Source organism: Homo sapiens, chromosome 12 (assembly GCF_000001405.40).
Source record: "Homo sapiens chromosome 12, GRCh38.p14 Primary Assembly".
Classification (NCBI taxonomy): Eukaryota; Metazoa; Chordata; class Mammalia; order Primates; family Hominidae; genus Homo; species Homo sapiens.
In genome coordinates, this window is record NC_000012.12 from 15,254,121 (window position 1) to 15,816,692 (window position 562,572).

The 562,572-nt window shown below is 37.2% G+C and overlaps 2 protein-coding genes, 2 long non-coding RNA genes and 4 pseudogenes across 37 annotated transcripts, besides 12 other annotated features; 3 read left to right on the forward strand and 5 right to left on the reverse strand.

The window, feature by feature from the left end:
• Positions 620-1,703, reverse strand: METTL8P1 (methyltransferase like 8 pseudogene 1; annotated as a pseudogene).
• On the reverse strand, positions 14,819-94,585 carry LOC105369673 (uncharacterized). 5 transcript variants are annotated; one of them, XR_007063224.1, is made up of 3 exons: positions 94,143-94,380; positions 83,257-83,350; positions 14,819-15,022 (listed from the first exon to the last, which is right to left on the reverse strand). It is a non-coding gene; the product is annotated as an uncharacterized LOC105369673 (long non-coding RNA). The 5 variants fall into 5 exon arrangements; XR_007063226.1 differs by lacking the exon at positions 14,819-15,022 and adding an exon at positions 66,521-69,729 and having other exon boundaries at positions 94,143-94,583; XR_007063225.1 differs by lacking the exon at positions 14,819-15,022 and adding an exon at positions 66,521-69,729 and having other exon boundaries at positions 94,148-94,559.
• On the forward strand, positions 68,388-344,211 carry PTPRO (protein tyrosine phosphatase receptor type O). Of its 9 annotated transcripts, none has more exons than XR_931316.4 (27): positions 68,388-68,681; positions 229,854-230,127; positions 243,125-243,283; positions 245,322-245,474; positions 247,500-247,943; positions 249,788-249,949; positions 254,451-254,647; positions 261,378-261,498; positions 262,643-262,836; positions 266,081-266,192; positions 270,694-270,845; positions 272,022-272,142; positions 292,449-292,588; positions 294,974-295,106; positions 297,431-297,551; positions 303,335-303,403; positions 306,073-306,156; positions 311,473-311,508; positions 315,297-315,378; positions 324,733-324,823; positions 325,919-325,995; positions 326,577-326,711; positions 327,559-327,681; positions 332,777-332,931; positions 335,335-335,470; positions 340,817-341,520; positions 341,970-344,211. XR_931316.4 is itself a non-coding variant. In NM_030667.3 (27 exons), the coding sequence occupies exons 1-26, from the start codon at positions 68,607-68,609 to the stop codon at positions 340,919-340,921; spliced, it is 3,651 nt and encodes a 1,216-aa protein (NP_109592.1). In that variant the 5' UTR covers positions 68,388-68,606; the 3' UTR covers positions 340,922-340,937; positions 341,970-344,211. The 9 variants fall into 9 exon arrangements, 7 of the variants coding, with proteins under 7 accessions (NP_109592.1, NP_002839.1, XP_016875214.1 ...); NM_030667.3 differs by having other exon boundaries at positions 340,817-340,937; XR_007063106.1 differs by lacking the exon at positions 306,073-306,156.
• On the forward strand, positions 185,384-186,321 carry RPS2P42 (ribosomal protein S2 pseudogene 42; annotated as a pseudogene).
• Positions 271,438-272,637: an enhancer, noted in NCBI's record as "CDK7 strongly-dependent group 2 enhancer chr12:15678492-15679691 (GRCh37/hg19 assembly coordinates)". NCBI's record gives its function as "activates an origin of replication core promoter dependent on BRD2, BRD4, P300/CBP, MED14 and CDK7 cofactors, with strong dependence on CDK7, by STARR-seq in HCT116 cells {active_cell/tissue: HCT116}" and the evidence as "EXISTENCE:reporter gene assay evidence [ECO:0000049][PMID:35650434]".
• Positions 272,166-272,235: an enhancer, noted in NCBI's record as "active region_6066". NCBI's record gives its function as "activates an Ori minimal core promoter by ATAC-STARR-seq in GM12878 lymphoblastoid cells {active_cell/tissue: GM12878}" and the evidence as "EXISTENCE:reporter gene assay evidence [ECO:0000049][PMID:35858748]".
• Positions 280,338-280,427: an enhancer, noted in NCBI's record as "active region_6067". NCBI's record gives its function as "activates an Ori minimal core promoter by ATAC-STARR-seq in GM12878 lymphoblastoid cells {active_cell/tissue: GM12878}" and the evidence as "EXISTENCE:reporter gene assay evidence [ECO:0000049][PMID:35858748]".
• Positions 280,843-282,042: an enhancer, noted in NCBI's record as "MED14-independent group 3 enhancer chr12:15687897-15689096 (GRCh37/hg19 assembly coordinates)". NCBI's record gives its function as "activates an origin of replication core promoter dependent on BRD2, BRD4, P300/CBP and CDK7 cofactors, and independent of MED14, by STARR-seq in HCT116 cells {active_cell/tissue: HCT116}" and the evidence as "EXISTENCE:reporter gene assay evidence [ECO:0000049][PMID:35650434]".
• Positions 285,768-301,791, reverse strand: LOC105369672 (uncharacterized). The gene is made up of 3 exons (XR_002957403.2): positions 301,544-301,791; positions 289,188-289,352; positions 285,768-287,526 (listed from the first exon to the last, which is right to left on the reverse strand). It is a non-coding gene; the product is annotated as an uncharacterized LOC105369672 (long non-coding RNA).
• Positions 316,921-317,110: an enhancer, noted in NCBI's record as "active region_6068". NCBI's record gives its function as "activates an Ori minimal core promoter by ATAC-STARR-seq in GM12878 lymphoblastoid cells {active_cell/tissue: GM12878}" and the evidence as "EXISTENCE:reporter gene assay evidence [ECO:0000049][PMID:35858748]".
• Positions 336,100-336,149: an enhancer, noted in NCBI's record as "active region_6069". NCBI's record gives its function as "activates an Ori minimal core promoter by ATAC-STARR-seq in GM12878 lymphoblastoid cells {active_cell/tissue: GM12878}" and the evidence as "EXISTENCE:reporter gene assay evidence [ECO:0000049][PMID:35858748]".
• Positions 336,430-336,489: an enhancer, noted in NCBI's record as "active region_6070". NCBI's record gives its function as "activates an Ori minimal core promoter by ATAC-STARR-seq in GM12878 lymphoblastoid cells {active_cell/tissue: GM12878}" and the evidence as "EXISTENCE:reporter gene assay evidence [ECO:0000049][PMID:35858748]".
• Positions 366,014-535,268, reverse strand: EPS8 (EGFR pathway substrate 8, signaling adaptor). Of its 22 annotated transcripts, XM_047428497.1 has the most exons (23): positions 535,041-535,268; positions 459,146-459,205; positions 451,086-451,141; positions 428,773-428,852; positions 427,106-427,182; positions 416,736-416,803; positions 415,544-415,705; positions 415,267-415,416; positions 412,320-412,402; positions 411,636-411,772; positions 407,906-407,979; positions 406,494-406,620; positions 404,377-404,465; positions 403,959-404,033; positions 400,025-400,173; positions 396,703-396,886; positions 393,007-393,140; positions 387,602-387,710; positions 386,583-386,726; positions 377,322-377,544; positions 370,107-370,287; positions 369,038-369,167; positions 366,014-367,310 (listed from the first exon to the last, which is right to left on the reverse strand). In XM_047428497.1, the coding sequence occupies exons 4-23, from the start codon at positions 428,829-428,831 to the stop codon at positions 367,197-367,199; spliced, it is 2,469 nt and encodes an 822-aa protein (XP_047284453.1). In that variant the 5' UTR covers positions 428,832-428,852; positions 451,086-451,141; positions 459,146-459,205; positions 535,041-535,268; the 3' UTR covers positions 366,014-367,196. The 22 variants fall into 22 exon arrangements, 19 of the variants coding, with proteins under 19 accessions (XP_047284453.1, NP_001400760.1, NP_001400761.1 ...); NR_182222.1 differs by lacking the exons at positions 451,086-451,141; positions 459,146-459,205 and adding an exon at positions 410,903-410,986; NM_001413831.1 differs by lacking the exons at positions 451,086-451,141; positions 459,146-459,205 and adding an exon at positions 385,306-385,341.
• Positions 375,135-375,279: an enhancer, noted in NCBI's record as "145 bp enhancer 23 fragment used in the MPRA reporter construct; PK_construct_1645". NCBI's record gives its function as "activates an SV40 promoter by MPRA in HepG2 cells {active_cell/tissue: HepG2}" and the evidence as "EXISTENCE:reporter gene assay evidence [ECO:0000049][PMID:23512712]".
• Positions 375,200-375,213: a transcriptional cis regulatory region, noted in NCBI's record as "HNF4 motif; enhancer activity is reduced when this motif is scrambled". NCBI's record gives its function as "necessary for full MPRA enhancer 23 activity {active_cell/tissue: HepG2}" and the evidence as "EXISTENCE:site-directed mutagenesis evidence [ECO:0005528][PMID:23512712]".
• Positions 417,587-417,690, reverse strand: RNU6-251P (RNA, U6 small nuclear 251, pseudogene; annotated as a pseudogene).
• Positions 534,336-534,415: a silencer, noted in NCBI's record as "silent region_4278". NCBI's record gives its function as "represses an Ori minimal core promoter by ATAC-STARR-seq in GM12878 lymphoblastoid cells {active_cell/tissue: GM12878}" and the evidence as "EXISTENCE:reporter gene assay evidence [ECO:0000049][PMID:35858748]".
• Positions 534,746-534,865: a silencer, noted in NCBI's record as "silent region_4279". NCBI's record gives its function as "represses an Ori minimal core promoter by ATAC-STARR-seq in GM12878 lymphoblastoid cells {active_cell/tissue: GM12878}" and the evidence as "EXISTENCE:reporter gene assay evidence [ECO:0000049][PMID:35858748]".
• Positions 535,126-535,475: a silencer, noted in NCBI's record as "silent region_4280". NCBI's record gives its function as "represses an Ori minimal core promoter by ATAC-STARR-seq in GM12878 lymphoblastoid cells {active_cell/tissue: GM12878}" and the evidence as "EXISTENCE:reporter gene assay evidence [ECO:0000049][PMID:35858748]".
• Positions 549,031-550,238, forward strand: MRPS7P2 (mitochondrial ribosomal protein S7 pseudogene 2; annotated as a pseudogene).

A 562,572-nucleotide genomic window follows, 5' to 3' on the forward strand; every position in this document is an offset into this window, starting at 1 on the left:
AAGAGCAATGCAAACTCACTCTGCTTCTAGCAGTGCCCTGGGGGTGAAGGAGAGAGTTTGGGCAGCTGACTTTTAGCACCAACAAAGACCAGTCTGCAAAGGAGCACCAGAGCTCCAGGCATCCTGAACATCAAAGGATTATGAGGACTTAGAAACAACAGGCATCTGAAAGGGACCAGCATGAATCCCACACTGGAAGTGCCTCCTAAAATATTTGCTTTGCATAAAACTCCAGGACCTTTGCACAATCCTAGAGGAACACTGAGGATTTTGTGAGAGAGACTGGTGGCATAGGAGCTTAGGTTTGGATTTAAATTGATTTTATGAAATGAAGAAATGTGATATTTCTTACTCTGACCACTCTACAAGTATCATTAATGTAAAGAGATACACATACAAAAAATACACAATCATGATATATGTTTATATGTGTATGATTATATAATCATCAAAAACTTTATTTCTGTAGATTACATGTGGAAGTTAACAATCCTTTTAAGCAAATATTAGTCTCCCCTTTGAGGGTTTTGAGCTTCATTATGGTCAGGAATTCCTCCCTTTGTGTGTGTGTGTGTCTGTGTGTGTGTGTGTGTGTGTCTGTGTGTGTCTGTGTGTGTGCGTGTTTGGGAACTGGCTTACTAAGCCTAAACAAATAAATAATTTTTTTACTTGCAAAAAATGTCAAGTTACGTTTTCTCAAAATTACCTGACATAATACCAGTTTAATTGAATGCTTATAAAATTCAAGGAACAAGCAAAATGGTTAGATGTAATAAATTCAAACAAGCTTAGGCATATCAAGTTTTCAAAGCGCAGAAAAAGGCATACTGTGCTGAATCACTTACATGTGCTTAAAATGCACAAAGGAGCTCACCTATGACAAAACAGCAAGAAATACAAATTCTCTTCTTTTTTTCTCATTGTCTTTTGAGAAACGAAAACCTTACAGTAGTCCTTGAATAGCACAGTCCTCTGGCTTTGTACCTTAACATGTTACAAAGTTCAGCCTTGAGAAAGGAGTGTAGATACCATATTGGAACTATTCTGAGTCTGGTGCAATGGTTTCTGGAATTTGCCTTGAACCCACACTCGGTGCATTTTTACTTGTTTTTTCCTATTAACTCGTAAGTGGCAATCAACCGGATTTTGCTTTTCATCTAAACTGGCTTTGCAGAACATACTGTGGACTTCCCCTTTTGTAAAGAAATATGCTCTGGTACCATCTCCTCGAACATAAAAATTTTCAGATAAACAATGTCCCTTTTTAAAACGAAGCTGACTCTTATATCTTCCATAGTCTCAAAATAACAGCATTCCCCCAGGTTTCAGTAACTTGGACAGTAGGTTTACAACACCTTGCATCCTGTTAGGATGAATAGAAGAGAGCACAAAGACAAGGAGAATGACATCCAGGATCCCATCTGGAAAAGGGTAAGGTAAGCCATCATCACATACATCATGAACAAAGGCAAAACACTGGGCTGCTCTGTAGAACGAGTGTGACTTTACAAGCTCCACAGCTCCAGAAGCAAAATCACAACAATACAGAAAGGACTCTGGAAAGCTCTGCGAAGTGTTCAAAATTGGAAACACACTATTTCCAACTCCACAACCAACCTCTAGTATCCTGAAAGTGGCACTGCTACCAGGAAACAATCGGTCTTCATACGTCCTTTTTTGTGTTTTTCAGAGTCTAGGTTGGAGTCTTTTGCTCCAGAGCCCCTCTTGTGGGCAGGCAGAATTCTAATACTCATGATCTTGGCTCTCTATCTAATTAGAAACTAAAGAGAGTTCTTTGTTTTCAGCTCTCATAGTGCAATTCCATCTAAAACAGTTGCTACCTTAATTCTCTGAGGTGGAGTGCAAGCCTACGTCAGCCTGTTCAATATTTTAAGACACAAGTTTCTCACGTCTCAGCAAATGGAAACCTACAGGGTTGTAGCAGGTCCTCAACATGTATGTCTCTCCAATTCTCCATTTCCTCTATTTAGTAGCAAGTAGTGCGTGCGTGTGTGTGTGTGTGTGTGTGTGTGTGTGTGTGCAGGTGCATGCGCATGTATGTGTCTGATTGGAGGATTATTCCTCTATTTTTCTATAGCATTATCATTTCTCATTTTAAAACATTATTTGCTGTTACTGACCCTCCATTCCAGAAACACATCGCTTTCTTCCTCTGTACTGGAGTGTAGCAACACAAAGACACAGCCAACAATTTCACTTGGTGGTCTGATGAACTCTCATAAATGCCTTGTTTACAGCATAAGAATGTAAGTACATATTTATATATCTCTCTCTGACAAAATATCCTTTCCATATATCTGATGGCCATTAATTTGGACTTAACTAGTTTTGTCCAAAAATGAAATTCCAAGGGCCAGGGAAGAATAAAATGTACTTGAAAAATTTCTTCTAACTGGTATAAATATTAAATTAAACTTATATGCTAATTGGAACAATAATGGCCCTTTGGATGATTCTACATTACAAGCGTCAACTGAAATAAGGTCCCCAATTGTCACTGAGAACATCAAAGGGATCTTACTTTGAGGAATAAATATGTGATTATAGTGATTATGTGTGAATTGTGGTTATATTCTTCAATAAAGAAACATGCTGGGATTTACAACTCTCCTCTGAGACTTAGTCAAATAAATTAACACATATTGAACACCCACAGGATTCCTGCAGCAGAATAAACAAATTATTTTACCAACCTGCAAAACATCAGCTAGTGGACTAAGCTGCACAATGAACTCAGCTGAGCGTGGCCCCAAGCAGAACAATTAAGCAGGCAGAATTTATTTTCATTGTGGGTTACGTCTCCATTGTGCAATCTAGAATGGCTTGGACTGGACGTCAGAACTGGATTCTGTTTCCAGCTCTGGCATCTGATAGTTGCATAATAGTATTGAGTTTCAATTTCCTAATTTTGAAATGGGAAATCATTGCTTCCGTCTCATGGATAGTTTCAAAGGAAACAACAACTGGGAAATTACTGTTCAAATTGCTGAACATTCTGTGGTCATAAAATATTGTTTATCTGCTTCATTTTTTTTCTCAAGACTTCCCTAAAGCAGGCTTTATTTTCATGATTTAATCCCTCTTCTCCTTTTTCTTCTAAATCTTCTCTCCAATCCCCTCTACATTGCTAAATCAGAACACTGTCCAATTCTCAGTTCTCATCCTACTTAACTAATCAGCAGCATTTGACAGAATTCACAAATTATCTTCCTTAAAACATTGTCTATATTGAGGAAATAACATTTCAAGGATACAGTGCACTGTATATAGATATACCTTCTAACATATGTATCTATATCTCTATCATTTTATATCTTGGGAAATTACTTTTTTATTGTCTTTCTGCACATTAGAATGATTTTTCCTTGAAAACAAAATGCGTGTCTATATGTTTTGGTACTTTTTTTATCCAAAGCAATGAGAAAAATGCCTGGTATGAAATAAACAGACAATAAATAATTTTTAAATGAGTGAAAAAATGAGTATCCTTATTACTGAACCTGAATGTAAAACTAGCCTTAATAATTTTCCATTCTAGGGAAAAATCTTTGTGAGATAAGAGAAGTTAGTGGCTTTTAAAGTGGACACTTTTACATTGATTGAAGTAGGTTTTGATTGTTTGTGCCTGGAATTATTTATGAAGCTGATTCTAGCTAGCATATCAATTATTAATAACTGGGGGACCCAGACAAAGAGGAATTTATATACATTCACAATCTCTTTCATGGTTCTTTACTGGGTACTTATAAGACTGGAGAAAAGCGAAGAAATTGGCAAGAGCCCCATGCTTAGTAGTGCATATGTGAGAAGGTGATTGGATGCTTCTGGAGTCAAACACAAATCATCACCCACTTCCCTGGATTCTTCCCTCCTATGTTGCCAAAAAGCTCAGCCTCTAGGGCAGGAGTGGAGAACCCTTTTATCCCAGAGCACAGGAAGAGATTCCTGTATTCTTATGTAACGCTTTAATATTGTTATATTTAAACAAGGCAGAAGCTATATTTCTAATACTCCTGTATGCCATTTTTCATTTTATGTTAAAATTAATTTAACATAAAATGAAATTTTATTTTATTAACAAATGAAAGTTAATTTGTTCTCTGGAGTTCCATGGGTAATTTTTTTTTTCATTTTGGCTTTAAAACTTTCTCTCAAAGTAGCAGGATACCATGCAATGTTGTTCAAGATTTCAGCAACTCCAATAATAGGTTTCAGACACCAATATAATGTCCCTTTCTAATATTCAGCAGGGAGATGAAAGCTATAAGAAAGTGTCAAGTAAAATGACTTGGAATTTTTTTAAAAAACCATGATATCAGAGGTGAATAATTCTTTTATGTAGCCTATCAATAGTCTTGAAAGAGCAGAAGAAATAATGAGTGAACATGAAAATAATTCAATAAAAGTTACCAAAACTGAAACACAAGGAGAAAATAGAGTGGAGAAGGGGAAACAACAGAAAAGGACATCCAAAAGCTGTAGGATATTTGTCAGCCTGACATATATAAACTTGCTGATCTTGGAGGAGACAGAACAGAGCAGAAGATTATGTGAAAATATAATTGCCAAAATGTACCAAAAATAGTGGAAGATATCAAACCATGGGTCCAGAAGCTGAGAAAATATCAACATGATAATTCTAAAAAGTAGATACATTACAGTCAAACTGCTAAAAACCAAAGCTAAAGAAAAAATCCTAGAGGCAGACAGAGGAAAGAAAAAGAAATGTTATAAACAAAATACACAAAAATGACAACAAGAATTATAGCAGGATTCTCATTAGAAACTATATTATACTACATTATGTTACCCTATACTGTACTATATGACTGTATCATGCACCAGAAGTCAAAGTGTTATCTGTAAAATATTGTCAACCCCAAATTCTATACCCAGCGAACATATTTTTAAAAATGAGAGATACAAATGTCAAAAGATGAAATAAACGTGTTTTCAGAAAAACAAACAAGAGAATTGACTGCTAGTAGAACTGTATGTTTTAAAAAATTGTAATAATAGACTTTCAGGTATAAGGAGTGTGAGACCAGATCAAAGCTTGGATCCACACAAAGAAATAAAGAGTGCACGAAATGATAAAAATGAGGATAATAAGATAGATGTTTTAATCTAATTTTTCATAATTAAAAGATAATTGAATGTCTAAAGTAAAAATCATAGGTTTAAAACATATAAAACTAAGTTTTTCATCCAATAATCCTGTTCAGAATAAATTGCATGACAACAATCATGTAAAGAAGAAGGGGGAAAAACTTGAAAGTATATGATTGTAAAGTTCTTGCCCACTTTAAATGAGGTGGTAAATATTTAAAGGTAAACATGGTAAGTTAATGGTTTCTATTGTAATCTATAAAGAAAGTACTAAAACATATACAACTAATAAACCAATAGTAAAACTTAAGTAAAGCTATTTTTAAAAATATTCAATTAATCCAAAAGAAAGCCAAAAAAAGAAGAAAGGTGAATGAACTTGGATGTGTTCAAATAGAATACACTCATGAATTAGTAAATACAAATACAATTATATTAAGAATTATATAAAATGTAAATGTCTAAACACTCAAATCAAATGGCAGACATTGAGAGATTGGTTAAAAAATTCCAACCACTGGCTGTCTACAAGAAATCCTATTTAATTATAAAGATGTGTAGAGATTTAAAGTTAAAGGATGGGAAATAATTATAGTATGAAAGCATTAACTCAGGAAAGCTATAATCACTACTTATATCAGACAAAGCAGACTTCAAAACAAATAGTTCCAGAGCAAAAAAGAGGTATTATATAATAATAAAAGAATCAAGTAATCAATTAGGTCTAAAAATTCTATATGTATATGCATCAAACCACGCAATTTCAGAATGCATGAAGCAAAAACTGGTAGACCTGCAAAGAGAAATAGAAAAATCTACAATTGTATTGGACATCTCAATACTCCTATTTCAGTAACTGAATAAGTAAATGGGAATCAGTAAGGATATAGAAAACCTGGACAACATAGGCTGGGCGCGGTGGCTCACGCCTGTAATCCCACCATTTTGGGAGGCTGAGGTGAGTGGATCACCTGAGGTCAGGAGTTCGAGACCAGCCTAGCCAATTTGGTGAAACCCCATCTCTACTAAGAATACCAAAATTAGCTGGGCATGTTGGCAGGCACCTGTAATATCCCAGCTATTCTGGAGGCTGAAGCAGGAGAATCACTTGAACAAGGGAGGCAGAGGTTGTAGTGAGCCAAGATCGTGCCATTGCACTCCAGCCTGGGTGACAGAGCAAGACTCTGTTTCCAAAAAAAAAAGAAAAAGAAAAAAAAGAAAACCTGGATAACACTATCAACAACTTGACCTAATTAATATTTTGAATACACTATACAACATGAACTAAATACATATTTGCATATGCACATGAAATTTTTGCCAAAATACACTGTGTTCTCAGCTATAAAGAAACATCAACAAATTTTGAGCAATTGAAATCAGGCAACATATGCTATCTCACCAAATGGAATTAAAATAAAAATAAATAACAGAAAGAAATCTGGAAATGCTCAAATATTTGGAACTAAATAACACACTCTAAAATAGCCCATAGGTCAAAGAGCAAATAGCAATAGAAACTTAAAAATATTTTGCACTGAATGAAAAAGAAAACACAACATATGGAACACACCTAAAACAGTGCTTAAATTGACATTTATGTAACATTAAATGCCAATTTTTAAAAACAATGACGTTTCTGAAACAATATTATAAGATTTTAAGAAACCATAAAAAAAAGCGGAACAAATTAAACTCAAAGCACGCAAACGGAAACAGTAAAATTAAGAGCAGAATTCAATGGAATGTAAAACACAAAAAGAATAGAACTAAAACCTGATTCTTTGAAAAAAATTAATAAAAATATAACAAAGATGCCCAAGTAAAAGTTCAGGACATGATAGCTGCACAGCTGAATTCTACCAAATATTCTAAAAAGAACTGGTGCCAATCCTTTTCAAAATTTTTTAAAAATCCAAACTCATTTTATAAGGTCAGCATTACCCTGAGACCAAAGCCAGAAAAGGACACTACAAGAAAAGAAATTTACAGACCGATATCCCTGATAATCATAGATGCAAAAATCCTCAATATTAGCAAATGAATCCAACAGCACATTAAAAGGATCATTCGCCATGATGCAGTGGGAGTTATTTCTGGGATGCCAGAATTGTCCAACATAATCGATAAATGTGGTACACCACATTAATAAAATAAAGGATAAAACTCATATTATCATCTCAACAGATGCAGAAAATGTATTTGACAAAATTCAACACTCTTTCATGATAATAACTTAAGGATAGAATAAATATATCTCAACATACTAAAGGCCATATATGACAAGCTCACAGCTAACAACATACTTAACGGTGAACATCTGAAAGCTTTTCCTCTAAGATCAGGAGTAAACGAAAGTGCCCATTCTTACCACTACCATTTAAAATAGTATTCAAAGTCCTAGCCAAAGTAATCAATCAAGAAAACAAAATAAAATACATCCAAATCAGAAAGAAATAAGTTAAATTGTCTGGGTGCAGATGACATAATCTTATGTATAGAAAACTCTAAAGATTCCCCCCAAAACTGTTAGAACTAATAAATAAATTCAGTAAAGTAGCAAGATATAAAAATCAATATATAAAAATCAATTGTATTTCTATATGGTGATGACAAGCTATTCCAAAAAATAAGAAAACAGCCCAATTTAGAATAGCATCAAAACAAATACAATACTTAGGAATAAATTTAACCAAGGAGGTAAAAGATCTGTACAATAAAACTCTAAGACATTGATGAAAGAAATTGAAGAAGACACAAGTAAATGGAGAGATATCTCATGCTCATGGATTGGAAGGTTAGCACTGTTAAAATATCTATACTACATAAAGCAATCCACAGAGTCAGTGAAATCCTTATCAAAATTCCTGTAGGAATTTTCACAGAAATTGCAAAAACAACCCTAAGATTCTTATGAAATTACAAAAGACCCTAAATAGACAACATACTCTTGACTAAGAAGAACAAAGCTGGAGGCCTCGTCCTTCCTGATTTCTAACCATATTACAATGTGTAGTAATCAAAACAGTTTGTTAATGGCATAAAAACAAACACATGAACCAATGGAACAGAATAGGGAACCCAGAAACAAACACACACAAATGCAGTTGTTACGGTTTGTGTAATCTCGAAAATTCAGATGTTGTCAATATGATGGCATTAAGAGGTTGGGCCTTTAAAAGAAGAATACACCATGAGGGCTCCTTCCACATAAATGAGACTAAAGTCTTCATAAAAGAGATTTCATGCAGCATTCAGCAGCTTGCCTTTTGGATTTTTGCCATGTGAAGTCATAAGTTTCTCTTTTGCAGGGAATATAGACATCACCAGATAACCAAAACCTCCTGGTACCTTAATCTTGGACTTGTCAGCCTCTACAACTGTGAGAAATAAATTTCTATTCTTTATAGATTACCCAGTCTGTAGTATTCTCTTGTAGCAGCACAAATGGACTAAGATAACAGTCAACTCATCTTTGATAATGGCCCAAGAGTATACAACATGAAAAGGATAGTCTGTTTGATAAGTAGTTTTGGGAAAACTGGATATAAATAATTTGAAAGGGAATACAACACTTTCACGATTCATAGGTAATGTGATTGTAAACATAGAAATCTAGAATAATCTAAATAGATTTTTAAATTAACAAAAGGATTTAGTAGAGTATCTGGATACAACCTAAATATACATATATCAATTGTATTTCTATTAACAGAAACAAATAACTAGGAAAAAAGTATCACTTACAATAGCATTAAACAATCTAAAAATATTAGGAATTCATAAAATATGTGAAAATCTCCATAGAGAAAATTATGATTTTATTGAAGAATATTAAAAAGACCAAAAGTAAAAGGAAGATATGCCATGTTTATGGGAAAAAATATTTTTCAGATGTAAATTTTATCAAAATTAATCTATAAATTTCATAAGATTCTCATAAAAATGAGAAGAGATAAGAACAGGCAAGATCCTCTTGAAGAAGACATATTAGACAAAAAAGTCATCTATCAGATAATAGAATTTGCTTGAAGCTATGGTAATTAAGACAGTGTTTTTTTTTTTAGCACAGAGATAAGGAGCATAGACTAGTGACACAGATCAGGAGTTCAAATACAGGCCTTCACATATATGGACACAAAATGACAGAGACACCATAATGTGCCAATGGGTAATTGGCAAGCTTCAACAAATAGAACTGGGACAGTGAAATGACCACTTGAAAAAAAAATTTAAATGGTATTTCCAGATAGATGAAGAGCCTGAAAGTGAAAGACAAATCTATAAAACTTTAGGAGATAAGAAAATATCTCCATGAAGTAGAGTAGGAGAATATTTCTTAAACAATATACAAAAGTCACTAAGTAAAAAGGAAAAATCAAAAAATTCAAACACATTCAAATTTTTAAAACCCATTCATAAAAACAATATTAATGAGAGTGAAAAGATAAGCCATAGAAAGAGAGGTTATGATTGCAACACATATATCTTGAAAAAAGATCTGGTATACCAGCGAAATCTTACAAATCAAGAATAAATACACCACCACCTAAAAGAAAATGAGTAAATAAGGCTTTAATGGTTTCCTTACAAAAGATGAGATCCAGGCAACCTGTAATGCATTAAACTGTGTCTCTCAAAAATTCACATAGTGAAGTGCTAGCCCCCAATACTGCAGAATGCAATAAAATTTACAAATAGGATTGTTGCTTACGTAATTAGTTAAGACAAGATCACACTGAAGTAAGCTGAGCTCCTAACTCAATATGATCATTGCCTTATAAAAAGAGGAAATATGGACAGAGACACACCAACAGGGAGATTGCCGTGTGGACATCATGGCAGAGATTGGGCTGGTGCATCTGTAAACCAAGAAGCACAAAAGATTTCCAACAAACCACCAGGAGCAAGGCAAGAGGCACAGAAGAGATTCTCACAACCCACAGAAGGAACCAACACTGCTAGCGCCCCAGACTTCCAGCCTCCAGAACTGTGAGACAATAAGTGTCTGTTTAAGCCACCCAGTTTGTGGTCTTTGTTACAGCAGCCCAAGCAAACTAATTTATGGTTAATTAACCTAAGAAAATGTGACCAAGCTAGTAATTAGAAAAATCAAAATAATAATAATCTATTTCTGCACGCCGATCAGATTGGCAATAGTACAAAAATATCAATGAATGGTGAGGATGTAGAGCAATAGAACTATCCTGTCATCTACTACTTTTGACAACCACTTTCCAAACAGTTTGGAACAACTTGATATCATCTGGTAAGTTAAATGTATACATTATTTCTTAATTCAGAAATTCTACTGTCAGGTGTATATCCTAGTGACTAATCAGTGTGTATAATGATTTCTAGTCACCCAGGATACATACACAAACGTGTAATTAGAAGCTAAATGAGAAACAAACTAAATCTATCAATAGCAAAGTAAATAAATAGATCAGTGTATACAGTTGATCCTTGAACAACACAGGTTTGAACTGCATGGGTCCACTTACATAGGAATTTTATTTTTCAGTAAAAACGGTAGGACCTCTGTATGGGCAGGTTCCACATCCACACGTGGATCAAAAATACTGTACAATATTCACAGAATGTGAAACCCTTATATAGGGAGGTATAACTTTTCATATCTGCAGGGCCAACTGTGAGACTTGAGTATGTGCTGATTTTGTTATCCATGGGCAGTCCTGAAACCAATGTCTCATGAATACTGAAGGCCAACTGTATTTCTTGCAGCAATGAAAAAAAAGTAAAGCTACGCACAACAATACGGATGACCATCACAAACAAAATTTTTAAAATATGATACAGATGGTTACATAAGTGTTTGCTTTATGATTATTTGTTAAACCAAATCAGCACATTATTTGTTTTTCTCTAGTTATATTTCACAATTTAAAAATTCTAATCTTTGTTTTCTATTTGGGGAAGTCCCACCCAATGGCTTCAATCTTTAGGTAGAAATTTGTCACTTGCCTACCTCTAAATGCACAGTCCAGAAGAGTAAAAACAGCAACAATGACAAGATTCTGTTTAAGAAAAAAGAAGAAGATAGATATTTGGTAAGGAATTAGTAGTATCTGCTCCCCTTGTGCCAGTCGTTGTTTGACATGCTTGTGCAATTATACTTTTTCTTTTTTATATACTTTTAAGGTATATATTTTTTCATACAAAAATGTGCATAAATGAGGTCTGCTCTAAAACTTGAGGAAGAAATTTTCTACATTCAACTTAGTGCGAATGAGTATGTCAGTGGTTACCTTGATTTACTTCTAAAAAACTGTCATGTGAAAGTATGCATCCTCAAGAACGAATCCCTCTGTGAGACAGATTATAGACTATCCCTCTTCTGTGGAGTTGGCCTCTCACTCAACTTGGCATAGTGCTCTAGAGAGGGCAGGCCTGCAACTATTTCCTGGTTCTGCTGAAGTGATAAGGATATAAATGGGATTATACTTTTCGGAATTTATCATTGCATTTTTACCTCAGGATCACTCTTTTTTTTTTCTAAATTTCAGAGGTTTTTGGTAATCCAAAATCTTCTGTGTGATGCCTGAGCCAACCCTTCCTCATAATTCTCTTCCCCCTAGTAACTTAAGGAGCCTCTATGGAAGTGGGGAGAGACAAAAGTGGAAGTCTGCTGGGTAGGGCTGCTTGGAAAACTTTTGCTTTCTTGACACAAAGGGATCTTTTCTGCTTGTACAGAATGTTGTGGAGATGTTGGCAGGTGTGATGCAGCAAGCATGGGGACTAAAGCAAACATATCATGGATTGTGGAGCAGAACTTGGACCAAACCCAAATCCCAATAAGCATTGCTGAACACTTGCATCAGCCCAGGATTACCTATCTATGGACTCCTACACCACATGCCATTAGATGCAGAGGCTACATCCTAAGATGTATTCCAGAAATCTTAGAACATAAAAATTATTTCTCACTCTGTCTACTTGTAGATAAATAGAAGCCATTGTTGTAGGACCCCATCCAGGGGCCTATGTCATATAAATTATTGAACGACAGTTTATTAGCCCATTCTCATGCTGCTATAAAGAACTACCCAAAACTGGGTAATTTATTAAAAAAAAAGAGGTTTAACTGACTCACAGTTTCACAGGCTATACAGAAGGCATGGCTGGGGAGGCCTCAGGAAACTTACAATCACAGCTGCAAGCGAAGGGGAAGCAGGCACATCTTCATATGGCAGCAAGAGACAGAGAGAGTGAAGCGGGAAGTGCTACACACTTTTAAACAACTAGATCACATGAGAACTCTATCACAAAAACAGCAAGGGGGAGGCCCCCCCGCCATGATCCAATCACCTCCCACCAAGCTCCTCCTCCAACACATGGGGATTACAATTCAACATGAAGAATTGGGTTGGGACACACAGAGCCAAACCATATCAGACAGTCAATTGAAATTTGACTTAAAAATCAGTAAACTACCTAGATAAGAGATTATAAATAACTTCCATAACAATTTGGTAATAAACTCCTGATAAGTCCTATATTTTTAAAAAATCCAGCTAAACTAAAACTAAACAAAAATGCTAATAATAGAGAGGCTTTCAAGTTCAGAAGAGTTAACGCTAGTTTAATTCCTCATCTTTATTCCCCAGAGTCTTGCTCTGTCACCCAGGCTGGAGTGGCATGCTGGGTTCACTGCAGCCTCTGCCTCCTGGGTTCAAGCAATTTGCCTGCCTTGGCCTCCCGAGTAGCTGGGATTACAGGCGCTGTGCACCATCACACCTGACTAATTTTTGTATTTTTAGTAGAGAGAGGGTTTCACCATGTTAGCCAGGCTGGTCTTGAACTCCTGACCTCAGATGATCCACCCGCCTCAGCCTCCCAGAGTGCTGAGATTACAGGTGGGAGGCACCGCGCCTGGACTCCTCATCTCTTTTCTTACCTTAAAGAAGTTAACTAACTTTTTGTCTCAATTACTTAATCTGTTAATTAGTCAATAATACCTTTTTCACAATATTATTGCTATACATGGAAAACAGCAGTTACATTTCTAGTACATGGTACTTTTTCAATAAATAGCAGCTATCATTAAAGCTCACAAAATCAAGTCATTCCCTAAGGTCACTAGCTATGCCAATTGATTCTTCTTGGGGCAATTGATTCTTCTTTTACGTAATAAGTGGATTAGACAAAATGACTCTTTAATATTCTATAACTACATAAGACAAAAGTTGTCCCTATAAACCAGCATCTCATACAAGTGGAGTTGCAGAGAAAGAAAATAATACTTGAGTTCTAGTCCTAACTCCACCACTGCCCACCAGGTCAACAGAGAAACCACAGATCCCTTCTGTGTAGAATTACAGGGTTGAGTGAATATGATCTCTGATAGTCTCTGATGCTGTTGGTACCAGACAAAAATGTCTGATACTTTTGGTCATGGTGGGCAGACAACATGTGAAAGCAGAAGTGAGTTCAAAGCTGGAAGAGTTCACCATATTTCAGGATCAACTGCTGAGACTTGGATGTCTGGCACCATTTTGATCAAAGGCTCAAACCTGTGCCTCTTGACTCTGGTGTCCAGTGCTGGGAAGTCTATTTGAGACACAGTTTTGCTTCCCTTGCTCTAGGATAAAAGGGAAGTTATAGGCTTGTATTAATTAAACGTCCGTAAAGTGTGGATGAGTGAGGCACATATACAATGAAAGTAAAAAGGGATGTAACCAACCTAAGGAAGGAGTTCTAAATTCCATCACCACACACTAGGCCTATATGAAGAGATAACACAATAATTATAGAAAAGGGATTATAAGCACCAGGACCTGAAAATCACCCCCCTCCTTTTTTTTTTTTTAATGGAGATAGAGTCTTGCTATGTCACCCAGGCTGGAGTGCAGTGGCATGATCTCGGCTCACCGCAATCTCCGCCTCCTGGGTTCAAGCAATTCTCCTACCTCAGCCTCCCGAGTAGCTGGGATTACAGGTGCCACACCCTGCTAATTTTTTGGGTTTTTTTTGTATTTTAGTATCACCATGTTGCCCAGGCTGGGCTCGAACTCCTGAGCTCAGGCAATCCGCCCGCCTCGGCCTCCCAAAGTGCTGGGAAAATCCCCTTTGAATGTCAGGGACAGGTTACCTAGGAGAAAGGCACAGCATTGCAAACATAAAATTAAGCAGTTAATTTCAGAGGAAAAGACTGAGTTTTAGAAAGCCCCTGTTCACTGGAAACAAAAAATGTGACCATACAAAAGAGCCTATAGCATCATTTCCAGTTTAGTCTAGTTAGTAGGGAGGGAATCATGATGTGTTGTGTGTGTGGTCTGGGCCTCAAGCCATTGGGAAATGCTTAGAAGAATTTGATCTACTATGTTTGTAAGTCTGATTTACTTGATTTACAATTTCTACAATTTCAGTACTTAGCAAGATGTTGTTAGATCTGTATTTGAGTGTTTAAAATAAAATCTGTATATATCTTAGTCAATTAAACATTTGAGATAATACAGATGTATTAAAGTTGTCATTGTAGTTTAACATATCCAAGGCAATTTTATTAAATACATAAAATGGTGTTGTTTGAAAAAGAATTTGATCTCACATATCAAATTCAGAAAAGCATTTTTTCAAAGTTACTAAATGTAAAAATAAAATAAGATTTATAATTCAAACTTAAAGTCTTGAAAATTTTTAATTTAAAAATTGTACCTTTAATCAAAGGAATATTGATTAAAATCCAAGTTTGGGATAGAATTCCTGTTCCTGAACAAAATCCCCACTGATATTATTCCTTTCAGCATTTGTCTTCCTGTAGTCTGGCTACCCCAGGCAAAGTGCAGCAGGAGGCAGAAGAATCCCATCATAAGTAGGTAGGCACAAATCTTTCACGTGTTTCTGCCCATGCCTGCATCTGTAGTGCCACCTAGTGTCAGAGAGGGATAATAACATTTTTAGAAGTCAAGGGTGGAGCATGAAACCCATTTCAATTCTCAATTTTTTCTTAAATTCTGAATGTGTGAAACTTTCCAAAATCGTGGTGTCTAAGCCTTTTTTCTCTCTGCTGTCTCATGGCATTTTGTGTTTTCTTGTTTATATTCCCATAGCACATTCTATTCATATCATTGAGTATATTTCTTAGCTTTGGGTTTAGTAAAACCTCTGCCTTCATGCAGCTTGTGCACTAGTAAGATTTCCACTTCTGTCATACTATTTATCACAGCTGGTTCATATCAGCATCATTTATATATGTCCACCTCTTTTATTGCCTGGGAGCTGTTTTCTCAATAGTGCCTCATTACTAAAGAGGGCCTTGCCTTGTGTTCAATGAATACATATGGAATTAAATAGATGAGCAAAAAAGAATATTGAGCATAATGTACAAATAAATTGATTTTATAGATTTAATGTTCCTTTCATCTTTGTGTATTTGGTCAACAATTATTTTCTTCATCTGTTTTATGCTGGAAGTCACACTGTTGTATACTTTCTAGCTAGAATAAGAGATAGGATAATGGAATTTCTCTTCTTTTGCATGAGAATGATTAGACGCTTATAAAAGAAAACGGTCAAGTCTACGATTTTTACAAAATAACATCATTTAGTCATCTTTTCTACTGTATTCTATTTCCTAATTTATCAAATGTTATGTGTCATGTGAGAAAATTTATTCAAGTACTACATACACAAACATCATCTTCCACAAACATGTCCTACTGTTAAATAAACATATCATTAATGAATCACAATGTTCAACTCATTAAAAGAAATTATAATTTTTTTAAAAGATAATTAATACTGGATGAGTTGAGGTAGAAATAATAGGTAATAATAATAGTAGTAGAATAATAGAAATAATAATGAATAAAAAATAATAGAAATATTTTATTTGATCCCAGGATACCTGATATCAAATGTACCATTTTAAGGAATCTTATATACTAGTCTTTTAAAAATGTAAACAATATTAACTAGATTCACAATAAAGAAGCTGATCTGCATAATTTTCATGTATTTGAAGCTCATGCAAATACAGAATGTAAAAACACCTATGATGTTTTGTTTCCTCATTCTAACCCCTAGAATGTGTGAATATGCTATATCACATAGCAAAGTCAGGCTAAGGTTGCTGATAAAATTATAGTTGCTAATCAGCTGACCTTAAAATAGAAAGTTTAGCCTGGCTTATTGAGGTGGGCCCAATGTAATCATGAGGATCTTTAAAAGTGGAAGAGAGAATCAGGAGAGAGCACCAGAGGTGGTAGCATGAGAAGAAGCTCAGCCTGACTTTGCTGGCTTTGCAGATGGAGAAAGAGGGCCAGGAGTGAAGAGGGCAGCCTCTAAAAACTGGAAAAGGCCAGAAAACAGATTCTTCCTAATAATTCTCAGAAAGAAACACTGCCCTGAGGGCACTTTGATTTTAGCCCAATATGTTAGTCCGTTATTGCACTGCTATAAAGAAATGCCTGAGACTAGGTAATTTATGAAAACAAGAGGTTTAAGTGGCTCATGTTTCTGCAGGCTGTACAGGAAGCGTAACAGCATCTGCTCCACTTCTGGGGAGGTCTCAGGAAACTAACAATGATGGTGGAAGGCGAAGGGGAAGCAGGCATGTCTCACATGGCTAGAGCAGGAGGAAGAGAGTTGCAGGGAGGTTCATGGAGGGGATGGTACCAACCCATTCATGAGAAACTGCCCCCATGATCCAATCACCTCCCACCAGGCTCCACCTCCAACACTGGAGATTGCAATCGAACATGAGATATTGATGAGGACACAGATCCAAACCATATCACCCAGTGAGACCCATGTCAAACTCCTAATCTAGAGAACTGCAAGTTAATACATCTGTGTTGTTTCTTTGCCACTAGATGTGTGGTAATGCGTTGTGGCAGTGATAGGAAATTAATTCATTCCTACACCCTTCTACTAAAGAATGATAGAAACTGTTGAAATTGCATTCCATTAGCTGTCAATATTGTTTATATTAAGTATTTAAATTAGGCTGCAAAAGTCAGGCAAGGAATAAACAATCCAGTCTTTTGATAGCAATACCAGAAGGATTTCATTAACTTGGGATTTCCTAACATCCAGTTAGTGATATATTGAGAAAGACCAAAGATCAAACCCCTATTATGGAATAAGAGTTATAGTCATTTATTTAGTATATATACATATACAAATTGTTCATATACAATATATAGTATATATGAGCAATTTACTTCATAACCTCACTCTTTCTATATATATGTGTGTGTGTGAACATATATATATTTATACATATATACATATATGCATTTTTTTCACATATATATTTTATACAGACGTGTGTGTACATATGTGTCTGCACACACACACACACGCACACATATATATATAAAATCCGGAACAAGTAAAAATATAAGATAGCAGACAAAATGTCTCAGTTAGTTACTGGCCAATCTGCATTTGGGTTTTTTCCTGTGCTTTAAAAGTGATATTGAATTTTCTCCAGATTTTCTATGCTGTTCTGATCCAGTTCGTGTTGCAACCCCATTTTCTTGTACCAAAACCTTTATCACGATTTGTAAAAGATTCTCAGTATGTAAAATTGTAATTGCTTCTAGATTTTGTCATCAATACTTTTATAAGGTTTCGCCTTCTCCAATAGACCTGAAAAATGCCAAGTTCTTACTTTGCCTGTTATCCCAGAGTGACTTTGCTTTTAGCTTTCTCAGTGCTTCAGCTCTGCATTGAGTTCTGATCTCTCTCCTAAGTCCTGTGTCTGTGTGCACTCAAAACAACATTGGTAGAGCCAAGTTAAATCCTCCAATATGATGTCAGGTCAGGAGCATAGCTTGAGACTTCTGTTTTCATCGTGGCTCTGCTACTTACTACCTATGTGACTTGGAACAAACTTTGGTGTCCTCCTTATTACTCCATTTCTCATCTATAGAATGGAAGATATTAATACACACCTAACAGAGTGGTTGTCAGGATTAGATGAGTATATATAACACTCATCTACACAAACATTTACCATATAAAATACCATTCCATGATAGTGAATGCTACCATGAAAGTTGTGCTAACCAGAACTAATATTATCAGGAAGTATAAGGAGGCTTAGCTTCTACATGTATAAATCTGAGTATTGATATGATATTGTCAAGACTCTCTTCCTCTCTTAGTTCTGCTTTTTATTTGCGCTGATCTTATTTTCAGGGTATCTGTTTGTGGTAGCAAAATGATTGGCAGTAGCTTCATCTTCTGAGCAACCACAGCAGGAGAAAAAAAAAAAAGGAGTATATCTTTAAAGGTGCTTCAATATAAATCCCAGAATTAGTTCTGATTGGCCCTAACGGAATCATGTGACTAGTCCCTAAACCAATCACCATGTTCAGAAGACTACAAGCCTCTTATTGGACAGTCTGGAAACAGAAGCAAAATAAAATTCGGGGAAATAGAAGTGAAAAAGCTGGCACAAATAACAAGCAAAAGCTTCCAGAAACATCATCCCGTTCAGCTGCATCCATCCTGTACAAAGGAGTCTGGTGAGGGGGCCCAAGCAGCTGCTGAAATCCAGCCAATTCCCCTCTTGTCCCACCTAACTGGGAGCCGAAGATCCTCAGGTGTCCTTTGTGCTAGGTGTGGCCCTGATCACATTCCCTTCCCCACTCCATGTCCCCAGGCCATGAGTAGGGCTAAGCTGAGAGAAGGAGAAAAGCTTTGAACTAAAGGGGAGATAAAAGTCTTATTTTTATTTGACGAGGCATTTTAATACCTAAAAATTACTAATTTTATATATACATAAAATATATATATACATATAAACGCATATATATAAAATATATGTATATATTACATATAACTAGTAATTTTATATAGTAATATATAACTACTATATATATAACTAGTTATATATATAAAAAATATATATATATATATATATTTTTTTTTTTTTGAGACGGAGTCTCGCTCTGTCACTCAGGCTGGAGTGCAGTGTCGTGATCTTGGCTCACTGCAAGCTCCGCCTCTCGGGTTCACGCCATTCTCCTGCCTCAGCCTCCCGAGTAGCTGGGACTACAGGCGCCCGCCACCACGCCCCGCTAATTTTTTGTATTTTTAGTAGAGACGGGGTTTCACTGTGTTAGCCAGGATGGTCTCGATCTCCTGACCTCGTGATCCACCCACCTCGGCCTCCCAAAGTGTTGGGATTACAGGTGTGAGCCACCGCGCCCGGCCGTAATATTCTTATAATACCTAAAAGGGACTGGAAAACTGTGGAATCACCAAGATACATTAAGGGATGAAGACAAATAAGACAGAGCAAACCCGAAGGTAGTAGTTGGAAGAAAAACATAAGACTGTGTTCAGGTTGTGCCTGTTAAGTCAGCTCATTCACTAAAGCTGGTTACTTGTGGGCATGATGGTCTCTTTACAGCATTGCAGAATTTAAAAATTTGTATAAAGAATATATTTATCACTAGGCACGCACCAGGAAACAAAGTTTCATTTCTCTGAAAAACTAACGGAGGCCGAGGAAGGAAGCCAATATTTATCGATGTGAACCATGAACTCAGCCCTGTATCTTCTTGATCCCCTGGAATGCTCCCAAAGATCCTGAGACATGTTATTGTTTCACATTTGAGGAAACTGAGTCTCAGAGATGATAAGTGATTTAACCCAATTCAAAGCAATGGTGTGGGGAGGGTCAAATTTAGTCCATTTTGATGAAAGCGTATTTAATTTCTCATCTCCCATTGTGTGAAAGTGAAAGCAGTTGTAAGATGGGCCCCATCTAAATCTCCACAGTCTCTGGGCACTTACTTGGGAACCCACACATTAGTCCCTCAAACTTTAATCTGCCGGGAGTCACCACACAGCTTTGACCTAGGTTAAAGTGAACTGAAACTGAAAAGGGTGTTGTGTAGTCCAGTTTCTAATCCAAACAGCTGAAGAACAGGGTGTGCGCCATAAATCACTGACCTTCACAACAGTGAACTTTTAATGTGGAGGCAGAGAATTTTTTTCATATTTGTGCAAAAAAAATTTAAGTTAAATTTTTGTGTTCAAATTCCATGCTTGTTCCTGGGGAAGGTGTGTATTCACTGGTGGAAACATTCTCCTTTTCTCTTTGCAGGAACTGCAAAGCCTACATACAAAGCCAAAAAATCTACTATCTAGCCCTTTTGTTTTAAAAAAAAAAAAAGAAAGAAATGCCAATCCCTGTCCTAGAGCACTGGTTGTTAAACTTGGTTGCACATTACCATCACCTGAGGAGCTTTTAAAATTCCAGATGCCCACACCACACACCAGACCAATTAATTCAGAACCTCACGGGGGTGGAACTAGGCGTCATTTTTAAAAGATCTCTGCTAAGTTGAGAACTCCAGAACAATGGTTTTCAAATATTGGTGCGCACAAGAATCACCTGACCTGACTGTCAAAAACGCAGTCCAGGGCCACATTTCCAGATTGTCTGATCTGATAGGACTGGCAGAGGCCCAGGAATCTACATCAGCACACCAGGGCTCATGACATAGGAGCCTCAGGACTTTATTTCAGAAGTAACCAAGGCATACGCCTTCTAATTTCATAAAACTTGCTTTATGAAAAGTTTCACATCAACTCAAGTGTTTACAGAACTATGATTTATAAGAATGAGTCATTACTACAAAGTACAACCTGTACCAGCAGTCCTACTCCTTACCATTAAAAATGATCCTGCACACAGAAAACATTTCACCCACATCCTATTTTACTTTACCTCTGAGTGTCATGACTGCAAAAAAGACAACGAGTTTCCCCAGAACAATTCATAGTCTCTATGATTGCCCTTAGGAGTTTGGTTTTTATTAGCATAGAAAGAAGGAATGAATAATTGTTAATAATTTGAAACATCTAGAAATACTTGTATTCCTCTGACTGTGCTTAGGGTTGCTTTAAAAACTAGCAGAACAAAAAGCTCATTTTTATTCAACTGCAATATTTAAAAATTAATAATAACTGAACTTTTAGGACAGCAGTGTCGGTGACCAAAATTTCTAATCAAATTATGATAAATGTGTACCAAACCCATTGTTTTTACAGGGTCTCTGTACTATCTGTGTAATGGCAGGGACCTTAAATCAGTAGTTCCCACATGACTTCAGTTTCTACATTTGCAGGACCTGTGTGTGGCAGTGGCTTTTCAGATTCCTCCTCCTTCTTTGGGCATTACTAGGATAAATGTAATTAAAGTAGTCAGTGAGATCCTCATTAAGCCTGCCTTTCACATCTACTGAGATCCTAGTGGAGTTTCATATAGGTCTTTCACAGTCTCATGGAGGAATCACCATCTTATCACTTATTTTCCTTTTTTTTTTTTTTTTTTTTTTTGACAGGATCTCACTCTGTCACTCACGCTGGAGTGCAGTAGTACAATCTCAGCTCACTGCAACCTCCCTCTCCTGGGTTCAAGCGATTCTCCTACCTCAGCCTTCTGAGTAGCTGGGACTACACCCAGCCAATTTTTGTATTTTTAGTACAGACAGGGTTTCACCACGTTGGCCAGGCTGTTCGGTCTTGAACTCCTGACCTCAAGTGATCCACCTGCCTCAGCCTCCCAAATTGCTAGGATTACACACCTGGCCTATTTTTCTTTCATTTACCCTCATGTCTACTAAAGGCTTGTTGGGATCCTGACTGATATCTGCGCAGTCAGGCAACGGGAGAAAAGTGAAGGAAAGCACACGTGAGATATTGATTGATTGGTTTTGCTTCCTAAAATTCAAAGACATCAAAATATCCAATAGAAAACCTAGCACATCCTTTCTAGTAGCAGTCATTTGGCTGCATGGATTAACAATCCAACCTTCCACCGGATGAAATAACTTTTGGGAAAAAATGAAAATTTTTTTTTTCCAGAAGAGAAGATGCTAAGCACCAAAGAGATGAGCTGGAAGGAAGGTCAGTTTTTCCCCAGTGCATGAAGAAGACTGATTCTAAAGCAAGGAATTCCTGGCAACTTGGCGGTTCTTCGCTCAGTGTCAGAATTTTAAAAACTAACAAATGTCATATTTCAGTTGGCCACAAGATGGCAGGATTTCGGCACATTCCCACAGATAATGGCCTCCTCTTCCCATCAGGATTAATGGATGGTAGTGATTTAAGCGTGACACTCTCTTCTCAAGAGACTTCATACTCTCATAAATGAAATACGAATATGGTTCAAGGACTTATGTTTTATAGTTTTAAAATACCAAGAGTCAGCGATTCACATAATATAACTGGCATCCACAAATGCTAAAGCTATGGAAAAGGTTCTAGTTTTGTTAATGGGCCTCTCATCTATCTCACTGGATGAGGCCTGGGAACCACCTGGACTCTGTTTTCCTTTGCTAAGCCTTTCTCAGAAGGAGCAAGTCTTGCTGCTACTGTGGACACACAGCTTCTGGGAGTTCCACAGGACCACGTGCGGAGAAAGGAAGGGAAGCAAACTTTGAAGGTGGAAATAAAGGAAAAGGTTGTGGGGGAAAAGAGAATGTTTTCACTTTGAGTTAAAAAAAAAAAAAGAGGGACAAAGAAGTGTCCAGTAGGGTACAGCCTGTCAGAAAACCCCAGACTGTGATACAGCTCTAACATATCCATTCATTCGTTCATTCATTTGTCCATCCGGTATTTATTAAGCAATTGTGTCTCAAGGAATGGAAAAAGGGGAAAAAATATTCTACCCTGAAAGAGCCAGTCCATTAGAACATTTCTTGAAAAGACTGAGAAAAAGAAAAATTCCATATGATAACTAGACTAAAACAAAAGAAAACTACAGAGCGATTGGAAAAGGAATTGGCAGAATTACAAACCATGTGAAGAATGAAGAGGGCGCCCTGCAGGGGTTATCAACAAGGAGTAATAGGGGGCCATGAGATCAGATAAAAAGTTAGAAACTGGGTGCTCCTGGGGAGTTGGGGGTTGAACATTTATTCGTAGGAAGGTTGGGACCCCATTTGGTGGGAGGAAGTTGGGACTGGAATTAGAAACAACAACAAAAAGTACTTGAGTTTCATCAGAGATTTCAGGACTGGCTCGTTGTATGACCTTGAGCGATTAGCTAAATCTTTCTAAGCTTCAATTCCTTCATCTGTAAAATGGATCCTGCAATAACTAACTAGGGGAGCTAATAAGGATGATAAAGGTGAAAACATAAGGGAGTGTGCCTGGAATAGAATTGTTCATTATATAATGTCAGTTGTTCTTCTTCCCTGTTGGACCATTTAAGAAAGTTAGCAAAAAATATACGGAGAGCAGGGCCCTCCGTGCTGAATAGCTAAACAGACACACTTTGATCCCAGAAGCCCAGCTCCTCCCCGGCACTCATACCTGCAGTAAAGGCAACGGTGATGGATTCCTGGCCTCAGAAATCCTGAGCTAGATTGATAGAGGCCCTATGCTGCATTCCACCAAGAGGCATGGAAACACACTGTTTGCCTTTTTATATAAACATATATACATGCTCCTCATGATAAGGAGAAAGAGAGAGAGACAGAGAGTTTAAACTATGAACCCTCTTTACACAGTACAATCCCATACTCCTGTTCATGTAACCACACAGCAGGCTGGGTTGTGGTCTCCTAGTTTTGACTGATGCGTGTGTGTGTGTGTCCGTGTGTGTGTGTCTGTGTCTGTGTATGTGTGTGTGTGTCTGTGCCTCTGTGTGTGTATATCCTCATATATGCATGTCCATGTACCTGTACCTGTAACTCAGATGCTGGCCATCTCCAGATGAACCCCATCTTTTCCCCTTTCCAACCTGGAAGCTGATGGTAGCATTTTTCTACACTCTACACAAAGGAAATTCACTCCACAGAGCATTAGGAGTGATGCAGAATTTGCTGAAGTCTTCTTCACCCTATGGCAATTCTTTTCTAAGTCTTCCTTCACCACCACCACCAGTTGGGAATTTGCTTCTCTTTGACCTTCCCTAACACTGCACCGAGCCTTGAACCTGCCCACTGCCCTCCTTTATAATACTGAGCCTCTGCCTCCTTCCCCTTGAACTTCAGCCCTCAGGCTGAGGCACTTTTCTGATGTACAAGGGTCTTTTCAAAGCTTCTTTTCAGCAAAGATGATCCCTTCCTAAAAATAATTTCTGTGCCAGTTATCATAAAGATTAATAATTTTCTCCACATTATAATGTCTATATGACTATAACCGCATACATTATTACATATAGAAATGTTTTTAACATGAAATGGAATCATATGATCATATCATGCATATTGTTTTCTGATTTTCAGTTGCTCCTCAATTATATATTTTGTGTATCTTTCCAACTTATTAGAAATAAGTCAAACTCATTTTTTTAAATTACTGAATAAAATTAGTACTTTAATGTGAGACAAGGTCAATTTCTTTGTGCTGCAATTTTGTTATTGACAAGATAGAACATAATAACACAGAGTTATAATGAGAATTCCTCAGCTACAATATTAGAGACCTTCAGTTGCTTAGAAGAAGTGAGATACTTAAATAATAAAAATTACATTAGCTATATAAATAATGCTAATAAAAGTTGCTAATATTTCATCAGCATTTTTCTATGTGCCAGGACCTATTCATACTCATTTATATGCAACAACTCATTTAATCCTCATAGCAACCCTATGAAGGAGATACTATTATTATTCCCATTTTATAGATGATCTTTCTGAGTCATGGGAAAGTCAGTAAATTGCTCAAGGCAACATAGCCAATAAGTGACATTGCCAAAATGCGTGAGTCTGGCTCTAGAGTCTGTGTTGTTAATCACTAAACCATCTATCATCATCTCCAACAGGAAATACTTTGTACAGGCTTGCTTGCCAGGGACCTGAACTGGCTGTCGTTGACCAAATTTAATAAACGTGCTCACTGCAAGTGGCGCTCCAGCTGATCCTGGCTTGGGGCTCTCTGCACTGCTCCAAATCAGGCAGCCAGGCCAAAAGAAGATATGTAGAGTCCATGGGGAACAAAGCGAGGCAAGGTCTGCTGAGCAAGGCATGGCTTAGAGGGAAAAGTGGGGTTGTGGGGAGAAGCTACAAGGAGACAGAATAAAATAATGAAGAGGAGTGCTGCCAGGCACCTGGCCCAGCTGAGGAAGCCTCTGAGGTGCGCATGCCAAATCTCAGCAGCTCCAAGCCCAGCTCCCAGAATAGCTGGAAGGAGGCACACTGCCAGCGAGCCACTTATTACAGCCAGAGCTGGGAGCACTTAATCAGATGCATCCGGTTTGTGTTCACAAGATATTAGGCGGAAATATGTGGTCAACTGCAATGAATTGGCATGCCCTGTAGTGGGCCAGCCATTGCCGGAAGCCATGTCTCCCACAAATTGAAACCTAATCTTTCTCTCCTCTAAGTGCCTGCCACAACTAACTGATTATGTACATTTAATCTCTGTCTGATATACTATCTAAGGAAGAGGAAATATTTCTTTTTTGTGATGGCTCTATGGAATTGAGAGTGCATAAAGCTAGTAGGACCACATACATGGAACACCCAGGGCAGGTATCCATCAGATAAGGCCAGTCTCCGACCTCCAGCAGGTTACTACACAGTGAATGTCACCTGATGCATCAGGCCCAGGAAGGCTGGCATAGAAAACGTGAAAACATCATGGAGAGGGTTAAGATGACCCTAAGGATTGCTGCCAGGAATTCCCACAAATGACATATCATTGTTGCTAGTTGGCTCCAAAGTCCTCCTGAATTAAGAGCTAACAGTTGGCGATCTCAGTGTATTTGGGGTGTTTACTATTCTTTTGAGTATTTTTTTTCTCCTAAAATTGCATTGCAGACACTCCTGGTGTCCTGTCCAGATTCCCTTACCAGGCCAGTGCACTCATCAACCAGTCGCTGTGACTGTTCCAGAGGATTGCCACCTTACCAGGACATGACTGGAAAAATTGTACTAATCCCACAAGTGTCCTATGGCCTGTGGCAGACTGAAGTGAGGTTACAACAGTTCAGCCACCTCACCCATGGGCAACGCAAACTTTTTATTGCATTTAAACATCAAAATTCCTTGGGGGATCAGTCTGAAGCTAATATTCTCCTAAAACCTTGATTTACCTAGCTTATCTTGCCCTATCTTGCTTCCCTTCCTCCCCTATAGCTTTGTCCTGAAAGTGTTCCCTCAGTAATTCACCTGGACAAAAATCCCTGCCTCAGGCTCTGCTTCTCAGAACCCTGGCCTAAAACAGCATGTAAAATCCTTGTCAGCAAAGACCTTATAGTAAACACACGCCACCAGAGCAATACAATGCAGTTTCCCCAATCTCAGCTATTCATACACACTGCCTACATTATTTTCCCATATTTGCATATTGCTTATACAGCTATTTACCTAACAGTTGTTTGTAAGTAGTTTTCAAACTAACTCCTTTTTCAAAAAACTAGCCTTACCCTAAAAAAATCATAATTCTGCAACCCTGATTTTGAGGCACTAATGAGATTTACCAATTACACAGTGAAATAATGTGTGTATATACATTTACATATGGGCATTAATCTATGTATAACTTAAAATTATTCCATCTTTCACCATGAATTATATGTACATGAACCACATCTTTAAAAACATCATAAAATGAAAAGCATGGTTTGTAAAATCTGTTATTCTACTTTATAGTACTGCTACAGAGCTATCTCATATTGAAGGTAGAATAAATTCTTGCTGATGTTTCTAAATTCAATAAATACTTTTAAATTTTCTCTTAGCCCATGATCTTGCCAATAGTTCTAAGGGGGATGAGTGAAACATGACGTAAAAAGAGGAAAGAAGTATCAATTTTTTAAAATAAAGAAATAATTAAAAAATCCTTAGCATTCTATCTTCAGTGCTTAGATTTTTCTGGGATCATCTGCTAATCTGCTCCTGTCACACAGGAACACTTTACTCAATGATTGAATTGACAGTGACTTGCAAGGAAAGAGGAGCTTCCAGAAACTTGAATTTCCTATTGCAAGGATGATTATCTGACATCATGAAACTCAGATACTCCTTTCAGAAAAGGAAGAGCCATTGGCAGCCATTATGGCAGGTTTTGGACCATACAGGAATGCTTGACATTGCACATTTTCCTCCAAGTTGTAGCAATGAGTTAAACCGCATGACCCTCACAAAGAGTATTTCAATGTGGAAGGTAAAAAGCCAACTGTCAACAAAATACTTTAGAGTCAGGATTTTGATTCTCATCTCCAGCGTAATGTCTTTTCTGATCCATTCATCCTTCATACATTCTTTTGGGAACAATCTAGTACTGAGGAAGTAGAAGCCTAAAGACCACAGTATCTTGAAATACATGCTTTGCACAGTTGCAAAGGTTGCCAAAATCATACATTTCAAACCTGACAGGACAAGTTTAAAATTAGACACTACAGAAACATTGCACCTCTAAATCAGGGAAATGAGTGCAAGCTTGGTATTAAAAAAACCTACTTAACTGTCATAAAATTCTTTCCAAAACTAAAACCTGTTCTTTAGAAAGTAATTCTTCATGTTTTTATCCACCTGGACATGCTTCATTGAATGACAAGATCTGCTGACAGCAGAACTTCAGCTCCATTAATGTATCGATTAATATATCTGTGCATAGAATTTCCTGGTACTGGGTATAGGATTTCTCTGATGCAGGAAAGTACATCAATTTGGTCTTATTCTTTAACTGGCAAGGAGTTTTCTTTTACAAGAGATTTGGTTATATATTCCAGTAGTAGTTACATGAGTTTAATTTTTTTAAGTGCAATCCCTATATGTCCCTTCATTCTCAGAAGGTTTTCTTCTTAAAGGCTCGTTATTGTGACAGTAGTTGCCTGAGTGATCTGTCTGCTTCCATTACTCAATAGCTATAGCCTTAGGAGTCTAATTCTGTCCTTTCTTGTAGCTCTCTAATTTAGCTGAGTGTATCAACAAGAGACATTATACCTTAAAGCCAAGCCAATCCTCTCTCCATGGTGGAATGTGGACCAAAATATAAGAACTTTTAATTATATATTTTAAATTTAAAAAATAAGAAAGTAAGCTTTTCTAACACATCATATATGGATTTATACTGGTGTCCTAATGTATTCATATGGAAAAGAAGCAAGTGTCACATATGGTCACCAAGGCATGCTGGGAGAAAGGCAGAAATTCTAAGTATAGAGGAGGGGTCAGTGCTGGCTTCATGCCATAGACTTCATGCCATCTTGCAAAAAACATGGACTAAACATAATACCAATAATTCACAGACAAAGAAAAATTGGCAGAAACTTCCATTTCTAATTTGATCTCTTTATAAGCACATCAAAAGGTTGAAAACAATGAGGATGTAATTAGATAAGACAGGAAGTAAGCCAAAATGATTTGAAATTATCCAGGCTGTTTGAATCTCATGCTAGGTGTGTTTGCTGCTTTGAAATGTTTGCAAATGATAATGTGGAGCCATCATGATTAGTGAGACGTTTGGGATCTGAGCATCCAGAGAACGCACACAAACATTTACAATTTTTTTCCAGTGATGTTTCAAGCTGCATTAAGCCCAATTTGCTGACCTGTTCAGGGAGAACTAGTGATTTTCAGTAATGTGCTACCCAGAAGATATATTTCTCAAAATAAATATATAATCTATTCCTTCAAGGTAAAGGTGAGTTTTTTTTAACAAAGAGTGAGAACCTACCTGTTTTTTTTTTGTTTTTTTTTTATTATACTTTAAGTTTTAGGGTACATGTGCACATTGTGCAGGTTAGTTACATATGTATACATGTGCCATGCTGGTGCGCTGCACCCACTAACTCGTCATCTAGCATTAGGTATATCTCCCAATGCTATCCCTCCCCCCTCCCCCCACCCCACCACAGTCCCCAGAGTGTGATATTCCCCTTCCTGTGTCCATGTGATCTCATTGTTCAATTCCCACCTATGAGTGAGAATATGCAGTGTTTGGTTTTTTGTTCTTGCGATAGTTTACTGAGAACGATGATTTCCAATTTCATCCATGTCCCTACAAAGGACATGAACTCATCATTTTTTATGGCTGCATAGTATTCCATGGTGTATATGTGCCACATTTTCTTAATCCAGTCTATCATTGTTGGACATCTGGGTTGGTTCCAAGTCTTTGCTATTGTGAATAATGCCGCAACAAACATACGTGTGCATGTGTCTTTATAGCAGCATGATTTATAGTCATTTGGGTATATACCCAGTAATGGGATGGCTGGGTCAAATGGTATTTCTAGTTCTAGATCCCTGAGGAATCGCCACACTGACTTCCACAATGGTTGAACTAGTTTACAGTCCCACCAACAGTGTAAAAGTGTTCCTATTTCTCCACATCCTCTCCAGCACCTGTTGTTTCCTGACTTTTTTAATGATTGCCATTCTAACTGGTGTGAGATGGTATGTAGAAAGCTGAAACTGGATCCCTTCCTTACACCTTATACAAAAATCAATTCAAGATGGATTAAAGATTTAAACGTTAGACCTAAAACCATAAAAACCCTAGAAGAAAACCTAGGCATTACCATTCAGGACATAGGCATGGGCAAGGACTTCATGTCCAAAACACCAAAAGCAATGGCAACAAAAGACAAAACTGACAAATGGGATCTAATTAAACTAAAGAGCTTCTGCACAGCAAAAGAAACTACCATCAGAGTGAACAGGCAACCTGCAAATTGGGAGAAAATTTTCGCAACCTACTCATCTGACAAAGGGCTAATATCCAGAATCTACAATGAACTCAAACAAATTTACAAGAAAAAAACAAACAACCCCATCAAAAAGTGGGTGAAGGACATGAACAGACACTTCTCAAAAGAAGACATTTATGCAGCCAAAAAACACATGAAAAAATGCTCATCATCACTGGCCATCAGAGAAATGCAAATCAGAACCTACCTGTTTTTAAAGGGACTTGTCATGCAAAATATATTTGAGAACTGCTATCAGCTAATGTTTGGATCACTATGTGATTTTGTTGCTGAAAATCATGTCACTTACGAAAACTCTCATATCTGCATGCTTAAAAATACAGCCATAAATTTATTATTTAACCTATATCAAAAATATCCCAAATAGTTTTGATGGATTTTGAATATTTTTAAAAATAGAAATACAACATATTACTACTTATTTTCAAGAGTGATCAACATCAGGGAAAATAGAAATACAATAACTGAATTTTAACGAAAACCTTTGTGTAATTGATGGGTGGAATATAAAAATCAGTATCATAATACAATAAGCATAGACAACTCTGTACTTCATTTATTTAGTTCTCTAAATATTTGAGGATATTTTAAAAGATATGATAGCCATTACAATCAATTTCTAAAATGAACAGAAATGAGAAACTTCCACTTCTTCCAAAAATGGACTAATGGAAAACAGATTTACCATCCTACTTGAAATGGGGGGAAAAACCAGAGAAAATAAATAAAACCAAGATTTTCATGACATTGGACATCAGGCAACAAAAAACAGTGATCCATGACAAATGGGAAACAAATAAGATAAGCCTCAGTGGATTCCAGCTTACTGCCTTCAGAGAAATTCCAGGCAGCAACTTAAGGAGGGGAAACATGGACAGAGTCAAGTGAACTCCCTGAATTGAGGGAATAAGCTGAGAGTCCATAAAATCCAAGGTGGCTAGACTTTGCAAAGCAGAGTAGCAGAAAAGAGAAAGCTACAAAGTGAGAGGACCCCAAAGACCTGCAGAGGATACATCCTCAAGCGATAAGTAGAATGCTCATTAGTGCATGTATGTGAGGAAATTACCCAGTTCCAGGGAAGAACCACCTGAAAGGATTAGAGAGAACAACAGCCAGTGCTCATACAGGACTGGGAACAGTGCTAGTTTCCACCAGCCAGCCTGGAAAACTTCATAAATACCAGTGCATTTGTTAGAGGACTCAAAAAGAGTCTTGCCTCAGGAAGGTGAATAATTAGTGTGCTCAGGTTCCACCTGCCAAATCAAAAACTGTCTCAACAGGATGAGCTGTTTTGCACTAACTTAACTGTATCACAGAACTAAATTCAAGAATATATGTCACAACACAAAATATACACTACCCAATAATGTAAAGTTTATCATTTCTGATGCCCATTCAAAAATTACTTAACACCTAAAGAAGCAGGTTGCAATCCATGCAAAAGACAAAAATCAATTTAGTGAAGCTGATCCAGAACCGTCAGAAGTTTTAGTTAGCAGACAACATCTAACATTTATTATAACTGTATTCCATATGTTGAAAAGTTAAGTAGAAACATGAAAGATACTTTTTAAAAGACCCAAGTAAAGTCCTTGGAAATGGAAGCAATAATACCCATAGTGAAAACTAAACTAGATAGGAGAAACAACAGATTAGATATTGCTGAAAAAATATTACTGAATTTAAAGACATAGTAATAGAAACTTCCTGAAATGAAACAGATTAGAAAAGGAAAAAAGCATCACTGCTCTGTGGAACAATTTCAAGAAGCCTAATAGTCATGTAATTGGAGTCCTCAAAGGAGATGGGAGGGAGGAGAAGAAATATAAGATGAAATATGGATAAGTTTTTCTTCCAAATCTGAAGAAATATATAATATAAATGCACGGATCCAATAATCTCAATAAATACTAAGTATATGTTGAGAGATATGAAGAAAATCACACCAAAATACATCATGTGCAAACTGCTCAAAACCAATGATAAATAGAAAATTCTAAAAGCAGCCTGAGAAGTGAGACATGTTAGGTACAAAACAACAAGAATCAGCATAATGGTAGATTTCTCATTAGAAACAATTAAGTGAGAAATAAATGGAGTGAAATCTTTAAAGTACTGAAAGAAAAATACTACCAGCCAAATTTTATACCCAGATAAAATATATTTGAAAATGAAGACAAAATAAAGACTTTTTAACACATAAAAATTTAAAGAATTTATCTACAACTACTTAAACTTTAATAAATATTCAAGAAAGTCCTTTAGGAAGAATTAAAATTACAGCAGATGGAAATGTGGGTCTACACAAAGATACGAAGAGCACTGGAAATGGTACCTATGCAGGGAAATCTATAAGATTGTTTCCTTATTATTTACATGTCCTTAAAGAGTAATAGACTATTTAAACAAAAATAATTACAATGTACTGGTAATAAAATATGTACAAATAAAATATGTAACACAAGGATGGGAAAAGAAAAATGAAAGTATACTGCTACTATAAGTTTCTTATACTATACATGAAGTAGTATGATGTTATCAGAAAAAAGGACTGTGATAAGATAAAGATGTATACTATAAACCTTAAACCAACCAGTAAAGTAATACAAAAAGAATTATAGCTAATAAGTCAAAAAGTAGATAAACTCAAATTATAGAAATTTATGATTTATCCAAAGGAAGATAAGAAAGGGATAAAATGGAAACAAAGAACAGATAAACCAAAGATAAAATAAGATCATACATTTAAACCCAACCATATTAATAATCTTATTAAATTGGATTTATGTAAATACCCATTAAAATGTGAAGATTGACAGGTTTGATAAAAAAAAAAGCAAAACCTATCTGTATGTTTTCTGTGAGAAACACTTCAAAAATAAAGACAGAGTAGGTTAAAAGTAAAAGGATAGGAAAAGATATACCATGCGTACACTAATCCAAAGAGATGGGCATGGCTATGCTAGTATCAGGCAGAATATGTTTCAGAGCAAATATTAACATGGATAGAGTCATTTCACAATTGTAAAAAGCTCAATCTACCCAGAGAACATAACAATCCTAAGTTTTTGTATCCCTAATAACAGAGCTTTGTATACATGAAAAAAGATTGATAAAATTGTTAGGAGAAATAGACATATCTATAATTATTGTTTGAGACGTCAACACCACTTTCTCAATAGCTACTAGAACTATAGACAACATAAGTATATAGAAGACTTGAATAACACTACCAACCAACTTGACCTATTTGACGTCTATATGATATTCCACCTAACAGCAACAGAATACACTTTATTTTCAAGTGCACAAGGAATATTTACTACAATAGACCATATTTTGGGCCTAACCTTTGATAAAGTTAAAAAGATTTAGGTCAGAAAAAATACTTTCTCTGGGCACAATGACTTAAATAAAAAAACTAATAACAGAACAGGAAGATCTCTGGAAAAGTACTCAAATGTTTGTAAATAAGCCCATGGATCAAGAAAAAAATCAAAGGCAGAAATTATAAAGTATTTTGAGCTAAACATAAATGAAAACACAATATACCAACATTCATGAGATGCACCTAAATCAGTGATTCTCGGCTTGGGTAATTTTGCCCACTTGCTTTCAGGGGACATTTAGTAATGTCTATAGACATTTTGATTGTCATAATGGTGGGGAAGAGGAGAGATGCTACTGGCATCTAGTAGGAAGGAATCAGAGATTCTGCTAAACCTCCTACAATGCACAGGATAGCTCCCCATAATAAAGCAGTATCTAGCCCCAAAATGTCAATAGTACCTCTATCGAGAAATCTTGATCTCAACCAATAACAAGGGAAAACTTTATAGCACTAAACACCTATATTTAAAAAGAACAAAAACCAAATAAATGAACTCAGCTCCTGCTTTAAGAAACTAAAAGATCAAATTAAACCCAAAGCAAAAGAAAAGAAATAATAAAGGCTTGAGCAGAAATCAATTTTTTAAATGGAAAAACAATAGGTAAAATCAATAAAACCTAAAGTTGGTTTATTCTGAAGATCAACAATATTTATAAACATCTAGCCAAACCGATCAGGAAAAAGAAGAAGACACAAATTATCATATCAGAAATAAAAGAGAAATTAAAATAATAATAAGTTCATTCAAGGAAAAATAGATACCTTGCATAGACCTATACCTATAAAAGAGATTAGAATTTTAATTACAAGGCTTCCAAATAAGAAAATTATAGGCCTGGATGGCTTCACTGGTAGATTCATGCAAACATTTAAGAAAGATATAATACCAATTCTATACAAACTCCTTCAGAATATAAATGGAACTTCATCGCAAATTGTGCTATAACAAAGTTACTCTGATACCATAACCACACAATGACATTACAAGAAAATAAACTATATTACAATATCCTTCAGGAGCATAGGTGCAAAAAAATCCAAAAATTATTTTTTAAATTCTTAACAGTGTTTATGTATTGGAAGAGTCAATATTGTCAAGATTTCAATCCTTTCCCAAGTTAATTTACAGATTCAAGGCAGTCTCAATCAAACTGCAGCAGGCTTTTATAGAAATTAACAAGCTGATTCTCAAGTTCATAGGAAAATGGGGGAGACTTAGAACAGCAAAGCAACCTTTAAAAAGAACAAAGTTGGAGGACTAGTACTACCAGTTTTCAAAACTTGTAAAGCTGCAGTAATCAAGATAGCATATTATTAACCTCAAAATTGACAAATAGATTTGTGGGACCTGTACAAAGTTCAGAAATAAACTCATGCATATAAGGACAACTTATTTTTCACAAAAGTGCAAAAGCAATTTATTGGACAAAGTTTTTTTTTCAGAAAATAATGCTGAAAAAATGTTCCTATTTTTTAAAAACAGAACGTTAATCCATACTTTATATACAAAAATTAACTCAAAATGGATCACAGACTAACTGCTGGAAGAAAACATGTGAGAAAATCTTTTTGACCTAGGGTAAGGCAAAGATTTTTTTGATTCAACACCAAAAACATGATTCAAAGATTTAAAAAAATGACAACTTGAACTACATTAAAATAAACACTTTCTATTATTTGAAAGACACTGTTAAGAGAATGAACAAAAAGAAATAGAGTGGATTAAAATATTTGCAAATTGCATAGGATAAAGAAATTTTATCTAAATATATAAATAACTCTTGGAACAAATAATAAGAAAATTAACAACTTAAACAAAAAAGGGGGAAAAGGTTTGAACAGACAGTTTACCAAATAAGATAAATGGATGGCAAATAAATACCTATGGTAAAATTAAATTTATAATTTAGGTACAGTAAGAGGTTAGCAATAATAAATAATAAAGTGAAAATTATAATACATTGTAATAAAAATTGTTACTGTCATATCTCAATCTCTCTCTCTGTCACACACATACACACACACACACACACACACACACACACACAACATCTTATTATACAGTACTCATCTATTTTTGGACTGTGGTTGACTGTGGGTAACTGAAGCCACAGAAGGCAAAACCACAATAAGAGGTAACTACTGTATATTTCTTTCCTAATCATTCTGGTTCTGCAGAAATAGCTATAGAATAGGTCTCAGTCTCATTAGACCAACTGTGAGATAGATTTGGCCAAGGTCAATCTGTTCCATTAGATCTTGTCCTTCATAAACTTCCACTCTGATAATCGTACTGATGTGTCATTATGAGTCTCCAAGTATTAATGTCTATCCAGTCAGTATCTAATAATTCCTGGGAGCCCTGGACATTTTCCTGTTCCCATTTTACAGCTGCTCTAGTTAATGGCCATAGGTCTCTTTAGGGAAGGCTTGGGACTGGCTGTAAAACGTGTTCTCCACTTTATTTGAGAAATTTAAAGCTTGTGAACTGAGGAGTGAAAACTAGCTGAGAAGCTGTAAACCCTTTCTGAAGGCTCATTAAAATTAAAATCTTAATTTTAACATTTTCTGATGTAGTGAGTCAAAGTCTAGGTTTAAATTTAGTTTTGTTTAAATATTTCTTTTTATTCTCAGTACTTGGGTGATGGGTACTGAGAATAAACTCCAAAGTTTGGAGTCAGCATCATGTAATATATTCAGGTAACAAACTTGTATATATATCCCCTGAATCTAAAATAAAAGTTGAAAAAGAAAAATAATAATAATAAATTAAAAGATGGAAATGTTTCAAATATATTTATTGGAGTACAGTTAATATGCATAAAGTGTGCATATTTAAAATGCACAGTGTAATATTTTGACAAATGTACATACCCATGAAACCATCACTATAATCAAGATAATGAAAATACACATCATATTTTAAAGTTACCATGTATCCCTTTGTAAACGCTCATTCCGGTCCCTCCTGCTTAATACTAAGGCAACCACTGATCTACTTTCCGTTATTATACGTTTGTTTGCGTTTTCTAGAATTTTCTATAAATGGAATCATACAGTACATACCATTTTGTGTATAGTTTCTTTCAGTCAGCATAATCATTTTAAGATTCATTCACGTTATTGCTTCTATCAATAGTTCAATGCTAAATAGAATTCCACTACATAAATATGCCATGATTTGTTTATCCATTCACCTGTTGATGAATATTTCGATTGATTCCAGTTTGTGGGCTATTACAAATTAAACTGATATGAACATTCATGTACAAGTTTTTGAATGGACATATACCTTCATTTCTCTTGAGTGAAAACAATAGGGACATGTTCTAAGAAATGCATCATTATGTGATTTTGTAGTTTTGTGAACACCACAAAGTACTTACAGAAACCTAGATAATATAGCCTACTACACACCTAGGCTATGTAGTATAGCCTATTGCTCGTAGACTGCAAACCTGTACAGCTTGTCACTGTACTGAATATTGTAGGCAACTGTATCACAATGGTATTTGTGTATCAAAATACATCTAAACATAGAAAAGGTACAGTAAAAATATGGTACAAAATACAAAAATGGAGGCTGGGCGAGGTGGCTCACACCTGTAATTCCAACACTTTGAGAGGCCCAGGTAGGCGGATCATTTGAGGTCAGGAGTTCAAGACCAGCCTGGCCAACATGGTGAAACCCTGTCTCTACCAAAAATACAAAAAAAAAAAAAAAAAGGAGCCAGGCATGGTGGCGTGCACCTGTAATCCTGACTACTTGGGAGGCTGAGGCATGAGAATAACTTGAACCCAGGAGGCAGAGGTTGCAGTGAGCCGAGATCATGCTACTGCACTCCAGCCTGGGTGACAGACTGAGACCCTGTCTCAAAAAATCTATCTATATATAAATGGTACCCCTGTATAGGGCACTTACTATAAATGAAGGTTTCAGGACTGAAAGTTGCTCAGGATGAGCAAGTGAGAGAGTGGTGAGTGAATGTGAAGGCCTAGGACATTATTGTACAATAATGTAGACTTGATAAACACTGGACACTTAACCTACATTAAATTTATGAAAAAATTTTCTTCAATAATAAATTATCCTTAGTTACTGCAATGTTTTCTACTTTATATACTTTTTAAATTTTAACTTTTGACTCTTGTAATAATATTTAGCTTAAAACACAAACACATTGTACAACTATAAAAAATATTTTCTTCCTCTATATGCTTTTTCTATACAGTTTTTTCTGTATTTAATTTTTTATTGTTGTTGAAAATTCAGACTCAAGTACACATATTAGCCTAAGCCCACACAGGGTCAGGATCATCATCACTGTCTTCTAACTCCACATCTTGTCCCATTGGAAGGTCCTCAGGGGCAACAGCACTCATGGACTGTCATTTCCTATGACAGCAATGCCTCCCAGACGAATACTCCTGAAGGAACTGCCTGAGGCTGTTTTACAATTAACTTCAGTTTTTAATAAGGAGAAGGAATACACTCTAAAGTAGCAATAAAAAGTACAGTGTAGCAAATACCAGGCGGTAGGAAATTTGCAATGTAGCTGACCATTACAGTCCTATAGGACTGCGTCATATATGTGGTCCCTCATTAACCAAAATATTGTCATGCAGAACATGACTGTATATGGGGTTTGGAACTATCCATGGTTTCAGGTATATAGTGTGGGCCTTGGAAGGTATCCTCCACAGTAAGGGGTCAGTGGGGGCGAGTAGCTATTGTCATTGGTAAAAGACAGAAACTTTAGGTTGGTTCCCTGATTCATTGCTATTATGATATGAATGATCAAGTGAAAGTTCCTCCAATCAAACCCCTGTCCAACCCCTTCACCAAAGCAGTAAGTCAAAACCAACACCATGTCCTTAGCTGTATTAAAGAGATCAGTGCTACCATCTAAGAACTGAACATCTCTGGGTAGAGTTTTTACCATTTAACTTGCCCATTTGGCTGGTGCAGAGGCCAACACGTTCTGGGAGAATGACAGTGGGTTATTGACAACATAATCAGAGGTAATCCTAATCACAGATGTAGCTCAGAATATGGTATCTTTATTACAGAAAATTAGCACAGCATCTGGCTCATAGTATGCAGCTGTTCTGGATATGGAAATGTCTTTTCTGTCTGCAGGGTTTCTATCCAGTAACCATTTGTAGACTTACAGAAAACCATCTTCATTGTTGTGATATCTCATTCAACATCACATCCAACTGGGATACCTTTATTGCCTAGAAAGTGCAGCAATGAGCTCTACTCACAATTCACTGATGTTTCACGTATCTTATCACCCAGAAAAACCAAGCAGTAGAATGGTCTGTTGAGAACTCATTATGGTACCAGCTGGCATGCAATTCCTTAAATATGGGTTGCTGTCCTTTTGGATATGATATGTGCCATCACCCAACCAACGGACGATGTATGGAATGCTTTTAAAATCTAATTTCAAGACTCACAATACTTATGTTCTTTAATTGAAAATGGTATTGCTACATTGTTTTCAAATAAAGAGGCAACCAGAGTATGCACTAAAAAGTGTAGGAAAAATTACAATAAAGATATGTCAGATACAAATATAGGTTATTTTTCTGGATTTTTTATATTGTTTGTGGTATTTATTAACATTTGTTTAATTTATTGTGATTTTTTTCCTCATTCAAAAGAAATATTTGCTTTTACATGTAATATTGTATTTTCAGTTTTGTATTCTTTTTCTTAAAAAAGCCTTCCCAAACTGTGTAAGCCTTAAGGCTGTATATCCACCTTTGCCTCTAAAGTTGCTCAATGTCATTTGGTGAAGTCATTTCTCCCTCACTAACACACAGTTCCAGGCTGTCACCATGCAAAGGGCCTAGGATGGTCACTCTCCTTTGCTCTATTATTAAGGTGACTTAGGAATTTGACATTAATTGCTTTCTAGAGGATTCAAAATAGAATTTTTTAAACTCAAGCTTCACAGGACCCAAGTATTCTAAAGCACAAGAGTATGATACATCACCCGCTAATAAAACTGACCTCATTTTAATATCCTGACTAGAATACTGCAGAATGATATTTAAGTAGTTATTTCTTTATTTACATTTAAAGATAAGCCTTGTCTACATTTAACTTGTTTCCAAAATCATGTGTGCTTTCAGTCATCAGCACCAATAATCTGAACTCTTATTAATTTAGAAACATTTCATATAAAATATGGAGATGCCAAAGTATTTTAAATTCTCTCTGATATAATTTGAGAGTAGATATAAATAAATGACTCCCTTTGTGATGAAATAAATTATCAAGTCCTCCAATTTAGAATAGCAGAAAAACTAATAACACACACACGCACACACAAAATGCCATATAGTGAAAACATGTGCTTGCTTGAATCAGAAATATAAAAAGGCATTTTACTCTTATATATTACAGCATCAAATTATGTATAGAATTGGATATGTATGTGTGGAAGGAAACAGCCAAAACACAGTTCTTGTTTCCTCATCATCCTTCTCTCTGCTTAACCATGGTAGGTTAAGGGAGATATCTTACTGGATCCATTATTTCAATACAGATGTCACTAACTTCTCTCAGACGTAGCTTAATTGCTGTTAGTTTCTAATGAAATTTATAATCCCGAGGGAAAGTGAACCTCCTTCAATGAGGTTCACTAGCTCACTACAGAATACTAAGCAGCACAAATGACTGATACGGACATAATTAATAATACTGCTCCAGAAGAAATTTATTCCAAAGGATTGGCCAAGAATTAAATGTGTTAGATATTATACAGAATAATATATTTTCTAATCTATCACTATTCTAATGTAATATGCTACAATAATATTGATTATTTTTCAAAACATAGACTAAGAATGCCTTATTTGCAACACTAAAATTCATAGTAATTCTGACGCCTGTATTTTGTCATAGCTGCTGAAGTGGAATTTTGCCAACCGAGATATGAACAACATTGTTCTTAATGTATAGCAAGATCAAGGGACTTTTTCTTACTGATGTTTATTTTGATAAAATGTTATATAAAATGGGAAGCAGAGCAAGATGGCTGAATAGAAGCCACCACTGATCATCCTCCCCACAGGAATACCGAATTTAACAGCTGTTAATATCTTCATTAAAAAAGCACCTTCATAAGCACCAAAAATCAGACAAGTGATTGAAGTACCTAGATTTAACTTCATATCACTGGAAGAGGCCCTGAAGAGGGTAGGAAAGACAGTCTTGAATTGCCAATGCCACCCCTCCCCACTCCCTGGCAGCAGCCGTGTGGCACACAGAGGGAATGTGTGCACTTAGGGGAGAAAGTGCAGCAATTGTGGGTCCTTGCATTAGAACTCAGTGCTGCAAACACTGGTTGGAACTCAGTCAATGCCCATGGGGGGAGCATTTAGATTAGCCCTAGCCAGAGGGAAATCACCCATCTCATCAGCCAGTACTAGAGTTTTGTCAAGCCTCACCACCACAGGCTAAAGTGCTCTGGAGTTCTAAATAAACTTGAAAGACTGTCTAGGCCACAGTGACTGCAACTCCTATGCAAGCACTAGTGCTGTGCTGTGCTTGGAGCCAGTGGACTTGGTGGGCATGAGCCCTAATGAGACACCAGCAGAGGAAGCTAAGGGAGTTTTTGCATCACCATTCCCCAACATCAGGGCATGATTCACAGCTCCAAAAGAGACCAGTTTCTTCAACTTGAGGATAACAGAAAGAAGAGTAAAGAGGACTTTGTCTTGCAAATTGGATACCAGCTCAGCCACGGTAGGAGAGGGCACGGGACAGAGTCATAAGACCCACATTCCAGGCCCTAGCTCCTGGATGACATTTCTGGACACTTGCTCCCTTGCAAGGAAGGACCCAATCCTGCAGGATTTATTACCACCTGATGACTAAAGAGCCCTTGGTCCCTGAAAATCAGCAGCAGTACTTATGCAGTACTCACCATGGGACATGGGTTTGACTCTGGCATGCGCTGACTTCAGGTTTGATCCAGGACAGTTCCAGTGCTGGTGGCCACAGGAGTGATGTGTCACCCATCCCCCAGCTCTGGGTGTTCATCACAGAGAGAGACTAGGTTTGTTTGGGAAAAAGTAAAGGAAGAGTGCAAAAGTCTCTTCCTGGTAATCCAGAGAATTCTTCCAGATCTTATCCAAGATCACCAGGGTGATACCTCTGCCAATTGGTAAGAACCGCAGCATTACTGGACTTGGAGTACCCCCTAATGCAGATACAACTGTAGTGAACAAAAACTTAAATTCCAACACCCAAGTCCTTTTGAATACCTGGAAAGCCTTCCAAAGAAGAACAGTTACAAAAAAGTTCAGACTGAAAAGACTATAATAAAATACTGAACTCTTCAATGGCCAGACACCAACTAACAATCACAAGCATCAAGACGATCCAGGAAAACATGACCTCACCAAACAAACTAAATAAGAAATCAGAAACAAATTCTGGAGAGACAAACATATGTTACCTTCCACACAGATAATTCAAAATAGCTGTGACAACATTTAGCTCTGTATTCCCACCTAAATCTCATGTCAAATTGTCATTCCCAGTGTTGGATAAAGGGCTTGCTGGAAGGTGACTGAATCATGGGTACAGACTTCCCTCTTTCTCTTCTCATGATAGAGTTCTCATGAGATCTGGTCATTTGAAAGTGTGTAGCCCCTCCCCTTTCTCTCTCTCTTCCTCCTGCAGGCCATGTAGGATGTGCCAGTTTCCCCTTCACTTTCCATCATAATCGTAAGTTTCCTGAGGCCTCCAGAGCCATACTTCCTGTACAGCCCGAGGGACTCTGAGTCAATGAAATCTCTTTTCTTTATAAATTACCCAGTCTCAGGTAGTTATTTATACTGGCTTGAGAATTAACTAATACAAGCTATTCTGAGAAAACTTAAAGAAATTCAAGGTAACATAAAGAAGGGATTCAGAATTCTAACAGATAAATTTAACAAAGAAATTGAAATAATTAAAAAGAATCAAGTAGAAATTTTGGAGCTGAAAAATGGAAGTGACCTACTGAAGAATACATCATGCCTACACGATCTAGAAAATAGCCTTAAAAGGAGAAATCTAAGAATTATTGGTTTTCAAGAGGAGGTAGAAAGATCTAGGTAGAAAGTTTATTCAAAAGGATAATAACAGATAACTTCACCAACATAGAGAAAGATATTTAATGCAAAAAAGTTATAGAAGACCAATATTTGAGTACAAGAAGGTTATAGAAAACCAAGAATATTTAACCCAAAGAAGATTAACTCAAGGCATTTAATAATCAAACTCCTAAAGGTCAAGGATAAGTAAAGGAGTCGAAAAGCAGCGAGAAAAAAGAAACAAGTAACATAAAGCGGAGCTCCAATACACCTGGCAGCAGACTTTTTAGTGGAAACTTTATAGGCCAGATGAGATTTGCATGACATATTTAAAGTGCTGAAGGAAAAAAAATAAAACTTTACTCTGGAATAGTACATCTGGCAAAAATATCCTCCAAACATGAAGGAGAAATAAAGACTTTCCCAGATAAACAAAAGCTGAGAGATTTCATCAACACCAGACCTCTCCTATGAGAAATGCTAAAGGGAGTTCTTCAAACTGAAAGAAAAGAACATTAATGAGCAATATGAAATCAAGTGAAGGTTCAAAACTCATTGGCAATAGTCAGTACACAGAAAAACAGAATATTATAACACTGTAATTTTGGTATATAGACTCCTGATACCTTCAGTAGAAAGATGAAAAAATGAAATGATAAAAAATAACTACAACTTTTCAAGACACAGTACATTAAGGTTTAAATTGAAAAGACAAAAAGTTTAAAAGCAAGAGGATGAAATTAAAGTGTAGAGTTTTCTTTAGTTTTCTTTTTGCTTGCTTGTTGTTTTTTTATGCAATCAGTGTTAAGTTGTGGTCAGTTTAAAATAATGGGTTATAGGATAGTATTTGCAAGCCTTGTGGTAACCCCAAATTGAAAAACATACAATGAATACACAAAAAATTAAAAGCAATAAATTAAAACAAGCCACAAGAGAAAATTACCTTCACTAAAAAAAAAGACAAGAAGGAAGGAAAGGAGGAGGAGATCAAAAACCAAGCAAAAAACTAACAAAAATGGAAGGAGCAAGTTTTTACTTATCAATAGTAACATTGAATGCCAATGGAATAAACTCTCCAATCAAAAGACACAAACAGGTTGAATGGATTATAAAAAGCAAGAGCCAACAAACCATTATCTACAAGAAACACACTTCACCAATAGAGACACACTTAGATTGAAAATGAAGGGATATAAAAAGATATTCCATGCTGATGGAAATCAAGAAAGAACAGGAGTAGCTACACTTCTATCAGATAAAATAGAATTTAAGATAAAAGCTATTAAAAAAGACAAGTTCATTTTATGACAAAGGGGTCAATTCAGCAAGAGGATATAACAACTTTAAATATTTATGCACCCAACACTGAGGTACTCAGATATATAAAGCAAATCTTGTTAAGGTTAAAGAGAGAGATAGACCCCAATATAATAATAGCTGGAGACTTCAGCACCCCACTTTCTGCATTGGTCAGATCTTCCAAACAGAAAATAAGCAAAGAAACATTGGACTTAATCTGCACTATAGAGCAAATGAACATCATACATATTTACAGAACATTTCATTCAACAACTGCAGAATACACATTCTTCTCAGCAAATGGATCATTCTAAAGAATGGATGATATGTTAGGCCACAAAACAAGTCTCAAAGCTTTCAAAAAATTGAAACATTTTCTCTGGCCACAATTGAATACAAGTATAGATCAATAACAAGAGGAATTCTGGAAACTATATAAATACTTAGAAAGAAAACAATATTCTCCTGAATGTCTAGTAAGTCAATGAAGAGATGAGGAAGGAAATTGAAAAATTTATTGAAACAAATGATAAGGAAACAGAACATACCAAAACCTATGGGACAGAGCAAAAACTGTAATAAGAGAGGTTTATAGCTACAAGTGCCTGCATCTAAAAAAGAAAAACTTGAAATAAACAACCTATCAATGTATATTAAGGAACTAGAAAAGCAAGAGCAAACTGGACCCAAAGTTAGTAGAAGCAAAGAAATAATAAATATTAGAGCAGAAATAAGTGAAATTGAAATAAAAACAATACCAAAGATTAGTGAGATAAAACTTGTTTTTTTTGAAAAAATAAAAAAAAATTCACAAACCTTTAGCCAGAATAACAACAAAAATAGAGAAGGCACAAATAATTAAAATCACAGCTGAAAAAGGAAACATTACAACTGATACCACAGAAATTCAAAGGACCATTGTAGGCTATTATGAACAACTATATGCCAATAAATTGGAAAATCTAGAAGAAAAGAATAAGTTCTTAGACACATACAGCCTCCCATGATTGAACCAGGAAGAAATAAAAAACCTGAACAGATCAATAATAATTAATGAGATTGAAGCTGTAATAAAAAGTCTCCCAGTAAAGAATACCCCAGAATCCTATGGCTTCACTGCTGAATTCTACCAATCATTTAAAGAAGTACTAATACCAACCCTACTCAAACTATTTCTATGTATTAATCCATTCTCACATTGATACAAGAAAATATCCAAGACTGAGTAACTTACAAAAGAAAGAGGTTTCATTGACTTGCATTTTTATGTGGCTGGGAGGCCTCAGAAAACTTCACAATTATAACGGAAGGCACTTCTTTACAGGGCGGCAGGAGAGAGAGTGAATGCAAGCAGAGGAAATGCCAGACACTTATAAAACCATCAGCTCTCATGAGAACTTACTATCATGAGGAGAGCATGGAGGTAACTGCCTCCATGGTCCAATTACCTCCACCAGGTCCCACCATTGATATGTAGGGATTACAGAGATTACAATTCAAGGTGAGATTTGCGTGGGGACACAGAGTCAAACCATATAATTCCACCCTGGACCCTCCCAAATCTCATGTCTTTTCACAGTTCAAAACAAATCATGCCTTCCCAACAGTCTCCCAAATTCTTAATTTCAGCACTAACTCAAAAGTTCACAGTCCAAAGTTCATCTGAAACAAGGGAAGTCCCTTCTGCCTATGAGCCTGTAAAATCAAAAGCAAGCTAGGTACTTCCTAGATACAATGGGGAAACAGGCATTGGGTAAATGCTCCCATTCCAAGTGGAAGAAATGGGCCAAAATAAAGGGGCTACAGGCAAGTAGCACAATTTAATAAGGCAGCAAGTGTGAGATTTAATAAGGCAGTTATTAAACCTTAAAATTCTTTTGACTCCATGTCTCACATCCAGGTCATGCTGATGCAAAAGGTGGCCCATCCCCAGCCTTGGGCACCTCCACCCCTGTGGCTTTTCAAGGTACAGCCCCACTCCTGGCTGCTTTCACTGGCTAGTGTTGAGTGTCTGCTGATTTTCCAGGCACACAGTACAAGCTGTTGGTAGATCTGGCTTTCTGGGGTCAGGAGGATGGTGGCTCTCATCTCACAGCTCCACTAGGCAGTGCCCCTGTGGGGACTCCATGTGAAGGCTCCAACCCCACATTTCCCTTCCACACTTCCCTATCAGAGGTTCTCCACAAGGGGCTCTGCCCTTGCAGAAGAGTTCAGCCTGGACTTCCAGGTGTTTCCATACATCATCTGAAATCTAGGCAGAGGATCCCAAACCTCAATTCTTGTCCTCTGTGCACCTGTAGGACCAACACCACATGAAAGCTGCCAAGGCTTGAGGCTTGCACCCTCTGAAGCAACAGCCTGAGCTGTACCTTGGCCCTGTTTAGCCATGGCTGGAGCAGCTGGGGCACAGAGCGCCAAGCTCTGAGGCTGTACACAACAGGGGAGAGGGCATCCCAGAAAACCATTTTTCCCTCCTAGGCCTCCAGGCCTGTAACGGGAGGGGCTGCTGTGAAGGTCTCTGACATGCTCTGAAGACATTTTCCCCACTGTCTTGGTGATTGGTATTTGACTCCTCTTACTTATCCAAATTTCTGCAGCCAGCTTGAATTTCTCCCCAGAAAATGGGATTTTTGTTTTCTACTGCATTGTCAGGCTGCAAGTTTTCTAAACTTTTATGCTCTGTCACCTCTTGAATTTCTAAGCTTTGCTTCTTAGAAATTTCTCCCACCAGATATTCTAAATCATCTCTCTTAAGTTCAAAGTTCCACAGATCTCTAGGGCAGGGGAAAAAAGCCTCCAGTCTCTTTGCTAAAGCATAGCAAGAATGACATTTACTCCAGTCCCCAGCAAGTTTCTTGTCTCCTGAGACCACCTCAGCCTGGACTTCATTGTCCATATCACTATCAGCATTTTGGTTAAAGCCATTCAATAAGTCTCTAGGAGTTTCCAAACTTTCCCATATTTTCCTGTCTTCTTCTGAGTCCTCCAAACTGTTCCAACTTCTGCCTGTTACCCAGTTCCAAAGTCACTTCAACATTTTCGGGTATCTTTATAATAGCATCCCACTCTTCATGGTATCAATTTACTGTATTTGTCCATTCTCATGTTGCTATAAGGAAATATCTGAGACTGGATAACTTATAAGGGAGAGGGGTTTAATACTCACAGTTCTGATTGACTGGGAAGGCCCCGGGAAACTTAGAATTATGACAGTAGGCACTTCTTCACAGGGTGGCAGGAGAGAGAATGAGTGCAAATAGGGGAAATGCCAGATGCTTATAAAACCATCAGATCTCACAAGAACTCACTCACTGCCATGAGAACAGCAATGGGAGAACCACCCCCATGATCCAATTACCTCCACCTGGTCCTGCCTATGTGGCGATTATGGGGATTACAATTCGAGGTGAGATATGGGTGGGGACACAGAGCCAAACCATATCATCCTATAAATAGAAGAGGAGGGAATTCTTTTAAACTCATTTTATAAGGCCGGTATTACTCATATACCAAAACCAGTCATAAAGGCATTGAAAAAAAAAACGAACTACACTCCAATATTCCTGACGAACATTGATGCAAGCAACCTCAACCAAATACTAGCAAACAAAATTCAACAGCACATTAAAAAGATTATTCAATATGACGAAGTGAGATTTATCTAAGGGATGCAAGGATGTTTCAACATATGAAAATCAGTCAATGTGGCACATCATATAAACAGAATGAAGAATAAAAACCATATGATCATTTCAATTGATACTGAAATTGCATTTGATAAAATTCAATATTCCTTCATGAGAAAAACCCTCAAGAAACTGGGGTTAGAAGGAACATACCTCAACACAATAAAAGGCATATATGACAGACCCACAGCTAATGTCATACTGGATGGGGGAAAACTGAAAGCCTTTCCTCTAAGATCTGTAATACGACAAAGATGCCCACTGTCATGACTATTATTTAATGTAGTACTGGAAGTCCTAGCTAGAGCAGTCAGACATGAGAGATATAAAGGGCATCGAAACTGAAAAGGAAGAAATCAAATTATTCTTGTTTGAAGATGATATGATTTTATATTTGAAAAAACCTAAACAACCTATTTTCCTTAAAAAATATTGGAACTGATAAGCAAATTCAGTACAGTTTCAGGATACAAAATCCACATACAAAAATCAGTAACACTCCCATATGCCAACAGCGAACAATCTGAAGAAGAAATCAAGAGAGTAACCCCATTTTAAAAAGCTATGAATAAAATTAAATACATAGAAATTAATTGAACCAAAGAAGTGAAAGATTTTTACAATGAAAACTATAAAACACTGATAAAACTAATTGAAGAGGGCACAAAAAATGGAAAGATATTCCATGTTCATGAATTGGAAGAATCAATATTGTTAAAATGCCCATACAACCCAAATCCATCTACATATTCCTTGTAATACCTATCAAAATATCAGTGACATTCTTTACAGGAATACAAGAAAAGCCTCCTAAAATTAATATAGAACTGCAAAAGACCCAGAACAGAAAAAGCAATTCTGAACAAAAGTAACAAAACTAGAGAACTGACATTATCTGACTTCACATTATACTACAGAGCTATAATTACCTAAAAAAACATAGTACTGGCATAAAAACAGACACATAGACCCATGGAACAAAATAGAAAAACCCAGAAACAAATCCATGCATCTACAGTGAAGTCTTTTTTGAAAAAGTTTCCAACAACATACATTGAGGAAAGGAAAGTCTCTTTAATAAATGGTGCTGGGTAAACTGGATATCCATATGTAAAAGGATAAAACTAGACCACTATCTCTCGCCGTACACAAAAATCAAATCAAAATGGATTAAAGACAAATCTAAGACCAAGCTATGAAACTGCTAAAAGAAAACATTGGAGCAACTCGCTAGGACATCGGATTGGGCAAAGATTTATTGAATAATATTCTACAAGCACAGGCAACCAAAGCAAACATGGACTAATGGGATCACATCAAGTTAAAAAGCTTCTGCACAGCAAAGGATACAATCAACAAAATGAAGAGACAATCCACAGAATGGGAGAAAATATCTGCAAACTATCCACCTGACAAGGGATTAATAACCAGAATATATAAGGAGCTCAAAAAACTCTATAGAAAAAATCGAATAATCCGATTTTTAAAATGGGCAAAGGATACGAATAGGCATTTCTTAAGGAGTGGGGAGGGATAGCATTAGGAGATATACCTAACGTTAAATGACGAGCTAATGGGTGCAGCCCACCAACGTGGCACAGGTATACATGTGTAACTAACCTGCACGTTGTGCACATGTACCCTAAAACTTGAAGTATAATTAAAAAAAGACATACAAATGGCAAACAGGTATATGAAAAAGTGCTTAACCTAACTGATCATCAGAGAAATGCAAATCAAAACTACATTGAGATATTATGTCATCCCAGTTTAAAATGGCTTATAACCAAAAGACAGGCAGTAACAAATGCTGGTGACGATGTGGAGAAAAGGGAACCCTCATACACTCTTGGTGGGAATGTAAATTAGTACAACCACTATTGAGAGGAGTTTGGAGTTTTCTCAAAAAAAACCTCAAAGCAGAATTACTATAAAATCCAGCAATTTTACTGCTAGGTATATACCCAAAAGAAAGAAAATCAGTGTATTGAAGAACTATCTGCCCTCCCAGGTTTATTGCAGCACTATTCACAATAGCTAAGATTTTGAAGCAACCTAAGTGTCAGGTATGTATACACAATGGAGTAGTATTCAGCCATAAAGAGGAATGAGATTTTGTCATTTATAACATGGATGGAACTGGAGGTCTTTTTGTTAAGTGAAATAAGTCAGGCACAGAAAGACATAAAGTCACATGTTTTCATGTATGTACGGGAGCTAAAAATTAAAACAATTGAACTCATAGAGAGAGTAGAAGGATGGTTACCAGAGGCTGGGAAGGGTAGTAAGGAGTGTAAAAGGAACAGTTGGTGATTAATGGGTACAAAAACATAGAAAGAATGAATAGATCAATATTTGGCAATACAACAGGGTGACTATAATCAATAATAATTTAATTCTACATTTTACAATAACTAAAAGGGTATAGTTGGATTATTTGTAACAAAGGATAAATGCTCCAGGTGATGGATATCTCATTTACCCTGATGTGATTATTATACATCATATGACTGTATCAACATATCCCATATCACATAAATATGTATAACTACTATGTACCCATAAAAACTAAAAAACTAAAATTGAAAAAAATTACATTCTAAAAATATTATATAAGGCTAATCTTTTTATTTAATTTCAAATGTATTCATTGTGTTCCTAATTATATCCTCAATATTTCCATGTGTTTAGTAAGTTTATTCATCCATCAATATAATTTTTTTCAGCATTATAAAAGTATGTAGAATAAAATGGCACATATACATCATGGAATACTATGCAGCCATAAAAAATGATGAGTTCATGTCCTTTGTAGGGACATGGATGAAGCTGGAAACCATCATTCTCAGCAAACTATCGCAAGGACAAAAAACCAAACATCGCATGTTCTCTCCCATAGGTGGGAATTGAACAATGAGAACACTTGGACACAGGAAGGGGGACATCACACACTGGGGCCTGTTGGACTCCTGCTCTTTTTTTGTTTCCATTGTCATGGAATATATTTTTTCATGTATTTGTTTTCAGTCTATTTGTGTCTATACAGGTGAAGTGTGTTTCTTGCAGGCAACGGATTATTGGTTCTTGTTTTTTTTATTCATTCAGCCTGTCTATGTCTTTTGATTGGAAAGTTTAGTCCATTTACATTCAATGTTATTACTGATATGTAAGGAATTACTCCTGCCATTTTTTTTTCTGGTTGTTTTGTCATCTTCTCTTCCTTCCTTCTTTCCTTTCTGTTTTCCTGTAGTGAAGGTGATTTTCTCTAGGGATATGATTTAGTTTTTTGCTGCTTATTTTTTGTGTTACGCTATATGATATTGGTCTGGGGTTACCATGAGGCTTGCAAGTACTATTTTATAACCCATTACTTTAACTGGTTAACAACTTGACACTCTTTGCCAAACCAAACTAACAAACAAGCAAAAAGCAAATGAAAGAAAACTCCATGCCTTAACTTCATCCACAAGCTTTTTAATTTTTTGTTGTTTCTGTGTATATCTTACTGCACTGTCTGTGTCTTGAGAAGTTTTTGTAGTTATTATTTTTGATTGGTTTATCATTTAGTCTTTCTACTTAGGATAATGTAGTTTGTACATCACAGTTACGGTGTTATAACATTTTGTGTTTTTCTGTGTGCTTACTATTACTGGTAAGTTTTGCACCTTCAGGTGATTATTTATTGCTCATTAATGTCAGTTTTTTGACAGAAGTACTCTCTTTAGCGTTTCTCATAGGACAGGTCTGATATTAATGAAATCCCTCAGCTTCTATTTGCCTGGGAAAGTCTTAATTTCTTCTTCATGTTTAAAGGATTTTTTTACAGGATATAATATTCCAGGGTAAAAGTTTTTTTTGTCCTTCAGCACTTTAAATATATCATGCCACTCTCTCCTGGTCAGTAAGGTCTCTACTAAAAAGTCTGTTGCCAGATATATTAGTGCTCCATTGAGTGTTATTTGTTTCTTTTCTCTTGCTGCTTTTAGAATCCTTTCTCTATCCTTGACTATTGGGAGTTTGGTTATTAAATGTTTTCAGGTAGTCTTCTTTGGGTTAAATGTGCTTGGCTTGGCATTCCATAATCCTGTTGTACTTGGATATTGATATACTTCTGTAGGTTTGAAAAGTTCTCTGTTATATTATCTCTTTGAATAAACTTTCTACCCCTATCTCTTTCTATAACCCCTGCTTAAGGCCAATGACTCTTAGATTTGTTCCTTTGATGCTATTTTCTAGATATGGTAGGTATGTTTCATTTTTTTTAATCATCTTTTCTTTTGTCTCCTCTGACTGTGTATTTTCAAATAGCTTATCTTCAAGCTCACTGAGTCTTTCTTCTACTTGATCCGTTGTTTTATTAAAGGACTGTGATGCACTTTTCAGTATGCCAATTACATTTTTCAGCTCCAGAATTTCAGCTTGATTCTTTTTCACTGTTTCAATTTCTTTGTTTAAATTATCTAATAGAATTCTGAATTCCTTCTCTGTGTTATCCTGAATTTCTTTAGATTTCCTCAACACAGCTATTTTGCATTCCCTTTCTGAACAGTCACATATCTCTGTTTTTCCAGGATCAGTCCCTGATGCTTTATTTAGTTCACTTGGTAAGGTCATGTTTTCCTGGGTGGTGTTGGTGCTAGTATATGTTTCTCAGCATCTGGGCATTGAAGAGTTAGATATTCATTATAGTCTTCACTGTCTAGGTTTATTTGTAGCTGTTTCTCTTGGGAAGGCTTTCAACATATTTGAAAGGACTTGGGTGTTGAGATCTAAGATGTATCTACTTGAGTGGCCTCTCCAAGCTCAGTAATATTGGGGTTCTTTCAGATTCACAGAGATACCACCTTGACAAAATCTTAGAGAATTCTCTGGATTACCAGGAAGAAACTCATGTTCTCTTCCCTTACTTTCTCCCAAACACACAGAGTCTCTATCTCTGTTTTGAGCCACCTGAAGCTAGGAATAGAGTGACACAATCACCCCTGTAGCCTCCTCCACAATGACTGTGCTCGGTCAGATCTGAAGTCAGCACATAGCTAGGTCTCACCTAAAGCCTGCCAAAACCACTCCCTGGCTACTTCCTATGTTCACTGAAGACCCTTGGACTCTACAATTAGCAAGTGCAAAGCCAGGCAGGCCTGTGTCCTTCCCTTCAGTGTGGCAAGGTACCCCAGGCCCCAGGTGGGTCCAGAGGTGTCTGGAAGTCAGGGAGTAGAGTCAAAAACCTTAGAAGTCTACATAGTGTTCTATTGTATTGTGGCTGAACTGGCACTCAAACCACAAGAAGAAGTACTTCCCACTCTTTCCACCCCTTTCCAAAGGCAGAGGAATCTCACTCTGTAGCCACCCCCTCGCCCGCCACCACTGCCCCAGGCCACAAAGCATACTGCTAGACAACTAGCCAATGTTCCATTAAGGACCAAGTTTTCTTAAGTAACCTGTTCTGAATGCTGCCTGGCCTAGAACTCACCCTTCAGGGCACGGGGTTCCCCTCTGGCCCAGGGCAGGCCCAGAAATGCTGTCCAAGAGTCAAATCCTGGAAGTGAGGACTCCAAGAGCCCACTTGGTGCTCTGCTCCTTTGTGACTGTGGTGGTACTGAAAGTGCAAGACAAAGTTCCCTTTACTTTCCCCTCTTCTTTTTTCAAACAGAAGGAGTTTTGCCCTGTAGCCACTACAGCCTGTAATGTGCTACATCCTACCAGAAGCCAGCAAGTCTCAGAGGCTCACTCAAAGCCCTCAACATAGTACCTAGGTATTGCTGCTGGTTGTTCATGCCCCAAGGACTCTTCGGTTACACCATAATGAATGCTGGCAGGACTAGGTCCTTTTCTTCAAGGCAGCAGTTTCACTTCTGGCCCAGGGTGTGTCTAGAAATGTCCTCTGAGAGCTAGGGCCTTGTACAGGGGCCTCATGACTGTGTTTGGTGCCTTATCCTGCTATGGCTACACTGGTAACCAAGATGCAAAACAAAGTCCTTCTCACTCTTTTCTTTCCTCTCCTCAAACAGAAGGAAGGGATAATGGCTCATGGCTCTTTTGGAGCCCTGAGCTGTGCTCCTGGGGTTAGGGAAGGGGTGATGCCACCACTCCCTTGGCTGCCCCAATTAGTGTCTCATCCCCCCACCTCCCCACACCCCCACCAGTCCATTGTCTCTGGGCCTGGTTCAGCATTAGTACTTGCCTAAGATTTGCAGTATTTATGGCCTAAACTGCCTTTCAAGTTTACTTGGAGACACAGAGTGCTATAGTTTTCAGTGGCAAGATTTGCAGGTGCTCAAATTCTGACCATTGGGATCCATGATGCTCCTCTGGCTAGGGCTGGTTTAAATGCTTCCTCTGTGGGTAGGCATCAGCTGAGTTTGGTCCAGTTTTCCTTTCTGCTCTAACAGGACGGTACTGCGTTTAATGCCTCACAATTGCTCTGCTCTCCCTGCCCTAGTGTCCAGATATGCTCTCCTTTCCATGCCATGCTGCCACTTCCAGGGGTGGAGGAGGGGTTGCACTGGTGATTCAGGGCTGTGTTTTCTATCTCTTCAGTGCATCTTTCAGGGATGTGAAGTGGAAACCAGGTATATAGTGCTCACCTAATTTTGGTTCTCATGAAGGTGTTTTTTCTGTGTGGATAGTTGCTAACTCAGTGTCCTTGCAGGGGGTGATGATCATTGGAGCCTTTTATTCTGCCATCTTGCTCCTCCTCAACTTGCATCTTCTTAAGCCATGCTGTCATTATGTGATTTTTATGTTTAATTTTAGTAACTTTTTAGTTTATGTTTGATTGCTTTTTTTCATTGACACCTGATAATTGTAGATATTTTGGAGGTACAAGGTGACATTTCAATATATATATACACATTGTATAATGACCAAATCATAGTAATTGGTATATCCAACACCTTAAACATTTATCATTTGTTTGTTATGAGGACATTCAAAATCCTCTCTTCTAGCTATTTGAAATATATAACGCATTATTGTTAGCTATAGTTACCCCACTGTGTAATAAAGTACCAGAACTTATTCCTACTAACTATAACATTGTACCTGTTGAGCAATATCTCTCCCTCTCCCTTTCCCCTCTATTCTCCCCAGTCTCTGGAAACTAATATTCTACTCTCAGCTTCTATGAGATCAATTCTCAAAAACATGGATGAGCCTAGAAAACATTATGCTTGACTGTCTGTTATTGTCTTATTTTAACTTTTCTTGGCTTTATTTATGTTTGTTAATTGATAAGTTTGGATATTTGGCCCTTGCAAATCTCATGTTGAAATGCCTCAATTTTGGAAGTGAGCCCTGGTGGGAGGTGTTTGGCTTCTGGTAGTGGGTCCCTCCTGTATAGCTTGGTGCCCTTCCCGAGGTAATGAGTGAGTTCTCACTTGATTAGTTCATGCAAGAGTTGGTTGTTTAAAAAATTCTGGCATTTCTCTTGCTCTGTCTCTCACCATGTGACATGCCCGCTCCACCCTTACCTCTCACCACAATTGTAAGATTTCTGGGGCCCTCACCAGAAGAATATTCTGGCACTATGCTTCTTATACAGTCTGCAGAACTGTGCACCAAAATAAAACTCTTTTCTTTATAAATTACCCAGCCTCAGGTATTTATTTAGCAATGCAAAATGGACTAACACATTCACATTTAAAGTTAATGTATTCTCTAAGTTTGTGAATTACAAAAATTCAGACCAACAAATTTCAGGACATCCATTATTTTGCACAGTTCAGTGGGTAGATGCAAATTTCATGAACAATTCATGGAAAGCTTGACATTTAGTTATTGATCTCTCAGCGTTTCTAAATATGTGTTTCTCATTGAGTGCAAGTAATGACATTTAAATTTTTTTTGGCTTGGGGTTGACTTACATTTTCTTTAGCAGAATTTTCCTATATTAATACTCTCTAAACTCCATTGCCCAGAACCATGAAGTTACTAACTCTTTTTTAGCAGAACATCTTTTCCACTTTCTCAGGACCTGGCACATGTTTGAGCTTTTCTTTGAACATCTGTAAGTAGAAAAATGTTCTACTTCACATTACTATGGACCTCTACTTTTACTTTATGCTCCAGTTCCATTGCACAACTCAGTAACAGGTGGTAATTTCATGGTTCATAAGGAACTTTGAATGGCTTTGGGTATTTTGTTTATAAAAATTGAAAATGTAAATCTCTTAGTTTCTGCAGTTACTGATATCATGTGACATGATAATTTAGAGTAAACTTCGTTTTTCTACCATTTTAATTTCGAAGGTCATAAGGAAGATTAAGAAGGGACATATGTTACCAAAGCAAGTGAATCACTTTTTTGGATCATCATCCACAGGGTCTATTAATTTGTAAAACCCTAGAGTCTAGAAACAAATCTTCTGTAGCTCTTTCTTAATGTTTACGTAACTTTGCTATTATCATCTGGAAAATGACCATAAGTAACTCTAAGACTTTATAGTTAGGTAAACAAAAGCAACAGAGGTTTTTAATACCAAGAACAGGCCAGTGTATTTAATTTAGGATCAACAGCACAACAGTAGTTGATGTGGATCAGTGGAGATATACAAGAATTAGTAGCTTTGAGAGTTAGCAGTGAGATTCCCAGGGTATCCTTTAGCTCTTCAAGGTCATTGCTGAAGGACCCTCGTGGCACCAATATTTAACTGGTTTCTTAAATTCAAAGTAACTTAACTCATTTTGCTTTATAATATCCTTGGATGTATCAGTAGTTGGAATTTTAAAAAATCATTTTCTTATAAAAAAGTTACTGAACATGAAATTTTGCCGATATTGCTACAGTTATAAAATAGTAGATGCATGCATATTTGAATTTTGCATGTCTAATTTCAACTCTCTAAAAATAACAACAGTCACACTTTCTTTCTACCTAAATCCAAAGAAAAGTTTTTCAAAACATAAGGAATAGAAACATAATAAAACCAACAAGGTTTATAGCCATAGGACTTAGCCAAAAACACTTAACACATAATAAACACTTAATAAGTTCCTACTGAATAAAAGAATAAATGATTCAGTGAGAGTCTTTGCGTAACCAAAGATTATGTAATGATAAAAGAAACACTAAACCAAATAAGACTGAAATACTATTGACAAAATGTTTAATAAATCATATATACACATAGAAATTTTTATGTTGGATTCTTACTTACATTTACGTATTCGGATTGCTCCATTAAGTTAGACTATGATACTTAGTTTATAAACAGATTATACCATCATAGCTATTTAAGAGAAGCCCTCCACAGGCTTATGTATAGTGGCACAATTTGTCTTCATTCTGATGGAGGGGGAGAAGGAAGATTTTCCCCTCCATCTGTTTCTAGAGAGCCTACTGCTGCATTCTGAAAAGCCAGAAAATGAAAATCAGACTAATTCTCAGTCTTCGGATTTCTTCTTTTCAGTATCTACACTCTCCCTTAGTGATCTCAGACAGTTTCAGAGTTTTAAATGTCATTTTAAAAATTGAAGATGCCTAAATATATTACTCCAGTCCAGACCTAACCCCTCATTTACAGAATAATTTGTCTAATTCCTATTCAGCATCATCGTTTAGATGTCTAACAAATATCTCAAAATTAACATGTCCAATCTGAACTAATATTTCCTCAAAACCTGCACTACTTCTTTCTTCCTTTTAAAACAAAAAAATTTTTTGGTAGAGAGGATCTCACTTTGTCACCCATGCTGGAATGGAGTGGCACAATCATACTTAACTGCAACTTCAAACTCCTGGGTTCAAGTGATCCTCCCATTTCAGCCCCCCAAGTGTCATTCATTTTCAAATGATGGCAAATTCATCATTTCTGACCAGGCCAAAAACATGAGTTTCTCCTTCCTTCCTTCCTTCCTTCCTTCCTTCCTTCCTCTCTTTCTTTCTCTCTCTCTTTCTTTCTTCCTTCCTTCCTTCCTTTCTTTTTCTTTCTTTCTTTCTTCTTTCTTTCTTTCTCTTTCTTTCTAGTTCTTTCTTTCTCATCCTCTTTCTTTCTTTTTTATTTATTTTTTTGATGTGTCTTTGTCTAGTTTCTATATCAGGGTAACACTGGCCTTGTAGAATGAGTTTAGAAGTATTCAGTCCTCCTCTATTTTGGGGAATAGTTTTGAGTAGCATTTGTATTAGTTGCTCTTTAAGTGGTAGAATTCAGCAGTAAAGCCATCAGGTCCTGGGCTTTTCTTTACTGGGTGACTATTATACATTCAATCTCATTACTTGTTATGGGTAGATCTATATTTTGGGTTTCATTCTGGTTCAATCTTGGAAGGTTGTAGGTATCTAGCAATTTCTCCATTTCTTCTTGATTTTCCAATTTGTTGGCATACAGTTGCTCATGATAGCAGCTAATGATCCTTTGAATTTCTGCAGTATCTGTTGTAATCATTTCTGATTTTATTTATTTGGATCTTGTCTCTTTTTACTTAGCCTCACTAAAGTTTTGTTAATATTGTTTGACTTTTCAAAAAAACAACTTTTTGTTTTGTTTGTATTTTGAATTTTTTGTTTCATTTATTTCTGCTCTGATCTTTATTACTCCTTTTCTTCTACCAATTTAGGGTTTGGTTTGCTCTTGCTTTCATAGCTCTTTAAGATGCATCATTATATTGTTTATTTGAAGTTTTTCCTCTTTTTCAATGTAGGCACCTATAAACTTCCCTCTTAGTACTGCCTTTCCTGTATCACATAGGTTTTGGTATGTTTTGTTTCCATTATCATTTGTTTCAAGAAGTTTCTCAATTTCCTTCTTAATTTCTTCATTGATCCACTGGTCATTCAGGAGCACAGTGTTTAATTTTTATGTATTTATATAGTTTCCAAAATTCCTCTTATTTATTTCTAATTTATTTTTTTGTGGTCAGAGAAGATGCTTGATATTATTTCAATGTTTTTTAGTGTTTTAAGAATTGTTTCGTGGCCTAACATATGGTCTATCCTTGAGAATTATCCACATGAGAAGGAAAAGAATGTTTATTCTGCAGCCCTTGGATGAAATATTTTGTAAATATCCATTAGATCTATTTGGTTTGTAATGCAGATTAAGTCTGATGTTTTGTGGTTGACTTTCTGTCTGGAAGATCATCCAGTGCTGAAAATGGGGTCTTGAAGTCTCCAACTATTATTGTATTGAACCTATCTTTCTCTTTAGTGCTAATAATACTTCCTTTTTATATCTGGGTGTTCCAGTGTTGGGTGCATATATGTTTCAAGTTGTTATATCCTCTTGTGGAATTGACCCCTTTTATCATTATATAGTGATCTTTATCTCTTCTTACAGTTTTGGTCTTGAAATCTATTTTGTCTGATATAAGTATAGCAACTACTGTCCTTCTTTGGTTTCATTGTCATGAAATATATTCTTCAATCCCTTTATTTTCAGTCTATATGTATCTTTACAGGTGAAGTGACTGGAGTCAAAATCTCAGAAGTCTTCCTGGTGGTCTATTGTTTTGCAGCTGAGCTGGCATACAAACCACTAGATGCAATACCTGCCACTCTTCTCTCCGCTTTCCAAAAGCAGTGGAACCTCAACCCATAGCCACTGCCACCCTGGCTGTGAGGAGCACTGCCAGACTACTGCCTATGTTCCTTTAAGGCCCAAGGTCTCTTAAGTCAGACTGTAGTGAATTCTGCCTGGCCTGAGACTCACCCTTCAGGGAAGTAGGCTCTCCTCTGGCCCAGGACAGGTCCAGAAATGTCTTCCAAGGGCCAAATCCTGGAATAGAAAACCCCAAGAGTCTGCTTTGTGTTCTACTCCACTGTGGCTGTGTTGCTACCTAAGATGCAAGACAAAGTCCCCTTTATTTTCCCTCTGCTTTTCTCAAGCAAAAGGAGTGTTGCTTCACAGCCACCACAGCTGGTAATGTGCCGAGTCTCACCTGAAGCTAGCAAGTCTCAGAGACTCACTAAGGCCCTTGATGTAGTACCTGAGTATTGCTGCTGGTTATTCATAGCCCAAGGGCTCTTCAGTTAGCAGACAATGAATGCTGCCAGGACTTGATCCTTTTCTTCAAGGCAGCAAGTCCCCTCTGACCCAGGGTGTGTCTAGAAATATCTGGGAGCTAGGGCGTGGAATGGCGACCTCATGACTGTGTTTGGTGCCCTATCCTACTGTGGTTGAGCTGATATCCAAGATGCAAGACAAGTCCTCCCCACTCTTCCCTCTTCTCTCCTCAAGCAGAAGGAAGGGGTCTCTTTTGGAGCCATGAGCTGTGCCACCATGGGTTAGGGGAGGGGTGATGCCAGCACTTCTTTTCCTGCCCCAACTGGTGTCTCAGTATGTCATGTCTCCCCCAGTCCACTGTCTCTGGTCCTACTTCAGCCCTAGAGCTCACCTAAGAGTTGCCATCCTTATGGTCTAGACTGCCTTTCCAGTTTATGTAGAGATTGAGAGCACTTTGGCCCTTGGTGGTCCAGGTTTGGACTGCTGATATCGGTGATTCCCCTCTGGCTAGCGCTGGTTTAAATGTTCCCTCTGTGTGTGGACATCAGCTGAGTTTGGTTTGGCTTTCCTTCCTGCTCTAACAGGATAGCACTGAGTTCAATGAGTCATAAATTGCTGTCTTCTCCTTCTGTCAGAACCCAGAGATGCTCTCCGCATGAGGCTGCTGCTGCTCAGGGTCATGATGGGAGATTCAAGACTGTGTTTTCTATCTCTTCAGTGTCTCTTTCAGTGATATGAAGTGAAAACCAGGTACTCTGAGAGTTCACCTGATTTTTGGTTCTTATGTAGGTGTTTTTTCTGTGTAGATAGTTGTTAGTTGTTAACTTGGTGTACTTGTGGTGGGGGGCGACAGGTGGAGCTTACCATTCCACCATCTTGCTCCACCTCTCTCCTATACTGAATTCTTGCTTGGAGTTTTCATTTTGTTTTTCTGATTTTTTATTATCTTAATTTTAAAAAAATGCATTAAAATTCATGCTTTTTAGCATCGTTTGATGAGTTTTGACAAACGATAAAGTTATATAGCTGCCAATGAAATAAAGATTTAGAATATTTTCGTCACCCCAAAAGTCCTGTGTGCCTTTTAAGTCAGCCCCTTTCATCACCCCTAGTCCTTGGCAACCATTGGTCTGGTTTTGTTCTCCATAGTTTTACCATTTCTAAAGTGACTCATAAATGGGTACATACAGATTGTGACTTTTTGTTTCTGACTTCACTTAGCATAAAACATTTTGAGAGTCATTTACATTGTTGCATGTTATCTGTAGCTCAGTTACTTTTATTTCTGAGTAACATTCTGCTGGATGTGTGGACTATGGTTTGTCTACCCAATTACAATTAAAAGATTGCCTGGATTTTGAGTAAAATTATCACCCTCATGAAAATGACTTTCCCTTATGTGTTCCTCTCCTTGATCATTCACCAACCTTTTGTTCTGCACACAGTTCTCTAGGATCTATCATATGCAGATATTGTTACCTTGTTGTCTCTTATTTGTTGTTCCCTACAAAAAGTGGACGTGAACCTAGGGTAAAGTTTAATATCTCACCTTAGACAATTAAACCAAAACATTAAAATAAACATTTTATATTTCAATATTTGATGGCACAATTACCATTGGCAATTATTCTACTTTATTCATTCAACCTATACTCTCTGTGTGGCTACTTATTTTCTGGAACTAACTTAAGTGGTAAGGAGAAATTGCTCACGAAGTACCTGAACTTTTAGAATTCACAGTGATGAAGAAGAAAACAAAATATAAATACTAAATAGACTAGGTGGGTTATGAAAGTTTAAACTCTAGAAGTAGGCTGAGGAAATAAAGTTTGAGTAGAAATAGGACTACATTTGGGAGAGGAAAATTCCAGGCAGAGAGAATAGCACACATCACAGTATCAAGAGGGAGCATTGTATGAATGAGTTTTAGAAGTTCAGAGAGCAAAGGTGATGGAGATATCACAAGAGATTTGAGATTCAAGTAAGGGATAGATTGTTTAGGGCCTGTGGACCAGAGGAATTCTTTTTTTTTTTTTTTTTTTTTGACAGATTTTCACTCTTGTCACCCAGGCTGGTGTGCAATGGCGAGATCTTGGCTCTCTGCAACCTCTACCTCCCAGGTTTGAGCGATTCTCCTGTCTCAGCCTCCTGAGTAGCTGGGATTACAGGTGCCTGACGCCATGCCCAGCTAATTTTTGTATTTTAATAGAGACGGGGTTTCACTATGTTGGCCAGCCTGGTCTCAAACTCCTGACTTCAGGTGATCCACCCGCCCCAGCCTCCCAAAGTGCTGGGATTATAGCCATCAGCCATCACACCTGGCCCAAGCTAAGGAATCCTACTACTATCCTAGAAGCATTTGGAAACCATTGATTAGTTTTATGTAAAAGAGTCTGGTTAATCAGATTGAAGTTACAAAAACTGGTTCTACCTTGATGCAGTTGGAAATACTTTTTTGTTGTACTCCAAGCTGAAGTGGAGGAAGCCAGAGAGGATAGAAGTAGACTAGACTCATGCAAATAGGTATTCATGAAGGTACTGCAATAGTTCCAGCAAGATAAAGGTAATTTGAACTAAAGTACAGGTAGGGTGGGATAGAGAGAAATGAATTGACACAACAACTATTTCAGAAGCAAGAGAACAGGACATTGAATCACGTTGGATTTGGTGCTATTGGAGGTGGGTGGGTGGAGAAAGAGGCATAAAGAATGACACCTGGGTTTCTGGCTTTTGTGGATGGTTTGGTCTTGGTATAATTTATAGAGATAGGAGTTTCTGATGGAAATTATTGAGTTCAGTTTCAGACCTGTTAAGTTTGAGAAGTTTGAAACACAAGGAGATTCAAGCATGCAGTTAGCTTTGTGGGTGTGAAATACAAAAGAGTGTTTTAGTAAGGCTGCTGACAGAACCCTGTGGTTCATCCGCATAGGTAGGGATTGAAGACGTGGCCAATGATTAGATTGGCAAAGGCAAGAATTCAGAGGAAAACAGGGAAAGTCTAGGATTAAGAATTGAGAATTGCAACATTAAATGGACAGGAAGGGGAAAATGAACAAGCAAGGGAGATACAAAAAGGACAGTCAGAAATATAGCCAAAAAACAGGGTTGTGTAAGGTTACAGAAAGTTGGAGAAGAGAATGCTTGAGGAAGGAGGGAACAGCCAACATAGCATACTCTCCCAAGAGGTTCCTAGTGGACTTTGGTGAGAGCAGTGCTCAGGAGATGATGGGAACAGAAGCCCTACAGAGTGGTTTGAAAAGCAAGTAGAAGCTGAAAAATATGGAGACAGAGTATACACGACCATTCAAAAATCATCGCTGTGAACGGACGGTGGCAGTGGTGAAAGAGAGAGAGAAAGAAAAGGTTGCGGCCAAGGACAAGCAGGGCCCAGTGAAGACTTTCTTTCCTTCAGTTGTAAAGTTATGAACATGGTTAAAAACCCAAAGGATGGAATCCATCAAAATAGCACAGAAAAGGCTGGAAGTAATGAGCTCCCGAAAATAGGTGGTAAAATTTTCTTTATATGGTCGTTGAGAGGGAGAGAGAGACCATTCCTTGTACTCAACAAGACAGAAATGAATTGAATATGGGTTGGAATTATGTTTACTGTCAAGGAAGATAAAAAAGTTGTCACCTCTGTTTCCTCTCTAAGGTAGAAGGTGAAGCCAAAACACTGAAAAGTTTTCCAGGGCAGAGGGTTGAAGCTTTGAGATGAGTAGAAAAGGCAGAAAGTGGTCACTGTAGAGTGAGATAGTGAGTTAACAGAGAATGGCCATAGGCTTCACATATGTTGATCCCTGATCAGATTTCACTCAAATCATCCTCTTGAGATACATTAAATGCTTACTCTTATAATTTTTCCACATTATCAAATTATTAACCAAAACAGGTGAAATCTCTACATATAACCCCCACTCCCAAACTGCTTCTCTTACAGATATTCACACTAAGCAAGTGTATCTAGAAATGTGTGACTTTCCTGTTTTGCCTTCTCTTTTTGTGTTTTGATGAGGAGGATGTTTTAGTTTTCCCTTGGGCACTTCATTTTCTCTAGAATTACTGTGCCTTCTTTAAATTTTTTCTTCTATGTCCCTCTGCTAAGACAGGTAATAACATCAATCTATCAGTGGCATCCCCTCATCTCTTCAGAGTATGGTCTTCTTTACCCCTTCTCTCACAGTTAAATTTGAATATATCATTAGCTTTGTAATTTCAGCATAAAATTGATTTGGTGTGATTGATTTGAAGTATGATTGTCAATGCAATGTTGTTATACCTGCTATAGTACTATAACTGCTGAGGTAAAACCCTTAGCAGTTAAGGCAGTGGATTTTCAAAATATGCGATTAATGTTTTCATAGTTTTTACATAGCACCTGAAATCACCATCACCAAATTTTTCATAATTAGATATTGGTAGCTGTTTTTAAGTGGCACATATGTAGGCACTATGTGTGACACTGAGTTGACTGTAAATGTTGCATTGCACCTTTAATTTGAGGGGAAGTAAAGAAGGAAGGGAAGGAAGCATCAGCAGATACCATTTCCACTTAGCAAACACTATGTCTTGCTTTAGCTATAAATTACACTCAGGTTCTATTCTTGCTTTTCATGCCAAGCTAAAGTGAATCACTCAGTGCAGTGATGCTAATACTTTAAATTATAGTTAGCCAAAAAACCTAGTTATGAAGAAAAGCTAAATTAGTAAATGATAGCAATGTCTGGAACATTCAGAAAAAATATTTTAGAAGTTCATTAGTCAAGGCATTTCATATAAATAAAATATGAGATAAAATCATATAACTTAAGGCTAATGCCTTTTATTAAAGTTTTAGAGCAATTAAATGAAATGCTAGCAACAAACAGAATCCTAGTATATGACTGAATGAAGGTATAATATCTAAAAACACGACAATCTGCATTTCTAATGTAGGGCTGTTTATCCTATAGCCTGTAATTTGTGTCCAGTGATATATATCTGCATATCTGCTCACACTTTCTATGTATGTTTCCTTATTTCTTTAAGTATATAATTTTGTGTTGTAAGACATATCTTGTAATGCAATATTCTTATTTGATTTTCTTTAAGACATGTAAGAGTCAAGTACAAGTAAGATAGGTCTCTTAATAGGAATCTTTTGCGGCGGGAGAGGGGAATATAATGGGAAAAGACTCTCCAAGTAAAAGCAAAAATGACCTTCTTTAGCGTATTTCCACTGTTTTTCAAGTGCAGCAAGAGTAATAAGTCTTGGCAGTTGGAACATGCCATTCACCTGAGGGCTGTCAATCGTTCTCATTTTGAAAGACACAAAACTTATGAATTGTCAACACATCATTTAGGTGAGAAACCAGTGCTCATCAAGAGAAAAAATTAAAACAAATGCTCAAATAAATAGAAAATCAAAATGCTTCCTGGTCATTTTCTTCCAAGAGCTTAATACAGATAATCTACAGTTCATATGCTATAAAAATTGTAACATGTGAGATATGGACAACAAACTGAATGGCTATTACTTTTCCAATGGAATAGAGTCTAGAGAACAATTGCTTGAATTTTTCTTTCTATTCCATATAAAGTAAATTATTTGTCATTGAGCATCCCCCATAAATACAATTATCTAATACTGAAACTGCTGACAGCCTTGTAGGCTATTTCAGTAGTGGAAGCCAGGACTAAACACACTCAACTACATTAGAGGTTGTCCCTGGAGGACAGAATTGAGCTTCATTGGCAAGGGCACCGTAAGAGTTCCATTTGACTCCTCATTAAACCTCTCACAGGGATTCTAGCTGCTTCTCTGTGTCTGCGCTTGCTTTTCTATAGAAGAGATAGATGTGAACCACGTAGGCAAAGATACATTTCTACATATTTAGGAAAAGATCGCTTTTCTTGGTAAAAACTAAGCCTCCTATAGATTTTAAAAAGACCTTCCAGTTTCATGATCATTAACCACCTTTTTATAATTTTCAAAGGAAGTAGAGAGCTTTATTTCAATTTGTGAGAACTTATTTTTCAATGCTTGTTTTATGGCATGTCAGAGATATTATTATTTTTCTGTGTTTATTTTTTCTCCAGGAAAAGTAGCATTAGGGGAAAACAGTTGGTGATAATGATCTCAGCCTTCTTTACCTAACAATGTGGTTGTCATAATGAAATCTGGACCAATATGTAGAAGCAATTGGTGAAACATAAATTACTATATGCACTGTATGTTGCCCCTGGCTGTTTTGTTGATTTGGAGTCTTGAAAATAGCATAATAAGATTTATCATACTTTGGAAGTATTGTATTGAAAAACCAGTCAATAGCTCAAAGAAACACAAAACATGCTCTATGAATTGAAAACCCCACACTGTGGATGACACAGCATTCACATTCTTTATGAGAATCTCTTCTAGGACACTGTTATGGTTTAAGTGCAATAAAAACAAATGAAAGTATTTTATCCAGCAATAGCAATGTAAAATACTTTTCTCTAGAGAGGAAATTTTCTGTGATTATAAAATAATACTTTCAGTCTTCAGCCCATCTAACCACAATGTTACTAATAAAATAACAACAATGCCAATTACTAATGCTTTACTACTTACTGTTTACTGTTATTGTTCCTCCAAAGTGGTCCACATAATATATATATATATATATATATATATACATATATATATATATGCACAAAGACAGAAAGAGCTGAACAAATTGTGATGTATGACTAAGAGAAAAACAGAAAGACGCAGCAGAATATGATTATTTAAAAGGGAGCCTCATTGTGAAAGTTCTTTTAGCATTTACAAGATTAATTTATGATCAGAACTGCTTTAAACGCCCTACGCACATCAGGCAAGGCTATATCCATGTATACACACAGACATATGCATACACACAAATGAATATCATCATACAGACCCATAATTCACAGACACATTTTAAAATTAAATGCTACTCCAAAGAGAAATTGTTGGCATCCTGTGAGTGTGATTGTTGCCCTTGGCCTATATATATCTTATGTTCTAGAGATTAGATCACTTTACAGCCACTTCTGAGGGCGAGTGGGAATAAAATGCTGCTTCAGGAGCGTCAAAATAAAAAGAAAACATATTAAACCAAAGTTCCTATAAGTGCAATCCCAAGGATTAAATGTTCAGATAGCCCGTAAGTCTAACCCAGAGGGAGGGAGGAGCAGTTAACATTTTCTCAAAAGAAAGAAAATGTCCAAACCAATGATGAGTGGACATGAGGGACCTGAAGAGAGCATGTGATGGGAATGTGAAAACAAAAGAAGCTTCTAAAAGAAGACACCAAGGATAATATTCTCACAAAAATTCAGACCATCATTCTATATTTTCATGCATATGAATTTTGGTACATATTTCATGCATATGAAATTTGGTACATATATACATATATGTACCATGCATATACATATGCGTACATATACATATACGTATGCATACACATATGTATCTATGTACACACATACACATATGTGTACACACATATGTACATGCACACACATATGTGTACACATATGTACATGCACACACATGTGTGTACACATATGTACATGTACACATATGTGTACATGTACACATGTGTATATATACATATTCACACTTATGTAAACATATTCAATCTAAAGCTTCCTTAAGACACATACAAACAACAACCAAATGATTAGTGTTTGGCCATTGCTCATGCAGCAAAAGCTGAGTAAACACAGCTCTGGATCCTTTTCTCAGGCCACCACTCCCTAGCTGTGTGACTGACAAAGTCTATGCCTGAACACCTACATTCATGACCAGGGTGGCCTTTCCTGTCTCCTGTTGCCCAAGCATGTCTCAGGTATAAATAAGTTCCAATACTGACAGGGCACAGCAAGGGTAATTTACATGACAATAAGAAATGATTTCTATCTGAACAGTGCATACCAGAGTTGATTTCGACAGACTTATCTTTAAAAAAATACACATAACAAAAAAGGAGACAAGTAGTAGATTGGGGACCCACAGCTTGAAAGTCGTTGCTTGTGATTCTAAAACATCCCAGTAAAATTATTCACAGATAATTGTTTAAAAATATAACTGTACATACCGTTGACACTTGGACAACACAGAGAATCACGTAGTTGAAAATCCACATATAACTTTGAACTCATCAAAACCTTAACTACTAATAGCCTACTCTTGACCGGAAACCTTACTGATAACATAATAAACAGTTGATTAACACACATTTTGTGTTGTATGTATTGTATACTGTATTCTTACAATAAAGTACGCTAGAGAACAGAAAATATTATTAAGAAAACCATAAAGAGGAGAAAATACATTTATATTCATTGAGTGGAAGTGAATTATCATAAAAGTCTTTAACGTCATCCTTTTCAGGCTGAGCAGGCAGAGGAGGAGGAAGAGGGTTTGGTCTTGCTGTCTCAAGGCTGGCAAAGGTGGAAGAAAATCTGCATATAACTGGACCCAACAGTTCAAACCCGTGTTGTTCAAGGGTCATACATGTAAAATACTGTGATTTTTCCCCCTTCTATATTCAGCTTCAGGTGACCCGACACACTTTGGTATCAAAAGAGAATCTGAAATGTACAAGAACTGCGGATTTCAAATGGAAAAGGTGCATAATTGTGCTATTTGTTCCTGGGTGAGTGTGGGACGGAGACGGTGAGAGTGTTGAAATGGGATGGAGATAATGGAAGCAGTGGGGAAGGAGAGAAAATACCCTTCCTATCACACACACTCACACACTCACACTACACACTATTTCTACAGTCACAACTACCCAACTGTTATTGATCCTTTATAACTGCAATTGAGTACAGATGTAGGAAGATTGAGAGGGAACTGGGATCTGGCGCCTGGATTGCTCAAGAGAGGTCAGGGAAACCCCTCAGAACTCCTGAGACCCAGAGATTGAGGGAGGGGTTGAGGCGGAGTCTGCAATGGGGGCTGTCCAGCAGTAGCAAGCAGCGGGCCGATCCTGGTGGAGGGTTGGGAGGCTGCTGTCATTTTATGGGTCGGCAGCCAGAGTGAGAGTGTCCCTGCTGCCAGAGGACTACGGCGGGCTGGGCGCGGGGTCCCCGCCTCTCGCTCACCACACAGACCCCGCGCCTCCTCTGGCAGCCGCGGTGGTGGCGGCGGCAGAGCCTCGCCCACTCCAATCCCCACCCTCTCCATCCTTAGTCATTAAAGAACAGCAGCGCCTGGCACGTTCTTGGAGGACCCCGGGCGCAGAGGAGGAAAGGGAGCAGGCGCAGGGGGACTGGAAAGGCAGCATGCGCTCGCCAGGAGCAACCTCGGCGCCCAGGGTCTGAGGCTGCAGCCCCAGTTCGCCATTGTGAGCCGCCGCCGGGGGAGTCCGCTAGCGCAGCCGTGCCCCCGAGTCCCCGTCCGCGCAGCGATGGGGCACCTGCCCACGGGGATACACGGCGCCCGCCGCCTCCTGCCTCTGCTCTGGCTCTTTGTGCTGTTCAAGGTAGGGGAGCTCCTCCACCCCTTTTTCCCAGCGGTCCGGGCGGCAGCCGCGCTCCGGCGCCCTCGCTCTGCCGTTGGGAGCGGCGCGCCCCAGGGCACGATGGCCCAGCCGCGGGAAGCGCCTGCCGTGCAGCCTGGGCGCACGCTTTGTTGTCCTCGCGTGTGCGTGTTCCTGGTGGTCTTGAGAGGTAGGGGGCGGGGGGAAGAATAAGGGAAGTTTGCTCCCTCCGGCTTTCGCCCTTTGTGCTCTTTTATCGCTGCTGAAATCCACATCAAAGGTGGGCTTGTTGGATCGTGCTTTCTCAGGCAAAATGAGGTCACTTTCTTTTCTGGTTTCCACTGCACCCCAACGCTGCTTAACCTTTCCGCCCTCCCTCGCACAGAATGCTTTGTCTTAATTTTCCTTACTGCTGGAATTATACACTGGAGAGTGGAGGGGGACTGAGCTCCCTGGACACAAATGGACTGCCAGGGCTACGTTAGGGCAGAATTTTCTTTGAATAAGGAGTGTCAGGTAGAGAGCTTGGTAAGGATTCCTCTCCCCAACTCCTATCAACATCTTTACAATTCCTTTTAAAAAGTCTCCAGACTTTCTCCACTATATTTACAGATGATATTACCCCTAGATTTAATGGTGGAAAAATATATAATAATAAACTTTTTCGTATCTTCTTTGGAATGTGCTACCCTGAGGTTTTACTTTGAGAAAAATGAAAAGCAAAGGAGTTGCTTTTGAAAAATCAGTTTGACAACTATACTGTACATAAATTTTTTTGAAGAAATGTCAGCTAGATGTTTTCTTGGACGGCGATGTGAAGTTCTGAAGTGATTGTCTATCACTCATGTCTTCAGTGGATCTACTTTAGTTCTGTTGTTAGTCTTTTCCTCTCTCCGCAAAGCAAACTCAAGAATGTCGACAGGTGACTTGGAGCTATCCTTTCAGGACCACAGTGATACCTTCCCTAGAAATGGATGCCAGGTTAATGGATCCAAAGGTTTTCTTATTATAGAGTCACTTCTTGCTTATATGCACCATTAATTATGAATGCCTAAAAAGAATATAATGGAACAGGACCAATGGATTAAGAACAGCATTACTTTTAAATACTCCATATTTTCATTTATCTTAATGAAAAATATAAAAAAAATTCAGGGAGAAACAGCAACAGAATGCCTAAGTAAGACCTTAAAATATATTTAATATGTTTTAACATTTTTTCTTAAATTATCAATAATCATTAATTTTAAAGTATGGTAAATAATAAGCTCAGTTATATGTTTTTACTGTAGGAGGTTGTTCTTTCATACACATCATAAATGCATTAGACTTATTAGGTTGTCTATTAGTCGTTTTCTAACTATTTATCAAACTGTCACAACTATTTTACCTATGCAATAATTGTCATGAACCAAAAATTAGAAACCAAGTCACTATGCATTTTACGAGCAACAGCTAAGAGTTATATGTATGACATCTGATCCAAACCTAACGTTTAGCACAACTGCAGGTTTTTGCGTGAGTTCTTCATAATGAGATAATTCCAGAAATAAGAGAATGACTTGGTTGGGAGTGGGGGTAAGGTTTTGCAATTAAAATAAAATAAATGTGGCCATTGTTTGACTTAAAACTCGATATTGGAATGAGAAAATGCAGTTAGTGATGGTGTAATGAAAATGTTAGTGATTGTCATAGAGGTCCAGCCTGCTTCACATAATAGGTATATTCCTGAACATTGCAGGTAAATGTAAATTATGGCAAACTGCTTCCATAGTAAATACATTGGCAAAGTTTGCCATTTAAATAATAATTATTGTAGTGGGACACATAATTTTGTAAGAAAAATCATTTTCCTTTATTTTATGTGAATGTAATATTTTTGTCACCTGAATATAAACTATATCAGAGGAAAGAAGAAAAAACTGTATATATTAAATACCTTCTATGTGCTGGTTTTTTAGGCATTTTACATACGTTATTTCATTTAATCCTATTTTGCTGCAGTTGACAAGAGTTGTTCAAAAAAAATGGTAAATTGGGCACACAGTGTAATATCTTACATTTAGAGGATAGTATATTACATGGTGCGTTGGGCACATGGTATAATCTCTTTATAATTTGGAGATATTTTTGAATTAAAGGTCCTGATTAAGTGCCAGTAAAACAGATCTACTCAAGCAGGTTGTGACTGGAGGATGAGAAAAAATTCATTATTAAATACCAAACTGCTAACTGTATCTCAATAATAAAATCCAAAATGTTCCACGTGTGCCGAGTCAGAAATGAAACATTCTCTCAACTCTCCCTTGCCAAAATAATTTCCATAGTTTTCACTATAGTTAATACATTTTTCACTACTCCATATGTGTATCCTTTATATAAGAGTGAAAATTCTGAAGGAAAATAAGACAGAGAAATTCAAGTATGAGGCTTAATTTACAGCTTTACATTTTCCACAACTCAAAAATAAGCAGCTGGATATCAGTGGTGGAAAAGTAGGAAAGTTTGAATGTGTATGAATGGCTATAATCAGTTCCATTGAGGGAGACTAAATGTGACTGGCCAAGAAGGTCTTTGTGCCATCGTTCCTTATCCATGGAGCAGTGATGAGCACATATAATCGGGCATCTCAGACTGTCTAAATCATTCACTGCACATTATGAAGCTAATATCTGCATAATTTATCTTGCCTAAACACAATGTTGGTTATGAAAATTTTTATTTTTATATCAATATTGATGGTGTATATAAAATAGAAGAAAAAATGGAACTCTGTTATTATATTGAAGGCTACTAATTTCAAAGTCTTCTATGGATGAATGCAAGTGAGGTATTTATCTGGCGAGCCTCGCTGTTGTGTGTCTTCCCATAATTCCCAGTGAAAGAAATGTAACTTCCTACACTTGTCCTATCTTTACTAAAGCCCTCCTAGAAAATGTCTTCCTGTATCAGTTTACTCAGTATAAGTACTTTGTCTACTAAGGTGCAAATCGTGGAATATGACATCATAGGAATTTGAAGTTGGCCTTCCCTGAAATGTTGCTTTTTAGTAGTCAGCTGGAATATATTCCTAAACTCAAGTGCTTGGCGTGTGTCCTTCTTTTTTAACCCCTTCTCTCTATTTCTTTCTATTTCTGCTTTTACCAGAGATATCATCAAAGAATATCAAATTTAAAAAGGGTCTTAATATTGTACTTTCTGAAACAGGTTTATATTTAATTCTATAATACATGAGTGTTATGATACTGGCCATTCTACTCTTATCCAGGGGAAATATCTGTTTTCCACGGTCTGTCTGCCTTTCCTTTCCTATGTCTCCCCTCGCAACCCCATACACACACACAAAGAAGTTTCACTTTTCGTGGTTGAGGTTTCATCCATAAATTGCACAGTGTTGGCAGGTGAACCATAATCCTTTCATTTTGCTGGAGCAGCTTAGATCCTTTCCATCACAATGAAGTTTGCTGCCCTTAACTCCCATGTCATCTGACTCCTTTAATAAATCATATTGCCAACCTTTTGGAGAAACCTTTTTACATGTGACATCCCCAGTAGGTTGGCAAAGGCTCCCTGGGCCATGCTTCTACAGATGATCGAGTAATAATCCTTCCCACTGTGAACATATGTTTCCTTTTGTTCTTTGTTTTGTGAGAGACTATCGTTGTGTGAAGGAATGAAAAATTCACATTACACCTCTGCCTCATTTTGGCCCAAAAGAAAATGCACATTTATGTGGATAACTGATTAAAAACAATATGAGTTGTACTTTATTTTAAAATGTAACACTATTTCTACTATCTAAATATCCAACTTAAAGGTATTTAAACGTATAAGCAGATTTACTCCTGAACCTTATAAATATAATTCTAACTTGAGGGGTTGTAAAAGAATGTTTGATGTCAGATACAGTTGATGCACTTAAGTAAAACATTGTAATTGGTAGCAGTGTGGCACAATAGAAGGCTTAACAACAATGACCACAAGTTTTCATTTTCCCCTAATTTAATGCCTCTCCGTACACAGTTTCAGTGATGTTGCATTTTCAGAAACATATCCCAGTGCAGTGATGAGCTTTACTGTAAAGCACTTAATGTTTTCATTTAATTACTCCAAATATGTTGTAAATATTTTTGAAATAAAGGAATGTCTACTGTAATATTTCTATCTTTCATGGTGCTAGTATGTGGTGTTAGGAATTTAATAGAAGGTTAATAAACAGATTTAAATTTTCTGCATTATATAAAAGCTCTGACTGAGAATTATGAAATATTGTAATATTGACTTGTGAACACATCTTTAAGGAAAATATAGGAAAATTATCATTATGGGAGTTAAATAATCATAACTACAATGCACTCATTACATTCAAATAGTAAAAATTTTACCAATCACTTATATTAGAATCTTATTAAAACCATAAATTAAAATATCAGTTATTTTTCCCAGAAATGTAATATTCTCAGTTGCTCATTTATTCATTAATGTTACCTCACCTCTGTTTAATGTTATTAATTAAAAAGTAGCAAATGACATACTAGGGGAAATTGATTTTTTTAACCTGTATGGGTGACCTACAATTTCAGCTAGTACCCAGATATACAGGTAATATTTTTGCCTCCTCTTCCACATCACCACTCCGCTATGACCACAACCAACCAGAACTGACCAAGATTTCTGTGTTCCTAGTAGAAATCCTCCTAATGTTTTGTCAGACATCACCCTTAAGAGATGAAGTATTTTCTACACCCTGGTCTTGGTTATCCCTATGGTAGTGTTTAATCCAAGGTCGTATAACCCAATTTCTTACAGAACTCTTCTATAGTCATCTTAAATACCCATTATATCAGCTCTTTTTGCTCAAATAAATATGTAAGTTTTTTTTGTGCGCTGGTGTCATTGATTTGAGGAACCCAAACAAGGTTAATGTGGCTCAAGTAAAGTGAGCAAGAGTGTGAATGGATTGGGATGAGTGTGAATGGGTTCCTTCTCTCCTGGTGCTGTTGACTCCAGCAGGTCCCATAGGGTTTCTATCAGCCAATAAGAGGTGGCTCACGCCTGTAATCCCAGCACTTTGGGAGCCTGAAGCAGGTGGATCACCTGAGGTCAGGAATTCGATACCAGCCTGGCAAACATGGTGAAACCCCGTCTCTACTAAAAATACAAAAAACAGCCAGGTGTGGTGGCAGGCACCTGTAATCCCAGTTACTCGGGAGGCTGAGGCAGGAGAATCGCTTGAACCCAGAAGGCGGAGGTTGCAGTGAGCAAAGATCACACCATTGCACTCCAGCCTGGGCGACAAGAGTGAAACTTGTCTCAAAAAAAAAAAAAAAGTATATGTGAATAACCTCCTTAATTAAATACCTCTCATGTAATCTGCTATCACCAATTACTCCTAATGTTTCCCTTTTCCAAGCTTGTTCTAGGTCTTCAGAACACCAATCCTTAGATTTTTTTTCCTCTGCACATTGTACCTTTGAATTTATTTCTATGAGTAAGATCATATCTTAGCCTTGTGCCAGAAAAGCGTTCGCAAGTCTTTCAGCATCTAATTCCCGAATGAAAGATTTCTTCTTTCCTTAGACATTCTAGTTACTTAAAGGCCAGCTCCTTTTTCTTCTGAATATTTTAAAACCACCAAACAAACAGAAGATGTTTGAAACAAGGTTGCGGGGATTTCCTGATAAAAGGTTTTTTTCTTTCCTTTTTTTCAGGAAATTGAGATGAAAGGGAGAAAAGTGATATATGCTTGGAAAAATATTTCAGAAACAGAGAATCAGAAATGGAAATAGGACTTCAAGCTTGAGAGCGGTATTGCAAATTATGAGTATGAATGGTAATTTCTGTAAGAAAATGAATATAGGGGAAATTAGAGAATGAAATGAAGAACATTTGATGAAAACAAATACACTGCAATTCTATTTATATGCAAATAAATGTATTTTCTTATCAAATACTCTTTATCTATTTGGTTTTTCACTCTTTATAAATAGGAATGCTGCACAGTTCATTTTTCTAACAAAACTATTTCTATCTTAATGAAAATTTAAACTAAATAAACCTATTTTTAAATGTGATTTTTGGTATATTTACTAGCAAATTAAAAGAATAGGAATGCAATTTATCTACAAGTAGTGGTGCAAGATCAGAATTATATTAATAGTAATCTATATGAGATTTAAATGATGAATGTTTCCCTTTTTTGTGCTATTTCATTTTACTGTTTTCAGATAACTGAGACTTTGTTTTATTTTCCTCTTTCTGCCTACTAAGTTTTTAATATCAGTGATTTATATAACGGGTGAGGAAAGGCGTCATATGACTCTACCATGCTCTCAATACTGTTCCTTCATTATTACCCGCCATTGACCAAATTAAGTGCAGAGGAATTTCTGACCCTGGTTCTCTCTACCTTTAACCCGTATCAGAGACCAATTATGAGCCTGCTGTGCTGATATGTGTCTTGTGATTCTCTCTTGGTTCCACGCATAGGAATTTGTGATTGGCATGTACAAACCAGATGTCAGAGAATTCAAAAGAATTTTCAGTGCCCTTTGTATCTTCGGTCCTATCTGAAGCCTGATTCCCACCTCCCTATACTTACTTTCTGAATCAATATTGTATTTTGATAAACTCTAGTATTCCTGCTTTTGGATCCTGGCATTAATTATAATTAACCACTCCTTGTCTTTTAGTTTCCTTGAAAGAGCATCCTATAAACATTTTTTGGCTGGCCAATCTTTCCCCAATGCCAAAATGGAAAGATTGAGAAGCTCCCTTTCTTCTTCAATACTGTCTTTTGTATTCCAGAATAAAGACTCACTGCCCAATTCCATTTAGTTAATCAAACATCCATTAAGCATCTAATATGTGCCAGGAATTTTACTAGATATTATAGGTACAGAAGTGGATAATACTCAGTTGAGTCCCTGGCAGTGGCATATTGGGAACATGGACACAGATGATGGTCATTAGAATATGGTGTTTTGTTTTACGGATGAAAATGTGGGCTGCTAGAGGAGAGACACTTAACTATTTAGTGGTTTGGGAAATTATTTATTTTAAGATGATTCCTGAGCTGAGTCCTGAAGCATAGGTACGAGTTAGGTTTAAATATATACACACAAAGGCAGAGAAAACTGCACGAGCAAAGGCCCAGTGTTGTGAAAAGCATGGCAGAGTTTAGGAAAATGCAGATATATATCAAAGGCAATGAAGCCACAGGAGCCAGATCAGGGAGACTTCTACATGCTGAGCCAGAAAGAAGGATCTCTGTATTCTCTAGGGGAAGAGGCCTTATCGAAGGGTTTAATCAAGGCATTAGTGAGATAAGAGTTGCATTTCAGATAGAGCGCTTTGCCTGCAAGAAAGGCTATCCCAAAGGTAGAGCCAGCCTGGAAGAATTAAACTAGTAGCAGGTTGTTGAAATTATCCAATTAAGAGACGACAAACACTGGCATTAGGGTGACAGACAGTCAAAGAGTGGCAATGTTGAAAAATAGCTACATTGGCAAGACTGATTAGATGTGGGAAATTGGAGAGAGCAAGATGTAGGGTAATTTCTTGGTAACCAACCCTCTTGCCTGGAAGAGTAGCGGTCTCAAGATAACATGTGTGCTGGACAGTCTACTCTCGAGATCAACTGTGCTGGATAGTCTGCTCTTGAGATCAACTCACCTCTCCACTGTGCCCAGTGCCAGGAAGTGTCCCTCTATGGACCATTTCTTCCTGTTCCCTTGCCCTTTGGTTCCTAGTGAGTTTGGCCAATAGAAGGCACTAGCCAAAGATTACTGCTAGAAGGAGGGAGAAATCAAATCATTTATTCTCCTAGCCTCCACCCTGGCCAGCCCCCATTAGGCAGTGGCTTCATTCTCTCTTCCAGTTCTATAGTCAGCCCCTCTTACAAGGCTGATGTTCTGGCCAAATTCCTGAAACAGTTCTCTGTCTTTATCCCTTGAGAGCAATAGCTTCTCCCTGCTTCTAGACCCTAAGTATGTTTTCTCCATGCTTAATACATTATTTCTGCTCCAAACCTTGATCGCTTTGGCTAGTCCATCCCTTCATTTCATTCTCTGGGATTTTCTTTTTGAGTGTCCTGCTGGGACCATGACTGATATAAGACATGGTAGGTTTGGTGGTAGACCTTTGAGTTTGAAGCAGTTGAAAACAAATAAATAAACAAAAACAGGTACTTGATATGAGTCTGAAGGGTAGAGGAGATGGAAGGCCTGGAGATGTGAATGGGATCCCCTAGCAGAGAGAAAGGGAGTGAAGGGCAGTGGGCCGGAAGGGGGTCTTGAGAGGCACCGATTGTTAATTTCAGGCAAATAAGGAATTTAAGAAGTTGAAGGCACAGCCAGAGAGGTACAGAAGGAAAGCAAAATCAAGGAAACCCAAGATCTAGGAAATTTCAAGTGGAGGACTTGGCAAACAGCATCTAATGCAACAGAGAGGCCCTATAAGCTAAGGTCTGGAAAATATCTTTATATTAGGAAATAGGTAGGCTATTGGACTCTCTGGAGACTGGGAGGTATAAATGCTTCCGGGAATTGAAGAATAAAAAAGCAGCCCCTTATCTGATAAGAGCATAGGTGCCAGGTGAGATCAGAGAGACCTGAAGTCAATATCAATTCTCCACTATGCTATTTACTGGCAGTAGGATGCTGGGAAAGTTATTTCACCTCTCTGGATTCCCTTTTGTTCATCTCTTATACATATGTCTTAGAATTATTGTCAGGAATAAATAAGAAAATGACCACAAAGTACTGGGAACAGTGCCTAGAATACAGTGAGCACTCAATTAATGTTATGTATAACAATAAACTAAAGAGAAAAATAGTAAAAATAGGCAAAGTGAAGTCAAAGAGGTAGGGCAATAAAAATGTGTACAGAGCAGCATTTCCCAAAATGTGCTCCACAGTACACTGGAGAGGCTGGCAATACTCTTGTATTGAATGTTATTAAAAATGAATACCTTTGTGGTGACATGAATTTGGGAAATTATTAGTTTAACTTTGTTTAAACTAGTATTAACTTGTTTTTGTGTGCCAGAATTTCTTAGAACTTTTAATATGTTAACACGTATTGTATCTTCCACAGGAGAAATATGATGTATAACATTTTCAAACTTGTTTGATTATAGTATCCTTTTTGTTTCTCTTTCTTTCTTTTTTTTTTTTTTTTTTTTGACAGAGTCTTGTTGCTCTGCCACCAAGGCTGGAATGCAGTGACATGATCTAGGCTCACTGCAACCTCTGCCTTCCAGGTTCAAGCAATTCTCCTGCCTCAGCCTCCCAAGTGGCTGCGATTACAGGCATGCACCAGCCTGCTCAGCTAATTTTTTGTATTTTTAGTAGAGACAGAATTTCACCATGTTGGCCAGGTTGGTCTTGAACTTCTGACCTCAGGAGAATAATGAATATGCTCTAAGAAACAATATTTATGCTTATATGATAGATGCTTTGTTTATCTTTCCTTTGTTTAAAAAATTATAAATGTAACCTTAAGGATAAAGAAAACATAGCAGCAAGATCAACTGTAATTTAAATCTCAGAATCAGGAGAATTTGCTTGGAAAGCAATCATCCCAACTTTCTTATAAAACACTGATGTTCAGGAAAATGCTTTTGGAGGAAAATACGTAGATATCTTCCTTACTTTATGGACTGTACTAATTCTGGCTTCAGTAATTGTACATGTAAAATGTTTCTTTGAGTTTTGAATCAAAAAATGAACCATACATTTTAACATCATTTTCCAATGTAATTATCTTAATATATAGCTTAACAGACCAATCAACTTTGTTCAGTATATATCATTGAATCATAAAGCCATATTTTTTCAAAGACCATCTAGTTCAAAATTTAAGCTGATGCTTAGATATTGTCTCTAATATCACTGCTAATTAATCATAAATGGTGACATTACCAACAGCTGTAAAGTAGCCATTCCACCTTCAGACAACAGTTTTGTTGTTTTGTTGATTTGGTTTGGTCTTGAGATTAACTACTTCTGGTTGTAGCATTCACATGTTACTTCCATCTCTGTTTGACTTTAGTAGAGCACTATATAGTAACTGCTCTTGCTCTCATGCATGTTATGAATAACTGCTTTGCCAACAGACCTGATGGCTTATAAAGATAAAATGTGAGAAGCTTGTCATCTCACTGTTCTGTCCTCATCCTCCATCACACAACTTTAAGCTATTTACACCAGCCTGAGTTTTCTGCCTATTGCCATTTTTTTCTTTTTTATAGCCCCAATAACAAATTGAGTAGAAAACAGTTTTTATTCTTCCCGAGGGTGTTCCACGATGAACCATGGTAAGGAGTTGGGAATGCTAGTGTGAGAAAAATGCATGGCACATAGTAAGCATTCTATACATGCAGATTTTATATTATTCCAATCTCTGCTCAAGAAACATTTTTATTCAGCACTTCTTTCTGAACAGCCTATCTAAAATCATCCCTATCACTCTAATATTTTACCACTCTTACCTAAGCTTCTTTTTCTTCAGAGAATGTATCATTCACTAAATGACATTACATTGCATATTTTATGATAACTTAGCTCCTCTATGGGAATATTTATAGGTTTCATGACAGCAAGGACTTTGTCCATTGTGTTCACTGTTGTATCCTCAGCTCCTGGAAGAGTGCCTGGCCTATGGTAATGTCCAGTGAACATTTGTTGAACGAGTGAATGAATGAGTGTTGAATAAATAAATGGAGTGAGGGAGGTCAAATGGAAGGTATGGGACAGACTCGAGACAGAGGAATAGCAGGATGCAGGTGTGCAAGCACAGGGAGTAGAGAAGCTGCACAGTGAGATGAGCTAGGAGGGAGGGTCTATCAGGCAGGCGCCACTGAGTCGGGCTGGGGAGGCAGTGGCACCAGGGTGGAGGATGACCTGGAGATGCCATTTTGCTCTGGTGGAGGGAATAGAGGTTTTATTACCACAGGTGAAAATGAGCTCATTTAGACATCAAGATAATGTTCCTGACCCTTTTTTTTCTCTTTATTTTATCAGGTTAGAGTAAACCACTGAGGACCAAATGATGGGTGCCCAAGTCATAAATAGGTTCCCTTGTGTAATGAAGCAAAAGCATAGCTTTTCTGATCATTTATTCTCCATCGTATTCATTGACTGTGCCTATAATTTACTTACTTATAAAAAGTAAGTTTTTAAAATGTAAAACTTTGTTTTTATCTTGGCTCTACGGTTTGAAAATGTCAAATAGAAACTTAATGTGTAAATCTTTTTTTCTCTCACCATGCACGTCATATAACCAGATTGTCTCTAGACCTCAAAAGGCATTTCTGGAAACTCACACAACTAACTGAAGCTCTGATGATAAATTATTGTTTTTCTTCAAAACTTAAAACTTTTATGATTTCCTTTACTTTTGGAAATTTTATTGTTTATTTTTTTAAATGCACATAGATACCTCACGGAAATTTTAAAAATGACTTTTTGAAAATGATTGTCTTTTCCTGGATAAAATTCCATTACGTAACTTCTTATAGAAACAACTGGTAATTTTTATACTCAGTTGAAATACTAGGTGATAAATATTTTATTATGCAACACAGACAGTGAGTTAAACATGCTGATTCATGAGTGCTACATAAAGTGTTAGTACATATAGACCAAAAACCTGAATTGTCCAGATTTTCAAGTGACTAACATACAAAATATATGCTTAAGACAACTGCTATTACTTAAATAATTCAGTATTTCTCTGGTAAGTTGAAAGGTATTACATAATCTTGTAATGCACTGATCTATATCCATAGTCTATTAACTGTACTGAAAAAGTACTGAAGTTTGGGTTAGCTGTAATTTTTATTCTACAACTTTAATTTTGTTTCTGTTTGTTGGCAAATCAATATATCATCCAAAGCCAAAAATAGAAGGAAAATTGTGATCAAATTATTTACACTCTCACATACATGACTGAAAGGAGTTTTTGCTCCTGCCTTTATAAATTTATGATCAGGAGACTCACTTCTGGAGTATAAAAATAGCATTAATAATTCTTTAATGAATTGTTTTCCTTAAAATTAATAATCTTCTTTACTCAATATCAAATCAAAATTTCTGGAAACATTTGAAAACACATTTACACAAGTCTCTTTCTGTCTCTGGAGTGGCTACACTAGAATTAAGCTAATTGTCACACATCATCCTGTCTCTGAGATAAGCCAGGAATTTCCAATTTTAGTCAAGTTGGTGATCCATAAAATAGATATCCTAGTAAAATTACTATGAGCTTTCTACTTACTTTGATATTGTGCTGATAACTAAAGTGTAATTATAAAAATTGAAGTGTTGTTACTGCCAAATACCACAAAGTATAAGCATCACACTTATAATAATACATATTGACACCATCACCTTAAGAAATATCTTCTCATTTGAATGTACTTAAAATTCTTAGATTTTTATCTAGGAAAAAAAATTGGCTTCTAAAGTTCGTGAATGTTAAGTTGATTAATAAGATAAATAGTAAAAGACCGAGGGAATGGTATATTGTCTCCATGTATTATTAAACATTGAGTCATGTGGTCATCTCTTAAAGGATTATAGAAAAAAAAGGTTTTTATGAAATGCATTGGTGTAATAGCCTTATTTACATATAAACATAGTGAGGAGATGTGCCCAAGTTTATTCTGCATTGCCATGGGGGAATTTCCTCTGCAATTTTCCCTAACTAAATTATACTTTTTAATTAGTCTTTTAGAACTGACTATAGGCCTTATTCAAAGTGGTTAGATACTTGAGATTTGTAATATGGAAATTGTGGTATTGACAAAGCTTTGCTAAAATAATCACAAGGACTTAGAACTAAATACTTTGGAATTCATTCTAAAAACTTAGTTTATGAGGTTTTGTTATTTTTTTTTAATTAGCGAAATTTGCTAAAACTGAGCCACCCTTATAATGTGTCTCAGATTGCTTCCTTGGATTTACATTTTATTTATTTGCAACAAATAAAATACAGTTGCATCTTTAAACCCTTTTTCCATCTCTATGCTATTACCTTGGTTCATTTCTACTGCTAGATTGATGTAACATCTTTCTTTTCTGAAGGATAGTTGAGAAACTAATGAGAATCTTTCCATTGAAATTCTTGCTGCTACACTGAGGCCTTCAATTAGCCTCTTTACTATATGGCTGCTTATGGTTTTGAAGTAAGGTATTCTTAATTTGATATCTTTAAGCCTGAATCAGGTGTGCATCATCATGCACGAGAATTCTGTAATAACATACAAAGAACTGGAAAACTGACAGATGTTCACAGCGGAAAATGTATAAAATACAACAGGCAGAAAAAGAATATCATCATTCCTAAACACTGCATTCCAAAATAGCTACCATCTGGAGACATATCTTTCCAAATCTTTTCCTGTATCTGTGCATTTGAGTGTGTATGTTAAAAAAAAAAAAGGTATAAAACTTCCCTACTATACATGCTTTTTTCACTTAAAGGTATTGTGATAATTTTTTTCAAGACCTGAACATTTTCACTCTTCTGCAATTTAGGACATTAACCCATATGTCAAGGTCAATTGCATGCAATTCCCAAGTGTATTTGCATTGTTAAAGACGTAGATGATCATAGATACAGATTGTAACCATGAAGTGGGGAAAAGGAATTTGTTGAGCAAAGAGATTGTTGTCTATGTATGTGCCCACCATTAGTGTAACTACTGAAGAATTACACACATAGCAAAACTTCAGAGGCTATATTGGCAGGCATTTATTTTCCATTTTTTCACAACTAAACACTGTGCATAAGGAACTTAAGAATAAAGGCATGCTGGTTAAAAAAAAAGATATAGGATTGAATTCTGGCTGTATTCTTTACTAGCTATGGCATTTGGCAGTGTACTGATCTCTTCATAGAAGACAAATCACAGTGGCTGCACAGATCACTATTCCTCCAGCAGCCCAGTCTGCCATCCCACCAGGTCAGCCTACGCCCAGCCTTGCTAATATCTTGCTAATCTTGGAGGAAAATTTCTTTTCCTCTTTGATCCACATAGTCTGAAGTTGGGATACCATTCTCCTACTTGACCTCACTGCTCTGGGCAGAATGAACAGCCAAGAGGTGAACACCTGACCTAAGCCCATGTGGGGACTGCACCTCGCTGACCACTGTCTTTGGAATTGGCATGTGATCTAAGCCAGAACAATCAGAACCTAGTCCTACAATTGTTTTCAAACTGGCAATGGCAGGGGAGGTGAAAGAATATTTTCCTTTCCAGTTGTGGAGCTAAGGCATGAGCTTGGACAGTGTCCTCAACCATAAAACTGACTCAAGAAGAAACGTTTTGTAGGAAGAAATATTTTATAGCAGAAAAGAAGCCAGCAGGAATAGTAGAGACTTCAGCAAGACTATCATTCATTGCAGGAAGATGATCTCATTCCTCAGACTCCAGTGAGTCACTCCACAGGCACTTAGAAAAATTACAAATTTACTAAAATTCAACTCCATCATAACCAAGCAGGCATAATAGTGATACTTGGGATCCTTATGTAAACTGAATCAGAGTGATTATGTAATTTATCATACCAACCGGAACACTTCCGAGAGTGAAGGGATCCTTATGCCAGGACAGAAGACGCAAATCAGCCTGTTCTGGGAAAACCGTGATGGATGGTTACCTCTTCCTGAAAACACAAACAAACACGTTTTGTGCAGTATGCAGTCACTAGTTCCTCGCCCATCTCACTCATCCATGAAAATCTCTGCTCTAAGATGAACTAACCATAGAAAAGGAATTGCAATTATCTTAAATCAAAAACTAAAACCTGTACACACATATTCCTAGAAACTTCCTACTAGCCCAGAACTGAGAATAACCAAAATGTCCTTCAACAAGTAAAAAGTTTAAAAACTGTGGTGCATCCATACCATATAATATTATTCAGCAATGAAAAGGAATGAACCATTGATACACATAGCCACTTAAATGAACTTCAGGAAAATAATGCTGAGTGGAAAAAGTCCATCTCAAAAGGTCTCATTCTGTATGATTCCATTATATAACATTATGATGAAGGAAAGTTTCATGGTTGCCAAAGACTAGGGATTAGGGGAATGGGGAATAGCTGCATGTGGCTAAAAGGGGCTAACATGAGGAAGCCTTGAAATAATGAAACAGTTATATATCTTGATTGTGGTGGTAATTACATAAAGTTATACATGTGATAAATTTGTAAGATCTGGACATACACTCACAAATGAGCACATATGTAACTGGTGAAATCTGTATATGCTCTATGAGATGTACTAATATCAATTTCACCTTTTGGATTTTTCTTGTTTTAATATGTAAGATATCAACATTGGGGGAGGCAGGATCAAAAGTACCTGGAACTTTCCTGTATATTTCCTTGCAACTTCGTATAAATCTGTAGTTATCTCCAGGAAAAATGTTTTTAAAAACTTTATTAGGTTTTTCAAAGCTTGCTTTGTTTTGTTTTTTGTATGTGTGTGTGGCACTCTGCTATGTATTTTAACAGTGGATAGATATAGTCTTTGTCCTACAGGGACTGTTTCAGAAAAACAATAACTACAATTGCAGGGAAAGTAAGTTATCGAAGCAAATTTGAAGCACCTAGGAACATACACAAAATACACAAAGACCTCAATAAAACACCATTAGCTGCAAACTCAAATTTATTATGAAGCACGTTGTATATTGGACTATATTCTTACCAGGTTTATCTAGAAAGTTCTTGAAAGGACCAATCATTAAGGCATTCCCCTTCATAATTCCCACAACATTGTTAAAGGCAACATTTTAATGACTCTTCAGAGAATCAGATAAAAAAGGAAATTACCACTGTAAGAGGTAAGGGCAAAATATTAATTGATAAAGTAATATTCTTCCATTCTTTTAGTAATTATTAAGTAGCATATCTGGAAATGGTATAAATAAGTCTGAACAAAATAGAAAGTATAAGATAAGCTTACAAGGTTTGAGTAAAACAGGAGCGGAGTAGAGGAAAAGAATGGATGAAGTATTAATGTGAAGATGAATACATGTTCAGATATTTCCACCAGTCAATCATCAAACATGTATTAAGGTAAACATGTAAGGAAGGCACTGTGTTCCTCATTTTAAGAGTACAAAACAAAGTTATTTTGCTAAGAAGTCTGTAATACAAGTGAAAATAACAAACATGTAAGAAGCTAAAGGGCAATATATGAGTTAATACTATAATAGAAGCTTTGAAGTATTAACGTATTAGTTTATAAATGAATGAGAAAGAGAACTGTATTGAAATAAATGTCCTTGCATTCAGATAAAGGAAAAAGCTCTTGGGCTGGAGGGAGCACTGATTTCATGAAGGAAGACAAAAATTTAATATAAGTCCAATAGAGTTTAAACAGTTAAGAGCAGGTTAAGGAAAACATTTCACATTGGAGAAAGAGAAGAACAGAAGTAGAAACACGAGAAAATGTAAGTTATGTTTAGGAGGCTTGAATAAAACAGTGGGGACAGATTCAGGTCCTGAGGAGGATGAGTAGTTGGAAATGAGGTTGAAAAGGTGGTTTTGCCCAGCCATGAACTTCTATTCATAATAATCTATTCAATAATGCTGCAAAGGGAAACATTAAAATGAGCTTTAGTTCAGCAGTGGTGTGCAGGAAAAAAATTATCATACCTCATTTTAGCTTTAATTGATTTTATAATTCCAAATTTGCTGTTAAATGCAAATGCTTAATTCTAAATACGTGTGCTCTGTCTTAATTAGATAAAATAATCCTCTGTTGCTTGGGTAGTTCAGTAAATTAGTCCCTAGACTTAAACTCCCCTGGATCATGTTGTTTATGCATTAATCGGTATGCACTCTTAGAGATAAATGAAAAATAAATGGATTTTTTCAGAGACAAGTTGTAACTGTCAGCATACTTTCAAATTTATATCCTCTGCATGTGACTAAAAATTTGCCATCGTTTACTGTAGTAATTACAATTCATATATATATGCTCCCATACTTGTAGAATTTCTTCTACATGTTTGTATTTTATTTAAAACTACATGTTGCTAGCCAAAGCTAAGTAGAGAATCTAAACCTCACCATTATGTACATAACCATGCCACCAACTCAACAATGTAGGTTCTATCTGCATTTGTATATAAGATATGTCCCAAAGGAACTAATCAATGTAGGTAACTGAAGCAGAAATTAAATGATTTAGTTCTTCCAAGCCTCACTGCCTTATTGATAATGATGGAGATGATACTGATGATCCCTACCATTGACTGAGTGACTGCTGTTTATTGGGGACATTCCTAGGAACTTTATGTACATTATCTCATCGAATCCTTATACACTCCTATATATTATAATCATTTCAGTAATGGGCAAACTGAGTTTCAGGGAGAAACTAAAGGAGTTAGGAGTGAAACCTTGGTCCATTTGACCACAGAACTCTACACACACTGTAACATACCATACTACTTTGTGTGAAAACTATGACACGGCTTGTATTTCCCCTTTATTGGTCTACCACTTCTTCCTCTTCCTCTTACTACGGAAATATCTCGAGACACAGGTGACTGAATCAGTCCTTGGTTGGGACTGCCTTTTGGACAGAAATGGGGTAGGGATCACTCCTGGAGACAGCTGATTCCTGCCCATCCAAAATCATTCTTGCGGTTTCTTTTTTCTGTCCGTCAATCTGTCAGGCACATGTTCCCAGAAAAAAGTCTGTATATCAGTGGATTCCTATATATTCGTAAACGTCAGGCTTATTCTTTTGTTTTTTATCTTCTTCAGTGTAATAGATTTGATGCTTCTGTACTCTGTAAGATAATTACACAGAGCTGAATGTAATGTTACGTGCTGATGGGGAGAACTGGTGTTTTAAATTCTTTTAAATCTGGAGCTTTTATGGTCAACGTTAGAAGCACCATGGCAGACTTATGCCCTGGCTTTAGAAGCCTGTATGAGATTTTGTGACTTGCTGGCTTTATGAGACTTTTACACCTCAGATTGGCCTTTCCCTCCAAGAAAGATACCACCAGACAACAACAATTTTAACACTAATGTCTTCCTTTTGATTACATTAGATTTGCAAATTAAACAGATTAATAGTAGTGTTCTGTGTTCCTCTCAGCTCTTCTGTTTAATACTCTTATCTGACAAAGTGTAAATAGAAGACATAATTAATTACTCATTACTTGCATGTCAAGTTGCATAAAAAATTACATCCCCAGGAGGCCTATTATTACATATCTGACTGTTCAGTGAAATTAGTTTTGCAAAGAAAAAGCATACCTTAAGGTAAGGGTTTTGTTTGTTTTTCTTTTCTTTTTATTTAATTTATTAGAGTATCTGCAAAAAATTGTGGAAGAACAACATTAACTCTTAATACACAATTAAAGAGATTAATTCATTTGCCCAAGGATATGTTATTTTTCCTTTTTTATTTTTTAGTTTGTCCATGAGATATTAAACTTTGCATTTGAAAGTTATAAGCTAATGATGCTTCTACAAAAGGAAGACCCCAGAATATGCCTATTGTCTCTTTAGTATATATCCCACAGAGAAAGTTATTAGTTAAGCAGGCTATGTCATACCCCCTCCTCTGTAAATTGTCTCAACCTTGAGCTGGGAAGTGTACTGCCATGACTGAAAAAAATAGAATAATTTTCCAGCCATTTCTTGTCTTATCTGTCTAGAGTTGATCTGAATGAAATGAGGTCTCTGCTTCAACTGGAGAGCTCAGCATTTCATATTTAGCTCTCAATCTGTTTCATGATAATTTTTGAAGGAACAGACTGCTTATGACAAAATGTGCTGTACTATTATTAAAGGCATACTGCCTTTATAGAGTTCCATCACTTGAAACAAAGTGCTGGCTGGGAAGAATTCTTGAATGTGCATATCTTCTGAGGTTTTTTAACAGCTATTAAATAAAATATAGTATGTGCCTCAGGTAAGAGAAAACCAAGTACCTGATTAAAAACAAAACAAAACAAAAAGGTCGTAGCATTGTCAATAGAGCAAAGCAGCATAAAGCAAAGATTACCTGCCTGCAATCACTTAGTCACTTCACCTCTCTGTAAAAATGACAATCATAATCACCTCTACCTCGCAGGATTACTGTGAGGTCTAAATGAGCTAATCTGTGAAAGCACTTTGTAAACTGTAAAGCACAATTTAAATACATATTATCTTATTAAAAATGTCTGCATCACCTGTTTCATTGACTCTGGGAGAGAGATGTTTTCTTTTCCACATTTATGTGTATTTGTGCATGTGTGTAGTGTGTTTCGTGGAAGCCTTTAATTAACACGGTAGTACTTTCTTTTTCTTTTTATAAACTAAAGTTTGCCATACCCAAGTGCACTTTCTGTCACCTGAAGTCACAGCTTAATTATGTGTCTGGAATGACTTAATATATAAAAGTCATAAAAATTTCTGTCTAATGGCAACTATTTTTATGTTAGCCCTGTCTTTTATATACTGACCAGATCATTCTCATTAAAAATTGTTGTTTATCTAATTTCATACCCATACCACCCAGCATTCTATTTGTACAGTGTTTTATGTCTATGATCACCAATCATCTTTCATATGTTATATTTGAGCATAATTTATTCTTTCTTTCTATGAACATTTATAGAGCATCAATTGTGTGCCAAATACTGTGCTAATCATTCAGTGTCTCCTTGGATTTCACTTATCTGTAGGTAAAAGTGATTACATATTTATAGTAATAACTCCAATTACAGTGCAGTTGGCTCAACCAGTACACACCCAATATCAGCCTTTTTCCTATGAAGAGCCCTCACAGGTGTTGCTCAGTGCCCAGTGGGGCTTTGCTGTGGAACCCTAGTTCTCTGCCCTTCCAGCCTCGAAGTTTTCCTGTTAGACATCTGCCCTGCTCGACCAGGTGCTACCACTGCCAATCCCAGCACCTTCCTTGATGTACCCAAAATCTTCCCATGCCTTGAAAACTAAGCCTTTCTTAGTATGTCAAGCTGTTGCTTTGGGGTTTTCTTTGTTAGTTTGGTTTTCCCATTGCAGTTTGTCAGCTGTGGGCCGATAGGTTTCTGGAATTTCAGTGTCACCAATTATTCAGGTATGTGTACCTATTCAGGTATGTGTACCAGAATAATTGTGTGTGAAGGTGTGTGAAGTCCATTTAGGCACAAGCTGGGATCTCCACTCCCGACCCCATCACATTAAAAATAGCAAAAATTACTTATCTAATTTTATCTTCCTCTCATTTGCCTTGTCCATCTTCTAGTTGAGTTGAATAAACTAGTGGACAGTGAAATAATCAAATGCAGGATAGCATACAGGAAGATGAAAAACATAAATATAATCTAATTTTTTAAAGCCTGTGTTAAATTTCTTCTGCTTGTAAACGTTTTGAAATCTTAATTGAATATGAAAATAGATACAAGGTAAAAAGTTTATTTTTGTTTGATACTGTGCTCCATGTATTTATTTCTAATTTCCACAGTGGATGGAATATTAGAAATTATTGAAAGTCCTAATTATCTCAAACATTTGCATTTTACGTTAAATGTCCTAAATAAGCAACCATTTAATATGAATTTAAAATTAAAATTTAAAGGCTGGACGCGGTGGTCCATGTCTATAATCTCAGCATTTTGGGAGGCCAAGGCGGGAGGATCACTTAAGTCCAGGAATTCCAGAATAGTTTGGGCAGTATGGCGAGACCCCTATCTCTACAAAAAATTTCAAAATTACCTGGGCATGGTGGCTCGCACCTGTAGTTCCAGCTACTTCAGAGGCTGAGATGGGAGAATCGCTTGAGCACAGGAAGTCGGGGTTGCAGTGAACATGATTGTGCCAGTGCACTCCAGACAAGATGAAACAGCAAGACCCTGTCTCAAAAATAAATATATATATATTTTTTGAGACAGAGTCTGGAGTCTCGCTCTGTCGCCCAGGCTGGAGTGCAGTGGCGCCATCTCCGCTTACTGGAAGCTCCGCCTCCCGGGTTCGCGCCATTCTCCTGCCTCAGACCAGAGGCGCCTGCCACCACGCCCAGCTAATTTTTTGTATTTTTTAGTAGAGACGGGGTTTCACTGTGTGAGCCAGGATGGTCTCGATCTCCTGACCTCGTGATCCGCCCGCCTCGGCCTCCCAAAGTGCTGGGATTACAGGCGTGAGCCACCGCGCCCGGCCATAAATAAACAATCTTTTTAAGAAAAGTTTCATTCTTTATAGAAACATATCCTACGTTGAACGAGAGTTTTAATGTGAGTCTACATAATCATTGTCAGGTTCTAACTAAAAAGAAGGCAAATATAAAAACCGGCTTTGTCACTTGAAGAACACAAGAAATAATAATGAGAACTATGCACCATTTCACAATTCTCACACTTGAACATTGTTAATGTTGAAGCCCCAGGATTATGGAAACACTGGAAATATGCCACACTGTGATCACATTCATTTTTAGAATTAATAGTAGGTATCATCCAAATGGTTCTAAAATACATTTTTTAAGTGTGAAATGTCTTTCACAAATATGGCCATGACTTTTCAGAGCACTCTTTTGCAAATAAATAATTCTGGATAGCCAAATTCTACTAGACCTCCCTATACAGAAATCTCATAAAACTCAGATAAATGCAAATAAGTCAATGAAAAGAATAGCTCTCTATCTTCCTCCTAACTCAGCCACTTAAGACTAATATTGCCTCTATTAAAGAGATGAAAGCAGATGTGGTATACATTATTGATATTGCTCCACATTGAAAGTTAAAACTTTTATATATGTTCTCTCAGATTATATAAAACTCATATAAAATTTACTTAATGAAGTTTTCAAAATAGTGTATGGGAAAAAGGGTAAGTTTGTGATTTCATGGCTGTTTTCATATGCTGATCTGAATTCAATGTCGTCTCTCTCTTTTCACAAACCATCTGGGAGATTGACAAGTTGCATCTCACCAGATGGCCTACCATACCAACCTCACACTTCCATGGCACCATCCCTCCATGATAAATCCTGAAATGCTTTAATACAATGTTCCTGCTCGGGAAGAACTCCACAGCTCATGCCTTACGAACCAGTTCATCGTCACCCACTTCATTTCCCAAGGTTGAAATGGGATATGATTTCCACTGGGTGCTAAATTATTCTATGGCTCAGAGGAATTAAGTGATCCCAGCTGAATACACCACCAAGCTCCTATCATCCTATCTTTCTACAATCTCTTTTCTTATTCTCTGTTTCCCTTACTACTCCCTGGCCTATTCTTTTATAACTTACACTTTACAGAGAGATTCCATTCTTTTTTCCTCTCCTTTTCCATATACATAAATCACTGGAATGTATACTTTAAAGTGTCAGAAAGCAATGACAGTTTTGAGCTGTGGTTCATGTCTTCCTGAACCTAGCATGCAGATAGTTGATACTATACAATACAAAACTGAATTGTCTGTGTCAATTATTTTATAGTATCACTACATATTTAAAAGATACTATAAAGACACATGCACACGTGTGTTTATTGTGGCACTGCTCACAACAGCAAAGACTTGGAACCAACCTAAATGCCCATCAATGATAGACTGGATGAAGAAAATGTGGCACATATGCACCATGGTATACTATGCAGCCATAAAAAAGGATGAATTCATGTCCTTTGCAGGGACATGGATGAAGCTGGAAACCATCATTCTCAACAAACTGACACAAGAACAGAAAACCAAACACCACATGTTTGCGTTCATAAGTGGGAGTGGAACAATGAGAACATATGGACACAAGGAGGGAAACATCACACACCGGGGCCTGTCGGGGGGTGGGGGGTTAGCATTAGGAGAAATACCTAATGTTGATGATTGGTTGATGGATGCAGCAAACCACCATGGCACGTTTATACCTATGTAACAAACCTGCATGTTCTGCACATGTATCCCAGAACTTAAAGTATAATAATAATAATAAAAGATACTGTCTGGGAAGAGATTCTTAAGACCACTCATTCTTCCTTTTGCCTTTACAAATGTCAGAGAGGCACTAAAGAACAAACTGTGAAGGAAAAAGACCTGAAAAAATATCTTTTTTCCCCTAGCTTACAGATCAAATCTGACCTCAATATCTTCCCCCACTCCCTCCCCTACTTTTCCCCTCTGAGCCTCTCTCATAAGTTTTATAAATTCTTCCAGTCATTTAGTGTTCAAGAAGAGAGTCCAAATCAGAAACTTTGCTTAATATGATAGGTCTCATTTCTCTGGTGCCTTGATCATCTTTCTTTAAATAGAGTGAATTTTAGCTTCCAAGTTATTTTTTCTTCTCTTTCTTGACTTTTAGACTTTACTGTGTCTGTATTCTCTGACAAACATATAAACTGCTTATATCTTCACCCTCATGTTTTGCATATCAAATCCAACTATCTGCTAAATTTTTCTTTTCATTTAGCAGTAACTGACTACCATAAATATACTATCACTGTAAGAACAAACCATGTCATAGAGAAGTTTGCCTCCAGGAACTTTATTTCAAATCTTTTTACTTAAGTTTTCAAAATGCTACTTTATATGTTATTTTATTTCTCCCATTGCATCCCCAGGTTGGGTCAGATGACAGTATACCTGCATCATCTTTATATGTGGATATCAGTTTCCATTTCCTATTCTCCCACATGCAGAGCTGCAAGAAGTTGTCTGCAGCTTGTTGGGCACATAAAGATCTTTATGGAACAGGCTCTGCACAATCCAACATAATATTGACCTCAGAGAAGTTTGGTGCTTTCCTTGGGTGTGACTTTGTCGACTAGAAGATTAGCCAGTGTTTCTCAAGAATACCGAATGGTCTATTTGGTGTAGATAAAAAGAGAAATTGTGATGATTAATGAAAGAGGAATTTTTGATACGGAAAGAATAAGATTAGTTCTGTCATGAGGATAGGGAGACCAACAGCTAACTCAGTTAGTTAAAGGATAATGGAATAGAGTAACATGAAAATCTGTCATCTTACTTCCCTGCTTAAAACATACAAATAGATTTTCATGGTTCTTCAGATAATGCCCACACTTCTTCAGGGGTTTAAAGTCTTTCATGATCTGATTTATTATCACTTTGTTAGTGTCATCTCTTGTCAATTCCTCACCTTTTTATGCTGTAATCTTTCTGAATTTTTCTCTGTTCCTCACACTTGATACTCATTCTCACCTTCCTCTAATCCTTTGCATATACCATTCTCTCTGCCTGGAAAATTCCTAACTCTACACTCTCCCCTTAACCCAACAAGTGGCTCCTCATCCTCCAGGTCTCAGCTAAGATGATACTCCATTCACAAATGCATTCCTGACCTCCTCTCCTTTAAAAATGGGAGGAGTACTCAGTTTTTTCCTCCTCCTCAGAAACCTTCCATACTCCATCCTTAATTGGCTATCTGGAAAAGTCCTGTTTATTTATCAAGACACAACTTAAAACAGTTTTCTATTCTTTGAAACCATCCCAGCCTCACTCAAGTGTAGTTGATTCTTTTCCTTCTTAATACATCACTATAACTTGAAGATATGTCTATTATTAATTAAATTACACTGCTATGACAAGATTTCCCTGTATATTTATATTCCCAACCAGGCAATAAATATGATCTCCTTAAAGAAAGAGACTGTCTTATATTCACTATTATCATTTTACCCCCAAATATACTCTTTCCTCACCTGCTTATCTTACAGATGTAATTAATTTTTAGTTACCTATCTGTTACTCTGTAAGCCTTCTAAGGGAGGGACCATGTTTAATTCACCACTCTTTACCTACCACGTTTCACAAACCTTGGCACATACAGACACTCAGATAGTTTTAGAATGAATGTATGAGCTTGTATTTGTATACAAAAGATAAATTTTTCTGCAAGTATTAACAAAAAAGGACTGAACCAGAGACTCTTAGTAGTTTTCTGTAGCCTTTACTAATGTTGATAATATATGATAAATTGGAGGTCATAGAAAATTCATCTGGTCTATTTAGTTACAATTCATTTGCATGGCCCCATGCAGGGCAGAGATCTAGAAAAAATAACACTTATGAAAAGTTATGACAAATAAATCAGATGAGAATACCAGATTATACAATTTACCTATGGCCCTAAACATAGTCTAATATACTTAAAAGACAGACATACTTAATATCATCTGCATACATTTTTTTTCAACAAGCATTATTTATAGATCATCTAAAATATGCTAGGCTCTGCTGATAGGAAAAATAATGCATCCCAAAAGATGACCATACCCTAACCCTAACCGTAACTGTGGAAGCTGTAAATGTGTTTTCTTATATGACAAAAGAGACTTTGCTGATCGGATTAAGATTAAGGACCTTACAACAGCAAGATTATTCTGGAATTTCTAGCTGGGCTCTCCAATCACCTAGTTCCTTAAAACTAGAAGAGGAAGGTAAAAGACTAGGTCAGGGAAACGGCCACAGAGAGACTCACCCTACCATTGCTGGCTTGGAAGATGCAGGAGAAAGGGCATAAGCCAAGGTATGCAGGCAGTGGAAGGTGATAAGCCAAGGTATGCAGGCAGTCTCTAGAATCTGGGAACAGTCCTCAGGTGACTACCAGCAAGGAAATGGCGACCTCAATCCTTGTAACAGGAAGAAACTAAATTCTGCCAACAACAGTGAAGGAGTTAAAAAAAAAAATTATAGGCCGGGCGCGGTGGCTGACGCCTGTAATCCCAGCACTTTGGGAGGCCGAGGCGGGCGGATCACGAGGTCAGGAGATCGAGACCATCCTGGCTAACACAGTGAAACCCCGTCTCTACTAAAAACACAGTGAAACCCCGTCTCTACTAAAAATACAAAAAAATTAACCGGGCGTGGTGGCGGGCGCCCGTAGTCCCAGATACTCGGGAGGCTGACGCAGGAGAATGACGTGAACCCCGGGGGGCGGAGCCTGCCGTGAGCCGAGCTCGCGCCACTGCATTCCACCCTGGGCGACAGCGAGACTCCGTCTCAAAAAAAAAAAAAAATTATAGAGCCCCTAGAAAGGAACACAACTCTTCTTCTGACACCTTGATTTTAGCCCAGTGAGACCCATGCCAGACTTCTGACCTATAGAATTGTAGGATAATACATCTGTTTCAAGTCATTATATTTGTATAAATTTGTTGGAGCAGCAGTAGAAAACTAATGCAGCACTGGGCTAAATGCTTGGGAGAGAACAATAAAGAGCTATTCTTAATTAATGTCTCTTTTTTATGGCATTTTTAAAGACCATAGAATAGTCTGACCTGCAAAACAGATTTATGGAACAAGTAATACCGATACAGTATAATAAAACTTATAGTAGATGTATATAAGTTTTATACTTCAAGAAATAGTGATGGAATTAAGGAAGGTGTTAAATCTATTTGGAGTGGGATCAGGGAAAATTTCAGAGAACAAACCATTTTAAGATGGGTCCTTAAGTAATAAATACTAGTTTTCCAATTGGCTAGATGGGGGTACGATTTAGTACCATGTTAAGCTAAGAAGGAGTGCAATTGGAGATGGATGAGTGATAGAAGAATGAGTGACATGAGGACTTGTTTGTCCCACAAAATGTATTTGGATGTATAATATGGAATAATTTGCATCTAGAAAGTTTGCTCCAGCTGCAAATGGGGAATGGAAGAGGGGCAACACTGTATGCAGAGACTACTACCATAGGCTGAGTAAGAAAGGATGAGGTCTCTGTTTTATAATAGCCCCCATTTATTGGAACTTGGCTATGTGTCAGCAACTATAACAACACTTTACATATATAATTCCATTTAGTCTCTGTTAGTTAGCTCTGCAAAGCAGATGCCATTCCATCTCACAAAGAAACCAAAGTTTACACAAATGTGCCCTTAAAAAAGAAATACCCCACAAAAAGCTAACAAAAGTAGGATTCAAACCCAGTTGTTAATCACATTAAAGCCTGTGCTTTAATTCACTCTACCATGGCAGGAACAGGGAATCAATATAAGAAGACAGAAAGAGAGAGATTTAATAGGTAAAATTAACTAAGCTTATTATTGATTACACGTAGGACAAGGGAAAGAGAGGAATTGTAGCTTACTGATAGTTTTTGGATTTGAGTTCTAGGGGAAAGGAGTTCCAGCTAAGATAGGGACCAAAGTAGAAGACACTTTCTGAGTCAGGAATAAAAGTTAAGCTTCGGATGAATTTAAGGTGTGTATTGGATAGCCAGGTAGAGATGCCCAGAAGCCAGTCTGGAATTTAGAATTGGGACATGGACTGAAGAGAAGGATTTGAAAATCATCTACCTGTAGGTAACTTTCATGGTCTGGAACCCTTCATATATAAATGTTGGAGAAATCTCCTGTTTCTAATGAATAGTGAAAGAATCTATCCTTATCTGTGCTCTGAAAGAAACTTTCATCTGAGACTCCCTGAAAAGATGGCTCAGCCTAACACCAACGCTGACTACCAGACTGGGGGTGCTGGCAAAATGGCAAACTGACAGTGCCAAGGGCTTTGTCTGTGTCCTGCTTGATGAGGTCAGAACCTTGTTCCCGTGGAAGACCTACTATGTCATACAGCTCTGCTGCATTAACAGCCAGTCTGAAAGTAAATACTTTGCTTTAGACACTGTTTTTAACTGCTTAATGAGCATACTGACTTCCCACCCTACCCCCCAATTAGCTGCATATCAATCAGTCAATTAGCAGATAGACAGCTCAGCCAAGGAACAGTGAAGGCTGGTGTTGCAACTGATTGTTAAATCTGTCTTGAATTTGCTATTGGAAAATGAGAGAAGTTTAGGGCAAATACTGCTCCCTGTACCCCTGACTGAAATCTTCTAGACAAAATAATTGCTATCAAATATTCTGATACAGGAATTCTTGAAACTGCCTGGTTACTTTACTAGAAAGGGAAGCAGCCACTAACTGCAAAAGACTACCTCTGTTGTACCAGATGCACAAGAAGAGATTTTCACCATTGCAGAGCTATTTATACACAGCCAACTTCTGTCCTCAGTTCACATATACACACAACTCCCATTGATATCAGTGGAAGCTGCGGACATGTGGCTGAGAACAGAATTTGGCCCACTGAGCTGCAAGGCTTGGCATTCTTTTGCTCACTATGACAACTTCAGAACTGGATCTCTTAGCACATGTGCTTTTAGAAGAAGAGTTCTTGATTTATTTTCTTTTTTTTCCCTCCCCTCTTTATCTTGGCCTTGAAAAACAAAATGGAAACTTGAGAAACTACTGGCAGCAATGGGTTTTTCTTGCATAGAATCAACTGTATGGCGGACTTGGAGAAACAGAGACCATACAAGTTTTTGGATTCAAAAACTTGACAAAATAGTTTTCTGTAAGTGTGCTGCCGTTCCCAGGATGCCGACTAACAGCTTGGCTTCACAGTCGTCCTTGAAATAAAAGCAAAAGATGCCATGAAACAACTTTTACACACGTAAAATTATTAAGTCCAATATTTAATTTACAGATGACATATTCCAGAGAATATTTGAAACCTGTCATTAATATGTACTTTTATTCTTCTTATAGGAATTGCTCTTTCTCTAGTTTAAGTGATTTTAGTGGGGCTGTCAGCAAGACTCCTGCCTCCCTGTAAGTGTACATGTCAGGCTAGGCAATCAGTGTATCCAGTCCTCTTGAAAACAAAAGGCCTATTAACCAAGGAGAGACAACCAGCATATGATATTTCAAAGATTATATGGAACAGGGAAACAGACTCTCCTTCCGAGGTCAGGAGATTAAAGGATACAAAGTCTTTTAGCTTTGGGGGCCAGTTTTGTACCACTTAGAGAAAAACTGCAGGTAATGAAGCCAACAGGGAGGAAAGTAAAGAAGGTAGAGGAGAAAACATTTTTATAATATTTAAATCCCTGGATCTAGCCATGCCTTACTGAATTTTCCCACTATGAACAAAAAATTAATCCCTTTATTCTTAAACTGGTTGGAGTTGAATCTCTAATAACTGGTAACCTATAGGGATTTAACAAAAAAACATTGCTCCTTCATTCACTCTAGAGATTTTCTCTGCCAAAATGTATTTTTTTATTGCGTGCAAACACTCAGATTTCACCATCTTTGTATATACTGAAACTTTCCTAAATAAATAACCTCAGGAAAAACATGTGATTTGCAATAACTGTGGATGCTCTTCACACCAAGAAGATAGGCAGGAAGATTATACTAGACAATGCAAACACATAATGTCTCCATGTCTCTGCTCTGTTGGGAAAGAGGAAGCCAGTGGAGGACCCTCTTTGTGGATGCACTTTGAGGAAGCACCTCATTATCTTGACTCTTGGCTGTTGCCCAGTGTGGTGCCCTGATGGAGTCTGCGCCCAGCATGTAGCTCTGGTAATGGATCCAGTGACAGGCAGACTGTGTTACAAGGTGCATTACACTTGACCAGCCATCATTACATCGGTTCTGCCCAAATTATTTGATTGACATTTTTAGAGAAAGTCAGGAACTGTTCATAATTGGTAGCCAGGAAGGCACTATTTTCAAATAAGTGAATACCAAGAATGAAAGTGTAAAGGAAGAGACTTAAAGAAATGGGAAGGTTTTCAGCCAGGCGTGGTGGCTCAAGCCTGTAACCCCAGTACTTTGGGAGGCCAAGGTGGGCGGATCACGAGGTCAGGAGATCTAGACCATCTTGGCTAACACGGTGAAACCCCATCTCTACTAAAAAATACAAAGAATTAGCCGGGTGTGGTGGCAGGCGCCTGTAGTCCCAGCTACTCAGGAGGCTGAGGCAGGAGAATGGTGTGAACTCGGGAGGCGAGCTTGCAGTGAGCCGGGATCGCACCACTGCACTCCAGCCTGGGCGACAGAGCAAGACTCTGTCTCAAAAAAAAAAAAAAAAAAAGAAAGAAAGAAAGAAATGGGAAAGTTCTAGGGAAATGGGTCTTCTGCCATTGTGAAATTTGGATTTCACAATTTAGGATGTGTGGGCCATCCTAAAATTAGGAGAATGTGATTCAGCCTTGATACACACGAATTGGAAGAATAGCTTACATAAACAGCCTTTAGTTACATCTATTTGGCATAGCAATGAATCTATGCAAAACCTTAACAGTTTATTGTACAGTACATTCCCATCAATTACCCAGAAAATACATGTCTTATATGTCAATATATCATGCAGTAGATTCCCATTAATCATCCGGAAAATATGTCTTAGGAATAAGTTATCTACTGCCTGAGGAATTTAATTTAATTGTTGAAGAAATTGCCTTCAGCAGGGACTGATTTCTTGCATCATTACCAGTGAGTGTTTCCTCACATGTAATAACTGATTTTCCAGACATTCACCTTATAACTCCCATTTATGTGCAGGTTACAATATCCATTAGACATAGAAGTCCCCCTTACCACACATGAAAACACATACACCCACCTACCCACTCATCTACCCCACCCTACCCACCACACACACGTAAGAGGACTTCAAAAAGTTCAAGGACAAATGGAATTAAAGATAAAAATTAAAAAGATGAACTTGTTTTTCAACATATCATCAAGTTCAAGACACTTATTATAAATTATGATACCAGCCATTTAGTCTGTCCCTAAAGAACTGAGGCTCCTAAGAATTTAACCATGTTGATGCAGTTTTTTTTTTTACATTATTAAGTGAGGAACAATGGATACCCTTTACAGATTTTTTTAACATTCAGAAACAAAAAGAAGTCAGAATGAGCCAAATCAGGACGATAAGTTGGATGTCTAACGAATTCCCACTGATATTCTCACAATATTGCCCTTGTTTGATGAGAGGCATGAGCAGAAGCATTGTTGTGGTGGAGAAGCATTGTCATGATGAAGCTTTCCTGGGCATTTTTCCTCAAAGGCTTTGGTTAACTCTCAAAACACTCATAATAGGCAGATGCTATTGTTCTTTGGCTATCTGGTATGTCAACAAGCAACATGCTCTGAGCATTCCAAAAAATTGTTGCCATGACCATTGCCTTTGACTAGTCCACTTTTGCTTTGATTGTACCATTTCCACCTCTTGGTAGCCATTACTTTGATTCTGCTTTGTTTTCAGGATCATACTAGTAAAGCCATGTTTCATCTCCGGTTACAATTCTTCAAAGGAATGCTTCAGGGTCTTCATCCCACTCGTTTCCATAAAAGCTATGCTCTTGTCTGCAGCTGATCTGGGCTCACTGGTTTTGGCATCCATCAAGTGGAAAGTTTGTTCAATTTTTTTCAGTCAGAGCTGTGTAAGCTGAACAAACTAAGATGTCTATGGTGTTGGCTATTGTTTGTGCTGTTAACTGTTGGTCCTCCTCAAATAGGGCACTAAATTTTTTTTTAAAAAAGGGCATTAACAAGGTTAAATTTTTCTACACAAATTGATGTAGATGGTCTGCCACAATGGGCTGCATCTTAAACATTGTCTCATTCCTTCTTAAAATGAGTCATCCATTTGTAAACTGATTTCTTTGTGGCATTGTCCCCATAAACTTTTTATAAAGCATCAGTGATTTCACCGTTCTTCCACTGAAGCTTCACCATAAATGTGATGTTTGTTCTTGCCTTAATTTTAGCAGAATTCATGTTGCTTTCACAGGGGGTCTTTTCAAATGGATGCCTTATCTTTCTTAGTGCTTCAAACTAGATTGTATTTATACACATTATAATAAGTTAGTAAGAGTTTATTTTGGTGCAAAAAGTTTTTGAAATCCATCTATAGTTTTCTCATAAATGCATTTTCCATGAACTTTTCAAAGACCTCTTTTCCATCATAAATCTAAAAAATGTTAAGATTTAAGTAGCTTCACTCATCTAAGAGAATCACTAAGCATTTATTTGACTGCTTGTTTTTCTTCTACTTTAAGGTGTGCATTTGTTTCTTACTGCATGTAATAAAAGGAGCCATATAAAAAAGGTTTGTTATATGGTATAATAAGCACCGTATATACATGGTCTTTCTGGATACTCACAACAGCCTTGTGAGACAAAGACAACCCCGTTTTACAAATGACAAAAACAAGGCTTAGGGCTATGAAATAACCAAGCAAATGAGTTTGATTCCAAAGCTCATTCTAATAACCACTAAGTAAATGTCAGTGCACTGTTGTATATTTTTACCGTATTTTATAAAAGGTCCCTAAAGACCCAAATCCTCTGTGCATTTAGTTACAAGCACCATTCTGCATTTCCCCCCAATACATTTTCCCCTGGTTTATACCTATCTTCTTTGTTCTATTATTTTTGAAATTTTGAGTAGTAAAGGAATTTGGGAGAGGGAGGATGAAGAGAGAGAGAAAGGAAGACAGAATCACACCGATTAAGATGAATTTAGAAAGTAAGACCACTACGGCTCACATTGGTGGCATTTCCCTATGTGTCTTTGCAATGCTCTTATCTGACACAGGTCTCTTAAAGGTTGGGTTGAATATCTGTTCCTCAGTTATTGCTCTTTTACTCCCCAAAATCTTCCCCTACAAAGGACTAAAAATAGTGATCAGAAATGACCTTTCCCTCCTTAGTCCCAGGTTTGTTTGGGATTTCATGTAATAAACTAGAGCATGGGTGTCCTCTTCCACTGATTGCCATGTTCATTTCATGGCCTTAGTCAGGTGCCTTGGCTGCAAATTTTCCCTCTCTACACTGAAAAACCCAGTTTTGCTGGGCAATTTTAGTTCCCACTATGAAGAAAACCCTTCCAGCATGTAAATGCAATGCTTGGTGAGGCCTTTCCTGAAAAGCAGTGTTGGCCTTCACACACAAGATGAGACATGTGGAGATTAACTTTAATATCTAATCTATTGCAGAGGTGAAACTAAATTCTATTTCTTTCTCCTCATCTGAAATGAAAAGGAAATGCTTGAAATTTTGCCCCCCAAAATAGAGCACTTTAATCAAACCATTTTAATGTGATATTCCTGTGTCTTCATTAAGTTTCCAGACAGTTTTAATGTTTATTGAACTAAATTGATAGGGTTAAACATCTTTGTAAGTATAAACTAAAGTTTTTATGGCTATTTCTATTATTGTGTAAAAGAAAAATAACAAAAAAGTATCTATTCGTTTGAGGAGGTAGCTGGTATTTGCTAGCAAAGGAGAACAGCCATATAATTAACTGTGTCAAAATGTTTTCTTTGTTCACAGTTAATCTAACTGCAGCTGCTAGGAGGCAGAATGCATAAATATGACTGTGTACTTTTAATTACAGAAAATGACAGGCGTAAGTTGTGACTGGAGTGTTGCCTGAGATTGTTGTGGGCAAAAATGTTGCTCAGAGACTCATTGAATTAATAAGTAGCCTTTTATTTTTTGGTGTCCAAATTGTATAGATGTTACTAGCAACTAAAATAAAATTAAATTTCAGAATTTTAATCAGCCAAAGAAAATTTAAATATAATCCTGCAACATATTTAGAGAAATCATGGCACATAATAACCATTTGATATTGAACATTATATACAATAATACTTCATACATGTGATTTTTGTCTTGGAGCAAGAAATGCTCTACATAAGTGAATTTTCTAGAGATACCTTTAAGAATTAAATTATTTCTCCCAATTTTCCTCTCCATTCTGTGCAAAGAAGTCACTCCCAATTCTGATTTTTTTCCCTAGATGCTCTAATAATAATGAAGACAAAATATCTCATATTTGCTGATTTTTCTGTTTTGATAACACATAGTAATGCCTATAAATGGAGGGGTGGGTAGCTCTGAGTCCTGGGGTTCATTCCCCTCTAGGTGTTGATACTTATGACATAGTATGAAAGAGAAATGGAGCAGCACTTCATTATTTGGGACATTGTTCTCTTCTTCTTCCCCTTTTCTCTTCTACCTTTAATGGCTGAATAGTATAGCAGAATGTTCATTGGGCTTTCCATCAAACATATTTTATATTCATTGTAACTCTGAGCAGAGAACTTAACCTTTCTGAAAATCAGTTCATTTCTTTATATGGATGAAATAGGATCATCAATGTTTAAATTTTAAATATAGTGATTGCTCAGAAATGTTATTCCTTTTCTTTTTATTTTTCTCCTCTATAACTATTTTTTAATCACCTTTTTATTATACATCTTTTCTCCTTTCTGTGCTATGGTAGACAGGTAGGGGGTGTGGTATTGGCTAGGGAGGCTTAAGGGGTCACGGTCAATGCTGTAGATAATTGCTGTTTTCAGCTGCCTTGTTGCCTTCATTCTATTGTCTATCCCTGCACGCAGCCACTGTGGGGGTGGCTGTCACCTTGGTGACAGCAGTTTTGTGCCATGCATGTGGTGTGAACACTGGCTTAGAGCAGGGTATAAACAGGTCCTGCTGCTTCAAGTAATTCGGTATAAGCAGACAGACTATTGCCTTTGTTCTCTTAGCAGCTCTGCTGCTGAAATACACTAATAATAGAACATGTTAGTTGAAATTATGCCTCTCCATCTCTAATTACTGCATGCCAAAGTATTCTGACTGCTACTGTCATTTCCCAGCAACTGATGGCTGCAGGTGATTGTTTCAGATTGTGCTCAAGGGACTTCTTCCACTCATTCTACTCATTCTCCCTTTGCCCCACTACGTCATGTGTTCAATAACTTGACTGATTCATTTCAGTATGCTGAATGGTTTGAATGAAATAGAAATGAACTTTAAGAAAATATTTTCAAATCAGCAGATGTTCATTGTGGGTTTTCTCTGTGTAAAGGAAAGTGGAACAGTCATAGAAATTGTTTAGTTATATCCAGAATCTACAATGAACTCAAACAAATTTACAAGAAAAAAACAAACAACCCCATCAAAAAGTGGGCAAAGGACATGAACAGACACTTCTCAAAAGAAGACATTTATGCAGCCAAAAAACACATGAAAAAATGCTCACCATCACTGGCCATCAGAGAAATGCAAATCAAAACCACAGTGAGATACCATCTCACACCACTTAGAATGGCAATCATTAAAAAGTCAGGAAACAACAGGTGCTGGAGAGGATGTGGAGAAATAGGAACACTTTTACACTGTTGGTGGGACTGTAAACTAGTTCAACCATTGTGGAAGTCAGTGTGGTGATTCCTCAGGGATCTAGAACTAGAAATACCATTTGACCCAGCCATCCCATTACTGGGTATATACCCAAAGGACTATAAATCATGCTGCTATAAAGACACATGCACACGTATGTTTATTGCGTCACTATTCACAATAGCAAAGACTTGGAACCAACCCAAATGTCCAACAATGATAGACTGGATTAAGAAAATGTGGCACATATACACCATGGAATACTATGCTGGCATAAAAAATGATGAGTTCATTTCCTTTGTAGGGACATGGATGAAATTGGAAATCATCATTCTCAGTAAACTATCGCAAGGACAAAAAACCAAACACTCTCATGTTCTCATAGGTGGGAATTGACCAATGAGAACACATGGACACAGGAAGGAGAACATCACACTCTGGGGCCTGTCATGGGGTGGGGGGAGGGGGGAGGGATAGCATTAGGAGATATACCTAATGCTAAATGACGAGTTAATGGGTGCAGCACACCAGCATGGCACATGTATACATATGTAACTAACCTGCACATTGTGCACATGTACCCTAAAACTTAAAGTATGATAATAATAATAAAAAAGATGATCTATGCATTCCTGAGCCTAATTTTCCGGATTTTGATGAAGACAACTATTCAATTCCATCCCTACTCCTACCTAACTCCCCCACGTCTCTATGCATTTCAGGCAGACCTTCAACCACGACCTGATATTCTTCCTGCTGCAGACAGCCAGCTCTGTTCAGTCAGGCTTTGGATCCTGGAGACTCTCTAATCTAGTTTCTAAGTTTTACAGATGAAGAAATTCTGTGTTACATGAAGTGTCCAAGATCTCACAGTAGCTTAAGCAAAGATAGAAGACAAACCCAGCATTCCCAACTGTTGATATTGTATGCTCTGTGCCTCACTTCATTGTATGTTTTACCTGTTATTTAATGTAACAGATGTTGCTGATAAAATGTGAACAGAAGTTGTCAGTGGCAGGTACAAATCCCAGGCCAACATCGAAAGTTTGTCACTGTCAGAACTTCTGTTCAGTTTTAGTTACATCTGCTAAGGATTCTAAGCACAGTGTACATGAACCTTCCAAAAGATCCTTGGCATTTTTACATCACTTTTGTTTCCTCCTGCTTTTTATATTTTATGGAATGAGTCCAAAATGATCAAGGCATGTACAGTTTACATAATTGTGCACTCAAACTTGAATTTTACATGCATCCAGAATTTGGTCTAATTCTGTAAAATAAAACCTCAGTTGGAACTGGGCTATGCTGAAAAGCAAGTTTGATATAAGTGACATTCAAGATCACCTTGTATTTTCCAGATGATCAGACCTGCTGTTTCTAAAAGAGTACCTCACTTTGTAGACCACTAAATGCAAATTGTATTTTAAACTATAGATTTGGGGGAGGAGGGGTAATTAAGAGTTATAGTAATATTGATTCTTACCCATGTATGAGTACAGATGATATCCCCATTTATTCAGACATTGTTTTATACCTTTCATTATTGTTTTATTGATTTTAATGCCCTTATTAGATTCATTTTCAGATATTATAAAGGTTTGTTTACTCTTGTGCATTGGTCTACTTTTCTTTCTCTTTCCTTTTTTTTTTTTTTTTTTTTGAGATGGAGTCTCACTCTGTCGGCAGGGCTGGAGTGCAGTGGCGTGATCTCCTGGGATCAAGTGATTCTCCTACCTTGGCCTCCCAAGTAGCTGGAACTACAGGCACCCACCACCACGCCTAGCTAATTTTATTTATTTATTTATTTAGTATTTTTAGTAGAGATGGAGTTTCACCATATTGGCCAGGCTGGTCTTGAACAAACTCTTGTGTGCGGATCAAGTGATCCACCTGCCTGGGCCTCCCAAAGTGCTGGAATTACAGGCAAGAGCCACCGCACCAGGCCATTGGATCTATTTTTCTGTCATGTTTTTCAAGTTTGTTTTTGTTGACTTACTAAAGAAAAATTGGTTTTTTAATGTTAATTATGTGTTCAGCATCTCTCTAGGACTTTCTTCTCAGTTCATGTAGTTTGTCTTTCTATCTTTCTAATCTTATCTTGAACAGCCCACTCAGCTTTGTTCCAACAACAGGGACCTTCAGATAGTTCCTAAAATTCCCCAAGCATTTTCCTCACCCAGAGCCTTTGCTTTTCCTATGTCTCAAGTGTTCTTCAGCCCAAGTGGTTAGCTCTATTTTCTTTATCTTTCAAGCCACCATTTAAAAATCAACTTATCGCAGAGATTATTCCTAATTATACCATCAAATGTGGGCCCTTCCCTCTATTGTGCTTTTCAAATTCCCCAGCATCACGTTTTTACCCTTCTTAAAATGTATCGCAAGCTGGAATTGTTTTACTTACTTGCATTTTTACATTAAAATATGAGTTTCATCAGGAAAGGAGCTTATCAGTGTGGCTCACTATTATCTTCTTAGCACCTAAAGCTGTGTCTGACAAATTGTAGGTGTTCAGAAAATATAAGAACACAAGAAGAGTGACCTGAGACTAATGATCTAACATCTCTGATTATAAGTAGAAAATACATTTTCAAAGCATATAGTGATACACTCTGTCTCCGCTGTAAAAGAATAAAAATAAAATATAATCATAATGAATATCCATGACAATAAAACATAGTGAAATTTTCTGGTCTAAGTCCTGTCCCCAAGTGCCATGCAGGAACAACAACAAAAAGCCAAGAATAATGCATAGGGACTCAGCACCCAAGTACGGTTTGAGCCACCTGAATTTAAACAGTCTGTGATTGATTTAGTATCTCTCTTTCTCTCTCTCTCTCTATATATATATGTGTGTGTGTATATATATACATATAGAGATACTAAATCAAATATACAAATTTTCTCTTATATTTATATGTGTTTAAACATATACCTATATGTTTATAAGTTAAAACACACACACTATGTGTGTGTATATGTGTGTATATATACGTGTGTATATATGTGTGTATATGTGTGTATATATACGTGTGTATATATGTGTGTGTATATATATACGTGTGTATATATGTGTGTGTATATATGTGTGTATATACACACATACACATGTGTATATACACACACATATATACACACATGTATATACACACACATATATACACACGTGTATATACACACACATATATACACACGTATATATACACACACATAGTGTGTGTGTGTTTTAACTTATAAACATATAGGTATATGTTTAAACATATACAAATATAAGAGAAAATTTGTATATATTGAAACATATACCAGTATAAGAGAAATTATGATAAATATTTAATAAATAGCTCAAGAATCACTTGCTGCAGAAATTCAGAACATGGGTCGGGCGTGGTGGCTCACGTCTGTAATCCCAGCACTTTGGGAGGCCAAGGCAGGCAGATCACGAGGTTAGGAGATCAAGACCAGCCTGGCCAGCATGGTGAAAACCCATCTTTACTAAAAATACAACAAAAATTAGCCTGGCGTAGTGGCTCATGCCTGTAATCTCAACTACTCGGGAAGCTGAGACAGGAGAATCGCTTGAACCTGGGAGGCGAAGGTTGCAGTGAGCCGAGATTTCACTACTGCACTCCAGCCTGGGCGACAGAGTGAGACTCAGTCTCAAAAAAAAAAAAAAAAAAAAGAAAGAAAAAGAAAAAACAAAGAAATTCAGAACATGTATCCAACACCTAGTGTATCAATAGAAGAATAGGGCTTATTTGACCAAGGGTCATTAACAGTGTTCTGTTAATGAACCTTGAATTGGCCACAGAAAACAATATCCTGATCTGTCAAATAAATGTTACCAAGTGCTTACTACATTCAGCAGTGCGTTTAGTTTGCGGAAGAGCAGAATGACTAAATGAATGAATGAATTTTAAAATTGAGTTAGTTATGTGGACGTTTGGCAAATGTACAAAAAGAATCAGCAAAGTTTTATTACAATGCAAATGTTATGCTGCATTTTAATTTCTATTTAGCCTCTAATATGCAACATTAAATCAAACTATTGTGTACAAGAACCTTAAAGTTCATTTAATGTGATTTTAATTCATGTTATAAATTAAATTATTTGCAATGGAAATGGAGAAATGTCTTATATCTTAGTTTAGACTTGTCAGCTTTCCAGGCTAATTTTGTGCACAGTAATACTAACTGTAGACAGACACTGTACATGAACTACAGTGTCCAAATCATAGATCGGACCTACAATAAATTTCTGTGTGGAGGAGAATAAATTCTCCTCCTTCTCTCCATTCTCATATCAAACTCCTCCGGTATTGCATTGCTGGTTAGCACAAACTAACCCATAAACAGCATTTAAGGGGATGTTGCCATTGCTGAAGCACATACTGCTATTGAATCCCATTCTTCAAGCTTCTCATGCATCACTGAAAGTCATTCAGGACTCTGGATTCACCAGGAACTATAAAAGCCACCAGCAACTACTGAGAAGGCAATGCAATTGAAGTGTAACTCTGGTTGGAAAATAAGTAGGGAATTGGGTGTTGAGTCCCTGCGTGTTATTCCTGGCCAAATACATCAGAGCTACATGTCAGGTTTTGTCCAAAAGTGTTGTATTTGCTTTGATTTTCAGAAGTTCAATATAATTCCATTATTACAAGTTCATCTATTTCTTAATGTTTTAAATACATTTTATCTAAGTATTGTTTTGTATTGGATTTACTCTGAATATGTCAGGTCTTTATAGAGAAAACAGTAAATAGGAAATATGATACAATATTTACAGAAAATATTCTCCAGTTAATGTATCTTATTATTATATGCTCTTCCTTATATGGTAGAGTTTATGAAGTTATTGAGTTCATTAGAAAGTGAATTAAGAACATGAAATAGGTCCAGTAAAATATGAACCCACACATCAAAAAAAAAGATCTAATCTCCAAGTGGCTTGAAGTGTAGTGTAAATCCAGTAAAGCTCCAAAATAAATAAAATAAAATAAAACGATATTATAGTATGCATATTCAAATGTATTAATAAAATTGTGTGAAACCTTTTTTTAAAGAAATGTAAATCTAAGTTAAGTGTTCTTGCTGTTACAGATTAATAGATCCACAACTTTCTAATTTCAAATTTGAAAAGCTAAACTTGTGCACCAAAATATTTTCAGCTGAAATATTTTTAAACATTATATTTTTTCTATTATTACTTGAGCTTTTTAAACTTAGTAATTCAAACTAATCTTGGAACACTTGCAAAATGTGATGGAAATGAAGAAGAAATAAGCTGTAAATTCAAGATGGCTGAAGTTTAATTTCTGTGCCGACCTTGGGTATGTCTAGGGAGGAAAATTGGCACTCTCTTAACAAAACAAACCAGAGCTTAGTTTCTACATAGAACAAGGTTTGAAATGAATATGGAATGAAGGTAAATATTTAGAAGATTAATTCTTTGAGCTTCCTCAATACCTTAGTTTTGCAAGACTTTGAAACCATCTTCTCCAGGGACAAAAGAAAGTAATTACCTCTCCTCCACATGACGTTTAATCATGCTCTATTTTTCGAAGAACAGCTGTGCAACACTGGCTGGGCTACAAATTAAACATACCTCCTTCAACTTGCTTAGATTTAAAAGATAATGAATATGTTGGGTGACAGAATCTGAATTCAAAAAGACTTTAATAGGCCAGAGCTATAAGCTGAAAACAAGATGAAAGTAATCAAGGATAAATGTAAGGTCCTATACTTGAGTCCAAGAAACCAAGTGAGTAAATACAGGGTGGGGAAGATAGGACTTAATGGCAACAGACTGAATTAAGCACCAGAGAATTTAGAAGCTATATTTGATAAGAAGCTAAATATGAGTTGGTGGTTTCATCTAACTAAAAAAAAAAATAGAATGTGGCACATGGTACATAAGTAAAAGCATTCATCATTGAAGACCTAACCTAGTTTGATACAACATAATATGAATTCGAGGGACTTACAGCTCTTTGCAAAAAAACGCTATCACTGTTATTTTAATATTTGTTCAAGCAGAGATCAAAGGATCTACGCTGACATAATCTTCCTTTTACTAGTTGTACTAAAACTCCAACAGTTTCTGTTATTATAGAATTTGTAAAAGCTTAGATACTAGCTGGCATCAGAATATTATGTATATTAAAAATTAGCATATATACCACACATGAATAAGTGAAACAAGATGTAGCTTAATGAAATTATGTTGTGGAACTATCCATTTAACTTATGTCACATTTGTTAAATCTAGATTACTTTCATAATTCTGACAAAGATTAACAACTGACCATTGTGTAATAGAGAAAGAAAATAGGACCTATGTAAAAATCACAGAGGGTCTAGGAATATGATGTATAAAATATTTTGAGGCTTCAGTCTAGGAATATGATGTACGAGACATTTTGAGGCTTCAGTTCAAAGCATAAAGAGTGAAACATGATACATTTACCAGAAAATAAACTAAACTTCTAAACACATGTAAAGGAGAGAGGTCATTATTATCTTTGTGAATATTCATTATTACAGAATTGGTAAATTTCCCAGGTTTTCTTGGCTTCTCTCTCTACAAATAAATCACTGTAGTAAAAACTCTCACAGGACTGTCAGGTGGGTTTTCTGGAAATATTTACTGTAATTGATTTTTGTGGTTTCCTAAATGCTGTAATCCAAAACCTCATTTATCAACTTTCTGTCTGCTTTATTGTAATTGCAGAGTTTTCTATTCCTATATCATGACAGGTCAGAGCAGCGCTGTGACAAGCAGCCTCTGTATTAGTAAAGATGTGCATTCCACACACCAGCCCAGCAATCCAGATTATTGACTGTAATTAAACTCACAGGGGAGTTAAACTTGTTTGACAAGAAAGGGGGTGGGATGATTTGCAGGATTTAAGTCATAGCAACAGTGACACATGCCTGCCCCAAAACTTTCTCTGAATTTTGCAGGGCCTGTACACATTTAGAAAAGATCAAATAATTTTGTTCTGCAAGAGAGTAGTACATATTTATAAAGCACTGAATCCCGGAATCACTGGTCCCATTAATTGAACAACACAAGCATGCTTCTTGAAGAAATTCATATACCAAATTTTGTTATTCTAATATCAGTTCATTACAGTCAGACTTCTGGCCTGGGTCCAGAAACAATGCCATTTTTAATGGGTTGATTGCTAAATCTCTTGCTTTCTTTAGTTTGACTCATTCTTTATCGTTTCTTCTTCTGATTTTGACTCATTTTTCTTTTCACAATTAGGCTTTGTCCCCCTTCTGCATCACTTCTCCAGCTTTGACCATGTTCTTCTAATTTTTGCCAAGAATGCGGAATCTAATTTTGATGACACTGATTTTGCTATGCTGGACATATCCCCTGACCATTCAGTGGAGGTCCTTAGGAACCCTACATTCTGGGTGTCTGGATCTCTTCCCACTTCTTCCACCTACCTTCCTGCCTCTTTCTCCCATATTTGGCCAGTCCACATGATCGTCCAATGTATGTAAGTGAGACTCAAACAAAAGCATAGAAAACTTTGTTTTCAAAAAGTAAAAACCATTCACTCTTTTGAATATTACTGTTTGAAATGTGTTTAGGTCCTTTGGGGGAATGGCTATATATGTTTATATATATATATATCTCCACAGTAGTAGCAAAGAAAATCAATAAAGGGTATATTTTATGACTCCCTTTTATTACAGGATAAGACCAAGAAACATTAGAATCATTTAAACCTACAACACAGAGATTGAAATACTTGTTTTATGTAGGCCCAGTCTCTATTGTCTGAATTTTTCATTAGCTATAGAAACTTTACTGGATATTGGATATGGATATAGATAATCCTCTCTGGATATATAAAACATCTTTTTATTTATCTGACATAATGTATTTAAAAACTAGTTCTTCTTTCTTCATTCTGTCTACAAGGAAAATCCTTTTCACTCCCCATTAGTTTTCTTGCAAGTTCATGCTTGTGATAAAAGAAAGGCAGAATCAGAGTCTAAAGATGGGTCAGTGAACACCCATCCCTGCACTAAAGGGCTATGAAGGGCAGTGCTTGCTGTTATTGGGTAGGCAATATAAAAAATATGTAAGGAATAATATTAATTCTGAATCCTGGCCCATTAGAGATTGGAGCAATCATTGCTAGCAAACATATTTTCTGCCTTCAAGTAATTTATAGCTAATTGACAGAGTGTAGAATATCACAATTAGGTACATCAGAAAAATGACTTTAGTAACTTGGCAGGACCAAAACCAGCCAGGTGCAATATAACACAAGATAATAATGAGTAGGTCATGCTCATCTTCAAAGCAGAAGTCACAGCTCCTAGGCGACAAATATCACAAAAAAACTTATTCATGTTTTTCTGTTTTGTTCCTTGTGATATTTCCATATGGTATCCCTGAAGATAAGTTGTATCTAATTAGAGTGTAGAAATACTTTCGGTTGCTAGTTGTTAGCCTAATCTTTACTATAGAAGCTGTTGTTTGTCTTTTTCTGAACTTTTACAATGACATTTAATACTTAAGTTACCAGTGGTATATGGTGCCCTAGCTGAGTGAGGGGGGGAAAATTGTAATGGCAGATTCTAAGTTAGGATTTTGATTCATAATGTTTAAACTTTGACACTTTTTAATAATGAATTCTAAATTTAAAGTTTTGATTGCTTGTTGAAAAGCATAGTTCAAACTTGCAAATTCCATTTTTCTTAATGCATACCAACATTTAGTAAAATACCTGTAGGAATTTCAATGAAGATTTTAGTTAGACAAAAGCTGTAAATAAATATTGTTAAAAAGAAATGGGTAGTATAGTTGAGATAATATCTAATCCATATTAATACTTATTTTTGAGTTTGAGGTGTACTTGTTTTTATTAATACTTAGAGAAAAAATAATTGTTTGTTGGCTGAAATGTTTCATCTTCACCTGTTGGAATGTGTGTTTGTGTGTAGGTTCTGTAAATAACTATGCAGTGACCAATAAACTGATGAAGGAGATGGTATAAACAAATAAATGTCAAATCTACATCAGGTATAAGACTACATGCTGAATTCAGGTAGTGTCATTTGACTATTTTAATTAATCAATTAACTATTTATTTCAAGTCAACCAAGGATTTTGCAATTAAAAAATACAGGTACTCAAGGGAAAAAAATGAAAGGTCACTCATTAGTAACAAAATTTAATGAAGGAGACAATAAAATAACTCTGGAACACAAACAAGATAAACACTATTGCAGTAAACAGAAGGAAGTTATGATCATTTATTAAAGTATAGTACAATGTCATCACAGCTACAGTTAATACATATTTTTGAGCATCTACTTTAGACAAAGCAATGTTCCAAGCTCCTGAAAGATGAAAATACATACAATCTTTAGTCTCATCCTTCAAAGTAAGAAAATTTATAGGCAAACGTTTCTGAAGCAAGAATCAAATAGCAGTGCAAGATAATAAGAAGCACTACAAAAAGGTACAAACAAATCCCCAGTCTAGGATGACTGAGGGAACCCTTACATAAAGGAAAGAGTTTAAAAATTGGCATGAGCCTGATGAATGGAAAAAAGAGGGAAGAAGATTTCAGAACAATGTGAGCAAAATTTCAGATGCAGCAAAATAGAATCTTGAGAAGAATAAATAAAGCAAATTAGCTAGTAGAGTCATGGACTTTAGCTAAGGCTAAAGTGGGACCACAGTGAGGGTAATATCTATTTTTTTCAGACTCCTAAATTAATATCTTCAACCTGAGCTTCCCATGGAACTCCAGATTCACATATACAACTGTATACTTATGTTCTCCACTTAAATGTCTAATAGATGTCTCAAATGTAACAGACCTGAAACTGGGCTTCTCAAATTCTCTTGCCAAGCCTGTTCTCCAGTAGTCTTCCCCATCTCAGTTGGTAACAACTCCACCCTCCCAGTTGATCAGGTCAAAAAGTGTGAATCATCTTTGACATCTCTCTTTCTGTCACACCCCACAATGCCCACCCCAAAGGAAATGAAGTGGACAGACTGCTCCATGGACCTGACGGGCTGTTGTTGGGATAACCACCATGCTCGTAACTTTCATCCTGCACCAAGCCTCACCTGGAGTGAAGGGAGTCATAGCTCTACTCTGCCCTGGGCAATAGTGCCTTCTCTTCATGCCTTTCTGGGTCTCAGAGTGACTAAAGAGGCCATAAAGACTGCTTACTTTACTCATTTAATCAATTCATGGATCAATCATCTAAACATTTCTCAATAAAACCGTTTAGTAGCTTCGCTTCCCATTCAGGGGAAATGTCACTACAATAAGCTGCAAAACTCGCCAGGGTCTGGACTCCTCCGTGTTCTCCTACTTAACACCTGGTTCACTCCATTCCTGCCAAGCCTTTAGCTGTTCCCCCAACATGCCAGGCTTGCTCTGGCCCATGGCTTTGCCCTGGCTCTTCCCTCTATCTGGCATTCCCATCCTCACCACCACCACACCATGCTCCATATTGTTTCCTTACCATATATGGCAATTGACGCAAATTCAATATTAGGAAGCCTTGTCTAGCCACTTTATATAAAGGTGTAATTAAACCATCTCCATATCACCTGCAGCAACTTCTAGCACCATTCCTGTATTTATTTTCCTTGTTAGCACTTTTGCCACTGAATCACTGCATAATTGATTGATTGATTGATTTTTATTGATTGTCTTCCTTTCTACAATGTAGGCAAGGGTTTTTTCCTGTTCCCAGAATGGCTACATCCACAGCAGTTAGAACATTCACAGTCCCAAGTAGAACTCAAAAAATGGAGTTGAATGAATGTTGCATTTGAAAGGAATGAATCCATGTTAAGAATATAGATAAATATGAAGTTTATTCATGAGCTCTGGATTTATCCTCTAGATAAATTTCTCCAAACTGTTTATTCTCTGCCCATCATATTTGTTTCTTTTAAAATATATCTCCTTAATTGTTATATTAGATTTCACATTGAGAATGTTATATCACATAATTCCTGTTTACGGCTGAAACTTTAATTGTTGGAAGTGCTTAAGTGGACCTGTTATATTTTTAAGATGACATAGAGGGTTGTCCCTTAGTTGAAAATAAAGGATGCTTGCTGCAGGGGCTGGAAAGCATAGAGATAACAACTTCTCATTCTATGAGCAACTCCCGTGGGGGCTGTGAAATCTTAGGGCAGAGAACCACTGAGGTGGCAAATCCTGCTCTCACTGAGGAAGCCTGTTAGATGGATGGTGCTTAGTTTGCCAATGTGCTGCTTCATTAATTCTCTAACCATCGTGAGGGTGTGAGGGAGACTGCTGAATGTTTTGAAAGGAGTTTTAATTGGACCTTCAGTCGATACAGTTTTCTAAAACTAAAATTTAAAAAAAACGTCCCCAGTGGATAGGGTCAGTGACACATAATCTGGAACAAGAAGGAACGATTTCTTTGAGTTAGTGTGTTTTAGGGAAACATACCCTATGATTAAAAGCAATTCTAAACTTAAAAGGTGAAGCAGGAAAGGAAAGCAGCCATTTTTTTCTCTTGACCTTAGGGTCTTCAACCAGTTTCTCATTCACCTGCTCTTACAGATGCATCAACAATCAAAGGTACAGAGCTCAGTCTGAACCTAGCAGGTAGGATGCGAAACCTTCTCAGTCATATCGTCATGGTTTGTTTAAGCTAAACAATCCATCCAATTTTACTTTCTTTGTAAGTCTGCCTAAATTCAAAATAATTGATGGGCCATTAATTCAAATATGCAATTGGAATTACTAGATTCTCAATTTGATACCTAACGTAAACTACAAGTTTGTCATTGCATTAACTCATGTCTCTTTCCTCATATGCTCAAGCTTTTTATGGAACTAAAAATGATTTTCAGCCTCTAAATTCTCCCTTCATATATATTGATTATATATCCTAGAATACGGAAAATTCTTAAAAATGAAAACTGAGGCATATCAATCAACAACAAAAAACGTATTTCTGGCTGGGCATGGTGGCTCATGCCTGTAATTCCAACACTTTGAGAGGCCAAGGAGGGTGGATCACCTGAGGTCAGGAGTGCAAGACCAGCCTAACCAACAAAGTGAAACCCCATCTCTACTACAAATACAAAACTTAGCCAGGCGTGGTGGCAGGCACCTGTAGTCCCAGCTACTCAGGAGGCTGAGACAGGAGAATTGCTTGAACCCGGGAAGTGGAGGTTGCAGTGAGACGAGATCGCCCCACTCCACTCCAGCCTGGGCAACAGAGCAAGACTCCATCTCAAAAAAAATTTTAAAAATGTGTTTCCTCCTCAAGGAAGTGTATGTTATCTCAATTATATGACACATATTTTAACAGAAGGTTTTTGAGTAAAATTCTTGCAGACAGTCTTTGTATGAACTCTAGATATTCACAGAAACTAGTACGTGCCTTTAGAATTTTTAAAGAAAAAATTATAATGCTTTCCTCCCTGTTGCTCTGCATTCTTAAAATCCCAGCCTCCTTTATGTCTGAATTAATCAGTGAAATATACCAAAAAAAGGTAGTAAATACAGCTGTTAATACCAATTTCACATCTGTCATAACCAATTCAGTGAAAACAAATCTGTAACCCCCAAATAAATTCCAAAGTGATTAAAGTCATAATTGCAAATTAAAACTGTAAAATAATTAAAAGGAACTATGTGTGAATATTAATTTAATTATAGCATATAGAAAACTTCTCAAAGCATAAGTCTAAAGGCATAGAATTTTAATCTCCTGTATGTCAAATTTCATTATAAATATCTAGGAAGGCTAAAACAATTCAGGCAAGGGGACGATGGTAATATATGTATGAGAGGTGTCATAATTTTTGTATTGTTGATATTCTTAATCCATAAAACATTTTTGCAAATCAATAGAGAAGAGGAATATTTCAATAAAAAAACACAAACAATTTGTTAAAAATCAAAAGCCTTGAAAATATGCATATATTTAATCTAATAATTCCACTAAGGAATCTAACCTGAAGAACTAATCAAAGATAATACAAAGCTTTTGTTAAAAGCAAATGCAATTGTACCTATGAAAAAAAGTTCATTGAAACACTACTTAGGATATCAAAAGACTAAAACAGCTTAAATTTCCAACAATCAGAGATTGTAAGTTATGGCATATTCATACTTTGCAAAGCAGAACAGTAACCCTGCATAAAATATCCAACAACATGGATAATGTACATAATGTATTGCTAAACAAAAAAAATGGATTATGTAATACTATAATGCAAGTTATAATCTGGATCTTCAGCAAACTATTCAGATCAGCTTTTTCTAGTTAGTGAGTTAATGATTTTCCAAGTTTTCCACAATAAGCAAGTATTGTATTTACAATTAGAAAAGATGATATCTTGTAAAACTTGTAGTACTTTATAACCAGCAAATATTCTTCTAATGTTAAATAAAGAACATAACCTCAAGCTCACTATTTTTTTTTTTTTTAGACCGAGTCTCGCTCTGTCGCCCAGGCTGGAGTGCAGTGGTGCAATCTCGGCTCATTGCAACCTCTGCTTCCTGGGTTCAAGCAATTCTCTGCTTCAGCCTCCTGAGTAACTGAGATTACAGGCACCCGCCACCACGCCAGGCTAATATTTTGTATTTTTAGTAGCAACGGGGTTTCACTATCTTGGCCAGGTTGGTCTTGAACTCCTGACCTCAGGTGATCCACCTGCCTCGGCCTCCCAAAATGCTGGGATTACAGGCATGAGCCACCACACCCAGCAAGCTCACATTGTTATTTTAAGCACTGATTACAATAAGATGATCAGCCCTACCCATTCACTAAGGCTGACATAATATTGTATGTGTGTGTGTGTTTGTGATTTTATTACGTGTATATACAATCTTTTTTATTTCTTATTAATATAATTAGGCTTTGTTCCCCACCCAAATCTCATCTTGAATTGTAATCCCCATAATCCCCATGTGTTAAGAGAGAGACCAGGTGGAGGTAATTGAATCATGGGGGTGGTTTCCCCCATGCTGTTCTGACAGTGAATGAGTTCTCATGAAATCTGATGGTTTTATAAGGGGCTCTTCCCCCTTCACTCGGCACTTCTCCTCCTGGCCGCCTTGTGAAGAAGGTGCCTTATTTCCACTTCACCTTCTGCTGTGATCGTAAGTTTCCTGAGGCCTCTCCAGTCATGCTGAACTGTGAGTCAACTAAACCTCTTTCCTATATAAATTGCCCAGTCTCAGGCAGTTATTTCTAGCAGTGTAAAACCAAACTAATACACTTATATTTTGCAAATTGAAATTGTCTTTGAAGGCAATTTTACTTTGCAAAATTCTTTAAATTGTGAACTTCTCTAAAAGAAAATGTGGGTCAAGAATTCTTATATGTGTCAAGCGTTTGTGGCATATTAGTGATTGTATATACCCCTAATGAATCATTTATATACCCTGAAAATATTTTCTGCCCTCTTAGCATGTAGGGGTGCAGTTCAAAACTTGAGATATTTGATTACCATGAATCTTGGTGCCTGAGGAGAATAAGCTAGAAAGAGCTTTCCTCTTTACTGTCTATAGCAGGAACCACTTATATGGTATCTCTCTCTAATTCCATAATTCCTTTCATCAAAAAGATCCCTAAAGTCCATTATGAAGCTAATTAGGAGACTCACTTATTTTCAAAACCCAGTCCCTCTTGTTTGCCCACAGCTAATATGTGGCAGCGAAAATGCAATTTGATAGTTTCTTGTTTCAGAAAGGAGTGAAAGAATAACTTCTCTAATTAAAACCACTATGATTTTGTGGGATTTTTTCTTTAAGTGGGAGGACAGTGTAATTACACAGATTGGAATGCAGCCAAAACAGTAAAGTAAAGTTAACTGCCTGCAAGTGAAATACCACGCAAGACATTGCCTATATTAGTAAATTGTTGTGGGTGGAGTGGAGGTACATGAGGATACACAGGACACTCTCTATTGGCCTGTGAATTGAATCTACCACTAAAAATAAGCTAAATAATTATTATTATGAAATGTGATAATCATACTCATTTTTCCCCTATAGTAGACTGAGAATAAATAGACTATCTTAGTCAGTGTCCATAATTTATGTAGGCAATGCTGCAGAGGATATTATTTTGTGCTGGATTTGGACTAAAACTGGTGTAGGCAGGTGGACCATCTATTTTTGTCAGTTGATTAATTGGAAGTTGGTTCTGAGTCAGTCAACGGCATGACTGTCACAAGGGCAAATTGGAGTGTAAGTTTATAGGACAGGCAGCAATTAGTGTTTCCAGATGTTTTACATGGAATCAAGTGAAAATACATGGAAAAATTAAAGTAGAAGTAATTACAGTACCGATGAGATGCTGTTACCATATTTAGAGCCATAACTAAAATGCTAGGTAAAGTGGTATAGGGGCTTTACAGAAACAAACATAAATATGAGATCACCAAGTTGATTGTAGGCTTTGCTGCTCTGTACCATTAATGCTAGCATGATGGTGACAGCAAATTGTCTTGTGAGCAGCATACTATAGGACAGGAAAACAAAGCAATTTGGGTGCTAAGATTGGCATCATAACTGAAGGCCCTGAGAACAAATCTTCGTCAGTTGTTTTATGGAGTTTCATACTGAAAGATTTTTTGAAGAAGCAGATCCTAGGTGTGGTGGAGATGGAGAGATTTCTTAAGTTTTCAGAAGTCTATATGAATCTATTATTAATTTCACCAGTACTTTTTCATCTTTCCTCCCCACCCACTCTGCTGTTTCTTGAATGTAAGATATCATCAAGCTATTCCAGTTTTTTATGGACGGAAGTGTTTAACTGGCAAAAGCTGAGGAAACAGGAAAGCTGAAGGAATATATTTTGAGTAGCATTTATTCAAAATATAATTATTAAACACCTACTATGTGCAAATCATTTTATATAACATAGAAATTGACAATGAACACTCAATAAATATTGACTTCATCCTTCTTGTTTACTAGCAAGGATACATTTTCTCAGATACAAAGATGGTAGAATATATAAGAACAAAGATTATCAAAAAATGTAATACAAAATTCTAAGACAGGAATTCATAACCTGTGTTCCAGAGGCTTGTTTGGGATTTGGGCCTATGACCTTATTTTAAAATGGGTCATTTTGTACTCACAAATGTATATTTTGCGTGGTATGGGTCTCTATCTTGGAGGTAAGTTCATCATATTTTTTCAAGACTCGGTCACCTCAAAAATTCAAAGAACAATTGGTTTAAGAAAAGGAATGAACATGCCTAATAAGTAGAGAGCATGATGATTAGTACAGACATTTGCTAACAACGGCTTTGAAAATGTTTAAACATAACATATTTATTACCTAGTTTTAGAATGGCACAGAAAAATTTCAAGGCAAGAGTAATATCCATAGGAAGCACTTAACTTCTCTAAAACGGAAACTGGGTCACTGAAATACTGGGAAGGAAAGAAGGAAGGTAAAAATAACAGTTAAGATTCAGTCAAGGGGCTTGAAACTTCTGAGACTTCAGAGTGAGGATTTCCATAAATCCACTTCTTCATGAAAACACTGAAAAAATTTTCAAATTAACTTTTTCAGAACTCTGAAAATTAGCCAAATACATGTAACAATTTGAGGAGTGTTTTATTTATTAAAAAAACTGCTGAACTTGAGTAAGAACAAGAAAGTTTATGGCTTTTTAACTTGACCTTAAACCCTTGCCCCTCTCCCCAGTTTTGAGTAGCCTTAAAAAACAACAGTCTTGGAGCACTGGAGGGGGCAGTCCAATTTTGGAACTCCTCAAATAGTAGCATCCCCAGAGTAGCACCACTATTTAATCTGTCTTGAAGCTCTCTGGAAAAGCTGTATTCACAGGGCATTGTCACTATTTGACCTGATTCAGAAACCAAAAGCCCTATCTGCAGGGCATTGTTGAAAGCAATTACAACAGCAATTGTTTAACATCACAGATGACACAGTACCAGTTGGGGTGAACAAGAGCCTGAACAAAAACATAAAAGGAAGACCTGCCAATGAGATATCCATAGAGGTCTTTGTAAAGCCCTGACATATTGTGAGGGATTTAGAAGCCACATGTATAAGTAGGGCTGTGTGCATGCTGAAGAAAGACCAAAGAGTGCCCCAGTCCCTCATCTCTGACTGATGTTGAGCCCCTGTACCAGGAGGAAGTGAAGGCAAAGGCAGAATTTAAAACTTCCTGAGCATTACTGAAGTTCCCCAACACACACAAAGCCTCTTGGCAAAGGGTTGACTTACTGGTTCACAGTATTCTAAAAAATATCTGAGCAATCACTAGCTGACCACTTAGCTAATCAGAGACTTCAGTTGTTGCCCAATAGAGTAAGTACAGACTTTACAGAATTAGCCCTAGAAAATCTCTAAACAACAAACAGCAACAATAACAAAAATCAACAACAAACCCTGGGGAAAACATCTGACTTTCAGATTTGCCACATTTTATGATTTGCAATGTCCAATTTTTAAGAGAAAAATTGTGGTGCATACACAGGGGAAAAGAAATTGTCAATAGAAAATCTGTTACCTGAGGGGACCCAGATTTTAGACTTACTAGACAGACTTTAATTAAGCTATTATAAATGTGTTTAAAGAACTAACAGGAATCCTTTTCAAAGAATTAAAGGACAGTATGACAATAATTCACCCAATAAAGATTATCAGTAAAGAAACAGAAATTAGGTCAGTTGCTGTGACTCACGCCTGTAATCCCAGCACTCTGGGAGGCCAAGGTGGGTGGATCACGAGGTCAGCAGTTTGAGACCAGCCTGGCCAAGATGGTGAAACCCCATCTTTACTAAAAATACAAAAATTAGCCAGGCACGGTGGTGGGTGCCTGTAATCCCAGCTACTTGGGAAGCTGAGGTAGGAGAATCACTTGAACCTGGGAGGCAGAGGTTGCAATGAGCTGAGATCATGCCACTGCATTCCAGCCTGGGCAACAGAGCAAGACTCTGTCCCCCACCAAAAAAAAAAAAAAAAAAAGGAAACAGAAATTATTTTAAAAACACAAACAGATATTCTGGAGCTTTAAAGCATAATAACTAAAACAGAATATTTGAGTTTACTCAACAGCATATTTGAGTTGGCAAAAGAAAGATCAAAAGAAAGAAAGGTTAGTGAACTTTAAGACAGGTCAACTGAGATTACCTAGTCAGAAGAATAGAAAGAAAAATGTATGAAGACAAATGAATACAGTCTCAGGGACCTGTGGGACACCATCAAGCATATCAACATACACATTATGTGAGCTCCAGAAATAGAAAATGGAGTGAACAGGGCAGAAAAAATATTTGAAGAAAATCATAGCCATAAACTCCCCAAATTTGATGAAACACATAAGATAAAGTCAAGGAGACCCACACCTAGTCAGACTGTCAAAAGACAAAGGAAAACTGTTGTAATCAACAAGAGAGAAAAAAGACTCATCCTGAAAAAAAATTTAATGAGATTAATGGCTGATTTCTCATCAGAAATCAGGGAGGCAAAAATACAGTGGAACTAACATTCAATATGTTGAAAGAACAATACTGTCAACCAAGAATTCTATATTCAGCAAAACTATCTTTCAAAAATGAAGGAGAGATTGAGATATTTTCAGGTAAACAGAAACTGAGAGAATTTGTTACTAGCAAATCTTCCCTGCAAGATTTACTAAAGGGAGATTTTCAAACTGAAATGAAAATACACTAGACAGTAGCTCAGATTCACGTGATGAAATACAGAGCCTCCAGAAAGATAAGTATACAGTAGTCTTAGTTCATTCAGAATGCTATAATAAAAATACCACAAACTGGGTGGCTTAAACAACAAGTATTTGTTTCTCACAGTTCTGGAGTCTGGGAATTCCAAGATCAAGGTGCCAACAGGTTCAGCATCTGGTAGGGTCCCACTTACTAGTTTATAGACAGCTATCTTCTTGCTGTGTCCTTACATGACAGAATGGGGTCAGAGAGTTGTCTAGGGTTCTTTTAAATAAAGGCATTAATACCATTAATGTGGGCTCCACTCTCATAACCTAATCACCTCCCAAAAGCCCCACACCCTAATTCTATCACATTGGGGGTATTTCAATATATAAATGTTAAGAAGACACAAACATTTAGTCCAGTGTAATAGGTAAATAGAAAAAGTTTAACTGTAATTTTATGTAACTCTTTTCTTCTTTCATATGATTTAAAAGACAGTTGCAGCAATTGTTAAACTGTGTTGATGGGTTTATAATGTACAAAGATGTAATTTCTATGAAAATAATAATACAAAGAGATGGGGAGAGAGTAGAGCTATACTGGAGTAAAGTCTCAGTATATTATTAACTTAGCGTTAATATGAACTAGATTATTTTAAATTAAGTTGTTAAGTATAGTTCCAGAGCAACCACTAAGAAAATAGCTAAAAAATTATAGTAAAAGAAACAACAAAATAATTAAAACGGTACACTAGAAAATATCTACTGAATACAAAAGAGAGTAGTTTTGGAAGCATATAGAAACAAAGACATAAAAACTGTAGAGAAGAGCTACTATAATGGCAAATGTAAATCCCACCTTAAACTCTCTAATAAAAAGGCAAATGATGTCAGAAAAGATTTTAAAAGTGATTCAACTCTACACTGTCTACAAGAGACACATTTTAGATTCAAAGAAATAAATAGGTTGAAAGTAGAAAAGATGAAAAATACACTATACAAACAGTAACCAAAATTAAAAACTGTGAGAATTAAAGGAAAAATATAAATAATTTAAAAATTATAGTTGGAGAATTCAGTATCTCACTATCAAAAATAGATAGAACACCTAAGCAAAAGGTCAACAAGGAACTAGAAGACTTGAGCAACACTACACCAACCAGCCTTAAACATCTATAAGATACTCCATTCAATGACAGCAGAATACACATTTTTCTCAGGTAGACACAGACTATTTTACAAGATAGACAATATGCTAAGTCATTAGACAAGCCTCAGTAAACTTAAAAGAATTTAAATCATACAAAATATGTTCTCTGACCACAAGAAAATAAAATCGGAAACCAATAACAGAGGGAAATTTGTGGAATTCACAAATATGTGAAAATTAAAAAACACACTTCTAAATAACCAATGGGTCAAAGGATAAATAACAAGTGAAATTTTAAAATACTTTGAAATGAATGAAAATGAGAATGTAACATACTAAAACTTACAAGATATAGCTAAAATAGTGCTTAGAGAGAAATTTACATCTGTGAATGTCTATTATTACAAAACAAAGATCTTAAAACAATAGCCTAATCTTCCACCTTAAGAACCTAGAAAAAGGAGAGCAAACTAAACCTAAAGCAAGCAAAAAGAAGGAAATTATTTCAAAAGTTAGAGTAAATGTAAATGAAATGGAGAATTAAAAAAACAGAGAAAAATCAAAGAAACCAAACTTGGTTTTTTTGAAAAGATCAACAAAATGTATAAACTGAAGCTAGACTGACCAAGAAATAGAGCATACTCAGATTACTGAAATCAGGAATGAAAAAGGAGACAGCCCTATTGTCCTTATAAAAGCAAGGATAAGAAAATACACTATTATAGTATATATTCTTAAAAGAAAATACACTATTATATTCTTATAAGAAAATACACTATTAACAACCCCATACCAACAAAGTGGATAACTTAGATGAAACCGATAAATTTCTAGAAAAACACAAAATACCGAAGGTAACTAAACAATAATGGAAACTGAATAGACCTATAGCAAGTAAAACAATTAAATTAGTAATTTAAGATATTCCAGTAATTAAAAATTTCCAGGCCCAATGGCTTTATGATGAATTCTACCAAACATTTATGGGAGAAATAAAACCAGTTCTACACACTTTACACACACACTTCTGAAAAATAGAAGCTAAGAGAACACTTTCTAAATCATTCCATGAAGCCAGTAATACCATAATACCAAAACCAAATAAAGATACTACAAGAGTAAGAAGCTACAGAAGGGGAGAAAATATGCACAAATCATATATCTGAGAAAGAATCTGTATCTTGAATATGTAAAAGACTTAATAACTCAGTAACAAAAAGACAACCGTAGACAATGGATTTTGATAGACATTTTTCGAAAGAAGATATAAATTATTAATAAGCAAATAAAAAGATACTCAAAAGCATTTGTCAGTGGAGAAATGCAAATCAAAATTACAATGAGATACAACTTTATACCCACTGGGGACAGCTATGATAAAGAAAAATAGACAATTAAAAGCCCTGGTAATAAAGTAGAGAATTTAGAACCCTCATACATTGCTGGTGAGAAGGTAAAATAGTATGGCCACTTCAGAAAATAGTCTGGCATTATCTCTATTCAAAAGAAATAAAATCATATGACCCACACAAAAATTGTACAGAATATTCACAGCATATTTTTCAAAATGGTCAAAATCGGGACCAATCAAAGATGAATGGAGAGGACCAGGTGCGCTGGCTCATGCCTGTAATCCCAGCACTTTGGAGGCAGAGATGAGTGGATCACCTTAGGTCAGGAGTTCAAGACCAGCCTTGCCAACATGGTGAAACCCCTGTCTCTACTAAAAATACAAAAAAAAAAAAAAAATTACCTGGGCATGGGGGCGCACACCTGTAATTCCAGCTGCTAGGGAAGCTGAAGCAGGAGAACGGCTTGAACACAGGAGGTGGAGATTGCAGTGAGCCCAGATCGTGCCATTGCACTCCAGCCTAGGTGACAGAGAAAAGCTCCATCTCAAAAAAAAAAAAAAAAAAAAAAGATGAATGGAGAGACAAATATGATTTGGTATATATAATGGAATATCATTTGGCAATAAAAAATGAATTACTGATGCATGCTCAACATGTATCAACCTTGAAAATACAATGTGTCAAGGATGCCAATCACAAAAGTACTTATGTTATATAATTCAATTTATATGAAATAGGCAAATTTATACAAACCAAAAATAAATTAATGGTTGCCTAGATCTGAGAGGCTGAAAGAAATGGGGGATGACTGGTAATGTAGGTAAGGTTTCTTTTTGGGGTGATGAAAATATTCTAAAATTAGGTTGTAGTGGTGGTTGCACAACCCAGGTAATATCCTAAAATCCACTTTAGTATGTCATTTAAAGTAATTGTGCACTTAAAATGAATAAATTTCATGTAATGTGGATTATATCTTAAAACAACTGGTTTTAATTTTTTTAAGCCAATGAAGAAATGAAGTGCTAGTTTTTATGTTTATTGCTTCCATGAGAATATTATCATCTAGAATAACATGTAATGTATTGAGTATCAAACTCCAGCATATCACCTAATAATCACTTGGCCTTAAACAAGTTACTTGAATGTTCTCAGATCCTGGAATTTTCACTTAAAAATGGAGGAAATAATACATCACAGGGGTTTTGAGAGAATGTATTAAGTAATGGCACACTTTAGATCCCTAATGAATATTAATTTCCTTCATTCCTTCCATCAGGGGCCATACACTCAAGAGAAAAATAATAGTCAGGGACAATTCTTAAATTACGAATAGGGAATTCAATAAATACAACAAACCAAAGATTATATATAAATTTTATGTTTTTGCCAATGGAGGGGAAAGATAACTAAATGAGGCAAGGAGAAGAAGAAAAGGTGGATAGGGAAACTGCACGAAAAGAGAGAGAGAAGTCAGATGAACAAGCACAATGAAATAGACTCAAAGAATAACAACTTATGTAATTTTAAAAGACATATTGGGCCAAATTAAATGGTATTTGGATCATTCTAATTAAAATTAAAACCAGGCTACATTTGCTTGTTCAGAAAAATTCATCTAAAGGTGGAATTTTGCTAGTGGCCCACAGGGCTTTATATCTCAATTTGGTTTGGAATCTGATGAGGTGATTAAGTAGAAAACCATAGAAACATAAATGTCACCAATAGAACTAAGCAAATACGTAACCTCTACTGCACTATCAAATTTTTTCTTGCACTAAAAATTTAAAGCTTTTTTATTGACTTTTCATTGTATTAATTGTATGCTAAAGAAACTTAGACCAAAATATACTTTCATTTGAATGAGTTTCAATCACTGGTCTTAGAAAGAACATTCAATAATATTTGATAGGATTTTACCGCTGTGAATGGATTTTTTAAAGAAGGAGACATACTATATAGAATAGCAGTATAAAAGAATATAATCACTGAAAGACTAATTTGTAGTTTTGAAGACATAGCATAATAAAGTTCTTACAATATAATAACCTAGTACATCATAGGCTGATACCATACTAGACAGTACATCGCAGGCTGAATACTGTTCTTTCATGAGATTTATCTTTGAAAATAAAAGTCATCTAGTTTCTACAATTAATTAATCGTGTATCCTTACAGTTTATATTAGCTAAATATTCTCAGAATACAATTTTTAAGATTCTTGTTTTATCTACATCGCAAAGTTTATTCTTCAGTTTTTGCATTTTCAGTTGCATTAATATTATTTGAATGTGGGATAGATAGGATATGTTTTAAATTCTTGCTATTAAGCATTGATATTGGGGCTTAATAATGGTTTCTCTCAATGTCCTACTCAGAGCAATTTAAGTCACATAATCCCGACCAGAAGCGTATCTCCATGGTTGTTTTCTATATCCCTAGTACAGCAGTGATAAAGCCATGAATGCTGAATGTGCCGTGTTTTTTCAGCCAACAATGGGCAAATGACATTTCTAAAGCTATGTATCAGTTCCTACTTCTCATCATTAATCCCCTGTCCCTTCCAAACCTCAACTGTTGCTTTAAAAAAAATTAAGAAGACAACAATAATCTCTTAATGACACCCTGCAGCAGCTTTATGGTGGAAAGGGAAAGGGGTCATGTTTACTGGCACATATTTTCTTTGAGTGTTTTCTCCCTTTCGCAGCTCCCATGGAAAATTTGCTAACATATGTACTTGCTTTTGTTAATGGCAATAGTAGATTTAATGTGTTTAATTCCCTGCTCCCTTTTCTTCCTCTAAGTGGAAAAGACCTCTCAAGCAGTGTTTATGTTTCACCTTCAAAGTTTTAGCTGGAAAAATGTTTTTCCGTATTTAATGAAAGTTTGGTGACTTTCTAAATTTAAGCAATTTTTAAACTCTGAGTTTAAAATTCCCCCATCTCTAAAATAGAGATATACCTAACAATAATAGCCTTTTGTGGAAGATTATCTGAGCAAAATAAATTAGAAACATCTAACAATATTTCTTATTATTTTTATAATCTTCATTCTGAGCCCAGATTCTCTAGCAAACAGAGACCAAGATAAAAGCTTATTGGCCATTATTTTATTCAAGAGTATAATTTCAGGGAAGTAGGAGGAAGGAAAAAGAGAGATGGCATCCAAAAAGTGAGAAATATATATATATATATATTTATATTTATATATATGGGATTGCAAAGCCTGACGCATCTTGGTACCAAGCAAACTGCAGACATTTTTGACAATCTTAAGCTAAAGCCTAGATGAATCACTGCATCTCAGGGCAATCCATTTGGGGAAATAAACAGAAGGATTGATCTGCTAGTTCCCATCTCCTTAAGTTCAAAGATTCACCTCGAGGGACATTAACTTCCCCACACTTCCAGGTGGCAAGTGCCTGGATTCTGAGATCCCTGGAATCTGACATCTCAATACCAACAGGGAGGCCCTGGAACAGGAGGGAAGAATTTCAAAGCACAGGCTGTGGAGACAGAATTTCTGTCAGAATTGTCCATCTCGACTTCTCAGAGCCCATGCTGGTCACACCGCAGTAACAGGGCCCTCCAAGACAGGTGAGGCTGAAAGAATGGGGCAGGCACAGAGAATTATCTGATTCACTCTCCTTTAAAACAAAAGGCAATATATTCATTTGTCAAGTGACAGGAAGTCTTTTGAATCAATGTATTCTTGTTCTGTTTGGGAGTTAAAGGCAGTATAAAGAAGCTTGATTATAATCACTTACAAAAACCTATGAAAACCAGATTTTTTAAGATGTTGCAACTAAGTACAACTTCTGGCTTTTATTATAAGTCTTTTTAGAATTGTATTTTTAATTGACAAATAATTGTACATATTTATGGGGTACAGCGTTATGGTTTGATACACATATACATTGTAGAATAGTCAAATCAGGCTATTTAATGCATTCATCACTGCACACACTTATCATTTCTTTGTGGTGAGAACATTAAAATTCACTCTTTTAGCAATTTTAAAATATACAATACAATATTATTAACAATAATCACCACACTGTGCAATAGATCAGCAGATCTTATTCCTCCTGCCTAACTGAAGCTTCGTGTTCTTTGACCAACATCTCCCCTTTCCTTGTCCACTCCAACCATATCCCACAGCACCTGGGAACCACTACTCTGCTCTACTTCTGAGTTTGACTTCTTTTTGATTCCACATGTAAGTGTGATCACATAGTAATTGTTTATCTGTACCTGGCTTACTTCACTAAAAATAAAGTCCTCCATATCTATCCATGTTGTCACAAATGGCAGAACTTTCTTCTTTTTTAAGACCAAATAGTATTCCATTGCATATATATACCATGTTTTAAAAAATCTATTTGTCTATTGATGGATGCACTCTGTTCCCCTTTCTTGGCTATCATGACTAATGCTGCAGGGAACATGGGAATTTTACAGCGTTGGCTTTTTTATCAACATAAATGACTTAATGTTGATGATAAAAAACAATGCTGTAAAATATTTGAAGAGGTTGATTCTAAGCCAAATATGAGAACCAGGGCTTATGATACAGCCTCGGGACATCTTGAGAACATGTGCCCAAGGTGATTGGGTTACACCTTAATTTTAAACATGTTAGGGGCACAGAAGCTACAGGCAAAGACATAAATCAACATATGCAAAACATGCATTGTTTTGGCCTAGAAAAGTGGGACATCTCAAAGCAAGAGCTTCCAGGTCATAGGTGGATTCAAAGATTTTCCGAGTGGCAATTAGTTCAAAGAGTTAAGGTTTGCTGGTAAATATCTCTTATTAGATCTTAAAAGGTGTCAGACTCTCTGGAAAAGACCTAATAAGGGAAAGAGATGCTCTATAGAATGTAAATTTCCCCTACAAGAGATGGCTTTGCAAAATCACTTCAAAATACGTCAAAGAAATCTATTTTGGGGTAAAATACTTTGATTTCCTTCAGAGTCTGCTGTCATGTGATGCTATGCCAAAGTCAGGGTAGAATTGGGCATCTTATTTCCACACAGAGTCTGTTTTTCAGTCTTATGATCTCTATTTTAATATTAATGCTAGTCAGTTGTCCCTAAACACAAAAGATAGGAGAGTATAATAAGGCATGTAAGACTTCCCTTCCAGTCATGGCCTGAACTAGATTTTAAGTTTTCTTTGGGATCCTCTTGGCCAAGGGGGAGGAGGTCCATTCAGTTGGTTGGGGGCCAGGGAGCTAGAATTTTATTTTTGATTTACAATGCTGATTTCAATTCCTTTGAATATGTACCTAGTAGTGGGATTGCTGGATTATTATAAATTTTTATGTGTATTACAATTTTGTTAATTAGGTCACTGTCTTAGTTAGTTTGAACTGCCATAACAAAATACCATAGACTGGGTGGCTTAAACAACAGAAATGTGTTTTCTCATAGTTCTGGAGGATGGAAAAGCTAAGATCGAGGTTCTGGCTGATTTGATTGCTAGCCAGAGCTCTCATCCTAGCTGGTAGTCAGCCACCTTCTCTCTGAATTCTCACATGGCAGAGATAGAGACTTCTCTCTCTCTTCCTTTTCTTATAAGGCCACCAATTTTATCAAATTAGGAACCCTCCACTTTATAACCCTTTTGACTTTAATTATCTCCTTAAAGTCCTGTCTCCAAATGCCGTTACATTGGGGGTTAGGGCTTCAACATATGAATTTGAGAGGAACACAATTTAGTCCACAGCATTTGCATATCACAGAAAACAAATCCATAGAAATGTTAATACAATAAAGAATTTGAGTGGTTTAAAACCTTTTTATTTTTGTGAATGCTACAATTAAAATATTTCTGCGTGCAAAAAATTGTGAGTTTTTCTTGTATAGAGTAAAATTTTCTGATCTTAAAAGCAAGACCTATGACAAGTAGAAAATATTAATGAACGCTGAAAGCATTATATCCTTGTCATTTTCAGATAAGAAAACTGTAGTTAGTGATGCTTTTCAAAATTGTTACATTTGTGAACCAGCAAATGTATGCACACAGGATTATCTGAGCCTAAACATAGTGTCATAACCTTAAATTGAATAAGTTAGATTAAATTATTTTTACCAGAAAATTTATGGCTGATTTCCATACAATAATCCATTTAGTCAATTCAACAATTTACAGGGCTGAAAATATTTATTGTAACTTGAAATTCATTTTATTTCAAGCAATTAAATCACCCAGAATCCTCCAGATACAAAGTGTGTTAAATGTAACCTTTAAAATGAATGAATGAGCTGAAGACAATAAGGGAAGTCCAGGGAGCAGAGGAAAAGGCAAGAGCAGGGTACCAAGGAGAAGTATAACGTTGATGCTTCCTCACAACTTGAGGGCAACTACGGATTCAGACACCTGGAGTTTGATGCCAGCACAAAGCAGGAAATCGGACTGGAGATCAAGTCATACACAGCTGGGACCCAGAAAGGTATACACTTGGCCTTGGAGAGGAAGGAGGTTAGGAGAGAGTGACTTACAAGAAAACATGACCTGCAGTGATAAAGAGTATAGAAGGATAGATGCAGCCGGGCATGTTGGCTCACACCTGTAATCCCAGCACTTTGGGAGGCCAAGGTGGGCAGATCTGAGGTCAGGAGATCGAGACCATCCTGGCTAACATGGTGAAACCCCATCTCTACTAAAAATACAAAAAGTAGTCAGCCATGGTGGCATGTGCCTGTTGTCCCAGCTACTCAGGAGGCTGAGGCAGGTGAATCCCTTGAACCTGGGAGGTGGAGGTTGCAGTGAGCAGAGATCGCACTACTGCACTCCAGCCTGGGTGACAGAGCAAGACTCCATCTCAAAAAAAAAAAAAAAAAAAAAAGAAGAAGAAGAAGGACAGATGCTAGATAGATAGATAGATGATAGATAGATTAAAAAAGAGATATAGAGATAAAGGTATATTTCTCAGCCTTGGTTCTGGGTGGAGGTTTAAAAATAATATTTCCTTGAGATTTTGTAAATGTAAACTAAGTCATATTTAGGGTTATGGAGCCAGAAATCACACTAACAGTAGAGTTCACAAAGCTGCAGAGAATATTTTGTTTGTGATGAATCTAGATCTTTCTAGCACCCAAAGAGATATATCCCCCACTCAAGTCATCCAGAACTCACAAATATGAACTCAAGCTCAAAGACACACAAAAAAATAAGGAAACAAGCCTCAAAGTGCTGGAGTCTACAGAAACAACAAGGAACATAACCAGTTGCATGAGATTTCAGATATTTGCCTTATCAGATGCATAATTAAAATAAGAATAAATGAATAGATGTTGTATTTAAATAAAGAAGAAATAAAGAGGCTACCAAAACTGATCACTCATATTTGAAAAAGAACAAAAAATAACTTCTACTTCTGAGAAATTTTAATGAATAATATTAAATGGAGCAGTTAACCAGTAGAATACAACTGACAAAAAGATTATGAAATAAATATAAACAAATATGCATATACATATACATATATCTGATAACCTGAAGTATATTTATTGATATATATATTACCTTATATGTATGCATGTGTGTATCATGTTGAACTATATGAAATTGCCATGTTGTATGGCAAAAACAGTCACATATAGGCAATTTCATATGGTTAAGCCTATATATGCATATTGGATTGAAGATGCACTGTATAATATAGGTTTTCCATATAAAGGTGAAAAAATATTCTTTTGCTCTAAGAATTCTCAGAGTTCTGTCCCACAGCAGATAGCCTACATGAGAGTAATTTTTTTATCAGAATTGTGGAATTCACACACAGGTCATATGCTTAGTTCTGCTCATGATAATGATGCTCAATAGTTAATTGGCTTTGTCAGGCACTCGTCTATATCTTCCCACCTTCCTCTCCAACAGTCAAGTTTCTAGACCCAAGGCTCTTGTTTCTCCAAAACTGCTTGCAGAAATAGCTATGCCTTCTTTGCCATTTATTTTAGGTCACCACTTATTAGTGACATCTGATATTAGATTCTTGTGAGATGAAGATTGGAGACTGGCTTAAGTATCTGTCAGGAAGCTTCTCTATTTTCAGATTATATTGCATACAAAAACCTTGCAAGCCAAATCTGTTTCAGAATTAAAATAACATGAGCAACCTCAAGAAAAATTATTCCATGTGTGCACACGTATCAAGAAAAACACTGCTTCCATCATGCCACCCCACTTCATTGCTTGCAGGGATCATTGAAATTCATTTACTCAGTGATCAGAATCTCCTGAACCCTGCCTCCAGACCTCATTTCCAAACATACACCCTAACCTCCAAAACAAATTTGGTCTTTAGCCTTGTCCAATAAAAATAGTTATTGTTAAAAGTCCAAACTCTTTAACATGCTATTTTTTAAAAGCCCGGGGTTGGGGAGGGGGGTGGGTAAGGGATCTCCTTACTCCACAGAACTTCTAATTTCCCAGACAATCAGTTGTTCAAGAACACAATGCCATTCCTCATGCTTTCTTTGCCTATAAGCTGTTCTCACCCACTTGGTGAAATCTACTTCCCCCTTCATAGGTCAACCCCTCAGTGAAGTCCTCCTTGATGTCTTCAGCAGCATTTAATGGTTTTTCCTCTATGTCCCCTTAGTACTTTCTTCATATCTCTACTTGTCTCTCCCACTAGACTGTAAATTCACTTTTGTCAGGACCATGCCATCTGAGTACCCCAGTGTCTAAAACATAACCTGGTACTATATATTTCTGCTGAATAAATGAATTAAAAAACAAATGAGTGCAAGTTATTTAAATCAGAGGAATCATGATAGAAACATTAATATTTTAATATGTAACAGACCACAAGAATGTTAAAAGAGTGGTCTTCAAACTCAAAAGTGTATCTTCCCAATGACACCAGCCTTAGAAGAACAGTTTCTGTGTTACTATTGTCATGCTGGAATTCAAAGGGTTTTTCTTGGTTCTTATAGAGACTAGAGCAGTACATCTCCAAGGCTAATTATTCTTCTGATCTCATGGTTTGATTTATGTGAATTGTGACACCCTATAAGGAAAGTAAAAAGAGATCCACCTAGTTATAAACAATGCTCATTATAGAACAACCTCCAGCCGAGCCAATGCAGAAGGCCTCAGGGAATACTAAAAAAAAGATAGTGGATTTTTTTTCCTTGCAAGCACAAAATATTTTTTAACCATAAAAAGCAATGTGCAGGTTTGTCATCCTGGTGAAAGGATGATTAATTTCCATCGTGTTAGAATATAACATACGGATTACCCTAGAAAGTTTTAAATTTTACCAAAAAAAAATCAAGGAAAAAATGTAAATTGCAGAATGATTATTGCATATAAATTTTATATACTTCTTTTAGATAATATAGAAGAGATAGCCACTCACCCACCCTGAGTTTTACTGTACAATTCTGTTTTTTTAATTGAAACTGCACTGAAGCTTTTTTCTTCCCGTGTTTTAAACTGTGCTGAAATTATAAGATTTGAAAAGCCTTTGTTAATAGCTAGAGAGTCCTGCCATTACCGAATGCCAAGAGAATAATGAAACACCTAAAATGATAAGGCACTAGTGTCTGAGCAGAATAGACCTTTAATTGGAAAAAGTTCATGCATTAATATTCAACATTAAGTGGTGATTAATAGATACACCATGTGGGTATTTTTTATTTTAGGAGGATAGATAACAGCATGTCCAATTTTAATGTAAATCTAGTGACAATTTCAGTGTGTTATTCTAAAATGCTCTATCTGATTAGTTTCAGAGGCGTAAAAAGAAAATCTTTTCTAGTGAGCACATCCTCCGTAAGTGTTAACAGCAAAGCTCCTTAAAATAATTTTGTTCTCTGAAATTGTTGCCATAGCTAGCTGGAAGAGTTTCATGTTTAATAACCACATGTGATATCTGGTTTTTTTTAAATGAAATCCGCATAAAGTGTTCATTTTTTCTCCATTCTAGAAAAAAAAAATCTACTCTTATTGACCTCTTTCCTTACTCTCACTGACTGATCAAGGAAAAAGGTTTTATTTTCTCTGTCTTTTTATCTATTTTGATGGTATTTTTTTTTCCAACGTGATTGTGCCAGTGCACTCCAGACTGGATGACAGAGCAAGACCCTGTCTCGAAAATAAATAAAGAATTTTTTTTTTTTTTTTTGAGACAGAGTCTCACTCTGTCACCCAGGCTGGAGTGCAGTGGCGCGATCTCGGCTCACTGCAAGCTCTGCCTCCCAGGTTCACGCCATTCTCCTGCCTCAGCCTCCCGAGTAGCTGGGACTACAGGCGCCCGCCACCATGCCTGGCTAATTTTGTTTTTGTATTTTTAGTAGAGACGGGGTTTCACTGTGTTAGCCAGGATGGTCTCGATCTCCTTACCTCATGATCCGCCCGTCTCAGGCTCCCAAAATGCTGGGATTACAGGCGAGAGACACCACACCTGGCCTCTCCAGGGAATCTTTAAATAGCCAGGTAATAAGAATTCTCAGAGTGAATAGTACACTGAATGTGAAAGTGAAGAATGACATCCAGGATAACTTTTCTCTCTTTGTATTCAGGGGGCTCAGTCTATTAATAAAGAGATTTTGTCTAACCATGTTCCCCACATATTGCTGTCAATAGAGTAAATTGCTGTTATCCATTTAATGTGATAAGCTCATTATTTCTCACAGCTTCATCTATCACCCAATCCCATCCTTTCACCTTAAATCTAGACTTCTAATGCCAAACACCTTCTGGATAGAATTTGTGTTTAACTCCACATCTGAGGTTAAATTTTAATCTACCCAACGAATGTAGGTTTCCTTCCAACATTGCCTGTTTCTTATTAACACAATCAGTTAGTTACCCTGGCTCAAGAAATTGAGAAGAAAATTGGACTTATTTGATCCTTCACTTCATGTTTCTAGAGTCTCCAAATGAAAGTTTCCTTAAAAAACTTTTTCAAGCCTTGTTTTAATCTAGATCCCACACCAAAGCAGAACAAGAGACCAAGTCTTATATAAAGTTAGTTTATTTGAGAATATAATTATAGAGAACATACATGAGAGGCAGCAGTTTTGACCAGGGAAGGAGAAAAAAAAATTCAAATCATGCTATTGATGAGCTTCCCCAAGAGCAAGTGTTGCTCAATCTCACAGGATTTTCTGGGGAGCCTTATGAAATAAGTTTGAGAACTAATAGCTTAGGGACAACAGGGGAAAGCATTTATCCATTGGTCCCCATCCCCATTACTTAAGGTTGGAATTTAAGTAATGCACTTCTGCTTGTGCATGAATGAAGGCCAAATGTGGTCCCATGGTGTATTAGTCTGTTTTCATGCTGCTGATAAAGACATACCAGAGACTGGATAATTTATAAGGAAAAAGAAATTTAATAAACTCACAATTCTGTGTGGCCGGGGAGGCTTCACAATCATGGAGGAAGGTGAAAGGCACATCTCAAATGGCGGCAGAGAAGAGAAGACAGCTTGTGCAGGGAAAGTCCCCTTTATAAAACCATCAGATCTCATGAGGCTTATTCACTATCACGAGAATAGCATGGGAAAGACCTGCCACCTCCCAGTGGGTCCCTCCCACAACACGCGGGAATTATGGGAGCTACAATTCAAGATAAGATTTGGGTGGAGACACAGCCAAACCATATCACATGGGTATCCCACACCATGGTACCAGAGAAGTCTCGTGGCAGAAAATAAGAATTATATGGTCTAGGCCCAAAGTGAGATACCATAAGGCTGGACTGGGGCAAAGCTAATTGAAACATTTATTGGAACTTATTAGCACAGCAGTGGCTGGGTAAGAGATGGTCTGAGAGGATAAGAAATGGCCAATATACCCTGTCTTAGTCTGCTCAGGCTACTATAACAAAATGCCATAGACTGAGTGATTTAAACAACAGCAATTTATTTCTCACAAGCATGAAGTCTGGGAAGTCCAAGGTCAAGGTGCCAGACCATTCAGTTCCTGGTAAGGGTCCTTTTGCTGGTTTTCAGACAGCTGTCTTCTTGCTATATACTCACATGGTGGGATAAAATGAGAGTAAGCTATCCAGTCTCTTCTTATGAGGACACTAATTCCATCAACGAAAACCCTACCCTTATGACCTTATCTAAAGTACCTTCTAAAGGCCCCAGTTCCAATACCATTACATTGGGGGCTAGAGTTCAACAAGGAACTGTGGGAGGATGTAAACATTCAGTCTATAACACAGCCCATCCCTTGCACCATTCAGATCCAAAATGCCTTTTATAAAGTGCAAGCAATCATAGAGTTCCCCTTCAAGTTCATTTAAGTCACAATCTCTGAAAAGGTTTAGTACCAGTTATTATTGGAACAAATTCCAGTCTTCACTATTGCAGCCAATTTCAAGGTCATAATTCATATTTATAATCTCCCTTCTTTACTGTTTATTCTATTCATTTCCCTCACCATTTGTAACACTTTGGCTGGCCTAGGGTTCTTTGCTAGTTGGACCCAGACTTTTACACTTGAGAGATCCCAGCTCTTAGTTGAGCTGCATTTGTTATATTTGTCCACTCACATTTTCCCTAGACCTGGAAACACAGATATTCACCCCTCATGAACACTGCGATTCCACACACACTCCTTCATGTCCCCATTGCATCTCACCAATCCTAGCACTTCGTAGAAATTAGGGTCAGTCCCTCTCTTAGAATAGTCATTACTCACCTTGGCTACCGCAATGGCATGGGCAGCCTAAAGTGACCAAGTGGTAGCTGTAGTTTCAACTTAAAGTGAGACAGAGTAAAGGTTCCACTTTGTCTTCTGGTCAAAACAATCTCTTTCTAGAAATTAACACCATGAATCCTGCAAAACCTGTTTGTGGGGATGGGGAGCACAGATTTCACAAGTGGGTCACTGGGAATGATAGTGAGATGAGCCAATTCTACTTTTGCCCCTTGGTTCTGGGACCAATGTATTTTAGCTACTCCAGACAGCACCATATAACAGCCATCGACTGAGTGCATGTATCACATCCAAGAGAACAGCAACCCAACCCATAAGGTATTATACCCAAGTTTTTGTCTTCACTGGGGCCTCTAGTAACCATTCAATTATTCTGGTTCTAAATGATGAGATATAGACAGACAAGTGGGCTGTGTGTTTATATGCCCATTCTTCAGTCTTCTGTATCATAAAACTAGTCTCCTAGACTGAGAAAATTTAGTGTAAGAAACCATACAAATATATGTATCAGATGTCTTATAAGCCCTAGGACAATAATGATATTAGCAGTGACCCCAGAGGAAGAAAAGGCAAATCCGTATGAGAAGGTGTCAATTCATGAGAGGATTAATTTCTGCTCCTCCAGGGAAACTGAGTCTAATATAATCAACCTGCCACCAACTGGCTATAGCCATATTCTTGAAGAATGGTGTTACAATGAGGGCTTAGCATCATTTTGTGTGCTGGCTAGTTGGCAGTAGTTAGATAAGCTTTAAAGAAGGGGAGCCCAGGCCAGGCATGGTGGCTCATCCCTATAATCCCAGCACTTTGGGAGGCCAAGATGGGTGGATGATTTGAGATGAAGAGTTCGAGACCAGACTGACCAATATGGTGAAACTCCATCTCTACTAAAAATACAAAAATTAGCCGGGCATAGTGGCGCACACCTGTAATCCCAGCTACTTGGGAGGCTGAGGTGGGAGAATTGCTTGAACCTCGGAGGCGGAGGTTTCCATGTGCTAAGATGGAGCCACTGCACTCCAGCTTGGGTGACAGAGTGAGACCCTGTCTCAAAAAAAAAAAAAAAAAAAAAAGAAGAAAAAAGAAGGGGAGCCCTGCTGTAGAACCTGCATAGATATCTCCCTATTATTGTAGTCACTCTGTTCATGGCCCCATCCTGCTAGCACTGGGGTTGTTAAAGGAAGAGGCTTGCTGACATCCACAGGACAAATCTTATGTATCTGGTTAATGAGTGCCTCTTGTGAGGTAGATGCTCCCTGATGGGCATTAAAATGAGACACAAATGAACACTTTGTGGTCACTTTCATAGATCCAATTGCATGTATCTTTCTATGATTTTGTTGTTTATTTCTAATTGTCTTTCTTTGGAGTCTTAACCAACTAGCCAAACCATTAACTGCCCAGAAGCCCAAAACTCAGATCATGTTTTCTTGCATGCAGAGCGAACTCCCTATTGTTATCTTTGAAGTTCTGCCTTCCACATGTTTTCTTGGAGCCATCCTTGGATGAACCTATAGTGTAATGATTAACCAGTAAAACTAACATGAAAAAAAAAATCACACCAACATGTCTATGAATCAGGCTCAAATTTCTGATTCCTTTGTCATTTAGTCACAGGGAAGCAAATGATGCCATAGCTATGAGTGGTGGGTAAGAGACTGGTACCTCACAGATACCTTAGGAGTTTTCCCACCTGTTTGTATAATTTACTACATCTTCTGGAACTTCTCAGGCCCAATATTGAATAGCACATTCATAATGGATCATTGCTCTTCCTGCTCAACTTTATGACATAGTAGATTCGATAATATCCAGCTCAGTCCCATAGTCAATTTGTGTTCCAAGATTGTGCATGCAGCCTCTACCAGAATTCAGTATCATGTCAGGTCAGGAATTATTTTTCAAATGTTCCATAATTCTCTGTTATAGAATGAATGGCCTTGCTCTAGTACACTAGGATTTTTTTTTTTTTTTTCTGAGAGTCTTCTGTTTAAGTTTGTCTTCTGCAACATACAGGCAACTTGCCAGGACATCTAAAATCCTACCCAGTTCTTCCTAATCATGTCAAATTACCATTTATGTCACTGTCTTAGTCAGCTTTCTGTTGCTATGACTGAATACCTGGGACTGGGTTATATATGAAGAAAAGAAATCTATTTCTTACAATTTTAGAAGCTAGGAAGTCCAATATCAAGAGATCCCATCTTGTGAAGGCCTTCTTGCAGGTGAAGGGGGACTCTGCAGAGCCCAGAGGCTATGCAGGGCATCACATGGCAAGGAGGCTTAAGAAAGAGGGCCTATCTGGCTTTTTATAACAGATCCGCTCTTGTGACAACCAACCAACTCCTGTGATAACCCAATGATCTATTAATTCATTAATATATTAAGCCATGAATGGACTAATACATTCATGAGGCCAGAGCCCTGATGACCCAATCATCTCTTAAAAGCCCCACCTCCCAATACTGTTACATTGGAGATTATGTTTCAATATGAGTTTCAGAGGGCACAAACACTCAAACCACAGCCAACATAGTGAGCCAACAGGATGTGTTTCAGAATATTAAAATGATGAAAGTCCCAAAGACTGTTTAGTGACAGAAAGCAGGAGATTTAACATAGCTCTGAGATAAAGCAATAAATGTATATTATTCTTCATCTGTGTAAGAGTAATCTGCTTTATTTCTCTTACTGAGAGGGACTGAGGGATCACATCCACCAAACCAGTAGTGCCAAGCAGCGGCATACCAAGTGCCAGAGGCTGAGTTGATCCATTCTTGAAAAGATACTACCTTCAACTTGTAATTTGTATAATCATTTAGTTACTTTTTAGAGTTCATTGTCATATGCCCCGATCTATTGGTTTTATTCATAGGCTGAACAAGAATTAATTAGTGTTATGAGGGGACTAATAACTTATGCAAGTCTTAAGTATTTAATAGCTGTGTTAACCTCTGAAATTCCTTTTGCCATGCAGTACGATTTCTGATTACCATCTTTGCTGAAATGGGACAAGGTGGGGATGCAGATTAAGGAGATTTTACTTGGCCTTTCCAAATATAATGGCTGCTGCTTCATAATCAGGTAGTCAGTGTAAGGTTCTTCCGTCTATAGAGTATATTTATCCAAATTATATATTTAGGTACCTAGGGAATTAACTACAGGGCTTGTCTAGTTTCTGTAAGATTTATTTGAGATAGACTTCAACCCAAACTCTACTTATCAACTGAAGACAACACAGGAATGAAAGAAATCCCACCTAACAGAACAGATGAGAACTCTAGTAACACTACTATTTAAAAAGGCGGCAAAGAAAAACACTCAGCAAAAGGGACAGAGGAAGAGAGATCAGAACAGAGAATGAATGAGAGTAATATGCAACAAACCTAGGAAAGAAAATATTTTAAAGAGAAAGAAGTGCTCACCAATGTGAAATACCACTGAGTATCACAATGGGATAAAGAATGAAATGAGGCAAATAGTTGTGGAAAACAGGAAGACATTATTTTCCTTTGCTAGAGCAGTTGAAGCAGAAGAGCAGGAGCAGATGTAGGATCACGGCAGGGTGAGAAGTGTCTGGAAACTGAGGAAATGTAGGCAATCGAGTTTAAATATTTCAGTAATTTGGCCCTTGGAAAGAGGAAGGGTGAGGGGATGATGGCTTGAAGAGGAGGAAGAAACAAAGCAAGGTTTTTGTGGTTGTTCCTGCTGCTGTTGTTTAGGATTGGGATGGTATTAATATGTCTTAATCAGATCACAAACATAAGTCAAAATATAAGAGAGTTCACAGAGATTCTTCTTTATCCCAAAAGTCTCCATTCTTCTAATTAGAAGAATGTTAATGATAAAAAAAAAATCTTCCTATAGTCTCTTTCTTGTATTAGAATCATTGGTCTCTTATATTGGCTGTTTTCATGTCCTATATCTTAATTTTATTTTCTTATTGCTGGTGGCTTAATGTAGTAAATTTTGCAAAACTATTAAATTCTAGACTACAGCATGAGAGAAGAAAGGAATAGTCACAATTACCTGGCCTAAATTGAAGCTGTTCAAATTTGAATTATTATTGCTTTTGAGGAGACAGCAGCCTATTTCAGTTTATTGTTCCTTAATATATGACAGCACTGGACAATTAAAGATCACACACACACACACACACACACACACACACTGATGATGGAAACTCTTGTATTGCAAAATGGGATATTCTGGTGTGCCAGAAAAGATTGATTAAGCAATGAACCTCAGACAAAGTGTATGGTTGTTTCCAAATAATCAGGCCTTTGGGATTATTAAGGTTATAAATGAAAGTAGGTGTCTAATTTCTGATGAATGCATTTACCACTGTGAACACAGATCACCAGTGTGCACAAGCATACATCTGTGTGTGTAGTACACTGTTTTTAGAAGATCCCATATTCTATAGAAGTTAATTTCCTTTATTGCTTTTTATTCATAGAGTGACTCTGAATGTGTTCTCATAGAAATAAATCTGAATATATGTGATGTGTGTTGTGAAGATGTGTGTGAATTCATACAGAAATACGTAGGTTCAGGTATAAATGAACATATTTGGGCATATATATTTGTGTTTGCATGTGAAAATTAAGGTTTAGTGACAAGTGCTGAACTCAATTGTGTTGCACTTGTGTCTTTAAATATAATAAAACATTTTCTTTTAAATGTTGGAAAATAATTATTAGGCATGTATCATTAACTGATAAAAACATAAATTTCTTAAGAAATGCTATAGCCTTAAAAGTTACTAAATTACAAAAAAAATTAAATTGGAGTTATTGAAAAAAAATTGCTCTAACTCAGCCCTCTTTTATAGTAAAGTATTAACTATAAAACATGTGAATCCAAAATATTATTCTTAAATTGATGTGATATTAATGTATGTTTAGGAAAAATCAAAAGGGAATTCTTCATTGAACAAGGAATCTAGTAACAGCACTTCATAGAGCCACATCAGGCACCTACAGGCTCATTCTCTATTAAGTTTTTCATCTAACATAGGCTCGCTCTTCAACACTGTATGGACTTTTATGATTCTATAGAGGAAGAAAATAAAATGGAAGTCAAGGAAGCATTTTTATTAGGCCATTTACTCCTCTTAATATAGTCTTTCCCTTTGAGCATTTACAATAAAAATGGACTTAATCTTTTGCCTTCCCATGGGAAGTCTAACAAAAAATGGAATTGTAGAAAGACCACATATATCAAAGTATTTTTAGAAACTGCTCTTTCAGGAAGTGGCTAAGTTCTATGGCTGATATAATTAAGTCAATCTCAGGGAGCTTCACCATTTTTTGACACCCAGAAGCTTAGCTTTAGCATGAGTTGGAATTTTTTTTCTTTTCTTATAATGCGCCACTAAATTCTAAGACCATTAGATAATTGTCCTCAATAGAAAGTTCCTGTAATACATTGAAATCATATAATATTTTAGCCACTGGCATATCATAAAAATTTATAACCCAAAGACTACATTTATTTCTAATTATATTTGCTTTCCTTAGCCACCAAGATCTAAGTAACAGATAATATTTATATTTCTAACAACTGTGTTTTATTTATGCAAGCGAAGAACAGAAATAAGCTTTCATTAAGAAACAACTATGTGCCTGCCACTGTGAAATATGCTTTCACATATATTTCTGACTCCTTGCAATAACCCTAAAAGATTAATATCATTAACTCATTTTATAGACAATACAACCGAGAAGTTAGATTCAGATCCAGATCTTTCTGATTGAAAAGCCCCTACTTTGGACTGACAGAGAGAATGAAGACTTACTTCAGTTTGATTGTCTTGAATGGGCTTCAGTTATTCACTGTTCTCCAAGCCAGCCACACTTGCCTGAAATTGGATTTCACAGGTTCATTTTACCTCCAACTGAGAATATGGACATCCACAACCCTCAGTGCTGGCCCGTGGAAGTCTCAATGACCCACAAGGCATAGGGTTTGTGGCTTTGGTCCTGGTTCATGTATCCATCAACCAACCATTATTGAGCACCTAGTATTTTAGGGGCTAGGAAGAAAACAGAAAAAGTTTCAGCCTTTGTGGATCTTACATTCTATCAGTTCTATGTGTTTAGGTGTAGGGAGATATAGATAAATGCATAAATAAGTCTCTGAATACTCTTTGACCAACATCACCAAAACCATACCTGCTTAAGGACTTAAATCTTTTTAAGGTAGGCCTTATGGAAGTTGGGGATATGCATTATTATAGCAATGGATTACCATCTGCCTTGACCCATCTACAAACCACCCCAGTTTGTAGTTACCCTGAATAATTTAAGAGTCAAAGGAATAAACCCCAAGTCAAAACCAGTGTCCCCAAAACAGGGGCATGAGGCGAGGCAAGGGTTAATTGTTGCTCCCAACACAGTGCTGCTCCCATCTTTAATGTGAAGATAAATATGAGAGCGAAAAGGAGAAATCTAAAGTGGTCGTGATGGGTCTGATTTAAGTGAATGGGAGCCACTTCAAATGCTAACAACATCATTAGGAGCACATAAATAGGCTGCTCATTGTGTCGGTAAAAGCGGTTGTTCACAGCAGCACAATATTGTTTGAATGTTCGAAACAATCTCTTAATATAACTCCCCACCAATTTTTGTTTTGGTTTAGTGTTTTTAAATCATAGTTCTTTGGCACCCTGAAGAAAGTCTTGTTCCCATGTGCATTTTTACTTTCTCTCGTTATGTTTTGTCTTTGACCTTCTGAGCGCAGTGGAGAAAACAGACGTGTTCCAATTCCAGGGCTACTATTTATATGCTAGCTATAGCTATACTTTTTCCAAAAAAAAAAAAAACAACTCTCCGAATCTTGGCTTTTAGGAAGTTCATTTTTACTATATGAACAATAACGCCTACCACAGAGTGTTTTGAGAATCAAATGAAACTTAACTTGCCTAAATGCCTAAGTAGGCATCTGGTAAATTTAGCTAAATCCCTGGAATATCTGTTCGGTTTCAACACCATATGAATGTAATATTTTACAGAAACTCTTTTTTTTTTTATTTTGCGCCTGATTCAAGTAGATCTTCAATGAATATTTATGAATTAAATATTTTCAACATAATGCACATAATGAAAGTAACTATGTACAACTTGATGGTTGTCATATTTGGGGCATATCAAATCATTGTACCATGAGTGTATTAATTCAGGATCAAAACCCAGTTTTCTTAGTACTTTTTCTCTTTAGAGTGCGGCTCAACACTAGAAGAGCTCTTTAAACATCAGAGCTGCTCCACAATGGAATGAATTGGATAGTTAGGGGTAAACTCCACATTTCTGCACATATTAACAAAAAGGCTGAATGAACACCTATCAAGAAGGTGGTCGGACAGGATTTCCAAATTAGTTGAAATTGGCCCCAAATGACTTCCAAGTTGTCCCCTCTCAATGATCTCATAATACTAAATACATAGTGTTTCATTTAGATGCAAGTAAGAAAAAAGAAGCTTTGATTTCCTATTGCATATTTCACAGGGGTACTTTGAGCACTACTCCATTCCAAATTCCCTTTATAGAAAATAATAATCCCTCACAATAAAATTCCCTGCCAAGGCACTATTCTGAGCTTTTTACATATATTAACATATGTAGTTCTCACAAAAACCCTAAGAGGTATGTACTGGTGGTATTGCTCTGTCACACATAAAGAAAGTGAGGCACAGAAAAGCTAAATTACTTGCCCCAGGTAAAGTAAAAAAGTAATTGTTGGAGCTAGGAGTTGAATCCAGGCAGTCCAGCTCTGAAGCCCACTAGCATGCAGTACCAAGGGCCTCACATAATAAAATCTGGCTTCTCATAGATCCAGACTTTGTCCCACTAATCTAGAAGCACTTTGAAGGCAGGGGCCATTTCTGTTTTCATTTACTACTGCACCTACAGTACCTGACATATAATCGTTAATTAATGAATAATTTTGTTTCATGTATAAAGATTATCACTTATTTTTCATATCTTGTGTCATAGAAAAACATATTGCTTAGCTTTCATACCAAGGTATTATTTACTATTTAGAGGTAAGAAGTGTTTCAGAAATATTTGTACTGCATTCAGAATCAAAAGACCTTTGGCCCGGCACAGTGGCTCTCACCTGTAATCCCAGCACTTTGGGAGGCTGAGACAGGTGGATCACTTGAGGTCAGGGGTTCGAGACCAACCTGGCCAACATGGTGAAACCTCATCTCTACTAAAAATACAAAAATTAGACGGGCGTGTTGGCGCATACCTGTAATCCCAGTTACTCAGGAGGCTGAGGCAGGAGAATCGCTTGAACCCAGGAGGTGGAGGTTGCAGTGAGCCCAGATTGCACTAGTGCACTCCAGCCTGGGTGACAGAGCAAGACTCTTGTCTCAAAAAAAAAAAAAAAAAAAGAGCCAGGTTCGAGGGTTCAAGCGATTCTCCTGCCTCAGCCTCCTGAGTAGCTGGGATTACAGACATGCGCCACCACGCCCAGCTAGTTTTGTATTTTTAGTAGAGACAGGGTTTCACCATGTTGGCCATGGCTATTCTTGAACTCCTGACCTCAGGTGATCCACCCGCCTTGGCCTCCCAACGTGCTGAGATTACAGGTGTGAGCCACTGTGCCAATGTGCCCCATTTTCTTAGGCTAAAGCCTGAAGTCCTAAACAAGACCTACAAAACCCTGTGTGATGAAACCCCCAGCAGCCTCACCTGCTGCACCTTGTACCGCTGTGCCTATTGTTCCCTGCCTTTAGTCAATCTCACCGTCATTTCTTCTTCATGCCTGTGTCATTCCCATGTCAGTGGCTCTGCATGCCATTCCGTTGGCCTAGAACATGCTCTCCTTTCCCCACTGCCATCCTTACCTAGTTCATTCCTACTCCACAAAAGCTACTCTCTGACAAAGACACAGTCTCCAACTCCTCCAACTGAGGCACCTTGCATCATGACAGGCTTTCATCATATTCTATACATTTCCATTGTGCAAAGTACCAATATTTTAATTAGCTTATTCAGTTTCTTATTCATTTGTTCAACAGATTCTTGTAAATGAGCACCTATTTTACACTGGGTACTTTTCTAGTCACAAAATATAGCCATGAACAAAATATACCAAAACTCCTACCTTCATGTATCTTCCATTCTAGTGAGTAACACTAAGTATCCTCACTAAAATATAAGTTACATATAGTCTGTGACTATTTCTGTCTTATTCACTGATGCATCCCCTAGCACCTAGCACGAATTGTTGCTTATGGTATATTTCAGCAAAAATAGCTTGGGTAATGATAGGGAAACAAAGAATCTTAACATTTTAGTGGCTTAAAGCAATGAAGTGTTTTCGCTTTTTTGTTTTGTAAGTCATTCTATATGCCCATCAGGTTGACTGGGAATGCTTCCTATATGCCCATCAGGTTGACTGGGAATGCTTCCTATCTTGCCACAGTCATTCAGAAACATGGGCCAGTGGTACAGACATTATCTCAAATATTGCCAGTCATGACAGAAGAGAGAGAAAACTATTCAGAGATTTAACCAGTAGTTAAATGACTCCCCAGGGTTTTAGCCAGAAGTTAAATACTCCAGCTTAGACATGTGCAAGACACTTCCACTTACGAATCACTGCTAAAAACTAGTCATCTCCCCATATGCAACTATAAGTGACTGCAAGGAAAAGCCATATTTTAATTGACAGCTGTACTACTGGCTATCTCAGATGGAAAACAAGAAATATTTGAGGAAAAGAAGACTGAATAACAATGAACAGTAGTTGTGATATAGATAAAAGCCCTACCTCTTTGTCTAAAATATACCTGTTCATAGGATGTGCATAGCATGGATAGATTAGGCTAATGATAACATAAGTTTGCATTCTTTCAGCTTACAAAGTCTACTGATAGTTTGATTAAACACAACCAAGAATGACAAATTTGCTATCCACAACATATGGAGTAGACATCCTACAGACAAATAACTGAGAATTCACAGTATATTAAAAATTGTTTATTCATATGAACTACACCATATTTCATAGGTCAATTTCATTAGACTGGCTCACATGGCTGGTCTGGCTTAGACACAGTCTACAGAGTTGATTAAAAAGTAAGATTGATTGCACATCTTGTTCTTCTTGCTGACTATAATTTTGTATTTTGCCTGAACATTCAATTTTCTATGTTTAATTAAAAATTAATTAAAATTTGTTAGAGTATAAATTGCATCTCATCATTTCATTGAATCCTAACTATAGGTCATGCCTCTTAAACGCAGAAATGGTCTAACATTTTATTTCAATATGAAGTAGAAGAATTGTCAGGATTATTTTGGTGCCCAGATGGGGATTTGGTATTCGTTTAACTAAATTCTGCTTTAATGTAGGGCATGAAAGGAGGCTTTGGGACTTAATTTAGAAGGTTTAGCAAGAGTGATAAGAAAACCCAATAGGAAGCCGGGCACAGTGGCTCATGCCTGTAATCCCAGCACTTTGGGAGGCTGAGGCAGGCGGATCATGAGGCCAGGAGATCGAGACCATCTTGGTCAACATGGTGAAACCTCATCTCTATTAAAAATACAAAAATTAGCTGGGCATGGTGGTGTGTGCCTGTAGTCCCAGCTACTGGGGAGGTTGAGGCAGGAGAATCCCTTGAACCTGGGAGGCAGAGATTGCAGTGAGCAGAGATCATGCCACTGTACTCCAGGCTGGAGACAGAGCAAGACTCCATTTCAAGAAAAAAAAAAAAGAAAACCCAATAGGAATTCCTCCTCAAGGTATAAGATTTTTGTAAAATCTGTTTGCTTCTGCCTAGTGGAATCCTCAACTACAAAATTCTGATGATTATAAGACCTTCTGAAGGAACAATCCACAATACTATGTCTTAGATCAGTGCTTCCCATCTGGGGTCCATGGACATACACTCAGGAGCCTAAGAATTCTCTATGTAAATTGTTAAACGTTATGTTTCTATTTGATAACAATATATATTGTTCAAATTTTATAAATTCTACATAATCAGGGTGACAAATGACAAATGTTGTCATTTGCCTTTATGTTTGTTATTTCACTGACACCAAGCAGTACTATAATGCTTTAGTTATTCTAACTATTTAATATAGTAGAGAATAATAAGAGAATAGTGGACTCAAACCAAGTATCATATAAATGATAAGCTAAGTAAAGGATAGTTTTAAAATAAGAAGATTAACGTCAACATAACTACATAAAACTAAAAAGAACCTGTACTGTCACAGTCAGTACAAAAATACACCCACCAAATGCACTGTAGAGTCAGCAAAGATCATCTGCCATGTTAAGGCAATGCTGACAATTTAAATCTTGAGCTTTTTAGTTTTATTTGATTGGTAAATTGTGTTATATTCCATATGTACCATAAACATTTGATTTCTTATTCATCTGAGAGTTTATATCTGATTTGACTTCACTAAGAATAAAATTCAAACCCCTTACTATGATATATAAGTCCCTGAATGGCGTGGTCTCTTCCTATCTGGCTTGTTGCCACCTTGCCACACTACCCTTTGACATCACACTCCAGCTTCATCGGCATTTCTGGCAGTTCTTTTTCTACTGGTGTGTCTTCTGCCTGGACAACTCTTCAGACTCTCAATAAAAATACTTCTTGGCCAGGTGCGATGGCTCACACCTGTAATTCCAACACTTTGGGAGGCCGAGGCGGATGGATCACCTGAGGTCAGGAGTTCGAGACCAGCCTGGCCAACATGGTGAAACTCCGTCTCTAGTAAAAATACAAAAATTAGCCGGGCGTGGTGGCACACACCTGTAGTCCCAGATACTCTGGAGGCTGAGTCAGGAGAATGGCGTGAACCCGGCAGGCGGAGGTTGCAGTGAGCCAAGATGGCGCCACTGCACTCCAGCCTGGGTGAGAGAGCGAGACTCCGTCTCAAAAACATACAAACAAAAAATACTTCTCATTTCTCCAATTTCAGCTTAATTATCCCCTGTTTGGTGTGGCCCTACTTGGCTTCCCTATTTAAAGGGAAGTCCATTTACTGCCCTACAATCACTTCTTACCAGTGTCCCTTGTTCATTTCCTTCATGGTACTTAGCTCAATTTATAATTTTTTATTTTGTTTACCTGATTATTGCTTGACTCCCCACCTAATCACCGAACATAGAATAGACACACACACACACACCAGAATGTGAGTTTCATGAGTACAGAGATCCCATGGTCTTATTATTTATTTTATACCAATTCCTTAAAAGAGTGTTTAGGGCCAGGCACTGTGGCTCACACCTGTAATTCCAGCACTTTGGGAGGCCAAGGCGGGCAGATCAGAGGTCAGGAGATCGAGACCATCCTGGCTAACACGGTGAAACCCCGTCTCTACTAAAAATACAAAAAAATAGCCGGGCGTGGTGGCGGGTGCCTGTAGTCCCAGCTACTCAGGAGGCTGAGGCAGGAGAATGCCTGGGAGATGGAGCTTGCAGTGAGCCGAGATCTCGCCACTGCACTCTAGCCTGGGCAACAAAGCAAGACCCCATCTCAAAAAAAAAAAAAAAAAAAAAAAAGAGTGTTTGGTTGTTTGGTACATAAAATAAATAGTATTTGACTAAATAACAAAATCCATCTCTCACTATGTCCAGAACTATATTTCTTAAAGTCTTTGCTAATTTTTATGAGAGGAAAATGGCATGTTATTATTTTAATTTGCCTCTGTGATTACTCATGGCATTGGACATTTAAATATGTTTATTGGCTATACATAATTTGTCAGGCAATTTCACATACTGTACTTTGCCTAGTTTTCTGTTGGGAATTTTTTTATTTATTTGTGTTATTTGTATAATCAGAGGAATAATATTATAATCAACTTGTGTATTAAAAATGTCTCCACTTTGCTCTTTGGCTTTCAATATGTTGTGATTTCTTTGGGTACCCAATGCTCTCCTTTTACGGCATGAAGGCTGTTCAGTGTTTTTCCAGTGGAAGTTATTAATCATACTTCATCAGTGAATAATCTGAGACTAAGAGAAAAAAAACCTTACAAATGACTCATGTTTGGTAGAATCTGTCTAACTCTAAAATGCATATTCTTTTCACTCTATGTGTCAACTGACTTCCATACAGTTGGAGAAGCACCTTATCTCAACATTTGGCAACAGATAGTTGTCTTAGTCAATTTGAGCTTCTATTCCAAAAATACCATAGACTAAGTGGCAGAAATTGGTTTCTCACAGTTTTAGAGGCTGGAAAGTCCAAGATCAAGGTGCTGGCCAGTTTGGTTCTTGGTGAGGGCTGTCTTCCTGATTTGAAGATGGATGCCTCCTTGCTGTGTCTCACATGTGCAGAGAGAGATCATCTCTCTCATGTCTCTTCTTATAAAGGTGCTAATCCCATGCATGAGGGTTTCACCTTCATTTCCTAATTACCTTCCAAAAGCTCCACCTCCAAATATCATCACATGGGGGATTAAGGCTTCAACATATGAATTTGGGGTGACATAAACATTTAGTCCATAGCAGATAGTTAAGTAAATCTATATTTCTATGCATATGTTTAAGGGAGGAAATAAGTTTCATTGCTTTATTGTCATATTCACATGAATATGTCATGAATATCATCTAACAAAAGGGATCCAGGGATCCTGAGTTTTAGAAAGCCTATCTTGATGGTTTCTAATGGAAATTGCTTATTTGCCTGCATTAAGTTTGTGCCAGCCAACTGAAACTTTTATGTTTCTGAGCTTTGGACCAAACTTTTATCATTTCAGTGTGGTGACAGTGTATCTCATATTAATCAGAAACTCTAATTGATCAGAAACTCTAATTGATATGAGTTCTAATCAGAACTCATAGTTCCATATGCCTTTGGTTAATACAAATGGGAAAAGGCATTATTTTCTAATTACCTATTAGGTAGACAAAAATATTTTCTAACCTAGAATCCATGAGGGGAGAAGATAACAATATTACTCTTTGCACAAAAAATTTTAAGTCATTATCTAGGACCATCTTTATTCCCATCTGACTGTACAAAGTATTGGCCGTTAAGAGAATGAAGGACTTTAAAATGACTGTTTATCATTTTTAATTTATTAGAAGTCAGTTAATTATTACATACTGAACCACAAGCTTATTTAATACTAGAAGATGAGTTAATAATAAACTGCTCCATTTCATCGAGAGTGATGGACCAATACAGTTACCAATGAAGCAGAACCAAGGGAGAAAGACATGAGGTACAGTGACAAAGAAGTGGGAGAGAGTTGTAATACAATATTTTCAATTGTGGAATCAAGTGCACATTTAAATATTTTTGTGCTATTGCTAAAGGAAATGCTATTTTTGATTAAGTTATTAAAGTCATTAAATTTAATTTTTTATTCTTTAACTAAATTATTTTATATTAATCTGTGGTTTGGTCAAGTTGTCTTTGGCCTACCATCCCACAAGAAGTCAGTGACAATGTTGGGACCAGAATTCAGGAGTCATCAGAGTCCATTGTTGTATTCTTATAACCATACTTCACTATCTCAGAGGATGATTTGATTTGTAATTACCACAATTACACATGCAATCTATCTTCTGCTGGCCACTTCTGTGTATGCGGCCATTGCACAGGGATATTGTTAAAATAAATTGCATAACACATGTAGGGATACATGCAGAGATAAATGATTTCTGTAAGCCCAGAAAAGATATAAAGAGCCATGAAACTTTAAATGAAATTCGTGTTTCTGGAGCAGCCAAATCAATCATGATCCCCAGCAAGAACATGCTTTGATCAGCATCAATTTTTCTTACAGTCTTACATACAATAGTCATCTTGAAATACTGTCATTTAAAAAATTAATTTCCATAGTGATTTTTATCCTTGTTTTGGTGTTATAGCCCCTTTATTTATTCAATTTCTGATTAGGCTGATTATATGCATTTTTTTCTCTAATGGACCTCCTTAGTTGAACAGGCAATAATGCCATAATATGCGATTAAATACAATTATGACTTTCTTCTCAAGGGCTTGAAATAGTCACAGTAAAAAATAAATGCTATAAATGCAAAGTGCCCTGGTAGAATTGTGCTTATAGAGGGAAACAGCACAAAATGTCAGATAAATGATGAGGCTCAGAAAGGATCCTTATAACATTTTGTTAACTTTCTGTCAGTTTTCATTTTACATAACAAGATAAACTAAAAAACAACAATACGAGAACAATTTTGGGTCAATACGAAGTGAAACAGAAGAACATTTTGTCTTTCCAGATTGGTTTATCTCATCACTAAAGTAGCATAGACTTAGCGATTAAATAGTATAATGCTGATGAAAATAGGAGCTAAAACAAAGACATGGAAGTAGTCCATGGTTTGGTACATAAAGTGTGTTTCTGTCATTTGTTCTTTGCAATATTTAATTCAGTCACAATCTCAGTGATTTCCTTGAGCTTTTGGATCACAGAAATGAGAATGCTGCTGTTCCTCCACTGCAGGGCTCTGGACCCCTCGTTGTTTACCTGAAGATAAGCTTCATCTCTCAGTTAATGGCAAAATTATATTCTGACCTCCAATCTAGTGCTTTTGTTAACTCAGCATTATTTAGAAAAGTCTAAGGACAAGTGTCAGTCTGGACCCTGGTGTGGCTGCTATGTGAAATTCAGTTTATCTGAAGGCTCATTGAAATTCATTTTGTGCATAAACAAAAAACTACCAGGTTCCCCCCACCCCCAATTCATTTGATCACCAGATCTGAAAGTATTGAATAAATCCGTAAAACCTAGTGCAGTGTCTAATTCTGAAGACACTTCAAAATATTAGTCTTGGGGCAATTCTGGGTACTGTGAGAGAAACAGAAAAATCAGAAGATGTATTTCTTCCTTCAGGTACTTTACCATCTACTTGGAGTGCCAAAGCAGCAGAACAACTAGAGAATAAAAGCTATGTGTGTATTGTGTAACCAGCTTATGTACTATATAACCCACAACCAACATCCAACCTGCAATTACAGCTAGGGTTTCTAACTTTTCTCTAAAATAACCCAAAACATTTTTACTCCTCTTCTTCTTCATTATTCTGAAAATTGAGCAATATAAAATTTTTAAAAAGAAGGGGAAAATGAAAACTAGAAAGGAAAAGCATACAGATGACTATTTCTTCAAATTTTTCTCTGATCTTTGTGTGAGAGACTTGAAACGAATTGTTTATTTATCAAGCTCATTCACTTTACCTTCCTAGCAATTTCAAAGTTGACTGCTCCTACAAGATGAGGAAATTAAATGATGAGAGAGAAGTAGGCACTGATGGGATGGGATGAGGGATTTGATGATAAGGACTGATTTGATCTCCTTAAAATCCTAGACTCTAGCCCAAGATTATTGTCTTAAGTATTCTCTTCTGTTATCATCCAATTCAGTCTCTAGGATTGAGATACTATTGTTCTAAGAAAGAATGTATATTTTATATCTACTATATGAATCTTTCCCTCCTTCAGATATGCCTGGATGCTTCTCTGTGGGGGTGGGTGATTTTTAAAGATGTTAGTCATTATTGGTCTCTACTAGAATCACCTGTTCTTTTTTTTTATTATGCCACATTGGAAAAAGAAAGATAAATTCAGTCATTTTTCCTTTATACTCTATGGAAGGCTGCATTATCAAGTATCTCTCCCCAAATAAGATCAATCATATCCTGTTTTGATAAACTGGCCATAGTGTTACTTTACCTTCTTTCTTTATGTCGTGTTGAGAAAGTTTTTTAACCTCAAGGGAAGTCAAAGTTTTTGTTTTCGTTGTTGTTGTTGTTGTTGTTTGAGACAGAGTCTCACTTTGTCGCCCAGGCTGGTGTGCAGTGGCATGATCTCCCTCACTGCAAACTCCGCCTCCTGGGTTCAAGTCATCCTTCTGCTTCAGCCTCCTGAGTAGCTGGGACTACAGGCGCCCACCACCACGCTTGGCTAATTTTTGTATTTTTAGTAGAGACAGGGTTTCACCATGTTGGCCAGGCTGGTCTTGAACTCCTGACCTCAAGTGATCTGCCCGCCTTGCCCTCCCAAAGTGCTGGGATTACAGGCGTGAGCCACCGTGCCCTGCCAGAAGTCAAAGTTTCTGTGTCAATGTTTTCACAAACATTATCTCTGAGGTGTGGAAATATGTCTTATTTCCCATTTTAAAAGTGATATATAACACCGTTAGCTTCTCTTAGCCTCGGTATCTTTAACCGTAAAATGAAGTATAGATATAAACATTTGTCCAATCTCTCCAACTAGATTATAAACCTCAAGAGATAATGAATAATAAATAATGCCACTTTGTATCTCTAGTACTTAACAGAGTGCCTACTGACTAGTAGATGCTCAATAAAAGTTGAGAATAATTATATTTCCATTTCTTCACTTTCTTGAATAAGGTGGATTTCTGTATTATCCTATAATTATTATGTTTAAAATAATATATTATTTTATAGTAATAACTAAGTCAGATGATCTAAGTTAAAACTTTCATCGGAATCTAAGAAGAGAAGAATTTGATGGAAGTCAGCCAACAAATATTATGCTGCGTCAAAACAGTGTAGCTGTCTCTCACTGTGCCAATTTATTTTACCCAAGGTGTTGCAACTTTGAGATACCTGACAAAAAAAGAGGCTCAAAGGTATTGCCAGTCTACATAGACCATCATATGTTGGTCCCGTCTGCTGAGAAACGTGGGTTTATGTGGAAGTTTTTCCTGACACTTAGAAAACAGCATAAGCCAAGATAAAATTTGCTTTCATTTGTCAATGCAACATCAATTCTTCTACAAGCAGTAGACTGGAGTTTTAAAGTAGTGACAACCCACAGGACGTATTCTTCCATCGTCTTATATATAACAAGCTGTTTCTCTCCCTGTCTATTAGGCTATTCTTACATTGCTATAAAGAAATGCCTGATACTGGATAATTCATAAAGAAAAGAACTTTAATGGGTTCCTGGTTCTGTAGATTGTACAGGAAGTAGGGCACTGTCATCTGCTTCTGGGGAGGCCTTGGGAAGCTTTTACAATCATGGTAGAAGGGGAAGCAGAAGCTTACATGTCACTTGGCGAGAGCAGGTGCAAGTGAGTGCAAGGAGAAGGTGCTACACACTTTTAAATGACCAGATCTCACAAGAACTCACTCACTATCTCAAGGACAGTACCAAGGGGGAGGGTGCTAAACCCTTCATGAGAAATCTACCCCCATGACCCAATCACCTCGCACCAGGCGCTATCTCCAGCATTGGGGATTACATTTCAATATGAGTGGGGATATATGATTTGGATGGGAACACAGATGCAAACTATGTCACCGTGTTACCCTCCCAGTAGGGACCTCTAGATTTAACAACCTTAGGGCAAGGGAGTAGGAGAGCCTCATGGTAATGATTCCTGCCTGATTAAGGTATAACAAAGAGTTATTAGTTAAAGAAAAATGAAAAAAAGAGAGACAGACAAACAGAAAGCAGGAATAAAAAGTTTTATAAATGCAAGAAAAAATGTTTGCATGAAATGACACAAGAAGTATCAAATGAATAAACACAATTTATGAAACGTGCATGTCATAGTTAATTTTATATGTCAACTTGACTTGGCCATGGATGCTCAGATACCTGATTAAATATTGTTTCTAGGAGTGCCTGTGAGGATGTTTCCAGGAGAGATAAGTATTGGAATTGATGGACCAAGTAAAGCAGGTGGCATACTCCAATATGGATGGGCATGATTCAATCCATTGAGGGCTCGAATAGAGCAAAAAGACAGAAGAATGCTGGGTTCACCTGCTCTCTGCTGGACTACTTGGGTTGGGACATCTATCTTCTTCTGCCTTTGATGCTTCTGGTTCTCAGGCCTTGAGATTTAGCCTGGAATCTACACCATTGACCCTCTAGCTTTCAGGCCTTTAAACTTCACTTGACCTTCCTGCATGTCCAGATTGCAGACAGCAGATTCTGGGATTTCTTAGCCTCCATAATCATGTGAGCCAATATGTGATAATAAATTTCTTTAAAAATATGGATTAGTAAAATTTGCATCCTAATGAAAATGTAAGCATTGTGACAGAGAATGCTTTAGTCAGTCTCAAATCCTAAATTTGAGATTGAAATTTAAGATAGCTTAGGATGAGGAAACCACAGTGTCCTTATTGAAGGAGTGACTTACTGACTTCTACATCCAATACAGCTCCTTATATTTGACAATAAAATTGAAACAATAATAGTTTAAATCTTGGCACATAGAAATTATATGTCCCTGACCTACTAATTTTCTGTAATCAGGATGCTAGACAATTAACTTCCTAAAGAAAACACATGGACAATTATGCAATGTTTTTGATAATGAAGCAATGTTAGCTCACTAAATGAAGTAAAATCTGAGGAAGCTATGAGAAGTATGAAGTTGATTATTATGAAAAAGAAGTTTGAGCTGTATCTTAAAGATAATGAATGCTCCTTAGGTCAGTCAGTAAGTTTTAAAATTACTTAACTGAAAAAATTAAGAGAATGTTTGATAATTTAACATGTATCTTTACTTCCAGAGTAAATTAATTATCCAGATTTTTATCCCACTGCTCTCTAAATTGTTCTATTCAGGCAACTATATATGGTCAAAGTTGTATTTGCCTGTTTTTCTCCATGTTTGCTTCCATTGTCTACACAAAAAACTTAGGCTATTATTTTATGTGAAAATAAAAAATAGGGAGTTACATGCAGTTCTTTTTCCGCTGACCAAAGAAAGTTTTCTTCAGAAAGAGCAGTCCCATTTTTTACTTATTTAAAGAATCCACATTCTTTGTTCTTCCTGGACATATGCCTTTTGCTTAGAATGGGAACAGAAAAGGTGAGACTGCCTCTAGAGAAGCTGAAAGCAAAGTAGTGGGTCTGTAAGATCTCAACATAATCAACAGTAGCTGTGTATTCGTAGCTGTGATACAGAATGCTGTCATACGTCTCACTACCACTCCAAAGCTTTACCATGCTGCTTAGCACATTGAAGCTTCATCTCAGATCTTGCCGGACTTATTTGATATTTAAGATGGAGAGTCTAAAGGACAAAACTAAATACTTCCATGATGTTTAAATTGGGCGACAGAAATACAACCTACTTAGAAAGTGGTGTCATGTTATTCCATTTTTCAAGAGTTTAATCCTCACATTGGTTATTTGCTACGAAGACTCAAGGCATCATTTCACTTGACTTAGCCTAGCCCTATCACAGTGATGGCAAAATAAGTTATATTAGCCCAGCAGCATGCATCAGACAGTCTGAAAACATTCTAAATGATTACCACTGAATAAGAGAAAAGAGAGCCATCAAGCCTCATTGAGAGAGGCATGTCCAGTCATCTACCAAGATCATTTACCACCCTGTTCATTGTTTTACTCAGCAGACACCCTCACGCAGCTCTCTTCAGACCCTGTGTCAGCGAAATTACAAAATGTCCTTGGGATCATTCACACGCAGTTGAAACTATGAATCTTTAATCTGGAAATGCCAAATTTTCTGGGAAGAAAAGCATTTGAAAAAATGCCTTACAATGTCATTATTTCCTGCCCTAAGGGCTACTCCTCCTTTTGAAAACCAATTTTTAGAAATTAGACATTTTTCAATACTTTGTAAGTCCTTAAACCAATGTACGATGTCAGCTGCAATATTTTATGTGTTTCAAGACAAATAAAATTCTTTTTTATTAACAGTTATATGTCTGGCCCTTAAAATGCTGTAAAATAAAATGCTTCACTGTGTGAAAGGCTATCATGGGGTCATTGGATAAGTTACCAAACATATTTTTCCTGTTTTTAGGACATTTTAAGTTTAGCTTTTGCTGCTGTTGAAATAAAGAAAACCCTTAATTAACATTTCTGCAACTTCTCATTTTTTTGTCATCCTCTGTATAACTAGTTGAGTCATTACATGAGGGTAACTCTAATAAACAAATCTAGTAATTGTTCTGGATAACATTTTATTTTGTATCTTCTTATAAATGAATATTTGATGATCTTTACATTCTGCAGAAAGATTTACACTTTCAAATGCTAGCCATTAATTAGTGAAAGCAGTACAACATTTTATAAAACACATTTAGTATTTATTTTTTAAAACATTCCAGTGTATAGAGGCTTTTTGTTGTTGTTGTTTTGTTTTTGTTTTTGTTTTTGTTTTTTGAGATGGACTCTCACTCTGTCTCCAAGGCTGGAGTGCAGTGACGCAATCTCGTCTCACTACAAACTTCACCTCCCGGGTTCAAGTTATTCTCCTGCCTCAGCCTCCCAAGTAGACAGGATTACAGGCATGCACACCATGCCCAGCTAATTTTTGTATTTTTAGTAGAGATGGGGTTTCCCCATGTTGGCCAGGCTGGTCTCGACCTCCTGACCTGAGGTGATCCACCCGCCTCAGCCTCCCAAAGTGTTGGGATCACAGGCGTGAGCCACCATGCCCGGCCTTGTTTTTGTTTTTTTGAGACAGGGTCTCGCTCTGTCACCCAGGCTGGAATGCAGTGGCACCATCTTGGCTCACTGCAACCTCTGCCCCCCAGGTTCAAGCAATTCTTGTGCCTCAGCCTCCCAAGCAGCTGGGACTACAGGCGCCTGCCACCACGCCCAGCTAATTTTTTTGTGTGTATTTTTTATAGATATGGGGTTTCACCATGTTGCTCAGGCTGGTCTCAAACTCCTGGCCTCAAATGAACCCACCCACCTGGGTTTCTCAAAGCGCTGGGATTATAGGCTTGAACCTGGCCTGATTAAAGATTCTTGATACAATTAATGATTGGGTGTGATTTATGTAGTGAATGATTATATGCTTTAAATAAGAATACATTCATAGATTTTTAAATCACACTTTAAGATCAAAAAAAGATTTTAAGATATTTTAAAAGATGGAGGCCAGGCACGGTGGCTCACTCCTGTAATCCCAGCACTTCAGGTGGCCAAGGTAGGTGGACCATTTGAAGTCAGGAGCTCAAGACCAGCCTAGCAAAGATGATAAAACCCTGTCTCTACTAAAAATACGAAAATTAGCCAGGCATGGTAGCGCACACCTGTAGTCCCAGCTACTTGGGAGACTGAGGCAGGAGAATTACTTGAGCCTGAGAGGCGGAGGTTGCAGCGAGCCAAGATCGTGCTACGGCGCTCCAGCCTGGGCAACAGACCAAGACTCTATCTCAATAAAAACAAATAAATAAATAAATAAAAATAAAAGATTGAGACTTTTTTAAGGGGTGAAAATATTTCATTTGAGCAAAGCATTCCTCAGCTAAAAAAAACAAGTTTTAAAATTTCTGATTTAGGAACCAGTAATATATTGAAAACTGAAGTTTAAGTGTCAATATGCTAAATAAATATTTCCATTTCCCTAAGTACAAATCATAAATTGCGAAGTAACTAGAAAGGAAACTATTGATCTTCAGCTTATCTGCCTTTGTGCAGATATTTATCCGGTTCAATATTTGACTAACTTGTCTAACCGTAAGAACCTTGTTAAAATACTGATACCCAGAAGTAATTTAACATGTCACGACATACGTTTAGAAAGGTCTCCTGTTTGCGTTAGAGGAGTGTTCTTCAACTTTGAATCACATATGAACAACGTTCATAACATTTAAGGGGTCTTGTTAAAATGCAGATTTCGATTTATGTATTACAAGTTTCTGGGTGATACTAACACTGCTGTTCTGCAGACCACATCTTGAGTAGCAAAGCATTCCAGAAGCATTCAAGATCCCAGAACAGGACACCTCATCTAGCAGGTCCTCCACAAATGTTTATTAGTCAATCAGAATCTAGCTAGGTGCAGTGGCACTAAACGTCTTTTTTTCTTTTCTCCTTTTTTCTCCCTTGCCCTAGCTTAAAGCTGTGCATAGAAGTTATTTTATTTTATCCTGGTAAATTGAGCACTTCTGTTTGTTTTATAGAGGTGTGCCCTTTCTGTTGAGTATCTTTCTAAGAGCCATTATGGTGTGACTCATCTTTCTGACAGTATTTATTTTAAATTTTAATTTATTCAGCTGCTTCAATCACATTCATAAGTTATCTTTTAGAATACCTTCTCTCCTTCACACTTACCTTGGCCAGAAACCTGATCATCTGAATACTTGTAAGAGAACCAAGAAAGTATAGACTAATTGTTTATTTTAAAAAGCACAATGAAGGAAGAAATGGATGTGATTTTTTTCTTGGAAACGGGAATTTAATCACCTAATAGAGTCTCTTAGAAAAGTACCATTCCCAAATCTGTTCTTGATTTTGAATACTAAATTGCTCTAAATCCACCTAATGGTTGTTTAAACCTATGACACCATGGAGAATGTGAGAACAATACCGTCTATGAACCTCTTCAAGAATAAGCTCAAAAATGAACTCCACCAATTGATGTGGAAAGTATTTCATGCATGGGACGTTCTAACCAGGGAAATGGGAAAGAGCTGGCATAGCAAAGGTGGAGGGGCTAAGGAAGAACACTGAGAGATGGGACAGAGATGGCTTGCCAATTCACGCGTCACATGAGAACACCAAAAGATTTTGGAAAATCCATAAATAACCTAAATTCTCTTTTTTCCTGGCCCGTCCAGCTACCTCCCCCCCAAAAAAAGAAGCCCTAAACAGCCTCTTTGCTATGTCTCAGCTAATCAGCTTATCAGCAGCTCACATAAGAAAAGGTAAATAATATTCGCTATTTCAAATTGTTCCTCTCTCCACTTTTCCTTACATAAATCAGGGATTTGTTAGGTGAAATGAATTTTTTTTTTTTTTTTGAGATGGAGTCTCGCTCTGTCGCCCAGGCTGGAGTGCAGTGGTGCAGTCTTGGCTCACTGCAAGCTCCGCCTCCCAGGTTCACGCCATTCTCCTGCCTCAGCCTCCCGAGTAGCTGGGACTACAGGCACCTGCCACCACACCCGGCTAATTTTTTGTATTTTTAGTAGAGACGGGGTTTCACTCATGTTAGCCAGGATGGTCTCGATCTCCCGACCTTGTGATCCGCCCACCCTGGCCTCCCAAAGTGCTGGGATTACAGGCGTGAGCCACTGTGCCCGGCCTATGTGAAATGAATTTATTACACACTCCATTGATTGTATAAGTAAAATAGCCTGGTAAAAATTAGCTGCATGTCTTTTTATCATTCTTTGAAAAACGAGAAGTGTTTAGTTTGAAGTATCTAAGTAATGACAACCAGCCTGAACTATTAAAAGGATGTCAGGAAGAAGAGAGCAAACATGTCCTTTTTGCTACAGAATGCCAAAATTATAATCAACAGGTAACAATCGCAAGGATAAACCTTGTTTGCCTAACAAGATAAAGGACTTTCTTAAAATCAGAATTCCAATAAAGTCTCTCATTTAAATTCAGGGGTTAGATAACTTAGAATGGGACAAATAGCACTTATATTTTAATCTCTAATTTATTTGTCTGTCTGCACCACTTGAGGCCAGGAACTATTTCTTATTCATTCTTGCCTCTTCTGCACCTAGGAGAGTGTCTAGCTCATATTCATTAAATAAATTTTGTTGAGCAGTACTGAAAGGCACAGATTTAAGACTTTGGAACCTTTCCCAATACTATGCCCTTGTCGTGTTGAATGAACGAATGAATCATGAGTTTCAAGCCTAATGTTTCCCACATGTCATGATTAATGGTCAAACTAAATCTTGGTTCCTCTTTCTCTCTCTCTCTCTCTTTCTTTTTTTTTTTTGAGACAGAGTCTCGCTCTGTCGCCCAGGCTGGAGTGCAGTGGCACAATCTCGGCTCACTGCAAGGTCTGACTCCTGGGTTCACACCATTCTCCTGCCTCAGCCTCCCGAGTAGCTGGGACTACAGGCGCCCACCACCATGCCTGGCTAATTTTTTATATTTTTAGTAGAGACGGGGTTTCACCATGTTAGCCAGGATGGTCTCGATCTCCTGACCTCATGATCTGCCTGCCTCGGCCTCCCAAAGTGCTGGGATTACAGGCATGAGCCACCGCGCCCAGCCGGTTCCTCTCTCTTAATTCAGTTTCCCAGGGTCTTTACTGACAGCCCTCTGTTAAGAACTGAGCAGTTTCTTGTATCCTATCAGTGGTTTTGCCACTTCCTTCTTTTTTTTTTTTTTTCCCCACCAACATGCTCCTCTCTTTCTCTAAGTGAAGTTGTGCAGTTTTTTTTCTCTAAGCTATAAACAACTACACTTGGGATCCCAGGCCTTCCCTTCATTACCCTTATGAATATGCCTTTGTGTCAGTGGTTGGCCAGAGACAAATAGTAATAATAGAAAATCAATATACTGTATGGGGAGAAGTGGAAAAGTGCCTGGATATAAGTTTTACATTAAGGTTCGGTCTATACACAATCATATTGATTAGATGTAATTGATAGATTATCTTAGTATTATTCACATGACATTATTTGTGCCTTCCTGAGAGGATTCTACCCTCCCATGATTCGTGGAACTATCTAAACAACTTCCTAGGAATGATCCTCTCCTTTACTCCTACACAGTCCAACTACATGCAAAGGTGCCCGGCACATGGTTAAAAAACAATACTACCTGTGCAAATACAGACGCTACTCAGCTTATAATGGACATACAGCCTGATAAACCCATCATAAGTCAAAAAATACATTTAATACCCTGATAAGCCCATCATAAAGTCACAAAAGCATAAGTAGAACCATTGTAAGTCAGGAACCGTCTGTATAAGGTATCAAGACAAATAAAAGTGAATACCACACATACTACTTGTGAACTTTTAATAACTCTGAACACAAACAGCTTGAAAACAATAATTGGATAGATGGTCTTTAATTCATGTCTTTATGAAAATAGCAAAAGAGTATATTGAGAATGATTGAATCAAATTTAACAAAACCTTGCTTCTCAGTGTGACTCCTCGACCATCAGCATTGAAATCACCTAGAAGCTTACTAGAAATGTAGAAACTGGGGCCCACCCCAGACTTACTAAATCAGAATCTGCATTTTTAACAAGGTCCCCAAGAAAATCAGTACACGCATTATGTTTAAGAAGCTACTCTAATGAGTACGCATTAAGTATTGATCACACTCCAGTTCCTTCTTAGAAAAGAACTGACGGCACGGCTTAACCAGTGTGACTAAAGGAATGATCTCAGTGTTGGTCTGTCCTAAATTTTCCTTTGTGTCTACCCTGAACTGAGATTCGCCAGGGCCTTTAATACTAGGATTTAGTCTTCCTTTATGCATGCACTCAAATTAGAGCCTTTGTCATCTGAGTCTTTACAGATGATATCTCTCAACAGTGCTGGGAGTGTGGCCTAAAGCAATGTAATACTAAGTGAAGTCAGAAAACTGGCTACCCATCTGCAAATTGTTTGTTACTTGTCTGTCATAATATAGCAACTTTGGTAGAATATGCATGATGACATAAGAAGCTTGTGCCAAAATGTAAATCACCTACATCACTAGGCACACTCTTAATTTCAGCTGCTATTTTTTTCTTAGTAAAACTTTTTCAATGAAGGAAGTAGCATGTTGATTTCTACTCAAGCATAGCTTGTTACCTCCTTGTGGACAAGAACTTTGAATAGCACAGGCAAAGTGATTAAATGCAGAAGGCTGCTCTACTTGCTGCAGTGTGAATGTGGTTAATCACAACAGGCCCTACATATTAGAGCACAAATTAATTATGGCTATAGATTAACTGCTTTGTTAACTCCATAATTTCTCTGGGGTTCACAGCTAGATTCCCAGTACCTGGCACAGAGATGGCCTTCAGTGTCTGTTGAGTGAATGAAGTGCCTAGCTCAACTCTCATTGTTTACCTGTTGTTGTAGTTGTTTCTTCTGGCTTGGATTTCTAAAGCTCCTGAGGTATAGATACTGTTGATTTTACCTAAAGAGGCTTCAGCAGAAGAGAACAATCACACAAGAACTAGAAAAGACAAGGAAGGTTTTATGAGGAAAATGAACATTAATCTAGAATTTGAAGGAAAAATGGGACCCACATCAGCATCATAGAGAAAAGGGGATTCCTGGCAAGGAGAACATGGAATTTTGTGGAATGCACAGAATGTAGGAGGTAGGAATACATATGGCATTTCAAGGAATGAGTGTGCCATACGTCAGCCAAAGGCTGAGGCAATGGAGTACTGGGAGGAAGTGTTAAGAATTATGGATGGACCAGATTCTTACTTTAACATCTTTTTTTTCCCCTAAGCCTAATGTGCTTCCAAACTTGCCTCTTTTATTAAATGATATTCATAACAAAAGCAATACTAAAGTCCTTCCTTGCCTGTTTCCTCTACACACATAAAAATTAAACATTTAAATAAAAGTAGAAAAATTGTGACACTTTTTTAAAGCTTCAAGAGTAAGATTTCACATACAGATGACACATTTTCTACAATGTAAAATTTAGAGCATTACTAACGCATATTAAATGCTAGATCAGTCTTTCAAGTTACAGTACACAGAAGATAAAAATAGGTGCGATTTGGAAAGAACAAAGGTGAACTCGAAGCATACAGTGAATAGGCACAAATCAGCTACAAATTTTAGCAGATATTCATGCGCTTATTGAAATAAGCCACCTTTTCCTGCATTTGTGCCGACAAGTCCATTTATCCTTTTTAAGATGCTCCAGTAACGATAGGAGCATTTTGGGGGCGGGGGAGGGGGGCTAATTGATGTGATCTAATTTTTCAGACTCAGGAGTTTTGGAGAAAGGTCAGTGTAACAGAAAAGCTGCCCATTAGAAATAACATCTATAAACTGTCAGAAAAGAGTGCAAGCCAGAAGATGAAGCAATTCAGATTGCTTCCCTTCTTTTCCAAGGTTCTTGGGAAAAAAATTTCATTACGCATAAGAAGTATAGCTAAATACTTAACTGAAGTTAAAACAAAATCATGTTTTCTAACAGTTCAGGTGAATTTCAAGCCATCCAGGCCACAAGATAATGATGTCCTCCAAGTCTGACCTACAGGGAACTTTTCTTCTAATTAATAAACAGACTACAGCAAGAAAATTAATTTATGCACCGCATTTACTTGTTGATGCCCTTCGAGAGCATAACATTTCAGTAGGCACTGTGTACACGAGATACAGCAGAAGAATACGTCAAAGCTAGTTCTTTGGTGTTTTTTTTTTCCCAGAGAAAATAGAGGTAATCCAACATTAGACAGAATTTGTCGAGATTACTAGATGTACATTCAAAACATCCATTCAACAAACCAATTGAATTAGTTGCATATAAGAGTGTCCCCTCTGGGCCGGGTGCAGTGGCTCACGCCTGTAATCCCAGCACTTTGGGAGGCTGAGGTGGGTGGATCACGAGGTCAGGAGATCGAGACAATCGTGGCTGACACGGTGAAACCCCGTCTCTACTAAAAATACAAAAAATTAGCTGGGCGCGGTGGCGGGCGCCCATAGTCCCAGCTACTCGGGAGGCTGAGGCAGGAGAACGGTGTGAAACCGGGAGGCGGAGCTTGCAGTGAGCGGAGATCGCACCACTGCACTCTAGCCTGGGCGAAAGAGCGAGACTCCGACTCAGAAAAAAAAAAAAAAAAAAAAAAAGAGTGTCCCCTCTGAATTGTACTCTTCAGGATTCCCTGGGTGCCTTTTTAAAATTTAAGTCTGCTACTGCCTCTTTCATAACTTATGGGGCAGAGCCCTAATTCCTTAGCATGTCATGAGAACTTCCAAATCCAGGTTCTGCCTGCTTATTCAATCTGGTTCCACTCTCATGCCAGCCACTTCATACCTAATCCTCCACCATTGCTACCGCCAGTGTCTGAATGCATCTCACCTGCGTGCATTTTACCAAGATTCTCCCACTGCCTGGAATGAGACCACACCTTTTTCACCCTGAAACACAGCCATTCCAATTGTGGAAACTCAACTCAGGCACCTGTTCCTTCCCGTCTTACCACATTTCCTGACCAACTCATGCCACCATTGAATGGCCCCTTAAGCTTAAGTCCTCTTATTTTTGCAGTGATTAGACGAAATACTATATGTAAATTATTTAGCACCATGTCTGACAGTAGTAAATAACTATCATTATATCACATGTTATTATAACTACACTGGAGAGACAATATAACATGGTGGCTAAATGAGTAAAACTTGACATCATACTGCCTATCTTTCAGTACTTATTGTTCTGTGAATTTGTCAAGTTAATGGGCCCTCCCTTCTGGGTCAGTTTTCTTACCTGCAAAATGGGTACAATAATAGTTTCTACCTCACGGGGCGTTTGTAAGAGTTGAATGAGTTAGCACAGAAAAAGCACTTAGTGTCTACCACATACTAAGTATGCAATAAATGTTAACTGTGCTGCTGCTGATGATGTACTTTTTAAACACTTTAATAAAAAATTTCAAATATATGCAAAATTAGAGACAGTGGTATGCATATACTGAACACCCAGCTTTAGCAATTATCAAATTTTGCCATTATTGTTTATTTATCTATTTCTCTTTGGTCTATTTTTCATTAATGTAGTATTTTAAAGCAAATTCCAGACATTATCATCAGTTTCCCTTTAAATGCTTCTCTAAACAATGATGACTTTCTACATAGAACCACAGTTCCTTTTACATCCCTATCTTGCAAATACGTCTAAATAGGATATTTCATTTAACTTACTTATTTTCCTATCTTTCCTTCTGGGCTGTAAATCCTTGAAACCAGTGGTTGTGATATTTAATTCATTTAAGCTGTAATTCACTGGCTAGAACACGGTAGTAGTGCAATAAATGTACTTTTTAAAGAGAGAGAGGGAAGTAAAAAAGAGAGAAGGGAGAGAGTTAAGGAGAGAGGGAATAGGAAGGGCTCACATAACAAAATAAGACATTAAACAAATGTTGACCTTAGAATAGGCATAGTACAACTAGTGCCTGAATAAGCAGTAAGTACCAAATGCTGTGATCCTAGAGAGGTGTCTCAGAAACCTATGCATAGCCAAGTTTAATTTGCCAGCAGGTTTTTACTTCATTGACTGGTCAGGTAGAGAAGAAGAAAGCAAAAATAAAAGAGTGTATTATTCTGTATCACAATGGTATCAGATTGTTTATTTTGGAGTCTGTGTCTATTTCTCATTTCCAATAATTTATGATATCATTTACCATTATTAAAGGAACCTTATTTTTAAAGCCCTGTGACACCTAGTGTGAAGCAGAAGAGTTTGCAAAGTTTAAACATCATATTGTTAAATTCTGGAGTGGCTTTAACTAGCTGTGTGATCTTGGGCAAGTTACTTGCTTTCTCTGCTTCAGTTCTTCATTTTTAAAGTGTGACAGGATTAGCACCTATCTCATAGGCATGACATGCTTAGAACAATACCTGATACATGAAAAGAATTTTTAAAATTTTATTTATTATCTAGTTATAAGAGAACAATGAAATAAAACAAATATGAAGCTCGCCCATTTAAAGAAAAAAAAAAGAATGATTTCATTGAAGATACTTCCTCTGCCATGGAATTGCTAAATGAAACTTTGCAGCAATTCCAAAATAACTTGCCCCAGGGAGTAGGATTGGATTTTGCTAAACTGAGGATTTAAGATTTACAATTTTTTGACTGTAATTCATTCTTACCTCTGCCAAATGTGATTGCAAAGGGAAAGAAGACATCATAATTGTACGAAAGGGTTTTAACCAGGTTTTCTTGTTTTTTGTTTGTTTGTTTTTACTAATTGTTTCAGGGCATTTGAGGCAATTGTAAGAGCTTACACATGGTAACCACTACATAAATATTAAAATGATGGCTTGGTACAAAAATGACTTTATGATTAATAAAATCACAAAAACTTGGAAAAAGAGTTATAAAAATTCTCCATAATTGAGTGCCAACTTTGGGCCTAATGTTTTATATAGTAGGTAGAACCCAATAACTGCCAATTATTTGGCAGTTTTGATGTTAGAAAAGGCCACGGGATAAAGTTCGGACAAAATACATTTTTTCTATTCCTCCAGATAGTAGGGTTCTCATTTTTCACAGAGGAAATTAGGGTTTAGATAGATAGGGGACTTGTATAAACCACATGCTACAAAGCGACCATGTAGAAACGTGAGCCCAGGTTTTCAGGCTCATCTTATTAGTGGCTAATTCCAATGTCCTTTGCATATTTAGGAAATGTTTGCTATAATAAAGAAGCTGGGCAATAAGATATTAAATATTTTGAAAAGGGTAAATATTTAGTGATTTATCAAAGGAAGCACAAAGCACTGAGTACTTTAGCAGAAGAAATGGATTAAAGATGTGAGACCCATGTCACATAAACCAAAGACCATTTCTCCTCCAGATAATAATGAGATTGTCACATCTATCAATTTCTATGTATGTATTCCATTGTACATCCTCTCTCCCTAAATTTTAAAAAGTTATGATCATGTTGATATGCAAAGGGAATTTATGTGTTTGTTTAACTTTTTGAGGAGAAAGTGAGAAAGAGAAAATATTTTACATTCCAGGAGAGAAGCACTTTAGAGAAATTGAAGCAAAAACTGGGAAGAAGTCAGGGCCAACTGGTGGAAAGTCCCCCAGGATGCAAGAGAGGAGCACTGAGCCCTGACCTACTTCTCACTAATTGCTGCAAACCTCCCATAAATTCCTTGCCCTTCCTGGTCTTCAGATTCCTCTTCTATAAAACAAGATGGCTGGGGAAAGACTCTCTGAGGTTTCTTGGAGTTTTTACAATTTACCGATCTTGTGAAATTAGACCATTAATTATCTTTTAAATGTATGTTTTACAAAGTGTTAAGATGGAAGAAATAAACTGGTAAAATATAAGATGGTTTGTAATCATAAATATTTTCCATATTTAATTATAGTTTATTTCTCATAGAAGTGTAAATTGAGGTGGGTTACAGTGTTAAAACAATATTAGACCAGTTTGAAAAAAAAAAGCTAGAAAGTTCTATGCACTTACATATTTTGTGATAATCAGATATTAGTCACCATTCTTTATATAAACCCAATGTTACTAATTACTTAAGCTTTAAGATGAATGCCAACATTTTGATTTATTCACATCCATAACATAATTTGGAGAACCTAGAAATTTTTTTGTTTTTACATTTGTGCAATGACATTTCAGGTTTGGTTTTAGACTTCCTTCTTTTCTTTCAACATGATGCTGAGAAACACAAGTAATAGGATAATCACAGGTTCATTCCTAGCCATCGCTTTTGCCTGTCAATATCCTAATTACTTCCCTACTCCACTTAGATGACTCAGAGTCCATGCCATGAATACTGATGATGAGAGATGATGCAATGGGGAGAACTTATTGTAGCTCCATCCTGTCCTTTAACTTTCATTGTTTCTCCAGCCAAGAATTTAAGGGCACAAGTTAGAGGAGAGTCTGGTCATCAAAATAAAATTCGTTAGCCTTTTAAAATATGTCAGGCTAATAGGACAAGCAGCCTGCAAGGAGAAGCATCCCTGACTTTGCTGGACAGCATTTCCAATTATCAGCATCTTCTGGCATTTTAAGTTATAACTGAATATTCTCAAATAAATGTTGCAAGAATATGAAGTGTAGCATAAGTATTATCTTTTCAGTGAAATCTATTCTTATTTATTTACATAGAGTGTATTCTATTTTAAATTATATATTTATGGACATAAAATTCACATATTTGACAAGTTTTTTGAAGAGGCTTTTCCACTGGAGTAAAAAGATGGAAATTTTTAAACAGCATTTGATTGGTATTCCATTTTCCTTTAATATTTGAAAATGTTATGTTGATCATATTTTAGGTAGGAATGGATCTATTAACTACCATGGAATCAATTTGTAGTTATCCATGAAAATAAAACAGGAAGAATTTTTAAATAAATATTCACTCTTTATTTACAAAGATTTATTAAGTCTCTGCTATGTGCCAGTCCTAGAGAAATAAACTAGTGATGGCCTGGATCGTTTAGGAGCTTACAATGTTTTGGGAGACATGCACATAGAATGATTAAACGAATCAGGAGATGGTGAGTTCCACAGCTGATGTATACACAAACAAATAATGGGTGCATGAAAGAGGGTCACCTTATCTCTTCTGATAAGGTTATGAAGGTATCCCAGAAGAAAAACATCTGAGCTGAGTCTTAAAAATGCAAGAGAATATTCCCAGATGAAGAAAGGGGAGCAGGCCATCTCAAGCAGAGGAGACATCAGTTGATTTTCAGCAAGTATGTAGAGTGTTTAAGGACTGATTGACAGGTCAACGTGGCCCAAGTGAAAATGGTGAAAGTTAGTTGGACCCAACTGTGCAGGTCGTGAAGTCAGATTGTGAGGATGGCTCCCATCTCATCTGGGAGAAAGAGATGGCTTCCTCAGGCATCAAGTGCTTTCTTCTTAAAGCTGCAGTTATTTCACCGCTATTTAAATTTGTGTTTTCCCGATGGTCAGAGACTACAGTCAGACTGCCTCTTGGATTTCAGTGATCTTTGATTTACCTGTTTACACCTTTCACATATTTGTTGTTGTTTGCATTTTGACTTGTAGAAGCTCTTTACAAACATGAGTAGTCATCCTTTGTCATTTTTGTTGTGCTCATACTCCCACGGTACTTTGCTAGTTTTGTTATTTTGTCTATGATTTTACCCCATACACAAGGTTTATTTTATAAGTTTAGCTAACAAATACTTATTATGTACCAAGTTTTATTCTAATGTTTTTTTACAAATGTTAACACATTTAATCTTCATAACAATCCTATGGGGAAGGTATTAACATGCCTATGTTACAGGTAAGAAAACTGAGCTACATCTTGAAGGTCACATAACTTCCCAAGGCCTTACTGTGGTAGGTGTGAGGCCAGGGAATGCTACAAAGCCCTGCTTTGAGCCTCCACTAAGCTGCTTTCTTTCAAATTTGTCTTCTGTTCCTTTATGATACCTGTATTTTATATCTTATTAAACAAGGCCTTGCCCAGCTCAGATTATAAAATAACCTCCTAGACATTCTTATAATTTTATACTTCTGTGACTTTTGGGTTTAGAACTTTAATCAATCTGCAATGTATTCTTGTGCATGATTTGAGTTAGAAACCTTCTCAAATGTTACATTATTTATTGCAGTAACCACTGTTTCTCTCATTTATTTGAAATGATAAATTATTGCAAAATAGATTCATGCATTTTTTGTAACTTTTTTATTATATTTCACTGTTCAATTTGTTCATTCCTTCACTAATACCATACATTGCTCTAATTACTGTTACTTTTTAGCATTGAAATTGATGTTTAAGTGTTCCCTTTTTAAAATATACTTGTCACTGTTCTCATTTATTTATAAATTCCTCCAAATAAATATATACAATTAGTGTCTTACATTTTATAAAGTTGGTTTGTTTTGGTGGAGTAGATTAAATATTGACTTGGGATGCAATATACTTATAAAATTAATTTGAAGAAAACTGATATTGTCAAAATAATTAACTTTTTCATACTAGAATATAGGGTGTCTTTTCATTTATTAAGGTCTTTCTTGTATTTCACTACATTTTTAGTTTTTTTCTTAAGTCTTACACAATGTTTGGTAAGCTTATTTCTAAGTATTTTATCATTGTTTTCCACTTTTAATGAGATTTCAAATTCCATTAAAATTTTTAATTGGATCCTGCTGATATACAGAAAAACTATTAATGTTTGCATGTCTTTCATGTATATAATTGCTATATTAAATTATCTTATTAATTCTAGTAGTTTTTCAATTAGTTATCTTGGAATTTTTCTTAGTCATATCCGTGAAAATTGTTAGCTTTATCTCTTCTTTTGCAATGTTTACACTTTTTAATTATATTGTCTCATTGTGGATATGTACTTATAATGAAAACTATTCGTGATAATATTCTTAATTTTCTAGTTCCTGGTTTTAATTGAAATTCTTTGTATATTTCACCAGTTAGATTGTTCTTACACAGTAGTTTGATTTTTATTCCTAGACTAGTTATTCCATTCTCACATTTAAATGACACTTTCGCTGCTTTAGGTTCTCAATCTTTTGTCTCAGAACTTTCTAGCATCTTGTGTTTCAGGGAAGGCTGAGGCCAATCTGAGAGTTATTCCATTGTGCTACCTTCCTTGGTTTTAAAAATTATCTTCATTCTTGAAATTCAAAGATTTTACCCAAATTTCACCTAAATGTGTATAGATTTGGAGTTAAGTTTTCCAGAGAAAATACCAGACACTCAGTTAAATTAAAGTTCAGATAAATAACAAATAAAAACTATTTCCCAGCTGTATGCATTTTTATTTGCTCAATCTGATAATCCTAATGGGGTATTGACTGTTAATATATTATTATCATTATTAATTATTTTTGTTACTGTTTGGCAGTCAAAGGGATATTTTAAAATAAAGTCCTTTTTCAGATCAGACCAATATTTTTCAATTACTTCTTTGACACAGCGTAGCAGGTCAGAAAACTGGTTCTTAAAACCATTGTGTATATTGGATGTGGTCTTACATTTAACTCCCGGACAAGCTGTTTATAATTTGGTAGTATGTCTTAGGCTCTTAGATGCTCACATGCTAGAATAAGACAAAAAGAATTAGGCCATTCCTTTTTCTCTTTATTCCCTGTTCTTTCTATCTGGAAAAACAGATATTGGAAATTCTTCATCTATTCCCTATGTCTCATAACTTTTCTATTAAATGTATATATTTTTGTCTTTTATGCCTCATGTTTTGGGAGTTTATCTTCACCCACATTAATTTTAATATGTATGCCTGATGAATTTATTAAAAATTTCTACTTTTAATGAGATTGCAAATTCCAATAAAATTTCTAATTGTATCTTGCTGATATATAGAAAAACTATTAATGTTTGCATGTCTGTCTTGTATATAATTGCTATATTAAATTATTTTATTAATTCTAGTGGTTTTTTAATTAGTTTTCTTGGGAATTTTTCTTAGTCATATCTATGAAAACTGATAATTTTATCTCTTCTTTTGCAAAGTTTATACATTTTAATTATATTGTCTCATTATGGATATGTACTTATAAAACAATTTGTGATAATATTCTTAATTTTAAATTAAGAATCTTTTTAATATCTTAACCTTACATGTATAAATTTATTAGGTCTGATAATTTTATTATTAGACCTTCACTAAAATGTTAAAGTTTAGCTATCATGGTTTTAATTTCAAAATTTTTTTTCTTGATCTTAGGTTATTTCTTTTTCATAGCAATTTGTTCTTGCTTTATGACTTTTGAGTTTTTTTCTGTTTTAGCATTATCATGGTTTCCTCTAAGACTGATCAACTTTCTCCTTTTACATAAGCATATTTGTTGATTTTCCTCAAATATCTGGTGAAACTTGATTTCCATTCTTATGTTATTAATATTTATAAATGAAGTATCGGTTTATCAATGTAGGTAACTACAGTGGTTTTAACAATTGTTATGAAAGGCTGGTTTTGCAGCAGGCTTCTTCCCTGACTAGGAGAGAGAAATGTGTGGGTCTGGTTTTCCTTTTCTTGTTATGCAAGCAGGAAGAACCAGAAAAGCAGGGGCACTCTCATGATTGCAAAAGCAAGTGCTCATCTGGGTGGTACTTTTAAGTGCTTTGGCAAAGGATGAGGTAAAATTCAAAGACAACAGCATCACTGTTTTCAGAACTTCATTCAGAGCCATTACGACAAATAATTTGGTTGCAAGGGTGTTTGATACCTGAAATAACATAAGGATTCTTAGCACTCTCGTTGTCTGTTCACAATTGTCTGCAAAAAGCAAGGCAAAGCATAGAGGTCATGCATGGTGTTATTTTTCATTTGTGGGAGGAGAATACATGTTCTTATTTTGATATTAAAATTAGGAAAGACTAGTGGTCAAAATTGAAAGTATAGAGCTTTACTGTGACATAATTCAGTTTCTTATAAGGGGATCATATATAAGAGTACCCCAAAGTACTTTGTATTGTGCTTGCAACTTTTCTGTAAGTTAAAATTATTTAATAAAAAAGGATTTTTTTATAATCAAGAAATCTAAAGATGGAAAATTATGATTAGATTTAGGTTTAACTTAAAGTGACAGAAAACACAAAATATTACTGTTTCAAATAAGATAGAATTTATATCTTGCCTACATAATGTAAGCGGTCATCCAAGCCTGGAATGGTGCTCCTTGGTGTCAGGAACTTGAGTTCATTCTGTCTTGCAGCCTCTCCATGCAGGAATTCCATGTTCAGGGTCATCCCGTGGTCTAAGACAAATGCTGGAATTTCAGCATTTCCATTCACATTCCAGCCAGCAGGAAGGAGAAGATGATTGCCAAAAAAGTGCACTCCTTTCCTCTAGGAACACTTTCTAAAAGTTTTACTTTCTTCCTGCATCCCAGTGTCTAGGAACTGGTCACATAACCATATCTAGCTACAAGGAAAACTAATAAATACAAAAGCTGCTAATTACTTCTCAGCATTCCTGTACCTACTAAAAATCATAATTATTGTAGAAATTGGATATTGAAGACAACGAAGAAAACAATGAAGAGTATTTGCCACACCGTTTGAACAGGGCAGTGTTTGTAGAATCTCTTGAAGCTCATCCATTCCAAAGACATCCGTGAGTGCTTACCATGCACGAAGCACTGTGCTGGGGCTTGAGATAGAAATGTTGAGAACAACACACTTGGTCTCTGTGCTAATGGAGTTTTAGGCTAATGGGAAAAGTGGGGATTCAAAACATAAGGAAACATATTTGAATATTAATAAAAGCTAAGAGACTGTTAAGAGGGAAATTATCACATGTTCTGAGAATGTGTCACGGAAGGACTTTGCCAAGCCAGGGCAGGATGATGATGATCTAAGAAGGCTTTCCTGAGGGCATGATACATGTGTTCAAATCCACAGGATGAATGGGAATATGCAAAGGAGAGGCTAGAGTAGGAATATCAAAGAAGGCAGCATATGCACAAATGTCACAGGGAAAAGAATAATAATCCAGTTAAGAAACTGAAAGTTCTTTATGGCTGGAGTACAGCAAACAAGGAGGAAAACAGGAGAAAATGAGACTAGAAAGGTTCTCAAGGTTAAAATAATGTAGAATCAAATGCAGGCCACATACAGTTATTTGTGTCATTAAAGGGTTAGAGGCAGAGAGCAACATGACCTGTTTTATACATTGAAAAATGTTCTGAATGCAATGTAGAAAACAACTGGATGAGTGTAAGAGGAGACTATGCTAGGAGTTCAGGCAAGGTGGGAGAGAGAGCAATGTGGACAGAATCAAGAGATATTCAAGAGATTAAAAACAATAGAACCTGATGATAATTTAGATACGAAAGAGTGAAGGTAAGAGAGGAGTTGAAGGTGATTCCCACATTTCCAGATTGTACAAATGGATGGGTGGTGGACCATTTATTTTCTGAAACAGAGAAATATCAACTACCAATTAGAGGAAAGATGTTGATTTTTGGTTTGATTTAAGAGCCTTGAGTTTGCGGTGCCTTTCTGACGTTCAAGTAGGCATTTCAGATAGGAAGTTAAACATGCAAATCTGGAACACCGAGAAAATAGCAAGCCTAGAGATACAGATTTGAGAGGTTTTTGCACATAGGTAGTTGGTAACTAAATCACAGTTTCAGAGAGGAGTCCCTACAGAGATAGCAGGCAGAGAGATGAGAAAAAACAAGAATCTGGGACTTGAATCTAAAAGGCAGGCAGAAGAAGGGTGGCAGAAGGCAGCAATGGAGACTGAGGAGGGTGGGTGAGAAGGTAGGGATCTGTTGGGAGTTTGTACTATGATAGAAGCCGAGGGATTCTAAAGCACTAAACAGGCAAATTCCTCCTTGACTTGACTTGACTTCCTTCCTTAAGTCAAGGAAGAGGAGGGCTGAAAGAAAAAATTGAGAGTACAGAAGGGTTCTGAAATGTTACTGCAAAGATAAGATGTGACAAGTATCTCTTAAAGATGGTGGTAGTCATGATGGTGGTGGCTGTGTCTGTGTATCTTTGTTATGCATCAATATTTGAACCACTTGGGGAGATGTCCGTCAAAGAATACAAAATTTCAGTTTGGCAGGAGGAATAAGTTCAAGAGATCTATTGTACATCATGGATGCTTAGTAACAATATATTATACACTTGAAAAATTTCTAAGAGTAGATCCTAAGTGTTCCCACCACACACACAAAAAGTGTGTGAGGTAATGCAATGTTAATTAGCTTGATTTAACCATTCCACAATATACACATATATCAAAAAATTATGTTGTACGGTATAAATATATACAATTTTGTCAATTAAAAGTAAATGAATGAATGAATGAATTAAAATATTTGGAGCACTCTGAAGCTGAATTCAGAAATAATGCTAAAGAAGACTTGACTTTGTTAAAGACAGAATTTTTATAGAATATATGGAAATAGTAATTATTGCTTAAAAACTGTATTCAATATTTTGATATTGACCTCAATAAAAAAATGTGTAATCAATTTTTGAACTTCTAGTCACTCAGGGGACAGAATGGTTACCATTTGTTGTCCTAAAGCAAGGGTAGCATAGGGGCTTGTCCCAGGAACAATCAGTTGGTCTTCAACCAAAAAAGTGGATATTTCCATCAGGGACATTTGCCTGGACACCACCATGTTAGATTCTAAAAATCAAACATGTGTCCCACCCTAACTTTGCCTTTAGTCCCTGAAAGAATGGACGTAGGTTTGAGAGAGGAGAACAGTGAGGGTCATCCCTCTTCATCTCAGGAGCAATTAACTAGTTATTTTGCTCACTTTGGGAAGAATTTGCCTTCAAAAATTATACCTTTTGGAAAACTATACCATATAATTATTTATCTTCCTTCAAAATATGAATTATTTGATCTTTTTCTCACTTCAACTTTTCAAAAATTTCACATAAGGAGCCCTATTCAATTATCTCCTTCTGTAATTAAAACATTTTAGTAGGTGTGCAACCAAATTGCCAAACTAAGACAGATCTTGTTATTTTAAAAGAACATTATAATTTCAATTATTCTAATAATTGTTATTATTCGATAGAGCAAATTATGAATGCAATTTTCAAAGCAAATGAAAACATAAGAAATTCATGATTTTTCTATACTGCTACAAATTTGGATAACTTCAAAGTGATTATCTTACATTTGGCTTTTACTTTGGAAAATATTAATATTAGAAAAACTGCAAAATTTTGGAATCTAGATTAAAGAACGATAGATTATGATGATAACTGTTTATGATTCTTATTTTATTATTTCTTTTTTGAACCTGCTTTTCCAATCTAGATAAGCATGTCTAGTCTCATACCATATTCATACTGCATATTATAACATGGTGTTAATAATCTTAAGTAATATTCCATGGCCAATCAACCTTTTTTGGACACTAATACTCATTATGAGACTGAGCTTAACAGCTGTTTTTTGTTTTTGTTTTTGCTTTTTTAGCATTTAAGTTTAGGGGTATGTGTGCAGGTTGGTTATATAAATACACTCATGTCATGGGGGTTTATTGTACAGATTATTTCATCATCCAGGTATTATAATCCTAGTACCCATTTGTTATTTTTCCTGATCCTCTTCCTCCTCTCACCCACCACCCTGATGTAGGGCCCAGTGTCCATTGTTCCCCTCTATGTGTCCATGTGTTCTCATAATTTAGCCCCCACTTGTAAGTGAGAACATGCAGTATTTGGTTTTCCATTCCTGCAATAGTTTGCTAAGGATAATGGCCTCCAGCTCCATGCATGTCCCTGCAAAGGACATGATTGCATTATTTTTTACTGCTGCATAGTATTCTATGATGTATATATAACGCATTTTCTTTATCCAGTCTACTGCTGATGGGCATTTAGGTTGATTGTATGTCTTTGCTACTGTCAATAGTGCTGCAATGAATATATATGTGCATGTGTCTTCATGATAGAACAATTTATATTCCTTTGGGTATATACCCAGTAATGGGATTGTGGAGTCAAGTGGTAGTTCTATTTTCAGCTGTTTTAGGAATTGCCACAGTGTCTTCCACAATGATTGAATTAATTTACACCCCCACCATCAATGTATAAGTATTCCCTTTTCTCCGCAACCTTGCCAGTATCTGTTATTTTGTGACTTTTGAATCATAGCCTTCTGACTGGTGTGAGACGGCATCTCATTGTGGTTTTGATTTGCATTTCTCTAATAATCAGTGATGCTGAGCTTTTTTCATATGCTTGTTGGCCTAATGCATGTCTTCTATAGAAAAGTGTTTGCTCATGTTCTTTGCCCAGTTTTTAATGTGGTTGTTTATTTTTTGCTTGTAAATTTAAGTTCCTTATAGGTGCTGGATATTAGATCTTTGTCAGATACACAGTTTGCAAAATTTTCCTCCCATTCTGTAGGTTGTCAGTTTACTCTGTTGATAGTTTTCATTTGTTTGTTTTTGTTGTTGTTGTTGTTGTTATTGTTTTTGCTGTGCAGACACTCTTTAGTTTAATTAGATCCCAATTGTTAATTTTTGCTTTTGTCACAATTATTTTTGATGTCTTCACCATGAAATCTTTGCCTATTCCAATATCCAGGATGGTACTGCCTAGGTTGTCTTTCAGGGTTTTTACAGTTTGGGGCTTTTTTTTTTTTTTTTTTTCTGAGGTGGAGTCTCACTCTGTCGCCCAGGCTGGAGTGCAGTGGTGCCGATCTCAGCTCACTGCAACCTCTGCCTCCTGGGTTCAAACAATTCTCCTGCCTCAGCCTCCTGAGTAGCTGGAACTACAAGTGTGTGCCACCATGCTCGGCTAACTTTTTGTATTTGTATTTTTTTAGTAGAGACAGGGTTTCACCGTGTTAGCCAGGATGGTCTTGATCTCCTGACCTCATGATCCGCCCGCCTTGGCCTCCCAAAGTGCTGGGATTACAGGCGACAGCCACCATGCCCAGCCAGTTTTAGGCTTTACATTTAAGTCTTTAATCCATCTTGAGTTGATTTTTGTACACAGTGAAGGAAAGGGTCCAGTTTCAATCTTCTGCATATGGCTAGCCAGTTATTCCAACACCATTTATTGAATAGGGAGTCTTTTCCTCATTGCTTGTTTTTGTCAGCTTTGTTGAAGATCAGATGGATGTAGGTGTGTGATGTTATTTCTGGGCTCTCTATTCTGTTCCTTTGGTTTACATATCTGTTTTTGTACCAATACCATGCTGCTTTGGTTATTGTAGCCTGCAGTATAGTTTGAAATTGGGTAGCGTGATGCCTCCAGCTTTGTTCTTTTTGCTTAGGATTGCCTTGGCTATTCAGACTCTTTTTTTATTCTATATGAATTTTAAAATAGTTTTTTTCTAGTTCTGTGAAAAATGCCGTTGGTAGTTAGCAGCTTGTTTTTGTTTGTTCATTTGTTTTTGAAACAGAATGTTGGTCTGTGCCTTAAGTTTGAAAATCCTCCAAAATTTTCTGTCCTTTCACTGAATATGTGGTCTCTTGGTCACAATGCAGCACTGAATTCCCTGTTAATATGCATATCTTGGGTTCTTTTTATTCAGTACACACAGAGGTTGTTCCCTTGAAAATGAGTAGTCCAGTAAAATGCCCTTTGCAGAGTTATATCCCATATTTCTAGAAATAAATTCTACCAAATATTAGCACTACTGAATAACACTTTTAACAATGTTTAAACTTGCCTTTTTAGTTGAAAGCAAACATAAACTCAGCTGTAATATCTTAAGTTCAAATGCACTAATTTTCAATTTCATATCAAATTTCAAAATACTTTTAGGTTTCTATTCAACACTTTGGTTTTCATACACAAGCCACAGAGTATACTAAAACTCATTTGGGTGGCATGTTTCTCATATAAGTAAAGGTAAAGACTAAGGACAAGTAAGTTCTTTATTTTCTACCAGGGTGAATGGTAAAGTAGTAAAGATCAGTATTTCCTGGAAAAGGGGAAAATTGCTTTCAGCAGGAGTTTACAAATCCACTTGGCCATTAAACATTTTTCACAGATGACATCAAAAGTGTTATTCACATAAATGCATGGGAATTTTTTTCCAATGTATGTAGGTGTTATTATGTTAAATAAAACACAGACCCACTTAAACATCATTTAATTTATGGTAGGCTTTTCAACAAGCTGGCCAGATTTGGTTGATGTTTCTCAAAAACTACTAAAATTTCAATAAAGTGAATGTCTGTGAAGTGCTTTGAAATTTAAAAGAGCTGTTGAATGTGTGCAAAGATTTAGCTATAGGGATGTTCAATGAATCACTGATTATCACAAAGAAAATGTGGAACAACCTAAATATGCAATAATAGGAGTTTGATTAAATACATTATACTATATCCATAATAATTTTGCCCTTTTGGTTGCAAGAATCACAGATACAGTCAGACAATTTCAGAATAATAGGTGCTTTTGCAAAGAAGCATTAGCATCTCTGCTGCAGGGCGTAGTCCTAACTCCTACCCTTCTCCTCTCAAGGTGGTTTATTGGTATAATTTTTAAAGACACCAGTGCCCCCTGTTTTTCCCTAACTTAGCAGAGAAGATCTGACAAACCTATTCAGTCACTATCATGTATGAAGCATCTCTCATATTCATAAAGTGTGGGCAAGAGGCTGGTATAGGGTAATAGACTTTCCCAACTATAATAGGATAAGAGTGATTGTAGCTATCAAAAATATGACAGATCTTTCAAAAGTATGTGAAATTATTAATTTAATGATGACCCGTAAGTCATGATTTTATACTATTTGGCATAGCTTCACAAAACACAATTTTCATATGTATTGAAAACTAAAGCAAAGGAAAAGTATAAAAATTTTTGTGTAACTGAACTGACATGATATCAGTCATAAAATCTCTGCTTGACAATCTCATCTGTCATTCTTTCAAAAATAACTTATTTATTAATGTCAACAGTGATGCTGCTTTGCACTGTATTGAATATAAATCTGTTGTTCTTTTGGCATTTGGGCTAAGGTTGGCTAAATTATCTTAGTAAATAAATTAGCAAAGCACCTTTTTTTTTTTCTTTTTGGCAATCTCTCTCTATAATTCCTCTTTACCTGTATCAGTTTTTCTCTTTTCCTCATATTTCTCAAATATATATCACCATTGGTTCTTCTTTCTCTTGATTGAGAATTTCTGAGAAATGTTGGTCCATAGTAACCAGTATTCCAAGGTTAGATGAAATAACCAGGACTTAGTGAGAAATGATTGTTCAGTACCATGGATAGCAGAACACTTATTTCCCCAAATACTAACACATACTCCTCCAAATTTTAGCTGCACCATTGAAAACATTTCTTTCAACATGTCTTTGGCTCAGGCTATTATTTTCAGGCCAAGAAGTTCTAGTCAGACTAGCCAGGCTGGCTATACTTTTTAAACTATCTGTGGCAAAGGATCAAGATTTTTCCCACCACTCGATCTACCGTGTACCAATATGTTCATCATGGAAACTGAACAACCTGCTCCTGAATGACTACTGGATACATAACGAAATGAAGGCAGAAATAAAGATGTTCTTTGAAACCAACAAGAACAAAGACACAACATACCAGAATCTTTGGGACACATTCAAAGCAGTGTGTAGAGGGAAATTTATAGCACTACATGCCCACAAGAGAAAGCAGGAAAGATCTAAAACTGACACCCTAACATCACAATTAAAAGAACTAGAGAAGCAAGAGCAAACACATTCAAAAGCTAGCAGAAGGCAAGAAATAACTAAGATCAGAGCATAACTGAAGGAAATAGAGACACAGAAAAACCTCCAAAAAATAAATTTATAAAAAGTTAAAGCAAACACACAAAATACAAGTAGTAATTTCTTTTTTATTATTACATAAAAAACAAACATAATATAGTCTGCCAAAATTGCTGTGACAGTTTTAAACAGCCCTGTGATGGCATCCAGTTGATAAAAGTGAGTAGAGCCCCAGTATGTGAGAGAGGCAGAGAGTTTCCCTCTGTGACTTACCTTTCCACTGGAGATCCAAGCAACCCAGGCCAAGAGAGAGCACTTTGCTTCTCCTAATCCCTGGAGTTAGCTTAGGGAGAGTCTTGGAGAAACTGTGAAGGAAAGACACCAGGAAAAGTGGCAGAAGTTTTCTCAGACCCTGGATGAGAGTAGGATGCCATTTTAAATCTGGGTGCATACAAAGTCAGCCATGCTTTGGTGCCCTAGCACCATGGCTACAGAGGCACTTTAGTCTTGTGCCAGAGATTGAAGCATCTTATCTGGAGTGGGGTGGGGGCCTCCACAGCCAGAACTGTAAAAAAGTGTCTCAGCAGTAGTCTCTGGAATTGTGCTCTCTCCCATCACAGGCAGGAGGAGAGCTGCTACAGTTGCGGTTTCTTCTGAGCAGCAAGACTTGCAGCCAGGGCCAGCTTGGCAATCTGGAACTGATCTGTGTGTGCCATTGCTGAGTGCCCCATCCTCCTCCCCTGAGATCGTGGTGCAACAGAGCCCTCCCTGCTCCATTCCTAGGCAGAAATCTGGGTATTTGGAACACCTGCTTGCCTGGACCGGTGGTCTGAGCCACACCACCCTTCCTTGATGTATATGGTGGTACAGAGAGGGTCTCTGTGCTCCATGCCCAAGCAGATTTCTAGGCATTCAGAGCGCTCATTCACCTGGTTCAGCAGCCTGAGCCACCTACCCTCCTTGTGCAAAGACTGGTACAGAGGGACCCTCTCTGCTACATGCCCAGGAAGATCTCCAGGCATTCAGAGCGCCTGCTTGCTTAGTTCAGCAGCCAGAGTCACCCCACCCCTCATGTGCAGAGATCTTTGTGCAGCGGGGCTCTCTCTGCTCCACACCCAAGAAGATCTCTAGACTTTTGGGGCATTGCTCACCAGGACCACCAAGACTGTCCAAAGATCTTGGTGCAAGGAATCCCTCTCTGTTCACACTCAGGCAGATCACCAGACATTCTGAGCATACAGTCATCTGGTTCAGCAGCCTGAGCTGCCCCACCATTTATGGACATAGATCATGGTATAGTAAGACCCTTTCTGCTCCATGCTCAGGCAAATCTCCAGGCATTTAGAATACCTGCTTGCCTGGTGTGGCAACCTGGGTTGCACAACCCCTTCTGTTCGTAGATATTGGTGCAGGAAGGCCCTCTCTGCTCCACACCCAGGAAGATCTGCAGGCATCTGAAGCACCCACTCTCCTGGATTAGGAACCTGGAACACAGAACTTGGAGCAAAGGTGGTTTCCTGACTCCACATTTAGACACACTTCTGGGTGCCTGGTAGCCACCCACTGGATTCTCACTTGATACTGGTGCTTGTGCTTGCATCAGGGGACCTCCAGGCAGACCTGCCCAACTGGTCCCACCCTTTATGGCTCCTACCCCCACAGTGCTGAGCAGGGACCTCAGACCAATGTGTATTCTATGAATCAACCCATTGCCTGGGCAACAGAGAACTTCCACTTCTAAATACAGATACCAGCCACTTTGACCACAGCTGGCTGTTATCTACAGGCTTGTAGGACAAACTTCACAGCCCAATATAAAACCTGTTGAAAGAAGTGCATACTGCTATAGAAGAAAAACTGAAAGACCCTCCTCAGCATTCTTCACAGTCACACCCCATAAAGCACGTAAGGGAAAGAGAATAATAGTAATGACATTATAAGGAAAGAAAGATAAAGGAAAAGTCCTACCTGTATGAAAAAAAATACAAAAATTAGAAGTGCCAGTGTCTCCAGGTGAGAAGCAACCAGCACAAGAATTCTAGCACCATGAAAAAACCTGAATGTAGTGAAACCACCAAAAGATTGAGCTACCTCTCCAGCAATGGTCCCTAGCCAAAATGGAAACTCAGAAATAATAAATAAAAATTCAAAGCGTGGATTGCAAGGAAGCTCATTCAGATCCAAGACAAGGTTGAAAATCAACAAAAGGAAATTTCTAAAGCAACCCAGGAAATGAACAAAAAGATAAACATCTTAAAAAGAAATCAATCAGAGCTTCTGGAATTGAAAAACTCACGTAAAGAATTCCAAAATACAAATGAAATCTTTATCAATAGACTGAACCAAGCAGAAGAAAGAATTTCAGAGATTGAAGAGTGGTCTTTTGAACTAACCCAATATGGCAAAAATAAATATGAAGAATTTTAAAAATGAGCAGTCCTCATGAAATATGGGATTATGTAAGAGGACTAAATGTATGAATTATTGGCATTCCTGAGAGAGAAGGAAAAAAACAAACAACCTGGAAAATATAGTTGAAAGAATAATTCAAGTAACATGCCTAATCTAGCTAGGAAGATAGATGTCCAGATACAAGACATTCAGAGAATACCTGTGAGATACTATGCAAAACAAATATCAAGCCATGTAGACTACAAACCATGTAGTCACCAGATTGAGCAAGGTCAACGCTAAAGAAAAAATCTTAAAGACTGCTAGAGGTTTTCCTTAGGCAAAGATCTTAAGATCTTTCCTTAGGTAAAGATCTTAAAGATCTGCTAGAGGACAGATCATGTACAAAGAGAACCCCATCAGGCTAATAGAGGACTTATCACCAGAAACCTTACAAGCCAGGAGAGACTGGGGGCCTATTTTCAGCATTCTTAAAGAAAAGAAATTCCAACCAAGAATTCTATATCTCAACAAAGGTTTATAAGTGAAAGATAAATAAAATATTTTCCAGACAAACAAGTCCTAGGGGAATTCATTACCACTAGACCAGCCTTAAGAGAGATCCTTAAGGGAGTTCTAAACATGGAAATGAAAGAACGATACCTGTAACCGCAAAAACACACTTAAGTACATAGCCTGCAGACCATATAAAGCAACTACACAATAGAAACTACAAAGCAACCAGCTAACAACCTCATGGTAGGATCAAAGCCTCACTTATCAATATTAACCTTAAATTTTAATGGTCTCAATGCACGACCTAAAAGACACAGAGCTGCAAGGTTGATAAAAATACAAGACTCACTTCTTATCCAAGAAAACACCAAATAGCAGATGACGCTGGTGGAGCGAGGGGGCCCGGAGGACTCGGGGGCCCTGGGATGGGGAACCACAGTGGCTTTCGTGGAGGTTTTGGCAGTGGCATCTGGGCTGTGGTCACAGCCATGGACAGAGCTGGGGCTGAGGCCACGGAGCTCACTGAGGCAAGGCCGAGGATGAGTGGATGCCCGTCACCGAGCTGGACCTCCTAGTCAAGGACATGAAGATCAAGTCCCTGGAGGAGATCTACCTCTTCTCCCTGCCCATCAAAGAATCAGATATCATTGACTTTTTCTTGGGGGCCTCTCTCAAGAACAAGGATTTGAAGATTATGATGGTGCAGAAGCAGACCCACGTCGGCCAGCACACCAAGTTCAAGGTGTTTGTTGCCATTGGGGACTACAATGGCCACATCGGTCTGGGTGTTAAGTGCTCCAAGGAGGTGGCCACTGCCATCTGCGGGGCCATCATCCTGGCCAAGCTCTCCATTGTCCCTGTGTGCAGAGGCTACAGGGGTAACAAGATCTGCAAGCCCCACACTGTCCCTTGCAAGGTGACAGACCGCTGCAGCTCTGTGCTGGTGCACCTCATCCCTGAGTCCAGGAACATTGGCATCATCTCAGCCCCTGTGCCCAAGAAGCTGCTCATGATGGCTGGTATCAATGACTGCTACACCTTAGCCAGGGGCTGCACTGCCACCCTGGGCAACTTTTCCAAGGCCACCTTTGATGCCATCTCTAAGACCTACAGCTACCTGACCCCCAACCTCCGGAAGGAGACTGTATTCACCATGTCTCCCTATCAGGAATTCACTGAGCACTTCTTCAAGACCCACACCAGAGTCTCCATGCAGAGGACTGAGGCTCCAGCTGTGGCTACAACATAGGATTTTTATACAAGAAAAATAAAGTGAATTAAGCCTGAAAAAAAAATACAAGGCTCATCAGTCTGCTGTGTTCATGAAACCCATCTTACGTGTAAAGACACCCACAGGCTCAAAGTACAGGGTTGGAGAAAGATCTACCATGCAAACAGAGAAGAAATAAAAGCAGCGGTCACAGCCCAGGTGCTGTGGCTCACACCTCTAATCCCAGCACTTTGGGAGGCCAAGGCAGGCAGATCACTTGAGCCCAAGATTTCAAAACAAGCCTGGACAACATAGGAAGGCCCCATCCTTTAAATAATAAACAAAAAAGCAGGGGTCACTATTCTTCTATCTGATAAAACATACTTTAAGCCAACAACAGTAAAAAAAAGACAAAGAAGGCCATTACGTAATGATAAAGGGTTCAATTCAACAAGAAGTCTTGACTCTCATAAATATGTATGCATCAACTTTGGAGCAACCAGATTTATAAGCCTGCTAAAAGACTTAGACAGCCACACAATAATGGTAGGGGTCTTCAACCCCCAACTGACAGCAGTAGACAGGTCATGAAGGCAGCAAACTAACAAAGAAACTCTGAACTTAAACTCAACACTTGACCAACTAGACCTAATGAAGGTCTAGAAAACACTCAACCCACAAACCACAGAGTATGCATTCTTCTTATCTGCACATGGAACATACTCCAAGATTGACCACATGCTCTACCATAAAGTAAGTCTCAATGAAATAAATATCAAATCAACCATACTCTCAAACCACAATAGAATAAAAATAGAAATCAATACCAAGAAAATCTCTTAAAACTACACAATTACATGGAAAGTAAATAATTTGATCCTGAATGACTTTTGGGTAAACAATGAAATCAAGGCAGAAATTTAAAAATTATTTGAAATAAATGAAAACAGAGACACAACATACCAAAATCTCTGGGATTCAGCAAAAGCAGTATTAAGAGGAAAGTTTATAGTGCTAAATGCTTACCTCAAAGAGTTAGAAAGATCTCAAATTAACGATCTAATATCACATCTAGAGGAACTAGAAAAACAAGAACAAACTAACCCCAAAGTTCTCAGAAGAAAAGAAAGAACTAAAATTAGGGCAGATATTGAGAATCAAATTGAGACCCAAAAATTCATACAAAGTATCAACAAAACTAAAAGTTGGTTCTTTGAAAGGATAAACAAGATCAATACACTAGATTAACAAAGAAAAGAAGAGAGAAGATCCAAATAAGCACAATCAGAAATGACAAAGAATGACATTACAACTGATCCCACCAAAATACAGAAAATCCTTGGAGACCATTATGAACCTCTCTACACACAAAAACTAGAAAATCTAGAGGAAATGATAAATTCTGGGAAACACACAATTTCCCATGATTAAATCAAGAAGAAATTGAAACATTGAACAGACCAACATCAAGTTCTGAAATTGAATCAGTAATAAAATAAAAACTACCAACCAATAAAAGCCCCAGACAAGAGGGATTTACAGCCAAATTCTACCAGATGTACAAAAAGCTGGTACCAATTTTACTGCACCTATTTCAAAAAATCAAGAAGGGAGTCCCTTCTAACACATTCTACAAAGCCAGCATCAGGCCAATACCAAAACCTGGCAAAGACACAATGAAAAAAAGAAAATTGCAGGCCAACATTCCTGATGAACATAGATGCAAAAATGTTCAACAAAATGCTAGCATACTGAATTCAGAAACACATCAAAAAGCTAATTCACCATGATCAAGTAGACTTCATTCCTGGAATGCAAGGCTGATTCAATGTACACAAATCAATAAATGTGACTCACCACATAAAGAATTAAAAACAAAAACAATATGATTATCTCAGACACAGGGAAAGCTTTTGATAAAATCCAACAATTTTTTGTGATAAAAACCCTCAAGAAACTAGGCATCAAAGGAACATACTTCAAAATAATAAAAGCAATCTATGACAAACCCACAGTCAGCATCATACTGAATGGGCAAAAATTGGAATCATTCCCCTTGAGAAATGGAACAAAACAAGGATGCCCACTCTCACCACTCCTATTCAACATAGTACTGGAATTGGTAGCCAGAGCAATCAGGCAACAGAAAGAAATAAAAGGCAACCAAATAGGAAAAGAAGTCAAACTATCTCTCTTCATGGACAATATGATTCTATACATTGACAACCCTAAAGACTCCACCAAAAGCCTCTTGGAACTGATAAATGACTTCAGCGAAGTTTCAGGATACAAAATCAATGTACAAAAATTAGTAGCAGTTTTATACACCAATAGCATTCAAGCTGAGGGCCAAAACAAAAATGCAATCCGATTTACAATAGCCACACACACAAAAAAATACCTGGAAGTACATCTAAACAAAAGAAGAACTACAAAACACTGCAAAAAGAAATCAGATGACACACACAAATGAAAAAACATTCCATGCTCATAGATTAGAAGAATCAATATCATTAAATTGGCCATGCTGCCCAAAGCAATCTACACTTTTAATACTACTCCTATCAAGCTACCAACATCATTTTTCACAGAGCTAGAAAAAAAACTATTCTAAAATTTATACAGACCAAAAAAGAGCCCAAATAGTCTAAGCAATCCTAAAAAGAAAGAACAAAGCCAGAGGCATCACATTACACAACTTCAAACTACACTATATGCTACAGTACCAAAACAGCATGGTACTCTTACGAAAAGAGACACGTAGACCAATGGAACAGAATAGAGAACCCATAAATAAAGCCTATGCCATCTGATGTGTAGAACACCTAAAGCCATCTGATCTTTGACAAAGTTGACAAAAATAAGCAACAGGGAAATAATTGCCTATTCAGCAATAAATAGGACTGGGATAGCTTTCCAGCCATATGCAGAAGAATGAAACTGGATCCCATATACTACAATTAACTGTATACAAAAATTAACTGAAAATTGATTAAAAATTTAAACATAAGACTTCAAACTATAAGAATTCTAGAAGAAAACCTAGGAAACACCAATCTGGACATCGGCCTGGGGAAAGTATTGATGACTAAATTCTCAAAAGCAATTTTAACAAAAACAAAAAATGACAAGTGGACCTAATTAAACTAAAGAGCTTCTGCACACCGAAAGAAACTATCAACAGAGTAAACAGACAACCTAAAGACAGGGAGAAAATGTTCACAAACTGCACCTGACAAAGGTCTAATATCTAGAATTCACATGAAACTTAAACAATTGAACAAGCAAAAAACAAATAATCCCATTAAAAATAGGCAAAATACATGAACAGACACGCCTCAAAAGAAGACACACAAGAAACATGAAAAGATGCTCATCATCACTAATCATCAGAGAAACGCAAAACAAAACCACAATGAGATAGCATCTCACACCAGTCAGAACGGCTGTGACTAAAACATCAGTAAACAACAGATGTTGGCGAGGCTGTGGAGAAAAGGGAATGTTCCTACACTGTTGGTGGGAATGTAAATCAGCTCTGCCAATACAGAAAGTAGTTTTGAGATTTCTCAAAGAAGTTAAAACAGAAGTGTCATTTGACCATGCAGTCTCATTAATGAGTATATATCAAAAAAAAAAAAAATTCTACCAAAAAGACACATGTACTCACATGTTCATCACAGCACTATTTGTGATAACAACATCAAGGAATCAACCTAGGGGCCTATCAGCAGTGGAATGGATAAAGAAAATATGGCACATATAGACTATGGAATACTATGCAGCCATAGAAGAGAACAAAATTATGTCCTTTTCTGCAACATGGATGCAGCTGAAGGCCATTATCCTAAGCAAATTAACACAGGAACAGAAAACCAAGTCCTGACCATTCTCACTTATAAGTGGCAGATAAACATCCAGTACTCACGGACATAAAGATGGCAACAACAGACAATGGGGACTACTCAAGGGGAGAGGGAGAGGGTGGGGCAAGGTTTGAAAAACTAACTGTTGGCTACTGTGATTAATACCTAGGTAATGGGATCATTTGTATCCCAAACCTCAGCATCACACAATATATCCAGATAACAAACCTGTGTATGTACCCCCAAATCAAAACTAAAAATTGAAAAAGAAAAAAAAAGTTTTAAAGGCAAATCCTCCATTGATATACTTACTTTGTTACATATAACGCCATAGACAATTTATTCCCCTCCCCCGCCCAAATTTGTTTGCCGAAACGTAATCCCCAATGTGACAATATTTGAAGGTAAAGCCTTCAGGAGGTTATTTGTTCCCTTATAAAGGAGGCCCCAGAGAGATCCTCCTCCCCTCCCACCATGTGATGACACAGCAAAATGATGACCATCTATAAACCATCATGCACCAAATCTAATAGTGCCTTGATCTTTGACTTCCCAGCTCCCAGAGCTGTGAAAGATAAATTTCTGTTGTTTATAAGCTATCTAGTCCATGTTTTTTTTATAGCTGGCTGAACAAACTATAATAGATGACTTATAAGTAGTTTTCACACTGGCCTTATTCCACAGACCAGTCTTTGAATAGTAATGACTAAAAAAATTAGGACTTTTTGTCTCTCAATGGGTTCTATAATTAGCAACCACAATAATGTTTCAAGTACCCAAAAAATGTCATATAATGCAATCACTTAAAATGAATATAAGCAAAGAATATTTACTGATGTGCTGAGTTTCTTCCATACATTAATGGGAAAAAGCATATTAGAAAACAGTATGATCCCACTTTTATTAAAGAACAAGAGCAGGTTTAAAGAGTCAGAAAGTATAATAGTGGTTACTTCTGGGTAATGGACTTATAAGGATTTTTTTTCCTTTGTTGTTTATGTTTCATTAGCTATATATGCTAATTTTGTACAGTGGTCATATATTTCTTTTATCTAAATATTAGGACTCATTGAAATGGATTACTATTTTAAAATTGATTATTCATTCAATATTTTTATATTTCAATCTAGGGTCTGTTACTGAGTCCCTAAGTGCTTTTATAAATGGCTGGATAGGCACCTCTGTAAATAAAGTACGTAGCCTTAGAGGCTGAAACAATGTAAGTGCACAGGAAACATTTATTGTAAGAAAATGAAAGGAGTGAAGTTCTTTGGTTCTTATTTTTAAAGCATTATGTGTCAAAAATGTATTTGGTTGAGTGTCATCAATTTCATGTGGCCTAACCTAATGTTAAGTGGAGTTACAGCTAAGTAAAATGTTCTGTCCCGCTTTGAGTTAACAATCAATCATGTGCTTACACTAAATGGTGGATAATCATTACTTTTATTTATTTTATAAAAATGTAGTTTGGTATCTCCATTTAGAAAAAAAATTACTTCATTAAAATGAATCAACTTAAATTGACATGGGCTTGTTACTCTAAATTTCTACTTGATTTCCTTATTGTAAATTATCTTCAATAAATTAATCCTTATCTCCCTAGGCCAGGTCTTTGACATGTCTGGAACAAAACTCAGCCAAATATTAAAATGGGAGGACAGAAACAGTTCAACTGAAACATATTAGCAAAATCTAAGTTGGATGAATTTATGCTTTTTAGGATGCAGAGCACTCATGAAATTGACATTTGTAAAGCAGCATTTGTAGCATATTGATTAAAAATATTCAATATATGGATTTTTTAAACAGTGAACCACTCATTACTCTAATGCCTCATTAATATGGTGTCAATCTATTCAGAACAATGCATAATAGCAGTGCACTTTCTCAGCATGTTATTCTATTGTTCAATTTGAAAAACAACAACAACAACAAATAATCTCAAGCCTTTTCCTTAAATGTTGGGGGTTTGTTTTTCAAATTATATGGGTTTTGTGGTACTAGAAGTTCAAATTTTACTAATGTAAACTACATTTCTCTAACTAAAGAATCATGGTCAATGTAGAGAAAATTATTATTATAGAAGAAATTGAATCAGAAAAACACCTTTCAAAACCTCCTAATTCCCTGCCCTGTCCACAAAAGAGATGGAAGGCAAGGAGGTCACCACAAGACACTCAGAGCAGCATTTGCTGCAGCAACTAAAATAATGGGAGACTCATTCCGTTCTTCCTTATTTACCTGGAAATATAAGTAGGAAAAGATATTTTATTTTATAATTAAAATATTTTATTCTAATATTTGCTAGGGACAGGAAGATAGAATAGGGAGGAAGGCAAATATATGATGCCCGATGGATTCTTTGGAATAAAATTCCATAGGGAATGTTCCTAGTATTAGGAAAAATCATTTTTAACATATAGTAAGCAAGTTACTTGGGATGTCATAAGTAGGATAGAAGTCATATGAAAGTTATAATAGAAGTCCTTTTTTCTTAGGGTAAATAAATATAAGTAGGAAAAGATATTAATTTTTTTATTTATTAAAATATTTTATTTATATAAAATAAAAGTAGGAAAAGATACCCTCAAAATTCATCTCACTGTGCCAGCAGGGAGCCGTTGAGGAAAAGTCTATTTTCAGTAGGGAAGCTTGGAAAGAGCTGGCCAAGTTGCAATTCTCTCAAGAAAGTAACACCTGCAGAGAGCACACATTACTCATATTTGGGATACTCATGACACATCATCTAGCCCCCTCCTCCCTGCATGTTAGCACACGGTGAGCACACCCACTTTCCAGTGACTTCTTGGTGTTTTGCTTACAGAAGCCTACATTCAGCATATGAATCATCTAGCCCTCCGCAAGAGGCTGCCTGGAAAGAATAAGGTTTTAGAGAACCAGCCCTATGGATTGATCATTGGTTCTGACCACACAACTATTATGACAAGTGAAATAGAATAACAACAAACGGCTATGATTTTTGTCTTTGTGGATGGATTTCATGGGGGGGAGGGCAGCAGTAGAAAGTATAAATGACATGAAAGAAAGAATATTAAGCTCCAAAATTGTGCTTAAGTAAATCTGGAATAAAAAACTGCAGCAGGTTCTTATTGCTCAATTCCAGCCCATTTGCAGAGAATAAAAAGGCAAAGCAATGTGGGTGAAAAGCAAGGAATTTGCCACCTTAGCTTTGAATACTATTTCATTTATGAGTTTAACTGTTTCCCCACCAGCCTTCACTAATTTCACTTGATCTCCATCAAGAAAGATGGAGAAGGTTTTGATGAGCAAGGCAGCACTGACAAAATTAGATGTAGGATTAAAAAAGAAAACCAATCCACAATGTAATGAATTACTAAATTTAAAGACAACTAGTGAATTCCTGGGCAAGCATGATGGATGCATTCAAACATAGATTCTTGAATTTGCCACAATCCTATGCCCCATAGCTATGACTTTTCACCAAAAAGCAAATTTTTAAGAGCCAAATTTGCCATCGATGTGAGTGGGTTGCATCTTATAGTCTTTGAACAAAAAGGACAATTATAGGTACATTGAGTTCCTGGTTCCTTGGAAACTAATGGTTTCATTCTCTGCAGATTGATCACGTCAAATTCATCAGGTTCATTTCCAAAAATAAAAATCCCCTGTATGAGGGAAATTGTGGATTTCATGTCAGTCTTCTCAGGAAATATTTATTTTATTTCAAACTATAATTCCAGTTGATCTGCCTAGCAGAAACAAGTGAAATTGCTTCTGTTATCATTGAGATAGAGTGATTTCCATTTTCAAATATTCCAAATGGCATTTACTTGTGGTAACTGTAATAATAGAGTAATACATTTACAGCAATGTGATAGCAATATAGAACTACTCTGAAACACATGCTGTATATCTCATTTCTTTAGCCTATAAGATATCAAAATGCCAAACATTACATACATATGTAATTCTCCTACTTACCACATTCCAGGTAACTTGCTTACACTGTATGTTAAAAATGATTTTTTCCTAATACTAGGAACTTTCCCTATGGAATCTTATTCAAAAGAATCCACCTGGCATTATATATTTGCCTTCTTCTCTATTCTATCTTCCTGTTCCTAGTAAAAAAAAAAAAAAAAAAAAAGCACCGATTGAGAAGGAAGTGTGGTAAGGAACAGAAAATAGCATCATCTGTCTTCACTTACAGAAAGGCCTTGCACTGTAAGTATTCATCAGACATTTGTTGGATGTTTTCCATAATCACCTCATACCTGTGAGGATGGCTATTATCAAAATGTCAAGAGAAAACAAGTGTGCACAAGGTTGTGGAGAAAAGAGAAACCTTGCACACTGTTGATGGGAGTGTAAATTGCTAGAGCCATAGGGAAAAACAGAATGGAGGCCTCTCAAAAAATTAAAAATAAAACTACCATATAATCCAGCAATCTTTTATCTGGGTATATACCCAAAGGAAATGAAATAAGCAACTCCAAGGGACGTCAGCTTTCCATGTTCATTGCAGCACTATTCACAATAGCCAAGACATAAAAACAATCTAAGTTTCTGTTGATTGAAAAATTGATTAAAATAATTAGGGTACTATGTATATATACAATGGAACATTATTCATCCTTAAATAACAACATGGATGAACCTGGAGAACAAGACATTATGCTAAGTGAAATAAGCCAGACACAGAAGGACAAATACTATATGGACTTACTTGTATGTGGAATCTGAAAAAAAAGGTGAATACATATAGAATATTGATAAAAGAAAAAGTTAGGCAGAATTAAATTTAAAGTTTAATTGAGCAACAAACGATTCGCAAATAGGGCATCCCCCAGAATCACAGCAGATTCACAGAGACTCCAGCACAGCCACGTAGTGAAAGAAGATTTACAGACAAAAAAAAAAAAAGGAAATGACATACAGAAATCAGCAGTAAGGTACAGAAACAACTAGAATGGTTACAGCTTGGCATTTGCCTTATTTGAACAGTTTGAACACTTAGCAGTCTATGAGTGGCTGAAGTATGGCCACTGGGATTGGCCAAGACTCAGTTATTGTTACAGGTGCATACTCCTAAGCTTGGTTTTCAGTTTTGTCTGACTTTTAAGCTAGGTTACAGTTCATCCACATGGACTCATATATAGAAGTATGGAGTCCTTCTCAGACCATATTTAGTTTGCTTTAACAGTATAATGGTGCATACCATGGACAGGGAAGAGGAGGAAATGAAGAGACATAGGTCAAAGGGAGCAAACTTGTGGTTATATAGGATGAACAGACCAAGAGATCTACTGTACAGTAGGAGGACTATCATTAATAACATTGTATTGCAATACTGAAAATTTACTGAGAGTAGATGCTCTTACTATAGAAATAAAAATATGGAAAGTGATGGATATGTTAAATTGCTTACCTATAGTAATCATTTCATTATGGCTATGTATAGCAAAACCTCATGTTATACACCTTACATTTATACAATGAAAATAGTATTGTACCAGTGTTAATTTCTTAGTTTGGCAAATGCACCATGGTAATCTAAGATGTTACAGTAGGGCAAATTGAGTAAAGAATGTACAGGAACTCTCTGTACTATCTTTGCTACTCTTCTGTAAGTCTAAAATTATCCTAAAATAAAATGGTTCTGCCCCTAACAAACTTTTGTCATCATTTTCACTGCCCCAGAGGATCAGACTAAGTTACCTCCAAGGCTCCTTTTAATTTTAAATTGACAATTTATGATTCAAGTAAGGATCACTTCCTGTGTGAAACATTATTTTATTTATCCAGCTAAATACAATATTGCTTTTTCAGTTCCCTTCTCTTTTTCTTGTCATGCTCTCTATGTTATACATCTATGTTCATGTCTTATGGCTCCTATTATATTTGCTAGTTCTCTAAGCGATGCTGCATTTTTAACTTGATATTTCCTACAGCCCTATGGCAGTGGCCTGCATTCAGGAAATTCCCTCTAAAATTGAATGAATTACAAAAGCAATATTCCTGCCAATGAAAAGGTTTTGTACTATGAGGAATTTACCAGTTTTTCCTCTCCTGAATATTAAAGACCCTCTGCCAGAAGTAGCTTAAGGAAACGACTCTTTCCCATTCTCTATTCAGATCCTCTCCACTTTTGGTTTCTAGCCCTTCATCCTGTGTTGGCCAAAATGATTTGACTACTTTATAGAAAGCTGTCGTTTTACCAAGAACACAATTTTTAAGCCTTTCCATCCATAAATGTTTCATTTAATTCTTAAAGTTTAGGCCAGGCATGGTGGCTCATGCCTGTAATCCCAGCACGTTGGGAGGCCAAGGCAGGCAGATTGTCTGGGCTCAGGATTTCAAGACCTGCTAGGGCAACATGGTGAAACTCTGTCTCTACAAAAAGTACAAAAATTAGCTGGGTGTGTCGTGTGTGCCAATATTCCCAGCAACTTGGGAGGCTGGGGTGGGAGGATTGCTTGAGCCTGAGAGGTTAAGGCCATAGTGAGCCATGATCGCACTACTGCACTCTAGCCTGGGTAACAGAGTTACATGCTGTCTCAAAAAAAATTTTTTTTTAAATAAAAAAACTACCAAGCCAGCACTACAAGAACTGCTAAAAGGAGCTCTAAATCTTGAAACAAATCCTCAAAATACATCAAAACAGAACCCCCTCAAAGCATAAGTCTCACAGGACCTATAAAACAACAATAAAGAAAAAAAAGGTATTCAGGCAACAAATAGCACAATGAATAGAATGGTACCTCCCATCTCAATACTAACATTGAATGTAAACAGCCTAAATGCTCCACTTAAAAGATACAGAATGGCAGAATGGATAAGAATTCACCAACCAAGTATCTGCTGCCTTCAAGAGACTCACCTAACACATAAGGACTCACATAAACTTAAGGTAAAGGGATGGAAAAAGACATTCCATGCAAATGGACACAAAAAGCAAGCAGGAGTAGCTATTCTTATATAAGACAAAGCAAACTTTAAAGCAACAATGTTAAAAAAAATAAAGAGAAACATTATATAATGATAAAAGGCCTTGTTCCACAGGAAAGTATCACAATCCTATATACATATATATATATATGCACCTAACACTGGAGCTCCCAAATTTATAAAACAATTGCTACTAGACCTAAGAAATGAGATAGACAGCAGCATAATAATGGTGGGAGACTTCAATATTCCACTGACAGCACTAGACAGGTCATTAAGACAGAACGTCAACAAAGAAACAATGGATTTAAACTATACCCTGGAACAAATGGACTTAACAAATATTTACAGAACATTCTCCCCATCAACCACAGAATATGCATTCTACTCATCAGCACATGGAACATTCTCCAAGATAGACCAGATGATAGGCCACAAAACAAGTCTCAATAAATTTAAGAAAATTGAAATTATATCAAGCACTCTCTCAGACCACAATGGAATAAAATTGGAAATCAACTCCAAAAGGAACTTTCAAAACCATGCAAATACATAGAAATTAAATAACCTGCTCCTGAATGATCATTGGGTCAACAATGAAATCAAGACAAAATTAAACAATTATTTGAACTGAACAATAATAGTGACACAACCTATGAAAACCTCTGGGGTACAGCAAAGGCTGTGCTGAGAGAAAACTTCATAGCCTTGAATGCCTACATCAAAGAGTCTGAAAGAGCACAAATAGACAATCTAAGGTCACACCTCAAGGAACTAGAGAAACAAGAACAAACCAAACTCAAACCTAGCAGAAGAAAGGAAATAACTAAGATAAGAGTAGAACTGAATGAAGTTGAAACAAAAAAGCATGCAAAAGATAAATGAAACAAAAAACTGGTTCTTTGAAAGGATAAATAAAACTGATAGACCATTAGTGAGATTAACCAAGAAAAGAAGAGAGAAGATCCAAATAAGCTCAATTAGAAACGAAAAAGGAGATATTACAACTGACACCACAGAAATACAAAAGGTCATTCAAAGTTACTATGAACACCTTTATGTGCATAAATTAGAAAACCTGGAGGAGATGGATAAATTCCTGGAAATATACAACCCTCCTAGCTTAAAGCAGGAAGAATTAGAAACCCTGAACAGGCCAATAACGAGCAGTGAGATTGAAATGGTACAAAAAAAAATTGCCAACAACAAAAGTCCAGGACTAGACGGATTCACAGGTGAATTCTATCAGTCTTTCAAAGAAGAATTGGTACCAATCCTGTTGACACTATTCCACAAAATAGAGAAAGAGGAAATCCTCCCTAAATCATTCTATGAAGCCAGCATCACCCTAATACCAAAACGGGGAAAGGACGTGACAGAAAACAAGAAAACTACAGACCAGTATCCCTGATGAATATAGATGCAAAAAGTCCTTAACAAAATACTAGCTAACTGAATACAACAGTATATCAAAAAGATAATTCACCATGATCAAATGGGTTTCATTCCAGAGAAGCAGGGATGGTTTAACATATACAAGTCAATAAATGTTTTACACTACATAAACTGAATTAGAAACAAAAAAAAATCTTAAAAGTCTAGGCTTTCTGCCTTTACTACACAGAGTTGATCAACTTCATCTGCTACTTTTTCTAGCTCTAAATCTGATTCACAATCATTACAACCCAGGAAACATAATAGGTGCAACACTCTTTTCTGACTCTTTAATAGATTGTTTCCATTTGGAAAAAAATCTCATTTATTTGTTGGATATGGAAGCTGTTTCATAAATTTTCCAGATCTGAGTGAGAAAAAGAATATTTAAGTGAAGATTACCCATAAAATTTTGAAACACACATCCCTTTTTTTTTCTTGGTAGAAGAATAAGATTTCAAATTTTATTTTCAAAAACCCATCATAGAAAATAATTTTTGTTTTCTGTATGCCTAGCAAGGAGAAAATCTAGATCCAGATTTAGAAAATCTGGACCGGCTAATTTTTGTATTTGTAGTAGAGATGGCATTTCACCACGTTGGCCAGGCTGGTCTCAAACTCCTGACCTCAGGTGATCCACTATCCTCAGCCTTCCAAAATTCTGGGATGACAGGTATGAGCCACCACACCTACAGCATGGGTGACAGAGTGAGATTCAGTCTCAAAAAAAAGAAAAGAAAAGAAAATCTGGACCATAGTCTGACATACTTCCTAATTGCCCGGAGAATTTATGAATTTATATTGAGTCTTAACAGTGAGGCCTTAGACAGTGATTCAGTTTCCTCAGTGCTAGTAATCAAATTCTATTGCTTGTGACAAACACAGAAGATAACTTTAGCAGATAATATAACATAGCAGATAACTAAGTGAACAAATACACTTTTCTATAGCAAGCATAATCTAGCAAATACTACCTTGTTTTTTATTGTGTAAGAACACTTAACATGAGATCTACCCTCTTAAAAAGTTAAGTGTATATTTGTTTTGTTAACTATAGGCACAATATTAAACAGCAGACCTCAAGAACTTATGATCTTGCATAACTGAAACTTTATAGCCTTTAAAATAGGAACTCTTCATTTTCTCTTCCCCCCAGCCTCTGGTAACCACAATTCTGCTCTCTGCTTCTGTGTTTGACTGTTTTAGATACCTCAGATAAGGGGAATCATGCAATATTTGTCCTTCTATGACTGGCTTATTTCACTTAGCAAAATATCTTCAAGTTTCATTCATGTAGTTGCATATCGTAGGACTTCCTCCTTTTAAGGCTGAATAATAACCCATTATATGCATATACCACATTTTCTTCATTTATTCATCCATCAGTGGACATTTCATTGTTTCCATATCTTGGCTATTGTGAATAACAGCTGCAGTGAACAAGAGAGTGCAAATATTTCTTCAAGATCCTGATTTCAATAATTTTGGATAAATACCTAGAAATAAGATTGCTGGATCACATGCTATTTCTATTTTTAATTGTGTAGGTACCTCCACATAGTTTTCATAGATGCAGCACCATTTTTCATTCCCAACAACAGGGTAAAAAGGTTCCAATTTCTCCACATCCCCACCAAACTATTATCTTTTGTGCCATCCCAACAGTTGTGCAATGATAAGTCACTGTGGACTTGATTTGCATTTCCCTGATTGTAAGTGATGTTGAGCATTTTTCCATAAGGTTTTTTGGCCACGTGTATGTCTTCTTTAGAAAAAAATGTCTATTTAAGGACTTTCCCATTTTTTAATCTGGTTATTTCTATACTTTTGCTAATTAAGTTGAAAGAGTTCCTTATATATTTTGGTTATTAACCCCTTATGAGATACATGGTTTGCAAATATTCTCTTCCATTACATAGATCGTCTTCTCACTATAATAATCATTTCCTTTGCTGTGCAGAAACTTTATAGTTTGATATAGTCTGTTGTCTATATAGTCTGTTGTCTATGTTTCCTTGTGTTGCCTATGTTTTTGGTGTCATATCCAACAAATCACTACCACAACCAGTGTCATGAAGCTTTTCTCCTATACATTCTTCTAGGAGTTTTACAATTTCATGTCTCGTGTTTAAGTCTTCAATACATTTTGAAATAATTTTTATGTAGGGAAAGATAAGGGTCCAATTTCATTGTTTTGCATGCAGATGCCCAGTTATCTCAACACCATTGGTTGAAGAGACTCTCATTTTCCCATTGTGTGTAGTCTTGGCATCCACATCTAGGATCAATAAAACATATATGCTCGTGTTAACTTCTATGCTGTCTATTCTCTTCCATCGGTCTATATGTCTCTATGCTAGTTGAATTTTGATTACTGTAACTTTGTAATATATTTTGAAATCAGGAAGTGTGATGCCTCCAGCTTTGTTCTTTTTCAAGATTGCTTTGGCTATTCAGAATCCTATGTGGTTCCATATTAATTTTAGAATTATTTTATTTTTCTATATCAGCCTACCTTCAGATATCAACACTTCCTTCTGTCAGATAATATTTGCACATCCTGTTCTCTGTAGCCTGGAATGCTCTCCTCCTCTCTTTTCACTGCCACCATTATACCACTTATACCTGCTTAACTGCTATCCATCAGATCTCTGCTGAAAAGTAATTCCTTAGAATGTTTTTCAGTAACACTGTTCACCTCCCCACTGCCCCTTCCCCCCCACACACACAATACCTGAAATCTCTGCCTACCTAAGGCAGGTTTTTCCTGAGTTTTTTCTCAATGGTATAACATTTGGGACTTTGATAGGAAGTATGATAAATTTGCAGATTGCACAATAAGAAGTAAGGACATTTGAACAATATTAAGTCTTCCGGTCCATGGTCCATGTACACAGGACACCTTTCCAATTGTTTGTGTCTTTTTCTTTCATTAATGTTTTGTGGTTTTTAGTACAAGTCATTTACCACTATAATTATGTTTATTCCTAAGTATTTTATTCTTTTTAATGTTATTGTAAATGGGACTGTTGCTTAATTTCCTTTTCAGATATTAAAAATGATTCATTATTAATATTTAGAAATGCAGCTGATTTTGTATGTTGATTTTGTATCCTGTGACTTTGCTGAACTCATTTGTTACTTCTAACAGTGTTTTTTGGTGGAAACTTCAGGGTTTTCTATATATCAGGTAATGTCATCTGCAAACGGGGACAATTTGACGTCCTCTTTTTCAGTTTGAATGCCTTGTGTTTCTTTTTCTTGCCTAATTGCTCTGGCTAGGACTTCCAGAGGAGAAGTACCTAATGTAGATGACAGGTTGATGGGTGCAGCAAACCACCATGGTACGTGTATACCTATGTAACAAACTTGCACGTTCTGCACATGTATCCCAGAACTTAAAACATAATTTAAAAAGAAGGGTGGTAAAAGTGGGCATCTTTGTCTTGTTCTGGATTTTAGAGAAAAAACTTTCCATTTTCAGCATTGAGTATAATGTTAACTTTGAGCATTTCATGTATGTCCTTTAGTATATTGAGTTAGTTTCCTTCTATTCCCAACTTGTTTAGAATTTTTATCATAAAAGGGTATTGAATTTTATCAAATTTCTTTTCTACATTTATTGAGATGATTGTGTGGTTTTTACCCTTTATTCTATTAACATGGTATATCACATTAGTTGATTTTCATATGTTGAATCATCCTTGCATCCCAGGGATAAATCTCACTTGGTCATGGTGTCTGATCCTTTTAATATGCTGTTGTATTTGGTTGGCTAGTATTTTGTTGAGGATTTTTGCATCTATGTTTATCAGGGTTATTGGCCTGTAGTTTGCTTTTCTTACAGTGTCTTTGTTTGGCATTGGTATCAGAGCCAAGGTATTTTACTTGGTATTTTAATATTTGGCCTAATAAGATGAGTTTGGAAGTATTCTGCTTCCTAGATTCTTTGGAAGAAATTGAGAACATCTTTAAATGTTTGGTAGGAGTCACCATTTGACTTTTCTTTGTTGAAAAGTATTTGATCACTGATTCAATGTCCTTACTAGTTATAGGTCTTTTCAGATTTTCTATTGCTCAGTAATTCAGTCTTGGTAGGTTGTATGTTCCTAAAAATACAGCCATGTCTTCTAGGTTATCCAATGTACTGGTATATAATTGTTCATAGTAGCCTCATGATTCTTTTTATTTCTATGGTATCAATTACAATGTCTCTGCTTCTGTTTTCATTTATTTGTATTCTCTCTTTTTTCCACAGTTATACTATTGGGGAAAGTTATACTAATATCTTGTTAATCTTATCTTTTAAACAAACCAATTCTTTTATTAAATTTTAAATTATTTTTCTATTATATATTTCATTTGGTTCTGTTCTAATCTTTATTATTTTCTTCCTTCTGCTAATTTTGGGCTTAATGTATTCTTTTTCTGGTTCTTTGGGGTGTAAAATTAGGTTGTTTACTTAAGATGACCTTTTTCCTATGCGGATGCTTCCTTCCATTTCTCCTGCCCTTGGACATCAGACTCCAGGTTCTTCAGCCTTCGGACTCTTGGACTTGCATCAGTGCTTTGCTCGGGGCTCTTGGGCCTTTGGCCACAGACTGAAGGCTGCACTGTCGGCTTCCCTGCCTTTAAGGCTTTTAGCCTCTGACTGAGCCAATACTGGCTTCTTTTCTCCCCAGCTCACAGACAGCCTATTGTGGGTATTTGCCTTTTGATCATGTGAGACAATTCTCCCTAATAAACTCCCTTTCATATATTCATGTATCCTATTAGTTCTGTTCCTCTGGAGAACCATGAATAATACAGCACATAACTGGAACTTGAGGTTTTTAAAATCCATTTAGCTATTTCTAAGTCTTCATGGAGAGTTTAATCCATTTACCTTTAAAGTAATCATTGCTAAGGAAGGATTTACTATTGCCTTGTTGTTAATTGTTTTCTGTCTGACCTGCAATTCTTTTATCTCTGGTTATCTTCCTTTGTATTTTTTAAAATTTTTTATATTGATATTTTATATTGAAATTTTATATTGATATTTTATGTAGGTATTATCTTTGTGGTTACCAAAGGTTTACATAACACAACTTTTATTATGTTATCTATTTTAAGCTGATAACAACTTATTTTCAATCACATACAAAAATCCCTGCCCCCACATACTTTGTTATATTATTGATGTCACAATTCACATGTTTTTATATTATGTATCTTTTAAAATATTTTTATAGGTGTGGTTATGTCAGTACTTTTCTGGCTTTTAACTTTTATCCTGAAAGTAAAAGTAATTTACACAGCACCATTACAGTATTACAGTGTTCTGTTTTGTCTATATATTTATCTTCACCAGAAATTTTTGTACTTCCCTTTCCTTTTGTTCTGTCATTTCACATCATTTTGTTTCAACTTAAAGAACTCCCTTAAGCATTTCTTGTAAAGCAGTTCCGGTAGTGGTGAATTTCCTCAGCTTGTGTTTCTTTGGGAAAGTCATTATCTCTCCTTCATTTTTGAATGATGGTGTTGGCCATATATAGTGTTCTTAGTTGACAGATTTTTTTTCTTTCAGCACTTTTAATATATCATCCTGCTCTCTAGTGACATGCAAGGTTTCTGCTGAGAAATCTGCTGACAGCCTTATGCAGATTCCCTGTATGTGATAAGTCATTTTTTTCTTGTTGCTTTCAAAATTCTATTTATCTTTGGTTTTTGACAATTTGATTATAATGCATCTCAGTGTGGATGTCTTTGGATTTATCTTATTTGGAGCTCTTAGGCTTCCTTTTTTCCTCCAGATTTGGGTAATTTCCAACCATTATTTCTTTGAATAAGCTTTCTTTCCACTTCTGTCTCTCTTCTTGTGAAATTCCCATAATGCATATATAGGCCACTTGATGGTGCCCTATAAGTCCCTTAAGTGAGCTTTTATCACTCTTTTTCATTTTTTTCTTTTTGTTCCTCTAACTGAATAATTTCTAATGTTGTGTCTCCAAGTTTGCTGATCCTTTCTTCTGCTTGATCTAGTCTGCTGTTGAATCCCTCTAGTGAATTTTTTTAGTTATTGTATTCTTCAGCTCATTGATTTCTGAGCTGGTTTCTTGGTAGTCTTTTTTAATGTTTTCTATTTCTTTGTTGAAATTCTCACTTTGTTCATGCATGTTCTATTGACCTCATTGAGCATCTTTCTGATGGTTATTTTGAATTTTCCATCAGAGACATAATATATCTCCATTGCATTAAGTTTGATTTCTGGAGATTAATCTTGTACTTTGTTTTGGACATATTTACCTGGTTGTTTTTCCCTTGGTTCTTCATTTTAGTATATCTGGATGTTATACAAAACAGCTACCTCTTCCAGCCTTCATGGACTGGCCTCAAACAAAAGAAGACCTTCACCTATCAGCCTGACCAGAGATTCTGGGGGCTTCTCAAATCTGTATGCTAGGCAAAACCATCAGCTATGTTCTTAGTAGCTCCCAGATGTCTAGAATATGCTGGGACTCATCTGCATTCTAAGACAAGTGAGACAGAAGCCAGTTCCTCAGGCAATCCCTGGAAAAATTGAAACGTTAAATATGTGATCCAACTCTTTTCTTCCTCAGGAAGTAGATGAGATCTGTCGTTTTTCTCCCACTTGCTCTGTGCTGAGCAAGACCCTCCCAGGTCTGTGATGGGGGCCGGCATGCTAGTTCAAACAGCCATCTTTATTTTTAGTAGCTCCAGGTGTCTGGAAAATTGCTGAGTCTCATTTGCACTCTGAGACAGGTGAGACAGAAGTCAGATCCTTGGGCAACCCCCAGGAAAATCAGAATGTTGAACACATAATGTAGTTCTTTCCTTCCCTCTCCGGAGAGAAGCTGGGAACTGGGGGTTTCCTCCCAAGCATATAGCAATACACTGAGGGTGGGGATTATGGTTAGAGGATGTCTCAAAGTTTCCTATCAGCTTCAGTGTGGTTGGTTTTTTGTTCACTTCAGATCCAAGAGCTTCTAAACTGGCTTCTGAATTTATTGCAAAAGGAGTTGACCTGTGTATTGGTTGTTGAATCACTGGGTTTATGATGGGAACGAAGATCCAAGTCTTCCTATTCTGCCATCTTGCTGATGTTACTGTCCTCTAATTCTTGAATGCCTTCTATGTAACAGAGAATTTTCATGCACACTATCTCATTTACTTTTCTTAAAATTCTGAACACCAAGTTGACAAAAACTAAATCGTAAAGTATAAGATTTAGTAAAAATGTAGGCTCAAAATTTTTAATCACAAAGCTGGTAAGAGGATTTGAACTCAGGTACCCAAAGCAGAGTGTAGTGCTCCTCTACCCAGGGTGTCAAGGAGATGTGTCAATGTGTAGCACATGGTTTATGTTCCTTGGGTTTATTTAAAGCCTCTGAGCCTCATGTGTGTGTTGCTGTAGTAGTGGAAACCACTATCTTGCTAAGAAGGCTTCACATTGGATGGACAGCAAATTACCTTTTCCATTCATTCACCTATTTTCATGCTGAAAATACTTCTCAATATTTTTGAGTCAATAAACAAGAATGACTTGTTAAGGCTAGGCTTACCCTAGATGGCTCAGGATCTTGCTGGTGGAACTATTTATGCCTGCAAACTATGAAATAAAACTTTTGAAAACTAAGGCCTTGCTACCAGCATGTGTCTTGTGGATCAGCAGCATTAGCACCACATAGAAGCTTATTAGAAATGTGGAATTGCAGGCCGTATCCCAGACCTCCTGATTTCATATGCCTTTTTGTTTGAAAAAGCCCTACTCTAAAGCACAATATACATTTTGATGCTTTTCTCATGATGTAATAATTTTCTAGTATGTTTGTGACTAAATGCAGTCAAGAAAGCCCTCAATTTCTTATTTTTCTATGTTCCCTTATTTTAAAATAATAAATAATGAAGAGAGTCTTCATTGCCTGTTAGAAAACAATCACTTATTTACAACAATAGCTTTACAAGTCCAGCAATTCATCTAAATGCCCAATTTGCCCTGTAGCTCTACAGCATGCCCACAGAGCCAACCTAGGTAAGCTATATTCTTTATGGGAAAAAAAGAGAAAAATAAGTTGATTTGGTAAGTTTTTGAAGTTGAAACATTGTAATGGAAATATCACTGGACTGGGTTCAATAAGACCTACGTTTAAGTAAGAATTTTCCTTGAACCATCAAGATATTCTTGGACAGGACTCTTTCCTTTTCTGGGTCTTGGGTTTCCTCATGTATATTAAGAAGTTGGCATAACCTGTGCTCCAAGGTCTTTTCCCACGCAGAACATTTGCTAATTTTTCTTTAATAGATCTCTCCTTGTTCCCCTTGTAAACCAAAAATAAAATTCTCAGGCCCCAACCATCTAAATGGACTTCCTCTTCATCCAGGGCACTCTTAAATTTTAACTTGAGACACCAGTTCTTGTCATGACAGGAAGCTGGAGGTCAGACATGCCTCACTCTACCTCTCTGGCATTAATATGAATACAGACTTTAAGCCTGATAAGAAACATTTTACAGCCCATTCTCTCTGAAGCCTACTAACTGAAGGTTTCCTCTGCAAATAAGAACTTTGGTCTCCACAATTCTTTATCTTAACCCAGACATTTCTTTCTATTGATCCCAGATCTTTACATAAACTCAACCAATTGTCAAGCAGAAAATTTTCAAATCTACCTGTAAGCTGGAAGCACAAGCTCCAAGTTGCCCTGCCATTTTGGACCAAACCAATGTATTTCTTAAATGTATTTGATTGAAGCCTCATGTCTCCCTAAAATGTATAAACCAAGGTGAACCACAACCACCTTGGACATATGTGCTCAGTGTCTGCCAAGGGCTGCGTCACAGGCCATGGTCACTCATTTGGCTCAGAATAAATCTCTTTGAATATTTTACAGAGTGTGACTCTTTTTGTCAACATCTTCATCTCCTCCCCCACTGCTATTTCCTAGTCCAAGTCCTTCATTTATTGCTATAGCTTTTTTTTTTTTTTTTTTTTTTGACAGAATCTCGCTCTGTCGCCAGGCTGGAGTACAGTGGTGCAATCTCGGCTCACTGCAACCTCCGCCTCCTGGGTTCAAGCAATTCTCCTGCCTCAGCCTCCTGAGTAGCTGAGACTACAGGTGTGCGCCACCACATCTGGCTAATTTTTGTATTTTTAGCAGAGATGGGGTTTCACCGTGTTGGCCATGATGGTCTCGACCTCCTGACCTCGTGATCCGCCCGCCTCAGCCTCCCAAAGTGCTGGGTTTACAGGCGTGAGCAACCATGCCTGGCCTGCTACAGCATTTTAACTAGTCTCCTGATTCCTGCTTTCTTGGTTTCCTGCTTCCTCAGTTCAACTAGTATTCCTTTGTTCCCAAAAGAAAAGCTGACCATGTTCATCTCATGCCTGGAACACTTTAACAGCCCCAAGGCTGTTTCTGTTGCTTGAAGGTGCTATGCTCATCTTCTGTCCCTAACCACACTGCTACTTTCCATCCCCTCTTGCCTGAAATATACCACACACACCAGCCTCTTTACTTAGCTTAATGTTGCTCATCTTTTTTCTTTTGAGACGGCATTTCACCCTTGTTGCCCAGGCTGGAATGCAATGGTGCAATCTTGGCTCACTGCAACCTCCACCTCCTGGGTTCAAGTGGTTCTCCTGCCTCAGTGTCCCAAGTAGCTGGAATTACAGGCATGCTTCACCATGCCCGACTAATTTTGTATTTTTTCAGTAGAGACCGGGTTTCACCACGTTGGCCAGGCTGGTCTCAAACTCCTGACCTCAAGTGACCCACCCGCCTCGGCCTCCCAAAGTGCTGGGATTGTAGGTGTGAGCCACCACACCTGCCCTTGCTCATCTTTTAAGTGTCATCTTCACCGTCACTGGTAAAATACTCTTGCTGCCATGGTGCTCTGTGCTTTTAGTCATAATATTTGTTGCTTCTTACTGTTATTGCTTATTTGTAACTTATCTCTGTGAGGGCTGAGACCAGTGTTCCGTGCTCACAATCATGTTCTTGTAGATAATACCAAGTAAGCACTAAAAATAATTGCTTGAATTGCCTATATGAATTCTTGTCTTCTACTTCCATTGTTGATTAAATAATAATAAGCTCTAAATATTGCTTTAAGGAATAGGCATAATTCACTCAAGACATGTAGAGAAATTCCTGGCATATATTATTCACTTAATGTATGCTAGCTATTACAATTGTTATTATTCTTTTCTCTCTTTAATTACAGCAGTCAGTATGGGCTTAATTATAATTACCTGATAACTAAAAATTTCTTTCTTACTTTGAAGCTAAATGGAATACTTAAAAATGTAGATGCATTAATCAATTAAACAAATGCATCAGGTTAATAGTATTTCTTATTCCAATGAAACAAAGAATCATATTGTTATATACTATATATATAACTCATCATATTATTATAAATTATGCACCAATATATTTGCAAAATAATGCATTGAATTATTATTAAATTCTTCTGCAAATGGTGTGTGATTTGTTTTCTCAAAGCTTAACTTAATGGGAAAGGCTTGAGAGAAATTGTCATTGTAAAGAAAATAAATCCTGGATACTTATGACCTAAAAGGAAATCTGGCATGTATCTCTTAATATTCTTAGAAATTACTCAAAGGTTCAGCTTTTATTAATTCATAACTCTTCAAAGTTATGAATCAATAGATCCTAAACTCCAATCTCCCATCCAATATTTGAATCTCTGTGGCACCATCTTAGCCCGGTGAATGAACAGCCACTGCATGGAAAGGGAGAAGATTAAAGCTCTATTAGTTCCCATAGCAACATATGATTTATTAAAGTTTTATCTATGATTTTTTTAAGAATGCATTCTCTGCAAATCAGAAACAAATTATAACATAGTCATAGAAGAAAAAATGAAGATGGATGGTGGATAAGGAAACAATTGAGATATTTATATTAGTTTCCTTCTTTGTCAGGCATTAAATAATTATACAGGTAGGAGTTATAACCAGAAAAGATGCAAAATATCAGTCTTATTCTATCACCATTATATCATTCAATATTACTCTTATTCCCAATTTACAAGCTTTCTTCATTGTCTCCTAGCTATTCTTTGTTGATATTCTTTCTCTCCATCTGATTCCTCCTTCCTCCCTTTTTACTTTCATGCTTCTCTTCCTACTAGCTCTCTTTGTTTGTCCAGGTATTCTTTCATTTCTATAATACAATAATATGGTTTTACCTTAATAACCCAGAAACTGAACTATAATAATAAAAATAAATACTCTGACACAGGAGGGGTAGGCTGGACAGCCACAGTGAGAATATGTGGTTAAAGGCTCAAAACATGTAGGCTGGTTATGTGGATGGATAGATAAATTTAATTTTACAGATATTTCTCAAGTTCCAAACAGTAAAGTACTATGCTGTATACTGTGATAGATGATAGGTGAGGTCTCATTTTCTGTACTTCAATGGCTAAAATCTCCCAGAAATTTTATATACAGAACTAACTAAACATAGCACAAAGGAGATGGTAAGAAACAATGCAAAGAGAGGAAGAAGTGAGAAAAAAGAGGCACAGCAGAAGAGAGAAGGGGAATCTTATGCAGGGAGGAGGAAATAGAAATAAAGTAGTTAACAAATGGAAAATTAACATGGACTACAAGAAAGGCATGTTTCAGAACTTCAAGCACATTAACATTGGTTTTTTCAAATCATGTGGATCTAACACACAGCCACTGGTGAAAATGCTGCGTGCTATGACTTTATTCAGTTTTTTTGTTTTGTTTTGGGTTTTTTTTTGGAGACTGAGTCTCACTCTGTCACCCAGGCTGGTGTGCAGTGACACAATCTCGGCTCACTGCAAGCTCCACCTCCTGGGTTCAAGGGATTCTCCTGCCTCAGCCTCCTAAGTAGCTGGGATTACAGGCACATGCCACCACGCCCAGCTAATTTTGTTTTTTTTTTTGTATTTTTAATAGAGGGGGGTTTCACCATCTTGGCCAGGCAGGTCTCCTGACCTCAAGTGATCTGCCCACCTTGGCCTCCCAAAGTGCTGGGATTACAGGTATGAGCCACCGTGCCCAGCTGACTTTATTTAGTCTTTATTATAAATTGAATAAAACCTTTGTAAATAGAGATATTTTGTTTGTTGTAACCTGTGTGGATTATTGTAAATTAGCATGATATACTTGTTTCAGACCACCAATAACAGCCATCTTATGAACAGAGGCTTTCAAATAATAGGCAAATGTGTGAAAAGAGACTTAAACATTTCTGTAAAGAATTCTATGAAAATTTTCAACATTGTCATTAGAACTTGTACCATTAAAATTTTCTAATAATAAAAATCATTTTTAAAAATTATTTTAATGATGCTAAATTTCTATTTTTCACTTTTTGAAATACATATGGTAGCAAGCAATAAGAAAATATTTAATGATGACATGCCAATTAACAAGTTCAATATGTCAAGTAAAAGTAATAATGTTTCCTTAACACCAAATAGCACAGCATGATTTATATAAATGCCCATCCTTCCAAAGAATGGAATCCTTTCACTTGGTGCAATAAGTTGAATACTGTCTTTTTACAGCTGTTCTCAAAGACAAAGATATTTTTGAGCTTCATTTATAAAACATAAATATCATATTGTTGTTCCAGCCTTCTTGTAATTCAAAATAGCATCAGTGCTGGCTGAACATATTACTCATGCATTGGAAAGTTAGAAATGGTGACAATTTGAAGTTAACATTGTGAAATGAAGATGAACGTGCAAAATGTTCTAGCTATATTCTGTTTTATGTGAATAACCTGAACATATTTCTTCTTTATATATTGGTTTAAGAAGATGTTATAAATACCTAACTTGGGGACAGAAGAATTTTAGTAAAGGAGAAGAGACATTTAAAATTACTTCTACGTCTTACTCTAAGAACAATCTGCCAATTAGTAGAGTTGTATGTTTCCAGGTACACAGCCATGTGTCCTAAGATTCAGACAGAAGGTTGTGAGTTTACAGGAAGAAAGAAATCGATTCTTTCTGGGGTATCCTAAAGGCTTCTCACAGAAAGTGGCACTTGAATAGTGTCAGATATTTGAAGCAGGGACAGGATATTTCAACAAGAAGGAATGCATAAATAGGACATAGACAGGGAAGCAGCCGGGGCATATGGAGACTGGGGAGTTTGGCTATTTAATGGGGTTCATGGAGGTTGTGACAGAGAAGTAGTGTCAGATAAGATGGATGGTAAATAGGGGACTAATTGTGGAAGGTTTTGAGTGCTAAGCTAAGTAATTCAGTTTTTATTTGGTAATGAATAAGAAACCCCATGGTTTTTTTTCCCCCAAGTTTTAAAATGCTGAATACACACATGATCAGAGCTGGCTATTTATTGGATACTTAGAATGCACCCAGCTATGTTAGGTGGTTTATAAATATTATCCAATATGATCATCACAAAAGTATGGTTGAAAGAAGTATTAACCCCATTTTTCAGATGAGAGAACTGAGTCTCAGGCTATATAATTTGCCTGTGTACAACAATCTAACAAGCTGATTTTTTTAATCAAAATCTTTTTGTTCATTACTCTACATAATCCTGTTGTTTTCATAATTCTATTGTTTTAACAAAATCCTGTTCCACTATAATCCTGTTATGCTTCATAATCTAGTATTTTGAAGAAGATAAAAATAGAAAAGATTGAGAATATGTCAGAGACTATTTTAATAGCGCAAGAAGTAATCATTCTGATTCAGTTATGTTTGTCACTAGTTCAAGTAACGGCAAATCTGAGTTACCATGGTTTCTGAAAAAATGCACATTGAAAAATTGTATGATGGTTATTTTAGATTTTTAGCATGATGTTGAGGTTTCCTATGCAAGGGAAATTTTAAATTTGTTTTTTGCCTGTTGGATTTCTTATGTTATTCAGAAAGTTTTGCAATGCCTATAATGGGAACTTTCCTAGTAATATGCATTAAATGTAATTTCCACCTTTTTAGACCATCAAAATTAAGCACATAGTGTGTGTAACATCTAAACTATGGCAAGCACCTTAATTACATTTTTCCTCTTAATCTCACAACAACCTTGTGATGTTGGTGTCCTTCTCCCATTTTATAGATGAAGAACCTAAGGCTGAGAGAAATTCTGTCTGTATACGATGCAACCAACGTTCATATTCAGCCCTATTTGTCTTTAAATCACTACTGTTTCCACTACAGCCAACTGCCCTGTAACTCCTCATGTAATAAAAACGACTGATCTTAAAGTGATAATTCATATTTCATGATTGAAAAAGAATAAGGAATCATCCGTGGCACAAACCTGAAATGCAGGGAGTGTAGAATCTATGTTAATACATAGGCTTTGGGATCAAAGGAATGTGAGATTAACGCTCATATCCACCATCTTAAAGCTGTGTGGCCTTGGATGTATTACTTAATCTTTCAGAGGCTCGACTGCTAATCTGAAAAGTGCAAATAGTAATATCTACTTCAGGGAGTTGTTAAGAGGATTAAGTGAAATAATGCCTAAAAAGTACTTAACACAAAGTAGGCTCTCAATAAAAGTAAGCTCTAGGTGCATAGCACACTATGCTATTTCCTTGATTCTCATAGCTTCATCTCTGAGTCAATCACTTCCAAATATTAGGTCCAAACCTCTCTTCTGAATTCTGGATCCGTGTATCCCATCACCTACTTGGCATCTGCACTTGGATGCCCACAGTCATCTCATACTTTATATATATCAAACTGAACTAATGATATATGTCACCCTCCTTCCTTCCCTGCTAGTATGTGCTCTCCTGCTTTTATGGTAGTGAGGTAGGGGTGAGTGTGTGTGTGTGTGTGTGTGTATGTGTGTGTGTACAAAATCAACACTGTAACCAGCCCACAACTAATCCATTCTTAAGTCACTCAGTGCTAAGGGATATGCCTTCTAAATTCCCCCCAATACCACCCTAGTCCTAGTGGCCATCATTTCTCTCCTAACTAATGCAGTCATATCCACTGCTGCCTATACTCACCAACCAGTTAGCCATACTCTAACCAGAGGGACCTTCCTGCCCCTTGAGTTTTAAGATTGGCTTAAAGTCTTATTCCACTTTGATGGAAATCCAAATCCCCCTTGGAGTTTTTGTTAATTTGGTGTAAACATTCATTCTTATAAATTCTTCTTCCCTCAGGAGCCAACTTCCACAAATACTGCTTCTGTGCCCTAACACCTCCAGGTGAAACCCAGCCCTTTCTACAAGTTCCATGGATGATCCACTCATACAAAGCATTTGTGAACGTTGGGACTCAGGGTGACGGAGAACTATTTGCTATTCAGAATGTGAACTCCCCAATGGTGCATTAGATATTTCCAGTCTTGAATGTCCTCTGCCCTCCTCACCATCTGGATGTTTCCATTGGCAGATTGCCCCTTCTTCATCCCAGCATCATATCATCTTGGGGGCTCTCATCTTATACCCTTTTTTTATTCCAGATTTCTTTATTCTTTATTCTTTATTCAAATCCGTTGTAATTTGAATCCCAGTTTGGATGTCTGGTTTTTGTTTGCTTGCCTAGGTTCCTCAATTCACCCCATCAGTATTTCCTTCTATCCCAAGTGGTTAGTTACCAAGTATTTTTCCAATAAAACTTTCCACCCCCAATAGGAATTCTGGAGCCAGCAAGTAACATCATAAAGTTTTTGCTTCTATTACAGAAGGTAAATCAGATCATCCCACACCCCTGCTGAATAACCCATAAGTGTCTTCCCATCGCCTTTAGCATAAAGCCTCTAACTTTTTTAGAAGGGTCTACAAAGTTTCCCATGATGCCACCTCTACTGGCCATTCAAATGTTATTTTGGTTTCTCATCCACATTGTGCTTTCTCCAGCACCCAGGCCTTCACATTCACTGTCCTTAGGTCCTGTTCTTTCTCTCCAACTAATCATCAGGTCAACTCTTACCAGCCCATAGGTCTCTGCCTAACTAGCACTTACTCTAGGCTGCAGCCACCTGCTAGGAGCTCCTTGATCATCAAATATTTCTTAACAATGCTTTTTCCACTTGCAATTATCTAGTTATTTAAAATAATGTATTTCCTCTCTCTCCACAGACTCAAAACACCACTAGAACAGAAACCAGATTTCTTAACTGTCATATTCTCAGCAAGAAGCATACAGCAGGCACTCAATTGTTAAAAACTATCTGAAGTAAACATTGAGTCAAGCATCTGTGTAAAGGATTGCCCTAAATCTCCCTTAACTTCTGGGCTTTAATTTATTCTGCCTATATAGGGATCAGTCTTTCAGAAGACCCAGAAAACCTTAGTGAAGGTGGAGGGCTTATTAAACTATTTGCTTTAAAGTTCTGACAATTTTGTTGTTGCTGATATTAACAACCCAACAAGAAGGGGAGTTAAAGGGCAGTGCTTACAAAAGGTCACAATATACTGCCTAAATATGCTGTGAGCTTCGTAAGTAGGCTGCACTCTTGTTAGCTATCATCAGGATTTAATTAACTGGTGTCACAGCTGAATTGACATTTCATGCCTGTGGGGAAATTTGACTGAACTCATCCATTCCGAAATAAATGATTAGCACCACCATCTTTCACATTATCTTTCAATAAGTGGGACAGCTACATTTTCACAACTTGCTGGGGAAAAACCATTTTCAAACTCTAAATACCAGTAAGCATGGAAAAGAAGGATGGAAAATAATAAAGTCAGGCAAAATGATATTTGTGGGTGCTTCATTTTATGAAAATAAAACTTGTTTCAGAGGCAGAATGAACCTGTTAGGAACCCCTGTTTTTCATAACAAATTATGCCAGAAGAATGTTGCATAGTTTTGGAATTTGCCTGATCACTGAACTGTTGAGAACAAATGTATTTTATGGGTTCCTGGGTTGTGGGCCGACCCCCTACCCAGTCAGACACCAGCCAAGCACAGCTTCCAGGTCTTTAAACTTCTCAGCACAGTAGGCCCTAAAACTGTTCCCATGGTAACCTTCCATCAAACAGGCGAGCTGTAAAACAGGTGAGCTCAGGCTGTCATTTGCAGACAAAACAAGAAAAAGAAATACTGACTGCTCTTGTTCGTGATGCCACAAAGAGAAGTAATACTGATTACTGAATAAATAGACTGAAAGTCAGAATAGCTGTTGAACTAAATAGGAATCATGGCGTTAGTGTCCTGACAAAAAAAAAAAAAAAAAAATACAGCTTCTAAAATGTGTATGTCTCAAAGAAAATCAATGAGAAAACAGATCACAAATTTTGTAGAAACATTAGTTACTGTTTTTGGAGGATCTCCTAAATATCGGATCCTTGGATGGAAAATTTGCATGTATGGTTTCATTTGTCCCTACCCCCTAAAAAACTGTCATAATAAGCTTTTAGTATTTCCATGATTTACCTTAAATAACTGAGGTTCAAAGAATAAAAGTGAGAGACTGTCACTTAAGTGGGATTTGAACCCAGATCTCTGTGTCTCCAAAATTTCTGTTTTTTTCATGATGCTACACTTTTTGAGGATTTATCAGGCATATTCTAGAAGAAGTCAGTCACAGTTTGTGCTGAGGGAATTTGCCACCAATTAAGTACAGATATGAAAGGTAGCATTTGGGAAATCATCTTGGCTCCAGGATCTTACAGTCTGGGGACTGTAGTACAATAGAGTCACAAAATCTGTAGTTATAAGAATTGCCTTGAGTACTAGCTCCTCCACAATATAATAGGGTAGCCTTGAGAAATCCATTTAATTCTTTGAACCTCAGTTTCTTCTTCTGTGAATTGAGACAGTAACTTAACGGAATGTTCTGAGGATCAAAGGAGAAAATATATTTGAAAGTGCTTTCTAAAATATAAAATTTGGTATATGACTATTATTATTACCCTACATATCACATAAAATCTTGGCACTTCTTTTTGGCAGAACAATTTCTTTTCACTTAAAACTGGCAGGTTGAATTCTTTCCTCAAGTGTGTTTTGTTTAATCTCCAAAATTAGGAGCTGTGCAGAGCTTCCAGCCTGAGTTCATTTTAGAAGTCAGGAAATAATTGCTGCATTATTATATATATTGAACTGTCATTTTACACATGCACACATGGCAACTTGATGAGAAAATATCATTTGTACTTATTTTAAATTAATGCTTAATTGGTGACAGACTTTAGCTATCACCTACACTCTGGTTGGGCCAAGAAAATAGAGTATGATCTAGAAACTGAAGGACAAAAGATGAGTAATGGTCAAGGAAATGGCAGTGCAAGGAATTCAAGGGCTATAACCTGGCAGCCTACAGGCTGGGGCAGACCTGCCAATGTATTTTCTTTGGCTAGCAGGGGTTTATTTTGTTGTAATTGTGCTTTTTAATGATGTTCTTAAACAGTGCATGTACCCTCCAGTCTGCTAACATTCCATCATTTGTATCCTCTTACACCTGGCTGCCTCTCACATGTATATTACCTGCCTGACAGTAATTGGGAGATGGGAGTCCCTTTACCAAACAACAGGCAAAAGAGATGAGTTTTCTTCATTTTGAAACCATAAAGAATGTATCTATTGGGAAGCTGAGGTGGGCAGATTGCTTGAGCCCAGGAGTTTGAGACCAGCATGGGCAACATGGTGAAACCCTGTCTCTACAAAAAATACAAAAAAATAAGCAGATTTGGTGTCGCATGCCTGTGGTCCCAGATACTTGGGAGGCTGAGGTGGGAGGATCACTTGAGCCTGGGGAGTGGAGATTGCAGTAAGCCGAGATCCGGCCACTGCACTCCAGCCTGCATCTGATCATTTAACACAGGAAAGACTGAGCATGCAATAGGCTCAGGCACCAAATCCCACAGGAGTAGAGAACTGGCATACTCTATCTGAAAGGATACATTTAGGATACATATTAAAAAGTCTAGTAATCCACAGCCCATTGTAAATATTCTAATTCAACAAGCATTTAAGAACCTGCCATATGATCTTCAGGAAAGTTTCTGGCACAGAGTAAGTATGATGTAAGTAGATGCTCTTTGTTATGTCATCATCATCATCTTTATTATCATCATTGCTATTATTATTGGTCAGACACAATTCTAGGAAGGGCAAAGGCTCCTAACTCCTGTCTTCCTCTTTGCTCCCAAATAGAGGGTATCCCCAGTGTTCTGCTCAGTTTCTGATGCATGCTTGTTGCCCAAAATATATCTGAGGAATGGCTGCATAAATAATGGAAGACTAGAGAGAGGCCATCTCTGGCCTTTGAGATCAACAGCCAAAATCTGCTCTGACAATTTCTGAGAGTTGTGAATAATTCTAGCCAGGTGTCAGAAGGAACCTGGCGAGTGTAGCCCCGGGACTCTGATTTTCCTGAAGAAACTGAAAAGAAAGAATACCCAGGTGGAAAAGGTACCCTGGTAGCTGGACAGGATGTTTAGTGGATGCATTATGCAATGTCTGCAGAGAATCATGGCCATAAGTGCTATGTAAGCACCAAACATCATTAATATTACTATTTAAAAGAACTGAGCAGCCTATTCCTTCCTAGGTGGTAACCTGAGCACAGCAGAATTTTAATAAGTCTGATCATTTATTGGGTTGCCAGCTGGAGCACTGACCATGCTCTGGATGTACGTCACACAGTCTGATTTGGTGCAATCAACACTGGCTCTGACTCAGCATCTTACCTGCCTGAACTATTGCAACACCCTCCTTACTGCCTATTGGCCTTACATCATCCCAGTCAGCCTGTTATTCTGCATACTCCTAATTATATAAGTCTTGCTAAACTGTAATGGAATCATATCACTTTTCTGCATTACAAGAGTTCATGATTTCCTTTGGCCTAAAAAATATCCAAACTCCTTAGCAAGGCGTGTCTTGGTCTTGGGTCACCAGCACTCTATTCTGATCATCCTCCGTTGATCTAAACACTCTAGAGGTCTCTGGATGCTCTTCCCGCTTAACAAGTGCCTTTTCTGAACCAGATTCCCCTGGCAAACTCACGAGCATCTTTCATACATCACTTGCTCCCTGAAGCCTTCCCTCACACCCATCTGCAGGAGCAGAATTGAGGGCTTTCTTGTCTACATGTCCGTGGCACTGAACAGTTCTCTTGTATTGGCCAGGATATTTGGATGCAAATCTTGGAAGTCTAGATCAAACAAATTAAAGAATATGTTGGGCTTTATTCACTCGTGTCACCAAACTGCACAGTGGCTGAGCCTTTGGATGAGTGTGACCAGGACCTCAGACCAAATCAGGGAGTCTACCACTAGCAACTATCTTCATGGGGCAGAAATTACAAACACTTCAGCTCTGCATTCATACATACTGAAAGCCAGAAAGGAACAAGAGCTCCTTCCCATGAATTCTAGTTATAAAACTTCAGAGGAACCACTCTGGATGGCCTGGCTTAGTCCACATGAGCATCACAGGAAGGGGACCAGGTGCCATGATTCCCCTAGACTGCTTCAAGGTGCCTGCTCAGACCCAGTGACAGGGTAACATGATCAGCAACCCTTGTCAGGCCCTCATTAGATTTAGAGTGGGAAAGAAGCAGTGTCCCATAAGAAGGTGCAAGCTCAGATAGAATTTCAGACAGGCAGAAGAGTAGGTGTCATCTGGACTGTCATTCAAATTCGATAACTAATAACACTTCAGATCCTAACTGTGTCTGTGAGTTTGCCTCTCACTACAGAGTGAGCTCCTAGAGTTCCAGTACCCATCTTACTCATGTGCCTCTGCTCACACCTAGCATGATGCCTGTTGCCCGGTTGCCACTTAGCTCATGCTTGTGTGTTATTGAATTAACAAATGGATAGCTCTCCAGGGCCCTGTGAACAAAACATCCGGTGAACGTAATTACCGAATTCTGTAGTGTTTGGAAGTTAGTTAAACAAATGTTTATAAAACCGCTATAATTTAAAAGACATTGAGTGGCTCATGCCTGTAATCCCAGCACTTTGAGAGTCTGAGGCGCACAGACCACCTGAGGTCAGGAGTTTGAGACCAGCCTGGCCAACATGGTGAAACCCCATCTCTACTAAAAAGTACAAAAATTAGCCAGGCGTTGTGGTGGGCACCTGTAATCCCAGCTACTCGGGAGGCTGAGGCAGCAGAATTGCTTGAACCCAGGAGACAGAGGTTGCAGTGAGCCAACACGGTGCCACTGTGCTCCAGCCTGGGCAACAGAGTGAGAGACTCCATCTCAAAAAAAAAAAAAAAAAAAAAAGCATCAAGTGACTCAAAACTAAAATATAACACAATAACCTTTGAAATACAACTAGTATTTATTGAGTTCATAGTGTTAGCATTTTTACGAAAGACATTTTATGCTCACAAAAATTCCATGAGTTTTAGCAATTAGCCCTATTTTATAAATTAAGAAGATGAAGTTAAGAGATGCTTGGACTTCCCCTAGTTCTCACAGGTAAAAGGCTACAGAGGCGGAAGAGAAACCCAGGACTTCTGATCTCAAGGCTATTGCTTTGCTCTTAAGCAAGTTATTTAACCTGTCTGGGTAAAATGGAGATAATAACTCTTGTTTCTAAGGATTGCTGTGAGGAGTAAAAGAAAAAACATATATAAACAAATGAGCACATAGCCTGGCCCAGATGAGGGCATTAATGGACAATAGTGCTAAATTTTCAGTGATGGTGGGAGCTTTCCTTCAATTCTGACTAGAACATATCTCTGACCCGTTTTTGTCCTTGCCCCGCAGCCCAGGAACTCGTCCTGTGTTATTCTCCTCTTTAGTGCCACCCACTCTGTCTCCAGTAGCTTCTCTCCCCGAAGACTGCTTCCAGAACAGGTCACAGGCTCCTGGGCTCCCCTTCTTGCTGAAGCCAAGTGCCCAGACCCCTTTTGCTGCCTCGGTTAGCTGGCCCCACTGGTTATGGAAAGATAAGTACCAAGAGGCATAAGGATATATGGATCCTAGACCTTGTCCTGACATCAATTTGCTGTGTGACATTTGTACCGCTGTTCTCTCAAGCGTAAAATGAGAATGCTGGACCAGAGAAATCACTACATTAAATTTGTTATGTAAAGGAAATCTCAGTAAAAATATTTTTCCTGCAGAGTCAAGCAATATTATTACTTCATCTCAAAAAAAGTTTTACATATTTTTTTACATTAACCAAATAAATCAGCATTGGACTTGCCTACATTTATCAGATCAGTTTCTATTACTTTTAACTGTTCCTTCCTGCTCTACTTCTCAGCAGGGATTACATGCCTGCAGCGTACACTCAGAATTTTCTCCTGAACATAGATTCCAGGAAAAGCTAAGGTAAAGAAGACAGAGTAGAAAGCAAGAGCACAGATGACACTTCTTTTAGGCGCACTGCCTAGATCGCACTTGGCCTGCTGTCTTCCTCTCATTAGTCGCACCAACTGAATCTGATTAGCCCACTCTGATTTATTTTTGGCAACCTGGAAGTGCATGGGCCAATGCTTATTTTCATGGCTGATACAATCATCCCCAAAGCTGTCGTTAGCATTTGGAAGATTAGTCCCTTTCTCTGGATGATTTTATTGCCTATGAAGCATCACGACACACATTAGACATGTATTTCTTAAACACTTTACAAAATTGAGTCTATTTACTCTTCTTCTTATTATCACAACCACCTTCTGTTATTGGCTGCTAAAACATAGAGAAAGAATTCTTCATAATTACATATTTGATGCTTATGAACTTATTGTTTTCTGAGTTAGTGAATCATCTGCTATAATCAACAAGAACTAAAAGCCAGATTTCAATGCTACTGGTTACTCAGTGCCTGATTTGTCTACATTTTGCTTAACAGACTTTCCCATTATGCACCAAACAGTACTATCTAGGTGAAAAGTGAATAATAAGGAAATATAAATAAATATTTTCTCCTAAAAATGCAACTTTCAGATATGAAGCACAATATGTATATGATTTCTATTTATATTTGTGGACAGTAAGATTTATTAGTAAGGATCATTATTTTTAGGTCTTTGAGATACAAAAATTCTGAGATTCCGAATAAGTCCTAAAGTACGTTTAGTATAAAAAATGTATCATGAAAAATGAAACACACTTTGGCAAATTTTCCAATAGGTTAAAAGTAAAAGGATTTTCCATCAGCTCTCGGTGAATTTGAAAGCATATTTATAACCAGGATTCCCCATTCACTAAGCATTTAATGAATAAACAGCCACTGACCACCAGCAAACTTGCAGCTCTGGAGGCAGGACTGTGTTTTGGATCCCCAGTACTTAGCAGGCTGTGTGGTTCTTAGTAGATTCTTAATTTGTATCGACTAGATGAGAATATCAATTAGTAACTTCTATCATGGGTATGATTACTCTTTCTTTTCCTCGTACCCAAGTCTCCTCTATCCAATGAGGACATCTCAGCTGTTCCAGATCCCCTCTTGTAAAGTCTGTCTACAGAGGATTGTAAGGAAAGCAAAAAGATAGAAGAGAAGAAAAGATAAAATTTGCAGAGAGAGAAGTTTAAAGAGAGAAGGGCGCTATGATAGGGGAAAAATGAGAAGTTTAAGAAGTATTGCTGGAGACCTCGGGTGCTCTAGTTGATTGGGGTCTAATTTGTTGTTGCTGTGGTGGTGGTGGTGGTGCCAGAATTTAAGAAGTATTTCAATGCTGATGAATTTTCCTTAAGAGGAAGGGAAGATGATGAGGCAGGAGATGTTGAGGCCAACCGACATATTACTTGTGTTCCCTGCTTGATCCCGGCAATGCATTCACCGTGAGATGAAGGAGGGCTCTTTGTTTTGCTTAGGAAGGCTAGAGGGAGGGCTCTTTGCTTTCCTTAAAAAATGCATTGTTCATGTCCTTCGCCCACTTTTTGATGGGGTTGTTTGTTTTTTTCTTGTAAATTTGTTTGAGTTCATTGTAGATTCTGGATATTAGCCCTTTGTCAGATGAGTAGGTTGCGAAAATTTTCTCCCATGTTGTAGGTTGCCTGTTCACTCTGATGGTAGTTTCTTTTGCTGTGCAGAAGCTCTTTAGTTTAATTAGATCCCATTTGTCAATTTTGGCTTTTGTTGCCATTGCTTTTGGTGTTTTGGACATGAAGTCCTTGCCCACGCCTATGTCCTGAATGGTAATGCCTAGGTTTTCTTCTAGGGTTTTTATGGTTTTAGGTCTCAGTTCTCAAAAGAAGACATTTATGCAGCCAAAAAACACATGAAAAAATGCTCATCATCACTGGCCATCAGAGAAATGCAAATCAAAAGCACTATGAGATATCATCTCACACCAGTTAGAATGGCAATCATTAAAAAGTCAGGAAACAACAGGTGCTGGAGAGGATGTGGAGAAATAGGAACACTTTTACACTGTTGGTGGGACTGTAAACTAGTTCAACCATTGTGGAAGTCAGTGTGGCGATTCCTCAGGGATCTAGAACTAGAAATACCATTTGACCCAGCCATCCCATTACTGGGTATATACCCAAAGGACTATAAATCATGCTGCTATAAAGACACATGCACACGTATGTTTATTGCAGCATTATTCACAATAGCAAAGACTTGGAACCAACCCAAATGTCCAACAATGATAGACTGGATTAAGAAAATGTGGCACATATACACCATGGAATACTATGCAGCCATAAAAAATGATGAGTTCATGTCCTTTGTAGGGACATGGATGAAATTGGAAACCATCATTCTCAGTAAACTATCGCAAGAACAAAAAACCAAACACCGCATATTCTCACACATAGGTGGGAATTGAACAATGAGATCACATGGACACAGGAAGGGGAATATCACACTCTGGGGACTGTGGTGGGGAGGGGGGAGGGGGGAGGGATAGCATTGGGAGATATACCTAATGCTAGATGATGAGTTAGTGGGCGCAGCGCACCAGCATGGCACATGTATACATATGTAACTAACCTGCACAATGTGCACATGTACCCTAAAACTTAAAGTATAATTAAAAAAAAATGCATTGTATTCCCCACACTAAAGTAAGCTGATGATGGTAGAGGAAGAATTAGTGCCCCTAGTAAAGACAGGATCCAACCCCACTGGGTTAGCTGTAGCAGCAAGGGTATGGGGGCATTAAGGAGGAGCAGGAGTTAGCCTTCAGAGCGTGAGTCGGGACAAAGTGGCAAGAACAGGAGCACCCTTGGGCAAAGCAGCCCACCAGGACAGGGGCTGATGACTTCACTAGACAGTCAAGTGCTCCCGCTGCACTTTGGGTCTGTCCATCATAAGCACACATTGTGCTGATATCCTCCATGGCACCATCAGAGGGATGAGAGGGCATCCCATCTACCTTTGAGGCCTGGAACCTCTGGGTGCATGGGTATCTCTTGCACAGCTGTGACCCACCACCACACTATACACTCATCAACAAATGTTCCTCACCTGGCACATTGCCCAGGGCTTGCTCTTGGACTGCTGGCACTGCCCTGCTCCACCAAGCAGGGGACAACCATGACTCAGCTGCTCTGTGTTTCTGATGGCCAAGAAAATTGTTCCCTACATTCTCAATTCATTTTTCACACCCACTATTGATTCGACACCCCCTTGGGACACTGACAAAGCAAAGTTGGAGGGTATGGGTACAAGAGCAGACTGCACATAGGGCCATGAACCATTAACAATGCAATACTTCTAGATTTGGTGCAGGAGGCTAGAATGTCTGTGATCACCAGCCAATAGGTTTTAACAGAAAGTATAGTAAGGGAAAAGAGATCAAGCATCTATGATAGCAACCTAGACCTTTCTAGTCATATTAAGGATACTGACAATTGCTTCAATTACTAATAGAAGTCTATTAACTTCAAATCCTAGCTTATGAAATGCTGTGGTTGAAAAATGTCAACTCTCTTTAAAAATATTCTACAGATGAATGAGCCTGGCTTAGTCAGGTCTTAATGTGCATTAGTGTTAATCCCAATTTATGTTATACAGGTAACAATCTAAGATCAATTTTTCTTTTTAAGGATTACAAACCTTTGCGCATGTGTGTTTAATTTGGGTATGGGGAAGGGAGAAGAAGCAGTTAGAGAGTTCTGTTTACCCTATTGGCAGAAAAGGGCCAACAGGCACAGGTCACAACCACAGGCAAAAGGAGGTTAGAGTAGCCTATTATTAAATTAATTTTTTTTTTCTTTGAGACAGAGTCTCTCTCTGTCGCCCAGGCTGGAGTGCAGTGGCGCGATATCGGCTCACTGCAAGCTCCACCTCCCAGGTTCACCCCATTCTCCTGCCTCAGCTTCCCGAGTAGCTGGGACTACAGGTGCCCGCCACCACGCCCGGGTAATTTTTTGTATTTTTAGTAGAGACAGGGTTTCACTGTGTTAGCCAGGATGGTCTCAATCTCCTGATCTCGTGATCCGCCCGCCTCGGCCTCCCAAAGTGGTGGGATTACAGGCGTGAGCCACCAGGCCCGGCCATTAAATTTAATTTTTTAAAATACATACTCTTCTCATCTTCACTCTTCACCTTCACCTTCACCGCACTGAATGTGCGGAAAGACTCCAGGGAGGAACAGAAGATCCCCAACCCCTCTATTCTAGGGATTTCATATGTAAAGCCTGAGACGGTGAGGATGAAGAATAAAAAATTGTTTATGAAGGGGAAGAAGGCATCTGTTGCTACCTTAACCGTCAGATACTATCATCCCCAGCCCCTTTTTGCTTCCTTAGAAAGAGCCCCTGGGAATCAATTTGACTATAGAACAAGCCCTTCCTCTAGAGGGGCACTCAAACCCCAACATGGAATTGGAAGCTCTGGGGTTAACTGAGGAAGAAGGGGAGAATTGATAGCACCTCAGCCAGCAGGGGAGGGGGTCTGCCCTTCATTAATCTGTAATCAGCCAGCTGGACAGACGGCAGCCTGTGTTTCAATTGCTCCCATGTGAACAATGACTTTTTCCTTTTATGTGTTCTGCTCCCCACTATTTCATAGAGAGCCTCCCTCACCTCCACTGGAGACACTAGGTTTCTTGATCTTTTCTTCAAAGAGAAGGGAGGGGAGAGGAGGTTGTAGGTGGGGCAAAGCCCATCTCATCTCTTCATCTAAGTCAGAGCATTTGCTCTCCTAAAAGGAACCTAGAAGGGAAGTTCTCCAAGTTCTTGCTCAGATAGGAGCAGATTTCTCTCCCCCAGCACAGGTACAAGACAGTAGCAGAATACACTGGTCTTGATGAGTGATGCCATCAGTACTGAGTAGCAGAGAGGAAGATTTCAGGAGGCAGGGAGGTAGGGCACATCTGGCGCTGGTCTCACCCTGATGCAGAAGCCTAGCCCTGCACTGTTCTCCTCTTCAGATGAGTATGAGGATCACCACAGTCCTGTTCACTGTAGCTGAATGTGCGGAAAGACCAGGCACCCATGAGCCAAGGGGTCTTCCCTCAGTCTTGGTGTGCAGGCGGCACACTACTTGAGCCCTAGATATTTTTAAATTCCTTTCGGTTGTGTGGGCTGCATTCTTTAGGACATTGGCTAGGACTAAATGACTGAGGATGAAACCAAATATGCCTATATTGCAAGGATTCTCTTGATTTTTTTTAAAAAAGGCCTTTGAATAACACAGAACTATGTTCAGTTCTAGAATTACTTGTTTTGTTGTTTCTATTTCTCTGGTGAGAATTTTTACCCTTTCATTCATTATGAGCATACTTTTAGTTTATTAAGTATAGTAATAATACCTGATTTAAAGTACTTGGCTACATCCAAAACCTGGATTTTCTCTTGAAAATTAGTCACATTTTCTTGGATATTTGTATATTGACTAATTTTGGACTATTTCTTGAATATTGTGAGTATTATGTTATAAAGGCTGTAATATTTATGTTTCAGGATTAAACTAATATTTTTGTCTTAGCAAGAAATTCACTTGGTTGGATGGAACCTACACATGCTTTCTCGTGGGTGGCAGCTTGAACCTTAGGACAATTCTTTTAGCTTTGGCTGGGCTACCTGCAGCCTGACCTCCCCATGCATGGCTCAGGAATCAGCCTGAGGTTTGGACAGACTTTAGGACCCCCTCCTTTTCAGGATTACCTACTCACTTTCCATTAGCAGTGGTTGCCAAGATTCTCTCATCTTTTGCCTCAGGCCAGAAAGACTGAGATTTTGTCAGAGTTTCAGCTATCTCACACTGACTGAAGCATCTGCCCTCTGGCTATAAGCTGATGTAGAAGATGGATGGATGGATGGATGGATGGATGGATGGATGGATGGATGCATGGATGGACGGACGGACGGACAGACACACACACAGACAGAGAGACAGACAGATAGATAGATAGACATAAAAATAACTCATTCTGTGCCAATTCTGTCAAGTGTCAACTGCCCTCCAAAATCTCTCTGCTTTGTTCATGATTCAGTCTTTAGTCAGTTGTTTATTTGGTAATTTGTCCAGAGTATATGGTTATTTGCTGGAGAAACAGTCAGAGAGGAACTTGCATGGCCATAACTGAAGCAGAACTTGCAGAAGCATAATTCAAAAGAAAGAAAAGAGTAATGGATAAGGGAAGGAGCTAGTATTTGTTAAGCTCCATGTATAGGCAGCACATTAAATACCTTTTCTGTTCTTTTTCTGTTTTCTTGTGTTTTATCCTTCTTGCCCAAACAATGAAATGCTCTTATGAACTTTATGCTAGCCTCACAATTCCACGTGGACCACTGGCAATATAGCATGGTTCATATTTTGTGTTTGATCCCAGAAGTACATTGCTCAATGTTAGAAACCTGCCCATGTGTCTGGAATAACTGCCTTGATACATTCTCCTAGAATTTTCCTAGGAGGCCACAGCCTCACTCCCTCGTATTTTTTCAAAACATGTAATTTCACCACATAGCTGAAACCAAGAACTTCCCTAGAACTTAAGTGTCAAAATGACTTTCATTCATTAATTGACTCCTTCACAAGATGTTTATTTTGTTTATTACATGACATAGTCCAATAAAGGGATGTTTTAAAAGTTCATTCTCAATGCCTATCTCATATTACAGAAATCTGCCTAGGATCAACCACATGAAAAGCACTTAGCATATGCCAGGTACTGATCCTAGAGCTGGAAGTGCAGCTGGAAATAACATGCAGTTCCCGACCTTAGAGTACTTATGGTCTAGTATGATAAGAATATTAGGAACACAATTTAGTCTATTCAATGTTAAGACAGAATTAAATTTGTTTATGCCAGACATTCTTTATAAGTACTAGGGCCTGTAAAAACTGGATTTCTGAAAAATAAAATAACAAGAAAAAGTCAGTACATTTTTCAGTCTATAAAACCTCTTGGAGAGTAGTGATGTGTATTGTGTGCTTTGGTTGCTGAAAATATGTGAGAAACAAAAATCAATAAGTTAAACTGTTGGTGGAAATGTAAATTAGTTCAGCCATTATGGAAAACAGTATGGAGGTTCCTCAAAAACCTAAAAATAGAACTACCATATGATCCAGCAATCCCACGACTGGGTATCTATCCAAAGGAAAGGAAATCAGTATGTTGACGATTTCTCTGCACTCCCATGTCTATTGCAGTACTCTTCACAGGAGGCAAGATACAGAATCAACTTAAGTGTCCAGCAGAGGGTGAATGGATAAAGAAAATATGGTGTGTGTGTGTGTGTGTGTGTGTATATATATATATGTGTGTGTGTGGAATATCATTCAGCCTTAAAATAAAAAGGTAATTCTGTCATTTGCAACCACATAGATGAACCTGAAGGACATTATATCAAGTGAAATAACCCAAGCACTAGAAGATAAATACCACGTTTTTACTCACAATGCTAAAAAAAACTTGCAAGTTGCTCTAGCAGATGTCGTTACTAGAGCCAAGGAAGGGAGAGAGAGGGGGACAGCCAAAGGCTTGTTAAGGGATGCAAAAGTATACCTAGCCAGGAGGAATACGTTCTAATGCTCTATAGTACTATAGGGGGACTATATTGACACTTTATCGTGTATTTTCAAATAACTAGAAGAGTGGATTTTGAATGTTCCCAACACAAAGAAATGATAAATGTTTGATGTGGTTGATATGTTAATCACCCTGATTTGCTCATTACACAATGTATATATGTATCAAAATATCACAGGTACCCCATAAAGATGTAAAGTTGTTATGTGTCAATTAAAAATAAGAATAATAAAACCAAAATCAATAAATTGAGTAATTTGTTAGAGGCAAATGCCCATATATCGTCAATTTAATCAGCCATTCCTTCACTGATGTAACAGAAACTTAACAGTCATGTGTTATGTGTTATATGACAGACTCAGTGTTAGGACAGTAAGTTAAGAGATGAAGACAAATGAACATGTGGAACAATAATGAGACTGATTTTTTGTACTGGTGACCATGGGCAAGTGACTTAATCTTTCTGAGCCTCAGTTTCCTCAGCTACAAAGTGAGATTAAAAGTAACGATACGTATCTCATGAGGTTATTTTCAACATTAAATGAGATGTTTTTATATATGGAGCGCCTGGCATAGTGCCTGGATCCCTGTAGATTCTTAACAAGTTTCAGCAATTTTTCCACCCTGCTATTATAGAAAAGAAATTTGAGGCTCAGTGCAGTGAATAACTTACTCACCCGGGACACTACATACCTAGAAGATAAATTAAACCCAAGCACATGGTACAAAGTACATGAGTCTTGTTTGAGACCAGAAAGAAAGATTAATTCTGCCTATGGAGTCTGAGACAGAATCAGGGAGGAATATTTAAACCAATTCCATGGATGACTTTTCAGGTATTGTCCATAAATACATATTTGGAGACTTGGAGCAAAGTTTTTAAAAAGTCCATCAACCGCTGATCCCCTAGACACCAGCAGATCCTCCATCTGGTCTCTTCCTCACTAGCATAGCTTCCTTCATCTTTAAGAGATTATGCTGGTTAATCTTTAATGACAAGGATCAACACCAGTTTCTCAATCCTGACCTTTTTATAATTTTCAGAGCTAGCAGATGAGAGGAAATAGACGAAATAACTGCCTTGATATATTCTGCTAGCATCACTCCCTCTAAAGTAAAAAGAGTACTTCTTTAAACCATGTAACTTTGCCAGCACAGTTGAAACCAAGAACTTCTCTAGAACTTGAGTGTCAAAATGACTCATTCATTATTTACTCCTCCACAGGATGTTTATTTTGTTTATTACATGACACTGTCCACAAACTGGAAGCAGATTTTCAGTGGAAAAAAATCCTCAAAGTAAAACCCTGAGAAGATTATTAATCCTAAGAAGGATAATCTCTTTCTGATTTTCTTTGTGTAACTAAAATACCTATGTAACTCTATTTTAAGAAATAAGGCTTACCATAAACATAACTAATGTTTATGATACACAACAATATGTAAAAATTATCTTAGCATAACTTTATTGCCAATTATCTGAATATAACCTCCATCTCTTTTTATTCTGTTTCATTCAACAGAATGCTACAGCTTTCCATGTAACTGTCCAAGATGATAATAACATCGTTGTCTCATTAGAAGCTTCAGACGTCATCAGTCCAGCATCTGTGTATGTTGTGAAGATAACTGGTGAATCCAAAAATTATTTCTTCGAATTTGAGGAATTCAACAGCACTTTGCCTCCTCCTGTTATTTTCAAGGCCAGTTATCATGGCCTTTATTATATAATCACTCTGGTAGTGGTAAATGGAAATGTGGTGACCAAGCCATCCAGATCAATCACTGTGTTAACAAGTAAGCATCATGTGTAATATTGTCCCGTTTCTTCTTATTGTTCCCCTGTTTCTTCCCGTAGGGCTCGAATTGACAGACTCCACCCAGAATGGCAAAATCACTTGCCTTAATGCCAAGTGACGTAGATTCAAAGTTATGAGCTATATTAAGAATACAGCTGAAGTTTGATGTTTACTCTTTACCTTGTGATAACAAAAATATTTTTAAACCCAAAAAAGTAAACCTCAATGATGTAGTATATTTTGAGACTGAGTAACAATTTCAAATTCATGATTGGACCATGTAATTTTCTGCTATGTTGCTTAATAATGTCATCATAACTTGTTTATTTTTTTCCAGAGCATGTATTCTCATATTAAGCAATTCAGTTTGGGGACAATGAACTGATACTCCTATTTAACCTGCTCAAATTCAGGTATAGGTCTTTGGCTGAGAGAGAGAAAAAGATATATTTATTTATCAATTGTTATTCCCCACCTCATCTTCAAAATAGCTTTGCCTTCTACTTCTTAAGAAAAAATGCCAAGAAAAAAAATTACTGGCATTTTAACCTTCATTAGTCCATGTCATAAAGAGTTAAGGCTGACATTGGGAAATTTTTAGGAATACTTTTAACTCCATGTGATTTTTTTTCACTTTACTCACTGACTTTAATATCTAATCTCAAATTAAGATGTGACTCTACTGTCTATGTTGACATGTGGAAGAAAAACTGATATCTGTAAGACAGTAGAGTTTATCACTAGCACAATATAATGGCTCAGCAAAGTCCCTTTTGCTTGTGTTCTTTAGTGTAAGTTTTGCAACAGCTGCAATTTGTTAAATGCCATCTATGTGTGATTGTTCTGGTGATAAATACGTGGAAAGACAGTGATATTATCTGTTGGGATAAAAGGAAGCAGAAACTACAAGAAGCAAAAACTCAGAACCAAGCTAGAGGACATATTTTTAACACATCTCTCAAAAATTAATTAAAGTCTCCATTGGCACAATCCCAGGATCAGTAGTGAGTCCTAAAAATTAGGAATGGCATAGACCCAAGACCTTCAAAGTTTATAGACATAATGAACAGATCTACTAGTTGAATTAAAGGGAGAACTTACCTGGTAAAATACTGTCTTAAACAAGCTCTAGAAAAAGATGAATTGCAAGTCAGATTTAGGCAGCAGATATAGGCACATAACGCCTACAATACAAACTCCTTAATATCAAAAGCTCTGTCTTACTTATCTTCATAATTTCATAAACACCTAGCCCAAGCCTTATGCTTGCTTAATAGATGATCCATAAATATTAGTACAATTTAGTTGAGCAAGTAATAGGAGAGACCCGGGGGGAAAAATTAAGGCACAAAGAAAAATAGATTTAGGACTGTAATGACGGTCGCTGATCCAACATTTATGAGCATGCACTCAGCCATTCCTCATCAGTTGCAGCTGAATGATTCAGCCCTTTAGCTAACTGTTCATGAAGAAATTTGATAGGTAAGCAATGCTAAAAAATTTCTAGAATATCACTTAGCATTTGCAATGAGTTCCATTCAAAATATATTCTATTTTCCTTTGTGATGTTTTTCTTTGACCTGTAGGGCTTACAAGTGTGTTGAATATCCAAAAATTTGGAAATTTTGCAGACATCTTTTTTCACTGATTCCTTGAGGAAGTGTTGTTGTGATCAGAGAACATATTTTATATGATTTCTTTTACTTGAAAATTGTTGAGATTTGTTTTATGGGTCCAAATATGGTCTTTCTTGCTGTGTATTCTGTGAGCACTTCCAGGGTGAAGTTTCAATAAGTACCGACCAGGTCACGTTGATTGTTCAAGTCTTCTATGTCCTTACTGATTTTCTGTCTATTTGTTCTAATAATGACTGATAGAGGAATCTGAAAGTCTCCACTTGTAACTGTAAATTTGTCTATTTCTCCTTTCACTTATTTTGGTTTATGCTTTACATATTTTGAAGCTCTGTTGTTATTAGGTGCAAAAGCTTTCAAGATTGCTATGTCTTCTTGATAAACTGACCCTTTTGACTATATGTAATGTCCCTCTATATTCCAAGCAATATGCCTTGTGTTAATTTCCCTTTTGCCTGATATTAAAATAGCCATAGTTTTCTTTTTTAAGTGTTTGTGTGGCATACCTAATCCACCCTTTTGCTTTCAGCCTACTTCTGTCTTTACGTGTAAAAGGGTTTCCTGCAGACAGCATAGAGTTGAGTCTTGCTTTTTTTTTCCAATCTAAAAATCTTTGTCTTTTAACTGGAGTATTTAGGACAGCACTATCCAATAAAAAGAGAATGTTAACCTTATATGTAATAGTAGATTTTCTGGTAGACACATTAAAATGCTTTTTAAAAAGGTGAAATTAATTTTAATATCATGGTTTACTTAATCCATTATATTCAAAATATTATTTCAACATATAATCAATATACATATTTACACATTTTTTACTTTCATACATAAATTTAAATAGAAATAAAGTTGCACTAGCCTAATTTTAATCGCTCAATAGCCATATGTAGCTAGTTGCTACCAATTTAAATAGTGCAGGTTTAGACAATATATATGTAATTATTAATATTTATTATTATAATATAATACAATTATTTCTATGGTTGAATTTGAATTTACCATATTGTTAGGCTGTCAGGTAGAACAGGGAGTGAGTCGATCTAGTCAATAGTTGAGCTGGGTTTAAGGTATTAGACACCTTTCGTTCATCACAGATTTCCAGTTCTTCCCATGATAGGCTGCCAGGAGTGGTAGTGGGTATTTCTCAGTGTTTCAGTTTCACCCTCAGTATGCAGCAAGCCCTGAACACCGGCACCACAGAAGAGCTCCCCCAGCAATAGACTGCTGTTGCTTTTCACTCATTGCTAACTTTTTGGTGGGGACAGAGGATGTTCTTCGTTCTCGTGGTCCAGCCTCAGGCTTAGGCAGACCCTGTGATGTTAGATGGGACATTCTTGACATTTTTACCCCTCAAACTACACCGACACTGAAATTCTACATTAAATCCATGGGTCAGAGAGATTCCTGCCTCTTCTCCAGTGGTAGCAGAACCACTGATACTCTACTTTGTATTAGTGCAGGACTCTGGTCCCAAAAGAGTTTCTGCTCCTCTCCCAGGAACAGGCGTCTTTTGTTTCTATTCATCCTTCAAAAGAAGGGATATTTTCCTGAGAACTAGAAAGGAAAGATTTTTCTGCCCCTCCACAATACATTAAGGCTTCTCCTTTGTATTCAGGAAAGGTCCAGGGAAGTAAGTTTTCTTGCTGTCCTCTTAGTGGTTTCAATTATCATCTGCACACCTGTCACCCCCATACCCCCATCCCCAGCCCCCCAGAGGGAGGCTCTCTCTAGTCCCCTATCCTGCCTCTGGTAGTCCTCATGAGCATGGGGTAGAGGCCCAAGGGGAAAGCTAGAGAGAGACAGTAGACTCTGTTTGTGTCTGTGTCTCCCAGTTAGTCTAGACCAGTGGTGACCTAGAACTTTGGGATGATGGAAATGTTCTATGTCCATATTGTCCAACATAGTAGTCACTAATTTTTAATTTTAATTAGTTTTAGTTCATTTAAAATTTGATTTAAATAGCTCTATGTAGCTAATAGCTACCATATTGGACAGAGCAATTCTTTGCATCCATTTAGACCATACTCAGCCTTTATGAATCCATTAAACTCGGAGCTGCTTTCTTCTTATCTGCTTCGATGTTGTATCCTCTTCCTGCTGTGCTTTGCCAAAGGTGAAATAGTGTGTCGCCTCTCTCCAGAGGGGCTGGTCACTCCTTCGAATTCACATCACTTGGTTCACTTGCTACCTCACCTCTCCTGTAACCTCAAGAATAGTTATGATTTCGTGAATTATGTGGCTTTTCCTTGTTGAGGTGGAGAAGAAGTGATGTTGTCCTGGGGCTTTCTACATCTTAAGGGGAAGAGAAAACACGTATTGATTTCCAAAGAGTAAAATTAATTCATGATGGTCTATTAAATATTATCTTGTACCTCATTTTTAAAGGTTCAATTACATTATCCCAAATTTGAGGGGCAATAATAGGTTGGGAATATCAGAAGTGGGAATTAGTGCACAAATATTTCTGTGACATTAGGCATGAGCTGGCATTTGGTGACATTTGGGTTTCAGCTTCCACCTTCATAAAAGAGGGAATTGAAGTACATGATGACTAAGATAAATTTTGAGCTCTGAAACTAACATTATCTGTCAGTTAATGATGTGTTTTTGCCATCTTTATTTTTCTAACTGAAAGCTTTTTAAACAAGTTTGGAAAACATTTGTAGTATCTGCTCACAGAGTTGACATATTTCTCCTGAGAATAAAAGAGTACCTTTATAGCAGTCATTTATTGTGTGTTAGATGCTTGTCTTGATGAAATAAGCAATGACAAAGCAATTGGCCCCAGGGCAGTCCTTTGATATTTCACTATAGTTGTTCTGAGTCTGTCACTCTTAGAGAAAGCTGAAAAACATGGCAAAGAATAAATTTGGCACAGCAGAGTCATTTGGCCAGTTCAAAAGAATTTCACAACCCTTAGGCTGTGACATGTCATTAATATTTAATTGATTGAGAACCTTCAGTATATTGCCTGCCCTTCAGAGGGAAGGGGTAGTTTCTCAGCACGTAAAAGGATGCCTGGAATCAGTTCCTTGGAAATTGAGGAAATGTCACATACACACAGCTGTGTCATGTGTCAGTGAAGTTCTACAGATAGTGGCTGTACACATTAAAGAATACACATAGAGACACTCTACAAATATAATATTCTATACAGTCCTATTCTAAATAAAAATAATTCATGAATTTTTATTTTAGTTATCAGGTACATTCTCTGTGCCATGTCCTAGGTACCAAAGAAATAAAGATAGATAAAAATACTCATAATCAAAGATGTTATACTATAGTGGAAGAGACAAATAAAAACCATTACAAATAATATGATAACTGCTATTGTAACCAGAAAGGGGTCACAATCCAGACCCCCAAGAGGGTGCTTGGATCTCACGCAAGAAAGAATTCAGGGCGAGTGCACACCGCAAAGCAAAAGCAAGTTCATTAAGAAAGTAAAGGAATGAAAGAATGGCTACTCCATAAGCAGAGCAGCCCAAGGACTGCTGGTTGCCCATTTTTATGTTTATCTATTGATTACATCCTTAACAAGGGGGTGGATTATTCATGAGTTTTCCAAAAAGGGTGGACAGTTCCCGGAACTGAGGGTTTATGCCCCTTTTAGACCATATAGAGTAACTTCCTGACATTGCCATGGCATTTGTAAACTGTCATGGCACTGGTGGGTGTCTCTTAGCATGCTAATGTATTATAATTAGTGTATAGTGAGCCAGTGAGGACAACCAGAGGTCAGTCTCATAGCCATCTTGGTTTTGGTGGGGTTTGGCCAGCTTCTTTACTGAAGCCTGTTTTATCACCAAGGTCCACCCCAGTAGGTCTCAGCCTTATTTTACCCAGTCCCTATTCATGATGGGGTTGCCCTGTTCAAATGCCTCTGACACTGTGAAAGAATTATGTGAAAGAGACTGCCTTGCCTTCCTAGGGAGCACTGGGAAGGCAGCACAGAAGAAACAATCATTGAAAAATAAAGGAAAATTTGCCACAAGAATGAAGAAAGGAAAGTGTTACAGAGTCAAATGGAATCGTATATGCAAATAATGGAGGCATACATAGCATGGCACACTTGATGACTGCAGAAAGTTAAGATGGCAAGTGTTAGCTGTTCCAGAAAATAACAAGAAAGGTGGCTAGAAATGTTGAAGAACTTTAAGTACCTTGCAGAGGAATTTAGACTTTAACCTATAAGTGATGAGGGAGAAATTACATAATAGGATTTGAATGGAGAAAGCTCTCTCTTGTAGCAAAGCTGCAAGCCAAGAGATCCTGAATCCTGCATTGGAATAGAAAAATTATCAAGCAAGTATTTGGGGTAGTAGTTCAATCATATGTATAGCCTTAGGCAGATGATTACTTTCTCTAAATCTTAGTTTTCAAATCTACAATTCATTCTAGGGGTTAGCAAACTTTTTCTATGAAGGCTTAGATAATAAGTGTGTTATGCTTTGAGGGCCATACAGACTATATTGCAACTACACAACTCTGCCGTTGTAAACAACAGCAGCCACACACAATACATAAACAAATGATAATGGCTATATTATAATTAAACTTTATAGACACCAAAATTTTATTTTTTTATACAATTTTCACGTGCCATGAAATACTATTCTTTTGTTTAGGCACAACATCTAAAAATGTAAAAGCCTTTCTTAGCTCAAAAGTCAAACAAAAACAGGTGGCAGGGCAGATTTGGCCTTGTGGACTGTAGTTTGCTCACTTGATCTGTCGTATCATTATAATATGTAATATTGGGATAATTAGAGTGCCTACTTGGTGGGGGCATTATAAAATAATATAAAGTAAGCGCCTTAACAAAGCATGCAGTATAGGATCAATCAAGATAAGAAGTATCAATGGCATTAAATAGAAAGTTACTCAAGGTGTCAGAAGTGAAGGAGATTGAGACAGATTGGGCAGGGAAATATCAGTGAGAAGGAGGTGACTGGTTTAGGACAAAGATTCTGACTAAAGTGAGAATATCAAGTACCGTACAGACATTGAAATTTTGAGCAGAAATGAATAAGAATATTAAGGTGAGAATGGAGGCAGGGAGAATAATTTAGAAAGTTGTTGAAATGTTCGAGGAAAGAAATGATGAGAACTTGAACTAAGGTACTGGATGTGATGGTCACCACCTCACTTGGACTGTGGGCAGCTGGTGTTGCCAGACCTACCTCGCTGGCCTGCTTTGATGTAGCTGAGATGCCAGGTCAGGTCTCAAATGATCATCTATGCACCAAACAGCAGCTCTGGCCTCAGTCCAGTCTCTTTTCCCTGTGCCTGCCATCAGAAGTGAGGGTCTAATCCCAGATCCTCTCCCTCAAGAGAACTGTGCCAGAAGAGACACATTCTTCAGCTGGTCACATCAGAGGTTACTGAACATGAACACAATTGCTTCTTTAGTTTGTATTCTTTAGTCCAGCTAAACAGAGCAATCTCAGAAAGAAGCAACTCAGCAGTTAGCATTTAATAAGTAATACATAGCTACTTTTGTTTTCTTTAAACAATATGTGCTCCACATTTGTTTGTATTTCTTGTCTCTTCTCCGAGATAGTCACATCCAGAACTTTCAAAACTTTCCTATTCATGATCTCTCTTGAATGATTCAAAGATAATTAAGGGGCATAAAATATTGTTCAATTTGAACATGAGTTTTCATTATATGAGACACCTAATGAGGGAAAAAATGATCACACTAAATGTCATTTTTTATTAAAGAAAAAACTAGGAACTTATGCTAGGATTTCTTGTCAAAATATGCAGTCCATTCTTCTTGTCATCCACTTTTTGCTCCTACCACAAAGCAAAAAGAAAAGCAGAAGCACATTTCCAGACACAAAGCCACAATAGTTCTCTAAGAACCAGAAACAAGATAAAAACTCAAAGCAGGGAAATGGGCTGAAGTAATGGGCCCTCTGTGCTCTGGGTCTGGAAAAGACACTATTGAGTCTGGGCCCCAATATAGTCAGAAGGACTGAAATGCTCCACGCTAGACAGGGCACAGAGCCAGCCTCTCTGCTTACAGCAAAGATTCTTCCTGTTTGACAAACAAACAAACAAACAAACAAACAAAAACATACATAAAGACCTGAGGATGCAGGAGACACATATTCATCTTACTACCGAGGTCCAAGGCTAGTTACTCTCTGACTCAGTGAATGAATCTATAGTGATAACCACTATATCATCCACAATATTAAGAATGGCAAAATAATGTCATATGTCTTGCTGTAGACTGGGTGCTTTGGTGGGCTGAGAGGATGCAATGGCTTAATTATTTTTAAAAGCAAGGCATAATAAGAGAGAAATGGGGAGATGAAAAAGCATCAAATGAGCCCAGAGCCTGTGTCTCAAAACACATGAAGAACTTATGCTAAAAAAGATAGATATCAAAACAACGATAACAGTTCAGATTATATTTTAAATAGCAATTTAACAAAAATTTAATTATGTTTATAATGTTCAAGGACATAAATGTAAGAACCACCTCCAGTTTTTGAAACCAGGGAATTAGTGGGAAAAAAAATTGGCAGAAATAGTGCAGTGCTGTGCCTACAGTTCCACCTAATCAGGAGGCTGAGGCAGGAGGATCCCTTGATTCCAGGAGTTCAAATCAAGGCTGGACAACATGATGTGACCCTATCTCAAAAAAAATTTGCAGAAATAAAATAAAAACATATAGAATAAACATGAATAAATTAAAATTTTTATAAATGAAAACATAATTATTTAAATTAATTTAAAATTTAATGCATCAAACTAGGTAAAATTAATTTGATTGATTAAATTTAAAGTTTACTAATTGAAAAGCTTCAGTAGATAGGACAAATTCTATACTGATAAAAGTTATAAAGAGCTAGTAAATTGGAAGATAATACCATGCAATTTGCCTCATAATATAGCACAGTGAGGCAATTCACAGGCATGGAAGTGGGAGAGGCTCTAGCTAAGAAGGCTTAAGAATTCATGAAAAAGAAGGAGGGAATGGTGGGCACAATATTTGGAGAGATGATTATGAGAATTTCCAAGACTTGAAAAATGACATGAATTCACAGACTGACAGAGCATTCCAACTAAGTACCTAATAGAGTAATTCAAAACTAAAACTACGCCTAAATATATAATGCTATATTATTGTTATTATATATCATCAGATTACTAAGGCTGAATGAAAATAGATAAATAAGCTTGAAAGGTACAAGAGAAAAAAAGCGAAGTATCTACAAAGGAATGACTATTCTACTGACAGAAGTCTTCCCTTCTGCAATAACTGGTGAAAGAAAACAAAAAAACAACATCTTCAAAGTACTGAGGAAAATACCTGTCTACCTAGAATTTTATACCCAGATACATCAAGAATAAACCACATTAAGAATAAAGATAAAATAAAGAAATCTTCTAATATACAAACCCTAGAGAACTTAACACCTATAGCTCTGAGTTAAAGAACTGTTAATAGATAGATTTCAGCAAGAAAAAAGGTGAATCTAGAGGAAAGTCCAGGACACAATTTTAAAAAATGACAATGGGAATATGGTATATGACAAAGATTGTGTTACAAATTAGCAGGAGAAGATGGAAAAAGAACCCCAAAACAGGCAAAAGAATTTAACAATTCTAAGAAAAGGAAAGCTGATTGACCAAAAAACATAAGAAAAAATCATTAATCTCCATGAGCAGGAAATTAAAACAAAGAGATAACATTTCACACACCTCAGAGTGGCAAAAATTAAAAAGACTGATATCAGCGAAAGTTGGAAAATGATATGGAGAAAGAGGAACTATCATACACTGCTAATAGATATGTAAATTGCCCTAATCTATTTCTAATCTAATTAGAAAACTTTCTGAGGCTAGACTATCTGACACAGATGATGTGTAGACCCTTCTATTCAGGATTTTCAACCTAAGGCGACATGCCGCAAACATTTATTGCAGCATTATTTGTAAGAGTGAATGATTAAAAGCAATTACTCTACTAAAAGAATAACAGGTATATTGTGTAGGTTATATAGTTGCAAAACGGACACTAAAATAAAATTTTTAGACGTTCTTGTATCAAGAGTGATAAATCTTAAAACAATGTTAGGCAATAAAAACAAGCTGCAGGATAGTTATGATAATTTACATAATAATTTAAAACATGAAACAATGTTGGATGCTTACAAATATATAAGTTTAAAAAACATGCATGAGAAGATAAATACCAGATTCAGAGTAATAATTTACTTCTGGTCATGGTGGGAAAAGAATGGGGTTTGGGTAAGTTACAGGGGGGAATTTCAAATATATTTTCTAATACTTTATTTATTTGAAAAATTAAAACATCTGTGGACAAGAAAGTAATGAACAAAGATATTAAGTGATTCACCTTGTCCAACAACTCCATTTCTCTGTCCAGTCCAGGCTGGTCATAAGAAAAAAAGGGAAGTACAATGGAGTGACTGACAGGGCAAGGACTATCAGCTTAGATTAGGATTTAACCTTGTCATCACTGAAATACCTGTTAGTAACTATAGCTCTAGTTCATACCACACCACTTAATTTCTAAAAAGAAAGACAATGAGAGAAGTCACTGGAGAGATAGTAAAATATTTTTAGACTATACGTTTGAGTTCTTCTAAAAACAGTAATTCTTGAATTGAATACTCCTCAGTGATGCTTAGACATCAACAGGATTTACTGCTGACCTGGGTCATTTACACTGAAGCTGAGGGAAACATAAAAAAAACATACAAGCAAGCATTTTAAGACATTCTCTTAGTTTAAAGTTTAAGTAGCTTGTTGCAGAAAAAAAATTGGAAAATAAAATATCTGTTCTCTAATCCTCCTGTCTGTCTTGAATTTCAAAGTTTGACCGTGGCTTTGATGTGCAGACTTCGTGCCTCAGGGCATGAAAGATTGAGTGCCCTTCTAACTTCTCTTTTCAGTAGAAGAAACCCTGATGAGGATGTGAAACAGGACTGCAGCAGTGAAGGAGTTACTGCTCCGTGGCTACTTTTTCTGTCTCCTTTCATTTTAGTTCTCTTAGGGTCAGAGTCAATAGCTGGATCTGGTAGACTCCATGGGTTAGTAAATTAGGCTGGGTTGAAAAAAAGAACTTGAAGCAGTTCAAAACTTCTTTGGGAGTTTTGAACTCAAAACAGAGTTTTCAAGGGTTGGTTGATTGGTTGACATGGTACGTAAGTGAGTTAGTGAGTTCATTCAGAAATGTTACCTTCATGTAGGAAGACTAGGGATGAGACAAAGATAAAATTCAAACCTTTTAACCAGACTATAGCACATAGTCTACAGTGACATGATCATAAAATATACTGGAGTCTGAAGGTCTTCCTAACTTTTTTGTAGATGCTGTTTTTCAGAAAACTCCAGGAAAAATCAAAGCATGAACATGTAGCTTCAATTATTTCTGGGTTTCTTAAAGTCAAAAACAAAGATAGATTAAGAACCTGAGCAACAAAATAAAATACATTCAGCTACAGATTGAGACATACTAGATCCTCAATAGTTATTTATTGAATGAACTAAGTCAAATTTGGAGTTCTCATGTTATTGAAATTGAAATTTTTTAAATGTAAAGTTTAAACTAAGGACATTTCTTTAGGTCAGCCTATAGATGATGTCCAAGAATTCTCTCAATTCTAAAAGTGTGAATCAAAAATTTTTTTTTCTGTCAACCTAAAATCGTCAAAAGGGTCAGAATCTCATTTAAAGAGAGTTTTATCAAGCACAAAGTGTGAGGCTGGACCACCTGGAAACACCAACTCCAAAAGAATTCAGTCAGTGCTCTGAAGTAGTGAAATTGGGATCTCATTTCTATAGGCAGAAACAGAGAAGATTTTATCAGGATTACAAAAAAATTATTCATATAAGGATGGCACCTGGTTACAGAAATTTCATTGATTATAAGCAGTGTTTCTTTTGGGGAAGGGTACATTTAACATTTTTTTACACAGAGTGTAATAGTTATTTATAGGTTTTCTGTCATCCAGCCTAAGCAAAGCAGGACAAGAAAGGGGGGAAGTTAATCTACAACATGGGTCATTAATTAAGAAGGCAGGAGATTTTTGTCCCTGACATCATTTAATTCCCTCTAGTCACTGCACAGAACAAGAAAAATGAAGTGAGTTAATCTGTAATTTGAGAACAGAAGTTATAACTATATGTGACTCAGATCACAGTTACGTCTTTTGGGGTTCCAACAGCTTTTAAATTTTACTTATGTTCATTTTTCTTTTCTTTTTTTGTTTTTTTTTTTTTTTTTTTTTTGAGATTTCACTCTTGTTGCCCAGGCTGGGGTGCAATGGCGGGATCTCTGCTCTTGGCAACCTCTGCCTCCCAGGTTCAAGTGATTCTCCTGCCTCAGCCTCCCCAGCAGCTGGGATTACAGGCGTGTGTCACCACACCTGGCTAATTTTCTATTTTTAGTAGAGACAGGGTTTCTCCATGTTGGTCAGGCTGGTCTCAAACTCCCGACCTCAGGTGATCCACCCGCCTTGACCTTCCACAATGCTGGAATTACAGGTGACCCCAAACCAAATTATTTAACATATCTTCTTAATAAAATTCATACAGGTAAAATCTGTTTAATAGCTTCTTTAGAAAGGTGCAAAATGCATTATTTACAAGAATTTTGCAGGAGAGTGGGAGGGGGAGGAGAGGCAGGCATATATCGATCATGGATTTTAAAAAATGAGTATTTTTAAAGTTTTCCAGTGAATGAACTACTCAAGCAAAATAGAAATGTTTTCTTTAAATTTCTACAGAAAGAGTGGTTTGATAAACACCACAAAACATATGTTTTACAACATTGGACAGTTTAAAATTTTATACTTCATATGGAAAAATAAGTGCTATGTTCACAGGAAGAAATAAATGATCATATAACTATCATTGGTCTGAGCCAAAATTTATTTTCTGTTACTGGTCTGTTACTGATATCAAATTTCCTTTGCATGAGAAAAAGAAAAATAAACTAGGAATCTGGAGATACAGACTGTCATGTACTTGTTAAATTACCTTGGACAAGTAATTTAGTCTGTGAGTCATCATTATATTTATAGGTGGGATGGAGATATTTTATTTGCTCTTCCTAGATCTCAGGACTGTTGCAAAAGGAAAAATAAATGTAAAAGTTCTTCAAAAAGCAGAAAGCACCATATAAAATGTACTTTATTAATTACTGCTAAGAACATTCAATTCATGGTTACTGAGGAGTTTAGTGCCCACAGACAGTGAAAATTATGCGTGAATTTCTGGTAGGTGTAATCCTTGCTTAATTCAAGTATTGATATCGGCCTTTCTCTCTCCTCTTTCTTTTCCCTTTCTCCATTTACTTCACTTCTGTAGAACCTCTACCTGTAACCAGTGTTTCCATATATGACTATAAACCTTCTCCTGAAACAGGAGTCCTGTTTGAAATACATTATCCAGAAAAATATAACGTTTTCACAAGAGTGAACATTAGCTACTGGGAAGGTAAAGACTTCCGGACAATGCTATATAAAGGTAAGCAGCAAAAGGAAAGCTGAATCAATGATGACCCTCACTTTTTACAAAGCTTTTCCCAAATGATGTTCTCTCTTACTGCAAAGAGGTTTTATAATTCACTATTTGACCTATAAATGAGCCATTAAAAATAATTATTGATTTATGAAAATCGTGTTATGAGGAAGCCTAGAACATCTGGTTCATTACTTGAGAGTCGTGTGTCATGTGTTCAGCATGAGAAATACTCTCATTATTGTCACTTACATGTTACTCTTCCCTAAGGCAGCATGCCTGGTGCAGGAAATAAATTCAGACTTAAGTTTAGAAGCACAAGTAACCGTTTCTTTCTGGGTATGATAGATGGGCATTTCTGGGACTGGGAAGTCAGAGTGGTGCCTTTTGCAAAGTTTCACTTGGAGATGATCCAACATCCTCAAATGCAATGCTGTATGACCAGCTAAATGCATACATTAACATACAAAAATTAGTTTCGCTTTTTCACTGGCTTGATGGGAACCTTGAGGGGAAGGGAGAGAAAAGAGCCCAGGAGAAGTAATATTTCAAATTACTCAAAGGAACAAAATCAACTTCTCTGGGTGGAAGGGGCTAGAGGGAGAGGGAAGAGAGGGCATTCAGTTTCATTTGGGAGTGAATCCTAGTGAAGGAACTTGAATACGCTCAGGGCACATCGGGTGGGGGTGGGAGGTAGGTAATGATATCAGAGTTGGCTGACTGTAACTGGAAACATGTATTGGTGGAAAGAGAAAGTATTGAAGCACACAGAGCATGACATCCAGGAAAATGTCATTTTCACTTGCTGCTTTTACACACTCATTTCTTCAATGGATTTAGTTTTTCTGAGACACTATTTAAAATATATGCAGTGGGGCTGGGAGTGGTGGCTCACGCCTGTAATCCCAGCACTTTGGGAGGCCGAGGTGGGCAGATCACTTGCGTTCAGGAGTTTGAGACCAGCCTGGCTAACATGGTGAAACACCGTCTCTACTAAAACATACAAAAAATCTAGCCGGGCGTGGTGGCGGGCGCCTGTAGTCCCAGATACTCAGGAGGCTGAGGCAGGAGAATCCCTTGAACCCAGGAGGCAGAGGTTGCAGTGAGCCTAAATCACATGACTGCACTCCAGCCTGGGCAACAGAGCAAGGCCCCATCTCAAAATGAATGAATGAATGAATGAATGAAATATATGCAGTGAATTTGGTTTTTTTAAACTTTGAAAAAATCAAAGAAACACAAATTCCACAAAGTATTATGTTCTTTATTTACAATGAAAACATAATCTGCAAATTAATAAATGGAAAGTTATTTGTTTATAGATCACATGCAAATATATTTATGAATGATTAAAAAGCAATTACTGAAACTTTTGTTAACAATCATAAATTTTAAAATAATTAATATAATCCCATTCTTAAGTCAATTACTTTTTCAAACTATTTTTAGATTTCAATTCAATAAGTGGTACTTTTAGTTTTGTTCTCTCATTTCTTTTGAGTTGGATTGGATTTTTAGTTTATTGTTATTCTCTTTAAAGTTTTCTAAGTGGAATCCAAACTTTTATTATTTCTTTTTTTGGGCAGGTTCTGTCTGCAAACTGGCAAATAAACCAGTTTTAAATTAGGCTAGTTTTTCTAAATGAAAACTTTTCTTGGAAAATTGCTCTTTTTTTAGGTCATAAGGTGGCAAAATACCTTGGATTTTTATCTTAAAGTAAATGGCCAGTGTAAACTTAACCTCTACAATTTCTTTATATTATCTCCTTCAATTAATACATACCCCAAAAGTTCCTATCACAAAAAGGTTAACTCCAATTGTGTTTGATCTGCTTAGGAATTTTGTCAGAAAAAGCCCTTCAGGATTGAGTCTAGACATTCAACGTTTCATCTCTAGCCTTCTACTAACTCTTTATTACTGCCCATAACAGTAGTTGAAGGAAATATTATTTTGTGAATGTTTAGCCATAATTGTTTCAAACTTTCCAGAAGTGTGTGATGTTTAGAAGACCATATTTTTCATGTAATTGATTTTCTCTTCACAGATTTCTTTAAGGGAAAAACAGTATTTAATCACTGGCTGCCAGGAATGTGTTATAGTAATATCACCTTTCAGCTGGTATCTGAGGCAACTTTTAATAAAAGTACCCTTGTTGAGTACAGTGGTGTCAGTCACGAACCCAAACAGCACAGAACTGGTAAGTCTCCTGAAGAATCAAATACAGTGAAAAAATAATTCAGTTATATTTTGCTGTACATTTATTTTTTATCCTAAGAAATATTCTGATCCAGAGCAAAGAAAGAAAATATATATGTTTAATAACCTAAAACAGATTTTCTATCAATATAAAAAGAACTGGGCAAAATATTCAATAAGAAAAATCTAAAATATGTCAATGTAATCATAGATTTCTAATCTTTGAATAAAAAGCTACTATACTATTACCAAAGGTTATAATTAACTGACTTACCCAGATCTAGTAGACATCAGTTATTGCTGACAAGTGACCCTATGGCAGAAAACAGAGTGAAGACATTCTAGTACAGATTATCAGATTATTAAAGGAAAATATTGAAATTCAAATGTATCTAAAACTTGCGGTGCTTGATTTTAGTAGCACCACTAATATGAAGCACTATTGTAGGATGGATGGATAGTTGCATGGATGGATGGATAGATGGATGGGTGGATGGATGGATGGATGGATGGATGGATGGATGGATGGAATAATGAATGGATAAAATAAGCATATATCTACTAAGTACCCATCACCAATATAAGCAAAATCGTATGTGCCTAGTATGCCTGAATACTCAATAGGAATGCTGGAGAGGCCATTCTGATGAGCATCAGGAAGGGATTATGATAGATTACTTCTAAGGTCTTGACAATTTGAAATTCTAAGATGTCATGATTCTTATTCATTAGTCTAAGACCAGGAAACTATTTCAGCTAAATCACTAATTCACCTAATGTCAACAGTTAAGATTCTATTTATGTTTTTCATTATTCAATGTAAGTAGAAAAACATTAATTGAGCACCTTCTACCTGGAAGTTGTTCTCAGTACTGAGACATGAAGACAAAGACTGATGAGACAGGATCCTTGTGCTCAAAAATTGGTACTCATAATACACGAATGGCACTAACACAAGGCAGAATGAGATAAATATTATAACAGAGGTACAAAGTTATTTAACAACACAAAGGAAGGAGAGATAAATTTTTATTAGAAGCTCATGGGGCCTAGCACGGTGGCTCATGCCTGTAATCCCAGCACTTTGGGAGGCCGAGGCAGGTGGATCACCTGAGGTCAGGAGTTTGAGACCAGCCTAGCCAACGTGGTGAAACCCCATCTCTACTAAGAATACAAATATTAGCTGGGCATGGTGGCTGGTGCCTGTAATCCCAGCTACTCGGGAGACTGAGGCAGGAGAACTGCTTGAACCCAGGAGGCGGAGGTTGCAGTGAGCCGAGACCACGTCATTGCACTCTAGCCTGGGCAACAGAGAGAGATACTGTCTCAAAATAAAAATTAACAAAAAAGTTCATGGAAGAGGTGATAATGGAACTGCTATTTGAAGAACAAGTAGAAACTGTTACAGGCAGAGACTACGCAGTGCGTCTTCATAATTTTCTCCCTGTAAGTAAAGTGTGCTTCCATAATTTGTAAACTCATTTTGAGTTTATATGTTTCATTTTAGGGAGGTGAGGAGTGAAGCTATATTTCTAACATGTGTGTTAACATCTCTAAAGGCAACACATGTATGCAACTCTTGTAGGTGCAACTATGTCACATGGAGTATTTTCATCTTCATAGCTATAAGTACACTATACTTGTTTTGTTTTGGTTTTTTTGTAATAAAAATCCAGGAACAGAGATACATTTTTTTGTAAGTGGAATTACGATAAACTGAAAAATATTTATATACTCTGCTTTTAGAAGTGGTTGAATTACCACTTCAACAAGCATAATATTGTAAGTTAATATATTTGAAGTGTGACTAGTGGTATGTTGATAGGTATACATCATCCACAAAATGTTAGAAGTATGTATATGGAAAAAAACACAGCTTATCTTGATGTAAATTTGTCTGTGTATCAGAAGTAAAATTAAATTCCACTTTTAAAAATCTGCTTGTGTACCTGACTCATTAAGAGATTAAGTATTCACTCTAATTGAATTAAAAAATACTTGAAAATGAAAATTCTCTCTCTTACAGCCCCTTATCCACCTCAAAATATTTCCGTTCGTATCGTAAACTTGAACAAAAACAACTGGGAAGAACAGAGTGGCAATTTCCCAGAAGAATCCTTCATGAGATCACAAGATACAATAGGAAAAGAAAAACTCTTCCATTTTACAGAAGAAACCCCTGAAATTCCCTCGGGCAACATTTCTTCCGGTTGGCCTGATTTTAATAGCAGTGACTATGAAACTACGTCTCAGCCATATTGGTGGGACAGTGCATCTGCAGCTCCTGAAAGTGAAGATGAATTTGTCAGCGTACTTCCCATGGAATACGAAAATAACAGTACACTCAGTGAGACAGAGAAGTCAACATCAGGCTCTTTCTCCTTTTTCCCTGTGCAAATGATATTGACCTGGTTACCACCCAAACCACCCACTGCTTTTGATGGGTTCCATATCCATATTGAACGAGAAGGTAAAGCAGTAGGAAATCAGAGGAAATAAGAACTGATACAAAGGAAGGGGAATTGAAATGTTTTTAAATTTGAGTTTAGAAAGACTGATCATAGACAGTTATTAGTCAAAGAATAATGGTAATGAAAGGGGAGAATTTAATTGAGTATCCAATGCAGACTGAGAGCAGAAAACCCAAATGAATAGACTGGATAAGAATCAGAAGGTTTGGGTGATTCACAAGTTGTAAGTACTGCCAACTGTATACATTTGACTGCCCACTATTTCTCATGTCTCAGAACAATGAGGAAAACATCATATTTGGAAATATTTTGAATTAAAGATCTAACTATCCCAGAATGTTACAACATAACCTAGAGAAATTTTCTGTTTTCTCATATGCAAATTTTTAAACATGGCAGCAAAGTAATACTTATGAAAACATTACTACTTCCTCAAGAATATGAGGCATGTGTCCTGCTAACCAGCCGCTCTTGTTCCCTTTAGGGTGCGCCCCTCTAGAAAAAGCACCACAGTTTTCCAAAGAGAAGCTGATAGTAAAATGGAAAATACACAGCTGCTGACATTTCCATATAGCTACTATATTATATTTTGCATTGACTAACTCAGCATCTGAGGTTCATTCTTTATATTTTAGCCACTAACTTAGGAAAGTAGAGCCATGACTTTCAACAAGTTTGGGTCATGATACCTATCTCAATTGTTGTTTGGTAGATTTTTATGGTTATTTGTTGTTTGTTTAGTTTTTACAGTAATATACTTCATTTTCCATTTTCTGATCTAGTAGTTTGAGTGGCAGAGGTTATAATTTGTAAAAATTTGAAGTTACAGTGATAGCCTTATTTTTAGGGTGAGAGTTTAAGGCCCATGTAGTCTCATATACTGACATATTGTTTACTCCTATTTTACTTAATAGCATGAGATACAAAATCTGTGGATTCTTCTATACAAGATGATACAGCATTCAACCATACCCAAATATTACATAAAATGAAAATTCTTAATTATTTGAGTCAAAAGTCATTTTCCTGGAATTTCCTATTTTTTTTAAAGTTTCCTTAATCTATCATTTATTTTTCTGTTCCTAAATATGTTCCTACGGCAAATAGGATCTTGTCATTACAAAAATTTTTTACTGCCTCTTCTCATGAAGGTTCTATTATGCATTTATCTGACTCAGTGTCTTCTTTTGAAGGCTGTTGTAGTCACCAACTGATGATAATGACTTCAAATGAAGTAATAAGCAGCAGAGGATGGATGGACTGTGAAGCAATGTGAAATAATTCTTTCTTTAAGAAGATCTGAAAGCAAATGGATAAAGGAAAAATATTACCATGATTATTATTTTTTTAATTTTACTTTAAGTTCAGGGGTACATCAGAAAATATACCTTAAAAATTAGATGTATTTTAAATAAATGTTAAAGCACTTCTGGATGGTTAATACTACCACAAAGAACTTACAAGATATTTGATCCTGGTTATTTTTTAGCCCTTACCTCGTGATGAGAAAGCCAACAATTGTTAACTTTTCCTGATTATCTACTTCTATTTTGTACACATAATTTTGTTGGGTAGGAGTACATAAAGATACACAGTGTAGACCCATCCCTAGTTTTATTGATTTGAATGCCGTATTTGAGTTTTGTTATTTGGAAGACTGTAAAAATACTGAACTCTTATTTATTATTCTTTAATGGTACCTTTAGTTTAGAGGTGTAATTGAACTTGACAAAAGGAGGGAACATTTAAAACACCTAATTTTTTTTCATTAATCGACTTGTCTATACCCAGGGCCTTTCCAGGTGTCTATTCATGTATCTTCTCTTTTTTATATATGATTTAGAGAACTTTACTGAATATTTGATGGTGGATGAAGAAGCACATGAATTTGTTGCAGAACTGAAGGAACCTGGGAAATATAAGTTATCTGTGACAACCTTTAGTTCCTCAGGATCTTGTGAAACTCGAAAAAGTCAGTCAGCAAAATCACTCAGCTTTTATATCAGTAAGTAACAAAGAGATCATTTTACACTTACTGGGGAGCTAGAACAATGGAACTGGTGGGATTAATGATGCTCAGATGTCAATTATTCACAAACCTTAGGGATGATGAGAAGTCTTCAAGATCAGGAGAGGCTGAGATCCACAAGCTTTGGATAGCAGAGGAAATGAATGCTTGTTTAATAGTAGCAATCCTATCCAGGGGTTTAACTTGAGGATTTTTTTTTTACTATTGTGATAATTGAACATTTATTAAACTGACCTTTCACATTAGCCATAACAAAGCCTCCAAGGATGTGGACATACAGTTTGGGAAATACGACATTTGTTTGAGCCCATAACGAAATGATATTATAGGACTGTGAAAAATCTCATTAGAGTATTGAGCTTGTGAGGCTCAAAAGAAAGACAAAGATTCAAGTGTGGGTACACCCCGATGGTCTCAATAAAACTGGTGGGAAAAGTCATAGCTAGAGCAACCTGAAAGTCCCAGTGTCAAGTCCTAGGGTGGCCTCTACCATTCCATAAGGGTAACAGGACAGCAAAAGCTAGCCTCTGAAGGTTGCACAAACAGTGCCTGCCTCTATAACGTGTTTAGCTAAACTGACTATGTTTACTGGAAGTATAGAGGTCAAAAATCAGTAACCTACCCTATCAGGAGTTATATGTGCCTCCGATCAGTAGAAAGAAAAACCAGAAGGCAAAGAATAAAAATTGCTTTCAGAAAAGGATAACCACCACATATCCTATTGCCATCTGGAAAGGCAAATACCACCTTTCGTTGAAGGACGGATGAGAGCAGAAGAGGAGCTCAGCTTATGTAGCAGCTTAAAAATGTTGAAAATATCCCATATAATATTTTTACTTAAAAGAAAAACCAAAAATGTCACCTCTGGCAAAAGAAAGGCCTTAAAGATTTATCAGATGCGTAGAAAGGGTATTCCCAACTGCCTTGTGTGTCTTTCAAGTGTGAGAGACCTTGGACATGTGATTACTTAAGAAAGAGGACAAAGTCGAGTATTTCATTCTTCCCATAAGACTAAAAATGCCTCACTTACCAAATAGTTTCTTTCTGCACCAGTACAGATCCACCGCACATGTGAACAGCCTCCACGAAAACTCCACAACAATTCTGGTCTTTCTGACTTTTCTCTTCTCTGAATTCCTATTCTGTCTCATAGTAGACAGCACAAAACACATAACTTATTAGTGTGTGGTATTTTTCTAGATTTATTTTATGTACATCTTGCTTCTCATGTCAAGTTGTAAAATCCCAGGCTGGAGTTATACTGTTTGCATATTTATTCATTCTTTTGTACATTCAAGAAATATTTATGGAACCACTTATATCTTTCATGCACTCTGCTCTATTCTTAGAGTATCTAAAGCGACTAGTGCCATTGAGAATATGTCGGAATTGCTCAAAAATGCAATTACTTTAAAGAGATGCATCTTAATATTTATCTAGAAAAATATAGGCTCCTAGAAGTTTTGTTTTTTCTCTGTTGCTAAAAGAATGACTTTTTAAGGAGATTCTGTTCTGTGGTAATGAGCTATTCAGATGTACCATGTATACTTCTTTGGTTTAAAAAATGGATACCGCAGACATAAATACTTACACCTAACTGGGTAAATGAGCAAAAATTAGGGTGGCTTACGTTTGCTCAGCATAATGTAGTCACACACCAGCAAAAGTATATTTGCAGCCTGTTTTTCCTGACCAAACTGTTTCACATATTCTGGTGTTGAGCTGTTACATTACAATTTATTATATGTTTATGTCGTTGCATTATAATTTACATTTATGTAGCTTTGAATGCCTTCCCAGAGATGAGAATTCAGGTAGGAATTTGCACTAGACTGCCAATAGCCTTATGAAGAAAACACTTTTATTACCCCCATTTTTCACATTAAAATACATACTGAATCGCAGAAATTTCAGTGACTTCCCCAAGTGTCAAAATTAAGATTATAACTCAGGAATATTTGATAACAAAACCCATTTTCATTTAGCCTGCCATGACCCATGTCCTTGGGTTGATTATCAAGTCAGTCATAAGGTAAAACTATTAAATAATTGAATTTGTTTTGCTTACTCCAACCTCCACCCTCTGTGCCCCCACTACACTAGTACTCTTCAGAACAGTAGTAACACTTCACGTTTATGTAGTTCTCTAACACATATTATCTCATTTGATCCCAACAACAACCTTATGAGGTAAATTAATCAGATTTTCAAAAGCAATGACTCAAGAGACAGGAGGTCTGGGTTAGGTCACAAGCACTTACTAGCTCTATGACTTCAGGCAGCTTGTTTATATCTCTGGGCCTCAGTTTCCTCATCAGCAAATGTGTTAGTCCATATTTACACTACTATAAAGAACTACTTGAGACTGAGTAATTTACAAAGGAAAGAGGTTTAATCGACTCACAGTTCTGCATGGCCAGGGAGGTCTCAGGAAACTTACAATCATGGCAGAAGACGAAGGGGAAGCAAGCACCTTATTCAGAGGGTGGCAGGACAGAGAGAGAGAGCAGGGGAAACTGCCACTTTTAAACCATTAGATCTCATGAGAACTCGCTCATTGTCTTGAGAACAGCATAGGGGAAACCACCTCCATGATCCAATTACCTCCCATCAGGTCCCTCCCTCGACAAGTGGGGATTACAATTCGAGATGATATTTGAGTGGGGACACAGAGCCAAACCATATCAGCAAAATAAAGCAGTGGGTCTCTAAAGTTCTCTTCAATTCTAAAATTCCATGATTTATCCATTTCACAGATGCAATGACTGAGATTCAGAGAGGTTAACTCATTTGTCCAAAGTTGCACCACTAATAATGACCAAACTGAGTCTTAGTGCAATTATCGTATCTCCAAATTTTTACTATTTCATAGTGCTCCAGGAAGTCTCATGCAGGGTTGAGAGCATGGATTTTGGAATCAGACTTCCTGTGTGTGAATCCTAGCTCTACTTACTCTATCTCTACCTCAGTTTTCACATCTGAAAAGTGAGATTTAATAAAAGTACTTATTTCATTGGCTTGTTATAAAAGTTAAAGGGGCCAGGCACGGTGGCTCACACCTATAACCCCAGCACTTAGGGAGGCCAAGGCGGGCGGATCACCTGAGGTCAGGAGTTCAAGACTAGCCTGGCCAACATGGTGAAATCTTCTCTCTACTAAAAGTACGAATATTAGCCAGGCATAGTGGTGGGCACCTGTAATCCCAGCTACTCGGGAGGCTGAGGCAGGAGAATCGCTTGAACTCAGGAGGTGGAGGTTGCAGTGAGCCTAGATAAGGCTGCACTCCAGCCTGGGTGACAGAGTGAGACTCCATCTCAAAATAAATAAATAAATAAATAAATAAATAAATAAATAAATAAGGAATGAAATACGTAACACATAAAAACTTAAAGAAGGTTATATGCTAAAAAACAGTTTACATGCTGAAAAGCAGTTTATATGTGAGCATCCGTGTTTTAAGCTCAACCACTACTGTGATGTCCTAGACATCTTCCCAAGAGAACTACGGTAGCATCCTTGTGTCTGTGGTGTCACTGACCTGCCAGGAACAAACCTATAAATATGTAATGGGTTCCATATCTCTTTACTATAATTACTATCATTTTGTATTATCATTTCCCTTGCACCATTTACACCAAACCTTAGTCTGTCCTCCCCAGTAGAGCGACTTGCTCCTTTTCCTCTCCTGGATCTCAGCTTAGGAATACAGCATCAAATTAAGGAGCTGAGAATGCATCCTAAGCAAATAAATGGAAGTTTCACATTTGCATTTCAGCAGGGAATTTCTGTAGATAATAATCACCTTAACATGTCTTGAGTCCTTACTAGGTGTCAGGCACTGTGTTAAGAACCACTTTAGGAACATAAGAGAACAAAGCTAAGGATGGGCACTTCTGTGGAGACATTTTATGGTAAGGATCCTGTTGTGTTCCTCAAATTATCACCCAGGTTTTAGCCAGCTTCTTTAATTGAGCCAGCCTGTTGTGTGTTTCTTCTCTAATATAATCACAGCCTGCCTTTTCGTTCTCACTGTTGCCAAATTCAAATGTTTGCACAGGGTAGTAGTCGAGGCTGATTTGAATCTCAAAGTAATTATTCCTAGAGATCAAAGATCCTAGTAGCAAAGGAATAATAAGCCCTGATGAAATGCCACATTGCCACGCTCACTCTTTGTTAAAAGAGAAGTAAGTTTTCTCAGGTGAAGAATTTACCAGAATACTCTCACATGCACACGATGATTGAAGTGGCACTTTTGTTTCTGCTGTTATTGCCGAGGCTGCTGTTTAGATCAAGGTGAGGTCAAGGAGTAGAGGGTTGCAGCTGGGCAGAGGACCTGAAGAGTTGCCAGTCCGACCGCCAATCTTTCTTTGAATCTCATTGTAAGGGCAAAAAGAAAACATGATTTTTTAAACCAGAATCTTTTATCTCAATCAGTGTAACGTGCAGCCTCCCCTGTGTTCCAATTTGAAATGTGCAGGTCCTTCAGGAGAGTGGATTGAAGAACTGACCGAGAAGCCGCAGCACGTGAGTGTCCACGTTTTAAGCTCAACCACTGCCTTGATGTCCTGGACATCTTCCCAAGAGAACTACAACAGCACCATTGTGTCTGTGGTGTCGCTGACCTGCCAGAAACAAAAGGAGAGCCAGAGGCTTGAAAAGCAGTACTGCACTCAGGTAAAGGAGAGGAAATGAGAATGGGCTCGCCGGTCCTTCCTAAGCACAACCTTACAGGGCAATGCCAAGGAGGCAATTGTAGGAAGCCAGGCTGAGGTCTGCTGGGATGGGTGTGTTCTGTGACTGTTCCCAAGAGCCAGAGGGGCCAGAAATGACTGGCAATGGCTTTTTGATGGCACTGTCATCTCCCTTTCTCTTCAGAGGAGGGTCATGTTCTTTTTCATTCATTATTCAAGGGAATTTGCTGAGCATCTATGATGTGCCAGGTTCTAAGATAGATGTTGGAAATTTTTAAACATCCTGCTCTTGCAGAGCTTGTAATCTAATGAGAACAATAGATAAGTGAACATATAATGACTGCACTGTATGGAATAAGGCCTCAGCTTAAAATGAATGATGAGAGTCCAGAGGAGTTCACGGAAGAAGGAGCTGAGCGTGAGTAACATGGATGAAGGGGAAAGAGGATTTGGAAACTGGTTGGAAAAAACATCACAGAGCAGGAGACAACCAAGCAGAGGGTTGGAGGGTTTTTTGTTTGTTTGTTTGTTTTACTTTTTTCCATTCTTTTAATTTTCATTTTTACTGTAAAAGTAACGCATTCTTGCTGAAAAAAAAAAAAAACTTAAAAATGTAAAGAATATAAAGTAGGCTGGGTGTGGGGGCTCACACCTTTAATCCCAGCACTTTGGAAGGCCGAGGCGGGTGGATCACCTGAGGTCAGGAGTTCGAGACCAGCCTGGCCAACATGGTGAAAACTCGTCTCTACTAAAAATACAAAAATTAGCCAGGCGTGGTGGCACGTGCCTGTAATCCCAGCTACTCGGGAAGCTGAGGCAAGAGAATCACTTGAACCCGGGAGGTGGGGGTTGCAGTGAGCCCACTGTACTCCAGCCTGGGCAACAGAGTGAGACTCCGTCTCAAAAAAAAAGAAAAAAAAAAAAGAATATAAAGTAAAAAACTACCCCCTCACCAGTCACAACTGAAAAGAGCTTTGAAGAATATATGGGAGACAGCTGTGCACAGAGGAGAGTGAGGGGCAGGCAGAGACGGTGTGCAACTCAGTAGTCTTGTGAGTGGCTAGCAGAAGGAACGCATATGCCAGAACAAACCCTAGTGAAACTGTGCAACTGGAGCCCAGAGTGGACCTTGCTCTCAAATGCCCTGAGAACCTGGGGCCCAGTCCTATATTTCTAAATTCTGGCCTTATGTTTTTACAAGGTCAAATGTGGTGGTTCTTGGTGTCTTACAAACACATTTTCTTCCCTAAAGGCAAAAGGAAAAAAATAATTATCAATTCTTGTGGAGTACGTTGGAAATGTAATGCACAGAAAAGATGTTTGCTGTATGACAGCAATTTGGGATGTTTCCATTCCTCCCAGGAAAATTAAGCATTTAATGAAATTCAAACAATGATAAATTGTAAATTGATAAGATGAATTCAGGAATCGTGTTCTTTGGAGCACTAGAAAGCCATAGAATGCTTGAGAATGAGGTGCCCCTTGAGTTGAATTAAATTAAGGAATAAATATGCTAAACCGATTAACTAGTAATCACAGTTCATTGTGTAACTTATTAGCTTCCTTTCCTGAGCATACCCAAGATGACTGACTCATTACATTGACAGAAAAACGTGTTTTCCCCTACAGACCTTGACCTAGAACTCAACTGCTTCAAGGTACATTTCTCCCCTTGCCCTACTTAATGTACACATTATATATCTTTCACATAAGAATAAAAAGGCTAAAGGTAGAGATAGATATTGTAAATTATCAATGAGCCAGAAAAGACTAGTCCAAATGTACTTTTACAATATCTTCTCAAAATGCAAATAGGAAAACAGAACATGAAATGTCCTATTCAGGATTATAAGCAAGAAGACCAATATTTAAAGGGGAGTGCAGGAAAGAGACCACCATGCTAGGCATCATCTCAGTTACCACAAGACCTTTTTGAGATTTGTATAATATCATACCACTATAGTCCATTATGCCACTAAATAAATGTGTAGAAAAGCACCAATGGAAAGAAGATTACATAAAGTGGAAATAAGACCATCTCAGGCTCAAAGGAACCTACACTATCATCTAGTTCAACCCTATTATTTAAGAGTCCATCATATACAGGTGCAGTGGCTCATGCCTGTAATCCCAGCACTTTGGGAAGCTAAGGTGGGCAGATCACTTGAGCTCAGAAGTTCGAGACCAGCCTGGGTAACATAGTGAAACTCTGTCTCCACAAAAAAAAAAAAAAAAAAATTGCCTATCATGTACTTACTTCAATTAGCTATGCTGTCTAGTACATTTTTCTCCTTATTCCTTTAGCTGAAGAGGAATAGAACTGGTATCCATTTGGAGGGACATTGGACTCAACTAAATTCTCAGGAATGAAGATTAAGACAGTCAGGAAAAATATTGGGATGCTAAATGAGTGGAAATTAAGGGGGAGCAGAGTGTGGAAGTATTTTGTAAAAAATAAAACACATTACTTAACATGCAGAATGCAGAGGCATTCCACTTTTCCTCCTCCAACACACACCCAAGGAGGTCCAGGAGAAATAAAAAGGCATGGAGAAACATAGAAGTGTAAATATAGGTTAGCAGCTCAGTAAATATTCAGAAATTGGGGAGGATGGAAATTAGTGTTTTTAATTTATTACCAAGTCAGGTAATCTGTAATCCAATTACCCCTTTGTCATTTTTTAAGTAATATGATGTATATGCCCATAGCTACTTCTTATTTTAAAAAGTATAATATCCCTAGGATAAATTTATTATAATGGCATATTTTTGTTTGTTTGTTTGTTTGTTTATGAGACGGAGTCTCGCTCTGCTGCCAGGCTGGAGCATGGAGTGCAAAGTCATGATCTTGGCTCACTGCAACTTCCGCCTCCTGGGTTCAAGCGATTCTCCTGCCCCAGCCTCCCAATTAGCTGGGACTACAGGTGCACACCACCACACCCAGCTAATTTTTGTATTTTTAGTTGAGACGGGGTTTCACCATGCTGACCAGGATGATCTCGATCTCTTGACCTCATGATCTGCCCACCTCGGCCTTCCAAAGTGGTGGGATTACAGGCGTGAGCCACCGTGCCCGGCTATAATGGCGTATTTAAACAGCTATGATTCCAGGTAGTCATTTGAATAGTTAGAATCAACTCATAAAATATTATCAAAAGAAAGGAACCTTAACATCACCATGAAACAATCTATACTCCTTATGCCCTTTATTATTCTAAACATTCTAAATAGGCAAAATGGGTGATTAATGAGCTAGGTCAGCATTTACACTTATAGTCAGATGTCTACAATGTGTTAAGTTTAAATGGAGCAATGTTTTTTTGTTTGTTTGTTTTTGGGGGGGTTATTGAGATGGAGTCTTGCTCTGTCACCCAGGCTGGAGTGCAGTGGCGTAATCTCGGCTCACTGCAACCTCCACCTCCCAGTTTCAAGCGATTCTGTTGCCTCAACTTCCCAAGGAGCTGGGACTACAGAAGTGAGCCACCACGCCTCACTAATTTTTGTATTTTTAGTAGAGACGGGTTTTCATCGTGTTGGTCAGGCTGGTCTCAAACTCCCAACCTCAGGTGATCTGCCCACCTTGGCCTCCCAAAGTGCTGGGATTACAGGCGTGAGCCACTGCGCCCAGCCTGGAGCAATGTTGATAATATAACACATTATATGGTTTAATAGCGTATTATTTATGTGTATATGTTAGAAGAAGGTCTAGAAGAAGGCATATCAAAATGTCAGGATTTGTGGGAGGAGGAGAACAAACAAAACTTCCAATTTACTTCATTTGTTCTTTTATTGGGTGAGCAATTTTTACAATAAGCATATATGTTGTATCATATAAAGTGTATTTTAAATAAATAAAATAATATTGCTTAGTTGTGGATAATATGCATCTTCTTATCATAGTTTGTCTCTTTAGAAAATTCTCTATCAGGCCAGGCACGGCGGTTCACGCCTGTAATCCTAGCACTTTGGGAGGCCAAGGCAGGAGAGGCACTTGAGGCCAGGAGTTTGAGACCAGCCTGACCAACATAATGAAACCCTGTCTCTACTAGAAACACAAAAATAAGCTGAGCATGATGGCACACACATGTAATTCCAGCTACTTGGGTAGCTGAAGCACAAGAATCACGTGAACCCAGGAGGCAGAGGTTGCAGTGAGCCAAGATCGTGCCACTGCACTCCAGGTTGGGCAACACAGTGACAGAGCAAGACTATGTCTCAAAAAGAAAGAAAAGAGAAGAAAGAAAGAAAGAGAGAGAGAGGAAGGAAGGAAGGAGAAAGAGAAAGAAGGAAAGAAAGAAAGAAAGAAAGAAGAAAGAAAGAAAGAAAGGAAGGAAGGAAGGAAGGAAGGAAGGAAGGAAGAAAGAAAGAAAGAAAAAGAAAGAAAGAAAGAAAGAAAGAAAGAAAGAAAGAAAGAAAGAAAGAAAGAAAGAAAGAAAGAAAGAAAAGAAAGAAAGAGGGAGGGAGGGAGAGAGGGAGGGGGAAGGAAGGAGGGAGGGAGGGAAGGAAGGAAGGAAGGAAGGGAAACTCTCTATCAGATGAAGAGATATAGTTGACTAAATCTGCCTATACGGCTTCCAGCAGAATTAAAAATCTAAAACTTGTGCAAGAAACCCTGATATGAAAGAGTATAAATATGAAAGAAAGAATGAAAATCCCAATTTATTAATTCAATATAATCTTATTTTGTTTAAGTCAGTGGGAAATAAATTTTGGTATATGGCTCCTTTTACTTACATGCAGAGGAAGTTGTACCAATTCAGATTACATAATTTCTACTGTGTATAATCAGTTTCCAGTGCGAAAAGGTTTAAAATTCATATCATATCACCAGTTCTGTATGAATCCTTAAAATCTTAATGGGACTCTAAAAAACACCTTACAGCATAGATAAGCTGTAAACAACATTGTTCTCCATTGATTCATGTTCCTCCTTGGAGTAATTCCACAATTTTATGTATCCAAAAGGCCAAAAAGTTAATAAGATGAATAAAGATTAATATTTATTGATACTCTGGTTTAAACATTCTCAAACTCTATGAGGTATATAATTTTATTACCTATATCTTAGCAATGAAGTAACCAAGGTAAGAATTTTAATTAAATTATAAAGCATAAATAAACCCCCATGCTAATAATGAGTAGAGTCAGGATTTGATTCCAGGTAGTCCAAAAAAAGAATGTGTGTTCTTTCCACCAAGCAATACTGTCTTAAATATTAGAGACACTGAAGGTCAAAGCAGCACCTTAACCTTTTAGTTGAATTATCAATTCTTGTGTGTGCCAACATTCAAATTTAATAAATGCATTTTATTCATCTATACGTTCTCACTATTTTTCTCTATATGGTATTTGTTACGTATCCAAATTTTTTTTAAAAAAAGCAGGGCCAAGTGTGGTGGCTCATGCCTGTAATCCTAGCACTTTAGAAGGCCCAGGCACGTGGATCACCTGAGGTCAGGAGTCCAGAGACCAGCCTGGCCAACATGGCGAAACCTCGTCTCTACTAAAAATACAAAAATTAGCTGGGCGTGGTGGCCCACAACTGTAATCCCAGCTACTCAGGAGCCTGAGGCAGGAGAAATGCTTGAACCCGGGAGGTGGAGGTTGCAGTGAGCCCAGATCATGCCACTTCACTCCAGCCTGGGCGACAGAGTAAGACTCTGTCTCAAAAAAAAAAAAAAAAAAAAAAGAAAGAACAGTAAAGAAGGTCTCATGTAAATGAGAAATGTTCTCTACAATATTATTTTAGGGGGCTACAACAGCCTGGCAGGGTGCTTACCAGGATATCTCGATGCTTAGCACAGTGACTTGCCCATAGTGTAGATTAAAGGTCCCAACACTAGGCTTCCAGTCCCAACACTGCATCTAAATATATGACCTTGGCCATTCTCTGGCTTTACTTTATTTATTAAATGAGCACTTTGGACTAGGTAATCTCTAAGGTCATTTCCATTTATTTATTTATTTATTTTATTTATTTTTTATTTTTGTTTTTTTGAGAGCTTGTCTCACTCTGTTGCCCAGGCTGGAGTGCAGTGGCACAAACTCGGCTCACTGCACCTCTGCCTCCTGGGTTCAAGCAATTCTCCTACCTCAGCCTCCTGAGTAGCTGAGATTACAGGCACCTGCCACCATGCCTGGCTAATTTTCTTTGTATTTTAGTAGAGACAGGGTTTCACTATGTTCGTCAGGCTGGTCTTGAACTCCTGACTTCAAATGATCTGCCTGCCTTGGCCTCCCAAAGTGCTGGGATTACACGCGTGAGCCACTGTTCCCGGTGGTCATTTTCATTTCTATAATTAGATATTATATGCTTCTAAGTGACAAGAGACTAAAGACATTTCCGTACTGACCTTTGTATGTAATCAGCTGACACCACAATTTAGAATGTCAAACTATCCTCATGGTATTGCTGATTTGATTATGGTTAGAGGCTGATGTGTCTCTAGTGTGCATAGTTATAATTGACACTGATGGGTATAAAGCAGTTCACAGGGCTTAGAACAGACAAAATTTGAATCTTCTAGGTTCCCTTCAATGTTCACATAAACTATAAATCATCCTAATTTTGGAATCTGACAGCTTCAGTAAAGCCTTCTGGATTTCAAAGTCATCTGTGATTCCAAAAAGAGTCTCTGAATATTATACCAGCCTCTGTGTAACATTCTGAAATCCCAGCTCTAAATAAATCTTATTGGGTGTTTGGTTTAAAGGTGAACTCAAGCAAACCTATTATTGAAAATCTGGTTCCTGGTGCCCAGTACCAGGTTGTAATATACCTAAGGAAAGGCCCTTTGATTGGACCACCTTCAGATCCTGTGACATTTGCTATTGGTAAGTTGCTAGCCACAAGAAGAATGACTGACCTATATATTAGGGTATTGACGGAGGGGTGCAATGTGCGAGCTCAAATCATTATCATCGTATTTGGAAGGTCCATATTAGTTCATCCAATATGCTACCTTCAGAGTAATAAATAACAAGAATTGTATACTTGGAAAACATTCTTAATATTTATTACTTGGGGAAAAAATCAGAGGCAAACATTCTTACTTTAGTTTTCAATGATTATACAACAAGAGTAAAGCTGTGTGCCGTGGCACACACCTACAGTTCCAGCTACTTGGGAGGCTGAGGTGGGAGGACTGCTTGAGCCCAGAAGTTGTTTGTTTTTTTTGTTTTGTTTGTCTGGTTTTTTTTTTGTTTTGTTTTTTTTTTTTTTTGGAGACAGAGTCTCGCTCTGTCACCCAGGTTGGAATGCAGTGGTGCAATCTCAGTTCCCTGCAACTTCTGCCTCCCAGGTTCAAGCAATTCTCCTGCCTCAGCCTCCTGAGCAGCTGGGACTACAGGTACATGCCACCATGCCTGGCTAATTTTTTGTATTTTTAGTAGAGACGGGGTTTCACCGTGTTAGCCAGGATGGTCTCGATCTGACCTCGTGATCTGCCCACCTTGGCTTCCCAAAGTGCTGGGATTACAGGCATGAGCCACCACACCCAGCCAAGCCCAGAAGTTTTAATCTAGCCTTGGTAACATAGCAAGACCCTGTCTCAAAAAAAAAAAAAGAAAAGAAAGAAAAGAAGAAAGAAAGAACGAACGAAAGAGAGAGAGAGAGAAAGAAAGAAAGAGAGAAAGGAGAAAAAGTGAGAAAGAGAGTGAGAAAGAAGAGAGTGAGAAAGAGAGAGAAAAAGAAAAAGAGAGAGAAAGGAAAGAAAGAAAAGAAAGAAAGAAAGAAAAAGAAAAGAAAAGATGAAAGGAGGGAGGGAGGGAAGAAGGAAGGGGGAGGGCAGGGGGAGGGAGGAAGGAAGGGGAGGAAGCAAGAAAGGGAGGAAGGAAGGAAGGAAGGAAGGAAGGGAGGGAGGGAGGTAGGTATTGTATCAGAGAGTGAAAACTCGGGTCATTAAGTAGAAGTTTGAGGCCATTGCTAAGACATTCCTTCTTAACTTTCTTTTTCTACCCCCTGCCCTCTTCTTTCTAGTTCCCACAGGAATAAAGGATTTAATGCTCTATCCTTTGGGTCCTACGGCCGTGGTTCTGAGCTGGACCAGACCTTATTTAGGCGTGTTCAGAAAATACGTGGTTGAAATGTTTTATTTCAACCCTGCTACAATGACATCAGAGTGGACCACCTACTATGAAATAGCAGCAACTGTTTCCTTAACTGCATCCGTGGTAATCTTCCCTTAACCAACTGTCAGTCTTTCCTATGGGAACAGGCAAACCTTTATGTACCAAATGTGTCTTTAAGAAATTATCTATAAATTTGATTATTTTGTAAATACACATAGTGTGTTAGTTCATTTTCACACTGCTGATAAAGAAATAGCCAAGACTGAGCAATTTACAAAAGAAAGAAGTTTAATTGGACTTACAGTTCCACGTGGCTGGGGAAGCCTCACAATCATGACAGAAGGCAAGGAGGAGCAAGTCATGTCTTATACAGATGGCAGCAAGCAAAGAGAGCTTGTGTAGGAAAACTCCCTCTTATAATAGCCATCAGATCTCATGAGACTTATTCACTATCACAAGAACGGCATGGGAGAGACCTGCCCCCAGGATTCAGTTACTTCCCACAGGGTCCCTCGCACAACACTTGGGAATTCAAGATGAGATTTGGGTGAGAACACAACCAAACCATATTATTCTGCCCCTTGCCCCTCCCAAATCTCATGTCCTCACATTTCAAAACCAATCATGCCTTCCCAACAGTCCCGAAAAGTCTTAACTAATTAACTCGAAAGTGCACAGTCAAAAGTTTCATCTGAGACAAGGCAAGTCCCTTCTGCCTATGAGTCTGTAAAATCAAAAGCAAGTTAGTTACTTCCTAGATACACTCGGGGTACAGGCATTGACACAGCTGTTCCAAATGGGAAACATTGACCAAAACAAAGAGGCTACAGGCCCCATGCAACTCCAAAATCCACTGGGACAGTCAAATCTCAAAGCTCCAAAATGATATCCTTTGACTCCGTGTCTCACATCCAGGTCATGCTGATGCAAGAGGTGGGTTCCCATGGTCTTAGGCAGTTCCACTCCTATGGCTTTGCAGCATATATCCCCCCTCCTGGCTGCATTCACAGGCTGGCATTGAGTGTCTGCAGCTTTTCCAGGTGCACAGTGCAAGCTGTCAGTGGATCTACCATTCTGGGGTCTGGAGGATGGTGACCCTCTTCTCACAGCTCCACTAGGCAGTACCCCAGTAGGGACTCTGTGTGCAGTCTCCAGCCCCACATTTCCTTTTACATTGCCTAGCAGAGGGCATGAGGTCCCTGCCCTGCTGCAGCAAACTTTTGCCTGGGCATCCAAGTGTTTCCATACATTTTCTGAAATCTAGGTGGAGGTTCCCAAACCTCAGTTCTTGACTCCTGTGCACCCACAGTCTCAACACCACGTGGAAGCTGCCAAGCCTTGGGGCTTGCACCCTCTGAAGCCACCAAGCCTTGGGGCTTGCACCCTCTGAAGCCACCACCTGATCTCTACGTTGGCCCCTTTCACCCACAGCTGCAGCAGCTGGGATGCAGGGCACCAAGTCTCTAGGCTGTACACAGCACAGGGACCCTGGGCCTGGGCCACAAAACCACATTTTCCTCCCAGGCCTCCAGGCCTGTGATGGGAGGGGCTTCCATGAAGATCTCTGACTTGACCTGGAGACATTTTCCCCATTGTCTTGGGGATTAACATTCAACTCCTCATTACTTATTCAAATTTCTGCAGCCAACTTGAATTTCTCCTCAGAAAATGGGATTTTCTTTTCTATCACATTGTCAAGCTGCAAATTTTCCAAACTTTTATGCTCTGTTTCCCTTTTAAAACTGAATGCCTTTAACAGCACCAAGTCACCTCTTGAATGCTTTGCTGCTTAGAAATTTCTTCTGCCAGATACCCTAAATCATCTCTCTTAAGTTCAAAGTTCCAAAATCCCTAAGGGAGGCACAAAATGCTGCCAGTGTCTTTGCTAAAACGTAACAAGAATCACCTTTGCTCCAGTTCCCGACAAGTTCTTCATCCCCATCTGAGACCACCTCAGCCTAGATTTCATTGTCCATATCATTATCAGCATTTTGGTCAAAGCCATTCAACAAGTCTCTAGGGAATTCCAAACTTTCCCACATTTTACTGTCTTCTGAGCCCTCCAAACTGTTCCAGCCTCTGCCTGTTACCCAGTTCCAAATTGCTTCCACAGTTCTGGGTATCTTCTCAGCAGCACTCCACTCTCGGTACCAATTTACTGTATTCATTCGTTTCCATGCTGCTGACAAAGACATACCCAAGACTGGGCAATTTACAAAAGAAGGAGGTTTAATTGGGCTTACAGTTCCACGTGGCTGGGGAAGCCCCACAATCATGGCGGGAGGCAAAGAGGAGCAAGCCATGTCTTACATGGATGGCACCAAGCAAGAGAGCTTGTGCAGGAAAACTCCCCCTTACAATAGCCATCAGATTTCATGAGATTTACTCACTATCATCAGAACAGCACGGGAAAGACCTGCCCCCATGATTCAGTTATCTCCCACTGGGCCCCTCCCACAACACGTGGGAATTCAAGATGAGATTTGGGTGGGGACACAGCCAAACCATATCACATAGGTATGGCTATTTTCAAGTTTTTTTCATTGTTTTTGCTTTTAGGTTTTGGGATTCTCTTTTGTTTTGAGAGGGAGAGAAAGAGATAATTGTGTGAAGCTAGCTGTCAACTCTAATTGAATGTATTTGTTAATCAACATTTTTTCCTAAGCACAGAATAGAGCAATCAAGTGCTTACTGCTTCTCCTGGATCCTGGGGAGGAACACAAAGAGATTTCCCTTTGGCATTCCATAGTTAGTTGACACTGCCTAATTTTAATGATGACTTTTCATGGCATCTACAGATCAATTAAATACCTCTAATGTCAGGCTTTTAGAGGATGTTTTTTAAGAAAACAGGTAAAAATTGCTCTTTCTGAAATTGAGATAATTTTGAAAAGTGTGGGTTACCCATGGGCTATTCACAAAGTACACAATTACCCTCTACCCAGTTGAAGACTCTGAAGGACTCCTGTTCGTGGTTTACACTGAAAAAACACTGAGTTGTGAGAGGTTACTTGTCTTAGAAATAGGGAGAAATGTATGTACAGTCACTTATAAATAAGGACTGTTTCGCATGTGTAATATTAGGAAATTGCAAAATCAAACAAATATTGGAAATCTTTGGCTCTATATCTTTAAATCACTTTTAAAAATTTATATTTTTGTATTTTACTTTATGTCTCATTTCATTCTAGAAAGAATATTTTATTATAGTAAATTTAGGAAACACAAAAAGACAATATAAAGGAAAATTAAAATTACTTATTAATTTTTTATGAAAGTAAGTCTACTCCAAAAATAGTACTTTCTCCCACAGTCTTTTGTCTCCTTGCTTGCTTTTCTCATTCAGAGAATAGCTAATCTGCTGCCAGCATGGTACTACAACTTCCGGGTTACCATGGTGACGTGGGGAGATCCAGAATTGAGCTGCTGTGACAGCTCTACCATCAGCTTCATAACAGGTGAGGCATGTGTGGGGAACAGTTCCACAAGGAGAGAGCATTATTGTGAGGAGTTACCAAGGTTCCAAATCTCTAGAAAGTGCCAGTCATTCACCCAGCACTGGGTGAGCATCAATTTCATGGGAGATAATATTGATTCTGATCATTCATTATTTTGTTTAGTTGATAATCTTTAGAAATCAAAATACCATTTTTATTTTGTGTTACCACCGTTGACTTATTTTTATTCTGAGGCACTGACCTTGATTAATGTACTCTCCGGCTGGGATTGATTAGAATAGAAATATGGCAGGCACAGCCATCAGCTTCACACTGCACAGTCGATTGATTTTACCCATATGATGATTATATTTGTTAGAGTGCCTCCATTTTCTTATTAATTAAGCCATTTTTAAAGTCATAGGCTGACTGTAGTAGGGTCCCTTGTGGAAATTAAAAAATAGGGTTTAGAGACAGGTAGATCTGGATTTGAATAGACCCTCCGCATACCACATATAACCTTGAGCACGTTAACTTTTCTAAATATGTTTTTTTTAATGTGGAAAATGGGGATGATAATAGTATCAGTTATCTGTTATTATTTATTACAACTTCATTATTATATAAGCTACTTTGCAAAATACACGACACAAAGTTTAAGCACTTAAAAAACAATTAGTCTTAGATCCTCGGAAACCTTAAATTATGTAGTTGCATCATCAGTAGTCAGAGATAGCAATGAAAAGGGGAAATTCATCAAAGAAACACTAACCCTTGTGGTTTGAACTAAGACGTTTCAAGAACCTTTTATCGAACGACAAGGTTGTAATTAGAGTTGTCCTGAGAAAACAGAGGAGAAAAATACCGCTTAGAGGAATAATTTTGGCAAATAGTTTCCTCAGTAGACATCTAGTTTACTCTGTTGAAATGTATGAGAAAAAAAAAAAGTGGAAAGAAATCAATCATCTGTGAATTCTTACACAATTAACTTACATAAGCATGTCTCTTTTCTTTACTAGCCAATATCCAGAGCACTTTTTGTTCCAGATGTTAATAGTAATATTAGAGCAGAAAACTGAAAGAATACCCAAAAAGGAGAAAATAGCAGTTACTTGGCAAGCGCTGTTAGTCTTTTGCCTATAATGATAATCACATATTTAATTATAAGTAAACTTCACTGTATCAATAATTCTTATAATTTAACTATATTGATGTAAACTTTCTGAGAATGCTCTTTCCTTCTCACCAGGACAGTTGTCTGGAAAAAGCTCAGATGTAACATCTCAACCTGGGACTGCTCAATTCCAGCTGTCAAACTTTGAATTATCTTAACGATTCTGGGCTTCTATTTTCTCACCGGTAGAACCCCCTAAAATGTCAGCTAAATAGGCACTAAAGCCTACTTAGAGACAACTGATTAGTAGAGCAAAACTTAATATATTGAACACCACCCTGACAGTCTTTGCACTGTCTTTTAAGGGGGAACAAAAGAAATGAAATATTAATAGGATTTGGCTTCCTGGCTCAAGTGGTTTAAGGTATGCCTTTCAAGATGGAAAACTGACTAGGATTGGGCATAGTTTATAACAGTTTAAATGGACATAGCAAGTGTGGATCAATAAACTATGGTTAATAGACAAGCTACTTACCTGGTAAGCAGTCTGTTGTCACCAATGTATTGATGTTGATGATTTTCTATCTTTTCCTGGGTCAAATAAATAAGTGATGCTGAACCAGCAGTCTACAGGTATTGTCTCAGCATATTGACAGAGATGGTCTCAATTTTCACATCTATAAAATGGGTATAATAATAATAAATACATAATAATAAATACCTCACAGTATGTGTGAGAATTAAATCATGTAATGTAAGTCACTATTATAATAGATTATTGTCTTTTTTATACTTATTTTCTAAACATATTGAAAATTCTAGTAGGTTTTATTTTAACCTTCTTTTTTTTTTTTTTACTTTTACTTTAAGTTCTGGGATACATGTACAGAACATGCAGTTTGTTACATAGGTATACATGTGCCATGGTGGTTTGCTGCACCTATCAACCTGTCATCTAGGTTTTAAGCCCCGCATACATTAGGTATTTGTCCTAATGCTCTCCCTCCCCTTGCCCCCACCCCCCGACAGTTCTCATGTGATGCTAATACTTATAACAAACATTCATAACTAGGTATGCTTTCAAAAATAATCATTCACTGAAGAATTTGTAATATATAAAGTAAAAACGCGTGTGTGTGTGATTTTTTTTACCTTCTTATTTAAAGCAAATAAGAATCTCATGCTTAACTTTCCTATGCTTTGAATTTTCCAAATTGTGTGGTGTAAAAGAAAATAGGAACAAAATATTTGAATTAGGTGTGATTTATTAGGAACTCAAGTCTACCATCTTTGTTAGGCAATTCAGTTGGCTAGCCCTCAATCATAGTAATTATGCGGAGGGGCCAAAGTATTAATAAACAAATAGTGACATCTTGTGGCCTTCCAGCAATATGCTAGGTTTTAAAGCAACAACATGGAAATAAAAATCTGACATGTGAGAGGAAAGATATATACTTCTGGGTTTGCAATTTTAAAGATGTTTCTTTTCCTCACTAAAATTAGGACATGAGAAAATACCCTTTGAAGAAATATATGCATAGGTTCTTGTATATGACGAAATATGTTGGAATATATTAGGAGGCTATAAGGAAGCCAAGGTTATTTTCCTTTAGTAGAATATTCTGAAATATGATGTAGATTTGTGTTACTTGTTAGATGCATTGATGATCTTTCAAGATTTTATTGCTAAGCATACTATATAAGTGCTACTCGTATTTCACATGAAACAAATGCATTTTTACTTCATATATTACAAATTCTTCAGTGAATAATTTTGAAAGCATAGCTAGTTATGAATGTTTGTTGTAAGTATTAGCATCACATTAGGGGAAATGATTCTTTATAGAAAATTTCCATAGATTTTAGTTGACATTGTGCTGTATCTCAGAATGGAACACCGACTGTCTTCAAACCAACATACACCTGGAATTTAAATTCAATTGTGTATTTGTTTTTTAAAATAATCAGAGTTAGCAGTTACTTTAAAAAGGTAATTAAAATGTTTTCAGAGCCTATATAGTATAAAGCTTGTGATGAATTCTCTTCCCTCGTTGGCAAATTTTTTATTTTATTTATTTACGTTTTTTGGCTGGGCGTGGAAGCTCACGCCTGAAATCCCAGCACTTTGGGAAGCCACGATGGGTGGATTGCTTGAGCCCAGGAGTTCAAGACAAGTCTAGGCAATATAGAAAGACCCTGTCTCTACAAAAAATATAAAAATTAGCTGGATATGAAGGCCTGTACCTGTAGTCCTAGCTACTTGGTAGACTGAGGCAGGAGGGATGATTGAGCCTGGGAGGTCGAGGCTGCAGTAAGCTGAGATTGCGCCACTGCACTCCAGCTTGCGTGACAGATTGAGATCCTGCCTCAAAAGTAAAAATAAAATAAAATAAAAGTAATTTTTTTTTTTGAGGCAGGGTCTCACTCTGTCACCCAGGCTGGAATGCAGTGGCAGGCTCATGCCTCACTGCAGCCTGGATCTCCTGGGCTCAAATAGTCCTCCCACCTCAGCCTCCCTAGTAGGTGGGACAACAGGGTGTGCCACCATGCCCAGCTGAATCTTCTAATTTTTTTGTAGAGATGGGGTTTTGCTATGTTGCACAGGCTGGTCTTGAACTGGACTCAAGCGATCCACCCACCTCAGCTTCCCGAAATGCAGGGATTACAGGCATTCCCTGCTTAAATTTTTAAAAATTTAAATGCATAAGATGATAAAGTAGCAAGCTCAGTGTTAGAATTTAGCTTCGTGGCTAAAAAAAAAAAAAAAAAAAACTTGTTCTTCCCTTCTTTCTCTCTCTCACTACTCACTCAGCAACATTTATTAAGAGCCTGTTTTCTGCAAAGCACTGGGCTAGACACTGTCAAAAATAATGTCTTGTTATTTTATGCAAATAACATTTGTCTTCTATCCTGCTTGTAGTACTATGATCTTCTATCTTCCTACCCTTGTATCCTACTGTTCTTTATTCCCATAAACACCTTTGCTGCAAGTAAATGAAAGAGACTTAGTTTGCAGGACTCTAAGTTTTTTAATCCTACTTGGCTAATAACTCCACTGATACCTATTAATATTAATTGGTTGATGTAACAAAAATATACCCAAACAAGTGAACTTTTTAGGAATTTTGTAATGGTGACATTTATCCAAAAGACTTTGATATCCTCAGGTACAGATGGGTCTGGGGGTCTTGTATCTTAGATATACAAGATGTGGGATCCCATTAAACAAGTGCCCATCCTGTATCACCATCCTTCACTGTTATTGAGAGGTCCTGAAGTTACCGGGACTATCGTGTGCTGTGAATTCTAATTCGCTAAGTTGACTCTATATGGGATTTCATGCTCTGCTGGTAAGTACTTTATTTATCCATCTATTATACTAAATTGTGCCTCGTTTCTCCCTTGTAGCCCCAGTGGCTCCGGAAATCACTTCTGTGGAATATTTCAACAGTCTGTTATATATCAGTTGGACATATGGGGATGATACAACGGACTTGTCCCATTCTAGAATGCTTCACTGGATGGTGGTTGCAGAAGGAAAAAAGAAAATTAAAAAGAGTGTATGTTTCTTTGAATGCCAGCATTGTGTGTCTGTAAATTTAGTTTTATGAACTATTGAAAACCACTAAGCAATCATTTATTGACACGTCAAATGTTTGCATACCAGTTGTCTGTTTTAGGCTCTGGAGATAAGACAGTGAACAAAAATTGAATTCTTCCTTTCATAGAGCTTACCGTTTAATCTTTAACAGTGAGATGTAAGAGCTCCAACTATTGATTTCATTTATATTTAGAATTATGATTTGAGCTTTTTCTTCAGGATGCCAAACATTTTCAAGAAAACTACAATTAACGTGTTTCCCATTTTTTCCCATATATCACCGACACCTAAAGATTTGGGGACCTTGGGACTACTGATTTCTTTTCTCCAAAATACGCTTTTGGATGTTTATTGATAAGGGGACAGACTAAACTACTGTAATAAAGAAACAAACAAAAAGAGAGTGGCTCAAACAAAATAGAAGTTTATACCTCTCCCATGATAGCACAGGACTAACCAGGCACTTCTGCTTTAAGGGGTCACCCAGGGAGGCAAATTCTGTTTTGTTGTTCCATCTGCCACTATGCATAGTCCTTGTCTCTAGAGAGGAAGCTTTATCACCATTACATGCATGTTCCAGCCTGCAGGAAGGGGAAAAGAAAAGGGATGATGTGGAAGCCCAGCACTTACAGGATGTGAACTGAACTGTCATTTGTCCATGTGACTTCTACTTACAATCCACTGATCAGAGCTGGGTCACATCATCCCCTCTAGCTGTAGGAGAGGATGGGAAATAACAATGGCTGTTAGGTAGGAAGCCACACGTCTACAGATATGGGTAGGTTTCTTTTGAACGTCTTAGAATGTACATATCAGTAGCAACTCAGTAATTGTCTTTTCTAAAACCTGTTATCAATATGTGAGAAAATGTCAGAATGAGACCCATTCCAAATAAGGGAATTCATTGCAAAATTTTTCTGATGTATATAATGCATTATTAAGGCTACCTCACATTGGGCCCAGCTGAGGAATTTATAAAATTTTCAGAAGATATAACGTATCTATAATATAATCAATTGCAGACTGCTGCATAGAACAGAGAGGGAATGTGTCTGCTATAGTCCTTTAGTTGTTTGGGGTGGTGCACTGATTCATTCACTAAAAGTTTAAACCCTTGATTTTGATGATCTTGCAGGTAACACGCAATGTCATGACTGCAATTCTCAGCTTGCCTCCAGGCGACATCTATAACCTCTCAGTAACTGCTTGTACTGAAAGAGGAAGTAATACCTCCATGCTCCGCCTTGTCAAGCTAGGTAAGAAGAGTGCACAGAGATGGGTGTGAAATAATCACTAATGTTTGCATCATTCGATTCAGCAAGAGCTCCTCAATTCAATGAAATAATAACAGAAAAATGGCTAATTTTTTATGAGTAGAAAATAGACATTTGTACTAGCAAAAGGGTATGTTCAACTTGGTACAAGTTTCTGTGAGTGGGTTGTATACTGTTCTGGGAAACAGTGGTGTTCGCTGTTCTTTGTAAGGTTAAAGAAACCAGGTAGTCATAGGATTTTGGAGATGGAAGCACATTAGAGATTATCTAATGCAGTGTTCACAACCCTATAAGACAACATTCTATTTTCATATTAATATTATGTAATGCTCTCTTTAATATCTTAAATAGTAATGGATTTAAAAATCTACATATTGATTTTTTAAATTTTATATAGTTTCCCAACTCCAGAATAAAATCAAGACAAAAAGAAACTAATTTATAATAAAATAATATGGATTTCCTAAATATATGGTCAGACACAACTACTCTAAAAGACATAATGAAATTACCTGATGCCTAGATATAATTAAAATGAATAAGTTGGGGTTTATAAGAAATAAAAAGATCATTAGTCCTTCATATAAGAAGTATAAAAATAAGCAAAGAAATGAACAAGTTAATATAAATTGATAACAAATAACTAAACAAGCATAGATACAGGTAGATACTAGAATAAAAACTAGAGTTAAAATAAGTACTAAAAGATGAGATATATTTTCATATAATGAGAGAAAGATGGAAATAATTTTAATTAAAGTAGGGACAACACACCAAAAGTTTATAAATGGCAGCATAGAAGCAAGCTGGCTTCACTCCCCTCTACCCAACAGAAAACCAAAAGCAAATATACACTCTGAGATTTTCACCAGCAACAACCCAGAACTCAAATACGAGGATGCGACCGATTCCAGAGCCATAGAGAAGTGAAAATACTCTGGGCAGATGGTAGGAGAATCAGGCTTCCACATTCGTGACGCCTCCCCCGCGATTCTGCCTGGCAACAAGTGTGCAGAAAATCTTCTGCCAACTCATGTTTCTACACTGGAAAAAGTGAGGTTGAGGTAGTCAACTAGTTTCCCCACTATCTTGGGCTCCCTGGCAGGAAATCTGTCCTTGCCTTAACCCACAGGAAGCATCGTGACTGCCTGAAGGGAGAAATAGCTTGAGGATAGGCAGAAACAAAGAGATGAGATGGAACTACCATTCCCAGTCCCAGCAACTCTGCTCTGTAACTTGGCCAAAGGAGACACCAAATCAGAGTGGCTGTTCAGCAGCACCATACTGTAGGAGGTACATTTCACAGGTCCCTTGGGCATGAGCCCCCCAGCTAACTTTGACACACTGCCAGGATAATTCCTTTAAGACCTTTCTTTTTCAGGACAGGCAGAGCCAAGGCAAATCTGGACTTAAGGTGCCACCTAGAGCTGAAATGTAGGCAGTGATCTAGTGGTAAATATTTGCTAGGCAAACATAGCCAATAAAAGACAAAACAAGGCAAGGCAGACAAAGGAAAGTGGACTAAATAGTTAATTATTTAATGCAAAGACATAGTTCTATGCCCATAAGAAACAACATCAAACAGGGAACTGTGACCCGCCCACGCTACCCAGGAAAAGGACAAAGCAAAAATCCAATGACTGACCCTAACAAGATGGTGATCTGTGAGCTCTCTGAACAAGAATTCAAAATACAGTTTAAGGAAAATCAGTGATGTCCAGGAAAACACAGAAAAGCAATTCAGAAATTTATCAGAGAAATTTTTAAATCAAACAAATTCTTGGTACTGGAAAATACGTTTGCTGAACTGAAAAACACATCACAGCAGAATGGACAAAGGAGTGGAATGATTCAGGGAGCTAAAAGCCTATCTGAAAATACACCATTGGAGGAGAAAAAAGAAAAATAAGACTGAAAGTAAGTGAAGTCTGACTATAAGATATTAAAAAAAAAAGGCTGGGCACGGTGGCTCACACCTGTAATCCCAGCACTTTGGGAGGCCAAGGCGGGCAGATCACGAGGTCAGGAGATCAAGACCATCCTGGCTAACATGGTGAAACCCTGTCTCTAATAAAAATACAAAAAAAAAAAAAAAATTAGCCAGCATGGTGGCGGGTGCCTGTAGTCCCAGCTACTCGGGAGGCTGAGGCAGGAGAATGATGTGAACTCAGGAGGTGGAGCTTGCAGTGAGCCGAGATCGCACCACTGCACACCAGCCTGGGTGACAGAGCAAGAATCTGTCAAAAAAAAAAAAGGTATTAAAAAAACCTTAAAAGATCAAACATAAGAATTATTAGTATTCAAGGGGGAGCTGAATAAGGAAGTTTACTGAAAGAAATAATAATAGAAAACATTCCAAAACTTGAGACAGGTACAAATAGCCAGGTTCATGAGGGTCTGAGAATACCAAACAGATACCACTCAAATAAAATCACCCCAAAGCGTATAATACTCAGACTCTCAAAGGTCAAGGACAAAGAGAAGATCCTGAAAGCATCAAGAGAAAAGGAGCAAATAACAGGTAAACAAGCTGCAATTCACCTGGCAACAAACTGTACAGGCCATGAGGAAGAACATTTTTACAGTGCTCAAAGAAAAAAAACTGCCATCCAAGAATAATGTATCCAGCAAAATTGTCCTTCAAATATGAAGGAAAGATAAAGTATTTCTCAGAAAAACAAAAGATGAAAGAATTCACCACTACCAGACCTGTCATACAAGAAATGCAAGAGAGTTCTTCAATCTGAGAGAAAAAGACACATGCGAAAAGAAAACTTTTCAAGGTATTAGACCTTTGGGAAAATTAAATGCATGGACCAACCCAGGATATTCTGTTACTGTGATTGTGGTGTACAATCCATCCATAACTCTGGTATAAAGCCCAAAAGACAAATCTTTTAAAAATAATAATAGCTACAGCAACCTGTTAAGAGATAGGTAATGTAAAGCATGTAAATTGAGGCAACAAAGTCAAAATTGGGTGGTGGAGAGAGATGAAGTTAAATTTTTAGGTGTGGTAGTTTTGCTTTTGTTTCTATTCTTTTGCTCATGATCTAAGATAAGTTGTCATCTCTCTAAAGTAACTTGTTATGGCCAGGCATGGTGGCTCATGCCTGTAATCCAGCACTTTGGGAGGTCAAGGTTGGTGAATCGCTTGAGCCCAGGAATTCAAGACCTCATCTCTACTAAAAAAAAAAAAAAAGGAAAAAAAGAAAAGCTGGGTATGGTGACACATGCCTGTGGTCCCAGCTACTTGGGAGGCTGAGGCAGGAGGATCACTTTAGCCCAGGAGATTGAGGCTGCAGTGAGCTGTGAGCTGTGATTGTAACACTGCACTCCAGCCTGCATGACAGAGCAAGACCCCCATCTTAAAAATAAGCAAATAAATAAATAAACTTGTTAAATCTATAAGATTTTTTATAAGCCTTGTGGTAACCACAGCACAAAATCATATAATCAGTTCATTAAAAATAAAAAGCAACAAATTAATACATAACACTTAATAATCACTTAACCACAAAATATGAAGAGAGGATTCTCAAAACAATCTGAAAACAGGCAACAAAACGGCAGTAGTAAATCCGTACTTAGCAATAATAACACTGGATGTATATGGTCTCAATTCTCAATTAAAAGTCACAGTGTGGCTGAATGGATAAAGAAATAAGACCCAACTATATGCTGCCTTTGAGAAACCCACTTCACCTGTAAAGACACACAGGGACTGAAAGTGAAGGGGTGGAAAAAGATATTCCATGCAACTGGAAAACAAACAAGCAAAAAAGCAGATGTAGCTATGCTTATATTAGATAAAATGGACCACAAATCTAGAATTGTAAAAACAGACAAAGAGGGTTACTATATAATGATAAAGGGATCAGTTTAGCAAGAGGATATAACAATTATAAATATCTATGCACCCAACACTGGAGCTCCTAAGTAAATAAAGTAAACATTAATAGATCTAAAGGAACAGATAGACTTAATTACAGTGATAGGAGGGGACTTCAACACCCCACTCTCAGTAACGTATAGATCTTCCAACAGAATAACAACAAAGAAACAACAGAGTTAAACTACACATGAGACCCGATAGGCCTAATAGACATTTAAAGAACATTTCACCCAACTGCTATGGAATACACATTGTTTTCACTGCACATGGAACATTCTCCAGAATATATCATATCTTAGGACACAAAACAGGTCTCAACAAATTCAAAAAGTACATATCATATCAAGTATCTTTTCTGACCACAATGGAATAAGACTAGAAAGTGGTAACAAGAGAAATCTCAAAAAATAAACAAACACATGGAAATTGAACAACATGTTCCTGAACAACCAATGAGTCAATGAAGAAATTAAGAAAGGAATTTTAAAAATTCTTGAGACAAATGAAAATGAAAATACAACATACCAAAATCTGTGGGATATAGCAAAAGCCATAGTATGAGGGAATTTTATAGCAATAAATGCCCTTAATATAAAAAAGTAGAAAGTTCAAATACACAACCTAATGATGTACCTCAAGGAACTAGAAAAGCAAAAGCAAACCAAACACTAAATTAGTAGAAGGAAAGAAATGTAAAGGTCAGAGCAGAAATAAATGAAATTGAGACTAAAAATAAATACAGAAGATCAACACAACAAAAAGTTGGTTATTTAAAAAGATAAAATCAACAAACCTTTAACTAGACTGAGAAAAAAAGAGAGAAGACCCAAAGAAATAAAATCAGAAACAATAAAGTAGGCATAATAAGAGACCTCATAAATACAAAGAATCATGAGAGACTACTATGAACAGCTATAAACCAACAAATTGGAAAACTAGAAGAAATGGATAGATTCCTGAACACACCTAATGAGACTGAACAATTAAGAACAAGAAAACCTTAATGAACCAATAATGAGCAGTGAGATGAAAGTCATAATAAAGTCTCCTACCAAAGAAAGCCCAGGTCCTGATGGCTTGACCCCTGAATTTCACCAGACATTTAAAGAAGGACTAATGCCAATCCTGCTCAAACTTTTCAAAAAAGCTGAATAGGAAGGAATACTTCCAAATTCATTCTGTAAGATAATATGCCAAGAAAAATAATAGGCTGTGGATAAGGAAAAACAGATACTTTAACATTCTTGCAAATGAACTGGATCTTTTTGTGTAGTGTAATGTCAAAATAATTCTTTATATTATGACATACAGCTGGAAAGTGACTGTGTAGCATACAACTGGAAAGTGACTGTGTAACACAAAACACATCTTCTACATTCAAAAATTGACCATTTATTGCGGTATACATTTAGTTTCTGATACTTATAGGGAAACTCGAAGACAGTATCCTAAAATCTGCCACAGACAATGGAGGATGGATTGACACAAAGTTGTGTGATAGACCTTTAGAGACAGTATGACCGAAAGAGTGGCAACCCAAAACTAAATGCATAATTTCAATATGTAATTTTCACAGCAGAGATTTTATAATTTTCATATTTCAAAAATTAAGTTTATCTAATGGCAATAAAAGTGTTTTCCACATAGTTAATGCAATTTAGTGACATCATTTTTTAAGATGTCTGCTAATTTTTGTGTCTGAATTTGTTCATAACAGTCTCAAGCCATCTCTGTTATTACATGTGTTCATATTAGCAGCTGTAAGTAAAGACTAATTCGTGGTTGTTTTATTAGTAGCTTAAATACCATGGGTAGTATTGTTGGCAGTGATGTACTTTTAGAAAAATTTTAGAAAATCTAAAAAACAAAAAATACGATCTTTCCTCAATTTACCCAGTAATTGCATTTCTCCAGAACTCAATGCATAGGTCACTGAGTCTTAAATTTCTTTGTCTCCTATTTGCCAAGACAAAAGCTAAGTTTTTGTGCTGAAATACTTTAAAATTGTATAGGTAATTTGGAAATATGTGATGTGTTGATTAGACACTATGGAAGTAAAAATTATAATATTGAATAATTTATAATTTTAAATACTATCTTAATTGGATTTAAATATGCCTTTTCATGACAACTTTCTTCTAAATTATTTTACTTAATTTCTTTTTAAAAACTTTCAATATTATGTAGCAAAGTACTTGCAATTTACACTTATGGTGGATTTTCTCTGGTATGACATTTGAAAGTCATGTGGGATGTGGGACATGGGACAATTTGTCTTTTGGTGTCCTCTTAATAATTCCAGGACGGCTAGCATTTCTAAGTCCTGACCACAAAAGAACAGCTAATTCCCTCTGCTGTGACTAATAAAAACATTCCTCCAAACTTTCAAACACCCTCAAGGGGGCACTAGTGCCCCAATTGAGGATCAAGGGTTGTCTCTTACCTTTCCTGCACTGAAGGCAATCTGCTCTTCCTCCCTTGTGGTCTATACTTAAATTCTACGAATGTGGAGAGCACCAACTTCCAACTTTGCATAATCTTTCTATTAAGAAAAAAGTTGCCTGTCTACCAATTCCAGCCATTATCTCTGACTCTGACCTCTGTGGGTGTAAAGGGCCGTTCAAAAACTCATTTCCAGGTAACTGTAATTACTTGAAGATTGAGCTCATATTCCCAATGTCTTCCTTTTTCCAAGCTTTACTAATACAGGAAGCTATTAAGTGTTTCTCAGGTCCTAGCAGCTTTCTCCAACTCATTTGGTTTTTCAGTCTCCCTTAAAATTTAAGTTCAGAGGTGGTCTTATCAAAGTAGCATTTAGTGGGCCTATTGGATACTTCACTGAAATTTCTATGTGACATCATGGTCGAAGGTGCCTCAGGAATATGAGTCAAAGTCATGAACTAGTACAACTGTATCTACATAGGACTGTGAGTTAAAACCATGATAGTTTCCCAAACTTATCAAAATGTTTGGAGTCTCCATGTCTCCCTGATAATAGAATGGACTATGTAAACCAGCTTGGAAAATTTATTTAAACTTTACAAGAAGGAAAGTTGAGTTTTCATGGAAATTATTTCTAGTTAATGTAACCCTTAGGATCAATAACCTTTTTCTTATTGGTATCTTAAATATCAAATGGAATATTGTTTCTATCTTATTCCTCTCTGTAGACAAGACAATCTTTTTATGATGTGCCTTTCTTATTTTCTTGAAAACATATAATGTTGGTTTTTATCCTTTAGTCAAAAGATCTGTTCTACTAATCATGTTATTGTGTATATAAGCCCTTTCCATTTTATATAACACAATGCCTGAACACCTATAACTGCTTAACAGATACTGTTGAATGAATTGAAATTGCGGACCTCAAAGTTGAACATAGTATTGCAGTTAATATTTAATCGGAACAAGTTTAACCTTTCAGAGAAGTGAAATAATATCTTGCTTTAGTAGTACCTGAATTGCAGGTTTTGTGTGTGTTTGTGTGTGTTTTTTACAGAACTTTCATTCTAGTTGTTTTATGTTTCTTCCCAGCATTCATTTTGATATATATAGAAGTCATAGTCATTCTCCTTTAAAGAAAAATACAACTTTGGCACAGATTTTTCAGAGCATGTTTGAATCAGAATGCCATTGTTAAAGCTGGGGCCGTAACTGGTTGGGCTAACCTGCAGTTCAATTTATCTATAATAGAGGCCTCTTTAGAATGCCTCTGAATGACTCCTGTGTCATGGAGGGTAGGTTCTACCTCTATAGAAAGAAACCAAACTACCAATGAGTCCAGTATCATATAAATTAATCTAATGTGTCATGTGCAAGGGTAGAGAGCCCTCAAACAGTTGCCAATAATTCTCAACATTGTATCATCAATAAACATCCATAAAAAGAAATGCACCAATAATGGTGCTTTTCCCAGGATGTTGAACCAACCATCCCATTAGGAATTTTAGGTTGCCAGCAGTTTCACGAAACTTTGGTGGTATGTGGTGACAGGTCCCTTTGACAGTCAGTCATTACTATCTTCTAGTCTTGGTGAATCAACCTGGATCCCTGGGCCAACTTTAAGAGGACATGTTAAGTCTACATAAGATAATCAGTTTCCCAACCTTAAAAAAAAGAAAAAGAAAGGAAAGAAAAAACAGGAATGAGACGTGTTGGACACATCACAAATAGCTCTCTGGTAATAGAATATCCATTCATCAATCCATTTAACTAATATATATTAAGAACCTTCTAAGTACTACTCAGATGCCAGAGTACTTGTGGTAGTCGTGATGGTAATGAACCCAGAGCGCTACTTTCACTTTCTGTTCACAAGGAGCTTATGATCTAGTGAAGGGGAAGATGGTAATAGTGCTGTACAGTGCTCTACAACAGGGAAATGTGGTGCAGAATGACTGTGTGGTCAAAGCTTTCTTTGAGGAAGCCATGGAGGCTATGGTCTGAATAACAAGAAGAACCAGCCACAAAAAGGCCAAGAAGGAGGATGCCAGACAGAGGGAACAGGCAGGCCTGAGTATAGATCTTTTAAGGCATGCAGTTGGAATATTATCTTCAGAGTAATGAAGGGCCATTTAGAGAACTTAAAATAAACAGTCCGATTTACATTTAAAACAATCCCTCTGGTTGCTTAATGAGAAAGGGATTATTGTATCAACAATGAAAGTAGGGGAACTAATTAAGGGGCTATTTGTGCCAGCTTTAAAAATTATATTCTAATTCAAAGAAGTTGCAAGAGAGTGATGGTAACTTTGACTACGGTGGTTGTAATGGAGATGAAGAGAAGTGGACAGAATTCAGGAGCTCTTTTGGAGGTTGTGTCCACAGAACTTTCTGATACGGCAGAAACACGAAGTGAGGGAAAGGGAAATTAATGACTCCCAGGCTTCACCCTTGAGCAACTAGGACAAATGGTGGCGCAATTCACTGAGATTGAGATGACTAGTAAAACTACAGGAGGAGGACATTTAGGGTGAAGTAAGAATCAAGGATTCTTCTTTGGATGTAAACAAATTTAAAATGATTATTGGATATCCCGGTGCAGATGTGAAGGCCAGGGGAGAATTCTGGGCTGGAAATATAAATTTGGAAGTGTCTGGATGAAATCACCAAGTAGTAAGTAAAGACAGGGAAGAAAAGAGAAGCCCTGGATCAACTCTAGAGGAGCCACCCCAGCAGTTAGAAATTCAGCTTAGCAGGAAGCATCAGAAAGAGAGAGTGGAAAGGAACAGCTAAGGAGGTCAGAGAAAACAAAACAAAACAAAACAAAAACAGAATTGCACACCACCATCATCAAACTTATGCTTTATCCTGACCACAGACATGTTCGGGCACGTTCGAGATAAGGAATCATATAACTTTAGTGCTAGGAGAGCTTTTGGAGATAATTCAGTGCTATGTCCTCATTTGAACAAGCTGGCGCTTAGAGAAATGTGACACGCTTTATACATTGCTAGGTCTTGGTCCAGAAACAGTCATTTCGTACTTTTTATCCATCTGCTGCTTCTATTCCTGGACTGGGGTGTGGCCTTTTTCCTTCAAACTTCATTTTTTCTATTAAAAAATTTAACAGAACAGGGAGGAGCCTCATACCCACTTTTGTGACTTTCCGTTCCTCTTTGGAATTTGGTCTTAGGGACATTGGCTTGATTTTCTTAATCTTACTCATACAAACCTTTATAGAGATTAGAAATCTTTAAAACATAATTTGGCTATGGACAAGAAAAAAATCAAAATACTTTGAAATGTTAAGTATTTGGGGGATAGTAGGCTTTTTCTCTCTGTCTCTCTCAAATATGGTTATAGATACATAGAAATCTGTAGGCTGCCAGTCAGCTAGAAAGAAGCTAATAAAATGCTTAAGGTCTTATACTTTTTTAAAAAATTATTCATCCTGTGAATCAGAGAATATTTACTTAGCATTTACTATATGCCACACACTATTCTTGGTTCTGAGCATACAGAAATGAACAAAACTGACAAAAATGTCAACCCTCATTCTAATGGAGAAAAGGAGATGATAAACATAAATATAAGAATGTTAAATGGTGATAAGTGTCATGGAGAAAAGTGAAAGAGGAAAAGAGGATAGGAAGTGCTGTGGGGGATGGGTGCAATTTTTGTGAGGAGTAGAGTAAGTGTCACTGTGAAGGTGATGTTTGAGTCAGAGCCTAAAGGAGATGAGGGAGTAAACCAAAGAGATCACTGGGATGAGATTCTGTAGGCAGAAGGAACCACAGGTGCCCAGCTATGGAAGCATAGTGTTCCTGGCAAGTTCAAGGAAAAGTCAGGCAGGCAGTGTGGCTGCAATGGAACAAACAAGGTAGAGAGCCATAGATACAGGGCAGAGAGGTAGCAAGGGAACAGACCGTGTAGGGTCATTGAAAAGACACTTTCCTGTGAGTGAGATGATTCTCCATTGCATGCTTTAAGCAGAGGCGCATAACCTAACGGGTTTCACTGGGTCACTCTGGTGATAATAGATTGTTCAGGGCAAGGATAAGAGCAGGAAGGAGCCAATTAGGTAATATGACCATACATCCCTGTTGCCTTAGACAATACCACTTTGCAACTCTTATGGATTATTTAAAAGGCAGTAATCCTCTTTAGGATTTGGGGCAAGGCTTTTCTGCCCCAAAAGTGTTCCCGTGTGGACATTTTTGATAAATTACATGGTCACCTTAAAGTTTAGAGAACACTGAGTCTGTCCAGATAAGAGATTATACTTGTTTAGGTCAGACTGGGAGCCACAGAGGCGATGAAAAGTGGTCAGATTCAAAATTTATTTTGAAGGTGTTGCTGAGAAAATCTGCTGATGGACTTAGATGTTGTCTATGAATGAGTAAAAGCAGCCTAGAGACACAGCAAGATTTGCGGCCTGAGCAATTGGAAAGACAGAGGTTTGATTTATTAACTTGGAAAAGATTATGGGACAGGCTGGTTTGGGGCAATGTCAGAAGTTCAGGTCTGGGTGGGTCAACATTTTGAAGGTTCCTATGAAACCATTAAATAAATACTGAGCAGGCAGTTAGATAAAGGAGCTTGGATTCAGTGAAGACTTCAGGACTAAAAATATAAATTTGAGTGTAGGCAGGCGACAGATGTGATGAGTTAACAAAGACTCAATAAAGAAAAAATAATGCTATCCAGGAACTAAGCCCTGGGCCACTCCAACTTTAAGACATGGAGATGGTGAGTAAAAACCAGCAAAAGAGACTGAGGAGCATTGGCCAGGGAAGCAAGAAAGAGCACAGAAAAGTGTCCTGTCCCAGGAGCCAAGGGAAGAGAAAGCCTCAGCGAGTGGAGATTGTCCAGGTCAAACCTGTGAACAAATCTGGTAAGATGAGGAATGAGAATTGACCACTGATCTTAGCAGCCCAGAAGTCACTGGTGATTTTGAGAAGAGGCATTTGGGTGCCATGGTGACGGGAAAAAAAAATCTAAAATGCACAGGAGCTAAAGAATAGAAGAATCCAAGAATTTTTGGTAGTTTTTTGTTTTTATTTTGTTTTCTTTAAGTGAGTGAAAACAGCTTGTCTGTAGACTAAGCAAAATGATCCAACAAAACAGAGAAAACTGTTGATGCAGCATAGTTAGAGGTGAGACTTGGTGTGATGTCCTTGACTGGAGCAGAGGAGATGGAACCCGGGGATCCAGTGGAAGGATTGGGTCTGGATATATCTTCAGGAAGACAATGACAGACAAACAGACAGTATGGGCATTAATGGGATAGTGAGCAGAGTGAAGATCATGATAGCCGCTTGTGGATGGTTTCTTCTGATTGACTTCTTGTAAGATAAACACATGCATGTTCTTTAGGTTTGCAGGGGGCAATACCTGCCATGCTACTCTTCTGATATATACCTCCATGGCCAGCAGCCCCATGCAAGCATTGTTTTCTGATTTAGGTTCTCAGTGACAGCCATGCCACAGTCCCATGGCTCTGTACCTGGGCCTGACACTAACCAATCCCTCGCCTCAATATACCCCTCCTCACTGCAGTCTTCTGAGTGTCACCATGGTTTGTCAACTGCCCAGAGGCATACCAAACCACTTTAGTGCTTCTTTTTTTTTTTGAGACAGAGTCTTACTCTGTCATCCAGGCTGGAGTGCAGTCTCTGCTCACTGCAACCTCTGCCTCCCAGGTTCAAGCGATTCTCCTGCCTCAGCCTCCCAAGTAGCTGGGATTACAGGTGCGCACCACCACGCCTGGCTAATTTTTGTATTTTTAGTAGAGATGGGGTTTCACCATTTTGGTCAGGCTGGTCCCGAACTCCTGACCTCTTGATCTGCCCGCAAGTGCCTCCCATAGTGCTGGGATTACAGGCGTGAGCCACCGCGCCCGGCCCACTTTAGCACTTCTCTAAAGGCATTTCTCCTGCCCATCATAAGGTACTGCATATTCTGCAGGTACATGATTCTCTCCAATGTATTGGAAGAATCTGAAGGAGGGACACATAGGGCAATGACTGTGAAGTCTGGCATTGACCTAAATACACAAGCAAGTGCCCACTCTGGAAAAGTTGGTCTTCTAAGCAAAGGAATTTTTCTGGAGGCCTGGTCATCCCCACTTATATGCAACTGACTGGGTAACTCGCTGATTGGGAGGAAAACAGGTGTAATAAGGACCCTTGATTAGGAGTCCAGAGGTGTGGATCCCAGTTCTTGCCCTCACAAACAAATTGTGTTACCATAGCAAAGTAACTCAGACCCTCTGAATTCCAGCTTCCTATCTATAAAATGAGTCTGGGCTAGATGATCTTTTATGCTCCTTCAACTTTTAGAATTTCATTCCATACCTGAGTTCAGAATAAAAGCAGCAAGATTAATGATGCAATGAAAGTGCTGATCTTATTCTAAGAATTTTGCAATATATGACTCCTAACAAAATAAAAATGCTAAGTAAAAGCACATGCTCCTGGAACCACTGAAAAGGAGGTATTCAGATATTTGTTTTGAAACTAAGTGAAGAGAATCAGAAGGGTGAGGGGGTGGGAAGTGGGTGGATGATGAGAAATTATTTAGTAGGTACAATGTATGTTATGTGGGTAATGAATACCCTGAAAGACCTGATTTCACCACTATGCAATCTATGCATGTAACGAAATTACACTAGTATCCCATAAACATATGCAAATTTTTAAAAATTTAAAAAAAAGAAAGTAATGTTAAATGGGAGCTTTCTCTGAAAAACTCTATTGATCTTTAGAAGTTACTTAAGGTACTAAAACTATCAACCCATCTAGTGATTCACAGAAGAAGATATTATACTTGCTATCTCTAAGCCTTAAAGAATATAGGTAAGGCTGGGCACAGTGGCTCACTGCCTGTAATCCCAGCACTTTGGGAGGCCGAGGCGGGCAGATCACTTGAGGCCGGGAGTTCGAGACCAGCCTGCGCAACATGGTGAAACCCTGTTTCTACTAAAACTACAAAAATTAGCTGGGTGTAGTCGTAGGTACCTGTAATTCCAGCTGCTCAGGAGGCTGAGGCAGGAGAATTTTTTGAACCCGGGAGGCGGAGGTCGCTGTGAGCTGAGATTGCGCCGCTGCACTCCAGTCTGGGTGACAGACTGAGACTCTGTCTCAAAAAAAAAAAAAAAAAAAAAAAAAAAAAAAAAAGAATATAGTTAAAAAGTAATGCAAATGACAGACATTTCTAACTCCTGAGAAAATTTTATTTTTATATATAGGAAAAAGGCCTCATAATTTAATGTGTTTTCAGGTGCTAAATATTTGCCTGAATTTTTTTTTTTATTTCCTGGTTTTTTTTTTAAATGTTCAAATTACTTGTTAAATGTATCTAGGAAAAGAATTTCCCTAAGTCAACAAGACAAGGTCTAATAAACTTCAGGTCTAACAAAGACTTCTGCTGTTTAATGTAAATATTTCTCTCCTTAATTTCATTGCATATCAATCTTAACTCACCCTGAATAATTTCTATACCTCTTGTTTATTTTCCTTTCAGACAGTGCTTTCTTTTGCAGATGTTATTTCACCAACTTGAGCATAGTTTCTGCAGTCCACACTGCTTACATTGCAGATGCTTCCTTTGGCCAAGTCGAATATACTATATGACTTACGCTGCTTAACATAGAGTTGCTTGAGTTGAGGAAAATAAAAATAAATTTAAAAGACTTATGACAATATAGATGTTAACATTTATGCTTTGCATATGAAGAGCATTCTAAAAAACTGTTATCAGTGAGGCTAAAGATTGAAAATAAATGTTGTTATGTGGATCATGGATTAAGATAATTTTAACAATACTTTTCTACTTAATTTTCCTTATTACCAATGTTGCACATTTGTAAAATGACTCACCACGCTGGTCCTTATGGATATAATCTTGGCCTCATAAACATCATTCTCTAGGCAGCTAAATTAATGAGTCACATTAAAAGAAGAAACAATGTAATAGCTATCAGAGAAAGATGGGTTTTAGACAATAAACACATTACATTCTGCTCCTAGGCTAAATATTACATCTGACTATTCCCTTTGGAATTCCTGAGAAAAGGAAGAGATTTGCTGCCAGAGCACAGAATAAGAATCAGACACTAGCTCACACTTCAGGAAGGTCACTTTCACTCCCCAGAGATCCTAGGCAACAGCTTGAGCCTCTCATAATCCAATCTAAATTAAATGGTAGAGATGGCCTTGCAGCCTTCCAGTCTGCCCATATTCTATGCATTGTACTTGATTTTCTTATAAAATTAGATTGGATTCTCAGTCCAAACCCGGAGAGGCATGGAATGAGAGAGAAGAAAAGAAAATAGGGAAGGCCAGCTAGTTGAGTGGAACGCCAGCAATATTAGAAAGCTTTTAGAGGGTATTTAAAAGCAAACAACCCTATATCTATACCTCATTTTATGAAAATGGTATGTCTATCCCCCTTACCCATATACATAGGTACTCACACCAAATATCATGGACTGTGAAGTTATTTTAAACAAAAGGAAATTTGACCTTTTGGAGCATGAGAATATGGAAAATGTTATGATTGAAAATGTCATTTAGAGAGATAAAAAGCAATAGCCAGGAGATGTTCCATAACTAATATCTACATGACTTTACATTATATAAAGTGTTTGTGTATGCATTGTCTTAAATTTCATTTACTCTTCTCAACATTATTGGTTTTTTCCTATCCTTCTGCTTTAGAAGACTGACTGTATTTGATATTTTATAGGGTTTTTTCATCCCTCATGTGCAGAAAGGGACATATTTGGTATTTTGAATAGTAAGAGACTGTATTAGTTTGCTAGGGCTGTCATAGCAAAATACCACAGACTGGGTGGCTTAAACAACAGAAATTTGTTTTCTCACAGATCTGGAGTCTGGAAGTTCAAGGTCCAAGTGTGAGCAGAGTAGGCTTCTCCTGAGGCTTGCAGATGATCACTTTGTAACTGTGTCCTCACACGGTCTTTTCTTTGTGCTTGTACATCTCTTTACTGTTTATATTTCCTCTTCCTATAAGGACACCAGTCTGATTAGATTAGAGCACGTGCTAACAGCTTCATTTAATTTAATCACCTCTTTAAAGGCCCTATTCATCCTGGGTGTGGTGGCTTACGCCTGTAATCCCAAAACTTTGGGTGGCTGAGGTGGGTGGATCACTTGAGGTGAGGAGTTCGATACCAGCCTGGCCAACATGGTGAAACCCCGTCTCTACTAAAAATACAAAAATTAGCCGGGTGTGGTGGCAGGCACCTGTAGTCCCAGATACTCAGGAGGCTGAGTGGGAGGATCGCTTGAATCTGGGAGGTGGAGTTTGCAGTGAGCCAAGATCATGCCACTGCACTCCAGCCTGGGTGACAGAGCAAGACTCCACCTCAAAAAAAAAAATAGTCACATTCTGAGGTACTAAGGGTTAGGGTTTCAGCATATGAATTTAGGCGGAGGGGATATAATTCATCCCATAACAAAGATAGAAAGCAATCAAAATGCCTTTGATGTCATTGTATTCCCTATCATATGCAATTGCCTAATTAATATTTAGCCACTATCTACTTTAATCTTGTGCTTCTGAGAATGGAAAACATGAGTCATGTAAACCAGGGGTGTCCAGTCTTTTGGCTTTTGGCTTCCATGTGCCACACTGGAAGAAGAATTATCTTGGGCCACACATAAAATATGCTAACACTGATGAATCAAAAAAATTTCACTAAAAGTATCTCACAATGTTTTAAGAAAGTTTATGAATTTGTGTTGGGCTGCATTCAAAGCCATTCTGGGCAGCATGCGGCCTACGGGCCATGGGTTGGACAAGTTTGATCTAAACCATCTTAGGCTGTGGCACTGAGCTGGCCTTGACTTCTCATGAGAAGTGGGAACCCCCTAGCCAGTTTTTGCCAGAAATTTCCAGACTTCTACTCTAGGCAATAAGAAGAAATGCTCTAACTCAGTACTATTCATTTGAAACATAATAAGGGCCACATGTATAACTTTCAATTTTCTAGTAGCCACATTAAAAATTAGTAAAAAGAAACAGGTAAAATTGAATTCGATATACTTTATGTAACCAAATATATCCAAGGTCATATTGTTCCAACATATAATCAATATAAATAATTATTAATAAGATATTTTATTCTTTTCTCACACTAGGTCTTTGACATTCTGTCTGTATTTTACATTTGCAACACCTCTCAATTTGGACTAGCCACATTTCAAGTACGCAACAGCTACATGTGGCTAGTGGCTGTGTTGGACAATTCACATTCCGATTCTTACATTTTAAAACATTTCCTGGGACAGTTGTTGTCTTGAGTAGGAAAATCTAATTATAAGCACTCCCAATTCAATTATACTTTCACTTGTGAAATCTTGTAATAGTAATAAGTTCATAATTATAATAACAATAAATTGTAATAACTTTCTTTGTTTCCTTTGGGATACCAGAGTTAAATTTCTGCCTGATTAATTTAGGGAAGCACACCAATCACGAAGATCCTGAACAGTCCTCAAGCAGGTGATTTATGTATGTATTCATTGACCTATAGAGCTGACATGTAAACGTCTTCCAGAAAAGTACACAGTGATCACAGGTGCAGGGACCTTGAAATAATCTATTGCCCTCATATTCCACCCAAAAAGAAAAATTTGTTACGTGGTTGTTAGATGTCCCAGACCTTTAGGAGATTTTCCTGAGGATCTTATCACCTAGAGCCACATTCTCAGCCAGAACAAAGGAAACCCTCACTGCAGTATTCATGTCGTATTCCTTGGACCACTGGGAGCTCTTGCAGTAATTCATGATAGTTCTTGACTTTGCCCCTGAAATTGGATAATTTTACCTACATAAAAACAGAAGAGAACATTAAGATACAACCTCAGCGTGTCTGGTCTTGCCTGGTGCTTGAATCCTCCTCTTTTGGTTGATGAATCTTGACTCATGTTTTAAATCAGCCGATAAATAAGATTTTTTGAGTACCTATAGGTGGCTACTTCAAATGAAGACAAAGTCATTTATAACACATGACCCTTGTTCTTAAAGAATCTAATAGGATCTACTAGAATCAGGCCTTCACTCACATAGATTATATAGGAAATAATTAAAGGCAGTAGAATGTCAGAGAAGGGATAAATCATTAAGAGAAAGAGTCACCAAATGAGACTTCAAGGAGGAGGTAAGACTTTTTCTTGACCTTCGAATGAGCAGAATAAAGAGCATACTGATTGAAGGCAAACATGGGCTGACATAGAGCACTGCCCTGAAGTTCAGTGAGAAGACTGTCTTTCCCAGGAGGCAACACATCTGTGTGTCAGGAATGGTGGTGAAGCTGGTTGGATAGCATGCAGCCAGTTTAAGCAGGATCTTAAAGACATGGTATGTTTGGATGTGATACCACAGACAATGCACAGATAGGATTTAACATGAGTGAAATGGCATTTTAAGGTGATTTTAATCCGTTGTTGACAAAATGAAGAAAGAATTGATTAGAGCCAGGGAAAAAGAGGCACAGCAAGTTTGTGATGATCAATGAATGTGATCACAAAAGTCTAGACATGCAATATAATTTAAAAATAGATTAAAGGAGGCCGGGGGTGGTGGCTCATGCCTATAATCCCAGCTCCCAGCACTTTGGGAGGCAGAGGCAGGCAGATCACAAGGTCAGGAGATCGAGACCATCCTGGCCAACATGGTGAAACCCTGTCTCTACTAAAAATACAAAAAAATTAGCTGGGCATGGTGGCATGCGCCTGTAGTCTCAGCTACTCAGGAGGCTGAGGCAGGAGAATTTTTTGAACCCGGGAGGCAGAGGTTGCAGTGAGCCGAGATTGCACCACCACTGCACTCCAGCCTGGTGACAGAGCGAGACTCCATCTCAAAAAAAAAAAAAAAAAAAAAGATTAAAGGAAAAGGTAACGAGTTTTTAAAAGATATGCTCTCTGGGACTGAGAAATAAGGGAAGAGCCTCAGAATTGTGACTGAGGAACAATTCTGTAGTGTGCATTTTTAAAAAAGAAAAGCCTAGGCTCAGCCTAACTAATCATTCATCTATGCCCCCAAACAACTTCACACTTGGTTCTATAGATTCAAGTTCCACATGAGTCAGAATCCCTAAAGGACATAATCCTATTAGCAAAGGCAGTTATAAAGGAAGTGAGAAGTGGAAATTGACCTCTGTGTTTCATTAGCAGTCTTCCTCAGAGCAGAAGTGGGACAATACAATGCCTGGAGGACTGGACAATTCATTGCAAGTGAAAAAGGGCTCCTGACACCTATTGTGAATTTTGCTTGCCTAAGAAGAACTCATCTCTTTCCTCCTTCAACTCTTCTGCCTAACCTTGTCAAGTTGCTGCAGGAAAGAAACATGCTTCTTTTTAGTTGGACACAAGTTTAGGAGATCTGTGATAAATCATGGCAAGAATGATTTTGACATACTTCTTGGTCCTGGGCAGAGTCACAATGATGATATTCTAGAAACAAGGTTCAAATCTTTCCACACAAAGATGTGTACCTGTCAAAGCAGTGAAATGGCTGACAGGACTTTTTCAAGCACCTCTAAAGGACAGGAGCTGGAGAACAGACTTAGGAGAGTGGGGCAGAAAATGAAAAATCCAAGTAACAAGCAGGAAGAAACCTACAACAGTGGGTAGTCGTCTGACAGGCGCATATAGGTGGATGGAGGATGCTGTTATGTGAACCTAGCAGCAAGGTACAATATGTCCAAATAAGCAATGTCAGGGGGTCTGAGAGCAGGTAACAGGGACCCCAGCTTAAAACCTTGAGTTCAGGCACAGCACTCTGCATACTGGGGGACCTAGAGGGAAAGACAACATCCAAAAGACAGGGTCACAAGCAGAAGACCAGGAGACATTCAGGAATGGAGAATGAGACAGCAGATGACTATTAGAATTGAGGAACAGGCAGGGTTTTTTGGTCTCAAGAGAGCAATGCCAGTGACTCAATTACTAGAAATAAGTATGAAAAGGACAGACAACACAGCTTCCTTTACGAATGGATTTATTTATTATTAAGATAAAATGTCTAAGATAAAAAATTTATCTAATGTTTTATTAATCTTCCAATCCCCTCCTATCAATTCTTTTCTTAAAAAATTATATTATCAGCCAGGCACGGTGGCTCACACCTGTAATCCCAATACTTTGGGAGGCCAAAGTGGGTGGATTGCTGGAGCCCAGGAGTTTGAGACCAACTTGAGCAACATGGCAAAACTCCATCTCTGCAAAAAATGCAAAAATAAGCCAGGTAGTCCCAGTTACTTGGGAGTCGAGGCAGGAGGATCACTTGAGCCAGGGAAGATGAGGCTTCAGTGAGCTGTGTTCGCACTACTGCACTCCAGCCTGGGTGACAGAGTGAGACCCCCGCCTCAAAAAAAAAAAAAAATGATACTATCTGTTTAGCTTTATCTTTTTAAATTTTGACTAAATTTTCAAGCAGCCATTTTTCTGTCTGAATTGTTCCAGATAGTTTCCAGAGAAAGGAAGACAGGTTGTTGGCTAAATACCAAACTGCATCTCATCATTAGAAGGAAGCACACCAAATTTCATTTTTCTCCACCTTTATTAAGTGCAGATTTTTGTTTCTCATCCAGGAAGTTCTGTATTATCAGGGCAATGCTAACTTCAGTATAAATGACACAGAAACTATTAATAGATTATGACTATGATGAAACTGAAGTAGAAAACAGAAGTGTTCTGAAAAGAGAAGTAAAAAAATGGAAGGGGGAAAAGGCAAAGTATTCTGCCTTCCAAGTTAGATAGCTATCTTTATGAAAGGACATATTTCAAAGGCAATATAAAGTCTTTATGGTGCTCTTACCTACCTATATTTGAATTGGGGGATGCTTCACCTGCTTATTAGTGAAAGAAGAAAGAATACACTTAGTAAATTAAATTTTTTTTAAAACTTTGTCTTTGCTCAGAACCAGCTCCACCCAAATCACTCTTCGCAGTGAACAAAACCCAGACTTCAGTGACTTTGCTGTGGGTGGAAGAGGGAGTAGCTGATTTCTTTGAAGTTTTCTGTCAACAAGTTGGCTCCAGTCAGAAAACCAAACTTCAGGTACTGTACCTTTTGATCTACCTTTTCTCAGTTAACTTAAGTAAGGCTAATTATCTGGGCAAAATAAGAATCTTCTATTTCTTTGAGCTATATAAAATGAAAACTGTTTATTTGCTCTTTTGTGTTTCACTGATAGAAATTAACAGCAGGCTTAGACCAAGCCCAAAAGTTGTTATGAGAACTTTTATCTTTGTCTGTATCACTTGTTCCTAATTCATAAGTCACTCCAGGTCAGACAAAGGAATAAAGGTAGTAGGCCATTGAATTGATCAAGGGAAGAAAGACCCTACAATATAAAATATAATTTAACAAATATGAACCATTTGCCAAGTATATAAAGGCACTGAATAGAACACACATGATAGAATCAATATTTGCCTTCAAAACATTTTTATATGGTGTAGACATTGCATAAGTATAGAAAAAAGTAAAGTAAAATATAAGTACCACAAGACAGGTCCATTCGACCAAGAGAATTTAAAAGAAACGTGCATATCTAGTTTGTAAGGGGGACAGTCTTATTGCAAAATGAAGACTGAGAGAAGGTTATTGCTAAAGCTCTAGAATTACAAATGGCAGATACGATAAACAGAGTTATTCACCAGGTCAGAATGAATGAAAGGAAAGAGATGAACCTGCAGTTCTATGAGTGGCAACGCCACAAGGAAAAAATATTTCACAGCCAGAAGTGAAAGGAAAAGGACAGATTTGTTAGGGATTTTACATAATATAGTGTGTAGACTAATACTGCGAACATAAGTAATTGATCTTTTTTAAATAATGAAGTTCATGAGATTGAGAAGAAAAAAGGAATGCTGGGAGTGCAAATCTTTTCATATTGAATGCTAAGATAATTTGCTTTGATTCCTTTCTCCTTTTGAGATTCCCTTCTATGAATGTATCTCTTGTTGATTTGTACTGAACAGCTGAATTTTCTCTATTCTAAGAATCCTTTTGGAAAATAACTGCTCTGCCAATAATGGATTTTCTTCTCTATAACTACAGTGATGCCTTCCTTTAAGAAAACAATGGTTAGTTAGCTACTTACTACAACTGAGTCCTGTTAGCAAAAGTCTTTCCTTAGAATAATTCTTTTATAGAATAGTGAAAGAGAAGGAAGTGGAAGAAAATGCTGATGGCTCTCATTTCTTTATGCAAGGGTGTTTCAAAATCTTGTTTTGAAAAAAATGCTGGCTCATCTTTTGCTGTTGTACAGTAGTACTTGTCACTAGTCTGGCCATGGGTCCACCAAGTTAGCAACTTCTTTGACTCAAGAATAAGTTAATACTAAATGTTTCTTAGTGCGGATAGTTGCCATGTTTTAGTGGATGTTATATAAAAGCTAAGAATGCAGACAAAGGTGTAGTGTCCTTAATATATAAAGAATTGCTACAAGTCAAAAAAGGTAAAGGTCAACAACCCAAAACAAATATTTCATAGAAAAATACAGAAATCTCTTGAACAGATGAAAACTTCAGCAACCTCACTTACGGTAAAAAAAAAATGCAAAATAAAACTACAATATACAATTTTCACTAGTAATAATGGGAAAGCTCAGAGTTTGCAAATGTATGGTACTGGAAAGAATGTAGGGAGGCAGGCATTGTCACGCATTGATGCCAAAGGTGAGTAACTTGCAAAATGTCTGTAGAGAACTATTTTTCTATAGCTTTCAAAATTTTAAATGTACACTTTTTGACTCAGCAGTTCAAAGAATGTGACACTAGCAAAGAATATATGAGTATATGTGTATGTGTGTACGTTCACACATATATACATATTACATGCATATATTGTGTGTATATATGTGTGTATATATATGTGTGTGTGTGTGTGTGTGTGTGTCTATATGCATATGTGTGTGTCTTCCCAAATTTGTGAAATGAAGTTCATTGTAGCATTGTTTGCAATAGCAAAAAATCAGAGACCATTTACACATTCATCAACCGGGGCTCATTAAATAAATTATGGTATGTCCTTTCAACGGATTTCTGTCCAGCTCTTAAAAAGAATAAAACAGCTTAATCTGTACTGATATGGAAAAAGCACCAAAATATATTGATAGCTAAGGTAAAAAAATTAGCAGAATAATGTGTAGGCTAAGCCATCACTTATGTTTTTTAACTGTGTCATATATGTTCATACATCCATAAAATGCATATGGGAAGAAAAATAATGCCTGACAACATGGAATAATGCTGCTTCCATGGAAGGGAATTGGTCAGATGGGGAATGGGGAAAAAAGGAAACATTTTTCAATGCTATTCTTTGTCATCTTATACATTTTTTACTCTGTCAATCTATTACCAACTCAACTATGAAATATATTTTTAAAAAATATAGATGAAGTTAACCTAAAATTTACCTTATTTTCTGAAACCCCAGGAACCAGTTGCTGTTTCTTCCCATGTCGTGACCATCTCCAGCCTTCTTCCTGCCACTGCCTACAATTGTAGTGTCACCAGCTTTAGCCATGACAGCCCCAGTGTCCCTACGTTCATAGCCGTCTCAACAATGGGTAATTATACACATTAGTGTATAATTTTCTCACTTTTTTTGAATATATATATATATATGTATTTGTATCAATATTCCACCAAGAAATCCCAAGCTTCGGAGTCAGAGAGTCCTTAATTTCAATCCCAAAGTGCACTTACTAGCTATGGAGTTAGAGAAAGACATTTGGTGCCTCTGAGCTTTTCTTTCATCTGTAAAATTGGAATAATAATATGTAACTTTCTGAGTTGTTTTGAAGCTTAGAAATAAAATACTTAAATCCTTAGTATATGCTGTCTAAATGCTAGTTGCTAACTCATCTCATCTTCTTCAGTAATAGGCACAGTACTCTTATCAATCCAATTTCATCTATTTAGCCTTGGTCTTCATCTGTCACCGATCAGAGAATGACATAATTGATAACTGGGTCAAAGCAAGAAAGTTTCCAATCCAGCCAAAAGTATAAGTGGGAAAATTAGAGGTTAATGAAAGGTCTGGAATGATGCTGTTTATTTCCTTATTCTTTTCTTAGTTGTATTACATGTGTTACTCCTGGTTTGTTAGAGTCTGATTCTGCAACCTGAGACCCTCTATGAAGCCTCTTGTAATAAAGTCACTCATAACTTCACTGGTTTAGTTCCATTTCTGTAATATTAGTCATATATTTAGCTGCTAAATTCAGGGATGACTGGAGCGGACTGTTTTCTTTTTTCTTTTTCTTTTTGGTTTTCTGTTTTTAATTTTTGTTTTTTCAGAAGAGAGGACAAAAAATATACCTGCAAAGTATTTTAATGGTCTCTCATTCCTACATCCTTGTACACTTTCTAAAATATACAGTTGACGATGAATAATGAGAGACTTAGAAGTGCCAACCTCTGCATAGTTGAAAATCCATGTATAATTTTTGACTCCCTCAAAACTTAACTACTCATAGGCTACTGTTGACCTGAAGTCTTACCAATGATATAGACAGTTGATCAACACATTTTTGTATGTTATACTTATTATATATTGTATTCTTACAATAAAGTAAGCTAGAGAAAAGAAAATGTTATTGAGAAAATCGTAAGGAAGAGAAAATATATGTACTATTCATTAAGTGGAAGCAGATCTTCATAAAGATCTTCCTCATGGTCTTCACATTGAGTAGGCTGAGGAGGAGGAGGAAGAGGAGGGTTTGGTCTTGCTGTCTCAAGGGTGGCAGAGAGTAAAGATAATCCATATATATGTGAACCTGCACAGTTCAAACTCATTTTGTTCAAGGGTCAACTGTACCTTAATGTCCATCATTCCTTGTCAGCTCCATGACAATGTAGCATAACAGGTGATATTATTAAACTTATTTATAAATGAGGAAAATGAGGCCCATAGGGCAGATGAAATGGCTTCTCTCCAAATAGCAGTACTCAAGCGAAAAAGCTCTTCTGATCATGCGTCCATTGTTCTTTCTGTTTAAGCACTCTACTCATAAACTGGAGCCAAGCTGGCCCAAATGGGAAGTGGTAAATACCCAGAACCTTAGGGATCAGATGCACCTGCTCATTCTGTGACTTTATGATCAATGCAAAAGATGGTATGAGTCCTCAGGCCCATTTTAAAGAGTTTTATAAGAATATTAAACCTATGTTCCTGCCTTTGATATCCTGTTCTTCCGTGTAGTATGAAGAAGTAGACAATGTGTAAGTGCCACAGGAGACAAGTCTTTATATAGAGTACATGAAAAGGACGTGACCCCTGTTCTTCAGGGCCCTACAACCTATTAATAGGTTTTATCTCTTGAGCTGTGCAGATGGAAAACCCCTAAACATATGGCCACGGATCATCAGAATGTCTGCTTCTAGTAATGTGTTAAGTGCTTCAGCAGATGGTAGTTTGCTAATGTCTTTTTGATATACATTATTAGTTGTAAGCAAAGTATACAGTTGTGCTTTCTGACTTCAAAATCATGGGCGTAAAATAAGAGGTTGCCACCCTCTAAGCTTGTGAAAATGTTAAAAAACGATAATGCATGGTAATGACTTCCACATTTTTAGCTTTCAAATGAATTTAAACTGTGGCACAGGTATTCTTCATTCTTTAGTTTCCCTATGTAAGAATATCCTGAATGTTGTAGGCCTTTGAAAGGGACTCAATTCTTCCAGACACCTCAATACCACTTATCAGTCTAGTTTGCTAAGTTACAGTTGACCAGGAAGAGGTCATTGCTGGCTTGGGGAACATGATTGTTACTATTATTGGTATCATCGTAAGCTCACTGCCCTTAAGACTAGATGAAAAGCAATGAATGGTTCTGTTTGGTTCCCTGTAAGAGAACCTATGATGAAAATGCACAACTTATCTCTTTAGTTACAGAGATGAATCCCAATGTGGTAGTGATCTCCGTGCTGGCCATCCTTAGCACACTTTTAATTGGACTGTTGCTTGTTACCCTCATTATTCTTAGGAAAAAGCATCTGCAGATGGCTAGGTAAGTTAAGTTTTACTAATATTTTATCCGGAATCTTTAAAATATCTTTATCTGCCATATATATATTGTTTTTGCACACCTAAGTTGTATAGCGGTATATTGGATTTTAGTTTTCAGTGTCTGTTTCTATTGTGTGTGTTTTCTAAATAGACTTCGAAACATTATATTGGAAAATATTACCATTGAAATGAGAAAGCAAAGGATTGCTTGTTTACACAAAGTCAGACCTCTTGCTATCAATCTTGGCATTTGAAGTAGCCCATATATGGAGATCCATTACATTTGGGTACTTTCATACACATTTGGAATAAAAGAAATATCTATGACAGTTCAGTATAGTTAATGAAAAAAGTTAATAAAAATGGAGATGACAAGAAAGAACGGGGTGGGGGGCGGGAAATCCTCTCCATAATTTTAAGCTGTTCTATTGGAAAATATTTGTACAGTTTATGATTAGGTCCATTAGCAGTCTCTATTAGTTTTATTCCTATTACTCAGAGTTGCAGCCAGCTTAGTTTTTCTTGCAATTAGAAAAGCCTTTGATTTATGATTTCAGCTCTTCCCTGTTCCTTTGACCACTGATGCATTGCTCATCAGAGCACATTCTCAAGTAGTTTCTGTGGCCCCCTGTATTATCAGAATAATCTATCAATTCCCTTAAAAACTGTTGCTTATTTGAATACTACTTGGTTTGGGAAATTTTGTTAACATTTATATTTGCCCAATATTAACCTGCTGAATTATAAATTAACATTCTTCTCCTGTCTCAGAGTTCTATCACTCACATATTTATAAATAAATTCATCTATCCAATAGTGATCTAATCAGTGCCTGACATGGCATATCCAAAGAAAAATCAGACATCAAAGCTGTCCACTAGGAGCTTACTTACCTAACTGGATATATGAATAGATAGATATATTTAAAGGCATAAGCTGACATGTAGCATAAAGGGGATTAAAAACAGGATGCCATGAAACTAGAGAATAAAGACTAATTCTGAATGTGAAAATAAGCTTCTTGAAGGTTGGCATTTGAATAATCTTAAAAGGATAAGAAGAGATGTGGGATTGCACTGTAACTACAGTGGAGAGCTCTGAAATTACACTCCTTGAGGTCAAATCTTTTTTTTTTTTTTTTTTTTTTGAGACAGAGTCTCACTCTGTCGCCCAGGCTGGAGTGCAATGGTGCCATCTTGGTTCACTGCAAGCTCTGCTTCTCAGGTTCAAGCGATTCTTCTGCCTCAGTCTCCTGAATAGCTGGGATTACAGGCACGCACCACTAGGCCTAGTTAATTTTTGTATTTTTAGTAGACACAGGGTTTCACCATGTTGGCCAGGCTTGTCTCGAACTCCTGACCTTAAGTAATCTGCCCACCTCAGCCTCCCAAAGTGCTGGGACTATAGGCGTGAGTCACCATGCTCGGCCTCCTTGAGATCGAATCTTGACTTCCAACTTGCGTGAATTTGTGTAGGTCACTGAAACTTCATGCGTTCATATTACAAATATTGCTACATATATGACAGTATATGAAACAGACAAAAATATGTGCCTTCATGGAGCTCATATTCTAGTGGGAGAAATAGACAATAAACAATAAAGATATAAGTAAAAGGACTGCCCCTTAAGTTAGCAGGTGATAAGGAAAGGAAACAAGGTCAGGTAAGGGAGATAAGCAGTACCAGTGTGGTGTTAGGGGTCCTAGGAGGTGGGTAGGCTTCACTGAAATAATGGCATTGGAGCAGAGACTTGAAGCACATGAGGGAGGTAGCCTGTGTTATCTGTGGGAAGAGTGTGCCCAGTGGCAAGAACAGCTGGTGTAAAGGCCCTGGGGTAGGAGCACGACTGGGATGTTCAAAGTGTAGCAGAGGGGCCGTTGTGACTAAAGCGGAGGAAGACAAGAGTAGAAGGAGATGTCAAGTTATGCAGGGCTTCGTATGCCTTTGGAAGGACTTTGGCTTTTACTCAGTAAAATGAGCAGGCATTGCAGGCTCTGGAGCAGAAGATTAACAGCATCTGACTTAGATTTAACACTTTCATTTTGACTTTTATGTAGAAAACAGGCTGTATTGAGGCAAGGACAGAGACAGGCATATCAACTGTGGTAGCCAGGAATCCAGGCAAGAGATGCTAATAGTTCAGTCCAGAGCAGCAACACTGAAGGCAGAGAGAAGCCATCAGATTCTGGACATATTTTGAAAATAGGAGCAACAGGATTTGCTAATAAGTTGATATGGAATGGAAATGAAAAAAGGAGTTGAGGCTATAATCCCAGCACTTTGGGAGGCTGAGCCAGGTGGATCACCTGAAGTCGGGAGTTCGAGACCAGCCTGACAAACATGAAGAAACCCTGTCTCTACTGAAAATACAAAATTAGCTGGGCGTGGTGGCACATGCCTGTAATCCCAGCTACTCAGGAGGCTGAGACAGGAGGCAGAGGTTGCGATGAGCCGAGATTGCGCCATTGCACTCCAGCCTGGGCAACAAGAGTGAAACTCCATCTCAAAAAACAAATAAACAAAAAAAGAGAGTTGAGGCTAACTCCTGGGTTTTTGGCCCAAGCACTTGAAAGGATGGAGCTGCCATCAACTGAGAGAGGATTCCAGGTCAGAGTTGGGGGAACATCAAGACTTCAGTTTTGGAAATTGTATTAGTCAGAGTTCTCTAGAGGGTCAAAACTAATAGTACATAGTAGTATATATATATCCTATTAGATATTATATATAGATATAGTGTGTGTGTGTATATATATATATATCTCCTATTATATATTATACATAGATATAGGTATATGGGAGTTTATTAAGTATTAACTTCCACGATCACAAGGCCCCACAGTAGGCTGTCTGCAAGCTTGAGGAGAAAGGAGAGCCAGTCTGAATCTCAAAACTGAAGAACTTGGAGTCCAATGTTGAAGGGCAGGAAGCGTCCAGCACAGGAGAAAGATGTAGGCTGGGAGGCGAGGCCAGTCTCTCCTTTTCACATTTTTCTGCCTGCTTTATATTCACTGGCAGCTGGTTAGATTGTGCCCACCCAATTAAGGGTGGGTCTGCCTTTCCCAGCCCACTGACTCATATGTTAATCTCCTTTGGCAACACCTTCACAGACACACCCAGGATCAATACTTTGTGTCCTTCAATCCAATCAAGTTGACCCTCAGTATTAACCATCACAGAAATGTTAAGTTTGAGATAACTTGCAAGTGCAGGTGCAGAGTAGCCACCTGGACATAAAAGTCTAATGTTTGAAAGAGAATTTTTGGTTGAAGATATAAATTTGAGAGTTGTTGGTTCTGCACAGTGGCTCATGCTTGTAATCCCGGCACTTTGGGAGGCAGGCAGCTCACTTGAGGTCAGGAGTTTGAGACCAGCCTGGCCAACATGGTGAAACCCCGTCTCTACTAAAAATACAAAAAAATTAGCCAGGCGTGGTGGCGGGTGCCTGTAATCCCAGCTACTCAGGAGACTGAGGCAGAAGAATCGCTTGGACTTGGGGGGCGGAGGTTGCAGTGAGCTGAGATCGTGCCACTGCACTCCAGCCTGGGCGACGACTGAGTGAAACTCCGTCTCAGGAAAAAAAAAATTGAGAGTTGTTAACATATAAATTGCGTTAGAGCTTTAGACTGGATGAAATTCAGGGAGTAAATGTAAAAGAAGGCCCTGCATTAATCACTGGAACAATCAATATTAAGGTTTTCAGGGAGAAAAGAAGATAACAGTAAGCGACTGACAAAGAGGCAGCCAGTGAAGTATAAGGACAACTAAGGGAGTGTGGTGGCCTGGAAGCTAGGGGAACAATGTGTATGCAGAAGAGATGATAATTGCCCCTATATTAGTGGATACTTAGGAGCATTAACGCAGTAATAACATAGCGTAATACTCAACTCATAGGAAGTGTGCAGTAAATGTTAGCTCATAATAGTAATGGTGGAGGAGGTGGTAATAGATGTAATGCAAGTAGTGGTATTTCTGAGCATTTTTTGTGGTACATACCAAAGATATTTAGGAGAGGTGGTTCTGATTCTTTCAGCTAGTTATTAAAGCATAGATTCTCATCATTTTTCATGCTATGATCCTTTTTGGCAGTCTGGTGAACTCTTCTAAGAATAATGCTTCCATTTTCTGTGCCTAAAATAAAATACATAGGATTATACAACTATATTGAAATATGATAATCATAATATTTAAAAAGCAAATGTGTTGTACACTTTTTAATTAGTATATTCAATGTCAATATGTAATAGTCTAACAATTTCATCATGGTGATGCATATGACCAATATTTCAAGATATCTGCAGCAAGTCTATTATTAAAAAATATGTAATCTCTATTGTTAGCAAATCATCCATGTGGATATTCTGATGGTTTGGTACCTACTTTAATGATAGAAAGGACTGCTAAGTTTAGTCACAGGTTGTGAAAATAAATATGTACCCTTTTCCCACATATGTTCATAGAGTCCTAAATTCTATCTTTGGAACTCCAGATTAAAACCCTTGAGTTACAGGTAAAATAAATCCCATATATAGGAAATTGACATAGGAAAATTCATTAATGATGTGTAAATTATAATACACTATGATATTATATTAGTGTATTTTTCAAAAGAAGAAAATTGTTCTTGGAACACCTTAATAAGAACAGGTAGATAATTCAAGTAATTAGCACATTGTGCCAGTAATGTTAAAATCTCTGCTTCAGTTCTGAGTATTAAATCCATTAATTCCGTATAAAGAAAAAATGAGATACATGAGCCCCAATGAGCTGTTATTCATGCATGAAATTAGCCAAAAGATAGAGAAGGCATGAGAATATGTTTACTTTTTCTCTACTTCTGGAAAAAAAAAAAAAACTTCAACAGTGTTTTTACTAGCAGATTAATAGGCCACATTCCGGACAGTAGGCACACCAGAAGCTTGCCTATTTCAATACATTCCACTCTTTTATTCTAATCTCCAGTGATGAATAATACGGGCATCACAATATAAGAGAAAGATTTTGGAGGAAGTAAACAATCCACTTGATCCACTATCATTGTAGGGAGGAAATCAAAATGCCATAAACAAAACCCTACAAAGAATTTTTGCTAAAGATGGAAAATGCTCAGTTCATCTAGGAGAGTTTCTATGTTACTATTAAAGGCTTTGTAAAAAAATAAATAAATATTATACCCCAAATAGTTCAAATATTTCTTTTAGAATCATGAATGCCCTTTGGAAAGGATTGTGAAGTGAATTCTTTTGGCCTCAAATAATTTGATTTGCAAACTTGCAAAAGATTATTTCTTTTCGTTTTAGCTTTCTGTTTTGCATTGTATGCCAAAAGGGAACATATGGAACTTCTATTAGCTTCTTTTATTTTGTTTTTTTTTTTTTTCTTTTTCTTTTTGAGACAGAGTCTTGCTCTGTCACCCAGGCTGGAGTGCGGTGGCGCGATCTCTGCTCACCACAACCTCTGTCTCCCAGGTTCAAGCAATTATCTTGCCTCAGCCTCCCGAGTAGCTGGGATTACAGGCAAGTGCCACCACGCCTAGCTAATTTTTGTAGTTTTAGTAGAGACAGGGTTTCGCCATGTTGGCGAAACTCCTGACCTCAGGTGATCCGCCCACCTCGGCCTCCCAAAGTACTGGGATTACAGGCGTGAGCCACCGCACCTGGCCTAGCTTCTTCTTTTTTTTAATTTAATGCTGTGATGATAAGCTGGTAAAGACTCTCTTTACTTTTAGGTCAACGTAAGAATGCTTTGTCAAGCAGTAACCTTGATTTTGTGGTTCCTTTAAAACAGGGAGTGTGGAGCTGGTACATTTGTCAATTTTGCATCCTTAGAGAGGGATGGAAAGCTTCCATACAACTGGTGAGTATTGTTTTGGAACAAGCTTCTACATAGTTTAACTATGCTGTGTGTGCTCCAAAGTCGATTTTACTATCCTTTGGGGATAGTTTTGTCTGATTATCCTTTTGTAATTTCGGTGATGGTAGACTTTCAATGGCTAGATCTTCACAGAATATAATGGTTTATATAAGCTCAGTGCAGTTCTGAAGTAGGGAAAGCATCATGGTCTGCTCTGTATTTACAATACTAAACAAGGGACTGAAACAGTGGTGCACACGCAGGAGCCCATACCTGTGCTGAAAAAGGGCTTAAATGCAGGAGCGCCGCTGAACAAGTGGTGGCTAAAGGCACGAGAAGAGATTCCAATGAAGCAGCTTGCGACAGATCGGCTTCTCCATTTTATTTTATATTTTATTTTATTTTATTTTTTATTGTTTTGTATTTTTTGAGGAGACAGAATCTCCCTCTTTCGTCACCCGGGCTGGAGTGCAGGATGATCTCAACTCACTGCAATCTCTGCCTCCTGGGCTCAAGTAATCTTTCCACCTCAGCCTCCCGAGTAGCTGGGACTACAGGCGCGCACCACCAAATCTGGCTAATTTTTAGATATTTGTAGAGATGAGGTCTCACTATATTGCCCAGGCTGGTCTCGAACTCCTGGGCTGAAGTGATCCTCCCACCTCGGCCTCCCAAAGTGCTGGGATTACAGGCCTGAGCCCCCATGCCAACCCAGCATCTCCATTTTAAACTCACATTTCAGTGCCTGAGGCAATAAGAGCCACCACTTCTGTTAAAAAGTTGTACAGCCCAGTATTCAGTTCTCATGCTTACAGATAAATAAATATCAAAGCCAGTGAAGTTTCATAAGAAAACATGGCTTCATTTTTCTTTATGCTTGAGTATTAAGGACCCGGAAGGAGGAAGTGTTCGAATTTTAAAGAGCATTGTCAAGAGATTAAATTGGTTGACATTATACCTGACAATGATAGATGAAGATTAACAATCCTATCCAGTTCAATCAATGCCCAACAAAAGTACTAATTAAGTAAACATTTAACATGAAGCTAACATGTACTACTTACATGGTCTAGTTTGTTTCTTTTGCAAGAAACTATGCAAAGTATATGTAAATGAATATATGTCATATTAATCATTGTTCAGTTATTTCTTTCTGTTTACTAACTCCCTAAAATGGTTAATCTTAAAGAAATACACATGGGAGACTGGAAATTTTACAGAATCAATGAGGGAGGGAGAACTTTATTTAGGATATAAATTTTACTTCCCTCAGTGTAGCTGATACTCACTCTAGTTGAAAATCTAGTTGAAACCAGATTTCTTTTAATAAGGCAATATGTTGTGCCATTTAAAAATTTTAACATGAGTAGAATTTTGCTATTAAAAAACAACCCAACTGTGAAGAAAAAGAAATCCATCAACCCTTGATGGTGAAAAGTTAGGAAACGTTACTAGGTTTGTTCAAATATATTAGCACTCTTTCCAAAATTAAGAGGTTGACTCACTGATACTTGTTTCATGCCTGGTTCACCCTTGGGAGGCCCAATGGGAGATCAGTGATGAGTGGCCCATCTAGGAACCAATCCAATTATATGTATTTAATACTTGTGACTCATGAGAGATAGATATTAACTAACTTCACAGCCAGTCACAATTCATGGAATTTATGGGAGACCAGTCATGGGAGAGCTGAAGCAAAAAAGAATTCACTTCAGGATCTTTCTATAAAATCAAGCACATTTTGCAGCTCTTCACAAAGACAGTTTTGCCGACTCTAGCATTTTCTAGCTGACTGAGAATAGATATCTCAGTGAAGATTTGTAATAACTGAAGTGACAAGGTGACAGTATTTTTCCCCCTAATTCTCAGAATAACTATAGATGCAGTCACAGGATATTTTAAAATCTATATTAATGGGTGTTCTATTTGACAAGTGGTTTGAATATCTGAAACCAGGCATTTAAATCAACAGTCTGAATTAGAATTGAAGTGAAGCTAAACTATTTTGCTCCTACTTAGCTGAATATCAGTGAGGTCACAGACTAAGTAGTTGATGAGCTACTTATCTTGAATGAATGATATCCTTGTATCATCCATACCTCTGTTTTAAGGGTTATATTTATAAATTTTATAGTAATTTAAAAACAATACAGAAAGTCACACCTAGTAGTGCAGCTTTATTAAGAATGTCTCTTAAAAGCTTAGTCTTCACCGGAATCAGTATATGTAAACTGACCATTTTTATTTTCTCACACAAGCTGCTGTTTAGCTGTCAAATGATGTTACAGAGGTTTCTTAAAATAGGCTTAAGCATAGGAAGAATAATATCCAAGAATAAGCTTCAAGATAACTAATGAGGCATATAAGTGCTTCATTTAACTGAATGCAAAATGTAATCACCTGGTAGCAGACTAATTAACACAAAGTAAGTTGAAAGAAATATATCTGATTACAATAAGGTCATGTGTGAATAAAAACTGATTTTGTCAATATTGTAGCATTTAAGCCCGCACATTTATATTTCACAGAATGGATTAATATTTAATTGTAATTAAGGTGCTTGTCATATTAATTAATCCCAATAGGTAATTTACTGATATCTATTCACAGTTTATATTACTAACTCTTGCAACTTTTTCATCTTTCCATCTGTTGTCTATTAATGCACACAGGCGTAGGAGTATATTTGCTTTCTTAACCCTGCTACCCTCATGTCTTTGGACTGATTATCTTTTGGCATTTTATATTAATCCTTGGTAAGTGATTTTTTTTTACTGTTTAACACAAACTCTTTAAAAGTTAGCTTTCAAGAAGTAAACAAAAAGGAAAGTTTCTTTTTAACTATTTTGTATGTTCAGTAACATCTAAAGTTATTAATCATGTATTGAAGTGAATTAAAGCAGTTACCGGTACAAAGATATTAACTATAAGGTTTTCCGTTAAATTTTTTTCCGTGATGTTGTTGGCAAGCGTTTTTTCCCATTTAGTACTAGTTATTTGTTTCTTCATTGAGTCAATCCATTGGCCTCTCATCTTTGCAAATAATGCTTTCCATTTTCCATTATCATCTTCATCCATTAGAGAGCTCCAAATTTCCAAGAAGGTAGAAATGCATTAAGATGGAGAAATCAGAGTCTATACAATCCTCTGTATCTGAGGCCTCCTTGTTTTTATAATAATGCTAACTCAGTGACTATTAAACAGCTGACTATACGCAAGCCTCTTTGTATGATTATCTGATTTAATTTTCCCCCGCAATCCTGCAGAGAGTATTACTAGTCCCATTTTAGAAATGTGGAAATAGGGGCTTACGGAGATTTACTGTCTTAGTAGCACATTCCACTATGTACAGAATCCAGGTTCCAAACTCAGGTCTCTCTGAAATCTATTCTTTCCTCTGTAAAGAGCAGACTCCTTTAATTTCTTATTTTCTTAACTTCTGGATCATTTTAATAATCAAATCTTGAAGTGTTCCTTTTGACTTTTTAATATGTAATGATAACAGTAACCTTGAATTCTGAGACTAAAGAATTAAGAACTCTTTCTTTTCCTGTGCTATAAGATAAAAGGTAGCAGTTTCCAGGGGAACTGACAAGAAAATCATTGTCCTTAAATATTAATACCTAGTGTTTAGGTACTAAATTATGTACAGACAGATCCATAAATGTGGACAACTTGAAAAGGTCTCAGAAGAAAACAATAAAAATATCTCATAGACTGGAAAAAAAATAGCTTATGGGGTGGTGGTGCGGGTATGAAAAGCAATCTGGAGCATTTATTTATTCAAAAAGACAATTGACCAAATGTTCTCCAGCTCCTCCAAGGACAGAATAAATACAGCTGGCAGAATTTAGGATTTCAAGTTGCACTGGAAGGAACATAAAAAAGGATTTCCTCAAAATAGAGATTGTTAATTCCAGAATTCATATCTTCTTTTAAAAAAAGAGACTAGAGGAAAGCTTTTGAAACAAAGTAGACATGATGTGTAGGTAATAAAGTCAGAGGAATGTGCTAGATGCTGAGGACCCATTCACTGTTATTCTAAGTTCATTGTTACAGTTTTTAGTATAGGGCTTCAGCACAGTCAACTCCGTATTTTCAGTATTTGACATCAAATAGTTTTCAGGTATGAATAGCACACATAAATTCCATTTCAACCTTCAAAATATACATTTACTTTTAACTGAACATCTACTAATCATCCTCAAATAGTGTGCCTACCATTAAAATACTAACAGCAAATACCCATAAAGTATCCCAGATTGCAAATAAAATGAAAGAAAGATGCATATATCATTTCCTTGCTTAATTCTCTGAGACTTTCTCATTTTCCACAGTGCGTTTTTAAGCTTCTGTAAGGTAGGCCTGTGCAAGTAAGCATGTATTCCTTAATAGGCCTCATTGATGAACATATGCTCAAATTTCAGCAACCCTCACAAGGTCTGCTATTTCTAATACCAATCAAATAGCACGAGGCCCAACTTATGGGGAGAAAATACCCTTCAGTAATTTTTAGAAGAATCACCTTGAAACTGTAAATGGTTGTCTCCAGTTGAGAAGAGAAGGTAAAACATAGAGCTGCATGCTTTCTGTAACTTCAGTAAATTTCACACATATCAACTAGTAAAAACATACTGGATATAAACTATGTTCTCAGCCCTTTTGTACAATGCCAGATACAAAAGAAGTGAAATTCATGCTCCCCGCTCGTGGAAATACAGCTTCTACTCACACAACCACTCCAATTCCCTGTTTGCTTCATCTAATAACTTGTGGTTATTTTCCCCTGCTTTCATTGGCTAAAGAGTCATTTTTAATCCTCCTAATGATGTGTTTGTCTTCATATTTCACCTACCCTGTGAACAACAGCTGCAAATAACAAGAGCCATCTCCCCAGACGCACACTGCCTAACACACTGTCCAACTTCCTTTCTAAACTGTCGGTTTCTTGGAAATATATGTTCCTGTTGATTTTCTAAAACCCATCTGATGCCACTAGTGGTTTGTGTGGAAATCAAAAAACTCTTTCTCTCTCTCATAGTGTTGCTCGAATCTCTTCCTGGGGTGGTAGCAGAATCAGTGTGGAGCACCAGTACCCAGTTAGGTTGGTCTCAGGATTGTGTTCTGCAAGGATTTCTGACTTTCAGAACTTAAGAGTATGTTTCCTATTGAAAGAAATCATCTAAGTTGAACTAGCTATATCTAGATTCAGTGTTAAATCTTTTTTTTTTTTTTTACTGCCATAATGACCCTCATGCTGTACTCAGGTATTTATCTGCTTGTTCTCAATCCTAGGCAGTTGGCATTTTAAGCAAGAAGTGGCATTTAGTTGAAAATGCTCAGCTTTACTCCTGATGATTGCACATTCTATTTGAAGAATGATATAATATACTAAAGTCCTTTTTAAGGTTTGGGGATGGTTTCTGCTTAGCTCATCAAAGAGTAAGCAGCACTTACAAAATTGGAGACTTTTAGAGTTTTGTTTTGTCTTGTTTTAACTATTATAAATCTCATGTCCTTGCTATTGCTTTTTCGGAATGAATTGCAGTATGGATGGCTTTCCAAGACTGTCATAACCATGGCTAATTTATGCAGAATGTATCTTAACTTTTTGAAGTCATTAGGATTTTGAACCTTACCTAATATAAGTGAAAGAGAAAAAACTAAAAGTGCACAATCCTCTATGCATATATGCTGTAGGTATGTCTGATGGGGGTTATTTATTGATTTGGAAAATCTTTTGCAATGAAAAGGCGAACCCTACATGTCACACAAAATCGTCACTGTAACATGTGCACATATTGGCTCTTTCCAGAATGTGCTTAAGTTAAAATTGCTAGCAAAGCCTTAATTTGCGTGAATTTTCCCCTGGTTTTAGTCTCGGAATTAGCACAGCAATTGAAAATGTAGGAACATTTTATCAGTGTTGCTGTGGAGTTTCATAATTCAATCCTGTCATGTTCCACAGCCTTAGGATACAGAAACTCCTTGGAATCAGCAAGATCTAAATAGAACAATGAAAATTGTATACAAATCATGATTACTTATGCCAATAAGTATATGATAATATGTCATACAAAACATGTAGTGGAATTATACGTTATATTGAAAGTTCATTCAATAATGAATGAGATTGAAAGAAAAAAAATGTGTCTCTCCTCCATGAATCAAGTTTCTACGCAGCTGCCGAGTAGTAGCAGCTTAATATTTCAGCACTGAATTTATTCAGTGTTACCCTCTTACATACATTTGTTACTTCCTAGTTTCTTTTAAAGCCTGTTTGGATAGGAAAGTATTTTTTTGTTCACTCCTGATCACAAAATGTGTTGGCAGCCTCCTGACTTTACCAGAGCTGTTAGTCATCTCCGCTGACATTCTGCTTTCCGAAAGCACTGAAGTAATTGGCTCTTACTACAGGAAGTAAATGTGGAACTCCTAAAACTAACTAAATTACCATCACGGGGCTGAATAAAAAACATGATCAATAAATATTCCTTTAGGTTCCCAAATGCCTATAAGATACAGCTATGTCCAACATGATAGTGTTTTTTGAGGGGATCAGGGAGAGGCAAAGTAAAAACTGGACTGATTTTTCCCTCTAAATCTCAAGTGTGGAAGACAAAGAGGATGAGGGAGAAAAAATAGAACAAGAACCATTGAATGGATTGTTTTCACTTAGAAGTGGGAAGAAATTAAAACTACCTGAAAACCACAAACACCACTTGCCTTCGTGGACGTGTTCCTACATTTCTTGACCTGCATTATTTTCTCTTCATCCACAAGTCCCATCTTTTCAATCAGAACATCACAAGCCCAAGTCTAGTATTCAATTGTTAAAGGAATCATTAGGTGAAATTCAGAGGGTAACATGGCAGAGATTATTTTGTTTCAGTTCAACTGAATAAGCATTTATTGACCACCCACTAGGTGTTTCATTAACTATGCTCAGCCCTGGGGGGAAGCTATAGTGAGTGTAGCAAGGTGTGTACCTGCAACTAACAATCACACAATGTGAGAAACTCTCCGTTTGCAAAGTGCTGTGAAAGCACAAAGTACTGCTTCGTCCTGCTAAAAGCTTTCAGGAAGTGGAGATATCCAAACATTCATAATTTTAAATATAAATAAATATTTGGACACATTAAAGTACTAAGATTACAACTGGTTATTTACTATAGACTGTTTATTTTCTGAAAAGTTGGGTGCTTCTATCAAAATTATGTAAAGACCTCTGAAAATTACTTGCAAAAAAGTTTGCTGTAACATCACTTGTACAGTCAATCATGTTTCTGTATTTACTATTTATAGACAACAATAAGAATACAATCACAAAGTGCTTCAATAGATACTGTTAGCCTTAGCTAACTTAGGTAAGTTATCTTACTTGGTTGGGTGAAAATCATTACCTTAATTATCTCCTAAACAAATGTAACTAACTAAAGCATGCATTAGCATTTCCTGTGTTTGAGCTTATAGACTAGTAATGATGAAGAGCAAGCAGGTAATAGGTCCAGTTCTTCAGATAGCTTAAAAATTAGTTCAAGATGGAATAAAAACAACGCCATAGTAGAATTATACAAGGTACATGTCCACACTGACAGCACACATTCACATCCCCAGAGAAAAATGTCAGAAAATGTTATTTTAGTCTTTAATTAAGAAAACAACATTCCACCGTCTCTTTATTAGTTCTCCATTTATTCCCCCATTCTTCCTTCCTGCCTGTAGAAATTGGAGTGTTCAGGTGGTAGATAGATACTTCTATATATTTACAAACTGCTTTAGCAACTTAATCAACAGCAGTTAGAAATTTCATTTCTAGAACTCAGTTTTTGGCAAATGGGAAGTATAAAGTGCAGATATGTTCATGCAATCTAGTAGAGTTTTAAAAAATGAATCTGAAATTATTATTATCTTCTCATGTAAGGAAAAGTAAACAAACCTGATATGTGTTTAATGAAAATTAAATAAAACTGAGGTACCTGATGTAATTATTTAAAGCTGTTCAAGTTTAATTATTATGTTAATCAATTCTTCTGCCCAGATAAATTTGTCTTTTCTTTTTTAATTATCAGGAGTAAAAATGGTTTAAAGAAGAGGAAACTGACAAAGTAAGTTTTTCTTACTATGTCATTTAAAAGGATGTTTGTTATAATAATCTTAACGTTCCAATTAAAGATTGCTTGTCTTCAAAGAGAAGGGACGCTTAAGAAAGAGGCAAATGCATATTACAATAGCTAAGCACAATAATGTACTGGTTGTTTATGCCTGAGTGGCAGTGGCCACTAGAAAAGTGTATCACAGAAATCACATCAGAAATAAGGACAATGTTTATCATATCAAATCTGAGAGAGTGGATCGTTAGCAATTTTTAAAGTCTTGGAGGAGGAAGTATGGTATTCTAAATACAGTATATGAAAATCTAATATTTAACTACATCAAAGGGTTTCAAAAATCCTTTTAGTATTTTGAAATTCTGTGTTTATTGCAGGAAAAGGCTTTTACTCTATTTGATGTTATAATAGATACTTTGATAATGCTTTCTCAAGAAACCTGTATAATAAATAGAAAAGATAATTAATCTAGCCTGTGGTTTTCCTTATCTATTAAACCATTAAATGAGAAGAATTACTATTGTGGTAAGTGAAAATTAACCCCCAGTTGATTTCAAAAGCCTATTAGATTATCACCTCCATGCCTTTTCTTAGTTATAATTCTACATATGAAAAGTGGAACTTTCCTTTATATAGAGTTTGTTCTTGATACCTGCCTGGATAGAACATTGGTGAATTAGTACAAGAAGGAAATTAGGGGGTCCAGCCAGGTCTGTGGCATCTATGCTTATGGAAAGAAATCATGAGTAATCCATGACATAATCCAAAAGAAAAGTTGATGTAAAAATGTTTCTAGTTAGTCTTGAGTGGCATATAATTTTATGGCATATATGAAAACAGAATAATTTTTTCTAAGTCAATTTCATTTTTTATTTTTATTTTTTAATTTATTTTATTTTATTTTTTGGAGATGAAGTCTCGCTCTGTCACCCAGGCTGGAGTGCAGTGGCACAATCTTGGCTCACTGCAACCTCTGTCTCCCAGGTTCAAGTGATTCTCCTGCCTCAGCCTCCCCAGTAGCTAATACTACAGGCACACGCCACCATGCCTGGCTGATTTTTGTATTTTTAGTAGAGACGAAATTTCACTATATTGGTCAGACTGGTCTCGAACTCCTGACCTCATGTGATCCACCCTCCTCAGCCTCCCAAAGTGCTGGGATTACAGGCATGAGGCACCGTGTCCAGCCTCTAAGTCAATTTCAAACCAGCATACATTCCACTGGCTTATACCAACTGATGTAGGAGAGATAAGACCAGACTGAATAGAGGAGAGGGTACCATCACCTGGGAGGGATGATTTCACAGAAACAGAAAGACTTTGTTACCAAAAACTGTTGGTTGGGTTGGCAGGTGAGCTAAAGAGGCAGAGACTAGAGCATTTAGAAGATAGCGTCCTTGGACGAAAAGGAGAGACTGTCAAGGCTTGCTCCTCCCATGACTCAGGCAAAGAAAAGAAGGAGAAGCAAGACCCAGACAAAAGATAGGGTAGAGATTAGGAGTGGTAGAACATACCCACAAGCAAAAAAAAACTCACATCAATTCGGCTTCCACCTTCCCCCCTCTCATTTTCCTTTGACTCCTCTCTCCTTCTCTAGAAGACATTTCTTGAAAGGCTTTCCTCTCACCTTTTTATTTGCCTTCTCTACCATTTCTCTTTCCCTCCAAATGCCCCACCACTACCATATCCCCCTGGTTCCCATTTTCTATCTCCACTTGTCTTCATTCCATCCTTCCTTTCCATCACCTCCTCTTTTTCTTTTTCCTCTGTAGATATTTGTCCTTTTGGTCTCTACTCCCTTCCAGCTTTCTTTTTCTTCTCCTTGTCATTCTCCTTCTCCCTTATGTCCATTCTTCTGTTTGCTATTCCTTCCTCTCTCTCTCTTTTCCCTCTGCTTCTTGCTTTTACTTCTTTTAACCCATTAATACTTTGTCTGGTTTGCCTTCTGTATACATGTGCCCATTTTCCTAGTAACAAGATGAAAGCTAGAGTTGTTAAATCCAACTTTAAGGTCGATACACTGCCCAAAGACACCAGCCAGAGAGTGCAGTTCTAAGGGGGTTCATTCCAGGAGAGGAGTCCCAACTTTAGCCCATTCTTTTGGAAGGATAACAAGTTTGAAGTGGGAAAAGCTTTGAACCAGGACTTACTCTCCCTGGATTCCAGTGAGAATTCTACTGCTTAGTAGACATGTGATGTTGGGCTACTCACTTAACTCTCTTAGCCGTGGCTCTCTCAGCTGGAGCATGGAGCTAATGTTGTCTATTCCTACCTCAGGGATCAATTAAGCAAGATAATGCATGTGACTATTTATGAAGTGTAGCGTGTTTTATAAATGAGTTATTGTTATTAAGTAAAAACATTTCAGTTTAAAGGTATTCTCTGGAAGATATAACGCCCTCTAAAATTTACTAAAATGTTAACATAAATGAATTAATCAGATTAGCTAATCAACAACTTTAAATGAGCATTATTAAATACTATGTATTTTCTAATTGGACATAAGACCACAGTTAGGCCAGGTGCAGTGGCTCACACCTGTAATCCCAGCACTTTGGGAGGCTGAGGCAGGTGGATCACTTGAGGTCAGGATTTCAAGACCACCTTGGACAACATGGTGAAACCAAATCTCTACTAAAAATACAAAAATTAGCCAGGTGTGGTGGCACCTGCCTGTAGTCCCAGCTACTTGGGAGGCTGAGGCAGGAGAATCGCTTGAACCTAGGAGGCAGAAGTTGCAGTGAGCCGAAATAGTGCCACTACACTCCAGTCTGGGTGACAGAGTGAGACTCTGTCTCAAAACAAAACAAAACAAAACAAAACAAAACAAAAAAGACCACAGTTAGATGATATAAGCTGAGTAACACACCACAAGACCAAGGGAAGGGTCAACTATAAAGACCCTGCCAAAGTGGAAAGGCTTGAGTTAGATGACAGAATGTGGAATTCTGCAGAAGCAGAGAGCTACTTTAGAGAGCAAATTGGTTTAGGTAGGCTCTAGAGGAGATAAGCAGCTACAGAAAACTACAGGAGATAAAACTTGATTCTTATTCTCAAAAAAAAGTGAGAACTTCTGCTGCGGATGCAGAAACATAGCTCAGATGTGTTACTTGATTGAACCTCTGAGCCATTTCCATACTTTTATAGATATGCAAGCCTCTAAAGATAACTCACTCCAGTGAGACCCTGGGAGCTTTCTGGACAAAAGTTTCATCCCACTGATCCTGCCTCTGCTTTGGGGAGACTGTAGCTAGCAGCACAATTCCTTATACTTGTAAAGCTGTTGAAACTTACAAAGTTCTTTATGTACTGTATGTCAACCCTGTAGCTGTAACTACTGTATTTTATGGATGAGAACATTGACTCTGAAGAGTTAGGCGATTCTCTAGGATAACACAGTCAATAAAGCAAAACCATAACTCAAACAGGTCTTTGGAATCCATTCCTTTGTTATTTTCCATATGCCAGAGTTTTTTAGAAGCAACACAGATGGGGGTGTGTGTATACGAGTATGCATATATATACTACTGTACTGCTACAGTAAGAGCCAAGTGGAAATCTAGAGATTTCTCCTATCAAGGAAGCTGGATATATATGCCCTTCTTTTCAATTGCAATATATTAAGGATTGGTAACTTGAACCAAAAAAAAAAGGTGAGTGCTAACCTTAGAGAAGTAAAACTTCTATTTTCTCCAAGAAGATTAAGAAGTATGATATTAAACAATATATAATACCTATCAACAAGAATTTTAAAATGTATGTATATTTCTTTGTGTTTGGCAAAGCCCGGTTCAACTGGATGACTTTGATGCCTATATTAAGGATATGGCCAAAGACTCTGACTATAAATTTTCTCTTCAGTTTGAGGTGAGTTGGTTAAGGCATTTTCTACCTTCTGTAATGGAAAGGGCCTGGGAATTGGGGGGTTTGTGTTGCGGTCATGTCCCTGCTCACTGGCAGTGCGTAACAAAAAGGGTATTGGCCTGGGGATTGCTGATCTGCTGGTTTAGAGCAAGGGTTGTCAATCCTTGCTTAGTAGGCAAGGCCTCAGGTGGCACAAATGAGATGAGGGGAAGAAGAGAATAGGTGCAGGTACTGAGGTGAGCAAACATGGGTATAGTAGAAGCCATCATTGAAAACCAGGGAAATCGAGAGTACAAGAAGAAAAATGCAAGCTGAGGCATGAAGCCTGAGACAGAATTTCCCTTTCAGGGGATTTGTAGTGTTTCTCATGCTTCTTAGGCCACAGTAGTGGCGGATAGTGGATAAAACTGACCCCCTTTGTGTCCTGGGCACATAACATCCTGGAGTAGGGCTTTTCAAGCTATAGGACTCCTGGCATTCTACTTAATAACTTTTGTGCAGTTTTATTTTCTTTCCTTGGACAAATTGGGGAGATAAAGTTACACATGATTTGTGTTAAGAAAAAAATTGACAACATCTCTTTTTTTCCGAAGGACACATATTTCTTTGGATCTAAAACCATATGTCAGAAGAGATGGAAGTGAGTGAGTCTAATATCTCAGCAGTGTGGGGGAAGATAATTAGTTCTCACTTTTTCTTTCTACATATTTTATAGCTCATAACACAGTCTAAATGGCCCCCCATCCTTCAGGTTTCTATAGCATGGCTTGAGTGGTCAGTGATTCAGGGAAAAGGGGAAGATAAAGTGATTTTTCTAAATTCTGTAGTTTTTTTTTTTTATAAAGCCTTTTAAGTGCTCTTTTCTATTAAGGTAGCTGCTTTTTCTTCAGTTTTTAAAATCATTTCTCCTTTCCACTTCTCAGCCAAGGACAGCTTTAGTCTGCAAAAAGCATCAGTGGTCCTGGTGTGGAGACACTAATGGGGAATTTGAGGATGAGAAGAATCTTATACATTACCAAATACAAAGACCGCTAACTACCACCTGTGTCCTGAAAAATTCCACACAGAGCCTGCTCACTTATCCATTGTATCCAGGTGCATAGGATATTATAGATGCTACACCAAATGCTATACTCAAAGAAATTCAATTTGAATTGGAAATGAATGAGGAGGATGGCATTTCAGAAAGTATATCAAGGAAAGGAGGACTTTTTTTCTAAGCAAACATGAGGCAAAACTCTGAAAAAATAAATAGCTAGATGATTCTAACGATGATAGAAATTATGGTATAGCTACACTTTTACCTTATTAAAGCCACATTTTCTTAATTCCTTCAAGATGGCATGCCCTTGGTGGCACAGCTGGATCATAACCTCTGCTGGCAACTCACAGTTTATGTCTTGAAACCCAAGCATAACTATTACTGTTTCTGAATTGCATGAAAAAAAATTCAACAAGTCATTTTCCAGTAAACATATTCTTTTAGTTGTGAGTGACAAAAACATAGCTCAAACTTGTTTAAACTAAAGGAAAGGGGGTTTATTCAAAGGATACTAAGGTATCTCATACAATCAAAGAAAAGGTTGAGTAGCTAGACTACGTGCAGGGAAGCAGCACAGTTTCAGGGATGACTGGAGCCAGGGGCCCCTCTATTTCTCATTTCTGCTTCTCTCTCTGTTTTGGTTTCACTTTGTTTCACTGAACAAAGAGAAACAAAGAGAAACGCAGCCAGAGAGGGCAGATGTTTGTGTTCAGTGAAACAACAAACAACCTCTTTTTCTGTCACTTTTGTTTTGTTTTGTTTTGTTTTTTGAGACAGTCTCACTCTGTTGCCCAGGCTAGAGAGCAGTGGCGCGATCTTGGCTCACTGCAACCTCCGCCTCCCAGGTTCAAGTGATTCTCCTGCCTCAGCCTCCTGAGTAGCTGGGACTACAGTTGCCCACCACCATGCCCGGCTAACTTTTGTATTTTTAGTAGAGACAGGGTTTCACCATATTGACTAGTCTGGTCTCGAACTCCTTACCTTGTGATCTAGCTGCCTCAGCCTCCCAAAGTGCTGGGATTACAGCCGTGAGCCACGATGCCCAGCCCAACCTCTTTTTCATAGTGAAAAGCAGCCAACAACAACCCTTGAGCACCACAGCCTTTTGTTTCCATGGTTTCCAAAGGGAATTACTGTCTGTCTTTCTTGTTTGTAGTTTGAAAATTAACAGGGGAGGATTTTGATGGACGAGCCTGTGTCATGGTGCCCATTCAAACCAATCACAGCCAGAGAGGGCAGATGCACAGAATCTCTAAATGGAACCATGTGGGCTCAAGTAGCAAAACCTAAGAAGGGCATTATCTCCCAATAAAGAGAGGGTATTGGGAGAACCAAACCATAAGCGATTAGCATGCTATCTTTAGATATCACAAAAATATGAAAAGCAGAATTATAAATTTTATGTGCTAAATGTTCAATTTATAATATGCTGAGGGCTTTTATTCATTCAATGGATAAATGAATACATTTAGCCTGACTTCATAGGATTTATAAGAAATGTGCTAAACTAGGAATCTAAAATCCTGAATCCTCACTACAGTGTTGCTACTAATTAACATTCTAAAAAATATGTTTTTTTCTTAACCAATTGATATATAATGAGTTTGGGGTGGGCTTGGGGGCGGATGATGTATTAGCTACAGATTTTTTATGTAGTGAACATGCTCATGTATAAGTTTCAATTTATCCAACTACTTTGTTGGAATAATTCTTATGGATTGAAACTGCCCAGGCAAAGTATATACAAAATCTGCATTTTGAGTAAATTTCCCATAAGTGGAGTAAGTTTTCCCAGTGTTCCTAAAACTATACAAACAGTATAGTATAGTATATACTTCCTAAAACTATACAAAGAGTAGATATCAACATTTGTAATCATTGATAATGTAATATTACAAAGAAATTGCTTTCTCATCTGTTAACGTTAAGCTACATCATCTTCATATAGCACTATTAGTCATTTGTGTTATTTCATTTTCCTCTGTTTCTTTTATTTTCATGTACCTTATAATCTTCATCATTTTGTTACTGATTTCTAACAGCTGATTTATGATTAAAGAGGTTAACATTTTGTGAAGGGCTGAAAATGAAATACCATTTTTTTCTCATTTTTTTACATTGGGGTTTTATTTGGAGTTTGTACAGAAGTTGTGTATTTAAAAAATAATCATGTTCTGCTTTTTTTTAAGTACATTTTCTCATCACCTTAGTTTCTTTATGTATAAAATGGGTGAGTTGAACTAGATCAATGGTTCTCAACTGGACAAGTACCAGTCAGCCCCCAGATGAAATTTGAAAATGTGTGGGAGTGTTTTTGGTTGTTATAATAGCTTAGGAGGAGGATGCTAACAGTATTTTATGGAAGAGGGACGAGGCGTTAAATGCTCTTCAATGAGTGGGACATTCCCGCACAATAGAGAATTGTCCTAGGCCGAAAGTGTTTGATTGAGAAATATGGGTTAAATATGGGATGAGGCTACAATCAAGCTTTATAACCCATGTGTATTAGTCATGGGTTCTCCAGAGAAACCAATGGGATGTTTATATAGAACAAATATGATGTATATATAGAGAGATCTATTTTAAGGTATTGGCTTTTGAGGTTATGGAGGCTGACAAGTCTGAAACCTGAAGGGCAGGCTGGCAGGCTGGAGATCCAAGGAAAAGTTGAGTTTGCAGTTTTGAGTTTGAAGGCAATGGGGAGGCAGAATTCCTCCCTCCTTGTAGGACCTGTCTCTTCTCATCAGGCCTTCAAACTGACTGGATGAGGCCCAGCCACATTACGTAGCATAATCAGCCTTCCTCAAACTCTACTTACGTAAATGTTAATCACATATGAGAAAAACACCTTCACAGCAGCAGACTGGTGTTTGGCCAAGCAACTGGACACTATAGCCTAGTCAAGTTGACGTCTAAAATTAACCATTACACCACGATTTTAAAGTCTTTAATATTGTTATTTATTCTGATGCTCTCTTCATACATTTCTATTCTTAGAACATTATTGGTCATATATGTAATTAATTGGGTGGTAAGTCCTGACATTATTTACATATTCTGGTAGGAAAATACAACTTACTCTCTAGGGCTCTGTTTTAAGTCACAGGCTTAGACTGTATGTTTTGGACTAACATTTGCTCAAGCAGTGGCCCGCTGGTCCAATTTACTTCCTTCTTCATTTGACAGACTTCAGATATTACCAGTCCTCAGTCCCATTCTGCCCCCTACATCCTCAGGGTCAGCGTCAGGGTTTCCTCATCAATTTTCATAGAAGTAGTGTGCTCCCATGCCTGATTTCAGGATGTATGCTGGACCTTTCACATGGCAGCCCTCACATTTTTTTGAAATACATTGATAGTTAATTGAGACTTAAGGAAAAAAATGTTCCTAACTCTAATGAGAATTCAAGAGGGTATGAGATGGCCAAATCACCTTGGTCTAGATAATTCCAGCAGCTGAACTTGTACTTGTTCTGTTTATATTAATGCCTAGTATTTGTATTCATTTTGATACTGACATTGAAATATCACATTCACATTGAGAAATCACATCATTTATAAGCATTTTGCAGATTGAAACTAATGTCTGGATTTATAGATACTACCAATACAGCCATAAGTCATACATGAAGCTATATGAGTTACTAATTTGTGTTTACTGAATAAATTTCTTTTTTACTCTGAATCTGATTTTAAATCTGCTAGAAAGATTGATTATCCTTCTGATAAAAATATACACCGTTCCTTTAAAAGTCTTGGGACCCAGGGATTAAAATAGGTTCCTCATTTTTTACATTTCACATGGGAAAGATTTTGAAGAACCAGACTTTATAGCTGAAATGTGAGAGCCCAGAAGACATATCACATATTGCTCATTCTGCTATTAATGTCTGTGCTTAGTGTTTGATCAGGATACTAGTAAAGGCCCTCACCATCTCTGTTCAGACATGTGGCTGCAAAGATCAAAACAAAACTACAGAACTGGCCATGCAGTTCACAAGAGGTGACCTTTGATTTCTGGTAGTAGCTTTTACTTGCTATAGATGGAACCTCTTCTGTCAACACCACTGGCACTTTCTTTCTCCTCACTTTTTCCACCCCTTATGGACACGTAATCTAGTAATCTTAGTATTGTTTGAATAAACCCCCTTTCCTTTAGTCTAAACTAGTTTGAGCTATGTTTTTGTCACTCACAACTAAAATAATGTGTTTACTGGAAAATGACTTGTTGGATTTTTTGTAATCATGCGATTCAGAAACAGTAATAGTTATGCTTGGGTTTCAAGACATAATGTCCACCCTATCCCAAAGCAAACACCGAAAGCAAACTCTCACCTGCTGACATTGTTACAAACCCTAAGACCAGAATGCAGATTGTGCTCTCCTCAGAAGATGATATTGCAGGTTATGGGCTGAATATCTGTGGCCCCCCAAAATTCCTATGTTTAATCCCTAACCCCCAATGCAATGGTATTTGGAGATGGAGCCCTTGCTAAGTAATTAGGATTAGATAAGCTCATGAGGGTGAGGACTTCGTGGTAGGATTGTTGCAGGACTTTTCCTTAGTTCAGCTAAAGATGAGGTCCTTGTCCATCCCACAGCCATGAAAATTTAGGTTCACAGGCAATTTGGAGGGTGAGTAAAACAGGGTTTTATTCGGTGAAAAGGAAGAAAAGGGAGAAACAGGGACTCTCACTAGGCTGGAGTCCCTGCTAGAGCACTTCCCACTGGCAGCTTGAATCTCAGGTTCCACACAGGAAGAGGAGAGGCCAGGTTCCTTCCCCACTGCAAACATGGTGAACTTCCCGAGGCTCCACCTCTGTGAGCAGGCTAGTTGGAATTTCTCCAAGGACCCCCTCCCACCTGACTGTCTCAGGATCAGCCAAGATAAGATGCCTAAGAATGAAATCTACCTTGTTGCCATCTTGATCTTGGACTTCCCAGCCTCCAGAACTGTGAGACATAAATCTCTACTGTTTAAACTATCACTCTATGGTGTTTTGTTATGGCAGCCCAAGCCAACTAATGTAATGTATATGCTTGTGCTTTGCTTTCCAAGACCTGTATGCTTCAAACACAGCCAACAAAACGTAGCCTGCTACTGGGTTTGGGTGACCGTATTAGTTCCTATGGCTGCCATAACAAATTACCACAATTGTCGTGGTTTAAAACAACAGAAACTTATTCTCACAATTGCAGAGCCAGAATTCCAAAATCAAGGTGTCAGCAGGGCCACACTCCCCCTGAAGACTCTAGGGAAGAATTTTTCTTTGCCTCTTTCAGCTTCTGTTGGCCACAGCAATTCCTTGGCTTGCAGCTGCATAACTCTGATCTGTCTCCATCTTTACATGCCTTTTCCTCTTCTCCAGGATGATCTCATCTCATGTTCTCTAACTTAATTACAACTGCAAAGACACTTTCTCCAAATTAGATCACACTCACAGGTTCTGGGGGTTAGGAGGTAGACGTATCTTTTTGGGGATCACCATTCAACCCACTACAGATGACTGTATAGCCTAGAAGAAAAGGGTGATAAATTATATTTAGAAACAAAACTGACAAAAGAAAATTCAGAAATGATTTATGTGGGTTTCAGGTCCATCACTCCATAGTTTGTCTTCATAAAGATTTAAGCCAGTGGAATTTCCATATGGTTGGAAAGAAAATAACTTCAAAGCTGCTGAACTGGAAACTTAATATTTTATTTTCCACTTAGTGACAGGCTAAATTACAAAGGCTTCAAAGCATACTGTGTTTACATGCAGTTCCCACTTTGCTGCAATTCAACTTTGGCAACTTCCACTTACAGTGTTCAGCCAATTAAACCTCTCTTATCAACTTAGAGTATTTACAGCAGGAAGGCAACACACAATTAAAGTTCTGTCAGTTAGTCAGCTTCCACAATTAAAGTTCTGTCAGTTAGTCAGCTTCCACATGTGCTCAAACGCTCAGCCTCAATCTGTTTCCACCATTCCTTTTGTATCTGAGGCCTTTTCCCATGGCTTATCAGTCTGTCCCCAAAGCAAGAGAATTGGGGGAAGAGTTGTTGGTCTGCTGGCATAAATGGCAGAGGAGGAAGAAATTATGGAGCCAGGCAAAGCAAAACAAAGAATCATCACAAAAGTATTTTACAATGATCATCAATAGTGCTGTATTAGTATTTGTTGAGTTAAATTATTCCATTTGATAATCACTATAAAAAAGGAAGGTGTGGAGAAATTACTAGCCTTATCTTACAGGTAATTAAAGCAAAGTTTAAAAGAGTTTAACTACCCTTCCAAGAACATACAGTTTATAAGTGGCATGTCAGAATATGTGAGATATTTTGAAAAAATATCTATGCAGGCATTTTCTAAAGGAGGTAGATTTCTGAAATAATTTAAGCAATGGAAGCATCATTTAAATAAACTTATAACTACCAAAAGGAACTAACCTAAACATCACACTGATTTAGTTGAAATTTACTAAAAATAAGTTGCTTCTTACAAGAAAAATAGAGTCAACCTTTGAATACCCTTTAAAATGGAACACTCAGTTATAAAATAACAATGGGAAGCATCTGCCTAAATATATTTGGCAAGTAAGTGCCTGAGATGGAAAAAACCAATTTTGTGAGTTGAAAATCAAATGTAACATAGTTTGTATATAAAACTGACATCAACTTAGTCCAAAGAACTTCAGATATTGTCATCTTGAAAAGCCAAAAGAGATGAGGAATCAAAGGAAGAGAGAAATCTGGGCAATTTTTGTTGGTTCATCCATGTTGGCTACAGTCAGGCAACCCAATGCCATTAAGCGCAAGGTAATTTGCCACCAAGGATCTTCTAGTTAAAAGCATCAGAAGACCCAATAACTTGATTAATAAAGCATGTGCTTTGCAAAGAGCACTTGAATAAAGACACAAAGGGCATGAAACAGATATCCCTATTCAATCCTAGAACGTGGTCAAGTGGCTCCAATTCTCTTCAACAGTGTTAAAAGACCCTCCGAAATTCTTCTCCTAGGGAAGTATTCCTCCAGCTTTGATTCCTTGAAGTAATAATTGGGAGGAATTATGAAGAGTAAAACTTGTGCTCAATATTAACATTCTATAAATGTAAATAAAATTTATAACAAGTGATTTTTGCCTCGCTTAGTAGTCTTATAGAAAGATGCACACTATGTGGGTAATCCCACTTATACACAGTTATGTACACTGTTTACTAACATTCCTCTAACATTTGTATAGGAATATAACTAGATCCACTGCATTGGTTGCACATTGTACAACTCCAGTGAACACCGTTCATATAGACCACAATGTGAATGATGCCTCCAAGAAATACAGGTGGCCTGACCGTAATCCCCGTTTCCTGTAAGACACATGGCATAGCAACTTAGAAATCCCCCTTTCCCCATAACATACCCTTTTTGAAGTGTGACAGTTATTTATATAAAAATTTCCCATCAGTTCACCTTCTGAAATGAGGTTTATAAGAGTACCAATATACGCAGGCAGACATTTGGATGTTCTTATTCTCACTGAAGGATTTTCCCCAACAACTACAGATCCATCTTTATGTTTGAGGTTTCATTACCAGATATTTAGTGACTGTTAATCCCATACTTTGTAACATGGAGATTGTTCCCTACTCATTCCTCACTATTTTTTACTACTTTCTCTAAGGCTCATTGCCTACAAGAAAAAAAAAGCCTAGATTTCTTCAGAGAATAGGAAATATTTATACAAATTGCATAAACTTAAGTTACTCTATTCCTCCAAAAATCTGAAATGCATTTTTATTTTCAAATATTTCATACCCTGAGTGTTATACATATAGTTCTTACTTCTCCAAATGACCACTAAGTTATCCAAGGTATTTATGTGTTGTATTAGATAGCTATTACCACAATAATGCTGTATAAGAAACAACCTCAAAATCTCTACAATAACATTTACTTTTCTCACTCATGGGTCTGTGGAACAGCTGGGGCAGTTCTGCTTCAGGCTGTGGGTCAGAGTCAGGTCTGCCCTATGTGCCTCCTCATTCTCGGACTAGCAGCTTCCCTGGGCATGTCTTTTTCAGGGTAGATGGCAGGCACACAAGAGGGCAAACCAAACAAGCAAGTGCATTGAAAGCTTCTGAGTGGACTTGATTTCTATCTAAGATCATTGGCCAAAGCAAGTTGATGATAGTGGGGTGGAGTACCTTCCACCTCTAAAGGGAGCTACTGCAATGTCATATAGCAAAGGGCTTGTGAGCAATAAACCAGTTGAACAATAATCCAATTCACACCACGTATGGAACTCTCAAATCCATTCTCTGTCCTTTACAGGAGTTGAAATTGATTGGACTGGATATCCCACACTTTGCTGCAGATCTTCCACTGAATCGATGTAAAAACCGTTACACAAACATCCTACCATGTAAGATCGTCAATTGTGCCAATAACACTCATGTCTTAAGGGTTGAAGGACTGTCATTGCAGATTAATCAATTTCACCAATCTCTGGCCATACCCACTTGTGGTCCGGATCTCAAGGCCACGTCTGAGATTGCATTGATCTCACTCTCCTTTGATGTCTTTAGATCTTAGCATATGGAGGAAGATTTAATTATTGTGCTTTTAAATGAATTGCATCTGAACAAAAAGACTGATCATTTGGCCCTTTAGAGATTAAAGAGCCACAGTCAAATTGGGGATTGGATCATTTGTACTCTCATAAAATATTTTCAGCCAATTCATTGGTAATGGAAAGAGGCAAATGGGAAGGCGATGCAGTATATTAAAATGCCTTCTCTAACTTCTGACAAGTTATATAGTTGCTTAGCATTTTGTAATAAAAAGCAGCATTCAAGGAAAAAAAGGTAATATAAAGCACTTACAAAACAATTAAAATACATTCCAGTTTAGATTTCACTTTTCTCTCTGCTACACGCTGTGGAGCTAGGCATGAATGGAAAAGTGAGAAGAGAAAGGCTGAAAAAGCTCTAGAAAGAGAAGTCTCTTCTTGATATGGTTTCTTGATGAAATTAGATATATTATCATAATAACACTTCACATCTGTACACAGTTCAGAAATTACTTCTTTAATTTAATGTCCACCTACAAAAGAAACCCATGCATCTTCTGTTCTCTAGGTCTCCTTAAAGTAGTGAACTCTCTGGATATCTCTAGGTGAAATGAAAATCGTGTGCTTAGGCTATATACTATAGCTGTCCAATCAATCTCACAGATATTGTAGTTCCTGAAATACTCTGAACAACACCTAAACAATCCTGGAAACAATTCTTTCAAGGACAGGAGAGCTGGTAGTGAAAAAAAAATAGTGGTTGGAAGATATTCACTTATTTATTTAAACAACAAACCAAAGTTGAAGAATAGCTAAAATATCAGGCTAAAAATTATTATCTGCCTACTCTGTCACTGACTGATTTAACTTAATATTGGATAGAAAGGGCCAAAATAATTTTTCCTTCCATCTTGAATTTTAATATTTTTTTCTCCTTATTCTCTACAGATGACTTCAGCCGTGTGAGATTAGTCTCCATGAATGAAGAGGAAGGTGCAGACTACATCAATGCCAACTATATTCCTGTAAGTAGAAAAAAAAAATCAGGCATCCCAAAGCTAACCAGCCAGAGAAAGACTAGCAGGGCTATATGGATGTGTCAAACAGTTCAAAAGAGAGCCTTTCCCAACCCAGCAATTGAATTCTAAAAAGTTTGCATTACTCCGTTTCATAATAAAGAATAGAAAGAAAAAGTCCATAGATTACTAATGTTTCTATTTCTTTATAAAGGTCCAGTGAAAGGGAAAGTAGAAAGGTTAAAGATCACCTCTCTTATGTTTAAATTTCACATTCAGCAACCAAATTCAAAGGGTTCCACCCTAGCACCTGCACTTTTAAAATATAAAGACAGTTATTATTGTCATAAAAAGGTGTGGATGTGATTTTTACAGCCTTCTGGATAACAATGCTTACAATCACACAGACTAATTATGGTCAGTTATTCTGATAGCCTCTTTGATTAAAACAGGAGAAAACATTACATAGGTGTGTGATCCTTTGCCAATTTTATCACCAGTAAGTTTTCAGTTTTTTTCCCATAGGCGTGAAGCAGCATTTGGTGTTGACAGTGTCTGGTTAGGTGATAATTTTGTCACTTATCTTTCAGGGATACAACTCACCCCAGGAGTATATTGCCACCCAGGGGCCACTGCCTGAAACCAGAAATGACTTCTGGAAGATGGTCCTGCAACAAAAGTCTCAGATTATTGTCATGCTCACTCAGTGTAATGAGAAAAGGAGGGTACGTACTTACTGAAACTGCTCCCACTTAGCAGCAAAACCTGCCCTAGCCACTGCCGTTGATGAAATGCTTGCTGTTTTCAAAGTCAAATAAAACATAGAGACAAATCGCTAAATTTAAAACATTGTATTCGGGAAGCAAGAATTAGAATTTGGGGGTAAACACACAGACCCGGTGGTCTTTGCAATGTCTAAAGGAAAAAAGAGAAGGTTGGAAGTCTTCTAAAAAGGAGAAATATTGCATATTGTTTTGCAGGAAAGTTCATTAGCACTAGTAAAGTTTTGGGGAGCTGGCAAGCTCTGATTGGTGAATGCATGGTGGTGGGTAAAACTAGTCTCAGAGTCCCAACAGGCTGTTTCAGTTGCTGTTAGATACCACTGGTTTCAAGTTACTAAAGGCAGTTTCAGCAACCGGGGCTTACAGAGAATTACATTCCTGGAACAATGTTATGCGTTCTGAGTGCTTTCTTTTTTTTTTTTTTTTTTTTGAGACGGAGTCTCGTTCTGTTGCCCAGGCTGGGGTGCAGTGGCACGATCTCAGCTCACTGCAAACCTCTGCCTCCCAGGTTCAAGCGATTCTCCTGCCTCAGCCTCCCGAGTAGCTGGGGCATTCTGAGTGCTTTGTCCCCTGACCCCTCAACTCTGTTTTAGTTAGATATGATAAGAATGACCCAAGTCATGTGATAAGAATTCACACTACGTAGCAGAAATGGTTTGCTTTATGTTTCATCTTCACCACGGTCCTATCTAATTCTTTAGAGGCGAATACCTTTGTTTTCCCTAAGTGAGCACACTTAATTCCTTTCCTAGCCTGTTTGTTTTAAAAAATTGTTTTGTCCTTGCTCCAGGTGAAATGTGACCATTACTGGCCATTCACGGAAGAACCTATAGCCTATGGAGACATCACTGTGGAGATGATTTCAGAGGAAGAGCAGGACGACTGGGCCTGTAGACACTTCCGGATCAACTATGTAAGTCACCAGGCAGAGAGCAGGTGCTGTCCCTATGCTGACACCTGCTGAGACCAGTTTGGTCGGGGAGACCCTAACCCAGCGGCGCTAGAGGAATTACAGACACACACACAAAAATATCGAGTGTGGAGTGGGAAATCAGGGGTCTCACAGCTTTAAGAGCTGAGAGCCTCGAACAGAGATTTACCCACATATTTATTGACAGCAAGCCAGTGATAAGCATTGTTTCTATAGATTATAGATTAACTAAAAGTATTCCTTATGGGAAATAAAGGGATGGGTCTGGCTAGTTATCTGCAGCATGAACGTGTCCTTAAGGCATAGGTTGCTCATGCTATTGTTTGTGGTTTAAGAATGCCTTAAGCGGTTTTCCGCCCTGGGAGGGCCAGGTGTTCCTTGCCCTCATTGCGGTAAACCGACAACCTTCAGCATGGGCATCAAGGCCATCACGAGCATGTCACAGGGCTGCAGAGATTTTGTTTATGGCCAGTTTTGGGGCCAGTTTATGGCCAGATTTGGGGGCCTGTTCCCAACAGACACCTACACCACCACCACCAGGGAAGTGCTGGGAGACCAACCCAATGAGCACTTTGAGCTTTGCATTGCTGCTTCCTTCAAGAGGAAAAATCCATTCTCAGTGTCATTGTTTCCCATTTCATCAGTGATGGTGTGGATGATATGGTTGGTCTGGAGAGGCTGAGAAGACGCAGTAAAAAGTCTGCACTAGTTCATCTCGAATTAGCTCAAGATCATAGAAGACACTATTAATCATTGTTTATGAGGCATCATTGAGGACAGAAGTGTTCTCATTACTTATATTAATCATATATGAGTATAATTGGGGTATATAAGGCACACTTATGTTTTAAATTAAATAATTAAACCCTGATTTAGTAGTTTGGGTTTTGTTTTGTTTTTTTTCTTGTTTTGTTCTGGTTTGGTTTTCATTATTTGTAAGGTACTTCTAGGTCTTATTATCATAATTCCCTATCTCTCTTGAAGGGCTATTGATTTCTGATGGATAACACATCCAAAAAAAATGTCTGTTTTTCTCACAAGGCCTGACACCTTTCTGCTGACAAGTCTCTGAGCAAACGCTGAATATTTCTGTGACAGGCTTAGGTGTTAACATCAATTGAAGTCATGCCATTGACCTCAGCCTATAGAATATACAGTTTTTACTATTAATAGTCTTCTCCACTTGAACATGCTGTCTATGAAGACAAAATTGAATAGGAAAGTTCTCACTGAGATGTTCTTCCCTGCTTAGAAACAATCCTTTCTAATAGTTAAGGAAATAGCAAACTGTAGCCTGTGGACCAAATTTACCCACTGCCTTTTGGATAAAGCCCATGAGCTAAGAATGGTTTTTACATTTTTTAATGGTTGAAAAAAGACAACTGAGTATGGTGGTTCATGCCTGTAATCCCAGCACTTTGAGAGGCTGAGGCGAGCAGATCACTTAAGCCCAGGATTTCAAGATTGCCTGAGCAACACAGGGAGATCCCATCTGACTAAAAATTCAAAAATTAGCTGGTGTAGTGGTACACACCTGTAGTCCCAGCTACTCAAGAGGCTGAGGTGGGGGAATCACTTGAGCCCCGTAGGTGGAGGTTGCAGTGAGCCAAGATTGTGCCACTACACTTCAGCCTGGGCAACAAGAGCAAGACTCTATCTCCACACACACACACACACACAAAAAAAATCAACAAGAAAAATAGTATTTTATGTGAAATGCTATATGTAAATTATGTGAAATTCAAATTTCAATGTCCATATATAACATTTTATTAGAACACAGCCTGCATTGTTGACGAATTGTCTATGACTGCTTTTGTGCTACATCAAGCTTGAGTAGCTGCAACCAAAACTATATGATCTGCAAAAACTAAAATATTTACTAACTGTCTCTTTGCAGAAAATGTTTGCTGACCCTTAAAATAGGCAATGGAAACAAAGATTGCCCGTATCAATACAACGTTAGAACTTGATACTACCTACTGATTGATCTCTACAGGAGATAAATCACTTCTTAGCCATTGTTAATTGCCACTTGTTAACTGGCAGTTAACAATGTCTTTTATGACCAGGAGAATTCAGGCAAATCCCCGTATGACTCTAACAGGCTGTGTTTCGTGTTGTTTCGGTCATTTAAAATTCACATTGCTTCCTTGTTAAGCACGTTTTTACTCAAATGCAGAGTTTCAGCTTAAGTGTCACCCCCTTTGTGGCGTCTTCTCTGGGCTTGGACACCGTTAGCCCATTCCTTCTCTGGGGCAGAGTCTTAAGTAAGCTGCTTTATCACAGCACACCATAGATAGTTACAATTCTCGCTTCTTGTGTCTGCCTCCCCAGTATACTGTGAGTTTCAGAAGCAAGTGCTGTATCCCTGTGGAATGAATAAATCAGTGAATGAATGAGTTATTTCAAAAATAATAAGGCACTTGTAAAGCATCAATAGACTTTCCGTCAGAGAAAATATTTGTCAATCCAAATGCCATTTGAACTCTGTTTTTTGTTCTTAGATATTTCAATTGAAAAGCCAGTGCAAACTGATAACCAAATACAGTACAAATCTGTCCCTAGGTTTGCACGTAGTAGAAAAAATTTCAGAGCACAAAATAGGGTCTGTTCCATTGCCTATTCTGTTGACAAAGAAGAGTCACATAGATTATTGCTTGGTCAGTACTATGCTTCTTGTCCTTGGTCTTAAGTGATGACCTATCTTTCAATGACAATCATGTGAAGGACTTGAAAAATAGGAATAAAACATTGAACAGTAGTGTTTGTTTGTAAGGAATTTACTTGTTACAAGCGTCTGGTACCAGAGTGCCCCCTTTTGGCCATAAGCATAATGAATCTAAATGTTAAGCTACAATGAAGGCTAAGTTGCCCAAAGAACATTGTGCTATGCTAATTAATATATTTTTCAATTTGTTTCATTTTTTGTTTATACCCTTCTTTATCCATTCCATATTGATATGTGGAAACTTTCCAATTATAAAAAGATAAAATTACATAAATAAGGAACTCAAGGTAAGAGAAATTTAGGAATAGCTAAGTAAGATAAAACCAGAAGAGTTTTCTCCTTTAACAAGAAAGGAGAGAAATGACCATAACACACAACTTGTCACTTTCTACTACTTGAAATTTGGCATCAACTGAGTGAGAGCTGGAGACTAAAGATCATCAAAAACGTGTTTGTTGCCAGGGACTTTGTGCCCTGCTATTCAGCTCACAGGGCTGACCCCAGTTCCAGGACCCCTGCCGTGTAGCTGCGGAGAAACTAACTACAATTTAATGATTTCCTGATTTTAAATCACCTTGCACTTTTTAACTGAATACATTTTCACTTCAACCGTACTGGAATATATATATTGGCTACAATGTACACATGTTATACAAATTATGATCAGCATTTAAACAGGGCAAGCATTTTCCTGAACTTTCCTGGCAACCAAAGTTATCTGGTGGCTGAGTATTCTTAAATCCTCATGATGTTGAATAAGTAAATTATTCTGCACAATTCTTTATGCCCAAGATAGTTTCTCAACATACTTCCTGAAGAGAGCAGTGAGGGTAGCCAGCGTCTTTGTAGACTTCATGTTCTGTGTGTCTAAGCCAGAGCCCTTGAACATAGTAGGGGAGGCACTGCATGCTGCTGGGGATATATTAGGTGCCAAGGGTACAATGGGTGTAGGGGAGGTGATAACTTATGTATATTTAAACAAATCTTACATATTTATTTATACATTTTATTTATGAATTGTCTTTATACGTTTATTTTCTGTCCAAGACCACTGACTCTTTGAAATTCATTTCTCTTTCAATACCTGAACTTAAATTTTAGCTCAAAACTGACAGCGAGGCCAAGCTTCCCTCCTTCCCAGTTATGATATAGTATTCCAGCCTCTGAGTGAATTCTAGGCTCTTCACAAGTTTGAGAACTGAGGGATGAATCAGACCTTTATGAAGCCTGGGTTTGGGATATTTCTGATGGCTGATAACAAGTGGAGAATATGTAACTCTTACAAGTTAGTTGGGACTAAAAAGAGTTGATCTGGAAAGATATACATTCTAGTTAATATGTACTCAGTTCAGAGAGAACAACAATATATTTGATGTATGGGTTAATAGGAATAGGAAAATATACAAGTTATACTCACTTACTGGGGACTCCCAGAATCAACCATACAATTGCACGGAGCTGGATGACGGTGAGTGATGGTAATGAGGTACTAGTAAGTAGTAATATCACACACATGATTACACTTAATTCACACAACAACTCTTGTTATAAGTATCATTAGGCCATTTTTAGATATGAGAAAACTGAAGCTCAGTGAGTCAAGTCCTCTAGTATCAAAGCCCAAGACAAGGATTCTCATATAAGTGATTTTGTGAAAGTGCATTCTTAGGGAAAGCCCATAAGGGAGCAAGGGAAGCAGATTGACAGAGAAGAAGCCCTACAGAGCATTCAGCTGAAAATCTCACCTGTGCTGGATCCCACAGAGAGTGCTGGGGGCATGAACAGCACCATGGTACTGTCTCACTCTGAAAAAGGCTGGATTTTTGTACCCCACAATTAGTCAGTCATTAGCTGTGGGCTTCCCTCAGCAGGAGAACGCAACCTCTTAGGCATTTTCTATCGAGGCAGCTCTGTGCAGTGGAAGGCAACTATCAAGAGATAGGTACTGCTGTGCTGTTAGCAGCAACTGGGAAAAGTGTGTCCCAGGCTGGCAAAGTGTATCTAAAGGGCACCAACAGCACTTTCTACAGTGTTTAATTCATTAGCCAAAACTGATGCAGCTTCTAAATGACAGAGCCAGGATGCAAACCCTAATCTGCTTAAGTGTTGTCCACAGGTACAGATTAGCCTACTTATCCTACTATTTGAAGCTTTATACAATTAGCGTGGTTTTTTTTTTCAATACCTATTTTATGCCAGATATGGTGCTCAAAGCTGGAAAGGAAAGTGTACTGACCAGGAGTGGAACGTGGCTCTACCTTTTTGCATGCTTAACTAGCAGAGTCCTGGGTCATCCTAACAGTGAACTGAAAAATTAATGCTTGTTTTTGGCTTTTTTCTCTAAAGGCTGACGAGATGCAGGATGTGATGCATTTTAACTACACTGCATGGCCTGATCATGGTGTGCCCACAGCAAATGCTGCAGAAAGTATCCTGCAGTTTGTACACATGGTCCGACAGCAAGCTACCAAGAGCAAAGGTCCCATGATCATTCACTGCAGGTAACCTCATCAACTGCATTTTCTATTAAATATTAGGAGTTGGTTTTGTAAGGGGAACAGCTCACCATTCCATAAGCCCTTATCAGGTTTAGTTGAAAATTAAATAAACTCTGATGTTTTTTAAACTATGATTAATTGATGTCTCACTATATACAATGTTTATTCTGGCTTTCCTGTATCTATACCCTATAAAATAGATGTTATTATTCCAATTTTTAAATGAAAAAAATAGAGAAGGGTAGAGATGTTAAGGGATTCACACAAGTTCATGCAACTAGAACATGGAGGAGTTAGTATTCAAATCCAGGCATGCCAATCTGCAAAGATCATGCCCTTAATATGTGATATTATCCTACTCCATCAAGGATTCTGGGTAGTTACAACATGGACAAATACAAGGTCAAATTATAGAAAGCTGATCACAGCTTGACATAATATAAATAGGCATAAAAACTAGAAAAGGAAAAGAAAAATGAAAATATTCAGCTTAGGAAGATAAACATATTTGCTATGATTCCTCTTCGGGATTGTCTCTTAAATTGTCAGACAGTAGAATGAAAAAGGATATAGGATATAAAAAAATCAAGGTCCACACTAATTCCCAACAGGAAAAGTTATCATTAAATTTAATTTGTTCTTCCTACTGTATGAACAGAGCTCCATCAAAATCTATCTCTGTGATACAATATTGCTGTAAAATCCTTATGCAACCTCAAAAGAACAGGGGACATAAACGTGCTCCAATGGCAAGTGAGAGGTGGCAGTGGGATGAAGATGTGAAGGGAAGCATTGGCAGCCATGCCAACCTAAGCAAATAAATCTACAATCCCAGACCTACTGCCTTGGCCCTTGTGAATTAGAATGACTAGAATGAGGAAGTATATGTGTGCATTCATGTGTGTTTGTGTGGAGTGTGTGTCTCCCTGGAAAGGAAAATGCTTCATAAGCTACTAAGTTTCTGTTTAGGGCAGATATTGTTGCTGTCAATCCACTGTAGGCATTCACAGGTTAAAAGATGTGCTTTAGCAGGTAAGATTATCTGTTCTCAAAATGGTTCTTTTCAAGAACAGAAAATGAAGCTCTTCAACTCTGGGGTCAAACTCACAGATTCCTTTCATGGAAGATAGTAAGTGCAGTTCTGGATATGACTTTACAGGTGCTCACCCAATGGCAGATCATTTTATCTGAGAAATCCTGGGAGGGAAGAGTTGTCTAGTAGAAAAAGCAACCCTTAAACTCAAGGTTTATAGAGTGGGATTTTTCTAGCAAACTTTCCATATAAATTTGCTTGAACTTTCTCTTTTCCCATCATTTCACAGTGATTCAAAGCTAAGAGCCATTTGACTCTTTATTGAGGATTAGAGGGAAAAAAGGGCTGACTTCAACACATAGAACTAGGGACTGTGATGGGCAGTTGGTCAGCGCATGTCAGTCCACTTCCATCTGTGCCCCGAGCATTGGGATTGGGGGACTGGCTGAGACTGGGTCCAAATTTTTCATTTGATTTTAAGGCAACTATCTCAAAGGTCCCTGTGAGATGGAAGCAGGCCCAGGACCCACTAAAATGGCAGGCATGCTGTAAGGCAGGTCTGGGGTGGTGAACTGAACTTAGGGTTGAAGATACACAAATCTCTGTGGTCCCAGACCTAGAGTTAGGGTATGGACATCTCAACTGGAGTTTTGAGCTGATCTGAGGGCTTAACTCTGATGCTGTTCAAAAGACAGGGTATTGTTTATGTGTATCAGCTCTCTGAATTCAGAAATCAGTTCCCGAGAGTACTCAACATGGAATCCCTACTTTTCTGCAGAAGCAGAGACCCCGATAAAGGGTGTGGCCAATGCAGTGCAAATGTCTCTCAGGAACGTAGCCATGATAGTCAGAAATGTGACATTAGAAGGAACACCAACCACAACTCCATACTTAAAAATCAGTTAAGTGGAAAATATTGTCAGGAGCTTAGTCTGCGTTTTTCCACAAGGGTACTATTTGTAGTTTTTTAGAAATCATCAGTTTTATTTCAACAGTAAAGTAGCACCATCTGGGCTGGCCGAGGTGGCTCACGCCTCTAATCCCAGCACTTCAGGAGGCCGAGGTGGGAAGATCACCTGAGGTCAGAAGTTCAAGACCAGCCTGGCCAACATGGCAAAACTCCATCTCTACTAAAAATACAAAAATTAGCCAGGAATGGTGGCACATACCTGTAATCCCAGCTACTCAGGAGGGTGAGGCAGGAGAATCACTTGAAGCCGAGAGGCAGAGGTTGCAGTGAGCCGAGATCATGCCATTGCACTCCAGCCTGGGCAACAGAGCAAGACTCCATCTCAAAGAAAAAAAAAAAAAGAGGGGGGAGAAAAAAAAGAAGCACCATCTGAATAATATGCCATCGGAACATTCTTTTGCAGTGCTGGCGTGGGACGGACAGGAACATTCATTGCCCTGGACAGGCTCTTGCAGCACATTCGGGATCATGAGTTTGTTGACATCTTAGGGCTGGTGTCAGAAATGAGGTCATACCGGATGTCTATGGTACAGACAGAGGTAGGAACATAATCTATATGTATTTTTAAATTTTCCCTGGACTGAAAAACTTACCATTATTCAATGATATGCTTCAAAACAATTCTCTCAAACTTCTTTGTATCTTTCTTTCCCATTTTCTTATTGTATATGTTCAAACTGCTTTGAGGCATAAAAGAAATAGACACTAGCCTCCAGAAATCCATTCGACATATAGTGATTATACTTTTATTGGCATCATAATTCAGAGTGCATGGGTAGATTCGTAAGAGTAAAACCTCTTTGAACAGACTCAGAGTCAATTGCAGATAACAGCCATCCTGGGTAAATGCCACCAAATAGAGACTGTTGAACTGGTGAAATTTGATTTATATTTGAAATGTTGGATTTGATTCAATACATTTGTCATTAGTTTATCCTCCGTGTGACTCTATCCCAATTCACTTTTGATGATGATTAGAAGTTGGATTTGAGCTTTCTGTCCCTTTTATGATTTTAAAGATTCCCAGTCCCCAACCTACCAGCATTGCCAGTTCCCTTCATCTCAATGATGAAGATTTATTATTTTAACAACATGGAAGCATCCCCTGAAATATCCAACAGTGTTACGTGCTCCGTCTTCCTCCTCTTCTCCCGAGTCCTCCCTCCCTGAAAGCCTGAGGATGCACTTAGTCTGGAGCGACAACCCAAGGCAACGCCGGCAGACAGCACCGCCTGCCTCAGAGCAGCCGTGGGTGTGTACCCTTGTGGGCGCAAAAACCCAAGTACAACAGCTTGTTCATAAGCCTCATCACCCAGCCATACTCGCGACTTCTTAGCTTCGGTCTTACAATAATCCTTTTTCTCAAAGAGTATGTGTGGGTGGAGCGCTTGGGTAGAACACAACCTGGCCCGACCTGTAATCAGGGTATTTTTAAAATGCTTTGGTCTTCCTCATGCTTTTCCTACCCAGCACCACTAGATGTCAGTATCACTTCAAAAGCCTAGAGTAATGGCGGCCGTCTCAGCTGTTTCTGCTTTCCCACTCCTTTTACTTTTCTTTCCTCCTACCTCCCCATTCTTGTCTGACCAATTTTTGGCAAGGCTGTTTCAATACATTCATTTCTGAACTACAGCAGGATCATACCACTTGGGAAAGAGTTATCCTCGTTAATATTCAGACCTCTCATTGATAATTAGGAAGCAAGTCCAATTGGTTTCCTCACTTGGTTTCAATCATGCTGCCTAGTAATTTAGTGTGGTGGGGACATCAGTATCACTTTTTAATCATAAGTTTAAAATGTCTGGTTTCCCAGAGGAGTCCACTGTCTGGTGAGTAAACAGTGCTTTATTAATCGGTCCATATTTTTGGCTTTTACTTCCATAAATTTGCACCTTGATATGTGATTAAAAATCCACGTTATGTATATGAATCACCAAGCTTCAAAGAGCCACACCTTATTTTAAGTATTTTGCATTTAATGAATTGTCTCCTCAATTTACTTAATTCATACCTTTTACAACTTCATAGATTTTGGGGCCTGGCGTAGTGGCTCACAGCTGTAATCCCAGCACTTTAGGAGGCTGAGGCGTGCGGATCACCTGAGGTCAGAAGTTGGAGACCAGCCTGGCCAACATGGTGAAACCCCGTTTCTACTAAAAATATTAAAAAATTAGCCTGGCCTGGTGATGGGCACCTGTAATCCCAGCTACTCGGGAGGCTGAGGCAAGAGAGTTGCTTGAACCCAGGAGACGGAGGTTGCAATGAGCTGACATGGTGCCACTGCACTCCAGCCTGGGCGACAGAGTGAGACTCCATCTCAAAAAAAACAAAAAAAACTTAGTAGATTTTAATTATGGCCTGTTTGCTTTTGACTTTTCTCCAACTACAGATTCTTAATCTCTTTCACATGACACATCCTCCATCCCATTTTTAGGGTCATTATCTTTCTTTGGGTGGTTATCAAGCAGCCACCATGTCGCTTTCTGCAAAGCCAAGAAAACGTTTTGTTTTCTCCCTAAATGTTTTACCCTAAATTTTGGTTGTTTTATTTGTTTATGCCAGCATTTTATGTTGATATCTCCGCGGACACAGCCTTTTTAAAGTACAGTATCCCCATCCTGGCCAACATAGTGAAACCCCTTCTCTACTAAAAATACAAAAATTAGCTGGGCGTGGTGGCACACGCCTGTAGTCCCAGCTACTCGGGAGGCTGAGGCAGGAGAATCGCTGGAACCTGGGAGGCAGAGCTTGCAGTGAGCCAAGATCGTGCCACTGCACCCCAGTCTGGTGACAGAGCAAGACTCCGTCTCAAAAAAAAAACCCCATAAAATAATTAATTAAAATTAATTATGAAATAATTAAATAAAAAATAAAGTGCAGTATCCCTTCCCTGAACTCTCATGGGGAGTTCAAAGTCAGCAAAGGGGGCAGAGGTTCCCCGGGTTACTTACTTTTTCCAACTTTTCTAGCTTGACCCTTGATTCCCGCAGGACTTCCTGGTGGATGTTTTCCAGTTCCAGTTATTTATCTGTGTCTTTTTTTTTAACTTATGTCTAGAACATCTTCTTCATTTACCTTTATTTTTTCCTTGTTCCTCTGCTTACCATGGTTCATCCCGTATTTTGAATACAGATTGATCTGCCTAAGATTCTCCTTAAGCCCATTCACATTCAAATTCTGCTGCCAGGTCACAAAAGTTAACAAGGAAAGAACAAAGTAAAAAAAGGTTATTCTTTTCACATGTATCATCCTAGAGTACTCCTTTGACGCTAATGATTTTCAAGAGAATGAAATGGTTCTCCACTTGAGCTCTGTTTTTATGTATATAATCAACCCACATAGACCATATTTCCTCCCATCACTGGTATCTAATTTTCCAGCCTTCTCTACATTGCCTTGACCCCACCATTCCACCTCACCCAAAAAATTGCAGAAGTAGCTGATAGGATGAGCCATGTCTCCAGGTGCAACATGCTGCCTGGACTGCACTGTGACCTGCCCTCTTCCTCTTCCTCACCTGACCAGACACACTTCATAGACTTCTTCACGCAAGTAGAGGCGTATTTAGAAAGAATGCCAGACCCTGAGGGGAGCCTGAATCTCCACTTTACTGCTGCACAAGTCATGTCACCTCTCAAGGCTCCCATTTCTCTTCTGTAAAATATGAATGATAACTTTCACTAATTTTTGTAAAGCAGACATGATGGGAAATAATATAACCTAGATAAGTGATTTGAAACTGTGAAGTGCTACTTATGAATGATGTTCTCCTCTCTTCTATTTTTATCGAATATTTTGTTTGGTTTTCCTCTAATATCCTTCCCTGGAGGTCAGTTGGGGCTTTGCTTTGAGCAGCCCATCCTCTTGATCTGCAGTTTGAATTTCGGGACTTTCAAGGACAAGTCCCTCCATAAATAGTCTTTATTTACTTTTCTTGTGGTCTTGTTGTTTGGTTGTTTTTTGTTTTGATACAAAATGTAGCCACTAAGCAGATGCAGATTGAATGTCCAGGCAATCTCTGGTCTTATCTATTCCCTGTGTTGACATAACACCAGAAGCAATGGATTAGGTGTCCATGTGTGATGACCACAAGGGGTAGCTCAGCCACTGATAGGATACCATCACCACAAAAGGGAATATATTTTCTCCAAACCGTGTTGAAAAATACAGGTTAGGCTGAGGCATCAATCCAGTGATGTTCGAAATATTAATTTTGTTTTTTGTATGAAGTTGTTACACAGGAAGCTTCTTAAAATCCTATGAATATTTTGACCGGATCTCATTTAAATGTTATTTCTAGTGCTATTACTTATAGAGAAACTCTGGGAAACAAAGAAAAAGGAGGAACACTGTGAAATTACCCTTACTTCTTGGCAGAAAGATATATTTTGGTGATTTCATTTTGGCTTTCATTCAAGTATAACTTTTACATGATTGTGCTCATATTATATGTATGTATATATGTGTGTTACTTTACATTCTATTTACATTGTAGTTTCTCATTTAGGATTTTACTATGTAGCCTGTATAGTATCAAAAATTACCTACAACTCTATAAATCTCATTTTAAGGACAGACTAATGTTTCATTAAAGATACACTATTGCATACTTAAACCAATCTCCTTTTTATAGAACATTAAATTGGATTATTTTCCACTTTTTACTATTATCTGTGTCCACACCATTTATTAGCACTTTATTAATTCTACCTCCACAAACAATAGGTAAAATGGACTGCCTCAACAAACTTGTCATCATTAAATATTATTCTTTTCCTTCTAGCTTTGTCCACTACATAGATAGAAAATAATTATTTCAATGTACTTTGTATTACTTGACTATTGTTGGCATATTTTAATATTTCCTCAGTTTACTTCAAAAATCATTTAATAAACACAGCTAAGTGCTAAGCATTAGGAATAAAAAGACATAGTTTCTAACTTCCAGGGAATATTTGGCCTAGTGGTTGATGTCCTTTACTTATTTGTCTATTTGTATATGTTACTGATTTGAATGACTTTATCACAAAAATAAAGGCATCAATATTCTGTCATAATTCTAGAAAATATTTTTCTTTTCCAGTTTGTGGTTTACCCTGTGTTTTATTCTTTTTAACTTTTTAAAATATACAGTAGATTGAGATTTTTATTTGTAATGTATTCTACTGCTCTTAATTTTAGAAATTCCTTTCCTAAAGGAATCAGAGAGAAATTAACCAATATTTTCCTCTGTATTTTTAAAGACAATTTATTAAATTACCTGGAATTTGCTTTGGTGTATGATAATGGGATATCCTTTTTTTTTCAAAATAGCCCCATGATTTGATTGAATATTCATTTCCTTTAGCATTAATAATGATTTAATGTACAGCATGGTGAACATAGTTCATAATACCGTATTGTATACTTGAAATTTGCTAGGAAAGTAGATCTTAAGTGTTCTCACCACACACACACACACACAAATATATATACATACATATATATGTATATATACACACACATATATATAAACATATATATAATCTGGGGTGATGAATGTGTTAACTAGCTTGATTGTGGTAATCATTTCATAACATATATGTATATCAAGTCATCACATTGTACACCTTAAATATATACAATTTTTATTATACTGCAATAAAGTTAGGGGAAAAAAATTCCACTGTTTTTTTAAAAAAGCCATGATGTTCTAAGCTCTGTTATTAATCAAAATACTTGTACAGTTGATTCTCTTGGATTTTCTAGTTATAAAACTGTGTCTCTGTAAATAATGAAAATGGTTTCCTTTAACACCAGATCTTGATCATTAAAATTGTCATAGTATAAAATATTATATCTTTGCACATGTCTGCTCTGAAACCTGTTTTTGTCTTTTGTTCCAGGAGCAGTACATTTTTATCCATCAGTGTGTGCAACTGATGTGGATGAAGAAGAAGCAGCAGTTCTGCATCAGTGATGTCATATACGAGAATGTTAGCAAGTCCTAGTTCAGAATCCGGAGCAGTAAGTGGAGAAGAGCTCTCCACGAGTGCTCAGTCTTAGAACTATTAGAGGGGGATGTGATGGATGGGACAAAAGACAGCAGTAGCCATTTGTATTGACTCTGACTTCACATGAGTATTTCTTCCCAGCTCCTGGCCTCACATGGGTGGTCACAGGGAGAAACAAGTACTGTAGCAGATCTTTGAGTTTCAATGCACCTTGGTTGGTGTTGGCAACAAACAGGAGCTTCTGCACATCATGATGACTTTACCTCCATTCCCTCTACCCAGAACCCTAAATTATTCTGTTATTGGATCTGTGCCTGTAATATCAGGATACTACCATCCAAATCTATCTAGATATCTTGTGCAAATATTTTATTGATTACAAGGGCTGTATACGGGGTTACAAAAAGACATGAGCTGGATTGGACACTCCTAAAACCAAAAACAACAGTGACAATAGAGTCTCAGGATAGCAGAGTCTGAAAATACCTTGGTCTCCCCCATTATGTGAGCCCTTACTTGAGAGCTTCATGAAGACACTTGTAACATATTCAACGTCCTGTACTCCAGTTTTGACTACGAGATCAGATTTTGGAGGTGTAAGTAAACTTGGCTGAGGTAACAGTAATCTGCCCATTTAGTTCAGTAAACAGACTGTAGAGTGTCTGACTATACTGGGGGAAGAGGAGCCAATGACAGGGTAGGGAGATGACAGTGGTGCATGATGGGAGAATCATGAAAGTCTGGGAAGCATATGGACCAGTGGGAAGGATAGGATTAGCACTGCACCTCTACATCCATCAAGAGAGACAGAGCGCACAATGGAGCAGGAAGGATAAAAAATAAAGAAAGACAGAGAGAAACAAATTTGCTGGGAGAGGGAAAGACATTCAGACCCACAGAAAGGAGGCAGCACACAGAGAAAGATGCACAGATCAACCCACATCTGCATGGGTTGTGAGACTGAGCATAGTGAGAGCAGTGGTGGAGCAATAGAAGATTGCTGTGACACCAGGCTGCTTACTGTCTTTCTTTGTCTCATTCACAGGAGAGGACATGATGTGCGCCCATCCTCCCTTGCTTCCAGATTGTTTTAGTGGGCCCTGATGGTCATTTTTCTAAACAGAGGCCCTGCTTTGTAATATGTGGCCAAGGAGATAATTTATCTCACAGAAGCACCGGGAAGACTTAGCCTTAAAGAGCCTACAGTGTCCTTTTGGACTCTTTCACTTCGGGACATTTAATAATGGACCAAATTCAACAGAACACCAGGAAGGTCAAGACGCTCTCCAAAGGGCAGGAAGTACAGCACTTCCGAAGAGTTTAGTTGGCCCTTTGCTGGTTGGGCTGAGTTTTTTATTTTTAAGTGTTTGTTTTTCAGTGCAATAATTTTTGTGTGTGTGTGATTCTTATCAGAAAGTTGAATTGTTTTCTGCCTACACCGTTCATCAGCCCCATAACCCAGGAAGGAACAGGCATTGTTAGCATCAGATTATACCTCATTATTAAAAGGAGGCATGGCCACACATGAAGAAATGGTCATTCTACTTCAAAGAAATTGAGCCAGCACTATCTGTACTCCAACATTACCGGATCTGGATTGGGGAGGTTGGTCAGGGAAGAGAGGGGTTCTACCCACAGATCAACTGTGTAATCTTTTACTATTCAAGCTATAATTCAGCTTCAAAGTAGAGTAGAAAAAAAATTGTCTTAACTGTTCTAGTTCTTGATGGTTTTCTTCCTTATTAACAGTTGGTGTTTCTTCCTTGGCCCTTTTGGACTAATGTTACTGTCCAAGTTCTTTCTCAAGAAACCACATCTGGTTCAGAAGAGTGTCAAGTTGGACTCTTTGAACTCTGTTGCTGTCTGAGCAATCGTGGTGCCTAGACTTTGCATTCCTTGTTCTGTTGACCTGCATACATGTGAGAGCTATTTCTTTAAGAACTATATAGGCTGTGAAAACGCACTTTCTTTCCCCCAAAGAGCTGGGAATTTATGAAGTTATGGCAATGAACTGCAGCATGCTGGGACAATTATTTGACTACTTTTTTTTGTAATATTGTCAAATGTCTCTATGGATTCTGACAGAGATTTCTTTTTGTTTTGTTATTCTTTTGGTTGTCAGTTTCATTTTAACGAGTGTAACTAGTAACATTTTATTCTTTGGATTTTGTATAATTACAGTACATGATTGTGTATTGTGACATGAATGCTGTCAAAATGACATTGATGGCATTGTGAAGCCTGTTACTTTGTGTCACTTCCTGATAAATAAGAGGTGATGACATGGATATACAACAGAAAACACTTTGAGTTGAAAGTAAACACAAGCTGGCTGCTTCCCTGTGGCAACTGTGGCTATTGTGAGCCTCCGTGTGTGTGCTTCCAGGAGGCTTTGCTCCTCTTCATGCACCCGACACTGCCCCTTCCCTGGCTTCCCTCCATCCCTGATCATCTTCATGAAGCCACAGATATAAGATCAGCTTAATATTTTATCAGTGACCTTAGTGTTGGTGAAGGATGCCAAATGAACAGCTCTGCACCCCACCGTCTCTTGTCACTGAAAAGGCTTGGCCATGGCAGACCTTGGCAGAGTTTCTTGCAAGATCTGGCCAGTGAGTCTCAGTTTCACCTTGCAGGGTGAATGGCAGAGGATGCCCATACCCTGCAGGTTAACAGCTTGGGCTCCTCAGGGGTTGTCAGTTCCTACTCACCTCCCTGCTACCACCTCCTCCTCTTCTTCTCACCCCCGACTCCTTTATTTCCCTTTTTGGACATTTTAATAATGTGTCGCACCATTCTCAGGAACAAACATGGTTAATGAAAGGTGGCAAAGGGATGTGTGACATTCTTAGATTTTCACACATGGGCAGTCAGGAGTGAAATGTGCAACCTTGGAAGAGCTGATACAATGTATGGTAAGCTGAAGTACGTTTCCAACACTGCTGCTCAGAGCATACAGAAGTTTTGCATCCTGGAACATTGCTTCCCATGAAACAAAGCACTTCATAAATATTTTATGTTTTTCTTGAGCACCCTTTCAAGGTAGGGATCAAATAGTGCCAGATCAATTTTCCCAAAAGGAAAGAGGAAGTATCCAGAGTTTAGACTGAAGGCTTAGAGTCAAAACTACAGGAAGGTCACACTGTTCTCTGGAACACTGTTGCTCTTCAGTTTGTAGAGTTTATGATGGAAAAGGCATCAGTCTGTCAAAAGACTTGTTTAATCCTGATAATGACTTTGGAATTATCTCTCCTGGGTCTCAGTTAATAAACTGAAGAATGACCTAATCATAACTCCATATCTTGCAACAGGTATAAGAAGTATCAGATACGATAATTGACCCAAAGGTGCTTTGTGTCTTGTTCTCTCATGTATGTTCCGTAAGGCTACTCTAACCAGTTCTGTTTCCACACCAGGACCCAACTTTAAGCATTCAGAAGGGAGGCTTCCAGAGCCTCTGTATTATTAACTAGGGTTTTTAAAATTCATTTGAGTAATGCTTTGTTCTAAAAGAACACAGGGGCCTTAGTGCATGTGTTCATAATAGCCTGTATGGCACACAAAAAGATCTAAAAACTTGAGCGTTACAAAACATTTCATTTTGAGTGCTATTTTTTTTTTCTTTTTTTTTTTGAGACAGATCCTCTCTCTGTTGCCCAGGCTGGGGTGTATTGATGCAATGGCGTGACCTTGGCTCACTGCAACCTCCACCTCCCAGGTTTAAGCGATTCTCCTGCCTCAGCCTCCTGAGTAGCTGGGATTACAGGTGCGTGCCACCACGCCCAGCGAATTTTTTGTATTTTTAGTAGAAACAGGGTTTCACCATGTTGGCCTGGCTGGTCTCAAACTCCTGACCTCAGGTGACCCCCCCACCTCAGCCTCCCAAAGTGCTGGAATTACAGGTGTGAGCCACCACACCAGGCCTTGAGGGCTATTGAGATCAAATTCCTTGGCTGCAAAAGATAATTTATGAAGTTAATTGAGAAACTACCATTAGGATCTAATTAATAAATGTAATAGTTGACAGCAGTATATCCATTACTTCATATGATGATTTCGTTTAACTTGAAAAAAGTGATGGATGACAGCATTTTTTGGAAAAGCATTTTAATTCGGGGTCTACAATTTCCCACTGTAAAGACAACATTGCCTCCAAAATGTAAAACTAGAAAAGTTACTACTTTTTTTTAATGTCAGATTTTATAATGTCTCTCCTTTCCTAAAAGCTGTTCCTACTCCCAAAAAGGTGACACAGCTCTCAAATGAGGCTGTGGTGTCAACAGGCAAAGCAGGATCAGATGCTTTGGATTTGAATTTTCTGCAGGCTACTTGATAGCTGCTTGCTAGAGGATTGGCCCTTAGCCAAGGAGTTAAAGTTACTGAGTCCAACCTCTAAGAGCCAAAATTCTCCCTGCTTTCTAGCAAGGAGGCCTTCCTTTACACCTCAGGAAATGTCTGATGTAATGTGCTTCAAATAGCTGGCTCGCTTCCTAGCTCACAGATCTCTAGTCTGGTACTTGGCACAGCGATGAAGTCTGAGAGTCATGCCCATCGCTGATTATAACATTCACTTTGGCCAAAGGGGTTATAAAGCAACAAAATATAACATGCAAAACCTGCAGACTTCCACCCCTGACTTTTAATAGCCTCATTTGGAACCATTTGAAGGAAATTTCAGCTGTGACATCTCTGACCCCTGGCCTTCCAGAACAGTAAGATTTTTTGCTTTTAGTTTTATCTGGTGATTATCACAAGGCCTTTTCCTGGTGGGTCACTGGATTAAAGATGAAGTATAAGGTTTAACTCTGGGAGTTGCATTACAGGAGGGTCATGAACAGACTGAAGGCTGTCCAGACATTGTCACTAGAACCACCGGAAATGTGGAGAAATAACAGGTTATGATAACAAAACCTGGGAAAACTGGGGCTATTAAATCTGGAGTAAAGGAAGTCATTTATTGAATCACTCAGTCAACAAATGTGTGTTTATCTAATCATATTGTAGGAATCACTCAATCAATCCATCTAAGGTTTCTTGACCACTTGCAATATGCTAGGCCCTATGGTAAGCACAAATATGAAGGCTTTTAAAAATAGGCTATATAATCAGTTTTAATACTGTTGTTGGAATGTTCAAGAAAGCCTTAGCCAAGTCTTTTTCAACATTTTTATTTATATCTTCCAAAACTTCGTCAACATATCTTCTGGACATACTCACCAGCCATCATATTTAATGATGTTCAATATTTTCCTCAATGGCTTATATAACAGAAACAACAAATGTTCATTGTTTTTTTACTCATAAACCACTAGAAAGCCTGACATGATCGCTCTTGCTTGATGAGAGTCACCAAACTAGTCCTGCCCTCCTGCTCATAACAAGAGTCTCCTCCACCGTGTTCCTGGTGGATGGCTAATTCTTTTCTACAGAACACTTTTAGAGGGAGGAATTGCTTCTAAGGTAGCAAAGCATTTTTTCTTTTGTTTACACATCCAAGGACCTTACTAATATTAAGAATGTATGAGTCTGTGCCCCTCATGGGCATAGGCTTGAAGCCCAAATCTACTTCCCCATCTTGGAAAAAAAAAAAAAAGATCAGGTTCTGTGGCTGCTTTGAATACCGGACTGGCTTCTCACTTGGCAGCAAAGGAGATGGCACCTGACTCAGGGAGCAATGGGGGTTTCTTTCTAATGTGCTAATCCCTTTATGTTCATATCCTCAACTTCAAAACATCATTAGGAAGTGAGAATACTCATTTCCCAGGTGACGAAGTTGAGAGACAATAAGGTGAAGAGGCAGCGTAGTTAAATTACAACTACAGGGTTAGAAAGTGGCAGAAGCAGGATTCCCGGCCAGCTCTGCCCAGCCCTAAACCTTTTCCCCCACAACTTCATGCTGTTTCTCGTTCATACTTAGCATGGATAAAGTGCAGTAGGATGGAATTAATAGATTCATCTCCAGGTAATGTGTTTAATATAGAGGGCAGACATTCAATTTGAGAAATGGTAAATCTCTAACCTTCTAAGAAAATCATTTATTTATTGAACCTTTCATGCCAGGCACCGTAGAAGGGGCTATGGCTATGAAGATGGATGCAACAAGATTCTTGCTTCTAGTTTACATTCTAATAGGGGAAATCAGAAGTAAAAATAAGGGCAACAAAGTGTAACAGACACCGTGATAGAAACACAAAAAGTATCCAATATAGGTCCAAGGGAAGGATAGGTGATCTTTTTTTTCTAGAAGGGTCAGGAAACACTATACTACTATATTAAAGTACTAATAACTATAGGGCCACATTAAGCAATACTAAAGAGGAACATTCATTGCTCATTCAGCAAACATGAAACACCCAGTATGCATCAGTCACTGGGGCCCATATGGATGACTAATCCTCCCACCCTGCCTTCTGAACCTATTCTTCTTGGCACCTTCCAAGGGGACCATTTCTCTTAAGATGTCCACAAACAGCTCCAGCTCATGTATCACTCAGCAGAATCTAGTGGATTTACTCTTACTGCAAACCTAACAGAGCATACTGGGACTACTTTTCAAGACCCTTTGCAGAGTTCTGGGCAATGGAATGTGTGCTTCCTGGCCTCTGGACCATGAAAATTACCCAGGAGCAACCTTCCATTCCACCCTCCCCCACCCCTCTTCTTTCTTGTCTCTCTCTCTCTGTGTGTGTGTGACTGTGAATGTGTGTATGTCTCTTTCTCTCTCTCCCTCTCCTCTACCCCAACACAGATGGTGGTGCCACAGATAGGAGGACTCTGGGTCCCTGAATCACCACTTGGGGCAGGGATATCTGGTAGCATTGGCCCATTATGTGATCAAGAAATAGATTTCTATTGCATTGTCACTGAAACTTGGTCATTGTCAGTTACAGCAATCAACCTGCCCTTAACTAATATGGCAGCACAAGGATAACCTTTACAACAATGTTCCATCTAAGTTACAATAGGAAGTTTTCAGAGCAATGGTGTGTGACTGCCCAGTAAAATTCCCAGAAGACAGTTAAAGATGAAGCAGTGCAGAGCAAAGTAAACCCACAATGCAAAACAAGGGTTCAGGAAAGGCCACAAAAGCAATAATGGTTCCTTTAATAAATAAACTTTTTAACAGAAATATATGAATTCTTCTTTATAAGTTGTTTTCCTCCAGGTTAGATCTCTCCTGATCTTTTGGTTGTCATTGCTTTTCACACCCCATCATAAGACCATGACTCAGGACACCCACTAGAACTTCTTACCCTTACACTAGGCCATTGCCTCTGAATCAGACTCCTGGATTCCTATTAACAATATACCCCAAAGTGGTTTCACATCAACAAAAGCTCACACATACAGGAGCCCATGAGGCTTGGTGTTTGGAGTGATGCTGGGCAACCCAATCCTTTACATTTTGTGCGTGTCCTGGTGCGTTCCAGGGCCATGGTCACAGTTCAAAGCCAGCTGACACGAAATATTTTTGTTCAGTTCTAAGAGCACCAAAAAGTTCAAAGGGCAGTTTAAACTAGAAAAAGTTAACTGTAACCACTACATCCTTTATAAATATAAAACAGGATGGTCTTAGAAAGGTTCCTTCATGTCCAAAACCAAATTAGATCATATTGCCCCTTAACCAATGAACTTGGGAAGTGACACAGGACAGGGTCCAGCAGGACAGCAGAGCAGAGGGGCTTAGAATAAGGGACTGTGGTTGAAGAGAGGCTTGAGCTAAGTCTCTGCTCCTGACTACATATAACTCAGTCATCTAATCTATGAAATGACATCCTGATGGTAGCTTTCACATAGGGAGTCTTAGTCAGGGCTGCTGTAACAAAGCACCATAAACTAGGTGGCTTTAAATATTTCTTACGGTTCTGGAGGCAGTAAGTCCAAGATCAAGATGCCAGCATGGTCGGTTCTGGTGAGAGCCCTCTTCTGGGTAGCAGACAGCTGCCTTCTTGTATGCTTACATGGCAGAAACAAGGCAAGAGAGCTCTCTGGGGTTCCTTTTATCTGGGCACTGATCCTATTCATGAAGGTTCCACCTTTATGATATAATTACTTCCCAAAGGCCCCACCTTCTAATATCATTACATTAGGGATTAGGATTTCAACATATGAATTTTGGGGGCAAATTCAGTCCATTGCATAGGGCATCAGAAGATAACATGTGTAAGGATCTGAAAACAATACCAGGAATAGTTTAGTACATTACATACCACCCTGTTACAAGCCAATCTCCCACAGTCTCTAAGGGCCATCCTGATAGTCTTCAATAGACTTGGTAAGAGCATCTGAAGCTGGTATCTGACCTAGACTGACTGGGTTTTTCCAGGGTGACACCTGAACCCCCTCCCCTGGCAGCTACCCTCACAGTCACAGACCTTGGAATATAAAAGAGGTATAGTCTGTGACCCAATGTGGATGACCTTGTGTCATAGGCATTTGATGCAAAAGCAGAAGCTAGTGTTCCAGATAAGAGTCCTGGATTTCCCAGGCCTGGATTTCCAATTCTTTACTAGCAAATGTATTACCAATGTGTGTGTTTTATGTCCAGTGTATGTAATCTATGCTAGCGGGTTTCCCAGAAAAGCAATGTCAGCACCTAATTTACATTCCATGAAGATGTCTGCAGCTGTACAGATAATCTGCACAAATTCCTTGCACTAAAACTATATCTAGAGAGCTGACTGCTTCTAAGACAAGACAGCCAATTTGTACAAACCTTAATATGTACATACGCCTGGGTCAAGTTAAGAAGAGATGCTTGGCGTGAACAGACACCGCTTGTGAGCACCACTTAATCCCTCTGTGAACTGGTTTCCTTGTTTGTTAATGGCAATAATAAGAGCCTCCTCCACAGGGCTGCACTGAGGATTAAATGTAAAGCCCTTGGCATGGTGCCTGGTGGTCTGAGGGTACAGAATGGCATAATTGAGAAAGTATAGTCTTCAGAGTCACAGAACTCTGTGCTCTTATGCTGACTAGCAGTGTGGCCTTGAGAAGTCACCTACTATTTCTCAGCCTAAGTGTTCCCACAATAAAAAAATAATATCTACGTTTTCAAGTTGTGGTAAAACTTATAACTGGTTGTGTAAAGCACCGGCCAAAAACCTGGCAGAGTCAGCATAGCATAAATGCAGTATGATTCTTCAAATTTCCAAATCTCTCCCTCTCTTAGTGCATTTAGGCCACCAAACCCACCTACTCCTTTCAGTACCAAGACATCTACAGAGTGAGTGTGCCCCTTTGATTTCTCAGTCCCACATGGGCGCCCTTAGCATGAGCATGCCCCCTACACAAGGTCAGCTCCCAGAGCAGCAGTAACAACCCAACCCATGAAGTGCTGCCACACTTGGAGTCAGCAGCTCCCGTAAGAGGCAGAGGTTTGGCCAGGCGCAGTGGCTCACTCCTGTAATCCCAGCACTTTGGGAGGCCAAGGCCAGCAGATTACCTGAGGTCAGGAGTTCAACACCAGACTAGCCTGGCCAGTATGGTGAAAATGCGTCTCTACTAAAAATATATATAAAAAAATTAGCTGGGCGTGGTGGTGCATGCCTGCAGTCCCAACTACTCGGGAGGGTGAGGCAGGAGAATCGGTTGAACCCAGGAGGCAGAGGTTGAAGTGAGCCGAGATCACGCCACTGCACTCCAGCCTGGGCGACAGAGCAAAACTCCGTCAAAAAAAAAAAAAGAGGCAGAAGTTTTGTTTGCACATACATGTCACATATTGGGGTGGAAAACTCAGTTGGAAAAAATAATAAAAGAATTTGGAAGCATCCAGGCAATTTCAGATATCTGTTTTAATTTGCGTTCTGTAAATCCACTGCGCTGTCACCAAGGTATAACAATAGTCATTTTCTCATTCTTTTTTTTTCCATTTGCTGCAATGCAAATGAAACAAATTACCCAGACTTCCAAATTCCATCCTATAATAAGATTGGTTTTGGAGATGAGGCAATAGACTAACTTCCCTGTGCTGTTTTCCTAATAAAAAGTGCGCCCTTACTTATATACTGCAAGATACGAGGTTGCTACAGGCTATTAACACCATGACCTGCTTACCTTGCAAAGAGCTGTATTTTGTGTGTGTGTATGAGACAGAGTCTCGCTCTGTCGCCCAGGCTGGAGTGCAGTGGTGTGATCTCAGAAGAGCTATATTTTATGAGCTAGCAACAGCTCATGGCACCTGTCTTAGCCTCTTTTAGCCTATGTTCCAATAGCTCTGCTGCTAGGTTCCTTCACTAGTGAAAGACAAATCAATCCTTTTCCCACATACCTCCTAAGAGCTGGAGAGGACACTGTCGTTGTGTTTACTGAATAAACCACACCACAGATTAACTTGAAGCAAATGTATATCTACTCCTAGTTTGGGCCTGGCTATTACGAGCAGGGTTGAGACTAAGATCCAGTAATTTTTGCCCTGATTTCTTGGTATTTTATGTAATGTCGATTCCAAAGCATAAATGTGGACCTATGAGAGAACGTCCAAAGCTAATTTTTCTATCTAAACAAAATAGCGCTTTGAGGAGGTGGTCAGTCATCTGAAATTCCCCACAGATGCAAATGACCTTTGCAACTGAGAATTATATCTCCTGGTTCAACTGCTGCCTGGAACAACCACTGTCCAGTCTACCTTCATGTCCACCCGCAAGGGCCTTCATGGGACCTGGAGTTCCAAGGTCCAGAGATTTCCAAATAAAGCTCCCGGACTCCTCTCTGCATCTTCAGTGCTGATTTTACCTGTGTTATATGGAGGCATACTATATAAAATTTCATTTTTTAAAAAAGTGCTTTTTCTGCTTAAATTGTTGTATACACTGACCTATATAATACATGAGAGAAAAAAAGTTTGCATGATATATAGAAGTCCAAGAAATTGAGTCCAAATTCAGTTGTCCACTTTGTAATCTTTTACAAGCTACCTAACTTATCTGGGTTTCAATTTCCTCTCTTATAAAGTGGGATATATGTGAAAGTGCTCAGCACACATGAATTCAGTTCCTGTTTCCCTTTCCTTAGAATAGATGGGAGGGCAGAAGGCCTTGTCATATGGTACCAGTTCAGAGTAAGAAACAATGAAACAGGACAAACTGTGAAAGATCTAGAGATTTCAATTTCTGGCCAGTTTGTGTGTGCGTGTGCGTGTGCGTGTGTGTGTGTGTGTGTATGCATGTGTGCTTTATTCCATTTTTCCATGGGCTGAAAGGGCCTTCATTTCATTTTTGGAGGAAACAGGAATGATTGAACATGGGGAAATTATATTCTACTCCATATGCAGAGCTTTCCCACCCGAGGCAGCCCAGAAATGGAGCAGGAATTGGGCCAACTGCCTGGGACTACAGTCAGGAAGGAAAGAGCCGTGAGAGCCGCCTGGACCAGGACCATCTGGGCCCCTCAGCAGTCCTGGCTCATCGCACACCTCCTTCCAGCACCAAGCTCAAGGTGATGTGCCCAAAGCTCTTTCGAAGGCATTTCAACTGTTAAGATAACCAGTTCATACAGAAATCCACATCCGGGACCTTAGTTCTCTCAGAGCACGTAATAGCCACATCTTCCTCCAATTCACCTTCACGTTTAATTGTGTAGTTCTTAGTAATGCTATCTTATCAGAATTATACTAACTTTTCATTTTTTAACCTTTCTTTCACAAACGTGATGAGATAAATCTGAACATTTGGGTATTAGAAGATAGTTCTGCCAAGTGCGCCCCCCACTCAAAATAAAAACAAAAACAAAAAACAACTGAGCATTTCCCGAAAAACTGCTCTCAGAACACTGGCTTCTTTTCCTGTCCTCAACTGAGGATAGAAAGGAACAAAGAGGCAAGTAAAGGGGCTGTGAGATGATGTGGGAGTAGGTCTTAAAAATGGAGGAGAAAAGAAGGGATTGGGGAACAAAGATGATGGAGAGAGAATGCGTGGGGAAAAAGAAACACGTCATACAAACTGAAATTCCCATATAGAACCCAGAACTGCTGAGAATGCACCCTTTCTCTGGAAGTCACTTGCAGCAACCATGGCTTTATAAGTATTTTATGTTTTATTTTAGTTTTTTTAATAAGTATGCAAGAGAAAGGTGGTATTACAGAAGATAAAATGCCTTCCTTGCCCAATCCATTCCTAAGGGCCCTTTGTACAACCCTCTGAACATCTTTCATGCTAGTTACTAAGTTAAGGCCATGCCCTTTGGGAAAAACTAAGTGTCACAGCGTAAAATTACAGTGTCTGGGAAGTCAGCACTGCTAGTTTTAGGATGTAATCTTGTCCTAAGAAATCAGTAAAACTAGATTCCGGGATAAATAAGGCAAACTGCAACGGTTCTTTAGATTGTGTGCGTTCCTTGAAGGCAGAGACCCTGTCCAGGTTTTCCCTTGAATATCCAATTCTAAAAGAAAACATGTGCTAAATGTTTATTAAATGAACATTGTCTCCTACTTAGAAACAACCAGTCTTCATATAAACTCCTTTATGGGCTCTCTACAATTTTCTAATGTTGTTCCACCTTCCTTATGCAAGCATTGAGAAGAAAGTGAGAAGACTCAGACCTGGTGAGATCTCCACCCAAGCCCTAGTGCAGCCTCTATAAAGTTAATTTTAGAAAACAAGTGAATCCCATATTTCCTATAAATTTTCTTAGAGAAAAGTGTGAAGAGTTTTAAGTGATTAGAGTACCTCTCACATTAGCTTCCCATGACCCAGTGCCTATTAAGGAGAGGGAAAGAGATAAAATCTATTGGTCCCCTTTTACAAGCAGTACGAGACTATCATATCTGGGATAAGGAAAACTTGTCGGCTCTCCGCCTGGGGACAATTCTGCAACCTCAGAGCAGCAAGCTATAATTCAAGCAGAACAAGATAGTCCCACTGAACTGAAGAGGCAAAGACCAGAATTCAGTTCACCTGAAGTGCCTGAAATTTCTAAAAAGGGGCACAAGGGTGGACGGATTTGTGCAGAGTGGCCACAGAAATCTGTAAGTAGATCCACCCCCCATCCTTGGCATAGGCAACATCACCCGAGGCCTACCAAACAGTGATTGCTACAAGGCTGAGAGTGGACTAGAGCTACCAGGGTAGCTGTGCAAGGGACATTGGCAGTCCAGCTCAGCAAAAGTGAGATTTGTTCGGCACCTTTTAACAACCTGGGATGTAAATTCAGCTAAGATTAAAAATATCCCGGGTATTCATCCAAAATGCAAAAAGGAACTTAGAACTAAGGAGCCTAGAGTAAAAGCTGCTCTTCTCAGGTACAAACAAAGCCTAGAACCATGCCCTGACAAGATTTGCAAAGGAGAGTTTTTAGATCGAGTCCCATTAAGTTAGAGGCTCTCGCAAAAAACATTTTGCTTTCTATAATTCATTCTAACAGAGCATAAAACCAAGCCTATACAATTCTAAAGTGATCAGCTGGTATTGAACTCCCTGCTAGAACAAAAATAAACATTCCTCAAGGAAAGATAACATATTCTAGAATATCTGAAACATACCATCTGCAATGTTAAATATATAATAAAAAATTAGGACACACACGAAGAAACAGGACAATAGGACCAATGTTAGTGGGGAAAGCAATAAGCAGAAACTGAGCATGAGAAGGATCAAATGTTAAGCTTAGCAGATGAAGATTGCAAAGTAGCCTTTGTGCATTGTGGAAATAAAAGAAAGTGTGTTCAAAGAATTAAGGGAAAATATATTATTTTATGAGTAAACAAATAGTCTCAGCAGAGAAATGGAAGCTGTATAAACCAACTAAATGTAAATTCTAGAACTTACACAATACTTGAAATGAAAAATTTTCTTGATTGGCTTAATAGAAAAGAGAAGATCACAGATTTAAAAAAAGAGCTAGTGAATCTGAATATTGAGAGAAATTTTAGCATCTAAATAACAGGGAACATATATATTTTAAAAATTAACAGAGATTCAGGCATCTTGGGGGATGATATAAAATGGCCTAATATGTATGTATGTAATAGGAGGCTTAGGAGAGAAAAAGAGAAAAGAGGAGAAAAAATATCAGAGGAAAATGCCTTCTAATGATGAGAAAACATTGATTCATACATCCAGAAACTCAATGAACCCTGAATAGGCAAACCACCAAGAAAACCACATTAACTTTATAATCAAGCTGTTGAAAATGAAAGATACCAAAAAGAACCTTGAAAAAAGCCAAAGGGAAAAGCATGAATGATGGCTGCCATGTCATCAGGAACGATGAAAGCCAAAAATCAATGAAATGGCATTTTTAAAGTGCTAGAGTTAAAAATGGTAACCTAGAATTTTGTATACAGTGAAAATATGCTTTAAAAAGCAAGGTGAAACTGCTCCCACTTTTGGCCAAGGTGGAGTCAGATGGACTAGATTTACCCTCCACTCTGAAACAATTGAAAAAAACAAAATATATGAAAGGGCGGTTTTCAAGATATTGAACACTAGGCAATGAATGCCAGTCATCACAGAAAGATAAATGCATGAGGAAATCCTACAATTGTTCCAGCTTTCTGCCTAAAGATTGTTTCTGGCTGGGTGCAGTGGCTCACGCCTGTAATCCTAACACTTTGGGAGGTCAAGGCAGGAGGATCGCTTGAAGCCAGGTGTTTAAGACTAGTGAGACCCTGACTCTAAAAAAAAAAAAGAAAAAATACACACAAAACAAAAAGATTGTTTCTAAGCTATAGTGCAGGGAGACCATGAGGACTCCAGATCCCTTCAGTTGAGAAGACAAGTTGATAGTGTGAGAAGGACAAGGGAACTAAAGTTCACAGGACAGAGTGGCGGAGAGGAGAGAACTATACAAAGAGAGAGCTCCACAGATCTTCACAGGGTCCCCATAGATTCTTCAAGTTAGTATTGATAAGGGCATACATAGGAGAAAACCGCCCAAGGCTGAGAAAAGAACCACCTGAAAGAATTGGAAGGAACAATTTCCAGAGCTGACACAGGATCAGAAATAGTTCTCATTCCCACCAGCCAAAGTGAAAGACATTATAATTCGTGGAACAATAGGTGGAATATTCAGAAGGGATTTGCTTAATGGTGGGATAAAATTAGCCCTTGTATAAATACTGCTTTGGTTTAACCTGACAAAGCTTAAAAGCAAGATCAGAAAGGATCAAACTATTTCCAAGTAACTTAATAGTATCCCAAAACAAAGCTCAATAATATTTTATAAAAATAAAAGTATGCAACATATAAGATAAAATTCCCAATGTCTGACATCAAATTAAAAATTATATGCCATACAGAGAAATGAGACCTCTAGTGAAGGCAACAAAATCAATTAAAATCAAGCTAGAAGCTACAAAGATGATAGAATAAACAAGGATATTAAGACAGATTTTTTTTTCAATTTTCTATTATGGTAAAATATACACAAAATTCACCATCTTTAACATGTTTATGTGTATGATTCAGTGGTATTAAATACATTCATAATGCTATGCAATCATATCACTGCTGTTCTTCTCCAAAACACTTTTCATCTTGTTAAATGGAAACTCTATACCCATTAAACAGTAACTGTGGATATTAGTCCCTTAACAGACATACAACTTGGAAACATTTTCTCCAAATACGTGGGCCGCCATTTTTGCTCTGTTGATAGTGTATTTTCATGCACAACTAAAAAAAAAAATTAATGAACTCCAGTTTTCTATTTTTTCCTTATACTTTCTCTGTTTTTGGTATAATATCCAAGAAACAATTGCCAAATTCAATGTTGTAAAGCTTTTGCCCTATGTTTTCTTCTAAGAGTTTCATAGTTTTAGGTCTCACATTTAGGTCACGGATCCATTCAAGTTAAAGGCCCCAACTTCATTCTTTTGTATGTGAATACCTAGTATTTCCAGCACTGTTTGTTGAAAAGACTGTTTTCTCCCCTATTGACTGGTCTTGGCACCCCTGTGAAAACTCATTTGACCATACAGGCAACGGTTTATTTCTGGACTCTATTCTATTTCATTGGTCTACATGTCTGTCTTTTGTTTTTCAACTTTTATTTTAGATTTGGGGGTACATGTACAGATTTGTTACAAAGGTATATCACGTGATGTTGAGGTTTGGGGTGTGAACACACCCATCACCCAGATAGTACCCCATAGGTAACAAAGTACCCCATAAGTAGCTTTTTCACCCTTGCCTCGACCTCTGTCCCTCCCCCCTTTTGGAGTCCCCAGTGTCTACTCTTCCCATCTTTATGTCCATGAGTACCCAGTGTTTAGCTCCAACTTATAAGTGAGAACATGTAGTATTTGTTTTTCCATTTCTGCATTAATTCACTTAGGATAATGGCCTCCAGTGCCATCCATTCTGCTGCAAAGAACATGATTTCAGTCTTTTTATGGCTGGGTAGTATTCCATGGTGTATATTTTCCACAATTTCTTTATGCAATCTATTGTTGGTGGGCACTGAAGTTGATTCCATGTCTTTGCTGTAGTGAATAGTGCTATATGGACATGAAGGTGTATGTCTTTTTGGTAGAATGATTTGTTTTCTGCTCTTATTGCCCAGGCTGGAATGCAATGGCACGATCTCGGCTCACCACAAACTCTGCCTCCTGGGTTCAAGCGATTCTCAGCCTCCTGAGTAGCTGGGATTACAGGCATGCACCACCATGCCCAGCTAATTTTGTATTTTTAGTAGAGATGGGGTTTCTTCATTTTGGTCAGGCTGGTCTCGAATGCCCAACCTCAGGCCTCCCAAAGTGCTGGGATTATAGGCATGAGCCACTGTGCCCAGCCGATTTGTTTTCTTTTGGATGTATACCCAGTAATGGAATTGCTAGATCAAATAATAGTTCTGTTTTTTTGAGAAATCTCCAAACTGCTTTCCACAGTGGCTGAACTAATTTACATTCCCACCAACAATGTATATGTGTTCCCTTTTCTCTGTAGCTTCACCATCTGTTTTTTGACTTTTTAATAATAGCCATTCTGACTGTGAGATGTTCTCTCATTGTGATTTTGATTTGCATTTCTCTGATGATTAGTAATTATGAGCATTTTTTCGTATGTTTCCAGGCTGCTTACATGTCTTCTTTTGAGAAGTGTCTGTTCATGTCCTTTGCCTACTTTTTTTTTTTTTTTTTTTTTTTTTTTTTTTCTGAGTTGGAGTTTCGCTCTTGTTGCCCAGGCTGGAGTGCAATGGCATGATCTTGACTCACGGCAACCTCCACTTCCTGGGTTCAAGAGATTCTCCTGCCTCATCCTCCTGAGTAGCTGGGATTATAGGCGTGCATCACTACGCCAGGCTAATTTTGTATTTTTAGTAGAGACAGGGTTTCATCATGTTGATCATGCTAGTCTCAAACTCCTGACCTCAGGTGATCCACCCGCCTCGGCCTCCCAAAGTGCTGGGATTACAGGCATGAGCCACCACGCCTGGCCCTTTGCCTACTTTTGAAAGGGCTTATTTGTTTTTGGCTTGTTGATTTGCTTAAGTTCCCTATAAATTCTGGATATTAGACCTTCGTCGGATGCATAATTTGCAAATATTTTCCCTCATTCTGTAGGTTGTCTGTCTACTCTGTTGATAGTTTCTTTTGCTGTGCAGAAGCTCTTTGGTTTAATTAGGTCTTACTTGTCTATTTTGTTGTTTCTGTTGCAATAGCAATAAATTCTTTGCCAAGACCAGTGTCAAGAAAGGTATTTCCTAGGTTTTCTAGGATTTTTATAGTTTGAGGCTTTATCTTTAAGCCTTTAATCCATGTTGAGTTAATTTTTGTATGTGGTAATAGGTAGGGGTCTAGTTTCATTCTTCTGCATATGGCTAGCCAGTTATCCCAGCACCATTTATTGAATACAGAGTCCTTTTCCCACTGTTTATTTTTGTCAACTTTGTCAAAGATAAGATAATTATAGGTATGCAACTTTATTTCTGGGTTCTCTATTCTTCTCCATTGGTCTATGTGTTTGCTTTTGTACCAGTATCATACTGTTTTGATTACTGTAGGCTTGAAGTATAGTTTGAAGTCAGATAATATAATCCTTTTTACTTAGGATTGTTTTTGGTGTTCAGGTTCCTTTTTGGTTCCATATGAATTTTAGAATAGTTTTTTTCTAATTCTGTGAAAAATAACAATGGTAGTTTGATAGGAATAGAATTGACTTTATAGATTGTTTAAGGTAGTATGGCCATTTCCACAATATCGATTCTTCCAATCTATGAGCATGGAATGTTTTTCAATTTGTTTGTGTCATCTGTGATTTCCTTCACCAATGTTTTGCAGTTCTCCTTGTAGAGATCTTTTACCTCCTTGATTAGCTGAATTTCTAGGTATTTTTATGTGTGTGTGGCTCAGCTTGAATGTTATTGGTGTATAGAAATGCTACTGAGTTTTGTACATTGATTTCGTATCCTAAAACTTTACTTTTGAAGCCTTTCAGTTTTAGGAGGATTTTGGCGAAGTAGTTAGGGTTTTTCTTAGGGATAGAACCATATCAAGAGTGAAGAGGGATAGATTGACTTTTTTTTTCTATTTGGATTCATTTTATTTCTTTCTCTTGCCTGATTGCTCTGGCAAGTACTTCCAGTACTATGTTGAATAGGAGTAGAGAAACTGGGTATCCTTGTCTTGTTCGAATTCTCAAGGGGTATGCTTTCAGTTTTTGCTGGCTTAGTATGATGTTAACTATGGGTTTGTCATAGATGGCTTTTATTATTTTGAGGTATATTCCTTTGATGCCTGGTTTGTTGAGGCATCATGAAGAGGCTTCATGTTTTTTATCATGAAGAGATGTTAGATTTTATAAAAATCATTTTCCATGCCTATTGAGATGATCACATAGTTTTTGTTTTTAATTCTGTTTATGTGATGAATCACATTTATTGATTTGCGTATGTATGTTGAGCCAACCTTGCATCCTAAGAAGAAAGCCTCCTTGATTGTGATGAATTAACTTTCTCATGTGCTGATGGATTCAGTTTGCTAGAATTTTGTTAAGGATTTATGTATCTATATTCATAGGGAATATTGGCCTTTAGTTTTCATATTTTGTTGAGGCTTTGCCAGATTTTGGCATCAGGATGATGCTGGCTTCATAGAATGAGTTAGGGAGGAGTCACTCCTCCTTAATTTTTTGGAATAGTTTCAGTAGGATTCATACCAGCTCATTTGTATGTCTGGTAAAATTCGGCTGGGAATTCCTCTGGTCCAGGGCTTTTTTTAGTTGGTAGATTTTTTATTACTGATTCAATTTTGGAACTCATTACTGGTCTGCTGAGGTTTTCAATTTCTTCCTGATGCAATCTTGAGAGGTTGTGTGTTTCCTGGAATTTACCCATTTACTCTAGATTTTCTAGTTTGTGTGTGTAGAGTTTTTCATAACAGTCTGAGGATTTTTTGTATTTCTGTGGGATCGACTGTAATGTCACCTTTGTCATTTCTGATTGTGCTTATTTGGATCGTTGTTTTTCTTTGTTGATCTAGCTAGTGGTCTATCAATCTTGTTTATCTTTTCAAAAAGCCAACTTTCAGTTTCATTGATCCTTTGTATGGATTTTTGGGTCTCAATTTCATTTAGTTCTGCTTGGACTTTAGTTACTTCTTTTCTTCTGCTTGCTTTATTTTGTTCATGTTTTTCTAGTTCCTTTAGATGTGATGTTATATCATTAATTTGAGAACTTTCTAACTTTTTGAGATAGGTGTTTGGCACTATAAACTTTCCTTGTAATAACACTGCTTTTGCTGCCTCCCAGAAATTTTGGTGTGTTCTCTGTTTTCATTTCAATTTTTTTAAATTTCTGGATTAACTTTGTTATTTATCAATAGAACCACTCTTGATAAGGTTCTATCCCTCAGAAAAACCCTAACGACTTTGCCAAAATCCTCCTAAAACTGAAAGGCTTCAGTAAAGTTTTAGGATATGAAATCAATGTATAAAACTCAGTAGCATTTCTATACACCAATAACATTCAAGCTGAGCCACATACACATAAAAATAACAAGAAATTCAGTTAACTGAGGAGGTAAAAGATCTCTACAAGGAGAACTGCAAAACATTGGTGAAAGAAATCATAGATGATACAAATGGAAAAACATTCCATGCTCATAGATTCGAAGAATCAATATTGTGAAAATGGCCATACTACCTAAAACAGCAAAGTAATCCTGAATTACTTTGTTGTAATTCAGGAGCAAGTTATATAATTTCCATGTAATTGTGAGGTTTTTGGAGATTTTGGTATTGATTTCTATTTTTAGTCCATTGCAGCCCAAGAGTATGGTTGGTATGATCTTAACTTTTTAAAAATTTATTGAAACTTGCTTTATGGCTGAGAAAGTGATCAACCGTAGAGTATGTTCCACGTGCTGATGAGAAGAATGTATACTCTGTGGTTAATGGGTAGAGTGTTCTCTAGATGACTATTAGGTCTAATTGATCAAGTGTTGAATTTCAGCTGGAATTTCTTTGTTACTTTTCTGCCTTGATGGCCTGTCTAATGCTGTCAGTGGGGTGTTGAAGTCTCCTACTATTATTGTGTGGCTGTCTACACATACATTTAAAGGTACTTGTTTCATGAGCCGGGGTTCTCCAATGTTGGCGGTGTATATATTTAGAATAGTTAAGTCTTGTTGAATGAACCCTTTATTATTATATAATGACTTTCTTTGTCCTGTTTAATGATGTTTGCTTAATGTCTGCTGCCTCTGATCTAGGAATAGCAACTTCTGCTCATTCTGAAGAAGTCTCTTGAAAACAGAAGACGGTTGGGTCTTTTTTTTTTTTTTTTAATTCAACTTGCCACACTGTGCCTTTTAAGCAGGGCATTTACACCATTTACATTCAAGTTTAATATTTATAGGTGAGAGTTTGACCCTGTCATGTTATTAGCTGGTTACTTTGTAGTCTCTATTGTGTAGTTGCTTTATAATACCTGTGAGCTATGTATTTAGGTGTGTTTTTGTGGCAGCAGATACTGCTTTTTCATTTCCATGTTTAGAACTCCCCAGGCCTAAAGGATATCTTGTAAGACTGTTTTAGGGGTAATAAATTCCCTTAGCATTTGCTTGTCTGGAAAAGATTTTATTTCTTCTTTGCTTATGAAGCTTAGTTTGGTGGAATATTAAGTTCTTTGTTGGAATTTCTTTTCTTTAAGGATCCTGAAAATAGGCCTCCAATCTCTCCTAGCTTGGAAGGTTTATATTGAGAAGCCTGCTGTTAGCCTGATGGAGTTTCCTTTGTGAGTGATTTGACCCTTTTCTTTAACAGCCTTTAATAATTTTTTCTTTCATGTTGACCTTGAAGTCTGATGACTATGTGTCTTGGGGATGGTTCTCTTGTTAGTATCTAGCAGGTGTTCTCCAAATTTCTTGAATTTGTATGTCAACTTCTCTAGCAAGATTGGGGAAATTTTCATGGACCATACCCTCAAATATATTTTCCGAGGTGCTTATTCTCTATTCCTTCTCTCTTAGGAATGTCAATGAGTCATAGTGTGGGGGTCTGTCCCGCAGACTCTGAGCCAACGACAGATGAATGAAGTACACTGACACACAGATATTCTGCTTTGCCAGTTCAACTGAGCGTCCAGGCCACTTAGTTGCAGCCGCAGCCCTGACCAGCCAGCAAGACTCGCATTTATTCAGTAAAGATTAATTGACAAAGGCTTGAGTCAACACCACTAGACGGTAATCGACATTGTGGACTTCCCGAGTAGAAAACAATTAAGCACCCACAGTAGATCAAAGGTTAGTCTTAGGACCACATGAGTAAACAAGCTAGTTAAGTAAACTCCCCACATTCCTTTGTTTCTACTCTAATTTATTTAACTAAGGGGACAAGGCTGCCTTCAGCCAAGTTTATTACTGGAGCTTACGCAAACCCCCCAGGCCTTCCAAGAAGGTTTCTGGCTTATAATTTTCCCCACCATCCTGACCTAACCCCCACATCATAGATTTGGTTTCTTCACATAATCCCATATTTTATGGAGGCTTTGTTCATTTTTATTAAGTTTTTTAATTTATTCATTTTTGAGATAGGTTCTTTCCCTGTAGCCCAGGCTGACGTGCAGTGACACAACCATGGCTCACTGCATCCTCGACCTCCCTGGTTCAAGCTACCCTCCTGTCTCAGCCTCCTGAGTAGCTGGGATTACAAGCACGTGCTACCACACATGGCTAATTTTTTTTTTTTTTTTTTTTTTTGGTAGAGATGGAGTTTTACCATGTTAGCCAGGCTGGTCTCTAACTCATGGGCTCAAGTGATCTACCTGCCTCGGCCTCCCAAAGTGCTAAGATTACAAGGGTGAGCCACCACACCCAGCCTGTTCACTTTTTAAAATTCTTTTTTCTTAATTTTATTTTTTATTATTAATTTTTGTTATTTACCAAAATTAACTGCAAATTACCAACCAAGCCTTTCCCTGAAAGTTGCAAGTCATCAATGGATTCCAGAGTTTCAAAGGAGTTACATCAAATAGATTCTGCCAGTGTAATTATTGTCTAAGTGGGCAGACAGATTTCTGGTACTTCTTACTCTGCCATCTTCACAGAATCCTATTTTAAAACTGATACTCTAACTGTATTCCCTATAATTGGGAAAGCTGAAAAATATTGAGTGAATTAAGCAGAGATATAGAAGATATTTTAAGAAAACAAAACACCCAAGTCAGACTTTTAGAAAACTATAACGTCTGAGATGAAAATATAATGGAAGCAATTAAAAGCAGATTAGAAATAGAAGAATAAAAGGTTATGAACTTGAAGACAGCAATAGGAACTACCCAAATAAAACAGACGAAACAAAAACTTGTTAAAAAATTAACAGAGCCTCAATGACCTTGGAAAGACTTCAAATGGCCTAATACACATATATCGGAATCTCTCAAAAAGAGAAAGTAGGAGGGACAGAAAAAACATTAAAGCAATAATGGCTAAAAGTTTTACAAATTTAATAAAAGCTATAATTCCACAGTTCCAAGAAGCTCAACACGAAGAACAAGAAACAAGAAAACCACACAAAGGCACACAAAAACCAATTGGCTGTAAGCCAGCAAAATAGATCTTTACTCTGGCATCACCAGTTGAGTCCAGTAGCAGCAGGTGATTCTGTTTTAGTTTTTGCCCTAACATTTTTGGGACCAACATCACTGCACTCTCTCAGAGGTGCCGGCATCAAATGGCCAGAATCTCCTCCTCAGAGGTCTCTGTCCCAGCTCTACAGGGCGCTCTCCTCTGTGCTACTGAAGCACCAGGACCAACACTAGACCGTGCCTCCTCTTCATGGGTCCCAGTCCAAGCTTTCTAGGACTCTCCTTCCAAGCTTCTAAATGCTGATAAACCTAATCCCTTCCCTTTGCTCTGTAGCCCTAGATAGGAGCTGCTTCCTATTATAACCACCTCTGTGATGTCTTAAGTGTTCTCTTTTTGCCTGTTTAACAATTCTTTACATTAAGTACTCTACATTAAATACTACTAAAATAACAGAGAAAGATGATTGCACCTTGTTAGGTAAAATCATAAGCTTTTTCTATCTTTTAAATTTTTTTAATCAATTTTTTTAGAGATAGGATCTCACTCCATCACCCAGGCTGGTGTTCAGTGGTGCACTCATGGCTCACTGCAACCTTGAACTCCTGGCTCAAGCGACACTTTCACCTTGGACTCCAAAGTAACACAGACTGTGTGTGAATGCCACCACACCTGGCTACTTTTTTTTGTAGAGATGAGGTGTCACTTTGTTGCCCAGGCTGGTCTTGAACTCCTGGGCTCAAGCAATTCTCCCATCTTGGCCTCCCAAAGTACTGGGATTATAGGCATGAGCCACTGCTCCTGGCCCACATTTAAAAAATTATTGTTGTATGAAATTTCAGATATGTACAGAAGAGCAAGTGTAGAGGCTAAGTACTAGAGATTGGAATGGGTTATGAGTTATTCTCTCAGTTTCAAATCCATCCCTTAATTCTCATCTTTGAGATTTGGGGCTTTGTCAGGTGCATGCTCAATAGACTGTGCCGAAAGCATGTGCTACAGGGAGATAGAAGGCTAGAGAGGGAACAAGGGGCTTCTCCCTCCTGTTTTACTTTCTGTTGCTACCAACACAACCCCAGTAGTGGTTCTTCACTCAGTAAGTAGCAAATGATTCCCAGCAGCAGTAGTTGGCTCAATTTACCAGTTTTCTATTCCCTAGGCTCCCAGAGGCATCCTCATTGTGCCCTCTTAGAGATTCAAGCACCAGCTACCTGCCATGCTCTTCTCCAAAGTCTAAGTCCCAGAGCCATGGATTTTCTGACCTGTTGTTCAATTCCTGAAATCTTTTCTGAATACCTGAGGCAAAAACACTGATTAGGCTGTGTCCCCCTGTTAGCTTTGTGGGGTCTTTCCTCAAATCCTCAGATACCAGTGACCAAACCCCTCAGATGTCTGGATCCAAATTCTGTGGTGCTGCTCCCTCAAGATTCTAAATTCCAGGAACCTCTTCTCTTTGTCCCCACATCCTTAGCTGATGTGACTGCTTTCTGCAATTACTACCTCTGTGATACATTCCTTTGGCATCTTATAGCATAAAGATGTAAATTACACCAATTCTTTTCATATCCGTCTGCTATTTTACACGCAGGTTATCTTAACTTTTGGATCTTATTTTCTTTCATCTTATCCCTTTCAATAAAGGCTAAATTATACATATGTATCAGTCCTTATGAAATGTAAAAGATCTAAACTAATTCACCTTTATCATGCTCATGTTTGTTCCACTTTATCCAAAGGGCAGTGTTATAGAGAGACCGAGAGATAGAAGATGAGAAACTCCCACATCCTTCAGGATCTGGGGAAAATTAGCTTCTAGGAAGCTAAATCTCCTCATCTGTAATAATTCATATAGAGTTGTTGTAAATATCCAGGAAAGCATTTATATGGAAGCATTTAGCAATCGTAAGCGCAGTGTAAATTAGTTCCATTACCATTACCAAATATGACTAGATGGTAGAAGGAAAAGATGATGAAACAAGAGGCGAAAAGAAGAAAAACAACCGAAAAAAGTATTCTAGAGTTTCTCTACCCACTCAGAAATAGAATAATATATAGTTTTTTTAAAATGTGGATCTCTACTTTTTCCCATTGCATTCAACTCGAATCCTCAGCCGATCTAGCACAGATCCTTTTTGCTAATGAGACAGAAACCATTTATTAACAGACAGCAAATACTGTTTATTGCAGACTTTCCAGCTGACTCATGTGAAAAAGGCACTATGAAAATTAATGAATCTAGATAATTTCTCTAAATGATTTATGTTAAAATATACAACATTCTTACATAACATCTGTTTTATATATGTGAAATAATATAACATTTAATGACAAAAATTGTGTTTCCAAAAATAACATTTGTTGAAGGTTAGGTATCTTTCTTTTCTCTATGTGGAATCTTTCACAGGATTAAAATATGTGTAAATTAAGTGCTTCTTATTACCAGAAATACTTGACACAGATAAACACATAAAATGGCCCCACTTCCTTTTAACTACTCATATCAACATTCAGAACTGAGGCTTTCATTAAGCAAAATACTGTAATGCACACCAATGCAGACTACTTCCTTTGCTAGATTTTGAGAAGACATGACCTCTTTCGCATTTGTGCTTTCTCATATATAAGAACACAGTATACATAATAAGCAGAATATAAACTAAATCAAAATACAAGCTATACAAGGAGTTGCAATCAACAGAGCCATGACAAACTCTCTTGAGAATGCTCCATAGATTTATATTTGCATGTCCAAGGTATGGCTGTACTTTACAGTTCATTCAAATGTTTTAATTTTTTTTTAAACTGTTGGCATTAAGAACTTTAAATAAATCTAAATATTCTTCCATTGAGTATGTCAGAGAAGAGACTTAAGTAAGCAGAGGCTAGCCTACAGTGAGCTATGCCCTGAATGACAGACACCATATTCACAGGCAAAATCGAAACTGCTTAGATTTTGAATCATGGACAACATTGTTGCTTTGTTGCAGTGAATAACTCCACCACTATCAAAACAATTCCTGTTTATACCCTGGGATGGGGATAAAATAATTAGTCTAATTAAGGAAACTTCACCTTGGTAAAGTAAGAAAAATATTTTCCAAGGTCAAAAAATTCAGTTTAAATTTTTTCAGTTTTAATAAAAATAATGGGCCTAGAAGCAAATCCTGTGCTCACTCAGGTTTGCATGGGTTTTTTTTTATGGTGATAAATTACATCAAGAAAAATGAATCTGACATTCCCTTCAAGGCTTCTTAAAACAAAGCATGTTGGAATAATGCCAAAAACAATGGAGTTTAAATACAAACAAACAAATTAGTGACTGCTTCCTTCATCAAAAGATTCCACTCCTGAATCACTAGCGGCAGCACTGATTTTTTCCTGTCGTCTTCTCATAATTTCTTGTAACTCGGAGCTGCCACTGCTATCCTGAAAGATAAACAGTTCAGACAAGATAGTTACTGACTTGTGCAGGCTGCAGGTCATATCATGAAATGGCTCAGGATAAAATTCTACTGTGGTTTTCTTCTAGTATCTCTTTAGGAAAGCTAACAGCTCTACTTTTTAAGTGAAGCTTCTGCACTTCACTAATATATCACATTAATAATTTTTCATTTTGTAAAGTCTGTTAAGGCAATTCACTCACCAGGCCTTTCATTTGAACATGATAAAGATAAATCAATAATGTATGTATAGTACTCTAGGTTTGCTGAGAGAAAGAGGAAATGTGTACAATAAGCATAATAACATGGTAAATTATCAAAGGACTCTTTTGGGCTCAAACAAGATACTGATCTGCCTTTAGAAGATTTTAACTCAGGCCAGAGTGGGCTCAGAATTCACCCAGTTTCCCCTCCATATAGTTCTGACCCTCCGACCATGCTGGCTTTTCTCCTTTCCCATCAACAGAAGTCTCTGGCAACACAGGCAAATAATCTAAAAGATTAACTAGATCCAAGGAAAGGGTGAGGTGGTAGAAGGTGGCTGAGGAACATGAAGAACCTCAGGTAGTCAGCCTCTGCCTCAGTTCCCATGCAGAGAATAGGAAGAGAACAAGAAGCAAGAGACCATCCTGAAGTGGGTGGTGACAGCAAATGACAATAATGATAGGCAGGTGTGGGATGAAGGAATTCAGAATTTTAGGAATATGGCATTTTCTAACATACCTTGAAGAAGTAATTATATACTCTCAACAAAATTAAATATAGTGGTAATAAAACTGCTTGAGAAAAATATATAATCCTTATTAATATTCAACATATGGAAAGCAATCAAATCAAACTTTAATATGGAGCCTTCAAGATCAATGTTGTAGGGAAAACCTCCAAGGGAAATATGGTTTCTCTTGATTCAGAATGGCTACGGGGTGATACGCATGAAGTGATTTTACCCTGAATTATTTAACTGTTGAATTTATAGAATATACCTGCTAGAGATGATTATGGATCAATTTCATGCCAAAGCCTACATTCTTTCATTTGAGTCCAAGTATAATTTTCATGAAACTATTAAGAGCTGTGAGATGTAACAGTTGGAAACTACTACCCGTATATAGCACATTTTAAGTCTAAAATAGGATATTGGAAGCTTAAGTATAAAGCAATCTAGAAAACATGACTCTCCTGCTTTCATACAGACCATTGTGATTAAATACTTTTCCAGGCTCTCTATTTTCAGTGATCTCTACCTAATGTATCTTTCCCGATTATTGAGATGTATTACTAGACCTAACACACACAGCCAGGGTTTTACAATCTTATAACCTATACGTTATTAGAATCTCCAAAAAAAAAAAAATATTAAGAATAGGCAAGGATTCTGGCCTCTTAAGGCTCTTACTCACTCAGAAGCTAATTTCCATTGTTATGTCAAAATTAAATTTCCTATAGAATTAGTCAATACATATAAAATGAGAACATTATGCTTTTTGTCAAGTTTCCAAAAGTATGTGCTCAAGCTTCACATCATATGAGCATTTATAACAAATTAACCTTCTGGAAACTGTCATTGATGATCTCAGTGACAAATTTACAAAAGCAGAGTTAAATTTAATTCAGCTCTGTTAAGAAAGGGAAATTGGCCAATATGGACATAAATAGTTGTTTCCAGAGCTTTCAATTTGCAGAAAAACACCACCTTAGGTTGACAAGTCATACCTCCAATGCAGCTTTTTGTACAGTGATTTGGCTATAGACTCTCGCCCCTTCAGGGCAGACTGTCCTCAGTTCATCCTTATTGAGAGAGAAAAGTTGTGCACCATTTAATACTCCAAGACTATTGACAGTCCTAAAAAAAAAAAAAGGAAAAAGAAACTGAGCATTAAAAATATTGCCTACAAACAAAGGAGAAAATTATCTGTTCCTGCTAGTAACTTCTCTTTTCTAAGCGTTCCATACCCTGGAACCCTTATTAAATGCCACTACAGTCTTTATAGTTAGGGCAATGACAAGTTTCTTTCATGATGATGACCCTGAGGCTATACAGATTATTAATTACAAAGTATCAAAAATGAGCCAATTCGGTTTAGGGTCATTGTTTAATACCAATTCTTGGGATTTGGTGTTTTATAGAAGGAATAGATAACTTTCTAGTAACCTGGCAATTGACTAACCATTGTATCTCATTTTTCAATCATGCTGGGTAGGTGAGTTTATAATATGTCAAGGTCCCTTGAATATGTATTATTCTAATAGTTCATTGTGCCAAATACATATGAAATGTTTATAGACTTTTAGATAGATAAATAGAACCTTTACTATGGGTTTATTAAAGGAAAAGTTCTATTAAGATTATAATTGATGCTAGGTAACACTATTTTTTATTTGCCAGAGACACTATATCCTGCAGCAGGAGGAAAGCTTATGCTCTATGTCCTATGTGGTCTAGGAAGTTCAGCTAAGACCATGGTCCTACCTAGGTTACATCACAGTAATCTGATGGAGAAAAGAAGCTACTGGGCCTCAAAGCTGCCAATAGTTTGCTTAAAGAACTAATAATGAACAGATACTACCAATTCGAAAATGGGGTGGCATCAGAATAATTATTTATGCTTATTTTAGTTCTTTTTCAGCTATGAACAGCTATAGTGAGTTCTTGAGTATGGCACAAAGTATGCAGTCTGTGCCCTTATGTTTTATAACAGTTATCTGTGACATCTAACTAAGCAAATTGAAAACAATGCATGTTGTACACACAGAATTGCAAAGTATTCACAGAGAGACTCACACAGGGTTGAATCCCTTTGACTGTAACCACGTCTTCACATCCTCTGGTGTGGAGTCGTAAGTGATATTGATAACTGGCACGTTCTGCCGTGGCACATGGAATTTCTTCTGAGCGGCACTCCGACCAATGGTCAGTCTGTGGATGAGTTCATCTTGCACTTCCTCCATCTGAGATTTCCTTCCTAGACACCAACAGGGAGTAGGTTCTTTTTGAAAATCCCTAATATTACATCACCCTCTCTAGAACCCCAATCTCTATAATCCTTGACCCCAGTAGGACCTACAGTCTAGTGTTCCTACCATCTTTCCTCACTTTTATCCTCGCCTGGTATAAATGCCATGATCAATTATTAAAATAACTCCCTGGCTCTTCTCTAGTCTCTTCATTGTACTCCTTTGGCAAAACCCCAATCCTGGTTAAACCTAACTTTCTGCGTATTCTGTGCCTGCACCTGCACAGCTGAATATAACACAACAATGCTGAATGATCTCATGTTAAATTCATGATTATGAACCTTAACTTGGCTGTTAATGCTTCCTGACAATTATACTACATTTCCTTAGACTGGTGGCTCTCAACTGGGGACAGTTTTGGCCCCAGAGGACATTTGGGAATATCTGGAGACACTTTTGGTCGTCACAATTGAGGGAGAAAAAGGGGAAAGGCTGCTGCTGTCACACAGTGGGTAGAAGCCTGGGATGCACACAACATTCTATAATGTCAGCCTCTCCTACAGCAGAGAATAACCCAGCCTCAAAGGCCAAGAAGTCCTGCCTAAGGTCATGTAACTGCCCACTGTCTTAGACAAGTATTGAATATATTCTACTTTCTCTCTACAAACTTCTAACCCTATTCCCCAATCCTCACCTTGAGCTGATCTCATTTCCTAATTTATGAATAAAATAGTTAGAAGAAAACCTCCGTAAGTTCCTCTAGTAGTTCTTCCTAACAGCACTTTCCCCATATGTTCTGCCTGCCTTCCTATTATGTTATATAAGAGCTGTTTCCCTGCTCCCAAGGCTAACTATCCATGTATGCACTAGGCCTCAAGTTCTCTGCCTATTCAAATACTGAGTCATTTCTCCCTTATTTATCCTGTTATTAATTTTCCTTCTTCACTGAATCAGTTCATCAGCCTGCAAACATGCTATTATTTTATGATTTCTGTTACCTTTAAACAAGTCCTTTTTACCATGTCCTTTCCCAGCTACTGCCCATTTTTCTGCTCCTTTTACAGCAAAGTTCACGAAAAGTTGCCTGTACTAGTGGACTCCAATTCCCATTCTCCTATTTTCTCTTAATGTCGCCGAAATTCAATTTTGCTTTTCCCCCCATCTCTCTACTACACTTTGCTAAACTCCAGCCAATTCTTTCCCAGCTACTATCTTATTTAACCTATCAGCACACATTTGAAGCAGAAGATTCCTCCTTGAAACATTTTCTCCCTGTGGCCTCCAGGATACCACAGTCTCCTCATTTTCCTCCCATGTTTCTGGACTCCCCTTCTCTGGATCCTCTTCTGAATATTCTCATCTCTCCAACTAAGTAATATTAAGGTGCTCTAGGGGACACTCCTGAGACTCATCTCTGCCAGCACTACCTCCATCAATGACCACTGTGCTTAGGTTCATGGCCATTTAAAAGATGATGGTTACCAAATTATTTTTCCAGTCCTCTTACTCGGAACTTGGGTGCATATATGCTGTCTACTTGATATATTCATTTGGGTATTTCTTAAATAGCTCAAATGCATGTCAAATATAGCATGCCCAAACCTGAATTCCCGATCTTCTTCCTGAAGCTTGCTTTTATGAACTCTTAGACTTGCTTTTTAGACTTCTCAACTCACTTAATGACAATTCTATCTTTCCAGTTCTGGCAAAATACCACGGAGCTGCACTTGATTCCTGTCCTATACTACATCCAATCCATCAGCAGATCCTGTTAGTCTGACCTCATAATGTATCCAAAATCCAATGATTTCACTGTATTTTTTCTGTTGCCAGCTTGGTCTGAGTTACCAGCCTATTAACAGATCTCTCTGCTTCCACTCCCTACCACCCTACCCATTTCTCTTCATTCTCTTCTCAGTATAACAACTAAGTGATTCTTTTAAAATGTAAGTCAGGCTAGGTGGCTCATGCCTGTAATCCAAGCACTTTGGGAGGCTGAGGCAGGCGGATCACAAGGTCAAGAAATCGAGACCATCCTGGCCAACATGGTGAAACCCAGTCTCTACTAAAAATACAAAAATTAGCTGGGCGTGGTGGCATGTGCCTGTGGCCCCAGCTACTCGGGAGGCTGAGGCAGGAGAATCTCTTGAACCCAGGAGGCGGAGGTTGCAGTGTGCCAAGATAGCGCCACTGTATTCCAGCCTGGCAACAGAGCAAGACTCCGTCTCAAAAAAAAAAAAAAAAAAAAAATGCAAGTCAGATGTTGCAGCCCCTCTGCTCAAAACATTCCCAAGTGATCCTAATTACTCCCAGTAAAAGGCCCTACAAGACCTCCACCACTCTAAAGCCACTCCACAACTCTTCTGGAGCCCTTCACTCTTGCTCCCAATGGCTCCCTTGGTGCTCTTCAAATTTAAAGGCCACTCTAGTCTGCTCTGTCTGGAATGCTTTCCCCCGCATCTCCACATAGCTTACTCCTCCCCACCTTTCTATTTCCCCTGATGTATATAAAACTGCAATCCCTCCCCAAAAGCACTCTCTATCCACATAGTTTTATTAGTCTCCAAACCACTTACCACCTTCTTGATAGATAGTTTTGTCTATCATCTTTTTTTTTTTGAGAAAGAGTCTCACTCTGTTGCCATACTGGAGTGCAGTGGCACAATCTTGGCTCACTGCAACCTCCGCCTCCTGGGTTCAAGCGATTCTCCTGCCTCAGCCTATGGAGTAGCTGGGACTATAGGCGTGTGCCACCATGCCCATGCCCAACTAATTTTTGTATTTTTAGTAGAGATGGGGTTTCACCCTGTTGGCCAGGATGGTCTCAATCTCCTGACCTCGTGATCCACCCACCTTGGCCTCCCAAAGTGCTGGGATTACAGGCATGAGCCACCGCGCCCAGCCAACTTAATCGTTTTTTAACCTACCTCCTTTCATTAAAATATAAGCCTGAGGAGAAAAAGGATGCTTCCCTTTTTTGCTTGCATCTATATCCTAATACGTGGAACGGTGCTTTAATTCAATAAATACTTGTTGAATAAATGAATGAATGAGGCATTCTGCTGACTTTTTCACCGAGACTTTGAGAATCATCATGTACAAACCCCTTACATAACCAGATAAGAAAATGAAGGCCAAAAACAGAGAAATGATCTGTCAAAGTCACATTTCAATTAGTAGAATAATTTAGCTAGAACTGGATCTTCTGACTTTCAGCAGAGGGCTGTTTTATAGCCAAAGTCATTAAAATCACCTTTGATTAACTTCCCTAGCTACTCCTTTTTCCTAGCCATTTATGCTAATGGAAAAGATGTGTGTGTATATGAACATACTGTCATGACAAAAATAGGAAAGGCATAAAAGTACAGGAAGGGGAATCATGTGTCTGTGTATTTTAAAATATGTGTGTATATATACATAGGTACATTATGTTCGTTGTTTGTTTTCACTTTCAAGAAATAAGAACAATCTAATTAAGTTGGCAAGTGACAATAACCTGGTCACTTAGGGAGCTTTTTGTGACCAATGTTCTATGATTTTTCCCCCCTAGGGAAAGGGTTTTAGAAAGTGTTTGGTGCCCCTGGGAAATAAGGGAAAGTGTGAATAGTTAGTGTTATTTCAGTCTAATTTTTTTTAATGCCTCAAGTATCTAGGAAATCTTTTGAAGTAATCAAAAAAGGGGAAAAGGGGAGGGAGGGAGGGAGGGAGGAGTAGGGGGTGCTAGAGAGAGTAAGAGAGAATACTATTGATTGTTACATTTAAGTATACATTATGTGCATTTCATTAGCTACCTTTTAAAAAATCACTACAACAAACTGTCAAACAGCATATGAGTGCATCTCAAAAGAATAAAAAATAAAATGTATCACCACACTAAAAGATTTGGTTTCTCATCTGCTGACTTAGTCAGTATATCAATCATCACCAGTCCACAGCATAGTTTTCTTCCAGGAAGGACAAAAAAACCTCCACCTAACATGTTCCTGGGCTTTTGCTTTCCATTTCCAATGTTCTAACACACAACAGCAAACCAGAATAACTTTACACCTTTCTAAAGTAACACTCTGATTACAAAAGATTAAATTCGAATAAAAGGACTACCATTTCAAAGGAAATGGGAGAAATACAAAGCAACTAAAGTTTGGCATCTTAAAAGCGATAAAAGGAGAACCTTTTGGGATCCTGCGATAAAACAGCCTGAATAGCTTCTATGACACAAGGCTTCACAGTTATTTTGAATAGGCAACACACAGACTTCCACAAAAGGGCTTCACTCTTGCCACTTGCTACGTTGTAAAAACAGGCATGTTGGCTTTTTTCCCCTGTTCATAGCTGCTACTTGATAGATTTCTATGAGTATTTACTTCCTAGTTCCTTTCATTTTATTTTTACCAGAAGTTTAGGCAGTAAGCAGAGAATGTGGGTAGATGAGTAGGCATATTTTGAGAGAAATTTGGCTATCAATAAACACACACTGAAATATGTGCTACTGTCTGGTTCTAAAAGAACATTAAGCCCCAACATTCATTCAGAGAAAAACTGTTCTGCAATAAAGTTATCAAGAAATATTTGTTTTATAAAAAGAAATATATTTATTTAATGCCAAACTGTATTTTTGAGATATTTTAAAAAGGAACTTACATAAGTTGCAAATATATTGTAAGATTTTTAATATTCTAAGGAAACAAGTATGTGTGTTAATTTTGGGAGAGATGTTTATATTTTATACACCAATGCCACCCTTTTACTTATGAAAAACAGACTTCAACATGATGAGTCACAATTATCAGGAGAGTTCTCTATCTTTAAAAGTATGCAAACTATGCCTCTTTCCCACTAGGTTATTCTTGGTTTCTCAGCGTGAACAAAGAACAGACTGTCCTAACCCACACACTGCTCCAAATGGGGACTGGAGGCCGATGAACTTTGATCCTAGCTAGGCCTGGATAAAGAGTCCCACCGTGTCAAAGATGACTGTGCTGACGTCTCTACGGAGGGAAATGCTATAAACTTGTGGGAAGAATAAAGAAGAGAACAGTCATTTCTAAGAGGAAGTTTTCTCCTTAGGGAACTCAATAAAAATATTTATAGAAATTTCTCATCTTAAAACTATGTCTTTAGTGTATTTGAAAAAGAAAACTCTTTTTAAAAACTCCACATAATTTTAAAAACTTAGTAGCATATTCTATTTTATTATGGTTCTACACACTCACGCACACAGTTGTTTTTGCTGTACAGAAAGAGCTAATCACTTTTCCAAAACTTCATTTTTCCTTTAGTTTCCTGGCAAGATAGATATGACAGTCATTTAAATTGGACATACCGTGGGAGAAAAATTAATGAGTAAAAGTAGGCTTATGCTTATTGCATTTAACCAGAATTTTTAGAATTGTTAAATAGTAATAGTTTTAGTGTCTTTTTTATTTTTTATTTTATCAAGAATGTCCACAACTGAACAGATGTGGCAATAACTTACTGACGTGAGAAAAACAGTAGGATGAAAATGGGAGTGAAAGATTCAGCCATTTAGTTTTGAACATAAATAGAAAGCATCCAATCTCAGCTATAAAGTTAATAGTTCCATACTGGTATCTGGATGTCAGAGATGAGTTTTAATACGATGACTAATTTGGGAATCATTCTTTTCCCAACAATATAAATAGTATTGAAAGAAATGGAAATAGAATGAACTACAGTAAAAGTATGTTTATGTGGAAAACGAAGGCAGAACCCTAAGAGAGGCCCACATTGAGGGAAAGATAGATATCCATCTCTCTCTCTCTGTCTCTCTATCTCTCTCTCACTCACACACACACACACACACACATACACACACACACTTCATATACTTTTGTCATATTGGGGAAATATGAAATATCTTCATAGCTCTGGTTTTCCAAGAGTTTTTACACATCAAGTATAGGTAAAGCCAAGTAACTTTATAATACGTTTAAAACACCAAATTTGGAGATTAAATTGACATGCCATATACTACAAGGTTAAACAAAATTTATCTTAAAACTACCTTCAGTTTTCAAAATATCTACACTGCTATTCACCAATAATACAAATAAGGATAATCCAAAGTTGGTCATAGTGTCTTTTTAGTTTACTTAAATATGGTTTTCATAGAAACCATTTATATGAAACATCAAATTTCAAGTTATGAAAATATGGCACTGAAGTGTAAGTCACATGAAATTTGAATTTGGAGGCTAAATCTGAGACTACTATTGGCAGGTGATTATATTAACATAGTGTGATTGTGCAGCTACTGTGAATAGCAAACAAGAGGAAGAGAAGTAGGAAGGTTATGATGATGATGATGATGGCGACAGCAGGATGTAGTTAGTGACTGCATATTACGTGTCATACAGGGGTCAAAATCAGTCAGGGGTTTTCAACCTCAGCACCATTGATATTTTGGGCCAGATAACTCTGTTGCTGGGGACTGTCCTGTGCATTGTAATTGTTGCTAAGTGTCCCTGGTCTCTACCCATTAGACATCAGTAGCATCCCCCCAGTTTTGACAACCAAAAATGTCTTCAGGCAATATCAAATGTCCTCAGAAGGATGGAGAAGAAGACAAAATCGCTCCTGGCTGAGAAGCACTGAAGTAGATGCTTTCTATGCATTATCTCATTAAATCCTCACACTTATCCTATGAAGCAGATACTATTATTTTTCTCCACTTTTTAGATATTGAAGTGCTGAGAGGATAATTAAATCATTGAAGGTCAGGAAGCTGGCAAGTGTTGTTTTGGTATACAAATTCCAGGATGTCTGGCTCCAGAGTCTGCATTCAATTATCATAACAGATTGGAAAAGGAGTAGAAAGGCATGCATTAGAGAGTGGAGAGAATACTTCCTGTTTCTCAGAACTACGTAGCTGATGAGAAACCAGGTGAAAATCTTTGCAATCTATTAAGTACCATGCAAGTATAAAGGACTTTAATACAAGTAGAATCAGCAGTAAACAATATTTTACTTAGTAGTGCTTTTAATTTGCAGAAGACATTTTTTGCCTCCCTGGGAAACTTACGGTCCACCGGAAGTTGTTTGTGTCTCTGGCTGTCTCGCACGATACTGCCACCACTGTCACTGGAGCTGCTGTTTTGACGTGTTATATTTGCTGGGACCTTTGACACAGGAACAGGTGCTGGAGTGGAAGGGGGAAGGGGAACAGGAACAGGAGCTGGTGTTGGAGGAGGTGATGGAGCAGGGGGAGTATCAGCTGGTCTTGGGCCATACTCCATCCTTTGTTTCTATAAAAAGACAAATAATTAACTTAAAATTTAAAAAATATAAACCTAGGCTAGGAAAACAAATTATACTTTGATAGGACATTGTTGGCTATTTTTAAACTTACTTGCAAACCCATTACTCATTTATCTGTAATCCTATATGGTATAATGACCATTAAAAATCATATTTTAAACATTCTACATAATTTGTTCAAAGTCAAAACATTAGTTAAGGAGTCACAAGGCTACGTCAATAGCAAATAGTAGTATTATAGTAATAAATGTCAAGAAAACAGAATTTGGGCTTGGAATCACACAAGATGAGGGGAGGCAGAAAGATTTATAATTATTTTTTAATTTATGCTAATAATAATTTCCAATTGCACTGGAAGTCTAAATGTCAACAGCATAAAGCATCACTTACTCATTTTAAATGTACGCTATATTCAAAGATTTTTAATTTTGTTTCCAATAAATAATTTTAAAATATTGGTATTATTTTGTTCAAGGCATAACTTTTTCTGCCATCATCTTAATGCTAATTTATTAAAATTAGAAATTTCCCTTGTTAAAATGGAAATGTCACGGGGTGGATGGTTGTGAGGGTAATGGTATGGTCTTTAAATGTTTATGATTGCAACTTACAAACGAATACTAGAAAGGGACCTGTGGCCATTTGTATTAAAAAAGGTAGGTGTGACAAAATGCTTTTTAATAATTTTAAAATCATGATTGTTAGGCATACTTATAAAACAGCATTTGTGCATATTCCCTATTTAAAACACACATAATAGTTAACACTTTAAATCTAAGTAAAATAATTTTAATAGATAATGCATTGTGAGAGTCTCCAAATTCTCAAAAGGCACATTTTCTTTTTAGAATCAAAGATACAGGACAATTATTTGTAATTAAGGCAAAGTTTAGATACTGCACTGGCACAATTTTAATTATTCTAATTTAGGATTAGCATATTACATGCAAAAAGACCTTTTGGTAATCTGGTCCTTTGATTAGAACAGTATTTACTTTTAAATTCTAAAATGGCCCAAATATCAGGTAGTATTGATTTTAACAGAGTCCTCCCAATTTCCACAGAGATCAAAAACAAAAATACACACCACACACAGACACATCACTTTTTAATTAAACTATTACTCAAAAACAACACATCAACCTTCATCAGTCCACTTCACGGCAAATGACTAACACCTGTGGAAACCGGTGTGGGAAGGAGCCCTCATTCTTTTCAGCTCGCTCTACTACTCACTGACCAGTGGGATGGGGTCAAGGAAGTGGGAAGCGTATTATGAAAGGATGGAAGTATATCTGAAAGGAGTGTTTATAATGCTGGTAGATGCTGAGGGAAGAAGGAGGGCAAGGAGGAGAGAGGCAGGACAGGAGGGAAGGAGGGAGTAAAGGGTAAGATTCTCAGAGTAAGAGAAGGAGTTAGGTGGGACAGAAACTGAGTTGCTAATCCCCTTAGCATTCAAGGCTTAGAAATATTTTTAATGTATTCAATACTGTATTAGAATGAAAGAATGAATTGTTATTATTATTCCCCACAAACAATCTTCCTATATTTGGGCCAATAAAATACTTAAAGCAGTCAAAATACAGCAAACATCACCAGAATGTAATACTTAGCACACACCAAAGTCATCTGATTAATGTATATGCAATGTTCCCTTGACAAGAATGTCCTCTGCACGTAATTTCATGAAGGGCAAATGAATTCTCACATTAGTGTTTCAAAAGCATCATAGTTTCAATTATTGTTTTTAAAGCCTAAACAAACAAAAATGCCATGAGCCCTGCTTTCCATATGATTCATAATTTTTGCTTTTGCTATTCATCAAATACTATTGTGAGAAAGTGAATAAACTGTGTTACTGTCACAATCAAGCCTGAAAACAAACTCACCAAATGTTCTGTGCTTTATTTCATTCATGCCATTGTTACATAATGCAACTTTATCAGTATGACCTACCAAAATAATAGGTTTAAAATACATATTTGATTAAAGAAACCCATATGAAAATGTATGCCATAAATTATATTTACTTGCATATTTTCCTCTTTCCTTAGTCCTCTCCTCCTGCCCCATGTTTCCAACCTCTGACATTAAAAGGGGCAAAGTACCTTCCTTGAATCGTGACAACTGGTTCTGAATGGCAACCTAGACAGCTCTTCCATGGAAACTGGTTTGAAATTCTTCATGTGGAAGAAAAAGAATCAGCACTGACTCCTAACGTCACTTTTCTGTCTCCCTCCCTAGCTTCTCTACTCCTCTTTACCTAACACCCAACTACTGTTCTTCCTTTCCTTATGTCTGTCTTTTGGCTATTTTTTGTTGAAGCTACAGAGTTAATGATTCCAACGTATCTCAGTTTACGTAATGTCTTGGAGAACAGAAGTGCACTCTGAACTTTTTTCTCCTGAACCAACGTACTGAAGCTCCAAATCCAAAAAAGAAATTCTGACTAACTGTTCTTGGTTGGCCTGAGACTTTCCCAGTAATTAGCACTGAAAGTTCCACATCTTCACAAACCCCTCAGACTCCCCAGCTGGGAACTGGGAGGGTTGGTCAGCCTGGTGTGGACCTACTTTTGCACCCAACTGTCACTTCCTTACTCTTGCCTGTGATAGCCCACAAACACAAAGTTCTGTTAAAAGCAAAATCTATCTTTTTGTCTCTCTTTCTCTGAAAGAAGGCAGAATTAATAGACCTCATAGGAAATTTACTTTCCTATTGATAATTAAGTTGGAATGAGTCACTTTTCTTTAGCAACTTAAGCTGAGTAGAAATTCTAAAGAATTAAAGAATGCTATTGAGAGATAAGATCCTGATTCATACAAGATGCTGCTTCAGAGGGGAAATTATGCAAGTAAGCGCAACAAAGCCATTAAAATTGAACTGTTCTTAAATATTTAACCTACTCTAAATTACACATTTTTCCTCTAAATTTGGTTATTTGGGAACTCTGCAGTGAAAACTAAGCACAGCTGGAACATTTGGAGGGTGTTAAGTTGAGAGACTGAATCCAAAAAATTATATTAAAAAGAAGTGCCATGAGGGAACGAATGTGGGTTACCTCTGACAGCTCGCCAAGTAATTGCTATTAGGAAAATGGAGCAAATCACATCAAATGAGAAAATTAATACAGGAAATGGAATTAAAATAATATCAATTATAATTCACATCAAATATCAGAAAGAGTAAATTAGCCTGACAGTAAAATTACATGCCCACAATCAACCAGTGAAGGAGCCTGTAAATCTATAATTAATTCCCATCACTATCTAGCCATGGAAAACTAATCATATAGATTCTACTATAGTAGAAACCGTGTAAAGTACTTCAACAGTAACTATTTGTATATTCAAGTAAAATACTAAGATATAGGTTTATTTTATTCCTATTGCTCATAAAGAATACAATTAGAATGCATTACATGTAAGAGTTATTCTTGTTTAATTAGCTGATTTTACAGAAGGTAATACTGCATGCATTATCGTGTGATTGTAATGAGCTTTAGTTTCAAACTTTCTAAGCAGCCTGAACATAGAACATTTAATAAAATTATGTACATGTGCATGTCAGACAGTAATTATCAATACTTTATATATGTATAAAAACACATATATATATTTATAGTGGGTATTATTCAAATTATCATTAAGAAGTCTCTGGGAAAATGTCAATACATGTGACAGAATAAAAAGTAAACATCTTTGTCTAAAAACCATGCCTATAATTAATGAGCAGAGTCTTCTGATATTAATTTTTAAAAAACACTTTTGAAGAACTGAATATTATCAGGAGGTTGGCCTGGCTGGAAGAATATAAGCCATCTTTGGTAAAATCGTCACTCTATCCAGCAGTAGCTAAATGTCTGTACTGAGCTTAAAAAACAGAGCACTAATAACATAGGCTGAAATTAGTAGTGTTAGCGGTTTAGTAGTCACCTGTACAAAACATTTCCACTTTTATTTTAGGGTGATTTAAACATGTATATAATGAATGAGAAGATTTTATACCTAGACTGGATTGTAGAGATCACATAACTGACTCCTTCTATTTCATGACCAAGCAAATTGGAACACAGAAAAATAAAATGCTCTCTTTAAGGACTAGAACCCTCACCTACCAATACCTAGATTGGGGCTTTTCACACAGTATCATATTACAGTATCTCTTGCTAGACAATAAAGAATATGGGAAACGTTTTGTTGAATTCACGTGACCACAGAGACTGGACATTCATAATTACTTGCATCTTGGTAGAGTAAGAATACCTATAACAATAATAAACGCATAGATAATAATTAAGAATATATGAAAGACTTCTTTAGTCAGTCCATTGGATATATAATAAATAACATCACGGGAGGAGGTGGTTTCTGCTCTTGGCATATACCTTGCAAATTTAAATGGGCAAAAGGGTAATTCTAGCAGACGAGCAGTCACAGGGCTAGAGGTCAGAGAATCAAGTCAAAATAAAGATCAGGAAACTTTATGTGGCAAGTAGCTTCCAGGTGGGGAGAAAGAACCCTGGATGTCCATCTGCTGCCCAGCTAAAATACTACAAAGCCTTGGAATGCTCTACAACATTTTTATCAAGACATGTTATCTCTCCATAATCTCTCCTCAGCATTTACTTCCTTTTCTCTGTGGTTTATTCAATCTTTTGTGTCAATATCTTTTGTAAATTTTTATTACTTTCTCTTTTATGTTTAAAACTTTGCTGAAGCCATGGGGGAAATACATTAGGTGGGAATGGTTGTCTTTACAGAGCTGTTAAAAATCACTTCAAATGTGAGGATATTAAATAGCCTAGACTCTCAGGGACACCAGGTGGCAATTCAACACCTATTCACTGCCTGGTATGAGCATCCCTGTCATCAGAACAGAATCTCTGATAAAAAGTGTGTGAACAATAGGCAAGAGCTGCACTTGTGCCCTTCACCCAGAAACTGCCATTATTTATATATATGTCTTTATAGGAAATGTAAGGGTATAAAAATAAGAGTCATGACTGTCCCTTTTTTTAAGTATTTGGTGACTCACAGATGTTGCATGGAAATAGTTTACATCTAATTCCCTTATTTCCACCACTTACAAAAATGTCCTATTCTAAGTAAATCATATAATTTGGGTTATTTTCCTAAATTATAAAATAATGAACAATACCATGAAATCCAGTGAATGGATACATAAAGCAAAAATCAAATTCCAAGGATTGTGACTGATCAGATCAACTTTTATCACAGTATAATGCAAAGTAAAGCTATTCTGAGAAAATATCACTTTAAACATTAATACAGAGAAAAACTATGGGTTTATACAAAAAGAGATGACAATCTTTGTTTTTTCTTCTTTTTCTTCTTGTTTTGAGACGGAGTCTCGCTCTGTCGCCAGGCTGGAGTGCAGTGGCACAATCTCGGCTCACCGCATCCCCTGCCTCCTGGGTTCAAGCGATTCTCCTGCCTCAGTCTCCTGAGTAGCTGGGATTACAGGTGTGTGCCATCATGCCTGGGTAATTTTTGTACTTTTAGTAGAGACAGGGTTTTGCCATGTTGGCCAGGCTGGTCTCAAACTCCTCACCTCAAGTGATCTGCCTGCCTCGGCCTCCCAAAGTTCTGGGATTACAGGCGTGAGCCATTGTGCCCACCCGAAATGAGAACCTTTTATAATCACTATTCTCTAGAACAGCAGAATGCAACACAGCACAGGCTCTGGATCCAGAGTGCTGGGGCCCAATCCTGGCTTCATACAGCTGTATAAATCTGGGCAAATTATTTCTCCTACACCTTAGTTTCCTACAAAAAAATGTGCCTCCTTCACAAGGTTGTTGTGGGAATCAAATGAATTTGGATTTGCGAAGTGCTCAAACAATGCCTGGCACAGCATGAGCACTGGCCACGGGCATATCTTCTCTAGAGAGGAGTATCTGTGAATGTTGTTTTCTGTGAATGTGAAGCAAATTTAAGTAATGAATCATTGCTTCCTTTTGGCAGCATGGTGCAGGAATCTAAAATATTTTTGTTAAAGTTTCTTTATATTTCTTCAAAGTTTTGATATCACTGGATGAAAGAGACAGATGGAAGAGAAAACAAATGTGTGGGCCATATCTGAGGAGGAGAAAGAGGGTCACGCTGCTCTTGATACAGCAAGCATGCAGGAAGGAGCAAAGCCATGGCAGATGACCTGTGGACTCATGCAGGCTTTCGGGAAGGATCTGCTCGGCGCTAGGCTTTCTATTGTTCTTTTTACCAAGTGTGTGAGATGCCAGTACTCAATATGTATTTGTGGAATGAGTGAATAAAAAGATGAGTAAGACATAAAATTGTAATCCAGTTGAGTTTTATAAGGTTAGGGTATTAGGATCAGTGGAATCTACATAAATATGGTGGTATCTTAATTATCATTCTGAAATAAGTTGCAGGATTCTTCCTTAGATATTTTAGATATGGGTATCTGGTGTTGTAGAGATATAAAACAGTAGATATGGGTATCTACTGTTGTAGAGATATGAAACAGTAGATATGGGTATCTACTGTTGTAGAGATAGAAAAATGACTGGCACATATTTCCAAGGATGTTTTCTTTTCCATTTTACTCTATTCTTTTTTTAAAGAATATATTATAAATGTTTTGAGAATAGGAATCCTTTTAGAGTAGGATTTATGCCAGATAGCAGATAGCAAAGCAGACTGTGAAGCTTGCTTATTAAAATTTTACAAGGTCTTAGTGGTTTTGTTGAGCTCAGCCCAAAATTTTCAGGAGGTGTTAAAAAGCAGATTGTTTTTAATACATTTTCAAAGTAGGGCCCTCAACCTGAACAGCATACGCTTCTGCATACACACAGAAAGCTTCTGTACACATTTCTACACACACCACTACATTTGTAGTTGCAACCCGAATTTTTAAGAAGAGAGTAGGATAGTGTTGAAAAGTTTAAAACGAAATAGCCAAATAGGCAATCCCTATAAGAACCACAAGTTTCTATTTACATAAAGTAGCAAAACAAACTCCTGAAACTTGTGAACTCTTAAAAACATTTCTTGGGTTGTGCCAAAGTTGACAAAAATAAAAGATGAGGTTCTGTTTAAGAAAGGAGGAATAGGTTTGACATTCTCTGAAAATACTTTCCCTGCGTATGATATATATTAATAGTTTTGGTTCAGTTTTAGACAGAAGCAACCTTTTAAACAGAAAAGTCAACTTATGGCTCAAGCCAAGAATCAGAATTAAAGAAAAAGACAAGACTGAACAGTAAACAGCAAAAGGTAAGAGATATTAAACTTTTCAGGAATATCAGGTAGGAGAAAATTCCTATTATAGAATTCATACTATTTGCATGTTTTTTATTTTATCGCAGTTTGCTTATTCCTAGCAACCACACACACAAATAAAACAAATTTGGATAATTGTTTTCAAAACTTAAAATATAAACTCTTGCCTTTTGCTCACATATGGGGATCAGGGATATCCTTTATGAATAGTGCTTCTCATAGCTTACCATGACCTGCATATTAAAATTAGTTGATATAGCCCAAAGGTATGTACTCTACCATTATTTTAAGTATAGGTTTCAAGCATATACTACCTCTATGGGAAAGAAAATGAAGAACTGGTATTCATGAACCAGACAGAAGCATATATTATATTAGGTAAACAGATATTAAACTCAGAAAAGTAGGAACTAAGAAAAGAAAAAGGTATAAAAACTAAGAAAATTCACTTCAAAAACCCATGGGAAATGGAGGAGACCATACCTTGAATAACTCAAACTCCTTCTTTGGCATCAACAGCTAATGACAAATGATGAACATAAAATAAGTACATAATATATATATGCACATGAGGCCAGCCAAAACATAACACAGCAAATAATTTCCATTGCCATCACTTTAAGTTACCGAGATAGAGAAACTATACACAAATTCTTTATTTTGAATGTTTGCTTGATTCATGGATTCTAGTAAGGCCAAGTCCCTCTGGATAAGCACAGGACTGACACCAGGCATGAATGTCATGAGGAGCCAAAAGTACTGAAATAAATTGTCACGGCAGCAGAAGTATGACCACAATTCCAGCTTTGGACAATCTGTATTTTTTTAAGCCTAGATCTGGCATAAAAATTAACTATTTCACTGCATATTCTACGCAGCTTCTACTCAAATTCATGACATTATTATGAGGTCAGATGTGATCTTTTTCTCGAGACTTTGAAAATTAAAAGAGTTCTTTCTGGGGGAATGAGAAGCCACCCCAGGTTCACTGGCTGTACCTGAGAGAGTCCATCCATTCTGTCTTTGTTTACAGACCTAACTCTAGAGAGCCTGGCACAGGTCTAAAATTCCGGAGTTTAAGAGCAAGTTAATTCAGATGTTAGGGTGAATGAGCTGACCAGGGTCACTGAAATCCTGAAAATGTGGCATGGGCCATAAGAATGGACCTTCATGGGCCTTCAATGAACAAGAAGAGAGAGCCTGACCTATCTAATCTATATCCTAAGTACCTTTTAATCTTAAAATCAAGAGAGGAAAAATATTGTAATCCAGGTGAACAGGTACTCATGTATTAGTGTAAGGTGAGATGAGTGCAAGTTCAAGGCTGGTCAGTGGCAGAACATTTAAGAGACTGAAAGCAAGGGCTGGTGAAGGTGAACTGCTGGACACCATGCCGTGATATCAGTGCCATCCTCTATCAAGAGGAAGCCCCTGGTGGATAGCAGAGCTGTGGGTAAAAAGACAGAAATACCATTTCTTCAAATGTCAGAAATACTACAGATTGGGGAAAAAAAGCATTCAGAGAATCAGGTACCTACTGCTAAACATCTTGAACAATTTCTAGAAGTAAATCAGAAAACATATGTGTAATTCTTCCCTGTGTCTCTCACCATTGCCACTCCCCCACCAATTACTCTAGAAAAAATATATAACCAACTACATCTCAAAATGATCAATACACAAAGGTGTTTAAATCCTACTTAAGAGTGATAACTTCGTAAATGTGTACATACTACATTTTACTAAGAAATCATGCTCACCTGTATAGTATGAGTATAAGGTGGATCAGCACGCCCCAATCCAGATTCTGGAGGTCTCACAATATCCAAAATGTTATTTGGCACAAATCCAGAGTCTCCACTTGCATTTCGAACTTTCCACCATTGCTTCCGATCATCAAGTATCTGTCATGTACAAGAAAATAAAGGTATAATTTCCATATAAAAGCCATTCTACGAAAGAAGTTCCCTAGACTTCAACAAAGAAAATTTTTCTACTTCTGATAATTAACTCAGCATCAACATAGTGTTGATTGAATGATTCTCAGGAATTACACTAAGAAGACATTTATGAGTATACAGTAGGTAAGGTATCATTATGGTGAATCTACCCAAGGTCCATTTTACCTCCAAAGAACAGCCTGCATTATTTGAAGTACTTAAGGACTAAAGTACTTAAAGGACTTAAGGACTAAAATGACTCTTTTGGAAAGCCCCATTGTCTCCATTTTGGTGATAGAAAGAAAAAGTATATAAAAATTACTTTTTTTCCTTACAAAATTTATTGTGATAATTCACCTTATATATTCAAGAAGATGAACTGTCAATTAGAATCTAACAAAGAGAAGTTGGTGTTGTGGTGGATTATCCCTAACATTATTAGCTCAATGACTGCTGAGTATATCTGTGCAAGGATATAGGATTAAAAAAAGAATGTTGTCTCTTATTGAACTATTATGTGCATCCACATCTGAATTGTTAACTAGTCTTGACTCCAAAATGAATAAATATCAGAAGAAGAAAGAGGGCAAGGAAGAGAGCAAAGGAAGTTAAAAAAAAACCCACCCTGCCACTCCCCACAAAAAACAAATAAAGGAGTATTCTAAAGCTATCCCCTTAGAAGGAGTATCTATATACCCCTACTAAATAGATGTAGATATTTCTAATATACTACGTCTTTAGTAATATAATACTTTTGAAGGAAAGTTTAGTTATATACCAAAAGAGTAATACAATAAAACTACTTTATTAAGAGTATAAAAAAGAAAAAATTATATTACCTCTAAAATATCATCCTTTAGAACCGAGAGCTCACTGTTGTTCCTTGCTACAAAGTCATACTTGGATTTGGCATATTTCTTGGGTTGTGTTTTGAGTGGTTCATAATTTCTATAAAAAGAAAGAAAAAAGATTATTATTCTGCTAGCTCTTCCTAAAGGATAAAAATGGAAAACACTGAGACAAGCCAAATCCTACCAGAAAACTTTCTGAAAAATTACAGCAGTTTCATTTTATTATATTTTACATTATGATAAATAAAAGTTACTTTAAAGTTCTTGCTTTTAAAATGAACAAATTATGGCCAGGGATAAAAACAAATAATGCAAAATCACAAGGCCAGGTGGTACTTAGCCAAATCCAGAATCCAAGTCTATGAATTCTTTGTCTACTAAATACACATACTGGATATTATGTTAATTACCATCTCTACCATAAAAGAACTAGATAAAGATAAATGTTAGTATTTTTCATAAAGTTAAAGGAGACTGAAGATAATTTCCATAGTGGTAATTTTAGTTATATGTTGATTTCACTAATTCAAGCAATGTCTGCAATTCAGTAACCAAATATATAAATTTAAAATTTATAACTAGGCATTAGTTTTTAGAAACACTTTGCCCAGTTATCTAAATTGCAAAAAAAAGAGATATGCATTAAGTATGAGACTAGTAACACTTGCAAATAAGTAAGTAAATAATTTAATTCACTATAAACTTTTAAAAAGTGTATGGGCCTCATTTTTTTAAAATAAAACTTCCTTAAAAAACCAAATACCTCTTCTAATCATTAAATGAGTACTAATAGATTTAACAACTTAACTAAAGATTACTTTTATATGTAACATAATACACTTGATGCATTAAATATTTGTATTTTCTTCATATATTTCAATAATAAAATTACTTTAACCCTTTATTAATTTTACTCCCTAGTCTTCTCCTCCATTTACATTCCCACATTTATTTACACATCTCTACAAGGGAAATAGCAGGTAGAGACTAAAGATGTTAGGTCATCCTACCCCTGTAAAGTTGCCATTCTTTTTGCTGTCTACCAAGTTCTCTGGAATGTTATACCAGGGCCTGCAGGACAGTTGTAGACATAATGTATCCTGTCATAGGTTTTTGTTACCTCTTAGGTAGTAACTCCATTGGAGGAGGGAGACAGGGACAAAGCAAAAAGATGACCAGTATAGAACACCTTACAGATAAGCATGTAAGAACAGCTTATTGGCTATTTTTAGCACATTAAAAAGAAAATTGGTGGAAAAGGTGAAATTATGGTGAAGTAATTATGTTATTAATAATAATAATTTTAAAACTGTGTTCCATGGATTTCCCATCCCTATCCCTACTGGAATAGCTCTGCTTTCATTTACTTTATATATTCACATTTAATCTACTAAGATTTCATTTGGCAGATAAAAGAGATTCAACTACCCCAAACATTAGGAAAACAGTAATTTTAGTGTTTTATCTTCCTCTCTTCCCCTATTTTCCTTTCTCCTATGATCTGCAAGATAATCACTATTAATAATGGAGAGTTAAGGGTCTATAACAAATTTTTTGTTATCTTGCAGGTCTCAGAAGTGTTTACCTGAAGTGCTTCAGAATTTACAAATCTTTATGGCTCACAGTTTTTTGCCCTCTATATGTTAAGCATGGATATGACACTGACCATAGTTATCAAACAGACAATCACAATTTGTAATTTTTCAGAGATGCCAGACTTTCTTGGCCAGGCGTGGTGGTTCATGCCCGTAATCCTAGCACTTTGGGAGGCCGAGGAGGGCGGATCACCTGAGGTCAGGAGTTTGAGACCAGCCTGTCCAATATCGTGAAACCCCATCTCTACTAAAAATACAAAATTAGCTGGGCACGGTGGCACATGCCTGTAATCCCAGCTACTCAGGAGGCTGAGGTGGCAGAATCGCTTGAAACAGGGAGGCAGAGGGTGCAGTAGGCCGATATCGTGCCATTGCACTCCAGCCTGGGCGACAAGAGCAAAACTCTGTCTCGAAAAAAAAAAAAAAAAAAAAAAGAGGTACCAAAGTTTCTTAACAGCTATGGAATGTAACAAAACGTATGGGCTCAGTTTCTGATTAGGAATAATAGATACGCCACTTGATAGAGAGCAGACATAGAGACAGCAGTAATTTGAGAACTTCTCTAAAATACTAATTGCATCTGACAGCAGTAAGCTATAAAACTCGAAGGCGTGGGCTCTAAATTCAACAAATGTTCTACCTAATGGCATAGCAATTTCACAGAACAGTGAATATACTTCGTATGGCATTGTTAAGCTAAATATGTTCTGAGAAACCCTCTATACTTCCATACTTGAGTCCTGTGGACGAATCATAACCTAATTTAGTAGGTAGACACATTGAAAACCCAATTTAGGAGTATGCTTCTGTAACAATAGCTGAGTCTCAGCCAATCCCAGCAGCCATACTTCAAGCACTCACAGGCTGCTGACTGTTCAAATTGTGTGCAAATGCCAAGCTGTAACCAATCCAGCTGTTTCTATACCTCACGTCCGTTTTCTGTACGTCACTTTCCTTTTTTTGTCTATAAATTTGCTCTGACCATGAGGCATCTCTGGAGTCTCTCTGAATCTGCTGTGATTCTGGGGGCTGCCCAATTCATGTGCCACTTTTTTTTCCCCTTGTTCAATTAAACTGTTAAATTTGCCAGGCGTGGTGGCTCACGCCTGTAATCCCAGCACTTTGGGAGGCCGAAGCGGGCAGATCACGAGGTCAGGAGATCGAGACCATCCTGGCTAACACGGTGAAACCCCATCTCTACTAAAAAAACATACAAAAAATTAGCCGGGCATGGTGGCGGGCACCTGTAGTCCCAGCTACTCAGGAGGTTGAGGCAGGAGAATGGCGTGAACCCGGGAGGCCGAGCTTGCAGTGAGCCAAGATCGCGCCACTGCACTCCAGCCTGGGCGACAGAGCAAGACTCTGTCTCAAAAAAAAAAAAAAAAACTGTTAAATTTAATTTGTGTGAAGTTTTTCTTTTAACAGTATCTACTGCATTCCTGGTATGTAATAGAGTTTAAGGTCAACAATAATTATTTATAAAAACAAATTCCAAACCTCTGTGTATTTTATATCAGACCACAATTTTCAGACAGTTTTTCAAAATGATGACAAATGTTCTTAGCAACATAGAACATCAATGATTCATGTATTTATCAACTATCCTAGCTCCTATTAAGTCCAGCTGAGACAGAATCCATAAGAACAACTGAGATATAAAATCTACCCACCACTCAAGGTATTCAAAAAAATTCTTTCTATGGTGAAATTCTGACCACTCTAGACTATTATCCCTTCATGGAATTTCTATTTTTATATTTTATTTAAATTTCTATTTATCAAAGGTTACAAAAAGAAACCTTATAAAATTCACCACAGCCTTCTCTGTGGTGAGGAAAAAAAATTGTTAAAAATAAATGTCCCTGACATCACCTATCCCATCCTACATTAAGTTTCATGAAACAAATATTATTGAGAATTTAGGAGTAAGAAAAGCATTTTTTATCCCGATGAACTGATACTTATTCCTTTTCCTAATGTCAGCCAATGATTATGTTTCTCTTTTTGTTCTGACAGCCAAAAATCTGAAAGACAAATCTGAAATTCAATAATAGTGTCAACTTTTATATTTTATAAAAATTCTCATCTTCCCTCTTAACTTCTTAATTTTATATTTTATTTCATTATTTAACTTTCAATAATAATACCACTTTAACTACATATAATTTAAGTGAGCTAACTGAATCTATTTTGGAAGCAGAAGGGGTACAAAGATATAACTAAATCAATAAATGAAAGGTATACTGCCCTGATATTCTATAAAGATCATAAAAATCAAGGTAAGCTTTTAAAAGACTCTGTGGTAAGGTGCCCAAAATAAATGGCAGAGGTTATTCCATCAGTAATACTATCCCTTATAGATATGCAGGTGAAGGACAGGGAAGTAGTGACTCTGAAATACTAGATATACTCTCATGCACTTATTCATCCAATCCATCAATCAAATAAATCTACACTTACTGAGTGACCACAGTATGCTAAATGTGGTCTTCAAATGGAACCTGATAAAAGTTTTCTAGTGTCAATATGTACTCTACATATGTACTCAAGTGGTTTTCTAGCTACTTAGCTGTGGAAAATCATCTGAATTACTGGAGTGATAAAACAAAAAGAAACCTATTAATCTGAAATGATTTCTAAAATATTGACATCTAAGACAGACAGAAAGAAAAAAGAAAATATTAAGATGAATACTTAGTTAAGGATTTCAATGAAATAATGTTTAAGCTTCAAAACTGATTTTCAACTGTATCTACTGAAAATTAATTATGTAATTAAAACATTCTCATATGTTGGCATTTAAAAAATATATTATTCATTGCTGACTTTTCTTTGTACTCAATTTAATGTCACTGGTGCCCTTGGAGTTATACCTGTGTAATTTCTACAGCAATTACTTAAGCATTACCTGTCACCACCCCTGACAAAGAATAAAAATTTTAAATCCCACTTTCTTCAGATTATATTAAGAAAAGAGTATACAGAAAAGAAGTAAAGGGCATATAACTCTTGTGGTAAGAGAGGCTTTTGAGGCAGGAAAGTACTAGGCCGAGTTCTCTATTCCCAGTTCACTGAATGACCCTTCTCCTATAACCGTGTTACCAAGATTTTACCTCCTTTTCTCTTTTCTACATGGCTTGGCTCTATGTAGATCTCATTTACTAAAAACAAGATTGGAAATTAAAAAAAAAGAACTTATTCCAGTTCCTTTATTTCTTCTCATCCCAATTCTCCATCTCTGCCTATATTAAATTTTTTAAGAGTGAAGATATAGAAAAATAAATGAAATGTAAAACTGGAAAGTCAAGATAAAAAGATGAAATGGCAAGAATGACTAATAAAGCATTGACCCTGTTTAAATATTTAGTTTATATTCAGTTTAAATATATCTGTCTAAAGGAAGGTTTATTTGTTTTCATTGGGTGAAGATAAAGATGGAAACTGTTTTCTTTAAAAGCTACAGAACTGGAAGGATCCTCAGAGACCATCTGGTACAAACTAATGGAGGGTTTCAAGACAATTCTTTCTTCTTAATGTACACATTTTGTCCGAAGTATCTTTTAAAAAATGGAAAGTCATCCAAAGGCATTTGCACTAAATGGGAATTACAGACTGAAGGTCCAGACATCTTTTGTTGATCAAAACCAGTTCTCTAAAGGAACAACTGAAACTTTATCAACTAATTAACAGATGGAAAGTTTAAAGAAGCAGTAGACAATACAGACACTGTCACCTCTGTTAGCACTAGATCAGAGACATTTATCCACAGCTCTCCAAAGGGTGCCCATTAAATGTTACCTATCTATATGGCGATTAGAAGTTGGCTTAAAAGCAACAGCAGCTTCCCCTTGGTCCAGGTGGGATCCTCTTGTGTAAATGTTGCTACTGAACGCATAGCCATCGGCTGGATGATACTCTGATACACTGGAATGCTGAAAGACAAAGTGGGGCAGATTAAAGAATCACCAAATACTATTTGAATCAGCACTCAGGTCAGTCAACAAGATCTCTCAACTATATTGTGATAAGTTTTCATTTTCAAGTGACTGACCATTATGTTAACACATTATCAAATGGGAGTGACACATTTTTGTCAAATACTTACTTATAATAAGAAAAGTCATTAGTGCAAAGGGTAATCTTGCTCTCTCTGTTCAAGAAACTTTCACCACTCTAGCAAAGTAAATATTGTCACATGAAAATCAACTGAACCCTATGCATTAAAATTATACCGGCTTCTCATTTTTCTCAATTTCAAAATTATACACAGAACATTATAGTATTTTCAATATTTTTAAAATAGCAGCACTATTATCATATTTACTGTTAAGGGAAACACAGAAAGGCACAACTAAACTGATCTTGACAGTCAAGAGTCCAGGATAAGAGAATGCTAGAGTCACTTCTCTTTTGCAGTTAAGATAATTCAGACAGGAGACTACTGGGAGCTACCAAGAGTGACAGTTGAGGTTCATAGGTCCCACTGAGGACCACAGTTTTAAAGCTATAGAGCAGCAATCCCCAACCTTTTTGGCAGCAGGACTGGTTTCATGGAAGGCAATTTTTCCATGGACCCCAGGGCCGGGGATGATGGGGATGGTTTTGGGATGAAACTGTTCCTCCTCAGATCATCAGGCATTAGATTCTCATAAGAAGCGTGCAACCTAGATCCCTTGCATGTGCAGTTCACAAGAGCATTCTTCCTCCTAATAGAATCTAAAGGCGCAGCTCATCTGACAGGAGATGGAGCTCAGGCAGTAATGCTCGCAGGCCTGCTGCTCACCTCCTGCAGTGAGGCACAGTTTCCAACAGGCCACGCACTAGTACTGGTCCACGACCCAGGAACTGGGGACCCCTGCTATAGAGAATACATGCTCAGATTGGGAGAAAACAAATAAAAACTCCCCAAAGCCTTTACTTTGTTTCTTTATATGAAAATGAGGTATGGAGAAAGCATGATAGACACTGAAGCACTGGAATTCCTTGGCTGTTTTCATTATGGATTTTGTATATTTGTTTATGGATTCATTGGGGCAAAATATTGAAACTGGGAATGTTTCAGAAAATTCTTGGACATATGGTTACCACAGTTAATTCTAATGACAAAGTGATCAGGAGGAGGGCTGAGTTTATCCATGGACAAAGCAGGTGACATTATCAGGATACTGTAATTAATACATAAATAAAAATAAACAAGTTTCAGCCATTTAAATTAAAAAAATCTGAGCTCAATTAATTCAGTTTATCATTTCCCTGGGAAAGAGTAGAGGCACTACATTAGATTAGGTAATCTTTAATTAAAGGCTGTTCTAAAGAGGGGAGTGCTCTAACTGTTGGAAGCACCCACACCTTTTGCCCAGCTCTGAACATAACAGTGAAGTCAGCAGTAGGAAATCACTGGGTCCTGAGAGCAACTGCGAATACTGAAAGGGAGAAGAGAAATGATGACAAATGACTAACTGTGATGACTACCAAAGTTTGCTTAGGGTTCAGAGGAAGTAAGGAAGCTGAGTACTGCCACCCATATTTGTCACTCCAAGTCACCTATGTCTTTCAATCCTAAACAAAAATCATCAGATCCTGAATTACCCAAGTCTTGTTGTAAATGCATTTATTATAGTAGCAATAAAGTATAATAAAGTATCTCTTTTAGGGATGATTACGTTTTTTTGCTTTTTAAGTCACAATTACTTGGCCTCTTTTCCAACAAAATCTCAAGGCATAAAATTCCCTGGAACTGCTAGAATGTGTTTTTCATTTTTTTAAACCTCTGAATAACTACTTCAGCCATAAAATGAAATATAGTTTATAACAGGAAAATAATAACTCATTACAAGTAAGGATTCTCAATAATTCCTCTTTTAAAATTAATTATTCAGTGAAAGTAGACAAACTTATATCCTGGGAGCCCAGAACACATTACTCTCTTCTTAAATACACAAATTGAGAACGAAATCACAAAAGTGAATTTCTGAGGCATACATTATAAAGTGAGTATATTTTCTTATTTAAGGTATGAAGGCTATAAGCTAGAAATTTTTATGATGTAAAAATAGTCAGCTGTAACTATAGCAACAGCAAGTGTATCATAATTTCATGTTTGATTATATTTTCTTTCCTCTAGAAAAACTACCCTTTAAATGGAAAGAAAATTCACAGTGATGAGGCCTGAACTATGAAATACAGGCAGGGGTATATGCTTGCCAACCGAGCAGTGAGGTCATCTTAATTATTCATTTAGAGGGAAAGACAGGCATGGAATCCACCTCTTCCCTTATAATACAGCCAGAGGGAAAAAAAAATTGCATTAGGAAAAAATAATTTCAAAGTAATATGTTTGCTTTATTTTTAAAGTTTCAGGAATTCAACCAAACTTCTATAATATTATTTTTATTGTCCAAAGAATAGTCCACAAAGGGAACAATTTTTAAAATTTAATTTAGATAAACATTTCCCCTTAAAAGCAGTCACAGGATATAATACACCATGGTTTGACAATTCATTCCCTCATAACATATTTGCCACATTATAAATACCTATGATAGTCTGAGAAAATTAATCTAAGGAATTAAATAAAAATAATAGGATTTCGGGAAGATCTAGTCATCATTTACTGTTTCTTCTTCAAACTAGATCTCATTCACCTAACTCTTCGGGTTCTGATCATCCTATTTGTGTTTGGTCCAGCTTTAATCAATGTTCAATGTTCTTTTCCAACAAACAAGAAGAGTCATAGAAACATCACTTTTAGGGAATGTGACAAAACAGCATACTCAATTTCATTCCCTCAACTTGATTCCCAAATAGGTTATACTCTAAATATTATTAAATACTTAAAAGATAAAATGAATGTTAAGATCTCCTCAAGGTGTAGTTTTATAAATGATCATTTGAGCCTAAGGACTAGAGTGCAGAAGAACTTGGGCCCTCTAGCAAGGCTGATAGGACTCCAGAGTTTTAGAACTAGGCAAAAGGGAAGAAAGAAAACAAACAGAGGAGAAGAGAGGCAAAGCAACGTGAAGAGAAGGAGAGAAATTAATTAACTGGGGGAATTCAGGAAACAGCTGCTTAAGACAGGTTAGAGGATCTAGGTTCAGGGAACTGTCTTGAGGGCCTGATAATGGGAGAGGAAAACATAAAGAAATAAGCCAAAGGGCAGTAGTGCAATTCCCTGACAAGGAGAGAAAGTCATCCTAAAAAAGCTGACTTAGGATCGCCAGAGCCAGGAAAACAGTGGCAACAAGGGGAGGGGTGGGGGCTGACAGGCTATAGGAGAGCAATTTGGGTTGGGGTTGGGCTTCACGGAGGAACAGAGCAACTGTCACAAAAAATGACAGAGGCAAGAGAGAGAGGTAATTCAGGACAGGGTAACATTCAGACTTTGATTCTAGAACAATTTTCAGTTGAATAAAATGAGAACTTGCAATCAGAATTACAAGAGAATACACAGATAATTACACTGTCTACAGAGGGCAATGTTAAAAAAAAAACTACCTCTGTGGATAATCTTTTTATTTCCTGTTTGCGCTGATGTTCTGCTACATTTGCCACAGATTCTGCCAGTTGATAAAGATCTTGTTCCATTGTGGCTCCCATAAAGTTCAGCATTGGGGGCTCCCAGCCATTGCGGAATCGTGGAACATATGGTGGAATAAACTGTTCTTTTGGCCACTCTGCTCTGCAGGAGGGAATGAAGGCATATAAACAATAAAATCTAGGAATGTATCCATGCTCACAGTTATCTTCAGTAAGGCTAGACATACACACGCACACACACATAAATAACAAACAACAAAAACAGCACATAGACCTAATCTGTCTTCCATCCACCCAAAAAGAAAAAGCAAACATGTTTATGCCAGTATTTCACACCTTAATAAAATGAAAGAAAGATTGAATTCTGTTGCATGATCTGTTTTCCCAACATTGCCTCATTTCTCCATTAAACTCAACTTTGTAACATGGATATAGGTTTTTAAAAATTTGTGTAAGAAGGGATTATGGAGCTAGGAGTGTGATAAGTATTTAGAGCACAAACTTCTCTAACATTTAAAGTAGTTTCAGATTCTCAACTTTCCCTTCACTCCCCTCCCATCATTATTGAAACCTCCTGGTATTAGATATATCTTTCAAAAGAGAAACAGCCCAGCAAGTTAAGATTACGATTTTTAAATTTATGAAGTCCCCTAAACTGAAACAGATGGCCAGTTTTATAAATTAAATGTATCAGCTCTGTTTTAATCAGTAAACTAATCTGTAATCACAATCATATGGGTTCATCATTTAATGACACTGAGTGAAACTTATTTCTGTAAGATCCTAATCATTCATGAACCACAAAAATAACTAGGACAAAAACGAGGGCTTCATTTTTGCTAGAATATGTTGCTTCATCTTTCATATTTAATTCTTCATGTTATAGTTCTACTATGATGAAATCAGCCATTTTATTCAGATTGTTATAGACTTTCATGGTTCTTTTTACCTTTATGAGTTTTTAAATCAGTCAGTACATTCATTTCCTAATACTCTTAACAATCAGGATCTAAAATGACCCTTTCCGTGTGTTAACAGCTAACAATATATTTCGTTTTGATGTAGTTTTTTGAATGTTAATTAATTTTCTTATTTTAAGATAGAACCCTAAACAAAGAAATTAAAGAGCCTGAGCTATATTTGTAATGTGAGACCTGATCAATTTAATAAACTTCATGAAATTAAAGGATGCCACCGAGGCTTATCATAAAATCATAACCTATATAAATCTAATAGATTTAAGTGATCTACAATGGAATATTATTCAGCCATAAAAATGAAAGAAATCTTGTCATTTGCAGCAACATGGATGGAACTGGAGGTTATTCCATTAAGCGAAATAAGCTCACTCATATGTGGAAGCTAAAAAACTGGATTTCATGAAGGTAGAGAGTAGACTGGTGTTTACTAGTGGCTGACAAGGATGAGGCAGGGTTGCAGGGGGATGGAGAGAAGTTGATTAATGGATACAAACGTACATTGACTAGAAGAACTAAGACCCAGTGTTAGATAGATCAGTAAAGTGACTATAGTTAACACTAATCTATTGTACATTTCAAAATAGCTAGAAGAGAAAAATTCAAATGTTCCTAGCATAAATATTTAAGATATTTAAGGTGATGGATATCCTAATTACCCTGATTTCACCTTTGTACATTATACGAATGTATCAAACTATCATATGTACCCTGAAAATATGTACAACTATTAATAATGTATCAATTAAAATTATAAAAATAAAAAGATCTATTTAACCAGTTTTTATACAGTATAACAAGAACACTATTATACAGCATACACTATGCTATACTAGTACATAAATAATATAAATAAATGTAAATATTTTCAATTTAAAAGCAACAACTGCAATGCTTTCAAAGAATTTTCTGCTTAACTATATTCCAACACAAGCCACTGTCAAAGTCCAGAAAATAAGTGGAAAAGTTTGTATATGTTTCAATAGGAGAAAAATGGAGAAAAAAAATTATGAATTGGCCCATGACTCTTAAGCTAGCCCATTCAAAAGCATTAGGAAGACAAATGTCTAAGTGGCCATACTAAGTGATTTATTCTAAGTGGTGAAATAAAGAAAAAGATTTAGATAAATAAGCAAAGCAAAAATGATTTATTTACAATCATGAAATTAGAAATATTTTCTTACCTTGCCTTGCTCAGCAAGCATTAGTACTACAATTGTTAATAATCTGTCTTCCATAATCACTTTATTGACAAATGCACATTTCTTAAAATTACCCACTCTTCCTTTTCAGTTCCACTGTGACTCTCTAGTCCTGAAGAAAATTGATTTATAAGGAGCCTCTCCTACGATATTAGCATCTCAAAAGGCCTCTGCCTCCAGTTACTTTTGTCCTTGTCCTTTCTAGCCTCAACTACCAGACTGACCTTTCTAAAACATAGATGTAATTATGTCACACCTCTATTCACAAAGTTATTGGTTCTCCACAGCCTACAGAACCACACTCTAACTCTTTAGCATGGCACTGAAAGCCTGCATAATCCAGCCCTCATCTCTATATGCTCATCTCTATATGCTCATTTTAATACCATCCGCCTCCCGCCCTTCCACAATGATCTGCTACCCGAAGTCCATATTCCAGAGAAACACATCTTCATCCTTTCTTCTCTTGACTACCTTATGCCTTCACTTCTGCTTCTCTCTCTACCTGGACAGGCCCTTGCCCTACTATGGAACTGTGGAAATCCTACCCAACCTGCTAAAAGGCAGTTTAGCAAACCAATGATGAACACTGACTCCAGAGCTACATGGCACGAGTTCACATCCCTGCTCTGTCACTTACAAGTTGTGTGGCCTTGGGCAAATTACTTATCCTCTCTGTGCCTTACTTTCCTCATCTGCAAAATAGGGATAATAAGAGTAGTTCTGTAAAGTGCATGGACTAGCAAGCACTGTGCGCGCGCGCGCGCATGTGTATGTGTGTGTGAACCCTATGTGTACCTGTCGATTTTAAATGACAGCTCTTCTTTGAAAGCTAACTACCCTCCTGTCTAAATCCTCTTCCTGACTGGTCCCCCTTGCCAACCAACAGCATTTTGTTTATGACTCACTCCTAAGGTATATCATGCCTTATATTACATACACTTCTATCTCTTCCACTAGACTTCTAGCCTTTAAGGGTTTAGGTTTTTTCATCCTATGACGCTTAGTCCTTCGTATGTAGAAGGTTAAATAAATGTCTCATTAGATCCATGTAATTAACAAAGAATGGTACTTAAGGCATTATAGGTGGTAAATGCTTACCTGGCTTTCATCCAAGTTCCTCCCAATGACATCCACAGCTGCCGTTCATCACCATTGACAGTATAATTTAAGAAATCAATTGTGTCCTTATTCAATAGGGGACTAAGTACTGAACTGGCTAGTTCAGGACCTCCTGTTGCCTGCACCACCTAAGATAATAAACCATTTTTTAGCAAGAAGATTACTATTCTTTGTGTATTTTCAAAATGTGTGGACAAAAACCCATGGCAAAAACAAGCACTACTTTTTAATAGTCATATTAACTTTTGATGCTGTGCAATGTGCTACTGAATGAAGAAAAGCTTGTCAAATCAACTTGCCCAGCCCAGCAGTGCTTTAAAACCTAAATGAAAGTTAACAATTTAACAACTTTCACAGCATCTGCCTATGGGCTGCATATGACTATAGTTTCTCTGGAAGATACCAAAGGCTATGCAGAGAATTCTAGATCAGGTGATTTTACTACCCCTGTTTTGTTGTTGTTGTTTTAAATATGTGTTTCTCTACTGGCAAATCTATTATGCCAAACTTGAAAAATGCGGTTCCCGAAATGAGTACTATCAAGAGAAACAATACTATCGAGAGTTAACAGTCTATGGCTGTGCCTATACACACATACAAAAAATAAAAGGATCCAGGAAGGAAGGCAAAACAGGAATGAGAACTGGTACTCTGAATCTATGGTACTTTTCCCCAGAATTATTTTTAGAAAATTCCTCTGATTTAATATGGATAATTTAATGACAGCAGAAACAAACAGGTGCAATTCTCTGATAAGCAAAATGAGGATAAGTAGATGTTCAAAAACTGCTCTAAATTTACTTCTTATGAGCTATTTTCTGGCTAAAAAAAAAATGGTAGTTATCTCCTAGAGCAGAAACCAGAGTCTCTTTATAAAATCTTACCTTCTCAGAGATGCGGCACAAGAAGATAGGAGATTTTTTGAATGGCTCCAATCATCCAGGTGTTCTCAGCATGCTATACTGTTCTAGGCCTCTGTGTATTTGTACATGCTGTTCCCAGTTCCCCAGAAGGCCATTCCCCCATTATTCAGAACTCTACTCAGGTCCCAACTCTTGTGAAAGCCTGTGTTAACCCCACAGTGTAACTCCGATGTACCACTCCCCAGCCTGCGTCCTCTAAACAATTTATGCATATTAGTAACACATTACACTATTACACTGTAATTTATGCATATTAGTAACACCCTACACTATTACACTGTAATTTATGCATATTCGTAACACATTACACTATTACACTGTAATTTATGGCTTTTCAGTTTCCCCTCCTTGAGGAGTTGGACTAAGACTTATCTGACTTTCAACTGCAGATGATACAGTGGTACTGGAATGAATGAAAAAAGATGGCAGATAACGGAGGAAAGCTAACTCTTATTTGAGAACAAAACCTACCCTGCCTATCTAGCACAGTAATTTTTAACTTCCAACCTCGAACGCATTTCCAATAAATATGTAGCAATAAGAGGGAAAAGTAAAACTAAAGAAAATGAGTAGAGGAATATAAAAATACCTGATTTAACAGAAGGAAGAGGAAATAAAATGAAAGAAAGTATAAATGAAAGGTTAAGAGCCATGGTTCCCTCTCAAGAACGTGCGCAGGCACATGTGCTGTGGCTACGCTCGTGTGTACATGTCCATGCTGAGGGAAGAGGAGAGCAACTCGCAGGTGTAAAGCCACTACATCATGCTGGCCAGTAGCAGGCCCTGAATAGATGTTCCTCCCCATCTCCCTCGTCCAAGTAAAATGTCCGGGGCCCTGTAGGGAGAACATTAAATGGACCAGCAAAATATTATGATTGGAGAGACCATTAATAAGGTGTAATTTTTGAGAAAAGCAGAGATACTAAACATTGGCAAGTAAACCAATGTTTTCAGGTACATAACCTGATCACAAAGACCAATTTGTATATGTCAGGGAAACCAGCCTTGTTATGTTACAGCTCTATTCTGTGTAATGACTAGATATCTACATATGATCTCTGAAAGTGTGTGAAATAAATAAGAGGAGGCAGCAAAAACTTCTTTATAAATAATACTTCCAAATACTCTAAGATAGCATCAAAAATGTTAAAAACTAAGGAATACAAATTTTGTTAATGAACTAGTATCAGTTTCTTTGCATATGTATGTCCTTGATCTCCACCTAATTTTTTAAAAGCATTTATAGAGCAAGAATTATTCAGAAATAATTAGGCAAGTAGAAATCTGATGCTCCATATACAGCAACAACATATAGGAGCATTCATAAGTTATTGATGTACTCTTGGACTTTCATCTTCTAGTCCCTTATTGCTTAGCTTCTGACATTCATGTTGATAATGTTACTTACTTTCCTATGTTTGTAAAGCAATACTCATTTCATATTCTAATTCAGGTCTTGTCTACTTATCCCTGGGGAAAGAAGGATGAGATTTATCCTCCCTTACTGCCTCTTGTCAATCTTACTTGCTGGTTCTTCCCATTCTCCTAACATCGAATGCCCAGGGCTCAAGCAGTCCTTGGCCTGATTTCTCCATTGAACTCCAAATTCATATACTCAACGATCAATTCAAATTTCCCCATCTGGATACAACTCAATTTTGATATGTTTAAAACTGAATTTTTCACCAACCTCCAAAAACCTGCTCTACCCAGTCTTCCCCATCTTAGTTAATCATCACTCCATCCTGTTAGTCTTAGGCCAAAAATCTGGGAGCTATCCTTGGCTCTTGCACAGTATATCCAATCTAGCAGCAAATTTATAACCAAATCAGACTTCTCATCACCTCCAATGCTACCAGGTCCAAGCACCATAATCCCCCATCTGGATTATTTTAATAATGACCCTAGCTTTTTCTTCCCCAAAATTTCTAAACATTATAGCCAGGGCAATCCTTTTCTGCTGAAAACTCTTCAGTTGTCAAAGGTCTCCCAATCCCTTATAAAGACCAACAGGATGTGTCTTCCTGTTACCCTGCTGATATCATCTCTTTCTAATCTTTTCTTCATTCTGTTGAAGTCACAGCTCTACTTATTCCAAGAACATGCTTTGCATGTTATCACCTCAGAACATTTATACGTTAACTATTCTTCGTCTGGAATTCTCTTCTTTCAGGGATCCACATGACCCATTCCTTACTTCCTTTACTCCAATGACATCTTCTCAGTGAGGCTTCCTTTAACCAACCCTACTCAAAAAGTGCAACACTCCGTTTCCCACACACATAGACACATGCGTGCATCCCCCTGGGGAACTCCCAGTTTTCCTTCACTCCTCTATTTTTCTGCATAGCACGTGATTTTTAGACTACTGTATTATGCAGACATTTATTTAGGTTATTGGCTACCCCACTATGTTACAATATAAGTTCTAAGAAGGTAAGAATTTTTGTCTGTTTTGTTCCTGATGGGCTACTATAAAGCCAAGCACATAGAAGGCTCTCAATTTGTATTTGTAGAACCAGTGCATAAATGAATAAACAAGTCAGAGACAGTTCAAGAGATGAAGGAACACCTCGATAAAAAGAACATGGGTCTCTGAATGACTTCATGGAGCAAACCATCCATCAAGAACTAGACTTCTCATGATTATTTTGTGAGAATGAGAAAAACATCTACGTTATTCAAGGCACTGGATATTATATACTAGTATACGTTGAAATACTGGTATCCAATAAATCTTTATTTCTTTTCATATCCCTAGCACTGTCAGAGATACCAGTTTCCTCAACTATAAAATAAGGTGCTTAAACTAGATGATTTACAGGGTTCTTTTAAATTCTCAAATTTTACATTCTTGATGTTTACACAAATGGCAAAGAAATAGTACCCACGCAAGGTAATGAAGAAAAGCAGTCTAGATAATCCAGACAGACACTTGGGGTTAAAAAATATACTAAGAACGATTCTTTCTTAAACTAATAAAATCTCACCATATTTAATGGAGTAAACAAAAAGTGAACCAAATCTGCAGCACTAGGATTCTGAATATGAGACTTCAGTTTGGCCTGCAACATGAAGAAAACAGAAAACAGATTACTATCAAGCAAGACAGACACTCAGAAAGGTCCAACATAGACACAGAGGGGACGGTCTTTACCACCAGATTCAGTTTTAATATATTCTTTAGCATGGATAGAGTGAGAATAGAAGTCATTGTTTTTCAATCAAGTCTCTTAGATATATATGTTTTAAAATTTGCTGTTTTAACTGAAGGCAAATCAAAACATACACACCCCCACAAAATCTATAAAAACAATTTTATTTCTTAATTTAATCAGAAACATCCTGACTAGATTTTCACCTTTTCCATTTATTTCTTCTAATTCTATATACATAAATTTCACTTACCAGAAGGTTAAATCCGTGTTTAAACTTTTGGAAACAGTCAAGAAATTCATCAGGAGGTGGAGGTTTTGCCCGCAGCGTTAAAACACCCTCTAATGAAATAAGCGAGAGGAGAGGATCAGAGCAAAATCCAAGGAAATTTATTAAATGGAAAAACAAAAACCACATTTATGTCTGTAAAGTTTGAAGATCTCATCAGACATGCTACCTAGTTACCGTGCTACATCTCATAGTCTGACTGTAACAAACTGAGAAGATACAAATTTCAAAATGGATTGCTCTATCCTTAGGCACTACAAATTACTCATTTAATTCCATAAACATACATTGTAGCCTTTCTCTATGGCAGACATTGTGCAAGTGAGTAACTGACAAGCCCTGCTCTAAGGGCCTTAAAAGCTAATAAAATACATGAATCAGATAAATAACAAGAGAAGTACCAATCGTTATGAGAAGAGACTTACCTGGTTGGGAGATAAGGAAATGGATACTTAAAAGGTATTAGATGGAGAAAGTAGCTTATAAGATGGGATTTGAAAAAGTTTGGTCCAGGGTGATGTGGTGGGAAAAACATCATGGTTGGATAAAAACAGCATAAGCAAAAACAAGGAAAGGGGGAATTGCATGTATACGAAACAACAAACAAAAGGAGAGAAACATGAGAATGGAAGGGTAGATCAAGGTTAGATTGTGGATAACCTTGATTTCCAGGGCGAACAGTTGTACTTAAATCAATAGAACATGGAACTAGCGTGCTTTACAGCAGAAGAATGAAGTGACTGAGAGCTTTAAGAAGATTGTTCTCACAGCATGAAAAAGTAGAGGCTTAAAGACTGCTTCGAAAGCAGGGTTAAAAAAAATGATAGTAGCTTGAACTAGATATGAAAATGAAAAGGGAAAAAACTGGATACAGGAGATGTTGAGAAAATAAAATTGATGTTGGCTATAAGCAAGAGAATGAAGTCACAGAAGAATCTGTGGTTTTGAATCTGGGTGATCAAGAGGATAGTATACCTTTCATAGAGAATTTCAAAAGGAATAAGTGGTTTAAGATACCAGGAAGCAATAGTACTTAATTTCAGAATATGTGGAGAGGAAGCACATCCATGTATTCACATGCAGAAGATAAAGCCAAAGGTCATATGCTCATTATACAAATATGTGCTACAGAAAGATTTGGAAGTTATCTGTAATGAAAGGGATATTTATTTACTATTTTATATCTTTCAATCTCTACCATTTTGTCAGAGGAAGTATAAACATTACTTCCATAATTTTAATTTTATATAGCTGAGGCCATTTTAAATAGCTGAACTGCAGCATACTTCAAAATTGTCTGTATGTGACTTTGTATGTGACCTGAATGTACCGTTTAAAGTTTTGTGATAAAAAATTCAAATCTGTTGAAACTTTTAAATATTTTAGTAAGTCAACCCTTTTATTTAACAAATAATATGGTTCTAGTTTACAACAGAATAAATCCAACTACAAGAATAGAGCTATGTCTTTCTTTAACAGATACTTAATTTTACAATAACTAATGAAAACTACAGATAGATGGTCACTGCCTGAATCTCAGTCTCTGTGATTTAGGTAAAACATTCCAGGATCTTTCTTCACTATAGCTGACTTATAACCAAAATGGACTCTTCCCTGAGTTCATCTTACTCTTTGCCTAAATCTCAAGTGCTACCCCAAAACTAGAAGAGGAACCCTAGTCCACAGTCAATGAAGTTTTGCTAAGTAGTTCTTGAGGGTCAAAACTCTGCCTAGTACCAGAGTTCTTTTTTTTTTTTTTTGACATGGAGTTTCCAGGCTGGAGTGCAATGGTGTGATCTTAGCTCACTGCAACCTCCGCCTGCTAGGTTCAAGCAATTCTCCTGTCTCAGCCTCCCAAGTAGCTGGGATTACAGGCACATGCCACCATGCCCGGCTAATTTTTGTATTTTTAGTAGAGACGGGGTTTCATCACATTGGTCAGGCTAGTCTCGAACTCCTGACCTTAGATGATACACCCGCCTCGGCCTCCCAAAGTGCTGGGATTACAGGTGTGAGCCACTGCGCCCAGCCAGTACTGGAGATCTAACCAGGCATTAGAAGATTAAGAAAATCCAACTTACCTCCTGGTCCTTTCCTTTTACCTTTCTTGTTTTTCTTCCTTTTAGAAAGCTCAGAAAATGCTTCTGCTGCTTTTTGGAGTTTTGTGATAAAAAATTCAATGTCATCCAAAATGTGGTTTAAGATTTGCTGAAATTAGAAATTATAGAATAAAATATAAAACAAAACTATTTTTACCTTAGCTGTACTCTGTTAGTAAATAATAGAAAGGTTTTTTTAGAAAAGGAAGCAGCCCACATGCCAATTTCAAGTTTATTACTAATTACAAGAATCAAACTAAATATACCTATAGCCATATTCTGACATTTACATTTTTCTTTAGCTTACTTTTGCTCTATTTTCAATGTCATCAAGGAAGCATTCACAATATCTGCTCAGATTATTATTTTCAATTACTCTAATTTTCTCAGTGTTCTCCCACACAGTTAGGAGGAAAATTCTAAAATAGGTTTTGTTAGAAGAGCACTGACATTTTTGCTTTACTGATAAATGTCCCAATAAAGCACTGACAATATTACTTCATGGAATTAAAGGTATACAGATTGTTGTGATAACCTAATAGCTAGTCTAGGATACTAAGCATTAATAAGAGTTTCCACATGACAAAATAGAATAATGCACCATGCTTTCAGAGATCACTGGAATGAATTTGATTATCTTATATACTATAGTCTTAGTTGCCTTTCTCCAGTATGTGTGAAACTTGACATTCTTCTAATTTAAGACTACAAATTGGGGTTAAACTTTTAAGTATAACATGTAATAGTGTGCTGTAAAAATTGAATTAGAAATTTCAAATTCCTTTCAGTATTTGTTTCTCAATAAGCTGGTAACATGTATATGGTATAAAAAGTAATGTATTAACATCATATTCTAGATCTCATTTAAAGAATGAAAATGCTATAATAAAGCATTTACAGCATTCTCATTCTGTAAATCACTATAAAGAAAACAAATGTAGCATTATCTTTTATAAAAGCTTTACGATTTACAAATCTATCCTTTAAAAATGCCACTTAACTTTTATCTCTTAGGTATTCTAAAATACATTGTTAATAAATGCCAAGAAGACATATTAAAAAGATATTTCAATTATGAATTACAAACGATAATAAAATAAAAATTGTACCATTCCTGAAATCTAATAATTCAGCCTAAGTTCCAATGTAAACTAGTTAATAAGCTGATTCTTCTATCATAGCCCAAGTCTACTAACTAAATATTGGCATAAAGGCAAAAATGTTTAACGAGAAAATAATTCAAAGGGCAAATTCAAAGGGCATAGCCATCACAGGTAACAGAAAACATGGTTTCCATAAAATATCTCTATTTAAATCAGCTTCATTTTCTTATGAAGTTTTCTTTTTCCTCTTAAAAGAAAAGCCAGTGATCTAAAGGCGACTCCTGTACTTACCACATCTCTGTCAATGCGGGCTGCCATCATCTCAGGTGTTTCTTCCTGCTCATGATACTGCCTTGGTTTCTCAACTATAGAAAGGACAATCATAAGTCTTTCAATCTTTTACTCCCACAATACCAATACAGACAATTAAAACATAAAAATTAGTTAAAAAGGAGGACCATTTGCCAAAGGGAACACCTCCACTGGATACACAAGTCAAAACTGTGCTCATCAGCCATGAAATGCATCCTTGTCAATACTAACAGGAGCAGTTGAGCAGAGCTTAAGTATTAGTCCTCTCAACTTTATGATGTTAATTTACCTTGTAATATCACCCCATTCTCTCTCTTCCCTGAGTCAGCTACCTGTAGAACCAACCTTAACTTAGCACCCTTTAATTCCTACACAAGCCAGAAATATAAACCAGCAGTCAAGCTTTTACTTCTCAAAAGCTGGTCAACTAAGTTCTAATGCAACAGAGCTATAATTTTTATACATTCCAACACTGTGACTACAATAAAGCTTTCGGAGTTCTGACAGCAGAGTGCTTCTTAAAATTCTAGTGTAATTAAGCTTAAAACCCACAATGTTGGGCTCATTAATTTTAAGCTACATGCTTTAAAAGCAGACAGAAATTTTCACATTAAAAAATAAATGTCTTAAGACCATTCAGGGTATTAAGGTTGCTCAGTTGGCTACAGCATGATGTTAATCATGAAGTTATTATCATGAACTCCTTCCTGGTATGAGTCAGTTAATACTGCCTCTAAACACAGAGAGTTGTTACAGATATCTCATGGTAGAATAAATTTCAAAATATATGGATGGAACAACAGAAACGTAACACCACAAATGGAAATACAACTCATGATACATCATCGTGACTCATGATGTTCAATAGAGAGAACTGCAAAAAAAAATTGGACACTTTGTATTGCTATTCTTCCTTTACACTAACTTTACCTGTAACTGGAACACTTGCCAACAAAAAAAAAAAAAAAAAGAAAGAAGAAATCATCGTGTCTTATGAAACTTAATTAGCGGCTGTTAACTACTTTAAGATAATTAAAATTTCTATCTATGAAATCTTGCCAGTTAGCTACTATTTTACACATAGATAGCTGCTACCTTGGTTGTAGTGGACTACCACAGAAAGTACTAAGTTGAGGTTGAAATAGCTATTAGGAACTCTACAGAGGCCCCAAAAAATATCATTTGGAGGGCACAGTGAGGGGGAGATATGGTATTTCTTGGGCTCTGTCAGGTCTGAAACACGACTAGGAACCCTAGTGCCACTGGCGCTATTCCACAGAGATCACCTTTGGAAGTCAGGGGTAGATATGCCTCAGGGATTCAACGGAGAAGCAGTTCAGCCTGAGTCAGCTGGAGCATCCAGAGGAACCAAAAAGATATTCCTCCTGAGGGGCTTTCCAACTAAAAACTGGACTGGACCCAGGCCAAACCTGATATAATAAGTCTTCTGTTTAGGCTAGTGGTAAATTAGAAGTTCTGAAAGCCTTATCTCACTTAAACAGATGACATTGCAGAAAATATTTCAGATAAAATTTAATGAAAGCTCAGAAACCCCTAGGGATAAATTCTGTCTTTGTTATAAATTATATTAGGTTCAGCAGGGCATGGTGGCTCACGCCTGTAATTCCAGCACTTTCAGAGGCTGAGGCGGGAGGATCACGAGGTCAGGAGATCAAGACAATCCTGGCTAACACAGTGAAACTCCATCTCTACTAAAAATACAAAATTAGCCAGGTATGGTGGCACACGCCTGTAATCCCAGCTACTTGGGAGGCTGAGGCAGGAGAATCGCTTGAACCAGGAGACAAAGGTTGCAGTAAGCTGAGATCGCACCACTGCACTCCAGCCTGGGTGACAGAGCAACACTCCATCTCAAAAAAAAAAAAAAAAAAAAAAAAAATAATATATATATATATATATATATATATATACACACACACATATATATATGGTTCAACATATAATATACATAATATATATTATATATATTAGGTTCAACATATATTTTTACAGGTTTGTTCAGAATGTCTGTAAACTTGTCTTATCCTTCCTCTACTTCAGACCCTCTTCATCGAAACAGTAACAACAAAAACACCATAAGTACACAAAAAGTATAGAATACAATAAATTACTGTCTTTTAAACACATTTTAAATACAAAGCAGATCAATACAAATTTACATAACTTATGAAAACGGAAACTGTTATAAAATTAAACTACATATCTCTGTTAATTAATTTTTTTTTAAATAAATGCATCAAAGAATTCTTTTTTTCATATCTTTGGTAGCTCGGCTTACATTTCAACCTCTGAAAAAACCTTTAAGAATACAAGAAACCTAAACAAAATAGAAAACAATTCAGAAAGAAAATGAACTCAATTTGGCAAAATGAAAACCACAAATTATGCTTACTATTTTGTAGTAGGTACTACCATAAACATTATTTACTTTCAGATTCAGAGCAACCCATGAATTATTATCCCCATTTCAGAGATGAGACCGAAGTACAGAGAGATAACTTCCCAAGACCACACAGGTAGACATATCAGGTCTTGCTTCAGAGTCCAACTTTTACTCTGCACATCCAAAGTAGAGTCCGAGGTGACTCATTTTTGGAAATGAGTTATATCGTTTAACTATAGTGCCAGATACCCTGTGTGAATAATACTTTACTGGATAAAGAATAAGAAGTTAAGAAGTTCCACTGGAGTAGCGGCAAAAGAATGAGGCTCTAGAGTTCATCAGATTGGAGCCTGCTGAATCACAATTTATTCGTCCTTAAAATGAAGATACTAGACCAAACATATTTTAAGGCATTTTTTTAGTTATAAACATTTCAGATTCTAGTAAAATATTCTAACATATAAAAAGTAACACTAAGTTCTATGTTATAATTGTTTTTAAACAGAATGCCAAGGTGAAATGATGCCACGCTCATAGGGCCCACTTGACAAGAACAGTCATATGATGGATACCTTTTACCCTTCTCCACTGCCAGCAGCCAACCACTGTCCTGACAACCTTTCCATGAATATGACAAACTTGTCCAAAAAGGGACTCTAGTTAGATAATAAAAAATGGAAAGAATGTTAAGTGCAATCTTTAAGAAAAACCTGTATATATTTTGTTGCCATCTTTTTGTCAATCAAGTAAAACTTCCTCTTAGCATTAAAAAAATAAAAAGACTCTAACCCTAATACCATATTTATTAAATGGTGGGTCTAAACTCTTACAGATAATAATCTTAACAAAATTCAAGGCTTAACTTTATTTTATCTAAGATTTGATTTTTTTTTTTTTTGAAATGGAGTTTTGGTCTTGTTGTCCAGGCTGGGGTGCAATGGCGTGATCTCAGCTTACTGCAACCTCCGCCTCCCGGTTCAAGTGATTCTCCTGTCTCAACCATCCCAGTAGCTAGGATTATAGGCGCATGCCACCACACCCACCTAATTTTTGTATTTTTAATAGAGACGGGGTTTCATCATATTGGTCATGCTGGTCTCAAACTCCTGACCTCAGGTGATCCGCCCGCCTCGGCCTCCCAAAGCACTGGGATTACAGGCATGAGCCACTGCGCCCGGCCAGAGTTGATTTTTTAAAAACTAACCTCAAGCTTCAGTTCTGAAATCAGCATCAGAATTTGAAAGCAAGAACTATGTCCCAACCCAAAGTAAGTGTTCAATAAGTATTAATTCTAGGAAGACTCACAGTCCCCTTGGTCGGCTGCCCATGCAGACCAGGCTGCCACTCGACTTCTAACATCCACCTGGGTGACGGTCCCAGGGGGCGCAGGGGCAGGAGCTCTGGGTGGAGGCGGTATACTAGGGTCTGCATTGGAAATCATCCTTAAAAAGATGAAAACAAATAGAATTTTTACCATCTCTATTTCTATAACATATCAATTAACTCAACTTGTGGTACTAGTTATTAAAATTCAAAAAGAACTATGTCAAGGGACAATAAGGATTTCCTAAGCATTACACATTATGCATATTTATGAATGCATATGAAATAAAAAAATTAATAGTCAGCTGAAAACTAGGTTGATTTTCCTTCTGAGTCTTATGTGATTTGAAAGGGCCATGGAACAATTACAATCCTACTGTCTAGCTTGTATTTCCCTAGGATACCTTCTCTTAAAATGCCACTCATCTTTCATGACTCTGTGACTTCCAACACAAGTGAAGCCATATCAGAGAAAGACCAAAAATATGGAGAGAAGAGGAGTAAACACACTGACAAACTTGGGAGAACAAATGTGTTGAGACTACAGGTTATGATCTATACAATACAATAATATACTTCCATAGAAAATAATTTTTCTAACTCTTTGGGGAAAAAAGCCTTAGAAACAAATCAATTCCACTCCTTGATTTCTTTCAATGCTTTTACCTCAGGGCGTCGGGCCGCCTCTTCTGTTTCCCTCCTTTACTGTCACTGATTGCACTTTCAATATCTTCACTAATTAGGTTTGCCTGCAAAGAGACACAAGTTACCTGAAAGTTTATGGATTTTTCTGAGTCTTGATATGTAGTTTAAAACAGAAAAAGGGATTGTTCCTTGTCTGAATCAGTAAGTATCTTGATGTAAAAAGTCTTTTTATAAAAATCTTGCAAAACATGACTCTTGTGGTTTTTATAATGGTGAACTATATAATGATAAGATTTTAAAAACTGAAGAAATTTTTAATGATTATCTTAAAGGGAAACTATCCTTGAATAAAGGCAATGATAGAAAGGATATGTACACGCTAAAAATGAAACTGAGTAAAAATCTCTAATTGGGTAGAAATTAAGGGGTTAGAGGCTCCCACACATAGAACAGAGTTCCTTCCCTTTCTCATCCTCAAGATCCACTGGACACCCATTAACCCAGCAAAACAAATCTTTGAGTTTAAGGCAAATCTACTACACCCATAAGATAAACTCCAACGCTAGGTTTTACCCCTTTGGGTAACCACTTTATTTTGTCACTTCAGGTAAAAGTTAACTTTCTGCAAACAATTAACTTTTCCACTACTTTTCCAGAACATTCAGTTAGATTTTTCTTGGGGAGCAACGTGAGATTAGCAGATACGAAGTTTCTGTTTGGTTGCAAAGTTTGTTTAGAGCCAGTGATCATTACTCTATATTAGAATGTTGATGAGATGCACCATCTATGTTTGGGCCTCCCTGTTCTCTGTAATGTTTTCTCAAATATGTATGTTGTATTTCTTTTACAGTAAGCATCGATAATCATAAAACTTTAGAAATGATGGGATATTTAAAAGAGCATCTCATCAGTTCCTTCTAATTAATAAAACTGAGGAGTACTTGTATAAAAGGGCCTGGCCAAGGTCACATTGCTAGTTAAATGAGAGGCCAATGCATCCCAGTCCAGTGTGACTTCCTAAGAGCATTTAGTTTCAATAAGACATTACAAATATCGTGTCAAAGGCTTTCTGTTACATAGGATACTAAAACTGAAGATGAAAAGATATTTAATTAAAAATAATTATTTAAAAAAACCCAAAATGAAAACTGAAGATGCCTAGGAATCTTCAACTTCTTATACTGGGGCTATTATATTTCTAAGAAAAATTTTACTGCAAAGGTGGGCAGGAGCATTGCATGAAGTCCTATAATAAAGAAACTTTAAAAATCAAAAGCAATATTGCACAATGAGCCATATAAAAGAAACTGCGTTTTTCATTGCCTCTATATTTTTAACCAGCCAAGCGAAAAATGTCTCATATGCAGAGTATGAAACTAATGAGTAAATGCATACAGTGCTTCGTGGTATGTGAGCTTTTGGGGTTAGGACAAAACTATATTCAGTAAATACATTTTGAATCCATTATCATTACCATTCCATATCAAGTAAAGCAAGCCATTTGTTCCCAAACCTAAAATCCAGAAACTTTTCACAGCATAGTAACTTTTAGCTCCCGGGGGGGGCTTTTTAGAACACAGATACAAACATCAAATTTGAAATGTTTTTCAACTTAGGCCTCTGGTTTATAAAAATGTTTGAATTAAATTTCACTATATTTTTAAAGCAAAATATTCCCTTTAATATTTATTGACTGAATATATCTAACCTTACAAAAATTATAATATACTATGACTTTCAAAAGGCACTATACAAAAATCTGATGAATATCACTTACACAAATTACCTAAATGCCAGTTCTTTTAGAAGAAGGTTTTTAGAAAGTCATCCATGACGTAAATTGAAATTAGAAGAAAATTATAAAATACAGTTTACAGTCAATCTTACTTTATCTATCATCTTTAAATGTCAAAAAACACAGAAAAGATCAAGTAACTGTGCTAATCTCCTAGAGTTTCTTTATAAAATAAAATTACATGGATATTTTATAATATATCATCAAAATGTTAAATCACTGCTTTGGCAAAGTACCAATTAACACAAAATGATTTCTCTTTTAAAGAAAACAACTGAGGAAATAAACACATTCAAGGTTGAAGATAACTTCTAAGGTCCAATAAAGCATCACAAATTATAATCATTTGAAATTACACTGTACTTTGAAATAGAAACTTTCAGGATATAGCCTGTTATTACTGGCTCAACTATTTTCACATATCATCTGGGAATTACAAATCCTGAGCAATGAATCAAGTCACATAATTAAATGGTGAACTTTAAATCAATATCGTGGGAAATGTCTAAGTACTTCATTGCAGTAATCCATGCTATGTCATTAGTGCAGAATAAATTCAAATTACATGATTATTTACTGTCCACAAAGCAAGATTTCTGAACAATCAATTTTTAATTATAAGTTTAAGGCATTTGATGTGAATTTAATATATTATCTACACTTTAAAAAAATAAACAGAATGCATCTTATTTTTAAGAGACACAATCTCAATCTGTTGCCCAGGCTGGAGTGCAGAGGGGTGATTATAGCTCACTGTAATCTCCAACTCCTGGCTCAAGAGATCTTCCTCCCTTAGCCAACTGAGTAGCTGAGACTACAAGCGTGTACAACCACATCTAGCTAATTTTTAAAACCTTTTTAGTAGAGACTGGGTCTTGCCATGTTGTCCAGGCTGGGCCCAAACCCCTGGCCTCAAGCCATCTTACAGCCTTGGCCTCCCAAAGCACTGGGATTACAAGTGTGAACTACTGATTTGATTAACATCACCCTAATTTCTTTATTTACTTGCCATGGAAATCCTAGAGAAGATACTAAGGTATTTGTTTTCCTTACGAGATGCTCAGAAACTAAAAATCTAGTAACTAATATGCAGATATATTATCAAAATAGGTAATTCAAAAGCTCCCAGACAATCTGCTTAAAGAAGAAACAAAAATTTCACCATTCTTTTACCTTAACCTCATCACACTGGAAGAGATGAAGATCTGGCTTGTTCTGGGTTGGCTCTTTGCACACCAGTGCAAGAACTGAATCATAGCTGCATGAATGCATCACAGCTTGGCAGTGCTGGATTGTGTTTAAAGGAAAATTCTCCAGTTCATTCTATAAATAAAGTGAACATTTTATTTTGTCAAACTTCCATCCATTTTCAAACAATCTGAAATGATTGTAAACATTAATATTTGTGGAGTTTCTTGAAAATAAAATAGTATAAATTTTACACACTTGCCTTTGATTCTAAATCAATCAGGCTCACAGCTCTGTCATCCACTTGAAGAATCATATCTTGAGTCCACACTTTGCCCTTGGCATCAAGCAATTTCAATTTCCTTATTCCATCATCAACAGTGATCATAGCATCTTTCCGATCCAGGACAAAGGTAGTCAAGTGCTTACAATTGGCAAAAAGGAAAAAGATTTATAACACATACAAACACATACAACCTCTTAGTATACATTTTCCAAAAGAAAATCAAATAACCTGAGGTCAGCTAGCAGAGAACGACAAACACAAAGTACTCTTAAAACTTCATGACTATTTTAATGAGAGAATAAAGCCAACCAAGGTTTTTTTTGAATAGAAGAAATGGTGTTTTGACTCATAAGATACCTAAATCTGTTTCATACGGAGCCATGTTGAACTACATAAACATGACATTAAAACAAATTCTTAACAGCTTAAATAATATTCTCTTAAAATAAACTTTCCCCTATTTGACACTCTATTATGGTTATTTAAATGCTGAACATAGCAGCATTTAAACAGCAGGCTATCTGTATGGGAGCTTCAAAACTATGGACACTGATTGTAGCAACAGCACAATTCTAGTCTATAGGAACTGTCAAACTATTCAATCCACTAAAACCACTTACTGAAACAAAACTGTTTAAATTTGATTAAGCATGCTTGACATAGGTAGAAAACTGAAAATAAGAGCAATTTAAAAATTACTTCCCTGCTTAAATATTTTCTATTATAAGCACAGGTCAACCAGATAAATTCCAATCAAGAGCAAATATCGTAAAAGAGGGCAAAAACTAAAAAAGAACCATTATTTAACTAGAACTGGCAATAACTTTAGTTAAACTAAAAACTAAATTGCTCACTGAAACTAGCAAAGGCTTAATTTCAAGAAGATTCTATAGTACAAAGTAAAAGCCATTATTCTATTATAAGTGAAATAAGACTGGCAAGGATAAATGGATAGTAGTTATGATTTTAAATCATTCTTTATGAAAATAGACCACAGACTAACAAGATACTTTATATGTAATATCTGTTTTAAAAAATCTAAACAAAAAGGTCAATGCAACTTAAAATACATCATAAGAATGAAATAAAACAGAATTCTGATTTAACTTCCAATTTTTATGTTCCTCAAGGGTCACTCTAAATACTAGCAAACACCAAAGCATCTTACTTCAACACGGTATTGAGATATATCTGACACACTGCTGACACTGTCCCGTGCATAATTCTTCCTTTGTTCTGAAAGAGAAATTGAAAAAGCCATGATTTGTCCCCTAATAGACTGAAGTTCATATGTTGGTATCATGTGGCTATCTCTAAAACTAGTCTATCTCACATATAAATACAGTAGCTGACAAGTTGCCATTGTGTGGTGTATCTGAAAACACTCATTATTCGCAGTAAATCTAAAAACCACAAGAAAGTCTAAATAATAGGCAAGAACAATTTGATCCACTATCCATTTTTAGAATTCCAAAGGTTAACAAGAGTATAAATATTATAAGAAAAAAAGTTATTTCATCTAAAGGTTTTATTTATCAGTCAGGGACCTACTGTTTGACAAGTCAATTACAACTGGCTTATAAATTTCATCTGTTACTGCACTGATATCAAAATGTAATTGCAAATATTGTCATAGATACTGTATTATATGAGTTAGACTACATTATTAAAATAATAGGCATTACAAGGAACATCTCCTTTTGCAATATCCAAATTGGGATAGTGTTAGAGGAGATTTAAAACATGATTCAATCACATGGCTTGCCATTAAATATTAACAGTTTTCACACATCTACAAAACACACAAATGTGATACTTAGAATTATAAATATAAGCTGATAGGAAAAACAAGAAAGTCAGGTAGAAAGTTATTGCACCAAACTACTTAAAAAGCAAAAAGAAACCTTTAATTTTCTTTTCTGAAATGCTGCAAAACCAAAAAAATAACATTAAAATATAAAATGTATGTCGGCAATATTTGGTATTTGTTACTCTCTTTTTAAAATTTGTATTGTTTTTTAAAATATGGAACACTTCATGAATTTGAGTGCCATCTCTGCACAGGGGTCATGCTAATCTCTGTATCATTCCAATTTTAGTATATGTGCTGCCAAAGTGAGCACTATTTGTTACTTTTCTAATCAAGCAACTTGCTTATTTGTAAATTCAGAGTTGCCCTATTTCTTCTAAACAGAATGCTATGATGAAAAATAACTCTGAGAGGGAATTATAAGATTTATTGTTCCAGCTTCGGCTCTGTCACTAAGTAGGAAACTAAATTTGGGCAAGAAACTTAATACCCTGGGCCTCAGCACCCTTACTGTAAAATAAAAGGATTAAACAAGGTCAAACCTAAAGGCCTTTAAGCCATTAACATTCTGACATATAGATATACCTTAGCTTTCCCAACAACCTATTTTTTTGTAAATGTAAACCTATTTCTTTTAGTTAGTATAGATATTCTATAATAGATAAGTTGTTTGGAAAGTTCTGCTGAACATAAAAGCTGAGCAAGTACAAAAATATAAAGTGCATATATACATATGCAGACTCAGAACATTAACACAGAATTTTAAGAAAACTTAATAAATTTTCATTTTACAACACATATGAATTTCATTTATATTTACTTTTAAAATTTAGATTAAAATCTCCATGTCCTTGTATCAATATTACTCTGATATTCCAATACACTCCATTTTTGCTTTTGCAGCATTAAAATTACTTAATAAAAACAGATGCACTACAAAATTCACTCTGTGCTACCTTTCTTTTTTTGTTTGGATGATGACCTGAGGAAGTATGATCCATCTGGTCCTACCAAAATAATGTCATCAAAAAGAAAGATCTGGTTTCACCTAAAATTTTCTCTCCCAATATAACAAAACATAAACCTTCACTTACATGACTGTATTCTACATATTTTTAAAAAGTGAGCGACTGTGATTTTTCTGATTAGTTGTTGAGGATTAATCAGTGTGAGATATTAACACATCGATAATTGTCCCTGTGACAGCCGTTATGACTCTTGTAATACAATATATAATTCAGGAATATATTTCACAAAACCACATCTAGAAATAATCACTATTTCAGAGTCACTGGTTCACCATATTCTAACACAACTGTCCACGATAGATTCAGAGCAGGAGGGCTCGGCTTGCTTTGATCTGACCTTAGGACAGAAAAGAAATGGCAGTGGTTGCCATGACACCCAGTCATGATATGGCAGCTCCTGGATGTTCAAATGCTTTGTCTTTCAGGTAATTTATTGGCAAATACAACAGTTGAAGATCTGAAATACTGTGTGTTTCTATTTAGATATTCTCATTATGAAGTATTAAGAATTTATCCCTGACCTCTTGATTTCCTAACCCATAGTTTCCCAATCCCACAGAAACATAATTTACAGAAATGAGAAGAAAAACTATCTGATAGCATTTTAAACAGTATGACATTAACCGATCACTCTGAGTGCCTAGAAGATATGGTGTCATTTCTAATATTCCAAATTAAGAATCCACTTTAGGAATTCCTAAGCTGCTTTCTCTATGTTGTACAATAAATAAGTTGTATAAGAAACTACCTTTTAAAGATCCTAAAAATGTATAAATGCCATAAATGGACTTATAAATAAACTAGTAGTTCCAGTGATTTTTAAGTCAATCCATAAAGGTTAATATTAACATTTTAATAGGCAATTTTGAAAGACATTTCCTAAAAGGCAATTATAATACATTTCTTTTTTATGAGAATCACATGTATTCACAAGAACTGGTATAAATAGTAATTAGGCTCCTAAGCTAGAAATCTCACCAAAGCCTTAAAACAGTATAAAAAGCCTAACTAAAATCTCTCAACACTACTCAAGATGAATCCTCTAATGAAATTCACCACTTTTGCTAACAGTGGTTCTCATCCTTGGCTGCATGTTGGAATGAACTTTATAAAACAGTGTGCAACTCATCTACTATATACTATCTCTTCAAGCAGAACATTTTCCTTTCCAAATTAAGAATGTAAATATCGTCAAATGGTATATTAAATAATAAATTCATGAATAAACATGGCAGTAGGGTTTTAGGTTTCTAGTAGTACAAGCTGCTCAACTCCTAACATAAGACTAAGTCTATTTCCCCTCCTATTCTGGCCCCTGCCTCTCTTTCTCGCTCAGAATCAATTAGAGGTAGGATGAAACTTACTTGGCTATAGAACCACTGGTTGTGTTTCACTATTTTGTCTATTAGCTTTTATGTCATGGTCCAGAATGTACAACTCCAAACAGACAGAATTACATGAATTCAGTAACCAACGATGAAAAATATTTACATACAATTTTATCATACACTATTGCAAAAATTGATATTCAACTCCCAGATCAGAAATACTAAATTTAGGTTTCATTTAATTTGTTAATTAGTTGAACTACAAGTATAAAAAGCATCCAGGTGTTGGTATTTACACTTAATTCCCTTTCACATGCATTGCTGTTTATGCATAATATAACATTTGAAACGGCTAATATTCAAAGATACAGCTAATATTTAGAATTTTTTTTCTCTTTCTCTAAAAACAAAAATGTTCCTTAGAGAGTAAGGATTTGGCCATTAACAAGAAAAAAGTAACATAAAAGCAGCTGCTGAGTATTCCTCTCTCTAAATAAAACAATGGGCTAGAACTCATATTACTTTATACTTACAAAAACTTTCAACCACAGTAAGGGAGAATTCCTTTCCCACTAGCTTAGTGTCTAAGTATATCTATTCCATAGGGGAGAGGTGCTTAATGGGAATCAGTGAGGAGCACTGAGTGATAATTACAAGCTCTCAATATCAGGCAACTACAATCACAGCTTGACAAATGAGTATCCGAACCAACATACCATTATGAAAAATAAAATCATTTCTTTAAAACTACATTAAGAACTAATTTTATTGGCCTGTTCAACAAATTATTAAAATGGCTGATTCCATGAGGTAAAAAGGACTTTTAAAATTTTCAGCTAAGTTGGGAAAACTGCCGAACTGTCTTTTTGAGTCAACTGTTCTGCCACATTCTATCAAGCTGAACTTTTGACTCAAACATTTAGCTCAATTTCCTGATACTATTTAATGAATTAGAAGCCATTTACATCTTAAGAATTTCAAAAAAAAATTTGTTCTGTTAAAAAAAAAGATTTCAATGTTTTCTTTAAGTAAAATACACACTGTAAATAAGGATGGGCAAAAGAGAAACAGGTTTTAACTCTTAAGTACTACTTGAATGTGTAAAAAATTGCTTGGGCTTTAATTATAAAAATTAAACAGAGAGACTAGCTCCAAACCAAGATCAGGAGATAGACAAGAAGAGAAAGAAAGCTAGGTATGAAAAGGACAACATATGGAATGGATATGTGTTAAGAAAAATTCAGGAACACTGCTACAAAAGAGTTGAATCAAGCACTGTGTAGAACTAAAGTTTATAGTAAACCCAATTATACAGAAATTCACCATGCAGTTTATAGGTTACTTATACTCAATTCTTACCAACACCTCCTTGAGAAGAAAATACAAAGATAGAAAAACAGAAATATATTTTCCTACTTGTTAACATCACAGAGCAGTTTAAACTTAAGGTTAAAATAAGACTTAAGGCCAGGCATGGTGGCTCACACCTGTAATCCCAGTACTTGGGAGGCCCAGGCAGGCAGATCACTTGAGGTCAGGAGTTCAAGACCAGCCTGGCCAACATGGCGAAAGGCTGTCTCCACTAAAAATACCAAAATTAGCCAGGTGTGGTGGCACACGCCTATAATCTCAGCTACTCAGGAGGCTGAGGCAGGAGAATTACTTGAACTAGGATGTGGAGATTGCAGTCAGCTGAGACTGTGCCACGGCACTCCAGCCTGGGCAACAGAGCGAGACCCTATCTCAAAAAATAAAAATAAAATGAGACTTAAAAGAGTACCTTTCTATCATACTGACCCAATATTATTTGTCCTCCCAATAATAAAATCTCAAAGTTAACTGTAGGTGTTGGTAATGACAACAAAATATTACTAATTGGTAATTCAATGAAATGAGTTTTCTAGAGATAAAATGACTTTAAGCAGTTGGTAATTTATGAAATGATCACATTCCAAATTAAGCAATATCTAATTTAAAGAGAAGTTAGCTTTCTGGAAAGTCTATCTATTCAGAACATAGAATAATACCCACACTTAAATAAATGAAGTCCTCTGAGCGTTTGTTAGAGATGCCACCATGTCTATACATTAACACGTGCATATTTTAACATACAGACTCTAGTGGAAAAGACTCTCTCGGCTGGGCGTGGTGGCTCACGCCTGTAATCCCAGCACTTTGGGAGACGGAGGCGGGCAGATCTCAAGGTCAGGAGATCGAGACCATCCTGGCTAACACGGTGAAACCCCGTCTCTATTAAAAATACAAAAAAATTAGCCAGGCGTGGTGGCGGGCGCCTGTAGTCCCAGCTACTCAGGAGGCTGAGACAGGAGAATGGCGTGAACCCAGGAGTGAGCCGAGATTGCGCCACTGCACTCCAGCCTGGGCGACAGGGCAAGACTCCATCTCAAAAAAAAAAAAAAAAAAAAAAAAAAGACTCTCAAGTCCCCACTTAGAACCTATTCACTAAGAACATTTTTTATCTAGTTTCCCAGCCTACAGATACCAGAAGCCATGCTAGAAGCTCACGTGTTATAACAACATGGAAAAGGGACAGGCTTGAGACCCAGTCACATGGAAAAAGCAGCCCTAAATATTCAAAAAGGAGATGAATCTGAATGATTTGGTGTAAAGGTAAGGAGTGCAGTCCCTGAGTTTCACAGTGCATAAGCTAATGTGCATATGCATGATCCTTTGTCCCCAAGAAGAGATTACAGCTGCCACACCCAAGCGAAGGGAATATTTAATATACTTTACAATTATTTCCCTTAAAAACAATTTTAAATTTTAGTGCTTAAAGGCTTTGACAAACAGCCTAGTTGGAAAAAAATATAAAATTTCCAGTATTCTGATAACAGTAGCTAAGTAAAATGTTACTGTTATAACTGGAGGAGAGAGAAATTAATATTTATCTTCCTAAGTAAGTGTTACGGTGTCAGTGACAATAATGATGCAGAGTCTTTCACATGCTGGCTCAGAAATTTCTTGTATGGTAATTTAAAAATGGCAAAATCAAGTTATTAAAATGGCAGCATATTTTCACCATTTTCCTTGAATAAATTAATATGTCCTCAAATAAGCAAATTTATTGTCATATACAAGCATAGTTCACAATACAATTATACCACTTATAAAAAATATTTCTAGAGCATTATAGGGAGTGACATATGGAATATAAGTTTTAAAATATATAATGAAAGTCACCTCTTGATTCTGTCAAAATATCACTATAATTAATTGTCTAACATCATTTGGAGGTAATATCAAAATATTACATTTGAGAATCTTGATGAATCTGAGGACCCAGGACAGAAAGTGACTCTCCAGTACCACTCCCCATTCCCATGATGGCGTCATTACTTCTGTTTTCTCATATAAACTTACCACAGAATTATTATCATTTTTATTTTATAAATGAGGAAACTGGGGCCAATCATTTGTGAAAGACAGCAGCCATTTGGTAGCAGTACCATGATTCAGATCCTCTGGCCTCCAAAACCCCTGCTGCCTTTCCGAGCACATTCAGTAGAAGCAACCCAGGAGGCCCACTATAGTGTCAGACCTGAAAAGTGTTCTCATGAAAAACTCTGCATGAAACTTCAGACAGAGTATCTAGACTGTGGTCAGTGCGTAAAAAACAGTGTGAACATTCATGTTCCAGTGCACAAAACAGTATCCTCCTATTACAAAGATGTTCATGTACCACCCATGAAGGCAAATTAATTCTTGGAACATGATTTCAACTCGTTTAAAATTGTAAAAGGATAAATTTTACATAAGATGCATCAACTGTGAGAAAACAAATTATATCATAAATCTCTTCTTTACTAACTTTCCAGTTAAGAAGAGACACTGCCAGCACACACTGTTTAAGTTGCAGATGTGGTTTCTTTCTTCTTTGTGTCTAATACCCACCACTGTCTCTCAACACACCACACAAAACACACACATAGTGCCCTCCCTCTGAGAGTTCTCAGAAAATGCCTGTGGAATGAATGGACAGATGGATGAATGACAAGGGAGAAATATGTTCATGTTTTGAAGATACATATAATCTCTTCTTGGTGACAAAGGATCATGTGTGTGCACATTAGCTTATGCGCTGTGAAACTCGGGGGCTGCATTCCTTACCTTTACACCAAATCATTCAGATTCATCTCCCTTCTGAATATTTAGGGCTGCTTTTTCCCATGTGGCCGGATCTCAAGCCTGTCTCTTTTCCATGTTGTTATATCATGCATACTTCTAGCATGTGATAACAGATGCTATACATAAGTTAAAACTATGCAGACTGGGATGCTAAACACTCCCAAAGCTACCTAAAAAAAAACTTCAACTAGAATCTGTTTATTGCAAAGCTATCTTCAAAACATGAACATATTTCTCCCTTGTCATCCATCCATCTGTCCATTCATTCCATAGGCATTTTCTGAGAACTCTCAGAGGGAAGGTACTGTGTGTATGTCTTTGTGCAGTGTGTTGAGAGACAGTGGTGGGTATTAGAAACAAAGAGGAAAGAAACCACATCTGCAATTTAAAGCCATCTTACTTCTAAGCCCAATCCATTGCTAAGACTTCTCTCTTCCCTATAAATGCTTCTTGGATTTGCCCCTTTCAATCCATTTATTTCTATCTCATTGTACCTATACACTGCTCATTTTCATTACAGTATACAAAATTGTTACAGTGGTATCAAGTTTAAAGTTATGTGACTTTGATAATCATCTAACTTGAAAAGGGGGCCTCACTTTGCTTTATATGTAAAAGGGGGAAAATAAAAATTAACTGCTTAAAAGCTAAAGATTTTCTAGGCTGGTCTCAAACTCCTGACCTGAGGTAATCCATCTGCCTTGGCCTCCCAAAGTGCTGGGATCACAGGTGTAAGCAACCCTGTCTCTACTAAAAATGAAAAAATTAGCTGGGCGTGGTGGCATGCACCTATAGTCCCTGCTACTCTGGAGGCTGAGGCAAGAGAATCGCTTGAACCCTGGAGGCGGAGGCTGCAGTGAGCCGAGATTGCACCAATGCACTCTAGCTTGGGCAACAGAGTGAGACTCTGTCTCCAAAAAAAAAAAAAAAAAAAAAAGTAAGATTTTTCATTCCTTGGATCTAAGATTTTACAAAGTTGCTTCTAATACAACATAAACATTAAAATTTACAGGTGAGTTCTATTTTCTATTCTTATTTCTTTCTTAGCTCTCTGAAATTAGATTTTAGATCTGTGGTATTTCTGACAGGATTAATACTCTTTCTCCTTATTAAAAGTCTTTAGGCTACTATTAGGTGTCTAATTTGCCATATTACTTAAATCTCTGATTCACTTATTTCCATCCATATTCATCAAATTCATCCTCAATATTACTACCAGAGTGAGCCAGAACAAATCTGACCTATTACTATCCTGAGTAAAAAACATCAAAGGCTGCTCATTCATTGTAAACAATGCCTAAATTCCTTAGTATAATTCTTCCCAATGTGGTCTACGTTCATTTTTTCAGTCTTATTTCCCAATGCACCACTATGCACTCTCCAGTTAACACCAAATTGCTTGCATCTGATTAATTCATTACACTCATTCTGCAAGTATTTTCTGAGCATAAATTATATACTAGCCACTATGCCAGTAAGCACAGGGAATCCTGAAGTGAACAAGACAAATATGGGCCACCTTCACAGCATTGATAGTCCTGCTTAAAAGGGTTTCATACTGTCTGTAGCATCCTCCGACCCCTGAAATGCTGAAGAACACAATATAACTTTCACAGCTCAGCTCAAGGCTCAATTCCTCTATTAAATCCTTTCTGATCAACCCTCACCAGTGCACCTCCTACACACTACTATCTAAGCACATTTAGCCCTTTATTATAACAATGTGTTTACTAGTCTATTGCACCAAAATGGCACATAGGCAACAGCCTTCTCTTAGTCATCTTTGAAATGAATGAAAGCACATAGAAATAAAGACTATGAAGATCATGGCATAGCATACTTAATAAATACTGCACTTAATAAATATCTGTCTAGAAATGAAAGACTGAATTATTTTATTCTTATCCAAAAAATCTTTTTCTGTTATCTTCAAGTTATTCTCCAGACTTTAAGTCCCTTAAAGTCAGGGATCATATATTTTTGGTCCTGTTCTGTACACATATTAATGACAAAATATTTATTGAATACATTCTCTAGATCTACAATTCATAACTATTAGACCATGGTAATAATGTCACAATACTTAATAAACTGAAACCAACAACAATCAGATTAATAAGGCTATAAAAAGTATAGGCATGTATGGTATTAAATCCATTTTATGAATGTCTGATTTCAGTGATAATGCCAATTCACTAACATAGGTAGAAAAACAATCACAAAACCTTAGAATTGTTTATTCTTACAACAGCCAAGAAGTTGCAGATCTAGATAATGTAAAAAAAGAATTTCACAATTTAGAAAATGCTGTTGGTTCCTATAGCACATAATATCGATAATATCAACAATAATAATAGCAAACACATACAGTGTTTTCTACTTGCCAAGAACAGTTCTAAGTATTTTGCATGTACTAACTTATTTAATGCTCATTTCAACCCTGTGAGATACCCCCATTACACAGATAAGCAAAATTAGGCACACGCAGGTAAATTAATTTGCCCAAGATCACTCAGATAATAAATAACTGAATTTGAACCTAGGAAGTCTGGTTCCAGAGTCTTTGCTATTAACCACAATATTATTCTCATTCTTTATTGTTATACAATAAAAGTGGCCATCCAGACCCTATACAAATAAATGCCATCCTAAACATATGTGGCAAACTTCAGGAGTCCTCGACTTCTTGTTACTTATGACTTCTATTTTGTATCTGAAGTGTAAAAAATAGTATGTATATGTGAGACAATCCAGAGAGGGCACTGGAAGTAAGATCAGGGAAAAAGCATAATCATTTTGCAGTGCATAAAGAAATTATATAACATCTATTAGACATACTGTAATAATACCCCCCAAAATTCAAGAGCTATCAGGAAAACGTTCTGTCACCTGTCAGCCCACCACCAACTAGATCAGTCACAAAGATCAACAAACATTATTACAAGTAGTAAATGGGAAAAGCCACCTAGGGCATTGGCACCATGCATAGGACTTTTGAAAGCACTGCAATACATTTCATCTGTAGTTCTAAAATGCATAACAGCAAGCAGAGTTCATGGCTTTGGTAGTTTTTATAAAAACTCTTCTTTAAAATAATCCTTATTTAGCTATCACTGCCTCATTCCAAACAATATTAAATGTGTGGGTTCAAACCATGAGTTTGAAAATGTAATTTGTAAAAAGTGGTTAGAAACAAAATTATACCCTATCAAATAAACAAACCTACCATAAAGGGCCTTTGCACTTGTTTTTGAACCATGTTCTCTGTCCGTCTGGGAAAAGGTAGGTGATGATCCGTAGCCACTGTAATAATAATAATAATAATAATAATAATAATATAAAAAGGTCATTGTGTTGGGTTAAAGTCCAATATAAGTAACAGAAACTCAACTAGAAAATAAAAATTCCAATGCACTATAATCACCACGTGTTTAAAAGAACATACTGATGGCCAGGCACGGTGGCTCACGCCTATAATCCCAGCACATTGGGAGGCCGAGGTGGGCACATCACCTGAGGTCAGGAGTTCGTGACCAGCCTGACCAACATGGAGAAACCCCATCTCTACCGAAAATACAAAATTAGCCGGGCGTTGTGGCGCATGCCTGTAATCCCAGCTACTCGGGAGGCTGAGGCAGGAGAATCGCATGAACCCGGGAGGTGGAGGTTGCAGTGAGCCAAGATCGCGCTATTGCACTCCAGCCTGGTGACAGAGCGAGACTCTGTCTCAAAAAAAAAAAAAAAAAAAAAAAAAATTAGCTAGGCATGGTGGCAGGCACCTGTAATCCCAGCTATGCAGGAGGCTATCTAACCTCTTGCTACTAATATGTTATGTGAAATAAATAGTGCTTTATTTGAATTTTACTCATTTTTTCAGTGAACATTTTTGTAAGACCCAAAACCTAGAAGAATAAGGACTATGGGAGGGGGAAACAGGGTGCTGTCAATAAAATAAGTACATAAAATAATTATAATAGAATGTGATATCTGGGTAAAACTAATAGATATGACATGTAAAATCAAAGAAGGACTAACTCTTCATCAACATATCTAAGAAAACTTTACTACCGCATTGACACAAGCAGAATCTAAATGAATGGAAAGAAGCTCTATAAACAGGCAGAGAATCAAGTGAGGAAAAGGTACGTGGAACTGACTCAAGAAATAGCACAGTGTCTGTGGAAAGATGCAGTTAATGTAACATTCCCAGAATAGACGAATGACTGGAGAAGCTGTGGCAGATTGAGGGCTTTTAGCATCATGATTAAGAATTACATTTTATTTTATTCTCTCAAAATAGTAAACATTACCTGTTATGAAAAAATGATGAGTAAAATATATACCACAATGGCCAATGTCAAATAATAACATTAATCGTAATACATAAGACAATGGCCAATTAAGTCAGGGTTATGATTTCAAGTTATACCTGGACCCACTGGAAATATTTTGTTAGTTTGCCTGATCTTTTCTAGTTTTACACAGTGGTAAATAACTTGATTAGTTTATACTAAATGACATTTAACCCTTCTCAAATGCCAATATTTTATAAATAACAATAACAGAATGCACCACAGAAATTCAAAGCTCTGAAGTAGATTATATATTCAACCATGAAAAGCAAGAATGCATAAAGTACTAGAATGAAACAGAAACATCTTCCAAGTGTGAGATCAATATCATTATCATAAGGCTATTTACTTTACCATCTTATTCTTATCAGACATAGTAAACTTTTAATAACATGTGTTGTAACAAAGATATTACATATTAATGAGGAATGAACTACTGAACTACACAACGAAAGTAATCTTTTCACTAAAAATATAAAACAATTAAAATCACCAAATCAAATTCCCCCAAAACATATTAAATATAAACTTTTCAACTTACTTCATCTGAGATGGGTACATTCCAAAACTACTGGGATGATTAGAAATATGACCATTCATTGTGTCTTTCACTTGTGTGTTCTAAAAAAAGAAAGACACATAGATTAAAGGCAATAAAAAGGTCAAGACATCTCAGTTTCAAAAGTTATTCATTCAACAAATATGTGTTGCTGCCAGGAATTATAGTAGAAATGCAAAGATAAAGATCTCCACCCTCAAAGAGCTCAGGCCCCAGAGGTATAGATGAACATTTAAACAAAGATCCAACTGGCATTTAAAATTAATATGCTAAAATTATAAGCAGATTTAGGTGAACAAAAGAAAAATCTAAAATATAGTTCTGAGTTCTCAAAGCATATAGACATAATTCTACATTCTGCCCAAACTCATAATCAACTATCAATTTTATGAGATGTTATTTTGTTTACTATTCCATTATAAAAGTAATATAAACTCATTTAATTTAAAAAGTTGAGAAATACAGAAAAGTACAAAAGCAAAAAGTATCACCCAGAGCCCTATCATTTACAGAGAACCAGGTAACAGTTACCTTGCAGTCTTTTTGCCTACAAGTGGTTTTCTTTCCTCCCTTCCTTCTTTTATTTCTTCTTTCCTTCAAAGCACATTTGACAACATGTGCTTTGTCAAATGCACAAATGCACATGGACACATCCTTTTTTCAAGAAACTTTTCATTTACACACTTCTTTTACTTTTCACAAGAAAATAACTTTAAAAATCAATATCAGATATTTAACCTCAAAAACCATTTTTAAATCTATTTTACAGATTGAACAAACTTCCTTCAAACAAGACAAATAATTAGTAAAACTTCCTCTTTACCAAATGGAATGGCCTTTTCTTTCTTCTAGATAACATTGCTGTACCCAATTTGTTTCTTTTCACTCCTGGATATTTGGTCCTCTCCGGGTTTGTGTCACTAAGCTATCCTGGATCCTGCCTTAGTTTTCTGAATTTTGTCTTTTCAAATATATTATATTACTATGTCCTCTCAATAACTGTGAGTTAGGCAGGACATACCCCAGCTTTATGGGCCAAGGGGGTGAAAGCATGAACAAATATTGATTATTAAGTTTCAGGTCCTGTGATGGATATTGGGACCACCAAAGTGAACCAAACAGACATGGTCCCAACTATAGGGCCAACAGTCTAGTGGGGGGAAACAGATAATGAATAAGTGTAAAATTTTAAGTTGTACTTATCATTACAAAGGGAACATTCATCATAACACGGATGCAAATAATAACAGAACTTAACTCTGATTGGAAGAGCACAGAAAGCCTACATAAAGAAATAATATTCAAGATCTGGTCACTTCGAGTTAATTCTGTCTCATTCTTCAGATCTCAGTTCAATCACAATGTCCTCAGGGGAAGATTTTACTGACCGTCCTGGATAGATAAAATCCCACTATCAGACACTCTCCATACTATAGACAATTTTTCAAAGCATTTATCACATTCATAACTTTTCCTTTACTTAAATTAATACCTGACTCTTCACTAAACTCTTAGCCCCCAAAAGGCTTGAATTTTTGTTTGATGACTTCTGCTTTTCAAATAAGAAGAAGGGTACCAGGCACAGAATAGGTGTTCATTAAATATTTATTCAAAGAAAGAAAGAAGGAAATCCATGTCCCACTCTTCAAAGAGTTTATTGTATTCTTAGGGAAACAAAGTTAATTCATGTAAAACAAATAGTAAGGAATTAAGTCCCAACATATGTAGCTCTATTTTAAATCTGCTAGAAGTTCGGAGAGGGAAAAGGCCATGAAGACTGTCATTACTTTCTGGAAGGGCTGGGACTTGACCTAGTTCTTAAAAAAATGGGTAAGAATGGCCCTCAAAACACTGGACTTTAATTTAAGCTTTCCTATCCACTGCTTAAAAGCACATTTATAAATTAAGAAGCAAAGAAAGATCGGCCTCTGCCCTATACATGCATGTACTTATAAAATTACATGTATATTACATTGCTGTGCTCCATTTTTGTTGTTTTCCTTCTTCAGTTTACACTTGGATACAATCAGTGGTGTGCTGGTAAACCAATTCTCAGGGTGGGACAAGGCAGAGGGCCTGATTTGTAGTGCTTATTGTTTTCCATGGTATAAATATTCCCACCATGGCCAATTTCAAGCAGTCAGTGGTTTAACAGCAGCTTACAAAATTCCTAAATTCTTCACGATTGGCTAAGGATCCAACTGCAGCACATCATTGCTACGTTCTATAATTTGGGCCAGAACAGAGGCCTGGAATAACATTATGGAACTAGAGATAGTCTGGAATTTTAACACTATTCCTGGCACTAACTGGGCTAGGAAAGTCAATTAAGCCTCTGGCCTCTGTCTCAATGTCCTCGTCAGTAAAATAGAGATAATTCTTCGTCTTCCGAGCTCACAGTGCTAGTGTAAAGATGAAATGAGATAGATGTGCAAGTTTCTTCCAAAACTGAAAAAAAAAGAAGTGTTCTTTCAAAGCAAGCTGGTTCATTCAGTATATAAATTAAACCCCCAGGGTTTGTGCTGATTTTGATCTGGTTTGCGTTTTAAAACCACAGCAGCTGGTTTTAATGAAAAGTGATAGCCACAGCATCTCATCTTTTCATGTTTAATTCTTCATGACAATCAAATAAATGCATGGTCTCTCTTTTGTTTTAAAATAGTGATCTGTTAGAATAAGAGAACATTAGAAAAGGGGATAGAAAATGGCAATTTGCTAAATTGAATTTTAAATATAGAAACTTTTTGTCATTTGGCAATCACAGTTTCACTTATCACGGCGGCTCATGTGGCAAATATGGAGGCTTTCAAATACCCAATTTGAGCGATTGCAGTGTATACCATGCGGAGGAAACAATTACAAATGTTTGTCTTTTTTTCCATTAGGCTTTTAAGACATACCCAGTTTATACCCATATACACAATTTAAAATAATGATCAACTCTAACTGAAAAATTAAGTGTTTTTATTTTTATAAACTGTTAAAGCAACCTAAAAACTAAAGAGACAAAGGTTTTTTTAATCGCTTTTAAGTTTAATGACTCACAAATGCAGTTAATCACACTAACTACATAATTCTGCTGAAAGTATACACTAAAGCCATCATAATAGCTACCACCTACAGTTGGCTCCTGAACAAGAGGAGGGTGAACTGCAGAGTCCACTTACAAGCAAATTTTCTTCCACCTCTGCCACCCAGAGACAGCAAAACCGACCCCTCCACTTCTTCTCCCTCAGCCTACTCAACATGAAGACAAGGATGAAGACCTTCATGATGATCCACTTCTATTTCATGAATAGTGAACATATTTTCTCCTTCTTAAGTATTTTCTCTAGCTTACTTTATTTTAGAATATATAATACATATACAAAATACGTTAATCAACTATTTATATGATCTTAGGTAGACAGTAGGCTATTAGTATATGTTTTAGAGGAGTCAAAGTTATACACAGATTTTTGACTGAGTGGGGGTCAGCACCCCAATCCCTGCATTTGCTCAAGGGTCAGCTATATTTGATTTTAAGTAACAGCATCAATTTCCTTATGAAAACACTTTTAGTAAGTCGTAGTTACTATAATTTTATCTTTATTTTCTACAGAAAATAAAATTCTTTGGCAATTAGAAGGATACAAATGATAAATTTAAGATCTAAGTTAAGCGAATGAAAAATGTAACACACTATAATTTTCAAAAAGAAAGGAAATGGAATATATAAAAAATGACTAAGAAGAAATAAACAAGGCTATAAGGTTAACTCAGCAAATTAAATTTGTATCAGAAGGTTTTAAGATCCTCAAATATAAGTTTTAGATTCCTTTTCTTTACTCTTGCTTGCATCTCATATCAATTTTCAAATTGGTAGATGAGTATGTAGTCATGACTCAATATTAGAAAACTACTTACCCAATCTTGCTGCCACATAATTAGTAACTCTCTGCATATTTAACTGTCCTTCAAATGACTTGTGTTCTCAGAAAATATCACAGATTTTTTTATCTACAGAAGTGTGTTTTTGTGTGTTTGGATATGATATTGAAACATCTATGTCTAGGTTTCAATTTAATTTAATTTATGTCTCCCAGTCTAAGTTACAACCAAGTGGGAGGGGGTATTATCATTACTTAGGATTTTCACTAAAAGATCAGTGAAACTTAATTTCCACCAATACTTTGTGACATTGTCTAACAATGATTTTGTTTCAAACATTAAAAAAAAAATCTTCTTTAAACCTCTTAAATCATCACACATTTTGTCTCCTGCAATGTCTTCTAGAGCAATCACGTTTTAATATCTCTTTCCAGTACCATTGGTAAAGACGGCACCATGTATTTTTCTATGCTATTTTTTCAAATATCAATTAACAAAGAATTTTTATGTGTGAATAAACTCAAAAAACTAATAAGGATATTAAGTTCTTGTAACAATAATGTGGTTAATGCCTGTGAAGGTATCACAATTTCTAGACCATATAGAAGAACAGTATTTTCTCAACACCAGTATCAATGTAAATGGAGTAGTTTTATGCCTTTAAGTCAACACAATAAAATCACTTAAAATAGTTAACTTAGTTCCTCTTTCTTTATGACAAAATTCTTAAGCTGTTTATAAATCAGAACATAATTTTGGGAAAAGTCTATGATCAAATCAGAATGTTGTTTGGTTAACAAGTGGCTGAAGAAAACTACTTATAACAAAATTTAATATGCAACTTTAGAAAGAACTACTTTAGCACTAATTATGTTTGCTATTGTGATGGTGTTCATAGGAAGGGCTAATAAAGAAAAGAGGCATAGACATATTCTAATACTACTATTATATTTCCCTCCAGTTCTTGTCTATTCCCTGAGTTGCTATGATGACATCATCAGCACACATGTACTACTGGATGCTATACTATACATGGAAATTACTAATATCTCAGTTCAAAATGTTTTGATATTTTACTGACTTGGGAAACTATGCTAATTTTAAAAAGAATCACTTCTATTTATTGAGTTTTAACTCTGCATCAGGTATCATGCTAAATGCATTCTATTGTCTTAATCTTGACATTAGTTTTTGAAGGAAGTACTATTCTTCATTCTCATTTTATAGATGAAGAAATTGAAACAAACAGACTGCCATTTGTGTGGTATTTTGAAGCTTAATAAAATCACATAGTACCATGAATGACTGAAAAGTAATGTCTTATTTGCATCTAAGGTAAAATCATAGGCAGAAGTGAACACAAAGGAGAAAGGGAAAGAAAACATTTAATGAGCCCCCAGTTCATAAGACATTTTACAAATATCACCTCACTTTATCCTTAAAACAACATTATCAGCTAGTTATTGGCTCTATTTTATGGGTGAGATGACAGCCTCAAGGCGGTTAAGTCATTTGCCTAAGTGGTAATGATACGGAAGGGAAGGGAGTGGTCCCTTTAAATAATACAGAAGTGGGGAAAGGAAGTGCTGGGTAGAGGAAGGCGGGGTCACTGGTTAGGGCTCCACCCCCATGGACCTAGATGAGGACAGGCATTTTTGTTTTCCTGCCCAAATGTTGCATTTCCCAAGACCAGCCTGGCTTGCCACGCCCCCATTTTGTGCCTATAAACACCCTGAGAACCTAGCAGGCAGGCACATAAGCAGCTGGACATTGAGAGGGGCACATCGGCAGAGGAACACACCAACAGGCACTAGCATGCTGCAGGCCACTAACCAGCAGAATGACGCGGAATTTGGAGTTTAGCAGGGGCAGCCGGACTCCAGGGGAAAACCATTCTCCCTTGTGGCTCCCCCATCTGCTGAGAGCTACCTCCACTCAATAAAACCCTGCACTCATTCTCTAAGCCCACGTGTGATCCGATTCTTCCCATACGCCAAGGCAATAACCCCAGGATACAGAAAACCCCCTGTCCTTGCAATAAGGTAGAGGATCTAATTGAGCTGGTTAACACAAGCTGTCTATAGACAGCAAAACTAAAAGAGCACCCTGTAACACTCGCCCACGGGGGCTTCATCTGTAAACATTCACTCCTAGACACTGCTGTGGGATTGGAACCTCACAGCCTGCCAGTCTGCATGCTCCCCTAGAGGTCTGAGCAGCGGGGCACTGAAGAAACAAGCCACACCGACATTGCATGCCCTGCGAGGGGGACAAAGGAACTTTTCTTGTTTCAGTAACAGAAGAAGCTAAAATTAGAAGCAGAACTCAAACTCTGATCTGACTGACTTATATCCCTTTTTTTTTTTCAGTAAGTTACACCATTGTGTGATAGTTTGACCACTGTGTGCTTGCCAAAAGTTTTCAGTTTTATTTGCTCGGATGTGCAATTATATTCTTTATTCTAATCAACTCTTCTTAAAATAAGGTATTAAAAATGCTAGTTTTTGGAAAGGAAGAGTATTTACTGAGAAAACTAGGATTAAATATATTTTTAATGCTAAATATCCTTTTTCCATAACAGCACCACATGCTAAATTAGTACAGCTCAACATACTTTACAAAAGCAAACAGAAAAAGACCTACCAGGGCCTGACATAAACCAGCTGGGTGGGAAGATGGAAAAACATACTCTAAAAACATCTTTTTTAAAAGTTTTGTTTTGTTTTTAATTGACAAATAATAATTGTATATATTTATAGTGTACAATGTAGTGCTTTGATACATGTATAACTATGAAATGATTAAATCAGGCTAATTAGCATATCCAACACCTCAAATATTTATCATTTCTTTGTGGTAAGAACATTTAAAACCCTCTCTGTTAGCTATTTTGAAATACGCAAAACATTAGTATTAACTATAGTCACTGTGCTGTGCAATTGGTCACCAGAACTTATTTCTCCTAACTGAAACTGTGTACCCATTGTTAAGTGAAATAAGCCAGGCACAGAGATTTCACTTATACGCAGACTCTAAAAAAGTTGGATTCACGGAAGTAGAAAGTAGGATGGTAGTTAGCAGAGGCTGGGAGTTGGGGAAGGAGGTGGACCAGGAGAAGAGAAACATTGGTAATATCATCTTTAATGAGACTGAAACGCCTGAATTCAAATTTCATTCTGGTGTATTAAATGGCATCTAAAAATAGTAAATCATAAAACATTACAGGTACAGCAAGAAGAGCTGTAACCCAAGGATGAGATATAATATTTTAATATTTAACCACCCTGTCACCACATGATTACCTTCCTCTGCATCACCTAGAGCAAAGGACATTAAGCAGCAAACAAAATACTGCAGGTGACTCACTGCATTTCCGTATAGCTCCTTAAGAGGATCAATCTTTTCTAAAGTGTACAATATATCTTTATAAATGCTTACAACATACGAAGTGGAAAATGGTATCTTTAGGCAACTGCTGTACTGATTCATCCCACTTCTCTAAATCATAAATACATCTCCCGAATATTACTACAAGTAAAAACTTAATTGTTAAACCACATGGGACTCTTTAAAAAGCATAAGAATTCTATTTTTTTAAAGGTTAACTAAATCTTTCTAGTGTATTATAATGCACATACTTACACTACCCCCAAACTACTTCTCATATATTTTATTGATAGTCACTATTTCTTATCTCAACTTCCTCTCTTCCTGCCTGCCATAATATTCTAACATTGATTGTTTTGATAAGGGAACACAGAGGTATTATATCTTATCAAGGATTATCCATTGTTTCAATTTGTCTGCTCTATTTTAGTAATACATGGTTTTACAGATCCAATGGCCAGCAGAATGATTATATGGGGGAATGTAATTGCTTTCTAACAGAATACGTTGTATACTTTTCTAGGTATCAGACTGTATCAAGAGCAAAATGTATAACTTTATGTCTATGAAAAGTTCACGACTAAGCAGGTAAGTTAAAACCCTCAATTCTTAACTGTTCCTTCTTCCTATTATCCTATGCCTCTTAACATTTTGCCCACAAAGATAAAAATGCACTCTTTTCAAAATAGTATTTTTCATTTATCTTCAAGAATAGAGGCAGTCCTAATAGGCTGCTAGAAAGTGATGCAATAAAGAAGAGTCAAGACCAAACAAAAAAGTCAGTTCCACTAACTGTCTACACTTGGCTGAATATAAAAAAAACAAGCCAGATTGTCAGTAGGTAATCCTACTAAGAAAACAAATCTCTAGCACCTCATCCAACTCACAGAAAAGCTAGGACAAACTTTCCTTGAAGCTTCACTGCTTATAAAGAAATTTTAGGGGAAAGAAAAAGCATCTTTAAGAAAAGACCACATTATAGGCAATAGAAGACAGCAAAGTGTGAAGTTCAAGGGCAACTAGATTAGGGGTGGATCTAGAGGATAAAATCTCCCTGAAAGAATGACTAGACCAAAAAAGGCAAGAGAGGCTGGGCACAGTGATTTACTATGCCTGTAATCCCAACACTTTGGGAAGTCAAGGTGGGGGTATTGCTTGAGGCCAGGAATTCAAGACCAGCCTGGTCAACATAGTAAGGTCCCATTTCTACCAATAAAAAAAAATTAACAAAAAAGAAAGATAATGACTTTTAGAAATATATAGTATAATGGGGCAGAGAGACATCAAAAGGATCATTTATAGTACAATGTGGCAAGTAGAAAGACAGTATGCAAGGCCTGCGCCTAGGGCTGGAAGCGGGAGACATTCGGTTCATAACTGCCTTCCTTCACAGGCTGTGATGCAGGAGCTGAGTAAGCCAGAAGGCAAAAGAGAAGAGCAAAGGCAGGAGATGGCTTTGGACACTTAGGAAACTGTCAGCAGTTTGGCAGGAAGTTATGAGGGATGAGGTTGGAGATGAAGTGAGAATCATATCACAGAGGACGAATTACAGATACACCACATTTTTGTGAGACTAAAATTCAGTGTTTACTTATTGAATCTATGTAAATGCTATTCACAGTATACTAAGAATACCCTTCCATTTTTATATATTTGTCTTCTGTTTGTTAATAATTATCTTTCCCCCCAACTCTTAGTGATCCTATGTCCCCCTCGTTAATTTTATTACTTTACACCACCAGAAGTGGAGCCCTCCTTTCAATACATTGAAGCACCACCCATTCTATCATTACTCTAACATTTCTGTCTTTCTGCAGGCTTCTTTCCCAGATATATGACTGCTCCACTCTGAACTGATTACTCTCTAAGGCTCCGAAGAGCTTTCATCACGGGATCCACATTCCTCACCACCTTGTGTATCCCCTTCACGTTCCCCCTGTCTTGGAGCCTTACTTCCTGGATCCTGGACCTCCCTCTTTCCATGCTTTTACTTTTTTATTTTGGTAGGGCACATACTTCAGGGACTTCCTAAGAAAGAGCATTAGAAATGTACATTTTTGAAACTGTATATGATGAAAAATGTGTTTATTTTACCTTTACACATGATGGACCGTTTGTCTTGGTTTCAAATTGTAGATTGAAAGAGGTTTGGTTTTTTTTTTTTTTTTTTTTTTTTGCCCCATAATTTTGAAGCCCTTGTGGTTCTGTCTTCAATGACCCCTGCTGAATGTTAGGGGCCACTCTGACTCCCAATTTTTTGTATAGAGCCTGTCTGTTTTCTTCTGTCTGGAGTCTAGGATCTTCATTTTTACCCCTGATGTTCTGAAATGTTATGGTGCTATACATTAGTATGGGTGTTTTTTGAAAAATTCAGCATATTGGAAACACAATAGGCCTTTTCAAACTTGAAAATCATTTTCCTAAAGTCCGGGAAATTTTCTTTTGCTATTTCTTTGATAGTTTCCTTGCTATATATACTTTTCCTTTTTCTAAAAAATTCAGTTGCTCAGAGTAGGACCTCCTGGTCTAAGTCTCTACTTTTGTATTTTCTCTTTTGTTTTTCATTTTGTAATTTTTTTTTCTACTTTCTGGGTAGCTTCCTCTTCTTTATATTCAAAAAACATTTTGAGTTTCTTATTTCTTCTATCAGTTCCATTTTTCAGGAGTACATTTTTAGAACCTAAAGCTTCCTTTTCTTTTAGTGTCTATACTTATTTTCTGATTACAGTATATTCTCTGATCTTTCTGAGAATATCCATGATAATATTTTTAAGTTTTCTTCTCCCTTCATTGTCTCTTTATGACAATTTCCTTGTTTTCGCTAGGTTTGTTTTGGCTTCTGAATTGCTTTAAATATCAGGTGATTACTGGTTATTACTCATATTGAAGATGAAGCCCTAAAAAGGTGGCAAGAAAGTCAGTGTCCATGGGTGGGGCTTGTGAACAAGTGGGCTTCACTGCACAGAAGTCCTGCTGGCAGACCCCAGCCATCAGTGTCTATCGGTCTTTTGCATAGATCAGTCAGGTTCTCCAAGGAAGTATCTTCCCATTCCATGTTTAGAGAATGTAAAGCTGACTGCCAAAACTTTGGCAATAAGTGGAAGAAGTCAGCCAGGGTTGTCTTACTGTTTACTAAGCATTTCATTTCATCTTTCACCCTCTGTCTGTACCTTGGTATCCCCAACCGAGTTCTCTAGTTCACATTCTCCACAGAATAAACTACTGGTTTTACTGGAGTGTGAGGAGGCATCTGGGATCCAAGTTCACTTTAAACACATGACTAATAAATCCTACTATTCTTAGCCTCACTCTCACTGTTGAGTCAGTTGGAGGTTCTGAAATGAAAATAAGGTTGCTTCTCAATGTCTCTCAATAGTAGCTTAGGTTTCAGCATGTAAGGACTTCTAGGTTAATCACAATTATCCACAGGCTTTATAGAGTCCCTTTGTCTCACTGGCTTTCTGCATTTAAAAATCCCTTTACTGTTATTTTATTTGGAGGAAGTGAAATAAATGCATATACCACCATGGAATACTATGCAGCCATAAAAAGGAATGAAAACATGTCCTTTGCAGGGACGTGGATGAAGCTGGAAGCCATCATCCTCAGGAAACTAACACAGGAACAGAAAACCAAACACTGCATATTCTCACTCATAACTGAGAGCTGAACAATGAGAACACATGGACACAGGGAGGGGAAAAAATACACACCAAGGCCTGTCAGATGGAGGTGGGGCAAGAGGAGGGAGAGCATCAGGACAAATAGCTAATGCATGCGGGTCTTAACACCTAGGTGATGGGTTGACAGGGGCAGCAAACCACAATGGAACACGTATACCTATGTAACAAACCTGCACATTGAGCACATGTATCCCAGAACTTCAAGTAAAATTTTTCAAAAAATGAAACAAATGTATATGCTTAGTCTGCCATTTTTCTGTAGCATATTTTCATTGTCTAAACATTAAGAAATATTTGTCAATGAAAAACCCAGATGAAAAATTCAAGTCACCTCTAATGTGAACTTGAGAGGTTCAGGTGGACTATGAAATATGAGTACAAGTTTATACTAAAAACAAAGGTACCATAACAACCAGAGTGAAAGTAACACAAAAAAAAATGAAGGAAATTTACATTTGATAAAGTCAGCTGGTATTTTGGTAGTATATGTTTAACTACCTATTGTTATTATAACAACAAATTCTGTTTTCAAATCCCAGAGAAAAAACAATACGCTAAAGCATGGACGTGAGGCAATAACCCCAGTTAAATCAGACATTACTGTTCACGAAAAGCTCTTGCTTTAATTGCTTTTCTAGAAATTAAATCATAACAGAGTTAGGTGCCTAAATAAAACCTGGAATTCATCCTTAGGTAAATAACCACTACTTTATCCATTCTTTATTAATTTTTTCCCAAAGAGAAGCCCATTTAAATTGATACAGCTGGGAACAAATTATTCGTGGACTACTCCAAAACAAAAGCAGAGATATTTGTACATTAGTTTTAAAATTCAAGTTGCCTATAAAAGTAGTATGAAACTCTCTTCTTGAGAGTTTACCTGCTTACATAGTCATTAAAAAATAAAGGAAGAAAAGTTAATTCCAATGGAAAAAATAATTGAGCCTATTATATTTCATATTTAAAAGTCAGTAAATATAAGCTTTGACTGTGAATAGCATTACCTTTGAAAATTGTGAAATTATAATAGAAGTTCTCAAAACCAGCAGTAAATTTTTTCATAACCATGAAATCACCCACGAATGAGGTAAATTTAGACATATTTCACTATTTCATTATTGTAAAAATAATGCTCATTAAGTATTTTATTATGTCAGCCACTGTGCAAGCACTTTACATGCATTATCTTACTTCTTATTAAGAGGTAAAAAGAACTTCTTATTCTCATTTTAATGAGAATCTGAGACTTTAAATTAGAGTTATAAGTAAAGGTAATTTGGCCATGACATCAGCAACAAGTTGTGCTTTTAACCACTATTATATACTTTCCTTTTACTAATGATAAATCCAGTATTTTGAAGTTGGCTGGGGAAATGTCAACATGGATTAATTAAAAACTAAAATAACTTTTAAACATGATTATTCAAACAAGATTCATTCAACATTAATTGGCACCTGCCAATCTGAGTACTACTTCATTCATTCGCTCATTTAACAAATAATTACTACGTAACCAGAATGTGCCCATCAGTGCTCTCGCACAGTCCCATACAACTTCCTAGAATAATAGAAATGCACTATATTAGCACTGCTCAATACAGTAGCTGAGCACAAGTGTTGAGCACTTGAAATGTGGCTAGTGCCACTAAGAAACTGAATTTTAAGTTTTATTACATATAAATTAGTTTACATTTAAATGTTAATAACCACATATAGACTAACAGCTACCACACTAGACAGGGTAGCTCTACATATTGAGTGCATGGTTAGCAAAACAGACAGGGTTCCTACCTTCATGGAGCTTACAATCTAGAGGGAGGAGAGCATGAAATAAGAAAATGAGGCAGGGCATGGTGGCCCACACCTATAATCCCAGCACTTTGGGAGGCCGAGGTGGGTGGATCACCTGAGGTCAGGAGTTTGAGACCAGCCTGGCCAAAATGGCGAAACCCCATCTCTACCAAAAATATAAAAATCAGCCAGACATGGTGGCAGGCACCTGTAATCCCAGCTACTCGGGAGGCTGAGACAGGAGAATCACTTGAGCCCAGGAGGCGGAGGTTGCAAAAAGAATAAATATGACAACTTCTGTTAATTTATTAAAAAGTAAAAATAAAACAGATAGCGTTTATAAGGATACAAACACAGACTGCATCAAACCTAGCTATGAACTTCTCAAAAGTATGGGACTGAGAGATTCATTCTGAAAATGTTCTCTCAGGATTTCTCTATTTAAAATCCAGGATAATTAGTCTACCTTTAAAACAAAGAATTTATGCATTTATTGAAAGTGTTTTTAATGTTTCAAGACAAGGTGAAACAGTACTCTGTTGACAAAAAATATGTAAAAATAATTCTGAATGAGAATGCTATTATTTATTATATTTCAGGTAGCAGTTTGAACATAAGCAAAATAAAAGACAGTAGGGATGAAGAAACACAAAAATAAAACAGTAAAATCTATAAAACACTAACTTTAGAGACTTTCCAAGTTTAAGAACATGGACTTGGCCGGGTGCAGTGGCTCACAACTGTAATCCCAGCACTTTGGGAGGCCAAGGCAGGCAGATCACGAGGTCAGGAGTTCAAGACCAGCCTGGCCAGCATCGTGAAACCCCATTTTTACTAAAAATACAAAAAATTAGCTGGGCATGATGACATATACCTGTAATCCCAGCTACTCGGGAGGCTAAGGCAGAAGAATTGCTTGAACCCAGGAGGCGGAGGTTGCAGTGAGCCAAGATCGCACCATTGAACTCCAGCCTGGCGACAGAGCGAGACTCTGTCTCAAATAAAAAAACAAAAACATGGACTTGATGAATCAGAAGGTCAGAGAAAAACACCTGAACTACTATTCCACTTGGGAAGAAATGGGACTTTTTTTACATGTCCACTTTGAGGCCAGTGTCAATCTATAAACCCCCAAAAATATTTGCCAGGAATTACATTCCTAAACTCGGGCATGTGGAATTAAAACCAAGCAGAAACACACCACTTTATAGTGAATTAATAAGTGAAAAAAGGTGTTTGGATTAGCAGGGAAGGGAGAGTGACCAAAGAACCTTCATGTTCCCGGATCACATTATATAGATTTTTGTTTGGGAATTTCAGATAGATTTGTTTGGGTAAGTAAGCTATTTTAGGTCAGAAAGAAGAGGAGATTTGAAGAGGGAATTATCGTAAGGCCAGCATTTGCATTTCTTTCTTTCTATTCCCACAGTTCCCATCTCTAACCAACTGGGAAAATGGCCTATAGACTGAAGAAGGGAAAACTTGAGGGACAAGCACAAACTGATTTGGGAAAATGGCCTATAGACTGAAGAAGGGAAAACTTGAGGGACAAGCACAAACTGATTAAAATGTCTAAATAACCCCCCAAATTAACTCCAGCTCTTGATTAAATAAACTGGATATCACTTACATGGCATAACTGCTGTCCCCCATTCTAAGCCAAATGGTGGTACAAAATCAGGGCATGAAGGAAAACTAAACTATTACAAACTGCCAATAGCAGTGACAGCAGGAAGAGGAAGAGGCAGAACAGCAGCAGCAGCGGCAATGGCTCACATCTAGAAAACACGGCATAGCAGGCACTGCTTTACATGTGTCATTTTCTTTTAATTGTCACAACTGCCTCATGAAGTAGGAACAATTACCATTCCCACTTTACAGATGAATAAGCTAGGTACAGAGTTTAATAACATGTTCACTGTCAAAGAGGTAATTAATAGTAGATGTGGGATAAAATTCAACCACTTTGCCACATAGAGGAAAATAATGGCTAGAGTTTTTTACCCAAAAATCACATGCTCACATGACCTCTAAAAAGAACTACATGGATTTTTTTCTTCTTTTGCCAAAAATTACAGATGATAGTCCTACATCTGTATAAAAAAGAACTGATAATCTAGCTTTACTGATAAGTAAGAAAAAAAGGGAACTGGATTCTGAAAGTTTAGGGAGTCCAAGCAGTAGATGATCAGGATTATTAGAAATAGGATCAATATAAAGGCCAAGATAGTACCAGAATAAAGACAATGGACACTAAAGTGACAAAAGAATCACCAAATTCCAAAAGAGCATGGCATCACCTTGACTTTGTTCCATGAAGTTCATGTCTATTACAGAAATTTCTCTATGGGAACATATTTCCAGTTGTATAAAAGCTATCAATAAAACTAGAATTGACACTCTTATATCCAACTTTGAGGCAACATATGTTTTACAAAGCATGGGGACATATGAATGATTATGAAAGAAATATGTATTTTAAAAGGCTTTCTGAAACTGTTTAATAAAGGAAAAATGGAAAAACTCTACAATTTTCTAAAATATTTTATAAAAAATTATGCCTGTGAATATTTTATTACTTGGCCAAATGGAGATGTTTATCTCAAATCTTCTTATAAGAAAAGACAGAATAAAACAATGTTCTAAAAGTAATTTTAAAATCTTACTAATAAATATTTTAACCAAGTAAGTTAAAACAGAAAAAATTCAGCAGCTCTAGCTTCTAACGAGAACTACTCAAGGAAAAGAACAAGCAGTGTCAACTAGACTCCCCAACCCCCGCTCTTTAAGTTAACCTCATCCACACAGTAAACAGACATCTCTCTCCTCCAGCCTCTCCATCTTGACCTCTCTTATTGCCAGCCAACTTCCTTATTTTCCTCAAATGGAGTGGAAAAATAAATCTTCATCCTCTTTAAAAAAAAAAAAAAAATTTAGCTGCTAAGAAGCCCCAGGAATAGCACGTACCGGCACATAGTAGCACATTCAAACTATTTAGCTGGGGAAAACATGATGACTTTCCCTGCCCTCCTAAGAACTGAGCTGTTCAATTCCAGATCCTAACAAAGAAATTTTTCCAGGATGCCAGTTTGAAATTTAGGAGATAGGAGATTCAGTGTTTACAAGAATGGTGTTTAATCTCAACTGCCTCTGTTGAAACCTCAGGCAAGGTCAGTTTTGCCAAGAGCCACATGACTGCTTCCCCATTATGAAGGAAATAGAATAAAACAATGTAGCATATTCTTGTAATTGTTGTATATGTCAAGAATGAAAATCAAAGATTCCAACTAATCAAGGCCCAGATGCTTCAGATTTGAAAAAATGTAAATGACCATCAATCTACTAATATAAATGGGCAAAGGACAGATGATCCACAGCATGGCTCACCACAACCTACAAATGATCCCTCCACCGATGTGACTGCCCCTGCAAACCTTACAGAAAACTGCTCCCCAAGAGGAGGAGAGCAAGCTTACCCACAAGGCAGTTTCCTAGAGTCCAAAGACCTATTCCTAAAAGAAAATAATACTTCTGTTCAGAAGAAAAATACCTTTGAGTTGCTTTTTCACAGCTATTGGAAATAATAAAAACTTACTGAGTATGTCCCAGAGCTTTTATTGTGGTATTTTGCCATAGTGAAAAGAAAATAGTATGAAGATGAGCAGCCCTAAGTGTAAATCCTGACTAACATCTCTCTGTGACCTTAGACAAGTCATTATCCTATCTCAGCTTCGGTTTACTCACCTGTAAAATGAGAATGATTGTTATGAGGATTATATGCAAAAGCACACACAGATCATTTGACATCTATATCTCTCAGTTCCTTTATTTTCCTGCAGGATCATATATTTAAGAGAAATAGAGAAGTTTTCTTTAAATACTAGTTATAAAATGAAATTCACTAAAAACCAGTTGTATTCAACCAATTACAACTCAAGAGAAATATATGACAATTAAACAATGTTACCAACTATGTAGTCACACATACAACTTTAGTGTACCATTCGAGGCTCGACCATAATTTTGGCTTACATAATTTTTCCAGTAATCCATATTCTCTCAAATACTCCTACATATAAACCCTCATTCCCACCACTGTCCTGAGCATATCTTGACTGACCCAACTTTAAGTGTCTATTCTTACCCTAAATGCCCTTTCCACTACTTTATACTTCCCATCTAGCAATTTCTCAATTCCTCAATTCCCACCCCTTTTTAAAAGTCTTCCCTTAGGCCAGGTGCGGTGGCTCACGCCTGTAATGCCAGCACTTTGGGAGGCTAAAGTGGGCAGATCATGAGGTCAGGAGTTCAAGACCAGCCTGGCCAACATGGTGAAACCCCATCTCTACTAAAAACACAAACATTAGCCGGACGTGGTGCTACACAACGTGTAGTCGTAGCTACTCTGGAGGCTGAGGCACAAGAATTGTTTGAACACAGGAGGCGGAAGTTGCAGTGAGCTGAGATCATGCCTCTGCACTGCAGCCTGGGGGACAGAATGAGACTCCATCTCAAAAACAACAACAACAAAAAAAGAAACTCTTCCCTAACCAACTCAACGTTAACAATATCTAGTCAATTGGCAATTATTTATCATGTTTAATGTTTTTTAATGTGGTTATGAAGAACCACTCTAACGTATTCTTTTCTATCTTCTAAACAATTCTGAGGTGTGGCAAACTAGTACAGTCTTTTGCAAAATAATCCCTGAACTGAAATTGTGCTATAAAGAGTTATATGTGTGGGCTAAAAGAGAAGTCATAGAATTCTAATGATTAAAGTGTATATTATCACCAATATAAATTCCTCTAAAATTTACATAACTGGTCACCTGACTCCACTCCTTTCTGAAGCAAAATTGGTGTGAAAACAGAAACTAATTTAGAAGTATAGAATTAAATTGAAAATTTAAAAAGAAATTTATTCCACAGAATTTCTACAGTCACAATTAGATAAAAGAGCCTCAATGCCAACTGAGCAGAAAAACCAATGAAGGCACTGCTCTTAGTGTAGCCATGTATCAATGATGATTTTAACATGTGAAAAGCAGAACTTTTGGTAAAAGCATGCCTATTTATATCAAGGAGGTTCAAAACTGACTCAGAGGAAAAAGTACTATGCTCTGACTCACCAAGACCACTTCCTGAAACACCCAATGTTTTTCTTGGAAGGAAGTCCATACAAGTGCCATTTCTTTCAAACACTGATTAGACAAAATTGAAGTCTATCACAAAATAGACAAAGGACATATATTTTCTAAACCCAGCCAGGTTTCAAAGTAAAGAACATTTTCATAAACATACGGTCAGGAGAAAGGAGACTTTAAAAATAGTCAAAAATTGGTAATGTAAGGTATATTATAAAGAATAAACTACTACCTACCTGTGTCCATCTTTATACCATAGTCTCTTAATGATAAACAACCTTATGACTTCAATCTGCTAAATTAACTAATATCTTTGGCTTCAAAATAGTCACTTTTTTAAAAGGTAATTCTTTTCTCTCTCTGAATCAACTGTGTCACCAATATTTAATAATAATTTACAAAAACAATAACACTTATTAAATCCATATATGTGTCAAACGTTGTTGTAAGTTCTTTGCATGCATTAATTCAATTGATAAGCATAACTCTAAAAGGCAGGTACTACTTTTATCTCTAGTTTACAGATGAGGAAACTGGGGCACAGAAGTGCCTTGCTCAGTATCACAGTTAGTACATGGTAAAGCCTCAGACACAGGCAGACCAACACAAAAGCCCAAACTCAGTTTCTATGCTATGTCTGTATGTGTGACTCATCCCCCTTTAGAATACTTGATAGTAACTTAAACACACTTAAGCATACACACACACACAATTACACATATACAGATATGTATTAACATTTCACATCTACATAATCCATGCCTGGATTCAGGTATGTCCTTCTCATCCATTAGTTTAAAATTTTTAATGTAACTAATTATATCAATAGGACTTTAGTACAAATAATACCAAGTCTTCAATCTGAAAGAACAACTACTTGGATAAGCTTTGAAACATTACACTGTCCAGATACATTTATGTCAATCTCACTTGTTTTTTAGTTTCGAAACATTGGAAATATCTCACAGACCTATAAAAACACCAAAATGATACTGCCCTGGACACGGCCCTTAGGGGAAGAAAAATAACATAACATTTCCTTCTTCAAAATAACAAGCAATTAAATGGGATCTTGCTGTTTGTTTCCTCTTGAGTAATCTAGACTAAAAAGAGTTCAAACATCTGACTCTTACAATATTTTGCTTTCAGTAGAAAGACATCCTTTTAGATGTCAAGTCAGCTAATAAGTATTCACTCATATTTATAACTGGTTCATGGAAACTAGTTTAAATATTAAATGACTACACATGTGAAAAAGAAATTCTTAAGTAGTTTGTGAGTCAGGCTAAGCACCATGAGATAAACCACATTTCTCTGCCGTGCAGATTATTAGGAGGCAGTATAAGAAGAACAAATTTATTCCAAAAGGGCAAAGTGCTTAGAGCAGCAGCCTAAGGAAACAGAATATATTCCCCCTGTTAACACCACTCTGGAGATGCTAAAGATTCAGAGGTGCTCTTGGAAGCCTGCCTGTCCAGTGTGATTTTAGGGTTGAGAGAGTATCATCCTATTTCCTTAAAATCTATCGTTTACACAGGCGACAAGGTGAATAAAATTCTAGCACTGGAAATTAATTCATTCTTTTGAGTTAAGCATTTTCATCCATAGGAAGCACTTTTAAACTACAAACACTTCTGGGAGTAATAATGTATTATGTCATTAACATTTAAGTGTGGATTATGAGATACTTTCTCCTAGGATAAGAGGACTCTGGGGTAATGTATGAATGTCTATGAGATCAGTGTCTGGAAATCTTCATAGAGCAGCAGCAAACTACTGAAGAAAAAAAATGCATGCTTAATGTTTTTACCTATCTCTAAAACATATATCCAGTATATTAAATATGAAGAAAAAAATTGCATGCCTAATATTTTTACCTATATCCAAAACACATATCCAATACAATATATAAATATGAAGAAAAAAATTGCATGCTTAATATTTTACCTATATCCAATACATATATATCCAGTATATTAATAATAGTGAAATTATGAAAGGAATTCTAGCTTATGCACGTAATGGTTATTAAAGGTAAACATTCAATAGAGTGAGCAAAACCACATAATAAGTTCATTCGAGGCTGGGCGCGGTGGCTCAGGCCTTTAATCCCAGCACTTTGGGAGGCCGAGGTGGGTGGATCACAAGGTCAGGAGATTGAGACCATCCTGGCCAACATAGTGAAACCCCATCTCCACTAAAAATACAAAAATTAGCTGGGTGCAGTGGCGTGTGCCTGTAGTCCCAGCTACTCGGGAGGCTGAGCCACAAGAATCGCTTGAACCCAAGAGGTGGAAGTTGCAGTGAGCCAAGATCACGCCACTGCACTCCAGCCTGGTGATGGAGCGAGACTCCGTCTCAAAAAATAAATAAAAATAAAAATAAATAAAGAAAAATAAGTTCATTTGGTATTTTTTGGACATTTATGCCTACAAGGTATTGTGCTTTGCATGATGACATATAATAAACATACTTTCTCTCCTCTGGGAACATTCAGTTCAGCAAGATGGATAGATATACAAACAGATAATTACAATGCATTTTAGTAAATGTTATTACTGTATGAACAATGTACTAGGAAAGTGTCTACCTATGGAAGCTGCTTGTAGGTTTCATATAGGAAGAGACAGTAACATCAGGTCTTGAAAGACAGTGAGGAGTGCACCAGTTGGTACAGGTACAGGTAATTAGAGAACATTCCAGACATATACAAAGGATATGGAAGGACATGAATTTCAGGGAATAGTGAGATATTCAGTGTGGCTGCAATACAGAATATATGAAAAGAAGATGTGATGAAGAAAAGCTTGATGCCAGATTGTGAGGGGCCTTGTAGAGCATATAAAGGAATTTGGACTTAATCTTTTAGGAGATGGTAAGGAGTAACAATCATATTACTAATGTTTAAGAAAATAACTATGCAGGCATTCTGGAAGGCAGACTAGATCAGAGAACGAAGTTGACACTTTCAGGAAGCAAAGTTGATTATTTGAGATAATTGTATCTGTCTCTTTCATTTCTATAGGAATCTTCCCACCTGTATTCTGCTCTATGTATTTGTTTTTTTTTTTTTTTTTTTTTTTGGAAAAACTTAGACTCACCTTTGTTATTCCCCTAATGTCTCCAAACTCCGTAATTATCCAAAGAGAAACCGATATATTAATTTTAAATCTGCCCACCACTTACCTCTAAGGACAGAGACCACACTTCCTAGAATTATTAGTTACACAAGAAATCCAATGAAGCTATCTTCATCCTATTTTAGAAAGTTCATTGTAAAATTCCAAAGACTGTAAGAATAGAGGGTTTTCCTGCTGGGTTTTTTTGTTCGTTCATTTAAAATATCCCTTTAATGGTGTAGTCATTGTGGAAAACAGTATGGCAGCTCCTCAAAAAAATCAAGCATAGAATTACTATATGATCCAGCAGTTCTTCTTCTGGGTGTATACCCAAAAGAACTGAAAGTAGAGACTAGATATTTGTACACCCATGCTCATATCAACATTATTCACGAGAGCCAAAAGGTAGATGCAACCCAAGTGTTGTCCATTCACAGATGAATAAGTAAAATATCATACATCTACATAAGGGAATTATTTATCCTTTAAAAGGAAACAGACATCTCTCATACATACTACAACATGGATGAACCCTGAAGCCATTACACTAAGTAAAATAAGCCAGTCACAAAAGGACAAATACTCTATGATTCTCCTTAAATGAAGAACTTGGAATAGTCAAATTCAAAGACACAGAAAGCATAATGGTGGCTGCCAGGGGCTGTGGAAGGTGGAGAATGGGTAGTTATTGTTTTGGGGCACAGAGATTCCATTCAGGAAGATGAAAAACTCCTAGAGATGGATGGTCATGATGGCTGCACAACAATGTGAATACACTTAATGACAATAAACTATACATTTAAAGATGGTTAAGTTGGTAAATTTAATATCAACTTTATCACAATAATTAGAGAAATCTGAGGAACAAATGAACTACTGAATGTCTGTGAGCCTATCAGGTAAAGCCACCTGGTCTGTAAGGCAAAGACTAGATCTTATTGTAGCTGCCTCTGTTATGGGGATGTACTAGAAGATTAACAATTTCCTTGGCATGCGTGCGCATGCACACACACACACAAAAAACTGTCCTTAAAATCCTGTGTGTATATACACACACACATACATATACATGTGTGTATATTTTTTAAAATTTGAAGTAGGTTAACATTGTATTCTACTTTAATAAAGATCAAGAAACACAATCTCTAATTTACAAAAGCAATAAACTGAACTGCATCTTGAAGGAAAAAAAAGCTCGCTGGTCTAGTTTTATACCAACTCCTATTTTCTGGTCCAGTTCTAACATTATCTGGCAGGCACTTTTGCAAATTCCATTTCTCACTGATTCTTAATTTTTACCTTAGTCAAACAGAGTAGGACTCCTTGCTTCACCCCTACACACTGATCTCAGTCTACTGAGGAGATAAAATAAGAAAATGAATACATGACATTACTTTTAAAATATTCAATGATTTGTAATAGATATATTGTTTCATGAACACATGTGAAATCACTCAAAAAATTTTCAGTGTCTATTTTTCACTTTTTAATTGAGCTTTTAAACAATCTAATATGCATATAAGTTTGGGTAAAACATTCATTCAACAAAATAACACCCACTAGTACTCCAAGGGGTTTAAAAAAAATCTGTTCAATAAGGTGATTTCAACAAATTTTAACGGCAATTGGAGAAGAAAACATTTAGATCTTGTTTTCATAATTAACTAATCCATTATTAAATCCCATACAAAATATCAATAATTATAAAATGATGCTAATTAAAGTACTTAACACTCATTTAAAAAGCAAAATAAACACATGAATGTACCTTCCTTTTAAAAAGTTATTGACATTTTATGGCAAATCAGTTGTTGACTGCAATAGTTAGAATACCCTCTTGGAAATGAGCCCAGTGACATTGTTTTCCTCACTGTTCAAAACTTCCAACTCTTAGCAAACACTAACCTCAACGGCTAGCCAATATTACCCTTTTCGTAAGGAAAAACAGACTTATGATATCCAGTAGAAAGACATTAAAACCCTCAATGTTTGATATCATTAACTAAAGTTCACTAAAGTTTAAGCTTATGTAAAACATACACAAGTATCATTATTAAATTCTTGTACAATCAGAGGCACATGTGTTGCTGCTACCACCTATCAGCTATTTTTTTTTTAACTCAAAGAAGGCTAACATTCAAGAATGACCCTGAATCTATTTTCTTTCCTTCTGTCTCCAAATCCCAGTCTTCTCCTCACCTAAGGTTACTCTCTCTAATTCTGCAAACCAGTATGGTAAACATCTTGTAAAATGGTCCCTCCCATTGAGACAGCTAAGTGGGAGGGGATCCCTGGCAAAGCTCCTGCCGGCCTGTGCACTGGGGTGGAGCCTGAGCAAGTTTGCACCTTTGCAGAGGGGAGGAGCCTGGCCTTGCCTTTTCCTGCGTGGAACCTGGGATTCAAAAGGCAAGGCGGGAAGCACTGCAGCATTGACAATGCCAAGTTCTTCCTTCCTCGAGGCCTATCACACTTGTCTAGAATAATTATCTTTTATATCTTTGCCTATCTAAATCTTGTATCTCAGCTTAAATGGCCCCTTCTTGGGAAACCATTCCCTGACTCCCAATCTATCCTAGATTTCTACATTACATGTTTTCACAGCACTCTGAAATTCTCTTCATAAATCTTTACTGTTAGACATTTGGGCCAATATTTGCTTAATATCTGCATTTCAAAAATAAAGTACTAGCTGGTATACTTTCTATTGAAGCAAAACACACTTTTGTATTTTGCATTTTCTTTCAAAAACATCTTGAATCTCATCTTTCTTTTAGGTGAATATTACATTTTTAATATGAGACTAGAATTTTCTGTTCTTTATATTTTATGTTTTTTTTTACAACTTATCCAAAGATATTCTTCCTTGGGCAAATTTTGTAATAAAATGACACAATTCTCCAACCTACTCTATTGTCTATGTGTACAAGTTTTTTTTCTATTTTACATACTAACTAAATTTATACAAATGCCCATATTTGATATCTAGTTAGCAAGCCAGACAAGCTTACATTTCAGTCCTTATTAAATGTAAAACTTTAGGCTTACTTAGCCTCTATGAGCCTAGTTTCTTCATTTGTAAAGTGGTTATAGTATCTCTCAAGGTTAAGAACAATCGAAGTATGCAAAACCCCTATAGCAAAAGAGCAGGCTAAATACATGACAGTTCTTTCCTCCATGTGGGAAAAAGGCACATGTTTGAAAATGTAGCCCCATGAAATATTACACTTTACAGTACCTAATCCAATTTCCTAAAAGGGAACAAGTCTAACTTTTTTCTTCATGGTATGTATTTCAGGTCAGGGGTTGACAAACTTTCGGTAAAGAGCCAGGTTATAAATATTTTAGGCTTTGTGGGCCACATACAGTCTCTGTCAATATTCTTCATTTTTGTTTTTAATAACCTACCAAAAATGTAAAAAGCATTCTCAGCTTGTAGAAAGAAAACAGCCCAATGGCTAGAGTTTGCTGACCCTCTGCTTTGAGTTCATCATTACTCATCGATTCTACCCTTACTTTTCCTATTACTTCACCTTAATCAATACCCAACTGAACAACTACTCTCCTTACTATTTATTAAGCTTTCAGTATAACAAACACTAATCAAGTACTTGCTTATCTGTAAGGGCCTGTAAGGTAACTCACTACCTTAAAAAAAAAAAAAATCACATGCTACAAAACAAATACAAATAAATCCTTCCGAAGTCTTCCTCTGGTATCGCCTTGCTCTTCCCTCTGATTTCTGAGCGTATTACTACTAGTGATTTATGCTCATGATCAGATTTCTCTTACCACAATCTTGTAATGAAGTTGGTGGTTTTAATTCCTTTGTAAGAATTTGATTAGGCTTTATGTACCACAGAGTTACAAGTCCCCTAGTGTTCATTTTTCATTAGACTCTCTCCTTACAATTCTGAAGTACTATTATAACTCACCTTCTTTTGTTCCCCAACTTCCAACACAATCATTTCATCCTCTTTTTGTAGTTCAGTTCACCTCCCTATCTCTAATTCTCTAATTGTTTTCTTCCCCTTTTATGTATAAGCCCCAGGAAAAAAATTCTGATTTAGGTATGAGAATGAGTTCCTGTTATTGCTCTGCCTATGATGATCTGTGCATTCTTACCCTGAGTAGCGTTGTTTCCTCATCTATCATAGGGATCGAAACAGCCTATGATGCCAATCAGAGACAGTTATTAAATGCATATGAAATAACACAAGTGAAAGCTACTTATCTGTAATCTACAAAGTAAGAGAACACTAAGATCTAAATCAGACTCGATTCAAGAATTGGCTCTGCCATTTATGAGTTATTGACCATGGGCAAGTTAATTAACCCCTCTAAGCCTCACTTTCCTCATCTGTAAAGACAGTAATAATACCTACTGTATCAGGTTTTGTGAGAATTCCATAACATAATCCATGTTAAGCACTTATCATAGTGCTTAGCACATAGTTAAGGCTCAAAAATGTTAACATAATTGTTATTTGTGGGAAAGAAATATTTCTATTCCAGGCAGCCACAAGCCTTGCATGTAAATTATTGGGAAGTGGTGCAAGATGGGTTATCTGAAATTGGAGGGGAAATTATAATACAAAATATGAATGAATATGGCTCATAACATGTGGCAAAGTGAGACAGCCAGGCAATGTCTGAGATGTGTGCATGTACACTTTGTGTAGCCTAGGCAGCTCATTTTAGTTGGGTGAAATTTTCTGTGCACGCCTACTATTTCTCAGGTGAAATCACGCATAAGCAAAAGTGAAATTTGCATTATGCTCAAAGTGTTGCCTAATATCAATCATGAAAGAATAAAAACTCCCATTTTTCAAAACAATCATTACAGCAGAATTGACTGTATTTATTCTCACACTATGAACTCACAGAAAATGTTATCTGAGTTAGAAATGTAGTCACTATCTACAAAGCCTGTGTTTCTCTTCAATTTCCTATCAGTCCAAAGTCTTTCCCTAGTAAGAGCTGTCCTTTGCCTGTCAGTATTGAGCCACTATGCAACATGATTTAAAACATTTCTTAGCTGCAGCCTTAATTGTTTCATCAGCTTTCCCTGCTGGGGACAGCCTGATTCAGAGAGCCATGCCACACTTGTTTAGATTTCCAGTTGATCCCCTGTCCCCAAATGTCCATTCCAACAAAGGAGTAAAATGTCTTGTAATCAATAACACTGTCATATCACTTCATTTTTTTCAGTAACCAAATATTTATAATAAGCATGTACTGAATGCAAGGCAACCTAGAAGAAACAAGACAAAACCACCTCTAACCCATCATAGTAAGAGATAGACTTTAAGTAATTCAATCAGTTAAACTCAGTCATTAGAAAGGAAGTAAAATATAACACATGTAAAAATAAATATAACAGAAGATGGAACACAAAACACTGGTATAAAATGCAGAAAAAAGAAGGTGAAACCAAGAAAAATTTAATGGCAGTGGTCAGTAAACCTTAAGGATGAGGTAAATTTTGAATATGAGGGAGAGACTTTCTAATTACACCACGTGTCAAGAAAAAAAGGCAGGAAATGGAAACTGTAAAGCATAAAGAAGAAGCTTAAGCCATACATTAAGATACACGACTCAAAAGATAAGTTACACACTGGACATTGAATTTCATATAATGGGAAATGGAAACTCTACTGACAATTTTTAGCCAGAAGACTGTAGCATGAATTATGAATGGGCAAAGGGAGCCCAATTGGCTTTTAGAATCCAGGCTTTGAATAAGTTAAGAGAATTGAAAGAGTCTTTGGAATGCCAGGCCAGAGCAACGGGAGGGCTTTCCCCACCCACAATCCCAGGCTTTGTGTCCAAGATTGATATTCACGGCTCTGCTTAACGCAGTGGTCCCCAGCCTTTTTGGCACCAGGGACTGGTTTCATGGAAGACAATTTTTCCAAGGCAGGAGTAGGCGGGATGGATCAGAATGAAACTGTTCCACCTCAGATCATCAGGCATTAGTTAGATTGTCATAAGGAACACGTAACCTAGATCCCTCACATGTGCAGTTCACAATGGGGTTCGACTCCTATGAGAATCTAATGATGTTGCTGATCTGACAGGAGGCAGAGCTCAGGCAGTGATGCTTGCTGGCCTACTGCTCACCTTCTGCTGTGCGGCCCAGTTCCTAAAAGGCTGCCAACCGGTACTGAACCATGGCCCAGGGGTTGGGGGACCCCTGGCTTAAGGGATACTCACTATGTCATTTGGTCTGGCCAACTGTATAAATGGTGAAATAAAGAAAAATTACTTGCATAATGAGGAAAGGCATTTTTTTAGAAACAAGGAAGATAAAGAATCCAATGGAATCTAATACTAGAGTAATAATGAGTTGTCAGAGAGTTGTTACCAGAGCATTAAATCTAGTGATCAGAATAATATAATTGGCAAAGTTAAATAATATTGCTCTAAATTACATCTAAATATGACACAAAGAATTTTTAATAATCAAGAAAATGCACACAAATGTTCCTAAAACCAAGCTCTTGAACAAATGTTGATACAAAATCTAAGACAAGCTTAAGAAACTCACATTTCATTCAGCTCAGATCTTACATTACCAAGTACAGAGAGACAATATTTCACAAATTGCTTTTGCATTTTAGAAAATATATTGAGCATTAAAACTACCACAAGTTTTTTCTAATCAAATTAACAAACCTAGTTAATATATTTTGTACACACGATTCTGTATAAAAATGCCACAAATTTAACCGACGTATAATTTCTTCATGTAGCTGGAAAGTCAATTTTTAAGTGCTTACATGTCAAATTAAACAAGTCAAAACAAATACACAAACAAACTCTAAAAAAAAGGAAATTTTAAAATACTGGATTGTTTACATTAGAAATATCCTATAAATAAATGATCAAAAAGACTACATGATAACCTACCTTATTATATTCTCTTCAAAAAATATTTATACAATTCAACTACACTATTATTTAAAAGGCTAGAATTTTTTCTAAGACAGTCTCACTCTGTCGCCCTTGCTGGAGTGCAATGGCACAATCACAGCTCATGGCAGTCTCAGTCTCCTGGGATCAAGCCATCCTCCCTAACTTAGTCTCTTGAGTAGCTGGGACTACAGGCATGCACCACCATGCCAGGCTTATTTATTTATTTATTTATTTATTTATTTATTTATTTATTTATTTATTTTGGTAGAGACAAGGTCTCACTATGATGCCCAGGCTGGCCTTGAACTCATGGGCTCAAGCAATCCTCCTGCCTCAGTCTCCCAAAGTGCTGGGATTACAGGCATAAGTTACAGAACCTGGCCAAAAGTCTAAAGTGTAATGAGTTCATTTTTGTCACCTTAAAACTCCAAGGTTCATACCTACCTTGACGATTTAATGACAAATGACATCACTGAAAAGTAAACTACAAAGGAGACTTCTCTATACAATTTATGTCAGAACTATTTACATAGAAATGAGACTAAGCAGCGTATCTCCTCCATAGTCATTTCCTCTTATATACAATTTGCTTAAGTTAAACTGAAAAAATTTGTTTCCAAGTCTAGTTGCTGAAAAACGGAAACCTCTTTTATAACTCAAGCTACTGCAGACACAAGGGTATCTTACTAAAGGTGGGGACAGGTGGATCAGGGAACAAAATATTTTACATACCATTCCAAGAACATATATGGAGATTTACACTCCACATTAATACTGCCATTTGCCTTAGAGTTTGGCCACTAAAGCTGACCAAAGCTTTATAGCAAGGGTAAGAATATACCAGGCCATAAACATCTTGAGGAACTTCACCTATTTATGCTACAAAAAAGCTGTATACAATATTTCTATGGGTAGTTAAAATTTGTGTAAATTGATAATGCTCTTTACAGTATATAAGGGTCTTAAGAAATAATAGTGACATTACAAGAAAATCAACACATCCAAGAATGTATTTCAAAAAAGGATCAAAACAGCCATAACCATGGCACCTAAACTCAAGAACCTACCACATTTCCCAAGACCAAAACAGTAACTTAATCAGTTATTTATTTTTGCTCTCTATCTAGTCTGTGTTACAATGTTATTAGCTCTTATTTGTTTTTAAATAGCCTTGCACTTAATTATTAGTGACAGAATAATAACAAAAAAGTTCCTTCTGAGTAAGATTAAATGTAATAAATCAATAAGAACTACTTATAGATCTTTATATATTATGAATTACATGTTTGTCACTAACTCAAGTTTGATATTTAAAACATCATAATTATAAAATTGAATATTTTGAAAGAGTTGTTTCTTAAAAGCTTCCATTAATTGACTATTTAAACATTTACAAGTTCCATTAATATACATGGGCTTTAAAAAAAAAAACTTTAAATACACATATTCAACTGTATTTTAGGTCCCAAGCAAAATGTTTACACAGAAATTTGGCAGTGTTAAATCTGTGGACTCAAAGCCAAGAACAACCTAAGAAGTCTAAACCTGGTTAATAAGCAAATTTTCATAGTACAACTAACATTGTGTAAACAATCCAAAGCAGTTAATATTTATAAGATAATCAATGTTTTGCATATAAGGTTAAGTTCAAAGTAATTTTTTAAACATTTCGTATATTATGCCCATGGATTCCCAATCTGTAATAGTCAACAGACCTCTTCTTAGCTATAATATGAGGGGAAAATTATTCTCTTAAATACCATGACCTAAAGGAAAGAAATCCTTTGAATCTCCACCTCTGTAAGCCAGAAGACAGGAGGCAAGACCCTGAGGAGACTGGGTTACCACTAATTTCACCAAGTTCAGAATCCACTTGGAATACTAAATGGGAAGTTAAAAAGCAATCAAAGGGCTTACTTGGACTAAAAGTATTGCTACATGTTTCAAGGTCTACAAATACCCTTTATAATAATTACGCCTTTGAGAGCCCTCCTTAGCAAAGAAAATATTAACAAATTCAAACTTACCTACCCACACAGTTCAGGAAATACTCCTCTAAGCAATCGTCCAGGCAATATTGAGAGGCCATTCCACTCAGTTTACTTATGTGCCAAGTGACCTTTGGCACAACGTCAGAAAGGGTGGGACTCTAAGCGTCAGTTTCGGCATTGTACTGTACCAAACAAAATTTCTGATTTGGTTTCTCTAGGGCGTTAACTAAGATTTCCTCCTCTTGTTAAGTAAGTAAACACAGCTACCACTACACTTCCAACTCTTGCCTAAGATGATTTTTTTTTTAAGTTTTAAATGGTGAAAATAATACTGGCTAGCATTGACTGAAAGCTTACTGTGTGGTCTAAATTAACGCTATATACACAGACACCATTATTACTCCCATTTTAGAGAGGTAGAATCTGAGAAACGGTAGTTAATAAGTAACTTACGGGAATTCCAGGTACAGAAATATGGCCAACTGAGCTCATGAAGACTTCCCACTACAGACACTAAGAAAAGAAGAAAATAAGTGTAACAAAATTAAATACATAGCTTTACTTGCAATAAAGATAATTCCCTGATGCTAAACCAAAGCCAGAACTGATGGCCAAAATAGTAAGCACAAAAGCATACACTGTCAGCTGTGGCCAACACTGGAGCTATGGGGATAATCACTGGAGTCTCTTCAGCACTTAAGTATAGATTGAAATTGGTAACAAGATGCCTCTTGAAGGAGAAAGAACAGAAGAAAGTGCTCCCTCAAGAGAGAAAGCACTCTGCTGGATTTCCAGCCCCATTAAACCTTCACAACTCTAAAGCAGTCCTGATACTTATGCAGGGACAGAAGGGGAGGCCCTGGGCACACGAGGTATAAAGTTGGTACTGAGATTCTTCCAGAAAACCAGGGCTGTCTTCAAAGGTCTATCCTCATAGTTAAAAAATGGTGTCGGGGAGGAGAAATTCACTCATAGTCATATTAAGACTTAAGAGAGCTTGTCTCTGAGAATCTGGGTGAAGAGGACAGGGGAAATGCTATAAATGCTATAAGAAATTAAAATCCTAAACCTATGACACAACAGTTTTGAAATGTGAATCTTATTTGTATGAGAATCTCCTAGGTAAAAAAATTAAGAATCTCCAATCTAAGGAATTAGATCCTGGGCCAGTGAAATCTGTAAAGTATCTAGAAGAAACAAACACAAAACTATTTTAAAGTGATGAGAGGTAAACAAGGCCCCACGGGATTTCTTTGGGTAGAAAAACCAAACCAAAACAAAACAAAACAAAAAACAATCCCCAATGAAGATGAGCTTATAAATTTAGAGATTACAAAATATGGAGAAAATGATTTACTGTGATTATTAACAAATATGCCAAACAGAAAATTGAGTGCTCAACTGATTTTTAATATGAAGACACCAAAAAAGTATATTTAAATTATTAAAGAAATGGAGAGAGAAAAAAGAGCCTATAAAGAACATAAAACTAAAAAATCTGTATGTTTTATAAAACCAAATTATATTTGAATAAAGATATGGCACAGGCTGGGTACAGTGGCTCACACCTGTAATCCCAGCTCTTTGATAGGCCACGGGTGGGAGGATCCCTTGAGTCCAGGAAGTCAAGAGCAGCCTGGGCAACATACCAAGACCCCATCTCCACAAAAAATTCAGCAATCAGCCAAGCATGGTGGTACACACCAGCAGTCCTAGATGCTCATGAGGCTGAGACAGGAGAACTGCTTGAGCCCAGGAGTTTGAGCCCAGGAGTGAGCTATGATCACGCCACTGTATTCCAGCCTGTGTGACTGAGCAGGACCCATCTCTTTAACCCATTTCTCACTTAGAATAAAAAAGTGCTGCTTGTTGCCAGTGCAGTATTCTTGGGGCAAATGGGAAATGGGTAAAAAACAAAAATACATTCTCTGTATAGTGCACTCAGAGTTTTCATCAGGTTTCTATAACTTTAAAAGTGAAAAGCATCACTATAAATAGAATTTTTAAAATGTATTTAGAAAAGCAATAGTCAATGTCAGAAGTCAATTGCCTGGCAGAACCTATTCTACATCCACTTTTGTTCTCTACCATCTCTCAAGCTCCTGACCACTGTATGCTGCAACTCCTTATTCCTGAAAATTCTGACCCATCCCCTGGGCCATTCCTTCCCATCTCCAGCACCCCTGCAAAAAAGATTGAATGGAAACTGTGACATGCCACCCACATCTCCTTTCAGGACTGAAGGACTGATTCCCCAACTGCTGTGGTGCTGCCTGCAGACAACCTTCAACTATCAGCTCTTTCAGGATGGCCTCACTTCACCCAGTATCACACTCCCTTCCCAGGGAAGCCCACATCCAAAGATTGGTTGACATGTGGAAGACAAAGCCTTGGTCCCCTTTCTCCAACTGGGGACAAGGGTGAGGTGGCCTCTCAGCTTTGAAGCACCCCACAGGGTCAGATTTTATTTGAGACTACATGGCAGCCCAACATCCCCCTTGGCCCAACAGTGTTTCCTTCCTTCCCTTCGTCCACAGGGGCTGATCCCAAGAGCGCTTTCTTTTTTTTTTTCTTTACTTTTCTTTTTTTTTTTTTTTTGAGATGGAGTTTCACTCTGCCGCCCAGGCTGGAGTGTGCAGTGGCACAATCTTGGCTCACTGCAGCTTCCGCCTACTGGGTTCAAGTGATTCTCCTCCCGAATAGCTGGGACTACTGGTGTGCGCCACTACGCCTGGCTAATTTTTTGTGTTTTTAATAGAGATGGGGTTTCACCATGTTGACCAGGCTGGTCTCGAAATCTTGACCTCAGGTGATCTGCCGGCCTCCCAAAGTGCCCAGCTAATTTTTTGTGTTTTTAATAGAGACAGGGTTTCACCATGTTGACCAGGCTGGTCTCGAAATCCTGACCTCAGGTGATCTGCTGGCCTCGGCCTCCCAAAGTGCTGGGATTACAGGCGTGAGCCACCATGCCTGGCCCCCAAGAACACTTTCTAATAAACTTTCCCGAACACTAATTTCCATCTCAAAATCTGCTTTCTGGGGAACCCAAACTGCAACAGAAGGACATTAGGGAAAAAAAAAAACACGGCAGGACACAGAAACTGAAGGGAGTGAGAAGAGGATAATAATATTAAGTCTTGAAACCAATGGAGAGAACAGCAGAAAGTACTAATATAATTCCTCGATGAGAAAATCAGTATTAAAAGTAGCAAGAAGAAAACCCTTCAAAACGAAGAATATAATCAAAATAAACACTATAATCATAAAATTCCAACCCAACATTTCAAAGTATCACTAAACTTGAGAGCTGAAAGAAATCTGAGAGAGTATCCCAATTCCAATCCCTGTCATTTTTAAGATACTGTCTCTTAAAAATGGTCCATAGGTCTGCCAAATGCCAAAAAATGTTGCTGCTTGGAAACAGACAGTTTCCTAATAGTAAGTTAACAGGTACAGTTAATACCCTGCTGTTAAACAAAATTCTGATATACCTTTGGCTCCTGAATTATCTATCAGTAAAGATGATAATGAAGTCTTATGAAAGGCTAATCTGGCACAGACTGATATATGACAAATCATTGTCCAAATATTAAAAAAATGGCATGGACTGAAACCATCCATAGTCATTCATATCCATACACAGGATATCAATGATAGTGGAACAATTCTAAGCAAAGCTCATGGGTATTTGCTGATTCCTTCAGTTTTCTATGATAGGGCAGTTTACCAGAAGTAGTCACAGGAAATATTATATATTTCGAATGTGACAGATTTGGTTACTGCACTTTTTTCCAAAGCTCTTGAAGCTGGAAATTGCACACACACACATCTTTACTGGTAACCTTGCCCTACATTCCCATACTTTGTAACTACAAATATAGAGGCAGACAAAATAGGCTGTAACATAATCTGTAAGCTAAGATCATCAGATCCAAAATGATGTGAGGTCACTTACATAAATTGTTAGGACAACCAAGCAGAATCGATCAACAATGTCACAATCCATTCATCTTGGAAGTATAAGCAAAATTTCACTTTCAGTTCCTGTACTGTTCAACCCCAATTCCTCATCGGTCCTTCATTCCTTCTTCTTATAAGATCCACTATCTGCTTTGTCTTCTCTAAACCAATCCTTCTCCTAACTTTAATACCTTTTTCAGTGAGAGTAAGAAACCCAAAAGAAGTTTCTAAAGAAATACTCTAAACTACATATTATCAAATTTCAATTACATACATGCTAAGTTAGTTAAATTTGTATGGATACAATGATCAATCAAATGCTTTAACAATTTACCTGGAGAGGGACAGGAGATGCAATATGACTTATCTTTGGGAGAATCATATCTAACTACAATTATAGTCATGCAAAAGGACAAACATGCCTGGCATGTAAATGATGGGAATTTGTTAAAACATTCAATGAGTCAGTATGGGTTGAAGCTATTGTTTGGCTGTAGAGCTAGGATTAAAGGTAGAAAAAACAAAAAAAGGGAGCCAGGCACAGTGGTTCACACCTGTAATCCTAGCACTTTGGGAGGCCGAGGCAAGTGGATCATCTGAGGTCAGGAGTTCAAGACCAGCCTGGGCAACATGGTGAAACCCCATCTCTACTAAAAATACAAAAATTAGCTGGGCGCGGTGGCACGTGCCTGTAATCCCAGCTACTTGGGAGGCTGAGGCAGCAGAATTGCTTAAGCCCCGGAGGCAGAGGTTGCAGTCAGCCGAGATCGTGCCATTGCACTCCAGCCTGGGTGACAGCACGAGACTCCATCTCAAAAAAAAAGAAAGAAAGAAAGAAAAAAGAAATGAAATGGACACTTCTTGGCATGAATAAATATAAATAGCAGGACCAATATTATACGTTCTTTCCAGAAGTTATTTAGAAGAGTGAGACCATACTTAAATTAAGTGTATAGATGGCATTAGTAGTCTAAGTTAGGAAAATATTGATTTGAGAAAAATGAACCGCAAAATTATGTAACAGGGAATATAAATGAACAAAATGGTAGTTTTGCCTTAAATTGGCAATGTTTAGGAATGCATTAAGGGAAACACCACACAAACTTATTTGATTATGGATTTTAAATGTCACTTTCAACCTAGAAATCACTGTACAGCTCCAATAAGACATGATCTTATTTGGCAATTTCAGTTAAAAAGACAGCAAGAAACAAAAAAATTGGTGGAAAAAGTGATTTCTCATTTCCTTTCATGTCCTATAACTAAAGATTAGATGTAAAGTGTTAAGACCTCAGCACAAGGAAACCAAAAGCTTGTGTTTGTGCACCAAGTCTGCCACTTAATAGCTCTATAACCTTTGGTGAGTAACTTAACCTCTCTCAGCCTCTGCTTCCTCACCTGTAAAATGAGACCAATGAGACCAATTTGTACAGTCTCATTCAGATCCAATACCCCAGAACATTTTCCTAATTCAAATTTAAAAGGAGAAAACCTATTTAATTAGATTTTGGCTAAAATACAGTAACTAGCAGTTTTACACTTTTCAACATAAAATTTCTGAAAAAAGAAATAACCAAATAGTCACAAAACCTAATGACGAATAAGGAAAAATTATGAGTCACTATGAGGACATCTGCAAATTCACCTTACAAATTATTGAATAACAATATTTATAGAGCCTCCCATTTCTGCTGAAAATTTCCCATTTAAATACAGACTCTGCTGAAACACAATAGGTACAAAGAATTGAAGCAGGGAAAATGAAAGCTTTTGGCATGTAGTATCAATATTTCCCATAATTATGAAGATTTTACTTAGACTTTCCTCATTTCACCTGGCTCAAATGGAACTCCCATCCCCTGTAATTAGCTTGATGAGTGCATATCAAGAGTCTCATATTCTACCAAATCAGCTAGCTGGACATGTTGGTGAATGTATATCAAAAGAATTGTCTAGAAGGTCCTTGTAAAACGCATTTTTAAACCTACAATGTCCTCAAAGCCTGTCCTTTCCACAAAAAGTTAAACTCTAAACAAAACGACAGGACTACTTCAGCTTATTAAAATCATGAGTGCTTCCGGGTTCTTAAGTGCCATTTAGAGAAAAAAAAAGGCATTTCTTACAGAAGTATCAATCCTTTCTGGAGTATTTTTACCTTAACTCTGAAATACTGTCAGGAAATTATCACATTAGCTAGGTAGCAAGACTTAACCTCTCCTATCTATAATCATGTGCTATATAGCAATGGGAAGGAAGCGAGGAAGGAAGGAAGAGAAAGGGGCAAATCAGTAAATACAAAAAAGGAACTGTGAATGCTGATAAGGTGTCCTCTTATCAAAAAATCAGGGGAAATGCCCAAGTTTAATTCCAAAGCATGTACCTATTGAAGCACTGCAAAACATCATCATATATATGTATATATAAACATACATATATATATATATACACACATACATACATACTTACATATAAGTTAATTACTGAGCAAGCAGCCTTGACAAGTCAGGAAGCATTACAATACACAGAATAAAAATGCCTGTTTTCTGAGTAGCAGTTTAGAAAAAGCTGTGCAAACAGTTGTTAAAATGATATAGCTTATGTCATCCTTTAAAAGTAAAACCTGCAATTAAATTTGCACATCAAATGATCCTTGAAGCTTGTATGTTACCAATAAATAGGAGTGATAGAAAGGGCTTGAAATCAGACAAGCCGTGTCAGTGACACACAACAGAAATGCAGTCATATAAAGAGAAGATATTACAGCAACACATGATCTGAAGCTGAATGCCACAGTGATACACTCACATTAAATTGCCAGAGGACATATCAGTTTTTAAAACGGTTTAATTTCTTTGAATATCATTGGACTAGAGTTTGCCCAGGTGGCAGAATTTAGCTGGGGCCTTTGGCTGAAAATTGTTAGTGCAGTGAATGTTTACCCTGGGTGGGCAAAATATTAAGGATCCCTTTCAAGTTTATTTTCAATTGATAAAATGCTTATTCTCCTAACCAAGTCTTAATCTTTATTTAGATTATAGTTTAAGACCTCTTAATTGTAATTCTAAAAATGGTATCTAATCCCCTTCTATTTTTGACATGGGGCTATGAAAAACAGATTAAACCAACTACGTCAAGAGGTGGTATGTTATGGGCAAAAAGCCATGGATTTGAAATCTAAACCTTAATTATTTTCCTGGCTATACAATTTAGTGTTATGTGACAAACAAATCATCAGTATAGGCAGTAGAATGTAGTTGTAAAGAATTCAGGTTCATGTACAAAACAGACTCATATCCCAACTCCATACTTTAAGGCTATACAACTTTGGCCACATTACTAAATCTGTTTGCTTATCTATAAAATGAAAATAATAGTATCTTCTTCACATATTATTTTCAAATAATATATGAAAAGAGTATAGCATAGTACCTGATTAATTATAAGTAATAAATGGTAGATTTAAAAAATCACATCTGAGTTTTCTAAGTAATTCAAATATTTCCCCCTTGCTAGATAACACTTGGGATCAGATGAGGTAACATAAATTGTAACCTCTTTTTTTAAGAGATAAGGTCTTCCTATGTTGCCTAGGCTACACTTGAACCCCTGGGCTACAGCAATCCTTCTGCCTCAGCCTCCTGAGTAGCTGGGATTACAGATGTGCCATCATGCCCAACAATAACTCTTCTTTACTCCAGGGTGACTAAGAACATAATGGTCACACTACTGATGTAAGCAAAGCATACTGTAAAAGAGGTCCATTGACAGTCACATTCTGCTAAGTGTTACAAATAATCATACACTTAGTGATCAACAAATGGGGTGTTCCTTAAATCTGGTCGTGTTATTTACTTAGAACGCTTCAGTGTTGTCTGAATGCAGTCATAGTAAAATCAAAGCCTCTTACTGTCACCTAAAAGCCCTTTTAGGATCTGTCCCCTGCCTCACTTTTCAGTTTTGTCTCTTTCCTTCTTCTATGACCTCCTTGCTCACTTTGCCCCAGCTGTGGACTCCCTGGGCATGTTGCTCCCTCTGCCTGAAACTCAAGTTCTCCATTTCTTAGCAATTCTCATCCTTTAAGCCTGTTTATCTACCACTTGCTCAGAGAAGCACACCCAGATATTTAAAGTGCTGTATGAGATTATCTATCCCCAAACCTAACCCACCCTCTTGCATTAATCTCTGTGTGCTTTTATTTTTTATTTTCTCCCTACCACTTACTACAGTTGGTGATGTTGCATGTCATTTATTTTTGCCCTGTCTGTCCCATTAGAATACATACTTCTTGAGGGCAAGGGCCAGCCTTTGTTTACCACTGTATCCCCAGCACTTAGTACAATAGTTGGCACATAATAGGTGAAGGCAATCAAAAATATGTCCACATATACTCAGAGTGAAAAGAAAGCAAGAAAATACTATAACACAAATACCACAACAGAGTAACTCAAACTTTTCCCATTCACAATCTGTAGGAAACCCACCCATGTCTGTAATATACAGTCATATGCCATTCCCCACTCACAAAAATAAACCTAACACACACCAAATAGATTTTTTAATTGACAAATAAAACCAAATAGATTTTTTTAACTCCAGTAGCTCATCTCCAAACTGTTTTCCTAGATGTAATGAGGGAAAGAAAGCAATACTGGAAAAACTACATAATACTCAGCTAAAAGAACGAGGTTTGTGGGGCTCAACAAAAAAGTAATCGTCTGGAAGCAGCCGGTTCTGTGAACCAATAGATAAAAAATTTCATCTCCAAACCCCCAGGCAGCTCTCCAGTTAGAAGGCACACTGCTCTACATCTCAGCCCATCAGTTTTCCTTCTTTGGAATAGTACATTTTATCCTCCATTTCTTGTGAAAGACAACAATCTTGTTTGCCTTTGTCTTGCGCATCAAGTTAAAAGGATTTTCCTGAAAACTTAAAAGTAATAAAAGCACACTTTACTACAACAAATAGAAATAAGAAGTGCCTACAGGATTTCTAGTGTTTCATTCAGCACCAAATATCAGACTTTTTAAAATTTTTATTATATATTATAAATATTATTTCTGATCATAAAAGTAAATCCATGGCAGAAAGTTAGAACATACAAAACTATTTTAAGAACAAAAATCATGAGTCATCCTGCTAGCCAGAGACAAATGCTTTCACATTTTATAAATTTTTCTAGTTTTTTTTTAATGCATACATACTTTTTTTTTTCAAAGGGGGCTACTGTCTGTCTGGTTTTATAATCTTTTAACTCAAAGTATCCTGAGAAGTCACAACAAAAAGACCATTGCACTATGAATGATTTCTCATTGAAGCCTTCTACAGCAGGGGTGTCCAATCTTTTGGCTTCCCTGGGCTACAATGGAAGAAGAAGAATTGTCTTGAGCCACACATAAAATACACTAACGATAGCTGATGAGGTACAAAAAAAAAAACGCAAGAAAAAGTCATAATGTTTTAAGAAAGTTTATGAATTTGTGTTGGGCCGCACTCAAAGCTGTCCTGGGCCTCAGGTTGGACAAGCTTGTTCTACAGCCTATTTTAAACAATTACCCCCCCCAAAAATTATGTAACTAATCTTTCCTTGAGCCTTGAGTAGTACATTGCTAATATTTATCATAAAAATCTGCAACTGAAAAATAAAAGACAATCTGCAACTGCCATCCTTGAACATAAATCTTTATGCCTATTCCAGAATGTTGTCTTAATGTAAAATTCTAAAGAAGATGCTATGTAAAAGGATATGCCCATCTCTAAATTATTAATACACTGTCAAAATTTCCCTCCCGAGATGTTACACCAACTTACACTCTGTCTTAGTGCATTCAGACCGCTATAGCAAAAATGCCTTATGCTGGGTAATTTGTAATGTGCTGCCATTCACAGCAAAGGCTGGAAAGTCCAAAATCAAAGCGCCAGCAGATTCAGTGTCTGGTGAGGACTTGCTCTCTGCTTCAAAGATGGTGCCTTCCTTCTACCAGTGTCCTCACATGGCAGAAGGGGCAAACGGTTCCTTCTCACCTCTTTTAAGGCACAAATCCCGTTCATGAGGGCTCTCCATCACTTAATCACCTTCCAAAAGGCCCCATCTCTTCTTCATACTATCACATCGAAGATTAGGTTTCAAATATGAATTGTGGAGCGACACATTCAGACTACAGCACCCAGCTACCAGTAGATTTTTTTTTCTGCTATCTCACACTCTCACCAAAACACTGGATATCACTTGTTTGAAAAAAAAAAACAAACAAAAAAAAAACATTTTTCAAGGCTGGGCAGGGTGGCTCATGTCTATAATCCCAGAACTGTGGGAGGCTGAGGGGGATGCATCACTTGAACCCAGCCTGGGCAACATGGTGAAATCTCCTCTCTACAAAAAATACAAAAACTTAGCTGGGTATGGTGACACACACCTGTAGCTTCAGCTATCCGGAAGGCTGCTGTGGGAGAATCACTTGAGCCTGGGAGGTAAAAGTTGCAGTAAGCCATGATTGTGCCACTGCACTCCAGCCTGAGCAACAGAGTGAGACCCTGTCTCAAAAAAATATATATATATCTTTTTCAATCTGATAGAGGAAAAAATTACTATTTCTTTGCTTAGTAGTGATGGTATCCTTTCTTTAAAACCATTCCTCTTAAAGTTTTCAATATTTTCTTGCTGATTTTTCATCTTTTTCCTTTTAGATCAATAGGAATCATTTGTTAGTCATCAGCGTGGATTTTTAATTGTATATGTATAAGGTACAAATATGCATAAGATTTTTCCTGAAGACCAAAATATACATACATCTTGGATTTATGTTTTCACTGTCAAGTTCTAATTTAAAAAATTAACGTAGACCTATTCTATATCTACACTTCAAAAAAGGTTATAGATTATGTCTTTCTGTATTCTCAATAACATCCTTAAGTTAAAAACCACATCTGTTTATCTTTTTATAAATCTCATGAAGTGGTAATCCTTACTGTATACCTCCATAGATTATTCTAATTATACTTAATCCAAAACCAAAAGTTTTTGATCAACTTTTAAGTAAAGTCATTTTATACTTAAGAAGATGAAGTTTACCCACTAACCTCATGCTACCTCTCAAATCCCAGAAGGTCACCTTAATTTTTACTGTAAATACAGAATTAAATTTGAAGATAACCAACAGGTTAACTATACTAGTACAAAAGCATCATTACATCATTTATATAGAGACATCTGTCATTATTCTTTATCTTTTATTGACTTTGAATATTCTAGAATTCATTGACTTAACAGAAAAATTCTATGGCTTCTTAATATGAAATCAAAACATCACCTTTGGGTCAGTGAATCCTAAGGTTTATGAACTTTCAGAATTTGATGTCAATATTCAATCCTCATCTCAGACTCCCAGGATAAACTGTGTACTTTATGTATAAGGTATATGTAAAATATCACCAAAAAGTCTTCTTTCAAAGACTTCAACATTAGGTAAACATGAGACTTAGACCCAGAAAGAAAAAGTAGCTTTTCTTAATATGAATAAAGTTTATCAAAGTTTTATGTGTTGTCAAATCATATAAACTAATTCAGATCAGTTCTATTTCAAATTTTGACTGTTATGGTATAATAAGTACATATTAAATAGTCACTTTGTATGAGTCTTATGTATGAATATTTTAGAAAGACATACGATATACATATGCATATCTCCCACACAAATTATCTTAGCATTGCTCTATTTTGTAAGGGAGACTGTTTACAGACATCTCAATATCTGTAAGTATGGATATCACTTTACTTTTAAAACTTTTCAATCTCTGATATGGTTTGGCTATGTCCCCACCGGAATCTCATCTTGAATTATAGCTCCCATAATTCCCATATGTCATGGGAGGGACCTGGTGGGAGATAACTGAATCACAAGGCAGTGTCCTCCATACTGTTTTCATGGTAGTGAATAAATCTCAAGAGATCTGACAGTTTTATAAGGGGTTTTTCCTTTCACTTGGCTCTCATTCTCTCGTACCTGCCACCATGTAAGACATGCCTTTCACCTTCTGCCATGATTGTGAGGCCTCCCCAGCCAAATGGAACTGTGAGTCCATTAAACCTCTTTTTCTTTATAAATTACCCAGTCTTGGGTATGTCTTTATCAGCAGTGTAAAAACAGACTAATAAGATCTCCGAAGTTCTTTTCTCCAAAACTTAAAATAGCATACAATGCATGAAAATAATAAGTCTTCAGTTCACTTTGTCATTTTGAATTATGTCACAATGAAAAAAATTCAACATCCACAGATCACTCACTCCTAGGTATCTTGTTAGGAAAAAAAAAAATCCACTTTCTTTTTCAAGGTAAATGTCATTCTGCATTCCAATAGGATACCACCAGTCCACAGATCTGTGTCAATAAATCAGGATAAGCCAGCAAATCTGATACTTACCTGCTAGATAACTGAAGCAATTTCTACTCGTTTATGGGGACTGTCTGGAATTTTAGCAGCAATGTGCTTTATCTCATACCACTAACTGTGTATCACCTGAAATCACCCTCAAGAGATCTCCGGAAAAGTCATGTAGCTGGTTGCAGTGGCTCACACCTGTAATCCCAGCTACTTGGGAGGCCGAGGCAGGAGGATCACTTGAGCAGAAGAATTGAACAGGAATTCAAATCCAGCCTGGGCAATATAGTGATACCCTGTCTCAAAAAAAAAAGGAAAAAAACTAAAAAAAAAAAAAAAATCTGCATGGGTGTGCACATACATTTTGTAGTTTACACGGCACTTCATTTACATTGTCCTGCCTAATTCTCATACCTTTGTTACCTTATGAAAAATTCTAAAATACGGTGACACAATGGGTCTTCATCATATGGTGATTCACTCACCACCACAGTATCAACCTTGGACATTAGACCTGTAAAGATCTCATTATCTCATTAAAAGAATCCTGACTCATCATCATCAAATAACAGAGAAATGAACAAAAAGATGGAAAAATATGAATTTTAAAAATTTACAAGCTCTGTCAACATACAAGTTTTATTATATATTTATCAGATGTGTGTCTTAAGCATTTGTTGAAATTTGTCTCACATCAGTAGGCTGCTTGATTGGTTCAAAAATAAGATGCAGAATTTGGCCTTTAGGTTTCTCTGTTTTACAAATACAGGTATAGATACACATATTAAAAGTGTACACATAGCACATGCATACACTGAACAGCATAAACACTGAACAAAACATAAATCTAATAAAAAATCATACTTAAATATAAGATCAGAAGACTTTAATATGATGGCTAGTTATCAGTCACTCATGAAAATTGAATAGACAGAAAGATTTAAGGAAGCAAAATGCCACTTCTCCTCCAGAAAGCCTTTGTGGGGAGCTGATATCTGAGGACTATTTCACAAGAGAAATTAAAGAGCTGACAAAGCAAGAAGGATTGGGTGCCTTTTTTTTCAGATGAAGGACATGTTGAGGAACAAAGATTACAAGCAGGAAAGCAGCAAGAAACAAAAGGGATAATTACACTGTCAAGAGTGACAGAGTGATGGGATTTACGGAGGGGGCTGGAAATCTCAGACTCATCTGTGGGATATAAAATTCAGTCTCTGTGGTTGGCAAGGAAGAAAATCTTAAAAACAAATCCCTGAAGAGGAAAGCACTGGCTCAGAAGAGTTCAAATATCTGCCAAAGTCCAAGTAGAAGGACCAGAACAAAAGCTCTGTAGTGATACATGCCAGGTAGTTATAAAAAATGGTCAAGGGAGGGGGTCAGATTTTGTGAAAAAGCCTGATGTCTGTGTGGTGACAGCAAAAAATGAAGATACACACTTACATACATACACATGGAATGCTTTCTTGCCAGAGATATTAGTGATATAGTGGGCACTCCTTAAAATAGTGAGACAGCAAAAAGAGGCAAATTTTGAAATGACAATCTGTAGCTTTATTTTTCTTAACTTGGTCTGAGCTGGTAATTAGTTAATCTGTTCCTGCTTTGCCTCCTGAAAGAATGAATAAAGATTTACCGAGTGCCTACTATGTAGTGTGTACTATATTAGGGATAAATGAAATCATATAGTCATCCTTGAAGCAGAAATGATTACTCCACTTTCATTAGTGATGTAGAAGGAAGAGAGAGGAAAATTTAATTCAGGCTAATTAAATAGAAAGCTATTTTCATTACTGAAAGTTATGAGTTGGAAAAGACACAGCATAACCAGAACTGTACTAATTTAAACATATGACAACTTAGATTTCAATTGTTAAACAGTTAAGAATGACTACAGTTCAGTGAGTGGTATTTTTTCAAGGTCTGAAACTCACTAGCTCTCTGAAACCATCATTCCACTCAGGAAATTTTATGAATTTGTTTAGTTAAATCTAAGTTAAGTACAAGTGACTACGTTTTTACTGTTTAAATTTTTTACAAAGCCTGGGCACCTGGGGTTCTGATTACTTCCCTCGTGGATTTAATATCTACCTTTATACGTAGGACTTTACACAACTGGGTTTGCTTTAGAAGCAACGATTCGAAGTAGATTAACTCTCACTATATCCCCAAGTAGATCTGACCATTTGGCATATAGTATATATTTCTAAATCAACAACTCATTTTATCATCCCAAATTCATTGTTTTACTTGTGTCCATCACTCCTCATTCTTGTGTTTTATTTTAAACATAATTGAAACACTTTAATATTTCCTTTAATGTTGGTAGATACTAATAAATTTAACTTAAGACAACTGACCCATTGCTACAACTTTTGTAAATACAGTAAAGCAAGGTATTTAAAATTCTGACTCATTAAAATAAAGAATAAGGCTGGGCACAGTGGCTCACGCCTGTAATTCCAGCACCTTGGGAGGCCGAGGTGGGCGGATCACGAGGTCAGGAGTTCGAGACCAGCCTGACCAACACGGTGAAACCCCGTCTCTACTAAAAATACAAAAATTAGCCGGGCGTGGTGGCGCGTGCCTGTAATCCCAGCTACTCAGGAGGCTGAGGCAGGAGAATCACTCGAACCTGGGAGGTGGAGGTTGCAGTGAGCCAAGGTTGTGCCACTGCACTCCAGCCTGGGCGACAGAGCGAGACTCCATCCCCAAAAAAAATAAAATAAAATAAATAAGTCTAGTTTCCTTTACTAAGATGCTTTTATCAAGATGGTTCTCCCATAATGCTTTAATAAATGATGAAAAACTTATAACTGCAGCATAGAATAATTCCCTACCAGGTCTGACTGCAATGGAAAGATTTAAAGCCCTGTGAAATGAGTAAGCCCCTGCTACTTAGCACTGAAAGGGAATAATCAACAGATTAAAAAGCATTGATGTAGCTAATTCTACTAAATCATTAGTTTTGCATTCTACCTACTAGCTTTTTAGTGATGGAACTTTAACTGTTACCAAAAGCGTAGTCGACTGGTATTATAGAAAGAAAACACAAGTGACCTAATCCAGAAGAATCATGCCAACCATAAAACTCAGCAGATTATTCATCACCATGGCAATAAAAGCAGGCACGGAAGCCAATTCATAGATTCCATTTTCAAACCAGGGGGGGTGCCTTGTGGGTGTATGTGTGTATATAACTTATCCAGTGTCCTTGCCATGCTAATAACAATCCAAGATGAAGCTTAAAGAAACTACAGCAGTGGCCCTTTTAAGAACACTGGATCCCGACTCATGGAAGGGTCATCTGTTCCTCACTACAAAGAACCTTAGAGAATGTTACACAAACACAGCAACAATAATAAGGAACACTCTCCCGGGTGCTGAGTCATTAATAGAATTTGAAGAGTCAGGCATTGCTCCTAATACCACCATATTTATGTGAGGATAGCATATATCTTTTACATGAAAATACAAGGCCTAAAATCACAGATTTTACTATTTACATTTCAGTGAAATATTTATGCTTTGTGACTTACTTGAACACAAAACAACACTCCATTCCTGAGACTTTCAATAAGTTTAAACTGAAAATGTTTGTTGCAGAGATGCTATTTCTAGAAATATTTAAAGCACAATATATGTTAATATCAAACTTTGGTAGCAAAATATTCAAGCCAATAAAAATGGGCTAAAGGACACTGTTAAGAAAATGAAAAGACAAGCCACAGACTAGCAGAAAATATTTGTAAATCCATCTTTTTTAAAAACATTTCTTGTAAGGCACTGTGCTGGCAGCAAATTCCCAGTTCTTTTGTCTGAGAAAGTCTTTACTCCTCCTTCACTTTTGAAGGATAATTTTACTGGATACTGAATTCTAAGTGATTTTTGTTTCTGTTTTCCAATACTTTACATACTTCATTCTACTCTCTTCTTGCTTACATAGTTTTTGAAGAGATGTCCGATGTAATTCTTACCCTTAATCCCCTAAAGGTAAGGTGAAGTCACCCCCCGACCTGTCAAAATCTTCCCATTGTCTTTGAATTTCTGCAATTTGAATAAGATATGCCTGTCTGTAGATTTTTTGGTGTTTGTCCTGAGCTTGGCGTCTCTCATTAATTTTGAGCTTCCAACATTTGTGGTTTGATGTCTGTCATTAATTTTGGAAAATTCTCAGTCATTATTATTTCAAATATTTCTTTTGATCCTTTCTCTCTTTCTTCTCCTCATGGCATTCCCATTCTGCATATGTTACACCTTTTGTAATTGTCTCACAATTCTTAAATATTCTGTTTCAGTTTTTTCCTTCTTCTTATGGCTTCGGTTAGGGAAGTTTCTATTGCCCTACCTCCAAGCTCACCGATTCTTTCATTAGCCCTCTCCAATCTACTGATGGCATCAAAGGAATCAAAGGCATTCTGCATTTCTGTTAGTTTTTAATTTCTTTAGTTGTGTCCCACAAATTTTGATATATTCTGTTCTCATTTTCATTTAGTCAGTGTATTTTTTATCTCCCTTGAAATTTTCTCTTTATCCTATGGATTATTTAGAAGTGTGTTGTGTTATCTTCTCAATGTTGGAGATTTACTTATCTTTCTGTTATTGATTTCTAGTTTGACTCCACTGTGTTCACAGAATGCGTGTATGATTTCAATCTGTCTAAATATGTTGAGGTACTTTTTATAAGCAGGAATACAGTTTATTTTGATATGTACAGTGCCTTCATTAATGTTTACATAGGTATGATTAACTCTCAAGGTCTGTACCTCCCCACACACCTCTTGAATAGTATCTCTCGATTAATCCTGTTTAAATACATTTTGATTTAACTATTCACAATACACTTCTAGGGATCAAGAACCTAAAATGGCTCCGTACTGGCTATCACAACACTGTAAATTCACCTGTGTAGCTTCTGAAGTCCATCGTCACCTGGAACCCTCTCCATTATATCAACTCCCATCTCTATAACTTTGGGGCATCTCAACTTTTCCTTAGTTTTGATAACCATATTGATAATTACAGTTATTTGATAAACACTTTTGTAATACACACACACACACAGAGTCATTTACCCATTCAGCTAACTTATGAAATAGGTATGATAATCATGATTTTACAACAGAAGAAATAAAAGCTCAGAGTTTGGTACTTGCCCAAGACCACATAAGTTAAGTGGCAGAGCCAGGTTTCAAATTCAGATCTTGATTACTCTAAAACTTCTGCTGTCCATCACTGGAAGAATAAAAGCATGACTTTTTTTTTAGCACTTGATTCCATCCAGTTTAATTTAACCTATATTGGGGAGTATAAACTGTAAGCATGGAGCTAGGTACTTGAAGACAATTCTGAAAAATAAAGATTCAACAAGATACACTAGAACTAGACTATAATTGTCTGCAGGCAGCTTAAAAACGATGGGACTTTAAGATAGATAATTCTAGTTTGTAAATAAAACTATGAACTCTTTGAGGGCAGGGGCCTTCTCTTTACCCTGGCATATGACTACTCAATCTTCTCTGTATTTGCTTCCTGTTTTCCTTTTAAGAGAATTACGAACCTATTAGGACCACTATACATTGTTATCAGTATCGACTAGTTTCTAACCGCTGCTCATCTATACTTCCTTTCTTGTTGGTTCCTTAAGAGAGTCTCCCATAATAACTATGTCCTCAAATTATAATATAGCCCTTCTTTTCCTTCACTCCCCTCAGAAAATAATTGCATCTCCCATATAACTAAAAAAAAAAGAGATACAAATGGCATGCCCTCCTTTACATATAAATAAGAATATCTACAATAGCACACAAGGTCTATTAGATGTTAAATACTGCTTTAAAAATAGATTCACAGATGACATTTCAAATATCCCATTTACTTATTTCAGAAATGCCTCTTGTGCAAAAAGTTCAGTCAAAAATATATATCATAGTACCTTAAAGGCATATCTATATATGACATAGAAATTCATCTTTTTTAGATAGAATAATTAAAATGTCATGGGCAACTGCTATCCAGGTTTTTAGCTAGCTTAACCAAATCCTCTAAACAGAATTCCTGTAGCCTTGGAAATGTTTATTCTCTTTTCAAAGTATTTTGAAGACAAATTCAGAATATAAAACTTTAATAAGCCTTCCACCATTAAAAATATTTAATTGACTTTTTTTTTTTTAGATGGAGTCTCACTGTGTTGCCCAGGCTGAAGTGCAATGGCACAATCTCGGCTCACTGCAACCTCAGCTTCCCAGGTTCGAGCTACTCTCCTGCCTCAGATTCCCAAAAGCTGGGATTACAGGTGCCTGCCACCACGCCTGGCTAATTTTTGTATTTTTAGTAGAAACGGGGTTTCACCGTGTAGGCCAGGCTGGTCTCGAACTCCTGACTTCAGGTGATCCACCCACCTTGGCATCCCAAAGTGCTGGGATTATAGGCATGAGCCACCATGCCTGGCCTTAATTGACTTTTAATTGGCTTTTTCACATCATGTGACTTCATGCTAAAGATTCTAAGAGCTAAAGTATTTTCTGAATAGAGAAGATTTTTTTCTAGTATTCTTGCATAAAAATATTTCATTTTGTCTTCGTGTAAGGGTCAATAATTTCAATCATCCCCCAAACTGGCAGCAAAAAGCTGTTCAGTGTGCTGTTAGCTAACCCCTACAGCTTGTGCAGTCATATTCTGAATGAAAAACAGAAGATAAAGTGTGTGTGTGCATGTGTGTGTGTAGGCAAAAGGAAGCTGGGTGGTTAATCACTATATATATCTGTTCCTTAAAATCTGATTTCAGGATGGAATTTTTTCATTTTATCCATAAAAAGGAAACAAACTGAAAAGGTAGATTTTTTTCTTTCAAACTGGCTACTACTTAAATAACTGCCTACTCCTGAGAGTAGGTAAGTCTAAAGTGAAACTACGCATTTCATAAAACTCTAACCCTATTCCCAGTAATGCAGCTCATTAGTGACCAATTAACCCATTTTCATAAGTCTATATTAATCTCAGCCAGAAATGTTGACATATCTCTAGGGCTGGCTGGACATTCTCATCTTAACGAGATGAATGGTGTATCAAAGAAACTATGACTACACACAATTTGTCAAGGTGATCTACTGTATCGAGACCTTCATCAACAATGCATTCCATTTTGAGCCCATTAGTACAAAACTCCCTTTAGGTTTTCCCACATAATTATGGTGATAATGACAACAACAATGAGGAGAAGATATCAGTAATAACAATACTTACATTATTCTGTGAACTTCTTTGTGCTCCACAATGTACGAGGCATTTTATATACACTATCTCATTTAATCCTAACAATCCCAACACTACACCCCTTTTACAACTATAACATTTAAGGCTCAGAGAGCATGCATGCCCAAAACTAAACAGTGAAGACTATGAAGCCCGGCCTATCTGCTACATCCTACACTCACTATCTACATAAAAAAGCAACTGGTAAATGTTCCTTAAAACTATTTTTCTTTAAATAGTCAATTATTTTTTGGAGAAGTCAAATAAATGACCTACTGTTTACTAAGAAACAACATTTCTTAAAGATGAAAAAGAATATGATTTGCAATAAAGAGAACACAAAAGTACTTGCCAGATTACTCATAGTTTGGAGGTTACAGTGGCCACAGGAGAATAAAACTCTTGAGCTAGCGCTGAAGATTAAAGGACATGTTGTTAATCATTGTTAAGGCTTTGAATACAGCCACCTCGGTCATTATGCAAGGAACAGAATAAGTAAGCTATGTGAGGAAAATATAACGTTTTCTTGTAGACTAAGACACAGAAATAGCAGCTGCAACATTAGACAAAAATGACCACCTAGGTAGTCATGACTACCACACTAGAATTGAACGATACCTAAATAATGGAGTACATGGAGATGATTTTACTAGCAGCTGACCAGCATTCCTCTCCCAAAACAGATACTGGAAAGAAATATAATGTATTCGTCCATTTTCACACTGCTATAAAGATACTACACAAGATTGGGTAATTTATAAAGGAAAGAGGTTTAATTGACTCACAGTTCCACGGGCTTAACAGGAAGCATAGCTGAGAGGCCTCAGGAAACTTAGAATCATGGTGGAAGGGGAAGGGGAAGCAAGCCCGTCTAACAGGTGAGAGGGGACAGTGTGTGAAGGAGGAACTGTCAAACACTTAATAAAACCATCAGATCTCATGAGAACTCACTCTCTATCGTGAGAACAGCATGGGGAAAACCATTCCCATGATCCAATCACCTCCCACCAGCTCCCTCCCTCAACACATGGGGATTCTGGGGATTATAATTTGAGATGAGATTTGGGTGAGGACACAGAGCCAATCCATATCATATTGTTCATTAAATAGTATCTTGGCACCTTTAAAAAGCCTAGATATACCTTTTGTGAGATGAAGAAAGAATAAAAGGACATGTGAAAACACCTCAGCCCAGAGATAAGAGGACCACATGTTCTTGGTGGATGGAAGAAGAATAACAACAACAGAAATAAAGGCAGGTAAAAAGAAAAACAAACAAACAGAAAAACTAATGGAGATAGAAGAAATATCCATTCCATTTTACTAAGCATCATACCACATATATCAAGGCATCCAGATGAATGATTAAAATTCTAGAGAAGGGACTAGGCTTTTCTCCACAGCAAGAAATGTAAAAACATTGAAAATAATGTAAGCTGGTTTTTAATGGAAAATACATTTTTATTTTTATTTTCTTGAAAAAGGGTCTCACTCTGTCACCCAGGCTGGAGTACAGTGATGCAATCTCAGCTCACTGCAGCCTTCACCTCCTGGACTCAAGTGATCCTCCCACCTCAGCCTCCCAAGTCAGTGAGACCCTCAGCTAATTTTTGTATTTTTTGTAGAGAAAGGGTCTCTCCATGTTGCCCAGACTAGTCTCAAACTCCTGAGCTCAAGTAATCCTCCCATCTCAGCCTCCCCAAAGTTCTGGGATTACAGGACTGAGTCATCATGCCTGGCCAGAAAATTCATTTTTAATAACCTATAGATTAACAATGCCTTCAAAAATTTTCAAGTGATGTGTAGTTCTAAAAATGTCAATGCTTTCAAGACCATATAATCAGTTTAGTTTTGTTTTCTCTCCTCCTCAGCTGCTTCCTCCTCTTCCTTTTCTTCTATTTGTTTGCCAGTTTATTCAGAAACAACATATAAGATGGCCCTGTTTTACTACTGTTCCAGGGGCATTAGGCTACAATAACATTCAAAAGTTTCATGCTTAAAAAGATTCTCTGTGGTTGGGCACGGTGGCTCACACCTGTAATCCCAGCACTTTGGGAGGCTGAGGCGGGTGGATCACGAGGTCAGGAGATCGAGACCATCCTGGCTAACACGGTGAAACCCCGTCTCTACTAAAAATACAAAGAATTAGCCGGGCATGGTGGTGGGCGCCTGTGGTCCCAGCTACTCGGGAGGCTGAGGCAGGAGAATGGCGTGAACCTGGGAGGCGGACCTTGCAGTGAGCCGAGATCGCGCCACTGTACTCCAGCCTGGGCGACAGAGCGAGACTCCGTACAGAGCGAGACTCTGTCTCAAAAACAAAAAACAAACAAACAAAAAAAAACAAAAAAGATTCTCTGCACGTAACTTTGTTAATTCCCATTTAACTCACTGTGACACTTCACGATATTAATACTTCTACCTTACATTGTTCATAATAAAATACTTTCATATCGATGATCTCAATTGATTCTTATAATATGTAAGCTGGAAGGTAAGCAGGGCCAACTGCCATATCATTTCCATTTTAAAAATAAGCAAACTGACACAAAGATGTCAAGGAACTAGGGTCACAACACTGAAGGGCATCTGTAGCACAGCCCAGGTATTGACAGGGAGCTCCGAATGCCTAGCCTGGAACCCTCACCACGACTTCACACTAACAGCATTTCATGGATAACTGTAGTATTCCCAGGTACATGCAAATGACAAAGTTTCCAAAGAAACAGTAGACTGATTTAAGTATACTAATTTTTCTACAAATGAACTCACCTCAGAAATGAAAATAAGCTCCAATTCTTACGTTTCTACTTTAGTCCAATGAAGGCTAAGTTAAAGGTATTCTGCATGTAACAAAATGATAAAAGAAAAATATTCATTTTGAAGCACAATATGCAAACCATAGTTGCTTTTGCTTAAGAAATATATTTCATTCTTCCCTATACTTTTTTGCTCCCTCTTTTTTATCAAGATTCAAAATTATATAGATGGAAAAAATGAAGAGGAAAGAGATCATGAAGGATCAAATATTGTCTTATGGCGCATCCCACGTTAATGCTACTTGACTTAATCCTTACAGTAACCCTAGGAAGTACTGAAAAAGCTAACATTCTAAGATTAAAACTATGATTTGAATCCATGTCTAATCCTAAATGCCTCAAAGCTACTTAATTTTGAATCTTTTTAATATTTTTCTAGCGTTTTATAAACTGTAAGTAAAATAGGCACATTTAAGTACTTCTTCTATGTAGATGTGCATGTATATTGAGCTCAAAGCCTACAAATAAACATAGTAATCAGGTTATTTAAATTGTAGACCTTTTAAAAGTGCATGTTATTAAATGTAACCTATATCTGTGTAACTTACTGTTGTAAAATATATGTTGAATATGTATCTATCAATTAAATATTTAAACAATCCATAATTGGCAATATTTTTAAAAACTTATATAGAAAAAAATGCCAATAATAGGACAAAGACAAAGAGTTTGTGTTTTTTTGTGTTTTGTGACAGGGTCTTGCTCTATTGCCCAGGCTGAAGTACAGTGTCATTATCATAGCTCACTGCAGCCTCAACCTCCTGGGCTCAAGCAATCCTTCCACCTTGGCCTCCCAAGTAGCTAGGACTACAGGTGCGTACCACCATACCCAGCTAATTTTTAAATTCTTTTGTAGAGATAAGGTCTCACTATGTTGCCCAGGCTAGTCTCAAACTCCTGAGCTCAAGCAATCCTCCTGCCTCAGCCTGCTAAAGTGCTGGAATTACAATCATGAGCCACTGTGCCGGGCCGAGTTTGTGTTTTAAACCAAAAACTATCCTAGTATCATGTCACTTTAATGAACTGTAATAATTAACAATATTAACTTTTTTATAACATGAGTCTAGCACCAAGGAAAATGGACTTTGGAGTAAAGGAGATCTGGATTTGAATTCCAACGCCATAAGTTAACACTACGGAAATACTGAAGAGAATTTCATTCTTCTGTACAGAGGTTAATATAATAAAAAATCACTTGCCTGGAGGCCACACATATATGACAACCTCAGCAATGTCATAAAGTAAGTGTAAAACCTATATGGCTAGCTAAATAGATGTCACACCCTCTATCTATGTGCTGAACTTCTGCATTTTACTCACAGAAGATGCCCTCAAGCTTGGTTAAGATCTTATTAATAAATCTTTCTTTTTCTATAGGTTCTAATGAAGTTAGTAAGCAAATCAATCCGCAGCAGGTTAGAAGCATTAAATTTGAATTTAGGAAGCTAGGGTTGCTAGATGTGGCAGAAAGAAGAAAGAAATTGGTGTATTATGATAATGAGAGAAAAATAATACATAAGATGCAAAGAAAAAATGCATAAGGCATCCTCAGAGTATGTGATATAGAACCATACAACCAAGCATATGTCAATACCCTCCATGGAGACACTATATTACAGCCCCAATAAACAGTACGCATGATGATGAATTTACATTATGCTTATGAAGGATGGGATGTGCTCAATGCTTATAAGAAAAATTATCCTAAATACTTAAAAAAATAAAATCTTCATATTTAAAGTAACATACTTTAATTCATGTAGCTAGACAGCTAGGAAACTCAGTTGTTTTTGAATTTGAAAAGCACACTATTAGGTAAACCTGATAAATGAGATGTTAGTATAGTTAACAGAACAACTATTAGGGGCTCAGGCCTCATACCTAGTACCAGACAGTGTACTAAACACAATAGTGTAGGTCTCTTCTTTCAAAAAGCTCACAGCTCAGTAGAAAATACCACCATAAATATCAATAAATTGTAATACTATTTGGTGCCGTAATAGAGGTTAAACAAAAGACATATAATGTTTAATTTTCTCCTTTTATGACATTACCAGCTACTGAAGTTCAAAGCCTAGACACTTTAGTTCAGAAAGGGTTGCAAAACGTGACTTTAAGAAGGCTGAAACAAACAAAATAGTTTAGAAAAAATATACCAAAGGGAAGACTCTGTAACATAGATTAAAAATAAGCATCAGAAGTTCCATCCCTCCTCCTTTCTACAAAGAAAAATAATGACAACAACAACAACAACTAACATCTACTGAGAGCTTACTATGTTCCAGGCTCTGCTCTAAGTGCCTAATGTATATGAACTCATTTAATCCTCACAATGACCCTATGAGGGAAGTTCTATTATTATCCTAAATTAACAGATGATAAAATTGAGGCATGAAGACATTAAATTATTTGCCCAAAGTGACACTGGTAAGTGAAGAACTAAAACTGAAAACAGAAAGTCCGGCTTCAGAGCCCATGATGCTAACTATTATATACCCAAATATTAAAAACTTAATGATGCTACTGTGTTGTAGAAAATATAGTTCTCAAAGCATATCCTAGTGACTTTTTTTTAAATATTATTAAATCTGTTTCAACAGTCCCGCGACACCAATTATTTTCCATTTTTGCTCATTTACCAATACATGTTTATGATTTGGATCTATCTGCTCTATATTCCTCAGGTGTTTTTTGTAAGTACATGAAAAACTTCCCTAAGACTCCTGTCATTAAAAACTCAGAAACTAAGAAAGAGTAGCATTTTTCCACTTTTTATACAAACTTTAAAATTAGCTAAACAAATAGTAAATGAGGGGAATTCGCTCTTCACAGAAATATTTTTTATTTTAATTTTGTATATAAACTACCGAAATAGATATATTTCCTAGTGTTATTTTTGGTAGATAGTGTTTAATACATAGTAGCTAATATTTTAATTGTGAATATCTAACTATTATTCTAATTAATATCACTTTTATTCTAACTAATATTAGACTCATTTCTCAACTGCCAGCTATATTTCCCATAGATGTAAATGATCATTTAGAAACACACCCACCCTGAGTGGCTAAGAAACCCTTTTGCACATTGCAGATATAGGTAGTCTTCACATAATTAACAAGATTTTGCCTATAACTCCTATTCACCTAAGTTGTGAAGATAAAGGATAAATAATATTGTTAGGAAAATTTAAAGATGGGCTTCTGTCACTTAAATACCCAAAGTTAAGTTACATTTTCAATATGTTTGGTGTTTGAAGGATCAATCTATACTAAAAATATCAAAATAATTCATTGAACTTACTGAAGGTCCTTCTATAATAAGAACATTCTTAGCCCTGAAGATAAAATATTAACAAAGAACAACTTCCTTCCAACTCACTTTATGCCCTAGGGCATTCTGCATTATTATGCCCTAGGGCATTTTAAGTACCTTAAAGCACTTGTGTTGTATTTAATATCAGTCATTTGTTTGCATATTTGTCTCATAGTTGGAATATAAACTACAAAAGGACACAGGCCAACTTGGTTTTTTTTTTGTAATACCAGCAGCTACAAAGTCCTGGCAATAGCAGGTGCTTAATAAATGTTTGTTGAATCCACTTACAAGCATACACCTTCACTCCAAGGACCTCAGATTAAATCATTAAGCGTGCCACGTTAAACAGTCCATGGTGGAGCTAAATCTACCAAACCTGAGACACGACTCTCAAGAGACTTTCATTTGGTCTTATTCTGACCCCTTAGTCCATGCAGGCATGTCTATGCAGATTGCTCTAATATAGCACAGACTACATCCCTGGGTTACTATTCTAAGCCTAGATCCTTTAATCTATAATAATAGCTAATACTCACTGATAGCACTCTATGTACCAGGTACAACACAAAACACATCATATACCTTAGTTCATGTGATCTTTACAATAACCTGAGAATAGTATTACTCCCATTTTACAGGTGAAGATGCTGAGGCCTTAAAGAGGTTACAAAAAATGTTTAAAGTCCCAAGATCATAGGGCAGAGGCAAGATTTGAGCCACATCTGTCAGACAGTACAGTCCACATTCTCCACCACTGACATTCCTAAACAGAAGGTGTGATGATTAATTTTGGGTGCCAACTTCACTAAATTAAGGAATACCTAGATAGCTGGTAAAACATTACTTCTGGGTGTATCTGTGACGGTGTTTCTGGGAGAGATTGGCGTGTGAGTCGGTGGCCTGGGGAGGAGGATCTGCTGCCCTGAATGTGGATGGGCACCCATCCAATCGACTGGGGGACCAGATGGAACAAAAAGGTGGAGGAAGGGTGAATTTCTTCCCACTCTTCCATAGTCAGGACACCCTTCTTCTCCCGACCTTGGATGTTAGAACTCCAGGGTCTCTGGTTTTTGGACCCTGAGACTCACACCTGCAGCTCCTCAGGCTCTTGGGCCCTCAGCTTCCCTGGTTCACCATCAACTTCCCTGGTTCTCCAGCTTGCAGATGGCCTATCGTGGGACTTCTCAGCCTCCACAATTGTGTTAGCCAGTTCCCCTAATAAGCCCCTTATCATCTATCCATCCATCCATCCACCCATCCATCCATAAATAGATATCCTATTATTTCTGTCTCTGGAGAACTCTGACTAGTACAGAAGGCTACTAGTAAACAAAGCTTTTCAAAGAAGCCTCTAAAGGTCCCTTGAGGTCACTTTAGATAGTTTTTAATGAGCTTTTAAAAAGCAATGTTTGTTTCCTTGTGGGAGTCTACCATTTTCAACTCTTACATTCTCTGACACACAGGGACTCAGGAATACAGAGAATACTAACCAAAAGAAGCTACTCCGAGGTGACGGCAAAGTTAAGGATAAAAAGCATGCTCAAAGAAAAAATCGGAGCAGACTAGAAATCTTGTGAGCAAAACACTAGAAAAAAAAATCAAACTCCTAGATGCACAATCTTATTGCATAAAGGACCAAATCTCTATTAATAACTAAAATCTTTATAGGGCTTAAAAACTCTAGAGCACCTACAAGCATACACACTAAGTTCACTAAATGGGAAATTCGTAGGCTGGGAGCGGTGGCTCACGCCTGTAATCCCAGCACTTTGGGAGGCTGAGGCTGGCAGATCATGAGGTCAGGAGTTGGAGACCAGCCTGGCCAACATGGTGAAACCCCGTCTCTACTAAAAATACAAAAATTAGCCAGGCGTGGTGGTGCATGCCTGTAATCCCAGCTACTCGGGAGGCCAAGGCAGGAGAACTGCTAGAACCCAGAAGGCGTAGGTTGCGGTGAACCGAGATCATGCCACTACACTCCAGCCTGGGCTACAGAGCAAGACTCCATCTAGAAAAAATAAAAAATAATAAAAATAAATAAATAAATAAATAAATAAATAAATAAATAGGAAGTTCCTGAGGCAAAAAGCTGCTGCTAGAACATATGTGTCATATAGATTTAATGCTAAAATTTACATGAGAGCCAGTACAGGCTAAAGAATAAGACAGTCTCTCCCAAGTTTAAATTTCAGCTCTGCCAATTAATACATGACTTCAGGAAAGGTACTTATCAACTACTCTGAGCCTCAGTCTCCAGTATGTAAAATAGAAACAATAATACCTCCCTGTAGCGAAATTAAGAGAAATGTGGCTAATGCATCATGTCCACAACCATTAAGTTGAGTACATCTACGTGGATTGGTAATGATAGAAAAAAGGTCAATTTCTTTTTTAAAAAATGGTGCTTTTAGTGACCTGTATGTTCCAAAGCAGCAGCAGCCAAGAAACTGACCAATAATGGAGAGTTGTCCTAAAGTCCAAATTCCCAGGCAGAATTGGACTGCCCACAAAGAAGACCCTACCCAGAGAGAGGGGTATATCTAAAAAATGCTCTTCACCAAGGTGGGCTTCATGGGCAGGCAGCCAGTACAGCTGCATAGAGTCGTGGGCTCAAAAGGTCCAGGACCTTGTTCTGTGGTAATTATCTTTAAATTCTTAATAACTGTATCTTTGAATTTGCATTTTGTATATAAAGTCCAATGGGGTAACAGAGCTTGGCTTAGCACTGTGACTCATGTGCAGTCCTGCCTCCAGCCACCCCCCTCCACTAGGGACAGAAACTGGGTTGCAGAGAGGAAATGGCCATCCCCATCCTGAGCCAGCAGTGAGATGCCACTTTAGGTGGGTGACTCAGTGGGGTCCTCTTGCCCACCCCCAATTCAGGTACCAAGCGAATCCTGGCAGGATCATTTGTAGGTTGACCATCTGCAGTTTGGGGTAGAAGGGGAAAGTGACTTTCCTAGCTGGAACCCCCACATTTCATTTTGTTCTTGGCCCTGCAATTTATCGAGCCTGCCCCTGTCCCTGACTTTGTGAGGGCAACAAAAATACTACCAAGAGGAGAGAGGTGATTGGTTAGCACATATCATCTTTTAAAGCGTAAAGTCCACTGGGAAACTATTAGCTACTCCAGCTTAGATTAATCAAACTGTTGCCTTTGCAACATCACATCCAGATCAGTAACATTAAGTCTTTTTTTTTTAAGTTCTAGGGTACATGTGCACAACGTGCAGGTTTGTTACATATGTATACATGTGCCATGTTGGTGTGCTGCACCCATTAACTCGTCATTTACATTAGGTATATCTCCTAATGCTATCCCTCGCCCCTTCCCCCAACCCTACGACAGGCCCCAGTGTGTGATGTTCCCCATCCTGTGTCCAAGTGTTCTCACTGTTCAGTTCCCACCTATGAGTGAGAACATGCAGTGTTTGGTTTTCTGTCCTTGCGATAGTTTGCTCAGAATTATGGTTTCCAGTTTCATCCATGTCCCTACAAAGGACATGAACTCATCCTTTTTTATGGCTGCATAGTATTCCATGGTGTATATGTGCCACATTTTCTTAATCCAGTCTATCATTGAAGGACATTTGGGTTGGTTCCAACTCTTTGCTATTGTGAATAGTGCCGCTATAAACATATGTGTGCATGTGTCTTTATAGCAGCATGATTTATAATCCTTTGGGTACATACCCAGTAATGGGATGGCTGGGTCAAATAGTATTTCTAGTTCTAGATCCTTGAGGAATTGCCACACTGTCTTCCACAATGGTTGAACTAGTTTACGGTCCCACCAACAGTGTAAAAGCATTCCTGTTTCTCCACATCCTCTCCAGCACCTGTTGTTTCCTGACTTTTTAATGATTGCCATTCTAACTGCTGTGAGATGGTATCTCACTGTGGTTTTAATTTGCATTTCAACAAAAAAAGAGAATTTTAGACCAATATCCCTAATGAACATCAATGCAAAAATCCTCAATAAAATATTAGCAAACCGAATCCAGCAGCACATCAAAAAGCTTATCCACCACAATCAAGTTGGCTTCATCCCTGGGATGCAAGGCTGGTTCAACATACACAAATCAATAAATGTAATCCAGCATTTAAACAGAACCAAAGACAAAAACCACATGATTATCTCAATAGATGCAGAAAAGGCCTTTGACAAAATTCAACAGCCCTTCATGCTAAAAACTCTCAATTAACTAGGTATTGATTGGATGTATCTCAAAATAAGAGCTATTTATGACAAACATACAGCCAATAATACCATATTGAATGGGCAAAAACTGGAAGCATTCCCTTTGAAAACTGGCACAAGACAGGGATGCCCTCTCTCACCACTCCTATTCAGCATAGTGTTGAAAGTTCTGGCCAGGGCAATGAGGCACGAGAAAGAAATAAAAGGTATTCAACTAGGAAAACAGGAAGTCAAATTGTCCCTGTTTGCAGATGACATGATTGTCTATCTAGAAAACCCCATCGTCTCAGCCCAAAATCTCCTTAAGCTGATAAGCAACTTCAGCGAAGTCTCAGGATACAAAATCAATGTGCAAAAATCACAAGCATTCCTATACACCAATAACAGACAAACAGAGAGTCAAATCATGAGTGAACTCCCATTCACAATTGCTTCAAAGAGAATAAAATACCTAGGAATCCAATTTACAAGGGATGTGAAGGACCTCTTCAAGGAGAACTACAAACCACTACTCAATGAAATAAAAGAGGACACAAACAAATGGAAGAACATTCCATGCTCATGGATAGGAAGAATCAATATCGTGAAAATGGCCATACTGCCCAAGGTAATTTATAGATTCAATGCCATCCCCATCAAACTACCAATGACTTTCTTCACAGAATTGGAAAAAACTACTTTAAAGTTCATATGGAACCAGTAAAGAGCCCGCATTGCCAAGACAATCCTAAGCCAAAAGAACAAAGCTGGAGGCTCACGCTACCTGACTTCAAACTATACTACAAGGCTACAATAATCAAAACAGCATGGTACTGGTACCAAAACAGAGATATAGACCAACGGAACAGAATAGAGCCCTGAGAAATAATACCACATATCTACAACCATCTGATCTTTGACAAACCTGACAAAAACAAGAAATGGGGAAAGGATTCCCTATTTAATAAATGGTGCTGGGAAAACTGGCTAGCCATATGTAGAAAGCTGAAACTGGATCCCTTCCTTACACCTTATACAAAATTAATTCAAGATGGATTAAAGACTTACATGTTAGACCTAAAACCATAAAAACCCTAGAAGAAACCCTAGGCAATACCATTCAGGCCATAGGCATGGGCAAGGACTTCATGACTAAAAGACCAAAAGTAATGGCAACAAAAGCCAAAATTGACAAATGGGATCTAATTAAACTAAAGAGCTTCTGCACAGCAAAAGAAACTACCATCAGAGTCAACAGGCAACCTACAGTATGGGAGAAAATTTTTACAATCTACCCATCTGACAAAGGGCGAATATCCAGAATCTACAAAGAACTTAAACAAATTTACAAGAAAAAATCAAACAACCCCATCAAAAAGTGGGCAAAGGATATGAACTGACACTTCTCAAAAGAAGACATTTATGCAGCCAACAGACACATGAAAAAATGCCCATCATCACTGGCCATCAGAGAGATCAGCAACATTAAGTCTTAACGACTAAGGAAAAAGAAACTTTCTTCTAGAGTGGAGCTCAACAAGCATGGAAATAGCACTTTGTTAAAAGAGCTGGTCTCTTCCTTCCTCTTTCACCCTATGAGATACCATGTGATAGCGTCTTCCTCTGCCCCTTCCTTATTTAATTGGTCCTTCAAAGAAATTTATTAAATGCAGACACTGTTCTAGATCCAAGTATACAAGGATGAACTATAGTGAGTGAAACTGATCAGTAAGAATAACAATACCTAATATTTGAGCACTTCCAGCTAATATTTGCTGCCTAAAGCACCATTGAGAAGGATTCTCATGACTCTTTCAAGATTCCAGGCTCTTTTTTAAGTGCTTTACATATTTAATAATTTGATTCTTACAACAAGCCCATGAAGGTAAGTTGTAATACTTTCCTATTTCAAGAGATAAGAAAATTGAAACATGTAGAATTTGAGTAACTTGCAAATTCATACAGGTACTAAGTGGTAAAGGCTGGTTTCAAACTTAAGTAATTATAACACAGTATGATAAATGCTGAAACAAAGGTTATGGGAATAGTACAAACAAGAATTTAATTAAACCAAGTAGTTATGGATAACGTTAACAAATACTTTTAAAAGTCTTTTGTGAACTAGCCTAAAAACTTAACTGTCCATTATTACTATTTTTTTATTACTATTATTTTTTTTTTGAGACAGACTCTCGCTCTGTCACCAGGCTAGAGTGCAGTGGCGCGATCTCGGCTCACCTCCCAGGTTCAAGTGATTCTCCTGCCTCAGCCTCCCAAGTAGCTGGGATTACTGGCATGTGCCACCACGCCCAGCTAATTTTTGTATTTTTAGTAGAGATGGGTTTCACCACGTTGGACAGGATGGTCTCGATCTCCTGACCTCGTGATCCACCCACCTCAGCCTCCCAAAGTGCTGGTATTATAGGCGTGAGCCACCATGCCTGGCCAATTGTCCATTATTTTTAACATTATTTGTAAAGAAAAACTCTACCTGTTTCAAAGAAATGAGTATAAAAGAACACTTTACAACCTAACTGCTTATTATAGACTAAGTTCAGTAGATTTTAGTTTCCTCACCTGAAAAACAAAAGAACTAGAGTAGATCAGGATAGCAAGTACATGACGTTTGTGCGGGCCCTCCCCGTTCCCATAAAAAACATCAATAATTTATCATTACACTCTTTAATGCCAAGCTGAACCCAAAGATGTGGGAATTCTCAACATTGCTGTAAACAGCCACTACTAAATTATAAAGTCAGCATAGAAATGGAAACCAGGTATTATCCCTGAATTAGACAGTCTCTACAGTCCCCATCTGACTCCAAAAATCTATGACTATGTATCCAAAAAAAAAAAAAAATTCTTTAAACCACAGAAAAAGAAATCACTTTTATTTTGTCAGGTGAGTGTAGCAATCATTGCTAGCAAAATATAGACCTCCCATTGTTCACTTTCAAATCCTTGGAAATACACAAAGAGAAATTAAACAAAGACACTGCCCCATCTTTAAAATTTTCATAGACTATCTAGATAATAGCTCAAGTTCTCTGCCTTTTAGTAGAAACATCAAGAGCTATTATATGTGGTTTCCCAGTACATGTAAGTTTAAAACAACAAAGGATGAATGACCAGGGCAAATACGTTGTCCAAATGAAACTAGTTAACATTATTAAACTGAATTACTATCATGACAATAAATGCGATCATGCCATAAAATCTCACAAAGCCTTATGAGGGTTGAAGAGTTACACCATTTTCTTTAACACACAGCTTTTACATGGGATTGCACATTCTATGAACACCTTTATAGGAGAAAAAGAAGCATCATACGATTATATCATCAGGCCAGTATTGGTCTTTTTGAGGTGAGTTTGCCTATACCAGTTTATTAAACAAATGTTTCAGTCAGTGATGCATCTAATAGAGAACTAATTTTTCCTTGAAGCAGGAGTCAGGGGGAGACTTCCTAGAACTCAACTGCCCTCAGTAGCACTGTGTGAAAGGATTATATTGCATGCTAACCAGCTAGTCAATCCTCTTTAGCTGCTAAATATAATTTAACACCAAGAATATCAGCCCCATATTGCTATCTGCCTAATCAAACATTTCTGCTTGATTTCTAATTTGTTCAAAATTGAACCTGATCTTTCCCACCATAAGCTTACTCTTCAAATTTTCTCACTGATTTTAATGGCACTTCCTTTCTCCTCATCACTCTAGCCATTGATGACTCCATCATCACATGTCTGGATAATCAAAATGAGCTTAACTGGTCTTCCAATTTTAAATAACTTCCCCCTTCTAATCAATCTTCTTTTTCTAAGACTATAAGAATTTATTCAAAAAGCACTGCTTTTATTTTGCTTTCCTCTCTCCCAGAACCAACATTGGCAACACATGAGATCGTATAACAGAAGAAACATTAACTTATTAATCAAGAAGCTTGGGTTCCAGCCCCAGTTCCTCTACTCAGTAATTTGAGCAACTCAATTTGGTTTCCTTACCTGAAAAGCAAGTCCTGGATTAGAAGAGCTCTGGAATCCCTTCTATTGAAAAACAACAAATCTCTTATCCTGGAATTCATGGCCCACCATAATTTAGCTAATCAAACTCATCTACAAGCATCCCCCTAAGCATATACTCCTACTGTCCACTACTGTTTGCATGCTCCTGAATTATGTTAGTTACCATAGTGCCCTACTAACTAGTTCTTCTTATAAAATGAACTCACCCTCCTTTCTTACCAAAACTATTCTAAAACAGAGGGGTTAACAAGGGACTCCTTTCTTCTTTGCCTTTTTCTGATATTTTTAAATCCTCAACAGTCAATACATATTTTGTACGCAGGAAGTGTTCAGAGAAAATAAACAAACTTTTCAAACCAGAACTACAAAGTAAAATTATCTCAATGCATAAAGCCAACCTAGTAACCCTCAATAATATATCCTATTTTTCTTGCTAGAGATTATTTGCTGTACACATTTGGATATTAACTTTAAAACTTAACCTGTATAAACTGTGGCTCTAATGTAAAGACTCAATAGTTAATAAACTGATTTTATTTTGGTTCTTTTAAGTGCATGGTCTAATTTATTAATGGTAAGCTGAAGTGGATACTATATATAGCTAATATGGTTATCAGAAAGTGCTTAATCTTAGTACATTAACAAACTTACTCCATTTCCTAGAAACCCAATCTGTTTTTCAAACCAAAATGCACTATTTTAGGAGCAGCTGGTTAGTTCCAGTACTACCAATTCAGTAATCTTATAAGTTAAATTATTTTTGTGAACTGATAGAGAACCCCCAGTTACCATCTACAACACTGCATTAGTAAGAAAGTGGCAAATGATCAAAAAAGTAACTTGGGGGGAGCCCAAAACATATTTTCCTTTCCCTCAGCCATCATTCAGCTTACAGAAAGAAGAAATGAATGATCCAGAGATATTATCCTATTCTCCAGAATCTTCAGTGACTTGATTTCAATATAAAACAGGACAAATACTCCAATTTAAGAAAAAAAATAGCCAGGCGCAGTGGCTCACGCCTGTAATCCCAGCACTTTGGGAGGCCGAGGTGGGCGGATCACGAGGTCAGGAGATCGAGACCATCCTGGCTAACACGGTGAAACCCCGTCTCTACTAAAAATACAAAGAATTAGCCGGACGTGGTGGCAGGCACCTGTAGTCCCAGCTACTCGGGAGTCTGAGGCAGGAGAATCGCTTGAACCCGGGAGGCGGAGATTGCAGTGAGCCGAGATCACACCACTGCACTCCAGCCTTGGCAACAGAGCAAGACTCCATCTCAAAATCAAAAACAAAAACAAAACAAAAAAAAGTAATGCCTCATGCATGCAAAAAAGGCAGAGAATTTGCTATCAAAAGGTCTGTGCCAAGCCCCGCAACTTAATAACCCACAGTCAAATCTCAGAGCCTCTTATCCTCAGATTCCTTAACAGCAAAATGGGAAATAATCATAATACCAACCTTGTCTACTGCATAAGATCACTGAGAAGCAAATGATATAATAATGTAAAATGTTTTGAAAACTTCGAAATTCTTCACAAATATCAATTAAAATATTATGAAGTAATATTCTTAAGTCAAATGCTCACCAATTTTAAGTATTCATCTATTACCAAATAAATTCACCTAGTAGGAAAACTAAAGTGATGAGGATTAGAAAGGAAAGAATTATCCTCAATAATATCAATTTTCTAAGTCTGGGTTTTTACACATCTTGTTTTTTTTTAAAGTAGGACACACAAAACTCTACAGAAACAATTTCAGTGAATTAAGTGTCTGAATACCTACACCTTTTCTTAAAGATCTCCAGGGAGAGAAATTCCACAGCTCCCTTGGTATTTTTCACTCTGGATCTGAACAACTCAAATAAAGTATAAACACGTAGCTTTCATTCCTTTCATCTGATATAAAGAAAAGAAAATATGCCCAGTTAGTTTAAAATGGAATAACTCTAGATAGAAAATTCTATTCTGCAACAAGTTTTATGTCAGGTAAAGACAGAATATCCAATGTATAACAGATCTAAGCTTTTTCTCTTTTATTCACATATCCTCCTGAAAGGGCGAAAACATCCATTGCCTAGCCCCGCCTCACCAAAAAAAGCCTATCTGGTTTCCTAATTTTCATAATGGAATGCTAACTTTGACACTTGCTAATCCAGAATATAAAACGTATAGTCTTCTCTTCCTTTCATACCATAGAACATCAGCACTTTATGTACTTGTCAAATGTTAATGTTAAACTCCAGCAAAAGCAAATACTGAGACAACTGATGCTAGAGAGAACTTAAGGCCCTTTTAACTATTTTTGTCAAGATCCATCCTAGTGTTCTTTTGGAAGAGCTAAATGTAATACTGTTGAACTATATTACCTTAATTTGTCATAAAATGTATTGATTACCTGACTATTTAAGATTATGCCTTAGGCTCTCACTAAGGGCCAATATAGGAAACAAGTAATTAAAAAAAAATTTATTCTGGTTTCCAACACTGTCCAATAGGTTTTTCAATATATCTTTTAATATAATATCCTTTTATAGCACTCGCTGTCTGTGGCATTTCATTGACAATTCATGCATTATAATTTATTGAAATTCTTATTTGCTTGTCTATCACTTACCCTGCACAGTATACTCAAGAGCAGGAATGTCTTGTTCAACATTATTTCTCAAATGCTAAGCAAAGGGCCTGCACATAATAGAGCTCAATAATCATTTGCCTAATGAATAAATCATTTATTGTAATTTGTTTCCAAGATATATGTTCAGTCCAAAATAGAAAATAATCTCCTTACAAGAAAACACACGCCTTTTGTTTATCTTCTTCACTCTGGCTGCGACTATGCCTCACTCAGAGAAGGGACTCAATAAATACTTGATGATGACAATAACCATTATGATAGTGGTAGTGGTAGGAAGAAAAATTAACCTAATCAAAACAACATATATCATATTGTTCATAATATCTTCATATTGCATTGTTCATTAAAATCAAATATAAAATTAAGTGATTACATGTTGAGATTATAGATATTTTCTTCTTTATTTTCTGTTTTCTAACATTAGTTAGGGAATATTAGTTGTGCTTCCACACACCAGTAAGCCCAAAATAAATCAGTTCCTTATGTAAACAAAATCTAGTAGACTATAGTAATTCATCTAAGAAAAACGAATCTCCTTCTGTAGAATAGTTACACTTCAGAAACCTAAAAGCCCACTGCCTTTTGTTCCTTTTGTCTAAGATTTCAGATAACTTTCCTCTGTTTCTCCCTGCTGAGGACAACTGCCTCCAGAATTGGACTCTATCTCTCTAAACCTGCCGGGTGCTTGGATGAAGATAAGAAGAAAACGGGGAGCCAAGAGTGACAACGATCTCCCACCCTGTAGAGGATACACCTGCCACTCCAGTGCTCAGTGAGTGTTTGCCACGGCCCTGCCCTAATTCCAACTCCAGTTTTAGTTCATAGCTAACAAAGCAATTGTCCCTGACAAGCAAGCTTGGCTTTACACTACATCCTATGGCAGACATACATGCACATGCACACACACAAAAAAATTCTCCTATTTACATGAAACAATGTTTATTGCAATCCAAGATGCTTTGATCCCATAAGCAGTCCAATCACTCAGTGAAGATAAAAACCTAAAAAAGAAATTCCTTTACATATGTCTATCAAGATAAACTCCCCCCACTCAATTTGAGCATTTGGGTTGTACTCTAGATAGGTTTCATTTTCCAGAATCATAGTGTTTGAAAAGTATACATCTTTATGGTCTAATATGGACAATGTTAGAGTCCAGAAGTACAGGTAGATGAAGAGATGAATCTGACACCTGGAAATATTCACTCTGGTTCCCAGATTCAAGGAGCCTCAAGCAGTGAACAACTGCTCAACACCAACCACAGGATGCCAAAGTAGACCAGTGAGAATGAAAACAGTGGATGCTTTTCATCACTTTGCTGAGTACTTGAAACCATAGCTATTATTTATATGATACTGAATAGAAACATACTTACAGCATTGTTGTGTGTAAACATGTTGACTATCCATATAAGCAATTTTTAAAGACCATGTTTTAGAAACATATCTACCAATTAAGATTCTGGATTTATATTAACTCAAAAAGAAGCATCTTATGTAAAAATATCCCTTCTTTTTTTAGTATCAAAAGGATTTTCTTTCTGAACCCTTCGGCTCAAATTACAGTACATTGCAAGAACAAAATTCTTAGTACATTAGACAGTAAAAGTAAATGTTAAGATCAGAAGGACACTGTTTCTCTCCTTGTCACAATAAGGACCAAATCCTTAGTTCAGCATTCAAGAATCCACATTATCACCAGGCTTGGTGGCACATGCCTGTAAATCCCAGCTCTTTGGGAGGACGAGGCAGGCGGATCACTTGAGGTCAGGAGTTCGAGACCAGCCAGGCCAACATAGTGAAACTCTGTCTCTACTAAAAATATAAAAATTAGCCACACGTAGTGGTGTGTGCCTGTAATCCCAGCTACTAGCAAGGCTGAGGCAGGAGAATCGCTTGAACCTGGGAGATAAAGGCTGCAGTGAGCTGAGATCACGCCACTGCACTCCAGCCTGGGCGACAGAGTGAGACTCCATCTCAACAAAAAAAAGAATCCACATTATCAATTTCTGCCTTCTAGCCTCAACGCCACTGATCCCAACATTTATTCATTCATTTTGCCAAAACTATATGGCACTATAGCAATAAACAAGGCCACAATGATCCCAGTCCTAAAAAGCTCACATTCAAGTGTCCTCCAGACAAACCGGTCAATTAGTGTGCCTCCACAAACACTTATTCAACAAATATTTAATGGACAGATTCAATACTGGGCAGTTTCAGACACTAGGGACATAGCAGTAAAAAAAGGGGGCAAGATTTTTTGCCTTTACAAAGGTCACAACCTAGTGAATGAAAGAATATACCCGTCCCTTGTACTTTTATGCTATGTTCATGCCATTTCGCTCTCTCCTCCCTCCCTCCTCTATACTTTCCCTCCTCCTTAGTATCCTTCTTACCATACTCTACTTACACCATAGCTCAGACAACATGTTAGACGTTAACTAGACTTCTGATGAAGTCTCCCTTACATGATAAAATACACTGAGACTCAAGCAGGAGTTAAATCTGGCATGTGTGTAGGCATGGGCGTGGGGGAGGTGGAGAGCCAGAAAAGTGTAGAAAATCAAGGAGGATTAAGAGATTCTGGGCAGGTTTCTAAGGCCAAGGCAAAGTGCCAATACAGGAAATCAGTGACTGGATTTGAGGTATAGTTGAGAATTTCATCATACAAGCAAGACAGAAGGCCAGTTATCAGACTGAGACACAAAGTTAATACAGAATCATTAGCAATGGTACTTGATATCAAGAAAGCAGCTCCTAATTAGAGCTATTAAAATTCCCCTAGGCCGGGCGTGGTGGCTCACGCCTGTAATCCCAGCACTTTGGGAGGCCGAGGCAGGCGGATCACGAGGTCAGGAGATCGAGACCATCCTGGCTAACATGGTGAAACCCCGTTTCTACTAAAAATACAAAAAATTAGCCAGGTGTGGTGGCGGGTGCCTGTAGTCCCAGCTACAAGGGAGGCTAAGGCAGGAGAATGGCGTGAACCCGCGAGGCGGAGCTTGCAGTGAGCTGAGATCATGCCACTGCACCCTAGCCTGGGCGACAGAGCAAGACTCCATCTCAAAAAAAAAACAAAAACAAAAAAAATAAAAATAAATTCCCCTAAAGAGCTGGCCCCTCTAGCCTAAGTTGAGCCTTTTAGCAGGAGTGAAATATTCCCAGCAATGGAATTAAAAGAAATTCAGGGGCCCAGAGTCAGAAACATTATATTGAGCCCCCAAATTATCTGAGAAAAAAAAGTCTTTATAATTGTAATAACCAATGGGTATGATTTCCCTTCTCCTGCTCAGGAGGTAGAGGAGATGGGCCTGAGAAGTTATACCCCGACAGTGAAGATATTAATAATGATGATGTTGGTCATGATAAAAATAGTAGGAAAATTAATTGTAATAACAGTAATAATTGTAATGCCTCTTTATATTTATCAGTCACATAACACCTTAAAAATACCTTTGAATCCACTATCTCATTGCATTATCATAAAATCCTATGAGAAAGGCAAGGCAAGAACCATTACTTTCCTAACAACATCAACAATATTAGTTGCATCATTTCAGTTACATTATGGTAAAAGGGGCAATTGTGGGATAACCATCATTTATTTATAGCTCTGTGGCTTAAAGAAATGTGACTCAGGCAGCAACTAGATCCTTCAGAAATTAGGATATCTCTTTGAGCTGCAAATCCAGGGCTGAACAAGAGACTCTGGACAGGGCCACAGCAGGAAGACATGCACCACCCCTACCACCCCTGTCCCCTGCAACATGCCAAAGTAATTTTGCTTTGTTTAGAAACATTTATGTGTCTCCGAAACATTATCAAGAAAATTCCGAGATGTTTCTTGTTACTTTTAAAAAGATTTTTTAATAAAGCCAAAATTAAGTAAAATTGTAAGAATGCTACTAGTAATGCATCATAATCATAGAAATCAAAGCTGGTATGAAAATGGAAGATCTCGATGAAGCTCTGTAGAATGACAAGGTCTTTGTGTCTTTTTCAGAATTCCTTCTTGATAGCTTCAAATAGCTCCTACTACAGTTGAGACTGGACAAATCGTAAGACCTGTAAATGCTATTGCTTTTACCATTATACAGATAAGGCATAACTAATACTACAGTACAATCCAGGGACAAAAGCATAAGTCGCATCAGATTCAGTGGATATATTTCCATTTGAGGGAGACCTTGGATGCTCATTTCCATCTTATGTATGTTACAAAGTGGCTAAAAGATAACACGTAATAAAAACTCTAATGCAAGCACATCTTGAACGTATTTCTAGTGATCAAAATAATGATATATATAATACATGAACTATACTCGTTCAATCTCATTCAAATCTGCCCACTTCCTCTCTCATGCTCACTCCAGAAGCTCTGTTTAAACTCGAATATGGTGTTAAATAAATTCCACTCCTGAATTTTATTAATTTGATACTTTCATACTACCAATAAACCATATTTTTTAAAAGCCAAATTTAAACAAAATCATGTAAACATTAAGTAACAATGAGGGCAATTACTGTTTCCAGAGGGTCACTCATGCAAGGAAAGGGACAGCTGGGTATTTCATCTTATACCTGAGGAGGTGAAAGAAAGGCCAGAGCCAATGGTTCACCCACCAGGCCACCATCTGGCTTGGGACCAAACAGAACAACAGAGCCTGGCAAAACAGTCACTGTGCTGTGCCTCCAACTGGGCATCAGCTTTATCCCAATGGACACTCTTTGGGTTCACAGTTTCACACCATTCTCCTTGGCATGAATTCTCTCTGTCCCAAGGAAGGTGAGGAGAAGATTCTGTCACACTAAGTGTTGGCCTGACCTCAATTAAGACACTTGTTCCATTTGGAAAAAAAAAAAAAAGAGTTTAAATGACTCTTGTTCTATAAACTCCAAGAATCCAGAACTCAAACCAAAACTGTAAGCAGAGGAAGGAAAAGATGGAGCTGGCAGAGGTCATGAGCTTGGCAGGAAAGGGAAAAGCAGGAATGGAAATCTTGAATCTCTTCACACGACACCATTTTAAATTTGAAATACAGGGGGAAAAACAAGAAGGATGAGTCACATAATAACATATTCTTGTTTTATTTAGTAGCTGATCTGAGGATTTAGTAGTTGGCATGGCTTGAAAGCAAGTGAGGAATAAGTGAATAGCTATTCATCCTTAGACCCTGTCCAAACAGAGCAACAGTCATATACGCCACCATAGATAAAGAGATCCAGAGAACTCTCAAACCCTTTTTCCATAATTGGAAATTATTTTTCCTTCTTTGAACACCCAACTTCATGTGTTCCAAGTAAATAGTCCACAAGATTTCACTAAAAATGTGAATGAAATTTGTGAAAGAAACCAACAAAAAAGTCTCTACCATATTAGCTTACAAAATTAGAACAACAATATTAGCTCTCTTTTTCCCCCAAGTGTTAGAGACAGGAATGTGGACTGGCTGAGCAATGTGTGCTGTGATATTGTGATGTGACAAGGCCAATGCAATCATTAAGCTCCCTGGGCATTTCTGCCACCTGGTTACTTTCTACTCCACTTCTCCAAGGTAGAAAGGGAAGCAGTGCTGCTTCCCCTCTGAAGCCTAAACCTTGCGACTGCAAATCAAGATACCACCTTGGCCTGATGTGCGCATACCCAGAATGCTGTCCAGTGGTCAGGTCAGCTTGATCCTAGTGGTTAGAGATGTCAGGAGAGAAGCTGAATACAGATTACATCTACCAAAGGTGAGTATAGATGACATCACTCATCTAGAGGCACACTTTCAGAGCCTCTGCAGTCTATCAGCCAATTCCTTCTGTTTTCAAGTTGTTGGAAAATCAAGTTCTCCTTGACACTTGAAAGTATTCATCTTGAGATTACAGACATGAGCTGCTGCACCCAGCCTTTGCTTTTTTCTTGACATGAAATCTTACATGCAAAACCTATATATTCAACAGATTAAAACTGAGATACTGTTGTTGGAGGAGAAAAGGGGCAAGGTAAGCTGAACTCCTGAAACTCTGGCTTTCCCCCTTTCCCACCAAGATGAGCTTCTGACATCTCAGAAGGACCACTGATTTTCGAGCAATCTCTCTGAGCCTGTTTCTTTCATATGTAAAATAAAGATGTTGTCACTGGGTTGTTGCAGGTATTGCATGAAATGATAAACTTAGTAAAGGATTTAGCACAAAAAGCAAATGTAAAGCACTAAATGTATCCAAAAAAAGAAAGTATTCATCTTGGAACCACCTGAAGCAGTGATCTCTTTCTATGGGTTCCCTCCTCGGCAAATCCTTAAACTGGTCTCTTTATCCTAAGTACCCAAACCCACACCTCCACTCAAAAATTTAGCTTTCTCTCCACCCTCGTCCCTTCCTGTCTGCTGCCATTCAAAAGTCTTCCCCCAATGATTCCTTCCTGTCCCTACATTAACTCTTTACTCTGTAGTTTTGCTCCATTTCTTAAATAATTCTATATTCTTTCACCTTTATCTCACCCTCCCAGAGTTAAACATACAGAGCTTCCTATCGCAACTTGCCTCTCAGAATTGTACACTTTCCAGAACTGATTTGTATTTTGATTGCTCCTTCCCCACCTAGATAGGATTACTCTTATATCTTCCTATAATTCTGAAGCAGCTCTAATCACATCTTCCCTCTGTATAAAGATATAACACCATTTTACTTGGCAACAGTTGTAGTCTGACTTAACTTACTAAACTGTTGATTGATTTATTCAATCATTTATGGAGTTTTTCCTGTAGCCAGTTACTTAGGAAAAAATGTTGCTAAATATTCAGTCTAGCAGCAAGTAACAGGTGAAACTGTAGAGCCTACAAAGAAATTAAGTATCATGAGTCTGACCACATTAGCAAAGTAGTCTAGACAACAGGGTTCTACCAGAAAGAGATAACAATGAAATAAATGGACATATTTCTTCTTTGTCTTCAATTATATGTTCTACCAAGAAATTCAAATAGAATTTGGGACAGAAAAATATAAGTAAATTTGCCAGTATCAAACCAAAAACAAATGAAAAATGTATTTCTTAATTATTCTTATATCAGAACCAAATAAACAAACACAATAAGAAAACTATGGTTTCATATTGGCAGAAAAACTTTAAAGGCTCTATATAGTTACCTTTGATCCACTTTTTTTCATAAGCATGCAACCAGTATTAAAAAGCATGGTTCATCTATATAGAATTTACCCAATCAACAACTATTTAGGACAATATATTAGATACTAGCATACTTCGTTAATACATTGTACCTTATATTTTTTCAAAAATCATACAACAGTATCCTGACAGCCTTCACTTCACAGACATTCATTTAGCTCACTATTTCTTATTTACGTAGGAAGAAATTTGGAACATGACAGATCTATATTTTAAAACACATATATTTCTATCTTCAGAAAAAGATACAGTCAAACCCCTAAACTACAGGACTAACAGAACGTCTAACATAAGAGTGCACTTAAAATGTGTTTTCTTTTAATTCTGTGTGATAAGAAAATAATTCAGAAAACAGCATTGACCAGCCTTGGGAGACTAGAGTCTACAGTCATCATAATAACATCATTTTAGTCTTTTGGAAAATAAAAACCTTTCAGTTGAATCATCTTGAAATACAAATTAAGTATTACCCAATCTACACCCCTTAAATGCCATTCATGTTAGTTTTCATCCATAAGCTCCAAGTGGATAATGATCATATCTCATAAATTTTATGTCCCTAGTAACTGTAATAGAAACCTAGAAATATTTATTAAATCAAGCTACAAAATGGAGAGACTGAATAAAATGATTTCTAAAATTGTTACCATTTTAAATACCCTCAAAACAGTGGTGTAGAGTGAAATGTTCTTGACAAGAAACTTGGTGGAAGCTGATTCTATCCAAAATTAAACTTTCCTTCAGATTGCATATTAATAACAAAGAGGTAAAGGTATTTATTTAAGATGAAGAGATGGGCCAGGCACAGTGGCTCACACCTGGAATCCCAGAACTTTGGGAGGCTGAGGTGGGCAGATCACAAAGTCAGGAGATCGAGACCATCCTGGCCAACACGGTGAAACCTCATCTCTACTAAAAAATACAAAAATTAGCTAGGCGTGGTGGCGCATGCCTGTAATCCCAGTTGCTCAGGAGGCTGAGGCAGGAGAATCGCTTGAACCCAGGAGCCAGAAGTTGCAGTGAGTTGAGATCGCGCCACTGCACTCCAGCCTGGCAACAGAGCGAGACTCCGTCTGAAGAAAAAAAAAAGAAAAAGAAAAAGAAAAAGATGAAGTGGCCACCACTTAAGTGATCAAGCCTCATCAGTAACAAGTCACACTGACATTACATGCCCCCTAATGTGATGCAACAGGAAATGCAGACCATCATTTATGCAGTACTCTTGTAATACTGTTTAACCTGTGCATTAGTTATTTACTGCTCTGTAATAAATTCCTCAAAACTTAGCAGCTTAGAAGAACAATAGCGTAAGGTACTAGCTCTCACAGTTTCTTTGCATCAAGAATTCTGACAGATCTCAGCTGGAACAGCTATCTGCTCCTCATGCCTACTCAACTGGAAAACTCAAAAGCCAGCGGTTGGAATCATCTGAAGGCCTATTCACTGTCAGCTTGAGACCTTAGCTGGAGTTGTGTAACATCTTCACACCGCCTAGGCTTCCTCACAGTGTGATGACTAAGTCCCCAGTGCCAGCATACCAGGAAAGAGTGAGCCAGTCTTAAGTCACATAGCATGACTTCTACCTTACTTCATTGGTCACCTGTCAGTCACATGCCCTTGTCCACATCCAAGGAGAGCAAAGACCCCACCTCTCAGCTGCAGGAATGTCAGTCACATTTTTAAAAAGGATGTGAGATAGGCCAAGTATCTTAGTGTAGCTAGTTTTGAAAGATACAATCTGCCACAACCTGAATCTAATCATGAAGAAACAAGACAAATCTATAACGTAGAACATTCAACAAGACAACTGGCCTGAACTCCAAAAAATCAATTTCACAAAGACAAAAAGAGGTGGGGTACATTCCAGATCTCTCCAATAGAACTTTCCATGGTCGTGCTGTTCAACAGAGTATCCATTAGCCACATATGACCATTGAGCACTTGAAATGTTGCTGGTATGTAAGGAACTGAATTAAAGTTTAATCAATTTCAATTTCACATGTGGCTAGTGGCTACCATACTGTACAGCACTGGTACAGATTAAAGAAGGCCTGTCAGAGACAAGATAACTAAACGCAACACATTGGCCTTGATTAGATCCTAGCTTAAACAAACAAAAGAGCTATGAAGGCAATTTTCATATGATTGCAGAAATTTGAAAATAGACTGTATAGCTGATAATATTCAATGAGTGCTAAATTTTTTCAGTATGAAAGTGATATAGTGGTTATGTAGGAGAATGTCCTTGTTCTTAGGAGATATATAATCAGTGATGAAGTGCCTTAATGTCTGCGGCCTACTAACAAATGGTTGGAGGCAGGGAAATATACATACATGTATACAAGGGGGCAGGGAAGAACACATTCAAATACTGTAAAATGCTAATAATCAGTGAATGGGGAGGAAGCATATATGTTCACTGTACTATTCAATGCACTCCAGCCTGGATTCTGGATTCTTCTACAGATTTTTTTTTAAAATTTTTTAATTAAAAGATGCAGGGGAATTAAACTTTCTCCCTTCTCCAATACTTCTTATATAAACCATATTATCAAAATTAGCTTATGTGTTAATATTTCATAATATGGTATTGTTATATCCCCTATGTTTTCTTTTGGATTTCATAATTGCCAACAGAGTGCTATAATACACTAAAAATGCCTCAAAAAACATGTTTTGATTAACTGACTAATTTTAAAAGGAACATCTATTAATTCAATTGGGAAGCTGAATAGTTTCTTGCCAAATAAATGTATATTATGCTTTGAAGGCAACAATTAGCTATACTTCCATAATTTTGATCTGATTCAACACAACTAATTTTATGCAATAAAAAAATTATAATGACCATCTACTGTATTTAATATTTATCCATTAAGAAAGATACTAGCACTGACAAATTAAACCTTTATACACTAAAAAGTCTTCAGTCTCTTAAACTTCAGTAGGAAAAACAGAATTCCAATTGTGTTTTCATTATAAAATTATGGTTACAGATAGACCATATGTTAGGTCACAAAACAAGTGTCTAAACATTCAGAAAACTTGAAATAGTATCAAGCATCTTCCCTGACCACAAAGGAATAAAACTAGAAATCAATAACAAGAGAAATTTTGGAAAATATACTAGTACAAGGAAATTAAACAATATGCTCACGAATGACCACTGGGTCAATGAAGAAACTAAGAAGGAAATTGAAGAATTTCTTGAAACAAATGATAATGGAAACACAACATACCAAAACCTATGTGAAACAGCAAAAGCAGTACTAACAGGAAAGTTTATAGCTATAAGTGCCTACATCAAAAAAGAAGAAAAACTTCAAATAACCCAACAATGCATCTTAAAGAACTAGAAAAGCAAGAGCAAACCAAACCCAAAATTCATAGAAAAAAGGAAATGATAAAGATCAGAGCAGAAATAAGAGAAATTAAAAAGAAGAAAATATAAAAAAAATCAATGAAACTAAAAGTTGGTTTTCTAAATAAACAAAATTGATGAACCTTTAGCCATACTAAGAAAGAAAGAAAGATCTAAGTAAATAAAATCAGAGATGAAAAAGTAGACATTACAGCTGATACCACAGAAATTCAAAGGATCATTAGTGGCTACTAAGAGCAACTATATGCCAATAAACTGGAAAATCTAGAAGAAATGGACAAATTCCTAGACACACACAACCTACTAAGATTGAACTATGAAGAAATCCAAAACCTGAACAGACCAAAAATAAGTAATAAAATTGAAGGTGTAATAAAAAATCTCCCAGTAAAATAAAAGCCCAAGACCCAATGGCTTCACTGCTAAATTCTACAAAACATTTAAAGAAGAATTAATACGAATCCTACTCAAACTATTCTGAAAACATAGAGGAGAGGGTAATACTTCCAAACTCATTCTATAAGCCCAGTATTACCCTGATAACAGAACCAAAGACATACCAAAAAGGGAAACTATGAGCCATATCTCCAATAAATATTGATGCACAAATCCTCAAACAAATACCAGCAAACCGAATTCAATAATACCTTTAAAAGATCATTCATCATAACCAGGTGGGATAAATCCCACCAATACAAGAATGGTTCAACATAAACAAATCCATCAATGTGACACATCCCATCAACAGAATGAAGGACAAAAACCATATAATCATATCAATTGATGCCAAAAATGCATTTGATTAAATTTAACATCCCTTCATGATAAAAACCCTCAAAAAGCTGGGAACAGAAAGAATATACCTTAACATAATAAAAGCCATATATGACAGTCCCACAACTAGTATCATATTGAATGGGGAAAACCTGATAAGCCTTTCCTCTAAGATCTGGCACACAGGAAGTATGCCCACTTTCACCATTATTATTCAATGCAGTACTCCTAGCTAGAGCAATCAGACAAGAGAAAGAAAGAAAGGGCATCCAAATTGGAAAAGAAAAACCCAAATTATCCTTGTCTGCAGATGATATGATCTTATATTTGGAAAAACCTAAAGACACCACATCAAAAACTATTAAAACTGATAAATTCATTAAAGTTGCAGTATATATAATCAAATTACAAAAATCAGTAGCATTTCTACATGCCAACAGACAACAATCTGAAAAAGAAAAAAAAAGTAATCCCATTTACAACAGCCACACATAAAATTAAATACCTAGGAATTAACTAAAGAAGTGAAGAATCTCTATCATGAAAACTATAAAACACTGATGAAAGAAATTCAAGAGGACACCAAAAAATGGAAAATATTCTATGTTCATGGATTGAAAGAATCAATATTGTTAAAATTTCCATACTTCCCAAAGCAATCTACAGATTCAATGAAATCCCTGTCAAAATATCCATGACATTCTTCACAGAAATAGAAAAAACAATCCTAAAATTTATATGGACCCACAAAAGACCCAGTATACCCAAAGCTATCCTAATCAAAAAGAACAAAACTGGAAGAATCACATTACCTGATTTCAAATTATACTATGGAGCTATAGTAACCAAAAAGGCATGGAACTGGAATAAAAACAGACACATAGACCAATAGAAAAGAATAGAGAACCCAGAAACAAATCCACACATCTACAGTCGACTCATTTTCAACAAAGGTGCCAAGAACATACACTGGGGAAAAGACAGACTCTTCAATAAATGGCGCTGGGAAAACTGGATATCCATATCCAGAAGAAGGAAACTAGACCCCTATCTCTCGCCACATCCAAAAATCAAAGCTAAATAGATTAAAGACTTCAATCTAAGACCTCAAACTATGAAACTACTACAAGAAAACATTGGGGAAACTCTCCAGGACACTGAACTAGGTGAAAATTTCTTGAGTAATACCTCACGAGAACAGGCAACCAAAACGAAAAGGGACAAATGGGATCATATCAAGTTAAAAACCTTCTGAATAGCAAATGAAACAACAAAGTGAAGAGACAACCCACAGAATCAGAGAAAATATATTTGCAAACTATCCATCTGAAAAGAGATTAATAATCAGAATATATATAGAGCTCAAACAACTCTACAAGAAAACATCTAATAATCCATTCAAAAAATGGGCAAAATATTTGAATAGAAATTTCTCAAAGGAAGACATACAAATGGCAAACAGGCATACGAAAAGGTGCTCAACATCACTGATCATCAGAGAAATGCAAATTAAAACTACAATAAGATATCATCTCATGCTAGTTAAGATGGCTTTTATCCAAAAGACAGACAATAACAAATGCCGACAAGGATGTAGAGAAAAGGGAACCCTCATACACTGTTGGTGGCGATGTAAATTACTGCAACCGCTATGCAGAACAGTTTGGCGGTGCCTCAAAAAACTAAAAGGAGAGCTACATTATGATCCAGCAATCGCGCTGCTAGGTATAGACCCAAAAGAAAGGAAATCAGTATATCAAAGGGATATCTGCACTCCCATATTTGTTGCAGCACTGTTTACAATCACCAAGATTTGGAAGCAACCTAAGTGTCCATCAACAGATGAATGGATAAAGTAAATGTGGTACTTATACACAATGGAGTACTATTCATAAAATGAATCCTGTCATTTGCAACAATACAGGTGGAACTGGAAGTCATTACGTTAAGTGAAATAAGCCAGGCACAGAAAAACATCATATGTTCTCATTTATTTGCAGAATCTAGAAATAAAAACAATTGAACTCATGGAGAGAGAGTATAGAAGGATGGTTACCAGAGGCTGGGAAGGTGAAGTGGGGATATGGTTAATGAGTATTAAAAAATAGTTAAAAAGAATAAGACCTAGTATTTGATAGCACAACAGGGTGACTATAGTCAATAATAATTTAATTGTACTATTCTGCATAGTGGTTACAGCTATTTTTAAAATAGCTAAAATAGTATAATTGGATTGTTTGTAACACAAAGGGTAAATGCTTGAGGAATAGATAGCCCATTTTCCATGATGTGATTATTATGTGTTACATGCCTGTATCAAAACATCTCATGTACCCCCATAAACATATACACCTTTTATATACCCACAAAAAGCAAAAATACATAATTTAAAAAGAAAACATTAAATAAAAGATTACAGTTAGTATTACTCATACAGGCTTATATTTTAAAATAGATAGGAGTTGCTTGTTGTTGTTTTTTTTCCTAAGACAGACTATAATCATACCTGGATAGGAGGGAAAATGAGTGTGTATGCTAATGCTTAATAGTGATATCTGACTGGGTTCAAACATTAAACTTTCCAAGTTGGTAAAAAATAAATAAAAATGCAAAGCAAGGCAATGAAATAAGGAATACAATATTCAACAACCCTAAAAGATGGCACATGTGGGTCAATTCCAAAATAAATGGAGAAAGTACACTAATCAGAGAACACAGAAAGAGCCTGATCATTGCCTTAGTCTTCCAACAATGTATGTTTGAGGCAACAAAATAAGAGGCAGAGGAGAGTTGACAGCAAGGCAATTTACCATCCTGCACCAGTGACTGTGCCAGCTTCACAACAAGGGGCCTCTGTTCCTTAATGGAAAAGACTCAGAGATTCTCAACTTTAAACAGTATTTATAAAGAAAAGTATGCTGCTCTCATCTAGATGATAAAATTAGAAAAAAACTAAACTCCCAAGGCTATATATGCACACGCTGCATGGCACTCTTCTTTCTCCATCCTGTTTATGAAATTTTTATGTAGCCTTCCCATACCATAGCCAGTGTTGTACTCTAGACATCAAAATCACAAATTCCAGAATGATTTCACACACAGAACATACATAATCCAATGCCTCTACCCCTATTTATGTCCCCATACTTTTTTACAAAGGTATACAAAAATTAATTACCTCTCAAGTAGATTTCTTGCTATTATGAAAACTATGACTAGTTTTTCATTCACAACAATATTCGGCATGGTATTCACACAAAGCTGGAATTTGAAAAATATTCTATCAGTGTATTAGTATATTCTCACACTAATAATAGACATACCTGAGACTAATTTATAAAGGAAAAGAGGTTTAATGGACTCACAGTTCCACATGGCTAGGGAGGCCTCATAATCATGTCCAAAGGTGAAGGAGGAGCAAAGTAACATCTTACATGGTAGCAGGCAAGAGAGCATATGCAGGGGAACTCCCCTTTATAAAACCATCAGATCTCGTGAGACTTATTCACTGTCACAAGAACAGCACCACGGGAAAGACCCACCCCCATGATTCAGTTACCTCCCACCGGGTCCCTCTCATGACACATGGGAATTATGCAAGCTACAATTCAAGATGAGCTTTGGGTGGGGACACAGTGAAACCATATCAATCAGTCAAGTTAGAAGGAGCTGAATGACAAGTCAAGAGACAATCTGTTCAAGTCCACAAGGTTCCAGGCAAATTAAGAAATATTCCAGGATCAGCAGGAGAGAGGCAAAATATCAGACAAAGGTTACCAGAACCGAGGACTGATTTTATGTAAACTGTAAAACCAACAGGCCTTTGAAGAACTTTTCTCTCTCTAAATCTATGACTATACAACCTAAAGATTTTATTTTCAGGGCTTGATGAAACTTCAACCAGATAAAGTAATGTCTGAACCTCTGAAGCCAGAAATTATACTTTATCAATTTAACTCTTTTCAGTCAATAACTATGTCTGACGTCAGCAATTCTGAGGTGCTAGATCTTAGGGAAAGGGAAAGGTTCAGCTAAGACAATTTAAATAAAACCTTGACCTCTTCTTCCTTTAAGCTCTCATCTTGAGATAAGAACATCAGGTCTCATACTTTCTGGGGAATGAAGATCTAATACAAGTAATTCAATAAAAAAACAAGTAGTATCTACAACCATTAAAACTAAACATTATCAATGTCAAGTACAATATCACTCTCCAAAAACAGAAGACCATTAATCATTTTCCATTGAATTATTTTATATTGAAAGTCAGAATTTTTCTATAAACTGAGATTAATCCTTGTTTAATGATATCTATCAGGTTATAATTGACCTTAGAAGCCCTTGAAGTTATGAGGTCATAGCCAACTTAGAATTCCCAGAGAAATCCAAACAAAAAGGAGCAGAGCCAATTTTTAGCATTTTAAAGCTTTTTCAGTTTGCAAATCAAAACTCACACCAGGCAGACTTTAACAAAAGAACCTGAAAAAAGTACCTAAATGAAACAAAATAAGCCTTTATCCCAAAAAGTGATGCCTAGTAGTGATTCCTTCACTTTATAAGTTATTTGAATACAATAAACTGTAGACTACAAGTAAAAGTCTCATGTATAAATACTACCAAGGGTCATGGGTGCACAATTCCATACTTGTATTTCTACCCATATCAACTGGTGACTTTTACATGCTACTCCAACAGATCTTACAGCAATCAGATGTTAAAGAGTTTGAAAAATAGTCCCTTGCTGAGGGCAAAAATAAATAAATACAGGAAAAAAACAATAACAGATGCACCCAGAAAGAGAGAAGAAAGGATCAAGAAACTGTACCCTTCAGTAGCTTTCAGTAAGAAAAAAAAATTGTTTTAATTATTAAAAGAAAATGAGATACTGAAATTATTGGGGGTAGAGAAGAACTAAATAAAAAATGGCCAACAGAAACTGGAGAGAGATTTCTTCAGAAAAGTAAACTGTAGTAAATTAGTGTTACAAAGAAGTGATTTTCAAAATGTCTGCAGGGAGTTAAAGGAATTACAAAAGTCTTGTAAAAGGCAACAGTATTTTGGTTTTTGACACATATCTACTTTTGGAGAAAAGTGGTTTTTTTTTTTTGGTTTTTTTTTTTTTTGAGACGGAGTCTTGCTCTGTCGCCCAGGCTGGAGTACAGTGGCGCAATCTCGGCTCACTGCAACCTCTGCCTCCCAGGTTCAAGCGATTCTCCTGCCTCAGCCTCCTGAGTAGCTGGGATTACAGGCGCGTGCCACCATACCCAGCTAATGTTTTTGTATTTTTAGTAGAGACAGGGTTTCACCATGTTGGTCAGGCTGGTCTCAAACTCCTGACCTGATGATCCGCCTGCCTCGGCCTCCCAAAGTGCTGGGATTATAGGCGTGAGCCACCTGCAACCGGCCTAAAAGTTTTAACAGAGAAAAAAAATACTCTTCAGCAGTTTGTTTTAGTGTTTAAAAAAAGAAAGAAAGAAAGGAAGTTTTGGCCTGGCGCAGTGGCTCACACCTGTAATCCCAGCACTCTGGGAGGTCGAGGCGGGTGGATCACCTGAGGTCAGGAGTTTCAGACCATCCTGGCCAACATGGTGAAACCCCGTCTCTACTAAAAAATACAAAAAAATACAAATAAAAAATAGCTGGGCCTGGTGGTGGGCACCTGTAGTCCCAGCTACTTGGGAGGCTAAGGCAGGAGAATCACTTGAACCCAGGAGGCGAAGGTTGCAGTGAGCCGAGCCGAGATTGCGCCACTGCACTCCAGCCTGGTGACAGAGCGAGACTCCATCTCAAAAAAAAAAAAAAATACAAAATATTAGCTGGACATTGGGAGCTAATGTGGGGCTCCTGTAATCCCAGCTACTTGGGAGGCTGAGGCAGGAGAATTGCCTGAACCCAGGAGGCAGAGGTTGCAGTGAGCAGAGATCGTGCCATTGCACTCCAGCCTGGGCAACAAGAGTGAAACTCTGTCTCCAAAAAAAAAAAAAAGGAAAGTTTTAAGAAAAAAAGAATATAATAATGACCATGAAACCCTTATCCGAGTTAAAGCTAAATGAAATTGATTTTCATCCAGGCTTAAGCATATAAAGTAAGACTCTATGGGGTCATTCAAACATATGTCTAACTCGATTCTTTGAAATAAGCCAAAATCACTCAGTCATTACTACCAAAAGGAATTAGTCTAAATTCTATAAGTATCCATAACTACATTTGCTCTATCTTTAAACAGCAGGTCTCACATTTTAAGATTCTCAGATTTATGCTTTTCACAAATTCCACAAGCCAGTCAAATAGCCATCTCTGATGTTTAAATATATATATATGATGACAATGATGATGGTGGTGGTGAGAATGATGATGGAGACAAATAATGACAGCAACTAACAATGTGTGTGGGCCTGGCAAATAGCACCTAAGAACAAGAGATTGCATGACTACTTCTAATATTCTACTCAAAAAATAACTGTATGGTGAAGGAAATCTAAATAATATTGTTCAAAATATATCAATGTTAATAAGAAGTTTACAAATTGGAAGGTAAATTAAATATGGACAGAACAACAGAGTTCATCCCTACCATTTTCACAAATTATTTCTACAGAAGCAGACTAGTTCTACTAAGGTCTAGTAACTACTGTTCACCAGTGGAATTTTATGCAGAAAAATGTTTCTGCTATGAAATGTTTTATCTTGACGCTTTCTATTCTAAAGCCACAACAGGTTGCACACAGAAAAAAGCCGTTAAATGACACAGTGGCATAAAATGAAACCCTCCTCTAGGAACACCCTACTGAATGGAACACAGGAAGTTGACAGTATCAGGTCAGTCTTAGGCCATAAAGAAGTACTTTATTATCCTCATTGTTACTCTATTTTCCAAAACAGTGAACTAAATGCCCTATTTTTCCAATACATTAAAAAAGGCTTATATTCACCCACCTCTCTCAACACTAAATATTTGTTTCAAACTGAGATATGTCTTCTTCTCTGCTAAACATGGTTGTTAGAATAAGGAAATTGAAATGGTTGGTGGCAACAGCTCTCCTTCCAGGAATACCTGTCAAAATACTCATTTGTCAGTTTTAAGCTGTCTGGAAATCTGTTTTCCCAACAGGATTTTGCAAAGCAAAAACATTTCAAGTGGAAAAATATATTACAAAGTTGTCTTTCCCCAGAGAATAAAATAGATATTTTTGGTTGTTATTTTACAAATAAAGTTTTCCATTCAATTTAGAATAATGTAAAGAAATGTTAAGTATTACCTTAGAAACTGGAATTATGCTTTTCTTCCATTGCAGTTAAGAATTAACCTAAGTAAAAACCAAAGACTTACAGAATATTAGAGTTGGAAGAAATCTGGGAGATATCCAATTTTTAAAAAAACTGTTCTGGCTTATACAGTTAACTATTGAATAATAATAAAAGGAGGGAAATGAGATTTAAGAATTTTAAGGCTGGGCACGGTGGCTCACGTTTGTAATCCCAGCACTTTGGGAGGCCAAGGCGGGTGGATCACGAGGTCAGGAGTTCAAGACCAGCCTGGCCGATATGGTGAAACCCTTTCTCTACTAAAAATACAAAAATTAGCCGGGCGTGGTGGCGGGCACCTGTAATCCCAGCTACTCGAGAGGCTGAGGCAGGAGAGTCACTTGAAACCAAGAGGCAGAGGTTGCAGTGAGCTGAGATTACGCCACTGCACTCTAGCCTGCAAGAGACTCCATCTCAAAAAAAAAAAAAAAAAAAAAAAAAAGAATTTTAAGAGCAGAGGTAGTGAGATAAGTTCCCCAACAAATTACCCTAAGTTGGGTGTGTAGTATTTACTAAATATTAATTAATAAGAACATCACTTGAGGAGTTGGGTTCTTGATACATTAAGTCACGGAATTTTCAGAAGCCAGTTTTTTTGAAGGGAGAAAATAGGAGCTTTTTCAATATTACTCTCAAGCAAAATAATCTCCCTCCAACATAGTAGTGATTCGGCAATCCACACAAATCTACACAGGGAAAAACTTTTTTTCCTATCCCAAATAGGTGGATGGCTAACATTAAACAATATTGACATATATGAAGTCATCTTAAGATTAATATCAAGGAAAACATGATACAATACTAAGAAAAGACAAAAGCAGAGGTCTGGCACTCTGCAGATTCTCCAGGTTTACACACCTTTTGATTCAAAAAGAACCAAAACCATTTCTTATATATTATTTTAATCAGACTATACTTTCAACATTTTACAGATGAAATTATAATCACCTGAGCTTTTAAAAAATAAAAATTAGGCACAAATACACTTATTCATAATTGCGCTGGCAAACAGTTCTTATCAGATATTTAAATCTTTGTGAACAGACAGCCCCCTTCTTTTCCCATATGCCCCCAAGTCAAGCCTCATCTCTCTCCCTGTCACCCATAAAATCTCACTTTATGTTCCATTAACCAGGATCACATGAACTAACCTGAAAGAAAAAAACAGGAGTTCTCTGTCTATAGAATAATGTTGGCAAAATAAATTGACATATGCTTAACAAAAAGCACACAAAAAATAAGAGATACAATCAGGCAAATATTATATGTCATTCTTTCATTATTAACATAAAATTGTAACTCTACTTTTGCCAATTTTATCAAGACTCTCAAAATAAATGCCACACTTGATATATACATACAACAAGAATAAGAAAAAATAAATGAAAAATGCATTTTCAAGGATATATTAAAGAAAATCACTCAGAGTTTTATGAAAAATAAGCAAACTAGCATTACAGTTATTACTCAACTTTGGAAAAATTACACAAATATAAGACGCTCTTGTTGGCAAATATTAAGAAAAAACATTTTCACAGAAATATCTTGAGTATATCTGGAAAGCAAAACATTTAAGATGTTAAGATATAAGATGTATTTATGATTTAAAATAATCTCTATATAATTATTCTGCACATCACGAGAATATTCAAGACTCTATTGAATTTCTCCCCAAACAATGAACATCTCTATATAGTAACTCTATTTTCAGTCTTTTGTCTAACACTAGCATTCACGAGAATCTGATCACAGAGCAAAATAAATTGGACACAGTACAAAAATTTCCTGAACTTTCTGACCAAAGTCATGTTTTATTATTTCTCAGATGTATTCTGCAGTTATGCTGATTTTATTCTTAGCAGTTGAATAATACCCAAAATAGTTCCAGTGCCACAATTATTTGTAATTTTCATGTTTTTTTAATTAGGTTTTTTTTTTTCTTTTTTGAGACTAGGGTCTCGCTCTTTCACCCATGCTGCAGTGTAGTGGCATGATCTTGGCTCATTGCAGCCTCAAACTCCCAGGCTCAAGTAATCCTCTCATATCAGCCTCTCAAGTAGCTGGGACTACAGGCACATGCCACCATGGCTAATTTCTGTATTTTTTGTAGAGATAGGGTTTTGTCATGTTGCCCACATTGGTCTCAAACTCCTGGACTCAAGTGATCCACCCACCCATGACTTAAGGATCACTTGAGCCTAGGAGCTCGAGGCTGCAGTGAGCTATGATCACACCACTGCACTCCAGCCTGCATGACAGAGCGAGACCCTGTCTCAAAAAAAAAAAAAAAAGAAGAAGAAGGGAAAGGGAAAAAGAAAGGAAGGGAAAAAATAACATTATTCATACTATTAAAAATATTTATAATTACAGTAGGATTTGGTAAAAACAATGTGCTAAAGCGTGTTTTTGTAGGCCCTTTTGGGTTTAGTTCATGAAATATCAAAAAGCTCTCACTGTCTTACTCATAATACAAAAATCTTGAAAATTGTGCTCTAATGAGGGGAAAGGATAGAAAAGAGTCAGACTGAAAAAATATCATCTTTGTTGGCTTTTTATTCTAAGAGCTCAGTTTTTTGTGGAAAAAGTTATAATACTTTAAAACAATGGTTTACTTATTAAATCTGTGAGATGTTAAAGAGCATAATCATAGCCCACATTTAAAAGAATGGGAACCTGAAAAACAGGCATGTTTGCCAGAAGGGTTTATCCTAAATAACAGAGTACATTCTGATTGTCACCATGATTAAGCTTTTTCAGAATATTTCAATTTAGGCTCAGTAAAAACTGTGGTCAGTATTTTTTTCCTTTTCATATTGAGAGTTGGGATGTTACTGGCACAAATCTCATGATGAAAGATGCAAGAAAAAATTCATTTATTTCATCATTTAACCAATACACATTGAGCGTCTATCACACAAAAGCACCACTCCAGGCTTTAAGGCCTGTCCAAAAGTAAAAATCAGATATGGAGCCTACCTTAGAGGAGCTTGATACCTGGTATCAGGTAACACACATGTATATAAATTACAGTTCACGAAAGAAAATAAGTGCCTAGGCGATCCTGAGAAAAAAAATATTAAGTGGGAGAGGTACCAAAGAAGGTAGATTATTCTACAATGGCAGATAAAGTAGACCTTAACTGATGGATTCGATTTGTATATAGAGATAAATTAAAAAGTTATTCCAAATATAGACAAGAGGGACACTGAAGCACAGACTGGGAAAACTGAAGTATACAGATGAAAGTGTATAGTACCTCACTTTGGCTAATGAGTAATTTATAGGAAAGCGGGTAGTGAGGCTAAAATTAAAGAAAGTCACCAGGTTGTGAAAAGCCTGAAAAGGAAACCTTTGTTAGCAGTTTTTAAAGCAATGGACTGACATCATCTGAACTCAGCTTTAGCAAGACTGATCTGAAAGTAGTAATTAACATGAATTGAAGTAGGACAGAGGCAGATACAGAGACATTCAGGAGGGAATAGCTTAAGAAAATGGTCATATAGCCTTGAAACAGTGAAAAACTGAACAGAAGGGGCAAAGGCGAGGGTTAACTTTAATGTGAAAGCAGCAAAATCTGGCAATCAGTTGCATATGGCAGGTAAAGGAGAAGGGGGGTCATGGATGTGTTCTTCTAATGGGCTAGAAATTCTCCGTAGGATTGCACTGCACTCCAGCCTGGGTAACAGAACAAGACTGTCTCTTAAAAAAAAAAAGAAAAGAAAAAGAAAAGAAATTCTTCCTAGAACTGAACTATTTTTGTGGCTAACTCATTACAAAGAATTCTTTGTGGCAGTATTGAGAGCTAATTTCAATACAAAAGAAAGGGGAAGGCCGGGGGCGGTGGCTCATGCCTGTAATCACAGCACTTTGGGAGGCCGAGGTGGGTGGATCACGAGGTCAGGAGATCGAGACCATCCTGGCTAATGCGGTGAAACCCCGTCTCTACTAAAAATACAAAAAATTAGCAGGGCATAGTGGCGGGCGCCCGTAGTCTTCATTTGTACCACCCTAATGAGCATATGGGGAACCACTGAAGAGTTTTAAGCAAGGTAGTTAACATGATTAGCAGTGAGAGACGGAAGAGGAGAGTGCTCTATCAGCCATTTGCTGACTCAAAAAGATTTAATGACTGTTGACATATAGGTGGGGCAGAAAGGTGGGTAAGAAAAAGAGTCCAGGAAAAATTCAGATTTCTAAGGTTGTCATTTGGATAAAAGTCACTCCAAGTAGAGAGACAGAAAGAGATGAGGGGGCCAGAGTAAAAGCAAGAAATTAATTTTGGGAAATGTGAAGTCTGAGGGGCCTGTGTGATATTCAGCTTCAGTCATAAATAGAGTTAGAGTTCCCAAGAAAGGCATCACCTGAAGAACTGAGAGTAACTGTTCTAAACGAAACACTGAGGTTCCCTAGAAAGAGAATGAAACTTAGGCTGTAACATGAAATGAGATGAAGGCTAAGAAAATAATTCCAGAAAATCCAGAAACTTTTCAACTTGTGAGTGTTCTGAGAATACACAAAACCATGAACTGAGGCACAAAATAAATAAATAAATAAATAAAGCATTGGCTCTCACTGCTGCCAACAGATGGTGCTAGAACTTACTTGAGAGTTTCACTTAGGAAGAATTTTGGATACCTATTCCATCCCAAGTAGCAGAGCTTCTGAATCAACATCTAAGTGTAGATGGGTAACAAAGCAGAGGTAGATGTTAACCAGGAAAGAACAGCACCACCACAGGAGCCAAAGGAAGAGAATATTCTTTTTATTTAAAAGAAGGCAAAAATCATTACAAACATACATTCATTCAGCAAATAGACGGGTCTACAAAGTACCAGAAACCCTAAATGGTAAAAATTCATAGTGAACGAGACACAGTTTATGTCCTCAAAGAGTTTACAGGTAAATGCTACAGCAAAATCAAGTAAAAACTAAACATTTTCCTTTTGGTTTAGCTTTTAGAAGATGGCAGATGACCTACAGACATAAGCTCAGCATCAGACCACAGTGGGCTCGCTGATGTAGGAGAAGTGAAGAGGAAACCATAGACATTAAGCTTCTCTTCAAGAATCTTAGGTGGAAACAAGACAGAAATAAGGCAGCAGCAAAAGGATGTTAAGAGACTATGTTCCATATATGCAGAATACCTCACCAAGACACACCTGAACTCCAAGAGCTTACTATATACACACTTGGACATAGGTACATATAAGAGAGAGAAGAATCACATTTTAAACTGACTCCATAATACATTTTGCAATAGAGGCCTGAATTATTAAAATTACATTCTAATGTTATTAATTGTGATTATTAATGGTTCTTTTACTATGCTCTGGTTTAAGTCAAGTTGAAAATTAGAAGGCAATCATGAAGCCACAAAATTTCAATCATCCTCAGAAGAAGGAGGAAATGAATGGGGATACCCTGGTATTAAACATATGCACAGGACCAAATTATGTGTTAAAGGGAGATAGATACATGAAATATTTTAGAACTGTGTTTATCAGCCCCTTCAAGAGACTATGGAGAGAGATTTAAGAAAAAAAAAAAGCATTGGGGATAAGAAGAGAGACATGATGCAGCAGAAGCAAGTAAGTATTCTAAGTACAAGTACTTATTAGAAAGAATAATGTGATATTAACAAGTCTAGCTGACATAGTCTGCATCAGTTTTATCATTCCAGCAAATAATCTCAGGACAACATTATTTTGACAGCATATGACATGAATCAAATGCATATCATAGGAAGAAGAAAGAAGTTCCTATCTGTGTCTAGTAAACAGAGTGACAAGGTGGCAATCAGGGGAAGTCAATGTCTGACCAAACAAAAGTAATTCACATTGGTAACTATAATTCTCTCTCATTTTTGCAGTAGCAATTTATAAAATTTATAATAAAGGCTAGAAATTTTTTGTGACTTTAATAAACATAATCAATTTCATGCATTCATAAATATTTGTTAAAATTTCTTTAACAGCCTCATCTTCTTTGGATAGTCGAGCAAATGTCACCAGAAGTGTACAAACTAATTTACTGCAGAAAAGCAGGAAAATAATTCCACCATCTTTTACCAATATATTCAAATACTACCTTTGAAAAAAATTCTTCAAAAATAACTAATTTTTAGCGTGTCATCAATTAAAAAAAAAAGATTCTCTGGTAATGGTTTGCTTGAGCCACGAATAAGAAGGAATAACCAAAATGAGGAACTAATGAATTTTTTCTTTTGGAAAAGAGGTGCCTGTATGCTACACCTCTTTTACAGATTTGATAAAACTGCAGAGATGAATTTATATATCTACCCCCCTCCTTCACCCCACCCCCCCTGCAACTTGCATACAGGCCTAGTGTTATTTAAGCAAACAGTAAACAGCTATTACTCTTCAGTTAGGTAGACAGAACTTGGAAAATTATTAGATCACAAGGTTGCCACAGGGACGCCAACCATCTGTCTAGTAAGTATGAATGACTTCTTCCTCCCTGTTATCCTGTATTCTACAATGCTCAATAGGCAAGGTAAGGGAAAGGTTACAGGTTTGTTATACATATACATATATATATATATACACATATAAATATATATGTACACATATAAAATATATATACATATATAAATATAAATATACATACATACATATAAAATATATATACACACATATATATATTTTAAACATATAAATATATAAATATATATATATATAAAAAATAGTGACCAAAATATTTGGTCCAAATTACCAACAGGGTGGGAAAACTCAGGGACTTTTATTCTTCCACAGCCAACAAAGTAATCAATGATTTGACAAATATTTATCTAAAGCCTTCTTTGTGCACAGAAATCTTTTTTTTAGTTCAGTGTATAATGGCCCAATCCATGCATGCTTAGTATTTAAAAGCAATTCTTGACCCTGCTACCAAACAATTAAGCTCCCTGCAGTGCAAATAAGGAAGTTTTTTGAAACAGATAGTTATGAATCTTTCATTCATAGTAGCTAACTAGAAACATATGAGCCAAACCCATTGTGAGTATCATTTCAGTGGTGTGTAATTTGAGAGGTGTGTTAGAATGCGCTTGGCCCCACTAAAGAAGGAGTCCACATTTTCCTTGCTTGCAAGTGAAATGCAAAAACAATTTTGCAACTTGGCAATTCATATGGCAGTCTTAAAGTTACCCACATTCAAAATTCAAGACAATAGAATTTTCCCCATCTCTAAGGTTTAACACTTTACGATCAGCCTAAGGTGTTACATATGAATTCATTTTATGAATAATGGCTTCTTCACTCCCAAAAGCTTGCAGGAAAAAATACTGAATACCGTATATAAAAATGACACAAACCACACTTGTCTGGTCTGATCTTAAATTGACCTTAATAGTTTAAAATCTTTCAAAGGGAGTACTGATATACTGTAATTTTCCCCAAAGCTCATAAATAGCCAACGTTCCTTTGTGGAATCATTGTAAAATACATGTAATTTGGAAATAGACTTATTTTATAAATCCACAGTACCAGTATATGTAGAAAAACAATACAAAATGTGAATATCATTACATTTGAATAGGAAAAAATGTGAATCTATATTAAGGAAAGAGGGCGAGAAAAGCAAAAAAGATTAGCCTTTATTTTCCAGATTTTTGAGCCCTTACCTAGAACCTGATGCTTCTGTTAAGTTTTTATGCTTCTTTTCATTTAGGTGTCTAACATCACGCAGTCCACAAGGATAAGAATGTTGTCTATCTTGTCAATTAGAGTATTCTCATTATTTAGTACTAGCACTTAATAGGCACTTATTTAATATTTCTTTATTGACAGATAAATTTCATTAACTGAAACAAAATTATTTTCTATTAGGTAAAGTTGTATATTCCAGGACTGTTAGATCAAGAAACTAGATTGGGTTACATTAAGCCAATGGGCCTGCTAATGATTTAGCAAAATTCCTATCTCATATATGCGTATCACAAGAAAGAACACTGGAAAAAGCTGAAATGAATCAAACCAGATCTGACACCACTACAACAAACAAAACTCACCTTCACATACAAAGGGCAGTTCCATATGTATTTTATTATATATTCAATATAAATTTGTGTACATATTTCTCTCCAGCAATTTTTCTTTTAAAAGAAATTTTTGCCCAAGTATTCTCCTTTCCAGTGATTGGTATGGTTGATATCAGTAACAGAAATAGCAAGAATAATTAGAAAGGGAGGAAGAAGCAGCTGAAATGATCATAGCTAGAAGCTTTTAAATGTAATTTTGGGGGGAAATAATACACTTCTGGCTGAACTAGTTTATCTAGCCTTAAAAGTTAAGCCATGTTCTCAAGTCAGCCCCTGCAAAGGAGCAATCCGGTACTCTTTTGGAAGAGAGAAAAAAACAGCTGGCTTAGGTGAGTGACCTACTCTAAAAACCTTCCCCTCAAGTTCACATGCACACTCTCAGGAACTAACACAGACCTAGATTGGCCTCTATGCATCAGCAAGCATTTGTTACACCTAATACCCAAAACCCAAATGATGCCCACGTTAGCCCAATAACGTCAATGTTAGCTAGAAATGTCTGGCTCAATCTCGCAAGAATAGGAATTTCCACATTCAGAACTGTCTTTTATTTTGCAGTTATTTATTGAATACTTATTCAATATACACTTAAATAATATATTGTTCCTTACAGCATATAATCAAAGTTCCCTAGATATAGCTTATGAAGAGCACAGTGTTAGTAAAAATGGCTGATGGGTTCTTGAGAATTTTAGCGTTTCCCCTTTTGCTACCGCCAAACTATTTTTATATCAGATTCTACCACCACTTGTTTTCCCAATCATTTTATCACTTTATCTATTAGTTTGGAATCTTATTGAAAATTTCATATTTCCCAGTAATGATAGTTTGATTTTATCAATGCCTTTGAAAACCATAAACATAACACAAAATGTATTTGCTAGCCATTGGATTAAATTATCCCATATTTTTAGGTCTTTTATCCTGTAGTCCAATGAGAGCTGATAAAATCATTCTTCAACTATTCTACTAACTGCCTGGCAGAGAGAAAAGATGAAAATAGCTAGAGATAACAGATATAGATGGAGGAAGGACATTGGAGGTAAGATGAAGTCACTTTTATATCTATTTTAAGATTCTTTACAATGCCATGGAGTAGCCTATATAAATTTTTTTTTTACATTATATAACTCAAGATATATTTTAATTCAAATTCTAAAATTCCCTACAGTGATAAGGGGTACTTACAAAGCAGAATGAAAAAAAACACACACACACACACAAAACAAAACAAAAAACCAACAGCATATGTTCTAATATATGACCAAAACCACAGTGGACCTTTCTAATCAGTATAAAAACTGAATGGTGTTAAGATGCATTCCAGTTAAAGTTAAGCACTGTTAACACATTTATTCCGGACTAGATTTCACTCTTTTCATAATGAGATTTTACTATTTCCAAAATCACTTACTTAGTACCCAAATAAGGTAAAGGCGATGAAGGCTTCAATCCCTCCTTTGTTTCAAACCCCCTAGCAGCCTAAACTTAACCTTCACTGTCATAACCACTATGAATGTCTCTTTTATTCAGACTTCTCTCTCCATGACTGAGATCTCACCAGGCAGTGAGAAAGAGTTAGAATAGTAATTGGAAAGCTATCAAAGTTATGAAAAATATACTTTTCTATTAAAGCCATCTGAGGATTGAAAAAGGGTGTCAGAAACGAGCAAAAGGAGGGGGAACAGCTGGGAGGAGGAAAAGAGTTGGGAAAGGGGGTGATGAAGGAAAGCCCACATGGTTATTTATCTGCTTCAAGAGTTGTAAAAGACTATTTTCTTGACAAGACCATGGAAAGTAGCCAGTCTTAAGATAAAGCTGAAAATGTGAAATGTGGACAAAGTTTATGGATGTTGTACTAACTGGGACTGAAACTTTTTGTTTCAACAGTTTGGGTAAGAAATGTAAAAAAATTAAAATAACATAGAAAGAAATATGCTTTAAACAATTTATTCTGTAATTCTGCAAACATAGCAAACATACAAATATACAAAAAATATAGACCTTATTCCTAAATTTAAAGGAAGTTATAATTTTTCCAATTTTTCTTACATATTATTGTTCAGGCTAGGCCACCATGGATTATTCATTTTAAAATAGAAGTGATAATACTTTAAGCAAATCTGAGAATTAATGCACACGAAAATCTTCAGAGGGTGATTTTCAACAATGATTAAAAACACTCTGACACACACTCTTCAGGCATACGCATTAATCCCACACCTTTGCATGCATGAGTATCATGTGAATAATGCTACAAGTATTGGACCAATGACCAGATTTTTATCACAGAAAGGATTCCATTGCTATTAAATTATTCAGAATCTAACAAGGCCCCACAAAGGAGCTAAATAAAAGAACTACTGACAAAATTAATGTTCTCTCGACTAAAAGGATCTTGATGTGCAAAAAACAAAACAAAAACACTGTAGTTTATGGTACACAGTACTTTTTTGAAAACAGACCACGCAACAGAGGTTCTGAGAATACAGATAAACACTAAAACAGTAAGGACAACTCAATCTGAAGATAGGGTTTCAAAAATTCACATTCCTGGATTAAAGAATAATATTTGTAAACTCCCAAACACATATAGTTTGTCATAAAACAGTTGAAGTTTTGAAAACACACTGCAAAGAGAAATTGGAGATTATGTACGCATGCATATAAACATAAACAAGCTGTTCATGCCTTTATGGGGGGAATAAAGGTAGTAAATCTACTTAAAGGTAGTGTTTTCATTTCTTCCATATATGAAAGAAACTATCAAATGCAGAGTTTGCATGCCCAGGCAGAAAATAAGTCATCAATTTACCAAGTTACTCACAAAATTAATTTCAAGAAATCCAAGTCCCCAAAAAAGAAGGCAAACCAAGATTTTAAAATGTAACAGACTTTTTCTTTCTTTCTTTCTTTCTTTTTGAGATGGAGTTTCACTCTTGTTGCCCAGGCTGGAGTGCAATGGCGCCATCTTGGCTCACCACAACCTCCTGCCTCCCGGGTTCAAGCAATTCTCCTGCCTCAGCCTCCCGAGTAGCTGGGATTACAGGTATGTGCCTCCAAGCCCGGCTAATTTTGTATTTTTAGTAGAGACAGGGCGTCTCTATGTTTGTCAGGCTGGTCTCGAACTCCCAAACTCAGGTGATCCGCCTGCCTCGGCTTCCCAAAATGCTGGGATTACAGGCGTGAGCCACCTTGCCCAGCAAAATGTAACAGACTTTTCACTAGCAAAGCAGTTAAAAGTATCTTCTATCTCTATCATCAAAAGTATATCTTTCTTTAAATTCTAAAAGAGCACTTAAAATCATCTTATTGTACATTCAGGTCTAAAATTACCATCAACTTTAAATGTCAAAATTATTGCAGAAAATTAGATAAACTGTAATCAATGTCTTCTCAAAAGAGACAGATTTTACACATATTTTTATTTGCAGCTTTGTTTTTCCACTTCAGATACTGGAAACATTCTATTGTTGCATTAAACCAACAAATATCTCAATAATATACATGTATTTCTATAATAAGGAATAACTTAGTAATATTCTAATGGTGTTAACAGAAGATAATTCAACAGCCCTCAATAAGGGACTTGAAAAATGTTTCTCCCTCATTTAAGTACAAACTTCTCTTCCTTCTATCAATCTTTTTTCTCACTATTTTTTCTTTCTCTTTTTCTTCTCCCCTTATATTAAAAACACAATTTTTCAATTATAGAACTCTGATCTCTTATCAAGCACATAATTCATTTAACAAGTTATTTTTTAGTACATTCCTAAATAGTATGTTTCAGGTTCTGTTCAGAAACTATGGCTTAGAATTTTAGACAGGCTTAAACAGGACTAGATCTGGCTTCATAGATTATTACATTCTTTTGTTGCTATGCTACTAAATGTAAGAATGGTTTGAAACAGGACCTCCAATTTCACCCAAAAACATGCAAGTTCTCTTTCTTAAATTCCATATAATCACTTGAGTATCACAGGACTGAAAAAGAACACATGAATTTGTTTGCTACATAAAGAGCTACATTTAGAAGGCCATGTGACTAGAAGAGAAGATTTATGCAATTCTTAAACAGGTTTGGTATCTTTATTCTCTTCTGCTACAATGTAATGAATACTCTATTGTATTGTTACTTACAAAAATGAAAAATAACTGCTCATTCAGTTCTTTCTAATACTCCCGTAAGCTCTGAATGTGGGAATGTGCAGAATTTCCCACCACTCCCATCATGCCAACCTATTCCGCACATGTCAAACATGCTCATCTTTCTACCTGGAGAGAGATGAGCGTCTCGCTTTGCCTCAAAAATTCATTCTATGAGACTCAAACATCACCTTCCCCAGTAAAGACTTTTCTGACTCCCTCGGCCACAGTGAGGCTCTCCTTTCTGCTATGTGCTGGGATAAACACACACACACACACACACACACACACACACACACACACACACACACAGGCATACACACTTTTCATTTAACATCCTCCATGGATAATAGTACCTACTTGACATTTCCACCTCTTTGATAAGAAAACCAAGGCAGATAAGGTCTGATTCCAAAGTCCATTGTTTGTTTGTTTTTTAATATATACTTCCTTCAGCTCCACACTGTACTAAAACGGGTGTCTGGCTGCCTCCATTCTCTGAGCCTTCTGACAACAAAAGGCAGAGATCCTGTCTTACTCATCTTTGTATTCCTGGTGTCTGGCACAGAACAGATACTCAACAAACACTCGATAAAAGATGAATGAATAAACAAATGAAATGTAGTAATGCTCAACTTCCTATGTGAGGAAAACTCATGCCCTTTTAAGTATTTATGTAAAAATATGATAATAAGTGCTAATTTCATTCAGCAAGCCTTTTGTGAGTGTGTCATATGGCTGACACATATGGTCATATGTTGGCCTTAAATACATCAGGGAACTTAACTGACTCAGTTCCCTGCCCTTGAGAAGCTTTAAATACAATGAGGGAAAGAAAGAAATAACTAGCTAATGCTACCATTATTTGCTTTATTTTGTCTAATTCCCCACAAATGTTTCTTTTTAAAAGATCCTCATTCTTTAAAACAACCGTGTTCCATCACCACATACCTCTGGTCAGTAGGATACAGATGAGTCAACAGAAAACAAAGCTAGAAGAATCTTTGTGGAGCTTAAATACACAAACTTTTTCGCTATTCTTGTTTGGCACAGTAGTAATTTGAGCAAGTATATAGCACAGTATTAAATAAAAGAATGTAATTAAGGACACTCTGGCCATCCTTGCCCTTTTTCTTTAATAAGGGCAGCACAACCAAGTGGAAAGGGCATGGATTTTGGAGTCAGGTCAGGGTTCTCATCCCAATTCGGTCCCTTTCTCCCCATGTGTGACACAAGTCACTTTTTCTTTCTGGGCCTATTCCTTTATCTGTAATTCTGAGATAAAGAAGCATGCCTTAAAGGGCTCTTGTAACAGTGAAAGAAGATAATGTATGTAACACCTGCCACACAAAAGGTACTATTATTATGTGAGCTGCTCCACCTGCTTCTTGAAGACTACTGGTTCTAACTTTAGTGCAACATTATAAATATTTCTAATCCTGTCCTACTCTGTTTTCTGTTGCTTATAACAGAATACCTGAAATGGGTAATTCTAAAGAAAAGGAATTTATGTCTTACAGTTATGGAGGTTAAGAAGTCCATGGTCGAGGGGCTACATCTGCTAAGAGCCTCCTTGCTGGTGGGGACTCTCCAAGAATCCCAGGACAACAGAGAGCATCACAGGGCAAGGGGGCTGAGTGTGCTCATGTGCTCACTCAAGTCTCTCTTCCTTTTCTTACAAAGCCACCAGTCCCACTCCCATGATAACCCCTTAATCCATTAATTCATGAATGGATCAATCACTTCTTAAAGGCCTCACCTCTCAACACTCTCACATTGAGGATGAAATTTCAACATGAGTTTTGGAGAGGACAAATATGTAAACTATAGTACATCACAATATCAATAACACAAAATGTATACCAAAAGAGAGGTACATTTGACTTTTGAAAAGCCAGGTTTGAACTACATGGGTCCACTTATACACAGATTTTTTTCAATAAATATATTTGGAAAAATTTTTGGAGATTTGTGACAATTTAAAAACACTCGGGCTGGGTGTGGTGGCTCATGCCTGTAATACCAGCACTTTGGGAGGCCAACTTGGAAGAACTGCTTGTGCCTGGGAGTTCAAAACCATCCTGGACAACACAGAGAGATCCTGTCTCTGCAAAAAATAAAAATAAAAATAAATTAGCCAGGCCTGGTGATACATGCCTATGGTTCCAGCTATTCAGAAGGCTGAATGGGGAGGATCACCTGGGCCTGGGTGGTTGAGGCTGCAGTAGGCCCAAGATGGCGCCACTGCACTCCAGCCTGGGTGACAGTGAGACTCTGTCTCAAAAAATTTTTTTAAATAAATAAATACAATAAAAACACAGACAAACCACGTAGCCAGGATAACAAAAACATTAAGAAAAAAGTTAGGTATGTCATGAATGCATAATATGTATATAAATACTAGTCTACTTTATCATTTTATGGTAGTAACCATAAAATTTATTAGAAAAAATTAAAATTTATCAAAACTTACACACACACGATACATAGTATCATTCGCGGTCAAGAGAAATGTAAACAAATGTAAAGATGCAGTATTAAGTCCTAACTGCATACAATTAACTGTAGTACATACTGTACTACTGTAATAATTTCATAGCCACCTCCTGTTGTTATTGCAGCGAGCTCAAGTGTTGTGAGTAACCGCTTAGTCCACTGTGTGATGTTAATCATCTCTGCGTGAGCAGTTCATCTCTCCGGTAAATTGTGTATCACAGTAAAAAATGATTTCTTGGTGTTCTCTTGTATTTTTCATCCTGTTTGGTACAATACCATAAACCTTGAATGAAAACGTGCCACTAGAGATGCCAGAAATGCTCCCAAGAAACAGAGAAAAGTCATGACATTATGAGAGATAAAGTTGAATTGCTTGGTATGTACCATAGATTGAGGTCTGCAGCTGCAGTTCCCAGCCCTGCCCCTCCATTCCCCCACCTTTTCAGAAAGAGGAGTCATCTGGTAAGCAAACAAAAACTTACAATATCAATAAGTACAATACAGTACTGGATTTTCTCTCCCTTATGGTTTTCCTAATAAAATTTTCTTTTCTGTAGTTTATTGTAAGAATACAATGTAATATACATATAATATACAAAATGTGTGTTAACAGACTGTGTTATCAGTAAGGCTTCCAGTCAACAGAAGGGTTACTAGTTAAGTTTTTGGGAAGTCAAAAATTATACAAAAATTTCTGACTGTGCAGGGGTCAGTGAGTCTAACCGCTGCACTATTGAAGGGTCAACTGTACTTGAAAAAAGTCACTTGTAGCAGGAAGAATAGCATGGGAAAAGATTCAAGACCACATAGTTAAGTCTCAGATTTCTAGCTGGTGCATACATCAACTGCCTCTTCTCAACATACACCCTGCAAATCCTTTATTCCAGATCCTTTTTGTGAAAAATCAAACTATTATTCCCTATGATAAGATCTAAAAGAACTGACAGATGTTACTCTATACTAACAATTCCATTTTCACAAAGAAGCATCTCTGAGTTAGTAAAAAAAAAAAAAAAAAAAAGAGGAAAATGAATTATGTACAATGTCTAGAAATAAATCTCAGCACACAGTACATGCTGTATTATATATTGGTTTCTAAGTCATTTCTCAACTGTTTACAGTAAGTAATTTTGCAGAACATGTAATAAAAATTTTAATAAAAACATTTTCAATTCTAAGCAATTTATAATCTATTAATTTAAAAATCACATTTACTTGTGCTGGTACAACTAGGAATCCATATGCAAAAAAAAAATTAATCTAGACACAGACCTTATACCTTTCATAAAAATTAACTCTAAATGGATCACATACCTAAATGTAAAATGCAAAACTATAAAACTTCTAGGAAAAACACAGGATAAAATCTATGTAGCCTTGGCAATGAGTTTTCAAATATAACACAAAAGCCTATCCATGAAATTGGTAAGTTGGCCTTATTAAAATTAAAGACATCTGTTCTGACAAAGACACTGTTAGGAAAATAAAAAGACAAACCAAACTGGGAGAAAATATTTGCAAAACACATATCTGATAAAGTGCCTGTATACAAAATGTATAAAGAACTCTTAAAATCAACAATAAGAAAACAACCCCATTAAAAAGTGGGCAAATGATCTGAACAGCCATCACACCACAGAAGATGTACAGATGAAAAGGGGTATGTGAAAAGATGTTAACATCATATGTCATTAGGAAATAGTAAATTAAAGTAACAATGACATATTACTACACACCTACTAGAATGGGTAAAATCCAAAAAAGCTGACAAAATCAAATGCTAGCAAAGATGTGGGGCAATAAGAACTCACATTCATTGCTGGTGAGAATGTAATAGTACAGCCACTTCGGAAAACAGTTTGGCAATTTCTTACAAAGCTAACCATAATCTTACCACAGGATCCAGCAATCGCACTTCTAGATATTTATCCAACGGATATAAGAACTTATGTCTACCCAAAAACCTGCATGTGAATATTCATAGCAGCTTCGTTCATACTTGCCAAAAACTGGAAGCAACCAAAATATCCTTCAATAGGTGAATAAACAAACCATGATATATCTGATAATGATAGAAAGAAATGAGCTATTAAACCTCAGGAAGACATGGATGAACCTTAAATGTGTATTGCTAAATGAAAGAAGCCAGTCTGGCAAGGCTGTATGATTCCAATTATACAACATCTGGAAAAGGCAAAAGTAAAGAGACAGTAAAAAGATACGTGGTTTTCTGGGAGAGGGGCTCACAGAGGTTATGAGTGAAGCCCAGGGGATTTGTAATGTGTTGAAATTATTCGGTATGATACTATGATCCTATAAGGATAGCTACATCAAATTAAGTATTTGTCAAAACCCAAAGAACTTCACAGGACAAAGAGTAAACTTTAATGTATGCAAACGTAAGCAAATCATTTAGAAGGTCAAGGAATCCCAAGGTGGAATGCAGATTGTAACAAAGAAATCTAACTGTATTATAAATGTGTGCTACAATCTCACTGAAAAGGATAGGAGGAAAGGTGCTTAGCTGACTAACTCTAGAAATGAGTAGAAGCTGTGAGACTAAAAGCAAAAGGAATAGTACATAAACACTGTACTCTTGATGCTAAAGTTGTTTCCCATGGGAGCACAGGTTAACAATTCCAATGCTGCTATACATCTATGATAGAAATGAATGATTAAGCAAATGTATGGCAGATGGTGCAAACCAGGTTTCTTCTCACTGTTGGAGTAAGTTTACATATAAACAAAGGGAGAAGGCTAGAATGATACCTGTGGTAATGAATTAGCATTACAGATAAAATGTAAATTCATAGTTAAACATGGATACAAACTGTTACATAAAAATATGTACAGATATGTTCATATACACACATGTATTTCTTGCTTTGTCACATGAGAGAACCTAGAAGCAATGATACCACAGTAGCAACAAGCACACCTAGCACCCAGATCTTGGTTTCTAACACCATTCCCCAACAAAATGATCCAGATTCCTTGGAGAAATGACTGATTCTAGGACTGTGGCAAGATGTATACAGATGAACCTAGAGCATCTCATAATACCAGAAAGTAAGGAAATGCTTCCAAAAAAACAAAATTCACATTGATGGTAGTATGTCAAAGAGGCACTGGAGTCAAGCTGTAACAAAGTAGCATTGTATTATAACCCAAAATATTTAGATAGATAGATAGATTTTATATTTATATAATATATATATATCCATGAGTCCAGAACAAAATAAATATGATTGAGTAAATAAATACATGGGGGAGAAGAGACAAATCTCCCACGGAGAAAAATATCCAAATAATTTATATAGATTTCTACCATCAAAGGGGGAAGCATAACTCTCTACTCCTTAAGTATAGGCTATACACAGTTCCTTCCTTCTAAGAGCACAGCATGAAAAAGGTGGAGAAAAGTGGAAAAATCTGATAAACACTATCTCAGCCAGGTGATAAAGATGAGTATCACAGTGACAAATCATACTGATAGTATATACCCTTGATATGAGATGAAAATGGCACGTTACCTCTGTGATCTTTCTACCAAAAACCTATAATCACAGTCTAATCATGAGAAAAAACATTAGATGAATTCCAATGCAAATGTATTCTACAAAATACCTGACCAGTACTCCTCAAACATCATCAAAAACAAGGAAGTCTAACAAACTGTCACAGCCAAGAGGAGCCTAGGGAGACATTACGAGGAAATACATTTAGTGGTGTCCTGGATGGTAGGGTCCTGGAACAGAAAAAGGACATTAAAAACTAAGGAAATCTAAATAAAGTATAAACTTTGTTAATACTAATGTACTGATACTGGTTCATTAATAGTAACAAATACCAATAATACAAGATGTTAATAAGAGGGGAAGCTGGTATGGGGGTATATAGACACCGTATTTGTAGCTTTCCTGTAAATCCAAAACTTCTGAGAAATAAGGTCTATTTTTTTAAATCCCATTTAGGAATACATCTAGAAAATACTGAAAAGGTTGTAGTGAAGCACTGAAGACCCTTAAACTTTCTTGCATATATTCAACTTAAAATGTTTGCAACTATTCCAATGCAGAATTTTTCTTACAAAAATATTTTCAATCACTAACAGCTGCAAACAATTTCATGTAGTATTAATAATTCCCAGGAGGGATTTACTATAGCCAGAATACTTTAATTAAAATTCCACTTTTTCCCCCGACATACCTCTACAGATGTCCAAAAGTTTGTACCTTATCATTAACTTATGTTGTTTTGTGATGATCCGTGTAACTACCAAGTATGTTTCACACAACTCAGGAAAGCTGAGTTGTATATAAATATTACATAAATCAGTGTTAAAATATTCATCCAATAGAACTTCAAGTATTTAAAGAGACAACTTTTAAAAACCTATCATTTCCTATTCTGGATACTATGTTTTCTTATACAAACCTTGGTTCAAGTGACCTGCTGCAGAATTAAAAGAGGTATGTAAAAGAAGGGAGTAGAGAGAAGAATAAAAAGCAGTAGGGTAAAGGGTGTGAAACAGAGTGTAAGAAAATAACTAGGATTTGGAATGTAATAAACACAAAGTAGAGAGTAGCAAGCCTATGCCATAGCATAGAAAAGAACTGGTATCTGAAAAGAATCAGTATTGATAAAACCTTGAAAGCAGGAAAAAGCTAGAAATAAAAACAAAATAAATCTTTAAGTTTGATCACAAACAAGCAAAATATTCAAAATTAGACATTAGGTTCCTGACAGGAAACAAAAGAAACATCACCCTATTAAGAGTGGGGCTACTAACAGTATAAGTTAAATTACACTTACTGGAAATTACTATATAATATTCAATGACATTGGGAAGTGAAAAAAATTACAAAGAGAATGCACCAAGTCTTGTAAACAGCGGTTATCTCAGAATAGTAGAATTAAAAGCAAATTATATTTTCCTTCTTTTTTTTCTGCTATAAAGTGAATGACTTGTGGTGCAATCTTACAAAGTCTCAATCTGTGTATTCTGCAATAAAGGCATTATATTATCACTATTGCATTTGTGATACATTCTACCTTACCCTTTATGTGACAATTCTATACTGTTTTAACTGTCAAATTGTAAGTAAAAGTGTGAATTCGTGACCAAAAATTTTCCACACCAGCAACTTAAGAACTACAGCAATATGTTTAGAAAACTGCGATCCCAAACAAAAAATCTATACTAGGTGAGACAGGATGACATTGACTTTAATTCCAATAGACTCACTACCACATGACGTCCATTACTAGTGCTCACTTTCCAGAACCCAAGGAGCTGTGGAAGAATGGAGTCCTTTCAATGAAAATAAACTAGAGGCAATACACAACACAGTTACTTTGAGGGGCTTTTTCAATATAAAGAAGATTGCCCGGAATCCTAACTCTCCTATTTCCCAAAAATGACAAAGCCAAAAAGTCACACTCTTCACACATCTGAAATCAAGTTTTACCTGAACTCATCCTAACATATTAGCTCTTTTACCTATTCCCCTTACTATCTAAGGCAAGAAACCTTGAAAAGAGAAGCAGTAACACATTTCACTGAAACATATTTTGTAAAGGAGGATTCTAATTCCTAATCCTTCACCGCTCTAGATGTCTGCGGATTTCAAATCCTAACCACGGCGTCCTGCCCCCCGCGAGATTCCAACAGTACTACGGGCCCTATGGGAGGAGGAGGATTTGAGAAACACTGCCGGAGAACGGTCGGTGCAAAGATTTTGCAAACAGGTAGTCCTAGGAAGGAAAGTAAGAGTGAGAACATCGGAGAGGGCAGGGAGTACATGGGTGGGGAAACCCCTTTCAAATGCATGAACTGACCACAACCGGAGAAAGGCCGTCTGTCTTCCCAAAAGTAAAATGGTGAGTAAAGTGGAGCAAGCTAAGAAAGTCAACAGCCATTAGGCATTGACAACGATTCCGAAACAATTAGCTATGTTAATTCGAGGGGGTAAACGGGGGTGGGACCCTGCCCTAAAGGGTCATTTTGAAAAGAACCCCTCCCCATTTGAGGCGGGTTGGCAGAGCAGCGCACAAATCCCAAGTCTAACGTAATAAGCCGAGATCGGGATACTCGGTCTGCAGTCGCCCCACGGACCAGATGAGCGCAGGTGTATCTGCGGAAGCTCAGGTTACCATGAATATCACTGGGCCACGGCGAACCCTCCCTGCCCAGCCTCCCGGAGCCCTGGGCGCGGGTCTGCACGGGCCCCACAGCTTGCCCGGACCCGGCGAGCGGACGCCTCCGGCCGCAGCGCCCTACCGCACCTGGCTGCCAACACCAGTTGAAAGCAGTCAAAGTGAAGGGAGGCGGACGCGGCTCCTGGCACCGCTCCGATTCCAGCACACAAAGGCGGATTTTTAAAATCGAGAAAGTCAAAGCCGCCGGACCCCGGGACCGGCGCCTTTCGCCAAGGGGCTCTTACCTCGGATCCGCCCTCGGGGCCACGGCTTTCCCCGGAGACGCCGCGAGCCCAGACGAGGTGGGAGGGGACCGGGAGAAAGCCCCCCAATCTGATTCGCGCCCAGCCAGTCGTCCGCGAGCCGCGGAGCCGCCTTCTGCACCCAGCTAAAGAGCAGCGATCTCCGAGGCGAGCACAGCGCCGGCCTCGCGCCGGGCGAGACCGCCTCGCTAGCTGCTGCCTGTGAAGTCTGGAGCCGCCCGCCCGCTCGCAGCCAGTGCCAACCGCGCGCCGCGCATGCCCAGTGCCCGCGCGAGGAACGAGCGAGCGGGCGGGCGGGCGAGTGCGCGCCCCGCAGCCAGGAGCGAAATCCGCTATCCGGGTCTTGCCGGCAGCCGAGCCGCAGAGTTCTGGTCGACTCCAGCGCTTGAGGCGAAGTGGCCGGTGAGGCCGGGTGGGCGGGAGAGGGACCGGAGGAAAGGAGACGGGGCGCTGCGCCAAGTTATCAAGGCCGCGATCAAAGTCGGACCAAGGCAGCGAGTCGACAGCAGGTTTCCAGAAGTGCCCTAACAGGACTGACTAGCAGCCAGGAGGCGCAGGAAGGGGCAAAGAGCGTGTGGAGAGCTTCGCCCCCGGCGAGGATGGACGCCCCGGGCGGAGGGAGCGCTCGGGTTGCAACACCCAGTCTGGCTGCACAGCTCGTAACCCCTGCCCTTTGGCGGCAAACAAGACGCATCTAATGACCAGCCAGCCTTCGTCTTCCTCCTCTGATCATCGGACCTATTTTCCCCCTTTTGTCGCTCTCCTCTTTTTTTGTCTCTCCAACCCATGCGGTAAACTGGTGGTGCCCAAGGCCCTCCATCGGGTCCCTGAGAGTCTCCCAACTGCCGGTCCTTAGCGCCAGCCTGCAAGCCCAGACCCGCCTCGCCAGGCTGCCTGTGAGCCTATTTTTCATGTAGCTCTTGCCAAAAGCCCTGATGTGGTTTGAAGTAGTGGAGGCTTCTTTCACTTTGTGCCTCTCGTACCTTAACCAACCCTCATAACCTCCTCTCTGAGTAGCTCATGGAGCCTCTAAAAGAGAAGTCCATGTTCTCATAGACATTGTGTTTTCTCACTCTTAAAACTCCTCATTGTCATAGCTACTCCCCCAATCCCCCCATGCTGTCCTAACTTCGAAGTCAGTTGACTTCCAGAAGTCCACGAAAGCCTATAAATTAAACTTGGTTAAAAGAGATTGGACTTGCTTGCTTTGTGAAGCAAATAAAAGCACAGTCAGGGAGAAACGACGTAACATGCCAAGGTGGACATTCAAACCATTCTAAAAGTTGGAATCGATATAACGGCTAAGTCCAGTCCCCTATTTTAAGTGGGAATACTCTCTCCAATATTTCCACCAGACCACTATCCACTTGAACATTTCCAATGTTGTAAATTTCTATTTTTATCATTACATATAACCATGATTATTTGTTGAATATTTACCTATGCCAGGAACTGAGCAACTTACACACATTATTCCTAGTCCTTAAAATGAGATGGGCCTTATTATACCTATTAAACACATTAGGAAAATGAAACCCAGAAGTTTCCTTCTTTTTGCCAAAGCCAATGCTGACGCCAGAATTAACAACCAGGTCTGCTTAACACTATAGCCTGTATCATTTATGAACATCAAATCAACTTCCCTGATACTACTGGTCTTGGTTCTGCCCCTAGGAACAACACAATATGAATCTCATTCTTTATAGACACTGCAAGCCTTGAAATAGTAGGGGCAACTATTAAGTAACCAACAGATCTAATACATTTCTTCAAAAATTCTCTTTTAAGTGTTTTTCAAATAGCAGTGAGCTGCCATAATCACACTATTCACCTTGCTTTGAATGTGTTTTGATTTTCATTCTCCTCTCTAAATTGTGCACTGAGAATACAATATTCAAATACAGTGGGCCAAGAACTGAGTTCCAGTTCTCCAGCTGCTGATCAGCCACCCCTTTGATGCAAGCACACACTACCTAGATTCAAACAGAACACCCAAGTCTATTTCACATCAACTAAATTAAACCGTATCTTCCACCTTTCATAGTCTATACTTCTATGTATTTAAATCTTGATTTTTGTTTTATTCTTATTAAATTTTATCGTGTTTGTTTTAGGACACAATTTCAGATAAATACTAGTGATCACTTTTAACATTTGTAAATTTAATAAGTATGCCTTGTTTGGCTCCATTTACGTCTAGTAAGAAACAGTAACACAGAACGGGCTTTAAAAAGGCCTGTGATATTATAAAATATATATTTGGTCTTCATCCCATTTCCAGACATATAGCTCCTAAAATCCTTGAAATCTCCAAAGTGATGAACATCTTTTTGTATTTGAATGAATTGGCTGATGGCTGGGGGCTCCAGCATAGCTTCAGGATGGGGACTGGTCATAGGAAGGACCAAGGCATGATTAGTGTGTTGGAACCTTCAGCCCCACCCTCTAACTTCCGGGGCTGGTTAAGCTGATCACCAATGGCCCATGACTTGATCAATCATGCCTACGCAATAAAGCCTCCACAAAAAAAAAAAAAAAAAGAATGGGTTACATGCACTTCCAGAGAGGGGAACATGAATAACTAAACGGAGATTCCTGGATGGCGGTGCTCCCAGAGAGGGCATAAATCACCCTATGCATCTCTTCAACTGTATCCTCTGTAATATCCTTTATAAGAAAATGGTAAACATGTTTCCCTGAGTTCTGTGAGCAGGTCTAGCAAAATAACCAAACTCAAGGAGGGAGTCACGGGAACCCTAATTTCTAGTTGTTCAGCCAGAAGCACAAGTAAAGCCACCTGGGGCTTTTTTGTTTGGCATCTGAAGTCAGGGTAGTCTTGTGGGACTGAGCCCTCAACCTGTAGGATCTGACATTATCTCCAGGTAGATAGTTTCAGAATTGAATTGAAGACACCCAGCTTGTGTCTGCTGCAGGATTGATTGGTTGATTGCTGGTAGGGGAAATTCTTACACACTTCTTGGTAACCAGAGCTTACAGAAGTCTTCTATGTTGATTGTTGAATAAGAGAACAGAAAAAAACACTTAGGTTTGGGGTTTCTTTTCCCCTGTATCTTCAGACAGCCCACTGCCAAAATAGATCTCCAAGGTAACAGTCATTTATGAACCAACACTTTTCAAGCACTTTAGTCCATGCACCCATACCATAACCAACATGGAGTTCATGAAGGTTTTCTAGATGCTTTGCTGAAATAAAGATTTACTGTTTCTAGCATCCCCAAATCTACTGGTCCAAGAAACTCTTTCAAAAAAAAAAAGGAAGCTAGTTAAATAAGATCTGTTTTCAGATTAACCCATTCTGGTATTAGTGATCCCACTAAAACCATTGTTAATAATCTGGTTTATACTTTTGTTAAGAATCTATGTCAAACTTACCTATTTAGAGTATCACTATACACAAGTTTTTCCTTTTTGAAAATCTCATTAGTATATGTTGGCATTTGGGATGAAAATGATGTAGGAATGATGTAGAATGGAGATAGATACCTGGAGTGAATGGGGCATTCAAAATATGGTGCAGGCCAGGCTCATTGGCTCACATCTGTAATCCCAGCACTTTAGGAGGCCGAGGCCAAACGATCACCAGAGGACAGGAGTTGGAGATTAGCCTGGGCAACATGGCGAAACCCCATCTCTACTGAAAATACAAATATTAGCAGGCTTGGCGGCACACGCCTGTAGTCCCAGCTACTTGGGAGGCTGAGGCATGAGAATCACTTGAACACAGGAGGCAGAGGTTGCAGTGAGCCAAGATCAGTTGACTGCACTCCAGCCTGGGTGACAGAGCAATACTCTGTCCCAAAATATAGGAGCAGAGTCTACAGCTGGGTATAAATGCTACATACAGAAAATGTGGAGAAATTATAATGACTGAATTCTATCTGGGGAGTAAGAGCTATCTCCACATTACCCAAGAGTCAGAATTCTTCAAACATCCCTGTTCACTCCCACTCCCCAATCTGATGTATGAATATAATTTAGGGACTGCTGTGTATACCTCTGTAGACTCACAGCCTTAAAGCCATATAACATAAAACATATCCATGAGTAAATCTAGAAAAGGTACACTGTAGCTTAGAATATTATTATTATGATGATCTAAATCTTCTAAGTGTAACTTGGTAGACAAGTAATTTCAGGTTGGCTATCACCCTTGTTATTATTTCACACTGTTGAAAGAACAAACCAAATTGCTTGGATTATTATATTTGTTCTCACTTTAGGAGGTGCTTGGGCTTGCTTCTTACTTTGTAACTGATGTTTATATTTCTTGTTAGTTATGTTTCTTTACACCCATTTGGATTAACAAACTCAATTTGCTTTAGCCTTCAAATGTCAAAATGCCCTAATTTCTTTTGTAATATGTAATTAGAAATGTATGGAAATTTTGAAGCATGATAGGAAGTATTCTTAACATGGAAATTTTTTCCAAATATAACCTCTATTTTCACCAAAAATAAACTATATTAGTTAAAAATAAATAAATGAATATACAACTTTGCTTACCCATGGATGAAATCTTTTGCTTTTCCATCTTTTTTAATAATCAAGAATTAGTTTTCCACAAAGGGAAGAAAATCCAACCAGTGTTACTTGAGTAAAAAGCATCTGAAAAGAACTTGAGTCTTTTGAAGAATTTAATGAGTGTGAAATGGTCATTCATTCAACAAATACTTTTGGACTCAACTAATAATTATAATTTGAAATAATAATGTAGTTGAATCCAATAGTGTAGCTGAGGTAAGAGGGTAAATCAAGAGAGACCTTTGAAAGAAGGAAAAAGGGGAAAGAGACCAAATGAAACACATGGAAAAGGTAATGAAACTCTAAGAAAAAAGAGGAAACCAAACAAAATGTAGAGGACATTGGGAGCTCCTTCAGGCAAAGAACTCCCCATCTTATACACTATACTTATATGCATGTAGAGAGTTGGCATGTATTTTTTTTAAGCTTCACACAGAAAGGTAAATTAGATTATTTGAAAAGTTCTCCAGCTACACATCACCTGGATCCCGCATAAAATATACTTTGATATGCATTGTAGGACTCTGAGACAGTAAAGGGAATCTCTCAGGGTCCAAAATGAAAACAAAACAAAACAAAATTGCTGAAGCAGGTGGGGTAGGCAGTAATCTTTTAAATAAGACTTAAACCGGCTACAAGGTGAAGAAGCTAATCTTTTAAATCCCATGTTAGCTGACTCTGCTGGAAGGAAGTCAGTACGGTTTCAGGTCCTTGGGCCCACAAGTTCCCAAGAGAGATAGACAGAAATCCTCTTTGGAGAAAAATAACCTCAAGTTAGTGTCCCAGAATTTCCCACAAATAAACATCAACCAAATAGGAATTCATAATCAAAGATCTCAAGCCATATAAGAAAATTCTGCTGACATGAGTGTTAGCAGAATAAACAAATATAATTCGATTTATGAGGCAAAAAAACTAATTAGCTATTATCTGGCTGTATAAAGAAATAAAAATTAAAATCATAAATAAATATCTAAGATGACTAGGCATACGTGAAAAGAACCCACTAGAACTTTTGGAAAAGAAAAATATAACTGCTAAAATATAAAACCCCATAAATGAGTTAAAGAGTAGATTAAACATAGTTGAAAAGAATAATGTAAGCTACATATGAAGAAATTATGCAGAATGCACCACAGAAGGTGAAAAAAGACAGAAAATAATAAACATTAAGAGATATGGAATATAGAGAATGTTAAGATATTACTCATCTCTAATTAGAATCCCAGAATGAGAGACCACAAAGAATGGAGTAAAGACAAGAGAAGACACAATAGCTAACACTGTTCCCAGATTAACATAGGACATGAATCTACAAAAAGAGGAAGTCCTGGCTATATACATGTATCAAGTAGGATACCTGAAAAGAAAATGAAATAGAGGCAGTACATATACATGTATCACATAAGATGCATGAAAAAAAGCAAACCAATATAAACTACAGTGAAATTTCAAAACACCAGGGGAAAGGCAATCTTAAAAGCATCGAAGGGGGGAATATTATTTACAAAAGAAAAACAAGTAGACTGAATAATTTTCAACAGCAATATGGCAGCCAGAAGAGAGTGGAATATCTTCAAAATGTTGAATGAAAATAGCTGTCAACCTATAATTTAGTGTCCAGAAACATTATATTTTGAGAACAAAAATGTAATTAAGACATTTTTAGATTAAAAACTATTCTTTTCACTGCCTTCACTAGATGAACTTCTGAAGTACACTTTCAGATGAAGGAAAGTGACCCAGTAGGAAATACTGGAATACAAGAAAAAATGGTGAACAAAGAAGCTGATTAACATTTGGGTTAATATAAAGAGGCCTGGTCTGTACAAAATAATATTAATAAATAATATGAAATTGTGAGGCTTAAAAGACACAGTTTAAATGCTAGAGAATAACTTACAAATCAGAAGGAGGATAATTAGAGTTAAATCATTCTAAGGTTTTTGTATTGTTCTGAGGAGTTTAATATATTAATTTTAAGTGTCCTTAAGAAAAATATTCACAATAAGATTTTAACAGAAATGATCCATATGGTACTTCACAACCTCAATTTTACAGGTAAACACACACACACACAAAGATAATAAATCATAGAGTTAGTATGTGATGAAGCTAGGATTTGAATTCAAGCAGAGAACGTGGTTTTGACCATTATGCTCTACAATATCTTAAAGACTCTAAAAGAACGGAAATGTGATGTAGAAATTCCAAACCAGTAGAGGAAGGGAGAAAGAATAAGAGGTAAACAAATATTAACAATCAATCTTCCTCTGTAAGCCACAAAAAAGCAAGAAAAAAGAAATGTAGAAGGAAAGGAGACACATAGATAGAAGGTAAAGACTGAGGAGAAAAACATTCAAGCATGTAAATAATCACAATATAAATGGACTAAACTTTCTAGTTAAAAGACAGAGTCAAGGCAGTTTTTAAAGATATAGCTATATGTTATTTACAAACATAAGAACGTGGAAAGCTTAAGATATATCAATTATATAATAATTAAAGCTGGTATAGCTATGTTGACATCACACGCAATGAGCTTCAAGATAAAAAAGCATTATTGTGGCTAGAAAAGGTCATCACATAATGATAAAATCTACAAGAGGAAATTGAAAAACTCATTATCATAGTGTAGCTATTTCAACACCCATTCAACCACTGTTAAGTTATTGATATCTCTCTATATCTATCTCTATCTCTCAATATATATATAGATTACTTATATAGAGACCTATATCTATCGATATATGTATATATCATATATATAATACATATGTGGCATATAGCAATTAGAGAATACACATACTCAACAAACCCATAAGAAATATTTGTAAAAATTAACCAGCATACCTTAATACATTTCTGAGAATTTGCATCATCTAGAAAAGGGGTTAAAAATCTTTTTATGTAAAGGACCTGATAACAAAAGCTAAGGTTTTGGAGGTCAGTGGTCTCTATTGCAACTACACAACTCTGCCACTGTGTAACTCAATAGCAGCCATAGACAATACATAAGCAAATGACCTTAACTATGTTCCAATTAATGTAAGACCCACTAAATTTGAATTTTATGTAATCTTTACAGACCTCAAAATATTATCCTTCTTTTGTGTTGTTTGACCATTTAAAATGTACCAACCATTCTTAGTTTGCCAGCTGTAGAAAAACAGGTGACAGGCCAAGTGTGGCCCATAGGGTGGTGATTCACTGACCTCTGATCTTGACTCATCTGTTTGTAAGGCAGTACAGTTAGAAATCAATAGCCGACTAATTTTTAAAACATTTAAGTTTAAAATGAAATTTTAATTAATTGTACTTTTTAATTTCTAAAGATTAATTTAAATGGGATTTAAAAACAGACTCCCCGCCCGGCATGCTGGCTCATGCCTGTAATCCCAGAACTTTGGGAGGCCACGGCGGGCAGATCACGAGGTCAAGAGTTCAAGACCAGCCTGACCAACATGGTGAAACCCCGTCTCTACTAAAAATACAAAAAAAATTACCCGGGTGTGGTGGCACATGCCTGTAATCCCAGCTACTCGGGGGCTGAGGCAGGAGAATCACTTGAACCCAGGAGGAGGAGGTTGCAATGAGCTGAAATCCCACCACTGCACTCCAGCCTGGGTGATAGAGCGAGACTCCATCTAAAAAAAAAAAAAAAAAAAAAAAAAAAAAACAGACTTCCCAATAATGTATGAATAGAAGAAGAAATCATAATAATAAAATTTATAAATATGTAAAACTGCAAGAAAGAGAAATAAATTCTAGTATATTCTGTTAACAAAATATTCTATAGCGGTGAACATGAGGAAGCAACCACTATGTTCCGCAGTATAGATTACTCTTAGAAACTTAGAGTTGAGTGAAAAAAGTCATAGAAGATTATGCATGATAAGATATCCTTTTTAGAGAGCTCAGAAAAGCATAACTAAATGATTTATTATTTAGGAGCAGCAGACATTTGTTAAAAATTTGTTTGTAAACAAAGGAATGTTTATCACAAAATTCAGAATAGTAGTTACCTCTGAAAGGCAGGAAAGGAATGAAATGAGGAAGCTAACACAGATAAGTTGCAATAGTATTGTAAGGTGAATCATCGGTGCTCATCTTAATTACTATTCTTGTCCCTCCTGGGAGAAAAATTGTGGAATTGCATACGGTAGGGAGGACCTTAATGCAGGGAGACAGCCATGGCTAGGGAAAGGCTAAAAGAGATGAGACAGAATGACGGAAGAAGGACAATGGAATTGTTGCTCTAATTTGTGGTGAAAGTGCTCCAGTCATATTCTCTTATTTACCTGGACTCAGGTCATCAGAATGTCTCATTCCCTATTATCTCTGACCTTTGAATGACTGATGAGCTCTGTAGATTTAAAACAAAAAAAAAAACTCCTTTCTGAACAAGAGCACAGGTATTCTGTTTCCAATTTTAAATGTGAAAGTTTGTTTTTATGGTTTTTATGAAAAGGTTGATTTCCTCCAGCAATTTTAATGTTCTGTATAACTAACAGAAATTTAATTTTTGAATTTGAGAGTTATTGATCCATTTACTAGTAACAGCTGAATGTTCCTTAAAATGCAAAAGAGACATTTGTTTTATCTTTTTGAGAGAATGGTGCTGTTTGTTCTGCAGAACTGGAAATTTGCCATTTATGAGCAGCACTTATCTCACTATTTACAGCTTTTTCTAATCAGATCTAGGCTTTTTATTTTCCTACTTGTGCCTAAGCAAAAAAAAAAAAAAAAAGAAAGAAAAAGAAAAGCAGATGAGAATGAAAAGGGAAGAAAATAAAATAACTGTGGGGGGGGGGAATCTTCAAAAAACTATCTGTTTAAAATTATAGTAGAGCTTTAAAGTGGAATTCTACTATACAATTGAAAAGAATGAGGTGGTGACATTAACTACTAGCTAGGATAGACAGCAAGATATATATTTATTAAGGTGGGGGGAGACAGCATGTTGCAATACATTATGTAGTATGAATTAACTTATATAAAAAAGAATAACAAATAAATATAAGCCAACATTCTACCAGTATTTTATGGGAGAGGGGTGACAGTGTAATAGGAGTCACTTTCACTATTTCAGTTAATTTATTTCTATAATTGAATTTTAAGCCATTTTTAATACTACAAAAAAGTATTATTTTGTGGCAGAGAAAATTTAACTTAGTAATATTTTATTATTCATTGTGGATTTTTCATGTTTCTCAATTCTTTACTCCTGCTAGAACTCGGGCAGATTTTTAAAACTCCCATCCCTAATGTCCAAAGTTGCATTTTTGTATCTTTAGGATTGCTGAGCTAGAATAATCCTTAGGCTATTTAACAATTCCCCCTGGGTAAGCTCATTGGCATTGCAAACACAGACACTGTTTCCTTTAGTTGGCACCCAAACTTTCTTCTTCCTTAACAGCAGAATCCTCAGCAGGGAAAATAAAACGAAAGAAAACTCCTATTACGAATTTGGAAAGTTTTAAAATGCAAATGCACATTTATCAATACCTATCTCACCGAGATCACTTGTGCTCAAGGTAATTCCAACAACCTTAAAGATCATTTTCCTGATCACAGCACAGAAATCCCAGTTTCGTTTTTGCTTTGGTTTTTTTAATCAAAAATTCATTGGTTGCTAAGAAATCCCAGTTTGGGCAAGGCAAGAGCAAATATATCCCACAGATTTTAAATGTAACTTCATCTTAAAGGACTCAGAAACACATCCACAACCCCCAACACACACACAGAGAAAGAAAGAGAGAATCTCTAAAGTGTGCTATAAACACTTGTTGGCTTTCCAAAAACATTAAGTTTCGTACCACTTTAATGAACACTTTTTAAATGCAAAGCTTTCAAAGTATTTTCTTCACTTTATTGTATGAAGGATGCATTTCTTTCCTTCCTCTCTTCTTTCCTTCCTTCATCCTTCCTTCCTTTCTTCCTTCCTTCCCTCCTTCCCTTTCTTTCTTTTCTTTCTTTCTTTCTTTCTCTCTCTCTCTCTCTTTCTTTCTTTCTTTCTTTCTTTCTTTCTTTCTTTCTTTCTTTCCTTCTTTCTCTCTTTCTCTCTCTCTCTTTCTTTCTTTCTTTGAGACAGAGTCTCACACTGCCACCCAGGCTGGAGTGCAGTGGCACAATCTTGGCTCACTACAACCTCCGCTTCCTGGGCTCAAGCGATTCTCCTGCCGCAGCCTCCCAAGTAACTGGGATTTCAAGCATGTGCCACCACACACGGCTAATTTTTGTATTTTTAGCAGAGACGGGTTTTTGCCATAGTGGCCAGGCTGGTCTCGAACTCCTGACCTCAAGAGATCTGCTCACCTCGGCCTCCCAAAGTGCTAGGATTACAGGCGTGAGCCACTGCACCTGGCCAAAGGATGCATTTCTGATCTTATTAACCACACTCATCATTCTGGGCATTCATGACTGTACTACAGAGGTACACGACCCTTTAATCAAAACCCTTGCAACCAGATGTTTTTAATTTTGTAAAGGGAACATGGTACTTATACCATATATTCGTCCCACCCCAAATAAGGTCTGTAATTAACACATTATTTCTGCAGCAAAACATATTCCCACAAATTAGAATGAACTTCCTAAGTTGCCTCACATCAGTTCAGATAAGATTTGCTGCCAAACAAGTACAAGACAAGTCAGGCTTTGCTACCAAATGGAATTTGAAAACAAACAACCCAACCAAACAAACTTAAAAAAAAAATGAATCTTTTGTTTTGATACTGCAGATAAGTCACTGCGCACTTATGTAACAGTGACTAAAAGGGTGCCTGAGTTGTTTTGTCTTGGATGTAGAGGTCATGGCTATCATTTTGAGGACTCGAGGTCTGCTTCTCTAAGTCTTCCTGCCTCTATGCAATCTGGCATCCTCCCGTCTGTTTTGTTGCTGTGATTTCCTCTACCACCTTTCCTGTCCTGTTAATTTATCACTTTTAATCTGCTGTGACTTAATGAAATAGATACTAACATTATAATTATGTATGAAATTAGAGTAAGTAGGTTTTACATCAGAAGGCCAAAAGTTGTTTTATAATAAGGTATATAAACTTTGCTCATATTCATGATAAAAGCTATTTCAACCATTTAGAGGCTTTTTTGTTTGCTAGTGATTCGCACCTGTATTTGCAATTTTTGAGATACTTATCTTTAAAAAAAACCCAACACTCCCCACTCTGAGAAAAAAAGAGAGAGATACATTGTCTCATTTTATAGATGTCATCTATTTTCAGGATCTGACATCTTATAAAACCATATTATTATAATATATATATATGACATTTTGGTCATCGAAAAATAAGCTAAAGTTTAAAACTTATTCACTCTAGCACAAAAAAGATTATGACGATAAATAGTGAAGTATTTGTAAAATATTAAAAGTAGAATCTCAGCATGACTTTTGTAAACAATAACAGTCAATTGCCAATATTTTTATTATCGCTCAACTTGCAAGTCCTTCCATATTCTGCCCCTGCCTTCTGCATTTATCTTCCTTTATTACTGCTGTCAGTGTGAGCCTTTCCACAGCTCCAACATGTAGAGCCCTTCAGCGGCAATGCCCACACAGGCCATACTTATCCCTGCAACACATAAGAAATCTGAGGAGGCCGGGCGCAGTGGCTCATGCCTGTAACCCCAGCACTTTGGGAGGCCGAGGCGGGCGGATCACGAGGTCAGGAGATGGAGACCATCCTGGCTAACACGGTGAAACCCCGTCTCTACTAAAAAAATACAAAAAATTAGCTGGGCGTGGTGGTGGGCGCCTGTAGTCCCAGCTACTCGGGAGGCTGAGGCAGGAGAACGTCGTGAACCCGGGAGGCGGAGCTTGCAGTGAGCCGAGATCGTGCCACTGCACTCCAGCCTGGGAGACAGTGGGAGACTCCGTCTCAAAAAAAAAAAAAAAAAAAGAAAGAAAAAAAAATCTGAGGAGGAGTAGAGGGTCACAAATAGAAATCAACACAGGAATGTCCAAGACTCAAGGTTCCCTGAGGGAAGTAGCCAAAGCTGGTCGAACATCAGTATCAAGTGTTAAGAGAGAGAGGTAATGAAAGCCCTACTCCAGAAGAGTACCAGGAGAAGTAAGAACAAAGAAACCCAATCAGGTGACTCAAGCATAAGAAAGCATCTTGAGGGCCTCTGACTCACCCATTTAGCAAAGGTCCAAGTACCTGCCAAGCACAGGGATGGGCCCTGGGGATACAAAAAAAAAAAAAGTACAAAATGGTCCCCACCCTTCAGGGCATGCAGTGTTGTTAGCAATTAGACAAGCATAAACAAATAATGACAACCATATACCATGTCATACCAGTACAATTTAATACCAGGTGCTACCTGAGCACAGGGAAATGAGTGCCTGACGCTGCTGTGCAAAACCAGCAGTGACATCACAGAGACTTGCTGTGCTTCCTTTCACTGAATGGCTTCCAACTTCCATGCTGCTCCTCCAGCGCTCTGACATGCATTCGCCACAGCGCCTTAGCACTTGCTCTTCCCTTGCCCTAGAGCACTCTTCTTCCAGATTGCTACATGGCTCACTCACTTCATTCAGTTCTCAGCTCAAGTGCTACCTCATCAGAAAAGATTTCTCTGACGAACCACCCTATTTAAACTATACTCCTACCCTGCCTAAACCCATACACACACACACACACACACACACTCACTCACTCTCTCTCTCCCTATTGCATTACATTGCTTTTTTATCACAGCACCTATCACAATCTGAAGATCTCGTTCAATTATTTATTGTCTGTTTCCCTCATGTAAATTCTGTGAGAGCAGGGATATCTGTCAGTTTTGTTTATTGCTATATATCCCCAGTGCTGGGCAGAGTTTAATGAATGAATAAGGAGAAATTTGAGCTGAGTTATGAAGAACATGTAGCAGTTTATCAAGGGAATGGGCAGGAGGTGGAGGCAGGAACACAGAATGTACATAGACACAAATAACAAGGAGTCAAGGCACTGTTAAAGGAACTTAAAGAGGGAAATAAAATAATCTGTTCCTGGCACACAGTGTGTTTATATTCCATGTTATTAAATAAATGAGTGAATGAGTGAATAAATGGTTGAATTAATAAACAGAGTTGTGCTTTAGAAAGTGTGTAAGGGGGCTGGGCATGGTGGCTCACACCTGTAATCCCAGCACTTTGGGAGGCCGAGGCAGGAGGATCATGAGGTCAGGAGATCAAGATCATCCTGGCTAACATGGTGAAACCCTGTCTCTACTAAAAATACAAGAAATTAGCCAGGCGTGGTGGCAGGTGCCTGTAGTCCCAGCTACTCGGGAGGCTGAGGCAGGAGAATGGCAGGAAGCCAGGAGGCGGAGCTTGCAGTGAGCCAAGATCGCATCACTGCATTCCAGCCTGGGTGACAGAGTGAGACTTGGTCTCAAAAAAAGAAAAAGAAAGCGTGTAAGGGGGCAGGCCTGTGCTGGATTTGCGGCAGACTGTCTTGCAGCTTCTAGGGCTAACTCAGGTGAGGTGGAGCTGCTAGGGTCCTGAATTCAGAGATCCCTTGATTGACAAGGAACATTATGGCAAGCCAGTGGCTGAAGTAACTGAGGAGGAGAAGAATGATCAGGAACTCAAGGAGACTCAGCTCATCAAAGCTGCTCCAACAATGACAACGAGCTCTGTGTTTGAAGACCCCACAATCAGTAAATTCACCAACATGATGATGAAGGGAGAAAACAAAGTACTAGCCAGATCCTTCATGACTCAGGTTCTGGAAGCTATGAGAAGTACCATGATGCTTCTGCAGGGGAACAGGCAACCATTGAACACAACCCCTATACCAGAGGTCCCCAACCGTTTTGGCACCAGAAACTGGTTCCCACCGACAGGGGAGAGGGGGTTGATGGGAGAGGGGTGGAAGGGATTGATGATTTCATCAGGCACTGGATTCTCATAAGGAGTATGCAACCTAGATCCCCGAATGTGCAGTTTACAATAGGGTTCGTGCTTCTATGAGAATCTAAAGTTGCTGCTGATCTGACAGGAGGTGAAGCTCAGACGGTAATGCTGGCTTTCTCACCTTGCTTGCTCGCCACTCACCTCCTGCTGTGTGGCCTGGTTTCTAACAGGCCATGAACCTTACCACGGGTCCATGGCCTGGGGGTTGGGAACTCCTGCCCTACACCGTCTTCAACTAGGCAGTGAAAAACTATGAGCCTGTGATTGGGCTGATACCCATCCTCAAGGGAGGCCATTTCTCCTGGATCCCTGGATCCTCACCCTACCAATATCACCACTTCCTGGCCATAAAGTGGATGATCACTAAGTGGCACCAGGGGATGCTGATGCCAGCCAGAGAAGCTGTCGCATGGGCTGCTGGAGGCTTTTTGCAACCAGGGCCCCGTGATCAAGAGGAAGCATGACATGCACAAGATGGTCAAGGCCAACCATGCCCTGGCCCACTACTGCTGGCGGTAGAGATTCCAGAAGGAGCTCAGGGCCCTCCACTGCAAGAAATACTGTGAGCCACTGCCACTTCAAAAAATAGCTGTGGGTTAAGGATGTAGTTCCTTTTTAAGGGCCGGCAGGCCTCATGAGAAGGATGGAGCAGCATATTTATTGCCTGGTAATCCTTCTTTCTTTGAGGCTAAAATTTGCTCTCCCTCTGTCCCCCTCTCCTTGTAAAGAGAGAGCACATTGTCTTGGAAACGTCGTCCAAGAAACTTAGGACCCAGGCTTCTCTTCGCTCAGCTTGGGATGGACCTTTGGATGATATAAAAGGAAGCGGTTTTAGGTATTAGAAAAGATTTTGGACATTTGGATGATATAAAAGGAAGCGGTTTTAGGTATTAGAAAAGATTTATTAGAAAATTCTCACACTGAACTGGTATACCTTGTGGTACAGTACTACCATTCACTAAAACTGTCTGGAGGGGGAAAAAAGAAAGTGTGTAGGATAGATTGATGGAATGGAAGGTAGGAAGTAGAGAAATCTCAAAGGCTAGTCTTCTATAAAGAGAAAAATCAGGCTCCAAAATGGCCTTAGCCCCTTCCCCTCAACAACCCCACAGAAAAACAAAAACAAATATATAGTGCTGAGATTATCACTAGCAATATACAGAACTCAAATATGAGGAGGAGATAGTTCCCGAGACCACAGAAAAGTGAAACAACTTTGAGCAGAGAGTAAGAAAATCAGACTTCCATATCCAGCACATGCTTCCTCCTTCCTGGCACCAAAAGTGTGGAAAACTTCCCTTACTCATGGTTTCTACACGGGAAAAGTGAGATAAAGGTGGGCAACAAGCTTCTCTATCATCTTGGGTTCCCTAGCTGGAAACCTGTCCCTGCCTCAAACCACAGGAAGCATACCAGGTGCTGTAGGTAGAAATATCCCTGAGGGCTGCCAGACACAAGGAAGGGAAGTGGAACTACCATCCCCAGCCCTGGACACTCTGCTCTGTAACTTGGCAAAAGAAAATGCCAAGGCTGGGTGCAGTGGCTCATGCCTGTAATCCCAGCACTTTGGGAGGCCGAGGCAGGCGGATCACGAGGTCAGGAGATCAAGACCATCCTGGCTAACGTGGCGAAACCCCATCTCTACTAAAAATACAAAAAAAAAAAAAAAAATTAGCGGGGCGTGGTGGCATGTGCCTGTAGTCCTAGCTACTCAGGAGGCTGAGGCAGGAGAATGGCGTGAACCCAGGAGGCGGAGCTTGCAGTGAGCCAAGATTGCACCACTGCACTCCAGCCTGGGCAACAGAGTGAGACTTTGTCTCAAAAAAAAAAAAAAAAAAAGGAAACACCAAATCAGAGTGTCCAATCAGCAGCACCATGCAGCAGGAGGTACATTCCACAGGTTGGTCCCCCTAGGCACAAACCCCTAACAATCCTTTCCATATTAATAGGATATCCTTTTTCAGACCTCCCTCATTAAAGACAGGCTATGTGAAAGTACACAGTCAAAGAATTAAGAAGAAAACATAGTGAAAAGGAACAAAGATCACCCACAGGATACAGAAAATTACCTCAACAGACCAAATCCAGGAATTATTGGTGTTCCAGGAACAAAAAACAAATAAAGGGGTCATTTCAGCAAGAGGATATAACAATTTTATAACACTTATATATCAGTGCACCCAACGCCAGAGCTCCCAAGTATATAAAGCAAACATTAATAGATGAAAAAGGAGATATAGACTGCAATACAATAAAAGTAAGGGATTTTACTCTCCATTCTCAGTAATGGATGGATTATTCACACAGAAAATCAACAGAGTTAAACTACACCCAAGACCAAATAGGCCTAATTGATATTTACAGAGCATTTCATCCAACTGCTGCAGAATACACATACTTTTCATCAGCACATGGAACATTCTCCAGAATAGACCATATCTCATGCCAGAAAACAAGTTTCAACTAATTCAAACAAGTAGAAATCATATCAAGTATCTTTTCTGACCACAATGAAATAAAACTAGAAATCAATAAAAAGAGAAACCTCAGGGAATACACAGACACGTGAAAATCAAACAACATTCTCCTGAATGACCAGTGGGTCAGTGAAGAAATTAAGGGGGAAATTTAAAAGTTTCTTGAAAGAAATGAAAATGGAAATACAACATACCAAAATCTATAGGATACAGCAAAAGCAGCAGTAAAAGGGAAATTTATTGCAATAAATGCCTATATCAAAAATGTAGAAAGACTTCAAATAAACAATCTAAATATACACCTCAAGGAACTAGAAAAGCAAGAACAAACCAAACCAAAATTAGTAGAAGGAAAGAAATATAAAGGTCAGAGCAGAAATAAATGAAATTGAGACCAAAAAAATACAGAAAATCAATAAAACAGAAAGATGATGTTTTGAAAAGATAAACAAAATCAACAAACTTTTGTCTAGACTAAGAAAAAAGGGCAAGGCGCGGTAGCTCACACCTGTAATCCCAGCACTTTGGGAGGCCAAGGCAGGCAAATCACAAGGTCTGGAGATCGAGACCATCCTGGCCAACACGGTGAAACCCCATCTTTACAAAAAATACAAAAAATTAGCTGGGCATGTTGGAGCGTACCTGTAGTCCCAGCTGCTCAGGAGGCTGAGGCAGGGGAATTGCTTGAACCTGGGAGGCAGAGGTTGCAGGGAGCCAAGATCATGCCACTGCACTCCAGCCTGGCGACAGAGCAAGACTCAGTCTCAAAAAAGAAAAGAAAAAAGAAAAAGAAAAAAAGAGAGAAGACCAAATAAATAAAATCAGAAATAAACAAGGAGACATAACAACTAAGACCACAGAAATGCAAAGAATTAGAGATGATTATGAGCAACTATTTGCCAACAAGTTGCAAAACCTAAAAGAAATGAATAAATTCCTGGACATATAATACCTACCAAGATTGAACCATGAAGAAATAGAAAAATAATGAAGGCCTGAACTAAAAACATGAGAGTAGAGAAGAGAGATTACATCTGAGAAGCAAGCCAGATTGTCATATGATTGATGTGGAGGAGTCAAAGAGGAAAGAGGATTCTGATATGGGTGTCCAGATGGGTGGCAGTGCCATCGGCTACTGAGTAAAACCAGGCAAGGGGACTACAGTGGGGAGGTAATCCATTCCATGTTGGAGATCTTGGGATTGAAGTGCCTTTTTAACAGGTGAAGACAACGAATATGTAGCGTAAAGTGTAGGCCTACGAGTATAGTCAAGACAGAAGACAGATTTGGTATAGCATGGATGTCTTCATCTTCAGAATGTTCTACTGGAATAAGAAGACAAAATGTAAGGACCATTTAAGAAATCAAGAGGCAGAAAGAAGAAAAGGAGCCTCCACAGAAAACTGAGAAGCAGCAGCTACTAGGGTGATGAGATGAAAACTGTGGGTTCAAGCCCCATGAAAACATGCAGTGTGCTGTCTAGCTCACTAGTCCCAGTGCCCTGGCCCACAGGAGAGACTCAAATACATAGGAAAACTGAACCAAGTAAAGCAGGGAAGAGGGAGGGATGGAAGGGAGCTTGGAAGGAGTGAACTGGTTAACAGTAAAACTACAAATGTAGCAAGAAACATAGTGAAAGCTAAGTATTCAAAATACAATTTATTTCATTTTATTTATTTTTGTTTGTTTTAATTTTTTGTTTGTTTGTTTGTTTGAGACAGAGTTTTGTTCTTGTTGCCCAGGCTGGAGTACAATGGCGTGATCTCAGCTCACCACAACTTCCGCCTCCTGGATTCAAGCCATTCTCCTGCCTCAGCCTCCTGAGTAGCCAGAATTACAGGCATGCACCACCATGCCTGGCTAATATTTTGTATTTTTAGTAGAGACGGGTTTTCTCCATGTTGTCCAGGCTGGTCTCGAACTCCTGACCTCAGGTGATCCACCCGCCTCGGCCTCCCAAAGTGCTGGGATTACAGGCATAAGCCACTGTGCCCAGCCTTTTTTATTTATTTTTTGAGACAGGCTCTTCCTCTGTCACCCAGGCTGGAGTGCAGTGGCAGGATGATAGTTCACTGCAAGCTCAAACTCTTGGGCTCAAGAGATCCTCTTGCCTCAGCATCTCAAAGTGCTGGGATTACAGGTGTGAGCCACCACACCCAGTCCGAAATGTATTTTAGTAACATGCCAGACACCGTTTTGACCAGGTTACATAGCTTAATTTAGTCAATTCTTATGAAGACCCTGTAAAGTAAGGATTATTATTATCCCCACTTTACAGATGAGAAAATGAGGCACAGAGAGGTGAAGTTGCCTAAGGTGACACAGGAAATCAATGAGAGAGGCAAGATTGAAACCCAACTGTCCTGCTTCAAAGCCAACATTTATTTGCACAGATGGGAGAGTGTGCTTTCTGAGGGAATTTAAGTGTGGGCAATTTCAATGGAGTGGCAGCTTTGTGGCCTGGGAAGCTGAAAGGAAGGTGAAGAAGTGGAGAGAGCAAAGGTAAACTGCTGTTGCAAGGAGCTTAGCTAGGAAGAGAGGATAGACTAGTAGCTGGAAGGGAACATAGGAGTGACAGAAGCTGTTTTGTGTTTTTAATGAGCAAGTCTGGAGCATGTGGGCTCGATAGATTCTGTTTACATTACACTGTAGAATTTGCTCAAGGAAAACGAGGGGGTTGGATAAAAAGACAGATTCCTTCCAGCTTTGAGTCTACTATTCCACAACTTTGAAATTCTTTCTCAGTGAAGCCAGATGGAAGATTTTACTTGATAAAATTAGTTGGAAAAAATCATTTACTACACTTTTAATGAGGTATTTAAATAGAAACCCAAAGACCTATTTATTCTAATATCGTTTTAATTCATGAGCTTTTAATGTTTTCCCAAGCTGGTCTGTGACATTTCTTGGCCTAAAGAGAAATCTAAAGTTTTTATTGTCTTTAGATTTGGCCTAATGACATGTTTCTGCTTTCCTGTCTAAGGTTAGGAAAGAAAGAGTCAAGGTTATCTTGGGTTCATATTCTTTTTCTCCATTGCCTTTTCCTTTCTGTTCTCTGCCCCTCTTTCCACACAAAGAAAAAAAAGTAAGTGCAGGCGGTTATAAAAAAAAAGCCATGTTTCTTTCACAATACATCTTAAACTAATGTAATCACTCGTGTAAGTGTTTTCTGCAATTTTCTGTCTACTAAATATCCCTTGAAACACTTCAGCTTTCTCCGAACCTGGTATCTTTCACTTATGCTAAACTTTTTCTTTTCTCCTTCTCTTCCTATGAGCAAGAGAGAAGGATAGACTAGTAACTAGATAGACTAATAGCAGTGTATGCATGTCAATCCCAGAAATTACCCCAGAGCCTCATTTTATCTCTACATCACTGCACAAAGCCCTTTCTCAGCACACCTGCTTCAATTATACGTATTCCTATTTTTTTCATACTTTTTGCACTTTCCTATCTCCAGTTACTCCTTTTCCTATCCTTACCTCAGTTTTCAATTATCCCCTAGTAGGGCTATAAGAAGGGGAGAGACGGCTGCAAAAAATATAGAACTCATTTTTTCCAGCTTTCAGATGTGTTTTGGCACCTACCAAAATTGGTATATCCCCAGTTTTGGAAATTCACTATACTTCAGACAAAGTAACATTACACCTGGAAGACAGGTCTCAAAAGGAATTAGAGAGCTATTCACTTAGCAAATCTTTGCTCCTTGCTCATTTCTATTCTGGGCACTCCTCCATACAATGGATGAATAGCATTATCTCTCAGACAAATGCAAATAATCTTCATAGAGAGATCTTTATGTTTTTCTCTAAAGTATGGTATCTTTCTAGCTCACAGTTCCCTGGAACCAGGTGATAATTAAAGAGTTTCAGGCTCAAAGGTGTTCTCTCTGAAATTCCTGATGAGCTAGCTTCAGACAAGAATGAGAGTAAACAGAGATGGTGATGATATCATAAGTGGATCAGGTTATAATGTTAATAAGTTGGAAATGAAATGTGGCTGCCTAGTATCAATAATTGACTTAATTCACATTTTCCCTGACACATGTAAATCCAAATCCCAGCATTCATAATTGTAGTTACCGTATTTTGGCAGGCATATGTACCAAGCTGAGATGAACAGAGCACAAATAATCTCTGTCAGTACTGTAGCCTACACCACAGTGGAACCTCATTATAAAGAGATCTAAAACATTTTGTGACAGCAGGCAATCCTTCTCTAGAAATAATAGCAGAAATCTCAATATCTCTAAATCTAAATAATGATTTGCATCCTTTATCTTTACAGAACAGGCTTTTAAAACTATAAAATATTTTAGAATACTCAGCCTCTGGGACAAACTAAGTACTTCTCTATATAATTGAGCAACATTTTCAAATATTGACCACCCTGATGATTCCAAACCATGTAATTAGCTTAATCAAGTATACTTTCCTCCATCTTACTCTTGGCAAAACATATTTTTACATTATTTAATACAATTAAAAAGCCATTCGTTTTTCTATTTCTCCTTTTTTTTTTTTTTTTTTTTTGAGATGGAGTCTCGCTCTGTCGCCCAGGCTGGAGTGCAGTGGCGCGATCTCCGCTCACTGCAAGCTCCGCCTCCCGGGTTCACACCATTCTCCTGCCTCAGCCTCCCGAGTAGCTGGGACTACAGGCGCCCACCACCATGCCCGGCTAATATTTTGTATTTTTAGTAGAGATGGAGTTTCACCGTGTTAGCCAGGATGGTCTCGATCTCCTGACCTCGTGATCCGCCCACCTCGGCCTCCCAAAGTGCTGGGATTACAGGCGTGAGCCACTGCGCCTGGCTATTTCTCCTTATTTTTATTTTTTTCTTAATCAAGAATGCTGAAAACCTAATTTTTAAACCATGAAAATTTTCCATTGGAAAGTCTTCAATTTTTAGGATACGGAACATTTTAGCTTAAAACAATTAATTGGCAAATGACCGATGCAAATGCTTTTTATTAAAATTTTACTTCTATTTTTACAAGGGCTAAAAAAAAACTAGAATATGTGCTTTATACCATCTAATAGTTAAAATTCTTCTGTATGTGAGAATGTGAAAGTCTTCTGTAAAAGGAAACATTTTCCCTAAATGAGTTTTTGAAGGAATCAATTTCCTCTATTCCTGGTCACAACAGTTTCTGAGTTTTTGACAAGTCTTGTCTCCAAGAGTTTCTGATACTCTTTCCAAATGTTTAGTAGGAAGAAGCTTCTCTTTGCTTTTTCTGGGAGAAAAAGCCAGAAGAACTCTGAGGCTGCAGTTCTCTCTCCTGACCTCCTGTCCTTCCTCACTCCTAGCTCCCAGAAGTCCTTCCAAAGGTTACCAACTGGCTTTAACCCAACTTTAACTTTTCAACTGAGGGCTTGGAGAGGCAACCTAGACTTTTTAAATTTTTTCTTTTGTTTCATAAAACACAAGATTGAAAGATTATTATAAAATATTGCCTTTCGAACACACCATGCTTACATTGGCAGAATCCATGAGAGCACTGTGGTCCCAAGGCCCTTTAAGAGGTGGGGTGTTATTTCTGAAATGGATTTGGACCATATGCAACACATATAAGAAAGTTGCATTTTCCCGCCACAGTGGAAAACATCTGTTTTGCTAGTGGATTTGACTCTATTGCCAGAATAACTTTCCAGATGTTTTGAAACTCTAAACAACTGCTTCCTTTCTGATCTGCTCTGCCTCAAAAATTGATTTGCTAAGAAAACACATAGGTCTGTGACATAAATGAAAACAATAATATTTATCTTAACTAATCCATATTACCAAAACATTTTAGACATGGCCTTGGACTAATGGTGTAAAATAGATTCTTTTTCTTTCTAAAGCAGGCATACAGACATGTATACACATAGGCTCTTGGAAAGGAATATAGTGCAAACAGGAAAACATTCCCAATCCTCTTAGTGTAAATAACTACTGGTGGTAGACCATCTATGCTCCTGTTATTTTCTCAGCTTTTTCATTGACTTAACTTAAATGACACCCTGGTAGGATATAAGCATGCCCAGCACATATTTAAACCTCTTCCCTTTAATGACTCCTGTATAGCATGCAAAGTATTTTACAGTATCTCACTTTCAGCACTTCTGTAGCATCTACTTTAGCTATTTCTTCCTAGTTAAGCTCTAGCCACCCTTTTGTTGTCATTGTTTTTTGTTCATTTAATGTTTACATAATTTAAAGAGATGATTTTTATTTTTTTATAATCAACTGCCAAACAATACAATATTTCTTCTTTCTGCCTCACTATACCTCGTGATTTCACTTTGTGATCTTTATCCTAACCCTGTTTGAATTTAAAACCTCTATGTTTTCATTCCATTTATGTTTTTAACTCCTCGACTTTTCCAGATACTCAGCTTTTCCCTTTCATTCTTTACAAAGTCTTCTAGCAGATCATATTCCCATTTCCACTATGATCCAGAAATGCAAATGTTTGAAAGGCAAATTTTAAGTTGAACAGAACAAACCTATTGTGTACTAAAGTTCAATATGTATTTTCCCTTATAAATATTTCCCAACCGTTTGTATGTGTCTTCATTTTACATTATACCTGAGTTTCTGAACACCAAGAATCTGCTTTGAATATTTCTTTAGATTCTAAATTTGGTCAGTCATTTCTAATAAGCACACTTTTTTATTCATTCATACTTTAGAATGCAGCCCGAATCTTGTTCACCTTTGTATTACCAGTGCCTAAAGCAGAGAACCTGGCAGACACTCATTTACCATTTATTAAATAACTCTAACATTTGCTTGGCAGGGATTTCATGTCCCAGGCACTGTGCTAAGCATAGATTATATGCTATGTCATGTGATCTCAAGAACTCTGTGCAGTAGACATTATTATTGCCATTTTACTTTTGAGGAAACAGAAACTCTGGGAAAGAGAGAAGTAATTAATACAAATTTACATGGGTAGAAAGTTGCAAATTATTTAGTTCCAAAGATGGGCTCTTTGAATAACATGAAAAACAAACATAAACCATACAAACACTTTCTTTCCCATTTTCCTCTATCATGGCTGGTCCCAGGCAAAACTTTAAAATAGAGTAGATTTTCAGTACATCTTTCCTTTCCACTTAATAACTAACTTTTAGTGCCCAAACCCTTTGACTTATCCTTCCAACCAACCTCAGAAGCTTCTACAGTGGACACTCCCTCCCTCATCCAGGGCCTACCTGCCATGGTCTGTATCCCCACCTATCTTCAGCCATACTAAATTCTGGCTTTTCTTTCATCAAATCTTGGGTCTTATTGCTTCATAATACTTAAGCTTCTGAGGTTGAAAAGTTGCTTATTAGGCGAGCTTTCTTCCCCAACATTGAAAAGCTAGAAGAGTCTATAAGAATTATGTGGTCATAATTTTATGGGCAAAAAAAGTCATTGAAATGACTGTAATCAAAAGGAATGAACTTACATTAGGCTGAACAGAAGCTAAGGACAGCACCTTGGCAGGATCCTCATTGTCCACCTCCAATCAGACTTCACTGCACTAGGCTGACCTCTATTTCCTAAGAAGAAGCCTAGCTGAAATACACAATGGCTTCAGATTTTCTTATGTAACTTCCATGTTGAAGACAGCATCATAATTAAATTCAATGGTAGCATCTAAAAGTGAAAAAAGAAAGACAACTACCAGCAAACTCATTAATTATTATGTAAATCTGTTAAATTTTACACATACATACACAAACACACACACACAAAACAAGGGTACAGTCCTTGGAAATTATGATGTCTGCTTTTTGCACACTTCTGTAATATATGTGTTTATTTTTTTTTCAGATAAAGGGTCTTGCTCTATCACCCAGGCTGGCGTGCAGTGGTCCAATCATAGCTCACTGCAGCCTCGAACTCCCACGCTCAAGAGATTCTCTCACCTCAGCCTCCTGAGTAGCTGGGACTGCAGGTGCACCACCACCCTTGGGTAAGTATTTTTATTTCTTAGAGATGGGGGGGTCTCACTAAGTTTCCCAGGCTGGTCTTGAACTTCTGGCCACAAGCGATCCTCCTGCCTCAGCCTCCCAAATCACTGGGATTACAGGTATGAGCCACCACACCTGGCTAACAATGCAATTAAATACATTGACTTACGGCTGGGCGTGGTGGCTTACCCCTGTAATCCCAGCACTTTGGGAGGCTGAGGTGGGCAGATCACTTGCAGTCAGGAGTTTGAAACTAACCTGGCCAACACGGTGAAATGCTGTTTCTGCTAAAATTATAAAAATTAGCCAGGAGTGGTGGTGGGCACCTGTAATCCCTGCTACTCAAGAGGATGAGGCAGGAGAATCGTTGAACCCAGGAGGTGGAGGCTGCGGTGAGCTGTCACACCACGGCACTCCAGCCTAGGTGACAGAGCGAGACTCCATCTCAAAAAAAATAAAAAATAAAAAAGTAAATAAATAAATAAATACAATGACTTAATCATTAATTCAGTTAACAAATAGTTATTGAGTACATACTGTATAGAAGGCACAAAAGAGATTATAATTTATAAGGCAATATAAATCATGTTCACAAATGATCGAAAGGTAAAGCATGTAAGATCATTGTCAAAAAAAGGACAAAGTATTTTGAGTGATCAGAGTAGGGAAGGATTATGAGCAGCTAGCAGAATCAATGATTTTGACATATTAGTGTTTATATTTTACCTTATATTTTACTTACAGAAATAATAACCAAAGTATTTAAACATGTGCTATTTTTTCAGGCATTGTGTAGGCAGTTTATAGCGCTATTGAATCAATTATAATTGCTTCTGGCTATAAGTATCAAAATACTCTATTACAACTTGGTTAAACAATAGTGAGACATTAGTTATTTCACTCAAAAAGAAGTCTGGAGGCAGGCAGTTGAAGAATAAGGGAAGTGATTTAACAATGTCATAAAGGACACAGGTTCTTTCCATCATTCCCCCTCCCAATTTTGTGATCGAGGGAAGACTAGCGGACTTTCTCTAGAATCATGTATGACACATCTTCATATATATGTATAATAAAATTATGATGAAATGAGGTACTCTCTTCAAGGGCCTCTCTCTGTTACATAGGAGGAAATCTTTTCCAAATGTCTCCAGCTAACTTCCCCAGGTCTTTTTGGCTAGACATGGTTCACATACCCATGCCTAGAGCAATAGATGATGAATGAGAAGAGGATTGCCATAATGTAGTAACCATCACACAGAATGCCTCTTCACTATCTCCCAAGACTCCAGTCTAAATAAGCAATTATGTTTGCATTGATAATGGAACCTTAAAATTATTGCTTTACATACAATTATTAAGATATTTTCTATTTGTCAGCCATGGTCAAAGTTTAGTCCCACAAAGGTATATTAATCTTATTTTAGTGGCCAAGAAACAATAAGCATTCTACAGATAGAAATAGTGATTGATTAAGGTAAAGTTTTTTTGTTTTTCCATTGTTTAGTTTTTTTGGTTTTGAGACAGGGTTTCGCTCTGTAGCCCAGGATGGAGTGCAGTATCTCCATCAAAGCTCACTACAGCCTCGACCTCCCAGGCTTAGGTGAGCCTTCTATCTCAGCCTCCCCAGTAGGTGGGACTATAGGTATGTGCCACCAAGCCCGGCTAATTTTTTGTAGAGATGAGGTATTGCCATGTTGCCCAGACTAGTCTTGATCTTTTGAGCTCAAGTAATACACCAGCCTTGTCATCCCAAAGTGCTAGAATTACAGGTGTGAGCCACTGTGTCTAGCCAAGGTGAAGCCTTGTTTAATGTCTTTGTCATTCTTTTGCCAAATCTGTGATCCTAAAATTTTGCTGAGTCAGTTTGTTTCAGCTAGGAACTAGTGAATGAAAAGTAACACATGTGAAATTATTACTGAAATGTTATAGCAAAGTTCATGGCCAGTGGAATTAAATTAATATGGCTAGCGTATTTGAAAACATTATACCTGTCAGAGTAACTCTCTGTTTGAATTTAACGTGTTAATTTCTTACACTTCTCATATTTTCCTGGAATACAACTTTCCACTTCACTCAGAACAAACATTAAAGTAGGATGTTTATATACTATGTGTAGTATGATAAAACTGTTTTAACCATTAAAAAAGTAGAAAATCCTTGTTTTTATATCATGTGACTATTGAAATTGCAATACAAATGTTTTATTTAAGGGCTTCTTTATTTATACTGTGATAAATCTGCCTTTCTCTCTGTTTCTTTCTTTCTTCCTCTTCCTTGTTTCTTTATCTCTTTCTTTCTCTTTTTCTTTTTTCATTCTTTCTCTTTCTTTTTTCTTTCTCTTTCTTTCTTTCCCTCTTTCTTTTTTTTTTTTTTTTTGAGACAGAATCTCACTCTGTCACCCAGGCTGGAGTGCAGTGGTGCAATCTTGGCTCACTGCAACCTCCGCCTCCCAGGTTCAAGCAATTATCTGCCTCAGCCTCCCGAATAACTGGGATTACAGGTGCCCGCCACCATGCCCGGATAATTTTTGTATTTTCTCCTTTTTCTCTCTTCTCTGAGACAGGGTATCTCTCTGTCGCCCAGGTTGGAGCACTCTAGTGCAACCAGGGTGAACCAGGGCTCG

What these genes read in the sequence shown, in the direction of transcription:
- PTPRO (NM_030667.3), top strand. Translation starts at nt 68,607, where the DNA reads ATGGGGCACCTGCCCACGGGGATACACGGCGCCCGCCGCCTCCTGCCT. An exon ending in TCAATGCCAACTATATTCCT is followed by an intron (nt 325,996 to 326,576) that starts GTAAGTAGAAAA and finishes CTTATCTTTCAG; the next exon opens with GGATACAACTCACCCCAGGA. An exon ending in CCCATGATCATTCACTGCAG is followed by an intron (nt 332,932 to 335,334) that starts GTAACCTCATCA and finishes ATTCTTTTGCAG; the next exon opens with TGCTGGCGTGGGACGGACAG.
- EPS8 (XM_047428494.1), bottom strand. Translation starts at nt 459,184, where the DNA reads ATGAGCTCAGTTGGCCATATTTCTGTACCTGGAATTCCC. An exon ending in ATGTACCCATCTCAGATGAA is followed by an intron (nt 427,183 to 428,772) that starts GTAAGTTGAAAA and finishes TTATTATTACAG; the next exon opens with TGGCTACGGATCATCACCTA. An exon ending in TACAAAAAGCTGCATTGGAG is followed by an intron (nt 367,311 to 369,037) that starts GTATGACTTGTC and finishes TTTATCTTTCAG; the next exon opens with GATAGCAGTGGCAGCTCCGA.